General features: G+C 33.9%; 3 protein-coding genes and 1 long non-coding RNA gene across 7 annotated transcripts; 1 reads left to right on the top strand and 3 right to left on the bottom strand.

Annotated features, from left to right (window-relative positions):
• Positions 1–8529: 8529 nt before the first annotated feature.
• LOC129799660 (uncharacterized) lies at positions 8530–11960 on the bottom strand. The gene is made up of 2 exons (XR_008751530.1): positions 11232–11960; positions 8530–11153 (listed from the first exon to the last, which is right to left on the bottom strand). It is a non-coding gene; the product is annotated as an uncharacterized LOC129799660 (long non-coding RNA).
• A 5-nt stretch (positions 11961–11965) lies between these two features.
• Positions 11966–25824, top strand: LOC129799658 (peroxisomal carnitine O-octanoyltransferase). The gene is made up of 9 exons (XM_055843760.1): positions 11966–12206; positions 12510–12774; positions 17941–18672; positions 18786–18974; positions 22647–22777; positions 22861–22984; positions 23451–23623; positions 23705–23824; positions 25545–25824. The coding sequence occupies exons 1-9, from the start codon at positions 12190–12192 to the stop codon at positions 25672–25674; spliced, it is 1881 nt and encodes a 626-aa protein (XP_055699735.1). The 5' UTR covers positions 11966–12189; the 3' UTR covers positions 25675–25824.
• A 69086-nt stretch (positions 25825–94910) lies between these two features.
• Positions 94911–399642, bottom strand: LOC129799659 (protein amalgam). 4 transcript variants are annotated; one of them, XM_055843762.1, is made up of 12 exons: positions 383040–383182; positions 369396–370292; positions 216393–216509; positions 161863–162063; positions 161545–161666; positions 156822–156981; positions 130999–131096; positions 110590–110711; positions 105944–106124; positions 105546–105719; positions 100278–100514; positions 94911–100203 (listed from the first exon to the last, which is right to left on the bottom strand). In XM_055843762.1, exons 2-11 carry the CDS (start codon positions 369517–369519, stop codon positions 100320–100322), a joined length of 1494 nt encoding a protein of 497 aa, XP_055699737.1. In that variant the 5' UTR covers positions 369520–370292; positions 383040–383182; the 3' UTR covers positions 94911–100203; positions 100278–100319. The 4 variants fall into 4 exon arrangements, with proteins under 4 accessions (XP_055699737.1, XP_055699739.1, XP_055699736.1 ...); XM_055843764.1 differs by lacking the exons at positions 369396–370292; positions 383040–383182 and adding an exon at positions 399117–399642; XM_055843761.1 differs by having other exon boundaries at positions 94911–100514.
• A 20086-nt stretch (positions 399643–419728) lies between these two features.
• On the bottom strand, positions 419729–423692 carry LOC129809668 (xanthine dehydrogenase-like). The gene is made up of 3 exons (XM_055859729.1): positions 422220–423692; positions 421758–422165; positions 419729–421690 (listed from the first exon to the last, which is right to left on the bottom strand). The coding sequence occupies exons 1-3, from the start codon at positions 423690–423692 to the stop codon at positions 419729–419731; spliced, it is 3843 nt and encodes a 1280-aa protein (XP_055715704.1).
• Between the last annotated feature and the right edge of the window lie 74115 nt (positions 423693–497807).

Here is a 497807-nt window from a genome sequence, read left to right as displayed (position 1 = left end):
CTATATCATAAAGTGTTTCCATCCCATCGTTTCCTCTGATTGGTTCTAGAAGTTAAATTATATCAATCAGAATGTGATCGATTGAGGATATTTCTGCCTTTAAAATTTTTAGTTATACGTGGCAAATTGTTTTTTTTTAAAGAAATTTATGTTTTTTTTTTAGTGAAATACCTATTCATGTTCATTTAAAAATATTTTAGAAATATTTAGAAATCCGAAAGAAAGATCGGGAGGGGGAACTAGAAACTCCAGTTTTCCCACACAAAAAATATCAGAAAAATGCGTCAGAAAGAGAATTGATAGCCAAAAAAGTCTATTTAATTTTGTTTAAATTGTAATTAATTGTAAAAGTAAAAAAATATCGCTATAAAATTGTTCGTGAAGTGTATAATTCGGAATCCATGTACACAGTGAAGGCATATTTTTAGCCCCCAAGGTAGATAAAGCCCCAGAAACTTGACATTTTCGAGTGCGTAAAAAAACTAAGGATGCTTCTAAGAATAAAATCGTAAAGTAATTTTTGTGAAATAAAATTGCTGGTATTTTATCGTAAAGAAAAGAAAGGAAAAAATACAAAATAAAATTGAAAAAGTTATTTGTCTTAAAGTAAACTATCTATTAGAGCTGTGATCTTGCTGAGAGAACAGATGAACTTATCAAAAAACCATTTTTTATCAGTTGGTTTCTTTCACAATGCAATACTAATATTATTTTACAGAGCATTTATTTTTGAGCCTACAATCTAGAGGTTTGAATATGTCATCAAGAAGTAGGGTCGAGGGAACACCGACCAGCAATTTAAGAAATCGTATCGTCACCTATTCGCACCGTATTTTGTGCCTTTTTAGAAAAAAGAAGATTAATGAAAAAAATGTCATATTACTTACATTTTATTAGGTACTGCCGAACACCTGTTCCTTCGACCCTATATTAAAGTCTTGCAAAATTTTGTATTAAGGGTGATAAATCTTTTAAATTAAAATTGTGGAAACTGCTCTCACGTAGACTTCGAGCAGTTAAAAATTACTGCAATCAACTGAAATTGCCTATTTTTCAGAATTTCAAAACATACCAGGAACTGTTATGAATCTGTCAGGTCTAAATCCTGTTTCAGGAAAGGTAGCACTATCTTGTTTCTTGGTAAAATACGACGAAGCTAATTTTCTTTTATGGGTAACTTTGAGTGTTTTAAAAAGATACTGAAATTGTATAACATCTTTCTGAGTATACCATGTCTGTAAGATGGTCATAAAAGATTGTTTAAAATGCTAAAAACTTCTTCCATATTTTTTTTTTTGTAAAGATTAGACTTACATTTCTCTCATACAGCATCCTCTTTTTCTGTCTCTCTTAATGCCCCGTATTAGGCTTCCAGGGACTCCAATCATCAATCAGGAAGTCATCAATAACTTTTATATAAATATATGAAATATAAAAAATAACAAAATAAAAAAATATGATGAAATTTTTAAATTTCTGTTAGAAGTCTTTTTATTTTGTTGATTTAAAGCAAAACACTACAATTTAAAAAAAGTAACTTTATACAATGCGTTTTGGAATATGATAAGGCTTAAAAACGTTCAGAGCTTCAGCCAATTAAACGATGCAATAGCAGCAAGTACAACTAAAAAATAATTTAGTCTCTGTACAGGAATATTCAGAATAACCAATTAAATTTGAATTGAGTAAACTTTACCAAAGAGCAACGCATTCCTTCTTCTCTGATATCAGAACATCTGCTTAGTTGACAAACAATTAGCGTTCTCGTGCCAAAATCGCGCCTCTTTAAGCACGAGTTATTTGGCCCTCAGCTGGAAACAATTAATATGAAGAATTATGGTATTGTTTTTGAATCGAATTTTCGGTACGCGACAATGTCATATTAGATTTAGAGCCATTTCAATTGAAGAGTTCATACAGATCTATTGGTTGATTTAATTTCTAATCCATTGGACATCTGCAAGATTTTTAACTTCGTTTATTGATATTTATTACTCAATTTTTTTGGGTGGTTATATTTTTCAAAAAACTTATTTTGTTAAATAATATAAAAGTGTTTTTTTTCTTAACATCAAACGTCATTGTCTTATAGATGCTTTAGCAAAAATTCACTTTAAATTCTTTAAATGATCTTATGTGTTTTACGACTGCCTCATAAAATTTAAGTAGATCATTTTTATGGGCATACCCATTATAGGACCTTAGGAATTTGACAAAGTGATGAATCTAAAAAAAGAAACAGAACAGTTTACTCATAGTTTCACAAACAATTTCTTTAAAAAAAAATATGTTTAATGTTTTGTTTTGTTGTATTTATTAATGCTTTGTTACTATGAGCAATTCTATTGGCTGCTGTTTAATTAAGAAACTTACAAAGATTTCTTGTAGAAGCCTTTTACAAAAGAAATTAAAATTGTGCACAGGTAACGGAGCTTTTTTGTTATGGCAAAGCTTTCTTTTAATGAAAATTTTAGCAAAATTCAGTTAATTTGGGCACTATACTCTTCTATGGTGTTTGAACTACTCAAAGAAAAAAGGTTTTAATAAAAATTATTAGAATATTCGTTGGTTAAAAATTCTAATTCGGCAGGAGAGTATTCCATTTTGGTTTTGGTCAATAAATAACTCAAAATATTTTCAAAATCACTATAAAATCGTGCCTTCTGTAGTATCACCATTAAGGAGGCAGTGGACGAATGGAGATTGACAAAAATAAAAAAATATGTATATATTATTTAAATATTATAAATTAATGATTATGATGGTAAATAATAAATTCTTTAAAATTTTAAAATAGGGTGAAAAGAACATCTATTGACACTTTAAGAACTCGTGTCAGCACCTATTGACACCCTACTCTGTACTATATGGGATATGAATTTGAACATCTCTGTTTATAGTCAAAGGTATATTACAGAAAAAAACGTTACATTACTTATATTTTACTAGATACATTAATTAATTTTCAAGATTTTGGCAAAAGTGTCAATAGGGGTTCTCTGTCGAACAGACGTTCCTGCGATCCTAAAATAGGAATTGTGAATTAAAAATAATATGAATAAATTTAAAAAAAAATCCAAATCTACTAATAAAAATAGATATAAAATAGCCTTTAATTGCCAAAAAGTTTTGTAAGTGGAAATTTGCAAAATATATTTTTCCATATTTCAAGAAAAGATTCTTAAGTTTCTGGTTTTCTTACAATGCATAAAATAGAGGAATTGAAAGTACTGATATTGTAGAAGAAATAGAAAAATGTCTGATTGCATATCCTTTTGTTACTCATATTGTTCAATGTCCTTTGCAGGAAGTTTATGAATAAACATAAAGCATTGTTTTGGGAATAAATGCTTTTGTTGTGTATTTTGTTAGCAGAAATTTAGGTAGTCCTTTCTATAGCTTCTTTTCACGAACAGCGTGATTCTTAAAACGTACACAATGTAATATAATGTTTATAACTCGTTTAATGTATGGAAAATTGCTGAGATAAAAAAATCAAAACGTAAATGTAATAGTTAATAATCTTTAATAGATCCAGCTAAGAGCTTCATTTAATCAGTATTTAGTAAATAAAAATAGTATAACAATAGAAAGTGATTCTACTTTTTCTATTTCTTTTAATAAGAAGAACTCACGTTTCTTTTTACAAATAAATAATTTTATTGAGTTAATTTTAAAAAATCATTGTACACTTTCTGTAGTTAGACTATAATAAAACGTGAATTTTACAAGGCATTTTATTTCAATTTTCAAACACTTCTTATGCAATTTGTGGTTTTGAGTTCTGTTTTTATGTCTTGAACTCGAAGAAAGAGCAAAATAAATCTTTGATTTTTATCATAGCACTCAATATCGTTATATCAATTACTTAGAGGAAAAAAACAGTAAGTTCATACGTAAATTACGACTAGTTATCACGTATTTAGACTCTGGAAAATTTTTAAATGTTGCAGAAGAATTATTCGTATTAAGAAAATTATTTTAATTTGCAATGACTACGTGAGAACAGTTTAGAGAATTTTTAAGTAAATCGTCAACGTCAGTCACATTTTTCTTATTTTTCTCAGTAAAGTTTTTGTACATTTGAGGCAAATTTATGAGCATCATGAACACCATTAGAATGAATCATAAGGAAACAACATGGACACAAATATGGTCATTTTACCTGTTTCGTTTACTTTTTTTATTTTGTTTTTATCACCACTTCCAAAATATTTATCTCCATCCATTCTGATTCCTTGGAAAATGTTCTCTGTGAAAGTCTACGACAGAATAAAGACAACAAATGAGCAAATCTGCTGCCAATTTATAGATAAATGTCCAGTAAAATGATTTCCTGTATTTATTTAAAGAAATCACAAATAGGCAGATAATTTTGTTTTAACTTACTCATTTTTATAATAATAAAAGAGTATCGCTATTTTTTCTCTTATTCTTTCCAGATTGTCTTGCGCATTTCCTCGTTGATTTTTGTATTTTTCTAGCTTTTGGTATTTTTCTCAAAAAAAAAAGAAACAAAAGAAAAATTAAAATAATTTTGTAGAAATTGAGACAAAAGAAGAGATTAATATGATAATATTGTTATGATTTCAGCGTCAGCAAAAACCATCAAAATGTAATGAAGCAGGTGACAATAGCGGAGAAATGTCCGAAAAGCAACTTTATTGCTATCAATTCGGATTTTTGTATCTGGAATGTAAATTTCGAGTTTTGACCGGTTTCCCTGCGGGGAGATGATTACAAGAAGCACGTGACGAGATCTCTGTTGGTGTGACTCTCCTTTAGCTCATCGACATACAAAACGACCAATAAACACGCTTCGAAGAAGTTTATGCAGAAAAAATGTCATGATATTTTTATTGTCCAACCTCTCTTTAAACAATTCACAGCTATTGTATGCATAAACAATAACCAATGTTTCCTTTCTAAGCGAAAAATAAAAATTTTGAACTTATAAAAAAAAGTAGAAATCATTTTAATCAAAAGTATCAAAATTTTGTTTAATAATTTTTTAAAAGTTAAAATTGAAACCAAATTTTGGAAAATTCTAATTAGCCCTAAAGAGAATTGTATCCAAGATTGTAAAATGTGTAGTTTAAATTTCTAAATAAATTTTAAATAGGAATAACATGGGGCTAAATGTGACAAAAAGACAACTTTCACTTGGCCCAAAAGGTCTGAGAATTTTGCAATTAACGGATCTTTTTACGTAATCTACCGGTTTGCAATTTTGTCAAATACCATTTTCTTCTATCTATTTAAATATGCTTATCGAATATTTATCTGAAAACTAAATTTTCTTTGGAGTTCTTAAAAATGCTATTATTGAAAATACTTTAATATGAAATTTCATAAATGAAAAAATGTTCAGAATTCTTTACAACTTATAGTACGAGTAGCAGACCATTTTTAGCTAAGATACTTTATGATTTCTGATTTTATGATCCGAAGTAAAATTCAAGCTCAATAGATTGGTCGCAGACTTTGTGTTTACACACTTGAACACTCGTCTATATTACGAATATCATATCCGCCAAAAACCGATTTTTCCGACCATTCCCCTCGCCGTCCGTTTCAACGAAATAGAAACATTTTTACACTATGGAAAGAGATATCGACAAGAGATTTTTGGCAAAAGTTAAATATCGGGTAAACGGCATAATTATGGTGATGTAAGATCCATCTCTTACCTTTTACATCATTTAGGACCCTCTCTAAATTTAATTTTACTCAATAACTCAACCCCTACCATAGATCTGCCTAAAATTTTAGTATGGTAAATAAAGTCGGGCTTAAGAGTTGTTGACTTTTTGAAGAGATTTGACTTTTTTCTGTCTTTTTGACCCGATCTAAAGGTAGTCAAAAATGAATCTTCAAATATGTCTAGTCTAGATCCAGTTCTAAAGAATTTGTTCATCTTTGGTGATTTGGAAATCTATCGTTAAATTTTTCGACTTTTCTTAACACGCTAATTTTATACGATTTAATTAGAAGTCCGATTAATCGAAAAATCGTTTTTTGAAAATTCAATGTCGAATATCTCATAACTTCCATTTTCAATCACGATAAAATTTTATTAAGTTGTAGCTAAGGTTGAGGTCTTTTGAACGATAGGGCGTACTCCGCCTCGATGTTCCCTGATCCAAGCTATAAATGAAAATAACTTGACCGGACTATATTTGACTAAACTGTACTCCGACCGTTATTATATTGAAATCGGCCGGATTATATCTGTAATGTTCATTAACCGAACTCAATCAACATTTTTTTCTTTTGTTGGTCTTCTGTACTCAAACTATTTACAATAGAAAATGACCAGTGATAAGCCTGTGGTTATGATAAGCTTATTGTAGCTGAGATTCTTTACAAGCGACCCCGGGGTGCTTACAACTCGGAATACTAAAAAAAAACTCAATTATGATTTGAATTTTGGGGGTAAAGACCAGCTTGCTCGACGCAATTCTTTATTCCAAAATTCAACTCACACTCCAATTTGCACACATTCCGAGTTGTAAGCATTCTAAGATTTCCTATAAAGAATCTCATCTACCATAACCTTATCTGGGTTTATCACTGGTCGTTTGTTTATCTTTTCCTGTTAAAAGTCATTAAAGCATTGGACAATTATGATGGTTTGTGTAGGCTATTTTTGGCAAATAATTGGAATATTGGTCTGTACTAACTTGCAAGATATAATATTTTTCTAATTCTATATTTATTACTTTTTGCCACTTTTTGCCCTCTATATACTGGTATATTTCATATTTCAAAAATAGAAGATCAAGTAAAATACAGTAGACTCTCGCTCAATGAGTTTTTTTTAGCAAAACACCAAATTTGTTCAAATTTGCTGTACAGTAGACTCTCGCTAATTCGACTCTTTTAAGATCGGGCTACTTTTTAATTCAGGTGGCAGTTAAATTTAAAAAAAACTTTGTTGACATTTTTCAAGTTTGATTATGATTATCAAATAAAGCAAATAGCTCAAATTTGCCAAGGTTTGTTTTAGTTCTGATGTGTTTTTGCATTATTAGAGAGTTTTCATTAAATTTACCATAAATATGAATACGTAAACTCGATATGTGTATGCAGATAATTAAAAAAATCGTTGCATTTCAAAAAATTTGTCGCCCGAATTTTTCTCTAATTCGGGTGACATTTCGGTCTCAAATGCACGAATTTGAGGGAGTCTACTGTATTTCCCCTTGCTTTATCATAATTCTTAAAATTTGAGCGCTTTTTGTGAAATTTATAATGATTTTGATGTCCAAATGTCCCAATAATTTGAATGACATTTTGCCCCATATGCCCGATTGAGAGAGAGTCTACTGTATTACATTAATAGTTCGATTACCTGTAGATACGGGGTAATGCCGGTTTCAGACCTAGGGTTTAGCCCAGTTCCCGAAAGTCTCAAATTTCAAAATAGTAACAAATTTTATTGATTTTTCAAAATTAACCAGATCATTTGCCCAAAATATTCAATCCTAAGCCATATTTTCCCAAAAAATCTCGACTGATAAGAAATGGTAGAAGTTAAGCCATATGGCTAAGTCTTAGGTCTGAAGTCCGTATAACTTTCACTTTTTACAGGTTTAATGAGACAAATTTTGTGAGTACCCTATTATTACAAATATTCTTAATTTTGATAAGTATTTTAAATCTTTTCAGTTTTCAGTATTGTTATGAGATTTATTTCTAAGACTTCTTTTTTGCTATTTTTGTTTTTTAAATCATGAGGCTTGAACATTAATATTCAAAAACAGAGCTGATTATTTTTTTTTGGAAATGATACATTTTATTGAAATGATAAAGATGTTACAAAAATATATATAAAAAAAAAGTTTTTATTTAATTATTACATGAAAGGAATGCATGGTTAATCGTGAAATCACAACACCTACAAATTATCAAGTCCTCTGTCTAAGCTTTCTTCTTCTCTTTTTCTCTGTGTTTTTCCCCTTTTTCTTGTTTTGCAACTGGATTCAGTCATGTGATTTCTGAATTGACCCGACTTTTGTATTATTTTATACGTAATTTATCACGCCAAAAATCTAAATCGGGAAGAGAGAAAAAATGCGAATATCGTAGACAAATTCTACGTTGTAGAATGCGGAGGATGCAAAGGTGCTTTCGCGCGAGGTGACATCACATTTCAAGCTTTCCACGCCGGAATCTCACCAAAATGACCGGCAGAAATTCCTCTCACATATTTTTGCCAATATTGAATGCCTTCGAAAGAGGTCAATTTGATGGTCCATTGGGTTTTAGTCATGTGATTCATGTAAATTCTGGATTATTGGGTTTAAACCAGATGAAACCGGTAAATTTGCAAAAATCAAAATTTAACGATTTTCAGCTCTGGCTCAAGGCGACATCTACGAATTGGGTAAGAAGAGTCTATTCGTGGCGAAATTCTATGTATGGAAATCTTGGAAGGTTGATGTTTTGACAGTTGAACACGCTCGATTTGTTTACATTTTTTTCCACTAAAGATTTTTCGTGTGTTTTATAGAAAAAAAAACCTTGTGATAATTATGAAGAGACTCTCAGAGGAAAGAACGAAGATTTTATTTGAAAAACTGTCAAAATAGTAAGTTAATCATAGTTGGCGGTTTTGTATTTGAATGTGTCCTAACCCTAACCTCACTTTCAGCATTGGTCCAAATGTGAAGCAACTCATTGACCGTCCGGATGGAACTTACTGCTTCCGCGAGAAACGCGACAGAGTGTACTATGTATCTGAAAAGATAATGAAACTCGCAGAGAACTTCTCTCCTGAGCAGTTGGTCTGCTCCGGAACGTGTTTTGGCAAATTCAGCAAGAGCAACAAGTTCAAGCTCCACATAACAGCCCTCGCTTATCTCGCTCCCTATGCTCAATACAAGATTTGGGTAAAACCATCGGCTGAGCAACAGTTTTTGTACGGAAATCACATTGCCAAGTCCGGAATGGGCAGAATCACAGAGAACACGCCAAAGTATCAGGGAGTTATTGTGTACAGCATGAGTGATCTGCCCCTGGGATTTGGTGTTGCTGCTCGGTCAACAGCAGAATGCAAATTGGCTGATCCTCTGGCCACAGTCTGCTTTCACCAAGCAGATATTGGGGAGTACATTCGCTGCGAGGATACACTTCTTTGAATAAAATATGTTGCAAGGGAACTCCGTGGTTTTAATTTTCCAGGTTTCTTGTAATGAATCTCAGCTACCATAAAGCTTATCTGGACTTATCACTGATTTCGATCTTAGATCCCTCAATTTTGAGATAAATCTTTAAATCTGATACTCCATGCCGGGGGTCACCAGGTGTTTAAAGATGATTACCTGCAGACAGAAATAATTGTATCAATAAAATAGCCAATATATCCGGCTTGGAGCACCCGGTTGAATATTATCTTCGATGAATGTCCTCTTGTTATATTATTTATCACTTGAAAGACACCTTTTTACAATTAAGTTACAATTTATTGTCAATTTGAACTTGTCTTTTTCACTGCTCCTTACTACTTTTTATAATAATTTTTATTTTCTGAAGTTACTATTTTAATCACTAAACTGCAAGACCGGTCCTGGTTACTTTGCGAAAGTGATGAGGATTTACAGAAGCTTCGTATTTTACATTTCATATTTTACATGTTCGTATTTCACATTTCGTATTTGAGAAAATTCGTATTTAACATTTCGTCTTTCATACATTTTCACACAAGCATATCAACCAATAAAATAATCAAGATAGAAATGCAACCTTATACAGGGCTGATGACGTTATGCGCCTCGGGTCTGATTGCCAGGCCGTCATGGCTATATGGACCCGAGTGAGCCAGACAGCCTTACATAAAATAGAAGAAGAAGAAGGCCGAACATCGCAGAGACAAAGCGATTGAGAGATTGAGACTGACTGAGAGCTAACATCAAGAATCAAGATACCGTAGAATAGAACCCGTAGAGGTATATTCTAAATTGGAACGCTTGGAGTAAATTATTTGGAAAATGTAGATAATAGTTGAATTCTTTATTCAACAAATTTTCACAGACTTCACAGTTACGTAGTTTTTCACAGACTACTTTTGTTTCAACGCCTATTGCGTTTTCGTCTAAATTCAAATTTCTTTTTAATGGATTACAAAATTACAATTCAATCAAATATTTCACACTCGTACCTTTCTCACAGATCTTCACGACGACGTATTCGTTTTTCATTTTATACGATTGTTCAGATTTAAGAGACTCTTCTGCAGATTTTTTTTAATCCAGAAAATAATGATTTGTAAAAGTTCAAGAAATTGAAAGAGTGCTAGTGGTGATGGAAGCAGACGTTAGACGTTTCCCAAATAAGTAAAGGATTCCAATTGATTCACTGAGAAAGACCCGTACCAAGGGCCGAAATCTTTGGAGAAAATGGGAGAAAATTTGAGTTTTTTATTTGAGAAAAAGAAGCTGTCTCTGACGAAGACCCAAGGGGTAACTCATATTGAGAAACCATTGTCATTTATCCGAGAAACGCTTTGCGAGACCCGGGAAATCCAAAAATTGCGTCAGGAAACCCGAGAAACCAAATAATTGCATCGCGAAACAATAGAAATGAGTTGAGTTACCCCTTGCGAACACCGGAAAATAGTCTCCGTCGAGTGGCCTTCAAAGTTGAAGCCAATTTCTTACTTTCACATACAAATGCGTATGGGAATTTTTTCTGCACTCTTGACCGTTACACGATATATGTCAAAATTGAGGTGTTCCTTGTGTACAAGACTCTGGTCCCTGTAAAGAGGGATAAATATACTATATATCTGTCTAAATGCAGTCTTTTTCTGAGAAGTGTAAGCTCAGTTTTTGATCAATTTGTGAGTTGGCTTCAGACAGCTCCATATAATAAAATTACTTCGCCGGGGGCTAGACCGAAAGATCTCAACTCAAAATAAACCGGTAAAATACACAATCTAAACGATATTAAATGGTTTTGTCCTGCGAGATTTCGTCTCTTGATGGGGACTTGTGGATATCGTAGATGTGATTGATTTCTGTTTCTGAGGTTGCCAGATGTAGACGGTACTGTTCGTAAACTCTTGTTCCATCTTTAATTCTATTAAGGAAGATCTACATGGAGCTGGCCTACTACGTCTGATTAGTGTGTAGATAGGCTAACCCTAAATGCTAGAATTAAAGAACACTTTAAGCATCTTAAGCAGGGCAGTCACCTCCAGAGGTCGAAGTCACTTGCATCTGCGGTACCTGTGAGTTCTTAGGATACCCTTCCTTTCTTCCACTTATTGTCGACCATGCTAGATAACTTCTTAAATGGTTAAGAGCTTTCCATGTCTTCCAGTCCACGTTCCTTTCAGGAGGAATGTATCTTTCTTGCTCGTGCAAATTTGGATACTTGTTTCAATGTAATCATGTTATGTTGCTTTTTAAGTAGTGCAAACACGGAATTTTGACCTTTGATTTTCTCCTCCTTTATTCCTTGCCAACGTTTCGGAGCTTGATGGCTCCTTCTTCAGGTATGGAAAAGAATGGTGGGAAAGGGATGTCAGGGAACTGGTTCACTACTACTTATTCATAAATGGATGAAGTGAACATCGCGATGGGCAGATTGGGTCCCAATCTTTTATTCTGACTGATTCTGAAAAGACTTTTATTCTGGGTTGATTCTTCTCCCATCCGACAACAGGACTAGGACAGTTCTTTTGAAGGGATATTCACGTCCATTCAGGAAAATTATACCTAGAATAGTTAGAATTTAATAAGAAAGGGGAATTTGTAGACGCTCGTTAAAGAGGACATCCGGTCCAAAAAAACTAAAAAAACAGCAGAGAAAATAATAAGTATAAGTAATAAAAGACAGACTCTGGACTTGACACTAAATTCCAATGAGTACTTGACACTCGACGTCTTGTTTTGATCCAATAGGACAATTTCTGGCTCTGGTCGCATGATGGCAGCACACTTGTTAACAAATTTGACGTTTCGCGCGTAAGTGTATGAGTGCGGGAAGTCTTGAAAACAAATCAAGTAAAATTTGTAGTATTTTCATTTGCGAAATAAACACGATAAGAGTGGACTAGAAATTGTGAGAAAAGTGAAAGTAGATGAGTGAAGTGTCACAGAGGCTGATTTTTCAATGAATTTTGTACAATAACTATTTTAAGTGATTCCATTTTGAGGTCCTTGTCTAAGGGCAAGAAGTCCAATGTCCAGAGAAAAAAGGTAAACCGACTAAATGACTCGGTGGAAATTAAATCAAGCTACATTGCACATTGTTTCATATGCAAACAGCAAGTAATTGAATATTCTCCGAGCAAAGGAAAATTGCTAAAAGTTGCGTGCTTGAGAGTTGAATGTGTGTATGTCGCATGAAATGGAAATTAATGGACATGGCATGTCTATTTTATCATTAAATCCACCTTTGCTCACAGTATCTCCGGATTAGTTAGATTTTCCGTATCAACAGTGAATAAAATCCCAAAAACCCAGTACAAAAACCTGCAAAAATTTCACCTTTCTTCCCAGTCAAATTAGCAATATGGAGCGTCGTGACATGATTTTTGTGTGCAACGATGGAGATCCTAGTACCTTTGAACAGGATGACCTGGCCCCAGCACTTCCTTTGCCATCTCTGGTCGACACCATGGAGCGCTACTACGATTCTCTAAAGCCCTTTGGAACTGAACAGGAGCTGAGGCAGTCCCGAGAGATTATTGAGGATTTCAAATCTGGCATTGGGATGAAGCTTCAGGATATTCTACAGAAAAAGGCGCAAACCGAGAAGAACTGGGTAAGTTATATAAATTTTCTGTCCTGTAATCTAGAGTGGACAAATGATTGGAAAAGCTGAATATTCCGGTTCTTTTGCACCTTCAAGGCCTTCAAGTACCCAATTTCACTTCAATACTTTTTAGATCAAGGGGCACTTCATTACAGCAAAGTAAAATCAATGTTTGTTAATCGTATTGAGCTTCATTTTATCATGTTTTCGAGTTATTCCTGACTGGAAGTAGTCTTTTTGTGGGATTGCTTGAGTGATGGACTCAGGATCAATGTCAGTATCGAACCCAGAATCTCTGTGAAAGGATCAGTGCCTAGTCCATCTGGTTAAATAAAACTATAATTAAAACCTCAATAATCAGAATATACAAATATGCATATGTGTTACCCTCCCGAAGTATAAGCTTAAATGTAAAAATTTACACCCAATCAAATATCCTTCAAAATTAAGGTCCAGGTGACTCTACGGGGCTATAGAAAACCCAAAAGCATACTGTGAAGGAACGTGAGGTAGGTCGTGAGTGATTCACAAACCGTCAACATTTTCGTAGTTCATAAATTCGTAATTTTATATAGAACATCTTTTCTTGCTAAAGAATTCCTGGCTTATTACTTAATTCTAAAGCGGAGCTGATAAATAGGTAATTGAAAACAAAGAATAAGACGACAATTTGAATTACTTTTTCAGGTAATTATTTTCTAGTGCACATAATGGTTTATGGGTTTTTAAAAACACGCTAAATAGTAAAATGTGTGAAATTACATTTTTTTGGCTCTGTTAGGCGTTTATTGTTCTTTAATATAATCATGATCACAAAAAGTAGCGCTGTTGAGTTTACAGATATGAAAAACCCAAGAACAACATCGTATAAAAACAATACTGTGGAATATTTTGTGGGGTCAGCTAAGTTAATTAGAATAACTGACTAATTAGTTAATTAGTCAGTTAATTAGAATCCCCGATTCGCTCTACAGAAGAAAAAATACTAATAAGAGCTTCAGTGAGCTATTGTGGTGAGGTCCCTAGTTCGACTCTCTCAATTATGATGTAGAGGTCCGATCGGGTTTTCCCCAAAAAGTCCTAATACACGAAAGAAGCATAGACATTTCAGGGAGGTGTTCTTTTTAGCAAACTACGATGAACTTGGCAGATTTTTCCACTATGAGATATGGTATAATATAGGACATTTAGTGAGTCAGGTGGTAAAGCACTCGCTTTATGACACAAGTGTTCCGGATTTGTATCCCCCTTATGTCACCAGGAATTTTTCTGGCGTTAAAGGTGTTCGAATTCCATCCAGTGAGCTTTAGTGTGTTTAGTTCTATGAGGCATGAGACTGACAATCCCATCTCTGTATAAGAAAACAAGAATAATTGGATGTCCAGAAAATCTATAGCTTGCGAGAAGGCTTAATTCCCTAATTGTTGCGTCTCGATTATTTATTATTATTTAATATGGCATAATAAAAATACTGACTTTGGAATACATCTCGATATGGTTTAAAAACAATCGGATAGTAGACCGGACCGATTATTCGCTATCTAAATTGTCGTTTAGCTTTGAACTTTTTCGTGAGTAAAATAATAGACTCTTTTATATGTTTTTATGGTCTTGTTTGTCCCCTGCCCTATGTGGACTAGAGGATTTGATGTCGGCAAGTCCACTTGCCATTGACGTGGCCCGCTTTTGGGTAAGACATGCTTAATTTTTATGCCTCGACGCGATTAATAATAATATGGTGATATTCCAAAACCTTGAGCGCCTATAAGAGCAATAGGAGTTCGGTAACTGCATAGACGGTAAATGCAGGGAGTTCCGGCTTAAGTGAAAACGTAAGTAGCGTAAGGAAAGAATTTTATATGAATTGCCTACTATTGGGAGTTCATTTGTAAAATATTTTTGAAATGCCCCTAAATGTATGTAGGGGAAAGTACTCTCCCTTCGAACGTTCATGCCTTCGAATAATGTGAGTTTTCTTTAATTTTTCCTAAGAGATTTACATATTTCTTTAGTATTCTTTAGCTCATCGCTAATTATTGATAATTACGTGATAATTATGTATAAATGTCTTAAGGAAGATGAAAGAAATTCACATTATTCGAAGACAGGAACATTCGAAAGGAGAGTACTTTCCCCTAAATATTTTTCAAGCGGCAAATTTGAAATACATTTCTTATAAACCGAGGGCGCTGAAAATAGGTCGAAAAATTGGCGCCGGAAATATTTTGCATACATCATGGCGCTTCTGTAATTTATTCCAAAGACCTCTCTTGTGGGTATGCAATTTTTCTGTGTCAATAGAGTGAATTCGCGGGCTTTTTTTGGTCCCGAGAATTTCTTTGAAAGCGGAACTCCCTGTACTCATCGACATTTAACCTAGCTAAAAATCGCTTGTAGATATTTCGTTATATTCTCTTCAGAAACGTCTGAAGTCCGCAGAAACGGTCTGACAGTTGGAGAAATTTTTATTGGGAATCATATTCAGATTACAAAGAACCTCAGCTAACTTCATACGATCAACGTAAATTATGCGAAAATCGATAAATTCTTTTGAAATTTAGATGTCAAATAAATACTTCAGAATCCATAATGCTTGACCCTTTTTTAAGAGTATTTATATTGAAGTTCACGATGATAAAATGAAGATCTACCAATGGAAGTATCACATAATGACCCTTGAGTTCTAATCATTCCTTAAACTTAAGCATTTGGTACTGGCCAAATGGATGCATTGTATTAATCTTGTATTAAAGCAAAACTTTAAACATTTTTATTTCATTCTTGATTTATTTTACAAATATTTTATTTTCACACTGTAAGAATCAAGGGGTAACTCATTCCCATTTTTTCTGACAAGGGTTTCTAGTTTCTCGGGTTTCGTGATGCAATTTTTGGGTTTCTCGGGTTTCGTGATGCAGAAATTGGGTTTCTCGGGTTTCGCGATGCAGACACTGGGTTTCTCGGGTTTCGCGATGCAATTTTTGGGTTTCTCGGGTTTCGCGATGCAATTTTTGGGTTTCTCGAGTTTCGCGATGCAATTCTTGGGTTTCTCAGGTATCGCGATGCAAAAAGTGGGTTTCTCGGGTTTCGCGAAGCGTTTCTCGGACAACTGACGAGGGTTTCTCAATATGAGTTACCTCTTGGTAAGAATAGTATTTTTGCGTTTTTTTTTTAAATTTTCGTTACATCGAGTTCCTCAATGATATACCCCTTGAATTTTTCATTCCATCAAACGGAGATAATGACCAATTTGAGACGTATTTCATGCACAGTTGAATGGCTCGTTCACTGCGATAAAATACCACTCATTGATTGTTAATTTTAGAAGCAAAGTCCATGGTCCAGTCGTGTTCAAGAAAAGTCATATTATGAGAGAAATTAGGCTATATTCTTAAATAAAATTTTACAAAATGATCTCCTTAATCTTATGGGTGAGAGTATAAATCCGAAGCAGTCTATTTTGGTCCCATTTAGAGACATTAAAGTTAGGCAACGTAGACAAGGTAGTCTCTCCTGTCATATGGAGTCATCACTGGGGGTTCAGTGGTCTCCGTGGTTGGGGTGGTTGTTGTGGCTGGAGGGGTGTCTGTGATGGGAGGAGTTGTGTAGATTGGTGGAGTTGGAGCCAAATCCGATAGGTCGACAACCCTGGTCACAGGTACTCCGATATCATCAAGAGAACGAATTGACGGACGCATATTGTCCTCTTCGTTGATTCTTCGTTCTCTGGTAACCATAATGTCCACATCATCAATGACTCGGTTGACGGTCACGGGATCAGTACCGTTGACCCCACCCACGCGGATCTCAGGATCGAATTGCAAGACGATATTTCGTGTGACGGGATCTGATAGTTCAACTTCTTCGTCGAATCCGCGGAAGAAATTACCGGCCCTTGTTGTAGCCACAAGGGCAACAAGCAGGATCACTGCTACGGAGAATTTCATGGTTGTTCCTTCTCCACAGCACAATTTTCTTCACTCACGTCTCACAGAAACTAAACTCGAATTTTTGCTATTCGCTGCCCTATATAATCTTCCAATAGCCCCATTTGGTCATTTCACAGCTCATCCTCCTTCCAGAGATTAGACAAGAGCTCTGACCACTCGAAATCCTACCAGATAGTGAAGAATTTTATTGGCATGAGTCGATTGTGGCGGCAAAAATAATTAACTTTATGACGTGGAGAAGTGAGGGTAATTATTGTTTTATGTGCCACTCTTTCGGGTATTAGATTAAAGGGAAAACTCCGAGAAAACCGAGTGTCAATTGTATATCACGCAAATCTCCCTTGTCTTCCGTATCTAATGAAAAATATCTCCATGGAGCACAGACTGGGAAAAAAATTCTCTCTGCGGTATCGCAATTTTCTCTTGCCTCATTTGCAGTATAATTCCCTCATAGAGCTGTACTCTGCTTTTCTGAGATTTTTAATATGCTCAATATTTCAAAGGGAAAATTTTAACAACAAAACCTTGATGTTTGCTCTTTTTCACCCAGAAAATTCACATCTTTTTTTTTTTACCAACAACAGTAAATATTTGTCTTTGTTAATTAAAATCTTAATCTCATTGTGAAAATAGGGTTCATTTTGTATACAGTTTGTAATAGCTTCTTTAAAAAAAAAAGAAACCTAATTAGGATGTTCTTTGCACATTGCTGTAACTGTTTATTAGGGCATACCCGTGATTAGAGGGAAATAGGTGAAATTCTCAAGAATCTTGCCTTTTGGAGCTCAGTTTCACTTCCTTATCAAGTCCCAATAATGACGAAGAAATAAATATAACCTATAGATAAGTATTTTGTAACATTCGGCTCGAATGACCAAAAAATCTACTGTGCCCTGTGATGAACTTTGCTCCTGTGCTTCGAGAGGAAATTATCTTTACCTTGATTGATTGACTGATGTTACTATACCTTCTATCTCTTTAATTGCTTTTCGCAAGCTTCACTTTAATTAATTTTCCCTCCAATCTTCCCTAATTTACACAAAATCTCTTGCAAAATCTTATATTTCTCGTTTAAAATGTTGATTGTACCCCGAAATCGTGGAAAGTTATTGACAGCTGACAGCTTCAAAATATGACAGCATAATTGTGAAGTTAGCAGTGAATGAAAGGAATTCAAATTTCTAACAGTCAAAAGTGAACATAGATTTACTTTTTGGCTTGACAGGTGGCTAAATTCTGGGATGACTACGCATATTTATGCCTCAGAGTGCCGCTCTTACCATTCTGTGGGATGATCCATCCTTTTAGCTTGCCTAGTGCAGGAATTCCTGAAACTCCCGAGATGTCCCTCAAAGCAACAGCCTGGATGTTCTACCATGTCATGGAGTTTTGGAAACTTTTGAGGCAAGAACGTGTAAAATCTGGATCCACAAGTGCCGCTCCACTGACGTCATTCCTTCATCGTCGTTTGTACAATTCCTGCCGACTGCCCGGAGAACAGATGGACTCCATTTACACTATCTTTAAAACGGAAAAAGAAGGGCATTGTCGAAGTCATTCCATCATTCTCGGCAGAGGTAGAATCTTCGTCTTTGACTGTTTAGACGAGAAGGGAGATGTTCTTTCTCCACAAGAGTACCTGTCGGTATTTGAAAATGTCCGGGAAGTTCTCGATAAGGACAGAAAAGTTGGTGATGGCATAGGAGTTCTTACATGTGATGATCGGACAAATTGGGCAATCAACCGGAAGAAGCTTTTGGAACTGTCAGCAAACAACAGGAAAATACTTGAATTGATTGAGAGTAGCATTTTGGTGATAAGTCTCGATGATCAGTGCCCAAGTGATTACAGCGAAGCCGTTGCTGATATCATGGGCGGAAACCTTGTGTCAAGATGGGCAGATAAAAGTCTTAATTATGTATCTTTTGCTAATGGAAAAATCGGCTGTGTAGGCGAGGTGAGCGATAAATCAGTTTCTATTATTAGGACTTTAATATTCGACAAGAAAATAATCCTAAAGGGATTATTCACAAAACTTTATCTTCTGATCATGAATAATCTTTTCTGCAGCACACTTGTTATGATGGAACTATTGCTGTTCATCTTAGCTCATTCCTCCTGGAGAGCTTGGCAAGTGGCGAAGAACCAAATTGGAGCACCATGAAACCACTCCGAAAAGCACCTACCGAGCTTATCTTTGATGTCGATGACTATCTTCAAGCAGAACTGACTCGCATGACGTCTATGGCAAAAAAACTCGTAAGTACCTGTATCTTATAGAGTTTATTAGTTTAAGATTGGGTGTTTAGATAGCTTCTTGATAATTTGTGTTGTATATACCAATTTCTTTTATTAGTTGTCTTTTTCGAACTGAAATTAATATTCAAATTTGTAATTTTTTGCTTCAACTGGTCATAGTTTTTGATAAAAAAAAAGTGACCGAAGGGATATGGATGTACCGGATCTTATCTGTAATATTAAATATTATTACCCGACCAAAAACAATTGACTCACGCTCAGAGGGACGAAAAAATGTGCTCTTAAGTCTAGACAATACAAGTTGAAATTTTAAGAACTGGCAAAATCTTCAGGTTTAACCACTTTGAGATCACCCCGAACCCCGATCACAATTTTCCTTGTGATTTTCATCCCATGTTTTTTAGGACTCTTAGCACTTTCTTGTTAATTTTTCTTGAAGAGTTTAGATTAAATTAGATTAGATTACAGTGGGGAGGTTACAGGAACCGCTGCACCCAGGCCCCCTTATGGGCCCGTTACGCATCCTCAACTTCCTTGAAGACTGTAAAAAAAAGGATCCTGACAAGGGTTTCTCTTTTCTTCCAAATTATTCAAAAATAATACTTCCCAAGTTAAGAGTTCACTCCAGAAAAATGAATATGAAAAACTGCAGTGGCCTATACGTAGTCTAGTAAGGGTTACCTGATCTCTTCTGTTTGTAAAGTGATTCTTGAAAATGGGAACATCTTTAATACTTCTAAATTTATTGGACAAAGGAATGTCCTTCCATCTTAAGTTCTTCAATTCATCAATAGTTGATTTAGCCCAAGAGTTACAATCTTTAACTGAAGTCTAAAAGTCGGAGATCAAATGGTTAAAGTTATGGCCCCTACACAGTAGAGAAATTTATGGCTACATTGAAGCAAATTCCCTACGCTTGTGTAGGAAGAACTCTTCAATATGGACATAAATTTTTCTAGTGTGTAGAGGCCATTAGAGGCATTAAAAAGCCGACGCACTCGCGTTGACAATGCCCTCACTGAAGCCCGGGTGATACAAGAAAGTATACTGTCCTAAGACGATCAAGTCTCTGAGCTGTCCCGTATAACCCGACAACAGTCGGAAGTTACATACCTACCTTTTTTAAGGCCAGTAGGCAGTTAGTGGTAATTAATGGGTTCGGGGAGTTAGCAGCTAGTTTCCACGCGGCTATTAGAAACTTTCGAATAAATAAAATGCGATGGAAATGACACTTTTAGAATGAAGCGCCAATTTATATCCAGTGGACGAAACTTGCATCATAAATTCGCTTTCGACTCTCTTTCGCGCGGCAAGGAAAATCTTCGAAAACATAAGCCTTGTAAGCCGTGCGTATTTGCTCCATTTAGCTTTGCGCAGGGCTTTAGTTACAACATCAGAATTACTTTTGTTGCCTTCTACTTCCAGTAATACACATTTTTTATTTCATTGTATGAGGGGCAGATGACTCACTTAATAGACAAGTGTTTAATTTCCATGGAATGGATAAGAGAGTTTAAATACCGGGGTAAGGGGGTTCCCTCCCTTGAGATCACTCTCAGATGAACCAGGGTAGATCTTTCAGAGATCGCCCAAGGGCAAACTGGATCAAACTTTAAATTCAAACTCTACTCAAAGTTTTTTAATCTCACGAGTGAATTATTGCATTCCCTTATAATTGCAATTGTAAGCGTTGCTCACAAGACTTATAGCCTGAAGCGAATAATTGCTTCATTGTGCAGTAACTTGGGTTCAATAAACACAAATTCGTTGTCAGTTTCAGGGTTTTTCAAGGAGTTTTCCCATTTTTAAAAATTCGCTTATCAAAAGAAGTAGCAAAAGAAGAGCGAAATACTCGAACACATAACTTGTCATATCGCAAAAGTTTCACATCACTTTCGGGTTACTAGTTCTCAATCGATTTGAACCAATTCATGAATCATTCGAAAGATCACTCAAAAAACTTAGGAGTAATATGATTGATTTTATCGGACAAAAAATGGCTATCCCTTCTTAACCGGTGCATTTGTGTGCATTATCGATTGACACTGGTTTTCGATATCTCAGAAATTTCAGGGCTTTTCCAATGAACCCAAAAGTGATACCATTCGTTTGACAAAACGCTCTTTATATTATCAATTCCGGTAAGCGTAGGGGGATGGGGCAGCTAAGAAAAAATTGATTCTTCCCACATTTCATGGGAAGAATCCATTTCTTCTTAGCTGCCCTATTCCCCGACGCTTACCGGAATTGATAATACTTGAATCAACAGTCGGAAAACACCAATAACGCTCTTTATAGATTTTATAATCTTTAACCTTAGAAACCCGTTATTAGGAATATTGCAATAGGATTTTTGTATGTACAAGGACGAAATGTTCGCCTGGGTAATTTCTAAAGCATAGCCAAAAATGAAAAAAAATCGTACATCGCAATCCCAGGAGCAAGTCCAAAAACATAGATTTGGAGGGTGTGCGTGGAAAAGTGGGATTTTTTTTATTTTTAATATTCAGTCGCAGAGTCTTTGATTTAAATTTTATTACTTTTCGATACCTTTTGGGTTTTTAATTTATTCGAGAATTCCAGGGGGTTTGAGGGCAATTTTGGTACGATTTTCAGGTTTTGTTTTATTATAAATCAATTAGTTTATAATAGTAGGAACAAGAGTTTTCCTGATGGAATAAATATAAATTTTTCTAACATAAAACAAAATTCAAAAAAGTATTGCTATGGGAAAGTGCCCATGCTTGATACCATTGGAAGCTTCGTAATGACTAAATTTTCTATGTTTCACAATATATATGTAGCTCATCGCAACCATTTTTTAAAACTATGGGAAAGTGACCAGTTTTTAAAATATTTTGCAGAGTCTCGTTATTTGAGAAACATAGGAAAAATTTAGTCATTACGAAGCTTTCAATGGTATCAATCATGGGCGCTTTCCTCTATATGCACTTACAGTCTCCTTTAAGACCTTGAACTTTTTCCTACACCTAATTCCTTCCCTTTCGTCTCTTTCTTCTGGATTCCTATAAAAATTTAATCTCTTACATTTCATGTAATTTCTTTCTATTAAATAACTTACTTCTCTTGTATCTTTTATCCTTTTTACACAAATTTAAACTCTTCACTCTTCTCAAGCATCTACTTCTGAGCGTAGTGAGCTTCTTTTGAGGTTTTTCCCCTATTCTATGTCCATTATTGCAGTTGCAATAATGAACATAGAATCTATGAATATTAAATCTATCTTACTTGACAAGTGCCTTTGTTTATTAATTCAAATTTGAGAAATTCACTGAACAGAGGGGTAGAGGAGGAATGTAAGGGGAAAATAAGGGCCATGTTAATGATTCCACGGTTGACTTATGGGAAGATCTACCGAAGGTCCCAAGTCTCTATCTCTTATCGTTTGGCCTCTAGGCGTGGTAACGGCCGTGCGGATAGACAAATAAACAACGTGACGTAAAAATACTGAAAATTTTAGATATCCAAAATAAACTCAAAATTGAGGGATTCTTAATACTGCTCTCTCTATGGAGTTCGAGCAGTAAAAGTTAATTTAACTATATGAAACAGTAATTTTTTATCGGATATTTTTCCATTAAAACAGTGCTTATAATGAGCAACAAGGAATTATGGTGAATTAATTAAATTCACTTGTATGGTATTTCTTAGAAACTCGCCGTTGGTGTGGACTATTCTCACTTTATGGACTTTGGCAAGGAAGTGATTAAACCGCATAAAGTCCACCCAGACTCATTCCTTCAATTAGCACTTTTGCTCACATATCATCGTCTGCATGGCGAGTAAGTACAGTGAAGGGTTATTCCTAATAAGCAGAAATTTTAGTTTATATGTTTGTGCAAAATATCCCTATTTGCAAGTTTAGATTTGCAGCAACTTACGAGACAGCTCTCATGAGAAATTACTACAAGGGTCGGACTGAAACTGTTCGCTCATGCAGTGAAGATGCTGTGAAATGGATTAAATGCATGGTGGATACCGAAGAATTGGTGAGTTTAGCTTCTGATGTGGAGTACCATTGCACAGATGGGTGATTTATGCACAATTTGCCTTACTTTATTTATATATTGTCGAAAAACGAAAGTATTTTGCACTGCGATGAAGATTTATTATGACTTACCAGGGGATTGTGCTATTTCCCAATGAATTTCGTTAAAATTATAAGAACTTTAGTTTTTCATATTTTAAAGAGGATTTCCAGCATATTTTATCATTCATTTAAATATTTACTTATTATACACTCATTAATATAAATTTGAAATCTTTATTATTTAAAAGAATTAGAAATTATCTTGTTTTCATTTCCCTGGATTTTACAAATTTTATTGATTTCATGAGTAGCTTTAAAGTTTGGCTTAGTTTAAATAATAATATCACAGCAAAACTTTTTGAATGAGGTTTAGTGTTAGCAAGAAATTTACTTATTTAACGCTTAAAATGATTCCTTTCGTGTAGATTTCGTCGAAGGCGAAATTATTCAAAATAGCTGCAAAGAGACAAACTCAACTTATGAATGATGCAAGATCCGGCAGAGGAATTGATCGTCATTTATTTGCACTGTGGTGTATTGCACATGAGAATGGAATTGAAATTCCCAAACTCTATAACGATCCCCTCTACACTAGAAGGTATATGTTCTATTTTGTAAATTCAAATGCGACTTGCTGAAGAGTAGAATAATTGATTTTGCCTACGTTTTCACCTTTTAGCGGAGGTGGAGGCAATTTTATTCTATCGACAAGTACCCTGGGATTCAACGTATGTGGTGGATGTGTTGCCCCAATGTGTCTCGATGGTTATGGTTGTTTCTACAATATTTTACCCAACAGGTAGGTTCTTGATTGATTTTTGTACTCCTTAGAGGTTTGCTCTAAATAGCAATAGACTCATTGTGGAGCACAACAATTTGCATTAAATTGAAGTTTCATTTTCATATCATAATTCTATCATGAAATACTAACATTTACCCATTTGAGAATAATTTTGATTCCAATAGAGCGTTTTGTTGTTCAAATATGTGGAATTTTCTCTCTTTTCAATTTAGAAACTCCAAACCACATTTAAATAATTATAAAATATTTCTTTTCGAATTTAAACTATCAAAAACCGGCAAATGTTCGAGGTTGAGCTATAAATTTGACAGCTTATCGACGCGCCATCTATGCATCGAATATCAAAGTTTAAAAATGAATAATCTGCAGTATATTATGAATATTAGTAGGGGAAACTGGGGCAAAAAATCACAAATCGAAAAATTAAAAATTCAATATCTTCCAAGGTAAAAAAGATAGAGGCTCAATTTTTTTCTATAGGTAGCCTCCATAGACCTTCCTAAATGTCGTAAGTTTCATAGAATTCGAACAAAGAATTTAGAAAATAAAAAATATCGAAATTTTTAGCCCTATCTTTCAAATATTTTCCTTGCAGAAGATAACAAAATTATTACCTACTTAATTTTCCAAAATTGATGCACTGGTGAATATTTTCTAAATAATTTGGATTTTTTGAATACGAATCCGTTATCTATTTTAGAATTTCACAAAAGTACTTTTCTCCAGAAATTTTTTTTATTAAAAATGGCCACTAGGGGTAAAAAGTAACAAAAGGTATAGAGCAAAAAGTAACAAAAAAGCGAAGCAATTTCTGATGTCTCACGGCGAAAAGAAACGTCATTATCATGTCTCGCCGCTTGTTGTTTGCAAACTAATTAATTTTAAGTAATTTAATTCTAAGTAATTTGCCAAACTACTTTTTCGAAGTGAACTGTCATGATTTTCCTGCTGTACAAAGTTCTAAAAATGTTTTAGATATAACGAAAAATTGAATATACTCATTGCATTTTTCGGCTCTAAATTCTTTATAAAGATAAAACAACATGAAATATTTAACTACATTATATCGCATTAATTTTTTAAAATTAAATTATGCAGATTTTGTTCAAACAAATAGTTTTTGATTATAAAATACCATGCGATTAAAGTTCGAACATATAGAAGAAAAGTAGAAAGTTTATCAAACTTTAACGGGGAACACTTAGGGAAGTTACATTAGAAGATGGAGACAATATCTCAGGAACGAACCTGCTGGAGAGATTTTCCGAGACTTAGTACAGTTATGTCCATTTCAAAGTTTAAATCAACCTTAGTTGAATAAAAAAATAACCAATGAGATAGAGTAGGAACTTTAGCAGCCAATAAAAACTTTTATTTCTATTCATTTTTTTCATTTTTATTAATTTCATCATTATGCCCAACGCACAATAACTTTTATTTAGTAAACATGTTTTTGACATTTCAATGAGAGTGAGTGAGATATAGATCTAGTCATCTTGCTCATAGGAAGTTTAGAAAACATGTTTACTAACAAAAGTTATTGTGCGCTGGGCATTATGAAAATTTATTTATATTTCATTGAAGTAGAAAATATGTTTTCAAACAATTATAAATAAGCCTTTAAAAAAATCGGAAAAATATCATTTAATTTTTATTTGATTATGACTTTTAATGTTTTTCTCATCTACATAAAATCCTTCCAACAATTTCTTTTCAGTATTATTTTAATCACAACTGTGTTCAATGACAGCACGAAGACAAATTGCAAGAAATTCACTCAATTCTTTCAAGATTCTCTTCGGGCTATGAGAGAGCTTTTGGACTGGGATAGCACATCGAAATTGTGAGGTATTTGTATTTACAAAGTTTATTATTTTTAACTTTAGTTTTAATAAAATTTATGGATTGGTTGGTATTTCATTGTGATGGGACATTTTTGTAGTTTGTTTTTTTTATGTAAATGATTGAAAAATAAATAAAATTTTATAGAATTGAAATTTGATATCCTTTTTGTCTACATTTTGACTGCATTCATTTGATACTATATCATTCCAATTTTGACGAGTAACCAAATTTTTTAGTGATTAATTATGATACAATGCAAATTATATAATAACGGCTCAATAGTCTCGGAAAATTCAGCATAATTTCATATCTTTTCCGCACTATGTTTCACTGACATCAGGGGTTTAGGGTGTATTAAATTTCATACTCAATGCAATTAAAATTTAATTGCACTTTGGAAAATGATAAAACTTTAATTAAATTACATCATTTGAATGTAACACATACTGATTCCTCCCGGCACAATCAGATATTTTCTATGCTATGCATTTTATAAGCATATGATAGCTTTCTGGTCACACTGGAGAGGATACATATTGGAAATTGAAAGGGGTTGAAATGCATTTTGGCAATCATCGACAAAAGTAATTCTATTTGTGGAGAAAATTCTGAACAACTGCGGTACCATTGCAAGACATTTTCAGTTGCTGGGTTATGCATTTTCTGTACAACAAATTTTCTTAATAATTCCTGCTTACGAATTTGACAATAAAAGCTTTTGAACTAAATTTATTGATTTCTATTTTAATTAAATTTGGGTATTCTGAAGTTGTTTTTATGAAAAATACTTATTACTTTATCATTATTTATTATTAAAAGCTTATAGTTTTCTATTTCCTTAAAACAGTCTTTAGCTCTAGTAAAAAATAAAAAAGCATGAAATTAGAAATTAATTTAGTATTTTATATCTTTCATGATTTTGTTGTGGACGTTTTGTAAATTTCCCGATCACTGACGTGGAAAGAGGAACAATATTGAATAAACAATTGACAATAAGCGGATCTGTCATTTACACGCTTCCAAATGAAATGTAATAAAATTAGTATTATTCGTATAATTAATTCATCAAATTGGGGTTACAAATATTTCAGAATACATAAAATTGAACTATTTAGTGTGATTGAATATTATGAGCTGTAATTCAGAATTTTACATAAAGTAAAATCATTTTATAAATTATCATAGAATTGGGGAATGATTTATTGTCATTTTTATGAAATTATAAAGATTTTTTTAATGGAAGAATTTTATTTTATTTTTTTTTTAGTTTTTTTGTGAGCTACATAAGAGGTTATTTTTTTTTTAATATTTAGTGTTTATTTACAGAATAATAAATCTAATACATATCCAATAAATTAAAAGAGGTTATTGTAATTTGTAGAAGAAATTTTCATATTCCTTTTATTGAAATTGGCCTCGCTCTATAATTTTATGACCTTACAGGAATATTTGGAATAGCCTCTTTGTTTACTGCTTCCAAATTTTTCAGACCGTTAAAAATAAAAGAATATTAATTTAAGGCTAAAAATCTTACCACTAGTAAATTCGGAATATTTAGTTGCAATTATACAAATGTTTTATGAAATATTCTTCTCAATTCTTAAATATTATATAACAAGTTCTGTAGAAGGTGTGGCCTTTTAAGGTGTCTACACATTGGGAGCAAATTTCGTCAAAAATTGCGTTTTTGACAGAAATTTGACGTTTCCACCTACAACGCTGCAGGGAATTTCCTTCAAAAAAGCAATTTTTGTCAAAAATTGCTCGCAATGTGTAGAGGCCATTAAGGAACGGAATATTTTGCTATATCTATTGTTTAAATTTACAAAATTTAGAAAGAATCGAGTACATAAATTGGTAAGCTACAGTCAAGCTACTCAAATACAAACTCCTAAATTTTGAACGACCGACGAGACGGGCTTATGTGGTTTTTTTTGAAGGGTTATGTGAAAAAAGGGGTGGCAAACCGTCCCAGGATTTGCGAAATGCTCGAACTCGAGATTTAGATGCTATACCTCAAAAGAATTTTCGCATTTTTTACCGGTTTTCAAACGATTTGAACCGATTCATCACTCAAAGATCCCTACAATAGTTTAAAAAGTAATAAGAACTGATTTTTAGATAAAAAAATTAGTTATCGACTATGAATCGGTTTATTACCGGTTCAGAACCGATTAGAACCGGTTCAGTTTTATAGGAAATTCCAATACTTTTCCAATCAGCCGAAATATTACCCCATTCGCTTAAGGACGTAATGTCCGCCTGGGTAGTCTCCAAAACCTCAAGGATTTTTCACCCTTAGGGAGATTCCTAGTGATAGGAGTACAATTGACATTTTTCAATCCTCGAAATCAAACGAGAGAAAATATCTTTGAAAAAAAAAACGATTTTTATGATATTGTTGAATCATGAATTGAATTAAATTTATTTTCGTCTCATATTTGATATTTACCACTCCTATACGTCCACCGCTGTCTCGAAGTTGATTGCAACCTTCAGGGCCAAAAATCAAAAGTGCTTGAAAAGGTCCCAAAATAGTTCCTATTCACAAATAAAATCTGAAGAACTTGATTTTACTGCTCGAACTCCACGGAGAGAGCAGTATTATAATCCATCGATTTTGAGTTATATATATATTTCAACTACGTACCCCCCAAGGGGTCGTATTTTGGTAGAATTTTGGAAATCTGAAGTTTCGAGTTTTTTGGCGTCACGCTGTTTGTCCGTCTGTCCGTCCGGCTGTCGTCAGCTCTAGAGGCCAAACGGTTAAAGATGGCGACTTGGAACCTTCGGGGAACCCCCCCCCATAAGTTGGCCCAAGGATCGTAAACATACCCCTCATCGTTCCCCCAACCCTCCTCTACCCCTCCAAAACCATGTTCTTTTTTAGGATTGCACGAAAACGCGTCGTGCAATATTTTTCATTTTTGGATATGTTTTGGAGATTACCCAGGCGGACATTTCGTACTTAGACGAAAATACCGTTGAATCATTCCTAATAATAGGTTTTCAAGGTCAAAAGTTAAAAAGACACTAGAGAGCGCATTTATCAAGCGAATGGGGTAATGTTTGGGCTCGTTGGAAAGGTCTTGCAATTTCCTATAAAACTGAAACGGTTCCAATCGGTTTTGAATCGGTAATGAGCCGGTTCATAACCGATAAATAATTTTTATACGAAATTCAATTAAATTACTCCTGATTTTTTTTAAAATTTTGTTTTAAAATTTAAATTAGCATTTAAATTAAATTATAAAAAATTAAACTTCTGAATTTTGAATTTAAATTTAAAATAAAAATTGAAAATTGAATAAAAATTTAAATTTGAAACAAAAATAAAAATAAATTTAATAAAAAAAATAAAATAAAAATAAAAATTTTAAATTTTAAATAAAAAAAAATAAATATTGGGAAATATTTTGAGTGATTTATAAATCGGTTCAAATCGGTTGTGAATCGGTAATGAACCGGTTATTTACCGATAAGATATTTTTGTTCGAATATAATTTTTATTACTCTTCAAACTATTTTGTGGAATCTATTGAGTGATTTATGAATTGATTCAAATCGGTTGAGTACCGATAAACGGTAAATGATGCGAAAGTACTTTTAAGGTATAGCACCTAAGTTACGAGTTCGAACATTTCGCAAAGCCTGGAACGCTTTGCTACCCCTTTTTAAATAAAATTGAGCCTTATCGTGATATAATTTAATTGCACAGACAAATTGAGAAGATGAATTACATTATGATATTTGTTCCACTTAAGCATAGGAGAAAAATCCCAACTTCAAAGGAGACCCACTTTCAAAGGAGCCCCATTTCCTCCTAACGATTTAAGATTTTTATTAACCAAAATTTAATATTTTACTGCTCATTTGTCTTTTTCCATCGTCATACTGCACAAAGATAATGGTACAAGATGGACTTGGTTGGTAATGAATCTTTCACTCTTCACAAGATCCTTTGTATCTATCATCAGTGCAAATTGCTTTAGTACATTTTCACGTAGTGTGGATAGCATTCTGCAAACTATTACCTTTATATTCGATGCAAACATATGAATTTCCCAGTAAACAAAAGTTCCATAAATAAAGCAATATCCAACATCACTTTGGCAAAGACAAACAAGCAGAAACTCCAGGTAAATTGGATACCTCTTTCTGAATCTCCATCTCTGACATGATGCTCTTTTGCATGGATCTTCTTTGATAATGCATTTTCTGTATACGTTTGGCCAGCTTGCTAACCATATGCCCGGAATTCCGCTGCCCTTTTGATTTGTGAGTCCCTCTCTCTGACTATATATTGTTCCAAATTTCTATATTTCCCACTTCAATAATTCTGTATAGAAAATTGCAGATGGACATTCCTTTGTAGTTCTTGAAAACAAATTGGAGATGTTTTTTATAAATGTGGGTTATGCGTATGCTGTAATTGAAATTTGTGTACAATGCATGAAAAAAATTGTCATAGTCTAAATTTCTTCAATAATCTATTAAAATTCTTCAATAAAATCTAATAATAATTTTATTTTTTCTATTTTTTGCTCCACCCCTCCCCTACTCTACAAATCCATTCTTTTTGGGATTTATTGAAAACGAATCTTTCAATTTTTCATTATTATTATTAATCATATTAGTATTATTATTAATCGTAATCATATATATAATATGTTATAATTGATGTTGATCCTGTGGTGGAAGAATTTGGGAAGTCCATTTTAGACCGCTCAGGAGGGCCTTCCCATGATGTGAATGCTTCTTCCATGCTCCCGGAGTGTTGAACGAAGGCGGTGCATTAGAGGAAACGCTCATAATTTTGTCCAGTCTGCTCATAAGCATCGATGTTCCAAGTTTGAATTGCGATATTAGGTGAGATTCTTCACAATCTCACCTACTTTTTCTATACTAATCGACTTTTTTTGATACTCTCATTTCAGAAGGGTTGTTTAGAAACTTCGCAAGGGTTTATTGTCTTTGTTTTTACTAAAATTAGTTTTAATACGTTTAAAAATTAATTGATATGAAGAGGTGAATTTGACTCTTGTTTTGGACAGCTTGGTTATTAATTTGGACAACTTGGCTGTAAATTTGGACACTTAATCCGCCTCAACAGGATACTCATTGTTCTTCATTTCATGAACCAATCTTACCAAGTTCTCTTCCTGTTCATGTAAGGAAAACGTAGAATGTCACAAGAAGCCCGGAAACTTTCCATATCATTCATTAAAGTGAGTTGACTTCGGTAGTACAACTACGTGAGGATTCGCTCATTCCCTGGCCTTTCCGAGAGCCTTTCAAGGCTTTTCTCGTTATATCTCTTTCGTAAAGATGATGCTCCTTTGTTTCTCCAGGCATTTGTCCAACCTAGTCATCACAAAAGCTAAAACTTCACGAAATTTTGTGAGAAAAACACCTGTCCAAAATAAGGAGTATCACCTCACTGGTGAATGTCTTAAAATATTTCCCGTTTTTCACACGAAAAATCTAATTCACAAGGCAAATCTCATTTCAGGTCAAATGTACAAATCACCATAAACGTGAATCAACACAATATTCAATGAATATTCAATAATATCGCTCAAAAAAGCGAAGAAACATTGTTAGTACTTCGCCACGCAAAGAAATTTCAACTCAAATCATATTCAAAATTTAACGTATTTAGTATTAAAATCTTCCAAAAAGATCAAATATTTAAATAGAATTCATTATTCATCAAATATTGGATAAAAAATCCATAATTTTAATCAATTCATTTTTAGTGTCCAATTTTATCCTCAAAGTGTCCAAAATAATAAACTGGACAAAATTATGAGCCTTTACCCTATATTACGTTATTGTTACGTGAAAATTGTATAAATCAGACATTCAGATCTTTGCACCGGGCAGGACCCGAGCTCATAACTCTGAGTTGAGCCGGGGAATCTTTCCGTCTAAATGCTAACGGTCTTGCCTATTGCGCGACTGATTCCCCGAGTTTTTCATTTTTGGATATGTTTTAGAGATTATCTAGGAGTCGAAATACAATAATACCGATGAATCATTCCCAATAATTATTTTTCAAGGTCAAAGATTAAAAAGATCTTAGAGAATGTATTTCTCAACTAAAGGGTATCATGTGTGGGCTAGTTGGAAAGGTTTTGGAGTTTTTGACGAGACTAAACCGATTCCAATTAGTTATGAACCGGTAATGAACCGTTTTATGAAAGAAATTCAATTATAATATATTACTCCTAAACCTTTAGACGATCTTTTGAGTGGATTATAAATCGGTTGAAATCGTTGGAAACTGGTAAGATGTTGAAGAACTTTTGAGGAACAGTATCTAAGTTATGAGTTAGAGCATTTCGCAAAGCCTAGAATGCATTGCCACCCTTTTTTGTATTTGTCATAATAAAGTTCTCCCAGTATATTTTTATGTGAAGGTGTTTTATTGGTTTGAAAATAGAAAGTTTAACTTTGAAATGAAGATCTCTTTCAAAATCGGGTTGAGAAATTTCAAACTAATGCTTATGACGCATTATGTCGAAGAGTCTTTGGGAACAATCTGTAGTTGCTATTGCATAATGTGAGTTATTTAGTTTAAAACTTTCAAATGCAAGTAATGCTATATATTTTAAATATCTCCCACACCCATTTGGTGAAACATGTTATTTACTTATTAACTTCCTCATACGTCAAATAGTTAAACTTCTCAGACATTTTTCCTCAACTTTAAACAATTTAGGGTGAGAGATTTTGTGTTTGGTGGTTTTGCGAAAATGTTGTTGGGTAAATTTGAAATATGTTGTGCTTCTCTGCAATATGTCAAAGATTACATTTCTCGTGTTGTTGTGAGATCGTTATATTTACAGTACTATATATAGAGCTTTGAGGGATGAAATATGTGTCATGCTAGCGGGATGCATTAAAGAACAAAGATAAAAGTTTAGTTATGCCAAGCTCTGTATAAATTTCCTTACTTGATTATTGTATGATTTCTCATGAATTTCATTTGTAGATCTCTGATTAGTTTGTAAGTGAAATGACGTACGTTTGCTGTTTGTACTTGTGTACCAAATGTAAAAGGACATTTCCCTTTCAGGTCCATCAGGTGACTATTCTATTGTGAATATGTCTGAATGGATGACACTTTTGAGTTGATATAATTCAAACTCAGTCCAAAGAGGATGGAAAACATCAAAAGTCTCGATGTTCATCTTTCTTATCGTTCCCAGTTGCTGGTCATGTCATTGTGTCATTGCTTTAATTAAAATTTTGCCACTCAACCCGCTCTTTTCCACTCTCTCAATCTCATCCAAACGTTCTTGCCTTTGTTCGTTATTTTTTTTTTAGACTCAGTGGATTGAGAAGGTGTGAATAAAAGAGCTTTTGTTGCAAAAACTTTGGATCTTGTTCAAAGTCTGTCTCAAAACTCTGTTTGTATCTGTTTGAGAAAAACTGTCTGATCTCTGTGCTTCTAAACTATATACATTTTCGTACGTATGCATTCTGTTAGTCTCTTTGTGAAGCCTTTTGCACAAATTAGAAAATTTCACATATTATAGCATCACATCTCATTTCTGAGCCCATATTCCGAGATTCTTCGAAAATTTCACATGAGAATGTTTACCCTATTCAATTCCACTAGCTTTTTCGAATGCATTGAACCACTGTACATAAACATAAGAGGGGCTATACAATAGTTACGGAATTAAAAGGTCATACAAGTAGCAACTATCCCGACTTCGAATCTCTTGAATCAAATAATTTATATTAGAGAACACACCATTATGGAAACCAAGGAGTGAGTGCTGAAATTCATGAGTTATTCATGTGAGAAATTCACATCTTTTATATCGCCTTTCGTGAGTATTTCATGAGTTTTTCATACAAAGTGTGATATGAAAGATTCACGGTGTCCTAGACTTAAATGATAAGTTTTATTAAAGTCTTCTGAATTACTTATGACCGATCTAAGCCCGGTGAATTTATCATGTGATAAACTCACCATCTCAGAATTCATACCCCAGGATGAATAATGAAATGGTGAGTTATTCGCCTGAAAAATTCGCCGCTCTGGGATCGCTTTTCGTAAGTGTTTTGGGAAGATTTCCCAAAAACTATAAAGTGCATAATATGATTCTGTGAGAGTTTTAGTAGCTTCACAAAACGTTTAGAAAAAGCTATCGAAAAACGGTGAATTTTTCACGTGAATAATTCACACATTTAAGAATTATACACCACGGATTAAAAGAAATTTTCCCTAAAATGGAATATATCGAAATAAATTGCTTTTGCGTAAATTTCTTCAAAATGCTCCATTCTTGTGGATATTTTTCGAGAACGATTTTGAATTTTTGAAAATAAGCTTTAGGTATGTTTTTAGGGGTCCCGGTCAAAATCCCGAAAGCCAAAATCCTGAATGGGTCAAAATCCTGAAAGCCAAAGTCCCGAATTCTTAAAAGTGTCACAGATACTCCCAAGATTGTACCTGCGCTTGCTGGAGGCAAAGGGAAATCTTGCGTTTTAGGAAATTATTCTAAACATTTTCCTCCATATAATTTCATCTCTTTCAGGATTTTGAAAATTCGGGATTTTGGTTTTAGAGATTTTGGCTTTCGGGATTTTGGCCTTTTCGGGATTTTGGCGTTCGGAATTTTGGCTTTTGGGATTTTGACTGCCACAGGTTTTTAGCACTGTCAACAGACGTTTCGCAAAATGTTATTGCACTAAATGCTAATCCGTATTAAAATTCAGATTAATATTAAAATTAGACCTCGTATAGGGGGAGGTGGGGCTAATTTGAGCTGTGAGGCTACATTGTTATAAATTTTTTTTGCATATTTCTAAAAGGGTCTGATCAAGAGCGTCAAATGATTGTGGATCTAAGTAAAATAATTGTAAGGACCAATTTCCTTTAAAAATATGCGAAAAATATTATGTCAAAATGTTATGCCATATATTCTGCCGTATGCCACAGCTCGAGATAGCCCCTACCTTCTCCTAATGCTATAGTGTGGCTATTATATTGAGAATAGAAAATTTAGGTAAAATAATATATAAATGAGAAAAACTATTGAAAAACTTTTGATGGTTGTGAAAAAAGGTTTCTTTAATAGGGTAGAAGGAACACCACTTCGACAAGGATTTCTCATTGACACTTTTGTCAAAATCTTGCAAATAATTTAAAGTATGTAATAAAATGTAAATAAAGGACGTATTTTCCTTAGTCCACGTTTTCTGATAAGGACAGATTTTCAAATTTCGTAGTCCAAATTGTACAGAGTAGGGTGTCAATAACTCCTGATACGACTTCTTAAAGTGTCAATAGGTGTTCCTTTCACCTTATGCCAATATTGATGAAAACATCTTTTGGTCTGTAGAGACCGTGAAGTGTGCTAGGAACCTCCAATGTTTATAGACTTATAGTTGTCATCGTATCATTGCCCCGTTGTTGGTAATTGAATTAATTTTAAAAAGAAAAGGCTGTCAGTTAGGATTTTAAATAATTTTGAATTTCATTGGAAAGGTCTATTAGAATTGGGAAGGGTTATTTGGAAGAGAAATAGACATTCGCCATTGTGAGTCAAATATTGCATTAGACAAGACGGAAATTTTGTAAGTAAAATAAAAGGAAATATTTTTAAATATCTATAGCTAATCATATTGTAATTTATTAGGATTCAAAGGAAAAGGATTAGGTCAAGGACATAGGAATTTGTGTAGGAGAAGCAGATAGGCTTTGAAATGCAAGTTTTCTTTAATTTGGGGTATTCTTGGATAGGACTGATGCCTTGTTAATTTTTTTATAGCCAAAACTTATTCCGCTGTAGAAATTCTGAAATTCTGTTGTTGGGAAAAATAAAATTGCTTAGAAAAAATTACAACACCCGTATTGAAATGATTTTTTTTAAAATTATTTTCTGCTTTTTACCAATCAACTTTTGTACAGTTTGTTGCGTTACTTTATATTAATTCTGTAGAACCAATTATCCCTAGCATACCTTATTAAATGTATTACGATCTGAGAAACAGAGAAATTGTTTGCATTTATAACTTTTTTTTAAATTAATTTCTTTAAACAGTTCATAAATCAAATTCATAGAAATAGTTAAATGGATAACTAATATAATGACTGGAAAATACGAAGAAAATTTTTGAGTTTTTGATCATTTGTCTTAAATTATTGATCATGACACCCTTTTCCTTTTATGAAAATTTGATATGGATCTCATTTATTTAAAAAAAATAATGTAAATCTATGAAGGAGGTATTCCTGTTTCCATCTATCTTTTGCGCAAAAAGAATTTTAGGAAATGACTCAAAAATCATTAATGAATTTTTCCTTTCAAAATATTCCTTGAATTACCTAATTTTTAACTTAGCATTGGGCCTAGTGATTCCAAAAATAACCAGGTTTTTAGAATAGACGGTTAACCGGTTTTGGAAGGCTCTGAAACCGTTTGACAGGTTTCAAATTTGGGATTAGATTGTGGAATTTTAAACAATTTATCAGAACTTAAACTTTTATGTAATAGTATTTAATAAGATGTATTCTTTTTCTCAGTTTGTTTAGAATTTATTTATTTTATTGTTTTATTTTGTTTTTAAAGTAATGTTTTAAAATAATTCAGAAAATTTCAGAATGCAGAAAAATTACTGGGAGTTTTTCTAATAAAATTAAGTATACCTACCGTGGAAATGCTAATGCAATGTAGATTGCCGTAAAAAATACGTATTTTTTTCATAAATTTTATTTTTCTGAGCATAAATTGGTTATGAAGGTTGTCATTTTTGCCGATTTTTAATCAGGCAATACGTAAAATTGCCTAGAGTAATTTTATAGAGAATGTTTTGACGAACAGCCGAAAGAATTTTCCTCTTTATTTTCAAAATCTTATGACTAGTTAAATCTTGTTAAACTTAAGTTTAGAAAAATTGAATCGTGGTAGAAAAAAAATATTTGCAAAAATATAGAAAAAAAGAATATTGTAAGGATAGTCTTAGTTTGGGCCTTATATTATTAAGATATCACCTTTTTACCTAAAATTAAAAAAAAAACAACGTTATCTTTTCCATTCTTTTATTCATTACATTATTTTCTCTAGATATCAAGAATGACAGCCCTGACATCCATGCATTTGTATTAGTTTTGGAATCACCTAGTGAAAATCCCCACATTAGGATCCCTCTGGGAAAATCACAGCGAGACATGCGACTGTAATGAGACTTATAATATCTCTCCTCAGGATTACATACTTTTGTGCCTTTGCCCTCATTTTCCCAACAAGAACGTCTAAAGTTTTGAACTCTTGATAAACGTCGCGTCTGGTACATTTAGAAAATGTACAATTTAGTTTATTTTGACTCCCAGGAGAATCCATTGGCATAGGTAACTCTTAAGAGAATATGCGTCTCACCGTTAGCACTTGAGAATCCCGAGAATCTCAGGTGATTTGGTGAATCAGTCTATACTTGAGGATATTAGAAAAACACCTCAGCAATTAGTGTGAAGTGATTTATGAAGCGCAACAAATTTATTCCAATAGACACACAATTTATAAATGACTGAGGACTCTTAAACTTTAGTTCATTCACTTTGTAATAAGAGGTACTTCATAGAACTCTCATGAATTTAGTTCCGAAAGGTGAGAAGGGAATGCTATATGATGTATAAGTAACTTACGAGTAAACTTACTATTATTTCTAAGAAAGTAATGTGAACTTTAAAGTTCAAAATAAAAGTTCTCAAAAGTTTTACGAGTTTTGCTGTGACCAATAGATTTTGTTTTACTTTTTGTTTTATGAGGAAGTTCTATTATATTTTCAGCAGAAAGTACCATATACTATTGACCTAAAAGAGGTGAGTGGAAAGTCTTTGTTTTTAAATAGACCCTTTTTGTCTTCATTCGAAATTGTGGTGTGATGTAATACTTTTATTAGGGTTTTATGATTGGTCATTGGTGTACTTATTTTATTTATAACTGAATTGGTTGATTACATTACAATTTAATTTTAAATTTTTAATGTTCTTGAGTTCTTATTCAAAGTTTTTCTCGTTACTCCTTGATTGGGGATAAGGGTTTTGGTAAGGTTAAAATTGTCTGAAATATTTAAAGTCCGTAATGTTAAAGCTAGAGGTACTTATATGGAGTACCAATTAATTTTCATGATAATTGAACACATAGGTTTATTTCCAAAGATATTTCTCTTTTTTAGAAATAGTGTACACTAATAAATGAAATATCCTTTGGGATGCTTCTAAGGTTATCTGAAAGAAACATGTTATTCAATTTCTCTAATTTTTGATTAGGTTTGGTGATTGTTTAATTTGGCCGTTCTGTCCAATGTTCCTTTAGGCTTAAAATTGTTAAATACATCTGGAATACGTACTTAGAGTTTTAGGAGAATTTGGGTCCATTAGACATGTCTTGGACTTACAGACAAGTTTGAACCGGTCCTAATCCGTAATGTATCCATAATGAACTGTGTGAATCGATAATTCATTATTATTAATCGAGATATAACTGTGTTAGGAGAACTGTAGCAAATTCGGGAATGGTTGCATGTAAAGTCCCAATAATCTGAGTTTCAAAAGTCAGATTTTTAATATGAAATGAAACTTTTATTACTTCCTTTCCAGGATTGTTTTCTGAACCTATAAAAGTAGTTTACGGTCTTGGTTTTTTCTAAGATAATTCTAAAAGAATTCTTGCTCTTCAGGAATTCTTACAAGACTTTTTCAACGGAATCTCGTTCGTAGAAATGCGTTCTTGTTTCTTTAAAGGCCTCTCCACACTAGGAGCAATTTAAAACAAAATGCTTCTTAAAAGAAAATTTCCCCTGTTATTGTAGGGTGAAACCAAAATTGAAAAATTGTATACCTATGGATTTTTGTGGTATTAAATAAGTACACTTAACTGCAAGGTGTGTCGAATTTGCCATAGTTTCCCTACTCCTAAGTTATTTTCAGTAATCTTTTGATTTTTTTTAAACCTGTTGAAATCGGTTGCGGATCGCTAAAGTTCAGAAAAAACAGTAAAAATCTTTAAGAAATTCTCGAACTCTTCAGAACGATGCTTTCGCATCGAGTTGGATCTCTAAATATAAGTCTTTATAGTGAAAATTTGCGAATTTTTTGTTCAATATCAATTGTATTTATGTACAGAGAATCGTTAATAATGGCAAGTGACACTCAAATTATCCAGTCTTTTCCTGAGTGGAGATATGAAAAATTCCAGCCACGATCCAGGGTCGAACTAGAGACCTCTCGTTAACTAGACGATTACTCTACCAACTGAGCTGTTAGAGGCTACAAGCTGTGCTTGATTTGGTACACGACTTTAACCAATGGCACTTTGCACATCAATCGAGCACCACTTTCAGGGTTGCAAAATTTGAAAACGGTATTGTGCATACAATTTCCGGTAGCCCATGGTGTCCATGGAATCGTACCGAAATATACAAAAGTCCATTCCAGGCTTGATTTTAGGGTGTTGGCAGGTTTGATTTTAGAATGTTTGAAGGGTTGATGTTATAATATTTGAATGATTAATTTCAGGATGTTTGCAGGCTTTTTCTTTTAGAGTATTTGAAGACTTGACTTTAGGGTGTATAGAGGCCTGATTTCAGGGTGCTTTTAGGCTTTATTTTAGCATCTTAACAGGCTTGATTTTATAGTGTTTGCACGCCTCGATATCGGGGTGTTTAAAAGCTTGATGTTAGGGTTTTTGCAGGGTTATTTAGGTTATGTTTCCTGTCGTTACACTACTGGTAAAATTAGGGAATGATGTATGACGGTCCAATAAAATACAATTTTCATGGGATTACTTGTGAAGTTTAAACAGTCACACTCAATTCAAAAGTTCCTCCTTGTCATCTTCCATCCTTGTCCACTGAAGTAATTAGTGATCGACATATGTCCAAGTAGTGTAATATAATCAGTGTAACCCCATGTTTACTACTGCCTCAGTTTCCTCTACAGCATCTGAGTCGCGAGTTCGAGTATTTTGCAAAGTATAGGATGCTTGGCCACTTTTTTTATGCAAAAATCTGACTTTTGCTACTCAAAGCTGAGTAAATTCATTCATATAGAATTCATGTTCTCTATATAAGTTCTTTAGGGAACAACTATTAGAGTCATTAGAATTAAAGCAATAAAATAGCTGCAAGAGGTTTAAAGTTCCTTGGAAACTAAAGTTTGTAGTAAAGGAATGCGTTGAGATGGGATTAAGTGAGAATTTCATGGGAAACAATTCTATGGAATCCCATATAATGTTCTCCTATATATTCCTTTGATTTCCCATTTACCAGATTGAAATTGCGTTCCCTTTGACAATTTCTGGTACGATTGTGGTGAGAAAATATCCATTCCTTAAGCATTACATATGCCAAGGAAGTTTTCCCATTGATGCGTGCTCTTTGGAAGACTTCTGCTGAGACAGAAGTGAAAATAGCAATGCGTGTTAATTGGTGCAAAAACTGGGAGGTGATTTTCGTGTAAATGTGCTAGAACACGGGAGCTTTGGATTTCAGGAGGGAAATGGTGCGTCTGAAGAGGAAGAATGGGCGGGAAATCAGAGATGTTCTTGTTGTGTTTTATTTGCATAATAAATAGTGTAATCATGTGAACACAGAAGAAGTACAAGGATGGTGTAATGTGTTGCAGGTGGAAAACTGTTGAAGGAAGTTAGGAGGGGGTTGTAAATTAATGTTAAACTAACTGTGCTTTGGAACTTGAGGGCATTTGTTGGTATACGACGCTCCCTAATATTCCATCCTTTTGCCATACCTCTTTCATCCTCAGCTTGGCTTTCATAATCACAGCTACTGTCGAGCTGTAAATTAGTCGACCGTCTCTAAATTGTGATACCTTCTTACCTTCGGCACATTTTGTTGCAAAATTAAAATTTTAACCTACGAAAAACGGTAAAGTCTACCTTTACTTTAAACTTTACGAAATACGTTTTTCTGATCGAATTGTCATTGCTCTGCAGTTTAAACGGTAAAAGATATCAACTTCCGGCTTTCGGTGACCCCTAATAAAAAAGACATTATGTCCAGACATTTTTTTTTCTTTTTTCCCTCAAACTACTCCGTTCCCTCCAAAACTATATTGTTTCGGTTTTTCTCAAAATTTGCCTAAGCTTTTTTAATGATTTTCGGATAAGTTTTAGACAGAGGTCGTCCAGGAGAATATTTCGTCCTAATATATGACTGGAAAATTCGTCATTTTGGATTATTGAAGGTCAAAGGCCAATCACTTTGAAGGGCTCATTTTTCAACTGATTTGTATTCTTTGGAAAGGTCTTGACATTTCTTATCTGACTATAGTCCCAATCGGTAATGAAATGGTCCTGTAATTGTAATTGATTTATTTTTCTCGATTAGGGGAAAGTGCCCATGCTTTGCACGGTCCCAAGCTTTACAATTACTAAATTTTTCCTATGTTTCTGAATAAATACGACTCCACAATATATTTTAAAAACATGACACTTTCGTCTAGTTTTTAAAATACGGAAGAGATGAGTCACATTTATTGAAAAACATACGGAAAATTGAGTCACTGTAAAGCTTGGCACCATGGAAAGCATGGGCACTTTCCCCTATTCTTTCGCATTTGCGCGTAACTATGTTTCTAATGACAAGAACATTCATTAATGGTTTCCCGAGGATTTCCAAAATTTTCAGAGATTTTTCGATTTTTATGATTTTACGAAGTTTTCCCAATTGTGCAAGAAATCTCTGGATTGCCAAATGTTATTAAGGTTCTTGACACACTTAGGACTTAAGCCGAGAGACGGCTTAGTGAAAAATTATCGAAATGTGGTTTAACAATTATTTCGAAAATTATTACGCTAAGCCGTCTCTCGGCTAATCCTCAAGTCAGTCAAGGCCCTAACATTCCCATGTGTTCTCGATGTTTTCTCAAGATTTTTCAATTATTCTGAAGACTGTTGCCAGATTATTGGGGCTCCCGCGGGTTTCTTGAACATTTATTAAATTTCTGAGTATATTCCCGGTCACTAAGAGGGGACAGTAGAGTAAGTGTTAAAAATTTCCCAGCTTTCCGACTCTTCTCTCAAAAATTTTCCGAATTTTTGAGGAATTTCTCGAACACCTGAGAGTTTTGATCTAATATTTTCTAATATTTGTTCCAAATTACATTGTTATTTCGCAAAATTTTAATACACATTTTTTAATTACATAATTTAGAAAAGAACACTTATGTATTTTAAAAATATCCTTTATGTAATTTTATTCACCTATATGAATTTGTATCCTTTGAAAAAATCTATTGAATTTTATTATCATCTCTGTTTTTTGATCTCATTCCTAAGGCGCCATCGCCGTCTTAGCGTTGATTCTAACCTTCGGGATAAATACTCTGGAAATTCCTTGATTGACCATTAAAATTGTATTCTTTGATTGCTGAATTAATTAAAATTGTATTCTTTCTTGGTTGTAATTTTTTGAGTATAAATAAATCACAGTTCCCATAAAGTTAAACAATCTTATCATTTTCTTATTCCTGATTCTCCTTCATTTCGCTCAGATTGCCAACACCACTTGGAAGTGGAAGTGAGAAGGTGTATTTGTTTGAGCTATGTATTTATGAGTCAAGGCAGAAAGAAGAATGAGGTGAGTGAGTTTGTGGGTGGTTAAGGGTGGAAAATACCAAAATGCACTACACCTGTGACAATTAATTTGCATTAAATGACACAATGTCGTCTTGAAGATTCTGTAGCTGGGCGATGAAGCAAGGGAAAATTGAGAAATTTGTTGAAATGTGACAACATTTTGAATGTCATACACCCCTCAAAGTTTCTTTAAGCAACATGCACTATCTCACTGGAGACATCACATCAAGGAAACTTTCTCTTATTTTTGCTCAACATCCCTTGCCACATAGGAACTTTGAGGTCTTAAGGGAGCTTTTCTCTGAGTCCATGCTTCACATTGCTTATTAATGACACAGAAGTGTTTACAATTATTTCTCCATGCCAATAAGAAGTCTCATGCCACAATCACAGTTCTTTAAATCCCCATAAATGTCACAATTAAAATGTCCCAGAGAAAATCCAGTGTGAGTGTCTCATGAAAACAGCTTTATAATGCGCATATATTCGGTGAAAAAAAAATTCTTTAAAGAGAAAGAATTTTAAGATACTTCTCCATTTGTATATGAAACATAAAATCGCAGACGATGCACTGTACTTAACTTTTAATTGCTTTTGCTCATTCTGCCACCCTTCTAGGCTGTATCCAATATGGTGTAGTCATTGTGCATCAGAGGTCATTAGCGAGAAGGGTGAGAATGGGTGGTAAAACTTTTCCTATATGCAATTCCTCGACCAGCTGCGAAGTGCTTCAACCGTACAAATTTCTGCGGAATACAGAGCTGACAGTCTGATAGATCAGAGATTAAATTGTTTCTACGATTTTGAATGAATCAGTTAAGTATTCATGCATTAAGTCAAGATTTTTTTTATTTGACTTTATGCTTGTTTCTGAACTTCTGGCCTTCAGTGGCCCCCATAAGTGGACATTGTTTCGAACGGTTTTTTCCCTGATCCCCCTTCCCCAAGATCATAACCGAAACCAAGTTTTTTTCGCCTTTTCTCAAAATTAGTCCAAAGTTTTTTTTTTAATGATTTTCGGATATGTTTTGGAGGTACCACAGATAAACATTTTATCTATAACCTATGATTCGGAAATTCTACATTTTGATTTTTTGACGGTCATTGTTCAACCATTTTGAAGGACTCATTTTTCAACCGACTTCTTAAATTTGATTTTTTTCTAAAAGTCTTAAAATTTCTTACTCGACTGTGGCGGTCTCAAGTAGTCTTTCGGTGGATAGAGTAGAATCTCTATGACTATAGTGTCTCTTTTTCGAGCCTAGGCAGTTGCAGATTTTTCAACTATCGTATTAGTATCGAATTTTTCCAGTGAATGAATGGAAAAATAGTGCCAATACATTGAAAAGACAATGAATCGTCTAAAAAAAGATAAGTTGGTAGAAAAAAGAGTTTTGTCATGCAGCAATAAGTCGAATACAAATACACATTCACTGTCCAGATCCATATCGAGGTTGGTGTATCGTGATATAAGGCGGTACTGTTTGTATTAGACCGTACACAGAGCTCTGTGATATAGAACAGGCTTATCGCTTTAGGGGCCCATTAAGGACGAGAGGGCCAAAAATAGAGCGTCCCAGAGCAAAACATAACTTTAGAAAGCCGTAGCAAAACATTTTTTGGGAAACCGGTGTCCCTATCGCCTTCAAAGGGTTGTAGTACAACAAGAGTATGGGGAATGCATAAAGGGCCTACATAATGTAAATAAATAGGTGCAGAGGTTTTTGAAAGGAATATGAGTGATTCATAAAAAATCTTAATATCGGTCTCAATAAGTAATTAATTGATCAAGTAATCTTAATCAATACCAATAGGATCCGCCCCTCTTACATGGTTTGATTAAGTGACGAAAAGAAAGATACAATAAACAAAAGAAAATGCAAAATCAAAAAATTAGAACAGAGAAAAAAGGACGAAATTAATCTTAACCAGCCTGATTAAAATTATGTTAAGCCATCTCTCTGCTTAAGTCGTAAATGTGTTGGCGTATCGAGAAGAGTGAAAGGCAGAGTTTGGGAGGTGACTGACTATAAATTTATTTGAGCCGAGGCTTATATTACAAATGTCCTCAACGGGACCCTACCGTTACATGACATTCATCGAATATACTTCATGTGTATACGGCATAAGGATCAATCGAGAATAAACTCAGCCCATTTATAATCGAAATAGTGATTGAAAAACATTTCAATTAAATATATTTCCAGATTTCCATTTATAATTAGCCGTAAGTCAGTCGACAGTCTCACTCAAATATTTTCGACAAGGACTTAAAGAACAATATAAAGTTATTTTGAAATTTTGGATCCAGAAAAACAGAATTGTTGCTTCTTGGGGCTCAAATACCCTCCAGCACAAGGCCTCATTTCCCACCCTTGCGATGCCGATCAGTGATGATCAGGCATGCAAGGAAGAGAGTTGAACAAGACAACCCTGTCGGCAAAGATGGTTCGCAACAGCTGGTTAGAGTGAGCTTTCAGTACCAAGGGTCTCCGTACACAATTTTCGAGGAAAGAGCCGAGGTTTTCAAAAAGAAGGTTCATAAGGTAGCAGATTGTGAACGGAAAAATAGATATTTCTTGACTTTTTCTCTTTAATTCTTCACCACGTTTCGAGGATGGATGTCTTCTTCGTCAGGTTTCGAATCTGAAGGAGAAATCACGTACAGGTGAGAAATTCTGCTGCTGCAATGCACTTGAACTTCGTGAACTCAAAACGCCGTCGTGAAGAATTAAAGAGAAAAAGTCAAGAAAGGTCTGTTTTTCCGTTCACAATCTGTTACAACCTATTAGACCGAAAATTCCTCCAAAACGTTCATAAGGTATTTTGGACAACTTCAGAGAATTTGATATTGTTATCACTCAAACTTTTTTCGGGTATATCGGATCAACTAGTAATGGGAAGGTTCATTATATCATTCAAAAAAAAAAACAATTAAAACTAACTCGATTCGATGTAAAAATCTACTTTCTCGTTGTGATTAAATAGAGATAATTTTATGTCTTTTTACGTGTCTTTATTTGTGAACCAAATGTCGATCTGTGCATTTTAAAAGAACATACGAAAATTAATATAAAATATTTCTGTCTGAATTATTGATATAATTCAGAAAACATCATTTTTAGGACTCCTAATGGAATTTATCGCGGTCAAATGGATTAAAAGCAATTACAGTCAAATTTTAAAAAAATGACGCAGAGATGAGACGAAATTAGGTAAATAAATTTTTAATTATTGAATTGTTATGGAACTAATACATGTACCTATATAATACATATAATATATATACCCGCAATTGCCAGAAAAACAATTTAATTAATGAAGTTGGATTTTTTTAGAAGACTTTGTTTTCTTTTTGTTTTATTCATTTACTATTTCATCTACATGTTTCAGCTCTAATAGCTAAGATTTACATTTAGAGAGTGAGAAAGAGGGCATCGAAAGTTGAGAATGCAAATGACTTTAATATTTCTTCCAATTCTTTTTTTCATGTATTTTTTTCTGACCTAATTAGTTCTGCTTGATATCCCTTCAAAATTTTGGAGAAGTTTAAATTTTTCCTCAAACATCTTAAGAGGAAAAAGTACAAATTAAAGTGAGATAATTAAAATCCGCTTAAGAATCTGTTCTCTTTGCCATGAAGTGAGACATATAACATTTTCTGAGGAGCGTTTTTTGCTCTTTTTTTTTATGGTAATGTGAGCTTTGACTTTACAAACTTTTATACATCATTTGAGGTGTCTAGAAACTTTTGAAGTCAAAGCAGAGACTGATGCAAAGGTGATTAAAATGGAAGGATGAGAGATGTTTCTGGTTTTTGGTATGGCAGAATCGTAAGATTCCACCAATAAAGCATCACAATCGTAACATTCTAAATGATTCTAAACGCATTCTACACAGGTATTCTCTTATCTTGAATTGTGCACTTTAGTTTTGTTTAGCGAGGAATGTGAAATCCTTAGGAAACTCATTTAAAATCATTGCAATTGTCGGCGTGGTGTGAATATAAACACTTTTGGAAATAAATTTTCTAGTCAGACGTGCAATTTGCTAGCTCAAGTTGCTTTCTTGCTAAACTTTTTCCACTTGTTCTGAATAGGGGGTGTTCCACCTCAAGCATTTGGTGTCTCTAGGGGTCTTTTTAGAAGGCTTGTTGGACCCTTGAAGACTTTGAGCACGTATATCAATCAAATTCTATGACACTATCAGTTTCTTACACCCTTGTTAATTAATTCAGACATAAATTAGAGGAATTCAGCCTGTGCGGTGGGTGTGGAAAAAATTGCATGATTTTCTTAAACATGGCAGAGGGAAATGCGGCCTCGTGCTGGATGGTATTTGAGTCCCAAGAAGCACAAATTCTTTTTTTTTTTTGGAACTAAAATTTCAAAATAAATATTATAATGGTAATTTAATCCTCGTCCAGAAATATTTGAGTGAGACACTTAGACAGACCTACTAATATTAAATTGCGGCTTGGAAATGTTTTTCAATCACTATTTCGATTATAAATGGACTAGGTCTATTCTAGATTGATCCTTATACCCTAAACACATTTACGACTTAAGCCGAGAGATGGCTTAAGGTAATTATAATCAAAATAATGTTCAGTCTACATTTTCATCACTTTTTGACTAATTTGTCTTTCTGTTTTGGTCAATTGCCCGGCAGCTACTTAAGTGCCTCCATCTGAATTCTTCCAGGACATATTACCGACTGACTGACATTGTTCCTTGTCAGCTAATTCCCCACACGGCAGGAAACAGAAATATACCGGCAGTAAAAGGCTTTACTTGGAACGAGAGGCGGAAAATATGAATTTCCCGTGAACAGGGAAGGGAATTCAACAGCCGGATACCGCTATCAGGTATAAAATCTCGACAACACAAGTTTACCTCGGATTTACGGATGGCTTTCTGTAGTTTCAAATCGAAGTAGATCTCTTGGGATAGCTATCCACCTAACTCGACTGTCCCACATATCAGTCATGGTTATGCTTGTCATCCTTATACCTTTCTTCTGGTAGAGAAGTCTTACACGGTTTTGTAAAGCTATCTTTTTAATTTTTAAGAGTACACCATGTTGGAAACTTAAGGAATATTCAATAAAAGTACAAGAAAACGGAAGGTCAATACATTATGCAATTCAGATAATTTTTAAAGCAATTTTAACAGAATTTTCAGAGCTAATGATCCTTTTAATATTCACTCATTTTCAACCGCTTATCTGTATAGGGGTCGTGGGCTTAGGACACCCAGGTTGTCAGCCTATGCCTGACGATCCTCTGTCACTGGAAGAAGATGTTCAGGGTCGATCCCGATCCCGAGGCGCTCCAAGGCAAAATTTTGAATTTGGTTTAGCCACCTTTCTTTAAGTTTGCCCCCACAGGCCGGGGTTCCTCAGCAATAGCTTTGCATAGCTTGTCTGGGAATTTAATCTTTTCAATAATTCCAAGAATTTTTCTATTGCACAATAATGCGTTTAAAAATTGTCTTTACTTTGATCTTTTTGTCTATGAAATTAAAGAGCGTGTTGTTTCATAAAATACTTAGTTGCTTTACAATTTCCTATAAGACACTTACTAATTAAAATTAAAATTACTAATTAAAATTACTAATGAAAATTAGTTGATCTGGTGATTATTGTCAAATCTATTTAAAATGTTTCTCACAATCTAAAAAAAAATCTCATAATAATTTTATTTGCAGTGAGAATATAAGGCAGTATTTACGTGGATAAGTTGCGGCAATTATTTCATAATGGTTTCATACAATTATATTTGCTTGTGTTAATTAAATTAAATTGATATCACAACTAATATTGGTCACTGGTTAGTTATGATAACTAAATGAAAAAGATACTGTAACTAATATTGGTCAACTATTTCATTTTTCATTTAGTTACCCTATACCCAGGAGCCCATTAAGCCTAACTAAAAGTGAAGCTATTTTTCAATTTCCCTTGTAAAAATTTTGCAGCTATTGCACCAGGACTTTAACAAATTTGCTCGTAGTTCTTGTATAATTTTGGCGAACATTATGAAATATATATTTTTACATAGCTTTTAATGCACGATTTCGAAATATATCAGACTGATAAGTCAATTCTTTTTAGGAAAAAACTTGCCAATAGTCTTCAGTGCATTTATGCAAAAACGTATGGAAAACTGAAATGTCGAGAGGCCCCTGCCCTACCTAAATATATGGATGGGTCTATGCTTACTATATTTTATAGTTTCCATAACTGTATATGATTTTGTTGAAACTATTTTTTTCTAAGAGTGTAGAATTCTTAGTCCAAGAATAAAAATGACTTTCTTACAAAATTATTAACACGAATTAAAACTAATGTAAATCTTTCCCACTTACCGTTTTAATTAAAGTGTACCAATTTGGAGGTCCTGTAAACGGGTTTGAAAGGAAAAGTAGAGTTCTGTGATGACCTTAGATTTTATTGAAAGACGATATTATGGTTAAAAAATGTTTCTTGGGTAGATTTCTTTTGGTGTGGTTTTGAGTGTAAATTTGCGACGTTAAGCCAAGATGTCGTCAATGGAACCAACAACAGGGAGTTTGAGAATTTAAATATTGATTTTGAATGGAAATCTGTAGGATTTTGGTCCCTCTATGCAGTAGAATGGGGAAAATGTATGTAAAAACCTCGATGGTGAAAATTTTGAACAGGAGAGAATTAAATTTTCAAAAGGTGGATTAAAATCATCATAATTTCTGTGATATTTAAATTTTGCATGGGTAGAAATTGAATGTCTCAATTGATTTGTGTGTTGCCTGGCATTTTGGGTGGAAAATGAAATAAGAGGACTTGAAAAGATTAGAATTTATGCTGATTGTGTGGTTCACTTTCAATTCATCGGAAAGGTTCTTCTGGCTCCCCCATCTGTGGAGCTGGAGTGCTTCAGCTTTTTGCTTTTTATATCAAACCACCATATCAGAGGGAGGAAAATTGTTAGCCTGAATGGAAATGATTGTAAATTCTGAATAAGAGCAAAATTACATTTAAGCACCGGTCTGGAGGTATCATTCGGTTCGCTTCTTTTTCCCAGGAAAAAAAAACAGGAAAAATATGACAATTTTCGCTTCACTTCATCAGTTTCTTTGGAAAACTTTTTATTACTCACCTTAGTCTTCACAATGCACTTTCATCATGTTTTTCCCTGGTCCTTGATGAAATCCCCGAGAATTGCACACAGCAAAGAATCCATATACTTAAACTTTTTCCCTCCTGCACATGTGAACTTCCAATTTTACTGTCAGTCTATATCTTGACTGACTTTTTCCCCGCCAGCATCACCAAGTTCCTTTTGGACAATTTTCCACTGTATATTTTTGCTAGAGAGTTTTGCAATGTGAGTGAGAAAAAGTTTATCCCGAAGACAGGACAAATTTTCTAGTTGAGTTAAGAAGTGATTTATTATCCGATCAGCCACTTGACTCTCCTACAATCTCTCTAGGATTTGCTCTTTTGCCAAAAGTCTTTCTTGTGATCTATTTCAAAAATCCTACAAGAGAGCCAGGAGAGTGTAAAAGTTTATTAACCCTTATCTCACCAAGAGCCCTAATAATTAACATTTTTTTTCAAATATTAGAAATTATTAGTATAAAAGCCTGCACACATTCTAAGATTTTTTTTTGTAAAAATTGAACGTTTTCACGTGCAAATGATTTATTTCAAATTGATCAATTTTACGAAAATGTCTCTGTAGAGACTTTACCTCCTAAAAACCCATTTATGCTTTTGGGTGTCGCACTAAAAGTAATATTGATTCTTTTAAACTCGTACTAAGAGGTTCCATAAATGTCCAAAATACAGTCTTAATTTCAAGTATTTATAGATAAGGGGACAAGTCAATAGCTTCATAAGTTCTACATTGTCGTATAATACAAAAAGATATTGAAATTCAGCTGTTTCAATCTATCTTTCGGAGATATTATCGTTTAATTGGAAATCAAAATTAAGAATTCCGGGAAGTGGAAATTGGGATCATACATAACTGAAGTTTTTGAATTTTTGGCAGAGTTCTGAGCATAAAATACAATTTTCGGTGAAATTTCCAAAAAGACAAGATACGCTCATTCAAGAACAAGAAAATTTTAATAAAATCGGTGCATTAGTATTCGGAAAATTAATTAATTAATTTGGAATTTTGGAAAAATGCGATTAAGGGCAGAATTACATTGACAATAAAACGCTCTCCGTAGCCTAACCGTATTTCGTTAATTTACGCATTTTCATTGCAATTCTTACGCAAATTTTCCATTACCGTATTACCTTATCTTATACTCGGTGGCACTAGGTGAAAATAATATAAACAAATTGAAGAAATAAAACCAAAATTCGATAAACGGTGAGCAAAAAAAACTGTAAAAGAAATTAATCGTACAATTTTTTTTGGCTCATCGTTTATCGCATTTTCGTTTTATTTCTTCAATTTTCTTATATTATTTTCACCTAGTGCCACCGAGTATGAGATAAGGTAATACGGTAATGGAAAATTTGCATAAGAATTGCAATGAAAATGCGTAAAATAACGAAATACGTCTGTCGAAAACTGACAATGTGATTCTGCCCTAAACTTCTGATCCTGATGCCGATAGAATTAAATAATAATGAATTTCCAAAATATGTAATCCCCTAGCTCTTTACTCCGATTTATTTAAAAAAAAAGAAATATAAAAGAAACAGAACACTTTTTCTATTTTAAAAGTCAAGGGTTAAGGGAACTGCCTGTAATTTTAGACAGTTTATAATTTAGGACACTTTGAGATATTAGAGATATGATAAGAGGAAGTTTATAAAATTTGACCTCTACAATTTCAAAAACCTATACGTATTCTTAGTTTTTTTTTACAATCATTAGGCCTTGACTTATATGCCAAAATAAAAAAGAAATTAGGTCAGTATTTTACTTTGGAATACAAGAAATATTAACCGGTCAATTCTAAAACTCCGATCTAGTTAGGATCCGATAAATTAGAAAAAATGTTTTTAAGAGTATCAGGGTCTTCTGCACCATATTAAAGTTTCATCCTAATTGACGCACTATCCCTTACCGAAAACCACAAGCCAATATTTATAATGGGTTTTCGATTATACTCAAGCTCGAAAATAGGATTGGTCGGGAATGATTTTTCCTACCTACATAGCTTCTGTCGGAAAAGTCTAGAAATAGTTTGGTTAAGTTTGCCAATTGATTAAAACATTGAAAATTTTGCTTAACAAAATTATTTAAGTTTACTAACTGTACGATAACTTTTGATATTTATAATCATGTTGTTTTCCTAGCTTTCCTGAATCGGTAAGGGTTAAGTTTAAAAAGTTTCATACTTATAAAACTCCTTTTTTACAATGATTTTCTACGGAATTTTTTCCCCACTTCAATTAAGACAATCTTAAGTTATTTCGTAGAGGGAAGTTGCAGCATAAAACATTCTTGCTTGCAACTTAGCAGCAAATAATTCAAATTTAATACAATGAACAAATTTATTGTACATCGACACGCAAATTATAGTGTTGCTGGTTTTCTTATCACAATTGCATGTCATATCACCAGTCACGTCATTAGAATATTCCCCTCTCGAGATGTCGTAAATTTTCCAAACAGTGTTCGCAAGGATTGCGTTAATATAAACTTCTGTTTCTATTACCATAAAATAGCTAAAATATGTCACCTTTGGCATGAAAAGACTTTTTCTTTTGTTATCCAAAAAGTATTTTGTTATCCGTATGGGTTTGTAGGCCTTCAGTATGACCTCTTTGTTGTTTGGAATGATTTATAATGAAGCGCATTTAGCCGAGACACACTTAGGGGGATTATAGCAGACGATAAGGACATTTTATCTCAACAATGAACCGATTAAGACAGATTTTCCAGACTAGTGCATGCGATGGTGTATTTTTATTATTAAACGGATTTCAAAAGGCTTCAAAACACCTTCAAAAATTTTCATTGCTCATATAGAACAATTATTTTGTTTCATTTTCAAGTTTTTTTTTTGTGAAGAAAAATTAACTTTAACGCTGTATTTTCTCTAAAATAGAATTTCTCCAGAGCAGGCTCAAAACTAACAATGTCGGATATAGAGAGCATATTTTGGTGACTAATAAGTTTCAGATTACGATTACTTTGTACAAAAGTATACAAATCAGTTATAGTGCTTTGGCTTTGAAGTAACCTCAGACGGGAATAGCATACATATTTGATATATCTGAGGTTATGCCTTTAATCATTGCCTCTTAATGCCTTTGGGAGATCTGGTTGCTCTCCCTTGAGAAGTTGTTGGGGATTCTGGTTAGTCGAATATTATGACACCAGCAGACAAGAAAATGACACTGAAGGAATTTCAACTCCTTCTGGGGAGCATCTCTATTGTAATTTGTATATACAATGTGTACTACAATTTTCAAATCATCAACAGTTTCCCAAGCGGAAGTCCCTCAACATCCCTCCTTCCACGGGAATTGTTCTTGACGAGCACACAAAGTGTCACTACAATGATACTTCAGATAATATGAAGCCTTTTGATCGGTAAGATATCAATTTTGTATAATGCTATATAAACTAAACTACAAATTAAGGGGGTAACCTAAATAAAACTAATGAAAAATCGATTTTTTTGCCTGAATCGAAAAAAAAACAATTTAAGAATATAAGTTAAAAATTTCAGAAATCAATCCAAAATGTTTCCGAAGATACAGAGACGAAGGGAAAGGAATGCCAAACAGGTTAACAAAACTAAAATCTAAAACTTTGAAGCTCGATTTTGTGGTCATATTCCTATATGGAATCGGACCATAATATTTAATAATTCTCTTAATAATTAATTTCTCCTCTAATTGAACTAAGACAATTGTTAAATATTTATTTTTCTATTTTTGATACAATAATGTTGAAATCAAAATATAGTTAATAAAAATGCATTTTTTTTGGAAAGATCTAAAAAAAGTTCGGGTTTTACGATTTTCTTTGAATTTTCTCGTATTTTTTAGTTTAATACTGTGAAATACACTTACGAATTTCTTAAAGATAGGTCTAACGAGCTGAACATTTCCAACCAAGGGACAACTTTGACGAAGCTCTCCGTTTAAACAATTTAGTCTGACATTCTGTAATATTTTTTTGTCGAAAATATTTATTTGAGCACTTTAAATGTGTGAAACATGAGCATAAAAATATACCAAAATTTTCATAAAGTTTGGTCGCTTTCTCCTCTTCTAAAAATAATTACGAAAAACCGCTCATTTTTCGCCTAATAATTCGGACTTCCCCCTTAGCAAAATTCACGCAACGTTAATAATAATTAACAGTGTACAATGTATACTAAACTGCATGTTGATATTGATTAAAAATTTGTCATAAAACATTTTACAGAAATGATCGACACGTTATTTCAATTGATTGCATGGCAATACCAATTATCTCATTTTCTTTTTATGTTTCATTTCACAACGTCAAATTAACCATATGTCTTTTATTTCATATACATAAAGTTTTATACATCATTAAGGGGTGATATCTAGTTGAACGCATGAATTTTATAATGTTTTTTTTTGTGTCTTTGCTATCGAATTAATTAATATGAAATTTTCATGAATTTTTCTGAGGTTCGTTTTTTTAATAGCTATTAGCAGAATTCAAGTAATTCTTACCTGATTGACTTTAAATTTTCAAGATATCTGCTTAGAAAGATTCTGTTAAGCAGATAAAGTCTATTTTTAGATTAAATATGTAGTTTTCTTCCTGAAATTTCCTTCCAAAATTGTTAAAATTCTTATTATTATTTTGCATTTATTTAGCTATACTCATGTAAAATTTGAAACATTTTTCATTATTCCAAATACGATTATTGGTGACTTCTATTGCTAGCCGCGGCCGCAGAATGATTAAAAAAAGGTAATCCTCAGTCCGTGCATTTCTGTATTGCCATTTTGTATTCATATTCATAATTGAAATAAAAAAAATATTTTTGTGTTACCCATGATGCATAAAATAACCCTTAAAAATGTCATAATGATCGATTCATTGGAAAAGTCACAAAAAAAAAATCATGAAAATACCGTTAATTTTTATTTGTTCTACCAGATATAACCCCTTAAGCTCAAAAAAGGTGATAGGAATATTATTCCATTTTAGTGAGGAAAAAGTGATTGAAACTGCAATTCAATGTGTTTTTGGACTATTTTGTTGTCTTGTTTAAATTTATTCAAACACCATCTGCAAATGAAAGAGTGTGGCAATTTTGCAAAATGTAATTGGTCGTTAATATAAAATTACTGCGTCAAATTTTGTTTCATTTCACAATTGATGTTGTTGCAAAATGAGGTTTCGCTTGGGAAAAGTTGAAAATGGAATTTTGTAATACAACTGAATTGAACTCAGTTAAATTTTGTTACAGAGATTTATTATTTTTTCAATCTAAAAAGGTCGTAATGGTTAGCTATAATAATAAAGAGGTTGAGTATTTTTGTCCAGCAAAGCATTCAGCGTTTTTTTAGTAATTAAACGTTAATGTGATATTAAATCACTTTAAAATATAGTTGAGTAAATTTGTAATTCAAACTGGTCAGTAAGAACTCGAAATTATTTGTAAAACATCCAATTTAGCAAAGTACAAAGGAATTACACTGAGAAATCCGAAAAAGTTAAAATAACATTCCGTAAATGTTAATTTTACCCTGCAGTATTGATCAAAAATCGGTGTAAATATTACGCTTTTTAGGTGTATTTGGGGTTAAAGTTATCCTTTTCTATGTTAATTTTACCCTTAAAAGGTGTAAAATTAACATAAAAATGTTGATATATTTTTACACACAAAAAGTGTCAAAGTTATGAGGAGAAAAGGTTAATCGCACCCTCTTTTTTTCTCAGTGTAGGTATCTTTTTCCATTTTATTACCAATATTTCACTAGAATAAAATAGAATATTACATGGAATTATTTCTATTTTAACATTTTGAGTTCTCCTTACTGCTTCGGATGGGCAAAGAGCGAAAGAAGTCAAAAAGAGATATCTAGCTTGCGGAGATTTGCGGAATGCTCGAACTCATGAAAAATCCTTCTCCGTTATTATATTTTTTGTATGTACATAGCGTTACTACCACCACCAATGCAGTCGGGTTTGAAATTTCAATACCTTTCCAAAAAATCCAAATTTAACCAAATCAGTCGAAAAATGGGCGCTCCAAAGTGATTGACCTTTGATCCTCAATAATTCAAAATGCCGATTTTTCCAGTAATAGGTATGTTTGGACGAAATGCTCATTGAAGACCGGACTCATTGTCATCGTAGACCGGAAGTCGATATCTTTTACCGTTTAAGCTCCAGGACGGTGACAAGTTGAAAAAAAGACAATTATATAACTACTCTCTTTTCGAGTTCGAGCTTTAAAAAAATACAAGCCTAAAGGCCCAAATATACTTATGACATTTACACATTAGGGAAGTTTATTATGTAATTTTGAATCCATTTTGAAGCAAATTCCATACGCTTTTGTATGTGAAACTGTGCAATATGGACATAAATTTCTCTAGTGTGTATATGTATAGGCTATAGGCTGGTCCTTGGTAATCTTTAGCCTGCAAAATTTGGCAGTAAAGATTTATCCCAAACTGTCATATACTAAAGAGTTAGAATCATTGATCAGAGGTCCTTTTTATATTATTCATACCTAAATTTTACAGGCTAAATATTTACGAAGATAGGCCTGAATCTATTTGGAATCAGGTCACCTAGAACAGTTGAGAATTTTAAAATATTCCAAATTAGGAATGATTCCGCTTTACCGGTTTTACCCCAATTGATCTTACTTATCAATCTTTATTTTTAATGCCGATTTTCAACCAAAAAATAACTACTAATCAGTTGAAGCTTTTGAATATTATTTTATTCGGAAGGAAATGAAAAAAAGAAAACTGGTTCTTAGAGCACCTTGGGGGTGAAAATTTTAAAACTTCCGAAAAGTGGGTACATAAAACATTATTACTAGGTTAGAAAAGGGGTCCCGGTCAAAATCCCTAAAGCCAAAAATCCCGAAAGTCAAAATCCCGAACTCCAAAATCCCGAAAGCCAAAATCCCGAATTCTTAAAAGTGTTATAGCTACTCCCATGATTGCACCCGCGCTTTCTGGTGGAGGCAAAGGGAAATCTTCTGTGTCTTGGAAAATTATTCTAAACATTTTCCCCCATATAATTTCATTCCTTTCAGGATTTTGAACATTCCGGATTTTGGCGTTCGGGTTTTTGGCTTTCGAGATTTTGGCTTTCGGGATTTTGGCTGCCACCGTAGAAAAGTATTAATTAGTAGGTTTATAAGTACATATTTTCCATAAAGGAAGTATGTAAATTTTTGCTTTATTTACTTTATAAAATTTATGGATTTTATAAAGAATTTTCTTAACAAAAAATGACATCAATAAAGTAAAATTCTTAAAATTTAATATAAGGATGCCAGATTAGAAATCTGTTAATAGAAAGCTCGTAAGATTTCCCATATTGCCCTAATTGACGTATTTTTATATATTTTGCTCTTTCTATGGAGTTTTAATTGTTAAAATATAATTTTCGAATAATTTATAAAAAAAAATTAATGGAAAATTCTAATTGAAAATGCAGATTCTCCATTATGAGTCACATCATGTAATATTTAATAGGAAAAGGGTAATTGATAAAATCTCTATTATTGCTGTCAAACAATTAAATTTTCTATTTCAGGAGAAAGTAGGTAATTAATTTTGATTAATTTTGACTCCACTTTATCGAAAATATTAGTATTTTGTCGTTTATTTTTGTAGTCTAATTTATCAGGTTCCATTTATTAGTGCTCATGGAATATTTAGATGTTCAATTTATGTAGGTCAGAGGTTGACTTCCTACCCAGTATTGGTTGCTGTTGTACAGAGAGGCTCATGGTTTGCCTCTCCTGAGGGTAGATGTGTACGTTGTTTTATCTAACACTCCCTTCGGGGCATGTGACCTCTGGGGCTGTGCCACATGAGAAGGATCAGGGTGAGATATGAGGTGTTGCAATTCAATTCCAACATACCAAATTGACAAGAGATTCCGGGGAATGGTGGAGAATCAAACGGTGGCTCCCATCGGAAGCACATGATTTGCTCCATGGGAAAATTCACAAGGTGTGCTTAATTAGACTTCTTGTAGAGTGACGAGACACCATGGGTTCTCTTGTCTACTTTTCCTGCTCCTGGAGATTTAGCCTCCAATCCAACAGGTGATGGAAATGTAAATCTTTATTCCCGGGCGAGAAATCGTTGAACGTGGCACGTGAAGGGATCCTGCGAGAGGACGGATTTTGGGAGTAGGAATTTATGAGGATACACAGCAAGTAAAAGTGTGTATAATGTCATTACTTTTTTTTTAATTTAAAAAAAATCAAACCTGAAATTGATGTTGTAATTCCATTAAATTTGAGTTAGATCGAATAATTTCTAATATTTTAAAAATAAGTTTTTATTTACTTTGAAAGGCTACGTCAGCACAGCCTAAATAATTTATTAATAGCAATATTAATCTTATGCAGTATTTAGATTAGAGGTTTATCACAGTTTTGGAGGTTCTTGAATTTCTAAAGAACAAGTAATTCCTGTGACTTTTAAAATCATATAGAGCTAGCGCTGGCATAGCTCTTCAATTTAGTGAAATTGAATTAATAGAAATTTTACTCCGGCACACCTTTTGCATCAGGAAAATTTCATAAAGCCAAAATTTAAATCCCTTTCTTTCTTAAAAGCTTTGCAAGTCTATCCTACTATTTTGCACTCTTCTTCTTCCTCTTCTTCTTTAGAACATCACACTAAATTAAATTTAGTTCAGTTCTTCAAAAGAGTTGGATTGTCTTATGCAAATCTTGTCTTGTTGTGTCAAACGAAATTTTAAATTGAAATTTCAATGTCAATTTTCATTTGACAGAAAGACACTTTTAGTTTGAAAGAGTAAGAGTTAAAATTTCAATAGATTGAATTTCATTAAATTGAAAAGGTTTGTCAGCACCATTAGTTAACATTTTCTCTTAATAGAAAATCAAATTTAAAAAAATCGTTCTTTAAACTTATAGCAGTACCATAAGTAAATAAACTTTAAGTCGAAACGGTCTAAACGTATTGCTTATAGATAATAATTATAATGCAATAGGGAGATGACCTCCTTCCGGGTGCGTTAGGGATGCTGATCCTTTCAGAGATCAAAAAACAATGTTTTTTCGCCAAAGCTTTCGACGCAACAGTGCGCCTTCTTCAGTGGCTAAAAGGTGGGAAAATTTTTATTAAAGAGACTTCCATACAATTTCTTTGTTACAATTTCACTTACTCAAAACCGTGATTCTTTGTCTCTAAAATTTGTCTTCCTACACTCATCTACTCCTACTGAGGAACAACTAAACAAATGAATAAAACAGACATTCTTTCCGTACAGAAGTAGATCTTGAAAAATTCGAAAATCTATTTGAAGATCCAAAAAAGAGACTTTCTTACTTCTTGATAATTCCGCAAGGAGGATGAGGTACATCCTGTTCGAATTTCGAAGTGCTCAAGTGTCAAAATGTGACGGACTTCACATTGTTGTGAGGAAAAAAGCAGAACAACGACGCTTGCTGTTCTTGTCCCATTATTTAATCACTCCATAATCACTGAGTAACCCTTTTGCGAGCTTTTTAGTGTGATATTTGATAAATTTTCCCCACCTTGTTCGAAAATTTAGTATGAAAATTCGAAATTGAATTTGAATTCTTCGAACATCAACGACTTTTTGTGCAAATAGAGTTCCATTTACCTTTCATCCAAGACACTATTGGAGAATCAAAATCTACTTGTGATTAGGCTCATTATGTCTGTTATGAAAAAACATTGTTGTTTGGTCTCTGAAAGGATCAGCTTCCCTGACGCACCCGGAAGGAGGTCATCTCCCTATTGCGTTATACTTATTCTTCGTCAATTATTCTATTGGCATAGATTGAGACCTTTGGCCTAACTAAATATAGGCAATATTGCTTCATTAGAGTTCAATTTCAACAGATTATCATACTTTATTTTCACTAGTTCTATGGATTTGGACGTGTCTTCAATTGACATTTAATACATTTCTAAAGAATTTTATTCACAATTGAAATTGATTGGTGAAATCTTACATTATTTTGTAAGTACACGAATATTTTTAGAATTTGAATTTTTGAATAGGAGAGACTGGGGCAAAAAGTCACAAAATGGATATTTTATTTTTTACAAGCTACCCGAGCACCTCCAAAATTTCTAATTAGCACAGTTTTATCAGAAATTTACCGCTCAACAACTCTGTGAATGCCATTTTCCTTTATTTTGTAAGGAAATATATTTATCGAGCCATTTTCTAAAAGGTAATTTTGTGATCATTCTCAAAAATACTGGGGCAAATAGTATCAGGCATAAGATACTATTACATTTTGATTCGCTTTATTACGGGATTCCGTAAATTTAAGTAAAATACCTAGATTACATATTTTCATAGGAAATTTATTTTTCTACACCTTTGTGAAACACCGTTTTCTCTATCTGTGCGATAAAAGCGCATTTTAAGCTATTTTACAAAAAAAACACACAAAAGACTGCAAATCGTTTCACCAATGCAATCAACGAGCGGCGAGACATGATAATGACGTCTCCTTTCGCCGTGAGACATCAGAAATTGTTTCGGTGTTTGTTACTTTTTGCTCCATACCTTTTGTTACTTTTTACCCCAAGTGGCCATTTTTAATAAAAGGATTTCTGGAGAAAAGAATCCTTGTAAAATTATAAAATAGATAGCGGATTCGTATTCAAAGAATATCCAGATAATTTGGGAAATATTCACCATAGTACATCAAATTTAATAGAAGTAGGTAATAATTAACCCTCTAACGGTGTTTTCTTTAATATGGGAAAAAAGTTCTAAAACAATGTTTTCTAGGATAATTATGATCCAATAAAGTCGAAAAAACCATCCATTCTTCATTATCTCTTTTAGTTTAGGCGTTAGGTGAGAAAATATAAAAAAATTGAAACTCTTTTTGCTTCTAAAATTTACATTTTTAGTTTTTTCAAATTTTTTAAAATGTACAAAGTAGAATGACATATCTTTCAGTAAAAATTAATTTATTTTAGTCAGATAACTTTAAATCGGTATTTTTATGGAAATTAGAAATGAGTTTTTTTGCACAAATATTTTTTGTTGCTTTTTATCTGACCTATCACACAAAACTGGGAATATCAACCAAACGAAGAGTCAAAATGAGTTCAAACTTTCAAGAGATGTTTATAAGACTATTACCGAGGACACTATAGCACTTTTAAATAAATAAAACTTTTATTGTCGCTGTAAATGTGATTTTTGTGAAGACCGCCTGCTGGAGGCGGTCTTACCCGTTAGAGGGTTAATATCTTCTGAACAGAAAATATTTCAAAAATAGGGCTAAAAATTTTGATATTTTTTATTTTCTAAATTCCTTGTTCAGATTTTAACAAACTTACGGCATTGAAGAAGACTTATGGCGGCTATCTATGGAAAAAAAATTTTAAGCCGTTATCTTTATTTATCTTGGAAGATATTTAATTTTAAAATTTTCGATTTGTGACTTTTTCCCCAGTCTCCCCTACTTTGTTTAAGCAGAAAATGAAAGAAGAGTAAGAGGAAACCAAAATGTGTTTATCACCCTAAAACAAAATACAACGTAAATTCTTTAAAGTTTCTATGATAAAGTTATACATATTCTAAATATACAAGGTTAAGTTTCTAAAAAACTGTGTCATTATTGCAAGAAATTGGTTTGCGAGAGTGTTAAAGAAGAAGTTTAAATATTATCATAGTAACGTAAAGAGATGACAAAGCATCCTAGCTTTGCGGAATGTTCGAACTCACGAGTTAGAGCTCTCCGTGAATTAGTTTTACGCATGATCTTTTGGTACTTACTGATATACTAGAGATCAAATTGATTCGTAAATCACAAAAGCTTTCAAAATCAAAAATTGGTAAAGAAATGATCATTTTAAAATGTTCTTGCATGAGATAAAAACATACGGACAAACAAAAAATGTAAACACGAAAAAATAAATCATTTTCGAATATTTAACCGATTTATTACTGATTTCAATACCAGTTAAACTTTGACTTTAAAAAATTCAAAATGACGCTTTGATATGTAAAATCATATTTTGGAATATTAAAATAAAAATTTAAGAATTTATAAATGATTTTGATAGTTCGGGAGAAGTTTAAGTTGATTTCTGATTAATTTATCATAAAAATTAATTTATAAAAGAATATTTTAAGCTTACTTTGTGCTTTGTGGTAAGGATATTAACATGTCATAACTAGATACACTTTTTCGTTATCTTAATTTTGACAGTGTATGGAAACTCAAAGTTACCTGGATCAAATGGACGGACTATACAGCTTCGATAACAATATTATTAAGGGATTGCGTGTGGGTGTAGTACATTGGCGGCTCATTGGACGAATTAATCATTTAAATTGGGATGTCCACAAGAACAATGATGGGATTCCCAACAAGCCCTGGGAACTGAATTATTAACATGGTGGTGGCCAAAAGATCTGAGGAATGGGGAGCACCTTTGGCAAAGAGTTTCTAGTTAATTCACTTTGAAGGTCCTGTTGGTTGAAAATTGACCCATCCGGTTTGTGGAATCTCTCTGCACTCCAAATACCATTTTTGACGGTGTGAGTGGGACAAATGCGAATTAATATGCATTGGAAATTTAATGTTCGAAGCTTTTCTCCACACATGACCCCCCTGAGTGAGCGTTTTGTGTTGTCCCAGGCAGAAATTGCTGATGAAACCACTTCAATCATAAAATGGAATTTAATTAATAGGTAAACTTTGTGTGGAGCTTTGGCTACCATTGTTGGCTGGAAAACCAACCCACCACAGAAATAGAGAGTCAGTGTGCTACTATCCAACACTGGATGCTCTAAATCGGGTACTCTGGGATCACCCATCCAAAATTCACCTCCCCCCATTTATCCCTCATTCCACAATCCCTGTCACTCAATCGCATTTAAGTGTCATATATGGAGTTTTTTTTATTGACTTTTTGATTATCCTCCCCGCAAACTGATTGATTTCATTTTTTAATTAAAACCAATTAATACTCTCCTGATTTTCCGAATAACACTCAACAAATGCATTGTGGTTTTCAGACCTAAATTTTAGCTATATGGCTTAACTTATCTAATTTCTTCTTAGGCAAGATTTTTGGGAAAATTTTGACTTGGCATTGGATAAAGAGAAATGATCCATTAGATTTCGAAAAAGTTAAAACAGGCCGTTTTAGGATTTCAAGACCTTCGGAAACTTTACTAAAACTCCAGTCTGAAACTCATGTATGAGGTAGTAGGATAGCTTAAGGCCTATATCTTTTATTTATTCAATTACGCAAAAATTTTAATTTTTTAACAATTGCTGATAGCAAAGTGTTGAAGGCTTAATTAGATAATCCAAAATAGCGTATAACAAACTACAATTTCAAATGAAAAAATTTAGATTTATAAACAATTTAGGGTAAGGGCTCATAATTTTGACCAGTCTGCTTATAAGCATCGATGTTCCAAGTTTTAAGTGCGATATTTTCAATACTAATTGACTTTTTCTGTAACTCTCTTTTCAGAAGGATTGTTTAGAAACTTAGCAAGCTATTTATCGTCTTATTTTTACTAAAATTAGTTTTAATACATTTAAAAATGAATTGATATGTAAAGGTGAATTTGACTCTTATTTTGGAAAAAATGGTTATTAATTTGGACAACTTGGCTGCAAATTTGGACAGTTAATCCGCCTCAACAGGATACTCATTGTTCTTCATTTCATGAACCAATCTTACCAAGTTCTCTTCCTGTTCATGTAAGGGAAACGTAGAATGGCACAAGAAGCCCGGAAACTTTCCATATCATTCATTAAAGTGAGTTGACTTCGGTGCTCCAAGTACGTGCGGATTCACTCATTCCCTGTCCTTTCCGGGAGCCTTTCAAGGCATGTCTCGCTACATCTAGTAGAGATGATGCTCTTTTGTTTTTCTAGGCATTTTTTCAACCTAGTCATCACAAAAGCTAAAACTTCAAGAAATTTCGTGAGAAAAATACCTGCCCAAAATAAGAACCATTACCTCACTGGTAAATGTCTTAAAAAATTTCCCATTTTTCACACGAGAAATCTAATTCACAAGGCAAATCTTACTTCAGGTAAAATGTACAAATCACTACTAACGTGAGTCTGCACAATATTCAATAAATATTAAATAATATCACTCAAAACATTGTTAGTAAATACTTCACCACAGCTAAATAAGACTGAAGTATAAACACAAAGTTCTGTCATATTTCTCGTAAGCAATTGCTCACACTGAATTTTCAACAAAGCAATTTCAACTCAAATCATATTCAAAATTTTACGTATTTAGTGTTAAAATCTTCCAAAAAGAACAAATATTTAGATAGAATTCATTATTCATCAAATATTGGAATAAAAATCCATCATTATAATCAATTTATTTTTAGTGTCCAATTTTATACTCAAAATGTCCAAAATAAGAAACTGGACAAAATTATGAGCCTTTCCCTTATTACCGATTCATACGCGTTTGGAAAGCCGTTCTGAAGAAGATCAAAGAATAATTGGCAATAAAATTCACAATTATTCCTAATAAAAATTGAAGACGAATCATAATTCGGATTTCGTGCCATTTTTCCGATGAGATCCTGAATGATAAGTCGGTGGTAGCCGCACCACAAAGGAACGTTTCAGTTGAAATGTTTGAATTTTATCTGAAAATTATATGCTTAAAAATGGAATGGCCATAATTTTTAAATTTTACATGGCCTAAACAAATGAATCATTTGGCGCTATAAAAAACTTTAAGATAATTATTTTAACATTTCTAAAGAGAATTTTTGGAGCCGAAATTTAATTTGAACAAAAAATGCTAAAGCTGAAGGAGAATTTATGTTCAATAGCAAAAAAGGGACAGATAATCCTAACCGGCTTATGTAGGTGAGATTCTTAACGTGAGCTAACTCGGAGTGCATGCAAATTCGATTTGATGCTGAAGTAGGGAGACGCCATTCAGTTATCTTGAACCAAATTCGTGAAATTATACAAGTTTTGTATTTGAACCAAAATGTCAAGGATTTGGATGAACTGACAGAAAAGTGTTATATGGGTGAAATGTAGACCAGAATGTTCTCTATAATTTTGCCGTAGAACTTGAACTCATCGATTACTCAGAAGCCAAGATAAGCGAGGTTTTTTGTTTCTTAACTCGTTTTTTCATCCAGAGTGCCCCAAGTGTTCATTTGTTGAACTTCAACTAAATCAAAGAATTGTTGTATTTTGTGGGACTTTCCATTTAAAACCCTATTTTAAGTGTCTTGGTGGAGTAGAGGCAGTCAAATTGGCATCTGAGTGATTTCAAAGCGTTATTATGGGAAAAATCAATTTTTTCACACTTAAACGGCAAAATCGGAGTGATAGCGTAGTCTGAGCGGAAAATGATGTATGGACGAAATGTAGAGACAAATGTGCTCTACAATTATGTTGAAGTAATCATCAAAATCGGTTCAGCGACAGTCGAGATAATTGAGGTTATGAGATATTGAAATTGGTTTTTCGACTGTGGCGCCCCTGGTGTTGGTCCCACGAAGTTCAAACATTCTAGAAAGTTGTAGCATTTGGTGAGATCTTTCGTTTAAGCCCTCATTCATCAAAATCGGTCACATAGAACCGGAGATATGATTTTTTGAATTTCGTGAACTTTGACCCCTCATATCTCCGGTTCTATTGAAACCACAGCGCGCATACGCACCATTTTGGAAACGTCCTAGACTGGACTACAACATACTAAAATTTCATTAACTTGCACAATGCCGTTTTTGAGAAAAGTGACTTTGAATTTCGATGAATTTTGACGCTATCACAGCGCCACCTGTGGTGACTTTTTGAACTTCCATCTGAAAGTGCTCATCGAGACGAAACCAAAAAGGTAAAATTTAGGTCGCTATGTTAATTAGAACCGGAGATAGAGGCCGGTCAATGTTCGAACTTTGACCCCTTATAGCTCGGGTCAGGGGTTATGGATCGACTTAAGGTTTTTTTTGTTTGATAGGTATAATCATCGGCTACAACATACTAAATTTTCAGCCCGATGCACAATGGAATTTTTGAGTTATTTAACTTTTAAGATTTAAAAATTTTCTTTTTAAAAAAAGCGCCCCTAGCGGTGGTTTTATGAACTTGCGATGTTAGAAGGGGAAGTGGCATTTCACGAGAGCTTTCCAAAAAGCCCTCACTTTTTAAATTCTGACAATTAGAACCGGAGTTATGGCCATTTTAAGAAATTTTTTTTGGACCCTTATAGCTCGGGTCAGGGGGGTCGGGGGACCTTAAGTTTGGTATTGATGGAAAGCTCTAAGGCCCAGCTATAACATACTAAAATTTGAGCCCGCTCGATGCCATAGGGGCGGAGCTATTGAGAAAACAAAAAAAGGGGGGTCTTCAAAATGGCGGAAGGAGGGGTGGGGGGTGGGGGGTCTATGCACCAAGTTGCAATTTTCACCCGATATATAACCTTTGCCGAAAACCGCAAGTCGATATCTTTTTTAGTTTAGGAGCTATTAAGCTCCAAAGAGCGGCCGGCCGGCCGGCCGGCCGGCCGGGAACGTAAATTAGCCACATATATATTCGTGATCAGGAAGTGCTGAAACACATTTTGGCCAAATTTGAGGTCGATCGGACGACATGAAATTTTGTTAGGATTATAGTAGGTGAGATTGTTAAGAATCTCACCTAATATAGGGGAGACCGGGGAGATTTGGGACAGGGGTAGCGTGGGACAAGCCGATTTTTTCAATTAATTTTTGAAATAAATGGGATTTAACCATTACCGTATCGTAGGCAATATTAAGATGTATCTTGACTAAAAGAATGGATATCCTCAGTTTTATTGTTTTAATTCTATGAACATTTTTTTAAAAATTGATAAAAATTGTATATTTTGACGTCTCAGTTTTTCTCTTTGTATTTATATCAGCGATATATAATCAAAACTTTTTTATCTCATTAGGTAGCAGTGTAATCTGGGAACATATTTTTATAAAAGTTTCAGAGATTATACGCTCTTGTTTTTTACTTAAAGTTTTTAAATACCAAAACTACTCACGGGGATGTTTGGGACACCTGAAAGGGGATGAATGGGACGTTGATTTTCGACAAGATTGTAGGTGATATGCAATTGTTTATTGTCAAAATTAAGAGTAATGCCCAGTTTCTACTGGAAATCTCCTTTTTGTGCAAAGTTTATCAGTGCAGCAGATTTCTCTAACTACAGTGACAATTAAACCATCAATGTCTAGGGAATCAATAATTCCTTCTCAGAGAATATTCGATCTTTGCCCAATCTAGTTAAAAACTTTTTTTTTTCGAATATTTCTCGAACAAGTTCTCCACAAGAGGCAAGGCGCGAGCTAATTCAGAGAAATAATGAGAAAACAGGTACAATGCAGTTGTCGTAAAATCAAACAGGAATCCATCAATGAGTTCAAAACTAGGAGTTGCAAGAAAATCTACTCGCCTGAGGAATTTGATAATCGTGATTGCAATATTTAGAATAAAAAAAAAAGAAAAGAAAGGTAGATGGAAAATAAGAAGAAAATACTTTAAATAATTGATTGACAATAAATGACTCTACTGTACAAATAAAATTGATATTAATTTCTAAGTGTAAATAAAAGATTAAACATTTTATATCTATCAGAAATATTTTTAATCTTGTATTTAAAATTAATTAACGTGTTCCAATAATACAAATTATGCGAGAAAAAAAGCGTCCCAAACATCAACTTTTGCGTCCCATACTGCCCCACATCGGGGAGGTTTGGGACAAAGCGTCAAGTAAAATGTTTTATCTTCTCCAAGAAAACTCAGTTGTTTTCCAAGTTCTATCGAGTACTTTTTGTAAAGTCAATACCCATAAGTATCCTATAGACCGCATAAAATTGTAATATATTATCGTGGTTTTTTGGAATACTGTCTCAAAGTCAAAACATGAAAAAGTGTCCCAAACCTCCCCGGTCTCCCCTAGTAAAATCCGTGCCTCCACCCTATCAATGCATTCAATATGGAATTACTATGCCACAAAAATAATAATGTGCCACAAAATCATTTGAAAGCTCAACATAAAGCACGAGGGAAAATGAGGAAAGTACATTTGAGTTGTCACACACATTTGTCATAAAGGTGGCGGAAATAGAAAAACGAATGCGATATTAGCATTTTCAACTCGTTTTTTTTGCCCTAAGTGGTGAAATTCTTGGAAGAGGCCGTACATTTTTCACTCGACCCTTCCTACCTGCAAATGATTTTATTTTTCTATTATATATTTCCAGGAAATGTAACTGCAATTATTATTCAATTTATGTTCTAGCAAATGTGAAAGTCTGGAGTGACCCAAATTTAAATCAATTTCTCTTTTTTCCTTCCATTTTCTCCTCCTCTTTGGGAAAGTCGCTTTGACATTTTGAAGGATAGGAAGAGTCGGTTCGTAATTGAATTATATATTGAATTTTTTATGGGTCTTTTGTCTTTGGAACTGCCTCTTGAATTTAATCACAGACCACTTATTGAATTAATAATCACAGAAGCATTTTAATTAGGAAGAATAAAGAATCACAATATACAGGTATAATTACAAGTTACATGTTGAAAATTGTATGTCCATTGTCCCTTGAATTGTATTATAAATAAGGATTTGGATTAATGTTTTATTAGTGAATAACTATGGACACTCGCTTTCGTAGATGATAATATATGCGTGTGGAGAAAGCGATTGATAGGTATTGAGTTTACTGTTTACATATAGCAATACATATAACATATAACTAATTCAGTTCACAATAACATTAGGGGCACCATAATAGGTAAAATTGATATTCAGATATTTTGTAAAATATTCAGAATATTTTCAGGAAATACGAAAAGAAGTGTTAAGCGCGGATAAGCTTATATAAGTAGCTGAGATTCTTTATATGGGACCTCGTAGTGCTTGCAGCTCAGATTGCGTGCAAATTTGATTGTAATGTTGAATTCTCGGCAGCCGAAATGGATAAAATTGGCTCGACGCAAGCACTACAAGGGCCACTGTAAAGAATCTCATCTATTGTAAGCTTTTCTGGGTTTATCACTGGTCATTTTCTATTTTAATAGTCTAAATACAGAAAGCCAATAAAAGAAAAAAAAATGTCACTGAAATCGGTTAATAAAAATTAAAGATCATTAAAGAATCCGATCAATTTCGGTATATAGTAAAGATGAGATCGGGGTACAATGGGGTGGTATGATAGGAACGGATGCAACCTATCATCAGAAAAGACTCGATCTAAGATACAAAATATTACAATTTCACAGAAATCGTTGCATAAACACCGAAGGTATATTCCGGTCAGGTAATTCTCCTTTTTAGCTCGGGTCAGGGTATGGCTAAGGCAAAGTTCGATCCACCATTGAAAAGCTTTTGATCTAAACTACATACAACATTTTAAAATTTCATCAAAATTGAAAATGGAAGTTCAGATATATTTGACATTGTATTTTCGAAATTCTATTTTTCAAGTAATTTGGCCTTCGATTACATAGGATGAAAATGAAGTGTTAGGTATTAGATAGAACCGGATCTATGGCTATTTGAAAATTCAGTTATTGACTTCTTTTAGCTCGGTTCACAGGGTTTGGTCGGAATGTTTAAGTTTTTTAATCGTAAGCTCTTACACTCATTTGAAGAGACTCGACTTCTTTATCTGAGTGCTTTATTGGAACTGACTACAATATTTGGCATAATTTTACTTTACAAATTTTGCTTACTCTAATAAATTACAAATTGCTTAATTTATAAAATATTATTTAGGTGATACAGGGTGTATCACTACACACTCAGCTATAACATACTAAAATTTGGGGATTTGCAAACTTCGTATTTTACATTTTGTATTTTACATACTCGTATTGCACATTTCGTATTACAGAAACGTCGTATTCTAGGATATTTCGTATTTTACATTTCGTCCATTTTGTCTTTCATACACTTTCTACAAAAATTGAACATTTCGTCTGCCATACATTTCACATAAGCATATTAACCAATAAAATTTAAAGTCGAGCATCATGGCCAATGGTTTGACTTCCCAAAACACAGAAAATTTCCCTTTTCACCAACAGGCGCTAATAGTAAATAGAGCTTGAAGTTTGACTTTAAACTCAGATCCGAGACGCATAGCGCCCTTGACTTTCTAAAACTGCAATTTTATTATTTTATTGGATGATATCTTTGATATGCTATGTAAAATGTATGGCAGACGAAATGCTCTTTTTTTTTTTTTAGAAAATGTATGAAAGACGAAATGGACGAAATGCAAAATACGAAATGGTAAAATACGAAGTATTCTCGAATACGAAGTATAAGTAAAATACGAAATATAAAATACAAAGATTTCATAAACCAAAATTTGAGACCGATCCATGCCATAGGGGTTTAGTTATTGAAAAAATATAATTTGGGATCTAATAAAAAAAAGACCTCGGGGTAGCAAAGCGTCCCATGCTTCGTGAAATGCTCGACCTCATGTCTTAGATACTACATTTTAAAAGTACTTTCGCATCATCGGATCCTTTTGAGGAGCATTAGCTTGATGTTTAGCTTGAATAGTGCATATATACACTTCAAGTTAGAAGCTGCGGAAATGGAGGTGAATGCACAAGACCGTCTTCAAACTTGAGGATTAGCCTAGTTTCCAAAGGTCTCAAAATCCTAAATAGCAACCAATTTAATTTGTTCTTCTGATTCAAATAGATTAATTCCCCTTTATAATCCATTTCTAAGTCAAAATTTTCCAAAAACCTACCACTAAGATATTACAGAAGTTAAGCCTTATGGCTAAGCCTTAGATCTGAAGCTCGTATAATGTAAAGGCTCTTAACCTCAATTCCGATGTTCAACTCTATCAAGAGGCCTAAGAGGATTTGGTGCCTTGTAGGCCTCGGTAGTGTTAAAATTAAGCTTACAAACGGTAGCGAAAGGGCAATATGATTCACATAAGATTTGTTTTAACTTTTTAAACACCAATAGGACACCAATGTTCCAAAAAAAATCATTTTTATAGGGGAAACTGCCCATATACGATCCCAAGCTTCGTAATGACTAATTTTTTTCCTATTCTGAATAAATGTGGCTCAGAAATATATTTTAGAAACTAGGCAGTTTGCCCTAGTTTTTAAAATATAAGTACGATTATCCACATTTACTGAGAATCATAAGAAAAATTTAGTAATTAAAAAGCTTAGGATGATACAAAACTGGGCCACTTTCCCTATTCAGAGGAGAAAATAACTTTACATGAAAAAAGAGTTTTTTTTGTAAGGGTTTAGAACATGGCGGCAATTGGTGCATGATGATAAAATAAAAATTGGTTTAGATATTCTCTTAAAAAATATCGCGGAATGGAAAAAACATTTCGGCCACTATCTAAAAACCGTATCGCTTTTATAGAGCTTGAGAGGGTAAGTTTAAAATCCAGTAAACTTAAGGAGGCAAGTGACCTAAAATATCCATAAATTGAATGTTTTATGTTCTTCCTTACGACAACAAATAGGTAGTAGCATCTCGCAAAAATGCAATGAAAATTCCTTTAATTTCCAAGAGATGTGACAATTTTAGAGAGTTTCCCCTTGTGAGAAAACTTTATGAATTCAGAATGAGAATTTTTTATTTGAAATCCGACTGCACCATCTCAAAAATCGTCAACTACCAGCACAAAACTTTTAGATTGACTATAATAAAAATTTGCACTGAGGATAAAATTTGCCATAAGTTCATTGATTATGCGACAAAATGAGTTTAACTCTTGTTGGTATTTTCCCATTCAATTGCAAAAGTTTTATAGTAACAAAACCGTGGAATACAATCATGAGAATCACTTGAAAAAAAATCATCTTTCAATTTTATGGAAGGCACAATAAAATGTTATTAGTGTTTTTTTTGTTACTTTTAGTTTCTCTAATGAAATGCAGAAACTTGTCCAATTTAGTAGAGATTGGGGAAAAAAGTATTTCTTTTGCAAATTTTTCTTATGCCCTGTGCATTCATTTCTGTAGTTTCGCGTGAATTATCCTCCCATTGAGTTTGGATGCGAGCTTTTTTTTTAGGGAATGGGTGGCTGCAAGACTAGTAATTATTGTAAGTTAGTACGTGAGCTGAAAATCAATGCGAATTGAAGGATAGGTAGGTGTTCGTGTGAAAATCCAATTGCGAGTTTCACTATAATTGTGCCTCAGGTGCAGTCACAGTGATAAGTTGAGGAAAATGAAGGTGGGATTTTGGGAAGGGGACGCAATATGGCACAGGCAGATCTGACCTCTCCAGTAATGAGGACACCAGAGGGATGAAATACCTGTCCAGCTCTTTTGCAGTGATATTGGAAAGTAACTAAATCATCACATGATATTGGATATCGATGAATACCGCATTTTGACCACGGCTTTGATTGTCCCCTTCTAAAGTGTTCATAGGGCTGTCAGTTAGTGGTGCACGTGCAATACAACTCATCTCAACTGCATTTCATCTTCATCACCTGGCTTTTTCATGTGCTTCAGCGAAGACTCATGGGCGGTAAATTACTAGAAAGTTTATTGATGCAGAAACGCAATTTGAGCGAAAAAAGTCTTTCCTCACTTCAATTAAATATTATATTTCTCCATTCGATTTATTGATGCGCTAAATCTAGGTTAATTATTCTACTTTCTGTAAATTTGCCATATGGCTTTTTATTCCATTTTCTTAACGTTACGAGATAGTGGAGCAGTGTCATGAGTTCTAATTTTCTTTTTTTTTCTACCTAATTGAGAGGGCTAAGATAAAACTTACCTGTTTCTAAAGTAGGAAGCAGGACCACAGCCTAATATTATATATGTACAGGTCGGTGAATTTACCTCATGAATTATTTTCGTAAATACACATTTTTTACCAATAAATGTTTGCCTAGGAATTTTCTCATTATAAGGAAATGTGCTGCATATTTTTAGATAGGCGATATCAAAAAGCAACCAACAGGACTAAGTTAGTTGGAATGTCGTTAATATATGTACGTTTAGCAAATGGGTTTTGAAAAACAGTTTAAATGCTTGAAACTTGCCCATCCTCTTCTACACGAAAGTTATTAACTTCATAGCACCTTTTCAATGCGTTATATATCAAAAGTACGTTCGCATATTCGCATCATTTACCATTCACAGGTACACAACTGATCTTAATCGATTCATAAATTACTCAAAAGATTGCTGAAAATATCTTAAGAGTAATATAATAGATTTCCGGCTAAAAATTACTTACTGGTTCATTACCGATTCATAACCAATTGAAACCGGTTCAGACTTATTTGAAATTCCAAGATCTTTCGAACTAGCTAATACATAAACCCATCCAGTTGAGAAGCGATCACTAGGGTCATTTTGAAATATGACTTTGATAAACCGTTAGGACTGATTAAACGGTATTTTCGGTTATGGACGAAATGTCGTTCTTGGTCATATCTAAAATATGTCCAAAGAAGGGAGGAGGGATGGGAGATAAATGAGGGTCATGTTAACGGTACCAGGGTCTACTTAAAGTGAGAGATCTCCTAAGGCTCAAAGTCTCTATCTCTAACCGTTTGGCCTCTAAGCACAGTAACTATGGTAATGGACGGACGAATGAACAAACAGACAGAGGAATGACTTCTGTGAAAATTTGTGTGGAGAGGGGTCTAAAAGTTGAGGAATTATAATATAGGGGAAGTAGTTGTATTTTCGGACAAGGTGCATATAACCACCAACTGAATTCCAATTGCAATATTTGCAATATCAATTCGTTTTTTGTTACTTCCTTTTCAGAAGAGTTGTTTAGAACCTTGACAAGCAGTTTATGGTCTTTGCCTTTTCTAAAATTATTCTTAGTACGTTTAAAAAAGAATAAAAAAGTAGACATAAAGTTGACTGTAATTTTGGACACTTTACTTGTAATTTTGGACAGCTAATCCGCCTCAATGGGATATCCATTGTTGTCTATTTCAAGAACCTAAATTACCAAGTCTTTTTCCTCTTTATGAAAAGGAACCGTCGGATTTACCAAGGATCCCGGAAACTTTCCATTACTTCATTAAAGAAAGTTGACTTCGGCACTTTCGTCTTTTTGCACTGAATCTCATTCTTAGAGATGATACTCCATAACAGTGGTAAGATGTCCATAAACAAATAACTAAGAAGTTAAATTATAATATTTTAACAGCCATTGTGATATTTTTTTAATCAATATTAATTTTGCTAACGAATAATCTATAAGGGAAGAGTACTAGCGATCGCCAGTGCTCCTCGGATCGTTAGGTTAATACTGTATTGTTAAATTTTAAAAATTGAATTAATTTTTAAAAGTTATTAGCTACCTTTTGCCATTGAACTCTTCTCACAAAAGGCACTGCATTAGCTCAGATTTAATGAACATATAAAACCAATTTTCCGAAAGATTACCTTATAAAATTCGTGACGATCCGGGGTACTCTTACCATTCCGATCCGTGGTGCTCTTCCCTTATTTACTATAATCAAAATTATTTATTCCATCTGTCATGGAACTCATTATTACAATACTGTAATGCCCTAGACACACTTACGACTTTAACCGAGAGACACCTTAGTGGAAATGATAGAAATGTGGTTTAATCATTATTTCGAATATAATTACGCTAAGTCGTCTCTCGGCTAATTCTAAAGTCTGCCAAGGCATTTTTATTAATTTTTATTAATATTAGGCAATTCTATAAGGGTTTCTGGTGCCCGTGTCTGCGTAATTTTCAATTATGTAATTTTTTCAATAAATTATCACATTTTTGAAGTTAATATGTTTTTTTTTAAAATTTTATTGTCTAGTTGAAAGCAATAAAATATACTTCTGCAAGTTGAGCATTTAATAGTATCCCATAAAATATTTAAATGTATGAATTACAATAAAACTCCAACGTTATTATAGAAATTTAATATTTTATTTCCATACAAAAGCTTAAGGTCTCTTTCATGTCCTGTAAGTTATTATTAACATACAACGTGCTACGAATTAGTGGGAAAAATCTTTTTTCTGTGGGAAAAAGTTGCCCCAGAGAGACTTCCCCTCTAATTTCATCGTTTACGACTCAATTGCTTCATTTGTGGGCACGTCATAAAGAAGATTCAGTGGTGAAGAAATCAAGCTCCAAGTATGACTTGAGTTGGTAATTTGATTGCAAATAGAATAAATTGCAAGAGTCTTCACCTCTTTAAGGATGGAGGCACACAACATAATCTTAAAGTGTATGTCATTTTGGTTCTCAATTAAAGTTGAGTTTATGCTGAGAGACGTTCCCTTAATATCTCATTGAATGTGGAAGGGATGGTTAATTTCATGGGTCTCCCATCGTGGCCATTTGAAGATAATCATCGCTGAAAGAGAATACCGACTTCGTACACGAGTGGAGTTGTCTTTAATAAGGAAAACACATCGTAAATCCAATTTATGGTGCACATAATTTTCCCCTTTGGTGTTTTCTTGCCTTTCAGAAGGGATGCGAGTTTGCGGAAATACTTGCTAATAATCTCAATTAATTTATACACACTGCGGATATGGATGGCAGTAGGACCTGGGGATATGAGAAGACGAGCATATTATATATACTTTTCAGCACTGTTGGACACTGCAAGTGTTTTCCTTGCAGCATTTCTGGTACAAAATCCTGCGAATGGGAAGGGAAACTTTCTGATACTATACACACCATAAAGTTTTCACAGTAATACATAAACTTTACGGCACCGCCGTCACCTAGATAGTGAACTTGCCCCTACTTTGGGAATCCGGCTTGTCCGGAGGTGGGCTTGCAGCAGATTGCAGGAGGCTCGCCTGACTTTCTGCTCCACATATTCTACACCACGAACTTGGTTTCTGGCTGCAGATTTTCTCCCTAAAGCTAGGGCGGAAGAGGTCAGATATTTCCCTCTTACACAGAGAAAAATTGAATAGTATAACATTTACCAACTACCATGAAAAAATCATTAATACACTAGCGGAAATGTTACTGAAAAATGACTTTATAAAGCAATAAAAATATTTTATTTGATATTAATATAATATTAAATTTCTCACTTTTTGAATAAACTTTATATGAAAATAAGTTACTCTGAAATCCATTTTAATAGGCTATAACTCCAAGAGGAAGCGTCTCCTATAATTTTCAATTATGTTTTTCTGAGCAATACCTTGACATTTTTACCAGCCCAAAGTGGTAGAAGTAGATATAGACAGGTCCTTCACCCTAGTCTTTTACCATAACCATTTTTGGACAATCCTAAAAACACGGTTTCGGTTGGTAAGGGTGGGGAGAAAATGAGGGGCATCTTAATTACAAATTTTTGTAGGGTTTCTGCCGTTTACCTGATGGGATCGGTCCTTGTAATGCGGCGGCAGCTGCAACTAAACATAAATTGAGGAGAAATATATTGAATTGAATTGAATTGAATTAATAGTTCCAGGGTCAGTTATGGGGGCTCAATGATGGTTCCAAGTCTCTATTTGTAACAGATCGGGGTTTAGGCGTAGTAACAGCCGGACGGGCTGACGCACACACGGACAGAAGAACAAACAGCGTGATAGACAGGGAACTCTCCGGTAATGGCCAGTGGATTTGAACATTTGAAGTCACTTTACAAAGAAAATGGGCAAGATTGAAGAAGTGTTTTTCTTTGAGAAATGACTTCAAATCCACAGGCTATCACCGGAGAGCCCCTATCTATACGTATCACGTCAGTTCTTCATCCAATTACAGTGTAACATAATTTCTCACAAATCCTCTGAGACGTGGAAATATATTTCGAAAAAATGTTCCTGGAGGATGTAAAGTGGAAATTAGGGGGGGGGGGTGAAAAAATCGAGGGATAATACAGAACGTAGGTGCGTAGAGCACCGAAGGGTCTAGGACGTAAAGGATTTTTATTCTGGGCTGAACCTCCTCCCATCTGACGATTTCCAGATTTGTTCTTGGATTAAATATACTGCTTTCTTTGTGGAGTTCGAGTAGTAAAATTTGTGGCGTTTAGCTCACCTATGTGGCAAAGTTCCTTAAAAATAGAAGCATTTATAAATTGCCATAACTTTGTACAATAAAATACTTCCAAGAAATGTTGAATAAAAATTTGTAAAGAATGATGCTTAATTTATTACATTTAGGGACAACTTCAAATGAAAAGGATAGCGGCGATTTCGTTAAGAGAGTACAAAATCAAACTCAATATTCCAATAAATAAAGTAAACAATAAAATTTAACATTTAAAATCATAAAATATGAATAATTTCTAAAGGGGACATGATCTAAAATATTTCATTAATAATATTTATTTAAAAAATTTAAATATAAATTATAAATGTGCATTCTAAATATGGCAATAGGGTAAGATGAGGTAATTTTGAATCTTTTTTTTTTATTTGAGATTTTGAGATATTCTCGCTATGTCCTATGGGCAAAGAGAAGCAGAAGACGACAAGGTAGGAGGAAAACAAGTGTAAAAGGAAAAGAACAGCGTGTTTTTTTTTCTGTTGTCCACCTAAAACAATTAAGAAATCTTAAAATTACAAATTAGAAATGATTCCAAATTATTCTACGCGAGTATTTTAACCGAAAATGAAAAAAAATTAAGGAAATATGATAGACTAAGATGAAATAGGGCACCTTTGGATTGGGAAAGCTTCTAAATTGTTTTTTTTTCTTTCTTGTAAATGAAACTAGACCTTATTATCATAACGCATGGCCAGTGAAATCTGCACAAAAGTTTGAAGGCTTAAAAAAATTAAAATGTATACCAGTCACTTTTATACCACTTTACAGTGTTGCCAGATGTGTTCTTAACATGACATAAAAGTTTTGCTAGATTTAGTTAGGAAACATGGCTCCCACAAATAATACTGAAGAGTATAGACGAAAATTAGTTTGTAATTTTCAGGACAGTCATCTCACATTGAATAAGTCTGAAGTCGTAAAACATTTTGTGACTATGGGAATATCGCGAAGGAGTATTTATAGCATCCTGTCGATCTATGGGAAGCGAAAAATCACTACACGAGCCAAGGGATCTGGAAATTTTAGCACCCTTAGTCAATCGAAGATGCGGGATCGACTTGCAAGTTAACATCCAATAAAGTTGCAAAGTCGTACCGTGAGCTTGGTAACAAACTTGAATGTAGCAAAACAACGGTGAAGAAGTATCTGGAGTCTATGGGAATCAAGAGGAGAACCAGAAAACCGAAGCCAGCTGTCTCAGAAACTCAGGAAATTCGTTTGTCTCTTTTGACCCAAAATGTTTTTCACGCTCAAAACGACATTGTTTGTGTCATGGACGATGAGTCCTATTTCACCATGGATGGTAATGAGTGGCAGGGGCAGTATTATTATGTACGTGACGACAATGTAGACAAGAAAGATAAGTAGGTTGAGCATACTAAGTACCCGAAAAAGGTCCTTTTGTGGTTTGCAATCAGTACTGCTGGAATGTCTGAGCCCGCGTTCCTCACAAAGAGTCTAACACAAAATTCTGACGTATATATCAGAGATTGCTTGCCTAAGCTGGAAGCTTTCATCAATAAGTATCATCGAAGGGACAATGTGATCTTCTGGCCAGACCTAGCACCCAGCCATTACTCAAGGAAGACAATGAACGCATTGGAGGAACTTGACGTACCTGTTGTCAAGAAGGAAGAAAGCTCCCCCTAACGTCCCTCAATTGAGGCCTATTAAATCATTTTGGGCTAATATTAAGTGAAAGGTGTATGCCCGAAACTTTCGACCCAAAACCGAAGTCACGCTGAAGGGAACAATAAAACGAGAGTTGAAGAAGATGCCAACATCCACATTTTCGACATCAATGGCGGAAGTTCCCCGAATGTGCCGAAAAACTTATTGGATCGGACCGGATTTTTTCCTGAAATAAGTTCATACATATACCTTTCAAAACATGTAAAAAAGTTATAATAAAACTATGTACAAATATTAGAAAATTGTGTTTGAACTTTGTGCAGATTTCACTGGCCATACTTTATAATTTAGCTCAACAATAGCGAAGCTAAAGAACATCATGATAAGACTCAATTCCATATAAAAATAAAAGAAAAAAAAACCTAATTTCAAAGCTACCTCTCATTTTAAAGGTGCCCCACTTCCCATATAGGCACTAGGGTAAACTGTTCTAATTCTGAGTCTCTTCTATTTCTGAATATTGAGATTTTACGCACGGTCTGAGATAAGAAAATAATCTAAAATATAATTTTCTTTTTCTTTTTGATCTTCTTTTTCCTGGTATTCCTTTCTAGCATCTGTGACAGGAGAAAATTGCAAAATTCAGAATTAGAAATGATTCAGAATTAGATCACTTTACCCTAGTTCTACAAGAAAATTAGTTGAAATTTCATATTTTATTTGGTATTTAGATTACAAACTTTGAAATTCACCAAATAATTTTTACATTCGTTTCCAGTAATCTAAATAATCCAGATTTTAAAAATAGAAAATATATATTTTAGAAAAAAATATACAATAAATTATAAATTGTTCGCAAACCGGACATATTATTCATATTAATGAATTAAAGATTTATGATTTAGCAATTGAAATTAAATTTTTACTGATCATACTTACCAAAATATTGTGCAATCTACACAGTCAATTAATTATAAATACTTTAAATTTTTTTCTCAGTGTACAACATATGTTTAATGAAATATGACTTGAGGGTGAGTTGGGGGTGCAGCAAGTGGATCTTAAATGTGCCTCGTTTCCTCGTTAAATATGTAGATAGATGTGTGGAGTTTTAATGTGGGGTGTATGTTTGAAAATGCCCTATTCTTGTTGTTCTCACATGGACGATGTTTTGCTGCAACGAAGAGCCCAAATGAGACATGAACAACTTTGCAAGTTTAAATTATACTTACTTAGTGTTGGAGGATTAAAGCGAGAAATTTTCATACAAAATCTTATGTGTTCAGGCATACTAATTTGGCCAAGATGTGACTCTGCATTTGAGAAGAGTGAGGCAACATTGTCAATTTGTGTGAGAAATAAAAGAATGGTCTCAACACGCTATTGCTTATGATTAAATTTATATACAATTAAAAAAAATCTAAGACCAAAGGGTTAAGTAAAACAATGTATATCTGTCACATTGATGACAAAGCACGGAGCTTTCTAATCGTGGCGTAAATAGAGACAAGCCTTCATCAAACCATTTGTTACGTTATAAGTGAATCAAAATTATCAAGAAGGTCAAATCCAGTCACAAATATAACGAAATCTTTTCTTCATTGCCTTCTCACACCCCTAGGCAGAGTGAAGCTTAATCTCCTTCGAAGTGTATTCAAAATTCACCTTTCTTAATCCATAAAAAAAATATTTTTTATGTTAGCTTTTAAATAGAATTTACATTTAAAGGGATTTAAATTAAGCTTATTAAGTCTTTATGGTAATTTGTTCACTGAGAAAATAAAAATTCATGGAGTTGATACTGTTATTTTTTCTTTTATTTTCTTAAAAAGCAAAGTTTAAGAAAAAAGTGTAAAACTTTTTATTTAGCAACTTTTTTTGTAAATCTAATTTTTAATCCTAAAATAAATTAAAAAGAGAGAGAGAGAGCTTTTCAGAGATTTACAGAGTCGTAGTTTGAATTTTACGTACACATTAATTAAGTTGTTTCCTTGTATTAATTAGCGAAAATTAGAAATGTTTCATAATATGTAAAGTATTTAAAATTTACGTAGAATTTATTTCATAATAATAATAATAACGGTAGCACTATCTTCCATAGAGGAACTTAGTCCTTCCCGCAAGGGGAGTTTCTAACATCCATTATTATTTTTTGTTATACAGGTATGCGGTTGTTAGTTCCATCAAGTGGAATTAAGTACAGTGGAGCTTAATGGAACCAATTTGAACACCTATAATGCCAGAAAAATTCCTGGTAACCTAAAGGGGATTCGAACCTACGATATGATGTATTGCATCAAAGAGAGAGTGTTTTACCGCTTAACTCATTGAGATAAAATGGGCGGGAAATTGTTGCTGGGATACGAGAGAGAGGGGAGCCAATAGACAAAGCACAGGGACTCTGAACCCTGGAGCAGGATACCGTTGGAGATGAGACCAAGAGATTCAAAGATCTTAGTTGAACAAAGACCGAATAACGTAGAGGACGCCAATACTTGAAAAATTTATAGTAATATACCTAAAATCAGTGAAAAAGTCCCAAATAAATGTTATAGTGGCAAAGTGTAGTTGTTAGACGAAGGACGAAATTGCAAATTGTAAAACGACTTTAATTGACTAAACAAAAGAATATAAAATTGTCCAAGAAAGATTCTGAAGTAAAACATTTTCTCAGCCCATTAAAGCTGGTTATACATTAGACATAATTTATTGAAATATTTCTTTTCAATACCCAATATTGACAAGGATTGCCTCCACATTGCAAAGATTTATTGACATAAATGTTTCAATATTGAAGAAAATTGTCCAGTGTGTAGGAAAATATTGAAATATTTGTTTCAATATGGAACATTTTATTCAATGTTTTATTTCATTATTTTGAATGGCTACAAACTAGGCCAAATTATGTCAATAAAAAATTTCAAAGTCACATTGAAATAAAATTTCAAAGAAAGTCTAAATATCTAATTGATTTGATATTTCCTTCAATATTTCTTAATGGTCAGGAATCTTCTTCCTTCAGAACATCACAGAACTGCCGGATTTTCCTTGTTCATGAATGAAAACACATCCAAGATCAAAATCCAAGTCAAGACACATCTCTCCTTCTTCCTCCAGAAAATCATAGTTTCTTGGAATTTGGTTATATATTTTGTTCAATCTCCTCAAGAACCCAACTTGGTCAGCACTAATCACCTGCTTCCTCCAGAAAATCTCAGAACTTCTGGGATTTTCTTGAATATTATGCCCAAAACACTTCAGATACTTTCTGTGGTCAGAGGTTTCCTGGAGCTTCCTCTAGGAAATCCCAGATCTTCTGGGATTCTCTTCTATATTATGCCCATAATACTTTAGATACTTTCTGTGTTCAGAGGATTCCTGGAGCTTCCTCCAGAAAATCCCAGATTTTCTGGGATTTTTTTTTGAATATAATGTCAAAAACCAGTCAGATACGTTCGGTGGTCAGAGGATTCCTGGAGCTTCCTTCAGTAAATCCCAGATCTTCTGGGATTTTCTTCTATATTATGTCCAAAGAACTTCATATAAGTATAATTTTATGATACGAATTCGAATCCTACAGAGGGAAAAAAGGCTTGTGATTGTGGCCATCCAGTCCTTTTGCTCGCGATGGCAAACTCTCCTACGGTATGATACGAAGCATGATCCTGAAAGTCTGTGAGAATTCAAGTCATTAATTCAATTTGGATTTCCAATCTTTGGGTTTCCAATCTGAAGTGCTTTTGACATAATATACAAGAAAATCCCAGAAGATCTGGGATTTCCTGGAGGAAGCTGGAGAAATCTTCTGACCAACTTGGGTATTTTTGGGTGTTCTTGACAAAATACGGAAGAAAATCCCAGAAGTTCTGTGAATCCCTGACTAGACTGGTGTTTTTAATATTGAAGTTTTAATACTGAAGTCAATTTGTAATTATTGAAATTTTGGTTTCAATATTCGCTTCAATATTGAAGTTTCTTTTCAATGTGACTTTGAAATGCTATTATTTCAATAATTTGTCTAACGTGTAGACAGCTTAAGGGAGACTCACACCAAGGGTCGAAAGCTTTGGTAAAAATTCAAAGTCTTTCATTGTGAACAGGAACGAATTCTCTGGCGAACACCGGAAGAGCTGCAACCACGTAGAACTCGTCACATATTGAATGTAATGAGTTGTACATAAGCAGAGAACGATCATGCCTTCCAATTTTATAATTCTCTGAGCCGATAGTTAAGTTGATCCTAAGCTACGAATACGTCAACAATTTTTTAACAAGGGAATCAACAAGAGCAACCACCACTAGGCTCCTGATGCCAGTCTTATAAGTCCTCGGTTATTTGGTCCTAAATAAATACTCAGAAGCAGAATTGGAATTATACGTCCTCAGTAATTATTTACGGTCTTCAACAAGGTTATAAATTGAGTAAAAATTCAAAATTTGTCTCATTGTCTGACCACACCTCAGCCTGCCTTCCGCAATTGTGAAAAAATAATAGGTAAAGGAATCGTGTCTAGTCATTCTAGATTTTCTGCTGTAATTGATGAAGATTTAGGTAGTAAAGTTGACGGTGGACGTTGAATTGGGATTCGCAACTTATTGATTATTTGGCTTTTTTATTGTCAAAAGTACACTGAAATTGTCTACAAAAATTAAATAATAACCTATTAGATGATGTGAAAACATTCAACATTATGCTGTATTTTTTTAATTAAATAAACCTTGGTGTATAATTTTAATAGTACATAATTCTTAACAATTGAATAATTTATTATTTCAAATTGATAAATTTAGTCCTTTTTTACACTTTTGGAATTGAAAATTAAGATGATATATACTATACTATATTACATATATGTATAACATCTGCAATATTGCAATATTAATTTATGAAACATTTCAGTTCTATTGACATATTCTGTAAATATTTATTTTGGGCTTTCATCACGGATGGAAAATTGTGAAAATTAATTTGAATGCGTAGCAATTGATTAAATTTTAACTGCAAATGTGTAATGAGAAATGACCTAATTATTTGAATGACTGGTTAAATGAAGTATTTTGATATTTTTTGCATAATTTTATGCATTGAATTTAAATTATTTTGGAAAATAATTTCACCACAAAAATACAATAATGCTGTTAGTATTTTATGATTTTGTGGTTCGTTAATAAAAAAAAACAAATAAAATCGTTTATATTTTAAAAATATATTCACTTGGGTCTCATGAGTTTAAGTACGGAGTGAAAAATTGTATGACTTTTAAATAGTTATGGAATTTAGAACAAGTCCAAGTACGTGAATGAAATTATGGAGAGCTTTGCGTGGTTCTAGTGGGTGGAATTTCTCTTGGACTTGCACGAGAGATTCTCGAAAAATATTACGAGATTGGGTAGCATTCTATGCTTTTTTTATTCAGTCTTGCTCAACATGATACACTATTTAATTTTCACTTGAACAATGTGTTCAAAAATTCTCAACACGGTTTAGGAAAAAAAAACCGCTCACGTTGACTGCCATAGTTGTTTTTCGTGTAGTCATAATCGTCAGTAATTATTTTATTTTTTTAATATCCGCAATTTGTATAACGTGTTGCTCGCATTCATCACGAGGGCTAAATTGTTCACCTCGTGACTTTTGCCCCTTCATAGATACACAGAGAAAAATGGATCAGTAAAAATTACCAACTTACATTGAAAATTCTACTAACCGATTAACTAAATTTTCACCATGAAATTGCTATTCAGATTTTCTATTACTTTAACAACTAACATCTAAAATCCTAGAGACTAGAAAATACTCTTTTTTTTATTTTCCCTTGGACAAAACATACAAGATGATTTCACCATTCAAGAACTTCTAAATTGACATAGATTTGACCAAAATCCATTGTTTTACTAATAAAATTTGATTTTTCTACTAACCAAATTTGGTTTCTTATTTGTACAGCATTTTAAAAATTTCACGTGACGAAAATTAATATCCCTTTATTGTTTTTTTTTTTAATATTTTGCGTATAGTTCCACACTTTTTTTTCTTTGAACGAACATCACACCAAATTGAATTTAGCTAAATTAATTTTTTTAGTGCGGAAGAATGGGATAGACATGCTAAAGGTTCGAGAGGAAAGGGATGTGAATTTTAATTTCCTGATTATTTTCCTGATTTGAAAAGTGTGCTGGAAGCATTACTGACTAAACTGAATTTCTACTGCACATTGATAAACTATTAACTGATCATTTTGAATTATTTGTTGATCAAATTTGTCATTTTACTTACCATTTTACCATTTTTGGTTTAATCAGTATTTTGATCATAATTACGTTAAGCCATTACTCGGCTTAAGCCCTAGGTCTATCCAGCACATAATGGACAGTGTTAGGATCAGAAATTTAAATTTCAATCCTTTATTTTCTTTCGTCGTTCGGACGGACGTTTCGATCCTTGGTTGGAACCATTTGGACCTTCTTTAGGGCATCAAAACTTGTGAGAACAACACTATTAAATTTGAAAAGTTCGTTTTCTTTTCTGTGTAAACATGTAGGGTAAGGGCTCATAATTTTGACCAGTCTGCTTATAAGCATCGATGTTCCAAGTTATAAGTGCGATATTTTCAATACTAATTGACTTTTCTTGTTACTCTCTTTTTAGAAGGGTTGTTTAGAAGCTTGGCAAGCTATTTATCGTCTTATTTTTACTAAAATTAGTCTTAATACGTTTAAAAATGAATTGATATGTAGAGGTGAATTTGACTCTTATTTTGGACAACTTCGTTATGGTTATTAATTTGGATAACTTGGCTGTAAATATGGACAGCTAATCCGCCTCAACAGGATGCCCATTGTTCTTCATTTCATAAACCAATCTTACCAAGTCCTCTTCCTATTTATTTAAGGGAACCGTAAAATGTGACAAGAAGCCCAGAAATTTGCTATATCATTCATTAAAGTGAGTTGACTTCGGTACTCCAAGTACGTGCGGATTCGCTCATTCCTTGGCCTTTCCGGGAGCCTTTCAAGGCATTTCTCGTTACATCTCGTTCGTAGAAATGATGCTCCTTTGTTTCTCCAGGCATTTGTCCAACATAGTCATCATAAAAGCTAAAACTTCACGAAATTTTGTGAGAGAAACACTTGTCCAAAATAAGGAGTATCACCTCACTGGTAAGTGTCTTAAAAAATTGCCCATTTTTTACACGAAAAACGTAATTCACAAGGCAAATTTCACTTCAGGTCAAATGTACAAATCACCATTAACGGGAATCAACACAATATTCAATGAATATTTAATAATATCACTCAAAAAAAGCGAAGAAACATTGTTAGTACTTCACCACAGCTAAATAAGACTGAAGTACACACGAAGTTCTGTCATATTCAAAATTTAACGTATTTAGTGTTAAAATCTTCAAAAAAAAAAAAAAACAAATATTTAGTGTCTAATTTTATCCTCAAAGTGTCTAAAATAAGAAAATGGACAAAATTATGAGCTTTTCCCCTATATATCGGAGAACAGAGTTTTTAATTAATAGAGTAATACAGAGACTAACCCATTCAGTCAATGAACCAGAAATACTTGAGATAGAATGTTCATATTTTGCAATTATATTCCTACTGATTAATGGATGAATTTTTTAAAAAGAAAAAAAAATCTCTATTATGGAGGCGCGGGGTGCCGCTGTCAGAAGCACGTCTTAACGGTCACTGAATTTAAATTCTTTGCATTATTCTTAAAATTTATTACAAGTTCTGTTGCTTTAGATAGAGTAACTATCTAAGAAAACAAATTGGTAACTAGAATTCAAATCCGAAAAGAGGAAAGAGACAAATTTTAACAAATTCGACGGGATATCGAATTTGTCGTCCGCCATTTTGAGCAAAAATTTTGCATGACTTTCCGCGAAGCCAGAAAAGAACAAAAAAAATATATTTTCATCTCTGTCGGACTATTTTTTCCTGAGGGACTAAAGTATGTAAAATCCATTCCCGACAGCCATTCGAATATCAGTTGCCTAGGAATATGTCGTCTAAAATCACTCAATTTGCGTATAATATGTAATACCATGGTAAAGAATGCATTAATAGAAGAGTTAAAATAGAGTTTGTAACTATGTAATTTTTGACAAAAATTATTAATCATGAAAAAAGAAACACAATTCAATTTTTCTCAGTGTTTTAACGCATTCCGCGGCAGAAGCTCCAAATGGTGTGATTACATGGTGAAGTATGCAGGAAAACATGCATTGCACGATAATTCACATGCCTTTTTCCTTTTAAACATAACTCTTACTATTTATTTAATTTTCCATGCTATCAGTAATGCAGAGGTTTGTCATGCTAAATTATATCTTGAAATTTAATATTTATTGCATATTTAATTAATCCCATTTTCCATTTTCGTAGCATCATATCCATGGTAGAAGCCCTATCCTAATAAATGATACAGATGGCAAACACTGTAATCCCCTTTTTCCTTAATGTCCTAATTTAAAGACGTCCCAATGGGAGAAAAAAAATGTTGTAGAGAAAAAGTAAGATATCAAATTTCCCTTCACTCCTTAATCACTCTTCTATTTTTATGACCATGGTGGATTTTCCTCCATTAGGAAGCAATCCAGGGCAGACCGGTGGGTCCAAATAATGGAGAGCACGCAAAAAGACTCCAATGTGCTTCAAATAAGAACATGGGCTAGTGGAGAAAAAAACCCAGAGAAAATTGAAATAGTATTTTAGCCATAGTAGGGCCGTTGAAGAAGTGCAAAGGGGTAGAAATTGAATAACCATTAATCATAAAAGAAACCCACGGAAATCCCAACCAAGGCATATATAGAACAGTAACAACCACGTGCGAGTAGCGAATGGGGCCAAATCTATGGTTTCACGAGGAGCTGATATTTGAGCATTCTTGGGGATAATCGTGATGGGTTAATTTGGTTTATATTCTTTATAGAATGAGATTGAGGTCAGAGGTCTATAAAGGGCCCTGCTGAATTTGATTATGACTTCAATATTTCTCTACCTCACCTTAAGTACATTAAAAATATTTTTAAAGTTATTTAGTAAAGGAACAGAACACTTTTGTGGCCAGAAAAATATTCTATGTTAGTCAGTTAAAAAGATATAAGGTGAAGTACCCTCTAGTCGGCCGGTTTCTCAACTCGGCCAGTTGAGTTATTTAACCAATTTTTTAACGTTTTATAGTCAACTTCTATGAAACTTTCACTGATTTACGTTATATATAATATAATACACCTTATAATGTTAAATCGGTAAGACCATATTATAACAAATCTAAGTAAATTGAATAAATAGTCGCACTGGCCGAGTTGAGAAACCGGCCGACTACAGGGTACTTTACCTTAACTGATTAAAAATGTCTTCAAAATCATTTGAGGTGTCAAGATTGATCTAACTATTAAATTTTCCTTTGAGAATAATATTTGTTTATTTTCATGAAATAAACATTCATTATTTATTATTTAAAAATGGTTATTTACAGATTTTTTTATTGACCTATTACGCAACCTGAGTCTTTTATAAATAGTCTAAACATTTTAAAGATTTATCAGGAGAACACTTAGACTTTGTTCCTTAGAAATTAAATATGAAATTGTTTGGTAGAACATCTTAACTGATCAGGATATTGCTTATTTGGCTTATTCCAATTTAAAACGGCAATTGCTTTTTCGGAGAGCTTCAAATATCGTCCATTTTAAGTGAAATATCGGACACCACAGCAACATTTATTAAAATTATGGAAATACTTTAGTATATCCAGAGACTAGTGTTTATTTTCAAAAGAATTTTTATTTTTGGAACATAATTCACTTAAAGTCCTGTCAATTTACTTAAACCTCTTAATAAAGAGGATTTTTGAGACTTTATAAAAAATATAAAAGAATTTTGTGGTGCTTGCAATTTTGCTTATCTAAGATAAAGCACTAATAATTTTCTTTAGAAACTTTAAATATTCATTAAACAGTCTTAGATTATGATTATAGGAATCAGTGTTACTCATGATATTTTCTTGATGGACAATTTATTCAATGAAGTTGTACGTGTAATATCGTCTAATGGTCTTATTTTCCAAAATTTAACAAACTTTTTCTCAGAAGAATTTCGGTTCGACAGAATGTAGCAGGAAATAGACGGAGACACTGAACCTTTCTTGATTTTCACAATTTTATTCTCTACGACGTTTCGAGGATGGATGTCCTCTTCATCAGGTATCGAATATGGCAGGGAAAATCACGTACAGGTGGGAAGTACAGGAGGGAATGTACGTACATGTACAGGAGGGAAACTTTTTCTCAGTTCTACGGCTGTGAAACGCTAAAATAAATACAAATACCGCCTGTACGAACAAGATACAGTTAAATAGTCTAAGAAAAGGTCCAGGAGACAATGAATAACCAGAATTTTGTGTAGTATATTTTATAGAGGGTGGACGATATTACATGTCTTCTGGAACAAGGTGTCCGAATTATATTTTAAGCCGTGCTTTACGTGTTTTCAATTTCCCTAATTTATTAATATAAAAAATATTTTTTTAATATTATTAATACTATGATTTTTACTGATTTTTCTACATTTTACAGAAGGTAGACGATATTTTCATAGAACAAGGTGTCCGATATAAAGCAATATCTGTATTTTAAGATGGGTCCCGATCAAAATCCCGAAGGCCAAAATCCCGAATGGGCCAATATCCCGAATGGGCCAATATCCCGAATGGGCCAATATCCCGAATTATATGTTGCGGCCATTAAAATGATGGCCGGACTTTCCGGTTACTTTTGGCCCGGTGACCTTTAAGTGGTACTAAAGGCTGGGGGGGGACGGCTGTGGCCTTTCTTTTGTGCCTTCAATGAGACACATGGACTATCTGCCAATCCCCCTTCGCCGAATTTAAAAACTCAGACATGCTGGGTATCCCCCTTATCTTTGTCCTCCCGGGGGTTGGTGCGGTCAGCTGATTTCCAGTGTATCCTTGTATTTAAAGTGTCATAGCTACTCCCACGCCCGCACACGCACACCTGCAATTGTTGGAGGCAAAGGGAAATTTTCTGTGTCTTGAGAAATAATTCTATACATTATCCTCCGGATATAATTACATTCCTTTCAGGATTTTGGTCATTCGGGATTTTGGCTTTCGGGATTTGGCTTTCGGGATTATGGTCCTTTCGGGATTTGGGTGTTCGGGATTTTGGTTGCTTCCGTTTAGGATATCTTGTATTTTAAATGTATTATATATGTAAAATAAATGTGAAAGACGTATAAAAATTCTGAATCAGAAATATTTTATCGTATATTCTTGTTTCTACATCTATTTTTTTTTCATTAATAGAAGCCTATTGTTTAATAATAGCTCTCAAAAGTACTTACCATTGATTGCTAGTAATTTGTAGAGTGTTTGAGCACTGCTCCAAATACAATGAACTGGATCCACGGGAGAATTGCTGGACGGCGAAAAAGCAGGAAAAGAAACGAAAACTCAAAGAGGCAGCAAATAGAGGGTGGAAAAAAAAACAATTACAGGTGATCCCTTCGCAGTCCCCAAATTGATTTACAGCATCAGCCTTTCCTCCCAAGCATTACAATGCCTCGCGCAATGGCAAAAAGGAGTAAGAGAGGTTTGGTTTGAAAATAAATTGTGTATAGAGAACTTTTAATTTAGCACTTTTTCCAGCCAAGATTTTTTTTTTGTTTTACATGTTCCTTTCCCATTCTTTTGTCCTGTATGAATGATACACAGAGCAAGAGAGGGAAAAATTAAATTTTCCATGTTTCTCCGCGATGGTATCACACAATTCTCTAATTGAAATGTTCTCACAGGGAATAACTGAAAAGGAAATATTGTGAGGGAATTTAGGTTGAAGAGAAAGAAGATGTAGTGCATAGAAATCACGTGACAGATCCTTTAAGTACATTTGAGTCCCTTTGTGCTGGATTAACTTAGATTTATTGGCCAGAATTTTCAAGTAGTCATTCAATTATCAACGAATTAAAGTTGTTAAGGGATTGAAATGTTAATACTGCCGAATTCTATTACACTTTTCTTTTAATTTTTAGTTTTTAATTAAACTAATGGTAGTATTTCGAGCCTCAAAATTAAAGGAAGCCTCATTATTTAAGGCAAAAACAATTGTAGTTAGCATTTTGATAAAATCAGTACAGAGTTCATTGGTAATTAAATATCAAGTCAAATTATATCTGGTCCGTCTAAAAATAAGTTTGGTCACTAAACATGATGGACTGGTCAGTAAAATAGTAATTTCGATCAGTGAAAAATTGAGTATAATAAGTAAAAAAAATTCACTTTTAGTCAATAATGGCACTACCATACCTTTTCAATTTACTAAAATTCAATCGATTGAAAGTTTACCTTTTATTCTTTGAAATTGAAACCAGATAATAATTGTCTCTTTTTGTCAAAAGGTAATTTCAATTTAATTTTTCCTATGACTGCAAGGACAGAGGTAAAATTTTGATCGATTGAATTTTATTAAATTGAAAAGGTGAATCAGAGAAAAAAGATCGATTTCAATCAGTAATATAAAAAGTTTCCGTTAGGTTGGTTAAATTAAAAACCAATTTTTGTTAGTAAAAACAATTTTGATTGTCATTAATTTGTTTGTAGAAATACTATAGCGTAAACCAGAACACAAAATATTTCTTCTTGAACGAATAAGTAAGCTGAGTGTCTACACTGAGAGAAATCCGAAAAAGTTAAAATAGCATTCCGGAAATGTTAATTTTACCCTGCATTATTGATCCGAAATCGGTGTAAATATTACCCTTTTTAGGTGTATTAGGGGTTAAAGTTACCATTTTCTATGTTACTTCTACCCTTAAAAAGGTGTAACATTAACATTAAAAAATGTTGATATATTCTTACACCTAAAAAGTGTTAAAGTTACGAGGAAAAAAGTTAATCGCACCCCCGTTTTTTCTCAGTGTATACATCCAACTCTTTGATATCCAAATGATTTTGGGATAGAAAATAAAAGATAAGACCCTGTATATGAAAGGAGATCTAGGTTCTTGATTGTCTAACAGCTGTCGTCTGTATATCGGATGAACAGATATCGGAGAACCAAATATTGGGCAGCTGAATGTAAAGAGCTATGTAGCAGTAATTAAGTAAATGGCCTGGCAGTCGGTTTACTGTCAGTCATGAACTTTTCTGTAAAATGAAATACAAGGCTATAAAGAGCTTACTTTAAGGAAGAATGCAACAGATAACGTTTGCAGAATTCGGATTAATGGGGACGAAACAACTACAAATGAATGTCTTGCCAGAAACAAATAGGTTACAATAAAGTCTGACGTTCCCACAAAGCAACGAATGCAAAATGAGCAAAAACCACGACGAAAATTTAACCAAATGGAGCATGTTTTCAAGTTTCTATAAATTTTTCAAAGCTTTGAAGTAAATGCTTAGTGTACTTGAGTTATCAGTAAAATGACATTTCAATTTTTCTTAAACCAAAAAAGTGCTTGATTTTGTAATATACGTACTTTTAACCAGCCAGAGCATACTGATATATGTCCTTATCACAACTTAGCAAAAATAAATCTAACTATCAGCCTGTTGTACTTTCATTTGATCCAGGAGATAGAGCGGATAAACGATAATACATAGCGACGTGTAGTGCTCCTCAGGCACTGTCACAATTTGATCTTTGGATGGTTTACAATTTAATTGAATTTAACTAAATCTATCACTATTAAAACCGAAACTGTTTTCTAATTTTTTTATTTTAAAATTTTATATTATGTCTCGAATAAGCATAAGTTGACCAATATCAAATGCCCTACAACTCCTATTTTTGTTAATTTCTTGAAAAAAAAACACATATTTTGGGTTGAAGTTCCACGTCAGCTATTTGTTTTTTAAATCTATTTTTGGTTATCGTTCATGCGGAAATTTTGCTAAGACATATTTTTATCCAAAATGTCCTATACATTTCTTCAAACAGCGTTTTTTAAAATCAAGTGTTAAAAAAAATAGTCATTGCGAAAATTAGGTTTGTACGAAGTATGGGGATTTTTCCCAATATAGGATATGTCTTACGTTTCCATTTTTAAGTCCATCTTTGTTTCAATTCATGCGTTTCAAGCCCAAGTTCGGTTCAATTACCGGCCTTTAAATTTAAGGTACATCTCTATCCTCACCTGTGATCATGAGCGGAGGCAGCCAAAATCCCAAAAGCCAAAATTTCGAAAGCCGAAATCTTGAATGTACAAAATCTCTAATAGGATGAAATTATATGGAGGATCATATGTAGAAAAATTTTCCAAGACACTGAAAATGTCCCATTGCCTCTTTTCTTATGACACTTAAGAATTCGGGTTTTTGGTTTTCGGGATTTTGGCTCATTTGGGATTTTGGTTTTCGAATTTTGACTGGGACCCCATCATGAGATTTCTGTAAAGTAAACTGCCAAGATTAGGTGATTTGATGTGATGACTAATATCTATATCTATTGCCTCAATATTAGTCCCCGTGGGTTCAGAAAGAAAGGCTATTAGCCTCAAGTATGTCGCAAAATTACTTCAAATTCTTCAAAATGAGTGATGACTGAAAGAGTACGATCGTAAGAACAAGCTGCCTAGATTAGGTACCTTCAGGTCAGGGTAGTTAGGGGAATCACTCGTCGAGATGAAGTGAAGAATACAGCCGTTCGTAAAGAAATAAGAATTGAAGAGCTGCTTCTTCATTTTGAGAGATCAGACGGATCAGACCAACTCTGATGGTATGGTCATACAGTCCATGAATTAAAAAAGATTCACCAAAAAACTATCCAAACTATTATGATGAGGAGTCAACAATGGAATAGACCTAGGACATTGCGACTGAAACAAATTGAGGATTGTAACTACCAGTCGGGATTTCTTAGGTTGGAAAGATTAGCAGAAAGTGGTAACTAGTCGCTGCATCTTTTGGCACCCAGCTGAGAGATCTAAGTCCATATATATTCTCCTTTGGCATTCTCTACCGGACTGGCTCTCTCGGCTCTCCAAATTAGGGGGAAATAAGGTAAAGTTCCCTCAAGTCGACCGGTTCCTCGACTCGACCGGTTACTCGACTCGACCGATGGTCAATATTTGAATGTTTTAATGGTAAATTTCTATAAAATTGTCACTGATTCGTATTTATTTATGGAATAATTGACCTATTAATGTTAGATCATACGCCAAATATTAGTGCAAATATAAATAAATTGAATAAATAACTGTACCGGTCGAATTGAGGAACCGGTCGACTCGTGGGCACTTTACCTTAGGTCACCTTTGAATCGGTGTAGTTTTGAAATTAGACTTTTTTTTACTTATTTTTAAATGGAACTCAGCTTTATTTTAATGTGATTTAGCTTAGCGGTTCTTTTGTGAAACTAAATTATATAATGGTAAGGTTCAGTTCAATTTAAAATTAGGTGAAAAAGTCAAATTACAAAAGTGCCCCAATTCAAAAGTGCCCTACTCTTCCCTATAGATGACAGTGACAGAAACCCAGTAGGCAATGACACCGCAGCAGCTTAAGCGATCCAAAAATGGATTTGAATAAGTATCGTTAATAACATCCAGGATGTTTGCAAAGTATACAATTCACTGGGAATAGCTCTACCAGAATCTCGCCTATAAACCAACAATTATTAATTATTCATTATTAATTAGGCATCCGAGCGACAAACGAGCAATATGAAATATTGAAATTTTAAGTTTTCTTTTTAAAATATTTCCTTACAAGCGACAACGTTAATTTTGACCCACTAATTTTTCAATATTAATTTATCTATTATATTGGGAATGTTAGATTTACAAATTTCTTATATCTTCTAAAGGTTTGTGAAAAGAATAAAATATTCGATTCGTTTTATTGCATTTTATCCATTTTATCCGATAAACCCCTGTTCATTTGCCCTGAATACCTTGATGATTTCGTTCTTAGAGTTATTATATTATCACTTTCAAATATTCAAGCTTAATTTTCTAATAGTTCGGATGAAACACTTCAGAAAATTTTAAATGGTGTTTGTGAATGAATTGTGTGAAATGGCATGTGAATAGTGATAAGTGATGTCAATTATCCAGAAGTGGTAAATTTTTAATAACTTTCCTGGAAAAGCAAAATACCTTTCAGCGGCATAAATTATGGAAGAGTTGGAACAAAGGAATGACACAAAATTGTAAATTTTCACCTTATTTATTTATTTTTATCGTTAGACACTTACATTTACTGGTATGTTTAATGTAGTACTTTAAATTCTTAAATTTATACCATAAATTACTTCAAATTAAAAGCTATGTTCTTTTAAAGGTACATCCATATAAAAAGTTTTATATTTACACAATGGATTTTTTTAAAATTTTTTTCTTTCGATTTTTTCCCACAATTAAAAATGTTCCTCTTTTTGACATTTCGTGTTTCTTGTCAATATTTACAATTTTTTTTTCTTCAATTTCATGGTGGTTCTTGTGATTTTCTTTTATAATTTCTAAATATTTCCACTTTTGCATTCTCTTATTTCAATTTGTTAATTTCTACAACTTTTATTTTTTTCTCTCAAAAATTCTTTAAGTGTTTACTACTTACATTATCTCTTTTTCATCATCTTAAAAGTTAGATTTTTATTCAGAATAACAGACTTAAAAGACTCCCGGAATTCTTTCAGGAATGGATTTAAATGTGTTCGAGCTGTCTCTATTTCGTGTATTTCTTCTTCGGGGTGAAATTCCTTATACTTAATGTAATGTCTAATTATTTTTAGGGATATATTTGCTTTTTCTTGTTTTTTTTTTACAAATTCCGTGATATTTACTATGGTGGTGTCATCAATGTGATTTATTTTCACTATTCGTAAATTACATTTTAAGTTTTAATCTCTTTTTTCAATTCTTATCACATAACGATTTCTTGATGATCTCACACTCTTATCAATTGTTTCTTGTTTTCAAACGTCCAATTTAAAAGTTTTGCAAACACGTGAGAATAAAAGTCCAACAGAAGATTGCACGTGAAGTTGATTGAAGGGGGAAGTTGGAGAATTTCAAGAGCTTTTTCTCAATAAAATAGGTTAGTCCTCTTTTCCTAGGAGAAGTTGCTTTCTGTGTCAACATTCATTTTGTGAGATATATTTTGAGGAAATAAACATTTGACCTTTTACAAATTATGCGCTTTTCAAGATCAGGATTTCAAACAAAAGAAAAGTTCATAGAAACTTATCCGAGCAATAAATTCAAGAGAAACTTGGACAGGTGTAGGAGGTATATGTGTTCTCCAAAATTTCTATTGGCTTTATTTAAATACTTCTAACTTCTGCAGAAATATGTAATTTAAATAAAATCTAGCATTTGAAAGTAAAGAATCTTTTTACCACTTTTAGCCTTTACGTTGATATTGTGAGAAATTTTCATCAAAGAGCATTCTGTAGAGACTTAATGGCTTCTACACATTAGAGCAATTTTTGTCTATATTGAAGAGTTTTTCCTACACAATCGCAGGGAATTTGTTTCAATATGGACATAAAATTCTCTAGCGTGTAGAGGCCATTACGGGTACTCCACAAGAAAATTCTTCAGAATGTTCTATATTGAAAAAAAAAAGATCTCGTAATTAGTAAAGCCCTTTGATTAAGCTCTACCCAAAATAATTTTATCAAGGCTTGTATTAAAACATTTTAATTTGTTATATTTCTTTTCAAATTATTAAATGTTAATCAGAGATGTATGGTTGAAAGTGCTATATCTTCGGACTGCAAAATTTTAATGGGATTTGACAGATGGCTCTTGTTAAAAAAAATTTACATTGGACTAGATATCTAAATATAATATTAAAATGGATCGAATTAATTAAAAACCTATTGAAGAAAATTAGTCGTTCTTAGCTTTTGAGTCGTCAAAAGGTAGCGCGCTTTGCCCTATAGAGGGAGGTGCGGCTACTTTGAGCTGTGGGGCTATATTGTTATACGACTTTTTCGCCTATTTCTAAATGAAGCTGGCCCTTACAATTGTAAGCCTAGATGAGGCTCACTTAAATAAAATTACAAACACTCAGAAGGAAATTGGAGAACTGAAGGTGCCACCCATTTTTCACTTCATGAGAGTGAACCGTCCACTCCACGGCGACTGATGCTCACTCATTGAAGACTGAGGACATTTACCTAGCAATAAAAGCCCCAAAGCAACCTTTCAAGACCCATAAGGATGGTAGGGGTTGGGCGTGTCAAAGGAATGAAGGAATAGGATTGGTGGGTTATGGCCGTCGACTGGGTTGACATGTGTCGAATAGGCCACACGCTCTACACAATTATTTTATTTAGATCCACAATTATTTTGTCTATCTAAATTGCATCATGTTAAAACCCAGTTTCCATTAGAAATATTCGAAAAAATCGTATAACAATATAGCTCCACCTCCCCCTAGGTCTGATTAATACTAATAATTGTATTAAAAAAAATCAATTTCAAAAATTTTTAAATAATAATGGGAACTGATAGCCTTTCCAGCTATTTGATTGGGATATTTTAATTTTACATGGTTCTCTAAGGCCTTGACACATCATAAACCGCTTATTTTAAATGTTCTACAAAGGAGAGTTAGCTACTGATAAAAGTGGATATTATGGATTAATATAATTAAACAAATAAAAATTTGAATTTTTAATCGGGGACAGAATACAATAGTATGGCTTGAATTAAGAAATTATCTATTGCTGCCTTCCCATTCCCATTTTATTTGTGTTACTTTGCATGTATTACGATTTTTTATAATACAAATTTGAAGGAGGGCGTGGCTAATTTTTTAAAAGATTCATTGCAGAAAAAGAATAGAATACAAAAGAATTAAAGAATAGGATAAAACGCGAGTGTTTTCTCCCCAAAGTCTCACAGTATTTGATAATTAAAAACTGAAAATATGTAAATTTTCTAACTGATTGGATTCGACTCCAGGAGTGGGCGTGGCCTAAAATAATTTTGGATAGAGCTTAGTGAGGAATCATAAAACTACTGCCCTGGAAATTCTAGCTTCAGAAGAGCGTTTTACTTTGCAAAATAGTTCCATATTATTTTTTTTTTGAATGGTAATTATAAAAGAATATATAGGGGAAATTAAGACATCTTCGGACGATGTATTTTTTTTCATAATATGTTCCTCAAGGAATCAGACCCTTGGCAAATATATATTTTAATAATATATTTTAGCCAGTCCTATGTCTCACGTTTTCCGAAAGAGCCATTAGTTAAATTAGCAACATGGAAAAAAATTGGTTTTTGATATTTCAGTCGTCTTAAGGTAGAGAGTCGGTCAAATAGGGGAAAGTACTCTCCCTTCGAACATTCATGTCTTCGAAGAAATTATTCAAAAGGACACAGTAAATAATTCGAAATGGTACGTAAAATGTATAGTAATTTGTTGTTAATTTGAATTTAAAATGTTAACTTAAAGAAAATTTACAGAATTAGTAAGATAATTGTGAGGAATTGAAATGAAGTTCAACCTCAAATTAACTGATATCGGGAAAAAGTTAGAGATTTAAGAAGCGTAAAATGTAAAAAATATGCAGTAGAGAAATAGAAATAGAAGAAAATAAATTTATGTAGATCTATAGAAAATTAAATTTGTTAATGAATCAAATTGAAAACCAATCGAATTGAAAAACAAAATTAAATGTATTACTTACCATTTTGTATTATTTACTTGACCTACATCGTTTTGTTATTAACTTTTACTATTTTTCACTTCTCAAAATATTTTAAAAATTCAGAATGTCACAATAAAGCATTATCCATTATAATTAAATATTTATATTCTCATTAAATATTTTATTCTCATTGCCCTCCCTGATTGACAGAAGCTTGTAAACCTCCAGAGCATTCAAAACTATATCCAATCACAAGAAGCGATGGTCATAAATATTTTATGGCATAGTATATTTAATGAAATGTGGATAACCCTTTAAATTCAATATTTTTGTTTAAGCTATAAAAAAACTTCGTAGTCATTATTTGGATTTCCTTGAAAATCTTTTTCTTGATGCTTTTTCTGACTTGAGCAATATTTTTAAATCATTTAGCTTCATCTTTGGAGTCCAAATACTCTGAAATGGTCTTATTAGATTTTTATTGCTTCAAGTGAAAATGAAGAATGAAAAATGCTTTCTATCAACAAAGAATTTTTGTCTTTTGTCTTTTCATGCTGCAACGAATTGTCCTTTCAAAAGCATTCTTTTGCTTGCTTCTTCTGCCAGGACATGGCAGTTTTTTGCTAGTAATATTTACTCTTCTGACTAGTTCCTATGTGTTCTATTACAGCAAATGGGATGGTGAGGGATGTTGTCTAACGAAATTATCTCACATTTTGCCGGAAGTGTTGAAATTAATAATTAATGCTTCATACTTGGAATTTTCGTAGCGTGTTAGTCATAATTAAATTTCCGTTTAATTTATTTCCTTTTTTTATTTTTTGCCACTTTTTGCAAATTACACTTTTTTTTTAATGTTGCGATGAATCAACTTTCTTCTTTATTTACACACTTAAACATTATGATAGTAAACAGTTTACCTATTTCATGTTCTCCCTTCACTTTCTCTCATCTTACGTGCCTCTTCGTTATCTATTAATTTCATTTTGTATTCCTTCTCAAATATATATTAAAAGTCTATATATTTCCAAATTTCATTTTTTTTACTTCTCTAATTATACATTTTTCTTTATACTCACTTTTACAAATTCTTTCATTTCACTGCAACATAAAGGACGCTTTTTTCGGGCGTCTTTCCTGGGATTGTGTATTTAGTTAATCTTATTGGGATTCAAATGGCGGCATGTATTTTATTTGGGGAAAGGTCAACATCGCGTTTTTCGACCACATCTTAACCTATTGATACACGATAAAAAAAATGATTGATTATTAGTCAAATTTTTTACACTATTGCTGTTGTAAATTTACTCATGTGTAATTTTTACTATTGTGAAAATTCTAAGTCATGTACAAAATCATAAGTTTATTTTATTTTATTTCAAGTATTATTTTAATTGGTACAGAAAGGAAAGATTTGTCATCCTTAATAGGCTCCGCCCATAAACTGTTTTTCGCTACGCCCCATTCATGAACTAAGTCAACTGAAACTAAAATGTTAATCGGATTTTTTTCGCAATGCATTGTAACATCTTTCAAGTAAGCTATTCCAAACAACTGCAATCTTTAGCGAATCTCTATCAAATTTGTTCAGAAAAAAATAGGCCACGCCCTCTGCTTTGGATTATTCTAGAGAGCGCCACTTGCTCAAACCCTTTAATAATCTTTGAGATGGTGCAATATAAAGAAAATCTACAGAGAAATATCATACATCACACTTTACCGATTACCAAAAATTTAAATCAATTAATAAATGACTTCGGAAACTGCCTAAAACGTACCGATGCCACACATGTGAAGAGATCGTTACCTCGTGGATAATCTATCTTCTTTATCTATATCTTCAATTATTATTATTTTCAGAAGAGGTTTTCTAGATCATTCCAAAAATTTTTCAAAAGTTTCCATTTTTATCAAATATTTCGAATATTGAATTTATTCTAGAAAGTCTTTTAGAGGGCGTGGTCTATTTTTTATGACAATGTTCTCTGAGTCACTTTTCATATTGCATGTGATAGGATCTCTGAAATCGTAACAGTGCCGTAATTAAATATTCGAAATTTAAAAATTTAAAGATTAGCCACAAATTCATGAAAGAGGCGTGGTTAAAATTGGGAGGAGCTCGCTTGGAATGTCAAATAATATCTCTCTATTAAAGATTAGGGAATTTAATTTGAACCAGATACATTATATTTACACCCTTGATTTTTACCGAAACTTATTTATTGAGTTTATTGACCACATTACACGATTTTAGTTTACACAAAGTTTTGAGTAAGTTTACAACAATAAACTTAGTGTAAAGAATTAATTAATAATTATCATTGTTTTTACTGTGTTTAGCTGGGGATATCACGATGAAAATATGTGATGGGAAAGGTAAAGTTTTCCATAGCTCTTTTGTATTAATCTATTCGACAAACAGGATATACTTCTAAAAAAAGAGGATAAAAGAAGGATTTTGCAAATTTTAGAACTCTCATTCCGACATACTTTCTAAAAATGTACTTATTCTCGGTCACGTGAAGTGTAGAGTTGTTTGGTAAATTCTCACACGTGAGTGATGGTGTGGGTGGCCAGGAGGAGTGTCATGAGACCCAGGAGAATGTGCTGACTGAGAGAGAGTGTTCTCATGGCAATTGTGCTTCCTCTACTCCGTGACGTTGAACTTGCCACAAGCTCCATATCCTCCAATCGTGGTTCTGTAGAACTTCGTTGTGTGTAGAATTGAAATATGTCACTCACCTGCAAAGTAGATTAATGCCCTTACATTAATTCTACTATTGAAAAACACTCTGTGACTTATTACTATTTAATGCGCCACTCTAGATAGGATTACATCCGCTGGAAAACGTGATTAATTATATTAAAGAATTTAAAGACATGATTTACAAAGTAAAATATGATTAGCAAATAATCCCACAATTTTCCAAAAAAAGCATTTCTATTATGCTTTCCCATCCTCTTAATTAATTTCATTAATTTAATTGTTAAGATTGAGTCTTTTGTGGCATCTTTTGCACATTTTGCATTCAGAAAAGTTTTCTGTAAACAAACAATTTACACTCCACATAATTGTATCAAGAAGAATATATAATCTTGAATTCCAAACTTTATGTTTCTGAATAAAAGTCAGTATAGCTTGAAATGCCAAATTATATTCCTCTGCGACGTAAAATTAATTGCCAGCTGTCTCACATGCGATACGAAAGTTTAGATCTTTGACTTTTATAATTGACAAGCAAAATTAAAATGGAAATGGAAATAAATTTTACATTTTTTACATAATTGATGCTCTTACATTAAAGTTTTCAGGAGAATTAACAAAGATTTTGCGGTAAATTTATAGATATGCTTTATCTTTTAAATAAATAAACTGCTCGGAGGAACTCAGTATTTTGAAATATCGCGTTGTAATTTTCGTTAAAAATTTAAATATATTTGAATCTCACAACGATTTCCGTGACACTTTCGATTGATCATCTGTCAAAATATCTATATCGCTCCTTGGAAATTACAAGGGGCCAACTCACTTTTTGGCGATTTTGAGGTTTTAATGCACTCAGGCAGAGAATTTATTAAAATTTCAGATGATATGAGTCAATAAATTTCGTTATTAGAAAAGTTTTTCAAAATTTTACTCTTTATGATTGCTTGCGCGGTTTTGTTTGAAGTCAAGAGGCACAAAATAGATTTGTCGTTCAAATTTTTGTGAAACAGGGCACTAACTCAAGCAAGTTGATCCTTTGTCATTTTAATTTCATGAAAATTTGTGCATCATTTAGAATGACAAAGAGCTAACTCATAAAAAAAAACATATTTTGAAAGGTAAAAATATGTATGTTTCGATGTTTATAATAATGCTCATAAAAATAGAAAAGTATTAAATTATTTTTATTAACATACTTAATAGAGATAATTATTTATACAAAGTTGAATCTTTCATGCTGTCTCCTGAAAAATGGCTCAGATTGAGTTGGCCCCTTGTAATTTCCAAGGAGCGATATATTTGTTATCAGTTAAGACATTGTAAACATTCCATTTGGTGCTTAACTGTGCTATTCCATTGAACATATGGAAAGGGAAAATCTTTCATCTGAACAATTTTAGTACGTGTCTGTCCTCATGTGCTTTTGCATAATGGTGCTATTACAATAAAAAATAAACCTGTTTTTAGCACTTTACTCTTTTCAAGTGCTTCTACATAAATAATCAACTCTTCTTTGTTTGATTCACGCCACGACTTATTTGATGGTTCTAGAAAACGGCGAAAACTGGAGAAAACAATAGAGACGCAGGTTTGTTCCTGCAAAGAAAAGTCGATAATGCAGAAGCACTTGAGAGCAGTTATACGCTAAACAGAATGTTCATTTTTTAATGGAATAGCACTATAATTGAATTTTTGTGTCGGATTATCACCTTGTTGTATTCCAAAACCACGAAATAGTCGTGACAGGAACCTACAGAAGAAAGTCACACAGAGCACAGAAGCACATGAGGACAGTCATGTACTATAATAAATGTTCAGGAGAAAGATATACCCTTTTCACTTTTAAAACGAAATCAATCGAATCATTTTCTAAAAGTCGATTTTGTGGAGATTCTCAAAATTGCTGGGGGCAAATTTTGTCAGTCTCTGGATAATTTGTGACGGTTTACTCTCGCAAACGCTAAAAATATCAAATAGACATATTTTTATAAGAAATTTATTCCTCTACAACTTTGTGAAAGATAATTTTTCTCTATCTTAACGAGAAATGTGCTTAAATTTAGCTAATCAGTATTGATATTTTCTGTAAGACAAATATTCCAAAAATAGGGCTCAAAATTTCATTATTTTTTATTTTACATGATCCTTCCTTCAATCCCTTGCAACTCTGTAAGTTTAAGAAGGTTCATGAAGGCTATCTATAATAAAAATTTCAAGCCTCAGTCCCTTTTATTTTAGAAAATAGTGAATATTGAAATTTTCGTTTTGAAAAAATTTGTCAAAGTCTCCCCTAGACTTTATCTTAAGGGAAGTGTTAGAAAAAGTTCTAAAAACTTTAACTTTAAAAATTCAATTCTCAAAATTTCAGAAAATGATGTTTGAAAATTTTTCGCTTCTTTTTCATATCTCTTGCAAAACCTGTTGGATAAGTTCATCCATCTTACTTTTGATGATTCTTTTATTTTTCATCTAAAAATATTCGCGTAATATCTCTAAAATACTCTAGATAACATAATTAAAATATTTCATAAACTCTATTATGGTAAGTGTGCCAAATTCCGGCCAGGTTGCAATTTCGGCCTCCTTTTTTGTTCTTCGAATTTTTCATGATTTTTAGTTTTTACATGTTCTAAAGATTATAAAATGCAAAAAATAACTAAAAATGTAGCTTCGACAAACGAGATGACGTGAAAAAGGCATTGGAAGAAGAATTCCTGAAGGGCAAGGAACTATAAGAATGAAGGTGTCCGAAATAGGACACTAAAGCTATGTCTTATATTTTTATTCATTTTAAAATGTATTAAGAATGATTTTAGAGTAAATAAAGACGATAAACTGTCTACAAGGTTCCAAGCAACACTCCTTAAGTAGAAGGAATAAAAAAAATCAATTTCTATTAAAGATATTACATTTCAAACTTGAGACTTTGGCGCTTGCATGCAACTATGCCGAAATTTGGCACACTTACCCTATCACTGAGAAAAAAAGAGGGTGCGATTAACTTTTTTTTCCTCATAACATTAACGCTTTTTAGGTGTAAAAATATATCAACATTTTTTAATGTTAATTTTACCCTTAAAAAGGTGTAATGAAAAAGGATAACTTTAACCCCCAATACACCTAAAAAGGGTAATATTTACACCGATTTCGGATCAATACTGCAGGGTAAAATAAACATTTCCGGAATGTTATTTTAACTTTTTCGGATTTCTCTCAGTCAGTGATTATACCTTCGATATAAGTTTTTTCCAAACTGTTCAAAATTTATTATTTTACTGCTCGTTTGTATCTTTTGTCATAATTTTAGTTAATCTTATATTTAGAAAGCGTGACTTAAAATATTTTCAAACGGGATGACTTTCTCAAGACGTCAAAAGCTCTAATACTTACAACATAGGACATTTCGAAAAAATACATCCTTGCTCCTTACGTAATAAAACTGGAATGTTAACCCTTTATAACCAATTTATAACAGAGGTGTTCAAGAAGCGTTTGAAACCAAACAAATGTCAAATGAAACTTGTACGTCAATGGTCATAATGCTACCTGAACAAACTTATTTTGACGTTTATTCGGTTTCAAACGGTTCTTACACACCCCTGCTTTATGAATTGTGTTTGGTCCTTATGTGATCAAAGGCATTTTTTTACTTCTAAATAATTAAATTATATTAAATTCCTTGTACAAACTACTTCTTGTGGCCTTACCAAATAAAGACAAAGTAGGGTAAGATGGGGTAATTTGGAATCATGTCTAATTTGGAAGTTTAGATTTCGTAACAGTTCTAAATGGCAAAAGGAGAAAAACAACAGAGAAGTATTCTTGAATGTAAAGCCTTGTACTTATTCGTGGTTTTCTTTTTCTCTTTCAGCATCTGAAACAGTGAGAAAATTTCAAAATTCCAAAATAGACATGATTCCGAATTACCCCATCTTACTCTATTTTTCCGGTATTATGTGTATTTTTCTACAGAAGTCGATATATAAACCTTAAGACAATAATTTTTGTGAGTAATGGTATGCTGTTTTGAATAAACTACTAAAAAAAATGTTTATAATTTTCGATCATGCACTGTTTCATTCAATTGAAGTATTTATTAAAAAGGGATAATATCTAAGGCAAACACTTGGCATTTTGTTTGCTGAGTAAAGCGCTTGAACATTAGTTTTTTTCTCTGACTACGTATCATTAATTTAATCTGTTTATATAATATTGATTCATTTTATATCAGGAAAATAGCATTTTTTCTCAATAATTGGCTCTCAAATTCTCGTAGTCCAGGAAGAGGATATTATTATTTGCAATGTTTATCAACAATCCCTAGAATGATATTGTCCCATATTTTCCATATTCCAATAAAGTAGTGGAACTACTTAGTGACGGTACAAACTTTAATACTCTCTTGAATTACTTAGCGACTTTTCAATATTGTCGCATTTAGTAATAGCAAACTTAAATAGATTGAGCAGTATTTTAAATTGTAATCTTCAAGTTTCATAAAATTGAATAGGAATCTAATGAAAATAAAAAAAATATATTTAAGGACGAGGACTGGCTCTAAGTGAGACCAATACTCTATATAAGTGAATTTTCCAAGTTGTTTTCCTTCGGACTTTTTATAAAATCAATTTGTCTGCTGAATTTATCATTTCTCCCTGAGAGAGATTATACTTTGTAGCCCTTAGGTGATGTTTTTCTCAATCTTGCGAGAAAATTGTATGACACTATCACCACAAGAGTCTTGTTGTTTTGCTGTTACCATTTGAAAAGCGGGTCGCAAACAGAGCAAAAGTGTCTTAAATGTTAGGAAGAGAGATGTTCAATGTGTGAAGATGTTTTGTGGGAAAGGAAAGAAGTTTAATGCTAGTCCCAGAGACAATTTGAGACAGTCTATGTGGTATTTCTGTGGAAGCATAAATCCCTATGAGAATGATGTAGCTTCGAGGAGGATTTTTGGGGAGAAAGTGGGTCGAGCTTTCTAGCGCTAGGGAATTGAAGCGCCAAGGAGTCTTTGGGAGGTGTAGCAGGTATTTCTGGGTAAATCAGGATAAACATTAGTGCATTACCTCATTCCATCCGTATCGATTTTTGGCTTGAACAATCCCCTCATAGACGGAGGATGGCTGAAGACCACGCAGGTGGAAGGACATGATGTGTTCACTGGGCTCTGGCGAAGACCTAGGCGTTGGAGTTAGGATCACGTCATGCCATCGGCCTGGATGCTGGAATGTGTCGTTCATCTGCTCAGACGGTTTGGAAGATTAATGAGCAGGATAAGTTCATTTTTTCCGTCAATCCCAGTGTCAATAATTCATCCAACGAAGATATATCCAAGAGTAGAGGTGGTGTAAGTGATTAAAAAAAGAGGAATGAGGTATTAATCAATATGAATGTCTATGAAATGTTGGTCGAAAGTGATTTGTTTGCTTATAAGGAGGTGAAAGAAACTTGTATGCGCACTAACCAGCAACTTCCTGTACAGAAGGCGAACTTCTTGCAGCGGTGGGTAGCTCATTACCTTCCATGTCATGTTGTATGAGTCTACAAACCTACTCCATGGAGCCGATATAAACTCAGCGGGTCCAGGACGACCAGACACTTCCATGTACTTCTTGGCACGCCCCAGGGAGTTGTCAGCTACACAGCTACAATATTTAAAACATGAACAATCTTACTATACAAGTCTCTCTGTAAAATCTCAATATTAATCTCTGCTTATTTCTTTTTTAAACTCAATGGAATTATGATTTTATCCAAAGTTTTCAAAAAGTTCACCTTCATTTTGCAAAATATCCAACTACTTATTTCAATCACTGAAGCAAAATCATAATCCCAACAACTTGTGGTATCTCTCAAATGCAATGTACTTTTACTTGAATATGTTCAGAAATATTTCTCACAAGTTCACTCAACTTCTCTGACTAGTTGATAACATTCTCCTAACTCACCAAAATTGGTTCTAATTCTTTAATAGCATTGACGGGAAGCTTCGGAAGTCTTCAAACTGTGTTAATTAATTAGTGTTTCGAAGAATTTTGTGTTAGGGAAAATTACCTCTGATATACAAATTAATATATAGTACTTTTTATCGTGTTTTGGAAACATGCTGTCATAATTGTTACGTTAAATAATTTAGAAAACTTTTTAATTGGAATTTTGTCATGTATAAACTATATACCAAAGCCATTAGCAATATAAATTATCATGTATAAAATGTTTTCTAACGATATGGAGCATAATGATTACATAGGTATTTCTTCAAACAATTTTCCAAGCAAAAAAGATGTAACTTTAACTTTATTGTTATAATTTATGTTCTTAACAAAGTTTATTCCGAACTGTGTAGAGGAGAGTAAGGCTGAATTTGCAAGTTAATTTTAAGAGAATATGTAGACCATTGAACATTAGACTTGAAGAGTGATTTTACTCCTAAATCTTTAACTAAGAATTTTTTTTAAATTAATAAAAAAAAACAGTGATAAAAATAATTTTATACCCAATACACACTTGGAGGATTATAGCGAATAGTAGGGCCATTTTATCTCAGAAAAGATCTATTTCAGACGATTTTCTAAGATATACCATTCGTATTCACAAAATACTATATCATTACAGGGATTACAGGTATAAAGGTGAAAGTGGTTAAGTCTACAGGTTAGTAGAGTCCCGTTGAAACGGGTGTGGCCACTCAATTGGTCAAATGGTATAGCACTAGTTCTATGATACAAGTGTCCCGGGTTCGAGTTCGAATCCCTTTAGAGCTTTAGACTACCAGGATTTTTCTGGGGCTAAATGTGTACGAATTGCATTCAGTAAAATTCACTGTACTTGATTTCACTGGATAGGGACTGACAACTCCATCCCTGTATAAGAAAAAACCAATAGGGGAAACTGGGGCACCACCAAACACGGGGTAGCACCAAACACTAATTTTTATTCCTAGAATACTTGGACTACCTCTACCATTTTTCAGTGGACAAGCATCCCTATAATACCTATAAATTCCTATCAGTCTTGTCCTCTGAAGTCAAATATCTGATTAAAAACTCGCACTGTTTGGTGGTACCCCGTGTTCGGTGGTGCCCCATTTTACCCTAATGGATGTCCCGAACTTCCCTTTTGGGAAGGCCTAAGTTCCTCTATGGTACGCTGTGCCACTATCAAGGGTATATTAGGGTCGGAAGTGGTGTGCATCTGAAAAATGAAGTGTTTGGAAGTCTGGAAGTGGGAGTGTCCGAAAATAAAGTCTTCTCTGTTTAATTCCGAATTTTACAGATTATACTCTACTTTTAGTTCAGATTTTAAATTCGAGTGGCAATAATACGTAAGGAACAAAAAGGTGTCTTTGTAGTATTTAATGTTAGTCGAATTTTGGAAAATCCTAAATGATGGACTTCCACAAAAAAAGCATTTTGGGTTTTTTTTATTTAGATCATGTTTAAATGACTGAAAAGTGACTTGAAAAATTTCGATATAGAGATTTATTCTTGAAAAGATCAACTTTATTTTAAATGGTCTCTAACATTAATGTCAATATTGTGGGTATTCGAGTGGAAGACAATTGAAGAGATTGAAGAGATTATTAAGATTTTGGAAAACAATAATTCGATCGACTTTCGCCATTTAGAAAAGCTTGGATTTGCTTAAAAGTTTGATACATGGGTGCCACATCTTTTCACTGAAAGGAATAAGAGGAACTGTATTACGGGTTATTACGGTACTTTTTAGTTGTAACTTTAATCAAAGACTGCTCTATCCAATTCCGGATTAGGGGAAAACGTGCTACCTTCGGACGATTTATGCTTCGCACAAATAAATTTTTTCAATGTGTTATAAATGAATTTGGCCCATTATATTATTATATTTTAATAGCTAGTCCAATGCCGCAAATTTTCAGAAAAGAGCTATGGCTGAAATTCATGAGGAACTTAGTGAGAAAAATTAATTGTGCGAAGCTTGAGTCGTCCGAAGGTAGCGCGCTTTCTCCAGGAGGATTTCCCGGATCCTGTGCTGTGGTTGAACGGGTATGAAGCCTTTGGGGTTAACGGGAGTGAAATAAGAGCGTGGTGGTACATAGTGTTCCGAGAATAACCCTAAAAACAACATTTCACTGATCTGACCGCTATGCTGTCGGATGATCTATTTTTCAAAGTAAATTAAATAACTTTTTAAAATGTGACAAGAAACTTTTAGCCGATAAAAATGATCAACTTTTGGAAAACAATTATTTTTAATACGATCTTAAATAAATTTTTTTTGAAATACATAAATAATATTATATATATGGATTACGGGCAACTCATTTGCAAAAAGAAAAATTTTAAAAAGCACTTTTTCATCATTTTTTCCACCAGATTTCTCGTATATAACTTTGTCAAGAAATTTTTAGCCAATTTTGTACTTCTGAAATGCTAAATTAGTTGTAGCACTCGTACTTTTGGTGTCTTATAGACTTTCCAAAACAATTTTAATAAATTAGAAACGACAATACATTTTTTGAGACCTATTTTCCAGAAGCAACTTCACTTGTCTGTTATGGCCTCTACACACTAGAGAAATGTATGTCCATATTGAAGCAACTTGCCTACGTTTGTGTAGGAAAAACTCTAAAATATGGACATATTTTTCTCTAGTATGTAGAGGCCATTAGAAAATTCCATAGAAAGAAATACTGTTGGTCATAAAATACAGATAATAATAAAATATCGTTAGTATGCAAGAATATCTGCTGCAAGAAATTCAAAATATTAAGAAAAATATTTAAAGAAAATACATGTAAAAATAAATTACTTAAGAATTTTTTAAGGTTTCTCAATTATATTTTTCATAATATTAAACAAATTATTGATTTCTAAGTATGAGAAGTGCATGAAATGCAAGAGGTGCTGGAAGTATTGCAGCATTTTCGGGAGTTTTCCGAAATGCTGGAAGTGTAGAGGCTCCTCCATATAAATTGTGGAAGTGTCTGGAAGTGGTGTACACATTTTCATCCTAATATCTCCCCCTTGGCCACCATTATTATTATTATTATTATTATTATTACTGAAAAAGATGTTCAAGAATCTCGGGGTGTTATTCACGAGTAATGGTAAAATGTACGCAGAATTCTCATCGCGCATAAGGAAGGCTTCTGTTGTGATGAGGGAACTTGGCAGAAGCGTGGTGAGGAAGGCCGAGCTCAGTCGTTCGGCTAAATTAACGGTTTTCAAAGATGTGTTCATTTCTATCTTTACTTACGGTCGTGAGAATTGTGGGATTTGGGTAATGACCGAAGATCGCGACTTCAACGCTGCCGTGATTAGGTACTTCCGGGCGGATAAGGCAAACACTCTTCGAGATCGAGCGAGAAATGTAGCCGTTCATAAGGAGTTAAGAGGCGAGGAATTGCTTCTTTAAGTTGAGAAATCACAACTTCGATGGTATGGTCATGTTCAGTGCATGAGTGAAGAAAGATTCTCGGAATCCTAAAGGCATCGACATCGGGGCCGTCTTGCGACAAGATGGCTAAATCAAATCGACAGGATCGAGAGACGTGGACTGATTAATTGCATGTCCTAGGCCCACAACCCCGATATGGATGACCGGTTGAAAACGATGATCATGATGATGCTGTTCTTTAAGGATGGAGGGGTGCTTAGAAGTAGCCCAGTAATTTCGAGTGCATTGAGAATAATTTTTGAATTTTTGAAACTAAGATAAAGTGCCCCTGATCTAACATTATAATAGGTCAATCATTCCATGAATAATACGAACCAGTGACAAATTCATAGAAATTGACGAAATTGACCATTAAACATTCAAAAATTGACCCACCGCCCAGTCGAGTGAGAGTACTTTACCTTATTTGCAATATAACAAGTTTAAACTAGTATAATTCGTGATAAGGATCCCTGTGCATTTGAACCATTTAAAACCGGACATTGAATAGAGAATCACTCTAATGTTTGCAGTGAAAGTGTAAATTTGTATATAGCAAAATTGTAGTATATTGAAACATGAATGCATGAAAGCTCCCTTCAATGAGACTAGTTTGAATTGGTGGCCCCTGTATTTGCATTTGAGAGCCACAAATTGGTGAAAATGGTTCCTCTTTTGTTGATTTAAACTCACCTGTAATTACCAAAGTCCTCCGATTGTACATGCCTTATGCTGAGAGTATGTTTATTGCCCCGAGATGACATCACACGCCTGTCTGTGGGCTGAATTGGGAAGGAATTCTGGAACCAGGACACCTGAAACCAAGGTGAAAAAGAGGACATGAAAAAAATTATTTATTCATTCGTGCTTTTGTTCTATCGTGCTCTCATCCTCACAGGAAAAATTTGTCATGCCTGTAGAGTTGCCACGTAAAGGGAGGACTCAGGTGTCTGCCCAGGTTTTGGTGAGAGAGTGAATTGAAGTGGGTTCAGAGTGTGATTCATAAGACTAAAAAAAAACCCTTTTTTATCCATTTTCCCACACTCTCTATCTCACTCTCACTCTCTTGACGATATTATCTCGGAAAACTTTCATCATTCACCCCAAACCTCATCGACAAAGTATAACACTTTGGTGGTTCACTTAGAAGCAACCGCACTGACAACATTTTACCACTTCTTCGGCTCTTCCCTCACACGTGAAGCCTTTGAATATCAGTCTCCTTGGGGAATTTTGGGGGGGGTGGGGGGTCGACAGGCAGGGTGGGTCTGTGGAGTGATAATCGGGTGATGGAGGGAGAGGAAGAGATCCCCAAATACAAAGTGATTTAAAGGAGCTGAAGTAAGAGCAACCCTTACTAAAAGCACTTTCTCGATGTATAGACTCTCGGAGACTCCAGGCACCGACAAGTTGAACACCCCCCAGAATATTTTAGCCTGTCTCTGGGTGCCCCATTCCGGAAGGGAGATGGAGAATGAGCTGATGGTGTGCGGAGGGCGTAGGACCGAATTGCAATATTTTGGTACACATCAGCTCTAGTGAATAATTCAACAGTGCTCTTATCCGGACGAGCGGTTTGGGGGATGAATATCACAAGTGGAACCCAAGTGTGGGAAAAGGGTGGTTGAATATATCTTGTGTATGTTTCAACACTTAAGTCATTGCTGACTTAACTTGAATTTCTCTCATTTACCATATCTTCCTACCTTATATTCCCAGTGACTGACTAGGAGCATTTGGGCAAAAGTGCCCTTTTTCCTTTCAATTGAGGTCACGCGATAAAACTGCTTTTTGGACTTTAATGACTGTGAGAATCATCCTGTAGACATTTTCCATCCATTCAACCAGGGAGAAGATTCTCTTCTCTCCACTATCAATTCACATACTACCCCAGCACACATGTGAACCATTAGCATTCAATTAAACTTTCAATTGTGGGTGGAATTTACAATTTCACCAATTCTCATACAGTCACCACCCCAACAAACTCTGTCGCAGAAAGTTTTCAACCCCAAGACAGCACTGCTTGATGGAAATTGTTGATGTTCATTTTACTATTATGCTTTCAGAGCTGTCCGCTATGTAGATTATCAAATCTAGATGATTATAGAGGATACGTCTAGATAGTAACTGTGTAAACTATCCTGGATATTTTCCTCACAAAGTTAAAAAAAAGTGTTAAGTGCAGATAAGCTGATGTATTAGACAGAGTGGCGGCTTAAGCTTAAAGGTAGTTTAACATAATTATATTCGAAATACTGATTAGACCATTATTACCATTATTACAGTAGACTCTCTCTCAATTGGGCATTTGAGGCAAAATGTCATCCGGTTTATCGATAGATCTGGGCGTCAAAGCCTTTGTAAATTCCACAAAAAGCGCTCAATTATAAAGAATTACGATAAAATAGGTAGAATTACAGTAAGTTTGAGCAAATTAGCTTCATAATTAAACGTGAAAATTGTCAACAACATTTTACGCCCGTTTGAAAAACAGCCGATTGAGCGAGAGTCTACTGTATCAGTTTCCCACTCATTGCTTAAGCCGTAAGTCTGGCCAGAGCATTATTGTAGATTATGTTCTTTACTGGAGCCTCAAGTGGGTCAGTGGATACAGTAGTGGTTCTATGACTGTGAGGTCTCGGGTTCAAAGCTGAGCCGAAGCAGAAAAAGATTTCTCATGCCATATCGGCTTTGAATTCGTCCAGTGAATGAATGAATAGTAATGCCAATGGTGCATATTGGCAAAAAAGTGAACCGCCTAAACAATGAGGCTGGTACGAGAACGAGTTTCGACATGAAAGTGATACTTCAGTCGATACAAACATTCACTGTCACTGATCCAAACACACACCGAGAAGGGATGCTGTGATATAGTAGCAGCACTCGTTGCCCACAGAGCTGTGATATGGTGTGGCTACCCGTATCGGAGGATAAGATAGAATTGGAGTGGGTCAGCATAAGGGGCCCAATTGTGGCCTGGATGCAAAATCCGAAAATCTGGATGCAATATCCGAAATGGAGAACTGACCTCTGGCAAAATCTTATTTAAGTCCTTTACTGGAATTCTTAGTGTTAGCAATTCAGAATGCGTACAAATTCGATTGTAAGATATAACCCGGCCAAGTAATTTTCGTTAATATCTCACGTCAAAATACATCGCGAGGGGAGTGCGATCCGTCATTGGAGAGGTCTTGACTTCAGCTACAACATACTAAAATTTAATCAAAATTTATGATTTAGAATTGTTTTTCAAAAGTTCGGAATTTTGTGTTGCAAAAGTCAAAATAATGGCCACTTGATGTCTGTGTCTTGTCATTTCACCTTTCACCCATCCCGCTTTTCCCATCCGGTTTGGTTTAGATTAGTACACCAATCGGTAAACTTGTGCTGTGAGTGAAGAAAAGCGTGGAAAAAACTTCTCCCCATCTGGAGGAGACCCAAAAATTAGAGAGGCTGCACTGAAAAAGGCACCTCAACCTCTAAGACCTAGCGGAGTTAAAGCCTTGAAACTTAAAGGTCAGCCGGACGGACTTATGGAACCCTAAGATACTTTTTATTTCAGGTAATTACCGGAGAGTAGTACCAAGGGTCCCACCGAATCACTTGGTTGTCGTCGTGGAAGGCTAGCGCCCCTCAACGGGACTCTTCGTGGGATTCTTCACGGGATTTTCTGTGAAAGTGACCTATCTTTGGGTATTATCGGATATCACTTTTATCAGAGTTATCCGGATGAACGGAAAGAATAATCCTCAGCCCCTTGGAGAGAAGATTGTTTTTCGAATATAAATCTGTTGCCCTGGGTCTTGGGATATGCCATTTATCCACCTCATCAGACCCAGGACACGGAGCCCGATGCATCCTCTTCCTCGCTCCAACCAAGACTGACTCCCTTTCGCCACGAATTCTCCCCTCTTCGTTCCCTTCTAGTGAGGGGAATTAACTCGTGAATTTAAAAAAAATATAACTTTACCACTTTATAGAAGAACTAACTTATACAAATCTTCATGGATATCAGAACTCAACGACGGCGACGTTAGAAACACTTCAATTGGATGTACAATATCTCCCCTTTTTCTTTTAATATATCCCAGAATGAGAGTTCTTAATCACATACATTTTTGGGCTATCTTTAAATTAAAATTTAAGTACGATTAGATTTTTTAATCAATCTGAGTATAGTTCTGAAAATTCTTTCAACTTAACATTATTTCATTTACTGATCGAATTGTACAGAGAGAGAAGAATATAAATACTTCGATTCGTTAATAATTTATCGTTGATAATATCGCTGAATCATTCCTAATAACGTTTTTTTAAGTCAATTTTTAAAAAAGCTCTATAGAGCGTATTTCTAAACTGAATGGTATCATGTTTAGACTTGTTGAAAGATCTTGGAATTTTCAACAAGTCCGGACCGGTTGTATTTGTTTATAATCCGGTTTTAATCAGTTAGATAGATAGAAAGGTTTTATTCATCAGCAATTCTTTTAAGGAATAGCACAAGTAAGCCAGAGTACGTTGTAGTTTTTAGCGGATACAGCTGTCTTAGCGTTGATGATCAACCTCCGAAGGAAAAACGGTGCAAAAATTCTTCCCGGGTTGTATATGTCAACCATCTATAGCATTATAATTCTACAGTCTTTATATGTAACAAAGTTCACACATTATCGAAAAGAATCCGGTTATAAACCGGTAATGAACGTTGTTATGTGCCAAAAAGTAATTTTTGTCCAAAAATTAATTCTATTAGTGCTAAAGTATTTAATTAGGGTAAAGTGGTACAAGTTGGACAATGGTACAATTTGGACAGGGCTTTTTTTCTTGATAAATTTAGTACTTAATTTTTATTTGTATATTTTCAATGCTTTAGTTTTATAATTTGATACTTTTAGTACCGTATTTATCAAGAAAAAATCCCTGTCCGACTTATACCGGCGAATAGTACAACTTGTAACACTATATCCAACTTGTATCACTTTACCCTATGGAAAATTTTTTGAGTGATTTATGAATCGGTTCAAATCGGTTAAGAATAGATAAACGGTAAATGACGTGGAAGTACTTTTGAAATGTAGAATGTAAGTTACGAGTTTGAGCATTTCGCAAGGCATGGGATACTTTACCCTCGTTTATCTTGTCTACAAAAGACTTTTCATCTTCTTTCACAGCTCTGCTCTCTATTCTACATTTCTTACCATATCCTTTGGTAGCCATTAAAACTATCTCACATGCTAACGTAGTATTAACATTGCAGGATATAATTATTTTTCAACCACTTTGCCCACATTTATATCACCATAAAAACAAACTTGACGAAAGACTCAGAGTGGAAGTGTATTATTTTGGTGCAGTGTGAAAATTTTATGGTGGTAGAGTAGCAGAATTGGTGAGAATATTTCGTAAAAATTTTGCACATTCAAGTACCAACTTTAGCTAGAGCTCGTCTTAGTAAAAATCTCAAGATGTATTTTTCACTTTATGCTCTGTGAGATTATTTTGGATTATAGTCTAAAGTTCTGCGCGATACAATGTATCAAAGACTGTCTGGGTATTTTATAAACAGAGTATTCACTTAAAATGAAATACCTCTAAGAAATCGGAGTAGCTGTAAGTCTTTTAATTAAAAACTCTTAAAATGTTCGAAGATAAACATTTGTGAAAGTTTCACATTGCACAAAGTACATATTAATTTTGTATTTCGTCTGTAGTATTTTATTTCGTAGTGATCTTCTGCACAGTTTATGCATTAAGTTGTATGCTACATGCGTTGCGAGTATATCACAATTTGCGGCATCGCAAACACTTGTTAAGATTATGCGAAAGTGACCCCTGACAGATATTTTATTATCTCACTGAGGGTGAAAATACACAGGCTTTATTAATATTAACTCCCAGTGTATCATCATCAATTAAGGGATAGAGTTAAAATGGACAATGAAATGGAGTGATTCTTACTTGACAAATGGATTTATGCCTCAACATATGACTTGAAAAGGGATTTAGCATTTCATTCTCCGTATTCATATAGTCTCTTAGCAATTACTCTGGCAAAATACAATAAAGAGACAGATTGCGCAAGAGATTGTGCATTTCTCATCTTTGATTTTCCCACACAATGAAAACATCTCCATTATGTCAAGCATTTGAGGATATCATGAATTCACAATTAGCAATATATCGATTATATCTCGGTAATAGTGATAAACTAACATCCCAACAATAATGTGATTGAATCAGGTGGGAATTAGTTGTTATTCTTTGATAACCACAGCTATTGTAATGTTGCAGTATAGTATACCATCCCAAATAGACAACAAATTTGAGGGACAGTTAATTCTGGGGTAAAATATAAGAAGCTCAAAATTTATAAAGTCAATAGAGTACAAAAGGGTATTATTCTTCACTATTTAGGGTAAATAAAGAGAAAGAGAAGATCACGAAGAAATATAAGCCTTAGCTTACACTCAAGGGTAATTCTTCGGAATATTTTTTTTGCCTTTATAAAACAGTGAGGAAATCTCAATATCCTTCAATACTTGGGTTCAATTCCAAATTATCCCATTGAGTTCTACATAAAAACTATTCATATAACAAAACATTGAATAGAGGATAAGAAGAAAAAATCTCTAAATAATATTGGCTTATTGAGGGGGTCACAGAAAAAGAGGAGTCGATATCTCTTACCGTTTGACCAAGTTTAAGGTCAAATAATAAAAACGTTCAAGTAAAATAAAACAAGTGAACTAAACCTATTCATTACCGATTCCTACTTCAAACAAATGCAGCCGGGTTTCAAATTTCAATATATTTAAACAAATTCAAATTGATTCAACTTTAATATTTAAAAACTCAAAATTTCGAAAATTGGAAAAAAACATTGGAGCTCTTCTCGAAGAGATATTTTTTTTTTGTAGAGGGTCATCGATGATCGTACATTTATGTCTCCTATCGTTTAAGTTCGGAAACGGTGACAACTTGAAGAAAAGAAGCATTAATGTCGAAGGAACACTTGTACAGCAGGGAATGTTTATTGGAAATTTCGTCAAAATATTTAAATTTATTTAATGCATCTAAAATGATAATAATGTGATGGTTTTCGTTAATCTTCCTTTTTCTATAAGAACATTATGTTCAAATTTTGCATCCAAAATGGTACAAAATAGGGTACCAATAGATCCTGACACGAGTTCTTAAAATGTCAATAGATGTTCCATCAATCCGAAAGCTTAATTTCTGGATTCGAGCAGCAAAATAAATTTACTAATGGCAAAAAACTGATAAAAATTGACTAATTTCGCAAATAACTATCACAAACCCGTAAATTAGTAAGCACACCTGAAATGTATCTGACAAATTTCCTACTGGTCTATTTTAACCCTCTAACGGGTAAGACCGTCTCCAGGCGGTCATCACAAAAATCACATTTACAGCGACAATAAAGGTTTTATTTATTTAAAAGTGCTATAGTGTTCTCGGTGTAATAGTCTTATGAACATCTTTTGAAAATTTGAACTCATTTTGACTCTTCGTCTTGTTGCTATTCCCAGTTTTGTGTGACAGGTTAGAGAAAAAGCAACAAAAAATATTAGTGCAAAAAAACTCATTTCCAATTTCCATAAAAATACCGATTTAAAGTTATCTGGTTAAAATAAATTTATTTTTTACTGAAAGATATGTCATTCTACTTTGTATATTTTATTTAAAATATTTGAAAAAACTAAAAATGTGAATTTTGGAAGCAAAAAGAGTTTAAAAAAATTTTTATCTAGCACCTAAACTAAAAAAGATAATGAAGAATGGATGGTTTTTTCGACTTTATTGGATCATAATTATCCTAGAAAACATTTAGAACTTTTCTTCGCATATTAAAGAAAACACCGTTAGAGGGTTAAAACTATAAGAGAATGATAGCTTGTCATAATTTGAAATGACCAAAATATATAACAAAATTTACAAATGGAATATGCAAAGAAAAAATCATAGCTTCCCACAAGTTCATGCAGTCTTATCAGACTAGCCTGTTTTATTGAAAAATTCAATTTAGGTCATGGCATGATGGATCCTCCAAAAAATTTGGAAGATGGTAAATAATTGTCCAACTACAGCATTTATTATATTGTTTAGTAGACTATTTACAAGTCCTCTGGCAAAATATGTGGGTACTGTGGTATGCTTATACCTCCAGGATTCACATTATTTTCACTACCCTACCATTCTCACAATTTTGGTTTAACAGCAAAATGGGGTTTGATAAATTATTCATCCCCATTTCGCAAATACACAAAGTAACAAACACACCCCATCCTTCTTCTTCCAGTACCACCCGCCCAGAAATATATGTTGGAGTGGATTTGGGGTGACATTTGGGGATGATCTGAGGACCATTGGGGGGGATCTGAAAAAATTGGAAAAATAGCCCCAAGAGATTGAAAGTCTGATCCACGTGTAAAATGAGCCCAAAATTGAAATCCCAATATAGACACGCATGTTAAAACTTTTTCATCCCTGGATGATTATAAATTTGACCTTCTCAAATTATTAGATGTGCCCATAGTAAAAGGGTTTATCAGCAAAGAAAAGTTGTACAGCTTTTATGTTTTAGCAATAAAGGTACTTTTAAGATTTATACAAGTAAAGAGAGTGTCAATAAGTCTTGTACGGGATTTATTTTACTGCTCGATATATAGTATGTTCAGATTTTTTTTACAACTTGTTTCCGAGCTAGATAGCAAATCGTAAGATAAATTCAAATTTCGGTTTTCGGTGACGTCCCCTAAAAAACATTATCTAAAAATGCTTTCCATCTTTTCCCGTTACACCCCTCCTTCTTCTTCAAAACAAGGCTTTTTAGGTTTTCTCAGAATCGGATTCAACGATTTTTTTCATTTTTGGATATATTTTAGAGGTAGTCCAGGTGAATACTTCGTCCGGGCTTACATAGGGTCGAATTAACACCTGTTGGACAGGGAACCCCTATTGACACTTTTATCAAAATGTTGAAAATTATTTAATGTATTTAAGAAAATGTAAGTAGCATGGCGTTTTTACAATAATCTACGTTTTTCGATTAGGGTAAGTGTTCAAATTTCGCATTCCAAATGGTACATAGTAGGGTGTCAATAGGTCTTGACACGAGTTCTTAAAGTGTCAATAGGTGTTTCTTTCACCCTATAACCGAAAAATTCATTCCGAAAAATTATGCGAGAAGGTGATTTATGGAGAGCTCTATCTAGTTATTTCGAGTATTTCGTAAAGCTAGAACGTTTTGGACAGTGAGAAGTGTTACCTGATGCATTTCATTTTTGTGCCCCATAATGCTTTAAACTCGCAATAGCGAAAAATCATAAGCTCTCATTATGTTATTTCATGTAATAAAATTCAAAAATTTCGTACTCTGGCATCGCTTTAATTTGAGGTGTGATTTCTTCTAATCACACCTATTTCTTTTTTCAAAATTAGAAGTAATTATAGACTTTAAGATCGGTGCATAGGGGGTAAAATGCGGCGATTTGAAGTGTTTTCTAATTTTACATTTTAATATTTCCTCATAACTGGTTTTTTAGATGGGCAAAAGAAGAAAAACACGAAGAAGTACTCATATCAGGATCTTCAATTAGGCTCGTACATCTTCTTAGTCTTTGCTTTTTATGTCCGTATGCAACCGTGAGAAAATCTCAAATCTCAAAATTCCAAATTAGAAATGATTCCAAATTATCCCATTTTTACCCAATATTTTCGACTTAGAAAACTTCAATTTATGTTTAATGAAATTCACTTGGCAGAAATGACTATCTATTTCACCATTGAAAGATTTTAAATAATATTTGCCTAGTTCTAGTTGAAAACAATTTTTATAAGCTGAATTTAAAATTCCATTTATTAAAGGAAAGTCATACTCACATCATTAGATTATATATTTTAGAGAAAAATTAATTTAATAATTAAAAATTGAAATAATATTCACCGCGGCAGTTTAAAACAATTTCGATGATGTATTTTGCCTATTTTAGCTTTGAAGACTAAGAAGTTTTACACTTGAAAGTTAAACTTAAAATCGGGATTTAGAAATTTAAAACTTAAAGTTTTATGTTATTAAATGGAAAATAAAAACTTTCGATTTTATTATTTAATGTTTCAATTAAATAATAAAATCGTAACGCGAATAATAATGTGAATAATCAATAAATTTATTGAATATTCTGTTTTGGATAAAATCGTATTAAAATTTTTATAACCGTTATAAACCGTTGAGGCTAATTTGAGACAATAATAGTACTTCTTGGTCACCCCCCAGATTACACTTCAGTGCTTCGATGAAAAGATATGGGAGACGAAAAACTGAGAGGAAAGTATCTTTTCACTGGGGAACGATAAATGGTCATTATGGTAATTTTACAATTGAAATGGTTCACCCCTTGATATTGGGAATCCCTGTGGGAAAAGTGGCGGGAAGACATTTCCCATTTTCAGTTACCTCATGCATGAACTTCTCCTAATACCCTGGCATATTAGGTGAGATTCTTAACAATCTCACCTACTATAATCCTAACAAAATTTCATGTCCTCCGATCGCGCTCAAACTTGGCCAAAATGTGCTTCGCCACTTCCTGATCACGAATATATGGGGGGCTAAGTTACGTTCCCGGCCGGCCGGCCGGCCGTCCGGCCGGCCGGCCGGCCGTCCGGCCGCTCTTTGGAGCTTAATAGCTCCTAAACTAAAAAAGATATCGACTTGCGGTTTTCGGCAAAGGTTAAATATCGTATGAAAATTGCAACATGGTGCATTGACCCCCCACCCCCCACCCCTCCTTCCGCCATTTTGAAAACCCCCCTTTTTTTGTTTTCTCAATAGCTCCGGCCCTATGGCATCGAGCGGGCTCAAATTTTAGTATGTTATAGCTGGGCCTTAGAGCTTTCCATCAATACCAAACTTAAGGTCCCCCGACCCCCCTGACCCGAGCTATAAGGGTCCAAAAAAATTTTCTTAAAATGGCCATAACTCCGGTTCTAATTGTCAGAATTTAAAAAATGAGGGCTTTTTGGAAAGCTCTCGTGAAATGCCACTTCCTCTTCTAACATTGCAAGTTCATAAAACCACCGCTAGGGGCGCTTTTTTTAAAAAGAAAATTTTTAAATCTTAAAAGTTAAATAACTCAAAAATTCCTTATGCAATCGGGCTGAAATTTTAGTATGTTGTAGCCGTTGATTATACCTATCAAACAAAAAAAACCTTAAGTCGATCCATAACCCCTGACCCGAGCTATAAGGGGTCAAAGTTCGAACATTGACCGGCCTCTATCTCCGGTTCTAATTAACATACCGGCCTAAATTTTACCTTTTTGGTTTCGTCTCGATGAGCACTTTCAGATGGAAGTTCAAAAAGTCACCATAGGTGGCGCTGTGATAGCGTCAAAATTCATCGAAATTCAAAGTCACTTTTCTCAAAAACGGCATTGTGCAAGTTAATGAAATTTTAGTATGTTGTAGTCCAGTCTAGGACGTTTCCAAAATGGTGCGTATGTGCGCTGTGGTTTCAATAGAACCGGAGATATGAGGGGTCAAAGTTCACAAAATTTAAAAAATCATATCTCCGGTTCTATGTGACCGATTTTGATGAATGAGGGCTTAAACGAAAGATCTCACCAAATACTACAACTTTCTAGAACATTTGAACTTCGTGGGACCAACACCAGGGGCGCCACAGTCGAAAAACCAATTTCAATATCACATAACCTCAATTATCTCGACTGTCGCTGAACCGATTTTGATGATTACTTCGACATAATTGTAGAGCATATTTGTCTCTACATTTCGTCCATACATCATTTTCCACTCAGACTAAGCTATCACTCAGATTTTGCCGTTTAAGTGTGAAAAAATTGATTTTTCCCATAATAACGCTTTGAAATCACTCAGATGCCAATTTGACTGCCTCTACTCCACCAAGACACTTAAAATAGGGTTTTGAATGGAAAGTCCCACAAAAGACAACAATTCTTTGATTTAGTTGAAGTTCAACAAATGAACACTTGGGGCACTCTGGATGAAAAAACGAGTTAAGAAACAAAAAACCTCGCTTATCTTGGCTTCTGAGTAATCGATGAGATCATGTTCTATAGGAAAATTATAGAGTACATTCTGGTCTACATTTCACCCATATAACACTTTTCTGTCAGTTCATCCAAATCCTTGATATTTTGGTTTAAATACAAAATTTGTATAATTTCACGAATTTTATTCAAGATAACTGAATGGCGTCTCCCAACTTCAGCTCTAAATCGAATTTGCATGCACTCCGAGTTAGCTCACGTTAAGAATCTCACCTACATAAGCCGGTTAGGATTATCTGTCCCTTTATACTCCTGTGGCCCACAAATTTGTGATATTTTTCTAGTATAAGGTGTGGCCGGTATTTTTTCCCCCCTTACCCAATTTCCAAGATGGGGAACGAAGAGATGAATCTTATAGATTCTGTAGAGAAACAAGGAAACCAAACATATAAATATCAATTTCTAATGGGTATTTTATACAAATTATGTACAAATATTTGATGGAGAAAATTCAAAGACGTTTTCCCTTCTCAATTTACCTTTCCACCCCCTCCCACAAACACTAGTGCCATCCCATAGCAGAATATCGAACGATGAAAAATCGTTGATGCGAAGTACCGAAATAAATAATTCATTTTATTGCCAATATTCCATTTTCACGTTTAAGAAGTGGCGTCTTGAGAAATTCCTCCGAGGGTGTTTTCCCAGCAATTTCGCCAACTGTGAAAATCCTTCAATGTGTGAAATTTTGGCGCCCACCCACAAGAACGCCTCCAATTTTCATATCTATACATAACCCCGTGAATTTTGTTGAAAATTAGGCAGACTGGTGGGTGCTTCAATAGACGCTCATCCTCAATTATCCAATTTCCCCAAGGGGTGAAAAATCCATAAATACCTCGATAATGTGATAATTTTATAATGACTTCAATTGCTTCAATGAGTGCTTTTGACTCCTTCTCGGAAAATCCCACAGAAATACGTCACAGTCTTGGACTTCTTGGCACTTTAAACTTTCTCTAAATTTGAAATGGAAATACCTCAGAATACATTAAATTTCCAACTAAGAAATTGCACGACAGTTTTCGTAATAGCGCTATCTTGAATTGCTTATTGTGACACCTTGTGATATACCCTACTGCATATTTAATAAATTTATCACAAATATTTGGGAACTTATAACTAGTGCTTTAAAAGATGATAAGGTGAAAATTAAGGGGATGTTTCTATTTAGGAAAAGCTGAGATATAAATTGTAACCTAACACGTGCAAAACGTTTCACAATCTGTTAATTCTAAAAAAAAAACAATTTTTAAATGAAACTTAATGATTTAGTTAGAGTAAAGTGATATAAGTTGGAAATATAGTGTTGCAAGTTGGACAATTCGCCTTTACAAGTTGGACAGGGTTTTTTTTCTTGATAAGTACAGCACAAAATTTGTTTTTAAGCACAAGGAACTAAATTATGAAACTAAAGCATTAAAAATATACAAGTAAAAAGAGATGACAAAGCGTCCCAGCTTTGCGAAATGCTCGAACTCACGAGATAGAGCTCAACGTGAATTAGTTTTTTTGCATAATCTTTTGGTAATACTGATCTACTAGGGATCAAATTGATTCGTAAATCACTAAAGCATTTGAAAGTCAAAGAATCGGTACTTAACAGACTCATTACCGACGAAGACCGATGCAGCCGGGTTCGAAATTTCAATACCTTTCCAAAAAATCCAAATTTAACCAAATCGGGTGAAAAATGAACCTTCCAAAGTAGTTGACCTTTGACCTTCAATAATTCAAAATGGCGAATTTTCCGGTCATAGGTAGGTTTGGGCGAAATGTTCGCCTGGACTAGCTCTAAAACATATTCAAAAATCATTGAAAAAGCTTGGGTCAATTTTGAGAAAAACCGAAAAACATGGTTTTGGTGGGGTTAGAAGGGGGTGAGGAGGGGGAAAAACGTCGAGAGATATTGTTTTTTTTATTGGGGGTCATCGAAGACTGGAAGTCGATATTTCTTACCGTTTAACCTCCAGAACAGTGAGAAAAAAAGACGATTATATAACTGCTCTCTCTTTGACTTCGAGCAGTAAAATGAAGTACTAAATTTATCAAGAAAAAAAGCCCTGTCCAACTTGTACCATTGTTCAACTTGTACCATTGTACAACTTGAACTAATTTACCCTATAACCTCGAAAGTATTTCATACAGTTTGAAAAATTCATGTCATGAAGAGAACTTGAAAAAGTTCATCAATTACATTTTCTCTTTGACACATAGGTTTTTGGAAACCTTTTCCGTCTTTGAAAATTTACTTAAAAATGTTAATATTCCAATTCAAATTTATATGTTGGACACACCTACAGCTTAAACCGAGAGACAGGGTAACGTAATTATAATCAAAATAATGATTAGACCACATTTCCACCAGTTTGCGACTAATCGGTCTCTTAGTTTAAATCGTAAGTGTGACTAGGACAGTAGAACCTTGATGCGTAATTCTCTTCATAAAATTCCATTGTATAGTCGTATTGCAATTATTTTATTTTTCGGTCTTGTAAAATGTATGAGAAACAAATTGGATCAAAGACGAACTATCTCCGACGAAATTTCCTAATTTGAAAAGTCAAACATTAAAAAAAAATTAAAAAAAAAACAAATAAAAAATAAGTTTCTCAAAGTATTAACCGGTACCAAACCGGTAAGGACTTGGTAATTGATTTCTAGTTGAAATTTAAAATTTGTTGGAAACTTATTAATGATGGTCCTGATTTGTTTAATTCTTAGCTTTTACTTATCATAATTTGATTAGATTTATTCTTAAATTCTCATAAATTCTCAATTGGTAAAAAACCGGTAAGGAATTGGTAATTAATGTGTTAATTGTAATATCTATAACCTTTTGACAAATTCTGAGACGATTTCTCAACTCTCTGAAATCGATAAACTGGGGTAAAACGAATAACAATGTTAGGAAAGTTTTCGGGTGTTTTAAAATTGTTTAGAATTGTTCGTAAAGTTAACATATTTATTTATTGGTTTCTTTTAGTACTTCTCAAAAAATTGTGCTAATTTTTTGAGACGGAAGAAATTACTTTTTTATGAACTCCAAAAGTAAATTTTTATGAATTTAATTTAAATGCATATTTAATAATGACCCAAGCAGCAAAATATTGTAACTTTGATGGTTATTTCCCTTAATATTAGATTGTGGATTTTTTGACTGATGCTTCTGAAATAGGAAATATTCAAATGATTTGATTTTAATAAAAATTACGTTCTCGTTACCGTGAAAGTGATTGAACAGACTTCTGTTCACTTGATACGTAATCCCAAGAAATTTTGTGTTTGTGCACAGAGAGCGACAATCAGAACAAGTGATTCCCAACCCACAAATTTTAACCCAAATAGAGACAGGAAAAAATTCCTGCCTCCATCCAGGCTTGAACTGGGGGCCTTTCGCAGTCTAGGCGATTACTCTACTAACTGAGCTATGGGGGCACTGGCTTTGATTGCCTTAGCCACTGGTCTTAACCAATTGCCAAGTGCACTTCAACTCGTTTTCGACTCACTATACGAGCCTGGAGAAACGGTATCATGCATACAATTGTACCAGCAGCTCGTGTTTTACATGGAGAATTATTTTATTGTGAAAGTACTCGTTATCATTCCTTTAAATTGTGATTGAAAAATATACTTAAACAATTAAGTTTTCTGGGGGAATCATCTTGCAAATAAAGACTTAATAAAGAATTGATAGTCAATTTTAGGATTTTTATACGTTAAAGCTTCTTGCAATTTTATTTAGACAATTTAATTAGCAAAGGGAAAATTTCTGTTATGTATAGAAATTCGAGACTTTATCCTCCATTATGATTTCGATCTTTTCAGGATTTTTATTCTTCAAAATCTTGACTTTCAGGTTTTTGGCGGCCACCACTCGCATTTATTTATCTATTTCTCGCATTATGGTCAAATTTTGCTACTTGGGAATCAAAGATATTATCACAATGCAGGATAAAATTTATATTATTCTCAATGTTGAAACTTTTTGTGTGTTGTGTAACGAGCATTAAATATCGGTCACCTAAATCTTCTCCAGCAAGCATGTTCATTGATTTGTAGTACAAATTTGGCAATTATCAGTGCTTTATCGTTGGGTAAAGTTATGTTGTTATCTTTCGACAAACATAACTAGGGATATTTACAATTTTCCACATACAATAATCCTCTGCAGAGTGTGGTCCCACTGCGAGAGGGTGGCAGAGAGCATTTTCACCTCATGAACGAAGATGACATCTGACCCCTATTTATAATCACATGTGTCGTGCTTAATTCCGTGTCCCAAAAGCAAAGCTCCGAGGATTTGGGATTGGGTTGCAAGAGGGAAAAAGCATGAATGGGAGATGACTCGAGAGGACATTCATATGTTGGAATTAGGATCCTCTCACCATATCCACCGGGAGTCAGGGTTAGGGAGTTTTGGGGCTAACAAAGTTAAATATAATGTGAGAACTGAGTGGAAATTTTGTAAGCAAAATTCATGAATCGTTCAAATAGGAAATTTCCCGACACAAACTCCCCCATACTTTCAGGTTATTGTATCATATGACAGTGGTCGTATGACAAAATTAGTTTATCACCAGACCAAACAAATTTCTCTTGTTTAATTATTTTCTATTCCATGCTCTAACCTAAACCATGCGTCTGGTGAGAATCTGCAATATTTTAAGCACACATGAAAGATACACAATTATACTAACATTATTGTTTAAATAGAAAACTTTATAATACATTTACATTTATTTTCACCAATGGAAGGATGTGAAAGATAATAACACAGTTTTTTTTTTACTTTTTCAAAATAACTGAATATTGAGCTAAATTTATAGAAGTTAAAAGTGCATAGATTGATTTTATATCAGGCGATTGATATAGAATTGATTAGTGGGATTAGTAGGTCACTCTTAACCCAATAAAAAAAAAATGAATGATTGTTAGATAAAAAATTCTTTTTGGTCACCGGTAATCCAATCATTCTTAATGGGTTAAAGGTATGTAAATGAGACGTATTCATAACCTAATTTCATATTACTTCGGCTTTTTGCATAATAAACTTTAAATATTTCAACACAGATGAGGATGACCTGTATTTCTTGCACACAACATCTTGTACGATATTATCATTAAAATTTAAATAAGATGAATTTACGAATATTATTTCAGGGACATTTTACAATTTAAAGTGATTCAGCATACATCTGAAATGTCTGTGAGTGCAATTCACGAGATTCTTAATAACTTAACTTATTTTTAGACTAATTTTAACAATTTAAGCATTATTATTTTGTTTATGAATCCACTAAACATACAACAAATTCCACCTGAGATTTCGTTGTCATCTTTTATTGTCACGCATTTGTTAAATTTGCACATTTGCAACTCTATTAAATTTATTGTAGCCCAAAAAGTTAGAGAAGAATTTTAATCTAGCAGAAGTACTTATACAGTGAAGTTATGCCAAATTACAATTTTCCGAGAATTGCTATTTCACCCACATGATATTAAAGCTGTGAGTGTTAGAGGCTGTCTTAAATTGCAATTTACCAGCTTCTGCCTGTTCTAATTTTTGGCACGGCAATTTTCATTCTATTTTTTTTCATACTTTTTGTCGCTCTATAATTTAAAATTTAAAAGTCTTGTTCTCCATGCCCTTAACGAGCGTCCAACGGCGTGAGATTTCCATGTAGCTAAATTAGCGCCATGTAGAACAATTTTTTGGAGAACTCGAGGGGAGTTTTTGGTGTACCAAGAATGGTGGTTATGAGTTAAAATGGTCTTTTGCTCATTATTCACCGAATTAGCACTATAGCATTTTGCCAGTTTCGAACCACTATACATCCCCATAGTCATGATAAATGGGGTTGTAATTTTTATTTCCGCCACCACATTGTCATTCCCAACACCCTCAGTCCTGGCACTTGAAATGTGGGGAGTCAGAGCATCCCATCTTCCCTGGCAAACTTCCGTGGGGTGTAATTTTGAAAGTGTTGCCCGTAAATCTCTTTTTGCCACCAGCAATTCACTCTTATTTCCCAGTGATATACTCTTAATTTTTTTTTGCAGTTTCTTTTTTTTATGCAAAGTTGTGAGAATTTCTTCACTAATTTCTGAATTCTCCTGCTTTTCAACCTGAGTTAACTTTTTTTTTTGCTTGCACTGAGAGAAAGGTGAGTGTTACCAAATACACTAAATGAGTGTTAAGAGAATGCCAAAATTTACACTCATTTACCCATTTACTCATTTACTCACTTAAACCCAAAATGGCTATTTACAAGCCGCATTGAGAAAAATTATTTCTGAAGCTTAATCCTACACTTGATAAGTATATTCATAAGATGATGTCAGTCTTATTTCTCTTGTTCTTCTCTTTATTTTATTTTTGCCGACGTTTCAGTCCTTTGGTTGGGACCTTCTACAGGGCATCAAAATTTGGGAGAACAATTGTTTGTTAGTTTGTACAAATCACTACTGAAATGTTTCACTTTATGATGTTCACCCATCGCCTGTGGAAGATTGACTCCTATATTCCTAGTCTATATTCATAAGTTTTTTAAAATAAATTTTTCAGTCTCAAAAAGGAATAACCGTGCTAACACACTAGGATTTTTTCAATTTGTAAATTCAATTTAATTTTCAGATAAATTGTTCCTATGCGTTATTTTTCATTAAAAATCATTTAAATTGAAAGATTTTCGCTTAGTTATTGGTATAAACCAATACTTGTCCCATCAAAATATGGTTAAACATGATAAAATAACATAAATGTAATGGCTCAATTAAATTTGAATTCAGCAAATTAAAACTTTAAAATTGCTCATTAATTTCAATTTTATTGCAGTTAAACAAGTAGTCTTTTGAACCAAATTGTTCTTATTAAATTTATTTACTCGTAATTAATTATTATTTGTGACCAAAAAAATAAGTACAGTGATTAGTGATAATCTTACACGAGTGAAGCTTCAGTATCGGGAGTAATTTGCTGAGTTCCTCCAAAGCAATCCGAAGGAAATTGTTGTATCAAGAAATTGCAGTTGAGAGTCTCTTCATGAGCCCCTTTGACTACAACCCTTTCTTCTGGCTTTGCGGATTATTTTGCATAACAGTTAAGTGACTTATAAGACATTTTAAGTACTATTACACATTTTCCGGAGTCATTCACAATCAAAAATCTCGCGGCACTGTTTAAAATTGAGCAAATTTCTTGCAAAATGTGTCCTGGCTGTGAGAATTTTCAAGTAAATTCTAGAAATCTTATAATGCTCAATTGGCTCAATTAAATTTAAAATTAAATTGTGAAAATCCTAGTGTGATAGCACCGTAAAAGGCTTGTATCAACATCTATATACAGGGAGTTCCAAGATTATACACATTTTCACAAATATTTATAAAAATTGAGAGAATTTTACAAACTTTAGTTCAATGTTAATTGTATTTATGTACAGAGAAATCGTCAATCAGAGCAAATGACTCTCAAATCATCTAGTTTTTCTCTCAGGCAGGAAAAATTCCTGCCTCCACCCAGAATCGAACTGGAGGCCTCTCGTTAACTAGACGAGTGCTCTACCAACTGAGCTATAGGCCACATGCTTTGCTTGACTTGCTACACGACCTTTAGCCAATTGCATTGTGCACTGAAATCGCTTACTCTCGTTTTTAAAAATGTAAAAATAGTGAATATAAATATTAAATAGTGAATATTCTAGAATGTCCTTGAAAATTTATAGCTAATGTGGGGATGCTCAGCTGTTATGAAATGATAATGTTTTACAAATAATTAAAAGTTTCTACATTAACCCACTGAAGAAGACCCACACCAAAGATTGTATTCTCTGGAGAAAAATGTTAATCCTTTATTTTGAAAGAGAAATAAATTCTGAAGAAATACCAGAATCTCGAAAAGCTGAAGTAAAAAGGGTTGCTAAAGCATCCCAGGCTTTGCGAAGTGCACGAACTCATGACTTAGATGTTATCCCTCAAAAGTACTTTCGCATCATCTACCGTTGTCATCTACCGCATCATCTACCGATTTGTCAAGAAAAGTGGTCTCCGCGAGGTGGAAGGTGAAAATTTTTGGGGGGAGAAAAAATCGAGGGTTTATATATACTGCTCTCTCCGTGAAGTTCGAGTAGTAAGAAACTAGTCTTCATGACGTAAATTTTTAGTTAATGTGATGTACTGACTTAAGTCATATCCGAGGACATTGTAAGTCATATGACTGAAAGTGGAAAATGGTCAAGAAAAAATACAACGTCAAACTTTCTAATCGAGCATCTTTTCGCTGACAGCCGAGCATCTTTTCGCTGATACTGATGATACAGTATAATATATCTCATAATTAATGATCACCATAGGTCGACATTCCTACACCAATACACACATTTTGTCATTTTCGAACTATGTTCGGTTGGCACTCTTATACAACGTCATAATGTACAAGGATAAAAAATTTTCGATTTAACTTTACGGCCGGTTGGCACTTAACACCAAGTTAGGAACCATTACGAATGGATTTGGGTCTGTCCGTTGGCAAGTAATGTACTCGCTCTTCCTCACAACACCCTTTTGTGACGACCTAACTATCGTCACAAATTCTCGTCCGCCAAAGTCTGAGTAATATAGTTCAGATAGCCAAGACAAGTTCCCTCTTCAGTCAGTCTCTAACCGAAAATTTCGACTGGATTCCAGGGCTCACCTCATGGAGGTAGTAGTATGGGGTTACTATGAACCCTTAAACCTCGACATTTCTACACCAAGTTTACATTAATTTAGATTCCTATCAAATTAGTAAAATTTCAGTCATTCCTCTATGACGTAGAAATTAAAACGTCGTATTGTCGTCCCTCTAAACTCTGCCACTTGGGTAGGACTTAAATACAAAATCAAGTCTCAATCCGTCAAGAACTGCCTTAACACTAATCCCAACATTCTTATTTCTTTGAAGACTTTCTCTCAGTGTGGATGGAATAAAAAGCTCTAAAATGATACTTACCGTTGGCTGCGGGTCAGCATGAACAATGCAAACGAGCTGAGCTTCAAATCCTTCTCCAGAATGCACCCAAGACTTTTCCACAGCGATGTCTGGTGGATCTGCAAAAATACAAAAAGAGAGAAAGAGAAGCATGAAGTTGAGAATGCCAACTTATGAGTGTCTTATTCCGTAAATTCTATCTCAGACAGTCAATCAAATGCCCAATTAAGCTCCCATCTCATCTATTTGATTGCTGACCACAAGCTATTTTTAGCTCTTTATTCTCAGCACTTCTTTGTTCTCTTTCAGATCTATCAACCTGGCTTTTTGTTCATAGATCCCCACTCAGACAAATTGGCGAGCTTTTCCTTCCATTGGGAAACTTTTTAAAAGCTAACTGGAGGGACGGATTTTTTTTTTGCCAAATTCACATCCTTTTCGTCTTCCATCACGAAAAGTTCACCCTTAGTCCCAAGAACCCTCAAGCATAGAGACAAAGATGGGAAGAATTAGCGAAATCGTTTAGTGCACTACAATCTCTAAAAGCAATTTGTAAAATTCTCTCCTGAAAATTTTACGGGACGTTACTAACCTTGAGACAGTCAAAATTACTCAGCAATAAGAGTGAATGTTTGCGTGTGAATTATATTTATTACAGGGAAATATTTATGGTCTGATTTTATGGAACATGAACTTTATATCAGTGTGGTTTTACATTATGTCGTACATCATTTTGAGTTGAATTTTATCGGCGAAAAAAAAATCAAACCTATTCAGCCAGAGTGAGAAAATCAATATACTTGTTTTAAAAATTTTATTTCATCCTCCTTAAATTTATGCTGAAGAAGTTTATTTCCACATTTTATCTTTCCGAAAAGGATGCTCATAGCTTTTCTTGATTTACAATTCCACGAATTGATTTACAAGTGGGTACTTTGAAAAGTTTAATACGAAAAATTTTGTCAATCATAAATAATTTTAAAATAAATTTTATGTTTTTTGAGAGCAACAGACTTACCCTATGTATAAATTTTCTAGATATATTATGTAAATATGCGTATGCTTTTGCCTTAACCCTTTAAGGTTTAGATGCTTTTCACTGACAATATCAACAATAAAAATGAAACTGATAAAAAAGATCAATGAAACGTCTAACTTAACGCTCTGAAAAATCCATCAGAAGCGGATTTGGAGTTTTTTTTTTACTCGTATTGAGGCTTGAAGTCTATAGGGGAAATCGCCCTACCTTCGGACGACTCAAGCTTTGGACGATTTAATTTTTTCTCTATGTTCCTTTCACCCGTAGCCTTTTCTTAAAATTTGAGGCATTGGATTACCTGTAAAAATTTAATATTATACTGGGCCAAATTCATTTTATAACACATTGAAAAAATGATTTGTGCAAAGCTTAAATCGTTCGAAGGTAGCGCGCTTTCCCCTATACTATCCATAATATTTAAGAAGTTTTACTGAAGATATCAATGAATGATAATTTTCGTTCTCGTGAAAAGTAATATGTATAGTTATTGAAGTTGATAATGCCAAGGATTTTTTTCCTTAAAAATATTGGAAATGTAAAAAAATACAAGGGAAAGCAGTGAGGTTTCGCACACTTTTGGTTTCGAACACTACGTATTTTTTCCTTATTCTTGAAATGAATCTGACCTAATTTTTTTCAGGAAAATTGGGACTTAAGACTAGCTATTAAAATATAATTGCCATTAGGTCAGATTCATTAAAGGGGCATAGGAAAAATATAAAGTGTTCGAGCCAGAGTGAGTGCGCATCCTGAAAACCTTTCTCTTTGTTATTATGTACAAAGTTTAGACAAAAAGTATGTTTAGATATTCAGAAAAAAATATTTTCTCTATGGGACAGCGGTGGTCCAATCATCCTTAAAGGGTTAAGGATAAAGGGACATATCATAAGATGAGCTAATTTACTAATTGCTTTTAAGCTACCCCAAGGGAGATTACAAATGCGTCCCCATAAATTCTTAACTAATTACGGAAACATGATGCAAAATGTGTGAAGACTGTAAAATCCAATATCATCAGATCGGACCAAAACTTTGTACGTGTACTGCACACGTTTTAACACACATTGTTTATAATATTTATTGTATAGTGAAATGCATGGAAGTAAGAATTATGAAAAATTTCATTCTAACGTAAAAAAATAATCCCATGAAATATTTTAGCTTCATTATTATTTTTAAATAAATGATAAGTAATACAATTTTATACGTTTTATGTGAAAACTAACAAAACTTTTTTTTTTATTTCATAACGTGATAATATTCATGCATGGTATTAAAAACGAAAAAAAAATCGAAAAATACGAGAAATATTTAATCTCATTAGATTTTTTTTATATTCCTGGGATTACCATAATTCTGAGCCATAGATGTGCATTACATAGCATTGTTAAGGTGATTACACCACCTCCATTCTCTTGGATTAATGAACGAAAGAGCATTTTTAGTTCCCATTATCCGCTGATCATATTTTAGTTTTTACGTCATACTTTGCTTTTTTTTATTAGGGTTATTCTTAAAAACATTGTTGTAAAAAAGTTTTTCAATTTATTCACGCTGAATTTTGAACTAAATTGTGCAGTGTTCTTGTGACCTAGTTTCTCGTTTACTTGCAACCCCCAGAGTTGCATAATATGGCAACAAATGAGCACTGAACGGGGGTGGTTTCGCGAGACACACAATTTCCTTTGATGCATTAATTCATCAAATGCATTCATCTCTACATACATTACATTTTCAGATTCACCAGAGAGTTCACTTTAATGCTCCAGCTTTATAGTGCTTGAAAACCATATGGTTTTTCGGAAATGGGTATACTGATAAAAATGGTTTTAATTTCCACGCAAATTTATCATTCTCATCCCTTCGCAATAATTTCATATGTTTTATTTCATAGTATACACATTTGGGTGATCTTTAATTACTTAGGAAGTTTTATGAAAACAGCTTTATTGCCTGCTAACCAAAGATTCGAATTTTCGCTACGAAAAGCAGTTTCGAATTTGTAAAACTGTTTCACTTTACTGAAATGTTGTTACTTTTTTTTATTGGAATTTAACTTCTTTATTCAGCTTTTCTTTCTTTTTATTTTTTGAGCTCCTCAAATAACTTTGATGAGTCTCACATTTTAAAGTTTACAACTAATTAAAATTGTTATTTATTTAATTTTTAGTTTTTAATATTTATAGAGGACACTAATAAGACTTTTTAATTTTTTATATAGTAAATCCAGAAGTAATAATTATAAATTCTGCTTATATCAGTTACTGAAAGCTTCATAGCGCTCCTTGTGATTGCCATTCGATGTTTATTCAGCTTTAATGTTGTCCTGCTCCCGAATTGTACCATAAAAATTTGTCATATGATATTGTCATACTCTCACAGAATTTCCATTCAGGCCACGCTTGCCATTGCTTCTACCATTTAAATTTAAAGCTGGTTTTAAAAATTAGTAATAAACTTATTAGACGAAATTATGTTAGGTAAGATACATTATACAACTATTCAAACAGAAATTGACTGTAAAGAATCTCAGGGTCTGAGAACTTTAGGGGTCACCACACTTTGTGTTGTTTAAAGACATTTTGAGTACTGAAGATTTTACACATGCGAATGGTATGCATTGACTTTAATTAATCACTTTTAATCTATACAATTTTTTCTAAATTTATGTAAATTTACCTTTTTTTTACTTTAGCTTTGATTTTCGGTCAAACAAAATCCGTGACACAATTTGACTGACACATTGAGCTAAGTTATTTTCACATTAAGAAAGAGAAATTAAAAGTTTTTCCTACATCAGCGTAGGAAATTAACTTCAATATGGACAAAATTTTTCTAGTGTGTAGAGGCCATTAAAAACCGTTTTTAAATTTTATTGACGACCGGTCTTCCACAATAATATCGAAGGATACTACTTAAAATTTCTAGGTCTTTTCACCTGTACAAGAAGACGAGAGGACAGTCAGTATGAATGGAAGAAAAGACTACCAAGGAGGGTGTTGAAGGTTGTTATATGGCATTCTTTTGCTCATGGCAATTAACATCAAAGCTTCAATGGGTGAGCATCAGTCACCGTGAACCAGTTCACTGTCAGGAAATTGAACTAAGGATTGCAGACTCAGTTCCCCATTATCCCAATTTTTTAATATTAGCTCAGCTCAATCAGGGTTTACAGATCGTAACCCATTTTTAAGGATTTAGGATTAACATGTTTGGTCAGAAATTAGCAGATTGGACAGTAAAAAACCCAAAAGGTGATCAAAATTTCCCTTAAATCAAGCCGAAAATTCCAAAATGATGCACAACAACATCTTTATTAGGTGTGATTCCTTCTAATGACACCTATTGTAATCCTCGGATTTTCTCAAAGTGCACAGATCGAGCTTAAATTCACAGGGTTTATGTTTTGAACATCCCTGATTCCGAAAATCATAAGCCGGCAATTTCGGGTACGGCCGGTCGTCCTATCGTCCGTAGTATGCAATATCTCCGGTTTGGAAAGAGATATCTTCATAATTTTTTTTTAAATATATCTACTCGAGCGTACGACGATTTCTGTGCCATAAGTTTTTTGAAAAATCCGTTCTAAACTGGTTAAAAATCACGTTTTGTAGTTTATCTCGAAATCTAATCATGCGGTTTTGAAAATTTTATGTTTATGTTGTAGCCCAGAATATTTAGACCAGTTTAAAAAAAAATTCAAAACATTTGTCGAGCAGTTCTCGAGATATTTTACTTTAAAGATTTCAATTTTAAGAATATTTGCTAATAGCGTCAGGCGGGAGAAACGGCGTCGGACAAGATTTTTCCATATATATAGCACTCTCTCACTCTACCTTTCTCTCTCGCTCTCTCTACATAGTGAGCCTATATTCGAAGATTTGTAAGGTGACATATACAATTCGCGATCCGCGATTTTTTTCGCGCATCTTCGAGACACGCGAATTTCTTCGCGAGTTTCCGCGGGGCGCGAATTTTTTCGCGTATTTTCGGGGGCACGATTTTTTTCGCAGATTTTTGCGTGACGAGTTTTTTTTCGCGAATTTTCACGGGGCGTGTATTTTTCACGGATTTTTGCGGGTCGCGAATTTTTCGCTGATTTTCGCGGGAGGTGAATTTTTTCGCGAATCTTCAAGAGATGCGAATTCTTTCGAAACGAATATAATTAATTTAATTTAATTAACGAATATAATTAATATAATTAATAACGAAAATAAGTTAGATACAGTTTAAATGAAATTTGCATTATTTATGTATAAATATCGTTCGAGTTTGCTACAATCCAAATTTGCAATGAATGAATCGCACCTCTATAAGCTGATCTAGGCTTATATCATTGGCTTTTTCCTTTACCAAGAATATTTCAATAGTTTTTTATTTGGATATTTATAGTTTATTATTGAATTTTTGGAGATCTCAGTGGCGCAATCAACAAGACCGCTCGTCTTGGGCGGACGACGAGATCTCTGACTTGACTCTCAAAGTTGTGAGTTCGAGTCCCGCCCGGTGCAAAGATCTGAATGTTTAGAAAAAGACATTTTCACTGTGATAAAACGTAATATAATGCACCATCTCTGCCCACAAAAACTCTGGGAGCATGGAAGATGCATCTACATACACTACGGAGAAGGCGCTCCTGGGTGGTCTACACATGGACTTAGCGGATTATTCCACCACGAAATGCAACAGCAATATAACATGATCACATTGTAACAAAGTATATTCCGATACGATTAATAATAATAATTTAATTTTTATTTACTGACTAAATATTATTTTACGGACCTCTTTACCAAAATAACTACTAAATCCCAATTTATTGCCCGAGCATTCAAAATCGTGTTACAAAGTGTAACACTAAAAAAAATTGAATATTTTTGTTGGAATCTCTTTGGCGATTTTGTCTTTATGTTGCAGAAGTTCCTGTAGATTATAATAAACTTGATCACTTTGTAATTATATTTTTAATAAGTGAACTATTAGGGGATGAAAAATTTAAATCAAATAAACTGAAAATTGAATTTGAGGAAAAATATTAAATTTTGAAGCATTTTCGAATTTTTAATTGCTTAAATCTGCATCTTTTTTACTGAAAAAATGCTACTTTCATTATGCTGAAATTGTTTATGGGGGGAAGTGAGGCACCTTTGAAATGGGGCACACTTGAAATTAGTCTCTTTCTCCTATTTTTGAATAGAACTATCCCTTACCATAACACAATTTAGCTCCATAAACTAATTGTGAAGTTACATTTATTATGTTAAGCTTTAAATCATTTTAAATATTGGAGAAAAAAGCTCAAGTTCAAAGGTACCCAAGAGTTGAGGGGTTTTGCTTTAAATTTTCTATTAAATTTAAGAAGCTGCTTTTATTGTTAAATAAATCAGAGAGAGTACTGAAGGATCCAAATAATTAATCATTCTCACCAAAATGAAATATAGGCAAATAAATATCAAATTAATTGAGCACATACACTCATAATTTTTAATTTATGGTAATTTTTGACTTCCATCAATCTTTTTTTCGCCATATACTGTGCAGCATTTCTCAAAAGTGTAAGACAGTGAAAATACAAATTGTGTTGTTTTTATCGCATAATTTAGCTTAAGTGCCATATTTGCCAACAGACGCTGATTTTCATTTAAATAATATCACAAATACCATATGATTAAGGGTTTTCGAGTGGGATAAAATGATGCGACGACAAGAATGAAGTTGTAATTGATTTAAACATTAATTAACTCAATCCGTATTTGTGGGGAGTTACACATTTGGAAGAGCTTTACCTAAATAGAATGAGCGCATATCGAAGCCTTTGAGATCACAGCGAAGTGAGTTTTGGTGTTTTGTATCCTCTGGGTGGTATTAATAATGGAAGAAAAACCACCACAACATACTCAGTCCAATGAAAATGATCATTTATCACAATAATAATTTCCATAACATGTGAAATACGGTATGCCCTAAACAGGAGGGGGCTGGTTACGGGCGAAAAGACGGGAAATCCACGTTGTAGACCACGACAACCGGATCGGTGAGAATTATAAACTGGTGCAGAGGTTAAATCTACCGTGTTGTGTGTATTGTTGCTAAAGTAGCAACTAAAAAGCGAGCAATAATAAACAATTTATATATGACGCCAGCGAAAGGAACTTGGAAGAGGTATGGCTCAGCTGGAGGATAGCTTATGAGAAACGAGTACATAATAGAGAATGTATGTAATGAAAATCCTAGAATCGTAAATCATAACAATTTATTATTTGCGTCGCTTTTTTCTCCGTCTTCACTCGCACATATACTTCCCATTTTGCCTATCCAAAGTCCTCAAACCATCCCACCCACCGTCCCCCTTTCACTGTATGCGCAAGTTATAGAAGAAAAATCCGGATTATGAAAAAAATGCTATTCACAACTTTCCTATGGTGAATTTTGAGCGCTATTTGATGAAAAATGAATTATTCTTGTTTGATGGCCGGAAAAAACAAATGATTGTTTTAGTCAGAAAAAGCATCAGAAAGCTTTTAATGCCAAGCCCCTAAAGAGTTGTTTACTTTGGAACTTTCGTCAAAAAGCCAAAGGTTCACTTAAAAAAGCTCAGAGAAATGTACTTCAAAGATTCAGAGAACACAATGATTTTCTTTTTTTGAATAATTTTTCAAAAGATAGGAGTGGGAAAGTGACCCAGCTTTGCAAAATGTTCAAACTTATGTCTGCTACTGCTTAATAAATGGATTGCGCTTTAATTGTTTCACTGAAGTATTTTTTTTTAGTTATCCAATGCATGGACAAAAGCATGGACTTTGCAAGTTTGAGTATTCCACAAAGCTCTTTAGGAGGAATTGGGGCACATTTGAAAGTGGAGCACCTTTGAAATTGGGATTTTTCTCCAATGTTTAAGTGGAATTGAGCCATATCATAATGTAATTTATCTTCTCAATCGGTTTGTGCAACTGAATTAAATCACAGTAAGGCTCAATTTTCTTTAAAAACAGGTGAAAATCGCAATTTAAAAGGTGACCCACATTCAAAGATGCCCCACTTCCCCTACTGCTTTGACTTTTCTTATATGTCTACCGTTTTGTAACCGAATAAAAGTGTGACGTGTGACATAGATTACTTCAACACTTAAACTTACTTATATACGGGCTTCAGACCTAAGGCCTAGCTGTATGGCTTAACTTCTATAATTCCTTATCAGTCTAGATTTGTTGGGATAATATGACTTAGGACCGGACATTATAGGCAAATGATCCGGGTAATTCTCAAACATCAATAAAATTGGTTGCTATTTTGAAAATTCAGACTTTCGGGAACTGGGCTAAACCTCCAGTTTGAAGCCAGCATTAGGCTTAAATTTTGAACTCAAAAAAATAATGATCGGTTTATAACACGGACCTTGAACCTAACCTAAGATTTTTCATCCATTTTGCGCGGCAAAAACTGAGTATCTTCAGTTTTAGTGCACTAAATCGATGAAGATAAAATTAAACACCAAGATGAGCGAAAGATCTTACAAGATCAGTTTGAAGAAAGCCGAAGGTTCTTCGATGAGCGCCCTAAATATTCAAGTACATTTCAAGGAATTGACGGTTCTTAACTTAACCCACAACATCAGGGGTAAAGTTCAAGCCCATAGACTTCACCTTTGTCATCATTTTCGCTAGAACCAATTCTTAACCACAACGACGATAAAGACGGCATCGAGCCAGATTAGGCTTAGAAAGAGTACAGATATTACTTAGACGGTTCAGAATATAAATCGAATAAGACACGAATGACCAAATTTGCAGAAGAGTGATTTCAAGCTCAGATTTTACATGCTGAGTATAGGAGTTTCAAGATTTGAAATCTCTATAACTTTGAGAATAATTAACTTTCCCGTTAGGTAGGGGCGGTAGGGATAGTAAAGGGTGTCAAGGGGTATCCGAAAAGCAAGAAAAAAAGAAATTTTACAAAAAATCGACTTATTTGACTTTGACAAGTCGAATTCGTCTGCAATGGCTCCTTTCAGATAGATAGACAAGCGGTCCGTATTATAGTTTTCAGCACCTGGGATGGTAGAGGTTGGGCGTCTCAGGAGAATAAAGGATTTAGATTGGTGGGTTTGGCCATCAACTGGGTTAACATGTGTCGAATGGGCCATACGCTCTACAACTGTTAATTGTTGATCACTATAGGTATATTCGGATATAAAATTATACAAGAACGCAGGGACATTCTATACGTCACTCCCTTCGGAAAATAATATAATATAATCAATTCAAAATAATAATAATAAATTAAATTATGTTAATTAAATGTTAAATCAAAGCTAATGTCTAATCGTTTACACTGAGAGAAATCCGAAAAATTTGAAATAAAATTTCGGAAATGTTTATCTTACCCTGCAGTATTGATCTGAAATCGGTGTAAACATTTTGCTTTTTAGGTGTATTAGGGGTTAAAGATACACTTGTTCATGTTAATTTTACCCTTAAAAAGGTGTAAAATTAACATTAAAAAATGTTGATATATTTTTACACCTAAAAAGTGTTAAATTTATGAGGAAAAAAACTTAATCAAACCCTCTTTTTTTCTCAGTGTAATGGCTTCTAGACTAGATAAATTTATGTCCGTTTATTTATTTCTTTTTTACAAAAGACTAGGCAATTTGCTTCATTATGAAAATTAATTTCCTTAGTGTGTAGAGTCCATAACTGATATAAGGGTATTGCGATAGGGGAGACTGGGGCACATGTAACCATTTTCGATAGATGCGAATTTGAGGTGATTTTCCAAGGACACCGTGATTTTTTGGAAAATATTTCTTAGCTCATGTTTTACCCTTGGGTATAGGCAATTCGTCGAGGGTAATGCGGATGCTGGAAAACAATTGAGTTTTCCATAAAAATAAAATTTGTGTCCCTGTGCATTTTTCTCTTTTCACAAAATACCTGGGGTAGAAGTAACCACTTTCTGGGGAGGATGTAAACACCTTTTTTCCACCCTTCAAATTAACTTTGCACCACTTTCGATTATTTTAATTACTTAAGAGATATATAAAAACTGTATATTTTTCAAAAAATCACGACATTTTTTACAAAGAATAATTAAAATAGCAAAAAAAACTAAAAGCATGCATATCAAAGACATTTTTCAATGGATTTTCCCCATATTTTGACATCATGTGACTTTTTATTGAACACAGCGCCACCAATTTTTTTCGTAATCTATGAATTATAGATATTTCGCATGAAGGTCAATTTCCCGCTCTTTTACCTACTCATTTTGTGAAATTGAAATTTCCTGTTTACATCTACCCCAAATGCTGTTTTCTGACCAATTATTAATTCTTTTGAAATAATGAGAATCTCAATTTCTCTAGCAAATGCATAAATATAATCCTAAAAGATGTAGGAAAGAACTGGTATTGCTACATTTCGATTATTTTACACAGTTTTTAATTTCCAGGTGGAAATCCAAATGACCAAAATAATTGAAATATCAACATTTTCGGGAAAAATGATTTTTATTTTTAAAGTATTAGGATTTTATTGACCAATTCTTCTGTGGACATACATCCCCATGGTATCTATGAATGCTTATGGGTTTTATCCTCTGGAGTCTTAAAATTAATGAAAAAATCCCAGTGTTTACAACTACCCCAGTTTACTACTGCCCCAGTTCCCCCTATATAATTATTAATTGAGAAATAAAGTCTTGAGAAGAAGTATGCCTTACGAAACTGACCCATATTTCCCTAGAAACAAATTTAAGTAATTCTTGATATACAATTTATGCTTACTGCCCATAGGGCCAACTATTAAATCTCTGGCTAAAGCAAAACATATAAAGCTAAAGATTTAGCTGGTTTAGCTCACAACTGTCTAGAATAAAAAAAAAACAGTTTTTAAAATCGAAAACCGAGTAAATAACTCCCTACGGCTTTCACGTCGTTCTCGAGTTTTTACGTAAATTAATCATTTCTCAATCTTTTCATTAGGTTTGAAAATTTATTCACGCAAGCATAAAAAATATTAAATAAAAAACTCTAGTAAAGGAAATGCTTTCAATATCGTACTCGAAAATGAGAAAGCTCTTGCCGTTGAGCTTTATGAAAAGTTCATGCTATGTACGGAATTTTCGTAGAGTAGTTTCATTAATGAATTATTTTGAACACCATATGACCGCTTCAGCAATTTTGCTATGGATAAAAAAGTTTCATAGGAGAGGAGAAAGAAAAAATTATGTGAAAATCGTTAAAAGAACTCCCCACTGAACGCCACAAGTGTGATTTTCTGATAGTATCATTTATTTTTGTTTGCATTTATTTTTGGATGAAGTACTGAAGCTACGGAAGGAACAAGTAGAGCTTTTTAAAAGGGGAGCCTGAATTACAAGGTCAAAAAATGATTTTTGATTAATTTATATAAACTATCTATAGGAACATACCAGAAAATTTCTAAAGTCAAATAGGGGAAGTGCTTATAATTTTGGACAGTCTGCATATAAGCATCGATATCCTAAGTTTGAAGTGCCATATTTTCAATACTAATTGACTTTTCTTGTTACTCTCTTTTCAGAAGGATTGTTTAGAAACTTGGCAAGCTATTTATCATCTCATTTTTACTAAAATTAGTTTTAATACGTTTAAAAATGAATTGATATGTAGAGGTGAATTTGACTCTTATTTTGGACAACTTGGTTATTAATTTTTACAACTTGTCTGTAAATTTGGACAGATAATCCGCCTCAACAGGATGCCCATTGTTCTTCATTTTATGAACCAATCTTACCAAGTCCTCTTCCTGGTCATGTAAGGGAAACGTGGAATGTCACAAGAAGCCCAGAAACTTTCCATATCATTCATTAAAGTGAGTTGACTTCGGTACTCCAAGTACGTGCGGATTCGCTCATTCCCTGTCCTTTCCGGGAGCCTTTCAAGGCATTTCTCACTGCATCTCTTTCGTAGAGATGATGCTCCTTCATTTCTCCAGGCATTTGTCCAACCTAGTCATCACAAAAGCTAAAACTTCACGAAATTTCGTGAGAAAAACACTTGTCCAAAATAAGAATCATCACCTCACTGGTGAATGTCTTAAAAAATTTCCCATTTTTCACACGAAAAATATAATTCACAAGGCAAATCTCACTTCAGGTCAAATGTACAAATCATCAGTAACGTGAATCAATACAATATTCAATGAATATTCAATAATATCACTCAAAAACAGCGAACAAACTTTGTTAGTACTTCACCAAAACTAAATAAGACTGAAGTAAGCCACGAAGTTCTGTCATATTTCTCGTAAGCAATTGCTCACACTGAATTTTCAACAAAGCAATTTCAACTCAAATCATATTCAAATTTTAACGTATTTAGTGTTAAAATCTTCCAAAAAGAACAAATATTTAGATAGAATTCATTATTCATCAAATATTGGAATAAAAATCCATCATTTTAATCAATTTATTTTTAGTGTCCAATGTTATCCTCAAAGTGTCCAAAATAAGAAACTGGACAAAATTAGAAGCATTTCCCCTACTTCAGAAAAAATATTATATTATAAAAAGTAGCTTTTTCGTTATTCGATTGTCCCTTCTGTAGTATTCTTCATAGGTGTTCGCTTCAATTGAATAGAAGAGGGTGCATGCAAAGGAGTTGATTATGGGAGGGTGTTGAAATAGATTGCCTTATCTCTTCCCCATTTTGCAGTTTATTTCCTAGATAGCACACCATCAATGTGTGTCTCTCATTTATAAACAACCCCCTTGTGACTGACATTCCAATCAACTTCAGATGCTACCCAGGCTCAAAAGATAGAGCTTTCCAGTGTTACCTTGGAAGTGGCTTTAATTTTCAATTTCTCATAATGGGAAAATATTTCCTCAACGACACTCAACAATTTGAAGAGAGGCTGGGGACAGTTCTGAAGAATTTTTAATCAATTCTTCTTCCAAGACACTAAAAAATCTACAGACTGAAAAGTTTTTTTTCTATACATTATTTTCTTGTTTTATGAGATGTTAAACATGGTACTTAATCGAAACTTTTTGTGTTCTTTCAAGTCTATAGCATACAGAACAGAATGAAATCTAATTTCGATCGATGTTATGTAAATAATTATAACACCAAAATCGATTATAAATACCATTATATTAATATATTTCTGAACTCTATATTTTGCTCGAATTATCTATAAAAATAGACAAAATAAATTAAAAAAAAAAAATAAATAAATAAAAATTCGGATTACAATGTTTCTGAGAAATATGTTAGTTCAGACATTTCAATCATTTGCACCGTGTGAAACTCGAACTTAGAGCCTCAAGTGGGTCAGCGGATATAGTGGCTCTATGACTGTGAGGTCTCGGGTTCAAAGCCGAGCAGCAGCAGAAAAAGATTTCTCATGCCATATCAGCTTTGAATTTGTCCAGTGAATGAATGAATAGTAATGTCAATGGTGCATATTGGCAAAAAAGTGAACCACTTCAAAAACAATAGAGGCTGGTACGAGAACGAGTTTCAACATGAAAGTGGTACTTCAGTCGATACAAACATTCAGTGTCACTGATCCAAACACACGCCGAGAAGAGATGCTGTGATATAGTAGCAGTACTGGTTGCCGACAGAGCTGTGATATGGAGCGGCTACCCGTATTGGGGGATAAGATAGAATAGGAGTAAGATAGAATAAGATCCGAAATGGAGAACTGACCCCTGGCAAAATCTTACTCGAATTTACTTGAACTTACAAATGTGACAGTCGGGCCAGGGCCACATCGCCTAAGAGCCGAACGATTATACGCAGGGGTATGACGCTTCCAATGCTCCCATATATTTCTAGAGAGCCGAAAATACTTTTGAGTTTATTAGCTGTTTTCTGTCACTGTAGAATGAATTAGCAAAAAATACAAATACAAAATAAAAACCAACTTAATATTGAATAGGCTACCGAAAACCCCAAATTGGAAACCTACATAGTTTTAGATATATCGTGAAATGTGTACGAAAACAGGGAAAAATTTACACTAAAACCGGTCGTATTTTTCAGATATAATGTCACCCCCCTGATTATACGAATTGCATCACGGACTCCCTACTTTAGAAAATTCGTTGTCGAAAATTTTTCGATCATAAATGCCGTCCTATAAGTGAAATATTAGTCTAGAATACCCGCAAGACTTATCCTAAAATACAAAATTATTGATTACATTTTCAAAATAATGGGAAAAAGGGTAAAAAAAAGTCTAAAGATTCACTTTTGAGGGAGTCGTCGAAGATCGCAATTAGATATCTCGATATTTAAACTCTACATCGGTGGCAACTTGAAAAAAAAATCGGTTTATAAACATATCTGCTGTTTCACTCTCTTTGAATTCAAATATTAAAATTTAAATACAGAGTTGTAATGTATTTCAGAATTTAAAATTATCTTAGTGTGATTCTAAATATTTCTGCTTAAAAAATTGTTATGAAAGTGATTGAACAGACTTCTAAAAAATTATTAATCATTGAAGATTTTCAAATTCTTTTATGAAAATTGCGAGTAATCGTATGACGTTACGTGCAGATGGCGCGAGATGTTGCTGTCAAAACTAGCTGTCAAAATCAAAATCAAACAGTTTAGAATTTTTAAATTATGGTGTTATTCATTTCTGTAAGACCGTAAGAAGCAAAATTGGAATTGTAGCCGAGTATCGAAACATTCCTTTTATTTATTTGTTTTATTTAGAACATGCCCTGGCAAAGGGAAAATTTAATTTCGTATCCATTTTTTTCGCTATTATTACTCATCTAAGTGGCACGTGGAAAGCTTTTTGTAGAAAGAAAGGTAAAGCACTAAATTCCTAAACATGTTTATTCTTTGTTCTAAGTGCAGTAAAAGCTTCCTTTGTCAAATTCTCACCAAATTCTGAGTAAGTAATATGGAAAGGTAACAAAGGAAAGCCACAAGAGACGCTGTATGAATCGAAAATATGAACTTGTTGTGGAAAAAAATATGATTTTGCGGTAAATTCTGATGTACAGCATTGTTGGAAGGAGGAATGGCAAAAGGACACCTCAGAGATGAGAAAGCTTTTCCCTCCCACTTTGATGGGCAAATTGTGTTTATGCCGGAAGCATAAAGCATATGCTGTTCTCACTTTTTTCCCAATGAGGTCTCATGGCACAAATAAAGCGACCGACAATGCTCCTGAAAGGGAATCTCATATACGCGCAAAAGAGCACCAAGGATTTTTCGTAATTTACTTGCGTATACGCATTTTTTGCCATCATATTCATATGTATTGGTACTGTTTTCGAGAACATCCCTCTCGCAACCGGAAAATGTTGAAGCTTCAAAAAAAAATGGGAAAGAACAGAAAACTCCATTGAGAAAATGTTGAGCGTATATAGAACTCTTCCTCATCAATTTCGTGCTCTTTCTTCATTGCTCATTTCTACGTTCTCAAGGGACTTGAAAAGGGTGGAAAATTTTGCCTTGCACGAAAATGTAAAACGAGCTCTTATAAAGGTTTTCATGTTTTCATAGAATTGTGACTCAGCATCCGTTTTGGCTTCATTCAACTTTTCGTATACACGCGTGAAAATTATCTTCAAGTGATAACAAGCTCTTGTGCACAAAATTATGCTTTTCTGTATTTAGGAAATGTTCTATTAAAAGTTTTTTTAAGTGTTTATTTTAAATTTTTTGAAGATTAGCTTTATCTTGTTTATTAATTTTTTAGGGCCGTTATAGGATAGAGAATGAGTCAAAGAGCAGGATATATCTTAGCGTAATTATAATGGAAATAATCATTCACTGAGAAAAAAAGGGGGTTTGATTAACTTTTCTTCCTCATAACTTTAACACTTTTTAGGTGTAAAAATATATCAGCATTTTTTAATGTTAATTTTACACTTTTTTAATGGTATAATTAACATGAAAAAGGGTAACTTTAACCCCTAATACACCTAAAAAGCATAATATTTACACCGATTTCGGATCAATACTGCAGGGTAAAGTAAACATTTGCAGGATGTTATTTTAACTTCTCCAGATTTCCCTCACTCAGTGTTATTAAACTACAATTCTGTCAATTGTGAAAATAAATAAATACAGTGAAGTTCCTCAAACATGAACTCCACGGTAGACTTCGAAATGTAAAATTTGAAGTTATACGAAGAAAGTTTTGCGCGGATTCTGAATTACAGTAGAATCTTCTAAATTCGAATCCTAAATGAATATTTTTAACACTTCTCGTCTCTCAAATTCGAACGTTATTTTTAAAACTAAGGGAACTTACGAGAGATTAAATTGTACTCCGAATCAAATACCCATACTTTCTCAAAAATTTTCTTGGTGAGGAATTTCCTTTTCATTTTATACACTAATAATGTATGTAAATATTCAGGAAGTAGCACAGAAATGTGATTTTCAATCATCCACAACACGATTTTTTTTACGTTTTTAACATAACTCCGCAATTGACATTTTGAATTCAACTGTCGTTTGAATTTGAGAGAATTAGATTTGATAGACTTTACTGTATAACCACTTTCTTGGGTGCTCCCTCAATATTATCGTAATTAACCTCCTAAACAAATTAATTAAACTTGCTAAGCAAATTTCATTTAAATATTTAGCAGTAAATTATAAATGATAATTTAATGTTCACTTGCTTAACCTGGTAAAGCAGATAGATGTAAAATCGCCACAGATATAACAAAATATATAGAAATAATCAAATGCATTTTATCTATCTTAAACACTTATTTTTTATGATACACAATGAATAATTCTATTATCTTGTAAATTGGTTACAAGTCAAACCAAACAGAATGTGCTTAAGAGAAAAATCAATATATTGTGACTTAGATCAGTTTTCCATCTTTATGGAAACACTGGGAAAGACTGACTTGTTTATTGTGACTGTCTTCTATGAACTGAACTGCAATTTATCAGCACTACTTAAATATAGTTAAGACTTCACGAGGAAAGCGACAAATTGTTAAGATCATTGTAAAAAAGATATTATAAGAGCACGAGATCATTAGAAAACCAATGATAAGCCTGGATAAGCCTGTGACTAGTGAGATTCTTTAGAGACAATTTTGGATTGTGTAATGCAGGATCTTTTATATGCACAAAAACTGGGAAGATACTCAAGGACTTCTATAGATGAGTTAGCTCAAATTTAGATTTGTAAGCATTTAAACAGCTGTCTTACAAATGCTAAAGCGTGTCCACGACAAAATTGTTTCCAAGAATAATGTTTTAAAAATTAAGTCTACATAATATAAAAAAAAGAAAAATATTTTTTGAAACTTAATTTCATTGTAGATTTTTAAGATATTTAATACATTTTTTATTCGAGTATTTGATTGACGAAATCTCGAATCTTCTTCTTGAGTCCTCCCATCAAGGTCTGTACAAGATCATCACCGCGGTTCTTAGTTGTTTCATTCCATTTTTTCTTGAAGTCATCGATGTTCTTGACGCGTTTAGCCTTCTTCTTCAGATCGTATTTGATAATAGCCCAATATGTTTCAACTGGACGGAGATTTGAAGTGTTTGGCGGATTCATCTCCATGGGTACATAACGAACATCGCTCTCCTCGTACCATTCTTTGGTTGCTTTTGAGTAATGGTACCACGCCAAATCTGGCCAGAAGATCGGGGGTATGTCATGGCATCTGTACAGAGGCAAAAGGCGTTTTTGGAGGCACTCCGTGATGTGAATTGACGAGTTCATGTTGCCCTCCATGAAGAACGCCTCGCTCTGGCGTCCACATGAGCAGATCGCCATCCAAAATAATTTTTTTTGTTTGGAAACTTTTCATAATTTTTGTACCTGTACTATTTCTTACATCCTGTGCGAGTCTTTGCGGTCTAATGTTGTTGTCCTGGTAATTGTTTGAAGTCTCCTTTTACGTATGTTTCATCATCCATCAAGATGCACCCACTAAAGCCAGACATCATCTTATCGTTCAGCCTTCGAGCTCGTGTTGTAGCTGACTAACTTTGTACACCCGTGCAATGAGGGGCTGCTTGGGCCTTAAAAGTCTTCAGTCCATTCCTCTGTTTGATTTTGTACACAAGACTGGGAGAACATTTAAGTTTTTTAGCCATATCCCTCACAGATGTCGAATTATTGTTCTTGTAGCGTATGATCACCTTTTTCTCCAAATTTCGATCTCCAATACCCCGATTTTTTTTTACATCCAGGTTTCTGGACAGTGTTTTTACTGTCCAAGAATCGAAGAATCACTCTGCAGACGGTCTGGCGTGAGGTATTTATGAGTTTTGCCAAGGTTCGCGTAATTGATTCCAGGATTTTTTAGACACGTGTACACGATCAGTTCCCTTCTCTTTTCCATTATTATTTCGTATCTTAGTGAAAAATGAACAGAATTTGATGAGAGTTTCACCAAAAGAAAGGTAAAAAAAACGTGTTACAACGCTTACATACAACGAAAATGCGAAGCTAGTGACATAATGTCATAAAAATATCAAATCATTTGGAACAATTTTATCGTGGACATGCTTTACTTTCGAAAATATCCTTTTCGTTGGATTATTTGTAGAGAGTATACAAAAGCGAATACTTATATCCGACGAAAAAATATCGATTTTCTTTAAATCGTTTTGTGTTGGTTTCATTTACGACTTAAGCCGCGAGACGGCTTAACGTATAATTATGATCAAAATAAATAATTTGACTAAATTCCCATCAGTTTCCCACTAACCAGACCATTTCTCGGCTTAAGCCGTAGGTCAATTTAGTACATTACTTTCCTATCTGCAGCGGGCCTCCTCAGGTGTTGATGCATATACTAAATCGTACATTAGATTCGGATTTATTCTAGTATTCAAGTATAGTATTCACCGATACTGTCTACCAGGTCTACTATGTCTGATCGGCAAATATGTAAGGGCCTTGACAGACATGAGGATTAGCCGAGAGACAGCTTAGCGTAATTATATTAGAAATAATGGTTAAAGTGCATTTCCATCATTTTCCATTAAGTCGCCTCTCGCCTTAAGTTGCAAGTGGCTCCGTTCAATAATAACCTTTCGAAGAGACAAAGCCAGACCAAAGGATAGCGAAACCCATTCGAAAATCTACCGGAAGCCTAAAATGCAAGTTAACGTACTCGCCGCTTTAGCGCTGATTGTTCTGCCATTTTGAATTTCGATATTCTTGACACTTCAATCGTCAACAATGTCAACAACAGTGTGCAAAGTTTGCTGCAAAAAGTGAATTTTTGTGTAGTTTTATGGAAATTCAGGATGGCAGAATGTCTTAATTGCACTTTCACTCAAAGAGATGTCCTTTTTAGGAACTTGCTCATTTTTGTGTAACTCGTCGGTTTAAACGTTCGAACTTCCAACGCGTTTTTAGGTAAGTTCTCTCTGATATACTTTCGAATCGGTAAAGGAAAAACCTCTACCGGAGAGAGCTCTCAAATCGGGAAGATTATTACTGAACGAGAGGAGTGTGTCTAGGGCATAATGGGTCTAACGTCACTAGTCAATACCTATACCTAGTAATTAAAGCGATAATTTTCAAAACATAAAAGTCGATCTCTCTTATAGTTTTATCTTTAGAATAATGATCCATTAGATAGACTATCGCAAAAACAATTTTCAGAAAATTAGATATTCGTAGTGTTACAACTGTTAAATATGGAATTAGTTGGACGAGGTATGGATTTCCTTTGAATAGCATAAGCTGGGAAAAGTCCCAGCTAAAACCTAAGAAGTGTTCCAGCTGTCTTTGTATTTATAAAATAAAGCAAATGGAGGCATTCAATTACGACTTTGACATTCTTAATTTATTTTTTTGTACGCTAATTTAACTCTAAACTGTGAATATTGTGTATTATCTACACAACAATCTGGTCATGTAGTGCCCATGTGAAATTTTCTTTTCAACAATTAACCACTTTATTTCAATAAATTTGTGCAATCTTTTGTCTAGCTTTCTTGCTCGATCGTGCACAATTGGATCATGAATCACGAATCTGCGATCTTCGTCAGCGAATGTAAATTCTATCCGTTAAGTAAAATACTTTGAAACTCTCAGCTTCAGGTGACATTTTTATTTATTCGATCAATGAAATTATGATTGTAGTACAAGTAATACAGGGGAAATAAATCAATTTTTATAACCGTTTAATTACCCGTAGGTCCGTTTCGTTAAAGAATAGAGTATGAAAAATCTCTACCTGAAACAAAATTTGGCCATCAATGGGGAAGATGAAATGCCCACTTATAAGCTTGAAACTCTGCGAAATTATTATCACAAATTCACAAACAAAAGAAATTCAGAATGTTTTTGCAAAAATATGAAACTGAACTCAAAATTCAATTTCAATGATGAGATGGAAAGTAACTGGATAAATTTTCTTTTGGGAAGTGACTTCAAAGCCACGCCGAATCTATTCGAAAATGACCGGAAGTCTAAAGTTCAAGTTCACAAATTTACCATTTTAGCCCTGATTGTTTTTCCATTTAGAACTTTCGGTATTCTTGACACACAAATGTGAATTTTAACTTAATTAAAATAAATATCCTTTTCATAAGCTTATTCACTTTCGTGTAACTCTTCGGTATAATTCGAAATTTCAGCGGGTTTCTAGGTAAGTTCCTTCTATCATTGAATCCGTACAGGATAAACCTTTACCGAAAAGAACTCTAAAATTGGGAAGGTTATTACTAAACATAAGGGTACGTTCATTTAGAATCTGTAGTTACGGCAAAGGAGCCTCCCTAAAAAGGTAATTCATAGAGCAAGGGTATGATTACAAGAGCCCTTTCATATTTAGAAATGTTTTATATAAAGTTCATTTTTAAAAAGTCAATCATTTTGAACATTATCAGATTTTTTGTTTATACCGGAAAGTTCTATATGGATGGTAGTAGAAATACGTGTAAGATTCTTCGGAATTAAGGTAACTTTATTACTATGCACATGAGGAAAATGACATAAAAAATGAAAAAGTGCCTCGGATTCATAAATGGAAATCCATTTAATGGCATGTGAAACCCGATGGTATAGCTTTAAGTTCTACTTTATTTTCTGAACCCTCGTGAGAGGCATCTTTTCGATGGGGCTTTTTCTAAGAGAAACACGGGTGAGGGAAATTTATATTCTGATGACAAGTTTTATTTTATTTATATCTTTTTCTTCACCGTCCTTAAACTTTTCTCTCCCCCGTGAATAAGTTGGAGAAAATAGGAAGAAGTCTACAATGAATTTTCATAAAGTCAGTGTTTTAGCATGTAAACGGAGTAAAAAGATGGAATTCTAGAATAAAATATTGTGGTTTTCTCATCTTTTGCGCTCACTGACGGTGCTCCATCGTATTATTTTAGCAATTTTCCAAAATGACAAAGAAATAAGGGGGAAAGATAGAAAAAAAGAACACACATTTCGAGACATTTCTGTCATATCTGATATTTTTCATTATAATAACCCTGTGAGCAGTTGGCGCATAAAGAGAAATTCTTCAGAATTTTCATGGACACAGCGCAGATGTACGAAAGGGACGAGGACAGGAGGAGAAAAATGAAGGAAGAACGGCAAGGATTCATCGACGTTGTTTTTTTTTCCAAAATATTTCCAGATGATCCATTGTCTTTTCTATGTCTTTCCTTGCCAAGGAAGTCAAGTGCATTTGATTTTTCATCTCACCCTTGTAGTGACAAAAGGGATGGCAAATTCTGAGAAAAAATGACACACTCATACCCTTAGGGTTCTTTGGTGGAGGGAAAGTCGGGGTGTATTGTGGGAAAAAGACACGACGAGTGAGTAACGATGAAAATTGCAATAAAAGAGTTTTACTTTGTCACCACTTTTTGGTAATTTTCTCAAGGCACTGCTCTTGTGAGTTTGTTGTACTCATGTGTGATGGTTATATAGCCCGAAGAAAGGTCACAAATGTGAACAATCCAGCAGAACTATCATATTGTTTCATTTTTATTTCCACTCTACCACCTCAATTCTCACTTGGGAAATCTTTTATCAGCTTCCCAGCATGATACATACGGACATATAGGACATATATGTACATAGTTTCTAAAGACTGCGCAAGTTATTTGATACTTCCTTTGTACTTCGTACTGGGAGGATCTTTAATTATTACTCACACCATACAATTCAGGTGCATTATTAAATTTCAATAACTTTATAATAATTCAATATCTCTTCAATTAACTGTCAGTTTCTTCATAAGAACTTTGTTTGGCCTATCAAAGAACTCTTTAAACGTTAAAGACAGACAACGCAACGGTTAGCTAAGACCGCTAAGACACATACCACAATGTCTCTAAAAATGTGGATAACTTTGATGTAAAGCAGGGCCGTAAACACCTGTGTATCGTTTTTCCTTAACCCATTCCTTACCATGGTATTATACATCATACGCAAATTGAGTGATTTTAGATGATTTATTCCAGGGCAATTGATATTCGAATTTCTGTCGGGAATCAATTTTTAGTTACTTTAGTCCTTCAATTACTTGAAAAAAATAGCGTGACAGAGATGGGAATACATTTTGTTGTTCTTTTCTCGCTTTGCGTGAAATCATACAAAAATTTTGCTCAAAATGGCAGACGGAAAATTCGACATCCCGTCGAATTTGTTAAAATTGACCTTCATCCTCTTTCCTGATTTGAATTCTGGTTGTTAATGTGTTATTCTTGGATAGTTACTCTATCTAAATCAAAAGAGTTTGTAATGAATTAATGTACAGAATTTAAATTCAGTGACCGTTAAGGCGCGTGTTTGAGGGCGGCTCCCCGCGCCCCCATAAGAGATAAAAAAAATTCTTTTCAAAAAATTCATCTATTAATCTGTAGGAAACTATTCCTAAAATATGAACATTCTATCTAAAGTATTTCTGGTACATTGACTGAATGGGTTAAGCATTACTCTAAAGTCTAAAACTTTCCTTCATTTATTTATTAAAAAAAAACTGAAGATTCTGAATGAAAATATATATTGGCCTATATGATAGTTCGTATACACTGTATGGTGTGAGTTTGAGCTTAATGTTAAAAATAATAACATTTGAACAGTTTTCTGCCTCATGATTTAACTAATATTCAGCTTATCAGACTTATATGAAGTTATTTGAGTATCTACGTTCCGATACACCGATTATACATTGTCAGAGACTAATAGAGATCTAGTTTTTCAAGAAAACAAAATCTTCTGGGGAATATAGGCATGGTTCGCACACAGCGAACCTTCAAACGTTGAAAATTTTATTTTTGTTTGCAAAGAGCAGATTTACCATTACACCTCCCGTCTCAAGAAGTTAACAATTACCCATCTTATCGATAAGAAATGACGGACGAGCTCTTTGTAAACAATGAGAAAATTCGCATCGTTTGAAGGTTCACTGTATGCAAACCATGCCTACATTTCCTTTGTTGCTAGAATTCTGAGTTTCGTTCCCTAAAGACTTCTATTCTGCAGAAACTTTCCTTTAAACAAGCAATTTTAAATGAAAATTGCTCAAAATTAGAATAGCTCTAATAGGCCTAACGCGGTCTTTGGATATTTTGCAAATTTTGAAATTGAGAATTTTTTTGAAAAAAAAAATGGTATTAGGATGATAAAATAAGACTAAATGATCTTTTAAAGACATCGAATTTCGAATCGAATGGTCTTACCTTTTTCACTTCTTAAGAAATTAATTTTCTAAAAAAAATATCATTTATGACAAATTTTTCTCCCAAACATTTTTTTAGCACATATCTGTTCTCATGTGCGTCTACATTACCGACTTTTCTTTGCATTGGTTTCTGTCGCGACTGTTTAGTGGTTTTGGAACACGACGGATACTGAGGAAAACAGTCGTGACGGGAACCAACACAAAGAGAAGTCGGTATTCAGGGAAAATCTTTTATCATTTCATTTTTCATTGGAATAGTACCTTAGTAATATTGTTGAATAATTTTTAAAATTTTTGTTTCGCAGTGAAATTATTATTTCTGTAAAATTTATTCCATTCAAGTTTTTTTGAAATAGGGGAAACTGGGGCACCACCAAACACGGGGTAGCATTGAACACTGCGATTTTTTAATCAGATATTCGACTTCTAAGGACAAAACCTATAGGAATTTATAGGCACTATAGGGATGCTTGTCTATTGAAGAAATAGTTGAGATAGTCCAAGTAGTTAAGAAATAAAAATTAGTTTTTGGTGCTACCCCGTGTTTGGTGGTGCCCCAGTTTCCCCTAAGCGAACTAAAAATATCAAGGGAAAGAGATATTTTCTTTCAGTCTTCAGTGACCCACTCATCCCTTTTATTTGTATGTCTCGTATTTCATGTAAGTATTATTAGGCCTATTGAACAATCTCTCTGTCTGTTAAAAATTGTGATCTAGGCTCTCTGCAAAGGACATACCTAAAAAGTCCAACAAAAGCTTTTTTTTCAGTTTTAAGTATCTAAAACTTACTAATTCTTACTATTCTTAATTTCCTTTATCGAAAAGAAATGTAGAAAGACAAACATAAATTTAGCTTCACAAATGTGTGATATCAATTGTAATTTCATCGCTGTTAAATTAGATTTTTCATCACAAATTTAATATATAAGTCTTTTAGGTGTTTCATAAGCCTATGGGTAAAGCAGGAGAAAGTCTTAAAGGCATCATGACTGTATATTCAAGATTAATTATATCTCAAGCTTCCATTCGCCACGTGCAAGACAACAACATATTATTGTTTACGTTAATTGCACCAAATCAAAATATTATTGCAAATGCTTAAGGGATAACTTGGATAAATATTTGCATCCATGGAAAATTTTTGAGTGATTTTTGTGCTTCCAGGATAATAAAATCCAAAAATGGAGGGAAAACTGATAACTCGGAAGTTTTTGTGCTTCAATGCCACGTTTTCTCCTTATGATCATCAACGTTGTTTATTTTTCTAGTGGAAGGAAAAACCGGTGGACCCCAATGAAAAAAAGTGGCTAAAAAAGGAATTTAATAATGCGACGCTGTTTTCTTCAGCATTCTCATCATCTTCTTTTGCAATTCTCTGGCTTTCATATTTTTTTTTTTATTCTTCAGCAACATATTTTCGCGAGAGTGAATAATAGCTGAGGCATTTCCTCGCGAAGCTCCAGGCGAAGGATAATGCAAAGTAATATGTGCAAGATGGGAGAGAAAGGCAAAAAAAAGGGAGAATAAGTTTTTATTTGACTAAATTATGCTTACTTTTCATCGGCTCGAATATGTAAATGTCACTTTTGGGTCGTGAGAGCTTTTGGGGGATTGGATGATAGGGGATGGGAAAGCTCAGGAGTTGAATGTGGCGGAAGCTTCATGGTGAAAGTTGAGGAGCGACGAAAGCATGTTGTAGGTAAGGCGAGATAAATCATATAATATGTGTCGCATTTATGATAATTTAGAGTGAGGGAATTCACTAGACTTCTTGTCATATGGAAATTGGGAGGTACTGGGGATGGGGACTGGGGGTGTCTTACCCTCTTGGCACCCAACACTTTGGCTCGATGTTAGTTTTGCATCGATTTATACGTGCTGGCGCAAATGTCAGAGACAGTAAATGAAGAGAAATTCGATTAAACCGATAATTTGACATCATACAGTTCACCCTGCCTTCACTTTACGTAAGTCGATATTAAATTTCATTCAACCACCGTCGCTCAATCCTTCATACCAACTCCCGGAGGATATTCACATCATTTTACATCGTTATTGTCTGATCCAGCAGGACGCGACGATTCTATTACAACAGCATCTTCCAAAACTTTCCTAACACTTAAAGGATGCTACATGCTCCAAGCTGAAACACTTACATAAGACATCGAGGCGCATATCCAAGAAAACTGGCTCCCCTACTCCATTGTCCGCTGTACACTGATACACTCCAGCATGTTGGCGATCCACACGTTCCAGTGTCAGGATTGGACCTTCGCCAATTCGAGCTGGGGATGAAGTTCCACTAGTACCGCCACTCTGAAATGACAAAACAAATCGCATCATATATAGCCACCACTTCTGCGTGTCGATAAGCAATTGGCGTAAGCGACATTTCTGGGTCAGGACTAATTTGCACATTTCCCAGTCCCAACTGCTACTGGAATGTGCAAATTGTTAGGAATTCGAGAAAAGCATCGCCACGCACCACGTTCAGATTTATGTAGATTTCGTGGAAATCTATGCTCAAAGTTTTCACGCCAAAATGGTAAATTATATAGTGTAGGCGTGAGAAAGTTTGGGAATTGATTTAAATGAAAAATTTTCGAATGTGAGATTTAATCACAAAATTTTGTTTAAATCTAAATTAAAATAATAAACCATCTAACATTTTGGAAGTTGTCGTTCTCGAATTTATTAAACTTTATTCTTATTAAAGTTTTGAAAATTCAAAGTTTTGTTGTACAGTTGTACATTTGACAAGAGTTAGTAAAAAAATTGAATATGATCGATATATGGCGGATCTGCACTCAGTGGGTCAAGTGGTAGAGCACTCGCTCTATATAATGCAAGTGTCCCGGGTTCGAATCACCTTTAGGTCACCCAGGAATTTTTCTGGCGTTAACTCTTTCGCGTCTTTAGGGTAATGTCATGACTCGGAAAAAAAGTTTTTTTTTGGGTATTTACATTAATTGAAATCTATCTGTTCGTGCACGACATCATAATAGAAGGATGTAAGATTCTTGGCTCATTTTCTCAAGACTCCAGTTAGATTTCAATTAATGTAAATAGCCAAAAAGAAACTTTTTTCCCCGGGTCATATATGACCCTAAAGACGCGAAAGAGTTAAAGGTGGTCGGATTGCATCTAGTGAGCTTCACTGCATTTGATTCCACGGGGCATGGAACTGACAACCCCATCCCTGTATTAGAAAAAATAGTAATGGATGTCCCGAACTCCCCTTGTGGGAAGGCCTACACTGAAAAAAAAAGTCGCTGCGATTAACTTTTTTTCATCATAACTTTAACACTTTTTGGGTATAAAAATATATCAACATTTTTTAATGTTAATTTTACACCTTTTAAGGGTAAAATCAACATGAAAAAGGGTAACTTTAATCCATAATACACCTAAAAAGGGTAATATTTACACCTATTTCAGATCAATAATGCAGGGTAAAATTAACATTTCCGGAATGTTATTTTTGACTTTTTCGGATTTCTCTCAGTGTAGTGCCTCTATGGAACGTTGTGCCACCATTATTATTATTATTATATTATCTGCAGCACGTCCGTTTTCGAGAAATATTAGAATCTCATCCGGTAGGCCTAAGTTTATAGTTGCGCGAATATAAAACGTGCTTAAACTCGATTTTCCAATGTCCATTAGTTTTCTCTGTAGTACAAAAGTTCTTGTAGAGAAATTCTGTATCACTCTGAGAATTCCACATGACAAGTTTCACACGGATACCAGGAGAGCTTTTTCGAAAAAGCGATGCTGTAACCATGGCATTGCCATGTGACCATGTCAGAAGTCACGTATTTGGGATTTCTGGCAATTCAATTCAAAATCACATTGTATTTCATGAAATAAAACGAACAAGACAGACTACCGAAATATTTTTCAGTAAAGAATTTTCATTAAAAAAAAGCTATGAATAGTATATTCGAACTCATAAACATGATAAAAAAAACTCGATTGGCATTGTCAGGTTTCGAACTCGCGTGTGACAATGTCATAAAAATTACAGAAATACTGAAGAGAGAAGAAAAATTCATCTTACGGTTTACGGAAAAGTTAAATATCGGATATAGTTAACAAAAAATGGTGGTGATAGATCAATCCCTCCTACTTCACTCCCTTTACTTTACACTAATTTCAAAAGCCCTATACGTAGTATCGTTGAATTTTCCTAATGTATGCTATTTATCTTTAGCAACAAGATAATGTATGTATAAACCGCTTTCTTAAACTTGTCACCTGTCTGAAACTCAAACAGTAATACGGTCTTCAGACTAGAGAATTAGCCAAGTAACCGAAGATTTCTAAAACCTAATGTTAAGCAATTTTTAATGTATTTTCAGAATCTAATACGTTATTTGTCTTTGATAGTCGAATTCTAAGATAAATTTTTCCAAAAACTGAGAAAGATTGAGAAAGGATTGAGAAGAAATTTGAGAAGTTAAGTCATATGGCTAAGCCTTAGGTCTGAAGCCCGTATAAGAGCTATCGGCTATTGGTGTTAGATAACTCCACTGAGAAAAAAAAGAGGGTGCGATTAACTTTTTTTCCTCATAACTTTAACACTTTTTAGGTGTAAAAATATATCAACATTTTTTAATGTAAATTTTACACCTTTTGAGGGTAAAATCAACATGACAAAAGGGTAATTTTAACCCCCAATACACCTAAAAAGGGTAATATTTACACCGATTTCGGATCAATACTGCAGGGTAAAATTAACATTTCCGGAATGTTATTTTAACTTTTTCGGATTTCTCTCAGTGTCCGGTAACTCCTCTCATTAGTCAATATTCCATAGAATAGTTATCAGCTTTTTCCTCTCATTCTGGTGCTGCTACTCCAAAAAATGTTCTTTTGGTTTTCCCCAAAATCGATCCAAACGATTTCATTTAATTTTCTTTTCGGATAAGATTTTGATGTAACCCAATCAATTTATCTACCTGACCGTAAAGATCGCCATTTTGTGTACATATTCCATGGTCAGATCTCAATAAATTTAGATAGGTCCTAGGATAAGGGACTAACCGACGTGGAAATTTACCAAAAATGATAATCCGATTTTCGTCGGTATAAAGGAATTCAACTGAGAACTAAAAACTTTTATTACCAGATTTGGTGACTTAGGTATCTCTTCTTTACTGGTGTAAAATGTCAAATTTCTTGGAGTTTTTCCATTTTAAGGGGCAAAGGGAATTCTTCATTGAGTACCTAGATTCCTAGTCACAACACTTTACGAACAATTTACAGAGATATTTTATTTTTTACAATTCAAAAACACTAAAAGTACATTAAATAAAATTTCTCCTAAGCTACTCTTTCTTGATGCGTTTTTTGGTGTTTTTTTTTTAATGTGAGTTCATACGATTCAGTCTAAGCTGAAACAGAACGAAAATTTAAATTTTATAATAAGCTTCTGATCCTTCAGGACTTATTATTTATGATAGGATTTTCTGGACCAACGAATATTCTATATCCTACTCCGCGTATTAAAAAATTCGAATAAAATTTAATTTTATTAATCAATATAAATAAGTGCAACTGCCTTAAACACATTTCTATGTTTTTTTTTCAAAGTTTTAGAATAAAATCATGACTTAAAAAAAATAAACGATTGTTGTCAGTATTTTGATCAAAATAGTTATCAAAAAAAAATATTTTTAGTCAGAGAATTAAAAAGTATGATAATAATAAATCATCTTAAAAAAAATAAATCGAGTAAAATTCGAATTTAGTTATTAGTTTATTGTATTAAATAATTGGTTATTAAAGATTCTAAATATTACAAAAAAAACGTTTAATTTATTATCATCTATGGATGGTAAGAGCAAGAATAAATATTTTTGATTTGCTAAAATCAAAAATATTTATAGTGTTGTAAAATATGCTAATTGCCTGAACCGAATCGAGTCCTGGACTTTGAGATTTCTTCATGATTTCAGATGGACAAAGAGAGAAAAATAAAATCACGAAGAAGTACTAAACCCTTTGTTCTAGTATCATTTTCGTTGTCTTTTTTGCCCATATAAAACAGTGACAAAATTTTGGATTTGATTCCGGATACCGGAGTTATCGGAGTGGACGAAGTCAACCATAATCGACTTTTTCGTTAATTTGAAGCGATTTATTGTTCGTCTAATATCTAAAATATATTTTTTACTAACCAAAATGATTTCTAATCAAGAGTAAAAAATTACTGACGAAATTCAATTTTTCTTAAACTTAAAATTATCTTATTTTTCCAAAAATACTGTACATCTACTGGGGTTATATTTCGTTGCTTTATATCTGAGCCTCAGACGCCTCAGACCTTTAAAATAATAAGAAGCAGATTGATGCCCCCCAACTGACCCGAGCTATCGAGTAGAAAAGAATGTTTTCAAATACCCGTAACTTCCTATCTAATAGACCGAATTAGATAATCGATTTCACAAATTAAAGATTGATTATATGAAATTTAATGAGAAAGGAACATCACTACTTTGTACAATTATCGGTAGAAACCCTATAAGAAATTTTAATATGTGATGATTGGAAACATTAATTTTCGACTTCGATTAAATTGTATAATTTCAACTGATGACAAGGCCTTTGTACATATAATGACCAGTTGTACAATTTAACTGAATTCATAAATTAATATTAAAGGAATCAAACTAAAGTTCCAAGTGTGAGCACATCGTAAAGTATGGGTCAGATTGTTACCTCTTATATGTACATATATCTGTCTTTAAGAAAAGGTTATCTCATGGTGAGAAAATCTTGCAGAACATCAAGAGGAATTTACCAATATTGAAGAAGAATGTGGAATGTCTTACTCTCCATAAGGGAGCATTTTTTCATGGATTTCTGCAGACTCACCTTCTTGGTCCAGTGAATTGCCGGTACGGGATTCCCGGACGCTTTGCATTCCAGAGTGACTGAACCACCTTTTCGGGCTGTAGATTGACCACTTGTTGGAACAGCTCGTATACTTGGCGGAACTGTCGAGAAAGTATACATGTTGGTAATTTAGGTATTTGGGAGGCATATCTGTTGTGTGATTGGCATCGATTGCAAAATCAGTAAATTGGAATTAATTGGGGTGACAGTGAGTGATCTGGATGACGGGGGGAGTTTGGTGAGAATAGCCTAGAATGTGTATGAGAATGAGCATGAGATTGATGATGAGCAACAAACCTAATATTTCCACTGTATGGACTTGATCCTTGTTTATCTTGTCACTAATTTGACACACATAATCGCCAGCATCTTGTGGCTCCAGCTCAGTTATCTCCAAATTGTATCCGTCAATTAATCGCACCCGTTCGTCTCGTGTCACCATAATATTGGAGGCGGTTAATACGTTAGCCCCACGGCGCCACAGAAGCACAAATGAACCTGCAATGGTAAAATTAAGAGAGGATCGTATGAGAGATTTTCAATGAAAATGCTAGAGTCCCTGGGTGAATGAGGGAGAGTAGCATAGAGCAAATGGGACGAAATTAATGATCACAACATGGGGTCATATTCATCAAGCTACATCGCATGATATAACATTGGCATTGGAAACGATGAACAAATATTCACACGTAAGAATCAAATAAATTCACTTCCCCACTTCAATTCGATTTGTACAGATGGAAAATTGATTGCTACTCCACTGCTAAGAATCATAATGAGATCATTAATAAGTCATGGGGAATTGTATAAGACCCAAAGTTAAAATGAGCTCAATATATATTCGTCTTGGGCGTTTGCATGAGAATCCTATTCGTTTTTCTCCTTTCAAACTCTCACGAACTTTACCAACTACGTATAAATCTTGTGAAGCTTACATTAGTGTATGATTTGAATTTATCCAAAAGGGTTCTCAGCAATTTCATTTCCTCTATATTAAACACAATCTGCTTTATCTAATCATAGATTATAATTTAGTTACTAGTATTATTACTATATCGTTGAATTATCGTATTTTAAAAATTTATGTATCTTTTTAGAAATTCTAAAGCATTATGCAGAAAAATTTTATTTAACAAATTTTTGTCAATAAAACAAATAAATATTTTTTTGGTTCTATTTAAAAAACCAACAAGAAAATCAAAAACGCAAGTTCCAAGAATTTTGATTTTTTAACCGTTCTTAAGTATTAATGGAGTACTATATTCTCTGAGAAGTTAAACTTACAATTTTAAAGTCAAACTGGTTTTATTTAATTCTAAAAACGGTGTGTAAAATTTTAAGTATTTTTAAAAAAGAAAGTTAATCGTAAAAGTGTAAGCTTTCCTCTTCAGGGAATGGAGTACTCAATGTTACTGATAAATACTAATAAAAATAAAATTTTTGAGATTGGCTTGTTTGAAGAAAAAACTGTTTATGATTTTTCAAAAAAAAAAAAAAATAAACATATAATCCAAAATCGATTATATGGTCTTAAAGAGAACGAAATAATTTTTCAAATGAAAAATAGCAAGAAAAAAATCTTAACCTATTCCCGAGGTAGATCACTTTTAAATTTTCATCAAAAATCCCAAAAGAGAAATAAGGCTCGAGACGCCATCTTTAACACCCTGGATCTGGGGCCAGGATTTTTTTTGGGCAAAAAATATGTATACTAATTTTGGGTATATTTTAACATATAAAATTTAAAAAAACTTAAAAAACAAATCCAAGAACCTGAAGGAGCGATTTTCGTTTTTCCTTCTAAATTGAAATAGGTTGCCCCATACAATATTAAAGTATATACCTACTTTAGTAGCCTTATTGATGGAGAAAAGAAATTTTAACAAAACAGATAAAAGGACTAGTTATTAATTGCCTAAGTCCTATCTTTAAGCTTTATTGAATCCTGTCATGTCAACTTTGTAAAAGTAATTTTTTCAAAGATTACACAGCAAATGAAGAAGCATTTCTGCTGTTTGGATTCGGAGGCTGGTCAACAACGCTAAGACGGCGGCAGACGCATGGTAAGGGGGGAAATGTAGAGCTTGAATAAATTTATTATTATTTATTATTAACTGACTTCAAAACAGAAGTTGGTATCATAAGAAGTTATCATAGATTAAATATTTAAATTCAAAATAATAATGTATGAACATGTAAAAAATACTTTTGCGGGAAACTTTTTTTTTGTTCCAAGTGCAATGTGACTCATTTTCCGTTTTGTGCAAAAAAAAAGCTCAAGTTCAATGTCGATTTGACACTATGCATCAATATTTGTCAACATTTAAGCGATTACTTGCATCTGATCCATTCTATGGTTATGTCTAATGTCAATGTGTTCCCACCATAAAGTTCAAGCTCTATCTAAAACCATTTACTCCTCCTACTTCAGAAGCAATAGCTTTCAATTCTTAACCATTGGGATACCATTGAAAAAGAAAGTTCCATGAGAAGTACAAGTCTCAAGATAAGATTTTCTGCACTCTTGGATAGAAGAAGAATGAGGAGTTGTGTGTCAAGTTAGTGTAGTTATAAATTTTCTACGCGAGTATAGAAAGCAATTTGCACGGACTTAATGATATTCGTCCGTCGTGAGACTTTTTTCCCTTCTTCACTTTCCTTCATCCAACTTTTCTTAAGAGTGGAAAAAAGCGCGCCAATATGAGAGAGAAAATTTTCTCAGTTAGAACATTTCGTATAGAGTTTCTTTTCTTAAGAAATACCCTCTACATTGTCTATCCGAGCAAAGAATCGTGATTCACTAGAATTCGTTGAGAGAAATGAGAGCAGGAAGATTAGAGAGTGAAAATGAATTTAATCAAATTTCACGGGTGAAAAACGAATTTTGAGGATGTATTAAATTAGCTACGAAATGAATTAAATCCACCTTCAATAGCTTCAGAGTTTCTTTTCTTATCCGTTGTCTATTTTTCGCTTTTAAATCCTGAGAGATTTCATTCTTCAGGAACTTGAATTTCTATATACATTGTCACTTTTAATAGTTCATCTGAAAGACTTTGTATTCGATTCACTGAATTTAATTGATTTACAAATTTTGTGGATATCAAGGGGAAGACGATCCGGTTAGATATCTGTACTCTACTTTCAGAAATTCGGAAATATTTCGAAAAGCAGTAAACACATCTGACACTTCTAACACTGTTGACAAAATAATTATTTAATATTACTTACTAAATTATTTAAATTTAGATTAAATTAAATTACTTACTAAATAATTAGGAATTAAAAGACTGTCCGGGTTAATTTTAATACGGATTTTTTAAATTAGATGGCGCTATATTATAAATAAAAAGAAAATATATTTTTAATTTTTGAAAATATTATTCGTTACATAAACTATATATGTTATTTTATTTTGAAGACTATTGAATGAATTTGTTCATTTAAGAAATTCTTGTTTTGATTAAAAGAAATGTAGGGGAAGTGCTCATTACTTTGGACAGTTTCTAATCTTGAACACTTTTAACTGCTCGAACTCCAAGAGAGAGCAGTTTTCACAATCGACTTTTTTTTCAACTTTGCAAAATTCTAGCTGCTAAACGCTAAGAGATATTGACTTCCGGTCTTCGGTGACCCCCCACAATGTCAATACATTCTATCGAACTAACTTACCCAAATTACCCCCCACCCCTTCATGCGCTCCCTATCCCCCAAAAATAGGCAAAAAATTTTGTTTTTCTAATTTTAAAAATAATTGGTCCTGACGATTTCCTTCATTTTTGGATATGTTATGGAGGTAGTCCAGCTGAACATTTCGTCCTTAGACACCTATCACCGGAAAAATCGCCATCTTGAATTATTTAAGGTCAAAGGTCAACCAGCCTGGAGGGCCTAATTTTCAACGGATTTGGACAAATTTGGACATTTTTGAAAGATCTTTTAATTCTGAACCCGACTGCATCGGTCACAATCGGTGATGGATCGGGAAAGTAACGGTAATAGCCCTATTTTAAAAATACTGTTTTTCGTACTTTTTCAGTCTTCTGACCCATATAAAAAATCAACGGTAAGAGATATCAACTTCCGGTCTTCGGTGACCCCACCTCAAATGACATTACCTCGAACGTAATTTTTTTGTTTTTACCCCCTCCCCCTTCATGTGTTCCCTATCCCCCAAAAATAGGCAAAAAATGAGGTTTTTCTAATTTAAAAAAAAAATTGGCCCTGACGATTTCCTTTATTTTTGGATATGTAATGGAGGTAGTCCAGCTGAACATTTCGTCCTTAGACACCTATCACCGGAAAAATCGCCATCTTGAATTATTCAAGGTTAAAACTTAATTTTCACCCGATTTGTTCAATTAATTAATTAAAAGATTAATGATTTTTTGAGACCCTCTTCTTGAACAATTTTCAACTTCAAGATGGTTTTGTGGTGATTTATAGACAAATTTAATTCGACAATAATTTTCTATACATCAGAAATCTTGCAAAAAGGTATATAAGGGAGAGCTTTTTCTCGGGAGTTCGAGCAGCTCGCAAAGCCTCGGACGCTTTGCCACCCCTTTAGGGTAATACTGAATACTAAAAATAAATTGATTAAAATTATAGAATTTTCTTCCAAATTTTTTAACGAATAATGTATTCCAACTAAATATTTATTCTTTTTGACATATTTTAACACTAAATGTTTGTTGCAAAACGTAAAAGTCATAATTTCTCATGTTTAAATTCATTAATCTAGCATCATGGTCAATTACTTATAACATTAAATTTTAATAATTTAGGGTAAGTGTGCCAAATTCCGGCCAGCTTGCAATTTCGGCCAGCTTGCAATTTCGGCCACCTTTTTTGTTCCTCGAATTTCCATGAATTTTTAGTTTTTACATGCTCTAAAGATTATAAAATTCAAAAGAATAACCAAGAGAATAACAAAAAATGTAGCTTCGACAAACGAGATGACGTGAAAAAGGCATTGGAAGAATTCCTGAAGGGCAAGGAACTATGAGAATGAGGGTGGCCGAAATAGGGCACCAAAGCTAAGTCTACATTTTTATTCATTTTAAAATGTATTAAGAATGATTTTAGAGTAAATAAAGACGATAAACTGTCTACAAGATTCTAAGCAACACTCCTTAAGTATAAGGAATAAAAAATCAATTTCTATTAAAGATATTATATTTCAAACTTGAGACTTTAGCGCTTGCATGCAACTATGCCGAAATTTGGCACACTTACCCTACTTTCTTCATAAACTTCTATGACAATTTTACGATTAAGGCCTTAAGTTAACAATTTTTTCGCAATAATTTTGATTATTTTTCTGTCAAAATTATTTTGAAAGTATTCAGAAAGTTACAAGTTTTCCAAAATAATTTTTCAAAGAAAAAATTCAAAAATTTCAAAAATAATTCTAAGTGACTGTACACCACTCCTGGCTATTTTGCCTTCCCTTGAATATATCACAAAAATATCCTCCTGGTCTTGACTATTCAAGTCTTAATAAATTAAATCTATATAGTTAACATGCCAAGAATTATTGGGAGAGAATTTTCTTAAGAAAACTTCGGAATTGAATGAGCAAATTAAGTAATTTTCCTCAACAATGAAACCATATTAAATTTGTTAATTTTGTCCTTCGTTAAGGAGCCCTCATCTTTTCAGGGTGATTAAACACACTCTTCTTGGGGCTCCAAACGCAAGATATCCACGAAGCAGAAAATGGGAATCATTTCACGACGACGTTAGTAAATTATGGCATCGTAGAGATAACGTATTAAAGTAAACACATCCACTGAGATTGTAGATTAGACCTTCAAGTCAGAGATAAAAGTTTGTTGATACTCGTGTGCACTAAAATGTTGACACTATTTTGCCTTCGCTAATTAGGACACGTTTTTTGCGTAAAGAATTCTTCTGACATCCTTAAGATCATTTGCAAATTGATAAGAGAATCCCATGTTACTTTGGGTGAGAAATTTGATTTCCTGTGCTGAAAATATTTGTGCTGGTACTGAGCTCTTTTCTAAACATGGCAATTAATCATCTTGGTTTAGAGCATGCGATAAAGTCCTACCGCCTCATTGACAATTCGGTTATTTTCTAAAGGTGGTGGGAGGGCTTGTGTGAAATAATGGTGGCCCTTGGGTTCAGTCATAATACTGGACGTCCTTCTTACGATCTCGAGAATGGGTAAATTAGCCAAGAAGATACAGGGTCGGAAGACACTTTCTGGCCCGAAATGGGGTATTTCCTTATTTTATATTTTTGCTATTTCTCATACCAAAATTTCATTATCATGCGACATTTTTTTATCATCTCTGTGGCCTTATAATTTTTCTCTGTACCACCCATCGTTTGGTTTAGTACAAGGGTAAGTGGTGAGAATGGGAGATAATTAAGAACAATGCACCACTGACTCCTAATGGATATTTTCCCTATAATCTTGGCTCTCAATTTACGAGGGCTTTTCCTCTGGTGGGTTGAATATTACACTGTCCTTGTCCAAAATATTAGATCTGAGTTCAAGGATCTACTTTATACCTTTGCCATCCCACCTCACTCAATGTCTTACTTGAGAAACTGGAATAAGGTTAAAAGAGATGAGTAGAATTGAAAGAACTTAAGATACAAGATTAAAAATAATAATTTAAAAAAAGAATATGTTTTAAAATTGGCGAATAAATTATTATTCAAGGGAGGGTGTCAAGGGTGTTAATATACATTTAGAGGATATTGGGGCAAGTTGGACATAAATTTTGATTTAGATTATGACACTTTTAGAAAATTGTTGGCAAACAGATTAATAGTTGTTTTAAGTTACAGTTGGATTTACAGTGAAAGTTAAGAGATTTTTCAATCCTTTTTGTTAAATTCATTTTAATAAATTAGTTTCCAGTTGAAAAAAAAAACCTTCTGTATTTTTTATTTTTATTTTTATTTTTAGATTAGTTTGAGAATTATATATTAATTTTTAGAAGAATTGTTTGACTATTTAAATTTTTTATACGCCCTTATTATATTTTAATTTGTAATGTTTTTCATATAATTTGTTTTTATTATGAAAACACGCTCAGCATTAATTTTTTATTTACTTTTGATGTTCTTTATACTGCGAAAGCTAATATGAAACCTTTCCGCGAACTTTCTCTTACATAGGTTCAGACCTAGAGCTTCAAGAATCCCCTTCTATCCATTCATCTTTTTATCCGTACTAGCAAGGATCAACCAATAGAATATACGATCTTAATTAATAGCCTATTCTTCTTTAAAAGACTTAATGGAGTAAAGCGGTCTTCAGACTCCGGAAGGGGTCAAAATCCTGAACAGCAAGAAATTTTATTGCTTTTCCAGAATCTAACACGTCAATTATCTTTAATAATATATTCCAAGTTAGATTTTTTTTTAAATCTGGATTGATAAGAAATTGGATCAGTAAAGCCAAATGACTAAGGATTATACGGGCTTCAGACCTAAGGCTTAGCCATATGGCTTTATTTCTCTAACTTCTTATCAATCAATATTTTTCATAAAATTTTGACTTAGAATTCTATTATAAAAATCCAAATAATCTATTTGATTCTAAAGAACCAAATTAATTTGTTATTTTTAAGGTTTTGAGACCTGCTGGAACTGGGCTAAACCTCTAGTCTGAAGACGGCCTTAGGTCTGAAACTCGTAAAAGCTATGATGGCAGAATTTCCAGGCACTCAAAGAATAATAAGACCCGTGATGGGGCTCGCCTAAATAAAATTACAAAATCTAATGAAGCAGTGGAGAGCTGAGGTTTCTACCCTTATTTCAACTTCCTGAAAGTGAACTGTTCTCGGTGACTGATACTCGCTCCCTGAAGTACTTTTGTTAATTGCCATGAGCAACCAGAGATCTATATAACAACCTTCAGCACTCGGTCGAGGATAGTGTCAACGGAACATAGATTAGGGTTGGTTATGCATGGCCATCAACTGGGTTGCCACGTGTCGAATAGGCTGTACGCTCTACAATAAATTTATTTTTATTTTTTAAGATTAAATTTCCACTTAAATATTGATCCTAAAAAGTATATAATATAAAAAATGCATATCAATATATTTATCGAAAAGAAATCATTTAGTCAAAATGTTTAACCCACCCTGTGGTTCTATAGAGATTTCACAAGTCGACATGAAGAAGATAATAATTTGAATTGGCTCTTCACTTTACAATGATAACAAATCTTCATCAAAACTAGAGACATTTCAACAACATTTCAAGTCTAAATCTGTTTGTATGCTTGCTATATTGCGTCCGGTAGAAATGTGAAGAGGGTATATCAATTGGGTTTAATTTGTGCAAAACAGTCATATATACGATAATTAATGTGATGGTAATTAACGCAAAGTTTTGTCATATATAACGAAACTTTGACTTTGCTCTACTGTAGCGGGTCCGAAGTGGAAAGTATCGTGGATGGGTTTAAGGGTTTCCCTATACTGAAATATCCCAACCAAGTCGGTGAGAAGGTTAGAATTTGTTGTTGGTAAATAAGGGACATTTTTGTCTCTTTTAGTAACCCCCCTTTCCACCCCACCGTCCAGCAATGTCTCCCAAATTATACTTTAAAATGATGAGTGTGGAAGGGACAAGGGGGTGAATTTGTGTCATTAGAGCAAATGATACTCTGGGTATTTGACTATGGCTTTTCCAAATGAAATTCCATTGTCAGATTTTTCATTTCCGGTGTTCTGTGGTGAGAATGTGGTGAGGTTGTATTTAACAATGATGTAATCAAGGTTCCGCAGATAGGAACACTATGAGCTTAGGGTATTAGTGGGAGGGTTTTTAGGGGAGAAAGAGTCTGCATTTTTACTTTTTCCTTATACTACCCCACTTTCTTTCCTTCCCTGATGATGAAGACTGTGTGAAAACTTTTCCAAATGATCTCCCCAGGACCCATGTAGTTGGAGGAAAATCCCAAAATTGCACATTAAACTTCACTAATTCTTCGTACGGCCATTAGGTGGCCGTGATGGCCATAACTTCCTTCCGTGTTTCTACAATATTGAGCAATATTTCTCCCTTATGCCAGACACTACGTAGAAATCCCCATCTCCCATCCATACCAAACTACATTTTCTTGTATCCATTTGATGGGATGACGTGTGTTTGTTTCCCAACCACACCAAACAATGTTTCTGCGCGGTATTCCAGAGGTGTAATGCCCTCCCTAAATGCGATGTTGCCAGCAAATAATGGCTCAAGATATTCTTTCGTTCTGTATTTCAATTGTCGGAATCACTTCTTCCACAAGTCTGGGTTTGGTGCACTTTTGCCAAAAATCTCTTACCATAGCACATAATCAAAACGACATGGAGAACTTTTTGCACAGTCAGTGGTGATAAATTACACGTATAGTGTAATAAAAGGGAACATTTTTCCTATTTTTTGAGATTTCTTTCAGACACTTCTTCTTTATTGTATTACTTGGTCTGCCCATATTTTCGAGAATTATTTTATTCCTGACGCAAAAGTTTTTTTTTCACAAAAACACAAAGCTCTAGGCATATCTTTTTTTATTATTTAGTAAACGAAAAAAACTACTTGAATAAACTTCCTTATGTCATTTTCAATTGGGATTTTGACCCTTTGCTTATGGTGTTTACAAGAAAGCGATAAGTGGAAAGTTTAAAATTTAGACTTCAAGCACTGCTTGATATGAAACTGGTCATTTTATGGCAATAAGTTAACGGATTAGTAGTTAAAAATTAATGGAATTAAAACGATTTAAATATCATGAGACCGAAGACAAAATATAAACTCTAATTCGTTATATGCGGATGATTTTGCTCTCCGGTGGTGACTTAACTGTTTTTCGTAAACTTTTTAACTAAAGAATGATATTCATCGATCGAGAATGGTAGATAGAATCGTTGTATAAAGGAATAGCCGACGGTGGTGGAACTGAGCTAAGTTTTTCAGGACAATCTGTCCTTCCGGTGAGCATCGGAATTTGTTGATCAGATCCTATGAAAGCAACACACAATTTCACCAGAGCTTTCGACACTTATCGTGTCTTCCTCAGTGGTTCTTGGTTGGTCTTTTCTTTAGGATTTTTGTCACTAATTCCTCTACTTTCTTAGCATCAGTTTTTTGAATTTGGTTAGGAGCGTACGAACAATTTTATTCTTTCTTTTATACACATTTTCTTTTGTATATTTATTTAGTACCAGTCCGTTCGCTGTGTGTAAAAGAAAGAAGAAAATTGTTAGTGTGTTGCTAACCAAATTCAAAAAACTGATGCATAAGAAAGTAGAGGAATTAGTGCAAGAATCCTGAAGAAAAGACCAACTAAAAACCATTGAGGAAGACACGATAAGTGTCGAAAGCCCTGGTGAAACTGTGTGTTTGATTCATGGGAATTGATCAACAAATTCCAACGTTCACCGGAAGGACATATTGTCCTGAAAAACCTAGCGTAGATCGGATCGGTGAAAACTATTCTTAAATGCTAGAATTAAAGAAAAGTTTGGAAAAATAGAGTGGTAAAGTCGCCGGAGGGTTTTTGTAGTTACAACAGAAGCGGTGATACGGGAGAATTCGAAACGCCGTATCTCCGTTTCTATTCGTCCGAATTTGATAAGTATGGGCACAAATGAAAGGTTTTACAAAATACTACAACTTTCTAAAACATCTTAATCTCATAGGCCTAATACTAGAGACATTTCAGTCACAAAAGTTTCCATAATACCATAAACTGAAAACTTATCCTAAGCTAGCTTAGTTAACTAAACTTAAAGGTTTAAAAGGTCCAGATTTAAAATAATAAAAAAGTAAAGATGTTAAGGCATTACAATTTGACCCTTGTTATTTTCTTATTTCTTTTCGAAATTTTAAAGAAATTTAAGATTTAAAAATTGTTTATATATATCGGAGTGTTTCAGTACGAGTTAAAGGCCGATTTAAAGATTTAACACTTAACCTCAGAGCTGAGAAGATTTTTCATAAAGTGCAAATTCCCTGATTTATTATTAAAATTTACATGATTATTCATAATTACGAGCAATATTTCGTTACTATAAAAAATTACAACTTAAAGGCAGGTTAAACCTGAGATTGTAAATGATTGTAGATATTCCCAGCTAACTAAACTCAAATTCTTAATAACGTCGTCAAAATATTAAATTTTCAAGATTTCTGTAAGTCATCAGGATCCAGCTTTGTCGTAAAAATTCTATACAGGAATTTAGTGTTCCAGTCCACGAGAAATTTCATCATTCGAGCGGGTAATGCTCAAAATTCTCTTATAAAATTTCAGGAATGTTTTATTAAAGCTTGGAGCCTAATAATGGCAGTTTAGTAGATTTACCATTGGGTTTTATCTATATTATAAGTAAAAAACGATCTACTTGTTCAACGTAAAGCTAACAATTTAGTGTTCCACCTGATGGAATTGCCTAGTTAATGATTCTCTAATCGGATCTAATCGGTATACTCCCATTTCCCAAAATTCCATTAATCTTACAATGTTAATTATGATAATCTCATAAGGTGTAAACGAGATTCATAATTGTATTAGTAAAACATTTTTCAAGTTTATCTTTAGTTAGGGACAATAAAACATTGAATAAAGCCTATCAACATTAATTTAATGCAGAGATGTATTAAGATTGAATAAAAAATCATTTCGAGTGTAAGTTAAATTCGACTAGCCTAGATGAATATATTTAAGTAAGTTATTATCAATATCGTTCAACAAGGTATCTGACCGTAAAATGAAGTCCTTACACTAAAACGTGATAAGCTCTCTTGAATTTGTAACCAGATAAGAATGTATTTCCAATTCAATTTGGAACCCTAGTAAAGCCCTTAAATTTACTATAAATCTGGATATAAACTTATCTGAAGCACGACTAAGGTAGAGAGAACAGTTGGGGTAGGGGTCTATTGAATTTTCTAGAGAGTAATCGGAGTATGAGGAAGAATGTTTCCATTATTTACTTAAAAAGAAGGTTCACCGAAAACACTTTGGGTATTGTTCAGTGAAGATTCTGTGAGGTATGAGGGGTGGTGGGTGTAGGGGATGCAGCAAAGGCAGGAGAATTTATAGACAATACAGAATGTCTCGAGAGAAACTTTCAAAAAATACACCAAGTGGCTCCGAAGGAGAGTGTGGAAAAAAGGAATGTCGTTTCCCGCATAAATTGATTAAATAAATTAACTTAATGAGCGAAACTTTTACCTCAACCACCTTCTTTTCCGCATATACGGTGAGACATTGTATGCTGGAAAACAAGACGGGGGATGCTGGCAAAACTTTGTCTCGGACCCACCCACTATCTCTCCCCCAAAAACCATCCATCCCATCTATCCTATATACATATACATAGCTTTTAAACCCCAAGCACGTAAATATATGTATTCGAAGCTGGGGATATGAAGTGAGAGCCATAGTCACCAGGGCTCAGACTTTCGATTGTTCCATTTTTTTGTATGAATGTTTTGGGGGGGGGGGGCGATGAGGGTGGAAAATCTTGGTCCATGAGAAACTTTTCATATACTTTTCGTCTAACGTCATAGCGATTTTCGCGCCACATTGCAACGTTTTGCGCCAACGCATGGAGGAGCATTTCTTCTCGTAAATCAAATAAAATAAAACTTCCATCGAGCTATACCATCATCTTCATGGTTTTAGTGATAAATCAAAGGAAATTTTATTCCAACTTTTTCCACCCCTTTGGAGACTTTTTTTTATCGTCTTGTTCACAAGTGGAATACCAAAGAGTGAATCCTTCGCTTCCTCATAATGCCCCAATGAATCCCCATTATTTATTGCAATTGTCTGTTTAATAAGGAGGCTCCACTGAAAATGAGTGAGTATAGTGTCTGGTTGAATTTAAAAACTCAATATCTCAAGATTTTTTTCTTCTACTTTCACAGTTTTTTTATTCGTTTTTTGAAAGTTAAAAGTTTCACATGTTCTACTTTTTCTTTCGTTGTACTTAATGGTGGGCTTGACTGTTAAGTAAGTACACATTGAAAACAAGTATTTCCATAAAATACTGAATCACTTCTCTTATTCAGGATTCCTGTGCAATTTATTATAATATACTTTAAACGATGTAGAAAAGGGAAGGCAAAAGATTCAGGTATATGGACTCTCAAAAATATGAAATTTTGGGAGGAATAATGAAAATGTGCTGTTGATTTAAAAAAGCGATCAGTAGCCAAGACAAACTACCTGAATTTAGTTAGCTTGAACTGAATATAATTCATAAATTTTTTGCAAATAAGTAGATATTAAAATACATAATACTTTCAGCTGTGGAATAATTTTCAGCTCCTGAAATCGGAGAAACTCTATTTCTAAGATTTTGAAAGCTTAGAAAACATAAAAATATTCACTTAGAATATTGTATCTGACGTAGTTGTGTGTCATCTTCATTTCTCTGGCGTTCGTCAGAAGTTTCTATTTTCCTCAAAACGCAAAAGACCTAATGTTCTCAAAAGCTTTCGACCCTAGGTATGAAGATCGAAAGCACTGGAGAAAATTAAGTCTTCTTGCTTTTGAGAAGAAGACAATTCTCTGACGAATTCGGAATTCATCAGAGAATTGGGATTCTATAAATAGCTCCTGTTCGGAATTCTAGCTCTTCGGGAGTTGTGATTTTAAGTATTTTAATAAGTTCGCTATTTTATCTCTTATACAGGCTTCAGACCTAAGACTTAGCCAAATGGCTTAAGTGCTCTGATTTCTTATCAATCACGATTTTTCGGAAAAATTTAACTTAGGAGCGGATTATTACTGATAAGTGGCCTATAGGGTTTTTTCACACCTTCGGGAACTGGGCTATACCTTTAGTCTGAAGACTGCTTTAGGGATTTCGAACCATTCGGTATTTTCTCACCTTTCCGGAATTTTGATCTATTCAGGATTTTGGCTTTTGGATCTTTAGCTTTAAATTTTATGTCTTTAGTATTTGAATTCATTCGGAATTTTAGATATTTGGGATTTTGGTGTTTTAAGGATTTCGACCAATTTGGTATTTCAGCTCTTAGAGGGACTTTGAACCATTCGAAATTTCATCTTTTCGAAATTCTGGCTTTTAAGAACTTTGACCCATTTCGGATTTTGTTTTCTCAACGATGAACTGGCGCAATTGACTTTAGAGGGATGTCTCCGGTGATTTCCAGTGAAAATGTTGGTCACCCTAAGATGAAAACACTTTTTTGGTTTTTCCCAGAGCATCAGGATCGAAAGCTCTGGGCAAAACCAAAAAAGTGTTTTCATCTTAGGGTGACTAACATTTTCACTGCCAATCACTGAAGACATCCCTCTAAAGTCAGATTTTGTTCTTCGCTCATTTGAGTTCTTGAATTCTGGGAATTTGAGTTATTGATTTTCGTTACCTTGATCCGGGATTTAGACCCGTTTTCGGCTTTTCAAAATTTTGACGCACGAAAGTTTAATAATTGTACTGCATTATCGATAGTGCAATGGCAAAATAGTAGTAAATACTAAGACTATTGAATTAAACCAATTAAGGCTTTGTCTGGGGCACTCAATGGGTCAAGTGGTAGAGCAATCGCTCTATGATGCAAGTGTCCCGGGTTCGAATCTCCTTTAGGTCACCAGGAATTTTTCTGGCGTTAAAGGTGAGTTTGAATTGCATCCAGTGAGCTTCATTGCACTTGATGTCACGAAACATAGACTAATAAAATCACATCCCTGTATAAGAAAAATAAAAATAGATGTCCCGGGTTGACTCAAACTCCGCCTGTGAAGGCCTAAGTTCCTTTTTGGAACGTTGTGTCACTAATATGTTAAATAATTAGTACACAGCAGAGGGAAAAATAAATTGAGTAATAACTTAATTTTAAAAATAGTCTCTTGTGGATTTTCAGTCTTTGTACATATCTCACTTAACGTGGAATCAGATTTTTAAGATTGTATTGAGAGAAATCGATTAAGTGCAAAACTTTGCTGTCAAATGATAATGATTGCTTCTTAACATGATGAGAATATTTCGTAGAATCAATCAAACTCCATCGAGAACACACTTTATTGATAAATGAAAATTTTATTTATACATCACAGTGGATAAGTTCAGCAATATCTTTAAGAGCTTATTTTTCTTCTTTCTATCGAATTCTCTAGAGCTTCCTTCCGTGTTTTTTTCTCATGGAAAATTGACGAATGCATTCTGCATTTCTTCAATGAATATGCATTTTCTGAATTGCATTATAAACACGATCTTCTAAAATATTTTTTCCAAAGAAAAACTATATTTGCATTTTCTATCAAGATATATTAATTTTTGAATTTTAGCCGCATGGTGTTTTCAGATCTGGTTAAGAACAATCCTTACTTCAATTTATAAATCCATCAACTTATATTTGAGTATTAAAAACTTTAATGAAAAGAGTAGAAGAAGTAAGAGAAAAAAATCATTTTCATATGGATGAATTTTGTCTGACTACTAAAAGGGTTAATGGAGGTATTAGCTTAAAACCGTCTGTCAAATATTCCACGGAATCACTCATGCAAATGTAGCACTACTCTATGTGGATTATTTATCATCTCACCACGTGACTTACTGTTATCGTAAGGCTACCTCTGTTCATGCTTTTGATATTTATCACTATATTACTATTTGCGTAAATAGTCCCATGATAATTACTTCCACTCTATAGAGTCTCTCTGATCTTGACAATTTTTCTGAGAGTTTTCCTGGTGACGCTTCCACTTCATGAACGGAATTTCCTCAATATTTTCCCATTCTGTTTACTTCCTTGATTTGTGCAATGTGTATTTAATAAATATTTCACCGTGTAAAGTGGTAATTTGCATATAAATCCCCATTTGGTTTTTACATTACACAGAAAGTTTTCTGAATGGATTTCCGATTTCGCAGAAATATATTTCAGCATCCTTCCATTAGTCAGTATTGTAGTAATTTTGTATAATGCTTGCGGTGGAAATTCACTCATAGAATATTGTTTTTTTTCACTGAATTTGTAGGAGAAGTCTTCCAGGCTTCGTATACACACCGGCTTCAAACACTTTGTATTTTTTCCGCGAATTCCTGTGAATTAATCTGACCTAAGCTTTTCAGGAAATGTGTGACTTAACACGATCTAATATATTGCCATAGGTAAAATTAATTAATAGAAAGAAAGTGTGTGCTATTTTGAGGCGTTCTCAAAGTTTTCCCCTATAGCACTGACACTTGAGGTTATGAGGTTATAATTAGACTTCTATAATTCCATGATAAATTTCCCTTTCAATTTGAAGTTTGAAGTTTATTTCATGCCTAAAGGATACAATGTTTCCTAAACTTAAGGCTATATATATAGGCTATATATACATACTTCGTATGCAGAAATTACAGTAGACTCTCACTCAATCGGCTCTTTTTCAATCGGGCGACAAATTTTGTTGACAATTTTCACGTTTAATTATGAAGCTAATTCGCTCAAATTCGCTGTAGTTCTTCCTATTTTATCGTGATTGTTTATAATTCAGCGCTTTTTGTTGAATTTACAAAGGCTTTGACGCTCAATTCTATCGTTAAACCGGATGACATTTTGCCCCATATTCCCGATTGAGAGAGAGTCTACTGTATCACACTTCCAGATCTTTGTAATTTGTTCAATAATCAGTTTTTATTTACAATACTTCTTACACTTGGTACACCTTTGTAAATTTGAACCTCAAATTCAGCTAAGTGATCATATTTAAACATCCGTGCGTCTAATCGATCTAATCATTAAAAGAGTTATGGACATATTGGTTAGAGGATTGGACTTTTGGTTTACAGAAACCCCCAATAATTTGATGACTTCACCCCAGAGAGAGTATAATTGTTAATAGCCTTGTTAATAACGGAATACGGTAGTAAATCATTAATGGAAACACAGCTTAAATAATACCCTTAAAGCACTTAAATAATGTAAATCTGAAATTTTGAAACTTAATCACTCACTTGCACTGAAAAAATAAAAGGATAATATCAAAATCAAAAGATATTTAATAATTTTTCAAGGTATGGATCAAATTTGAAACTTTGCATACACATATCAGCACACGCTTTAATCGGATATGAACTAGTCAATATAACAACGTAACAAACTTTACAGAACGACAAAAGAACTTTGCCAGTCGAGATACATAATGTAAAATTACGATCAAGCGTCTACGGGCCTAGAAACAGTTATGACCGTTATGACTTAAGCAGAGAGATGGTTTAATGTAATCATAATCTAAATAATGATTCGAATAACTTTTCATAAATGTCCTACTAACTAAGCCGTTTCTCGACTTAAGTCGTAAGGGCCTTGACAGACCTGAGGATTAGCCGAGAGACAGCTTAGCGTAATTATATTCGACATAATGGTTAAACTTCATTTTCATCATTTTCCACTAAGTCGTCTTTCGGCTTAAGTCGTAAGTGTGTCTAGGACATAAGTGTGTCATGGGCTTAAATCACAAGTTCAAGCATTTTGTAAAGCTGGGACGTTTTTACGTAGCTTTTTAAAGTACTGTCCAAAAGGTTTAAGCATACCATTAGTTGTTAAGAGAAAATTAAATAATTTTAGTTTTTTAAGGGCCTTCCTTCAACTTTCCGAAAACTTGAATGCACTTCCGATCCTGATATCCCCCTTGGTTATTATATATACAAATGTCATGAAACGAACTGAAAGAGTATGGATATGATCGTTTTTGAATGCATTGTGTGTTGCAAATTATACGCTTGGATGTATCTATAGTTCTTACTACGCGCAAATCACAAAAAATATGGAAACTTTTTGAGATCAGTAATTTTGATATCTGAAGAACTTCTTTATATAATTTCTTTGTTTAGGTTTCACCTTATTATATTGCTCAATTCTATTCGCACAATACAGAATTCCAGAATTTTTAATCTCAGAATTCCAGGGATGCATGTAAAACAGTTCTGAATTGGCAGAAAAAAAACCATCCAGGTACCTTTTGCTGTTTAATCCGAACAAAAGAAGCTTTAAAAAAAACTCCGTCTCCACTGTGAATTTTCTGGAAGGTTTTTCACGAGTGATTTCATTTATGTCCCCAAGAACCCTAATTGATTCCATTGTTGTACTAATAAATTGAAATTTTGCCTTCATCCCTGAGCCCGTGGAAGGAAAGAAGGATCGAGAATGTGGCCACATTATTTGGCGCAGCTGGTGACGAAAAGTTTGCTTATTATTTGTATAGTCCCTTCAGGGAATGAATTTGTTACTCTCACAGAGTTGGTCGCGTGGGAAAAAGACGATTTACAGCTGATGGTTCTGTTGGCTTTTTTTTCTCCTGCCTGCCTGTCCAACCTCCCCCTGGTGGAACCAACCCCACCCAGACAAAATACAAATGGCTTAAAGGGGTAGCTTCTGATGAATGACCAGTGGTTTCTATTTAATACCCTTCACCCATCTCTCGTGTATGGAAATTCATTCTTTGTGGCAATTTTCTCCAGCATGAAAACGAAAATCCAACTGGCTCAAAATCTCTCCTCCATTCAACAATCTGCCTTCCCATTGAAGCTATTTCCTTCCATCACAAAAATCGTGCAAAAGGATATAAGTTGCTATTTGGGAAATCTACATTTTGTACAAAAGTCTCATTTCGTGTCCATAGAACATTAAATTATTGTTACAAAACCGCAATGGTCCCGTTTTTCCGTGTAAATCTACCTTTTTTTCAACCACTTGTCTTACTATGTTACGAATCTTTCCATGAAAATTTTCAACCAGAGTTGTTTCAATTTGTATTTCTTGATAACAAATTTCATATGACCTCTACACATTGTGAGATATTTTTGTCAATGGGGGCTTTTTGGCGTAATTTACATTACAATAACTTGTATGCATTCAGTTTAGATTATAGTAACCCCAGTAGAAAAATTTAATCACAGAGTGGTGCAATTAAGATTAAGAAAACGGAACTCATACACTAGAAAAATAACTGTAAGTGGAGAGCACTAATTTGACGTGTATATTATGTTTTCCTGACTTAAATATAACGAAGGGCAGGATCTAAATAGAAACAAAGTTAGTAACGTTATTAACGTTGTATTTTGGTCAGAAAAAGGTAATATTATACATACATTCGTCGCCTAAAGTGATTTATAGTAACTTTCATGTTCTACGATTTACATTTTCTAAATTAGTTATTTGATACGGACTGTAAAACGTTACTTACATAGGTCATATAAAAGTTATATGCAAGTCAGATTAGTAACCCCAAATAGCAATTTGGAATAAAATTACCGTTGGATGTATGTATTCTGGATTCCAAAAACGGGTCGTATGACGGTCGTCAGAGAGTCGAATGACGGTAAGTGAGGAATAATATGACGGTAATTATGGAAGTCCTTTGGCTTCATAATAACTCTGAAATTACTCGCATACGACTAAAATATGACGCCGACTTCCAGTGACTTCTAGTGTCCCTATAAACAATCTTCCCCTCAAAGGGTATATCTGAGAAATTTCACTTATCAAATGGCAAATAGAATTACTCAATGCTGTGAAACCACAAAGTAATTGATATTTTCGCGTGTTTTCTTTTGAAGTAAAAGTTTCCAAAGGTGTGCAAGAACCGCTGAAACCGAATAAACGTCAAAATAAGTTTGTTCAGGTAGCGTTTTGACCATTGACGTCCATAGTTTCATTTGATATTTGTTCGGTTTCAAACCGTTCTTGCACACCTATGGCTTACACTGTCATAGTTTATCCATTAGAGCACTCGTATAGATAATGAAAGGTCCTCAGTTCGATCCCGGTTGGAGCCAAAAACTTTTTCTATAACCGATCTGGAGAAGACTTAGTGATTTGAGGGTTACTTGCTCAGATTAATGAATGTACGTACTCAAAATTTACAATTTAATCTGAAATCTACCATTTTGTGCAATCTCCTATGACCTTTACCCGGTTTTATGTTCCATTACTGGCATGATGAAATTGCAAACCACTGATTACTTCTTTCAACAAATTCCCATTTGGAGCATTTCGTGATTCCGTCATGCACAATCGACTTGTGATTTATCTGTATTTGTAACCCAATAATGCTCAATTCAATTTAATCAAACGGAGAGTATACAATATGGCCCAAGAGGATAAATTGCACATTCAAGCCGAAGGCATCTACATGAGGACTTAAAGTTTCGGCATTCCTTAAAGTCCTATACTATTCCCAAAGAATCTTTCAATGCTGTGATTCAGAAGGTGCGGAAAAATAAAAAAAACGAAGTTTTTCTTATTGAGTTTTGTATATGAAATTCTTAATGGAAAAAAGTCCCAGAAGTCAGCAGTAAGACTGATATTATTCCCATCAGGAAATCTCCCTTGTACAGAACATAAGATTGTGGTTGAGAATGGAGAAAAAAAATCTCATTTACTTTCACTTTCATCCATCACTTTTGTGTTTTCGCTGCAACCACGAAAACCAAGGTGAAAAATCATGCTTTTTGGTCATGGGGTGTGGGTGGAAAAAGTACAGGGTTCAATGGGTGTTTTGAAAGGAAGAAGAGAAAAAATTTCAATTCATAGCAACTTTTTGCCGTTTGTGGACAACGTTGATAAAAAGTCCTAAGAGCTTCACGTTAAATGTGCTTTCGAGGGGGCGTTGAATGTACTTGAGAGAAAGCTCTTTGAGAACTTTCCCCTTTACGCCTCTTAACTCCGTTAATCTAATTAGGTAATCAAGTTATTACTCCAAGAAACATCCGTTCATTTTATATTGGATGACATAAAATTCCATATTTTGACGGCTGCAAGCAAAAAGTGTCTTTCAAGCGCACTTGAAACCAAAGAGAAATTCATGCTTTTATGGTCATTGGACCATTTAAGCGTTTTATTTGACATTACGTCGATTATCACAGGAAAATTTTTGCCATGGCATTGTTCAAATAACATTTTATGCGTGCCAGACACTGCGAGTAAAAGGCTTTGTACTAAACTTTTCACTTTATTCTTTTTGACCCCAACTCAATATAGATGTAGAGTACATTCTTTACCTTCAATGAACGAATTGAGGAGGTTCGTGACTTCAAACTCCCTGAACTTCATGCCCAAAAGAAATCCAGAAACTAGAAACTGGCAGACCTTTTGTGGAAAACTAATGTTGAAAGTGGGACAAAAGCAAAATACTCGCGTAATAACACGAGATCAATTATAATCCCATCATCTCGGAAATACAACAACCAGCGTCAAATACAGAAGAGTAGGGTAGATTGGACTAATCCAGAGTCGCACTGATTAAGTTAATTGTGATGTACCTAAATCCGATTTATGGGGTAAGAGATCGGTAAGACGACATTGAAGAAAAGCAATTTTCGAACCATGCATATCTATTAAATATTTTTTAAATCCTTAGTGTCAGTCTGGCTAAGGTAAATCATTTGATCGTATTGAGTACAAATGGTACAGAGCAGCATTTTCTGTTTGCTTTTTTTCCTTTTGCTCATTAAAATGAGCAAAATATATGTTAGAGTTTGTATACATTATGATTTTTTTATTCATGTTTGATGCATGATTGGCATATACAACCTGTGAAAGACTTTTCCACCGTTTTCACTCTGGAGGTTGGTCATCAACGCTAAGACGGCGGTGGCCGCAAAAAACACTACACGCTCTTGCAACTTTATAAATTTGTACTTCTTAGACATTGTGATGAATAAATTATCTATCTATCTATCAATCTATCTATCTACACTCAAAAAAGAGCTTATTTGAGGCAAGGTTTAAAATCGACTATAAACAGGGTTAGTCACGGTTTAATTTTAAAAAGGTTTTAAACTGTAAACATAAGTTAACCCTGTTTCAGCAATTTTAACTCCTTTTTTTAGTGAAGGATTTCAGTATTAACCTTAACACATCGGTTTAAATCTTGCGCAAGGTTTGAATGGTTTTAAATTTCTATCATGGCGAGATTCTTAATGCATTTAAGGGTTTCTCGTGTAAACTTGTCAAGTGGAATCAGTAAGAGAAAAATGGTGTTTAGTGTTCAGTGTGCCTCAAAGAATGGAGGCATTCGCGTTGACATTTCTGGGATTGGGGCTCAATATGAGCCCCCACAGTGACCACCCAGGGACATATCAGCGACAAGAAGAGTAAATTGTGAAAAGTTCTGTGGTAAGTGGTGCTTAATTTTTTTTTCAAGTTTGTAACCAAACGTGCGCGTCAAGAATCAAAGTGCGGAGTTTTCTCTCTTTTTCATGAGATTTTTACTGAATTTAGGGTTAATTTTACCGTAAATGTGTAAATAATTGGTGAGCAATATATTTTCTAAAAAAATCTCGGTGAAATTCTTGAAGATTTTAGTGGAAAAAGCGTGAAAATTCTGTTCACTGAGGATTATCCGCACGCCTAAATTTTAAACCCTGTCAAGATTAGGATTTTACCCCTGTTTTACCCTTGAGTTAACCGTGTTTTAATCTCTCAAGGGTTGATTTTCATCCTTGCCACGGTTAGTATTGGTGCAATGTGTGCGCGTCTAAAGCCATTGTGCGGCGTTTCCTCAAGTTTTCACAGAATTTATACCAATTTTCCACAATCAATGCCTAAATAAACAGTGAGAAATTAATTTTCATAAAAAATATCGGTGAAATTCTTGAAGGTGTTAGTGGAAAAAGCGTGAAAATGCTGTTTACTGAGGATTTTCCGTACGCCTAAAATTTAAACCGTGTCAAGATTAGGATTTTACCCCTGTTTTAACCTTGAGTTAACCTTAAGTGTTTTAATCTCTCAAGGGTTGATTTTCATCCTTGCCACGGTTAGTATTGGTGCAAAGTGTGCGCATCCAAAGTTAAAGTGCGGCGTTTTCTGTATTTTTAACGAGATTTTCACGAAATTTTAAAAATTATTATTTTCTTATCTTTATCTTTATTTTCTAAAAAAAATCGATAAAATTTCTCGTGATTTTAGTGAAAAAACTGTGAAATGCTGTTCACCACAAAATATTCTAAAGACTTTTGAATTTTAAACTGTGTCAAGATTACGTTTTGACTTATTTTTTTAATCTCGAGTTAACCGTTTTATACGTTTTCTATTTTCCACGGGATTTAGCCTCATTTATTGCTAATGAATAAACATCTATCTATCTATCTATCTATCTATCTATCTATCTATCTATCTATCTATCTATCTATCTATCTATCTATCTATCTACATGTCTAAACGGTTAAGATAAATTTTGTAATTTTAGTTTATTTTACCATTTTTTCTTAGATGTCGGAACTCCAGATTTGCAGAAGTTCGAACGAGAGGATCATACTGAAACATGGAAATTCTACCTAAAATTTCAAGAGGAGAGAGCAGAAGCACGCCAGGGATCAGTGGAAAGTGCAAAATAAAACAATTGCCACCGTCCTGCTTACACATCCTTTGAAGTGGTGCAGGCTGAAGCAGGATTGATTAATTTCAGGAATTACGTAGATTTCAGAAACCAAAAAAATATGCCCTCTTTAATTTTTTTTAAATATAATAAAGAATATTTCTTCAAATCCAACTCTGAAACATAAAAGTACAACATTAGAACAATATTTTCTAAAATTTTCATTTACAAATTTAAAGAGGCTGATCTTTTAAAATGATTTTCGGAGACATAACTCACATAATTTTTCTCTGAAATCAGAAAAATAAGTATTTGCTATTAGCAGTTGAGTAAAAGTTATATTTCAACGAAAGTTTAAAAACATGAAATTTGTTTTCAATAGCATTTTTTACAAGAAAAAATGGCGTATTTTACACTACATTTCGCCGTGCAAAATAAGGTATGATCAAGGAAAAAAAAACAAATCCTTGTTTAAGTTTTAAGCAATCAACTCTAGAAGTATGCAAATTTTCGATGAAATTGATGCATTAGTTTTCGAAAAATTTTGCATATAAATCTCACAAATTGAGATTTTAAAAAGAGCTTTTACAGTTGATGCTTCTCAATTGGCTTTAAATAAATTTGTAAAGGCTCTATCCTAAAGTTTCTCACTGGCTTGAAGCTTTGAGATGAGAAAATATTCTTCACATGTTGTACTTTGTTATCAAAGAATATGTATATATATTTTTTTAAAGTTCCAATACTACAAAAAAATTCTACTAGGGTGTATACGCCATGCTGGCGTATACACACTAGTAGAATTTTTTTTAAAAATGCCTTTTTAAAGCAAATTTCCCATATCCTTGTAGGTAGAAACGTCAGAATTTTTTAAAAAAGGCATTTAAAAAAAAATTCTACTAGTGTGTAGACGCCATAAAGCTGTTAAGGTAATCTAGATATATTTATTTATTTTTCATTGAGATAAGATTAAATATTGAAAAAGAATATATAGGTAAACAAATACTGTCAATTTTTCTTGATGGATTTTCCTAAGTTTTTGCTTAATTATTTTGAAAATAACTTTTCTCATGCTGTTGTAAAATTTACTCCCTAGTTTTTGCCAATATTGTTCAAAAAAGCTTTAAATAACAGATATTTTTACGATACCTTAAAAAATAATAATATAATAAAGTTTAAAGTAATGAAATAACTAGGAGTTATAAATTCTTATATTTGTGTTAAATTGTAATTATTTAATAGTAAAATAAGGAATTATAATGATATATTGTTAGAGAAACAAGTACTATTTTATTGTAATAAATTCTAAATGTTTACTTAACCTAATTATAATTTTTTTATACTTCTACACTGATGTATGTATATGAGAAATTCAAATCTCACTTAAGTAAACTTCTTGGAGATCATTTTTCAATCTTTGTTAGAATTTAAGTCAAATTTACATGTAAAACAATTAAATAAGGCTTAGAAATTCCTTTTATAATATTTTTCTTCACTGAGAAAATAGGAAAATAACGACTAAAGTATAAACTTTTTATTCTAGCCGTTACTTTTTATTTCCTTAGTGATGCAAAATATTATAATAAGAATTTATAGTTTTATTTAATTATTTTCCAAGTAAATTTGATTTTAATCTTAACAAGGGTTAAAAATAGTCATCCAGGGGTTGAAAGAGGCGAGATTTGAATAAACTCATGACAAGGGTTGTTTTTCCGCTTGCCAGGGGTTGATGGAAACAAGGATTGAGTGTAACCCATGTTACGGGTTATGCCATACTCCTTCCAGGGTTTGACGAAACAGGGTTTAAGGTATAAACATGGCGAGGATTGGTCTTCATTCTTGCCAAGGTTTACTGAGAAAAAGGTTTTAAAATATACCCCTGACAAGGATTATGGTTTACTCTTGCCAGGGTTTGACGAAAACAGGGTTTAAAATATAATCGTGACGAGGATTGGTCTTCATTCCTGCCAAGGTTTACTGACGGCAAGGTTAATCAATATCCATAACGGGATTTGATTTTCTACCTTTTCAGGGTTTGGTTGAAACAGGGTTTAAAAAATACTTGTACGTCAAACCTTGCCACGTTTAGGTTGAAACAGGGTTTGGCATCAGTTTGATAGACAAACCCTGTTTTACATACCCATTTAACCGTGGATTTTTTTGAGTGTACATTAGCAGCCCTCAATCCAAGTCGATTAAATCCAGTCAACCCAAATTTTAGATCAGTCGATAATGAAATAGGTCAAGTGGTAGAGTACTCGCTCTATCCAAGTCTCCTGGGGTTGCATCTCCTTTAGGTCACCAGGATTTTTTCTGGCATTAAAGGTGACAAGAAGAAATAGTAGAAACTGACTAGCGACACGTAACCTGTTTTCCTCAATTCCTATGTTCACCTTTTAGCGGGCTAGATACCTGGTAGGTCCCGGTCGTCCCGGTACTCTCTGGTGAGTGATAGAAGATTGGGTAACCAACCCTAGTGGGAAGCCGCGATGCTTCTGACCCTATCGAACGAGGGATCTGGTCCATCTAAAGAGGGAGGAGAGTTACCAGGACTGGAGGAGGTTAGTATGAGCGGCCCGGTGGGCCCGGGCCCTTAAAAAGAACGTTGTAGCCATCTAAGTAAGTAATGGCTCTGATCTTATGGCATTAGTCATGGTGAAATTCTAATGTTAGATGTATTTATTTCAAACTCATCAGACAAAAAAACTCAAGGCACTTCTACCTGAATTTTAAAGGTCAAAATTTAAAAATTGATCGACCGATATTAATAAACATTTTAATAATTAATTTTAAATTTAATTAACTTTTGATTTTTTTTATTTGTGCATCTCAACTAGACTTTTTAAATAACAATTTAGGACTTCGCCACAGGTGCCATTGCGATAGCGCAAAAATTCACTGATTTTCTATGGGGACACTTCCGGTAATCGCCAGTGGAAATTTATTTCACCTCAAGAAGAAAAACAAATTTTCTGTCTTGCCCAGAGCTTTCGGTCCGGATGTGGACCTTCTTCAGTGGTCGACTAGACTATGTTTTTCGATTTCCTGAAGTTCGTTATTTTTGGAAAAATAACGTCAGAAAATTTGGTCAGAAAAAGCGCCTAATCAAATCGCATCAAAGCCACAATTGCACAAAGAAAATTTAGAAAAGTAGCAAGAAAACTAATTATCTATTAGTAAAAACTTTCCCAAGTGATTACTGCTGGTAATGATCTTCTATTTTTCCAAAAATAACGAACTTCAGGAAATCAAAAAACATAGTCTAGTCGACCACTGAAGAAGCTCCACATCCGGACCGAAAGTTCTGGGCAAGACAGAAAATTTGTTGTTCTTTTTGAGGTGAAATAAATTTCCACTGGCTATTACCGGAAGTGTCCCCATTGAATATCCATCACGCCAGCTCATTATCTGAAAATCTTTTCGTTTCTAAAACTTACTGTTATTTTTTAAAATAATTCAATTTTTTATAATAATGTAAAATGACATTATTTTCAGGAAAAAAATTAATTCATTCAGATTACTTTAAATTGCTATTTTTATATTTTTCATAAAGAGATTTTGCATTAATAATTTTTCTAATTACTTTGGCTCTAACATTTTTCGTCAAATTAAAAAATTAAAAAAAATGGTTTGCGGAATCTTTGTTTTTTCCACTTTTTTACACTTTTGTTTTTCCCAGTTTGTCTTTGGAATCTTTGTCTTCGGTAATTTTTTGTGTTTTGGATACTTTATATTTGGAAATCTTGTCTTTCATATATTTTAAACAAGCATATTTTTTTTAAAATAAAATAATGATATTACAATGGTGTTGTTTTGAAGTGTTTAGTTTCACCCTTCAGGGCAAAGGGAAATTTTATGTGTTTTGGGTAATTTTTAGTTTCCTCCTTAGGGGCAAAGGGAAATTTTCCGTTTTTGGGAGGTTTTTAGTTTCGTCCCTTGGGGCAAAGGGAAATTCTCTGTGTTTTGGGAAGTTTTTAGTTTCGTTCTTTGGGGTAAATGGAAATTTTCTGAGAAAAGGGAAATTTTTGAAAAGTTATAAAATATACTTGTGCAAAATGTATGAAAGACAAGATATCCAAAGACAAAGTTTTCAAAAAGTAAAAATTACCGAAGACAAAGATTCCAAAGATAAGTTGGGAAAAACAAAAGTGTAAAAAACAAAATGGAAAAAACAAAGATTCCCGATCCCAAAAAAAATATAGGGGAGAGTACTCTCCCTTCGAACGTTTATGCCTTCGAATAATGTGAATTTCTTTTCTTTTTTCTAAAAGACTTCTACATGGGTCCCGGTCAAAATCCCGAAAGCCAAAATCCCAAATTCTTAAAAGTGTCATAGATGCTCCCACGTAGCACCCGCGCTTACTGGAGCCAAAATGAAATTTTCTGTGTCTTGGGAAATTATTCTACATATTATCCCCCATACAATTTCATCTTTTTCAGGATTTTAAACATTCGTGATTTTGGCTTTCGGGATTTTGGCCTTTTCGGGATTTTGGCTGCCTCCGATTTCACCACAGCATGAACTAGATGGAACACAACCATATGTCTAGTAAGGACAGTTGTTTCGTGAATTACAAAATTATGACCGTTGCGATTTTATATAGACAGCGAATCTGCCCGAAGTCCCGAAACTGCCCTACTCTACTCTATAATTATTTTGAGACGACAAAATTTGATTATATCGACCGCCTCAGGGCTTTTGGAAATCACCATGGAATGTTTATTCCCATTTTATGAACCGCACAAATGACACTCGTCTGATTAGCTGTATGGCGTTTCCCGTGGGACTTCTTTTTCGGGAAAGCCTAGAAGTGTGCCAAATTAGTAGAGTGTACAAGTGACAAATACGTTAATTCAAACAAAAACATTGACAGAGCTTTTCAAAATATTCACTAATGCACAGAAACATTTCTCTCAAAATAGAAGCATTTGGTTTTCCAAGACAGACAATGGAGAATGATGTCATTGTAAAATTTATGTCGAAGCTAAAATAATCGTAAAAAAATGTATTAACAACAAGTATTATTGGAGCGCTTGAACTTAAGCTGATCTCCAACTCAAGAATTGAATGATTGTGGAATTCACTTTATATTACGTCTGGAATTTTGATTGGATTTTTGATATAAAAATGAATGACCTCTACATTCTTGAACTTTCTTACAATAATAGAAGATTGAACATTCAAACTGAAATAAAGCTTTTACATTAAAGTTTTAATATTTTGTTTAAAATTTCAAGATTAAGTTGAGTTAATGAGTTAAAGATTTCTTTTCAATTTTAATACAATTTTCTGTATTAAAAATTAAAGTCTGCTTCACCGACTTCATATTTAAAAAAAAAATACATAAAATGATATTATAATTTGAAATTAAATCATTTTAAGGAAAAGATAATTTTAAAGCACGCAAATTTATCTCAGAATACGAATTAGTTTTAAAGGTTGGCTTAAAGATTTATTTATAAAAGTTTTTCCCCAATTCTGAAATACATTTTTTAACGTTAAGTCTTTAAATTGTCTTTTAATGCTTGATTAAAACTCCCCGTTAAATATTTTTAATTTTAAAGTATAATTTTTTAAGTTTTTGAGGAAGAATATAACAGACTTCACAATAATGATGCTGAAGTGGAAATGGCAAACTCCTGTAAGATTTCTTTAAAAAACTGGTGAGGTTGGAAGGATTTTTTAAATCTTTTAATATTAAATTTTTAAATAAGATTCAAATAGGTGAAGTATCATTAAATATAAGTTTATCGGCGTTATCACACTTGCACATTAAAATTTCATTGTGATTCACATTAATTGTCGCTTGTGAGCGTCCAAATATGTTATTTGTGTCTTTGAGTCTCTTAATATTTGGGGTTTTTCTATTTATTGATAAAGAAGTGGATTTGGCCTGCAAAAATAAGTTTAAATTTACCTAAAGCATAAATATTTTTCACATTAAAAAATTAAAGAGAAAATGGCATTAATTTTTCGCATTAATGCTATAAATCAATTTATATCAAATTTTGCGGGTCAAGTCTACCTTTTTATCAACAAATAGATCAAATTTTGAATATAAAATGATTCAAAAACACAAATTACACATTTGGACTCTTACCAGCTACAATCATTGTGAATCATATTAAAATTTTAATGTGCAAGTGTGATAACACAGTATAACTCAGAATAGGACATTTTTAATTTCAGTATTACACATTTAACTTAATTCTTTAAGCTTTCTTTTCCAAGAGTTCATAGCCGGAGTTTCTTCAATGAAAATTGCATTCGAAAAGATTAGTTTCGAAAAAAAAACATTTTTACATTTTTAAAAGAAATTGTCACTTATAAAAATTGATAATTTTGAGTTAAGATACGTAGCATGAATATTATTATAATAAGATAAGTAGAGAAAAAAATATTTTCCATTGCCCAAAAATTAAAATAAATAAATTTATTCGATTTTATAAAGAAACAAAAAGCGTTTAAGTTTCCATTATTTATGAAATTCAAAAAAGTTTTCTTTTTAACTTATATCTGTCTTGATTTTCAGAATAAATAGCACAGTATTTGAAGGTTTGGCATGGGTTAACGACTGTGTAGCTATCTATCTCCGTTATTTTACGTGAGTATATTGATTCGTCCCATTGTACAAGATGATTTCATCCAGAAAAGAAAAAGCAGAATAACGTGTGAACTGCTGAACTTTAGAATCTCAAGTGAAATACATCCTCGTGGGAACAGAAAAGTTTACTTGGAAAATCCACCACAAACATTATTGAGACACTTGATGGAGGGGGCTGAAGGTTCTACGTCGTCTTATTCATTTTAACCCAAGTTCTGGGTGCAATTTTATTTCCTGAACGCCTTTCAAGCAGATTTATCCACACCAACTCGATTACCGTCGCGATGTCTTGTGCATAGTGCACTTCTTACGTGGAATGAATGGCACAATTCCCTCCTGGGGGCGGGTAAAGTGACATTTCCAGGGCGTTGAGTGAGAGGGTGTCAAGTTTTGTGGAAATTTACCTCTCCTTTGGCATGTATGTTTATGGCTAGAAATATTTCACAAAACTTCATTTCTTCACCATGATTTCTCGGATTTTCCCACGCTCTGCTACGTCTCCTTTTGTTATTTTTTTCCGCGGTCACCCAACTTTATTTCCCCCACCAGTAATCTCTTCCCCAAGTCCCCAGTGAAGGTACATGAAGAATATTTATTTAGGAAAAACATAAGCAAATGGGTAGCTGATGTGAGTGAAATAATTGCTTTTTGTTGGGGAAGTCTCAAGTTGTAATGAAGCTACTTTAAATCTCTAAACGAGCTAAAAATCGAGGGAAAAAGTTGCCGCCTTAGAAATCCTCCTACGCAGTTCAACTTTTCCGTCCAAGAATGCTAATCACTTGCTTCATCACGAAATTCCATAGGGATTTTTTCTTTTCCACCCCTAATATGGTGATACAAATTTTAATAATGTTTTTTTTTCTCCACACTTGAGAGCTTAAGGCGAAAAGTGTGACAAAAAATTAGCTCATCTTTAGGATAAATTGCAGATTTTTGGAATATAACCAGAAAAGTTTATCAAACATAATCCTTTAAAAATAAAAAAATTCTATAACTTACACAGAATAAAATTCCTTTGATATTTTAATTTTCATGGATAACGTGTATTGTACAAAATTGTAAAACGTATGTTGCCGAAATTTTTTTATGAGAAAACCTTTCTAATTATGCAAATCGTGCCAATCGTATATAAAATGATCGTGTTGACCTCAGTTAAACATTTTACAAGAATAATTAAGACATTCAGGTAATCTCAGAAAATCAAGCAGAACCGTTTTTGATGTTTTGAGCTACTTAACACTTAAAGAACGAGAGGATATAAAATTTGGGTTCAGAAAAAAAAATAATTTTGACTTTTTGTTTCAAAAATTATCTTTGGATGGCTGTAAGAAATTTTTTTCCTGTGGAAAAGCTATTTCCCCTAAGACTTACATAATCGTATGGTAGAAGCTTCTAGGAACTCTAGGAATGTAGGATACTTTTTGCACATCTTCAGCTACTTTCTGTTAAAGAAGTAAATATTTAAGCTCAAATATTAGGAATTTTCAAAAATTCGCAATGATTATTAAATTTCAATAACTTTTCATGTTTCCATTTTCCAGCAATTATTTTTGTGATACGAAGCTATAATAATGACTTAATATTTTTCATTAGAGCAAAATATCATTCATTAGTATTTTCAGGAAAATATCTTAAATTTTAAGGGCTATATGCTCTCAACATCGATTTTTTCAATTCATGTGGAAAGAATAACATTCACGAATTCAAGGATTTCGAATAGTTTTTCTCACTGGGAATTTCTTCTTAAGTTTACTGGTTCACAATCAATTTGAACCGATTTATAAATCAGTCAAAAATCGCTTAAAATAGCTTAGGAGTAATAATTGAATTTCTGATAAAAATTAGTTATTGGTTATAAACCGGTTAATTTGGTTGATAACACATTGGAATCGGTTCAGGCTTGCGAGGACTTCCAAGACTATTTACAACGTGCCCAAATATGATACCATTCGGTTGATAAATATGCTCTCTAGAAACCTTTAATCTTCGACCTTGAAAACCCGTTATAAGGAATATTATTAGGCAGACATTTCGTATATAGGGGAAACTGGGGCACCACCAAACACAAGGGAGCACCAAACACTAATATTTATTTCTAAACTGCTTGGACCATCTCAACCATTTCTTACATGGACAAGCATCCATACAATGCCTATAAATTTCTATAAGTCTTGTCACCTGAAATCGACTATCTGATTAAAAAATCGCAGTTTTTAGTGCTACCCCGTGTTTGGTGGTGCCCCAGTTTCCCCTAGACAAAATATCGGCCTGGGTGATATCTAAAATGTCTAAAATATATCCAAAAAGGGGGAAAAATCACAAAACACGTTTTCAAGCAAACCCAGAAAACACGGTTTTGGCTTTTCCGAAAGTTTCAAATCGCTATCTCAAAAGGTATGGGGCTCTAGGCGTGTTAACGGCCGGATGGACGTAAAAAATTTAAAGCTTCAGGTATCCAAAATTTGAGCCCTTATGAGGTAAGGGATCGAAATATGGAGTTCGAGCAATAAAAATGTCAGAGTGGCGATAAATTGAAAGTAATTCATTGAATCATAGCAAGTTCTAAAGCTAGTTATATTGAAAATTTTGAATGTTTTCTTTCTTTCTAAGACGATTTTTCTTCCCATCAGTGAATCCTGTAAAAAGATACAATATTTTTGAAAGTTGCAGTTTAATTGGCGTACACTAACTGGATTCAACTCGCATTTAAATCCGGGATACGCTTTAGTTTAGAGCTAATGCCCCAATCAATGGTTCACGGTAAGAGTTAGTCATCGATTCTTACAATGTAGGGCACAATGACACACCGAGAAAAATGTGGATGGTAAAATTTACCATCCTCCATACAAAATTCTAATGGCCGGATAGTAAAAAAGTCACCCAGCAAACGCGATATTAAATTGGACTGTCAAAAATTGTAGAATCTATTGCATGGATAGTAAATTCTAATAGCCGGATGGTAAATTCTAATATCCCCGGATATTAGATTTTACTATCCGGATGGTAAATTTTACTGGCAGGATAGTAAATTTTACTAGCCGGATATTAGAATGAAAAATGTCGGAAAAATTTATTTTTCCTTATTTTCATTGATTTTTGGCCATTGTTTAAGGGCTTGGGGCCCTTCCTGGATGACATTCTCTGTATTTCAAGCCATTTTGATGCGTGAAAATCTTTTTCCAACTTTGACGACTCAGCCGAGATTTGAACACGCGACCTTTGTGATGACAGTCCAGCATCTTCCAGCTGCGCCACGAATTGCTATAATGTATTCAAAGCATATCGAGAACCGTTGCATCGGCACACACGAAATTACAAAATGACATTCTAACAGCAGGATGGCAAATTTTACTGGCTTGGATGGTAATTTCAATCCAAATTACTATCCTCCGTTAAAATTTACTGTCTTCCAGTTAAATTTTAACATCTAATATGCGGCCAGTAAAATTTACTTCCCGGATATTAGAATCTAAGAGAGGTCAAGGTAAAATCTAAATGAGGATAGTAAATTTTACCATCCGGCTGTTAGAATTTACTATCCATAGGATAGTAAATTTTAAAATGTCAAGATGGTAGATTCTAAAGGAAAGTTTCTATGGAGGATGGTATTTTCTACTATCTTTTGAGATAGTAGAATTTAAAGACACGATTTGTAGAAAATACCATCCAAATTTTTCTCGGTGCATACAACAGTATTAACTATTTTTTTCTCTCTTTCTTGATATGATACATTGTAAATTTATATATTAAGATTGTATGAAATTATACTTCCCATAGATGATTGGCACGGGTCCCGGTCAAAATCCCGTAAGCCAAAATCCCGAAAGCCAAAATCTCGAATGGGCCAAAATCCCGAAAGCCAAAATCCCGAATTCTTAAAAGTGTCATAGCTACTCCCACGATTGCACCCGCGTTTTCTGGAGGCAAAGGGAAATTTTCTGTGTCTTGGGAAATTATTCTACAAATTATCCTGCATATAATTTCATCCCTTTCAGGATTTTGAAAAATCGGGATTTGGCTTTCGGGATTTTGGCTTTCGGGATTTTGGCCTTTTCGAGATTTTGGCTTTCGGGATTTTGGCTGCCACCGGATTGGCACATATAACCTGTAATGGAGTTTTCCACCGTTTTCACTCGTGAGGTTGGTCATCAACGCTAAGACGGCGATAGACGCTAAAAACTATAAAATACAGGGCCTATCAAGCCTAATAAAAAGTGAAGACATTTTTCATTTTTTCTTGTAAAAATTTTGCAGATATTGCACCGCGACTTAAACAAATTTGCTCGTAGTTCTTGCATTATTTCGGCGAACATTATGAAATATGTATTTTTAGATAGCTTTTAATGCACAATTTTGAAATATATCAGACTTATAAGTCAATTCTCTTTAGGAAAAAACTTGCCAATAGTCTTCAGTGCCTCTATGCAAAAACGTATGGAAAAATGAAATGTCGAGATGTCCCTGATAAAATACTTTTGCCTCTCTTGTGCTTTTATTTATAAGCATTGCTGATGAATAAATATCTATTTATCCATTTGTACATATAAAGAATAAATGACTTTTATTATCAATATGAGGATTTCCGATTATGAAGATCATTTTTATTTCTTAAGCTCAATCGTAAATCTTAATATTATAACAAATTTTAATGTTAACATAAATCTTAATATTATAACAAATTTTAATGTTAAAGGGGTCATGAAGTTTCAATTTTGCATTTTAAATCAGTCTTTCGACTTACTAACAAATTTTGAAGAAGTTTGACTAATTAAAATTGAACTTTGTATCACGGAATGAGAATTAACCCTTAAGGGTTAATTTGATGATTCGAAGACTTGAAAAAGCAAATGGAAAGTATTTCAGAACTGGGGGGAATATATATTTTTAAATCGCTTAATTAATATTAAGGTGTAAAAAAATGTTCCTGGAATATTATTATAAACATGTTTAGGGTACTGATAGATGAAAAAGAGAAGATGTACAACAAAAACTCTTATCCTCAATGTTGCAAAGTCATATTAGAAAAGGCATCCGCATTCAATAAGTAAGTAATTATTCAGTATATATTACCACTTGAATGCCTTAATTTTCGTCCATTGACGTAGAAAATGCTCAAGTTTGAACACAATTTCAGAAAGTTTGCATAATATCTCATAAGTACTTTTAATGAATTGCAATTATTTATACAAGTATCTCTTGTCGGTGAACCAGCTTGCAGCGAAAGTGAGCTTCAAACTAAGTTTAAATTAATTACTGAAAAATTATTATACAGTGCTAGCCTTGGTTGGAAAGGTAAATTTTGGGAAGTTTTTTTTTATTCAAATAATTTAAAGAATTTCAGGAGATAGAAACATTTAATTGTAATTCAACAAATATTTTGTGAAAAATGTGAACTTTCTATTTCACAATCATTTATGTAGTGGTAAAAATATTTTAGTGTGAAATCAGAAAAGTTTCTCAAGTGGTATTTTAATTGCTTTTTATGCTACCGGTAGCTTCTACGGATGTATGAAAAGCTATATATGTTGTTCAACAGAAAAGAATGGGGAATCACACAAAGAGCATCATCATGAAACTATTTGATTTCGAATCCTTTTTCCACCACAACTTTTTTCCACTTTTCTGTTTGTGTCTCATTCGCTCTTCTCATTGGGGAAAACCTCTCAATCTCCTCACCTTCACCCTATTCCCCAAATATCCTATCCCCCCAACAGTTCTTCAACATAGATTTTTCTCTGTGTACGATGCAAACAGAATATCTTTTTTTTTAGTGCCACTCCAAAGCATCGTCGGATAAAATATCTGTGTGACGCTTCAAAGAGGCATCAGTGTAGATTTTAATTGAGTGCTTTTTGATGTTAGCCACAGTGTCTGATTCCACCATTAGAATTCTCTTCACTTGAGGATATTAAATCTCAAACATGTTCCAACTATCTGTAACTTTTCTCTTCGATCTTATCTTTGTCACCATTCCATCCCCTTATTCTTTTGCCTTGAATTCCCTATCTGGAACAATTGCATAAGCGGAAATTCAACAGCAGCTTCAACGAGAAAATTAATGGGATTTCACTTAAAAAGAACTTATGAGAGCGAACGATGCCAAATTAATTGATGATTTATTGAAAAGGTAACGAATAAAAGTCATTCATTAGCTGAATATGGTTTTATAATTGACCAATTTGCCTCGAAATGGATTAATATATTGCTATATGTTTTCTAAACTGTGACAAAACTTTTAATTACTTTTTTCATATTAAAAGATTGGTGACTTTTTTTATAATTGTGTTAAGTTGTTCTATGTCAAGTACATCAACTTCGAGTATTATAAATTCATCTCTAACAATATTCAAAACAAAACTGTGAGCGGTATAATAATTTACCTAAATATCTAATAGCGTACGATAACAATAGACAAAATGGAAACATCAAATAACTTTGTGAAAATACAAGCAGTGCTTTAAGCAAAATAATCCAATTGAAACTGAAAGCTTTTCGATTATATATGGCTAAAATTGGTATACGTCCAAAATGTTAATAGACAATTCGGAAATTTATAATTTTCTAAAAGATGGAAAATTAATTGAAAATTTTGGTTTAATGAAAACCCTCACGGGCATAAATTAAAAGATTTCCATTCAAAAGCAGATCACAATAAACATCACCATATACCACAGGTCTGCATTTGTTAGATTTATATCGACACTTTATATTTATTGATTTTTAATTAACAAAATTACCTATGTAAATTTGTTGGACACAATATAGTCAAATCATATCAATGTAATTGCACATAAATAAACTATAAACATCATTAGTTTATGTTTATATCTGGTTAAATACATAAAATTTGTTAGTAAATTTTAGATTTTATTGTCAAATGGATATTTGAAGTCAAAAAGTAGTTTGTTACAGTTAAAAATACGGTGAATATTTTAGCATATACGATTTAAGGGTTATATTTTTTACTGTTTAATACGCTTAAAAGCTCGAATAATAAAAAATTATTTTTATTTTGATTTTTCGGTTGTGAAATATGTTTTCGGGTGTCCTTCTTTTTACCCTTGACCTTGAAAAAACGTTATTACGATTGATTTTAAGGCATGAGAATTTTACGAACTTTAGTTCAATGTTAATTGAATTTATGTACAGTGAATCGTCAATCAGAGCAAATTACACTTAAATCATCCAGTTTTTTCTCGGTGGAGATAGAGAAAAATTCCTGCCTCCACCAAGAATCGAACTGGAGATCTCTCGTTAACTAGACGATTACTCTACCAACCGAGCTCACTGAGAGAAATCCGAAAAAGTTGAAATAACATTCCGGAAATGTTAATTTTACCCTGCAGTATTGATCCGAAATCGGTGTAAATATTATCCTTTTTAGGTGTATTGGGGGTTAAAGTTAACCTTTTTCATGTTAATTTTACCCTTAAAAAGGTGTAAAATTAACATTAAAAAATGTTGATATATTTTTACACCTAAAAAGTGTTAAAATTTTGAGGAAAAAAAGTTAATCGCACCCTCTTTTTTTTCTCAGTGAATAAACATTTTGACAGTGGCTCACACGTGAGGTTGTGATTCTAATATTGTCCGTTTGTTTTGGTACTCAACATTCCACAAACTTTTTCTTAATTTCAATATTGTACAATGTTTTAAGAAACCATACATTGCCTCTACGAATAAAATGTTTTAGAAGAAGCTTTGAAAGACTTCTGGAAAGACAAAAAATGTCTGTACGATATTACATTTTCTCTGCAATAAGGTGTCCGATATATTGCCCAAATACTTTTTTATATTCGTTTATTTCAATATTTTGATATTCATATTGTAGTAAAAATATTTAATTTCAGGATTAGGATATTAGGTTGAAAACCTTTAAGGATCACATTGACTTCTTATTCATTTAATATTGCCTCTTCTTCGGAAATGCACCTACCATGATCAAATCTGTACACCAGGTTTTTATTTTTTGTTCTTTATTTAATTTCAAAGGTTTTCTAAGAACCTACAGTCAGATACGTTGTAATTAGAAACCGATACATGCTTTAGAATCTTTTGTAATTCACTTCATTATTGGATCTTATTGTGGATTTGATGCTTCAGGAAAATTTTCATATTCGTTTTGTGGACAATAATTACTAGGGGATGATTCATAATACGAATTAAATGAATAATATCAAGAGAGAAAATATAATATACATCACGAGGTGATTTGAAAAAAAAATGTAATTACAAAATTGGATTTTATCTCAAAAAATTTTCCCACAATTTTTCCATCCATGACATCCATCTCTGGTTTTTTTTCCTCTCATATCCCATTGTGTATGAGCTCTTGTGCTACAAATAGTATGATACACCATAGAGATGATAATGGGGATAATTCGATCCAAATGACGCTCTTTATGTGCTATTTTCATATAGACTTTGATTGCAGGAAAATCCTCACAGAACGCCCAATTGCTGTCTCTGTGATTCTGCAAACTGCTTCATTTATCTTTCATATAACCATTTTTTCTATTGTATTTTCCATCTGAAATCCAAGGACTTTCCCAACTACATAAGGGTATAAAAATCTTGTGGCAAATGTAATTATCCAGTATCCAGGATATATCAAAATCATTTAATTAGAAATTGCCAATTATGTCAGCAGTTTAAATCGAAAATTATGCATATTTCAAATCACCTATTTACCTTCTATCAAATAGTAATTGATTTCCAACGAAAAGTTCTGTCTTCTGCAAATTTTGCTATCGTAGAGGAAAATTTATCGATTTGCCTGAAATCACTTTTCCTAAAGGCGCGCACTCCCTCCACAATGAAATTGATTGATGGCTCGATAAAACTTTCCTCTAAATATTCAAGTATCGATTGAGAAAAAAAATCATTTGATTTATTATATCAATTACAGCCATATACGTAAATTTTCCAGAGATTTTATACCCACCTATTTGAGGTAGGGAAAAAAACTTCCACTCAGGATGGTACTTGTCCGACAATATGCTTATACAATGGAGTCATGATAATAAAAAAAAATACATAATTGAATAATAAATTGTCTCACCCTGACACGCAAATGTGGCTATTTTTTCAGGGCCTAACTCCTCAGCACTTTGGCCCTGCGGACTTTTCCTAACTATATTAACTGCAGCTGTAATCGCACCTAACACCGGCTAATACCCTTAGGTGAGTGATACAAATTCACTTTCTAAACACCATTTCATACTAACCATCAGATTAATATAAGGACTTTCACTATAAGTCGGATTTTCCACTTCAATCTCTTTCTCATGCAAGAGCTAAGGGATGAACTTTGGCAAAAAAATAACATTTTAGAATGAAAAACTAAACTGCAAAGTAATCCTAGCAATAGATTGTATTGTTCTATGTAAAAAGCGTTGTGTGTTGAAAAATTATTGCAGTATATTTTTGCTTTAATAAAAAAGAGAAAATATCGATTTCCATCTATATAATATCTCTATTATTGAGAGTAAAATCAGTTGATTTGGAGCTTTTATTTTTTGAGAAATTATGCCAAATTTTTCGATTCTCATTAAGTTTAACGAGGATTTCAAATATTTTCTTTCAAATGAATGTTTTATCAAAATAAAATAATATTTGTATATCAAAAATATATTTATGAGATTATTTCTTTAGTTTTTCGATTTAATGAAAATGTTAGTGTTTTAATTGGATACAGATAAACAATTTGTTTTAGTTGTTTTTTGTGTACAATAAATAAAACACAATTTTAATATAAATATATGTATAGTAGATTAAAAAAACAAAATTAATTTAAAAACAAATAAGCAATTCCAATCATGAAAATTAGAAAATATATAGCCGTTAATTATCATGAAAAATAAAGTTAGTTTTTAGATTCCTGATTAGCCTTGGGTGAGCTTAAGCTTTGAGTGAATTAGCTTTGAGTGAATATCCTTATTTTATAATAACAGAATTTAAAAATTTAAGTAGTTTTAAGATTCTTAATATATTTCTTGATTTTTTTGAATATGGGAAGTGGGACAACTTTAAAATTGGCATTTTTTACCTATTTTTAAATTAAATTGAGCCTTATCATGATATAATTTACTACATAAACACATTGAAAAGCTAAATTGCATTGTGATGAGGCTTGAGGCTCAATTTTATTTAATGGTAAGAAAAAAATCCCAATTTCAAAGCTGCCCCACTTTCAAAGGTTCCCCACTTCCCTTTACATAGTTATTATTATTATTATTTGTTTAAGAGTTTCCTGAATTAGGAGGAGAAAAATTTTTGTTTTTTGTGACTTCTAAGCTTTTTATAATTTTTGGATTTTATTTATAAATATTTAAGGTGCTCAAACAATTTTTCTCAAAAAAAGATAATACAAAATGTCTAACTAATGTGTAGTTTACTTGAGCGCCTCATCATAAAAGTCTCCTATTGGCGGGAAATGTGCAGCTTCTTCTTATCTTATAAATAAAATCGAAACAAATCAATTTTTATAAGTTTATTTCATAAACCATGAAAACCCGAAGATAAAAGTATGATTGGAACTATTTCAGATATCCTAAAAAAAATGGTTTTTTGGACAAAATTTTGACTTTAACATGTCATAGAAAATAAGTTTTCAATCATTGTTTTAATTGTTAAGTGAATAATCCTTTAATTGTTTCATTCGCTCAAAAAGTGTCTTACGGATTATTCCTGCCAATTTTAAAAATAGTTGAAAGCACACGAAACCTGCTCGATGCTCTTTCTCTTTCATTTCCGGATATTTCACAATGCTTCAAATTCACTTTTGGTATTTTTAGAGACTTTGGAATTTAGAAAGCTAAAAACTTTATAGATTTTTTCCATGTATTCTGTGGGCGCTCCATAAATTATATCCACCTCGGTTTGTCCAAGGACAATTTGGGGGGGACTCATGCGGTCTCCGGGAATTAGGCTCCTGTTTATAGAGTGGTCCATCTAGCCCTCGTTTAAAAACAAAGCGAAAACTGTCTTTCAATTTTAGAAATAATAAAACTATCCATTTTTTGCCCTTGTAATTCAGACAATCCCCTTAAGTGTCCCTTAAGAGTATAGGGTGGAATAACCGGCTATCGCCATGTTTAGGAAAAAATTAAATTCATTTAATCATAACTTTTGAATCCGTGTTACAAGATAAGTCAAATTTGACACAAAGTTACTTAGATGTATTGGCTCTATAGATACATGAAAACAATAATCCTAGAACATAACGCTGGACTACTTAAAAAACTGATTTTTATTAATAATGCAAAAATAACCATTTCGTCGCCACTTTTTACCACTTTTCGCCAGTTTTGTAAAATTTGTAACCACTTCTCGCCACCCACTTGAAAAAAACCACACTCGGTTATTTTAGGCAATACTATGAAAGGAATACATTCACCATTTCTCTTTCCTTGTGATCACTTTATTATTACTCTCTTTAAATGATTTTTCTTCACTTTTATTTAAGAAATCAAATTATGGGGCTTTTGCAGAAAGTAAACAATGCAGATTTGACAACTGAGAATGTACGAAGTGAAGTTAGCGTCGCCTATTGAAAAGATATGGCGACAGGTGGTAAAATCAATTCCAGAATATTACCACTTCTCGCCATGCCTCATTTATATACAAAAATAATATAAAATGAAATATTAATTGACTAAATACAAATTTTATGTATTCCACAAGTACAATTAAATATTCAGTAGACAAATTATTTACCCAAATAGGTATTTTTGACCTGATGAAAATTTGACGACACTTAGTACATTTGGTAAGAGATGTTGGATTCGATGCACTGCAATGTGATCAAAATCGTGAATCCAAAACGAATAATTATTATTTTTCGATTCTATGCGTAGAAGCAGAAACAATACAAAAAAAATTGCGACTCATTTATTTCATAAATTGCGAAAAATAGCGATTTCAATGTAAGTGGCGAGAAGTGGGGCACTGACGAGAACTGGTGTTTTCACCCTAGTGAAAAAAAGTTAAATTTGGCCAAAAAAATCAAATTTGATTACACTTCTTTTCTTCCCAAATGTTTCGCTTACATCTATTAGGGGAGATGGGGCTATTTTGAGTTGTAAGGCTACATTATTATACGGTTTTTTCGCATATTTCTAAAGAAAGCAAGGCCTTGCAATTATATTATTTAGATCCACAATAATTGTTTCGTCTATTTAAATTATATTAAGTAAAAGCCCAGTTTTTTTAGAAGTGTGAGAAAAAATTGTATATCAATGTAGCCCCGCAGCTCAAAGTAGCCCCATCTTCCCATGTACCCTTTAACACTCAATTTGAGGAGTATGAAGAAATGGATGACATATGCAAAATGTTTGATAAAGAATTTGATTTTTTGATGAATTTTGATTTCACGAAATTTTCCTGATCTAATAGGTGTTCTGAAGTCACTGAAACCAGTAAAATTGTCACAAAACTTTTTGGAAAGAGAAAATAAAGATTTTCATTCTACCTGCAATCATCTTATATGGTTATGCTTTTATTATACTATTCTTTACATAAGGAAATTTATGAAACCAAAATTAATATTTTTTCTTCATTTTTTAAACATCACAACAAATTTTATTTTAGTGCAAACGAATGAGGTAGAAATATGCAAAACAGAAAGAGATATGAATTTTGATTTCATGGAATTTTCCTAATCTATGAGGTGTGCTAGAATCTTAATTATATAAATTCGATACGTTTTTGTAAAGATTTATATTTTGACTGATCAAAATTCAATAATTCACTCACCGAAATTAAATTTTAAATAAATTGATTTCTTTAATTATTATTTTTCTATTTAAGGAAGTACATGTTCCTACAATTGGAATCATGCCAAATGTTTAAGCCTTCGAAGAAGGTCATACCTTTTATACAGAAGCTTTAGGGCTTTAGTCAAGCACATAGAGATACATCAATAGAGAAAAATCTCTTAAAGTCAACTTTTCTATTAAATTAATATCGTCCTGGTGTTACAAAACTCCATGGAAACAGCCTCAATTTTTTTCACCATGGCCCAAAGCATATAGAAGGGATAAAATTTACTGGTATTATTGGAAAGCACTTTTGGTAAAGAATAACAGGACATTTCTCACAATGGAGAGCAATCAATAAAATATTTCCTCTTTAAGTCGTAAAAGACTGCCTTTAGGAGAGTGATATAATCCCCCCCATTGGTATGGTTCCCCTAAACAGCAAAGCTTTAGGGGTTTTCTGGTGACGCCCAGGCCTGTATTATATCTATCATCTGATGGCAAGCCTTTTTGGAGGGATGTGCGTGAGGTAGTGAACATTTCTCAGCGATGTCATTTCTGATAATTGTGAATGAGCGAATAATTAAGTATCTTTAATCACAATTCATTGAATCACCAGCCACAGTGAAACCCCACTTAAATTAATGTCGCGATATAACAGACGTGAATTGGATACAAATATCGTGAGCCCCAGAAGCTTTTGGGATATACCAGTGAACGCCCCTACTTTAGATGGGATTGTATGTCATTCCAGAATAGTTACAGATTACCTTCTTCCTTCCTCAAATTTGCTCAGCGACTGATATTTAGGATGAAGCGGGTGATTTTACTTGTGGTGGCAGGTTGGGGATTACATGAGTAAAATGAATTAAGAAATGTGTTGCAGATTCCGGCAACACGCAACCAAAAACCAGGAGATGTAGAAATACCACGAGAAGGACTCATTCAACTCCCCGAAATAGGTACAGTATTGTCGTGCTGAGGTACTCATTTATCCCTATTATCGTGCCATGGAAGAGAATATTCAAGTTATTAGTGGGAAATGGTTCATCCCACTAGTTAACTTGTGAAGAATTTTCATTTTCCATTTAATACCCACAGCAAGTTGAGGAATCTCCATCACTTTACATTACTCTTCTTCTACTTTTACAATAGAGCTTCCCATATTCCTGCTCTATAGCTTACACAGGAAACAAAGAAAAATACTGAAAGTTACAGTGTGAAACAGATTAAATGAAATATTTCTGCAATTTAGAAAGAAATTCAATGTTTAAAGAAAAAAATATTTTTGGCCTGTAAATTAGCAAATTTGGTTACTAAAAAAATCAGTTTGTCTGTAAATAATTTAGAATGCTCAGTATAAAATTTAATTTTAGCTTGAAAATATTAAAAGGATTCTTACTGATCATTTTTATCAAAATACTGTCCAATCTGCTGCAATAATTTTTGAATAATTGGTGAAATTTTCAAGCTCTTCTGAAAATGATTATTAAACGAATTTCGACTCTATAAGACTTCATCCGCCGCATCCAATTAAATATTTAATTCCATAAAATATTTTAATTCTATCGTGTTCTCCAACTGCATAAAATTTGAAAGTATTCATAGTCTTAGTTAATCTAAGAATACGATGGAGCCAAAAAAGATTATGGAATTAAATATTTAATCTCATGTGAATAATGCTGAACTTTCAAATGAAAGGAAATACAATCTGCTATTAAAAATTATTATTTCACAATTAATTAGACTTCGCGCTATTTAAAAATGTTTTATTAATGAAACAATATAATTTTGAAACGCATTATTCATGACTTTAATTTGTATTTAGTAACTCAATTATTAGTTTAATTAAAACTTTGAGATTTTGTTCCATGTTTCTTATTAGTTTGATCCTGTGATTAACCTAACAAATCTAATTAAAACCATTTTGCTGTTGAAGTTTTTATCGGATATTTTACGACACTGGTTTTCTCTCTATGTCTAATTTCCTAAATTCCCGTTAGAACCTTAATATCATGCTAGTACTAGGAAGTAAAAGCAAGTACTAGGAAAGTTCTTCATGATTTCTAGTCAATAAAATTTCCTAAATACAAATATTCAGTACATTAAAATTTTATGACGATTAACAAGATTAACAATAATTGTCACTAAAATGCATTTTGATGTATAAATTTCAATTTTCAGTGATGATGAAGCTCTTAAAATTTATTTTATTAAAGAATGAAAAGCTGGAATTTTCCCATAAATATTAATGAAAATAGACTTAGTTTAAATAGTTTAAATGGTTTCTGAGAAAAGAAAATGGAGTAAATAATATTAAACACTAATTGGACTGGTTTTAGAGCAATAAAACCGATTTTGGTAATCATTTTGAAACTACAAGTGATATAATCATGGCCCTTAATAAAAGAATCTGGGTATTTATTTCCAAACCAAATAAAGCATCAAGGGTCAAAATAAGTTTGTTGACCCAAATTCATTGGGATGGTTTTAAGGATATTTATTTTATTTCATCATTTTAAGAAGTCCAATTTAATACCAGAAAAATATTTAGATTTATTTGAGGAAAATATATTCGTGAATAAAAAGTTTTTAATATTTGAGTACATAAAGATAAATTGTAAATTGGAAAATTAAAATTCTGTTGGGAAGAATTGGGCAGTTCACGTTCACAAACTAACATTTAATACATCTCAATAACCCAACTCATAATCCATTTTTAAATTTCTATCTTTCACAACTGGCTAAGTATTTTTTTAATTCAATGAATTTCCATTAGCGTAAGTGTGCCAAATTCCAGCCAGCTTGCAATTTCGGACACCTTTTTTGTTCCTCGAATTTCCATAAATTTTTAATTTTTATATACTCTAGAGATTATACAGTGGAAAAGAATAACAAAAAATGTAGCTTCGACAAACGAGATGACGTGAAAAAGATATTGGAAGAATTCCCGAAGGGCAAGGAACTATGAGAATGAAGGTGGCCGAAATAGGGCACCAAAGCTAAGTCTACATTTTTATTCATTTTAAAATGTATTAAGAATGAATTTAGAGTAAATAAAGACAATAAAATGTCTACAAGGTTCTAAGCAACACTCCTTAAGTAGAAGGAATAAAAAAATCAATTTCTATTAAAGATATTACATTTCAAACTTGAGACTTTGGTGCTTGCATGCAACTATGACGAAATTTGGCACACTTACCCTATATTAATTCCTACGTCTCCATGAGGATTTTATTTCTCATATTCAATGATCGAATCGATTTCTACCTTTGACAAAAATATTTTTAATACAATTTAATTCGAAAGTGAAATAGTCTCACTTTAGTGGGGTAGGTTCCTATTCCTAGTCAAAAGTTATCGATTGATGACATTGATTTACTCTTTTAAATTGGCTTCCCACAAATTAAAGGATTTTATGGAATGGAAATATTCTTGGTGATCAATGAAGTGAGCTTTTCCCATCCTCTAAAATTCACTCTACCCTCATTTTGACTTCTCTGAAAGTTGTATTATGTTGTTCTACCTTTATGACGCTTTCGAGGGATCTAATAATGTTTGGATTACGTCACGGTGGGGTGCACTTTGTTCCACGGAATCCAGCTCAAAACTATATTAGAATCCACATCACCCTCCCGTAAAGTATCAATGTTTGCCGGTGTATGTGTGGGCTCTAATTTATTACATATGCTCCCTATTCCTAACTTGAACCGTTCATGGTGTGGAGAAAGTTTAACTCAGCCTCTATCCCGTTTTCCCAGATGCCAAAGACATATATGAACACTTTAGGTAAAATGGGGAATGATTAAGAATTTACACCCCTCACCGTAGAAAGCTGTATTGACTTTTGTACGAAGCTCTGCTACACATTCTCTGGCAATCTCTGAAGGGATGCCATTTGTACGAGTACCCGACTATCCCCAGCTCCAATTTTGGCATTCGTCAAAGCTTTCCGCATGGTTGGATAGAATGGAAATATTTCCTCCGCAAGATCATCAGCGTCACCCCAGAGCTTCGCATGAGTAGAAGGCACTTTTGAAGCATTCTATATTGAAAAGATCCCCATCATTGGGTGTTGGTGTGCAGCCCTTTCCTAAGGCCTTTCATAGATGGGGGGAGGGAGTCAGATGGGAATGCGTGCAAAATTGCTTAATTGCTTAAATCTGTACCAATTAGGTGAATCATTTAAATAATTACAATTAATTTTCAGCTCACGATGTAAATTGCCATGGAATTAACATAAAGTCTCTTAGTGCAACCTTCAAATCCCACATTCATTAGAAAAGATGACTTTCATTCATTTACATTAAATTTACACACTTAAAATTGGATTGAAAGACTCAATTTAGGACTATACAGTACAATCTTACATTACTTAGGCTACATTGAAATATAAATTTTGATACAGTGGGTTAATCTGTTTTATTGCTCAAGGTCTAGGGAGAAAGCAAGGTACAGGTAGCGCGAAAAATATCCCGAGCAGCAGAAATAAACCACAGGGTATAAACTACCCAAGTAGCAAAACAAAGTCAGCATAACGGTATCTTATCGAATTTAAGGATCTACACTCAATCTCGGCATTATTCACTTCGGGATTATGCACCTGACGAGATTATGCACATACAATTATGCAAGTTTGCCTACTTTTGGGAGTCAATTTATGAAATCATTTTTGAAATACGCCTGAATGTATACTATTTTGTGACGCGGGAAATTTGAAAATAATTTGCTACTTTTTCAGAATAAAACTCTAATTTCTTTCATTAAGGTATTTTTTTTTAATATTCTAACCATTTATTGAAGAACTCTGGCCAAAAAGTACTGTTTATTAATGCATTTCTATTAAACAGTTGAATCCTTTTGTTTAAACAACTTTTACTCCGCGAGAAATTCGTTCTATGGCCGATTTATTCAAAAGAAAGCCCCTGCGGGTATGCAATTTTTCTCGATGCATAATGCCATTTCGCACGTTTTTTTTCGGTCCCGAAAATATGCATAATCCCGGGACCGAGTGTATTAAGATTGCCTTATATGGGCTTCAGACCTAAGGTTTAGCCATATGGCTTAACTTTTCTAATTCGTTGTCGGGCATCTCAGTGGAGCAATAGGCAAGACCGTTGGCTCTTGGACGGATAGATCCCTGGCTTAATTGAATTGTATTCTACTTAGGATTTTAGGACATTCAGGAAGTATATTAAATCTCTAGTCTGAAGACCGCTTTAGCTGATTTTGGCTATATTCGACAATAAACTTGAACTATTCCCTACCCAATAAGCAAAACTTGGCCAAATCGACGAAATTAAATAGAAATGTCTGAGTATGTCGAGCATATTTCGACAATTTTTTGTCAAATTTTCGAACTGGTCAGAAAATGCTCTTTGGGTAATAAATTTTTCATGGTCAAACATAGGAGAACTCTATAGAACATGTTTTTCAAGCGATTGAGTGAAAAAAAGCTATTCTTATAATAAACGTACAATCAATTTTCGATTGAAATTAAATTGAATTACTTTATTGTAAAATAACAGGAGTAATTGTATCCCTAAAATTCACTTTACTTTTGCAAATGAACATTAAAGTGATCTCTAAATCTCACATTCTTCACTTGAAATTTGAACTGAGGGTAAGTTCATGTAAATCGTAGTGTTACGTTATGTTGTTCGCAAGTGGACACCAGTGTCGAAATGTGCAATATTGTGGCATTCTCGGAGGTTTTGATATGGGAAGAGAGAGGGACGAAAAGTGGGTGATTTAAGTAGAACAAGAATCCCTAGATGTGCTCTTAAAACGTAGAAGAGGATTGCATCAAAATTGCATTGTTAGTTGTTTTATGAATTCCAATGTGGGAAACTTTATGTATTCACTTTTTTTTTTTTAAATCTAGGCAAGATTCAGGTTAGTTGCTTTCCATATTCATCCTTTAGTCCACAGCAGGACAATAGAAGCATGCAGTCAAGTACTGGAAAACATTGTGTCATATTCCATCCTCCAGCTCTCAACAACCATTTAGCACGTGGATGAATGCAGAAGGATGTCATCATGTGATGAGACAACATGAAAATTATTACAATTGCCAGCACCTTCACAAGAGGCTGGAGACAATACCATGATGCTGACACACTTTCCATGAATCATGCCATCACAAAACTGGTAGTTATTGTGATTTTAAATTAGCTTTCAGTGATTCAGATCTGAAACTCAGCAAGAAATTCTATTGAAAATACTATAAAAAAAATTTATTTTATGAACAATATAAAGTCGCTTTCTTTCTAGTATACATGTAGGGTACAATGGGGTAATTTGGAATCGGACCTATGTTCGAATTTTGATGTTTCAGCCCTACATTGAAATATACTTCTTCGTGGATGTTTTCCTTTTTGAAGATCTAAAACAGAGGAAATTTCAAAATTCAAATTTAGTTTTGTTCCCAATTACCACATTGTACCTTAGTTTATACTTTCGCAGAAGACATATCTGTAGAACACTGTACAAAATTAACATTCGTTTAAAATGCATGAGCAGTTTGAAAGAATTCAAATTTTGGTAAGTAAATCTAAGAATTGAATTTGGATTTATTTTCATATTGGTTTTATAATATAATAATAATAATAATGGTGGCACAACGTTCCATAGGGCAAATAGGCCTTCGCACAAGGGGAGTTCCGTCGGGATATCCATTATTATTTTTCTTATACGGGGATGGGATTGTCAGTCCGATGTCCGTGGAATCAAGTGCAGTGAAGCTCACTGGAAGCAATTCGAACACCTTTAACGCCAGAAAAATTCCTGGTGACCCAAAAGGGGATTCGAACCCGGGATACTTGCATCACAGAGCTAGTAGAGCTCTACCACTTGACCCATTGAGTGTCCCAATATTGGTTTTACTCTGTTTTATTTTTAATTTTCTTGTTTTGGTTGGAGGCTTTTCAAGCCAATTTATTGGTTTTCCAGATCGCTTGAATGAAAATTATAATCTATATTCCAAAATTTTATTAATAAATTTAATTCAGGATTTTTTTGGGTAAATAAATAATTATGATACCTCGTATAATCTTCAATTACTTATTTTAAAATTTCAAAGCGGTTCTTTTCTTTTTAAATATTAAAAAGAAAGTCTTTGTTATGAAACATTATGATATAAAGAATATGATAAAGAATTCGAATTTCTAACTCCTGCTGTTTTTCCGCTAAAGATACAGGGGTTCCGGGGTTATACACATTTTCAAGATCGAGAAAACCGCGCGAAATGAAATTATGCATCCACAAAATTTACATTCCCGTAAGGGCTTTTTTCGAATAAGTTACCGTAGAACGTATTCCTCGAGGAGTAAAAGTAGTCAGACTGAAGAGATTCAACTGTTCAAAAGAAATGCATCATAAAAAGAACTTTTTTCCGTGAGTTCTTCAATAAATTATTTTTAAAATATTCGAAAAAATACCTTTATAAAACAAATAATATTTTTTCTGATAAGCATAAATTATTTTTTTAATTTTCCGCATCGGAAAAAAGTTACATTAAGCATATTTCAAAACTGTTTCCACAAATTGTACTCCAAATGGTAGGCAAACCACAAACATGCATAATTGTGTATCCATTCCCGTCAGATGAATTATCCCGAAGTGCATAATCCCGCGACCCCCTGTATAGGGATCAGTTTTAGGAATTATTTTTCCCAAAGCTCCAAATTTGAAATTTACTTCTATCAGATCTCAATTTAAGATATCTGCAAGGCTTTAGGGATAAACTCTAGGCTGTAGGCTTTAAAAATACAGGAGCAAATAAATTTGTAATGAGTAGACGTCATTGACCAAAAAGTAAGTCTGTAAAAGATACTAAATTGGAAAACTGAATAAAACTGAGACCAGTAACTCCTCAAAACATCGGATTAGGTTAGATTCTATCAAAGCTCAACCGTTATCAAATATTTCCAGCTTCGAGAAATAGGCCCCACCTTTAAACGAGGGGTGACTCATTTCGGTGAACACGAGCCAATCTGGCTGGGGAACCCATGTATTTTTACAGGAATCCCAGGCAACCTATTATATTTTTTGCATAATCTTTTATACTTTTTGGCATATTTTTTGGGAACTCGAGCCAATCTGATTGATTATGAATTACCCCTTGCCTTTAAAGTTCTTATAACCTAAAAATTATACCAGTAGTTTTGTTATAAATTCTAATCAGCAATTAAACAGTTTATCACGATAAATATACAGGTAAATGAAAACCTTGAAAAGGTTATTCTGATTCGAAAGGCTCAACTGTTAAGCGACAGTCGCAACTGTCAGAAATACAAGATTATGCCAAAAAGCCTACATTTTTTTATTTCCAGCTTTAAGGTACGGTACTAACAATCGTCCCGTTAAATGGTGCACATTAATTAACAAAAACTAAATATTCAGAAATACAGTTATAATATATTTTGTTTTCTTAGTCTTTATTTTGAAGGGGCGTGTCTTAAAAATTTGCGTGATGGTTTTTCGTAGGGCCGTGCATTACAATTTCATTGATGTAGTCGTTATGAGTACGCCCATTTGTAGGGGTTAGGGGTAGGAAAATTTATAGGGGTATTGTCTGCAAGGATCGATAAAATATTTTATCAAAAAATTAAATTGTCAAACATACATGGATTTATAGGCGTGGTCAAATGTCTTTTAATAAAAATACAAAATTATATCTTAGCAAAATATTGATTTTCTCTAAAGTTGTGAAATTCTGAAGTAACATAATTTTTTTTTAATAAAGTTTGAGAATTAGTAAATTCAATATATAAATTTAGGATTTTGTAAAATATTTCATATAGGAAAGCACTATAAGCTTTTCCCTCAAAAGTTTTGTACATAATGTAATGCTTTTCAGGTAGAAAAGATTCATGATCTCCTTGCGAGGTATTAGTATGTGCAAAAATAAATCCCTCATGGGAGCTTTTAAAGTTTTTCACCTTTTTTTCTCATTTTCACTCTGGGTAAAAGTGCTAATGATTTTTTTTTCGACATGAAGCATTCATGCAAAATTTAAATTCTCCCAGGAACTGATTTATTGAAAAAAGTACACCCGTAGGTTTCCAATGGGTTTGGGTGGCAAAAGGCATGAGATTTATCGTTCAGACCGAGGAATGCCACGTGAAATTTAATCCAACGACTTCTCCTGGATGGTATTTGTTTGCATATGTGGGAAAATTCACTTCCATCATCGTCATTGGATGGAAATAATCAGATTACACCATTTGTGAATTCCATTTGTCTTTTCCCGCTTTTCCATCCTTCCAGCCCTTGAATTATATAGAGGAAATATGATTTGAGGTCCATTTTCAATGAGTGAGAGAAGAAGGATAAGTTCGTGAATTATGTTAGAGGCATTTCTGTTATTCTATTTACAATACATATAATTTCTTATACACCCCCACAAACCCAAACACTTCCTTCGTTTTTGGGTGCGTTTTCAGAGCCTAAAAACAAGTAAAACTTTACCAAACGACCACAGACAATATATTATGTTGTTGGAACAGATGTTTTTGTACTCTATTCTCTATTCTGGGAAAATCCTTCTCAGGAAAAATTCCTCACGTGAAGTGGAGAGATTGAAGCGACTTAAATTAGTAGATGTTGTGTAGTTTGTGTTGAAAAGACTTTCATTCCAGAAGAATTCCCTTTTGCAGCATATTTTGCTTTATTTCATAAAATTCACGGAAAACTGATCCATTTAATTTTTCCAACTAGTGTTTCACAACAGTTAAATAATTTTCTCGAATTTTCATTTTCTGCGCTGTTTGCTTGATAGAAACTTCATCCGTTATTAAATTAAATCATAGTGCAAGATAATTATATGAGAATTTTATTTTAATTTCAGCACATAATGTTTAGAATATTTTATCTTGCGTCTAAATATTGTGGAAAAAAATCATTAAAAATTAATATGATTTTTTAAAGTAAATAAATTGCACTTCAATTGAGAAGGACTCGTCCGATTAAAAACGTTACTTTCTGTAATTGGAAGTCAAAACCGATTTTGTACTGACCAAATCTGCATTTATCCTAGCCCTATTGGGCATTCCTTACCGACATATTATAAATGTTTAATGATCAAAATTAGTTTTTTACTGACCACAAACACTTTTTGTGTTTAAGGTTGCTTTTAAGAAATGAATACGAAAAGTCGTAAAACAAAATTTGAGAAAAAGGTTATTTTTGAATAAAGTATCAAAAAGTATTTTGTTGCCACGTAAACAGAATTGTTTTCCTTTATGCTTAAACTCGGAAAATTAGTTTAAACTTTTTAACAGAATTGGAGTTCAGGATATAAGAAGTACGAGATATCTCTTTTCGGTTTTAATAGTGGCACGTGCTTCAGCTCAGGGTGTTCTATTCTTGATGGATAATATTATTAATTTTTTGTTTGAGATTAGAACGTTTAGAACGTTATTTTTTATTTTATTTTCAAAATATTTTAATTTTTTTATCCGGTTTTGGTTAATCTGTAACCATTAAAAGTAGTGTGAAAACCGTTTTTATTTTCTGTGATTTATTGAATTAGAGTTTACTAAGTCTTCTCTTCGTCAGTTTCCACAAGTCTCAAAATTCTGAATAACAAGCACTTTTGGCTATTTTTCAAAAAAGTTATGAATTATTTGCCTAAATCAAAATACTTCTAAAACTGTTGCCTTAGCCATATGACTGAAGTTTAGAACTAAAGACCGTGTAAGATCTCTAATAAACATAATAATATTTTTTTTTTGGTGTCAAGAAACACGGTATAGACCTTTTTTTTTTAAAAACTTCTCTATTTTCTGCTTTTACGACGACTTTTCGGAGATTGGTTGTCTCCTTCCTCAGGTATGGGCAGGTATGGGGAAGTTATTATCAGGTCTGTGTCAAACCGTCCAAATGATGTCATCGTCCCAGAAAACGATTTATCAAGTCCAAGGAGTCCAAGTGTATGTAATTGTCCAAGTGATTCCCCAAAAAGCCTGATAAGAACTTCCCCATACCTGAGGAAGGAGACAACCAATCTCCGAAAAGTCGTAAGAGGAGGAAATAGAGAAGTTTAAAAAAAAGTCTATACCGTGTTTCTTGACTCCAAATTATCCACAAAAGACCGAGAATACAATTCAATGATTTTTTATCCCAATTTCAAATTTCTGAACCTTTTAGGCCATTTCGTACATTTTTTACAATGTTCTTTTTAATTGCGAAAATAAGTATAATTTTGGATGAAATCTTTCTTTAGATTTTTTTAAATGTCGATCTTGAAATTATTGCAATCAGTAAAAAATATGTGTAACTTAATATTGCTTATCACAAAGTGCTATCGACTTATTCGATTTTCATCAAATACTTTCCTTAATCAATTAAAATTATTTTTGGAAAAAAAACTTTTTATTCATTACTTGTAACAATTTGTTTTTAATTATTTTCCGTATCAAGTGAAGTCAAAAAGTATTAAATTAATGGAATTTTACCTTTGCCTAAGTTCTAAAATTACATAGTGAACTTTAAACAGTATAAACCTGCTCTTGAAGTTCAAACTTCAATGAAATGCTGTCTGAAAACCCTTCATTTTATTTGACTTTCTAAAGGTACTGAGGTATCAAAAAGGTTAAAGGTGCTCTTCTTCCTCTAAACATTACATCAGAAAGACAAGAACTGAGAAAAGTCATCTGCCATAGTGATTGGAAAAATAATTTGAGATGTTCTTCCTCTTTTTTTTTTCAAACTTGTCTTTCGTGATAATCCCTTTGATGATGAGGATCAGTTTTTCAATCATCTTTCAATTTTCTTGTCATTTTTCTCATCCCACCATGAAGACAATGACAAACCCCTGAGGAGGGCAAAAATGTATTTTGTTGATTTTGAAATGCATGAGCATCTCATCATAGGAGATGACAACACAATAAAATATCTAAAGAATATTGATTTTTTATAGAGATATTCCCTCGTATGATCTTTCTATTCTCTTACTGGGAAGTCTTTTGCATGGAAACACTCTTCCGGGTGTAACAGAATCTCTAACACAATGTTCTTTCACTTTCGAGCTGACAAGATAGATAACGAGAGAAAAGTTTTTGATATTCTTCCTACGAAGCCTTTTCGAAAGTCATCAGTGGGTGGGATTTATTGAGAAGTATATATCCATCTACTCACCCAAGTTTTCCACTTCACATGGAAGCATAAGTGTGTCACCAACAACAGCCCTATAGGTGTGTCCACGTGTTACGAATCTGGGTGCTAACGTTGATTGCGTAGGTTTATTGTTGTTACCTGTAAAGGAAAGAAAATGAGACAATTATTGGATCTACTCCCATTCATTAACTGACAAATGTAATTAATGTGTGGTCCAACAAAAAATAATTATTTGATACTAATCAGCGTTGATTACCAATCTTATCATCATCACACTTTCGTTCAATATTCTCCAAAATAGACCATGCAAAACACAGTTATGAATCGATTTATGCAATCCACGTAGAATTTATTGTTTGATCAATTTAGAAAATATCCCGATAAAAATGCTTCAAGTACTTTTGGCGTAAAATAAGAGAAAATTTCGGAAAAATGTCAGATTATATTGCATCATAAATAACTACGGGAAACTCTTTGAACAGTTTTGGCTTCTTGAATTCAAAAATATTTGCAAAGTTTTAATATATTATTTGAACGCCAATATGTTTACTTGGCACATCATCCAGAACACGTTTAACGATTTTGCTCTATCTGCGAAGATTCACAATAAAATTCACAAGAGCAAACTTGAGAAGAATTTTTATCATTTTCATTTAAAAATTATTTTCAGTCAGGAAAATGAGAATCCTGCAGTGAAAATAGAAAGATAAAAACTAAATTAGAAGTCCGATACGTCGAACGTGAAAATATTTCTTTCACAAAAAATGTTATATTCGAATAAATTTAATAAATGTGGAGCATGAACGGTTTATATACGTCTGATATGTTACTTCGAAAACTTAATTATAAATTTTGTGAGGAAAATAAAAAAAACTATAAAAATTGAAGAAAAATTTAGGTTAGTTTAGTTGGGAAAAGACAGGCCAAAAAGGAATGTAATTTTTCTTCAACACTCTTTCGTTAAATAAATAAAAAAAATGTAGGTACTCAAATCAATTTAAATCCTTAGAATGTTATAAATCTGGCGTCTTCCTCGCTTTGTTGGTGAAGACCGACTAAGGAGCCGAATCGATTGTGCCGTCGGAATATCTCGGAGAGCACTTACAATCCTATCTAGCGGAACTATAGCGATATCGCAATTTGAGGTTAGCCGCCGTTATAGCACTCCTCAGAGTTACCACCCCAGCTGAACAGTAATTGGTACCATTGGCTTAGAAGAGTCTTTGTCAGGACGGGCTTTCTCCTTTCAATTCCTCTAGGCTCAACAGTCTTACTACACAATGAACATTTAAAGTTGTTAATTATTAAAATAGTTCATTCCTGGCCATAAGAAGCGCCCTATTGTACTTGCGGGATTTAAAACGAAATTGTCAGTACCATCTTAGAATTCGTCTAATGCTAAAAACCTAATTGCACTCATAAAATAACGAAGCAAATTATTACAATTATGCTACTTCGATAGATAACTGCAATTGATCATAAATTAGTAAAAATAAGACATTATATAAAGTCTCAATTTGTTTCAATTTAATAAAATGAGTTGCAGAAAGCAAATGAAAAGCGATGCAAAATTAATTTTTATGAACATAGGTCTACGTACCGCTTTAGTAACATAAATGTTTATCCCATTCCTTTCAAAGAAAGAAAAAAATATGCAAAAATTGAAAGTACCCTTTCGCTAAACTGTCCCATCATGCCTTATTAAATATTAAACTGCTGTCGTCAGAGTGTTTCTCATTAAACTTGAACAAATATAGAATTATTTGAAAGGTCTTGGAATTGAGGAAAAGCCTGAATCGATTTTAATCAATTTTTCGTGATTTTGTTAAATCACAACACATGAGAAAAAACAGAAAAAATCACAATCCTCAAAGTTGCTATCACGATTGTCCTATTAAATTATTAAACCGAACGACTTTATTAGTCCAAATAATTCGACATCACTTTTGGAAATAAAGCAAAAAAAACATTAGTAAAAGAAGTTCGGAAACCGTAATACTCTACCATATCATCTAATGTGATAACTATTATGATATGATAACTATGAATAGAAATTTTATAACTATCAAATTTTAATTTGGGCGTTTGTCGAAGAGTAGTTGCAACGGTATATTTAGAATTGGTGAGTATCGAGAGTTGGTAGGTTGGCAAAGCTTTCAGAAACAATCGATTTTTTTCTAAAACTTTTTCGGCTTCATCTCCGACGCTCACTGGCTCTACATTACATCATACTTTTTTTGTACTGGACAATTTGTATTAAATACTGTCCAAATTTCTGCAGCTTTTTATTTTTAATGTCTAAAAGAATGCATTAAAATCAAGGGGGAGATATTAGGGTGAAAATGTGTACACTACTTCCCGACACTTCCACAATTTGCATGAAAAAGCCTTCACACATCCAGAATTTCGGGATACTCCCAAAAATTATGCAATACTTCCAGCACTTCTTGCACTCCCATGCACTTCTCATACTTAGAAATTCATAATTTATACTATATTATTAAAAATCTAATTAAGAAAACTTAAAATTTTTTTTTCAATTTTTAGCAGAACATATTTTTGAATACTAACAATATTTTAATATTATCTGTGTTTTACGAGCAACATAATTTCTTTTCATGGATTTTCTAAGAGACCAGTGAAGCGTTTTTTTGAAAAGAGAGTCTCTAAAAAATCGTTTCTAATTTATTGAAACTATGTTGGAAAGTCTGTATGAGACCAAAACTACGAGTGCAACAATTAATTTAGCACTTCAGAAGTACAGTATCGGCCAAAAAAATCTTGACTAAGTTATATTCGAGAAATCAGGTGGAAACAATGATAAAAAAATACTTTATTTTTTTTCTGTTTGCCAATGAATTGTCAGTAATCCATAAATACTATTTATGCATTCGAAAAAAAAATATTTTACTTAATATCATATGCAAACTAATTGTTTTCTAAAAGTTGATCATTTTTTATCGGGTAAAAATTTATTGTCACATTTGAAAAAGTTTAAGTTATTCTGAAAAACAGATCATCCGATAGGATAGCGATCAGATCAGTGAGATGTTTTTTTAAGGTTACTCTCAAAACCCCATTCACCACCACGCTCTTACTTCATTGCCGTTAACCCCAAAGACTTCATACCCGTTCAACCACAGCACAGGATCCGGCAAATCATGTACTCCGGAATTGGATAGAGAGGTCTTTGGTTAAAAGGCTACCCCCAAAAGTACCAGTAGTAGTATACAGATCATAGAGTTCCTACAGTTCCCTTATTCCTTTCAGTGAAAAGATATGGCATCCATGTATCGAACTTTTAAACACATCCAATCCAAATTTTTCTAAAGAGCCAAATAACTATCGAATTATTGTATTCCAAAATCTTAAAAAAATTCTATATCGAAATTTTCCAAACTACTTTTCAATCATTTAAACATGATCCAAATAAACCCCCAAAATGTTTTTTTTTATGGAAGTGGATCACTTAGGCGTTTCCAAAATTTGACTAACATTAAATACTAATACAACGGCACCTTTTCGTTCCTTACAAAATTTAAAACTCCTGTAAAAATGAAAGAAAATTATATTGCAATGTAAAAGACACATTTTTCATAATAGATTTATATTGTTTATACAGTAGAATCTTGCTAACAAATAAATCCAATATGCTCAAATTTGCCATAGTTTCTCTGAGTTTTTATGTAATTTTGCATTATTAAGTAATTTTTTTTAATGAAATTTACAATTAATATGGGTATGTAAACTCAATATGTGTATGCAGATTAATAAAAAATCGTTGCATTTCAAAAAATTTGTCACCCGAATTTATCTCTAATTCGGGTGACATTTTGGTCCTAAATGCCCGAATTTGAGGGAATCTACTGTAAATTAATAACGTTCAACTGAATAATTCCTAGGATAAATTACAACACTAATCCAGTTATAATAAATTTTTGCGTTATTTACTCCATTTTGTATCATACCCGAACTTATAAAATGTCAAGACATTTTTTTGACTTATCCTGCCGCTCAAATTTAAAATCTGATCTAAAAGTAGCATATTGTCTGCAAACTTCTGAATTGGACGGAAAAGACCTTTTTTCGGACACTCCCACTTCCAAAGACTTCCAAGCACTCCATTTTCAGCTGTACACCACTTCGGAACTAATATCTCTCCCTTGAATTATGTAATTTCGTACATGTAGAAAATTTCTTGCTCAATTTCTGTAGATTTCAACAACTGGTTTTTTCAAGAAATAGGGATCGTAATAAATTTTAATTGGAGAAATCTGCATTGATTTCTTGAATTGAATGGACTCTTAATTGGTTTTGCAGAACTTTAGTTACATGTGGTTGATGTTTTTGAGGCAAATAAATGTGAACTGTGTAGCTACAAAACTTTTTATTTTTGGACTGAGAATGTGTCGATCCTCAGAATGAGCGAAAACCTTAATTGAAGAACTCGAAATGAATTTAGTTTCACCACAAAATTCTCCCGCTCTTTCAACTCCTATAAAAAAAGCCCCGGAAAAACTTGCTTTGTTGGTGGGAAAGAGAAAAAAATCTTCCCAATTTGAGCTTTATTTGAAGCTTGGTGCGTGTGGGTGAAAGTTTTTGCCGGAAACACATTTATCTCGGAATGTGGGGAGAGGCAGAAAAAAAATCGTAAAAACTAATATCCCATTCGCTTCCCCTATATACACTCTATCACCATAAACATGAACTCATCAAGATGAAAGAAATCTTGGATGTTGCTTCATTAAGCTCAGCATTGAGGAAGGGAGCTTTGAATCTTTCCATGGTAGAGAAATCTCCAGATCTGGGTTGGGAGAAAGGGACCAGCAATGTACCAAAGGTGTTCGTTGTTCAATGATGAGGAGACACCAAAATCTGAATCTCCAAAAATTGCCATTTGCGGAAGCACTTTGTGCCATTTGCAGGGGTCAAAGATAAAAGAGGTTGTGAAATTAAATTTCCGCTAAATACGATAAAGCTCAACATTCCCCAGTTAAAAAAAAAAAAAACTTCTACGGGAAAACAGTATCAAAGTCTTGATTTCCATTTTTTCCCCAACATTAACATTTTTTTTTGGAAGGGACACATAAAAGGAGCATTAAGTGGCACAGTGAGACATAAGAAAGATGATGATGAAATTCAAATTGTGGTTCAATTAGGCGTTCAACAAATGCAATAATTGTTTGAGAGATTCTTTCACCATTGTGTCTTCTCCTTGTGAACCTCCCCTCGAATTTTCATTGAACGAGACATGGACATTTAGAACATTTTTTTTCCAAGTCCCATTTATGAACCAGACACAATGAAATACCCATTTATCGAAGGCTTTTTCTCATCGCCACTAGACAATTATTCAAGTGCCTCTGCTTCATATTCATAACGCCCCATTTCATTCATACTGCTTTATCTTTCAAAACTCCAAAGTTGATATATTTGCAAAATCTTTTATTCTCTTGAATGCACTCTAAATCATTTGGCAGAAATCTCAGAGCATTTATAGCTAGAGTAATTAAGGAATTTCATTTCATAATAAAACTAGAATGGATAAACTTTAATCTCTAAAGGCTTAAAGGGCTAGCAATGGATTCCAATATTTCATTCGTTTATTCCTTTATTCATTACGAACTTGTTTATTACTTTCGCATTTAGTAAATAATAAAGCTAAATGCGAATATATTTTACAGCAAATTTAATGACAGGATTTAAGAAAAATGTTCACAGAAGATGGAATAATACCATATAAAATTTGTTACTTAATTACATATTTTACGTAAAGAAAACATGTTATTATCCGCACTCAATAACGTAAAATATACCACTTCATTATGGCTTTCTTTTTCAATGTTTGTGAGGAAAAGTACAAGTATTACACGAATTTGTTTGAGACATTTTGTTATTATAAAGTTATCTTTATTAAAACTATTTAGTAATCCAATTTAAGGAATAGAACTTATAGGGTAAAGTCATCATTTTACAAGGGGTAATTCATAATCAATCAGATTGGCTCGGGTTCCCAAAAAAATGTATGGGTTCCCCGGGTTTCCTGAAAAAAAATGTATGGGTTCCCCAGCCAGATTGGCTCGAGTACCCCGAAATGAGTTACCCCTCGTCATTTTATATATTTTATACATTTAAGGCCTCTACTCTACACATTTAAATCATTTTTCTTCAAAATGTTTTTTTTTAACCAAAATCCCTTCTAATGTGTAAATGTAATTATGAACAGCGTGCAAAAATCTTAAATTCCTAACTAAAACAGTTTCTGAAAAATTATTTACATGCTAAACTAATTATTTTATGATTTCTCGAAATTTGTTTTAGGTTAAAATTTAAGATTATTGCAAGATGTTCATATGTGTATAGTGTACCGTCCATAAGTGATGCCTCTACCCTATTTAACATAAGATCAAATATTTCTCAAACTCAATTGATCTATTGGGTTATGTTTTTAATTTCAATTTTATTTGTTATTAATATATAAATGCTTTCGAACTATGGTCTTGAATGCTTTTGAAACCTTGAGAGTTACAATGATTTACATTTGAGTCCAAGAATGTTATCTGTGTTATAAATCTGAAGCTAAGATCTCTTTTATTTCGAAAGAGATATTGAATTTCAAAACCGGTTATTAAAGAATTAATCCGATTAAAAATGAATTTAAAAAATGCTGAAAGTTCTGCACATTGAATTTCAAACGAAAGCATTCTCTTTTATATAATTCAAAGAAAAACTAATTTTATTTTGTTTAAATTACGAAACAAATACGGAGATGAACTTAAATTTTCAAAATTAATCTATCTTAAATTCGCTTTTAAAGGATTATTTAGACATTCTGGTTTAAACTATCAAATTATTCCTCAATTTTACTATTATTGCAAAAACTCCCAACACAAAACACTTTTTTTCTGGTGTGGAAAATGTAGTTGCATTAAAATAGTTCAATAAAGTTCATTTGAATATTGCTTAATCCCCCTACTTTTATTGAAAAATATTCCAATTACGGTTATAAAAATTCGATTATATTGTCTCTCGGTTCTTTTTTCACCTTGTCATAAGGGATTTCTCACAATTACAAAACCATCCCTAACTGTCATAGATGATAATATTGGAGGATTTCGAAATGAGATTATACACCATTTGTGCATTTTCAGGCAAATATCGTTTCATTTTATGATAAATTCCAAAAATGGATCAATTAACACCCCATTTTTTGTTCCTCCATTTCAAATTGACCATTAATTCGATATATAAAACCATAAGAGTGCTCATTGAGGGATACACATTTATTGATTAACTTCATTGTTGAGCAATTTTGGGGTGAATGTGGTGCTTTTTCCTCCAAATATCAGTCATTTGTTGCCCTATATTTGAATTAATCGGCAATATTTTTTGTGCAAAGCCCTAAAATATGGGCTGTGTCACGTTTATTCGATATCACATAACTTATTTATCATTTCACCACAAAAATATTTCTGGTATCTCTATCTTATGGTAAAGAATTTGGCATTTCATTATAATGTTAGATTTTTCTGACTCTATCTGTTTCGTATTGTCGAATAAAACAGCTGCCAAGAATTTCTCAATTTATTCACGTGCATTTTTCTACTTACGGAAATGCAAACGAGAATTCTTCTATAGCAGAAAAGAATGATATCTTTTAAATTTCTCAACATTTTGAACAATATAGTGCTTCCAGTAGAATCAGAAGTTGTTTAAAAATGGGGGCAACGGTTTCAGAAATTGTATTGGCAAAGTGCATTGAAGAGAGGATACTTATGAACGCAAAAAACGAGCTGTTGCATAATTTATCAATTTTGATTTATATAAAAGATTTATATTTCAACTTCTCAACCGAGAAGGAATTTTAATATTTCGATAAAATTTCTGGATTCGGAAAATTAAGGAAAAATTATGCAACAGCGATTCATCTGTTTTATATGAAATTCTTTGTAATTTCAGTTCTCGTGGTCCGAGATAAAATTTGACCTCGTTAGATAGGACCGAAACTTTGTACATACAAAGCAAACAAACATTTAGATACTCATGGATCACGAGTATTAAGGTAAAGTACCCTCTAGTCGGCCGGTTTCTCAACTCGGCCAGTTGAATTATTTAATCAATTTTTTAACGTTTTATAGTCAATTTCTATGAAATTTTCACTGATTTACGTTATATATAATATAATACACTTTCTAATGTTAAATCGGTAAGACCATATTATAACAAATCTAAGTAAATTGAATAAATAGTCGCACTGGCCGAGATGAGAAACCGGCCGACTAGAGGGTACTTTACCTTATATGCGCTAAAAATCGATTTTCGTAACCTTCCGTTCGTTCATAATTTAAACGCTTCTGAAATCTTCAATCGGTTTTCAGCAAAGGTTATGTTGGTTTGAGACTAGAAGCTGGGGATCTGATATCCATTCCCTTGTTCCTTTCGTCATTTTGGAACATCTTAAAAATAGGCTTTTTTTTAAGAACTTAGCCCTTCTAGCACAAATCAGGATCAAATTCGACTCCGATGATCCGAGCTATTAAGGGTCAAAAAAAAACCTTAACGTGACTCTAACTGCCGTTCCAATTGTCAGAATTTGATGATCTTGGATAATCTTCAGAATATCTGAAATTGTCACAATTATCCCTAAGGCCGATTTAATATAAACAAAGATTTAGTAAATCCAATGTCGAATAGTTCGAAAACTAGACTACATACATTTACTAAAGTTACTCAGAACATCGAATTCTCTACGATTGAATGTTGCGAGTGATTAATCGAAAAGTCTATTATCAGAATTTAATGCAAAATATTTCGAAAGCAAGACGATGTTTTGGATAAGATTTTAGTATGTTGTATAGCGAGGACTGAAACGTGTAATTGATTAATCACTCATTCCTTATCTCAATCTACCCTAAGCTATATTCGACCAGACTATGTCTCATTTGAGTTTTAATCGGTTACTGCTCTGAACTTTCTTTTATTTTGAGCATATTATTTGCAAACAATTTAGAATAGATAGTGACCAATAATAAGCCCAGATAAGCTTATGGTAGCCAGGATTCCTTAGAGGTGAGTTCGGATTGCTTGCAACTCAGAATTGTGAATTGCATTCGAACTAGTAAATTAAAATTTCATGACATTTAATTAATTATAATTCAAAATTCACATTCCTTTCTTCCTTAAATGTTTTGCATATGTTTATTCGACTTTTTCGCATTCTTTTTCGAACATTATTTTTCTGTTTTTTTTGGAAGTAGGACAAGAAATCTTATCAAGCCAACCCTTATCAAATCATCAAGTTACTTCATAATTAGATTGTCTTGAAATTATGACTCATTTTTTTAACGGTAGGTAATTTCAAAAAATCATTGACATCTGTCAAAAATTGCGCCATCTGGGGCTTATAAGTGAGGTCCTTGACCATAAAACAGAGTTTTGTGTAAAGGCCTCTAAACATTCAGGCCATTTACACCGCCGCATTGAATTGAGATTGAATTGTCCCAAAATCGGTTTTTGGGACAATTCAGTCAGAATCTAATACGACAGTCTAAATAACCTCAATGAAATGTTTAGATTGCGGCCTTAGATTAAGACTCAATTACCCTTAATCCGGTTTTGGAACAGTTCAATCCTAATCTAATGCGGTGGTGTAAATAGCTTCATTGACAACAATTTTCGCCAGAAAATGCTTTCTTGATGGAAATCGCCTGCGTTGCTGCAGGTAGATACGTCAAAATTCCATCAAAAATGCAATTTTTGACGAATATTGTTCCCAATGCATAGGGGGAAGTGGGGCGCCTTTGAAACTGGGGCACCTTTGAAATCAAGATTTTTCATCTATTTTTAAATAAAATTGAGCCCTATCGTGATATAATTTAGCTGCACAAACAGATTATGAAGCTAAATTATAAGACTCAATTTTATTTAAAAATAAGTGAAAAATCCCAATTTCAAAGGTACACCACTTTCAAAGGTGCCCCACTTCCCCCTAGAAGCCTCAGAAGTGTAGCATTTACATAGAAATGTTACTTTTTAAATGTTATAAACTTTTAAATAGTTTCTTTTAGACTTATTGAAGTTGCATTTATCTTTCAGTGGTACGTCCACGAATTCCATGAATAATCTTAAGTTCTTTTAGAATTCCATAAGAAACTTGACAAGAAATTGATGTTGAAATCCACAGAAAATTCTAATAATAGCTTTTCTCAAGTAACACAAGAATGTCCAATAAATGCTATGAATATCTGCTCATTAGGATAAGAATGGGGCATTTTATGGAATGTCTGCACGCTCTCCAATTTAACATCTCCATCGCATTGAAGAGGAAAAGACGTTGCAAGAAAGTTTATTTTTCATGAGCCAAATGAGAGTGTGATTCATTCTGGGGGGAATCTATTAGAAGCAGTGGAGTAGTGAATTGCGAGAGTTGAGATAAAAGACGCTAGAATGGCTAATTAATAGCACTCATTTGTACGGTGGTGTTTCTTCTTGCCATTACCATTCCCGGTGCAAGGCAATTGGCGAAGAAAAGCCATGAAACTTCGGGGACAGAGATGGAGGATTCTTTGCTGCACCTCAATCGACAGCTCCTGGGTAAGAAAATTTATTTCCGACACTAACGATGTAAATTATTGCTGCAATTCATTTGATTTAGGTCCACCATCCACCCCCAAATGCCATCCAAAGTCCCCCCCCCCCCCAATGTGACTTGTCTCATGACTGCAATTTTGCAATGTTATGCGCTTCACATATGAGAAATTCTCGAAAGCTGGGAAGCCACGACACAGGGAAAACGGGAATATTTGTGGCTGTGGTGCATTTTCATTCTTGGTACTCATACTTTGAGTATAAAAGCTTTACACTGCGCTCCCGTACCAAGCTCATTTATAATTTTTTATTCCGTTTTGATGATGAAATATTGGCCCCAGAGAAAGTGTCGAGAACGAGGATTGAGGTACTTGAGGCATTTTGTGTGCAACGAAATAAGACAATTTCATTGGGTAAACCGGAAGAATCATAACCCATTTTCTCCCTGACTCCCTGTCAACATTCCCCGAGTTAATAAAGCTAGAAATGTCGTGCATAAAAGATTTTATACGTTGCTTTCAACTTGAGCTTTTATCTCACGAAAATCCCTCAAATCATCGTCATTCTCATTCCACCAGTGATTTCTCTGATGATTTTCAAAAGAGAAAAACCAGGAGATTTTCTTCAGGCGAAGAACAAGAAATTACAACATCCACTGAGTTGAAGAAAATCATAGTCATGGCAAAAGGGTTATTGATTTGTCAAGTTTCCCAACTGCTTCATTCTCATTCGTCATATTTGCTCAAGAGGCGAATAATTGAAATTGACTCGACTTCCTTTCTTTTCCGCCTTACAGATAAATGTCGACTTATTTCAAAGTTCAGGAAATACTGAGGGCATTGGACTCAAAATAAAGATTAAAGTATCACTAAAATTTTTGAAAATTTCATTCGAAATGCATTGAAATTAACCTTAGCGGATCGTGGGGCACCTTTGAAATTGGGATTTTTTACCTATTTTTAAATAAAATTGAGCCTTATCGTGATATAATTTAGCTGCACAAGCAGATTGAGAAGCTAAATTATATCACGATAAGGCTCAATTTTATATAAAAATTGGTGAAAAATCCCAATTCTAAAGGTACCCCGGTTTCAAAGGTGTCCCACTTCCCCCTAAGTTCAAAATATACTAAAAATACTTGGGTTCAGTAATACCTCTCGTTGTATAAAAAGGCTCTCCCGATAAGGTTTATACTGCAACCGTACCGATTCTGGTATATCATAGAGAATCTACGTAAATAAATATCCGTTGTAAGTTCGAAATTTTGAATCGACTACTTGCACAAAAGTAAAAGACATATACTTCAAATAAATTCAAACGTTCGAAGTGTCAAAAATACTGAAAATTCGAAATGTAAGAACAAACAGCGTTTAAGCGGCAACTATGTGACTTACATTTTAACTTACACTTAAGCCTTCCAGTAAATTTTCGATTATGTTTGGCTTGGCTTTGATATGGCCTTGTCTCATCGAAACGTTATTATTGAACAGAGCCATTTAGTCTAAACTCTAAACCTACTTTCAAACTTTAAAGAATTTAGTTTACAAAATTTCGAAAATCGAATTTTAATTTTATTTTTTTCTTTTCAAATTAATTTATTTAGTTTCAACAAAGAAAGATAAAATTAAGAAATAGCTTAAGTTACATCTAAATACTTGATAAGATTAAGATTAACAGAGGTGAAGAAAACAACGTTTAATAAAATTTTTGATAAAGAATAGAGAAAAGCTTATGAGGAAGCTTCAGTTCAAAGCTTTTGCTTTAACTTCCCCCAGAGGTAGTTGCGAAAATCTTTGATGTTTTCTAGATTTCTAACTTTCCATCCAAAAATTTAATTCCGGGGAAAAAAATTTTTAGACAGAAAATTAGAAAATTCAATAAATAAAAAATTCAAAATCGTCAATAAAAAATAAAAATAGTTCACGACTTTTTAATTTTTCCCTATAGTCCTAGGCTTTGAGATAACCAATTATCCACTCTTCAGGATAATGTTACAGGTTATTAATAATTAGTTTATTAAATTTAAATTAGTTTATTAGTTTAATTAATTTAATTTATTTAAATTAGATTTGAATTAGTTTATTAGTTTATTATTCATTATTAATAATTAGATTTATTTTCAGAAATACAGTAGAGCCTTGCTATAGGCCATATTTGGTTGCAATTTGACACTTGGGTCGCACTATAGTCCGTGTCATTTTTTAAAATTATCAACGACTTTTAGTATTGAAATTGCTCGACGGCTTCTACTTTCTTTGCGATTGTGGTACTTGTCTTCGCTCTCTCTTTATTATATATCACAATTATCATAACTACTCAATAAAGTTTGCCAAAACTATTAAAATAATAATTATGACAACATTGCATGTAGCGTACTCAAAAACATAATCTAACTCGATAAATTGTGGACTAGAGCGATGGCCTATAGTGGGGTTTTACTGTATTTAGATTGTTTACAAACCAAAAATTTATGTTGTATTGTCATTTTCAGGTTATTAAAATACTGATAAGGTTATGTTTTTTTATGTCTATTTATTTGGAACTAACTTCACATTTTCACGAGCTAATAAATGGATTTAAAAAACACCCACAGAAATTCAATCGATATTAAGTGATTTTCCTAGAGTGAGAAAATCAGAGGGAATGTATACGGTTTAGTGGAAAATTACCTTATATCTGCTGATAAAAGTGAAGAGACTCACAATAATACACTTTTCAATCATATCATCAAACTCTCGGGACTTTTCTTGAATTTCCTACACTCACAGTGTCTTCTTGTTCACTTTTCCCTGGGCTTTTCTCCATCGAAATTGAATTTCAATTTAGTGGTGGATGAGGGATATGTGGAAACGAGGACGAAACGGTAAAGTGTGTTGAAAATTCGAGTGAAGAAAGTGTCTTGATACGCCATATTTTACGTTATACACCCAGCCACTCAAGTGAAACTTTTCAGTGTTGAAAGTCAATGGTTTTTCTTCCCCAGGAAGTCCACAGGAGAGTGAGAAAGACTCCAAAAGGCCAAGAACGTGATGGAATCGATTCGATTTAGCCGGTGTCCACAATTTCCTTCCGCTCTTTGGTGTGAAAAGAATTTTCCGCACTGGTGTGTGTGCCAATTTGATTCTGATAGACCAACAGATTTTCTGCAAGAAGACCAACTTCGCAGGGAGACACCATTCATCACGGAGCCTCGAGGCTTTTGTCCCCAAACATACACACACTTTCCCCCTCTGGCACATATTTATGGTCAATTTGGGGCTTTGCCTAGCAATCGAAAGTGAGTGTATTGAAAGTTAGTTTTTTTCCTGCCCTCTCATCTCTTGGTATATCAACCCTATGAAATTCCGCTGAAGATTGGAAGCAGAAAATTGAGTAACTTTTCATCCCCCATATCCCTTTGCTACAAACTCATGTGCTCATTGTTTAAAATAAATAGTGGAAAAAGGAAAGAATCCCAAGGGTTGTCCATGCCTCCAGAGACTTATCGAGAGATTTACACAAGATGTGGATCATGTTTTCTCTTCGACTATCCCTTGACTTTGGTCCTCCAGTGTCCTGATCCCAAAACTCTCACAATCAGCAAATTCAAGAAGATATCCAACAGGATCAAATAGCAACGAAGTTTGAAACTGCTGACAGAATACATGATCTTGTCGCTATGGGAAATCTATCAGCAGAATAAACTTATATAAATTACAATAACTTTTCTGTCCTTTTTAGACTCTTCCATTTTACAATGCGTACCCAAGTAACAAAAATACTGTATTGCAGAACAGAAAATTGAAAAAAAAAAACATAACACGCCCCAACCCTCATCTCTAGACAGGTACTGAAGGTGACTAGGGCTTTTTGTTATAGAGTCAAATTTTATCGTACTTCAGTGAATGAGCATCAGTGGCCGTGGGGTGGGCATTTCACTCCAGAAGTTGAAAAATGAATAACATCTTCAATTTATTGAAGATGCTGATACTGAAGATATTTATTTACGTGAGCCCCAGCAATATATCATCTTGTCCAGTTTGTCCTTATATTTTTAATCATACTTTATTGACGTTGAAAATTAATTAATGATTTATAAATCCAGATTCTAAGAAAATTGTATTAATATTCATTTTTAATAACTCTGATATGGAAAATAAAATGTTTCTTGGGTAGTTATTCATATGATTTGAAAAATGAGCTTATTTCTTATTATTTAACCCTTTAAGGACGAGTGGTACACTGGACCGATGTCTCATTCGTCCTTAAAAGGTTAATACACACTATAGAAAGTATTTTTTCAATTTGATACATTGTGGCAAATTAATTTAGTTTATGTACATAAAAAACGATTACAAGGATAATTTTTTATTCACCACCATTATTGTTGTAAAATTACATAATTATATACTTCAGAAAAACGTGTAATGTAATAAAATATTAATAATATAACTTAAAGTCTGATACACACTCCTAAAAATTTTCCTAAAGAATTCCTAAAATTTTGAAAAAAACCTCGAGAATCCAAGGGTCCATTGGTTACACATGAACTCAGCGTACTCTGGAAATCCTCAGAAAAATTTCAGGAATACGACTAGTCCTTATAAGTATTATTTACTTAGCGGTAAAAAAAATTACTTCCCTATTTTTCATCCCCCCCTCGTTTTACCAATCAAAAAATTTGGTAACTCCTCGGTTGTGTATATTTCGTACACAATTTGTGTAACATTACACGAACTTTAGATAAAAAGTGTAGAAATTATGTAAATGTTTAAAAATACACCCCAACTACACATTAAAATACATCGTCAATGAAGTTTATAATTAAAGAGTGAATACTCTTTAAAGTACCTTACAGCGGTGGAGAAGAAGAGAAAAAAACAGCAACAATAGGATTTGTTTTGTCCTTTGTCCTAAAAGTTATAATATGAAAAAAAAAAACTTTAAAATTCATTGGAAGTATGTATGTTGTTAATTCTCTTTTTCTCTTTGGCCACAATTGCCATGGTAGCTACAAACTCGACTGTTAGTCAAAATTAGAAAAAAAAACTGGAGGTGGAAGATATCAAAGTAAAATTGAATTGGATAAATTGCCATGGATTTACGATTGTGAATTGAATTGAAAGGTAAAACACAAGCACATTCGATAAAATCATGACGTTAGCAAAAAAAAAAGGCTTTTTTAAAACACTTTTTTGCATTAGATGCTTCCAATATTATTTGTGGACTGAAGAGTTATCAAAGCTCCCGGAATTGGGCCACTAACTCATCCGCAAAATATCGATTTAAACGGGGAAAAATACTGTTGGCAAAAAAGAAATACAGGCCGAAGAGAGAAATCATAAACGAGAGAAAAGCTATATTTTCATGGTAAAGGAATTCGCTAGTGAATTTTTGGGGTAAACCCTTCTTCAGCATCTCTAGTTTTTTTTTTTTGCCTTAACGCTAGGAAGTTGAAAATCGAGAAAAGAGGATGATATCCCATAGAATTAACTACACTATAGAGTTTTGTTTGAAAATAAAATGTGTGAGGGATAGGGGGTTTGAACATGGGTAAAAAAGCCTCGAGTTTTCCCATTCCATGATGGAAGGAACCTGAAGAGGATGGATTGCAGAATGACTGTGAACTGGAGATTGTTTGTCATATTTTGTGGGAAAGAGGATCTATTTTAAAGGGAAGAGGAAAGTTTGTATACCAGTCTTGAGCCAATATTTGCTTCCCAGTCCTCGGAGCACAGAAGGTAAGATTGAGCACGAAAGACAAGCACATGACAACAGGAGATTCAATCCTGGCCATGTGAGCAAAGGACACAATTGATTTCGGAAAGTTGTATTTGTATTCCATTTGGGTGCCTCTTCTTATTTGTAAGCTTCGTAAAATCACGATAAAGTGTTTCATCGAAATCATCAATAACTTGATTTTATGTATCTTATTATTATTCTACGTAATATAATAATTTTATATCAACAAATATATTTTACCTCAAATTTTGGCGCATAAGTACATGCTAGAAATTTAATCTAAAGTCTTCTATAGGGGAAAGTGCCCATGCTTGATACCATTGAAGCTTCGTAATGACTAATTTTTTTATGTTGCACAATATATATGTGACTCATCGCAACCATATTTTAAAAACTATGGGAAAGTGGCCAGTTTTTAAAATATTTTGTGGTGTCACGTTTATTGAGAAACATAGGAAAAATTTAGTCATTACGAAGCTTCCAATGCTATCAAGCATAAGCACTTTCCCCTACATTGTAAGAAAGCTGTATTGAATCTTCTTTAAATCGAAGGTGATTACCTTCAAAGTATTAAACTTTTACATTTTTTTCACAATGTGTAAGGTCATTTATTAAGGGGCTAAACACCCTTGATCAGTAAATTATCATTTTGATCTGAAAAAATTCAAATTAGATAGGGTAGGCGGTCAGATTCCGAATGTACCTGCCTCCGAATATTGGATTTTGTCTTGACATAATAATTCCATTTTATTATTAGGAGAAAGGTGGTAGGATTATATCGATTTAAATTTCTCTATAAAACATCATAAAGCCACCCTTAATCATATTTATAAAAATTACTAATATTTTTATCAACTATTTTACCAAATTGGATAAAAATTGGGCCCATTAGACCCTTAAAGTACATTAAATCAAGATGGCGATTTAACAAGTAGGTCTAAGGACGAAATGTTTAGCTATACAAACGACAAAACGTATCCGAAAATAACTTCAAAAACTTCTGCCTAGTCTGCTGTAGCTCTTTACAAACAGTGAAAATGTAATGAGATTTTTAACAAGACAGTAAAATGGTGGAGAACTATTTGATGCCACTGGCCTCTCTGAATAAATTCATTTTTTATATATTACTCTTTCCAAAAATTGTAAAATTGAAATAGTCGAAAGATTAAAAGTTCTGTTAAGATACCCAGATTCCCCAGATTAATTTGTTAAATTATTTTACATATTTGTTTTACATATCTCATTAACCTTTTTAATTCTTATTTTAAATCTTATCTCCGATAATAATATTTTAAGCGTTAATATAATATTTTATTTAATTAAAAATATATAAAGTAAGTGAATGTGACCTTTTTAACGTATGGCAATATTTAAAATAGTTATTTCTGAACCGTCTTATAATATTAAAATTTTGTGAAATAGTCTAAAATGTGCAAGTAAGGCCCAGGAAAAATGTACAATATTACTGTTCAAACTTAAAAAGATAAAGCTGTATATGCTATCCGCTTTTTTTTCAACTTAATACCTGATTAGAGGTCAAACCGTAAGAGATATAAACATCTGATCTTCTGTGACCCCCCCTCTATAAAATTATCTAAAGACAGTTTTCCTATTTTCCCTCAGACCACTTCTGTCCCTCCAAAACCAAGTTCTTTTCTAAGGTTTTTTTTTCGAAAACAGATTTAGATCTCGTTAGTTTTCCAAAAGCCCAGGTGAACATTTTGTCCACTCATACCATTGTTCAGAAAATTTGACATTTTGAATTTTTAAAGGTCAAAGTTCAACCTCATTGTTTATCTTGTAATGTAAATAAAAGGTAGATAACATTCAATAAACCCTTTAAGCTTTCAGACGGAGGATTTTAGTGATAAAACAGACTCACTTACTTTAGAAAACTCATTTAAATTGTACAAGAACCGGATGGAAGCAAAAGAAGTACAAGAAATTTACAAATGAGAAATGAATAAATATTAGCAATAACCTAATAAAAAATTTAAACGTAATCAATTTTTGATTTTTTTAAATTCCAGTTGTGAATGACACCAATACATTATTTTTTTTTAAATTAGATTCATTTCTAGAAGCATTTATAGTTCTTTTTATTATTGATTTTTTATCCTCTTCCCATATCCTCTGCTTTACATTAGCTTGCACGTAAGCTTTTTAAAGGACCTCTTTTGAAAAACTCACGTTTAATCAATCACTTCAAAAATGTAAAATTCGATATTTTTTTAAATTTCTGCTTCCAAAGCGGTCAACCCAGGACTTAGGTATTTCTTGGTTTAAATGTGTATTTAACTATGGTTCAACAATTCTTTAAAATGAGTACATGCAACTTTCTAAGCTTCATGTACATAACCTTAAGCAGTAGATAGCTAGAGTCTTCCTGACAAATCTGAGACGTTTGATATAAGTATGAGAAGTGGAAGAAAAAGCGACAAAAGACAGAGAAATAGTATACGTAACATCTGTGAGAAGTCAATATCAAACTGAAACTTTTCCATATGAAAGGGGTGTTGGTGGTGAAAAGTCAGGAAAGTGTCTTCTTAGACATCTTCATCATCATCCACCTTACGTGGCCTACGGATTGTTTCTCTGATTTTGAATTCTTTCGACATTTTTACCACCCATTCTCATCTATCTACCCCTACGGCTTGACTTAGAACACTCCCCAGAAAGGCAAACAAATCGAATACTCTCCTCACTTGCACGTGACACATTCAAGCACCACCCGGTTGAAATTCCGGGGCACAGAAGAACGAGCCATCTCCATCAGAATGAGTGGAGGAAAAGTATGATGTTCATTCTTGTGAAAAATGACACTAAATTTAAGTTTTTTTTTTCTCCATTTTCCACCTCCTCAAATGACTTTATCAAAATTCTCTCCAACTTCTTTAACAGAATCGCTAGAGTATTGATCCAGGTGCTGAAATGCGATACAGTCGCTCAAAATTGAGAGTAACTTATTGATTTTTTTTTCTTGAGAGGAAAATTTCTGCACTATTTTTCCATGTTTTATATAAATTTTTCAAATTCCAGCAGAATTCTTCAGACTTTTTCTCCAAAGCAACAGTTCAATATTCCTGATGAAAATTTTTCAACGGGTGAATCATCAATCAATTTAAATAAAATTTTCCATATTTAATTATTCTGTTTATCAACATGCACATCACACAGACCCTGAATGACCAGAACACAAATGAAATGATTGTAATTAAAATGAAGAGCCTAACTTCTGACGGCAAATATTTTGCTATTTAAATATGGAAATTTAATACAAAAAGTAAATAATTAATATCAGTGTGCCTTTTCAATATTAAAAGATAAAATTACCAATAATGTAATGCTTTTTCAATGCAACCCCTGTCATTAGTCGCTTAATTATGTATCTCTTTTTTTTATTGAAACAGTCGGTGGAGAGGTAAAAGTTTATTAAAATGAGAACCTCATGAATAACGAAATGGTGGTAGACTTGCTTTATTAATAAACAGACGCATAGGTTTATTATTTAAAGAATAATATAATAATGATGACATAACGTTGATAAAACGCCTTCTCGAAATCGAGATTTTCAGGATTTCCATTATTATTTTTTTCTTATACAGGGATAGGATTGTCAGTCCCAGGGGTCTTATGCCTCGTGGAATAAAATTCAGTGAAGCTTACTGAATGCAAAGCGAAAATTTTTAATGCCAGAAAAATTCATGATGACCTAATGGGAGAGTTGAACTCGGAACTCTTCCATCGATTGACCAATTTATAGCCTTCATATATAATTTATTTACATTAAACTTGTAAGATATATGAAGAGGAGGATATTTGACAAGCATCAACTTCGGACAACGTCGCTGCAACAAATTCCAAATCTTGCTTCCGGGCTCCTTGGAATCGACCGGGAACATCATCCTAAAATATCGGAAGATCGACAGAAATGGGTTGCTAACCTGGGTGTCCTAAGCCTACGACCCGGATAGTAATAAGTGTTTGAAAGTGGATGATGAATGAATCTGAACTAATCAATCAAGCCAATTAGTTCTGAATATTTACATTTTTTTACAACTTGCTAGTCAACTGTTGTAGACGTGACCTGAATTATTAAATTAAGAAATTTTGCAAAGGTCTTAATTAGGTACCGTAGATACGGGTGACTTTGCTCCTCTACTGTTCATCAACTTTTCTTTAATTCTAATGTTTGAGAACGATCTTTACCGATTAGACATGGTAGATTGGATTGGTAGAGACCATCCTAAAATGCTAGAATTAAAGAAAAGTTTACGAACAGAAGAGGCGCAAGGTCACCTACGGAGGACAAAGTCGCCCGCATCTACGGTACTTAGTGCTAAGGCTTAGGGCCTTGACAGACCTGATGATTAGCCGAGAGACGGCTTAGTGTAATTATAATAGATATAATGATTAAACTACATTTCCATCATTTTCCACTAAGTCGTCTCTTTAAGTCGTAAATGTGTCTAGGGCCTTAGTCTCAGTTTGAAATGTCAAATTTTAATACAAATTGAAATTTTGTATTACTTTCATTACAAGAATAATTGGTTGAATCTTGAAGTGAAACATCTTTTTTTTTCTTAAAAATCCCAAATATTTATAAAAATAAAAAAACACAAGGTAGGCATTACTCTGTGTGCACTATGAGAACGCAAAGCTTCTCGAAGTTTCTTGTCATTTAGAAACTTCTTCAAAACCCTTTGCGGAGCATTTTGTTCCTAGAAGCTACGCTTCTTTCTTGTTTCTTAGGCATTCTACACAACCTCAAAAAATGAAATGACCTGTGATAAGCCTAAACAAGCTTATGGTAGCTGAGATTCTTCACAGGTGATCTTGGAGTGCATACAAATCGGGGTGTTCGAAATCGAAATACTTGAAATTTAGATTGCGAATTGGAATCTTGTGGGTAAAGAATTTCGTCGAGCAAACTATTCTCGGCGGGCGAAATGGATAAGACTGGCTCGACGCAATTCTTTAATCCTAAAATTCAGTCAAGTCAATCAGGTCTGGTCAGTTAAGTCAGTTAAGACAAGTTAAATTTAAAATTAAAATTTCACTACACAAGGCCAATAAAAGAAATTAAAATCGGTTAATAAACATTAGAGATATAGAGTCCAGTCAATATCATTATAGTAAGGTCGGAGTACAGGAGGATGCAGTTGGGACGGATGGGACCCACCGTTAGAAAGGTCTTGATCTCAGATACAACATATTAAAATTTCATTGCAATCGCTTCATAAACACCAAAAATGCAGTCCGGTCAAGTTATTTTTGGTTATATCTCGGCTCTGTGTAAAACGAAAGCAAAGTGCTGCCCTGTGTTGGAAAGGTCTCGACCTCAGCTATGACATAGTAAAATTTCATTGAAAAGCATTGCCTAATTTTTGAAATATTCGACATAGAATTTTTTAAAATTGATTTTTCGTTTAATCAGATATTCGATTAAATAATATGAAGCTGGGGGGGGGGGGGTAAAGAGAGTTGTAGCATTCAACAAGAGTTTACCAAATCCCCAGAGCTTATCAAATTCTGAAATGTCCATTTTAAAATTAGATTTTGACCTGTTATAGATCGGATCAGTGGGCGAGAGAGCCTAAAGTTTTCTTCTAATCAGAAGCTCTTAGGTCCAGCAGCTGAAACAGTTGGAGACCGATCGTTATTATAGGGGCTGAGTTATTGAGAAAATAAAATTTTGGGGTGTTCCGAAATTGCGTAATAGGGTTAGGTGGAGTAGTGTATCTTGCATTAAGTACTTCTATCCACCCATCGATATTTAACCTTATCCAAAAACCGTTTATTGATATCTCTTTCCGTTCTCTGTTCAAAAACGTTTGTACTCTTTACTGGACGGGATGAACGGGATATCCACGAAAATTAGTTCTTAGTGCATATGATATTCGTAATCTATGAGTTTCAAAACGTATAACAATTCGTTCGTTTTCTGCAGCATTTCGTTATTGTTAGTTAGAAGGAAGTTGCCAAGAATGGGAGTAGTCTATTTTCGATAGACATTAAAATAATGTTGCAACGATCTCAGTTATATAGGCACTAGACCTAAGATTTATCTAGGTGTCAATTGCTTTATCTTAACACTAAACCTACCAAAACCCGGTCAGATTGACCGGTTTCAAATTATTACATATAAACGGTACAATGTCGCTATCAAACTTTATAAATGTCTTAAAATATGCATGTAATATATTTTTCAGTGTTTAAATTTTAATTTTTTGCTCTTTTCCGAGACAAATTTGTTGAGCATCCTACCCTACCGCCGTTTGTCATATGACCAAAAAAAGAGCAAAAACGTTCGATAGGTTTAGTGTTAACACGGGAAAGCTTCGCGGAATGATTTATTGTGATCGATTAGGATTGAAAAGAAAATTTGATCTAAAAGAGATATTTTTAAAAAATCCTGATAAATTTCTTTATCAATTAAATATTTTTATATGTAACTCAAAAAAATTTAAATTTATCAATTTTGTAATTTCTATTAATTAAATACTTAACAACAATGCTTACGTATTGACACTGTAAAATTAAGTCCTGACCAACTAAAATTTCGAATGCAATGGATAATATTAGGAACACCTAATATTAGGATAGATCTTATGACCAGCGCACAATAACTTTTGTTTGTAAACATGTTTTCAAAATTTACCATGAGAATGAGCGAGATGACTAGATCTAGATCTCACTCACTCTTATTGAAATGTCAAAAACATGTTTACTAAACAAAAGTTATTGTGCGTTGCGCATTAACCATAAATTGTTTTAATTTTAGGAGAAAATATAGTTTTTCCCCAAAATTTAATAATACGGTACAAAAAGCAAATTCTCTTCATCTAATGTTGACCCTGTTGCTGGGGATTTGAGATTCTCTCTTTGAAATTGGATACCACGAATTAGAACTTTCTCTCGATGAAGCGTTGAAAAAGCATGAATGGACATTTTTTTGGTTGAATTACTCAAGCGAGAAGCAAGTTTCTCAATTCCAACTTTATCCGATTAATTTGAACTCTATGTGGGAAATTGCGAAGAGGAAGCCATTCACACAATGATTGTGAAGATGTTGGGGGTGGTTTAAATTTTAAAGGGAGTCAACAATTGAGCACTGCGGATGGCTTATGGGAATGAGAATGGCAATGAAAATGTTAATTTTCACATGAAAATTCCAAGAGTGAATTTCATGATTTATTTTGACGAGGGTACAAACTTTCAGTGCAAATTGAATTAAAATAAAATTACTATTGATATTGGCAATTGAATTGGTATCAGTGATTGGCCGATAAGATTTTCGATGTGCCTTTTAGTAGCCTTCAGCTGGGGCTACATAGTTGAAATCAATTCAGTGTAGTCTGGGTTTTGTTGTTTCGGCAGTGTCAAATTGACATTGGAAGCAATCAGACGTGTTCTTGAACGCTCCGTGTTTTGACAAGTTTTTGGCCAATTTTAGTGCAAATCTCGAGTGAGAATTAACAAAAACATTTGCTCAGTGTAGCCCTTAAACAGTGGAAAACATTATTTTCCCTTTTTGGAGGCTTTTTTGTTGAGAAAAAGTGAAAATTCCAGACGGGTTTCTGGAGTAGAAGGAGTGAAGTTGGCAGCGATGGCGGCCGCAAGCAGCGGCGAACGCGGCGAAAGCAATCGGCAATTCTCGGAGCTGTCAAAGTTGCCGAGTGACGATGCGTCCTTTCCCGTGCTTTCGCGTGGGAAAAGAAAAAGAGCAACGATAACAATGGATTTGAACAAACTCTTCACGAATAGCCATGAAGCGAAGCGCTTTATCATTGCGGAAAGCCTCGAGAAGACGGACTTCTTAAGCATCTCGTGCTTCAAGGTGAAGAGAACTCTCGACACTGTCTGTGGAAAAATCCCTCACTTCCAGCCCCTGTCCAATGGAAGTCTGTTGATTCAGGTCAACAGTATTGAACAGGGCCGAAAAATGACGGAAATTAATGAAATCGATGGCAAAAAAGTGAGATTTTCTTGGCATCCTTTCCTGAATCAGAGCAAAGGCGTCATCTCATGTTTTGCATTTACGAAATTCGCTGATGAGGAACTGAAAAAGGAACTGGCAGCTTTCAATATCACTGAAGTGAAGAGAATAAAAAGGAAAATCGTCGAGGAAGGGAAATTGGTGCTCAAAGATACCGGGTCGTTTATAGTGACCTTCAACCAACCAGAACTTCCCAAGACAATCAATGCTTACTACCACGCATTGAACATCAAGCCATATATCCCCAACCCGATGAGGTGCCAGAAATGTCAAAGATATGGTCATCATGACTCAAAATGCAGAGGAAAAGAAACAATCTGTGGATCCTGTTCCCAAATCAAACACGATGGGGAATGTACACATCCAGTAAAGTGCACCAGTTGCGGTGAGGGACACGTTTCTTGGTACAGGAAGTGCAGAGTGTTCCAAGAGGAATTTGAGATCCAGAGAATCCGAGTGATGACAAAAGTGTCATATATTGCAGCCAAGAAGGAATTCAAGGAGAAGAAGAGGATGTACTCCTCTTTTGCCAACGTCGTGTCTAGCAATAGAAAACCCCCAGCGCAATATCCTAGAAAGCTTATTCAGGGTGAGCACATGGAGAATGAGTCCATTGGAAACTTGAACAACAAGGCAACCGGAATTGCATTCAAATCCAGATCATCTGAGGGACCTTATGTGACCGACACTGCAGAAGCGGAGAGATCTAGCCCATTTATCTTCCATGGAAAGACGAATACCCAACCTGAAACAACTGAGAAAAGGACAGAGCATCACTCTGCACCAATTCCTTCCGACTCCGGATCCGGAGATGGCGTCCCTCAGAAGGGCGCCGGTATTGAAGAAACGATGCGGGAGACAGCAAATCTACTTGCATCAGCAAATAAGGTATTATATAATAGTGATTCAGACATGGATGATCCAGACACACGCTAAACTGAAGGATGATTCGGAATCGCATTTGTGTTTGCACGATTTTGGGTGGGGTTCCTCCGGATGGATGCAATGTGTTTCATCACAGTGTATCCTATTGCAGGATGCCCCGTCTGGTGGTGTGAGCACGGGTGCGGTTCCGAGTCATTTTTTCAAATAAAATATAATAATTGAATTGATTTTTATATATATATATATTTTTTTTTTGATTTAATTAATCTTTAATTATGTCAATTATTCAATATAACATTAATGGTCTTGAAAATAATTTTGTTGATATTCAATCCATGTCAAAAGATAATAATAATTTAATATTCTGTATACAAGAAACACATCTAACTATGAACAAGTCCATATCCTTAAGAGGATTCACTTTGATTTCTAACAAGGATCTACATACAACGGCTGCCGGTGGTTGTGGTATCTTTGTTAGAGATGGAATACAATTCACTGAAATTTCTTTGCCTTCAAATTTAGATGCAGTTGCTATAAGAACTTCCTTGTTATCAGGACTTACAATATGTTCAATCTATTTAAATCCTAGTAATCGAATTGACATTTCGGCATTGGACACGCTTTTGGAAGTTTTGCCTGAACCCTTCTTACTTTTAGGAGACTTTAACGCCCATAATACTTTATGGGGATGTTCAGATACAAATACAAAAGGTCGCTCGATAGAAAATTTCATTTATTCTAACAATTTATTCCTCTTAAATAATGGATCTTTTACTTATTTGCATCCTGGTTTTAAATCTTTTTCGGCGATTGATTTATCTCTATGTAGTCCATCACTAGTTCCATTCTTGCAGTGGAATGTGAGTGAAAATCATCACTATAGCGATCATTTCCCAATTTTTATCAATTTACCAGACCATAGACCAGATTCAATGCGAAGACCTAGATGGAAGGAGTATCTGGCAGATTGGCCCAGATTTTCCAACCAGGTAGATCTTCGATCAGTTTACTCTCATAATCTGCAAATTGATCAAAATGTTCAAGTTATAACTGATACTATTACTAACGCAGCCAAAGCGACTATACCATTATCTCAGGCAAAACCCAAAAAAAGGATTGTCCCATGGTGGAACGATGATTTAGAAAAAGCTCACAAAGATTGTCAACGGAAACTTAGGAAATTTAAAAGACATTGTTCTGATGAGAATTATAATGAATACAAAGACAGTAAACTTTTATTTAAAAATTTGGTTAGAGAAGCAAAAAAGAAATCTTGGACAGATTACGTCAGTACCATTACAAATACGACTCCAGTGAAAGATGTATTTGATAAAGTTAAGAAAATATCTGGCAATTTTAAATCACCCACAATCCACCAAATTAAAAGAGAAAATTCTTATTACACCAAACCAGAGGAGATTTGCGATATACTGGCTCAACAATTTCATAAAAATTGTGATAATAATTTTGACAATGCAACTTTCCTTGAGAAAAAACAAAGTTTAGAACAAACGGTAATAGAACTAAGAAATACACCTGACGTTCTAGAGCTAAATCAACCATTTTCATATGATGAATTAGAACATGCACTCGCACATGCAAAAGGCAAATCGCCAGGACCGGATTCAATCACTTATTCAATGATTAAAAATTTAGATTTTAATAGTAAAATCACTTTATTAGAACTTTTTAATTCAATTTTCATTTCCGGTCACTATCCTGACGAGTGGAGAAAAGCCAATATTGTCCCAATTCTAAAGCCCGGTAAGGACCCTGCGGATCCAAAGAGTTATAGGCCTATAGCTCTAACAAATTGTCTGAGTAAGATATTGGAAAAAATGATAGTGCGTCGATTAACTTGGTGGATGGAGAAAAATAATTTTTTATCAGACAGACAATCAGGATTCCGAAATAAACGGTCTACAGCTGACAATACAGTATATCTACAAAATTTTATCAGTAATAATCTTCAAAATAAATCTCATACTACTTATATCACTTTTGACATGACAAAAGCGTATGAAAAAACCTGGCGAGTTCTTTGTTTACATCAACTCGCGAAATGGGGACTTTCAGGCTCAATGTTTAATATTATTCAGGATTTTCTCTCATATAGAATTTTTAGGGTAATGGTAGGTCAGCATGAATCCCAATTTTATGAACAAATAAATGGAATGATAACTGGTTCTGTATTAAGTGTTCCTTTGTTCTTAGTGTCGATACATAGCTTGACTGAAACTTTAGATCGATGCGTAGACGTGGAATATTTATTCTACGCGGATGATTTAATAGTTTTTACTTCAAACCCAAGAAATGACCAGTTAAATTTATCACTGCAAAGTACAGTACATAAAATAGAAGAATGGTCCAATAATAACGGTGTAGTTTTTTCATCTGAAAAAACTAAAGTTATACACTTTTGCCGAAAAAGATCTTGCCAAAACCCAAACCTAACTCTATATAACAATCCGATTTCAGTAGTTACAGAAGCAAAAATACTTGGAGTAATTTTTGACTCCAAGCTCACTTGGCGACCCCATTTACTAGAATTAAGGAAACGCATTTTCAAAGTTACTAATTTAATCAGAACTATTTCTTCCAAAGATTGGGGAGCTAAACAAAAACAAACTCTTTTGATTATTAACTCCCTTATGTTAAGCCGTATAGATTATGGTTGTGAAGCTTATTCGCAAGCTAATCAAAACACGCTTAAAATTTTAGAATCTCCATATCGTGCGGGGATTAGATCAGCTCTTGGAGCTTTTCGATCATCCCCCATCGAAAGTCTTTTAGCTGCATCTGGTTTTTCGTCCCTAGAAGAAAGAAGATCAGTAATTTGTAATAAATATTTAAACAGACTGAACCATCTTCCTAAACTCCCTTTGTCAAATGAATGTCATAATTCCTCATATAGAACAGATATGAAACATCCAGAACCATTTATTAATATGTCTAAAAGATTATCATCTGAACTTAATACCCCGCACTTAAAAATAATCCAATTTGAAACCCCAAGAAACCCACCCTGGAAAAGTTTGAATTCCATTATTGATCTAAGTTTGTCATCTCACAAAAAGAACGATACACATCCTGTAGCTTTTCTAGCCCTTTTTCAAGAAAGAAGAGCTAAATACGAAGGCTATTCCGAGTACTACACTGACGGATCGAAAACGCAAACTGGTGTAGGTTATGGTGTAGTTGGACCAAATGGTATAGTTATTAGTAAAAAAATACCTGAAGTGTGTTCAGTATACTCAGCAGAAGCTTTGGCAGTTCTTGAAGCGTGTTCAATACCGTTGAATGAGTTTGAACGAAGATTGATTTTAACAGATAGCCTATCAGTAGTTAATGCGATATGCCACACTTCTACTAACTGTAGTATTATCTCTCAAATCAGGGATATTCTTACCGATAATTATCCAAATATTTCAATTATGTGGGTTCCAAGTCATATTGGGATCCACAATAATGAATTGGTAGACAAGACTGCAAAAGAGTCTACAGAAAAATATGAAGTTGATACAGATTTGTGTACCTATCAGGATATGGTCTTGTTCATCAGTAATCAGTTCAAAAAACAACGAAATTTTAGATGGACGGAAACTCCTTTAACAAATAAACTTAGACGAATCTGTGATGTACCTTATGGATATAAGTATAGTGATGATGTGCCTAGAAAACATGAAGTAATTCTCAATAGAGTTAGAATTGGGCACAGTAGATTAACCCATTCATATCTAATGAAGAAAGAACTACCACCTGTTTGTGATTGTGACAATTCCACATTAACTGTGGAGCATGTTCTCAGTAAATGTAAAAAATTTGAAAGTGAGAGAAACAATATTTTGAAAACTAGTGACTTAAAAATTATTCTTAGCGCTAAATTTGAGAAAAAACTTTATGAATACCTAGATAAGATTAATTTGATTAATGAAATATAATAAGTAATGCTTTTTATTTAAAGTTTTAGTTTTAAGGTATTGAATAATGTACAAAATGACATGTATGTCTGGTGCATATTAAATAAATATATATATGTTGTTTCGGAGTGATAAGTCTGCTAGATGTATGAACTTTGCTATATGCTGCTGCAGTTGAAGCGCATAATGGCATTCTGTGTATATTTGATGAATATTTGCATTCTGCACGGATGCCAGCTCATGGGGGTGGCAACTCACATTTAGATGCATCAACCCGGGGACTGCATCATAGACATATGTAGCTGACATGTCAATTGATTGTTTATTCAACACATTACAGCTATGAATATTGATAGGATCTCGACCAAAATGAGCAATTCCCGATGCTTGGAAGTTTGCAATATATATTGTTGGATTTTACCACTGTTGCTATCCAATGTTCACCTTCAAGGATTGAACATGGCAGGTGAGCTCTAGGAAGCGGCATATATTATGTGGTTGACCCACAACAAAGGTTTTGGATGAAAATCAATGAGTGTGGAACTTTACTCTATCCTCCAGCCTCTCTAGTTCCATCATGCAAGATGAACTCCCCCGGTTATATGGGAAATGCTTGACATTATGCGGTGAGAAGATTATAGGACCACAAACAGAAATCATGTTTGTCGAACATGCCTTCATCCACCTAACTATTCACCATTTACCTCTCTGTCACCCGACCATCTCGTATTTTGGGGTTTTGTGTTAATTAAAACGTGCCGTAGGAGTATCCATTTGTCCAGATCACATTATTCACAGGAAGCTCTAATTGAAGATTATTGAATATCATCAATATTCACTGGAGAAGGACCCCATGGGAACATTTGAAGTATTCCAATCAGAACTTGACTATATCGGTATGTTCATTATATCATATAGCAAATATTATGTATGCTCAAGTTGAAATATGCAAATAAAATGTCAATTAGTACATCATTAAATTGATTTATAATTCAAGAATCAAAGGGTACAAAAGCAAAAAGTAAAACATTTACTGACTGAAATTTCACGCACAATGATTAAAATTTTAATTTTTAAAAAGGTAAATGTCATCCAAAGGGTGATTGGATACAACGATACAGTGACCCATCTTGTTTATTCGTCCCCAAACTACGAAAAACCCTTTTACAATTTTATTTTTAATTTTGAATAAAATAAGATTTTAAAAAGCTCGCCATTTAGCCAACAATTCTTCCTACCGAATTTTGTAAAACCAACAACAAAGGCACTGCAGTCGAATAATAATTTAGGAAAGAGATGGGAAAGTGTTCTAACTTTGTAAATAAAAAAAAATTTGAAGAATATTTCAGAAAGGTAAATCAATTACGGGTACTTTACCGAATCATAACCGTTTAAGTCCGACATATGTGGGTTGAAAATTTTAAGGCATTTTAAAAAATTCACATTTAAGCAAATCTGTTGTGTAATAGGGCCTCCGAAGTGGTTTAATTTTAAACAAAATTCGATATCGAAATGTATTTCGAACATAGATGTCCAAGGACGAAATATTTACATCGTCTACCTCCAAAACATATTCGAAAATGAGAAAAAAATGCTAGAAACCATTTTCGTAATAAATGAAAGAATATGGTTTTGGAAGGGAAGGAATGGGTTCGGGAAATGGTAGAAAACGTCTATAAATAATGTGTATTCATGGATCAGGGGCGTCACCGAAGACTCAAAGTCGATAACAAGTAGTAGTAGTAATAAGTTGAAAAAACGGATTATATATAACTGCACTCTGCGTTCAGGTTTTTTCGTTTTCTATGATTAATCTTTTGAAGGGAATTTAATGCCTACTAAAAAGCAGATAACCATTGTGTGAAATAGAGTACAGATACTAAATATTTTTAAATAAATTATAGAAATATCGAAAATGCTTCGTAATGCCTTTTGAACACCTTTTAGACTGATAAAATATTATGAAATCGAAATTCGCATCCGTTTCTTTCCCAAAATATTTATATAAGTCTATCCCAATTTTTCGGATTAAAAATTCGACGGAGCCAAATTTAATTTGGCGTAATGTTCAAAAGAAGAAGAATGCGAAAGAATAGGACTTATGTTAAATTTTTAAGAAAGAAAAGGATGTGAATTTAAGGTTCACTTCTTTGTTATTTATTGTTTTTTCCTCGCCATTTGTTAGAAATTGGTTTTATAGATTGATGATTTTTGTATCTATTTTTATAGATGTATTAAGATTTTTGAGGATCTTTAAGATTAGATACTGGTCAAAATAGGCCTAAAGCCCTAGAACCTAGGTTAGGACGGATAGGTAAGGGGGAATAAAAGGAATGTGAATTTAGATCTTAAGAAATTTTCCTGATCTAATAGTGTGCCGGAGCCATAAGGAAATTGCAGAAGTGCTCCAGAAATTTTTGAATAGGACCTTCCTCTACTTAGCTACATTTTGATTATTACTACACCACGACCGTTAATACAATCCAAAATATAAATTCCATGAATTTTAGGAAATAAAAACATCTAACCACCAATTTCAGCAATAGTTCTGAATTTTAAAATTTCGCGAAAATGGTATCATGGTATTTGCTAGCATTTTTGTTTATTTACTGATCTTAAAACCAAACGCTAAGACATATTGAGTTTCCATTGTTCGCTAACCGATTCTCCAATAGTCGACATTACCTAGGGATGATTTCTTCTTTATTCTTAACACTTTAGGGCAGAATCACATTGACAGTAAAATGCTCACCGTCACCGTCAAAGCCCTCACCGTATTTCGCTGATTTACGCATTTTCATTGTAATTTTTACGCAAATTCTCAATTACCGTGTTTTATTATCTCATACTCGGTGGCACTAGGTTAAAATAATACAAGAAAATTGAAGAAATAAAACGAAAATGCGATAAACGGTGAGCAAAAAAACTGTACGAAAAACTGTAGCAAAAAATCCTACAGTTTTTTTTTGCTTACCGTTTATCGCATTTTCGCTTTATTTCTTCAATTTTCTTATACTATTTTCACCTAGTGCCACCGAGTATGAGACAAGGTAATATCGTAATGGAAAATTTGCGTAAGAATTGCAATGAAAATGCGTAAATCAACGAAATACGGTGAGGACTTTGACGGTGACGGTGAGCATTTCACTGTCAATGTGATTCTGCTCTTAGACTTTAAAACACACCAAAAGTTGAGGGTCTTGATATACTTAAATACTTTCCTGTCTAACGATTTTTTTCATTTTAGAACTTTTTTTTAGGTGACCCAGGTGTACTTCCGGTTCCGTCTCCAGTGACCGAAGAAATCTACTATTTTTAATATTTCGAATTAAAATTTAAGCATTAAAAGCATTACTATGCTAATCTCAACCAATACTGTGTCAGAAAGTACCGATAAATAATTTTGCTACTATTTTGAAGTCAATTTAAATTACCTTTCATTGGTTTTTGAGCTTTTAAAGCAACTTCGCTACTTAATTTATCAATACAATTTTAACTTCATAATTTTAACTTTCAAAAAACAGGTAATTGCTTTCTGCAATATGTCATATAAATTTTAAATTTGGATTTAAGAGTTTTTTTTGCATTTCTATGTTTTTTTTTCTCTAAATTAATCAATTAAATTCAAATCCATTAGTGCAATTTATTCATTTGTTGGCGTTTCGTGCTAAATTGAATTGCATCGAACTTATAGGTCCTTAAACTTAAAAAGATTTTTTTTAATTAGAATGAACAGTTTGCAGCTTGCGAGTTCTAATAATACAACACTAGTTAATAATCCCTAGGTATACACGAAACTAGCTCGTTTTAATCGTTCATTATTGCACGTGAAATTTAAAACATTTTACCATTAAATTGTTAAGCACGTCAGTCTTTTAAAAACTAAGTTTAGTTCACAAATTGTGCTCTTTTTGTTATATTCTTTTAATAACACTTGAGTTAATTGCTTTGCGTTTATTACTTTATAGTAAAATCTGAATAAATCTTTTATGTCTGTTCTAATCACTAAATAAATATGATTTTAGTTCTTAAAGATATTTTTTGCAAGATTTTTTCGTGAACATATTTTAAAATTTCCATCAACTTCAAAATTTATTAACCATGAAAAGGGACTGAGGCTCATAAAAGCACCATATTTTTGCTGCAAAAAACTAAAACAATATAAAGTATATAATATATAAAATTTAACACGATCAATAGCGTGCATTGTAAAAGCATGGCAAGATTCTCTGCCGTGCTTATGTTGAATATTTTTTGCATAAGAAGCAATGTGTGTCGTCATTGAAAACCTCTTTGATGGAATTTAGGTCAAATCGATTGGGTATTTTGAATTTTATTTCCTACATTTTTATCTGTACCATCTTTGTCCTTTTTTTGCGGTCCCTCTGCTTTTCTCTGAAATTTATGACAAAAGGAGATTTTTACGATTTCAGGATATTTTGACACGCTTTCAGCATTATGTTAGTGTGATTATTTGCCTCTGAGGATTCCTCTCGTCACCCTATTCAATATCACCCACAATCCCCACTGTGTCTTCTTGTCATATTGTCGTGCTACATATATTACGATAGGGATATGTATATAACGTACAAGAGTGGACTTGTTCTCTCACACTTTGTCCTGGCTCTAAAGGTAGAAATATTCCATTAAAATCTATGCTGTAAATGTTTGGTGGAGAAAGGAAACGTTTCAATTCAAAATAAATGGTATAAATTGTCTCCCAAGTGGAGAGAAATAGTGTTATGGATTAGACTTGGACGATGGATAATCGTGTTCATTGACCAATGCAAATTTAGGTCAATTGAAACCATGGGATTTCACTAATATTGAGTAGACCATTGTGAATCCCATCTTACATCACTTGCTTATGCAACAAAGGTATGTGTTTCGGGGTGAATTATATATATTAATCATTTGAGTATATGTTATGTCCTTAGTGCCTGGAAGTAAAGGAACTTTGAGAAACAGGAGACAAGATATGGGATTACGCTTACAGGTTGCCTAATTTGTTTCTAACATTTTGAGATTTATGTATCATTAATTTCATATCATGCTAATGTGACAATTGATATCCAAATCATTTACAATTACTGTCATTTATCAACTTCCCATGTTACTTATTTTATGAAATTAATATACTTGAGTTATGGTGCTTTTATACTGAAAAATGTTTCGTGTTAAAGCATTACTTGTCATTTTATTCCATTTCTTTCATTTGCACCCTGATTTAAATATCAGTCATCTTATGTGACATTTCTTCAACATTTCTGCTTGAGCATACACAACATTGAAGGGAATGAAAATATTCTAGACTTCCCATAAATGGTAATTTTTATTTCTGATTAGGAGAGAATCAAAATATAAAAGTAGCGATAATTCTAAATTAGATCTAATCTAATCTAGAGATAATCTTTAGGAATACCCAATAAATTATATTGTAATAAATTCTAAAATATGTCACAATAATCAGTTAATACAAAGTGGTCTTCAGACTAGGCAGACTAGAGGTTAACCCTGTTACAAAGGACACAAAATCCTACATAACAAGCAATTTTATTGATTTTTTAGAATATAATAGATCATTTACTCTTAATATCCAATCCAATCCAAATTTTCAAAAAAAAAAAATACTTGACTTATAAAAATTATTATATAATGTGTAGGGGAGACTGGGGCACATGTAATCATTTTCGATACATGTGAATTTGAGGTGATTTTCCAAGGACACCGTGATTTTTTGGAAAATATTTCTTAGCTCATGTTTTACCCTTGGGTATAGACAATTCGTCGAGGGTAATGCGGATGCTGGAAAACAATTGAGTTTTCCATAAAAATAAAATTTGTGTCCCTGTGCATTTTTCTCTTTTCACAAAATACCTGGGGTAGAAGTAACCACTTTCTGGGGAGGAAGTAAACACCTTTTTTCCCACCCTTGAAATTAACTTTGCACCACTTTCGATTATTTTAATTACTTAAGAGATATATAAAGACTGTATATTTTTCAAAAAATCACGACACTTTTTACAAAGAATAATTAAAATAGCAAAAAAACTAAAAGCATGCATATCAAAGACATTTTTCAATGGATTTTCCCCATATTTTGACATCATGTGAATTTTTATTGAACACAGCGCCACCAATGTTTTTCGTAATCTATGAATTATAGATATTTCGCATGAAGGTCAATTTCCCGCTCTTTACCTACTCATTTTGTGAAATTGAAATTACCTGGTTACATCTACCCCAAATGCTGTTTTCTGACCAATTATTAATTCTTTTGAAATAATGAGAATCTCAATTTGTCTAGTAAATGCATTAATATAATCCTAAAAGATGTAGGAAAGAACTGGTATTGCTACATTTCGATTATTTTACACGATTATTTATTAATTTCCATTATATACGATTATTTATTAATTTCCAGGTGGAAATCCAAATGATCAAAATAATCGAAATATCAACATTTTCAGGAAAATGATTTTTATTTTTAAAGTATATTAGGATTTTATTGACCAATTTATCTGTGGACATACATCCCCATGGTATCTATGAATGCTTATGGGTTTTATCCTCTGGAGTCTTAAAATTAATGAAAAAAATCACAGTGTTTACAACTACCCCAGATTACTACTGCCCCAGTTCCCCCTATGTACAGAATTTCTGATAAAATCAGTGCGTATAATTCAACAAGCTATTTACTTTATTATTCCCACAGTTAAAACTTAATTGGTTAATAGGTCATTAAAATAGACTGACCTACTTATCGTAATAACACACCGACTTAGAATGATTATTACTTAAGTAGCATAAATTATTTCTCAAAACTTAAATAATTACTGAGTCTGACATTTTGTATTAGTTAATACCTGGCGCTTTTGAAAGTCATCTGATTGAAAGTGAAGATGGAAAATCATGAAAAGAAGTACGACACCGGGACTTCTAATCTATTTAGGACATCTTAAATAGCCACCGAGAGGAATGTTGTAAATATTGACGATGTTATGTTTTGAGCGCTAGACCCATCTTAAATAGCATTTAAGAGAAAGATCTTCTTCGGATGTTAGTATTGTTGGTCTCAAAAACGATTCTTATGCTTACGAGAGTATCGGATTACAAAAAGAAAGTAAGTTGATTATCAAAAAAATTATATGGTTTTAGAACGACCAATAACGCACGAACAGTTGTAAAAGGACGCTTAAAATAGACATTTTCCAGTGACTTTTATTCTTTTAATTGACAACTTCCAACCAGAAGGGGGATTCTGTAACATATGACAATGTCATATGACAAATGTAAATTTTTCATGAAGTAAATTCGAAAATATATTACTGAAAATCAAATTTATATTAGTTACTAATTGTTTCGTAAAGCTCTTTGCAATGGCCATTTAGTGCTTTCTGGGTTTTAATTTTGTCCTGCCCCAGAAATTACCACGAAATTTTGTCATATGACATTGTCATAGTTTCAGAATTCCCCTTCAAATCAACTAAATGCTATGAATTTGCAAAGCAGTGGTTAATTCTCCATGTCTTTTCAGGTATAATATTTAAGATTACGAAAAGAAATAGGGAAATTGTATTAAATTTCGAACATGTTGCATAAATACCATATTTTAAGATTTGAATTTTAACAAAAAAAAAATTTTCTACAAACTTCAATTTTGTCTTATTCCTTTGCTAGGACTGTTGTTTGGAGCCTCTAAAAGATGTTTATTACATTTATTCTATCTAAAATAAATCTTAATGTAATTAGAAAAAAGAATTATTGTTTTGAGCACTATATCCGACACTAAGATTCTTGAAGTCCCGTGCCATTGCGGAATTCTCTTAAGGATCTTGCTACAGTATCTCGTTTATAGAGGTGGAGTTTTTTCTTTGCCATTGTAAACTTCTGGAAATTAAACACAACTAAGATCTAATGGAATTGTGAGAAACAAAAACAATGTCCGATATAGCAAACTGTTCGAAAATTGCAACAGTCAATATATATACATACTCACTTAAGTTGGACGTGAATGCTCGAGGCGTTTAAAATTCAGAAGCTCTTTGTTAATGAAATGTGCAAGAATCCCTATCTCTTTAACGCTAAAGGCCTCGACATACCTGAGGATTAGCCGAGAGACGGCTTAGCGTAATTATATTAGATATAATAATTTAACTACATTTCCATAATTTTCCACTAAGTCGTCTCTCGGCTTAAGTCGTAAGTGTGTATAGGGCATAAGAGATCGGGATTTTAAGTTTAGTGAGCTGAAAAATAAAAAGTGTCAATTTTTGTGTATGTAATAGAAACTTTATGTTATCTGATATAAATTTGGAAAGGATAAGCGGAAAAAGGACAACAAGACCGTCCGCAATAATAATATACACTTTTGAGGAGGGGGGTCATTGAAGACAGGAAGTCGATGTCTTTTACTATTCGATTTCTTGCTTGCATGCGGAAGCAAACTTTATGTCAAGTAAAAATAATTTCAAGAAAAAAAAATAATCAAATATCTGTACTTAACCGGTTAATTACCAATGAGAACTGATGCAGCCGGGTTAGAAATTTCAATACCTTTCCAAACAAACCGAATATCACCAAATTGGTTACAGAGTGAGCTCTCTGTGATTGATCTTTAACCTTCAAAAATTCAAAATGGAGATTCTTCCGGTCTTGAACTTCAACTAATACGGACTAATTTATTACCAATGAACTAATCAAAATTATACTAGTTTCTTAATAATGCCTGTTGTAATAGTTGAATCTATCGACTGTTAGATTTTAATAAACGATCAATTAAACGATTGTTCAGTCCTTCATGAAGAAGTGCGAGGCAATTTACTACCCTATAGGTACAAATTTGCCAAATTGCTGTTAGTGAACTTTTGCTTAATTCACTAGCACTAGCCGGTCTTTACCGATCTGATCTGCCATTAGTTGTTAGCCTACGATGATATATTACACCCGGACCGGAGGGTAAATTTATTATTTATTTGTAAAATTTTTGAATTTTGTCAAGAAATTCTTTAAAATACAACGTAATTTTGTATCAGTTGATTCCGGTTTGGATCGTCAAACCAAGCAGACGTGAAAAAGTGGAGTGCTAATAAAACAACTATTTCTGTAAAAAAGTTTATGAAAAATCAGACTGAATAAAAACATTCGCGATCTCTTGAATTTTTTCGCCACAGTGAGTGAAGCATAAAAGTGAAAATTCCTAAAATTAAGACTGTGAAAAGAGTGAATTCTGCTGGCCCATGTGGGCTTAGGCCCAAAATGGCTGGTGGAAGCTCAAAAAAGAAATCTCGGGTACCAGAAGTAACCGAGAGAAAATTGAAAGAATCGAACTACGATGCTCTCCAAGACGACGATGATGGTGGATCAGTGGAAGATGCACCAGCATCTATTGATCAAGACATGATATGCAGTGATTCCACGCAATGTGAAAAAATTCCTCCAATCATTGTGAAAAGTGATATTCCCGATATCAAGGCATTTTATGACACGTTGAAAAACGTGGCTAAAACTGTTCTTTTCAGAACATATCCAACCACTAGACATGTGTATACTTACACACAGGAAGATTTTGGGAATATCAAGAGATATCTCTCTTCGATCAATATTGATTTCTATACTTACACACCCAAAAATGAGTTGTGCAAAAAAATGGTGCTCAAAGGTTTGGACAAAAACCTGTCGTGCAAAGAGATATTGGATGATCTACAGATGCAACACAATTTAATAGTGGATGTGAAACAAATGCAAACCACAAGACGAGACAATGAGACTTCAATAAAAGAGAAGATAGGCGTTTTTGTCGTCTATCTGAAACGAGAGGCAAACATCGATGACGTCATCAATAATATCAAAATTGTCCTGCACCACATGGCAATTTGGGAGAAATTCAACAAGCGGGCCAATCCCGCTACTTTCTGTGGACGCTGTTCCAGATGGGGACACGGAGCCTCTAACTGTAACATGCCTTTGAGATGTCTAAAGTGCGGAAAATCTCATTCACCTGAGAAATGTGACCTTGACAAGCAGAGACCTCCTACCTGTGCTAATTGTAAGCTAAATCATCCAGCAACATACAGAGAATGTCCAGCATTTATGTCATATATTGAACGACGAAAGGATCTCATTGAAAAAAATCGTCAAAAACAGCGTCAGTTGAGAACATCTCATGATGAGGCACCTCGCCAACGAAATGTCCCAACATCAATCGACACAGCGAAGATTCGACAGGGAATCTCCTATGCAGACGTCATATCCAACGAACAACACTTACCGACCAGCAATACACAAGATACAAGTAACGGAGTAAGTTTTCTCAACAATGAAATAACTTCTCTCTTTGGTTTATCAATGATAGAGTTAATGAAAAAAGTGAAGGACTTCCTTCCGAAATATAAGCAGCTTAACAACACTTTTGAAAAACAATGCTCCTTAATGGAGTTCATATTCGAAGTTTGTAAATAATGGATCTCAAAAAAAGAAACCTAAAAATCATGACATTCAATTCCAATGGAATAATTAGTAAAGTAAAAGAAATTGAATTATTTCTAGAATCCAACAAGATCGACATTGCGTTAATCAATGAAACTAATTTAAAACCTAGTAAAAAAATATATTTCAAAAATTATACAGTCTATAGAAATGATAATGTAGAAAGTCAAAAAGGAGGAAATGCCATTTTTATAAAAAGGAACATCAAACACAAACGAATAAACATACCAAAAATTAAAAGTTTGTCAAATGTTATTGGAATTAAATTTTTTCTGTCCAATGAAAGCTGTGCAGTATTCAATATATACTTAAGGCCTAGTGTCAAACTTATCACACGTGATCTTATTAATCTTTGTTCAACTAATGATAAGATTATCATTGGAGGAGATTTTAACTCCAAGAATAAAAAATGGTTGTGTCACAGCACTGATTATAATGGTAAAATTCTTGAAGACTTTTTGAACAACAATTCTAGTCGTATTAAATTAGTCAATCCAGATACACCAACGTATTCTCCCATGACTAAGAAAAAAAGACCCAGTATTATTGACTACTTTCTAGCAAAAAATGTTAATATGAGTAAACCAATTTCAAAAATAGGTCTAGACTCCGATCATGTTCCTGTAATTGCAGATATCCTATTCAATAAGAAAGATATAGAAACTCATTCTCAAAAATTAAATTATAGCAAAACAAATTGGAAACTTTATAGAAACATACTACAAAAAAATACAAATCATCTTGTTAATATTAATTCTGAAGATTTAATCGAAGAAAATATTGCTATTTTGACTAATAACATTGAAGAAGCTTTGCATAAAAGTACACCAAAAATGAAAGAATTTAAAAACGAATTACCAAGCTTTATATTAGCTGCAATTAATTATAGAAATAAAATAAGACGAAGATTCAATAAGTATGGAAGACAAGAAGATAAACAAATAATGAATAAAGTCAGTAGAAAAATAAAAGAATCAATTCAAAACTATAATAATAAAAAATGGGAAAGTAAATTAGAAAATTACAAATCAAACACAAATGATGTATTCAAATTTGCCAAGAAAATATCGAAAAGTAAATCTCCAATTTCACCTTTAAGGAACAATGACACTTTTATATATGATCCTCAAGATAAAGCCAATTTATTAGTCAATCACTTTGCGAAAGTTCATAACGAATATACACTGAACAATGACAATTTTTCCGAAGAAGTTGATAGAAGAGTTGAAAATTATATAAACAATGTACAGTCTCCATCTTATGTTTCAATTACGCCTAAAGAACTAAAGTTTATAATTAAATATTTAAAAAATCATAAAGCACCTGGTTTCGATAATATCACAAACATTGCGTTAAAAAATCTACCTAAAAACAGTCTTATATTGTTGTCTAAAATTGCTTCAGCAATACATACATTAGGCTACTTTCCAAAATGCTGGAAAATAGCAAAAGTGATCTCCTTTCCCAAGCCAGGAAAAGATCCTCACTTAGCATGTAATCACAGACCCATCAGTTTGTTGTCATCACTTAGTAAAGTGATCGAACACACAATTCTCACAAAAATTAACACACATATTTTAGACAACAACTTAATGCAAGATGAACAATTCGGTTTTAGAAACTCTCACTCGACAAATCACGCTCTTTTACATGTATCAGAGAGTATTAGAAGAAACATACATGAACGCAAAATTACTACAGGTGTATTTCTTGATATACAAAAAGCATTTGATAAAATGTGGCATAATGGACTTTTGTATAAACTAATAGATTATAATTTTGACGGAAATATTATAAAACTTATAAATAGCTATCTAAAAAACAGACAAATAATTGTACAAGACGGTGAATACAAATCAGAATCTAAATATATAAATGCGGGATGTCCACAAGGTGCTATACTATCCCCAGTACTTTATAATATATTTGTGTCAGATATGCCTAAAAGTACCAATTGTAAATTATCAGTTTATGCAGACGATACTGCAATTTTCACCTCAAATGAGGATATTGAATTAAATTACAAAAGATTACAAAAATATTTAAATGAAATTGTAAAATATTATGATAAATGGAAAATCAATATTAATTTTGAAAAAACTGTCTTAGTAAATTTTACAACTAAAATAAAATATAAAAGAAACATCAAATTAAAAATTAAAAATCATGAAATCAAACAGAGTGACAATATTAAATACTTAGGTATAATTTTTGATAATAAGCTAAAATTCAATACACATATTCAAAATACAATTAAAAAAGCGAAAATTGCTATGAGCAAAATATTCTCACTTATTAAGTATGATAGTAAGTTAAATACTAAAAACAAATTGAACATTTATAAATTGTTTATAAGACCTATACTTCTATACGGTAGTATCATTTGGGGAACAGTATCTAAAACCAATTGGAAAAAACTTGAAACAATTCAAAACAAATGTCTTCGTATGGCAACAAATGAAAAATTTAACAACGAGACCAAAAAGTTTATTAGTAATATAAAATTATTAGACTTATGTAACTTAAGCACTTTAAAAGAATTCAATGACGAAATTATCAAAAAATCAAAAGACAAATTTCATATTATAAATAATAAAATTATAAATAAGTTAATTGTTAATAACGCGTATAATTACAGACTTAAAACATATAAAAGTACCTTAAGAGTCAATTCTACAGAAGAGTAGAAACAAAAACAAATGTTAAAATACAAAGGGTGGGTGGGTTTATAAAACAATTTAAAGATAACAGTGATATAAAATAAAGACACGACAAATATAAAATAAAACTAAAAACAAGATGTACATAAATAATAAAAAAAACTATAGATCTTTGAACATACCAATATAAACAAAAACAATTTTTTTTTTGGAAGTATTGATATTAAAAAATAACCATATGTATGTATATATTGTAAATAAGGAACCGAAAATAAATTTTGTATATATATTTGTATCAGTTCTGACTGTCTTCTTTACGAAAATCTTGAAAAAACGTATAACAGCTTTTGAAACTATTTTAAGGGGAAATATCACGAGGATCTCGTTATCGACTGTGGGAAAGATTTTTTCGTGAGTGCTAAATTGTGTATAGAATTTCCCTTGTGAGGTTACCCCAATGATAGAATCCACATGCTATTGAAGGAATGCCACAATTGGTGGCTTTGAAATGTAAAGCCACAGAAACCAAGTGACGTGACCTCGTCGTGCTATCATTATTCACTTTTGCATTATGTTTGTGCCATTTGTTGGAAAAGCTTCTGATAGCTTCAAAGCTTTTGTCTTTTTCCCATGTACACCTCCCAAAAGCTACCAAACCATCGATCAGCTTTAGGTCTCCCCATATCCCACATATCCCCGGAAAATTGGGATTCAGCGTGCTCAAATGGTGGGTTATCGCAGATTTGACGGCGAGTAGAGCTTTTTTTCTGTATATACGTATGTGTGGGCAGAGAGGATACAAATAAATCAATGCTGAGGCGAGCTTCAAAACGATGCACGTTCAAAATCCGTGATGTGAGTAATGCAATCAGTGGAAAAATGATGAATTTATTGTATTATGATGAAACAACAGAAAAAGAAGTATAACATAGAAAAAGTTTCAGTCAAGAAGAAGAAAAAAATCACTTCTCCCAAGTTTAATCTCGTATGCTGCACATGATGCTTAGTATTCCTTAGATACCTTCAATTTGGATATAAGATAAATATTCTCTTAGAACAAAAATAAAACTAAAAGTGGCCAGAAGAAATCTAACAGAGTCCAATGACAGGGTCAATAACCGGTGGAAAATTATACTAAAGGAATCAACGTAAAGAGGCTTAAAAGCGTTTTTTTTTTATTTCTAACTTCTAACAAAAATCAATATTTTGAAATCTATTATTATAATTTTAATTATGATTAAAATTAAATAAACAAATTGAGAGGCCAATTACTCCAAGTTAATTAAAACATGGCTTCATTTGCGCCAGTTGTATAGAACAAAACACCCCTTCAATTTGTAGTACATATTTTGTTCGGATTTTGAAGTTGTACAACCTAAGGTTCAACATAACTTTCACAAAAAACGATTATTCCGGAAGTGCATTCAATAAAAAGTGCTGCATAATATTGTAGATTATAATATTGAAAAAAAAATACCATTTTTTTATTAGATGGAGAATACCAACATGATTTCGGGGCAAGAGAGATTTTTGGTGCATGTAATATGCAGCATATGCAGGAAGGAATATTTCCAGTTGAATGGAAAATGTTTGATGGTGGAAACTTTGATCATATGTGGAGTTTTATCACAAACTCACCCATGAAAACTCCGCCTTGTGCAACCCTATTCTATCCATCCAACATTTCCTCAACTTACACACTCCTTCCCAATTTCTACATATATATATTTTAATTCAATTTTCTTCGAAATTTGTGCACTTTGGATTCATGGAATTTGGATAATTTCATATGAAATTGAAGCTCAATGAGGGAAGAGAATACACGACCAGATAGAAAATTATACATATATATAAAATCCACCTCAATTTTCAAACTGAAAACTTTACATTTACCACAAACAAAATAACTTTGACTCTACCCACCATGTCCCTCTCCCTCAAACCCCCCTAAAAAGCTCGACAATCACGATTTAATGCTCTCACGAAATTACATTCCAGTGAATCCACAGGAAAATGTTTGCATGTTATATACGATAAATTTTAGCAAAGAGACCTCATAGACAAAAATGCCCATGAAAATACCCATTCAATGTCGAATGACTTTCACATAGAGCGTAATTACAACGTTAATTGCTGAAATGATGCATCAGTCAGCAATTGTCGAGAGCATCAAGCATATGAAATCCATTGTGAGTTTATTTTACGAGGACCTTTGTTGGTCATCATCATTAAAGGATTATTCTTAAGTATCTTCATATTTAATAGCAATTGTGAGGCGTGGAATATTAAAAACATATGATATCTTAGCGTATTGTTGTCCTAGACTCATTATGGCGAAGTTGTGCGATTTTTATGAAAACAATTTTATGTTAAGTATATTGTAAATATACAGCTTAATTAATCCTTTAAGGTTAACAAGGAATCTAAAATGAAGCATTTTCTAAGACCACTGTATTTCCTTTTATTTTTAAACTCATACTATATATGAATATTAAATTCAATGTATTTTATGTATTTTCTCCTCAATTTAAAGCTTGGTTGCGGCTGCCGCCGACTTACCACATCCGATCACATTAAATAATCGACAGAAAAGTCTCAAACATAGATCGTATATGCTAAAAAATTGTAGTAGTTTTACAATTTCTTTATATGCAGATATTTTGCGGGGAGATTGTATTTGACCTTCAAAAATCCACCTAGGGGAGACCGGGATATTAACGCCCATTGTGTTCATTGGAATATCAGTCTAATTTAAACAAGTTTTTCACAAGTTATAAGCAAAGGAAATTATATTTGCTGGATAAGACCGTACCAGACTTTGGCACGACCTTTCAACCCTTTAACGACGAGACAGTTTTCGCTGACCGAAAATCAGCAATAAAAATGAAACCGATAAACAAAACTTGTGAAACGTCTTACATCTAACCTTCGAAAAGCCAACAGAGTCTGATTTGGTGTATTTTTTGTCTCTATGAACGATAAGGACAAAAATAGCCCAAAAGGAGAATGGTCAAATCCGGTCCCGGAATCGCCACGAATGGGACCTATGTCATTGGATAGACATTAGTATAAGTAACAACTTTTGTTCTGGGATCAATGTTCTAAACCATGGAGGAACAGTTCTAGAGCATAAAAACTATTTTTTACAATGATGAAGAATGATCAAAAGTATATGGGCGCTGGTTCATCTTCATACAAAGATTAGAGTAGACGCATTTTGAAGATATTGATATAAGGTTGAGAAAAATGCCGGGACCCAGCACGATAAACGTTGGGAGTCCTTGTAAAAAACGCGATTATCCTTTCGAAAAATCGTTGTTTTGACTACGAATTATACAAGAACTGCTTAACTGTTCTTGATAAAATTCGGTATAGAGTCACTGTATGTTTTAAACTTTTTATTTATGCATACCACCTCCTCCCTTCACCCTCCGTTCTGGTAGCCCTCATACAAAATGGGGGCACTTTACCTTATAACTCCTTTCTAAGACGCTGTAGAAAGCTGATATTCAACAAGGGAACAAAACTTATGGAATACTTTTCAACCATGCATGTTAACCCGCTCCTATACCACCCCTTCTAGTAATCCTATACAAAATGAGAGCATTTTGACCTCCTTTTTGAGAAGAAGTAGTTAGTTTATAAAAAAAATGAATAACTAATAACGTGAACAATAATTTTCTAGATTTTATATGCATTTATAGACATCTAGTCGAATTACAACTTTCTGCCTCCTCTTAGAAAGGAGTTATAAGGTAAAATAGTCTTATTTTGTATGGGGGCTACCAGAAGGGGTGATGGACGAAGAGTTTGGTGATTATGGTTAAAGAGTCTTCTTTAAGCCTTGTTACCATGCTGTATTTCAACTTTCTATCTTTTCTCAGAAAGGAGTTACAAGGTGAAATCCTCTCATTTTGTATGAGGGCTACCAAAAAGGGGAACAGAGAAGGGAGATATTATACATGGTTTAAAAGTATTTCCTAAGCTTTGTTCCCTTGTCGAATTTCAGCTTTCTACCTCCTCTTAGACAGGAGTTATAAGGTAAAATGCCCCCATTTTGTATTAGGGCTACCAGAACGGAGGGTGGGGGGAGGGGGTGATATGCATGGATAAAAACTTTAAGTCATACACTGACCCTATACCGAATTTCATGAAGATCACTTTAGTCGTTCTTGCGTAATTCGTTGTCAAAACAGCGATTTTTCGAAAGGATAAAGCCATTTTTACAAGGACTCCCAGCGTTTATCGTCCTGGGTCCCGGCAATTTTTCAATCTTATATCAGTACCTACAAAATGCGCCTACTCTCGTTTGTGGCGATTCCGGAACCAGCGCCCATATAGTTTTGACCATTCTCCTTTAAGTAATTTTTCTGACTATACCAATGACCGATAATTTTCACTCTAATGAAAAATATTATGTGTGAGTATTGTAGTTTCTTTTTCCAAAATGGTTTTACTTAAAAAAAATTAAAGTATAAAAAATAATTAAAATCAATTTTCAATATGAGAATTTAAGAATTGAGCTTAAAAATTTTCTATATAGCATATAGCTGAAGCTTTGCAAAAAATATCCTAGATTCCCTCAACCTTCTACTTTGCAATTATGTACAAACATAAGAAAAAAATAACTTTAGATAGGCAGGAAAAATTATTTACTTTATGGTACACCGGTGTTCCAATCGCCCTCAAAGGGTTAAAGCTAGTACCAGGCGAGTGGCCTTCAAATTTAAAGTTAATTAATTAATTAATAAGGGTCGGTATAAATACGTAAATTAATTACAATATTAGCATGAAGAAATAAATAAATAATTAAAGTAAATGAATTGAATGTGATTTTTTGGCAAGTACTTTGTGGATTTAAAATACTTCAACTATGTATAAATATGCAGATTTTTTGGTTAATTGTTTTTAAAAATTTGAATTACAGTAATATGTACGGCTTTGTTAGAATTAATCCTTTATGATTAAAAAAATAATTCAAATTCCTACATAACTGTATAACTTTTGAACCACTTTTTTACATTAAAAGTTGAGACCGTTTTCAATTAATGAACTAGTGAATAGAACGGTCGATGACTTAGAAAATTCCAGCAATTTTAGGATTAAACACATTGATACTATTGGAGTCGTACTGTCATTACGTGTGATGGATAACACATAAATAGTTTGCAAATCATTAAGCCCGAGCATCCTCCCTATTGGTTTAATTCAATGATTTACATTGAATAAATTTAGACATTTTATCATGCAGTGAAAAAAAGAATGAAAGTTCAGTAAATAAGCAGATTGGTCAGTAAAAAAAAATCAAATACGTTAATAAAGTATTTCAAAATAGTCAGTAAAGCAATTTAATTGTTTAAGTAAAATATTCAATTTTCGTCAATGAAAAACTAAAAAGGAAAAGTAAGTAAAAAAAAGTATTTTTTAAACAAAAATCGCGTAAGAAATCAATTAAATAGGATAGACTAAATCGCTAACACTGAGAAAAAAAGAGGTTGCGACTTTTTTTCGTCATAAGTTTAACACTTTTTAGGTGTAAAAATATGTCAACATTTTTTAATGTTAATTTTACACCTTTTAAGGATAAAATTAACATGGAAGAAGGGTAACTTTAACCCATAATACACCTAAAAAGCATAATATTTAGACCGTTTTCGGATCAATACTGCAGGGTAAAATTAACATTTCCGAAATGTTATTTTAACTTTTTCGGATTTCTCTCAGTTAATGGGATAACTAATAATTTGTATAACTTCTTTTCTTGAATGGATTTATATGCGAAAACATATTTAATTTAAACATTGTACTATAGTGCTTTGAAAGAGCCAAAAAATGTATGAAATCAAGTTTAAGAGTTTCCCGCCAAAAAATGTAAAAATTCAGGACAATCGTAAGTTACCGTAAATTTCAGAGTGTCCCAAAAAAAACACAGTCACAAACCTATGAGTTTGGCGTAAAAATTACATAAGGTTAAACCATAAAAAAGATGTTTGACAACTCAAATAATATATATTTTTTTTTAAATTTTTTTTTTCAAATAAAAACTTGTGAATTTGTTGTCGGTACAACTTTTTACACAGCAAATGCATTTTGAATTGAGTGAGTGTTTCGAATTTTTTGCATTTTCCATAAATAAAATAATATTTTTGGTGTAACATACAGAGGATAAAAGATGCAAATGAAATCCGCAAAAAATCTCAGTTGTGAATGATGAGAGGTACACAAGGGATTTTTCGAAGCGGATATGTTAAAAGAGGTTGGGAATAGTTGAGGGAAAAGTGAAAATTCTGGGTAAAAACGATGAAGCACTGTGATAAATTCTCAATTCAAGTGTCACTCTCACACATATGTAATTTACATTTAAATAGGAAAACATCATACAAAATGCTTGTCGCTATAATAATATTCTCCTCCATTCCAAAAAGCGCTCCCCCTTTGCCATGGGTAGCTTCCACCGCTTCCACCACATCTAACTGACGTCCCTTTCTGACTTTCTAATAGCCCACGTTAGTCCAGAATATTTTGGTAGGGTGTGAGAATCGCGTAGATTGCACCATAATGTGTGGTGTTTGGCGCGCGCTCGTGACACCCCAAAACACAATGCACATAATGAATGGGTTTATGCTGGCAGCCAGGAGTAGATCGGTATTGGGGCTCAAACAGCCTCCCATCTCTGCGCTGAGCAGATGTTGCTAGGGTGACAAGGGCACAGGGTATGTGACGAACAAGCCATATACATACTCTATTGGACCAAACAAACAATCAGCCGCTTTGAATATATTTCCGGGATATTGGATGCAAGTGTTGTGTCACGGTTGAGTCCAGGAAATCCTAGATCTACCCAAATGTGCAGCACTTGAGTCTCACATTTTCAAAATTCTCACGCGTCCTTTCCAGATCAAACATGCAAAGGGAGCTTTTACATATGGCAATACTTTGGATTTAGATCGGAAGGATAATCGTTCTTGTTTATCGAATAGCCCAGTTTTTTGTAAATGATAAATCAATGAGAATTAGGGGAGGGTCGGGTAGTTTTACACATGCATTTTTGTTTAAATAAAGATTTTAGTACCGAAAATAATAATTTAGGAATTGTCTTGTATATTTTCAGATAGTGAGTTTAAATAATTCGGTTTATATTCGTTTAGCAAATGAGTTCTGAAAAAGTTCAGCTGCGTGAACTGCCCCAATTTTCCTTATGCTTTGTCTCTAATTAAAAGGAGAAAATATGCTGGTGCAATAGTTATCATCAGGGACACTAGCCATGTAACTATCTTTTTATTATACAAGGATGGTATTACTAATTTCATTTTCCATGGTATCAAGTGAATTGAAACTCGCTTGATGCAATTCGAAATTCGAACACCTTTAACGCCAGAAAAATGTCTGGTAATATAAAGGGGATTCAAACCCAGGACAACTTTGCATTCTAGACGAAGTGCTCTACCAATTGGCCAATTGAGTATCTAATTCCAAAAACATGTAGGGGAAAGTCGTCTGCCTTCAAACGAAAAATGGAGTTCCAAATTTAAGATTTTTTTCTGAAGAATCCACAAAATGGATTTTATTTTCTACTACACCAAAAAATTCTCTTGTTCATTCGGCGTATATGATTACCTCATTTAGCACTCGCAAGTCCTCAGTTTTTCCTTCTGAGGAAATTAAAAAAATGGAGTCGATTTGTATGAAGGCAGCTGGCATAGTCTGCCTTCAAACGCGAGGCAGCTGCCTTTAAATGTTTTTTTTTTCACTGAGAATATTGAATCAATAAAACTAAATGGGCTATAAATGAATAGGTTGAAGCCTAACGCACTCACTAAAATCATCACTGCAGTCAAAAGACATTAAACAATAACTTTTCTTCACATTTTTCTGAAGAACTGTTTTGCACATGAAAATTTGGAAGAAAAAGCCATTGAATTTGACAATTGTCAACTTGAAACATCCCGGCCGGAGCAAGATAGCAGGTTATAAGTATTTGTATGACGTTCGTCAGAGAAAAGTAGGAGTTCGATTTCACATGTTTTGATGTATGGAAAGATAGGATTTAAAGGCACACGACATTAGCATTTAAAGGCTGCTGCAGGGTGATATTTTCAAATTTTTGCCACCCACAAAAATTGTGTCATCTGAACCAAAATGTATTAACAGAAATATTAAGCCTGATTAACCTTCTATGTGTCACAATGGAAGATTTATTTGTAAAATGATTTTTACTATGAAAAATCACATGATTTGTGGAACATCAAAATTACAGTTTAGAGCTCATTTTCATTTTTTTTATCTAGCATCTAGGAAATAGGAGCTAGGCTCTCCATTTTTTGATGATTTGTGAGGATGATGGATATCTACCTAATAGTTAATAGAATATAATTTATGCTTTTGAGAACAACGAAAAAATCGCAACATTTGAAGGCTGCTGCATTTAAAGGCAGAAGACTTTCCCCTACACATTTTATTATTTATTTATTTTAGCAAGAAATTAATATTAGGTGAGATTCTTAACAATCTTACCTACTATAATCCTAACAAAATTTCATGTCGTCCGATCGACCTCAAATTTGGCCAAAATGTGTTTCGCCACTTCCTGATTCCGAATATATATGTGGCTAAGTTACGTTCCCGGCCGGCCGGCCGGCCGCTCTTTGGAGCTTAATAGCTCCTAAACTAAAAAAGATATCGACTTGCGGTTTTCGGCAAAGGTTATATATCGGGTGAAAATTGCAACTTGGTGCATTGACCCCCCACCCCCCACCCCTCCTTCCGCCATTTTGAAGACCCCCCTTTTTTTGTTTTCTCAATAGCTCCGCCCCTATGGCATTCAGCGGACTCAAATTTTAGTATGTTATAGCTGGGCCTTAGAGCTTTCCATCAATACCAAACTTAAGGTCCCCCGACCCCCCTGACCCGAGCTATAAGGGTCCAAAAAAAATTTCTTAAAATGGCCATAACTCCGGTTCTAATTGTCAGAATTTAAAAAGTGAGGGCTTTTTGGAAAGCTCTCGTGAAATGCCACTTCCCCTTCTAACATCGCAAGTTCATAAAACCACCGCTAGGGGCGCTTTTTTTAAAAAGAAAATTTTTAAATCTTAAAAGTTAAATAACTCAAAAATTCCATTGTGCATCGGGCTGAAAATTTAGTATGTTGTAGCCGTTGATTATACCTATCAAACAAAAAAAACCTTAAGTCAATCTAAAACCCCTGACCCGAGCTATAAGGGGTCAAAGTTCGAACATTGACCGGCCTCTATCTCCGGTTCTAATTAACATAGCGACCTAAATTTTACCTTTTTGGTTTCGTCTCGATGAGCACTTTCAGATGGAAGTTCAAAAAGTCACCACAGGTGGCGCTGTGATAGCGTCAAAATTCATCGAAATTCAAAGTCACTTTTCTCAAAAACGGCATTGTGCAAGTTAATGAAATTTTAGTATGTTGTAGTCCAGTCTAGGACGTTTCCAAAATGGTGCGTATGCGCGCTGTGGTTAAAACAGAACCGGAGATATGAGGGGTCAAAGTTCACAAAATTCAAAAAATCATATCTCCGGTTCTATGTGACCGATTTTGATGAGTAAGGGCTTAAACGAAAGATCTCACCAAATACTACAACTTTCTAAAATATTTGAACTTCGTGGGACCAACACCAGGGGCGCCACAGTCGAAAAACCAATTTCAATATCACATAACCTCAATTATCTCGACTGTCGCTAAACCGATTTTGATGATTACTTCGACACAATTAGATAGATAATTTTATTCATCACATTGTAATTGATAATTGTAGAACACATTTGTCTCTACATTTCGTCCATACATCATTTTCCGCTCAGACTACGCTATCACTCCGATTTTGCCGTTTAAGTGTGAAAAAAATGATTTTTCCCATAAAAACGCTTTGAAATCACTCAGATGCCAATTTGACTGCCTCTACTCCACCAAGACACTTAAAATAGGGTTTTAAATGGAAAGTCCCACAAAATACAACAATTCTTTGAAATAGTTGAAGCTCAACAAATGACTACTTGGGGCACTCTGGATGAAAAAACGAGTTAAGAAACAAAAAACCTCGCTTATCTTGGCTTCTGAGTAATCGATGAGATCATGTTCTATGGCAAAATTATAGAGAACATTCTGGTCTACATTTCACCCATATAACACTTTTCTGTCAGTTTATCCAAATCCTTGATATTTTGGTTTAAATACAAAATTTGCATAATTTCACGAATTTGATTCAAGATAACTGAATGGCGTCTCCCAACTTCAGCTCGAAATCGAATTTGCATGCACTCCGAGTTAGCTCACGTTAAGAATCTCACCTACATAAGCCGGTTAGGATTATCTGTCCCTTTTGATAAACACTACAAAATCGGATAATTAAATCTTTTCAATTAAATTACTACAATTGCTTTGCAGCTCGTTACTTTTCGGATCTTTCGAACTTATAAAATAGATTTATGCAAATGTTATTACTGCACTCTTTCCTAAATAGATGACACGAAATCTTATAGTAATAATCTCAATTATATCTTAGTTACAGTCTTTACATTATTTGTTTAAATTAATAAAATCAGGGGTCCGACCTTTAAAGAGCCCAAACAGAAGTAGATTTTGATTCTCCAATAGTGTCTTGGATAAAAGGTAAATGGAACTCTATTTGCACAAAAAGTGGTTGAAATTTGAAGAATTCAAATTCAATTTCGAATTTGCATACTAAATTTTCGAACAAGGTGGGAAAAATTTATCAAATATCACACTAAAAGGCTGGTACAAGAGTTACTCAGTGATTATGGAGTGATTAAATACTGGGGCAAGAACAGTAAATATCATTGTTCTGTTTTTTCCTCACAACAATGTGAAGTCCGTCACATTTTGACACTTGAGCACTTCGAATTCGAAATTCGAGCAGGATGTAACTTCTGCTAGCTTGCGAAAGTATTAAGAAGTAAGAAAGTCTCTTTTTTGGATCTTCAAATATATTTTCGAATTTTTCAAGATCTACTTCTGTACGGAAAGAAAGAACAGCATCGTGCTAACGGTTTTAAATACTTTGAAGAAAACGTTCGATCAGTTTTCGAACGCTCAAGTTTTCTTTTCGAAGTGCTTACAGCTCGGGATGCTTGCAACTCGAAATGCATGAAGTTGATTTTTAATTGAATTTTAGGGATGTTGCATCGTGCAATGTGTTCCAGGCGATAGAAATGGTTAAAATTGAATCAACGCGATTTTTTTTCCAAAATTCAACTCACAATAGAATTTTCACGCATTCCGAGTTTCAAGCACCCAGAATTGTGAGCACTTTGATATTTCCTGTAAAGATTCTAAGCACCATACGGTGATAAAAATGAAAGGGTCACCGAGGATCGTTTGAAAGGGTCACTGTTTTGACAACTATTTTACTCCGGAATAAACCAATAAAAACCATGAAAAAGTCCTTTGGCGTTCGCTCAAATGAAAGAAATATGAAAAAATACGATATGAATAATAAAGTCTACAGTAAAACATAATCTTACCATAATAAATGTGGATACAAAATTTCAAGAAATATAAGTGAATCTTTCAAAGGATCAAATATAATCCATCTTTTCCAAAAAGTGTCAATTGGACCCTTTTATTTTTACCAGTGTATGCTTTTATCACTGGTCATTTTCTATTGTTTTGGATACGGAAGATTAACATACAAAAAAAGTTAATTGAAATCGGTTATAGAGGTAAAATCCAGTCAATTTCAACTTAGTAAGGATCGGAATACATTCAGGTGGAGTTGCTATCGGTAGGATCTATGGTTTAAAAATCTCAATCTCAGATAGAATATATTAAAATTTCATCGAAATTTCATGAAAATCGAAAATACAGTCCGGTCAAGACATTTTTTAATATAGCTCCGGTCGGAGAACATCGAGGGTAGACTGCGACCTATCGTTAGAAAGGTCTCGACTTGAGTTATAACACGCTAAAATTGAATGAAAAGACATTGTCTAGTTTTTAAAATATTCGACATAGAGTTTTTGAAAATCGATTTCTCGATTAAATCGGATGAACTAGGGATGTTCAGAAGAGATATAGTATTTAACGAGAGCTTTCAGAAAAGCTCTCGTTAAGTACCATTGATGAGATTTTTGACCACATATAAATAGCTCAGGTCAGGGGGTGGGGGGCCAAACTGTTTTTTATTAATCGAAAGCTGTTAGGCCCAGCTATTTATAACATACTAAAATTTGTGTTGGATCGATGCTATAGGGGTTGGAATTATTGAGAAATCAAATTGTATTGTATAATTATACAGATTGCAATAAAGAAGTGCGTCACAAAAAAAATATACATAATTTACCTTGGGAGAGATTATTTAGGACTATATGGTATTTGACTGCAAAATCGATTGTTATTAATATCATTTGGATTGCACTGAGATGAATATGAATGTTCTACATATGACAGAAACAAACTTGATGTGACTATAAAGTTCCTTATATTGTATTAGATTCAAATGAATGCTTTGGTCTTCATTGGAAATTCGTGTTCAAATTCATAATATACATATATTCATCTTAGTGTCAGTTGTTATGTCTAATCCAGAAATCATAGAGAAGTCCATATTGAGATATACACTGAAATGATACTATAATTTCCAGATAGAAATCATAGCTGGAAATCCATATGATACTCTTGGAGAAGATGTGACATGGTTCTGGTTATGTTAGAGACGAATTTAGTGTGAAGGCACAGTGTAAGAAAAGAGCAGCTGGATTGGAATTAATTCGTCAAAAGCCCAAGGAGTGTTTTCTTAATTTCATCATACTTAAGACAAGCCATATTCATTCACGCTAAACAATGGTATTAGGGGGTCTGTTGCCAGGGACAACATAAGGCAGATTTCCCGTCTCTCTTATCTCAAAATCCACTTCTCGTGATGCCAATTTATTACATTGGAAAACGTATGTTTGCTTGACATAATCCAATGAGAATTATGCGCCAATTAATGCCCCCACGTTTTGCGTGCCAGGGCTTGCCTATGAATTTTCCTGTTGTGATAATCAAGAACCAAAGTAAAAGCAAAGGGGTTGCTGGTACAGTAGGGGGGCAACGGATGGAATGCCGCAGCCAAGACATGTCGCAATTGGAGGATAAGTCTGCATGGTACCAAGATGATAAACGACAATTTTAGATATGCAAGATTTAACACCTAAATCAAGCTTGAAATCTCTGAGAAATTGGATTTTTCACCAGCTCAATGGAGTCATTCTCCATGAAATAAGGACACATACAAGAGAGAAAAATCAAGGTGAGAGCTTTTTCACCTCTGTGACAATTTTCTTTAAAAAAAAAATCCCTTTATAAAAGAAATACGTCACCGTTCCAAAAGAAGTTTGCCAAAAGAACGAATTTATATTAGGGAAGATTCTTAATTTTTCAATTCAATTCATGTATTTCTCCCAATTTCTCCTCAAATATATGCTTAGTTGCGACTGCCCCCCGACTTCACTACCGATCTCATCAGCTAGACGAAAGAAATCACGGAATCACTGATCATGCCAAATAGGTATGTTTACAATATTTTGATTGTGGCAGTTGTTGCGCGGGATCAGGGCAACAGGAGCAAGCATAATGAGCATAATCTTTCCTATTGAAATAGTTGCAAAATATTGTATACTTCCATTAGGCTCAGACTTTACCTAAACGTTTCTTGTAACTTCCTAATTGTGATAGTCAAAATAGGGTTAGGTTAAAAAAAAGTTCAAAGACTGTAGCCACAGGCTATTCTGGTGACCTCCTAGGAGTCAATCACCATACATTTCGTCAAGGCTTTTCAAGATATGCCAAGAATTATTTAAGTAGGGAGAAATGGGGCACTTGCAAATTGGGGTACCTTTGAAATTGAGCTTTCTTGTCTTATTTTTAAAATGAATTAAGACTTCTCATAATGTAATTTATCTTCACAATTGAGTTTTTGATCCAAATATATCATAGTCCGCAGTCCATTTCCATTTCAAAATAGGAGATAAGGATAAAGACCTATTTCAAAGGTACCCAAATTCAAAGGTGTACCACTTCCCCATACATATTAATTTAGTATTACTAATTCTTCAATTTGTTTTAGAGAAACAATATTTCAGATATTTTTATTAAAAACTTTGTATCTAAAAATTTTTAAAACTAATTTTAGTTAATTAAGATCTGGCATAGTTTAGGCAGATATTATCGAGTGAGGATTGTTTTATTATTCATCCTCTGATATTAAATGCTTAAATAAAAACTGATCTTACTTGACTTGTCGTACGTCATCTAGAATTAATTCTAGAGTAGTCGAAAGCATTAGACGGTACTCACCTGAAAAGAAAAGAGAAGAAAAATTGAAAATTTTATGTTACATATTCTACGGGAAACATAAAATTAAATTTCTATAACACTTTGATTCATTCCTAATGCATGGTGGGGTAGTTTTCGATATTTGGTGTGTTTTTTAAGGATCATTCGCCAAACGTTTATGAACTGTATTCAAGCTAATTAAGTCTAGCTGATTTCATTTGGGTGTTGGCTATTTAAAAAATACAGAACTTTCTCAATATAATTAATTTAATTATAGCACAATCTCACATTTTTGAAAATCGTTCATGCCCGAGACTGCCCCACTTCCTTCTACCGTTGTGTCATGTGAATGTTTTATGACTTACTTTATTTAATTCTTTGTACTATAAATTGCCCTAATTACTGTATTATTGCCCTAATTAACGTTTTTTTAAATGTGGATCATTTAGTAGTAGATTACATTTTGTTAGAGGATTTTTAATATAAATGTTTAATAAACTTAACATATAAAATTATTTTAATTACACTTCTGAATCATAGTTTTTTTTATTAAAAAATAAAACAACTCTCATCGCAATATGTGACGCAACAATGATGGTATACAATTGTGATTCGACAGTTTTAGTTATTGTTTCGCTAAAAAAGAGGTTTTGGCAATTTTTATTAAAATAATTTATCAGTTTTTTATTGTTCAAATCACAAAATCCCAAGTTCTATTAGTTGAAAAACAAATGAAAAATAATTTGAAAAATTGTCAGAATTATTATTCAACATCACGCTATACGCAATCGACGATTATTTAATCCTGCAATTGACATAATTTCTAATGCTTTATGCGTTGGTATTAGAGTCTAATTTCCAATAGCAAAAGCAATAAATAAATCTAAAAAAAAATGTTGAACAAGGCACGAGCATAGTGTACTGAAAAGCACTCATCTCATGTTGATTTTAAAAATGGTTTGAAGGAGAGATTTGGATTGAATTGTTGACAAAGTAGCTTTTTCCATTTAAATCCTTTGGATATTTAGGGTGGTTTTTTTTTGACTTTCCGAGGTTTTTCCGTACAGCCAAATAAAAAAAAGTTGCTAAAGGCAACACTGAAAGGGTGTTACAGAAATGGACATAAATCCCAAAATCTCTCTAGCTGAAAACAGCAGGAGAAACAAAAAAAGAGGAATCTGGTGATGAAGTTGTATCAGCCTATGGGACCTGTGATTCTTTGCAGTACATATATGCAAGTTAACTTAAATGAAGTTGAATTGAAAGTATGTCTTTATTAATACTCAATTCATATTCTGCATTATATTTTGATACGATCGCTAAAATGGGCACAGAATACACCGATATACGCAGTAAACAGAAGAATTAAACCTGTACACAGAAAAAAATAAACAATAATATTTAATATTTTCAAAAAATTACAAAATAATAATAATAATAATAATAATAATAATAATAATAATTTATTACCAATTTCCAATAATTAATTAAAATTAATATTTTCATAAACATGATTTATATGTATATAATTTACACCACAATTGTTTACTACTTAAAACTTGAATAACTGAACTTTTAAATTCGGAATGGTCTCGATTAAACTAGAAACATACTAAAACAAAAAAAAACTTAGGCACAGGATTTCCAAATTAGCACAGATAAAGTAAAAACAATAATAATTTTATAAGAGCGAGAAAATGTAACTTAAAAACAATAATTCAATATAATGCTCTTCAAAAAAAAAAGATATAAAAATTACCTAGGGTAAAGTGGTATAAGTTGGACCACTTTATTTGTATATTTTTAATGATTTAGTTAGTTTTATAAGTTAGTTCCTTGTGCTTAAGAAAAATGTAGTACTGTATTTATCAAGAAAAAATCCCTGTCCAACTTGTACTGGCGAATTGTTCAACTTGTAACACTATATCCAACTTGTATCACTTTACCCTATTTATTAGAAAAACAAAGATTTCGCAGAGTTTTAAAAAAAATAAAAATCAGGATCTTTAAAACAAGTATTTGAATATTAAAATGAAGAATTTTATAAGGTAGTTAAGAGTTTGTATTATGGTGGGATTTTAAAAGCTACTTTTACGTTTTTGAAACTTTGGAATCAATCCTTTCACACAGAAAAATTTTGACTCTAAATTCTAAATTTAAGTATATATGTAAGACTACAGGAATTTAACTTGGACGTGAATCCCTGAGGCGTTTAAGTTTAGAATAGAAGCTCTGCGTGAATGAAATGGGACAGATTCCATACCTCTTTTAAACTTGAGATCTAGAACTCAAGTTCAGCATTAGTTGAAAAATGAAAAGTGTCTTGAGATTTGCAAATACCAAGTAGAACTGAATGATGATGGGTTCTGAATTAAGGCTTTGGTATTCATCAGATGGGATTTTAAATTACTGAAAAATATGTTATTTAAAAATTTTGAAAAAAGTAAAAATGTGAATTTAAGAAGCAAAAAGAGTTTCAAAAAAAATTATATGTTCTCATCTGGCGCATAATCCAAGAGAGATAATGAAGAATGGATGATTTTTTCGACTTTATTGGATCATATTTATCCTAGAAAACATTGTTTTAGAACTTTTATTTCGCATATTAAAGAAAACACTGTTAGAGGGTTAAAAGTTTTTCATTTTTCTGTGTGTTGAATTCTTTGTGTGATGGAAGGAACTTTTGATAAACCTGCAACTTGTTACCGAATAATTCGCTTATAAATTATTGGATAGGTATCAAAATAGCATTGTAAATCTGTGTAAGAATCGAAAAAAAAAATTTCATTTTGAAATCTATGATTGCCTAAAAAGACAGTGCAAGCTATTGTGAGGTAGCCTCGACCCCGGAGTAGACCTAGGGATCTTGGGATCGTAGACCTATCTTGGAGTAGACCTATCTCGGGATCGATCGCGAACATGTAATCCTGAATTGGCAGAAAATCTCCAGATATGAGCTGTTACCCTTGATGCCCTTAGCCCACAACACCAATAGGAATCAACGGTTAAAAATGATGTCAATGATGATGATCTCTATTTGCACATAAAATTTCACAAGAATGAAATATGTAAAAATTCCGAGATACAGTACTTTGACATTTACTAATAAATCAATTATTTCAAACCATAAAAGATACAGCTAAACAGCTAAAAAGCCATTTGGATTCATTTCTGTGTCGATCAGTGAAACGATGAACTTCAAATAACGATTTGTGATCCAAGGTAAAGTGTAGTGTAACCATTCCCCGTCTGTACATGATTTTTTCAACAATATTCAATACTTGATGAAGAGGACATTCATCCTCGAAATTTCGTAAAGAAAAAAAATTGCCAAAGCCAAGAGAGGTCTAGCGTTTCGGTCCATTTTCTGCTAAATCTCTAAATTTTGAAATTCAAATCTTTGAAACCGCCAAACTGACTGTCTAACTTTTATTTTGTTTTTGGTAGACCTAGACTAAGAGTATAATTTATCGAATAATTCTTGTTTTTTGTCATTGCTTTGGTAGGGGAAAGTACTCTCCCTTCGAACGATCATGCATTCGAATAATGTGAAATACTTTCACTTTTCTTAACAGACTTACACATTTCTGTTAAATATTATTTGGCTTATCATCAGTTGGTGATAATTTCGTGATAATTTAGTGTAAATCTCTTACGAAAAACAAAAGAAATTTACATTATTCGAAGGCATGAACGTTCGAAGGGAGAGCACTTTAAGGTTTTAAACATATGTTCTTCTCTTTACGGAACCGATTTCAACCGAATCTATGCTAGTTCGAAATCTATCTAAATAATTTTTTTAATATAAAAGTTAGAATCAGTTATTTGAAAGTAAGAAGTTGCGTAGGAAGTTAATTGGTTTACAAAATGAATGAAGACAAACTAGAATTATCCAAAAGTCGTGCGTAATACGTTCTAGCCAGTTCTAGCGGTCTAATCCGTTTCAGAGCCAGGAAATTATCAGATTTAGCATTGTTCAAATCTAACTAGAACATCACAAGAGCTGTGATTGAGAATCATAGCTAAAAGGGATACTGTATCCAGACTCATGAGGTAGAGACACCAAATGATGGTTTAACTTCTGAAATTTTAATACAACATCCCGCTGACGTGTGCGATGAATCGATAATATTGTGTATGTTTTGTGTTCACAATAGGCAGAAGAAAACATGAAACTTGTAATTAATGTCGGTCGGTGGGATGAGACTTGATTTTCGGGGTGGGCTTGAAATTCATTTCCCAGGAATCTCTCTGCTACTCAATACCGTGAAACTTCCCTGACTTGATTTTCCCACCCACACCCACAGGAGGTGCCTTCGTCATAAGCCCCCAGAAAGTGACTGAAATAATACCCACCACTCACTCACTCGACTTTCCCGGTTAGGGAATCATAAATTAGAGCGATATGATAATAGATTGTGTCAAGATTTCCATTATATTGTTTTTGTATGGCCTCCAATGCTTATGATTCGTTACGATGAAAACCGTCTCAATTGTACCACAGCTACATACTCAGCTCCTCAGTCAACGACAATGAGAAATTGTGTATCTCATCCCCTGCTATCACCACCCGCGCTGAGGGGGTTGACTTCGACAGTTATTATTTTTCTATTCATCCACCAAAAATTCAATACCCAATCTCTCTTATACCCTCGGCATTTTCCTTCCATGGCATTGTTGCCATCGAGAAGACTCATTCTCCCAGGGCCCCTGTGGAAAAGTTAGTAGGAAAAAAACCTTGGGGAAAACCCCAAGAACGACTTTTTGCCACGTGGTGGGCGAAAAAGATTTGTGCGCGGGTGGAAAAGCTCCACATGAGATCTTTTCTGTACTTTGATTTTTTTCTTCCGTTTTTTTTTTTCTTACTGAAGATATTCCCTCCTATCTCAATTTCAGTCGACAATAAAGTGGATTTTCGGAAAATAAAAGAATGTAGCATTTGTGTGAAATATTCCCATTAAAAGCCAATTGAAAGGAATGTAAGCAATTTCGTGCTTCATATTGCCTTCACACATGGTTTTGCTTCTATACGGTTCATTAAATAATAACTGACATAAAATTAAGATAATGGTTTTGCAGTATTACTTAATATTATGGGGTAGTCATGGTAATGGTAACCGTTTAAATAATCTTTGGCGTAAAAGACACGTGACTATTAAGGACAGAGATATTACTATAGCAAATGATTTATGAAAGAAGTACGTTAAACGAATTTTATCACCAATAAAAGATTTAAATTTCACACTGATCAAACAAATAAACCATCTGGAGAAGACGTTATTATTTGGAACGAGATACATATTTTCTCTGTTCTAAGAAAAATCGTATGTGTGGGAAACATTTTGGTATTGAGAAAATATTTCTATAAATTCTTTTGCTATATGTAAAATATATTGATACATAAAGTATTTATAGAACATTAAACATTTACTTTAAAAGAACCCTTATTCTTAATAAATTCCCGAAAAGGCCAAGATCGCGAAAGCCAAAAGCCAAAATCCAGAATGCCAAAATCACAAAAAGGGAGAAGTTCCAAAAGCCGGAATTCCGAAAGAATCAAAGTCCCAAAAGCCATAATCCCGAAAAAGCCGAAGCCCCGAAAGCCAAAATCCCGAAAGCCAAAATCCCGAATGCTAAAAATCCGTAAGGCTCAAATCCCGTGGACCAAAATCCCAAAAAGTCAAAATCCCGAAAGTCAAAATTCCGGAAAGTCAAAATCCCGAAAGCCAAAATCCCGAAAAATCTAAATCCGAAAAGCAAAAATTTCGAAAGATCCTAATTTCCCAAAGCGAAAATTCAGAAATCTTAGAAATAATAGGTACTCTCACAATTGCACCCATGCTTGCTAGAGGCAAGAGGAAAATTTCTGTGTTGGGAAATTATTCTACACATTATCCTCCATATACATAATATCGTTCTTTTCTGGATTTTGTTCATTTAGAATTTTGATTTTCGGGATTTTGATCTTTTCGGGAGTTTGGCTTGACGTGCGGAATTCGGCTTTTATAATTTTGGCTGCCTCTATGTAATACAATGCGGTAAGTTACTTTTTTTCTTGGGTTGAAAATTTTTCTTTGAATGATCCAGTGCATTTTCAAAATAAGTGAAAATTCGTTTTACCCTTCAAGACTGGATATTTAATAATCGCCACTATTAAGTAAACGTAAATTTTGTAAATCTTTTCTCTTAGGGGAAAGTATTCTCCCTTCGAACGTTCATGCCTTTGAATAATGTAAATTTTCTTTAAGTTTTCCTAAGAGACTTAGATATTTCTATTAAATATTAGTTAGCTTCTTATCCATTATTTATATTTATGTAATAATTATGTGTAAGTCTGTTAAGTGAAAGAATTTCACATTATTCGAAGGGGATGAACATTCGAAGGGAGAGTACTTTCCTTTACTCCCTCTAGACTAAGAACAATAATAAAGAAACAATAATGCTCCTCAAAAAAAAATAGTTTTCATAAAATACGTTTAAGTTTGTAATTTCTCAGATTTAAGTTTGTAGGAAAATATATTTGTGTAAATAATCTTGTGGAAGGTGATTCCATTATATGTGCTAGATTTTTAAATAGTTTGTAATTTAAGAAATAAATTTGTAATTAATCTATTTTTTAAATTTCTTTTGTTCCGCTTTAGTTTGGAAATGTACCTACTTCTTCAACAAAGTAATGCAGATCTCCTATAAACTATTTTTCGAAAATATTTACGCCAAAATTACCATATTCGACCGATATTAAAAAGAATAAAAAAAATTATAATGTTCAAATTGCTTAAACCTCTAGCTAATCAGAGAATGCAGTTGGATTTAATTATTTTAAGTGGTTAAATAGGGTAAGATGGGGTAATTTTGAACCATGTCTAATTTGGAGATTTCGAAACAGTTTTAAATGGCGAAAGGAAAAATAACGAAGAAGTACTCTCTTTGTAGTTCCTCGTGGTTTTTTTTCCTCTTTGACCATCTCAAAATGTGAGAAGATCCCAAAATTGCAAAACAGCCATGATTCCAAATTACCCCATCTTACCCTATTGAATAAAATATCGAAATTGACATAAAGATAAATTGTGATTTTTGATGGTGGAATATTCAGTTATATTACAATAATTATACCTCCCTATTTAAAGAAAAAAGAGAGAAATTATTTAGATAATTAAAACACTTTTTCTACAATTTTTGACAAATCTTATTGTATTTTAAATAAATTTGAATATGTCGTTTGTATTTTACAGTATAAAAGGAACTTTAGGAGGAAACCGTCCTAAATTTACGACAACATTTTTCACCCAAAATATTTATCAGACTTATCTCAATCCCTCCCTTATTGATCGTTTCCTTTTAGCTGTGTAAGATTGAAAATAACTCTATACAAATTTGTTTTCAGGCGGGGGATCAGATACGGTGGATTCTCTGTGTTATTCCCATGAACCTTTTGGGCGGATAAAAGGCGAATTTGTCGGGAAGACGTACTTTGTCGGCAGCATTTGGGCTTTCTTTGAGATATTTGGCTGGAAATCATCATGCAATTATCATTATCAGAGGGACAGAATATCCCCATTGCGTTTTTGGATGCCTTTGGTGCGATAGCGAGACAGCGAAAATGCCAACAGTGAGATATTCCGTGACGATGATAATGATAATGATATGAAAAGAGGATGAAAAGTGGGCAGTTGTGTTTTGTAGGGGTAGAAGAAATAATAAATATTTATCATTGCCTCTATCACATACTCTCTCCCTCTCTACTTTTGGATAAATTTCACCCCCGTGGAGTTACGTTCTAAATGAAGGGGCCGGGTGTGAGAACTTTTCCCTGTGAGTGTCACGACAGAGCGCCGGAAACAGACGCAATCATGAATTCCATCAGAAACATCATCAACATTTCCATTTTGTTTCTAATAAAAAGATTACACTTTCATTTTCGTCAATTACCACGCAGTCTCAACATTCACATGAAATTACTCTGGGAAGATGAAAGTAACAAGACAAGGCGCTTGATTTACCCTTCATATCCTGACTTAAATAAATACTGTGCGATATTATATATGAACTAAAGTTGTGGGAATTTGATATAACCATGGCAATTTATATTTATAAGAAATCCCCAGCTCCCAAGGTTAAGGGATTTTCCTTCATTCAAGAGATATCGCAAACAAGAACTTTATAAATTTAAATCGTAACAATTGTAAAATATTCGATCATTCCATTACTTTCTGTCTCGATTCCCTCTTAACTTATTTATGCCAAAAAATCATTGTCAAATCACTTCCACCCCATCTTTACAAAAATATTATATTCTTCCGTTTTTTTGTGGTAGGTACAGAAAACCAAATTGAACAATACACAAAATCTTCGACATATGAATGTCACGTAGAAATGCTACGCATAATTTGAAACGTGTTCCGAATTGAGATCCACAATTGAGTGGCAAAAATCTAAAATGGGTGATTTTACGGGAAATTTTCCATAAAATATTTCACTTTGATATTGTGGCAAATTAAAAAATACGTGAGATACTTTTGTTGGAATTATTTTAATTTGCATGTGATATTGGTTTTTCAAATTGAAATAAACGATCAATAAAGCAATGAATATAGTTAGTTCAATAAACACTAAATGAAAAATGAAAATATTGTTAATGACTTTTGCGTAAATTAAAAAAAATAAATAAATTAAAAAATTAAATACCTACTAAATGTACTAAATATTTTTTAATGGTTTTATACATTGATTGGTGCAGTTATAGTCGTTTCATCTCATTTTTAACCGTTTATCCTTAATATGGACGCGATATAAAATTATCTGGTCCGGCCCTCCACGCATTTTGATCATCCTCAACTTCGAGAACAGCTTCAGAAATCTATTCTGAAGGGTTCCCATGCGATGTTCTGAATACTTCAGCTACTTCAGCTTAGGTCTGCCTCGGGACCAATATCCCTTTTAATGGATTGCAATTTAAAATTTCTTATAGTTTATTTTAGCAGAAATTCATCATCATCATCATCACAATCAACCGATTCTCCTAATTGGGGTGGCGGACTCATGACACTCAATTTAAACTGAATGATAAGCGTACAGCCTACGCCTGTCGATCCTCCGCCAGTTCAGGAAAATGTTCGGGGTCGATCTCAAGGCGCTCCAAGGCAAGATCCTATCAGTTCAGATTAACGTAAACCTTACATTATTATTATTGATTTTGTAACTTACACCAAAAATTAATGAACCCATATTTTTCCATACGCAAATGCTGTATAGTAAAAAGAAAGTATTTTTTGTAATTACTCATGAGAAAACATAACGCACTCGTATCTTTTTCGTAACAATATCGTAAAATTTTACAGAGATCAATCACATTCTTTTTGTACACAAATTTTGTGTTGTACAAAAAAAATATTTCGTAAATGTTTGTAAATTATCACTCGGGACTTACGAAATGCTCGAAAATCGTATAACGCACTAAAATGTTCAAAAATGTGTATATAGTAAGGTGGAGTAACTGGATCATTTTCCGTAGAGTGCTACTTAAACGCTTGTTTTTGGACTGATGAAATTCTTTTTTACGTCTTCTAAATCAGCAGTGAAAAAGTGAATAATTCCTGTTTCATTCAGAAACATAATATAAAAAAAATTATCAAAAATATTAAAGAAAATTTATAAAATGACTATAATTTACCCTATTTTACACTTATTCTTATCATTTGCTCTCTTCTCTGATCTATTTTTGCTGACTCCTTTTAAAATTCCAATTCAGAAGTAAAGATGGAAAATTTCAAAAATGTTAAATTTAGGCCAATTTACTTTGTGAAACTTTCACACCATTGTCCATGAATTAATAAATGTGGGATTCATTCAGTTGAATATTAATGATTGTAGTATAACATGAACCTCTTCACTTTTTAGTATACGGTTGGAGTAAATGGGAAATGCAAGAAACATTGGGGCAAAACTTCCTCAGATAATGGTGTCGATAAATTGAAAATCAGTGGCATGAATGGAAAATTGGAAAACGAGTTGTTTTATCTATAATTTGTGCCATGTACCATTAATATTTTTCATTTTGGTGTGACATGGTTGAGGGCTGAGGGATGGAATGGTAAAAGGAATGGAGAGAAAATTGTGGAAAATGATAATAAATTGTATTGTTTGGCGTACCCTCAGGGGAATAAATGGCCAAATTTACTTGAAAATCTCCACCCACTCTGCCAATTTATAATGTTCACTATATTGTAACATTGCAATATGAATAAATGCCACGAAATTTGAATTTCTAAACTCTGGGACGCGAGTATGATGGTGAATTTTCTGGAATAGGTCCGAGTGGGGTGAAATGGGGCTGTGGTCGAACGATGGAAGTGGTTGAGGGAACTGGTGGTCCAGTGCAGCGGATGATGGTGCACTTAATTGGTCATTCATTCTCGTTTAGCGTTCTCCACTTTCGACATTGTGCAGCCACGAGGCTTTCAGAGTTGGGGGATATTTGGATAATATTGCAAACCCCACTTCGTCCTTCCCATCCTACAAACTTTCCTGCTGAGAGAAGCGCTATATATGCGAATAGCTGGTTAATGGAGCTTCTATGCACTTTACTATTATGGACGAAGGTACTCTCCTGGGCTCAAAGTGGAAAGATGTCTCCTAATAAAGTCACATACACACCATGAAATAATTAGTTCAATATCGATACACCAAGAGGGAATTATCCATTTTCCATTGTGACATCACATGAAAACGAGTCACGACGACAGCAAAGAGGGGTCATTTGGCTTCAAGACAGCAACTTCCTATCAGATAAAGTTAATTTGGTGCATTAAACAATAAAGGCACCCTCATTTTCTTTACTCCTCATCAAACACATAAGTTACCGTACAATTGGGAGATCAATTCACCTAATTGATGTCACTTTACTATGGCTCTTTAAAAGCATTGCGAAAACGAAATTACCCCATTGAGATGTTAAAATGTTCGTGTTGTAAGACCGGTTATATGATAGAGTAGATTAAGATAATTTGGAATTATTACCAGAGGGTTAAATTTTTGGCACAAGCTTCAATGCATGTAAATACAGTTTTTTCCCAGAGAACGTACACAAATTTGCTCATTGACTCTTCTAAAATTTTGCTATTTAAGGAAAATATATATTATAAATGTAATCCACAGACTAGCCGACTACCAAACCCGGTGGGCTTATTCCCTTTTGGCATCTTTGATGCCACCATATCATCCATGGAGATGGCCTGCCCCTGTGTGTGGTGATGGAATAACATCACAGCACTACCACTTCCCTCCCTCTTGCACATATTACGGACAATAAGGTTTGCCACCTCTGACTCATGCGGCGATCATGGGGAAGAGAGGGTAAGAATAAAGAGACGGACGAGAGAGTGATTAGTCTCCGATTGATCACCGACCTGAAAGGACGTGTGACGGGTGTGCAGTCCAGAGGGAGTGAGTGGTTGGAAAAGGGGAACGGGTGGCAGGTTGATATCTCGTCCCTGACCCCTTCTGACCCTCAAAATACTATTGCCCTGGACATAAAGACGCTAATCCCCATCTGAAGTTTACATATCAGAAGTGGGATTGTGAATTTGTGCCCACAGAAGAGCCCTGAGACTTTTAGGTAAGGGCAATAGTGCAGTGAATAGTGATTGGGGTGATCTTGCATGATCATAGCGCCCCAAAAGTGTAATTGCGCAGAAAAAGTCCTACGCGAGTGATGCAAATTGCAGTGAATTGTGAAATTCATGGACGCTTGTTGAGCGCCAAGTGAAAAGTGTTGAAGTGTGTGTGAGGAGCAGAGAAAAGTGCTCCCGTGCTCCGCAACAGTGCTTCGCAGAAGGCTTCAGCAGCGAGCGAGGAGAGGAGCAACTCCACACCGACACATGCACAGTCGTCGCTGCGAGAGAGGAGTCAATGGGAGAGAGCGAAAGGCACACCAGCGAGCGTGTGTGAGCCGCACGGCGATCGAGCAGCTAAGTTCTCTTTCCCTTTCCTTTTTGAGTTTTTCTCTCTGGTAGAGGCTCACTCATACAATTAAATGATGCAATTTCTATCCTGTTTCTCTCTCAGTTAGAAAAGCTTTTGGGTTTCAAATTTTAACGGTTGAATGAGGAATTCAATTGTAATTTATTTGGAAATGAGGGAAATTTCTAGAGTTTTCTTGATGTAGATATTAGGCAATAATCTCAAGACATTCCCTGTGAGAAATTAAGGAAAATTGTCTCAGGATTTGAGTGAATTTCGGGCCCGTGATTGTGTGTGTGAAAGGGAGGAAATGTCTTGAGAGCTTAATAATGTTCTCGTTAAAAGTCAAAAGAAAAGAGAGAGATACAGGAAAAGCCTTTGAAATAAATTATTTTTCATGATAAAAACAGCATTTGTCAATATTGAGGATATTGAGCCATTAAATTTGGGGAATTTATTTGCTGTTGGGAGAGAGATGTGCATAACAATTTGTTTCAGAAGATTTGCCAGCAAGACAGCTCCATGGTGTTCCGGGAGTTTGTCAGAAACATGAGCCTCATGGTGTCCCGGGGGCTCATCATCAAATAACCTCATGGCGTTCCGGGGGTTATAAACGTCATCAAGCCTCATGGTGTTCCGGGGGCTCAACAACAATAACCTCATGGTGTTCCGGGGGTTATCATCATCGTCAACAGCCTCATGGTGTTCCGGGGGCTAATCATCAGCAGCAACAGCCTCATGGTGTTCCGGGGGCTCAACAACAATAACCTCATGGTGTTCCGGGGGTTATTATCATCATCATCAACAGCCTCATGGTGTTCCGGGGGCTAATCATCAGCAGCAACAGCCTCATGGTGTTCCGGGGGCTCAACAACAATAACCTCATGGTGTTCCGGGGGTTATCAACGTCATCAACAGCCTCATGGTGTTCCGGGGGCTCAACAATTCACAGGTTTGAAAATTCAAGGGTTTCACGGGCAAATGACATGCAGTCTCGGAAAGGCTGGGTTGAGTTTTGCCTCGTGAGCTTTTGGGATTGGGATATTCGATTGTGTATTAGGTTGCAAAACCCTGTATGCAAATCGAAGGGAGCTTTCTCTCTTTGACTCTGAGAGCGATCAGTCTTTCTCATTGGTCAAAGAGAGGGAAGAGAAAAGGGAGAGAATTTTTAGAGGGCACAGATAGAGAGAGGGAGTATTGGGTTGCAATCTTTTCATCTAATTGCGAAATTCTAAAAAGTCTTTGAAAGAGTTAAGAGTAGGACGTGATTTACGGAAAATTGAGAGAATTTGTGTGATAAATATTCGGTTATTCTGTTGCAATTGTTTTTACAAATTCCAAAGATTCCTTGTGATTGAGCAATTAATCGTTTGAGAGAAATTGTCAGAATTTTAGTGGAAAATTCTGTGCCTACAAGTTCAGACAAGTTCATCGAGAGAGTGTTGAAGGTAAATTCAGTGGAAAAGTCACATGCACGTGCAAGATTGGTGAAATAGAGTTTTTGGAAAATCCATAAATGGTTTATAAATCAAATATGTTGGTAATGAAAATCCTAGTGCTAAATTAATTGAGTTTTTCTTTGAATTGTGCTGAAGTACAAATTTTGGATTAATGATTGGAATTGACAAAACAGTTTTATTCGTCTCTTTGAATTATCGTAACGGTTTTCTTGAATACTAAGGGCTTTTGTGTAATATTTCTCTGAAGGGTGTGACCATGGTGAGGCCAAGAGTGAGAGATTCAATCAACCAGTCTACTCCAGGATCTTCCAGGAGCGCAGACAGTACTCCAATGACATCTCATGCTCTGACCAAGAAGGAATTGGAGTCTTTCATCTCCGAATTTAATCCGAAACACAATCCTTATATCACGGTGACTGATTGGTTGGCAGACATTGACTCGGTGGCTGAAATCTACTCTTGGGATATGCAGAGAAGGATGATGTATGCTTCCATGCAATTGGGTGGTCCGGCTAAAACCTGGTATCAGAACAACAAGTCAAAGTTGAAGGATTGGGAAATGTTCAAGGATCAAATTACGCTGTATTTTCCATCGGTTCTGTTGCGCTCGGATTTGCAGAAGAAGTTGGTTAATCTAAAGAAGAAACGCGATCAGACAATGGAGGAATATTTCCACGAAACGATGACTATTGCAAACCAGCTCAAATTGGAAGACGATATTACTAAAGAACATCTGATCCAAGGATTGCCATTTTTCTCTTGGAGAGTGGCATTGACAAGTGATATTGCTCTGGATATGCCTCAATTCTTGCAGAAGATGATTCAGATCGAGAAGGTGGACCAAACACCAGAAAGCAAGCAGAAGTCAAGGAAGAAATCTAATCGATATGAGAAAAAGAACATCAATAACGCTATGGAATCTCGGAAGTCATCGGATTCTGAAGTGGAGGAGACAACTTCAAAGACAAAGCAATCAAACAAGAAGAGAGCTCACTCCAAGGATTCGGATGATAATCAGACTACCAGTAAGCGAGCATGTTTCGTGTGCAAGTCAGAAGAACATCTCGCAAAATCTTGTCCAAGGAAGATGAATAGACGTGGGAATAGGAAAACATCTCAAAACACAACAACCAACGAGACTGATTGGGAGTAATGATAATTTCGATGATAAAGAAAATTGATGCCCTGTAGAAGTGTGAAAATGATCGGGATATTGAGGATTAGTTTATTCAAGAGGAAACGTATTTCATTCAGATAATTCGACCGCACTTGGAATAATCGTTAATTGTGAGGAAAGGATTTACAGTTTAAAGAACGATATAATGAAATGTTTGTCTCAGATTCAATTTTTAACCTATGACGCATATTGATATTCGTATTCATGACAATGAGAAGTAAATGAGAATTAAAGTTTAATATTCGGAGATATCACCTGATTTCTAATAGAATTTTGCTAAAATATGATGTTGAATTTGGTCATTTTGATCTGATGGGATAGTTGAATTCTAAGTTTGGTCAAAGGACTAGAAACTAATGAATAAAACGAAGTACATCATTCAGCTTAGGATATGAATGAATGAGATCTAAATAAATGAATTTATTAAAAGCATTATAAATATTGGAAGGAGATTCCAAGATTAAGTCTATCTGAATTAAAACCTGACACTTCTCTCTGTTGAAATCATCTAAATAACTGAATAAAATAAAGTAAATCATGCTCGATTCCTCTTTCAAAAGTACAATTTTGGTTATCTTTTACGCAATTGAGTAATGACGTGTAAATCTCTGATCTCTCTGTTGCCCGAATTAAGTTCTCCTGTTCTCTTGTGAATAATTTAATGAATCGTTGGTGGTGTAAGTCCGTAGTTCTATTATGAGTTGTTTTAAGGCAGCCTAACCAAATCTGAGATATTAAGTTCTGCGTGTTGGTCGCATAAGGCCGTCACCCTCAATTGGGTTGGAGATAGGCAGCTTGACCGCACCAAAATATTTACCAATCTTTAAAGTTTGGTGTTTTATCAATTGGACTGACTCTACTGGATGGGATGGTCGCTTCAATTCATCTGTCCTGATGACATGATGATATGCTAGCTTGACCTCTCTACTGGTATATACGTTTACTCTCCTGCTTTACATCGATCATCGAGGACGACGATCCTTCAGGATGGCAGAATGTAATCCACAGACTAGCCGACTACCAAACCCGGTGGGCTTATTCCCTTTTGGCATCTTTGATGCCACCATATCATCCATGGAGATGGCCTGCCCCTGTGTGTGGTGATGGAATAACATCACAGCACTACCACTTCCCTCCCTCTTGCACATATTACGGACAATAAGGTTTGCCACCTCTGACTCATGCGGCGATCATGGGGAAGAGAGGGTAAGAATAAAGAGACGGACGAGAGAGTGATTAGTCTCCGATTGATCACCGACCTGAAAGGACGTGTGACGGGTGTGCAGTCCAGAGGGAGTGAGTGGTTGGAAAAGGGGAACGGGTGGCAGGTTGATATCTCGTCCCTGACCCCTTCTGACCCTCAAAATACTATTGCCCTGGACATAAAGACGCTAATCCCCATCTGAAGTTTACATAAATAACAAAATTTCTAAAATACAAGAAAAACGTAAGTGCAAAAAATTACAGTTTCGAAAGAGTTAGATCAAAATGAACCAAAACGAATTTTAGAATTCTGTATTTACAAGGCTAAAATGATCATTCTTTTATCCTACAGTAATGACTTAACTGTTTAAAATTAAGATGGTACTTTTTTTAACTGAAACTTTGCATTAAAAAAAAATGTCAACAACATTTAAATAAAATTCAGTTACTTGCACTATTTCCTTATAAAAAAGAGATGGCAAAGCGTCCCAGCTTTGCAGAATGCTCGAACTTACGAAAAAGCGCTCTCCGTGTATTACCTTTTCGCGTAATTTTTGGATGTATACCGGTTCATTACCAATTAAATTGATTGATAAATAAAAAAATCATTCCGAATTAAAAAATTGCTTATGTAAAGCACAATGTTGAATATTTTAGTATACGGATAAATAAAAAGGTAAATCCCAGAAAGGTAAATCATTTACGGGTATATTACCAGTTAATTACCGATTAAGTCCGATGCAGCCGGGTTGGAAATTCGAAGGTTTTTCAAAAAAAAAACAAAACCAAATTTTAGCAAACCGGTTGAAAAATAATCCCTTCAAAATGGTTATACATTGATCTTCGAAAATTCGTTATCGAAATGTATTTTGAACATACTTGTCTAAGGACGAAATATTCACCTTACCTACCTCCAAAACATATTCGAAAATATTCCAAAATGACGAAATTCTAGGAGCCGTTTTCGAAATAAACCAAAAGGCATGGTTTTGGAGCGGAAGGAAGAGAGTGGTAGGATAAATGAAAAAATTGTCCTACTTTTTGTTCAAGGGTAGTCGTTGTCCTTCGTAGTGAAAGAGTATATGGGTAGTTTGAAGAAGTAATATTTCCGGTACCTTTCTTGAGAGAGGCGATTAATCAAGTCTGCCAGTAAAAGCGGCAATGACTTCGACTCTTTCAGTGGAACGACGTTGGTAATTCAGGGAGTTCCGCTTTCAAAGAAATTCTCAGTACCGAAAAAAACCCGCAAATTCACTTCAGTGACACAGAAGAATTGCATACCTACAGGATAGGTCTTTGGAATAAGTTACAGAAACGCCGTGAAGTATGCAAAACATTTTCAGTGCCATTTTTTCTGCCTATTTTCAGCGCCATTGGTTCATAACAAATGTATATATATATATCAAATTTGTCGCGTGAAAAATATTTCCATATATTTAGGGGCATTTCAAGAAAGTATTTTACAAATGAGCTCCCAGTAGTAGGCAATTAATGTCAAATCCTTTTAATCCGTTTTCACTTAAGCCGGAACTCTCTGTACTCAATTAGTTTTGCTGATAAATCAGATCATAGAAAAGGCTTAGCTTCCTAAATGCAGGACTTGATCAATTGACGAAAAACTTCAAATTCATTGAATTTTTCGTATCTCAGAGATATTTTGAAATTTTCGAAATGATCAGAAAATGCTTATTGGGAGTCAGTATTCCATGGCACTTGAAGAGATTTCCCAAATGCAATAATTGTACCTGATTCTGCTCTAGGAAGTGGAATTGAGATCAAATGAGCATCAAATTCAGATCAAGCTCAATGAGCTTGAGTTGCCTTATGAAAGTTATTTGATTGAAGCCTAGTCAGATGGTTTAACGAGTGGGGTTTTCGTAGAAATTTTTCTTAAAATTATTATTATTAGAACGTTTGATACTTCACATTCAGTAAAATCACTGGCTTTTCTTTTCATGTCGCTTAGAAATAAAGATACCCTTGGGAACAGGGTTGAACCTCTGTAGTTTAATACACATCTTCTTGATTATGTTAATCTTGATGCTATATTATATTATTTAAAAAAAAAGTTTGAATCTTTTTCGGAATATTATGAACGACAGTCACTAATTGCATCTCTCTTCTTTGTCACAAAATCGTGGAAAATTCCAAATCAAATCTGCGAAAAGTTCATGGAATAGCGAGGAAATGCATTTTACGTGGAATATGAACTATACTTAGACTGGTAACAAATTAATAAATTATACCCTACGTCAAATTAAATGCGAAACTCTATCCAAATTGAACATCTCCGTTCCTCATATATCAATTTTGCCACAGCTATGGAAAATATATTGGAGACATTAAACTTATTATGTCATCTGCAATAAATTCCTCCAGCGTACAATGGGGTTGCGAGGGAGGAAGGGCAAACTCATTGAATACTCGTAAGATGATTTAATTGCCACTGTTGAGACATTTTGTGGGAAAAGTTTCAAGGATTTCCCAGCAATTAGGAAATTCATCAATGGATGCCTCCGAGCTTTTCATACTGTTCATCACTTACAACAAAAAGCAATAGCTTTTGTGTCATAGTATATATACATATTATAAAAGATTGAGGAATCGCTGACTGAAAGGTTCTGTTACCGAATGCCAATGAGTATTGTGCCTATACAATTACCATGTTCTATATTTTACCTAAGTTTGCAGAAATTCAATCCATTTCATCCATTTACTTTCCATTTTCAGCGACAAATTTTGATGAATGAGTCGAAAACTTCAATAAAACGTACACCAAGCACAGAGATTTGCTGTTCTATTTCTGCACCTGAATTTGTATTTCTAGCTAAAGATATTCCATTGAATTACATTCTACTTAATTGAACTCTTACTGTAATATTGTCAATTTAACATGCAACCTGTGCATCTGTAAATTTAAATGAGTATTTTAAATGCAAATTTATTTCCATATTATTAGATTTGAATTTAAATACCGAAATTGGATGTAAATCTCTTTAGTCGATTTTTTTAATACTATCTGCTTATCAATTCGACGACTCAGAATATAAGTCGAACAACTCGATTTTTTTTACTAAATTCGTTTTATTCGTTTTTTGGATACTCCTTTGTACCCTCTACCTTCCATGTGAATATTATAATAATAATAATGTTGGACAAGATTCCATGAAGGAACAAGGCCTTCTCGCAAAAGGGATTTCTCTTGTACGGGATGAGGTTGTCAGTCCCATGCCCCGTGGAATCAAGTGCAGTGAAGCTCACTGGATGCAATTCGAACACCTTTAACGCCAGAAAAATTCCTGATGACCTAAAGGGGATTCGAACCCGGGGAACTTGCATCATAGAGCGACTGCTCTACCACTTGACCCATTGAGTAACATTGAGTGTGAATATTCTACTTGAACGATAATTATTTTCAAAGTAATAGAGATATTAAATCTCAAAATCCCATACTCTACATGTAAAATCTTAACTTCAAATCGCTCTCCTGTAAAATTTTTCCTACGCGAGTTATTCGTTTCTTATTCTGAGCGATCAAATTTAACTTTTATGAAGTTTTTTTCTAATTATTACAATTGAGTGACACAAACAAACGATAAAATATAGTACAACTGGAAAGGTTTTGAAATTCTTAAGAACCCGATTGTGCATACTCAATATTTTCGATTTTCGCAATCATTCAAAACGGTTAGCAAAGCGTTTTACCCCCGGGTGATGCTCAAACTGATGTCCTGCATCTTATACCTTGCAATATGCTATCAAAATCTTTTACTTATATTAACAAAGCTATATTTAGTCCAAACTATATGGATAATCATCGTGTTTACGAATTCGAAAATTTTTCGAATTTCTCGAACCGATTTACAAATCTCATAAAAGATTATCCAAAATTAGCTTAGGTGTAACACAGTTCAATCAATAATCACTTCATGACCTCACTCAGATTTGTCAAGGATTGAAAAAGATTTCGAAAAAAATGGATTAAGATTGGATTAGGAGAATTGCAAGAGAACAAGAAGAAAGTTATAGTCATGCTAATGACCCTTATGATAGCTTATGAGATCCCGCAAATATCTCAATTCACTATCTCCAACTGCTTGGCTTCTAGTAGCTCTGGTTGAAATAGGACGGACAAACTGATTAGAAGTGGTCAAATAGCAATGTCAAAAATTTCAAAATTTAAAATTTACACAGTCTTAATAAAATGTGATTCCTTGAAAAGTCAGGAGTTGAATTAAAATTAGAACTCAAGAGATCTACAATTAGACAGATTAACAGGGGAAAGGGGTCCCGGTCAAAATCCCGAAAGCCAAAATCGGGAGAGCCAAAATCAAAAACACCAAAATCCCGAATGGGCCAAAATCCCAATTGGGCCGAAATCCAAAATTCTTAAAAGTGTCATAGCTACTCCCACCTCACACGATTACATCCGTGCTTGCTGGAGATAAAGGGAAATTTTCTGTGTCTTGGGAAATTATTCTAAACATTTTCCCTATATAATTTCATTCATTTCAGGATTTTACTCATTCGGAATTTTGGCTTTCTGGAATTTGGCTTTTGGAATTTTTGCATTTTCGGAATGTTGGCTTCGGAGATTTTAGTTTTCAGGATTTTCGCTGCCACCGCGGGAAAGGGCCTATGCTTCATACGATCCCAAGCATCATAATGACTAATTTTTACACTACAAGTTGTCAAAAAATAAGCCACGCCTCTTAAAGTTCTAGTGACAAATTATAATGGAAAAGAAAGCTACTTTATGCAGTATTTCTACATTAAATTTATTTGCACAATTCTGCAGGCAATCTTAAATATTGCACATTTTCTCTTGTTTAGATGTTATAATAAATGGCGTATGGGAGTGACGTCGGGGACAGAGGTGGTACATCAGTACTTTTCTGTTTTCAAAGCTTTTCTTAAATCTCATAGCAAATTGAGTATAATTAGTTAATTTAAAGTCATATTATGCAAAATTCCAATGACCTAAAGCCGATTAAATCTTGAAGCATGTACCGCCAATAAAATAAAATAATTGCAAAATATAGCGATATTAAATAAATCTAAACCCATTCTTTTGTTCAAAGGGATTCAAGTAAGACATTTACGCGAAACATTTCCCCCATTATATTTTACTATTTTTTAATTAAATTCTTCGTTAATTAGTACATAAAAGAAAAAAAAAGAATTGTTCGCAAATACTCTAACAACTTCATTTACATTACGTATTAGAAAATTCATCAGTGGTAACATGGTTTGAAGAACCTCTAAAAACTCATGAAATTACCTTCGTGTTTCAATACACAATTTCTTATTTCCGTGCTGAGAAAATCAATTTTGCGTTCTGAAGTTACCCATAAGCAAAATCCTTATTTAATGTGCAGAGAAGATACCGGCAAAAGTGCAACGATATTCTTTTATTGTTCTTCGTGTTTGTTTTCTAAATGCGCAGGTAACGATTGCTAAGTAAATTCCCGCGCTTTATTATTCAAGCATATTTTTTTTGCACGAAAGTGCCTTATTTTACCACTGAAAATCCGTAAACCTGCTGTGAAAGGCACAATTTTGAATTTTTCATAGTGTCATTGGTGTAATCAAATCCCAGTATGGTGCATGATGATGCAAATTTACACTCCTGTTAAAATGTGGCATGATGGAAGTGCTTCCATTGTTTCCTCATATACGATTTGAGATTGGGAAATGGTGCAAAATAGAGAGCGAAAGGTGTTCCTGGATGGAGCATGTATGTGGGGCACCAAAGGGGTCCCTTTTCGTATTCATACGCGCAGCAAGATTTCACATCGAAATCCAGCCGTTGGACTTTCAAGCACAACAATGCGAATGGATTTGAATGAATAAGTCAGTATATGATCAGCATAGTGTCGGGAAAGCTGCAAATTTGCATTTTGGTGCAAAGACTGATAGCGGGAGACATATGACAGGAGCCAGTGTTGATAGTGGAAGTTTGACTTGACAAACAATGATCGAGGGGTACGTGTTATAAATAATCCATAAGGTGAACTAATTGCAATGAAAATTTAAAACTATAATAGGTTGATTCCCCAGACTAGTTCCTGATTAGTTGAAGTTGTCTTAAAAAATTTCTCATATGAAACAATTGGCCACGCCCCCTGAAACATTAAGGATAAATCGACTTGTCAGAATATAAGTCGATTTTTTGCAAAATTCGTTTTTTTCGCTTTTCGGGTACTTCTCGACACCTTCTACCTTCCCTATCAACATTATAGCGGAAAGTTAATTATTCCTAAAGTTAAAGGAGTTTCAAATCTTAAAAATCCTATACTAAGAATGTAAAATCTTAGCTTCAAATCGCTATCCTGCAAAGTTGACCAAACGCGACTTATTCATTTTATATTCTGAGGCATCGAAATAGTTTTTAATTTTTTCCTCGAAAGAAGTTACCCACATCAAGAAAAGGAAGGTGAATTAGAGTTCGCACAAAATCAGAAAACAGAAAAGTTTTTACATGAGATTTTTACAAATAACAAGGATACTTGAGATAACAAGAGCATTATTAGTTAATGAACTGAGCAACATTCATTTACATCGAGCTTAAAATGATCCTAAAAGCTTTATAAAATTATGTACATTCAAAAAAGGAAACAATATCATTTTGATTCATTCAAAACAAGCTAATTTTTAAGTACATCTTCCTGATGGCGTGGTTTATTTTGACAATACAAATAGACCACGCCCATAGGGAGATTTAAATAAAAGAGGCAAATGTTGCAACCTTCTCAGAAGTATTTCAAATAACATTGAATATTCTATCCATAATGATCTATCCGTCACCCAATTGCGAAAAAATTATTAATGTTGCCTAAACAGTAGTATTAATGTTGAAGTAGGCGTGGCTTAAAATGAAGGCATGAGAATAATAAATTTTCCTATTTAAATAACTTTAATCATACCTAATTTTCCGTTTAAAATTATTTTTTAAAGAACTGTACAAATACAAAGAATTAAATGAAGAATTAAATGGAGCAAGCTAGAGTCTAATTTGAAACTTTGAGATGCCCTAACAGTTTTAGATAGTAAAAGGAAAAAAAAATAACGAAGAAGTAAGGTAAAGTGCCGCCAAGTCGACCGGTAGAGCATTTATTCAATTTACCGAATGATCTAACATTAATAGGACAATTACTCCATAAATAATACGAACCAGTGGCACATAAAACATTCAATGGTTGAACACCGATCGAGCCGAGGAAAAGGTCGACTTGAGAGCAGTTTACCTCAGGGTCTTGACAGACCTGAGGATTAGCCGAGAGATGGCTTAGCGTGATTTTATTAGAAATAATGGTTTAGGTGGTCTGATACTTCTTCGTGAAAACGGGATCGAGAAGGACTGTTAATACCTGTGGGGAATTGAATACATAGAAGAGCCTTCCCGATAAAGGTCTTCGGTTGCATAAATTACATTTTCATCATTTTCCACTAAGTCGTCTCTCGGCTTAAGTCATAAGTGTGTCAATGACATTAGTCTCGAGTATAAAGTCTTGTACTTCTTCGTGGTTTTCTTTTTCTCTTTGATCATCTGCAACAGTGAGAAAATCTGAAAATTTAAAATTAGACATGACCCCAAATTACACCATCATACCCTATACCAGTTCAGGTTTAATTAGCAAATCACTGGAACTTTACAATAGCTAATTAAGAAATAAGGCTGCAAGAAACATAAATATATATCATATATCTTATATAAGAAACAACTCACACTAAAGTTTCAACAAAGCAATTCTAATTAAAATTATATTTGAAATTAAATGAATTTAGTGCTAATATATTAAAAAGTTAGTAAATACTCATTGAGAATACATTATTCATTAAATATTCGAATAAAAATCCATAATTTGAAACAATTTATTTATAATGTCCAAATGTGTGCTTAAATTGTCCGTAATTACAAGCTGTCTCCAATAATGAGCAATTCCCCTATTCGAAATGTTAAATTTATTTACAAAATGCTCACTTTAAATGTGCAACTCTGTGCACATGGGAGACAATATGATCTATGAACCACTCTTTGGACTGTGCCCTGCGACCGATTTTGCCTATTAGGGGCTCTTTGTGTAATATGCAACGTGAACTGAATACGCCATTGTATCTCGCATTGTACACAGTGGAAGTCCTCTACTTCTGACCATAGGAAAGCCTCTAACCAGAAAAGATATGGCACCACATCGATGATATGGAGATTTATCCATATCCACATGGCTATACCAAGTTCCGAAGAACTAGTGTACACACTACCCCAATCGGTCAACTGTTGGGGATGTCTTCCATACCATTCAGTTCAATTGGGAAAATGGTGAGGTTCAAACCAAAAGGGAAGGGTGGCCAGTGAATGGAGGAATAATTGGGGAATTTCATTGGCGATAAACTTCTCACGCGAGAATGGTGTATATCTTCTCAGAGAAATCAGTAACGAATGGGTGGATTGAAGGGATTTAAGTTGAAGAACCGAGAGTCTGGCCGAAGAAGATTTACTGTGATTTGTGTTAAAGTACGGTAACTGTCAAGAGAACAATTAGTCTGGCAATTAATGACTGTAAAATCGTCAGGTTCTTAATGCTAAAATAATAGCCACCCTGACGATGTAGCAAACACCCACCTGCGATACTTTATCTTGTTGGGGCGAGTGTGAAAAAAAACGTCCGGAACAACTGAAGCAACGTGCGCTCTTGACTTTTTCCAGTCACTAACCCAGCAAAGGGTGGGATTTTAATTAGTTTAGGAATTTTCTTGGATAAAAAGCCGCTCCAAAAAGCTCAATTTCAAATCCTGTTCCTACAGTCGTCATTAGTGGAAATTAACTGTAGATTTTCTGGTAATTTCTAAGAAAATTACACGTAATGATGTTTGCCGTAAAGTAATTTAAGTTAGATTTGAAAAGAAATAGAATGCAATGTTCCTCAGCAAAAGAAAAGTTTTGATGGAAATATTTATATTCTTAGCCCTTTATTTATACAGAAAGTCCCTATTAAGAAATATACCAAGTATTGACGCATTGCAATTGTTGAGAACTTCTAAGCTTCCGGAAAAGAATTTCAGCCACCATAAACTCACCTTTGTTTATCACTAGTTTATTTATTTAAAGTTAGATTGAGTACTAAGGAACTTTCACATGTGCGCGGTACAAGATCATATATTTATTTAATCTAAATCAGTAAATAGTTATTAGAGATTTAGTTCAAAAACTGAAATTAGATTCTATTAAGACAAATACATGTCTTATTCGCCTGAGCTCTTCTCTTGCATATTCAAAAATTTATGACCCAATTTAAGACAAAGCTGAACTACTTCTTATCTTAATTTAATTAGAACCGAAAATGCGATTTTTAGAATATTTATCTTTAAAGTGTAGAGACGATTATGCAACCCGAGGCACCATCTCCAATTAATTAATTAAATGAGAGTTTTGCGAAAGATTAATATCTTCAAAAATGATACATTATATCTTAATCAATTTGTTAAAATGTATACTATATCATGGTAAACTTATGATGATTTGTATGCAGCTTAGGTAAAGGAACGGAAGCAACATAAGACAAGGCAGAATTGTGATCTACCAATTAAGAGATCTCATACTTTGCTGATAGACCAATATTAGTTGGAAACATTAACTAAGAATCATACTTACTATACATACTATAATCCTATTATATCCTCTCTTAATTTTTAATATACCGCTTACAAAGAGTGAGAGGACAGAACCAGGTAGAACTGTTTAAGAATTCTGGTATTCAGTGCAGTATCCTAATGAAATTTAGTTTAAATGCATAGTCTAGTTTTCGAAGTATTCGTCTATTAATTTACAAAAATTGATCATTATAAGTTCTAATGTTTTAGAGAATTCTAAGAAGTTCTAATAGCAGGAGACTTTTCTTTTTCCAATCAACGATGAAATTATGACTAGGGGAAAGCGCGCTACCTTCGGACGATTTATGCTTCGCATAAATCATTTTTTCAATGTGTTATAAGTGAATTTTGCCCATTATAATATTATATTTTAATAGCTAGTGCAATTCTTCAAATTTTTAGAAAGGAACTATGGGTGAAATTCATAAAGAACACAGAGAAAAACTTGAATTGTCTGAAGCTTGAGTCATCCGAATGTAGCGCGCTTTCCCCTATTACAATTAGAATTATGGTTACTCAATTTATTATTTCTTAATGTTCTATCTCTAGTCATTGATGACATCAGACGGTATGTAAGCAATAAAAATTACTGGCTTAGAAGGAGTTACAGAAAGTGCAATCGAATAATAGATCTGACTACAGTAAAAGTCCATGTCACCTGTTACTCGAAAGATGTTTTAACTTTTCTAACTATTTATCTACGATCCTTATAATGTCTCTAAATTTCAGAAAACATAGATTAAATACCGTCGTTGCGGGTGACTTCGCACGCACTCGGGGGGTGACTTTGCACTCTGCTGTTCGCAAGACTTTCATTAATTCTAGCACTTATTGATAGTCTTCGCCGATTCGGTCTACTATGTCAAAGTATATAGGGATATGTTAAGTACCAAGTAAGATACAATGATCCTCAAAAGGATTCTTGTAGTTTCAGTAATAGTCAATGAAATCCTAGTATAGGTATTTTGTCAAAAAACGACTCCGCGAGAAAGTTATCTGAAGGTTCAATTCCAAAATCGATTTCAGAGAAGTAAATTGCCCAAATCTATTCTAAATTTATCTGGCTAGAATAATCCACTTCGATTTTGTTCATTAATGTATTAAAATACTTTATTTTCACTATAATTTTCCTAAGAACGCATGATTTATATTATAAAATTGCATATAATGGGCTTTCTTAAGCTTTATTATAGAAGTATTTGGCTAAAAAATATCCAATTTTTTGATAATTTAAGATAAAATGACCGAGATCTACAAGATGGTATGGTCGCCATCTTGATTTGACGTTTCTGTCTGCCATTTTGAATAACTGTCAAAACAAAAATCTCATCCGATTGAGCTGAAATTTTAGTATGTTCTAGCTGATGTCAAAACCTTTTCAGTACATATACAAAATTCGACCTAGGTCAAGCGATTGTCTGGAAACTAGGGCTCTAAGATCAAATTTTTGACATTTTCATAAATACAGAACTACGGAGAGCTTTTTTTATCGAAACAATCACAATAAAAGGCAGTACTATCGTTAGGTGATGAGATCTAAATAACAAACAAAAAGAAAAGTAATGTTTCTCTTTATAACATCATATTATTTGGAGATCTGAAAAACTTTTTTGCAAATATGAAAAAATAAAAAAATAAATAAATGCACTTTTCATTTTTTTTTTAAATTATGTAAGAGTAAACAAATATATAAAATAAAAGCCTCAACCATTTTTAATAGTTACTGAGGCATTTCGTTTAGGTTTTAAAATTCAGGATTAGAAAATAAAGGTCGCCAAAATATGAATATTTCAAAATTTTAAACCTTGAGCCTCTGTATCAAGGTAAATACTTAACGTAGACCGGAACATAGATACGTTCTGAAAAGGTCTGAATATCAGCTACAACATACTAAAATTTCAACCCAATCGGACTAGTTTTAGGGTTTTACAGTTATTCAAAATGGCGGACAGAAACGTCAAATCAAGATGGCGACCACGTCATCTTGTAGATCTCGTACATATTACCCTTAGATGTGAAGATCTTCATTGTCGTTTATTATTAGAAATTGTTAATTTTTTAGTATTTATTAAAAAGTGCAAAGTCACCCGCACTTTATCCCCAGTGCAAGCTTTTTTTCTTGATTTTTTCAAACATAGTAAAATTTTATAAAATTAATGCTAGTGGCACAAAATCCATTCATTAACAACTGAATACAAATAATTTTACTGAAAAACCCCCCTCCCTTTACTCTAACTATCCACTTTTAGAGGGCAAAGTTGAAAAACAGCGAAAAAACGTGCAAAGTCACCCGCAACAACGGTATTGTATTTTTTTATACTTAAGAAAGTAATTATTTTTTGTTTTTTTTGTATTTTGAAAAGGAATATTTGAAGAAAATACGCTGTTTTTCAGTTTTCGACTTTTAGATACTAGACTAATTTATGTGAATATATGAGAGTTTTTTCAACAAAACCGCATATGCAATTAGCTTCAATATAGACATAAATTTCTCTATTGTGGAAAAGCCATAAGTCAAAAAATTGTTTTGACACTCCCGGCACCATTCCGCGTCACAGACATCTTATCACCTGTAAGCCATAAAAAATGTCCCAAGTTCCAACCAAGGATCAAAACGTTGGCTAATAAAAACATGAAAAGCAAAAAAAATGATTTTAGACCGAAATTCCAAATTTGACTTACATCAAATTTGATCATTAATTGGACGTATAGCATATTTTCGAATAATAAATAAATTATAAGGAAAATATGCTATACAGTGTTGGTCAAAAATTTCTTAACAAATCTATGTTCGAAAAACCAGGTGAAAAAAATTATAGACAAATAACTATTTAAAATTTTTCTTTTTGCAAATGACTATGCTGTAATCCATAAATGATATTTATGCATTTAAAAAAATTAAATTCATTTTATTTCATATCAAAAATAATTGTTTTCCCAAAGACGATCATTTTTGATCGGCCAAAAGTTTGTTGGCACATTTGGAAAAGTAATTCAAAACGGTCAAACACGTGAAACTAACTTCTTTTAACTCAGTAATATTTTGAAATTATATCATTTAAGAGACAAATGGTGGGTTTGCGCTTTTGTAAAGTTTGCAATGGTTAATTTATGCATATTAAAGTTATGATAAATAATAATAATGTATTTTTTGCAAATTTATAATTTAGGTTAATATGGCAAGTTACAAAAAGTTGAAAGAATGCAAATCGTTCAGAGATACAGCCGGAATCTACGTAAAACATTGTTCAATTTTATGGAAAATTACGACAATACCGTTAGAATGTGTGATAATGGCACATGAGTACAATTAGGAAACGCTACTGGCAGATACCCAGGGTTTCGACTCAGAGTATTGATAATTACATCGAAAGTATCTCTAATAGTGTCCTCATTATATTAGCTTCAAAAATTCAGAAGCAATTGGTTTCTGAATAAAAAGTTTCAGATAAACTTTTTAACGTCTTTTAAGAAGTATTTTTCGAAAAGCTTTTCTGTAATTCTCATGAAAATTTGTCAAATGGCACTGCCATGCTGTTGAAGGATTCTACTTCTTGTCTTAAGAATAACTAGTAACATTTTCTTTACGTTTTGAAAAATAATGCAAAAATATTTCGAATTTTACAGTCACATCTGTCACATCACTTGCTTTTCATAAAATTGTTCTGCTTGCCCTTTCCGTTCTTACTTCCAAGCTAGTTGGACAACGAGGGTGATGAGCGGCATAATTTTTAAATTGGCTACCTCTCCGCAAAATAATAATGAAGTAGTGCATGTGTTTTTAAAAAGTCGGTTAACGATTTTTCGAAAATTAATTAATCAAGCTATACAATGGCAAACCTATAATTTTTCACGAAAACGACAAGTTGATATCTCACTGTTTTCTCTGCAGAAGCGATTGTGAAAAATCATTCCCTTGTTGGAAACCATTTTCATAAAATTTTTATTAAAAGTGTACCGTGTACCTACACTAAGGACTAATAAATTGATAAAAATTTCTGTAATTATATACGGCTTCTCTTTTACTAAAAATATGTGATATCACACAACATATGAAAAACCAATGAAATGGTTTTTCCGGTTTTTTATCTTTCAAGGTAGGTTGAGAGGAACAAATTCAATGAAAATATATAAATTTAATTGAATTGAATCATCTGGACACGCAGCAAAAATAAGATATAATAAAAGAAAAATCAATGAATTACGGTCACTATCTCTTTTAGAGTTTGAGCAAAGAATAAACTTTTGTAGAATGTTTCAATGCTTCAAATTTGAATTTGAAATTGGTCCAGTTTAGGTGCTCTGAGTGTAAAATTGAAATGAATTTCGAAGCTTTTCCATTGAAGTATTATCGCATAACAGTCCCATGTTATAGGGTTTCCTTTGGCAACATGTTTTGTGAATGGACTGTGTTGGAGGCAGAGTCGAGATTGACCATCTGAAAAGGAGAACCGAGAGTCAGAGGAGGAATGTTGAGCGTTGAATGTGAACAATGGTAATGGACTGATGATGCATCGTAAACAGATGGCTGCATTTGGTCCAAACTTTGGGATGAAGGGCTATTGTTCACTGAGACGGATTTTCCCCTATTAATTCGGCTACAGTTGCCGGTGGCGAAATACTAATGCATTTTACTCCACAATGAATGAATTGCTCGGTGGAATGTCACAAGATGTTGCTGGAAAATGAGGGTGGTACCCAAAATAACAAAAGACATCTCGACATGATCAATTAAATGGAAGAAGTCTAATTTGGTTGTTCACGAAACAAAGAAGTCTTGTCCTGGGGCATGAGTCATACCTAAACTTACAATTTGCCACTCAAGTCCACCCCAGACCAAACCCGATACTCTCCCTCACACTTCTTTGGCGTGGAAATAAATTAATAATAAGAATTTTTATTTTATTTTTGTGTTAATGAGATGAATTATTGCTCTAGAATGCTTGTATTGAAGTAAATAGCAGACTAAAATGTGAGTATAAGGCGAAATCTACAACTTGCGTGACTTATTAATTTAATATAGATTCAGTGTGTCCGTGTTGTGTATTATATTCTCGAGTTACACTCGAAAATTCACCCTCTCTTAATCCCTGTCTGACGAATGAAATTATTTTCAACACTCCCGTATTAATTCAAGAGATATTCGTGTTATTTCTGCCCGAAACAATCACACGATTTTCTCTAATACAGAAAACGTCAAGAATTAAGCAAAATGTTTTTAATTCACTCACAAAATTTTTATGAGGAAATTAACAAAAAAAAAAACTGTATACGAATATAAATAACTGAACTTCGTTTAGGGAAAACTGAGGTAGATCCGCAGAGGGACATTTTCGAATGCTGCCTATTTTTTATTGGTATAAAAGTTCCAGATGATTAATCCCATATTATTATCCACATTATTTCATCACATTGACTTTTTAGTTTCGGCTGCCGCCAACTTAGCATGACCGGTCCCCGTCAGGAAAACGGTGAAAACCCTAATTGCCTCTAACCTTTGAATGTAATATGATATAATTTATAAATATACAGACCACCAGTGTCGTCAATAGTTGACTTTTCGTATTAGAACAGAACTAATAATATTTAGTACAGCATACATTATTGCATTACCTTTCCCCAAAGCTCAATACCGCTGAAATTTTTGACATAAAATGCCACAGAAAGGAGAGTTTCAGAGCCAGAAACTACAGTAGTTGTCGATCACCCGAAAATGTAATACATAATAAAACCAATTATGGGCTAGGGTTAACGGTCAATCCGGGAAATCCTTTTTGGGAAATGCAGATGTGAAACATAGAAAAGAGGAATTTGTTGAAGTGGAAAACGAGTTGAATGATGCGTCAACACATTGGCAAATCAGAAAAGCCAATTTCTGGGCATCGTCGTGGAAAATTTATGATAATTCATCCAACATTCGACATTATCATGAGAATTTGACCCTGCCTTTTGGGTTCGTCCCAGTCAATTTTGAATTTTCACGCATTGATTTTCACAGTAGACCCACATCCACTTTCGACCGATATTGTTGCAAAGTGATTGTGCTGGAGATTCAGACTAGCGGAAAATAGCCCCAAAGATGCCTCAGCATTACTCTCTTGAAAGGAAATTGAACAAGGCCAATATTTTGGTCCATCACTGACCTACTTTTCGATATTGAAGCACTAATTTTAAGCGGATTTTACACATAACCACTCACTGTCAAACCACACAATTTCTCGTAGTTGAGCAAATTCAAATTACATGCAAGTGGAGCCTTAAAGTTAATCCTATACACTAAATTCACTGCTCAATACGTTACAGTAGAGCAGAAGCCTTTACAATGCTTATCTCCATAATATTACACTCAAGAAGCATTAATAGAACCAAATGAATTGACTTTGAGAAGTGCTATTCCTGTTTACTTAACAAAAGGATATAAATATTATTATAAAAAATGATTGCGGAATACGATCTTTACGATTATGTAATTCAAACTTCTTATAATTAAATAGTTTCGCTGTGTTGTTTATTGAAAAATTATCCAAAACTCTCAGTAAATACAATGCTTCAGATAAACTATTACGGAGAATATTATATCGATTATATCGAAAATAATTATATTGTTACGAAAATAATTATAAAACTTTTCCAAGATTATTCTCACGATTTTTTTCTGTTTGAACTCCTAAGTTAGCATTATTATAATTCCTCGATTTTGAGTTATTATAATATACATATATATATATACATATTATATATATATATATATTTTTTTTTTTTGATTCCTTTCTTCCCAGGGGGTCGTACTTTGGTAGAATTTTGGAAATCTGAAGTTTTAAGTTTTTTTGACGTCACGCTGTTTGTTTACTAGTCTCAATTTTCTTTCCGTGTGTCCATCGACAGCTCTAGAGGCCAAGAGGTTATAAATAGAAACTTGGAATCTTCGAAGAGCCCCTCTCCTATAAGTCGACCCAAAAACCGTTAACCTGACCCTCATTCCCCCTCTTTTCCCCTATTAAACCATTTTTTGGGATTTTTCAAAAACGTGTCGTTAATGTTTTCGATAAAAGATTATACAGCCTGAGAAGAAGTATTTCGGCCGTTTGGCTTTGGAGGCTGGTCATCAACGCTGAGACGGCGGCGGACGCTTGGTATGGGGGGGCTAATCTAAAGACACATGTTCCATAAATACAATAGAATAAATACAATTTTTTTTTCATTCTTGAACATGTTATAGAGTCACTCCTAATAACGGGTTTTCAAGGTAAAAGACTAAAAAGGCTCTAGAGGTCTAGAGAGCGTTTTTTGAACTAAATTGGCTAATATTTGGGCTCATCTGAAAGGTCTTGGAATTTTGAAGTAGTTCCAGTCGTTCATGAACCGGTAATTGTCCGATAAGTTTAGTTTATCCGAAAATCAATAGTATCACTCTTGAATCTTGAAATATTTTAAAATTATTTATAAATTGGTTCAAATTCAAATCGTTTGTGAGTCGGTAAACTTAAGAAGAAATTTAAGATCAATGGGAGGGAAAAGCTCTGCGAAATCCTTGAACTTGTGGAAACTGATCTTTTCTTCATGAACTTAACTAATAAAATTATTATAGATAGATGCGAAATTACTTTTGAGATATAGCATCCATGTCACAAATTATCTTTGTAAAGCTGAAACTCATTGCTACACTTTTAGTCTGAATCGTAAAGCAATATGCCTTCGATAAACATAAAGTTTTTTAGTGCAGTCCAATTTGTAGCCCTAAGGCTACAGACCGAACACCGGAACATGCTGGAGTGCCCTTCACCGCAATCTCTCGAAATAGAGCTCATGAATCCGGCTTCCTCTCAGGTTCACTGATAAAGGCCGACTGAGCGCGAGACCGCGGACACTAACAATATGGTGTCTCTGAAGTTAGCCGTTATAGCACCCCTCCGGGCCCTCATCAGAGTCACCACCTCAACTGAACAGTGATTGGTACCGTTAACTTAAAAAAGTATTCGTCAGGACGGGCTTTCTCCCTTCGAATCCTCTAGGCTCAGCAGTCCTACTACAAACTTAAGATAAGCTATCAAAATGTCAGGAAATACGTTCATGAACTTTGATTCAGAAGTTGGAAGTTGTTATTTTTTGTTTTGGTATTTTTTTATTACGTTATTAACACTCTAAATCAAAAACAGGGCGTACAACGTCGGTTGTATCCACCGCTGTCGCATATGGATTTGTTTTTTATCTTCATTTGATGCAAAAAAAAACGCTGGTAACAAAGAAATGATCACCGAGAATCCATTGAAATGTCCCTGCTTAGAAAATTATTTAACTCCGCAATAAACAAATAAAAACAATGAAAAAGTCATCGTTGGTGTTCGCACAGATGAGGGAAATATTATATGAGTAATAAGTTAGTGGTAATTGTGCATACCAAATTTCAAGAGACACTAGTAATCCTTTCAAAGGATCAAATAATATGATTCGTGCTTTTGAAAAGGATTAAATATGATCCATTTTGGCCCTTTTACTTATACCAGTGAACGATATTATCATAATTTCTTGGATGAAGGACGAATTTCAAAAAAATAAAGCTGCGATAACGTCGATACGATATGTGATACATAGGGGAAACTGGGGTACCACCAAACACGGGGTAGCACCATACACTAATTTTTATTTCTTAACTACTTGGACTATCTCGACCATTTCTTCAATAGACAAGCATCCCTACAATGTCTATAAATTCCTGTAGGGGGAAGTGGGGCACTTTTGAAAGTGGAGCACTTTTGAAATTGGGATTTTTCATCTATTTTTAAATAGAACTGAGCCATGTCGTAATGTAATTTAGTTTCTCAATCTGTTTGTGCAGCTAAATTATATCACGATAAGGCTCAACTTTATTTAAAAATAGGTGAAAAATTCCAATTTCAAAGGTACCCCACTTTCCAAGATGCCTTACTTCCCCCTAAGTCTAGTCCCGTGAAGTTGACTATCAGATTAAAAATTCATAGTGTATGGTATGGCGCTACCCCGTGTTTGGTTGTGCCCCAGTTTCCCTTAATCTGCTGTCTCTAAACTTGGTCTTCATCTCATGCGGTATCAGAGGCCAACTAACTTATGGTTTTCGCTTCCCTCGCTCACACTCCTAAGTAAGACATTATCTGAAGATATTTTTTTCGTCACCCCTCTGCTTCTTCTTCTTCTTCTTCGCGTGTTTGTTTTTGGGTTTTCCTAAAATTTACATAAGTTTTTTTTTCAATAATTTTCTGATATTTTAATTTAGAAATAAAACATTATACGACCAGAGCTGGTTGATACAGCGCAGTACTATTAAGTTTGTATTGATTTAATTGATTTTATACAATTAAACTTTTATGCACTTGGTTTAACGATTTTTTTAATCGTTAAATGGGTTAAATGTAAAGTTGATGTGACAAAAAGTGATGAATTCATTATATAAATTTATTTTCGCTTAGTATTTAGTGATATACCATGCATTGTTGGAAGATAGCACGAAATCAATATGGTCTTTTATTGTTTTCTCAAAATTAATTATGAAATTTCCCTTAATAGCCCAAAAACATTATAATGCGGGTAAACAATTGTAAGTGGGAGAACCAGTGCTTCAATTTCGAATATTTGGCGTGAAATCAAAATTTCATAGTTATTGTTGTCTAAGCATTTAACAGGGCTTACATTTCTGAAATTTCCAGAGAATGAATTATGCATATTGAAGAGGTGAGATTATTATATGAATCTCACCTCAATGGCTGAATGTAAGAGATCATAAATGAATTAAAATGCTCCCTCAAATCGAGAAGAGTATGCTATTAACCTCCAAAAATACGTGCATATACCTTTTGTTGGATATAAAGCACAATTTATCTCCATGATATCCACGCCATGCTCCATCTGCTGCGGTGAAAATTTATGAAGTGGAATAAACTTGTGTATTGCATGTTTCTAGCAACTCAAATGTGAAAGTCACTTGAACATACTTTTATCTATGTATCTCATTCTGGTTCTAGAGAAGATCAGCTTGTGTATATAGTACAATTCAAAAGCTCAATTGCAAGAACACCTTCACGTATTTCGTGTGACGGTTGAAAGTTCGAATGGATGTCCTTGCGATTTATCTTCAATACGGGAGCTTTCATCCTCTTTTACCGATATCAACTGGGCTGGTAAATTGTACATTGTCAGAGGTGATGGGTTGAATTTTAAATATATAAAGGCGCTAGCAAGGGCAGAAAACTTGCAAGACTTCCCGTTGCAACAACTTTTAAATAAAGTCAACTTTGAACTTTTGGTACTACTTCTATTGCTCTTTGAATATTACTATGAACAACATGTCCTCATTCTTTCCATCTTTTCACCATTTCGTTGTCATCCCTGGCCTCTTCCCCAAACAAAAAAAAAAGAACGAGAGGGAAAACATTTCTGAAGAGAAGGGAAAAATGGAAATGTTGATGAGAACAGGAATATATAGAATATGCTGAGCAGTTTGTGAGATTTTCGTTTTTGTATGAATAGTTCTCATTAAAAGTTTTTTGGACGTCATGGAGAAGTTGCAAAGGGTACACAAAAGTTGACTTTCACTTCAAAATTTTCCACATTTGCGAGAAAATTCCAATTTCACGGAGCACATCAAATATCACAAAATTTATTACCCATTTCCCAAGTACCATTTTCTCATGTTGAAGCATTTCACTTTTGGACACAACAAAGAACACCCAAAAGCTGTGATGCTTTGAAAACTATTGCAAAAGATTTTTCAGATAATTTCTCGAAGGACTGCTGAAGGACCCTTTTCCCATCTTTATCTCGCTTCTCTTACAAAGAAGGGGGGCTAAAAGGACTGTTTATGCTTAAAGATTTATTAAAAGAAAACTTCTTCTCCAACATATTCTAAAATCATTTATGCTACCTTGAGTATTAAACACCCTATAGTGGGGCACGAAAAGTCGCATAACTTTTGGCAAGAAAGTTTAATAAATAATACGACAAATGCAAAATATAGCTTCTTGAGAAGACGTGCTAAAGTTTACATAAGTGTTAATAATTTCAATTATACAACATGTGCAGAGTTATTCGAACAAAAAAGGTGTTTTCTTCTTCCACAGAATTTATTTTCAGTAATAGAGAAAATATTTATTAAAGCCAAAATATGTATTAAATGATGTTTCGTATTGTACGCAACATATTTCTCCATATATAAAACTATTCAAAATGTTTTAATTGAGTTTCTTTTGTAGAGATCCAATCCAATTTTTTCGTCACTAACTGGAATTTTCATAAAATTTCAATTTATAGCTTGTTACTAAAAGTTACCAACAATGCTGAAGATGCTTTTTCCACTACAGGCAACAAAAAAAAGTGTTGGAAATGTGAACTGAAATTTTTTCTTGCAATTTTCAAAGTTTTAGTATAAAATTAAATTGAATTAAGTAAACTATAACTTTTATATGGGATCTGAAAGAAATTTTTGTATCCACCCATCAACAGCAGTTTTATAAAAATTGCTCCCATAAAAAGAATAATATGTAGTCAAGGGGAATAATACAAAATATAAATTTACAGCAAACTCAATTTTCTAAATTTAATTCATAAAGTTTAGCACATGTTTTCGTTTTCTAAAAAAAATTAAAATCTATAGAACTTCATGATATTATTGCAATACCAGGATCAGCTTTTGAAATATAACAAAAAGTTTCAGTTTATTGATCTGTTTATATGTGATTTGGAAAGATTCATAGCTTATCTCAATATTACTGAAAAATATTTTTAAAAAAATATCGATTTACCTATAACCAACTAAATCTGTTCAAGATCTCTCTCAGTTCACAATTAACAAAAATTCAAAGACCTTTCTGAAATACTTAAACCTATTCAAATCGGTCAAGAATTGAGCTTTACAGAATCTTTTTTTTTATTTTTGCTCTTGGAAAATTATTAGAAGTAACTATGTAAGGGAATTTTCGTATCGTAGATAGGTATGACTTAGCTCATCGGGAGTAATTTGACACTTTTCACCCGCTGTTTGACTTTTCTTTAATTATAGCAATTAATAATCGTCTTTACCAATCCTATCTGCGTATCTATGAACAGAAGTCGGTGCACGGCTGCTGAAAGCCAACAAAGCCTATTCCAGTCTATCAAGAGTTTTCCGGTCCAGAACCTTAAGCATAAAGACTAAGCTTACTGCATCAATCAAGCTTACTGCATCATCTGTCTTAAGCATAAAGACTAAGCTGCTGTATAGGATTATGATCCTGCCAGTCCTCACGTATTCGTCTGAGATGTCGGTCCTCAGCAAACAGAATTGCGAACTCTTAGCCGCGTTTGAGAAGAGGATCCTACGACAGATTTTTGGCCCCATATGTGAGGAGGGACGATTCCGGAGCCTAAACAACCATGAGGTGTATGAGCGCTACTACCGAGAGGTAACAGTCGTCAAGCAAATACGCCTAAGTATGCTCTGGTGGGCTGGTCATCTGGTTCGCAAGAATGAGGACGACCCAGCCTGGAGAGTCTTTAGGAGCGGACTCTATGCTTCGAGGAGACGAGGTCGACCCAGCCTCAGATGGACCGACGGCGTGGACCAGGACGCCAGCTCATTAGGGGTGCGGAATTGGAGAACAGTGGTGCGTAACAGGCTCGAGTGGCGACGGGTCCTGAGTCAGGCCAAGACCAGTAATTGGTTGTAGCGCCGGTTAAGTAAGTAAGTAAGTAATGGTAATTTCTAAAAGGCCTGTGTAATGCACTCAACATAATTAGTGGAGTTCCATTGACACAAGTGGAGAAGTTAAAGTGCCTCGGGGTGCTATTTGCGAGTGATGGTAAGATGGAGGCAGAACTCTCATCGTGAATCGGTCAAGCTTCTGCAGTAATGAGGGAGCTTGGCAGTAGCATGGTGAGGAAAGCCGAGCTTAGTCGTTCGGCTTAATTATCAGTCTTCAAGACTGTGTTCATTCTTATTCTCGCTTTTGATGATGAAATTTAGGTAATGACTGAAAATGTAAGATCGCGAGTACAAGCTGCCGATATGACTCCAGGCGGTTAAGGGAATCACTCGCCAAGATCGAGTGAGGAACGTAGCCGTTCGTAAGAACCTAAAAATTGAGGAGTTGTGTCTTTGGGTTCAGAGATCACAGCTTCGATGGTATGTTCATGTTCAACGCATGGAGGAAGAAAGATTCCCTCGGATAAGCTATACAAGCCAATGTGAGGAGACACACTAGGGCAAACCTAGGTGAAGGTAGCTAAATCAAATTCAGTATCTTGCCTTGGAGCACCTTGAAATTAAACCCGAATATCTTTCTGAAGTGTCGAAGGATCGACAGGTGTGGGCTGTTAAACTTGATGTATTTTGTCCGCGACCACAATAGGGATAAGCGGTTGAAAATTATGATGATGATGACAGTGTATAATGGCCTCTACACACCAGATAAATTTATGTCCATATTGAAAAGGTTTTTCCTAAACAAATGCAGGGAATTTGCTTCAATATGGATATAAATTTCTCTGGTATTTAAAGGACATAAGCCCAAAATTTCAAGTTTGAAATGATTCCGAATTATCCTATTTTACCCTAAACTGAATATAAATTTACCTTTATTACCAATACAGTCTAATGTACTGCTCAATCTGCTACAAACGTTATGGAGCGAACTTTCCAGTCAACCTGTTGACTTTTAGTTTTATTTTTTTTAATTGCTAAGGACAGGCGACTAATAGAAAAATTGAAATCCACCAAACCTTGTATCCTAAATTTAGTAACTTTGACTGCATGATGTCAACTTTGTATGGTGGTAGATTGTGGGCAAATGGAGGCAACCACTGTAAATCCGCCGTACATGACGGCACACTATTAAGTTTGTATTATGATGTGCCGCAAGTCAGTGGACGGTCACGACGTTAGAGACTTAGGGGGTGGGTTTCGTGGGGGAGGGGGATGGTTCGAGGGAGCGTGGAAGCAAAGCGTTACACTCTCATGAATGTAATACCACATTTTACATAAACTATCTGCCACCTAGTGGTTCTTATCGGGACATAAATTTGCCCAGTCACGTGATAAGGCTGTTATTTCACCCGGCGAGCTCACAATTTGTTGCGGGGGTGGTGTAAGCCACAGGGTGGCAAAAGCTCCTTTTTCCCATTGTGACCACACTGTTGGAAATTTCAAGTTGCCTGGAAGGAGTTCATGTTTAGTGGAGAACTGTGGAGCTCTCATGTGGCTACACGGAATCACAGTTCGCTTGACCACCAGGCGGCCCCATCGAAATTTCCGGCCGCTCTCCTTTGGAGTGGCATAAACTCATTTATACGACACGACGCCAAATATTACTCATACGAGAAGATTGGGGCACGAAACATTAGGTTGGATGTATAATCTGAGCAACATGCATTTTGATTTTTCGAGATAATTAACGTGAAGAATGAAATATTGTTTACTACCCATCCACATGATTGCCACTAAGTTTCCCAAAAGTAGCAAAGAATGAAAAGTCTCTAACAATGCTAACAATAAATCTTCCACGAGACGAGTGCCATGGGTACGGAGGAGTCACGTTGCCATATAATCCGTTTTCATTGGATTAGGTGGCAAGGACTACGAGAGAAACGAAGAAAATTCCACTGATGGAAAATTGTAGAAAAGAAAACCTCAATGTTGCAGCTGTGAGGATAACACAAAACCCCAATATTAAGTATTTTATCCCAACTGAAAGAGCTTGTTTGCTCCGTGATAAAATTGCACTCTATGCAATTGTGTATGCTCTTTGAAAATGTTTAGAGATCTCCTTCAATTCAACAATGACATTTTAGACATCCCATGCTCATAGATAAACCACTATCATATGCATGAATTTTATTGATCACGTTCCTCTTTGAAAGTCAATTGCAATAAATGAGAAATCTTACCTACCCAAATTATATTTATGTCTTCAGATATATTTAATCAAATTTAAAGCTAGAAATATGCTTTATTTCATAAACACGTATCTTATTATTTTTCTGCAAAATATACTATACGAATGAATGAATGAATATTTGGATACTTTTCATCCATTTTTGGATGACGGTTTCAACTTGTCTTTAAATTATGTTGTTTTGCTCGAACTCAAAAGCAAAGACTTGTGTATAAAGTAATTGTCATAGTCGATTTGTACCAGTTTTTTGAAAGACATTTTTAAGTAAGAAACAAATGAAGAGATTATGAGAAAATCTGCTTACAAAAACACCTTTTAATCTCAAGTCTTCTAAAGCTAAAATTTATTTCTAAAATTTTGCCTCTTAAATGTAAACCCTGATGGGGCTCACTTAAAAAAAATTAAAAACTTATAGAAGGAAAATGGGGAACTGAGGCTGACACCATTATTTCAACTTCCTGAGAGTGAACTGTCCACGGCGACTGATATCCGCCCACTGAAGTACTCATGTTCATTGCCATAAGTAACAAGAGCACTATATAACAACCTTCAGCACCCGCCTTGGGACGGTAAGGGTTGGGTTGGGCGTATGAAATAAATGAAGGATTTGGATAAGTGGAATACAGCCATCGACAGGGTTGACACGTGTCGAATAGGCCGTACGCTCTACATAAGAAATTTTAAAAGTTAAGCTATAAAGATAAATTTTATGTCTGAATGAAAATCGTTACAAGAACGACAATTATGCAGCACTGTAATCTGGATCAAACAATTCTTCATGCTTTTAATATAAAATGAAATATTTTTAAATGTTCAATTTAGACCTTTAGGCTTTCTTAATTTTAAAATTACGATGAGCTCCCTCCCAATAGTAACATAATTAAGATTTTAAGTTAAATATTTAATGTCACAATTAAATATTTTCTCTATTAAGTAGGACTATGATACTAAATCTAATCCAAACTTCCTCCAGAAATTTCTATCATTAAAGATTTAAAAGATTCTCCCACCGGGCTTTAAAATTTAAGAAATCTTAAGTGAGTTTGTGGTTTCAATTTATTTAAGTTCATTATGGTGATGTCTATCTCATTTTAGCTTATAAGTTTCAAGGAACTTACATTTTAAAATTAAAGATATGTATGATATTCAATTAAAAATTTAATGCTTTTTTCATGTAAAATTAGTGTCAATATCACCAGGGCATATTTTACAATTCTAATTTTTTTCTATATTCAATTTTTTTTTATTGTATTTTTTCTAATTTTTACATACTAATTAGAATGTTTCAAAAGATTAATGAAATATGTGGAAAATAGGAAAAATGGATTAAAGCTCGAGGAAAACTCGAAGTCGTAAAAAAAATCTGGCATAGCGTCCCAGGCTTTGCGAAGTGCTCGAACTGGCTCGAACATATGACGCTATCTCCCAAAAGTACTTTCGCATCATTTACCGTTTACCGGTTCTCAATCGATTTAAACCGATTTGTCAATCACTCTAAAATCCCACAAAATAATTTTAAGAGTAATAAAATTGATTTTCGGAGAAATATTCCTTATCGGTTTCTAATTGGTTCATTACTGGTTCACAACCGATTTGAACAAACTTATAAATCACTAAAAACATTATCCAAAATAACTTAGGACTAATATAATTGAATTTCGAATAAAAATTAGTTAATGACTATGAACGGATGATTTTCGGCCAATAGGTTAATTTCGCAATATTTAAAACACGGATATGACCTTTTGTTTCTTCTCCTTTACTTTCTCAAAACGACGTTTCGGAGGAGTTTTCCTCCTTCCTCAGGTATAGAAATGATTGGGAAAGAACTTGTCACAAAGGATTTTGTTACACTTAGTGCTTTTAGGACTTTTCTCACTGGACACATTTTCATTGGATTCTCACCGCAGACTTAATTATTGCGAGATTATGAACGGGTTCATTACCGGTTAAAAACTGATTGGAACCCGTTTCAGTTTTGTCTGAAATTCCAAGACCTTTCCAACCAGCCCAAACATGATTCCATTCGCCACTCTCTAGAGCCTTTTCAATCTCTGACCTTGAAAAACCGTTATAAGGAATGATTTAACAGTATTATCAGACTCTTTCAACCGATGCGTAATTCTAAAACATATCCAAAAATTAAAAAGGGAAATGAAAGATAAAATGGCATATCCTAAAATGAAAAAATGAAATGGGACCTAAGCGGGGGTCTCCCTTAGTTCCCAAGTCTCTATCTTTAATCATTTGGCCTCTAGGGTTAACGCTAGCCGGACGGACACACAGACAACAGCGTGACAGAAGGGAACACTGCTCTCTCTACGGAGTTTGAGCAGTAAACTTCAGGGTGTAGTAACTCAATCATATGTTCGAGCATTCCACAATACACCTGACTTCGTGTTTTTTTTATAATGGTAAATATCATAACAGAGGTGAACGTCTTGTTATATACTTTAAATACTAGTATAAACCGAGAAACATGAAGCTCGTGTTCTGTATTTCTCTCTTTCCTGTTTTGAATAACATTCTTTGTTGACACGAAAAAAATTTGAATCTTGAACTTCCGCTACGAATAAAGGACTCGTTAAAAAAACAGATGAATTATTTAGATTGCCCAGCCCAAGGATAGGAACAATATTTTGAATGAATTTATTTGTTCAAGTGATTTTACAATAAACAATCTTGTTCTATAAAAAGAGTCGATAAATTTGTGTTAAAGTCAATAATTCAATTCGGTCTATGATTTATCTCCGTGTCTTAGTTGTGCTGGATTACGAGTGGCAGAAGGGTGATTTTTATCCGTTGAAACAATTAAATGGTGGAATTAGAGAATGGGTAGGAAAAGGATAATCCTAGTGGAAAGTCCACTGATTGCTGGGTAGAACATAACATAGAGAGCGAAACAGTGTTATGTGCTAAAATATCCTGAGAAAGAAGATGAGATTAATGGTGTTTTCACTACTGAACAATAAATGTTTATTTTGTCGCGTATTATAAAAGTTTTCGACACGAAGTATTTTTCTTTCTTTCTTTTTTTTCTCCCCCACCGAGATTTCCCAACTATAAGCTTTTTCCATGTTATCTTCTGCCATGCCATTAAATTGATTTCCCATTTTGAGTTAATTAAAATGCTCACGGCATTTCAGTGAAAAGCATTCGAAATTCCAAGTGAAGCCGGATTTGGTTACAGGGTTGGAAGGATTTTAGGAAGGGGGGAGGAGAGGTATAGTTGGATTTTGCATGATTTTCAAGCAACTTGCCATCTGTGATGTTGCAACAGCTCTATCAACATATGCAACAGAACTAAGATTATGTTTATCTTGACATTCTTTCTGGCGGCAAGTGCATCGTAAGATAGAGTCGCCTTGATGATGATACATAAACATTTTGATGGGAAACATCTTGTTTCGATTTAGAGATTCAACTCTTTCATTCTACTCATCTTCATTGAGTACGTTTATACGCTAAATAATCTAAAACTTAAAAATGTTCTCGGATTAAATATATCGGGTAACAATGTAATACGGGAAACTGCCCATGCTTCATACGAATCCAAGCTTTGTAATCACTAATTTTTTCTGTTTCTCAATAAATAAGGGAATGTAGGCATGGTTCGCACAGAGTAAACCTTCAAACAATGTGAATGTTCTCTTTGTTTGGAAAGAGCTGATTTACCATTTCTCATCCCGATCCCATGGGGAATCAGTGGCGCAATAGGCAAGACCATTGACTCTTGGGCGGATCGATTCCCTGGCTCGATTCACTGTTGTGAGTTCGAGTCCCGCCCGGTGCAAAGATCGGAATGTTTAGAAAAAGACATTTTCACTGTGATATAACGTAATAAAAATGCACCGCCTCGCCCAACAACTCCGGGAGCATGGAAGAAGCATCCACATCACGGGGAAGGCGCTCCTGGGCGGTCTACAATGGACTTCGCAGATTCTTCCAACACGGGATATAACGCATTGTAAAAATGATTACCTTGTAATAAATATCTCGATACGATTAATAATAATCCCGATCCCGATTAATGAGCTTAATAATTATCTATCTTATGGCTAAGACATGACGAACTAGCTCTTTGTAAACAAAGAGAAAATTTGCGTTGTTTGAAGGTTCACTCTGTGCGAACCATGCCAACATTCCCCTATGACTTATCGCACCCATGTTTTTAAAAATTAGAAGAAAATGCTCAGTTATTAAAAAATATATTAGGAGGAAAAATTTAGTCATTACGAAGCATGGGATCGTACAAAGCAGAGAAGATTTCCCCTACAGGACAATCCGAAACTTTGATATTAAATAAAATAAATTAGTACCTTATCCTCAAGTAGTGGGAAGTTGGGGTACTTTGAGCTGTGGGGATACTTTGAGTTTCGATTTTTTCGCATTTTAATTCAGTATGGGAAAGTGGCTTGCTTTTGAATGCGGCAGCCTTTGAATACTTCAATTTTTCTTTTATTTTCCAGAACTAAAATTCCATTTTGTTAATCAAAATTAATAGAAAATAGTTAATAGTATTAACTATATATCACAAAATAGAATTTTTGCTTTGAGAAATAAGAGAATAATTGAAATATTCAAAGGCTCCCGCATTCAAAGGCAGACCACTTTCCCCTAAATGCTTCAATATTCTTTTTTAGTTTTAAGATAGATTTTTCCGAAAATGAAAAATAAGTCAATAACATCGCGCTAGGGGGAAGTGGGGCTACATTAAGCTGTGTGGCTACATTGTTATACGATTTTTTCGCATATTTCTAATGGAAACTGGGTTTTAATATGATATAATTTGGATAAACAAAATAATTGCAGTTCTAAATAAAATATTTGCAAGGACCAGCTTATTTAGAAATAGGCGAAAAGGTCGTATAACAATCTAGCCCCGCAGCTCAAAGTAGCCCCCTCCCCCTACTTGCAAGCATAATTTCGAATTAGGAACCGTTGCAGCGAAACTGGAAACAGGTTCGGCTAGAACGAAAACGGTTTCGACGAAAAGCAGGATACAGTCGTAACGAAATGTAACTGGAATTAAGATTAATTTTGAAGTAAATCGGATTATCCTTGGCATATAAATGAAACTAAATTCGCATATCTATGCTGAGACAGTCACGTCTCTCACTGAAATCCCAAAGACTTGGATTAATCCAGCCAACCGTTTTTGCCAATTCGCCCCCTCGGAAAACCCCATCTTTCCATTCCTCGCATTTAACTTTTGCATCTCCGAAGACTAGGGCTTCAGGGCTGTAAAACGACCGAATTTCCCTCATCTTAATTTTATCTACAAACCCTCTGGCACTTTTATACCATGGCCCTCCATCTCTCAGGGTTATTTGCAGCTGAAGCGATATCTTGTCAATATAAATGTTTCCTCTTATGGAGGCCAAGTAGCTCCAGCCTCGGAATCTGCAATGTGGCAAAAGCCCCCGAAAATGCTCTTCACAGCATCTTCCAAACCTATATGGTGATCCCCTACCCTTCGCATTCATGCACACACATTCCTCGTAATACACTTTATTCACCTGGAATTACATCCAGCGTGGAATTGTAGCTTTTGGCATGCCTCCAAGACGACTTGACAGATTTATTTGTTGAATTTCCCAAGCATTTCCAATTCATACCCGCTGCAGGTCTCACTTCCCCTTCATTTTCCCAGAGAATGTGCTCCAAAAACCAAGAGCTTTCCTTCTTCCGTAAACCCAGAGACTTGCATTTGCTCAATATATATTATTTCTAATATGTCATTGCAATATTCAAGCTCCAACACCCCCTTCACATAAACCATATACAATCCTTCCGGTAAAACCCCCTAAAACGATATAACCCTAGTAAATAAATTTGACAAATATTTGAATATCAGCTAACTCAATGTATTTGCAATATCAGAATAACAACGAGTTCAATTGCATTTAATAATAGCGAAATAGTTTCAGGATTAAATCAACTATCAACAGTGAAATTTCCGCAAATGAAATAGAGATTCTAGGATTATTAGCCTATATAATTCACAATTTCCGATGCCTGATTGCAATCACTAGGCCACTTTGGACAGGGAAAGTGACCTAATTATGAAATTTGATGTTCAACATTCATGGTAGTTATACTGTATGGAATTAATTGACATAAACTTATGCTATTGATGAATACCACATTATTCATATAATGAAATCAGTGAAATCGCACTTCCAATTTAACATGATCACATTAAAATTATAAAACATTTAATTATATAAACAGATTTAAGATTGATTGTAATCTCATTCCCATAATGATTTAGGAATTTTAGCGCAAATTCAGTGATTTACAAATTCAATACAAATTTATTTCGGTCGCTGATCATTGAAATGATTATTTTCAGCCTTTTCAGCTAATTCTAAATCTCTGCTAGTTTTGTTTAGGAACAAAACATTAAAAAGTAAAAAATATTAATTGAAATTTCATAAAATGGAGTAGCGGGAGGTGGGGCTACTTTGAGCTGTGGGGCTACATTGTTATACAATTTTTTGCATATTTCTAAAGGAATTTAGGATTAATCTATAATTTTCTGGGAAACAACGAGAATAAAATCTACATTAGTTCATATACAATATTAAATTTTGACTGTCTTTAAGGGTATATGTACCATACTCCATAAACATCTTGTAAAATTAATGAAAGGTTAAAATATTTTTCACTTAATTAATTTTACAACAAGAAAATGACATGTCTCTTATTGAAAGTTTCTAATTTAAGTAGCAAAATATTTACCTTTAAAAATGTTAGGTAAGGTATCCAACTTAAATTTGAAAATTTAGTTAGCGATTCTTTTGAATTGGTGCACCTTTTAATAAGGCTCTTAGCTCCATAAATTAATTGTGAAGCTAAATTCCTCAATGATAAGGCTGAGTTTCATTTAAGAACAGGAGAAAAATGCTATAGAACCTTCGATCTTAAGTTCGAATCTTTACCACTCTCTCCCAAGAAATAATTTTTCAATATATGTTTAAAAATGTAAAAAAATTTTGCCTGGACTACCTTTGAAACATAACTGAAAATCATTGCAAAAGCTTGGGTCAATTATAAGAAAAACCAAAAATACACGGTTTTGTAGTGGATGGAGGGGGATAGGGGAAAAAGGAAAAAAAGACCTTCCGAAATAATGTCCACTTATGGGAGATCATCGAAGACTAGAAGTCGATATCTCTTACAGTTTGACGTCTAGCCCGGGAGCAAACTCAAAGTTAAGTGAAAAAATTTCCGAAAAAATAATTATTATTAATCGTGTCGAGGCCTAAAATTAAGTTTATCTTGCGCAAAAACGGGCCACGTCAATGGCAAGTGGACTTGCCGACATCAAATCTCATGTTCCGCATGAGGCAGTGGACAATGGACAAACACACAAGTGGGGGTTTTGGATCACCTCACAGTCACATAGGATGTCACATTCGGAGAATTCCCATGTCTGCTGTTTCTCGAGCGCGCTACGGCGCTTCTCAAACGATTATAATGCCCTAGACACACTAACGACTTAAGCCTAGAGACGAGTTAGTGGAAAATGATGAAAATGCAGTTTAACCATTATTTCTAATATAATTACACTAAGCCGCCTCTCGGCTAATCCTCAAGTCTGTCAAGACCCTTAAGACTTCCATGTTTTCCAGTCTTGATTACCACCAGGAGGAGGGCTTTCACTTAATTAGATTAAATCTGGGTGGAAAGACTTCCTTCCTCAGATTGAGTCTGGGCTCCTCCGGAGATTGGTCGGTTTGACCAAAAGCTCCTGCGAGACTTCAGCCGTGCTCTTGGTTTTTTGTAACCATGGAGAAGATGCTTTGGTTCAGAAAGAACCTTGGACATCTCTCCATTGAATATGATTTGCCTTCTCACCCGTGTGGTGGAGCAATACTTGGTAAGGGATAGTGTATGTCCACCGAAGTGTTTTTTAAGCATCCTTTTGTAATACGAGCGGTGTCGCTAAGAGTGACGTCAACTAGCTTAGCGTGCACGAATCTCTCCCATACTTCAATACTTGAAAATGATTCAAAATCGATACTTAACCCATTAAAGACGATTGGGTCACCTGTGACCCAAAAATGAAACTATTCCTACGGCTTTCTAAAGATGTATTTTGCTCTAAAAGTTAGAAAAAAATATTTTTTCTGACCCTCAATTTTTGACCTTCACGTCCTTAAAGGGTTAACCGGTTCATTATCGATCAAGACCGATACAGTCGGATTCAGAATTTCATAACTTTTCAAAAAAAAATCAAGTTTAACCAAACCGATTGAAAAAGATTGTGGAAAGTTTTGGACATCTGTTTAGTCCAGACGAAAGCAATACGATTAGTGGTTGCTACTTAGACCATCTTCAGACTACAGGCTTAGCGGGTTTAGCCTAGTTCCAGAAGGTCTCAAAATCTTAAAGGACAACCAATGAACTAGGTTCTTTAGAATCTAATATATCATTTGGGTTTTATAATACATTTCAAAGTCGAAATTTTATGAAAAATCTTGATTGATAAAGAAGTTAGAGAAGTTAAGCCTTAGGTCTAAAGCCCGTATTAGGGTTTTCGATGAATCTCCTTTCATAAGTTGTCCCAACGACTATTAACATAACTTTTTTTTTGCTCTATAATGCATGATTTAACTGTAGGAATTTTATTAGTACTCGTACGAAATTTCTGGCAATATTTATGGGCGGTATATAAAATATGAATATGCTGTATGAGCTTGTGCAATAATCTATTTACAATATTAGTCAACATTGAGTGACTTTCTCTAATAACAATCAACAGAATAAATACAATGATTTATTTATTTGTTTATCCTTGTTTATGTCTCTTTCATATTTAATTTTCGATTCCCTGAAAAAATGTAAGTGTCGTCAGGTTCTCTAAAGAAATTCATGGACTCCCGAAAAAATATATGGGTTCCCTGAAAAAATGTATCGATATCCAGAGTTTCGCTGAAAAGAAATCACGAGTTTCCCGAAAAAAAAAATATAAGGACTCCCCCTAAAAAATGTATTGGTCCTCTGGATTCTCCAAAAGGAGTCTCAGAATCCCGGATTCCCTGTGGTCTTTCCGGATTTCCCATGAATTTTCTAAGATTGGATCAATTTGTCCGAAATGCGATAGGAAATTAAATGAATATTTTGTTGATCGGTTTATTTATCTGATGGCAAAAGATAAATAAATTTCTAAATTTGCTCACTAACTTATACTTAATATTAATTTCTAAAAAACAACAGAAGAGAATTATTTTTTGCACAAAACTGATAATTTTGGTTGTAATATTGCTAAAAATATTTTATGTTCTTGATCTCCCAAAATAGAATTTTACCATGAAAATGCACAATAATGTAAAATGTCATAATAAATAAGATAAATTGACTTTAAAGTATTATAAACTTTCAATTAGAATAAAAACTTAATTCTTGTTTAGAGTAGGGCAATTTTCATCCCATACAATCCTACAGGATTTTTCTCTTGTTCTCCCCAATCTTTTTTATTCATACAAAAGTTGGAACTTATGTACTCCACATATGGAAGGCAAACATACTTGAGGAGTTGGAGAGGACAATTCCCATTTCGTAATTACACAGAGAAATAATTTAGGGATAGTAATTATCGCACTGGTGGAAAATGCAGAAAGCTTTTCGGTATGAAACGTGTTGAATGGGTAAGAACACCTCTTCGGTGACAATAAAAGGTAAAACTACCCCGCATTGTTGACTAGAAAATGAGCCATCGTGAGGGTAGATCTTCGGTACATAGACGGGTTTTTCTCAACACCATAAATTGGCATGTTTTCACCCTCACTTTTCACACTCTACACTCACCCTCTCACCCCACAAAAACCATTTTGGAGTCAGCCAACCCTAAAACTTTATCACACAAAATGGCCATATTCAAGTGTAATTAATAAATTATTGGATTTTAATGGGCATAGAAAGTTTCTCTCATTTTCCCTTAATTCCCCAGCAATTCTCGTCATTGACCGAGTTGAAGCGTATGTGGTGAAGGAGTTGAAGAAGAAAATGATAGAGTCCACACACTGAATCACTCTATAAAAATTTATCAGTTGCAAAAATTTTCCGACAAATGCACATAAATTTTTCATGGATTTAAACTCTTCTCTACTTTTAAACCCATCAAACCGGATGTTTTGCTCCTGGCAGGATTTCACATTGCTTGCTTGGGAAAGTCTGGGAATTATTAATTACCCTGAGACTTGGTATTGGCGTTGGGAAATTCCAATACGCCATTCTATAAACCTTGAACAAGTAGATCGTACATCGAATGTGCAACTAGCATTAAATTCGAATCGTTTGAGATTTGTTTCAAATCAAGGGAAAAAAAACAGAGACTCCACAGGGAACTAATGTATGGGAAACTTTATCAGAGAAAATATTTGCTCTTTAAAATTGTTTCGAGTATTTAAATACACTTCATCTCGGATAACTACCTTACTCAACAATCGGGAATTTTATGTAAATAAAATTTATCAATACTAAAAGCAAACACTTGATCAAATTTTAGCTCACGTCATACCGTACCAGCGATTAGGATGATTTGAAAAATAAATTCACATTGATTGTCCCGGGATACTCACCTATAGAAAGAAAGAAAACAAATTTTAATTAGATATATTATAAATAATATCAACAGAGTTATTTGTGGATAATATTGCTATATTTGTGTCCAAGTCTATTAAGGGGTTACATGGGTATCTCAGGTCAAAATATCATTTTTTTTATTGTGACATTTGAAAAATATATTTTTTTATTTATCTATTTCGATGTACCGGGTTTTTATTGCCATTTTGTCCATCGTTCATTTTACAAATTTATTATTCAGATTACAATGTTTCGTGAAAAATGTCCATTCAGACGCTTCAATCATTTGCACCGGGCGGGACTCGAACTCACAACTGTAACAGTCGAGCCGGGGGTCACACCGCCCAAGAGTCGAACAGTTTTACCAATTGTACCACGGACCCCCTAGCCCTAATTTGAAAAATATTTCCTAAAGTTACAAGTCAATAGGAGTAAAACTCTCGGAGGTACAGCAGATTTGGTTATACATTCCGACCGCGCGCTCATATTGTTGTAAAACTTTAAACAAACGCGTTTTTCTCAAAACACCGTTTTACTATGCGGTAGTCAAGATTACTCAGAGTATACTGAACCAATCTTTCTGAAATTTTGCATACATACTTGTTTTAAAAAGTAATATCTACTGTTTGAACGAAGAATTTGCACTTTCTTTAATCAGAACCACTTTTACAATACGAAATGTATTGAAAAATAGGGTAAAATTGATACGTTTTTACAAAACCATTTCCCAAAAATCCAAATTTTGTTTTTTTTTTTTTTCAAAAAAAAAACAAAATTTTTTAAACAAATTTTTTTTGGACATTTTTGAAAGATCTTTTAATTCTGAACCCAACTGCATTGGTCGCAACCGGTGATGGATCGGGAAAGTAACGGTAATAGTCCTATTTAAAAAAAAAACAGTTTTTCGCAATTTTCAGTCTTTTGACCCATTTAAAAAATCAACGGTAAGAGATATCAACTTACGGTCTTCGGTGACCCCTCCTCAAATGACATTATCTTGAACGTAATTTTTTTGTTTTTACCCCCTCCCCCTTCATACGCTCCCTATCCCCCAAAAATAGGCAAAAAATGAGGTTTTTCTAATTTAAAAAAAAATTGGCCCGGACGATTTCCTTCATTTTTGGATATGTTATGGAGTTAGTCCAGCTGAACATTTCGTCCTTAGACACCTATCACCGGAAAAATCGCCATCTTGAATTATTCAAGGTCAAAAGTCAACTACCCTAGAGGGCCTAATTTTCAACGAATTTGGACAAATTTGGGCATTTTTGAAAGATCTTTCAATTCTGAACCCGACTACATCGGTCACAACCGGTGATCTATCGGGAAAGTAACGGTAATAGTCCTATTTTAAAAAATACTGTTTTTCGCAATTTTCAGTCTTTTGACCCATATAAAATTTAAACGGTAAAAGATATCAACTTCCGGTCTTCGGTGACCCCTCCTCAAATGGCATTATCTTGAAAGTAATCTCTTTGGTTTTACCCCCTCCCCCTTCATGCGCTCCCTATCCCCCAAAAATAGGCAAATAATGAGGTTTTTCTAATTTTAAAAAAAATTGGCCATGACGATTTCCTTCATTTTTGGATATGTTATGGAGGTAGTCCAGCTGAACATTTCGTCCTTAGACACTTATCACCGGAAAAATGGCCATCTTAAATTATTCAAGGTTAAAACTTAATTTTCACCCGATTTGTTCAATTAATTAATTAAAAGATTAATGATTTTTTGAGACCCTCTTCTTGAACAATTTTCAACTTCAAGGTGGTTTTGTGGTGATTTATAGACAAATTTAATTCGACAATAATTTTCTATACATCAGAAAGCTTGCGAAAAGGTATATAAGGGAGAGCTCTTTCTCGGGAGTTCGAGCAGCTCGCAAAGCCTCGGACGCTTTGCCACCCCTTTTATTACAGGATTAAGTTTCAGAAAACGGTTCGCAAAGAACCCTTCAAGGTAGAGGAAAATATCGTAAAATAGGCTTGGATAAGATCGTTAATCGCCTAATTTTCGGATCGGACCGTCTAAGACAGAGGTGTGCAAGAACCGTTGAAACCAAATAAACGTCAAAATAAGTTTGTTCTTGTAGCGTTTTGGCCATTGACGTAGGGTAAGTGTGCCAAATTTCGGCACAGTTGCATGCAAGCATCGAAGTCTCAAGTTTAAAATGATAATATTTTAAAGACAAATTGATTTTTTTTCATTCTTCTGAAAGAGTGTTGCTTGGAACCTTGTAAAGAGTTTACCCTCTTGATATACTCTAAAATCATTCTTAATAGATTTTAAAACGAATAAAAACATAGACATAGCTTTGGTGTCCTATTTCGTCCACCTTCATTCTCATAGTTCCTTGCGCTTCGGGAATTCTTCCAATATCTTTTTCACGTCATCTCGTTTGTCTAAGCTACATTTTTTGTTATTCTTTTACATAGTATAATCGCTATAGTAATGCGAAAACTAAAAACTCGTGGAAATTCGAGGAACAAAAAAGATGGCGGAAATTGCAAGCTGGCCGGAATTTGGCACACTAACCCTATATGTTTCATTTGACGTTTTTCGATTTCAACGGTTCTTGCATGCCTCTGTTCTAAGAGCTAGCAAGAGATAAACCTATTGTCACATTTTGCCCCAGATTCTCAAATATCCCAATCAATGGTGTTTTCAATATTTTTCAAAAACTTTTTTTTATTTTTATTCTTGTTTTCTAAAGAGAAAATCTAGTAAATATAGCATATTCTTGCTTTTAAAAAGTCTTTTGCTATAAATATATCTAGAATTGTTCAAGCTTTATTTCTTCCCATGAAGCCACTTTTGTGACGCAAGATGTGACTTAAATAGGCAAAGTAGCGTCTTTTGTGAAAATCACGATAGTTCTTTGACAATTTCATGCTTAATTTCCTCAGTGGAAAGCCACTTACACACGTGGAAGCTTCTCTGTGTTTCCTGCCAGGGATTTACCCGTTGTCGTGGATTTTCTCTTGGTGAAATGCCACCCTTTTGAGGAAGGGGAGAGCGGCGCTCGAGGAAATTGAAAATAGGGCCTTTTACAATTGTATCCTTTGTATTCTGCGTGAGGAGTGCGAATGAAATGGATGAGAAAGAATATTTTGCCTTATCTTGTCGCTTAGTGACGTGAAATTTTTGGGGACTGATTTGATGTTAAAATCTTTGGGGCTAGGGTGTGACAGTAGCATATCCCCATGCGTAAATTCACGTATGCGGGCACAAGAAAAATCCACTGAGGCCAACTTGCCAACGATAATGCGACGAGGGATGAAGGGCTCACAGGGAGTGAATTTAAAATAATCAAAACACATTCAGAGCCGCTAAATTGTGACAAATTAAAGCGGCAAAGAGGAGAAAAAAATATTATTATTCCAAGCGCGTTTTTGGATGCTGGCGGGTGGATTTTAGTCAGTGGGATTTTTCTACCCACTTAAGCACTTTTTGGGGGTGTCTCTTGCTCTCTCTCTCTCTCTCTCGCTGAAATTTGTGGAAAATTTTCTTCTCTGATACCACTTGAGCCACTTCACTTGCCTACAAGACAATTTCTCATTCTCACACCGAATTCACACACCCCACACACCCCATTTTGCCCCACATTTCCCCTTAACCTTATACCAAAAGATCTCACAGATTTTGCTCACACATCACCTCAAAGTGCAACTGAATTTCATGCTGAAGATCCTTCTATAGGGATATGATTCAAACTTTTACGTGGTGCCACAATATAAGAGATCATAAATAAAGATTTAGAGAGAGATTCTCCTATTTTCTCCTCACACACACCCCTTTTAAATCTTCTTTGTGAAGTGTCATGTACTTTACCCCATATACGCTACATTTGAGACATAACACCACTGTGCAATAAGATGTGTCATTCCGCTCATACAGAGGAAAAAGAAGAAAAAGATGTGAACAAGAAAAAAAAGATTGGAAAAGTTTTCAATGAAATTCTTTGCTTCACAAAGTCTTTTGTAGCACATCTCTCTATCTCTTTCATCCACAACTCTGGGCAAAAAAAGAACGTAAAGGAATAAGCTTGAGAGGAAAAGGATGCTCAATGAATGGGGGACATGCTAAAAAAATCGTATCTATACCAAGGCAATACGAAAAAAGGATAATAGTCATAGAAGAAGTACTTCAGGCTTTACTGTCCTTTGAAACATTCCTTGAATTTTTTCCCAAACAAAAAAAAGTCTTTCAAATTGGAACTCCCAATAACAAGGTACAACGTCAATAAAGAAATTAACCTTTTGAATATGTCTAACTTTAAAGGAAAGTCAGGCTGAAGTAAGTATGGTGTAGTCGTAAACACTGCAATTTTTTTTCAAAATTAGAACTCAGAGGACGATACCGAATTTACGCAAAATGCAGTTCTTCAATCAATTTCAACGGTCATTGTTTGAAAATTGCAATCACTTCCACTCTCTGTAAGGGGATCGAAAAGAGTAAGTGAATGGAGAGAGGAGTCAGTATGGATCGTTCGATAGAGGAGACTGGAGTTTGGGCTCTGAGGAATGGATATTTGGTTATCCCAGGGTCTAGGATCATATTCATAGATATTATAAGGATCCTTGCCCAATGAATAAATGGTCGACATAAGACCAAGCAGTCTTGAAATAAAAATTAATGTTTACAACTACTCCATGTTTACTACTACCCCAGTTTCCTATATATTTTTTAGAGATATTGAAAGAGGGAACAAGAAACTTCAATTTCTTGCAGGATGTTCAAAATATCCTTGATTCTATATGCTTTTTATTACCTCAAACTTAGTTTCGTATCAATTGTACATTAGCAATTTGTAACCTGAAAACAAATTCGAACATAGTTAAGTTTAATATGAGAGAGAAATTCCAAACTACAAAGGTAGTGTCCATTTTTAACACAATTCATTTGTTTTCAACCTTGCTTAGTCGAAGAGTATGGTACTTTCTTTATATTTGACAATAATAAGAGTAAGCACGAACCAAATTGTTAAACTGTTACACTTTTGATCCATTGCATTATACAGAATACAATGGAGTAATTTTGAGCGTTTTTGGAGGGCACTCAATGGGTCAAGTCGGTCAAGTGGTAGAGCACTCGCTCTATGACGCAAGTGTCCCGGGTTCGAATCCTCTAGGTCACCAGGAATTTTTCTGGCGGTAAAGGTGTTCGAATTGCATCCAGTGAGCTTCACTGCACTTAATTCCACGGGGCATAGGACTGACAATCTCATCCCGTATAAGAAAAAATAATAATGCATGTCTAGAAATCCCCTTTCGAGAAGGCCTTGTTCCTTCATGAAATGTTGTGCCAGCATTATTCTTATTATACAGAATACAATGGAGTAATTCTGAAAAGAATCTAATTTTGAACTCTAAAATTTTCTTAATGTTTTAAAATCGAAAAAGAGAACATTAACACTGAAGAACCACAAGTCCTAACCTGAGGAGTACTTTGTGGTCTTTTTCTCTTGCTGTCCTGAAACACTGAGAAAATCAAAAATTTCAAAATTTAATTTCGTTTATATTTACTATATTGTAAGCTAGTCAGGTTCACAGAACGAATTCAAGACCAAAATTAGAACAGAAAAATCTGCAGATACTTAAGCCTGAGCCCAAAACTTTAGACCCATACTGTCAAAAAATATCTTGAAAACAATCTTGTAAAAAAAACCAGAAAAATAAATGGATTGCCTTGTCTTTAATTTTTATCACTTCTCTCAAAATTGACTTGGAGTATTCTGTCTGAAATTATTTACCAATATGGTCGAAATAAATATCTCGATTTTTACGCTCTAACAGTATTATAATAAGAATTTATGTGCGTGTTTGTATGAAATGGGTCAAATAGAACTTTACAGACCACTCTAAACAGAAAAATCGGCATTTCTTGGTTAATAATTAAGAAAAAAGAATTTTGATAAAACATCTTTTCTAAAACTTTTAAAATAAGAGTAAAAATTTTGCCGGATCCGGCTTTAACAATATATTTTGTAGAAAAAAAAACAAGACTTTACAAGAATCCTTATGGTAACAGGCGCAGCCATTTGTTACTTTACTATCTTGGACAACAAGATTTTTACAAGCGATTTTTATAAGAGTATGTAAACTACTATATCCACTGATCTACTGATGCTCATCGAGGAATTTAGCCGTGAGTTTTCGCTGCAGTATAGTCGAGTATACCTACAGCTATTTAGAATGTACATTAAGACGGACGCGTGCAGACTGCACACGTCCAAATAAGAACGCTATTTTTTTTTAAATATTTCAATTGTCAGAATTATTCATTAGTTTATTTAATTTAAATTATACTTTTTTATTAAAAGCTTGTCAAACGTTTTTTATTGGACTTTTTTTATTGTCCTTTTTCAGCAATGCATTTGTTCAAGCAAAACGTCCCTTTGGCTCCTAATGTATGTCTCAAATGCCCTTCAACTTTTTTGATCTCTGCAAAACTACGCCTTGAAACATTCCGTCAAAGGTTATTAGGGGACTCCTAAATTTGCTAGAGCCGTAATTTCTCTGTCCTACTGTTGTGTGGTCTTCTCAATAGTCATATAAAATCTACTTAGCTCTCCGTTATTAACAATGTAATACTAATTTGTCTTAGTTTTACTGCTCGAAATCAAAGATTGATCAATAAAGATATTGTCAATTTCGAAAATATTCACTACTTCCTAATCTTGTTTCTACATCGAAAATGACAATAGACAGGATCCAATTTGGTGGACCTTTAAAATTAATTGCAAAATTTGTAAAGAGAAATAAGATGAGTGTTTGAAATTTATGGTAGTCTGGCTATTTCCACTCATAGGAGTGGATTTTAAGTGTGTCGTAGTCCGTTTCCGTTATTTATTGATGATCTATTTTTTAAGTTATTGACAGTTTGATCCTTTTTAGGGTTTTTATTGGACAGGATATAGGTCAAAATAGGCCTAAGGCCTAAGACCTGAGCAAAGGGATTTAAGGGGGGAACAAAAAAAGGATCTAATTTGGGTAGGGGAAAGCACGCTACCTTCGGACGATTCAAGCTTCGGACAATTCAATTGTTTTATTCCTATGGAACTTGCCCATGGTTCTATTCTAGAAATGTATGGCATTGGACTAGCTATTAAAATATAGTAAATGGATCAAGTTCATTAAAAGCATATTTAAAAAGAAGATGATTTGTTTGAAGTTTGGATCGTTCGAGGGCAGCGCGCTTTCGCTTATAAAACACTCATTAGTTAAATGGTCGTCTTCTCTGCTTTGTTTTTAAGAACGCCTAATCCACAATATACGTTCAGCAATTCAAGTCCAAGGCAATAACTGCTACCGGTCAAAATAGAACTTAAGTCTCTATTGTTTGCTAATCTAACTCTTGTTATCTTCCCTTAAGTCAATCGGATAAAAAAAATCTGTTCAAAACTTATCTATTTTAAGATACTAAAAGCAAAACTATCTCTGACTGAGAGTGGTAAAAGCAAGGGTAAAAGAATATTTAAAATAAAAATATTTCAGGATGGGTTTGAGTAGTTCAAGAGGCGATACAGGTAATTATTGTCAGGCTTCAAATTGAATTATGGTCAAGATTATGGATAGTTTTGGCATCTCTAACCCTGGTAGCACACCTGTACATTAAAATCTTAATTCAATTCACTTTAATTGTCTCTAATGAGTGTTCTAATGTGTGATTTGTGCCTTTGAATCACATAATATTTAGAATTTGATCTACGTGTATTAATGAAATGTAGTTTTGGCCAGCAACAATTGGTTTAAATTGACGAGCATAAATATGTTTTCATATGAAAAAGCCCAGATAAGCTTATGGTAGCTGAGATTCTTTACAGGTGACCTCGAAATACGTGCAACTCGGGCCATTTGCAACTCGAAGTGCGTGAAAATTCGATATTGAAGTTGAGTTTTGGGGATAAAGAATCGCGTCGAGTAAACTGTTCTTGTCGGTCGAAATGGATAAAATTGGTTCTTCGTATAAGCACTTCCGCTAGACAACGGATGGACGGACAGATCGGACGTCCACAAAAATCGTTTTTAGCGCATATGATATTCGTGATCTATGAGTGTTAAAATGTGTGAATCTGAACTTCGGGCCTAATCTAGCGAGATCGCATTTCACTTCAGACCACAAAAGCTGAGATTGTAAAGAATCTCACCTAAAATTCATGAGAATTCATATTTATGCTATTAATCAATTTGAATTTTTTTGCGAGCCAAATGTATCATTTTATCGATGAATTAGTACGTCAATGAGTTGTTAGAAAAAAAATTATCTGGAGAACAATTGATTGTACAATTTGATCTCTGGGTCAGATGTAGTTGAAAGGTAAGTACGTTATTATTCTGTTAACTTTAAACTCTTATAATTCTATTAAATAATAACCCATAGGGAGGGATTTATTAATATGCACATAAAATTCAATCGATATTAAATATATGGCATAATGCTCACTGTTCGAGTTTGAGCAATAAAAATCATGTTTTATTAAAAATAGTAACTTTAATCGAAATTTTAATATTGAAGCAGTAAAATTTATTTATTGCTTATAGCAGTTAATAGTCAACTTTAAAAAAAAAAACGTATTGTGAGAAGAATTTTTTATCATATGGCCAACGTTTTCCTCAGTGTTTTTGTTCCACGACCATCTTCAAGGTTCCCGTATTTCACGAAAGACTCGTATTAAGAAGGCAAATAAAATAGCTTACAATTCGACCATTTTAGTGTTTTATATCCTTTTCCTTATTTTATTGCATCAGGAGAGGGAATGAAAAGGGACTTCGCTTTTTTTTTGCACCCTTCCCTATCTTATCGTCTATCTTGTACTTCAGACAATAAAATGATATTGAGGATTGTCAACTGCTTAAGGGATTCATGGAGGAATGGAAAAAAGACAAGAATTTCTCATACATAAATAAATTTCTGCTTCTTTGTGATCGAATAAATAGAAAATGTGCTACTTATTCCATGATCTTTTTCACTGAAATAATTCTGGTAGAAAAAAAAATACAAAGCGAAAAATAACACCGAAGCCTTTTTTGAAATTCCATTGAGAGAATAAATGTTTGACCAGAATTTTCAAGCTGTTTTTACGGTGTGCTTTTCTCATTTAAAATTTAATTTAAAATAGTTTGTTATTCATTATCGCATACATTAATCTAATTCAGAAAATCAGAATGAGTTCTACTGAAACGCTTCTTTTTAAAGCTGGAAATTTGCATGAAAGTATTGAATTTGCAAAAAACACCTCGTCTAAATGAAATCTCATGAAACTTAACCCATTTTGAGCAGAAAAAAAACACTTCTTGCTTTTTCATTGAGCACAGAAAGGGGTTGTGTACGATAGTGTGGACCTATTTTCCGTTCACAAAGAACCCACCATCCTTTTGCAATAGATGTGTTCAGTTAAAAGCTTTTGGGCAAAAGCTGCGCACGATATGGTGTAATTTTTCAACCTCTCCAAACGCTATTCTTCACAGCTATTGAGAAAAAGTCGAGAGTTGAGGGAGCTAGTAAGTTTTATTGAGTGGCGACGACGGGAGCTTCAGCGTCAAAGGAACATTTGTAACAACTTTGCATTTACATACGAAAATGTTATGCAACGCCAAGAACTACCCCAAAAATTCACCCACGGGAATTTCATCATTGCTATGGGAAACATGTTCATAACTTTTATTAATTCCAACACGATGAGTGATGCTGTGATGTGAAAAAGATTCAAAGAATTTATCTACAAAAGCCACTTTTCCAACATGTTATTCAGCATCCTCATTCAACTGTATGGAGCAAAAATATGAATCCATGCACAAAGGGATCCACTGACTTGTAATTTCATCCTCTATATACTGAAAACTAATTGGAATTCTAATGCTTTGTAGAACAGTAGAATATAAAATATGAAAAAAATTCAAAAGTTTATCTTATGAGTTATTTGCTTTGATTATTGCAATTGAGGAAATAAAGTTCAATTCAAGAATTAATTAATGAAAATTCCAAATTAAAAATTGTTTTATTTAAGCTTCCTGTAATGAAAAGAAATTATAGAGATGATTATTAAAAATATATGTTATTAGTCAAGTGAATAAGATATTGCTGTATGTCCGATCTTATCCGCTAGTCTATGCATTCTCCATACGATCTAAAGACCAAGCGGTTATTGGTTAGCAACTTGGGGTTTCTTTGTGAATTGTTGTATTTTAAATAGATTTAATTGTGAAATTATTAATTTAACAAAATATCGAGAAATTAAAATTATTTCACGATTAAAAAAGATAGTGTATCCTTGTATTTTGGTGGCCCCTTCTCAAAAAATCATTATCTAGAAGTGTTTTTCTTTTCATCAAGCGTATTTTCCGACAAGTAATTTTAATATTAGGGAACCGGTGAGCATGGAGTAGCTGAGAAAAAGCCGGTTTTTTCCAAAATCTTTACAGAAAACTTTGGATAAAATCGTCCTTTTTCCAAGCTACCTCATTCCCCGATGCTCACCGGTTTTTCTATTCCTTGTTTTTCCATTCCTTTCATCAAGAATCGTTTTGCAGTTTATTTAGACAACAGATCCAACTATTTCTTGTCTTTTACTTCTCCAACTCAAAGAGAAAGCAGTTATATAATCAACTTTTTTCAACGTGTCACCGTCCTAAAGCTTAAACGGTAAGAGATATCCACTTCCGGTTTTCGGTGACCCCCAATAAAGTAACTATATCTCCAAACGACTTTTCTCTTTTCCCCACAATCCCCTCCATTACCATGGATATCTTTTAGAGGTGGGCCAGGTGAACATTTCGTCCAAACATACCTATGACCTAATAAGCTCGCCATCTTGAATTTTTGAAGGAAAAAGTTTTTACTTTTAAAGGGTCTATTTTTCAACCGATTTGGATAAATTTGGATTTTTTGGAAAGGTCTTGAAATTTACAATCTGATTGCATCGATCGCAATCGGTAATGAATTAGTTGAGTACACGTAAATTTTTAGATATGTTTTGGTCATTGTCCAGACATCATTTTAAATGTTCAACCTCTCTAGAGAGCCTATTTCTCAACTGATTTAGTCAAATTACAATATTTTAAAGGGTCATGAAATTTACAATCTGGATGCATCGACCTCAATCAGTAATAATAATTATTTATTTAACTTTGCATAACCCTCGTACCATGCGTCCGCCGCAGCCTCTGCGTTGGTAAATTATGATAACATATCTGATTATTACCTGTAAATGTTTTATCTTTCTCAAATATAATATTTCCGAAGGTCAAGGAGATGAACTCCCTCCGGATGCGTCAGGGGGTGCAATCCTTTCAGGACAGGGAAACACAAAATTCTTTGCCAAAGCTTTCGACGCTTCAACGCGTCTTCCTCAGTGGCTAAAAAGACGGGAAAGTCGAAAGCTTTGGCAAAGAATTTTGTGTTTTCCTGTCCTGAAAGGATTGCACCCCCTGACGCAACCGGAGGGAGTTCATCTCCTTGACCTTCGTATATGAATTGCCGTCAGTAATCTACCGAAAATATAATATTTCCTTTTGGTTTTTCTGTAATTACCGAACAAAAAGCCAAATGGTAAGAAATATTGAATTTTGGTCTTCAATGACCCCCCGGTAAGTCAATATTATCTAGAACCAAAATTTTCTCCTTCCCCTTACTTCACTCCTTCTCCTTCCAAACCATGTTCTTTTTTATTTATCTCTTAACCCTTTAACGACGAGACACTTTTTACGGACTGAAAATAAACAATAAAAATTAAACTGGTAAATATAATCAATGATAAGTCTTACATCTAACCTTGGAAAGTCGAACAGAGTCTGATTCTATGAATGATAGGGATAAAAGTAGTCGAAAAATGTAAGCAGTTTTTTTTGACAATATCAATGAATAATAATTCTCACTTTAAAGAAAAATATTACGTATGAGTATTGTAGTTTTTATTGCCGAAAGTGTTTTGCTTAAAAAAAATTGGAAGTATAAAAAATAAATAAAATCTATTAAAAAATTTGAGAATTTAAAAATTTGCCATTTTTGAGCTAAAATATTTACTACATAACAAATAGCTAGAGACTTGCAAAAAATATTCTAGATTCCTTCAACCTTCTACTTTACATTTATGTACAGACATAAGAAAAAAAATAACTTTGGGTAGTCAGGAAAAATTATTTTCTTTATGGGACCCCGGTGTTCCAATCGTCCTTAAAGGGTTAAACGGAACTAACCGATATCTTTCATTTGTTTTTACAGATTTAAAGACGATTAAGGCGAACAATTTCTCCATATAAGTAGATGAATTTGAACATACTGCGGCGATTAATGTTAATGACCAGCGCACAATAACTTTTGTTTGTAAACATGTTTTCAAAATTTCCCATGAGAATGAGTGAGACGACTAGATCTAGTTCTCACTCATTCTCATTGAAATGTTAAAAACATGTTTACTAAGCATAAGTTATTCTGCGTTGGACCTAAAGCTCATGATTTTAACTTATGCCCCAGACACACTTACGTTTTAAGTCGAGAAGCAGCTTAATGTACTTATAATCAAAATAATGATTAGATTACATTTCCGGCAGTTTCTGACTAATCCATCTTTCGACTTAAGCTGGGAAACAGCTTAGTTAGTGGAAAATTGGTGGGAATTTTGTCAAATCATTGTTTTGATTAAAATTACGTTAAACCGTGTCTCGGCTTTAGTCTTAAGTGTGTCTAGGGCAATAAAATGTGATGGCGAGGTTGAACTATATGTAATTCTACTCTCGTGATGTTCTTGCGATGAGCGGTAAGACGTAAGTGACCAATAAGTACACGAGAACTACAATTAAACTCCTTGAAAATACCAAAAATTTTCAAGACCTTTCGAATGCTACCAATATTTCTGCAATTGATTGAAACTTAAACTGAAATTTGAAAAAAATACTTCAAACCTCAATTACTATACGAAGTACATTGATTTGAATTGAATTGAAATTGCATTTTCTTTAAATGGTACAATTAATGCCATCTGCAACTCTGAGAGGTATCTTTCTGAACATTGGAATTTAAATTCAAATTGACAAACATTTTGAGGTGCTAGAGAGATAATGCTCATTGAATAAATGCAAATTTTGGATTCAAACTAACAAACCTCCGGCAACAACGATGAATTGTCAACTAGAGATAGTTTAAATTGTAGTACTTTTTAGTTATTTAACGAGAATTTCAATACTTTATATAAAATCAAAGGTAGAAAAAAGTCATCAACAGAACTCTGAAAACTTCTTCCTATATCCCCTGGCTTTGGACATGGGAGGACCAAACCACTGATGCACATTTTAGGGCAAACTTTAGGGGTTGAAACTAATTGGAAATGCAATTGCTATACAAAACAACATGACCCCAAAATAGTAAAGGGGGTGGAGGTTAAAGAATGCAAAGTTGCAATGGTAGAGAAGCTAAAAATGTGAATTTCATCGCTGTTTAAATCACATGAATAAAATTGCATATGCGTTTCTCTGTTCAAAATTTAATTAGGCAACATACCTCGTGCATTTAGAGCTACACTGTGAATAATATTTTAGAGAAAATATCCACAATTCCATTCCCAATATTATATGAAAACGTGTGGAAATTGCATCGTGGAGTAATTGCAGTGGTTTCCCTCCTATGTTGGGTTTTGCTTTTTCAGCATTTAAACTCTGTGTTGGGCTGGGCTGGTTTGTGGGTGTCATTAATTAAAAGTCCAGTTTCAAATTAAATTCCCAACCTCTTTTTTTTCGTTTGAGAGTATTTTTTTTATATATACGAATTCCTTTTAAATTCATTCTTAAAATTCCTCCAATGAAATGCTTTTTGATACTCAAGATTGGTTTGAGTGAAATGACAAATAAAAAAAGATATGTGAAACGTGATAAGAAACAATTATCCTTGATCTGTCAAGTGAATCGTGAAAACAAATTTGAAATAGGATATTCCACAGAAGAACAGTGGGTAGTCATAAATTGTGTCGCGAAATGGAAGCCAGGATAAAGATATTCAAGTAGGTACCATGTGAAATCGCGAGGATGAAACAAACAAATAAATAAAATTCTGTTGGAATGGGGAAGCTTGAGCTAAATAAGCGCTTGAGTGACAATATGAGCTCTTTTGGTCTTCACTTTGACACACTGAGCAGATAAATTTTTCTATTGTATCATTTCGTGTAGAAAATTGTCGTTTTCTGGAAAATTTGAAATGTTACACATGTCATTGTGTTAGAATTTATAGGCTGAATATCTGCAGACTAAATGATCTAACATGAAATAATCTCAAAAATATTCCGAAACAATGAGGAAATATTATTATAAAGGGTAAGGATGGAGTTGAAAATAAATCATTTACCGATTAATCACCGATTACAACCAGTGAAAATCATTTCAAAATCTTGGAAATGATTGTAAATTTTAGGAAATGAAAGTGAGAGATTTTCCAAGCAGATACATACATAACAATATACAGTAATAGGAGAGAGTTTTGTTAAAAATAGTTGAACAATATAATTCCAATTTCCTTAATTTCTTCCCCATGTTGTTCCCAATCTCTACGCCAAAATTTAAAATTGTATGATTTTTTACTTATTCCCTTTAAAATGTCTAATATGGTTTGAAAGAAGTTTGAAAATTTTCAAAATTGTATAATATTCATACTAAGAAATTTATTTTAAACGGGAATTTAGCATAAAAACTTTGTTTCCTTAATATAACAATTCACTAAATTGCTCATTATTTTTTAATGTTCTGTTTCAAAAGTTTTTTAATTTCCTGAAATGCTTCTGGATATGGGAAAATGTATATATTCTTCAGGGAACTATTTAATTAGAAAAACCAAGTTGTGCATTATCATTCAGTGAGCTTCTATCTTCAAAGGCAGAACTAAGAATTACCCAAGAGATCTTTTATTTTATTGTAACGTGTTGTTTTCTAATTCGGTGTTACGTAAAGAGTCAAAAATATATTTCAGACAATTATTAACAATTTTGTAGAAGTATTTATAAACTTTTAAATGTTTTTAATAATGGAACTAAAAATACATTTTTTTCGAAAGTCTTTAGTCCAGTTTAGTAGTGTTTATTTTTATTTTAACAGCTCATAAAACACTTTTTAAGAATGGAGCACCTATTAAATGGTGTAGGGGGAAGTTGGGCACCTTTGAAATTAGGATTTTTCATCTATTTTTAAATAAAGTTGAACCTTATCGTAATATAATTTAGCTACACAAACTGATTGAGAAGCTAAATTATATCACAATAAGATTTAATTTTATTTAAAAATAGGTGAAAAATTCCAATTTCAAAGGTGCCCCCCTTCCCCTACTTTTTAAATTGGGCGTTTCTCCTATTTTTAAATAAAACTAGACCTTATCGTGATATAATTTAGCTCCATAAACGACTTGGTAAGCTATTATTATTATTATTTATTAAACGTATCGGGATTTTTGTTACATAGTAATCATGTTTTTTTTATATTGTTGTTGATCCCGTGTCGGAATCGAAGGCAGGCAAAATTTCAGAAGCCGAAATCCCGAACGCCAAAATCCAAAAATGGCCAAAATCCCGAAAGACAAGATCCCGAAACCAAAATCCCGAATGTTCAAAATCCTGAAAGGGATGGAAATGGAGGATAATGTGTAGAATAATTTCCCAAGACATAGAAAATTTCCTATTGCCTCCAGCAAGCGTGGGTTTAATCGTGGGAGTAGCTATGACATTTTTAAGAATGCGGGATTTTGGCCCATTTGGGATTTTGGCTTTCGGGATTTTGTCTTTTGGGATTTATGCTGAGTACATTTCTAGATCTCCTAAAGCCCGAAATAGACACAGAGATGGGCTTAGGGATCAGCCCGAAAAATGAAGATTGGTGTCGATACACTTATGGATCATCCCATAATTTGGAGGATCAGCCTGATCTTCTAAATTCATGAAGTCTAGTGAAAATACGGAGATTAGGCGACATCAGCGCCAGTGCTAAAAATTAAAAGCTTCACTTTGGGTGTTTTTAGGTGCTTTTCGAAATGTCAATTGGATGAAAAAACATGGAAAGTAATGGTACGCAATGTTGCAAAATCTTAAAATGCATTAAGATTGGAGTAATGGAAAGGTCAGAGTGCTCTTTCCTGTAGGAAAAATCCATTGATGTTGCACTTAAGAAGTCCTTCAGCAATCAAAGTGTGGAGATTCAATAGAAATTTACGCTCAAAACGCTAATCCTTAATCTTAAATGCTCAGTGTATGATAGTTTTGGCTCATCCTTTACTGCCAAATTTTTCGAACTGAGTATTCTCTAGGATCAGTCTCTGTCTATTTTCGACATAAGAGTGCCTGCCCCACAATGTGGATGCTTCTTCCATGCTCCCGGAGTTATTGGACAGAGGCGGTGCATTTTATTACGTTTTATTCCATGTAAAAATGTCTTTTTCTAAACATTCAGTTGTTTGCACCGGGCGGGACTCGAACTCACAACTGTGAGAGTCGAGTCAGAGATCTCATCCACCCAAGACCCAACGGTCTTACCTATTTCGCCACTGAGATCCCCAAGTACATTATGAAAAGCTTAAAATTAGTTTATTTTTTTATTTTATGTTTATTGTGATGTAATGGGCCGTTTTTTGCCATTCTGTACATTATGGTTCAGTTTACAAATTTATTACACAGTTTAAAATGTTTCGTGAAAAATATCCATTCAGAAACTTCAATCATTTGCAGCGAGCTGGACTCGAACTTACAAATGTGACAGTCGAGCCGGGGGTCACAACAACCCGAAAAGCTTCAACTCCTTTTAAAAATTGAAGAAAAAGAAGCCCAATTTCAAAGATACCTTAATTTAAAGGTGCCTCACTTCCCCTCCCAACTGAAGTATTGGAGGCCACATGCTCTACTTGACTTGCTACACTACTTTACCCATTTGCTTTGTGCATTGCCTGCAGTTCAATCGTTTTTACTCTCAAGGTTGCGAAATTTAGAAACGGTATGATGCGAGGCGTACAATTTATTTTTTCCCGATTTGAGAGCTCTCTCCGGTTGAGGTTTTTCCTTTACCGATTCGAAGGTAAATCAGAGAGAGCTTACCTAAAAAGCCGTTGGAAGTTCGAACGTTTAAACCGACGAGTTACACAAAACTGAGAAAGTTCATGAAAAGGGTATTTATCTTAATAAAATTGCAATTCAAACGTTTTGCCATCCTGAAATTCCACAAAACTACACAAAAATTCACTTTTTGCAGCAAAAGTTTGCACACTCTTGTTGACATTGTTGACAATTGAAGTGTCAAGAATATCGAAATTTGACATGCCAGAACAATTAGCGCGTAGCGGCGAGTACGTAAACTTGCACTTTAGGCTTCCGGTAGATTTTCGAATAGGTTTGGCTCGGCTTTGGAGTGGCTTTGTCTCTTCGAAAGGTTATTACTGAACGGAGCCATTGTTTCCAAATCTCACAACCCCGAAAGTAAACGATTTTTTTTTAGTTTTCTTAGCCCATGTAACCCCTTAAAACACATAAAAAATATTAGGTTTTGACGTAAATTTCTCGCGATTGAACCCATCTTATAAGCAATCTTAAGTAAGACGTCTAATAAACTCTTCTCTTTGTTAATTTTAACTAACTAATCCCTAATTGAATATAACTTTTAAAGAAGTAACATCAAAAATCATATGTCGTATCCAAAAACCGCCTCAAACTCACTTTACAAGACTTTAAGAGAAAAATCTAAACTTTTCCTTGTCTTGACTTTCCCTGGACTTTCCCATGTTATCTGTGCTTGTAATTAATTTCCTCGAAAAACTCCCGAAACAAGGGTATTGGGGTAAGGTTTAAAAAAAAGAGAGAGAGAAATAATGGTGGTTTGGGGTGACGAAAGGAGATGATGAAAAAGTCAGAAATATAATAAAATATAAATATTTTTTTTTACAGACACTCAAGCATGAGATATGAAATATTTAACGTGTGTTACAATAAATTTATAATGAAAATATAAATTAGCTTGGGGGTGTATTTTGTGCCCAAATTGGATGTAATTAATGGTCACAGAAACTTTTTGCGTTCCTCAGACTTTTTTTCTCTTCCACTTTTCTCATGTCTTCTCAACCACCTCACCAAGCCCCCAGCATCTAGACCTGCTTTTGCCATCTCAGAGAGAAGAAGACAGAAAAAAAGTGCCAGGAGCGCTTTTGAGTCCCCACCAAAAGCGGCATTAAGCTCCCGACCATATGAAAAGTTTTATTTTCTCTCAAACACCCTGACTTAAGGGTGGATAATTCCCTGGGTTTAGACCACCATGACGGTATATGAGGGTGAGAAACAAAAGATTTATTATTTTTTAACCATATTACAATTTTTTTTCTGCTGGCTCAGCCAATTGAAGCTCCCCGAAAGCTCATCCTCAATTCTCTCTGGGATTCACCCAGGAAAGTTGATGAGGCGAGCTTAAGTGGGAGACATGGTGAGAAATTGGGTTTTATCGCATTTTAATTAAAGACAACTCCCCCCTTTTAATTCATGATATACAACTTTTCAATCCTTTTGCAGATTTTTCCCCAACAACGAAGAAAAATGGCACATTGAAACATGAAATCCTTAAAACATGGTTCCATGGATGAAAGTATGGTAGAAAAATGGGCAAAGTTTTATTCAATTTGTGCAAGTTGCATTGATATCACATTAATGTATGGTCCTCAATAAATCTCCATAATTCCTGTTGCCAGCTTTTGGTGTAGGAATTGCTATCGTGCATTTTCTCTCTGGAATGAACTAAAAGAGAGAGAGAAATGCGAAAAGTGAACTAGCTACATGCAAGAGATTGAATAGAAATGGAAAAGAGAATGAAACAAGTGATTTGTTAACGTTTGCAAATTTCTCGACCAAGTGAAATATATTTTTGCTAGTGTTGGAAGTCATATCCAAGAAACTCATTCAGAAAAGGAGGATCTCTTGAGAAGAAGATTCACAGTGATTTTCCCATGGGTGAAAACGGGAAAAATATTCAAATGGACCCCAGTGAAAAATCGCCTTCCATCTCCACATGAAGTACATACATATCTTTACTTGACTTTACTCTCCTTCATATAGATGGTTTGTCTTGGCTCACAACAAGTCCTTAAGGATACCTTTTACATTCTGTTTCATGTTCTATGGTAAGGAATCGAATTTTCAATTTTTTCATAGCTTTCCAAAATTTCATATTATTCACAGCCTGAGTTATTTTTTGTTCAAAAATGTCTGGTCTAAAAGATAAATGACATCCTTTTTCACTAAAAATGTCGTTGATGTTCGAAAAATTCAAACTGAATACCGAATGTTCAATCTAAATCTTCGCATAAAGTATCTTGAGTAATTCAATGTCAAAATAGTAATTTTTCGAAAGGATAAAAGCGTTTTTTTACTAGGACTTCCGGCGAATATCGTCCTGGGTGGTCTCAGCTGTTTTTCATCCTTATAGGCAGCATTTATAGGGGGGACTTTTGATTCGGAACTGCCCGTTCGAAATAAAAATATCTCACTGAGCTTTCTAGCAGTGTCATATTGCCTACTCTTAGGCGTACAAAAAATTGCGCTGAAATTTCTCTCAGTGACAATTGCCTACCTTCTGGCGCACAAAATATCGCACTGAGCTTTCTCAGAGGAAATTGCCTACCTTCTGGCGCACAAAAATAACTCTTCGAAAGCTCAATCACCTATTTTTTGTTATTGGTAAATATAAAGCGCAGTCCGCGCAGATTTTGCAAGAGTTTTCACACCTTTCACCAAGGATATCTTTAAAATGCCTAGTATTACAGTGGAATTGTTTAGTGAATGTAATTTTAATTTTAATAGATTGTGTCTCTATTTTTTAATAACAGTTCCACAACACACATGAGGAGAAGATCTGATCAGTAAAATCTCCAAAAACGAAATATTGCTATCAAGAGAACACAAGGAGTACTAAACTAAGATGAAGGTTTTCATAAAGTCTAGATATCATAAATTATATAAAGAAAAACTAAACATTAACTATTGTAAAGCAACTTCCTTAGCAAAACGTTTTCGGATTGTAAAGCAACTGACGATGTTTCCTTAAATTCTTGACAACATGCCATAAAACCCTACGGTGAGACGAGTTTGATACAATATCTTTTTTAATTTGTTTTTCATCAACCATAAATATTTACTTGGTAACCCTTTGACTTCTATTAAATTATTGCCACGTACCTCAAAGCAAGTTCGAAACGTTTCGGAATAAAATAGAAAGTCTGCTAGAACTAAAAGATTTGCTTTGATTCTCACAATAAAGTGACGTTGACTCTCGAAATACTTCGAAATTTGAAAAGGAAACCCCTATAAGTCACTTTGAGGAATTATTAAAAAAAAAAGTCCGTATGGTTTTTCTTTTGGCTTTCATTCATTCATTTTCAAACGCTTATCCTTATTGGCGTTACAGGCTTAGGGCACCCAGGCTAGATTAAGAACTTACTCCTATCAACCCTCTGCCACTTCAGGAAATTGTTCACAGCCGATTCCAGGACGTTTCTGGTTATGATTCTGATTTTGTCAGTCAAAAATTTTGAAATTTTGAAATTTTGGAATTTTTAAATCTCTAATACTACAGTACAAATCACTTCTATAATTAGTACAATATTGGATCATATTTCTTATGCTTTCGAACTTGCTTATGAGAGTAAGTGAAACTATTAGAAATACAGTAAACTTTCGCTAATTCGGCTCTCTTAAGATCGGGTTACTTTTTAATTCGGGCATCAGTTAAATTTAAAAAAAAAATTTATTGACATTTTTTAAGTTTTCGAATGAAGGTAATATTCTGAAATTTGGCATGTTTCGTCTTAGTTATGATGTGATTTTGCATTATAAAGGGGGTTTCATGAAATTTACCATAAATACGAGTATGTAAACTTAGTATAAGTATGCAGAAGAACAAAAAATCGTTGCATTTTAAACAATTTAATGCCGGAATTTCTCTCTAATTCGGGTGACATTTTAGTCCAAAATGCCCGAATTTGAGAGATTCTGCACTTTTTTTTAGCCCCCCTTACCCTTGATATAGGTCTGAAGCCTATCGGCTTATTCTAACCAAGATCCCATTACAAACAAAACACTTAACAGTTAAACAAATATCCTTAATAAAAATCTATCAGTTATCGGTTATATTCTAACGTCGTTACTATTTAGGAACGCCATAATATTTTTCAAGAAAGCTAGATTGATCATCATTCAAAGGCATAGACTGCATTCGTTTTTAATTAAAATGTCCAACATATAAAATGTCAAAGTTATGTTTTATTGCACATAGAAATCCATTATGAGTTGAGAATTAATTTATCGTAAAAGAACATGTTAATTTAATCCATCCTTTGGAAAAGGATCAATTTGATCCTTTTATTTTTTCTAGTGTCTATGGAGGTACAAAATTTCCAGAAGTAAAAAAAAACTAGGAACGAAATGATCCCTATATACGAAAATTTTGAAAAAATCTTATTGTGTATGAATGTTCTAATTATGAAATATACAAAATCATAATACGACTTGATTGTGTGGAAAACGTTTATACCATCCACAATTTTTTTTTAATCATAACCGTACCTTATTAATTACCAAAAATTTTCGACCACCTTGTTAATACCTAAAATAAACGTGAAAGCTATCATAATTTATGAAGAATGACGTTCCCTTCCAGAATAAATAATTATAGTTACATTGGTTACATTAATGTCTCGGAATAAGAAATATCAAAAAAAAGGAAAACAACGAGAATTTGCAATGTTTTCCGTATCAGTTCAAACTTTCAATAAATATTCTGCAACAATTTCTCTTTAACATGAAAGTTTCATTTCGAAACATAAACTTCTAATGCAGTTTCTTGAGCCAGGCAACCGAATCATTTAAATATATAATGTCCATTTGGTTATCGCCTTCTGCATAATGCATTAAATGTGAAACTTTTTTACAATTCACTGCCTTTTATGGCCTTTATATCTCACTGTCGACACCCACCCAGTCGCATCGGAAGTCAGAATCCTTTTGTCGAAACATTGCGAGCATTTCTCAAACAGACAGCAAATTATGCAGACCGGACGGTGTGATGGCACAAGTGAGATTTCTAATTCCATCTCAAGATACTTTTTGGGTAGGATAATAGATGAGTGTGGGCTAGGAGTATGGCGGGATATTAACATTTTTGAGGGAGGATCTCTGGCAAAATCTCTCGTCCAATTTTCAGAGAGAGAAATGAAGTGTAGGGGTTTACAGAATAAAAATGTAGAGCTACTAATAGAATTTTACGATACAGAACCCCTTCCATTATTTCCTCAAAACCCAGGGTTTGGATATAAAGTGAGCCATTTTATACGGATTTGAAGAAGTTTCTGCTTCTTTTAATAGTTCACCATGGTGGGCATCTCTGCAAATCAACATACTTTCACGCAGCATTACAGCTGTAAATGGCACAGATGGTGACTACGTGAGTATGCGAATGATGCCTTAGCTATGGCCACATCCTAAGATCATGCAATGAAGCTTCCAGTGCATAAAGTGCGCGCCAGGAAATCCGGGTAAATGGCTGTGCAGCTTGTAGGGATCCATTTAAAATATGAGCAAGGGTGAACAGTCTAGGAAATCGTGTAACTCTCACGGAAGTTACGTGTATGAAATTTCTTCTCTTTTTTTTTCGGAGAATGAAGTGAATGAATGAAGCGCATCTCACGGTGAAAAAAGGAAGGCATCTTGGGCGAGAGTTGAAAGCTCAATATATACAGTCATGAGCTAGTGGAAACGTATCCATCGTCTTGGATGGAAAATGTGATGCCGTAATGATGATGAGATGGCATTTTTTGCTTAGAACAGCATCTCTACCATGAGGATGGTTCTGGCTGTACGCCACGTATAGTAAAGAAGATTGTTCCATCTGTGTCACATTGAAGTGGGAATTAACTGACATAAACCCTAAACGATATCATTAAGTTAATGTCCAGTCGCTCGGAAGGACTATGGGACATGCAATGGGTCTTCTTTCCTCTAGCTTCACTTTTCTTTCCTCTCTCCCCAATGTCACTGTCCGAATGACAGCATCGATGTGTATCTTTCGAGTCGTTCACACACACTGAACAAGGATTTATGGATCAAATAAGAGTTGTGTTTATGCATCATTTTCTTCCTCTGACTCTGGTACTTCCTGCCCATTTCCATTCCCAGCATAATTGTTTCCCACAAATGATTGAAAAGGACGACCCAAATGAGACAACCCGGAACTGATTTTCACTAAGCCATCAATAGAGATTCCTGATAGTCCATTGAGTAACGTTTTTTTTGTCAGCTTTTTCAACATTGTCACAAAATACAGAGAGCTTTGAGATTACTGATTTCTATAATTAACAAGAACAAAACTAAAGGTTCAGACCGTTAGGACAGTAAGAAGGGTCAAAGCACCCGCCATTATCATTCACTATTACCCTACTTGACACATGAAATAATTAAAATAAACTAATAATTCTATTATAACTTAGATATTTTAGAACTCGAGTACAGGAGGTCCTGGAATTATGCATATCGGGATTATACATCTTGGTCTACCATTATAGGAGCTAATTTGTAAAATCATTTATCAAAAACCCCTAAGCAATTTTTTGAGGCAATTAATTTGAAATACGTAACTTATGACCAGTTAGCGCTGAAAATATTTCATTGAAGCACCAATAATATTTGCATATATCACGGCGTGCCTGTAACTTAATAGAAGAAATTTCTTACAGATATGCAATTTTTTTCGTTTCTGAAAGTATGCATAATCCCGGGAACCCTGAATGTCGAGAACATCAGATCAACTCTTGGATTTAACCCTATCTTTCGTCTTCCTCTTTTAAAATTCTAAAACATGTTTTTTTTTTATTTTCGAATATGTTTTACAAGTTTATTAGACCCATATCTAATCATATTTGAAAATGACACTGATTCTTAATCGAATAGTTTCAGGTTTATTATCAAGTATCGCTATATTTGTTATCTATGGAAGATGAAACCCCGAAAACCAAAATCACGAAGGGTAAAAACCTGAATATCCAAAATCACGGGTAAACAAAAGCCAAAAATCCCCAAAAGCCAAAATTTTCAAAAAGTCAAAATACCAAAATGGCCGAAATCTCGATGAGATCGGAATCCCAAATGGTCAAAATTCCGAATAGGTCATAATCCCGAAAAGTTAAAATTTTGGAAAACTTTCAGCTTGACTTGCTGGAACATAGAGCAATTCTTTGTGTTTTGGGAAACTGGGAAATATAACTCTTTGAGTTAAAATATAAACTTTTTCAAGAATAAGCTGAATTAAAGATTTCAAACCTTTATAAGTTTCCTTTTTTGTAATTTGAAAGTTATACTTAATGAAGATATTGATCCTTTCAAAAAGAATTAAAACTTTTGTGAGGAGATTTTATGAAGCTCTATTAGCCATTATAATTCCAATTTTCGAAAACTTCAATATTGTTAAATAAATACTAAACATAAATATTTAAGTTTTCTTTTCAAAGTTGGGAAGTTCAGTATAATAAGTCTTTAAAACCAAGTTCATATTTCTACTTATATCTCACGAACAACTGTGAAGATCTCTAATTTTAAAATGCCATAGTTCTTAAGCCTTCAACTGAAGGCGTGACAAGATTATCAATAAATAAACAATGTGATACTTAAAAAACTAAAAGCTAATGACCAGCGCACGATAACTTTTGTTTGTAAATATGTTTTCAAAATTTCCCATGAGAATGAGCGAGATGACTAGATCTAGATCTCACTCACTCTCATTGAAATATCAAAAATATGTTTACTAAACAAAAGTCATTGCGCGTTGGGCATAAAGTGAAGGATAAAAACATTTTAAATTTATCAATAACTTTGATTTTGATTTTTTTCTTTTTATAAATCATAATTTTGAACACTTATTCTCATCGCACAATAACTTTTGTTTTGTAAACATGTTTTTGACAATTCAGTGAGAGTGAATGAAATGTAGATTTAGTTATCTCGCTTATTCTCACAGAAAATTTTGAAAACATGTTTATAAACTTGATATGAGAACAGGTGAGCATCAGGGGTGTAGGGTAGCTCAGAAAAACATGAAAATTCTTCCCAAAGCTTTCGGCTCGTATAAGTCAATTATTCGGCGGTATATATTAAGGATGTTTATAAACAAAAGTTACTGTGCGTTGGTCATTATGTCCAGAAAATTTTCGGCTCAGTTTGTCATTTAAAGAAAATATTTAGTATAGTTGGGGTATCTGACGGATTATATTGGATTCAAATTTTCCGGGATTTGTCAGGGGCAGAGTTTTTTCTCAATCAAAAACTAAAATTTTTTCTCCAAAGCGATTGAGAGTGAGCCAACTAAAAGACAAATATTGTTCAAGAAAATAATATACAAAATCTCAAGAAGTTGAAGAGTTCTAATGGTCATGTGTAGTTGTAAGCAGACGTTAGACGTATCCCAGTTGTTAAAAAAAAATCTGAATTGACCCACTGACTGAGGAAGACCCATACCAAGGGTCGAAAACTTTTGAGAAAAAATTGAGTTTTTGATTGAGGAATAAGCTAGCTAGAAAGCAAGTAGTACTTATTTACAGATTGCATCTCCCATTGGCCAGATTCATCGGCAATACTATTTTGTCTAAAATCTATCAGCGACCAATAGGCTCCAACTGCCATAAGGACAGCGGCTTCTCCTGAAGATACCTTACGATCGAGGGCAGATTTTCAAGGATATTTCCTGGGTAAATTCCTGTTGAGGAATTTATTCTCCAGTGGCATTTATTTGCCGGACTGCGAGATTATTAAATTTATTTCCTGATCTCGAATTAAAACTCTCCCTAGGCACCCCCGGGGGTAGCCTACACAAGGGGGCATCACTGCCTTAAGCCCGGTGGCTCGAAAGAGCCGTTACTAGAGGCCGTGAAAACAGCCGAGAGTCAGTTCGAAAGGAGAACGAATTCCCCAGAATTCCCAAGAATATTCTTATCAGAGCAAGGGAATAGTCTGACCGGATTCGAGCTATTCTCTTCCTCTTGCTTCGGCTCTCTATAGCTGAACGGAGCCTAGATGAACAAGAATCAAGCCCCTGACGAACACCGGAAGATTTGAATCTTCGAAAATATTTAGGCTCTAACTAATGGTTTCATTTTGAACATTTTAAAGGAAGCCATTTCCTTCAAAATTCCCCATTTTGACGAAAATGTCACACAATGTCTACAGGCCTTAATAGAGACCTTAAGGCGAAATAGAAAATCTTTAATTTTTTCACATATTTTTGAACAAGAATCTTTCATTAATCATTATTTAATAAAATGAGAATATTTTGATAAAATTTAAACATGTTTTTAATGTAAAGTAAAAAGAAGCAGCAAAGTCTTTAACACGTTAATATCCGATTTTTATTATACTTCCTTAAGTTTGCAATCAATACTTATTTTCGTAAAATAAGATGCACTTTCAGCAGTATTTTACTTTAGAACTTTGTTTTCTTAGACTTTCTCATTTTAATATTTTTAATTTTTTACTCTAAGTTTGTTGTTCTCTTATAATTTTCAAATATTTTAGTCGTATCCTAATCCATTGAACGTGTGAAAATATAAGTAGACGCATAAATAAAGTAGCAACAAGAAGTGTTGTGACTCCATAATGCACTTAAAGCTTCTAGAAACTTTCCCGCCTTTCCCGCTCAGTAAATTCTGGTCGTTAAATTTTTACAAAGTCGCATTCTTGCATTTTATGGTCTACAAATCTGAATATTTCCGGGAAATTTGATATAGCGAAGTAGTGAAACTTTGTTTGACATTATCCCCATTTCTATGAATGCTATCTGGGAAAATGGTGCTAATGCAGATCATTCGTTGGAGTGCAATGCTCCAGGGTTAAAATGTGCAACAAAGAGGATAGAAATGTTGCTTTTGAGTGGGAAAAAGTGTCTCTTCTTTTGGTTCCAGAATTCTTCAAACCGATTGCTTTTTTTTTTTGGATTTCACCCATCATCCTGTTTAGAATAAAATGTTTTCGAGGGTTTTTGGGGAGGGTGAATTGTTTGGGGTTGGATGGATCTCAACATTTTGAACGAATTGGATGGATCGATGAGGTTTTTCTCCCTTTTTGGTGTTCCCAAAAAGGAAAGAGAGAGAGCTTTTATTTTTGCTGGTGAGAAAGTTTGCAAAGCATGATATTCAACGCTATTAAAGTGAGCATCATAGTTTTCTAGGGCATTTTCTCAGTATTATTGCATAGTATCAGTGTGCTTCAGACATTTGTCGTCTCTCCGGGCTAAACCTCACACACTGCATTGGCCCTCCTTATTCTCACCCAGTAGATTGTCCTGGAGCATATTATAGGGTATTTGCATTCAGTAAAATCTCTCGCGAATCCCCCCAAAATTCCCAGGCTAAGGGCGTGAGAGTGTATACATCAAATTGTGACTAACCCCATCTTACAACCCTTACCACCAATTTTCTTGAGTGATTCTCGGAGCGCATTTTACTAGGGAAAACTTTCTTGAGTTCTGGCGAAGATATGTCGGAAGTCCGGAATGTCAAGCACAAGCCAAAATTAGAGAAATATGGAAGAAAGAAAAAAATTGTTTTGCGTCCCATCAAAAATACAAGGAAAAAGCTCCAAGACGGGCATAAAAAAAATTGTATATACTCTAGAACATAAACTTTGCATACTTCCTCCGTGACTAAGCCATTTTTTGAAGGTATGGTGCGTGAGGGAAGAGTTGAAGGAATTCCACGGGATCCCTATGGCATGTACCAAAAGCCCTCCAAGTCATGGAGTGACGTTATGAAAAAAGTTTTCACATAACTTCTTGATTCGATTGCTCCTTATAATATTTGACAAGAGGTGGAGAAACAGAAATATTGAAAATTATACCATTTCCACTTCTCTCCATCATGATTTACCTCTCTAGAAATTTTCACCCTGATACTCCTTTTTTTATACCCAATACACAAAATATGTAAGTTGAGCTCCGAAATTCTTCTTTTCAATTCACTTTGAGTGATTCAGAGTAGAAATATTTATAGATAACAACTTGGACGAGTTTTTCAATATATCATGTAAGGCATCGATTAATTGGAAGAGTTCGTAACTTATTTAAATATATTTTTTTTAATTTATGGGAAAAAATAGAAAAAAAAGAAAAATTAATATTTATAAGCATAAAAGCATTAGACGATTTTATCTGGATTTGCTCGATTAATTTAATTCGTATAATGTTCTAAACAATTAAAAAAATTAAAAAAAAATGCTTGAAACTTAAAATTTGTAGAATATAATATTCAAATCGTTCGACAATGTACGATATTTCTTATATCATTAAATGGTTAAAAACGCGAATATAAGAGGCCATTTACATCACCGCATTGGACTGAGATTGAATTGTTCCAAAATCGGATTTTGGAATAATTTAGTGTGAATCTAATGCGAATGTCTAAATCTAAATGATCTCAATGAAACTGTTTAGATTGCAGCCTCAGATTGAGACTTAATAATTCGAAGTTCGATTTTGGAACTGTTCAATCCCAATCTAATGCGGTGGTGTAAATTTCTTCGTTAACTTTACTTATATGTAAGTGACGATGGTAAAACTTTTTATTAAAAGTTTGGCATAAGGATGCTCACTTGGGTGTTTATCTAAACAAAATTCAAAAAGAAAATAGTCCTTTGAAATTACAGATATTTCCTCATATCTCCCAATTTAATCCAAAAATTTGACAAATTCTCTAAAAATTTAAAGTATTAACCATTTTCTTATATAAAAATTCTAATTTTGAAACAAAATGACACTGGATGTGCACAAAAAATATTTTCATTCCGGGTAGTGGCATAAATAATTCTCTTTTATGAGAATCGAAAGATTAATAATGTACGAGTATTCTATTTAGAATTTTTCCGATAAGAAACAGAATTCAATCCAAAAATAAATCTTTAATGACCAACGAGAAACTAATTAACCTAAAACCAAAAACAATTTATTAAATATATAATAAAAAGATATTTATTCAGGCCATCAATGATTCACTAGTTCTTAAAAATTTAATCTTTTCGAAAATAAATTTATTTTTTAAATTTCTTTTAAAATTGTTTTATTTAGAGTGTCTTCATCTGAATTCGCAAATTTAGAAGTTTAGTAAATGTTTTTTAACAAGTTATCCGCGAATGCAACAAATCAAAAAGTTATATGCTAACGCTATTTTATTACTACTTAATCTTTGTACATAAGAGAGTACTATATTTCGCACTTCAGTGATTTTAATGGAGTTTTGAAAACTTTTCGATTATTTTTCGCTTCTGACATTTCTTTAAATATTTTACGGAATTTTCATATTATAAATCCTTATTTACAGACATATGAAGAATTTTAATTGAATTGAATTTTATTGTTCTATTCAATATTGTTAATTTTGTTGTACTGTTTTTGTGATATACCCCCATGCGGCCATCGCCGTCTAGAGTTGATTCCAACCTCCGGGATAAAAACAATGGAAAAATCCTTCATTGGTTGTATATATAGATTTTATGATAGGGTCGAAGGAAAATCTCTTCGACAGGGAACCTCTGTTCACACTTTTGTCAAAATCTTGAAATTTATTTAAAGTATCTAATAAAAAGTTAATAATAGGACGATTTTTCCTTATTATACGTTTTCTGATAAGGATAGATGTTCAAATTTCGTATTCCAAATAGTACAGAGTAGGGTGTCAGTAAGCCCTGACACGACTTCTTGAAGTGTCAATAGGTGTTCCTTTCACCCTACAGAGATAAACTCCTTAAGGATGCAACAGGGGTTCAAAATTTTTCAGAGATTAAACACAAAGTTCTTTGCTAAAACTCTTCGGCGCGGTAGTACGTCTTTTTCAATGTTTAAAACCGTGATTTCTTGTTCCTAGAATTCAGTACCTTCACTGAGGAAAAATAGAGGGTGAAATTAACTTTTCTCCTCATAACTTTAACACTTTTTAGGTGTAAAAATATATCAACATTTTTTAATGTTAATTTTACACTCTTTTAAGGGTAAAATTAACATGAAAAAGGGTAACTTTAACCCCCAATACACCTAAAAAGGGTAATATTTACACCGATTTTGGATAAATACTGAAGGATAAAATTAACATTTCCGGAATGTTATTTTAACAATTTCGGATTTCTCTTAGTGTTGGACTCTTTACATGCTTTACATACTCGGAATTCTTTTATGAAATGCAGAAAGAATTTTTAATAATGTTACACTTGATACATTTTTTAATTGCTCTGTAAGATATTGCAAGGCGTTTTTAATATTTGTCATTAAAAAAATAAATAAACTAAAGCTTAAGGGAGTTTGAAAACATTTCAGGTTTATCTAAATTCAAATCTTCATTCTTTGTCCTAAGCTCAGCAAATACAGCTATTGTTCTCACAAAATGTCCTTATGTTGTTAATATGTAACTATCTAATACTTTACTCCTACAACTCTGGTATGTACTATGGTATGTACCCACTCTCCGGAGGATGATGTGAATAATTTTGCCTTCACACATCTTCACCGCCTCTCCAGTGTTCTTGGCAAGGGGCCCAAATTCACAATACCAACTTGATTGCGAACATCGAAGCCATCGTTCCGGTAGCTTCCCCCATGGGATAGGGTGAGAATGTTGTTTCAGCGCTAGTAGAAAATTGGTCTTGGAAATTATCTTGTGTTGGCTGTTCAGTGGTCTTCTCTCGTAAACAATCTCCAGCTGGAATCGCGATGTGAGGATGGTGGGTGAAAATCCTCAAATCACTTTCTTACCTCTTTCATCCCTGTGTATCATCCAGTCTCATGTGAGTGGAAGATGCCTTCTTCGCATTTCCCATGAGGGAGGGGAGGGAGTTAAGGAAAAAAGCCCCAACTAAGAGGTGAAAGGGTGAGAAACGGCTTCCTTGTGAAAACCGGAAGTACTCTTTTCGCTTCATTTTCCACAACGGTATTTATGGGCTGTCGACAATTCTGCGCTTGTGATATTTTTTCGCTCTTATTGTATACTTGGGGATAGTAGTAGCTCCAGAAGGGAGAGCTAAAGCAGAAAAAAAACATATACCCCCAGTGGATTGATGGTGGAAAATCTCTGCAAGGCGATATTGTCTTGGTGAATCGGATCGATTTAGCCACAATATCTAATTTCCGTTTTTTTCCTGCCAACCCCCCGATGCTTTTGCCAACGTCTCCTTTTCGTCCTTTTTTGTCCCTTCCAACAGAACTGCCGGAATTTCAAGAATTGGATGAATTTCCACGCGCCACACTTTGATAGAGTTTTTTTTTTTGCGGGGAGAGTGGGTTGCATGGTTTACTGGTGGAAAAATCAGACAGTTTTGTGGTAGAAAAATTGTCCTCATGAACATTTCTGAAATGGATTTCTCCTGATAGGGACAGAGCGTAATTTAATTTCCAAAGCAGCAATATCAAATGCATTTCAAAAGTTAAAGATTATTTTAAAAAATCTTGATAGAAGTGAAATTTTGAAGAATGATCTCAATATTTTACGTTCCTTAAAATAGGGAGTGAACCATGTACAGGTCTCTTCTGATATGCTTTGATCAATCACCACGAAATGGGATTGATCGAAGCTCAAGTGAGCGGAAATGCGGGCTTCAGACCTAAAGTGGTTTTTAGACTAGATGTTTAGCCGAAATTTTCACAATAATCGTACTTATTGAGAAATTAGAGTAGTTAAGCCACATAGATAAACCTTAGACCGTCTTCAGTCTAGAGGTCTAGCCAGTTCCCGAGAGGGTCTCAAAACTTTAAACAGCAACCGATTTTATTGATTTTTCAAAATGTAATAGGTCATTTGCCCTTAACCCTTTAACGACGAGACACTTTTTACGAACTGAAAATCAACAATAAAAATTAAACTGAGAAACATAATCAATGATAAGTCTTACATCTAACCTTGGAAAGTCCAACAGAATCTGATTCGGTGTATTTTGTGCTTCTATGAACGAGAGGGACAAAAATAGCCCAAAAATTTAAGTAATTTTTTTGACAATACCAATGAATAATATTTTTCGTTTTAGTGAAAAATATTACGGATGAGTATTGTAGTTTTTATTGCTAAAAGGGTTTTGCTTAAGAAAATTAGAAGTATAAAAAATAAATAAAATCAATTATTAATTTGAGAATTTAAAAATTCGCCATTTTTTGAGCTTAAATATTTACTACATATCAAATAGCTAGAGGCTTGCAAAAAATATTCTAGATTCCTTCAACCTTCTACTTTACAATTATGTACAGACATAAGAAAAAAATAACTTTAAGTAGTCAGGAAAAATTATTTTCTTTATGGGACACCGGTGTTCCAATCGTCCTTAAAGGATTAATAATCCAATTCTAAGGCAAAATTTTCCAAAAAATCTTGACTGATAAGATATTAGAGAAGATAAGCCATATGGCTAAGCCTTAGGTCTGAAGCCTGTATTATATCTGAAACCCGTATAAAGTTTAGTTACATGGTTTAGCTTTTCTAATTTTTTATCAGTAAAGTGTGTTTTTAGAAAATTTTGACTAAGGATTGAATTATTAAGAACAATTTATACATTAGATTCCAATGGATTAGGATTTCGAGACCTTCTAGAACTATGCTAAGTCCTTAGTTTGAAGTTCACTTAAAGCTTCTTTTGAACAAGGGTATTTTGAAAAACATTTTTTATTCTAATATACGGGTGACTCCTGGAGAATATTTTATAGTGGTTCCTGAGATAAATTTTCTCTATCCTTTCTTAAATCTTCCAATGCGGTAACAAAGATTCTGTATTCCATATGATTCTTAATGTATTCCAAATGTATGATTCTGGGAATGGTTAGTAACAATCAATTATTCCATTTCTGATTTCACCATTTCGATTTTTTTCGAGTCTTAAACGTTGTCGTATGGGAACACTAGACCGTATGTTTGTCCAATTTAAGGTGATTCTAACATTATCTATGATTGTGTAACGCAACTTTGATTCCATGATTCATTTTGATTCCGAATTCTAAAATTGATTCCATTTAAACCTGATTCTGATTAGCTTCATTGTCGAAATATTCGATCATACCCCCGTTGAGTTTTCATATAGGAGATTTTATGTCCCGAAAATTAAGCAAATCCTACTCTGGAGTAAAGCTATCTGGAATGATTTTATCTCGCAATTCAGTTCATGAATTAAAATCTCTACGCTTTGATGTTCCAAAAAAAAACAAAAATATTAACTCATGTATTTCTATTTCTTTTTCGAAAATTTTTCATCTAAAGAATAGTCGTACAAAAAAATATTAACATGATAAGACAACCTCGTTATAGAACTATCTAAAAGTGCCGTCATGTGTAAATTTATGTTCTATGCCGAGTTGGAAGAATTTTCTAGGGCACTTTTAATTAATTCATTGAAAGTTTTGATAACAAAAAAAAAACAAATATTCTGAACACTGTAAAGTGTTCTTTGTTGAAATGAAGAAGCGGCACAAAAGCGGAAATATTTTTGCAAGGGAATCTAGAGAGATTCTTCTGTTCTCGAGTTTTCACTTGTTAGCCTGATTCCCTTTGCACACAAACTATATGTAATTTTTTATATATTTTGCAAATATGCTTCAGTAAATCCCTAAGACACTTTTTTGCTTTAAGTTTTATGACAAAGTTTGCAACAATAGAAAAGCTCACAAACACTTGAGCTTTGCCTCATCTTGTGAAAACAGAATTTGTCAACGGATTGGGGTTAGAATAAGAAATCTCATTAATTTGCATTGCTCTTTTTGTTCCACTGAAACATAATTCTTTCTTAAGGGATCAGATTACAAATGCATTTCTTATTCCATGCAACTTCAAGTCTGGTTTAATTGGTCAACCGAAATGACAAAAGCATACCTGAAAGCGTATATTGTGAGAAGGGCTTTACCACAGTGTTTATGTAGGATAATATAGGTCTTTTTTATATAATGCACCATAAAAACAATGTTTCGGTTGATTATTTAGTAAAAAATAAAATTTCCTATGAAAATCCTTTAAAATACACGTAATTAAATAATTGGTTATTAAATATTTTAGTCCGATTGTGTTCATTAATAAACAAAACTTTGTTTGATTGAGTTAATTAGAAAAATAAATAGGTCAAAAGGGCATCTAAAACATTGAAAAAAAATTAGTAAACAACGAAATGATCAGTAAAATTTTTTTTTTATTAACTAAAAATAGGCCACGCCCACCTTCCTTTTCATTCTCGATTTGCAATTTGCAAATCTTATAGTAATTCGTATCATCTGGAAATGCGCGACTTAAAATTATTTAATATTGGACCTCAAGTAGTAATTCTTTGAGAGTTACTAGTTATTCGTAGAGTAGTCTAAAAGATTTTTAATTAGATTTTTAGGATTTTGGCTTTTCGTGATTTTTTCCATTCGGAATTTTGACATGTCGGGATTTTGGTTTTTCGGGATTTTCTCTTTTTGGGATTTTACCTTTTCGGAATTTTGGCTTTTCGGTACTTTTCCGAATTGTGATTTTGATCTATTTGGTATTTTGGATTTCGGGTATTTGGCGTCCGAGTTTTTGACTTTCAGTATTTTGATCAGGACTCACCGATTAATACATACAAGAAAACAAGGTGAAGGAATCATGAAAGCATTAAAGCATCCAAAGGTGACCTTTCTTTACCCTATTGAAAAACCTTCTGGTTTGGTGCATTGTCGCATCTTAAATGACAGAGCGGAAGTGGCACCACAAAATGGACCAAAAGAAGAGCGATGAAAGGGTTGAGATTGAAAATTTGGTGTAGAGAAGCAAGTGCTTGGAATTCACTTGATGCTCACCATCCTCCAAAATGGGAAACCACTTGGCGAGTTAACATAATTTATTGGCAAACGGAGAGAGAGTCAAGTCAAGGGAGCAGTACAGCTCTGAGTTATATGAGTGTCACGATGAAATTGTATAAAGCCATATGATTAATTAGGTATCATTATTTTCAGCAAACGTCACATGTTTCCCATATTTCATATGGATTCAGGCTCTTCGTATTCAATGTATTAATTTAATCCCATTCACTTTGCCATCTCTCTCTCGTGCTTTTTCTCTTTTTTTTTTTCTTTTTTTGTACTGAGAGCAAAAGAATGCTTTTGATGCTCTAAAAGTCATAGTTTCAACAATGAATGTGTTGAACATTGCGTTGATTTCCCACAAAAATCGTATTTCTTTTGGTACTACAACGAATAACCGTTTTTGGGGTGAGTTTTATCCATATTTCAGTACAGAGACAGTTTCGGAAATAAACAAATAATGATAGGTTTGTTTTAACTTATGTTGATTTTGATTCTTTTATTGTAAATTACGTTTTTATGTTAATTTTAATGAATTGGCAGTCACACTTTATCTCGAAAATTGCTTTGAACATGTAGGGGAAGTGCTCATAATTTTGGACAGTCTGCATATAAGCATCGATATCCTAAGTTTGAAGTGCGATATTTTCAATACTAATTGACTTTTTTTGTTACTCTCTTTTCAGAAGGATTGTTTAGAAACTTGGCAAGCTATTTATCATCTCATTTTTACTAAAATTAGTTTTAATACGTTTAAAAATGAATTAATATGTAGAGGTGAATTTGACTCTTATTTTGGACAACTTGGTTATTAATTTTTACAACTTCTCTGTAAATTTGGACAGCTAATCCGCCTCAACAGGATGTCCATTGTTCTTCATTTTATGAACCAATCTTACCAAGTCCTCTTCCTGGTCATGTAAGGGAAACGTGGAATGTCACAAGAAGCCCGGAAACTTTCCATTTCATTCATTAAAGTGAGTTGACTTCGATACTCCAAGTACGCGCGGATTTGTGCATTCCCTGCACTTTCCAGGAGCCTTTCAAGGCATTTCTCGCTACATCTCTTTCGTAGAGATGATGCTCCTTTGTTTCTCCAGGCATTTGTCCAACCTAGTCATCACAAAAGCTAAAACTTCACGAAATTTCGTGAGAAAAACACCTGTCCAAAATAAGAATCATCACCTCACTGGTGAATGTCTTAAAAAATTTCCCATTTTTCACACGAAAAATATAATTCACAAGGCAAATCTCACTTCAGGTCAAATGTACAAATCATCAGTAACGTGAATCAACAAAATATTCAATGAATATTCAATAATATCACTCAAAAACAGCGAACAAACTTTGTTAGTACTTCACCAAAACTAAATAAGACTGAAGTAAGCCACGAAGTTCTGTCATATTTCTCGTAAGCAATTGCTAACACTGAATTTTCAACAAAGCAATTTCAACTCAAATCATATTCAAATTTTAACGTATTTAGTGTTAAAATCTTCCAAAAAGAACAAATATTTAGATAGAATTCATTATTCATCAAATATTGGAATAAAAATCCATCATTTTAATCAATTTGTTTTTAGTGTCCAATGTTATCCACAAAGTGTCCAAAATAAGAAACTGGACAAAATTATGAGCATTTCCCCTACCGGAAATGCTAAAACGGCTAAACGAAAATATTTTTAAGGAGGATTCTTTAAAATTCTATCGTATCAGTAAGAAAAGATTAATTTGAGCACTCCTTAAAAAAAGGACAAATAGGGCAAAAGTTAATATAAAAAAAAATGAAATAAATCTTCCATAATTAGTACGATTTTTTTAATTGCAGAGAACATAAGAAATTAACAGTTTAAATCTTATTCTCCAAACATTTCTTACCAGAGACACTTGCAAAAGTGCAATTTAAAATATTCGTTTATTTAATATCGATAAAAATACCTCTTTTAAAATAAAAAAAAGTAATATATCGGATTTAGGCGTTCAAATATTTCAAAAATATCCAAGGAGTAGGAAAATTAATAAAAAAAAAAGTATGGAAACGCTTTGAAAAAAAATCAGTTAGGTCTAATATATATCATTTGTAAATTGCGAGAGTTTTTCAAACTTTTTGTATAATGGTATAGATAATTTATTCGTTGTAAAAGAGGTTCGTCTCATGTTAATTAAGGGGTTATTTGGATCAAAATAGACAAAAAAAACTGCATATTTTCCTCTAATTCGAACTCGTAGGCATATAAAAGTGCAATATTTATACTATATTTCCTACAATTCTCATTCAAAGAATTTAAAAAATCAACCATTGAAACCTAATTTTTAGATATTATTTTTGCAAAAAAAAACATTTTTTTTGGTAAACTAAATCTCTTAGAACTGGTTCACCTGACATCCTTAAACCAAATTTTTCTTGTTAGCTAATCAGTTAAACTTTAAACTGAGAATTTAATACTTAAAAAACAATTTTTTTTACGTATTTTACATCACTTTTCGTATTGTAGAATAAGCTTCGATAAACATAAAATCCTTCGTTCAAGCAATAGCTTAACTCATCAGCTAAAAGGGAAAATTTGGTTTTTGGATTTCAAAGGTTCTCGAAAATAATCCTGAGAAATCTTGTACCCCGAAAAGATTTATTTTTATTTAAAAAAAAAAGTCTCCAAAATGGTCATATCTGTCAAAGCGTCTCAACGGTTGAATTTTTAAAATCTTTAAATGAAAATTTTTGAAAATATAATTTAAATATCACAGAGAAAAAAAAACGGGGGTGCGATTAACTTTTTTTCCTCATAACTTTAACACTTTTTATATCAAGATTTTTTAATGTTAATTTTACGCCTTTTTAAGGGTAAAATTAACATGAAAAGGATAACTTTAAACCCTAATACACCTAAAAAGCATAATAATTACACCGATTTCGGATCAATACTGCTGGGTAAAATAAACATTTCCGGAATGTTATTTTATAACTTTTTCGGATTTCTCTCAGTGATTATATTTTTAGACACCCAAGAGCTTGAATTTTTTTTCATTGTGCTAAAAGATATTTAGAAAAAATATTAAATTTTTAAGTCTTTTTGACCCAGGTTTTTCTGGGTTTCTTTCAATAAGTTACCCTTTGAAATATTAGATGAAATTTTTAACAATCTCATCTAGTTTTTTATAAATTCAACAGTTGTGAGCTCCTATTTATTTATAACACTAAACCTACCAAAACCCGCTCAAATTGACCGGTTTAAAATTAACACATATTTAAACGGTGCAATGTCACTATCAAACTTAATGAGTTTCTTAAAATATGCATGTAATATATTTTTCAGTGCTTAAATTTCATTTTTTGCTCTTTTCCAAGACAAATTTGTTGAGTGTCCTACCCTACCGCGGTTTGTCACTTGACAGAAAAACAACCAAAAACGGTCGGTAGGTTTAGGGCAGAATCACATTGACAGTAAAATGCTCACCGTCACCGTCAAAGACCTCACCGTATTTCATTGATTTACGCATTTTCATTGCAATTCTTACGCAAATTTTCCATTACTATATTACCTTGTCTCATACTCGGTGGCACTAGGTGAAAATAGTATAAGAAAATTGAATAAATAAAGCGAAAATGCGATAAACGGTAAGCAAAAAAAACTGTAGGATTTTTTGCTACAGTTTTTCGTACAGTATTTTTGCTCACCGTTTATCGCATTTTCGTTCTTATATTATTTTCACCTAGTGCCACCGAGTATGAGATAATGTAACACGTTAATTGAGAATTTGCGTAAAAATTACAATGAAAATGCGTAAATCAACGAAATACGGTGAGGGCTTTGACGGTGACGGTGAGCATTTTACTGTCAATGTGATTCTGCCCTTAGTGTTAAAGCAATAATTTCGGAAACATACACTTAGCTAATGAGTGCTCATTCAACATAGTGGTAGCATCACAATAGCTGCGACTGTGACTATGAAAGAAGCTCAGCTTAAAAGCTTCCGTAGAACTTTAATAAATCCACCCCTTTGGATATTAATTGAGGAGATGGAGTATAAAAATGTCGTGAATATTTCGTTTTATTTATATTCCCGTTTTATTAATAGCTATCAATATATCACACATGATTTGTACACTTTAATAGTATTAAGGTCTCTGAGGTTGTTTTAGCTCAAGTAAAAAAAAAAGTGGCGGGTAAAAAGCTCAACATGGGCAACAATCTATCAATTTGATATAACACAGAGAAGACTAGCAATTATACTATCCGTTTGGCTGTCGTTTTAATCCTTTCATTCGATTTTTCTGTGAAAAAAAAGTGGCTACATAGCTCGACGACGGACACTAATTTATTCCCAAGCTATTCATCAGGAAGAAAAGAGGGTAGTTTTCACAGAAATAGTGTGTAATTTTAATTCAATTAACTTATAGCAAATTGATTTTACACACACCAGTCACAAGCAAAAGCTCTAATGACTAATGTCATTTTTCACTTTGCCTTGCTGAAGTGCATGAGAACTTTTTGCATTCAATCGTTCTGACTTTGTAACGTTAATCACATTATGTTAAAATTGATTTCTATGAAAAGATATGTCAATTTATTTTTTTAATAAACATCACAAGGGAATAAGACGTATGTCAATAAATTTGAAAATTATTTTTAATCTTTCTGCAAGCCTTTCTGTTAGCTTTATTTTACCAAATAATACTTAGCAGGACAGTTTATGAAGATCAATTTCAATTATTGGAAATGGAAAAATTTCATGAAATGAAAAATTCAACTTAAATTAGTTGAAAGGGTCTAATTTCTGAACTTTTTCATCTTTTAATTAATCATTAGAACACAAAAGAGTTTTTCATTACTCAACATATAGTTTCTCTCATTTTTCCAACACAGTTTTTAGAGAGCACGTTAAGAAATTAATTCAAACTCCCTGGTAAAGTTTACGTTTTATCTAACTTTTCATCATACTTCATTACTTTTATTTTATCAATATATCTGTTTTGCATTTCTGTTAGTGATTTCACCATGAATGGTTTCTGATTGCTAAAAACAAACTTTTCCATTTCTTAATGAACATAAAATGCAAGAGGTATTGATAGGTTTTATTTAATTTTATCAACAACTATATACAAAGTTTTCCGTACAGAAATAAGAAGAAATTCTCCATCTAACTAAAATTCAAAGAAAAAGTTATATTAATTCGCAATTTCTATTTATTTATAAATGTTTACCTTTAGGAGGGTAATTGTTTTTACTAATTTTTCTGAAATCGTTTTTGTGAGAAACATTGACTAAGGGTATGCAGGAAATATTCAGTACATTTCTAAAAAAAAATGAGAAAGTCGTGTATAGTGTGAAAGAGCCCCACCATCCCCTTCAAAATTATGTCAGTGTTTAATCTTAGCATCGATATTTTCACATTATTGTTAATACATTGTACTATTTCATGTTTACCATTGAGAGATAAACACCCATGAGGCATTCTCTAATCCAACGTATCGCACAATAGATCAGCATCCTTTCCATCGCATTGAAAATTAATAAACAGCAATGGTGTTGTAGCAATTAGTTGAAAACAATAAACATTCTCTCTAACATTCCATCTAGGAAAATCGAAATATCTGGTCGGAGGAAGCACGTTAATCAATACATTATTAATATGGAAAATTGGGTGTGAGAATACAACGATAACTCCAAGTGCAAATTTCTGTTACAAATTCTGTTGAATTAGTAAATAACAATTCACTGCACTGTCCTTTGCACCATCATGCAATGATAATTTGAACGTTAATCCACCTCTAATAGTCTCACACAGCGTATCAAATGAGTTGGATAAATTGGAAAGTTTCACGGAATATTAAATCCTTATCCCAGTGGAATTCTTTCCCAAATTCAGTTCAACATCATTCCTTCAGGTTCAGACATATGTATGTATGTCAACATTAAATTGACACACAGTAAATTTGAAAGCAATTTTGACCTTAACATTGTTAGTTTTAAAAACACTTAAGCAATTTAAATAGAGAAAGTTAGAATGTTTCAGATTGTTTAAAAACCTTCTGTATCCTAAAATACTACACTGAAATTACTAATAATATTTATTTAGGGAAAAGTGAGGCAGTTTCAAGATATGAATAAATTTTTAATATAAAAAATTTGGTAAAGCGAATTAAATTTTTAAGAAACGTGCTATATATTATATTTTCAAATATCTCAATGCCCATGAGAAATAATTTGGACTTAGTTAACTTGAATGTCGTTCCTAAACATTTAACTATTTTACAACTGAGTCTTCAAACAAACAAAAAAAACGAGGTGGGGGTTCCGGAAATCGTCGGGAAAAATACTACACTCAGGGAAAACTCATCAACTTATCGCAGAGATTTCGGCTCGGTCTCCAAGCCTTCATCAGTGGCTGGAACGAAAACAACTTCATTAACAAAAAAACTTCATTAGACAAAAATTATCCCAATTTCTTCTTTATTTTTTATCATTTCAAACAATTCAAATATTCAAACAGTTTCCGAATTCATAATTCTTTTCACGCAAATAATTAATTAATTAGGAGTGACAAAGTGTTACATGCCCAAACTAATGAGATTCTATACCTCAAAAGTACTTTAGCAACATTTAGCGTTTACTGATTCATAACCGCTTCATTTAAAACCGCTTCATAAATTACTCAAAGAATTTCCCAATATAGCTTAAAAATAATAATTATGATTTTAATAAAAATTATTTACCGTTCATAAACCGGTTAATTACTGGTTCAGAACCGATTGGAACCGATTTTTGACAGAAATTCCAAACCCTTTCCAATAAGCCCAAAAATGATACCATTAGGTTAAGTTAAGATACACCGGTTGTTGCAGATTGAAATTCAAATTTATAGATTTGTAAAGAGAGAGACATTTTGTAGATTAGCCATGTAGGTGAAAACGTAGTGATGCCTGTTTTTGGTGGGAATTCGTCCATGACAGACATAAGAATTTAGAAATGAGAATTTGCCGAAAATTTATAAGCTTTGTAAGTAAAAACTAAGAGAAATTAGACTCGACGTTTCACTCAAGATTTATTTGTAGGATTTGTGACAGAGTTTCTTAGTGACGTCTACGAGAAATAATTTGAACTCAACAGTTAGAAAGTACCTGTAACTAGGAAACTAAAGAAAACGGAAGTAGGGGATTTAAAAGGATTCTATATCGGTGGCAGCCAAAATCCCGAAAGCCAAAATCCCGAAAAGGCCAAAATCCCGAAAGCCAAAATCCCGAATGTTCAAAATCCTGATAGGGATAAAATTACATGGAGGAAAATGTTTAGAATAATTTGCTTTGCCTCCAGCAAGCGCGGGTACAATCGTGGGAGTAGCTGTGACACTTTTAAGAATTCAGGATTTTGGGTTTCGGGATTTGGCCCATTCGGGATTTTGGCTTTCGGGATTTTGACCGGGACCCTTCTATATATATTATATATAGGGTAATCAAGGAAAGAAAGCGGGAATCCGGGAAGATTCTAAGAGGGCAAGATTTAAAGACTCAGGTGAAATTTAAGGTTAGGTTTGTGATGCTCTCATGCCTGATCCCCCTTTTATTTCAGAACTTAAATCAGTGCCAATTCCAGTAGTTTGATACGGTTATGCTCGAAGAAAATAAAGAAATAAGTTTCCGAAGGAGAAATTCGACAACACAGGTTATAATATTCGGTTAGTTATCGGTTATAAACTGGTTCATTATTGGTCCACATTTGATTGGAACCGTATGAGTTTTATTGGAAATTCCAAGATTTTTCCAATGTGTCCAATCGAGATCCCATTTGGTTTACAAATGCGCTCAATAGAAATTTTTTAACCTCTGATCTTGAGAGCCCGTTATTAGGAATTGTTCAAGGGTGTTTTCGTATATGAAAGAAATGTCCGCCTGGACTACCTCTAAAACATATTCAAAAATGAAAAAAAAAATCACAGAACGCGATTTCAAGCACAAATCGTTTTCAAGTGGGGGGGAAAATCACGTTAATGAACCCAGGGTTGACTTATGGAGGAGCCCCCCGATGTGTACAAGTCTCTATTTTGAACCATTTGGTCTCTAGAGCTGGCGACATCCGGACGGATCGGACGAACAGACGAACACACCGTGACGTTAAAAAAAATGGAAACCTAAGATTTTCAAAATTCTACTAAAACCTGAGTGCTTAGGAGTTAGGAAGTCGAAATATAACTCAAGATCGAGGAATTATATATACTGCTTTCTCTCTCTCTCTCTCTCTCTCTCTCTCTCTCTCTCTCTCTCTGGAGTTCTAGCAGTAACAAATTTTATAGAATTTGCATTAAATTATTGTAGAGTGAAAAGCCATTAATGAAAAATTGTTTTAATACGAATTTCATCTTGAAAAATAAAATTCTAAACAAATTTTTGACATAGTTTGTTTCATTAAAATAAATTAAAGTTGGAAAATATTCTGAGAATGAGAATTCTCTCTATGCTATGCATATTAAATTTTTATTTGATATTCACAAGAGATTGAATTAAAAATTGTGCATCTTTGATGGAAAATTTATCATAGTTTGCGTTAGATTTTTTTTTTAATCTTTTGTAGATTTCTCTAACTGCAAATTACCTTTCAAAAATTTTCGAATCCATTTAAATATTTAAATTATATTCACAACATATATTACGTGTCATAATAAAAAGAATATTGAACAGTTGCATAAAGGCATAAACTATATTTATTTGTGACCGAAGATCTCTCGTAAGATCAAATTTAATCACCCTTGTGATGAATTCTTCTGTTAAATATACAATATATAATAGACAAATGGCCAGTATAAAATTAAACGATCTATAAAAAAACGGAAAGTAAAGAAATCTAATTTGAGTTAAGTAGGGGAGACTGAGGCAAAACTTGTCAAAACTCATAATTCTTTCACGAACTCTAAGAAAACTTAAAGCGTTTCTTAATGAGTATATTCTTATAGGAAATTTACTGCTCTATAACATTGCAGAAGACTATTTTTCTCTATCTCGAAAGAAATGTGATTATAGAATCATTTTCTAAAAGTCGATTTTATGTAGATTTATGTAGATTCAAAATTGCTGGGGCAAATTTTGTCAGTCTTCGGATAATTTGTGACGTTTTACTCTCGCAAACGTTAAAAATATTAAATAGACATATTTTTATATGAAATTTATTCCTCTACGACTTTGTCGAAGATTATTTTTCTCTATCTTAACGAGAAATGTGCTTAAATTGAGCTAATCAGTATTGATATTTTCTGTAAGCCAAATATTCCAAAAATAGGGCTCACAATTTCATTATTTTTTTATTTTACATAATTCTTCCTCGAATCCCCTGAAACTTTGTAAGTTTAAGAAGATTCATGAAGGCTATCTATAATAAAAATATCAAGCCTTAGTCTCTTTTATTTTAGAAAATAGTTAAATTTTCGTTTTGTCAAAATTTGCCTCTGGTCTCCCTTATGTATAACTGCCTAGGCAGTAAAAATAATACAATTTTTCGTAAAATTGTAATTGAAGTCAGTAAGAAAATCGATTTTGGTCAGTAAAAATATAAATTAAAACAATGAAATTTGATTTGCAAAAAGATAAATTTTGATTGGTAAAAAATGAATTTTACACAGTAAGTTCTCAGTTAGTTCAGTGATCCAGTTTTTTTTTCAGTAAAAAATAGATTTTTGACAGTTCAAAACTTATTTTAGCTTAAATGGTCACATATCAATGTATACAGATTGTATCTAGCGTAAAAATAAAGGTAACTTCACCACGCAGCTGATCGTTATCTTTTCTTTAATTCTAGCACTTAGAGAACGTCTTCACCGATCCTATCTTCAATGCTCGTTTAGTGCTAAAATTAAAGAAAAGCCTCTGTCCATTCAGCAGTAGGGTGAAAGGAACGTCTATTGACACTTTAAGAACTCGTGTCAGCACATATTGACACCCTACTCTGTACCATTTGGGATACGAAATTGTAACATCTCTGTTTATAGTAAAAGATATATTACAAAAAAAAACGTTATAATTACTTATATTTTACTAGATACATTAAATAATTTTCAACATTTTGACAAAAGTGTCAATAGGGGTTCCCTGTCGAACAGACGTTCCTCCGACCCTAGTTTACTTTTAAATTACACTTTCAATAACGAAAATAATTATCGCTATTAACTCGCGATTAAATGAATAATATTTAATAAAAGCCCAAATGCCAATATTTTATTAATTAAATTTGTATTCCTCCCTAAAGTTCCTAGAAATCTAATTAACTTTACAGAGGATTTTCTGAACAATTGCGCAAGCTGATGGAATTGGATTTGGAAAGCTTTCAGTAGAAGAAAAATTTAACATTGTAAAAAAAAAACCTACAGTGGCAAAAGAACCAGTGAAAAATGATTTGTGTGGCAATTAATTACTCTGTGACCAAAGTGACACAATGTCCTCGGTGTGACCGGAAAAAAAGTGGGAGCCCTACTCTGGAAATCGATCAGCTGAAAATTCCTGTGGCCAGATGAGGACACAGAGATGTGTGTGAAAAATTGCGAAAGAAAATGAATGGGGGCTAATTGGGTTCTCTTGTAGGTCACAGTGTGTATGACATATTAGTCAAACTTTTGACACTTTTCCAATTAATCCTCACATCAGGTGACTCACTGATGCACCACAGACGTGGCAACCGCAATGACAGGTGAGGCTTTTTCTCAGGGGGAAGGGATTTTGGGTTCAAACTTACCGCGATTTGAATTTCCTGCCTCCGTAAATAGGATGTCGGTGACCACGAGAATGGCCACAATGTAAATTGCTGGACGCAGGATTGACGCACTTCGGCGGTAACTGCTGACCGATGATCTCTTCATCCTTGTCACTGTACAGTTGATTTAGTTTTAGAGAACTTCAAGATTTTTCTTGTGATACTCTCGATTTTGGGAAACAGGTATGCTTTTTTTCAAAACTGTTGGCGCGCTTTTTGTTCCGTTCACTTATTTTTCGGTTTTGGTTTCGTTTTTACCGAGTACACAGGTAATACACTAAGTCCCGGAACAAATCCACCGTCTGTCAACAGAGGCTCAGATTTCACCACCCCCGGGGGTGACAAAAACAAAAAAATAAAGGTGTGTACGAATGCGGAAAATTGTCAAATGGAAAGCAAAAGGGTTTTCAAGAGAAAATTCACTGCACCGTAAACGTCTCTTGTTGGTTTTATGTGGTGTAGAGCTTCAAAAGTTTTTTGGCACACAGCAGAGTAATTTTCACATGGGATAGGATGGTGTGGGTGCCTTATCAAAAGAAATCACATCCACCACGACACACATGAAACGATGGCGAGTGATGAAAATTTGTCTCAGTGTTTGCCTTTTATGTACTTTTTTCACCTCCCTCCCGTACGTGAAAATGGGGTAGAACTCTTTTAGGAAGTTCTGCTGCTCCTTTTTGATCTTCCTTGTCCTAACTCCTCTCCACACTTCCCTGTTATTTTTTTTATCCTGTGTCTACTTCTTATATTTGAACAAGTTCACACAGGAGAATTAATTAGAGAGAAATTTTTCACTTCCGTTTTCACAGTGAATTTTTAATCATCACTGATTTTGATTCCTTTGCCATCTCAATTGCTCGCCTTTGATCCATACACCTGGGAGAGATAAGAGATAGAAAAGAAAATCTTTGTGAATTATTCATCAAGCTAATTTATAAAACACTCTCAATCAATCAAGCCAATTGAATTTGCACCAACGGACGTTAATTTCCCTATCCCACCGGGAAACAGCCCAATTCTGGGATTGTTTGGCCAAAAATTTACTAAAGCAAATCACCAGCAATTCCTCACAGAACGCTCAACTACAAAAAAAAATGGTTTACATAGAAATGAAATAAAATCCACTCAAAACTGGTAGATTGTGCAGACGGTGAAAAAAAGTGTGCGAAAAATTGTTAATTAAAGTTTTCATTTAAAATGCAGTTGGAAAAATTTGAATTTTTGCATCCATTATGATTTGCCTGTCGAATCTTTGCCATTTTTGCCATGGATATACTGAAGGTAGAATTTTCAGACGCGATATGGAAAAAGTTATTAATAATTCAACTTGAATATAAATCTACATTGTTATCGTGTAGTTTATGGCAGGAAAAATTATTTTTAGCCACTGAAAAGGAGCTTTTGCTAGTATAAGAGCTTTTTTTTGCTGGTACTCTCTTCACGTGCATTTTTCTGCACTCTTCACCGTCACTTTCACGCTGTGGTTGTTGCGGTAAGTGCAGAAAGTTTCTGGGAAATTTAACTAAAGTGTTAGATGGATATAATTTGGTTGCTGATGCATTTTCAATTAATGTTCATCACAATGTCGTCTCTCAGGGACCAAATACACTGATTGTCAAGATATCACTGTCACATTTTAAATTGGAATGATTTTTAATGTAATTCGTTCGAATTCAAAATTTAGGATAGACCCATATTGATCGTCAAAAATCAAAAAGTCAAGGTAAAAAGGTATCATAGTATTTATAGTAATTCTATAACTTCACAGAGACAGCCATATGTAGCTCTTCTAGTTCTCTACTCTCCATTATCCAAAGATCCATTTTTCTGATACAAAGTATTATTTATTTATTTTGATATACCGGGCTGTTTTTGCCATTTTGTACATTTTTCGGTTTACAAATTTTTATTCAGATTACATTGTGTATGAGAAATATGTCCATGCAGACGCTTCAGTCGTTTGCACCGGGCGGGACTCGAATTCACAACTGTGACAGTTGCGCCGGGGGTCACACCGCCCAAGAACCGAACGCTCTTACCAATTGCACCACAGACCCCCTCTGAAACAAAGTAACTGGGCAATATTTCGGGCAGTCCGAAATATCGTCCACATAAAGAAAAAATATCGCAAACCGCCACTAAATTGATTACAATTCTTTGAATATTTTATAAAATGCTTGCTACAGAACAGATGACATTAAATAATGGTTCCGTTCAGTAATAACCTTTCGAAGAGACAAAGCCAAGCCAAACCTATTCGAAAATCTACCGGAAGCCTAAAGTGCAAGTTCATATACCCGCTGCTTTAGCGCTGACTGTTCTACCATTTCGAATTTCGATATTCTTGACACTTCAGTCGTCAACAATGTCAACAACAGTGCGCAAACGTTTGCTGCAAAAAGTGAATTTTTGTATAGTTTTGTGGAATTTCAGGTTGGCAGAACGTTTGAATTCTAATTTTATTAAGAAAAGTGTCATTTTCATGAACTTGCTCACTTATGTAACTAGTAACTATTCAGTTTAAACGTTCGAACTTCCAACAACTTTTTGTGTAAGTTCTCTTTAATATTACCGTCGGATCGCCAAAGGAAAAACCTCAACTGGAGAGAGCTCTCAAATCGGGAAGATTATTACTGAACGAGAGGAATCTGGGCGTCGCGTTGGCATCGGTTAAATTTTGAAAGGTTTGTTAAAATTTTGTTCACGTTTTGGATGTTTGTATTAAACCAAATGTATTTTAGTCTGCTATGATTATAATGTTGTGACTTTTTGGAACGTACACAATAGTTTGACATGTATCAATCCCATAATCCAGGTAATAGTTTGGTTCCACATACACGAATAAGCTAAAAAATTCTTTATTATGAGAATTATTTAAATTTCTTTATTATTATTTACTTATTATTATGAAAGAGAGAAATATATTATGAATGCGGCATTACTTGTGGCCTGTCTTTACTTATGGTCTGGTTGCAATTTTTGACAGAAATTGATTCCGATAACAAAAAAAAAACTATGTGCTAGTGCTATATCACATAAAATATTATTCATTTTGAGATTTTTCTAAATTATTTTGTAATAATTTTTTACGAAGAGGTCATAAGTAAAGGCAGGTCACAAGTAATAGCGTCGCCCTAAAAAATTGACAATAAAACCTGTTCAATGGCGTTAAATATGCAAAGTGTGAAATTTGGCCCATGCTTTAAGCAATTAAGGACAATTGGCGCACCATGGTCTTAAATTTTTTTTCCTACTGCCTTCTAAAAGAATGTTTTACGTTAAGAAATCAGGAAATATGATTTTTTTCTGTCCCCAATTTTTGACTTGATTCTGTGTGTGATCCTTAAAGGTTTAAAAATAATCCACCAATATCGACTGGTAAGAATAAAAGTCGACCAATTCGATTTATTACAAAAATCATTTTATTCGCTTTTTGGATACTTCTCAATACCCTCTACCTTCCCTGGGAATATTATACTTGAAAAATAATTATTTTCAAATTGATAGAGATTATAAATCTCAAAAATCCTATGCTTTGCATATAAAATCTCAGCTTCAAAATCGCTCTCCTGTAAAATTTGACTACTACGAGTTATTCGTTTCTTATTCTGAACGGTCGATATGATCTATCTATTTTTATCAATAATGCCAGTAGCGATGTAAAAAAAACGACCATTTACACTATAAATACTTGACCAAATCACTTAAAATAAGATTCAAAAGTATGGTCTCACAAAATTCAACAATTCTCTGACATAAGTTAACTCGAATTTGTGTTCCATCGTAGTATATCCATTTGGCTTTTTCTAGTTAGAGAGTAACTAAGCTAGAAAGATTCTTCCGGGCAATCAAAAGAGACCTTTAATCCACATATAGAGGAAACTGAGGCAGAATTAGTTAGAAAATAAAATTATTCATTGCGTATAATTTGTAGAAAAAAAATGCTGGTATCAGGCTGACAAATATTTCAATGAATATGTAGGTAGATATTTATTTTGAAAAAATAGTAGATTCTTTAATATTTTGCTTAAGAAAAATTATAAGACCCAAATAACATAGTATTGGAAAGTAATAAGTGTCCACAAGTGCGTGAGTTGACTTATAGTGGGGTCCTTGGATATCTCAATGTTGCTATCTGTATGACTGTTGACATTTGACTCTGAACAGGTGAACAGACAGACGGATAAAGAAACTGACGTCATAAAATTCGACATTTCAAATTCAAAAAATTCTATTGAACTACGACCCCCTAGAGAGGAGGAGTCGAAATGTACCTAATATTGACCTTAAATGGATTATTAGTAGAATTTAGCTGTAAGTTAATAATTGCAATTCCCTTTGTACGCCAGTTAATTTGAATTTCAAAATCGATAAATATTGCAAATAATTCTTTAATTTTAATAAATAAAGATATAGACTAAGAATTGAAGTTGAATATTAAAATTTCAAAGAAAGATTTAATTAAGACTTCCAATTTTGAATGAGAATCTACTATAACAAGTCCGTCAAATTTTTCTCTGTATCTAAAATTTTAAAATGTCACCATGACTAGTTAATTTGTTTAGTAAAACTTATGTTGATATTCTCATTTAAGCCTGATTATTTTAAGCAACAAATCTAAGTTCATTATTTTAAGATTTGTGGCTTAAGGATTTATCTCAAAATTAAGAGGTAGCTTTCCTTTCCTTTACATTAAATTAGTAGAGTATCAGATAAAATTAACGATATTTTTCAGAGATAATTTGCTTAAATTTCCTAAGTGCCAAAACTCAGTTTGAATATAGAAAGAAAGGTGTATGGAATTTAACCTTCCACTATACTGTATTATCAGTATATTTTTTTCTATTTATTTAGTGAAAATAGTGAAAATGGCTTTAAGACATCGTGCAACATTCCAGATGGAGCAATAATTTCCTAAATAATTGTTTTTGAGTCTGCATGCGCGAACATTTTCTGTTTTTTTAGCAATTCAATTCCCATAGTCCTTTCTTCCCAATTCTCTTAAGTAAATTTACTTAGAGTTTAATAAATTTCTGCGTAAGTTAAATTTGATTTTTCTTATATCTGCCTACACAATAGACTTCTTCCGTATTATCCAATTGTGCGAATATACTTTCTCTCCTCAAGCCATTTCCATTTTCTGGGAAAAAGAAAATTTGCTAAAATTGTAAGTATATTTTTTTTAGCATTCATACCACGTTTCACATATACATTTCCTAAGCATATACCCTTCGCCCGGAGAAATTTGGGATCCTTTCGTGTGTGCCTCACGGACGACATTGCCGTTTTTAATGATCCATGAAAGCTATTTGGCTACATCAACACACTCAATGATGAAAATTCATTGATCTTTCGTGCACTGCTGGATACGACCAATTCTTAAGAAGTACCATCACTTCTTCTTTGAGGGGGGCAGAATGATTTGTTCCACTGTCGCAATTTCTCATGGGAAAAAAGTTACGCTTTGTGAAATATTGAGAAGCACCAAAGCTCTGTCCTCGTGGAAGCTTTTAGCGTGTCGTACAACTTGAGGAACGTAAAAATGAGTTGGGGAAAATGAGCGTAGAAGAAAGGGAAAAAAAGGAATGTGCAAATTAAGGATTTTTTTTCCACACTCCCTCTATCTCCGGACAATAAATAATTAATACATCACATTCTGGCATCTCATCCCTTAAGTATCTTCCTAAGATTTTTTCTTGTCTTGTGAATTAATAACTCTCAAGATGAAGAGGATAGAAGGGAAAAAAAGGTTCATAAAACAAGGTAAATTTTTTCCCCATTTAATTTGTTTCTTTGAGCATTCCTTTTGAATTGTAAAGCATTTGTAAATATCCATCCGGAGAGAAATTACATCAAAAGACAAATTAAATAATAACGTGATACTATATTATTAATACAAAAAATTAAGTAAAGGTTGGCCCAGATTTTCTTTCCTTCATTAGATTTATAAATTATTAAGACATTGTTTTGAAAAATATAAGAACTTATGTGGGCTTTTCCATTGAAAAATGTTTCATGACTGAAAAAATGTCTCCGTGTCTCATTATATTAGAACATTGAAAGCAAATTTCGACTTTTTAAATTTGTCAATAAGTGCGATTATCTAATCTATTTGTTAAATAAAATCTGAATAAAGTAAAGACTTTAGTGAAAATTTAGATCAATGATCAATATAATTTTACATTTTGAATTATTTCAATAAGTCTTTAAACAAAAATGAAAAAAAGAAAACAGAATTGAATTCTGAACTTTAAATAGCGTGGAGTCATTGGCGTTTATTTGATTACATAAATATTGAACAGATTTTTAATAAATATTCTGCAATTGGCATATACTCATTTACACATAAAATATTAATGTATACATAATTGAATATTCATTTTCCTTTATTTATTATCATTAATATATTATACTATTAAATTAAACCCCTAACAAAAATTAAAGATCCCAAAATTATAAAATATATAAATTGGATTTAGTTGATGATACTCTCATGAATTTGCTTTGGATTGCAATTAAATTGTTAAATAGAAATTCCTGTACTTTTACGCAGAATTTTAGTAAAGTTATATGACCATTGACCACAAAATCTTATTTTCAATAGATTTACTGCTTATAAAAACATTAATTGAACTTTAATATTTTTTCCATGATTATTTTTTATAAAAAGGCTCAAAGAATATTTTTCTAAGGGCCCCAATAGACTCAGGTTGATCCTTGAGAATAGCTAGTCTACAAAAGTTGGTAGTAAAGGATTAAGTAAAGGAAATTTCGACGGCTCAGAATACAAAACGAATAAGTCGTGAATGCCCAACTTTACAGAAGAGCGGTTTCAAACTCAAATTTTATATACTGAGTATAGGATTTTTGAGATTTGAAACCCCTATAACTTTGGGAATAATTAACTTTCTGGTATAATGTTCACATGGAAGGTAGAGGGTGTCAAGGAGTACTCTAAAACCGAAAAAGAAAAGAATTTTGCTAAAAATTGACTTATTCGACTTATATTTTGACAAATCGATTTATGCATAAAGGACCTCTAATCGATGATCGTGACCTCTCTGTACATGACAGATTCAGAAAATTTATACTGCCAAATTTTTTAGGCTAGATATTCTCGCGGATCAGCCCCTGAGTCAATTTGGGCCCTAAAATACTGTATTCTATTTCTGCATTTTCCTTTTTTATGTGCCTTTAAATTCTTCAATTGGCACAAAAACATAGGTCGAGTTATTGATAATTAGGGGAGACTGGGGCACATGTAATCATTTTCGATACATGCGAATTTGAGGTGATTTTCCAAGGACACCGTGATTTTTTGGAAAATATTTCTTAGCTCATGTTTTACCCTTGGGTATAGGCAATTCGTCGAGGGAAATGCGGATGCTGGAAAACAATTGAGTTTTCCATAAAAATAAAATTTGTGTCCCTGTGCATTTTTCTCTTTTCACAAAATACCTGGGGTAGAAGTAACCACTTTCTGGGGAGGATGTAAACACCTTTTTTCCCACCCTTGAAATTAACTTTGCACCACTCTCGATTATTTTAATTACTTAAGAGATATATAAAGACTGTATATTTTTCAAAAAATCACGACACTTTTTACAAAGAATAATTAAAATAGCAAAAAAAAACTAAAAGCATGCATATCAAAGACATTTTTCAATGGATTTTCCCCATATTTTGACATCATGTGACTTTTTATTGAACACAGCGCCACCAATTTTTTTCGTAATCTATGAATTATAGATATTTCGCATGAAGGTCAATTTCCCGCTCTTTTACCTACTCATTTTGTGAAATTGAAATTGCCTGATTACATCTACCCCAAATGCTGTTTTCTGACCAATTATTAATTCTTTTGAAATAATGAGAATCTCAATTTCTCTAGTAAATGCATTAATATAATCCTAAAAGATGTAGGAAAGAACTGGTGTTGCTACATTTCGATTATTTTACACAATTTTTAATTTCCAGGTGGAAATCCAAATGATCAAAATAATCGAAATATCAACATTTTCAGGAAAATGATTTTTATTTTTAAAGTATATTAGGATTTTATTGACCAATTTATCTGTGGACATACATCCCCATGGTATCTATGAATGCTTATCGGTTTTATCCTCTGGAGTCTTAAAATTATTGAAAAAAATCACAGTGTTTACAACTACCCCAGATTACTACTGCCCCAGTTCCCCCTAAGCATGAAATCCACAATTTATCCGGAGAGTTTTACTTAAATTTTTTCCAACAAATTGAAAAAAAAATATAAATATGAAAATTTACAAATATAGAGAAACAAATTGTGAAAAAAATGAATAAATCGAGGATCATACAGAAAACAAAAATATACTCTAATAAAATATTTTTATGGCAAGACTTTGAACATTTTGCCCTACTTTTTGTCATACAGGTGGAATAATCTTATCCAGGCAATAAATTAAGCATTGACTTTTTTAGTCAGTTGAGAAAGAGTTAAAAGCTAAAATTGTAGGGTGGAGTAACCGCTTATCGCCATGTTTAGGAAAAAGAGGAATTAATTTTATTATAACTTTTGAACTCTTATTACAAGATAACTCAAATTTGACAAAAAATTACTTAGATGTATTGGCTCTAGATTCGTGAAAATAATAGTCCTAGAATGTAACTCTGGGCTACCTAAAAACCTGATTTTTATCAACAATGCAAAAATAACCACTTCGCTGCCACTTTTCACCACTTTTCGCCAGTTTTGTAACCAGTTCTCGCCACCCACATTAAAAGGTCGACTATTTTAGGCAATGTTATAAAAAGAATACATTCAGCATTTCTTTTACCTCATGATCACCTTATTATTACTCATTTTAAACGATTTTCCTTCAATTTTATTTAAGAAATCAAATTATAGGTCTATTGCAAAAAAGTAAACAATGCAGATTTGACAACTGAGAATCTACGAAGTGAAGTTAGCGTCGCCTATTAAAAATAGATGGCGACAGGTGGTGAAATCAATTCCAGAAGATAACCACTTTTCGCCATACCTCATTTTTATATAAAAATAATATAAAATGAAATATTAATTCACTAAATACAAATTTTATGTATTTCACAAGTGTAAATGAATATTCAATAGACAAATTATTTATCCAAAAAGGTATTTTTCGCTTGATGAATATTTGATGACACTTAGTATATTTGGTAAGAAATATTGGATTCGATGCACTTGCTTAAAATAATTACTCTAAAAAATATTCAAAATCGTAAATCCAAAAAGAATAATAATTATTTTTCGACTCTATACGTAGCAACAGTAAAAATACAAAGAACTTTGCGGCTCATTTATGTCACAAATCGCGAAAAATAGCAATTTCAATATAAGTCGCAAAAAGTGGGGAAATGATGAGAAGTGGTGATTCCACCCTAGTACCTTATATGCAAACTCAAGGGGTAGATGTTATCGGAGAGACTATATGTAAACAAATTCAAAAACTTCTTTGTGAATTTTCGTTAGCATTCCCAGAATTTATATAAAGAAATAAACCTTTTCGTCAAGAGTTGCTTTTTAAGGAAGTTGCCTAAAATGATGTCGATGGAAACGTCCAAATTTTGTCAAAAATGCAGTTTTTTTTTTCGAAAATGGCTTAAATGTGTAAAGACCCTAAGGTAATAATATGCTGCTCTTGTTGCTGTAGCAATTATCACAAGGAGAAAACGCGTTACCTACGAACGACTCAAACTTCGAAAAATTTTATTTTTTCAATGTGTATTAAATGCATTTGGTTTATTTATAATATTATATTTTAATAGCTAGTCCAATGTCTCCAAAGCTACTACAATGTTTAAAAGCTAGTCAAATTTCCAGAAAAGAGCTATGAGTGAAATCCATTAAGAACAAAGCAAAAAATTGAGTTATCCGGATCTTGAGTCGACCGCAGATAGCGCGCTTTCCCTTAGTACTTTAGTGAGTAAGTATCAGTCGCCGTGTACAGTTCACTACGAGGAAGTTGAAAAATGGGTGGCACCTTCAGTTCCCCAATTTCCCTTTGTGTAATAAAATTTAGGTGAGCCCCTTTCAGGCTTATTCCCTAGACACACTTACGACTTAAGCCGAGAGACGACTTAGTGGAAAATGATAGAAATGTAGTTTGACGATCATTTCTAATAAAATTACGCTAAGCCGTCTCTCGGCTAATCCTCAGGTCTGTCGAGGCCCTTACAATAGAAAGTTATTTTGTCTCTTTAGCCACTGAAGGGGATTTCCTGAACTAAGTAAGAATAAAAACACAAAAAAAAACGGAAATAAAGGAGCGCCAAGCGGATTTGCTAGCGGTCGGGTGAATAATGAAAACTTTGAAGCGCGTACGCTCCTGTTTACTTCATTTCTCATTTTTATGATTTTATGGAATTGGCAGGTAGAGAACTCTATATACATTGGCAACAATTTTAGTCAAAACCTTCATTTTTTAATGAATTTTTACATTAGTATCAACTGCAGTGCAAACGATTTCCTTCAACAATGTACATTGGTAAAAATAAAAGGATCAAATTGATCCAATTTGATCCATTTGCAAAGGATGTATGATACACCTTTTTGTAAAGAATGTATGCTCCACCCTTTTGAAAAGGATGGATAAAATTAACATGTTCTGTTATGATAAATGTGCATCGAGTGTTTGAAATTTGATCCATTCTTTGCAAAAGGATCAAATTTGGATCAATTTGATCCTTTTATTTTTACCAGTGTAATATTTGACAGTGCTTTCTTGATGGCCTCTACACACTAGGGAAATTTATGTCCATATTATGTACAATCCCTACGCTACTGTAAGAAAAACTCTTCAATATGGACATAAATTTCTCTAGTGTGTAGCGGCCATTATTCTCTTTAAATATGAAATAGCTTATAGTTAAACGGTTAAACCTAAATAGTTATTTAAAGAAAATAGCTTTGTAAATTTTTTACAGCATGTAAAAGTGAATATTTTATTCCAAAATATGTTTTTTTAAATCCAAAAAAATGTTTCAATTTAATGATTTTTCCAATTTTTTCACCTTGATCACACGAAAATTACGAGATGCACATTTACCGCCAATTAAGGAGGGCTACGATAAGGCGCTCTAATGAACCACTCATTATCCTGTCAAAAATAGGCTGTGAGAAAAAGCTCATTTTCAGTCTCTTGAATCAGGTAACCCCCTTAAATGATGCCACTATTCTACAACATCTTCTAAAGTCTTTCCATTTTTTTTAAAGAATTGATATTTTTCAGAAAATAAGTTTCATTTTCGTATAAGTCCAGATTTCACTCACTGCATTTGCTATTCCCATTGAACGAAATTGTTATCGATTTATTGAATCAGACTTAATTATTCATACAGTAATTACGTTATAATTCCTCTTATGAGCATTTCATTTTTTATTATAAAGGAACTGTAAACACACATGATCTCATACTGGATAAGCAGAAATAGCAAAGAAGCTTTTAGAAGCATTTTCACATATTTAAAAGACTATTTCACAATAGAAACATATTTTTTTTATAAATTCATATTTTTTTATGCTTCTTTACGGGAATTCTTGGATACTCCCCCAATTTACATATAAGGAAAACCTTCAATATCTGAACATAATTTCCGGCTGCAATACCTGCCTCTTGCAATAAACAGAGAAACATTAAAAATAATAAGCAATACCAAAGTATATTAAAACTTAATGATTTAGTTCCCGCTAATAATATACGTAACCTCATTAAATGTAGTATGCCCCACAAAGAAGACAAAGAGAGACAGTAAGAAATAAAAGCTATCTATTGATTGTATTGGAAATGTGGTAAAATTTTCAAGAAGGAACACTTCCCATTCGGTGTAATTGCTGGAACGAAGAATATTCCACATAGAAGAAGCACTTTCATTGAGATCACTTAAACTTTCATGGCACTTTTGTGTAAGTATCTTACTCAAACACATTCAGGCAAATTTACCCTTTGTAGAATTTGTTGAGTGGAAAACAACTGTTTCAAAATTCACCGAAACTTTCAAATAACAATATCTAAAGATGATTAAATTGGAAAATAAAGAGGTCGTTAGTTAAAAATTGACTATAAGTGCTTAACATTACGCCACTTACTTTACTTGTTGAAGAAGTCATTAGGTGATTTTTTTTTTTAGGAAATCATAGGGAATTGGAAAGGAGTATTAGGGACAACTTTGAAACCAACGAAAAGATTGGAGTAAGTAAAATAAAAAATGTATAGCTCAGAAATGTCCGTTGTTTGTTTATTTTTTCAAAGAGCATTTTTTACTTCTCGAACTCAAAGAGAAAGAAGAATATATAATCTTTTTTTTTAACTTGATGCTATTTTTGAGCTTAAATAGAAAAGATATTGACTTCCGGTCTTCGGAGACCGTCAATAAAAAAAATCTTCAGATGTTTTCTTTTTAAATGTAATGGGAAGCTGAGCGAAAATTAGCCAGAGATAAAGAAAGATAATAGAATTTCATAGTTTCTTTTTTTGAAAAAGTATCAAGCGAACCACAACTTTATCAAAATATGAATGAAGGTTTAATATTTTCGTCACTTCCGTGTGTAAATATAAAATCTTCATTTTATTTTCAACACTTCTAACTATCTGCCACTAGATAAGAGCAGTTGACTTTAGGAGATGTACTAAGAAGACATTCCCTTATTTGCTGAAATATTTATCAGTCTAATCTGAAAGTTCAGAAATTATACTTAAACAAAATTTCATTTTCCTTTTATTTTTAGCTAAATAAGCACCGGTCTCCACAATATTTATTCTTGTATATCCTATTTTTTTCTATTCTATAAAGAAATATTTTAATATTTCAAATCCTAGTCGCGTATTTGGTTTTATAAAATTAAGTGTATTTTTTGTTTTATTTTTTTTCAAGATGTAAGTCAAGACGAAGATTGTTCTGTTTGGAGAAAAAAATTGAATTGCTGCACGTATCACTTGGATTTTCAAAATTGACTAACAGTATCATCGTAACTGCCTTATGCTTTATCCACTTATCTCAACACTACTGGGAGGCGAGCCAATTTAACTTCACTCGCCTAACCCTAACATTTCTAAAGAATTCACCCTCAACAAGAAGTCTGAGAAATGCAAAACATTCGCAAAAGGAATAAAATAAAATGTTTGGAATCCTCTTCTGAAGCATCATCGAACTTTCCACCCAAGAAGTATCCTCTGCTCTGCGCGCTATTCGCCAACGCTTTAAACTTTCACTCGTAAAAAGCTCCCGGTTTTTTGGCGGGGGCCGAAGCACTCTTTCTCTTTAGTTACAATTTCCGGGTTAATTATGTGTATAATAAAGAAAAAGGGTTAATTTCTATTTAATTCCATCACTTCTTGCTGTTTAATGTACCGCCTTCGTACTTTTGTAAGTTCCCTTCCCCCGGAAAGACTCTAAAGTGTTTGTAGGTTTTTTTCCTCACCCACGAATTGACAAAGTGCATAAAATTTAATTAATGCCCTCGCATAGCTTGAGGAAATTGCTGTTAGAAGAACTTTTTCAATTTTCCCACAGGCATCAGTCTTAAGTGGCAAGAACCAGGAGAAAATGTTGGGCAAATTCTTTGACTTGAAGTTTTAAGGACATTGACACATGAAGTCTAATTACTTGATATCTTGAGACACCAATGGACAAATTAAGATTAGATTTCACGTTTTATTCACTTTAGGATTAACTTTGATCGCTACTCTCGCGAATTAAATACAGCGAACAGAGATACGTAATACTCGCTTAACAGACCGACGTCGACTGAATCTGCCTCGGAAACATCATGGGCTGCGTACTTGAGCTACTCTCAACTTCCCCTAACATTTTAATGCTCTCTGTCTCTCTCCCATGGTCTCAATACACCCTTCAAGAATGGTGAATTTGTGCTTGTACAATTCACCACAAATAGGGGTAGCAACAATTCGCTCTCTCTTGGGCAAAATTGAGGTAGGTTCGAGGGTTGAGTCTCAGTCTTGCAGCACCTCCCAGGCTAGAAGCACGTTTACGTCCCTTCGTCTCGACATCCACGATGATTTCTTTTATCCTCGGCCGCAAAAACAATCTCAGGGGAGAGGGTAGGATCCATAAACACCCCATCGATTCATCGACGCCACTTCATCAATTGAGCAACTCTCTGCCCCTAAATGACCACCGCACTTTCCCACGGTCACTAGCCCCATCGGCCAGGTGTAGCGCCGTTCTCTTGGCGCACACAACTCTCCATTGAATTAGCATTTTCCCGCGAAAAGCGCGCACAAAGATATAGCTTCTCTCTATTCCGGCACTTCCGCAACTGGACCCAAAATATCACATCACAATTGGATAATTGGATTATCATCCTCTAGTGGTTCGCCATGTTATAGTTTTTCTCGCCAGAAAAAAAATGACCCATCTACCAATTCTCACCAAGCGACACTGACGCGAAAAAAAAATATTGATATTTTCCAGAGAAAAAGCCATATAAAAAGAGTATCCACTTCTGCAGCATTAAATTCATTGAGAAGAACCAAAATAAATTTCACCGTGTGGCCCAGTTTAAATTCATTGATAACTCTTTCATGAGACACCATAGGAAAAGAATCTATTAACACAAAATGAGGGTGCAATTTTTAATTAATATGTCACTTGTTTATAATAGACCATTTTCGATTAAAATTTTGCAATTTTCCCTGTTTTCACAGTGTATCAAAATTGAATTTATAACCCTTGAATATAATGTTGTAGCTACACAAAATAAAGCTGTTATTTTAATTAAATTGGAAAAGATGTATAATTAGGGTAGAGTCAGTACTTTCTGCCACCATTAAGCTTTAGGGGCCTCGTATGGTGTGATTTTTTTGTCAGACTAAAATGAATTTTCGTATAAAGATACTTTGAAGCAATATCTATCTATATATCTAGGATACGTCTCGATAATTTTAGAGAATCTCATTGAAAAATATGAATTTTCCCCAATTATGCTTCTTTCAGCACTTTTCGCCACCTGTTTTAAAACGAATTTTAATTAATTAAGAGACGTAATAACGTATTGGGATATTAGATCAGAACATTATGAGTGTTGAAATGCTACTTATTCTTAAATGCCTTAAATTAGTTGTTTTATATTAGGTGGCGAAAAAGTGCTTACATGGCGAAAAGGGATGACTCTACCCTATTATGCAAAATATTGTATTATGAATATAGATTAGGTTTTTCCAAGTAATCTAAAACATCTTTCAGTTGAGTAAATTTCTACCGATCAAGCTAATTAAGTAAAATAAGGAAGGATGGGAAACTACATCACAAGTACGATATTAGAAGATTTAAGGAGAAAAAGCGAGCGCAATTAGTAGAAAGTAACAATAAGGCGGGTTGGGGTAGTTTTTACTAAGCTCAACATTAACTAAGTACAAACTGCATTCAAGCCAATTATGTTCTTTTTTACGTTTATGTGTTTTTTTTTGTTTTAAAATTTTATAGCATAATCCATAAATAATTTTACTATCAAAAACGTACCTATATATCTTTCTTAAGTCATGCATACGAGCTACTACTCTTCCTTACTCTAATATTACTTTATCGCGGTAATGTATAAGCAATAACTATAAGGCAGGGAACACTTGTTGGCAATTTCGTCAAAATATTCAAATTTATTTAATGTGTCCAATAAAATGCAAGTAATATAACTAGCTTTTTTTTTAATCTTCCTCATCCAATAAAGAGAGGTATTAAAGCTAGTAAGTATGAACAAACACCATCACGTTTCAAAATAAAAAAATAAAATGTTGAGAACTAAAAAAACCTACAGAACGATCCATTAAGGCGCGGATAACTCAAAATTCATTAATTCATTTTCAACCGCTTATCCCTGTCGGAATCACGGGCCTAGACCACTTAGGTTAATAATCCACGCCTATCAATCCTCTGCCACTTCATGAAGATCTTCGGGGTCGATCCTAAGGCGCTCCAAGACAAGTTCCTGAAATTTATTCAGACACATCGTCTGAATTAATTCCCGAACGCCAAAATCCCGAAAAGGTCAAAATCCCGAAAGCCAAAATCCCGAATTTTCAAAATCCTGAAAGGGATGAAATTATATGGAGGAAAATGTTTAGAATAATTTCCTAAGACAAAGAAGATTTCACTTTGTCTCCAGCACGCGGGTACAATCGTGGGAGTAGCTATGAGACTTTTAAGAGTTCGGGATTTTGGCTTTCGGGATTTTGGCCCTTTCGGGATTTTGGTTTTCAGGATTTTGGCTATCGGGATTTTGCCTACTTTTTGTTTTGACTACATTTACTGCGCGCGAAACTCGTTCTACGGCCGATTTACTGAAAAGAAAGCCCCTGCGGGTATGCAAATTTTTTCGATGCGTAATGCCAATTCGCACATTTTTTCGGTCCCGAAAATGTGCATAATACCGGGATTGAGTGTAGTAATACAATTGATGTTCAGATAAAATTACTTATCGGTTGATAATCGGTTTATTACCGGTTCAAAACCGATTTAAACTGTTTCAGACTTATTAGAAATTCGAGGACCTTTCAACACATCCAAATGTGATACCATTTAATTGGGGAATGCTTTCTTTAAATCCTTTTTAATCCTTCATTTTGATTTTGAAAACCTTTAATTTTGAAAACCGTTATTAGGAATGATTCATCGGCATTTTCGTATATGAACGAAATATTCGCCTGCGCAATCACAAGACCCGTTTTTGAGTAATCCCATAAAAGATGATTTTAAAGGAATAAGGAAAGATGGGGGGAAATATGAGGCATGTTAACGGTATTTGGATCGAGTTATGATGGGTTGATCCTTCGAAGATTTCAAGTCTCCTTCCTCGATCTCTCACTGCTTGATCTACAGACATGGTAACGGCCGAACGGATAGACGGAGTGACTGACAGGAGGACAAACAGCATGACGTCAAAAATCTCAAAACTTCAGATTTTCAAAATTTTGCCAAAGTATGACCCCCTAAGCCCCCTAACAGGTAAGGAGGCGAAATAGATATAACTTAAAATCGAGGATTTATGTACGTATACTGCTCCCTCTGTGCAGTTTTAGCAGTAAAATATGGTCGAGAAAACTGAATATAATGTTAATAGGCCTCGAGCTGACTTATTGGGGATCACCTCAAGATCCTATAGTCGCTTTCTCTAGATAAACCTACAAGATCACTAGTCTGACTTGAAGGATAAGACAGATGCCTTACCTTAATATTAGAGTTGGCTCACAATAAGATTTTCAATGAAATAGAAATAAGTTTACCATTTAGCAGTGACGGATTTGGAGTAGCATGTAGTATTATCGTATCTAAGCAAAATCAGTAAACGAAATTTCATAAGTAAATCATGTAAAATTTAAAAGATATGACCCTACACAGAAAAAAATATTTTGTAAATTTGTTCATAAATGTTTGTGAAATGCTATGGAGGACTTACGAAATGCTCGTAAATCATATAACCCACAAACAAATTCGTAAAATTTTGTACTTTTTCACAAACATTGTTCGTAAAATGATCATTTGACGAACATTTTTTGTACTTTTACAAACATTTGTTCGTAAATGTTCGTGATCACACAAAAAAACGTTCGTAAAATTTAGTCATTTGTTCGTAAATTTTTGTTTGTCTGGCAAAAAAATGTTCGTAAAATTTTGTTATTTGTTCGTATTTGTTCGTAAATTTTTGTTTGTCTGGCAAAAATTTACGAACAAATGACAAAATTTTACGAACATTTTTTGTGTGTTTACGAACATTTACGAACAAATGTTTGTAAAAGTACAAAAAATGTTCGTCAAATGATCATTTTACGAACAATGTTTGTGAAAAAAGTACAAAATTTTACGGATTTATTTGTGGGTTATACGATTCACGAGCATTTCGTAAGTCCTCCATAGGATTTCACAAACATTTACGAACAAATTTACAAAATATTTTTTTCTGTGTATGATATCTTAGGTCTAATGGGTCTCATCTGATTTCTAATCAATGTTGTTTTTACGTTACTTATTGATAAAACTGCTAACTTACTGATCAAAAGTCTCTATTCCTTAAAAAAAAAGCAAAACGGACAAAATAATTAATTTATTCAATTCGCCACATCATCGCTGTTAGGGTACAGTAGTTGTTGGGAAAAATCTTTTATTCCTCCAATTTTTCTCCTACATCCCTTCACTCCGTGTTATTCCTATTTTTCCTCTCTTCTATTCCCTCCGTTCCTTCCTTCCTTCAGTTCCCACGTTCGGGGCAAGGACTATGTCCCACACTCCCCTGTGTTCTCCGGTGAGAACACTCCCACGGAGGTTGAGATGGGAATTTGGGAGAGGTGGATGTAGCAGAGGTTACTCCGGAAAGCTCAGCACTGGGCTTGGTGTTCTTGGGGGCTCCCGGTGGCTTCAGTAGCTTCAATGCTTGGTGGTGATGATGGTGTTGCTGCTGGGGATTGGGCTGGTGGAGATGGGCGAGGTGATTGATGTTGCCTCCTCGGCGGTCAGTGGTGCAAGAGGCCGATTGGCGCTCTTTTTCTTATCAGCTGCTACTGATTTTTCTACCTCCTCTCCTCGTCGCTAGCGCCCTCGTCGCCTCAGCAGGGCAACACACTCCACAGTTTTAAATTTAAATATGTTGCGCTCGCAACACACACCCCGGGGTCACCAAAAAAAAAGAGAAAAAAAAAAGATTTCGAACCCCCCAGGGGGCAATAAGCCACAATCTCAAAAAAAAACAAAATATAACAAATCTCATTAATAACAATAACAATTAATAAGTAGTAGAGCAAAACAAAATGAGTAGTATTAGAGAGTAACAATTTCGAGAGAAAAAAGTAAAATTTAGAATTAATAGTTATAAGTCAAAAATGTTAAGGATTTCGCATCGATAGGCCGACCTAATTATTAGCGCCAGCGAAATAACTTAACTATAAGTTTAAAGTGTGTGTAACTACTTTCAAAAGAATAAGATATTATTACTAAGGACCACCCCATTTCGATCACCAAGGCGGATCATTAATATACATGATCTAATAGGGAATTACTCTACACGAATGGTCACGATTTTATCCCCCCAAATCTCCCGCCTCAGCACCATTATAATCCGATCAGGATTTCAGCTATTCCGCTGAAGAGCATTCCGCGTAAAAATGTAGAAGCGGGAAGGAGAGTCTCAGCCGAATTACAATGTTGGGGAAAGAGAAATCCTGAAGGGCAAAGAGAAAACCCCTTTTTCCACCGACACTGCCCTATTGCCTCGAATATTGAACATGATAAAATTTTACTCGAGAAACTACATCCCGATCAGAAAAATGTGGCTGCCTCTAACTGCAGAGAAATGGGAAACAAATCGCGACCAAATTCAGTGCATCCCAATCGAAAAAAAAGTAAAATAAAATAGATAATCGAATTAAGGTGTCCGAAATTATATGTGACGTCAAAACTGACGAAGGAGAAAAATAATTAAAGTGTTGGCCAATAAAAATTGATTGGTTTTGTCGTCTTGACGAAATACCGAATCAAAATACTAGTAACAGCAAGAAGTGCTACTCACTTTAAATTCCCAAGGGACACTGCTAGCAATGTGTCTTAAAAGGGGATAACAGTTTGATGATTGAAATAGCCGAACATAGTTCGCTTCAGCATAAGGCTGGGCTATATCTGTATCAATCATCTCGATCAAAATGAACACCTAAAGGCGAACGACCATAATTTTAATTTAGGTCTATCCATAATGAACGATGGCCTACTTATGAATTTCTCCGTTCACAAGAAATAAAAATTAAATAAAATTAATAATATGGTCTCTCTACGTTACCCGCTCATACACCCGTACAAAAATCAAGTTACGTTAGATACAAAAGAAAGTTCCAGTGACGATGCCGATATTGTTGCCAAAAAAATAATCCGTCCTGCTGGCAAAAATCCCTTAACCTGGCTTGATGTCCTTACGGTGGAATACTGCCTTGCGATGAGTGTTCAGGTCTTCCAACTCGTAAGTTTGTCCGTGAACGGACAACACCTTGCTCTTCACCCATGGACAAAATTTCGCCTGAATCTTTTTATTGGCATCAGACAACACAAAGGATCGCCTGTAGACCACGTCACCCACGGAAAATCTACCCGGCTTCTTACGTAAATCGTATCGCTTTTTAGACGACTCATGGCATTTCTTCGACCTATCCATGGCCTTCTGTCTGGCCAATTTTAACTCCTTTATCCTCTCTTCGATCGATGGAATCGTATTAGCATCGGAATGCGTATACTCATCCCCATGTGAAATCATATTTTGCCCAAAATTTAAATAATACGGAGAAAATTGTGTAGTGTCGTGTACCGAGGATCGCATAGCCATCCCTATTTCGGCTAAATATTTTGGCCAATTTGTGTGTTTAGACCCTATATACGACCTGATAGCAGTAACAATAGTCCTATTTGCTCTCTCAGTAGGATTGGCTTGTGGGGTATACCCTGAGGTAAACCATTGGGCAACACCGAGATTTCTCAAAAAGGACTGAAGTTGAGCGGATTTGAAACTACTACCATTATCGGTCAGAAGGACACGAGGGACTCCGAACTGTGGGAAGACATTTTGAGACAAAATTTTGATAACAGAGTTTGCAGTAGAATTTCTAAGAGGATATAAAAGGACATACTTGGTCAGCTTGTCGATCAAGACCAAGATAAAGCGATGGCCCATAGTACTAGGTACTAAAGGTCCGATAAAATCGGCTGATAGATGTTCCCAGGGACGTGATGCAACTACATGATTACCCATCGGAGGTGTTAAATCATAATTCGGGGCCTTAGATTTCTTACAAGTTTCGCATTTACGGATATAATTGCGCACGTCTGTGCGAAGGCAAGACCAATAAAAATATTCCGTAATTCTGCGGAAGGTTTTAAAGAACCCGAAATGTGCCGAAGTGGGATCATCATGGTATTTCTGCAAAATGGCCTGACGTTCACCCTTAGGGACACAGCATCTCCACCTAAAACTATAAGTTCCTAAAGGAGTTTTATAGCGGATATACTTGTAAAGCCGGCCGTCTTCTAATTTATACTCCGGAAGGCTGCTCGGGGATTTCGAGACTTGGTCATATAGGGACGCATACCATTTATCTTCCCGGGTCGAAATGGTATTAACGTTCCGTGAAAGGAAATCAGCTATCACGTTACTTTTACCGGGACGGTGGACTATGTCAAAGTCAAATTGCTGAAATTCCAACAACCATCTTCCTATACGACCACGGGCTTGCTTCTGGGATAAGATCCACTGGAGTGCAGAATGATCTGTCTCCAAAGTGAACTTGGTATGAAGCAAGAACTGCGAAAACCTTCGAAGACAAAATAGACAAGCCAAGGCTTCTTTTTCCGTAGTAGAGTACTTCTGCTCAGCCGCCGTGAACTTTCGCGAAATATAGCAAATAACTCCTTCCTCATTACCTACTCCCTGAACAAGGACTCCCCCCGCCCCAACATCACTAGCGTCAGCACGCACTATGAAGGGTTGAGAATAGTCGGGAAGTTTTAAAATAGGGGCAGATACAAGGAGCTGCTTCAATTCCGAAAAGCCACGGTCGGCCTCCGGAGACCATTCAATCCTTAAAGGATTACCTTTTAAAAGGTCGGTTAAAGGAGCCGAAATACTCGCAAAATTTGGGATGAAACGCCTGAACCATCCTGCCATACCGAGAAACTGACGTAATGCCTTGGGTGTTTTAGGGACAGGAATATTGCAGATGGCTTGGACTTTACCATCGTTTGTACTTAGACCCTGAGTGCTTAAAGTGTACCCCAGATAGTCTAACTCTGACATACAGAATTTAGACTTCTCCAGGTTGATGGAAAGATTGGCTTTTTTCAAACGACCAGCGACCTCATTTAAAATTTTCAAATGGGATTCAAAATCTTGAGTGAGAACAATGATATCGTCCAGAAAACAAAAGACATTGGGCTCTAAGTCGCATCCAATAACTATATCCATCAGTCTCGCCATCGTCATAGGACTATTTACTAAGCCAAAAGGCATTCTTCTGTAGCAGTACATCTTTCGTCCTGGGATAGCGAAACTAGTTTTGATCTGAGATTCTTCATCGAGCGGAATTTGCAAGAATGCGTCACTCAGATCAATGGATGATAGATATTTGGAGCTTTCTATACGATTAATAATGCTTTCAAGATTTGGAATAGCATAAGCATCTCTTATTGTTACTTTATTTAAACCTCGAGCATCAATGCAAATTCTAATTTTGCCCGATTTCTTCATTTGAATATTAGGAGGTGAGTTCCATGGAGAAAAAGAAACCTCCCGAAGTACCCCCATCCTAACCAGTCTCTGAATTTCAATATCCACTGCGGGAAGAAGATGATATGGGACAGGATAAGATGGTTTCCTTACGGGAGGGTTGTCACCAGTATCTATCGTGTGCTTTAAAATATCCGTGCAACCGAAAAAGTCCTCAGTAGTGATTAAAAAGTTTTTGATGGATTTTTCTAACTCCAGTCGTTCTGACTGGGAGAGCAGAATTTGATTATCCTGGGAATCAGGGACTGTTGAAAGTGCATTCAACAAAACTGGTTGTATGCCAAAGGCATGCCAAAAATCCATCCCCAAAGTAAAGGGTATGGAAATTTCAGGGACTAATAGGGTGGGAATCAATTCTGTTCTACCATTGAAAGTTATCATTAAATCGACTACTTTGGTGGATAAATAAGTTGAACCATCGGCTACACGCACAACGATATTCGAAGTTCTTGGGACTAATTTTAGAATTTTTACTAAGTTCATGCAACCACATCCTAATATACTCTGAGACGCTCCACTGTCCAATAAAGCCATAGCCTCCTCAATGTCAAAAATTTTAACTTTAATATAGGGACGATTTTCCCCGTTAGGGTATATAATAAAGGATTCTACCTCTGAGGGAGGGACAGAATCATCAGAAATTAAGGACTCATTGTCTGACTCAAATTGTATTAAATCTCCCACTGTATTTGAATTTACATTAATGGTATCAACAAAAGAAATGAGATCTTGGTCATTGGAATCATCCATAGAGAGGTTTTTTGGAGATTCCGCGACCTCAGACTCTCTGTCTACTACTGGGTCGCATTGGGTTCCCCCTGTTGAGGGTTACAAACTGGACAAAGTCCATAAATAGTGCCGATCTTACCACACTTGAAACAAAGGTATTTGGGTCTTGTTGGGCAACTTCTAACATTATGGGAATTGCTCTTACAATGTATACAAGAATTTTTTCTGGATTGTGAATTGGGGTTGGAATTGGAATTGAGATTGGAATTAGGATTGGAATTAGAAGATTGAGAAGTACCCTCAGCACCATTGGATGAGTTACTCCCCCCACCCTGTCTCTGAATTGAGGAAGAATTGGTGTTTCGCCCCCCATTCCGCCCATTATCACGTGAAGAGGAATTTCTCCCCCCACCCCTTCCAGATTGCCTGGAATTGCCCCAGGATGAGGAATTGTTCCCCCCACTTCGCCCCCTTTGATCAGAAGTCCTGGCCAGGGACTCTGAATTATTTGTGGATGATTCCTGAAAACTCCCTATCTCATTAAATCGCACATTTCTGGGACGATCGAGAAAAGCATAGGAGCGGTTCCTCTCAATAAGTTTTAATTTTTGGAATAGCTCCGCTAATGTTGGGATTTCATATAGAAGAAGAGCATTAGACAGAGAGTAATGGAGATTTCTACGGATGAGACGAACTTTCTCGACTTCCGAAATTTCTTCATCCAGCTCCTCGAAGAGAGCTAACATGGATGCAAGAAAGACTTCTGCATTCTCCCCCACCCCCTGCTTTCGATCCTCAATTTTCTTCCTAATAGCGAAATCGCTCTCAAGATTGCAAAAAGCACTTAGAAATTTCTCGCGGAACTCCTCCCACGTACAACTTAAAAGATATTCCGAAAAGGAATCATACCACGTTTCAGCCCCATCGGAAAGTAAGAGTCTTATAGACCAAACCACCTCCTGCAGAGAAACGCCCTGGATCATGGCCATTCTCTCAACATCCCGCAAGAAGATTTTGGCCTTTTTCCCCTTGCGGTCACCAGAGAACCTAATTCCCCAGTCCTTTAACTGCAGGGGTTTTAATCTACGTGGAGCTGGTGTAGGAAACGGGTAGTGGCGTGACAAATTTTGGGGTTGAGAATCCCTAAATTCCCCAGAATGGACAGAACTGGATCTGCTGGAGGATCGAGATCTTCTACCAGCACATGAGAGTCTCAATTGCTCCATCGAATCCTGAATATTTTTCAGGATATTCTCAAGACCTTTTATTTGAGCATTCTGAACATTAAATTGCTCAACCGTAACAAATTGGGATTGGGGCCTATCTTGAGGCTGAGACACCGTGGATCCAATATTTGGGATGTCGAAAGTATCCCTACGGTCTTGCGAAAGGTTCAGATGTGGGTGCTTAAGAAATTCTGGGACAAAGGACTCACTGGAGGCAGAAAGTTTAGATGTGGGCTTCTCAAATGGTACCTTCTTCTTCTCCTGGACATAACAGTCCGAAAATAGGGACTTTTTTGGGCTTTTAAGACGTTTAGTCTTTTGGACAGGTGAAGCAGGACGAGGAATAGCACCCCCTACTTTTCCCGAGGCAGCATAATTCTTCAACTGTTCCCTGAACTGTTGCCTAAAATTTGCAAGTTCAGCAAGAGCAGGACCATAAAGGGCATTTTTGGGATCTCGAGGGTCTGATGTGAATTTTAATTTATTTTCGATGTGCTGAAACATTGTGAAAATCTCAACTTGCTTCGAAAAAAGGACCTCGATATTCCCTACTTGCTCTCTAAATTTTTTAATAACTTGTAAGGTGTCATCCCTAATTTTTTTAGCATCGCCTTCAACGGGAAATAAAGGGTTTCCGCCAGCAATAGCAACCTTTAAAAGATCGCGGGCTTCTTCTAATGAAGCTGGCCATTTAATTCCCCTGGCCTGTAATTCCCAATCCAGTTGTTCTTCTGAGAGAAATTTTGGATTGAAATCCTCCATTTCTAACCGAGAACTCCCCAAAAGAGGGTAAAAATAGCCGAAAAAAGAAAAAAAAAATCTCCCAAAAAGGGAAAAAAAGAAAGAAAAATATCCTAATACACTCCTATTCCAGAGAAAATGGATGAAAAATCCAGAAAACTACACCCAATGGAGATATAAATCACGAAAGAAAAAAAAAATCTCCAACGGAAAATTACAAAGAATATTATACGGAATAAATTACACGACGACAAGTAACAAATTAACATTCTCTTCCACGCGCCAAATTTTTTATTACCCCACCGTTAGGTCAATCGCATTCACTCCTAATGAGTTGCAAAAATCACCAAAAATGCACTGATAAGAGGTCAATGAACTCTGGGGAACCGGCAAATTAATCATGGGATAAACTTGAAAATCTACTCACGATTTCCTTTTGCGTCGGGCGCCAAAATGTTGGGAAAAATCTTTTATTCCTCCAATTTTTCTCCTACATCCCTTCACTCCGTGTTATTCCTATTTTTCCTCTCTTCTATTCCCTCCGTTCCTTCCTTCCTTCAGTTCCCACGTTCGGGGCAAGGACTATGTCCCACACTCCCCTGTGTTCTCCGGTGAGAACACTCCCACGGAGGTTGAGATGGGAATTTGGGAGAGGTGGATGTAGCAGAGGTTACTCCGGAAAGCTCAGCACTGGGCTTGGTGTTCTTGGGGGCTCCCGGTGGCTTCAGTAGCTTCAATGCTTGGTGGTGATGATGGTGTTGCTGCTGGGGATTGGGCTGGTGGAGATGGGCGAGGTGATTGATGTTGCCTCCTCGGCGGTCAGTGGTGCAAGAGGCCGATTGGCGCTCTTTTTCTTATCAGCTGCTACTGATTTTTCTACCTCCTCTCCTCGTCGCTAGCGCCCTCGTCGCCTCAGCAGGGCAACACACTCCACAGTTTTAAATTTAAATATGTTGCGCTCGCAACATAGTATAATGAGTATAATTTTAAACAGAATTTATTAATTCTAAATTTTGAGATTTCAACACTGTTTACATGAACAAGGAGAAAAAGATGACCACGAAGAAGTAAAAAACCTACATTCAATGGTACTCCTTCGCTCATCTGAAACAATGAGCACATTTAAAATCCAGAAGTACAATTTGTTCAGAATTATCTTAATGTACCATACAATAAAAAAAATATGGAATTTAATGTTTCAATGAATTCCAGATAGTTTAACCCTTGAAGAACGTATGAGTGATGTAATTTCTCATACATTACGTTGTTATCTGATAATAAAGACAAAATAATCAACAAATTCTCTAATTAATAACTTGTTTTAGATTGGTATTGTTTGTTACAGTGAAAGTAAAGAATTAATAGAAAAGAATTTTTAAAAGAATAAAAACGGATTCCTAGAGCTAACCCCATAACCCTCTCAATGTTTTGGTTGACAAATTCTGCAAATCTACTTAATCAAATTTGATTGTGGTTAGACGAGATACTCTAATGTCACACATAGAGATTTCTGTGTCCATATTTGGCATTTCTGAAGAAGTTTTAATAGTTTTTACTAACTACAAAAAGTTTATTGTGAGATATAATCTAAAATAACAGAGAGTTAGCATTGTTACAAAAAAAATCTGGCTTGCAAGTTCTCTGACCATCAGTCCCTAAAGAGTTAAGAATATAAAATTCGTAAAACCATCATTAAGAATTCTTCTGCAGATTCCATCAGTATCCTCGTGTAATGTATTGCGCAAATATAAGTCCATGTCATATGCTAAAGTTATTCCGGATGGGACAGATTAAGCTGCGGCAGCGTGTGGTTTTGCAGTTGTGTGAATCAATCGGAAAAGTTTCCAACAAGAGTGTCCCTTTGATCCCAATCGCTTATGTCCCTCTTTTTTCCTAACCCACTATCCACTGACTGGCAATTCATTCCATCGTGTACAAATATTCGAGTACAATGAAAAGCCTTCAATATCCGTTCGGACATCCATGGTACTCCACTTTCAGGAAAATACAATGGAATGTGACTCATGCATGCGATATAATCCCCAAGGATTTACAGCTGCACTCCCCCAACTATGTCCATACCTAGGTACTTCAATATCCTGCCACAGTTCTCGCCCTTATAGCTATAAAGTGCACGCCTCTCACTTGCATACTCCCAGAGCCAAGAGAGTTGTACATCACGAAAGGTAACCTGAACAATCCCACGGTGAAAAAAAAATCTCCATCCGCATATTTTCCATTTGAGCAGCATCTTGAGGGAGGCAAAGTTTGAGGAAGAAAATGCTGTTAAGATGTTAGACTACCTGACAGCTATATAGTTTGTGACAGCATGAGTGGAAATGGCACAGAGCGTGAAGGAAAGGGATGGGTGACAGGGGCGGAAAGGACGAGGAAAAGCGAGCTCTGAAGCGTGGTGAAAAATATGAGGATAACATCTTGGAAAAATATCCATTTTTATCATAAACCATTCTAGATGAAATTCATTACTTCAAAATTACAGTACCTTACTTCAACGTACCTGGTAAATAACATTGCTTCTGCAATTGAGTGAAAATGACACAAATAAAGGTGAGAAAACTATGAGGGAAGGGGTGTTTTGATTTACTTCATGGAACATTATTTACAACTACCTTGTGCACGTGGACATAACATTCACATTAATCAAGCAAGAGGTCAAAGATTCCAGCAGAAATGTCAACAAATTAAATCCATTAAATATGTAAGATATGTCTGTATAGTGCTCTATTTAATAATAAACAACTTTGGTTTTTTTGTTTATGTTCATTGTAAGTTTAGTTGTCCAACTCAAGCAACGTGATCGATCCCTAGATTCAATAAAAATTGTACATGAATTTCTTATCAAATAAGCATTTGACCTACTTCTGAAAATCACAATCTGTGTGCTCATAGCCAGAGTTCGATTCTTCAATAGTGTATTGGCTAAAAAGGTAAATAGTTTTCTCGCAGAGAACATAATTTCAAGTATCCAAGTCTCATAAGATAAGTCTCATAAGTTGAATCATGGATCGTTAACATGTCTCACGTTTTCCCCATCTCTCCCTTTACCCTCACTGAGAGAAATCCGAAAAAGTTAAAATAACATTTCTGAAATGTTAATTTTACCCTGCAGTATTGATCCAAAATCGGTGTAAATATTACAATTTTTAGGTGTATTAGGGGTTAAAGGTACCCTTTTTCATGTTAATTTTACCTTTAATAAGATGTAAAATTAACATTAAAAATGTTAATATATTTTTACACCTAAAAAGTGCTAAATTTCTGAGGAAAAAATGCGCACCCTCATTTTTTCTCAGTGCTCCAAGACCATTTTTTTAATTGCTAGAAAATGCGTCGTGCGATTTATTTCATTTTTGGATATGTTTTAGAGATTGTCCAAGAAGACACTTCATCATTACACGAAAATATCGTTAAAACATTCTTAATAATGGTTTCCAAGGCCTTGAAATTTCCGATAAAACTGAACCGATTCCAATCAATTCTGAATCAGTCCATAACCGATAACTAAGTTTCAATCGAAATACAACTATATTACTCCCTAGGGTGTATTTTGGGCAATGTTTTGACTGATTTATAAACCGGTTCAAATCGGGTGAGAAGTGGTAAACCGTAAATGATGAGAAAGTACTTATGAGGAAGAGTATCTCAGTCACGAATTCGAGTACTGACTGGGATGCTTTACAACCTCTTTTTGAAAATATCGTTAAAATTTGCGAGGTGAGAAATATCAATTACAACACCCCAAGCGTTCGAATTTAAGAGATTATATACTCTTAGTATCGAAACACTTCTACTCGAAAAGAAAATCCTTAAATTTCGAACAGGAAATAATTCAGTCACCACTCGATCGAAATGAGAAATAGAAATCTCTTCTTTTCTGGCTTTCTAATCCGGTATTCAAATGTCTTTTCATTTGGAGAAAGTTTGACTGTAGACACGTGGAAACCGTCAGTTGATTAAAAAGTTAAAAATTTAACCGTGATTAAAATTTTAAAATATTTATTTATTTACATATACCAACATTTACTTATTCACACTCTAAAATTGATTTAAATTAAACACTCATTAATATAAATAAATTTTATATTAACAATTAACAAATTGAAACTCTCGAAGTTGAAGAAACCCCATAACTACAAATGATTAAAGTTTTTTTATTTACAAGTGAAAATGGATAATATATTTATTTTCTGGAATTTTACGATCAAAAGTATTTTTTTATAAAATAAATAGAGCAATTAAATCTGGAAAAACATTATTAATTTATCCCATTAAAGTAATATCGTATTTACATACAATAAATCTTGTGTAAATCTCAAAAATTGCAGCTTTTACTAAATTTCCACTTGAACGCTTTCTACAATCTTCTAAGCAAAAGATAGTTATGACAAGACTCCTCAGGATGGAAACAATGATTTCGACCCATAAAACATTGTATAATCGGAATTATTTTCAATAAATTTTGAAATATTCATGAAAAAAACATTGATTTATATTTGAACATTTAAATTGAGAAAAAATCACTTTTAATCAAACGTAACTATATTGCGGTAGCATGGCTTAAAAATAGTTTGAGATACACATTTTTGTTCAGTAAAATATCCCACAAAATGGACCAGAAATTATTGATGTCTCCATAGGTTATAAAAAATTGATGTGCGTAAGTGGTAAAATTGGATAAAATAGGTACTGCGAACTTACCAGCAGCAACCTGATTGGAACACTTTGTGCTTCTCAGATCTTCCTCCTGCTCATCATCCATGACTCTTACTGAGTCTAGTCTAGGGCTTTTCCCGATCACTTTCCCAGAAAGAAGCTATATTTTGTTCACACTCACACTTAATCAATCCTGGGTTTCCTTAGCTTTTCAGACACTTTTCACAACTTGGGATTCTTGATGCTCGTGGACAGTGGCGGATGCCCCGATTTCACGATTTTACAACACTTTTTAGGGGAATTTTGGTCAAAATTTCCGGTCTTTGTGTAGATTTTTCCGAGAGTTTGGGAATGTTCAAAATTCTCCACACATTGCGGCATTTTCACTCAGATTTTGTCCCTTTTGTCCACTTCTTCACCTTTTTCACGTCACTCAACGCTCACGTGCTACACATTATACTCACGCGGGATAGATGGAGGTCATTCTAATAAAATATTCGGAGAAAACTGAGGGTCAGAACAAAAACTTCATTGGGAAGTGCGATCTTCACCATGATTCACACTATACTACACATACTACACTACCCAGACTTCACGTCCCCGTTAGAACCTGTTTCCTCTAGCCATTCGATATTTAGAATAAAGGGAAATAGATATGTGAATACAATATTGAGCTACTCACAATAATCAGAAGATAATAGTATACTCGAAATCTCTAAAAAAAATTTTCCAAACGCTCTAGTGAGATCAATTTCTCTCAAAATATGGAATTTAAAATTTATTTTTTTATAGATTATAAACAAATTAAATCATTTAGTGATAAGACATAATTTAGCAAATGCTTGTTGCAGTGCATGAAAACTTTTTACGTTATTTTCAGATAACCACAACTTCACTAGTATTCTGAAAAATTTGGTAAGAAAGAATAAAATTTGATATTTAGATAATTGTAAGTAAACGAAATAAACGTAAACACTACAATAGAATAAGTTAGTAAATTGGAAATAAAAAAATGATGAATTAGATCAATTGTCGCAATTCTTTTACAATGAAAGCTCAAATATTTAAATAATTTATTAAGTATCAAAATTAAGAATTTCGTATATTGATAGGGGACTCTCCGGTGGTGGCCAGTGAATTTGAAGTCACTTCACAAAGAAAAACACTTCTTTAATCTTTCCCAGAGCTTTCGGTCCTGGATGTGGACCTTCTTCAGTGGTCGACTAAACTATGTTTATTGTACTTTATAAAGAACATTTTTTACAGAAAGCGCCAAATCACATCCGTACCTAAGAAAAATTGTTCAAAAGTTGAAAATCAGTGAAAACAATTTCCTGAAAAGAGCCTTCCCAATTGATAAACTGAAAGTGATGATATTGTTCAATCCCAACACAAAATAACGATCCTCATAAAGTACAAAAAACATAGTTTAGTCGACCACTGAAGAAGGTCCACATCCAGGACCGAAAGCTCTGGGAAAGATTAAAGAAGTGTTTTTCTTTGTGAAGTGACTTCAAATCCACTGGCCACCACCGGAGAGTCCCCTATCAATACACATCACGCCAGTTCTTCATCCAATTGTATTAAGAATTTCTTATTCCACATAAAATGCTAATTACGCTCAATTTATATTATAAGATAAATTGATATTTCAATAATAAATATTTATCCATTTCAAGGTTTCAAATTAGCTCTAAAATTGAAGTCTATACGTAATAGCACTATTTGAGCTTAATTTTATAGAGTATTTTTTACATCAGGATACTTAAAAGAATATAACACTTTAAAATGAAATATCTTTTGTTGAAAAATATGAAAATAAGTTAAAAGAGAAATTCAACATTTAAATATTTACCTCAAAATTGAGGGAAAAATTGTTTGTTATCGAGAAAAAGATTTTTTTATCTTTACCAAATAAATGGTTTCTGTCGGAGGTATTTCATGAGTTTCCTAAAACCGTGTGAAATCACGTTAAAGAAACACACAATCTCAAAAACAAATAGGGAAAACTGGGAATGTACTGAACAAGTAAACATGGACTAGTTATAAAACTGCGATTTTAGAATTAAATATTAAACTTGAGAGAGGCGAAATCTATATGAATTTAAAGATTATTACAGGGATCCTTTTCTGCTGAAGAAATGGATCGAATGAAGTCCTAGTATAAATAAAAATCAGTGTTTACAATTTTCCCATATTTACAACTGCCCCAGTTGCCCCTAGATAAACTGCAACCCTGAATCTTAGTCTATAAGTTGAGTTGTAGAAGTATTCTACAAGAGTAGTTCTAGATTTATTGAGTAGAATTGAGGTTTATGCAATTTTTTATTGCTATCGTAGAAAAGTTACATGATTACAAAATAAAAAGAATTGTACTTTTTCTTCTGAATTTGAATTTGTGTTTTAAAATAGAAAGCTTTAACTAGGCGGTTTTCATTAGAATGTTGAGGGGCATAAATAGATCAAATTTATCAAATTTAAGGAGATCGTGCGTACAGTATAGGCAGGAGGCGAAGTGGTCCATGTCTCGCACTGTTCTATCTTTTCTCGAATTACTAATGTATAAGCATGAAAAATCGATTTTCTTGGCCTGCACGTCTTCTTCGTGCGTTGTATAACCATTCCTGAAGAGAGAACGGAGAGAGATATCGACAAAAGGCTTTAGGCAAAGGTTATTTTTCGATGAGCGGCTAGATGTGAATGACCTCAGATGCATCCCCCACCTCCCTCACAACCCAACTGCCATTTTAAAACATGCTAAAAATTATACGGAATTTTATAGCATCGATCGATCTCAAAATATTAGCATGTTATTACTAGGAATACTATAACCCATGTGTCATCCCAATTTCATTAAATTTAATCGAAGTTCTTTAATCTAGTCTATTTAATCTAGTTTTCGAATATTTCGGAAACTAGAAAATGCCTTTTCTTTAAATTTTAATATGTTGTTGCTGAGGTCGAGATCTTTCCAACGATGGATCGCACTCCTCCCTCGATGTTCCCTGACCTGAGATATAACCAAAAATGTCTTGACCTGATTGTATTTTCGGTGTTTATGAAACGAACGGTGTTTATGAAATCAGTGAAGTTTTAGTATATTGTATCTAGCATGGAGACTTTTCGAAATGGATAAAATTGTCTCGATACGATCCTTATTAACCTTATTAACCCAAAAAAATTGTCTCGATACGATCCTTATTAACCCAGTCGACGTCCGAACGAACTTATCCTGATTTTTTGACGATATGTTCAGTACCTCATTTTTCCTTTAAAAATTACTCATTTAGGTAAAACCCTATTAGAGATTACATATAGAATTTATGTGATAGATGAAATGTGCCAAATTTCGGACAGGTTGCATGTAATCATAAATGTTCTGAATTTGAAGCGCCATATTATTTTTAATATAATTTGATGTTTCTATTATTTCCTTTTCAGGAGTGTTGCTTAAACCTTGAAGAGTAGTTTATAGTAGTTTTAATAAAATAGGTATAGTTTACCTATACAATCAATTATTTCTTTTCAATAGATTTGTTTTCATTTTGTCTTTCAGAATAATAAAGCCTGTATGTATGTCATTCATTAGGGCGAATCTTTTATCTTTTTATGGAAAACCATTTCATAAAACACAAATTAAATTACACGAATACACAATAAAACTCTGTAGATTCAAAATGGGTCAACATTGAAATATTCTCATGCAGTGACTAAAAATACACTATTGCTTTGGGGTAGATGTTTTATGTTTCATACTGTAAATTATTGTTTGAAAAGTAATTTAGAAAAGTGTGTTGATATTTCCTACATCCGTAAAATACAATTTATGTATTTTAAACTATTTTTTTTTCTCGTGTGTTTCTCATATTCAATCTCTGGAGTTTACTCTATCATTAACAACTGGTTGATATTTTGCTAAGCACTAGATATACTAGGTAAGGTAGGTATATAATAGCGCAGTATGGATTGAGATTGTAAAAGATAAGTAAAGTCATATTACACCCTAAGTTAGGAAATAAATCGTGAGGTGTCTGATTAGTTTAAGGTCCAGCTTGAGGGCAAAATTAAAATATTTTCAAAAATTCCTATTAAGAGATAATATTAAATTTTCCTATAAATTTGAGAAACTTTAAGAATGCAGCCACCCCATTTGATTTTCTGCTCAAATCCCTGGGGAGATTAAGCAGATAAATTTGTAGTTTACTGCTAAAACCCTCATCCATTCATCTTTCCTGCACCTCCTTCATACTCTTTCAACCTCACCCTTTGACCTCACACTTACTTTCGCTGGCTCTGTGTCATGTGTGCGTACTGTGAAAATAAACTCCCGAGACATATTGCTCCCATTTTCTGTTGTTTTTCCGTGACAAAGTACTTCCGTGAAGGCTTATAATTCGATTAAATTTCCACATTGTGCGGTGGTGAGAGAAATGAAGGGTGGCCCCTTGCAATTGAACGGAGGGTTTATTGTGTTTATCAGAATTTGAGCGACAACCCAGAACCTCCGAACAAATGTCAGGGTAGGCACTCATCCTTCCCCCTGAGGGGGGACCACCTTGGAGCAATATTATTATTTTTTGATTGAGTGCTCGTCGTGACGATGGCAATAATCATTCATAAGACGCTCCATATCTCTTACCACCGTTACTTGTATTTATTGAAGGATAATATAAACATTCAACTTACTCGTATACAGCTCACCAATCCCATCCATATGTTCATGCCCTAAATGCAAGCAAGATATAGGACTCCCACTGCCGCCCCCCTAGAACCCAGAGGGTGAAAAGCGAAAAGAAGAAAAAAAATTAAGGAGCTCTTGAGCTTCCTGCAGAATTTACACGCGCACACCATACACATGAAATCCAATTGTCTCATTTCATGTGTATCCCATCTTTTTATGGAGACGCGCCACAGCCAGAAAAAAATCTCTTTTAAATTTTATTTCCATCACCTTCTTTTTATTTACTCCCCAAACGGCGTTTCCACGAATTTCAGAGAAGACATCCTTCCCCGTGCGAATCAAAATATGAGCACGCATTCCTCAGTGGAGCACTCAAGAAAGGTATCCAAGGGAATTAATTTTTAAATGGTTTCGGCACATGTAATCGAGTTCATGGTTGGATTCCTTTAATGTGATTTTAACTGGGGAATTCCTCATTTCATACTAAAATGACTTTATAAGCACATGTGCTACCTGAAAACATTTTCCCCAGTCTATACATTGCAATTTTGAAAGGACAAGAAATGTAGCTAATCATACAATTTTGATACATTTACTTTTTAACAAACTCTTTATCAATTTGAACGAAAAAATTAAGTTCATCACACTGATCAAGCAGTCAAATGATTAATTGTAAGGTATTGTAATCGACTAATAAAGGATCATCAATTAAACTTAGTTGTGTCTGTCGCCGACTTATCACCACAGCTCTCATCAGGAAAAAGACAGAAACCATTGAACCACAGATCGGATACTCCAAAAAATTGTAGGTATACATGATTAGCATGCAATCATTTTAATTCGATTAATGAATTAATAAGCATCCTATATTGCGTTATGCCCAGGACCCACTTACGACTTAAGCCGAGAGACGGCTTAGTGGAATATGATTGAAATGTAGTTTGACTATTATTTCTAATAAAATTATGCTAAGCCGTCTCTCGGCTAATTCTCAGGTTTGTCAAGGGCCTTACGTCAAAATAGCAGGGCAAACACATTGAGGGAGGAAGCGACAGTTTGGCCGATGTGGTACGTGTTGCCTTTCACTGAAAATGATAAATGTTTGAGTGTAAAAGTGAAGTATGTATGGAGATCAGGTCGGGGAAGTATCAGGCAAAGGATTACACTGAACATCCGGGTGCAGCCCTCTCCACCCAACAGCCCAAGATCCAGCGTAATGCTCTTTCCAGACACACTTGCGACTTAAGCCGAGAGACGGCTTAACGTAATTATAAACAAAATAGTGATCATACATTACATTTCGATCAGTTTCTGACTAATACGTCTCTCGAGTTAAGCCGAAAAACGGCTCACTGGTAAAGATAAAAGGATCAAATTGATCCTTTTGCAAAAGATGGATCAAATTAACATGTTCTGCTGCTTAAGAATCGGTCAAGAGTTGAACTTTGGACAAAGGAAAGACGGGTTTTGACCTGGACTTATCCTCCTTTATTACTAAACAAACGACGACGTTTCAGAACCTTATGGCTCCTTCTTCAGGTATGCAAGTAACTGGTCGGAAAAGGGGGGTCAATACAAATTTTCACTACACTGTATTCACAATTGTACGAGATGGACATCACAATGGTCAGAACGTTTATCGTTTGTATTGACCCCCCTTTTCCCACTAGTTACTTGCGTACCTGAAGAAGGAGCCATAAAGTTCCGAAACATCGTTTGTTTAGTAATAAAGGAGGATAAGTCCAGGTCAAAATCCGTGTTTCCTTTGTCCTTCATATGTTCTATTGTAAAAAATATGCTCAAAGTTCGAAATTTGATCCATTCTTTGCTAAAGGATCAAATTTAGATCAATTTGATCCTTATATTTGTACCAGTGCTTAGTCAGTGGGAAACTGATGAGAATTCTGTCAAAATTTGCAGAACTCTCGTCTCGCATTGTTAGGTTTGCAGAAATGGGAGAGCTTGATAGAAACGTGGTGAGGAAGGGTGAGATTATTTAGCCGTTCTGCTAAGATATCGGTTTTCAAAGCTGCGCTCATTCCTATTCTCATATACAGTGGCAGCCAAAATAATAGAATCATTTTGCAAAGCTTATATTTTTTAATTTTTGTAGTTTTTCCCAATTTGTTGATATAATTCTGCAGTAGAAATCTTAAAATTATTAGAATCGTAGAATAAGGGTTGTTTTGGACGCTAGAAAAAATGGAAAACTGTCATTTATGGTTTCTAACTAAATATGGCTTTATTTAAACTTATTCGATTTATAGATCACATCCTTTAATTTAAATAAAAGTGGTTCTGTTGTGTTGTTCAAACCAAATTTCACTATTGATGTATTCTGTGAAAAATAGAGACCTCTAGCGGCCAAAAAAACATTTATTTGACGTAAGGTAATTATTTGAACATTTCTATGTTAAAATTATTGCAACGATTTGGAATAAACAAAAATGCTCATGGAAAAATAAAAATGGCCTTTGCGGAGCTGATTCTATTATTATGGCCGCCACTGTATGATCGTGAGATTTGGGTAAAGACCGAAAGCATAAGATTATAAGTAAAGTTGCCAAAATCGGATACGCCTAGGCGGTTAAGGGAATCACTTGTTGAGGTCGAGTGAGGAATTTAGCCATTTATGAGGAGCTAAGAGTCGAGAAGCTGGTTCTTCATATTGAGAGATCGTAACTTCGATGGTATGGTCTGGGGGAGGCAGCCAAAATCCCGAAAGGGCAAAATCCAGAAAGCCAAAATCCCGAATGTTCAAAATCCTGAAAGGGGGATGAAATTATATGGAGGATAATGTATAGAATAATTTCCCAAGATACAGAAAATTTTCCTTTGCATATTAGCAACACTTTTAAGAATTATGGATTTTGGCTTTCGGGATTTTGGCCAATTCGAGATTTTGACGGGAACCTAATATGGTTATATTCAGCGCATGAATTCAGAAGGATTCACCAGAAAACCTATGCAAGACACTGTGAGAAGACCTGGCACCTCGATTCGGATCTAGGACAAAATTTCTGAAGCAAATTTACGATCTTGATCAGAGGATCGACGAGAGTAAATTAGTAAACAAATAATTAATAAATAAGTAAATAATTAATAAATTAGTAAATTAGTAAGAAATTAAGTAAGTACCCAAGGTAAGATATCTCACCGAATACTCGAACTTGTAATTATTATGTTTTGTCTTTTCTACTTTCTTTGCATACAACACCTTAACAAATTTAGCGAAAACAACTGAGAGTGGGGATATATTCTTTCGATTCAATATTAGAATTTAAACGTGCTGTAAAACTTTTATCAATACCGACTTGTTTTTATTTTAATTTTCCTGAAGGAAAAGGCATCTTTCAACTGAAATTTATTTGTTAAAATTGTCTGAAAATTGACTTCAAGATATCCTAAATATTCTACAAAATCGTGAAAAGAAGAACTCTAAATTAACTAATTGAATTAATTGGTCCGGAGAAGTACATAAGTTCCCTGAACTCCTTAACGATTCCCCGAATAAAAGGATAAAGGACAGTAAAATAAAATGATCGTGTAATGGAGAAGGAAATCCCATTACAGAGATGGAATCCAATTGAGTGACAATTTTATTTCTTCCTTTTTTTCCTGCAGATCCTTTGGACTTTTTTCTTGCTTACTCTCTCTATTGTGTGACAAATAACAAGGCAAAATTATTAGCTCTAGTCAGTCATTGTGGAAGGAAGAATAATTCCCAGGCTCGTTTCTTGGCGGTCTTTGTTTGGGGCGGGCGAAGAAAAAAAAAGCTAAGACTGAGATAAGGATAGTGTTGAATGGAATTTGCTTCATGGCCAAAGCGGCGTGCAATAACATGCAAATTAGTTCCATTAAGTAGAAATGTTATTTAAATTCTCCCCGACGAGCATAATCTCTTGCTTCGGCAGTATGTGCAGTATAGTGGAGCACAGATCCCAGATGAAGTTAGAAAGATACGATTGAATCTCTATCAGAAGTAATACGATAACTAAATAATGAATGAGGTCAAAAAAGAATAGAGAAAAACTTACAAGTGCTGCTCAGCTGGATTATATCTTTAGGTAAATATGTAAATAATATCAAGAGCAATGCGGTAGTGCACTAGAACTGTTTCAAGATTTCAATTTTGTTTCACATTTTATAAGGAGATAATGACTTCCTGACTGAGCTCCATCTATATTTCTCCAGTTAGTCCCCTACCAGAGCCAAATGCTGGAAAAGGTCCCTATCGAGACCTAATTCCCTGGAGATGTTACCTTAAGTTCAGTCAATAATGTCCAGCCTCCTCAAAAGAGGCCACACCCCCTGAACATTCTAAATGAAATTTGATAAGTTAATATTTTACCAACTTTTTTCTTTGTTTTACATTCTCAAAACTATAAGGAAAGAGATGAGGTTTTTGATGCGAGCTATACATAGGGGGAACTGGGGCAGTAGTAAACTGGGGTAGTTGTAAACACTGTGATTTTTTTCATTAATTTTAAGACTCCAGAGGATAAAACCCGTAAGCATTCATAGATACCATGGGGATGTATGTCCACAGAAGAATTGGTCAATAAAATCCTAATACTTTAAAAATAAAAATCATTTTTCCCGAAAATGTTGATATTTCAATTATTTTGGTCATTTGGATTTCCACCTGGAAATTAAAAACTGTGTAAAATAATCGAAATGTAGCAATACCAGTTCTTTTCTACATCTTTTAGGATTATATTTATGCATTTACTAAACAAATTAAGATTCTCATTATTTCAAAAGAATTAATAATTGGTCAGAAAACAGCATTTGGGGTAGATGTAAACAGGCAATTTCAATTTCACAAAATGATTAGGTAAAAGAGCGGGAAATTGACCTTCATGCGAAATATCTATAATTCATAGATTACGAAAAAAATTGGTGGCGCTGTGTTAAATAAAGTCACATGATGTCAAAATATGGGGAAAATCCATTGAAAAATGTCTTTGATATGCATGCTTTTAGTTTTTTTGCTATTTTAATTATTCTTTGTAAAAAGTGTCGTGATTTTTTGAAAAATATACAGTCTTTATATATCTCTTAAGTAATTAAAATAATCGAGAGTGGTGCAAAGTTAATTTCAAGGGTGGGAAAAAAGGTGTTTACATCCTCCCCAGAAAGTGGTTACTTCTACCCCAGGTATTTTGTGAAAAGAGAAAAATGCACAGGGACACAAACTTTATTTTTATGGAAAACTCAATTGTTTTCCAGCATCCGCATTACCCTCGACGAATTGCCTATACCCAAGGGTAAAACATGAGCTAAGAAATATTTTCCAAAAAATCACGGTGTCCTTGGAAAATCACCTCAAATTCGCATCTATCGAAAATGGTTACATGTGCCCCAGTCTCCCCTACATCTTGAAATATAAATAATGATTTTCCTAAATGTTACTTTAGAATAGAATTAAAAAGGAATAAAAAGGATCATAAATTAGACGATATTGAGGGAAAACCATTTAAAATAAAGTTTAAAAATCATCAATCATTGAGATTTTTAAACTGATTTAACATAATGAAAAAAAATACATAAACATTTTTGTATAGATTTTTTAAATGTAAAATTGTACAGCATTTGGGAAGTAATATTTTTTTTAATTTTTTTTTGTTTATTGTGAAAGTGTTGAAAAGTGATAAAGTGGTAATTTGGGTAAATTTTTATTACTATCCATTTTAAGGAATACGATCAATTTCAGTATAATTGCCTACGAAATGCTATGCTGCATTCCTTAAGAAAATTTTCACAGGCAAAAATTTTTATGTATTTTTTATAATGTGAATGAGCCCTTATGCTTAAGCAATAAGGCGAAGTGTTATTGAGCTCATTCTATTTCATAATGGTATTAATGAAAAGAAATAATTTCTCCAAATGATTTTATAGTATTTGAATAATGACTGAGAAGTCAAAATTTTAACTTCAATTAGCCATGACTCTTTAAAATAGAAGTGCTGAAAAAATTAATGAGAAAACTAATTTGAGATATTAGTACTACCTTCTAGTAAAGAAATTAAAAATTTTAAAATCTATAGTTGAAGGTTACAAAGATATAATTCTCCACAAGTTCTAAAAGAGGTTTAGTCTTACCATAATTTAATTTAGATCCACAATTTTTTTTTTCTATCTGAAATAAATTACGTTAAAGCCCAGCATTCTTTAGAAATATGCGAAAAAGTCGTACAACAATGTAATCCCACAACTCAAAGTAACCCCGCATCCCCCTAATTTTAAACCATTGCCTGTAATACATAAATTTTATTTGTTAATTGATTTTATTACAATGCTGCTCTTCAATCGATATCCAGAAGCGAATTTGAGCAGTATAAAACAATCATGCACTAAAGAGAATTGAGCTACATGTCGATTACAACAATTTGCGTTTGAAGAATTGAGCGCCAAAAGCGCCAAAAGAGTCAATTTGAATTCAACACAATTTAGTCCAATTTTAGTGAATGGTGTCCAAATTAATGCTGATGCATTTGTACAATCCCCTGCAAGAAACGGAAGTATTGATTTTGTCTCTTTCGCTGGAGCAAGTAGTAGCTAATTAATAAAAAAAGTGTCAAGTTATTTAAAGTAAGTTAGGGATTAGAAAATTAAATGTCAGAAAGATGAAAGATGAAATATTGAGTTGATGGTGAAAAAATACGAACAAATGTGGAATTCCACATTTGCTTCTCTTTGAATGTTCCATTAGGCTAATGCTCGTGAAAGTGAAATCATTCGGCATTTTGTCCTTTTTACCAAATAAGCCACAACATGTGCGTTAATTTTCCCATGTCGTCTTTTTGAAGATCAACCGTATCAGTTTACCGCACCGCACAATCGTTTTTGGGAAATAAATCTGCAAAATCTCTTTCTGCATAGGGGAGGACCGCGTATGTACAAATGAGCAATTTAAAAAGATTTATAGCTAGTCTGTTTACTAAAACTTAAGTTTTACTCATGTTTACCAATGTACTGCTATACTTTTCACAATTCGCTGCACTACAAGATTTGCTAGATTCTAGTCACAAGATTCTAGTCTAGAAAAAAGTATGATTCCAAAATATTTTTCAAAAATGCATACTCCCTCCGTCCCAAAAAAAGTCGTACGTTTGGGGAAAAATTAAGGATTAAGGAATTGTTTTACAGAATGTTTTTGTTAATAGTAAATATCTTACGTATGAACTATTCTCCATCTTCAGTAGTAATATTGAGGTCCACCTACCACGGTAAGATAAGCAACTGGTGTCTTAAAGATTTATTTTTTTCACTTTTTTTCGAAGAGCTCCGGTCGATATGTAACTTTTGAAAATTCTACTGCAATTAACATTTTTAACTAAAATTTCATTTAAAAATTTAGTGTACCAAAGAAGGGATTTATAGTTCTTTTCGTTATGCCATAACAATGGGTCTAAATTTACAAAAAGGGCAATAAAACCAATCTTGCTCTTTTTTTCTACGTTCTGTGATAAGGGTGCTGAATGGTTGGAGATAAAGATTTGATGTCTTTGGACGACTCCCACCCCCCGTAGGTCAACTTTTGGATTTTCAATATGTCCCCAGTTTCCCCCTGCCCCTCCTCTCCCTCAGAAAAAATCGCACTATGTGTTTTTGAGCAATCCCAAAAAGCAATATGGTTTTTGGAGGGGAAGGGAGGGGGGGGGGTAAATGAGGGGTAGGGTAATAATCCTAAGGTCGACTTACGGGGGCGCCGCCGAAGGTGCCAAGCTTCTATCTCCAACCTTTTGGTACTTAAATCTTACTAAAAATATTCAAAAGAAAGATGTTTTTAAGACATTGTTTTCTTATCTTACAATCGTAGGTGGACCTCCATATTACCACTGAAGATGGAGGATAGTATGTACATAAGATATTTCCAATACACAGCATTTCTACTTTACACCGTCTCTTCCTAGCGATATTCTTCCAAACGTACGACTTTTTTTGGGACGGAGGGAGTATTTTATTTTTTTTTAATTAAAAGAGATATAAAAAATTGATTGACTGAATTTATTTATTGTTGTCAAGAGTAAGGTCCTTGACACACTTAGGACTTAAGCTGAGAGACGGCTTAGTGGAAAATGATAGAAATGTGGTTTAAACATTATTTCGAATATAATTACACTAAGCCGCCTCTTGGATAATCCTCAGGTCTGTCAAGGCCCTAACTCTCAAGCTATTTCGCCCAATTAATTGAAGGACTCAAGTTACTAAAAATCCATTCCCATTCCGACAGCAATTCGGACATCTATTGCGTAATATTATATTAAGGAAGGGAGTAAAATTTATTCTCAACAAAAAAAAAGAGAATTACCGTAGATATATCTGACTTTGTCCTCCGTGGGTGATTTTGACCACATGTTCGTAAGTTTTTCTTTAATTTTGGCACTTAAGAAGCGTCTTTACCGATGCAATCTATCATGTCTGAACGGTGAGAACCGTTCTTAAATATTAGAATTAAAGAAAAGCTTAGGAACAGAAGGGGCCAAAGCCACCCACGCAGGAAAAAGTCGCCCGCATCTATAGGCATGCTAGAAAAGATTCCAAAACAATGCTTAAAAAAATATAAATATTAGAATCCATACTCATTACTCAAGCTTTATTTTGTTTTTTTTTATGTATACAAACGTAATATATTTTCAATCATTTCTTTCCTAAATAATAAACAATTTCAATTTGCAAATTCTTATTTTTCATAGTATCCTAGATTTTAATTATGAAAAAGAAATCTCTTTAAAAAATGGTTTACTTTCAAAATTTTCAAAAGTGAAATTGAGCGTTCTTTCCAGTAAATTACTGAAATACCTATAAGAATAGAATGTCTATAAGAATCTATAAGAATAAAAATAAAAAAAATGCTTAGAATGTTGTTGGAAATAATATTAAAATCGAGAAGCGCTTATTTCAGAAATCTTTGACGACGAACAGGACTTTTTGATTTTTTTCTTATTTTTTTTTTAAATATTTTTCTAATGTTAATTTACAACTAAAGATTCATATAAACAAACCTTCCTTGTTGTTGATTAATTTCCATAGATATTAAATTATTATTATTATTATTAAGAAGAGATCAGTAACGTCCCAAGTTTTTATACATAAAACATCAAACTTTGTATTTTTTTATTTTCCTTCACTGAAGTGATATAAAATTTCAAAGATGATAGAAAAACAAACTGAAAAGCCAATACCCAGGGAAAAAATGGAAAAAATAATTAAATTGCAGTAGTACCCTCATTGACTTGTTATTGCATGTAGGCGGAAAATCTATTGAATATCTGAAGTTAGATATATTTAATTGAAAATTGACCTTATCGATAGATAAATGTTTAAGGGAAAATAGATAAAGGAAGAAAAAATTCATTGACTATAAGTAGCAATTGAAGGAAAATACCCTCCATATCTCATGAACTAAATGGAAATTCCTCTACCCAGGGCGTATGTTTCAGAAAAGACCATTATCCATTGACTCATCCCCTACTTAAAAAAAAAACATCGAGCTGGTGTTTTGTGCTGAAAATCAAGCAGTACAATCTTGCTGGGGTATATGGAAATCAATAAAAGAAAATTTAATAGAGAAAACTATTGCACTTTTTTACACAAAAAAAAGCAATCAATTTTATCGCTTTGAAACATTACAGCACTCGACGGGAGACTGAAAGAGATGTTTTTTCAATATTGGTGTGAGTTTGAAGAACCAAACAATTTTCCTTCGCTGGTTCGATTGCCTACCATATTGAGTTTTTTCCATATTTTTTCATGTTCAACTCATCTTCCTCGCCACGTCCAAAATTAGAGTATAAAATTTACAAATGAAAATTTTGAAAATTTCATCATTTTGCCAAAGAAGTAAACTTGGAAAACTAAAAAAACTGGGAAAGATGCATGAGTTTGGACTGAATAATTTCAAAAGATGGCTGTACGAATTTAATACTGTTGCTCAGAAGCCAGGAAGTGGCTAAAAGCCTGGGACTCAGGACAATAGGACGGAAAAGAAAGTGCTAGGGCTTTTCGAGAAGCAACATAAATCTATCCGTGAAAAATGTTGATGAAAAGATGGGAATACCTTGTACCCTGGTCCAGAAGACCAAAAGGGGAATGGTTTGATAACCTACAAAGCTCAGACTGCGATAAACAAATCAGGAGCGATAAACAAATCTTTCAATCTTGATTAACTTGTTGGCAATTATTTAATGATCATTTATTCACGAACGATGGTCAGATGGACACAGAACACTCGTCGTGGAGGGTCAAGTTCCTAAAGCAATGAGGGAGTTTGGAAGAAGAGTAACTGAGGAAGGCCAAGCTTAATAGGTCTGCTTAATTATCGGTTTCATAGGTGCGTTCATTCCTATTCTCACCTATGATCGTGAGATTTGGGTAATAACCGAAAGTGTAAGCACACGTGTAAAAGTTGCCGAGATGAGACACCTCCAGGCCGATAAGGGAATCACATGAGATCGAGTTAGAAATGTAGCTGTACGTGAGGAGCTAAGAGTCGAGGAGCTGCTTCTTCGGCTTGGAAGATCAAAACTTCGATGGTATGATCATGTTCAGCTAATGAATGAAGAAAGATTCCCCAGAAAAGCCATGAAAGCCATTGTGAACAGACTTCAACCTCGAAGCAGATCTAGGACAAGGTGACTGAAGCAAATTCAGGATCTGGCCTTGGAGCGAACATCTGGGATTGATCGCGAACATTTAATAATAATGTTTATTGACATTTTTTGTAATTAAGCGCAAAGCCTCTATTTACAGCCCAAGCCTTACAGAGGTATAAGTGTTTTTACACGAAGTACTGTGTTGCAAGTGATTAATGTAAGAACTGAGAATAGGTGTAGTAGTAATATCTCCTGAAGACGGTTGATCGACAATGCGGCCTATCAGGGAAGAGGATGCTCGATGGCTGTATACGTTAAAGATATGAAAATCAGAGCAGAAGGTGTGAGAAGCTCAATCAATCGAGAGGAATCCGAGAGCTGAAGTGAGATGGCAGAGATAGCTGCATGAGAGTGTAAGCAGTGATGAGGGGGTTCCCAAGGCAAGGGAAAAAAGCTCTCCTCCATTCACTAGGTTGATGGATGCAGTTGCACTGCGTTTTTTTATTTTCATCACATGGTAAAGTTGTCTCCATTCAGACATCCAGATTTTTCGGCACCAGACGGGACTCGAACTTACAATTACGATAACGAATCAGAGATCTCATCCGCCTAAGAGCTGACAGGCGCTCTTACCAACTGTTCCACGAGATCCCCAAATGTCGTTTGAATATCCTTCTGAAGTAGCAGAAGATGGACAGGTGTGGTCTGCAAACCTGGATGTCCTGGATGTCGCAGAGCTTTTGATCAACCTGGTTGTTTCAAGATCAAACTTTATTTGCGTGGACTACAAAGCTTTAAGTTCCTTCTTGTTTATGAAGTAGTAACTGATTATGGAACTACTCAATACAAATTACTCAAAGGAGTTAATTTTCGTAGAACTTTTTTTCTGAAAGATTTCTGAAAATGTAGATTTCATAATTTTCAAGAAGATATGCAAACATCACTTGAACTTCCAACAATCTGCCACTTTGTGAATAGCTTTAGCCACCAATTTTTGCAACATTGTTACTTTGCGCGAGAACCATCAAATATAGTCTCTGGTACAAGTGTGGTCCCCAACAAAGAGGGAGAGTTTCCTGCACTCGATATGTTTTGGATGTTATAGTTTCACATTCGTAGGATGGAGAGGGATGGATTGTTGGGGGAAAATTGAAAAATGTTTTATTGCTCCTCAATATGCCAAACGCACACACAAATTTCTAGACCCACCTCTCGGGTCAATAAAGCAATTGCGCGCTTACGAAGCCACAAGGAATTTTCCTTCACCGTCATTGTTGGGTGGATGAGGATCTTAGTACAGGGTGGAAGTGGTGACGAGTGGATCCATGGGAAGTGGGAAGCTACAGAGTATTATGTGCTGGAGAACTTCCATCCAATAAACACTTTATAGATCTACAAATATGGTTTCCTCGAGAAGCCATAAACATCTTGTATTTATTATTAAACCTGCAAATAGACCAAAAAATTCTTCCTTATACTTGTTCTACGGTGTAAGTAAGAAATTTGCTCTCGTAATATTTATGTTCTTACTCGTGTTCGTTACACACACTTAATAGCTCCTGCTTTTCTTTTTGCCCCCACATTCTTCCCAAAAAAAAAACCCATCAGACACAATTTCCAGTCAACACTCAAGTGCAATTTGATGAAAAGGTCTGAACGAAGTCCTCAAAGTGCTCTCTATCGTGAAAAGCTTAAAAGAAAACTCCCGGAGAAGTGCACCTTCCCCGTGAAACATTGAAAAAAAATTATTTATCTCAAAACTTCACTGCAAAGTACGAAAAACTTGTACTAAAATTTCTTGAAGTTGTAAAGTATATGAGATTTTCAGAAAAAGCTCCGTGCTAGCGTAAGTATAAAAGTTTATTTATTTAAAAAATATAAATCAAGATATATAACCAAAAAAGGTTTTAAGGGAGAAAAATCGAAGGTAATGTGGGATTTTTTCCAGCGATATACAATACAGAGAGAGCTTTTTCTCAAATTAAATTTTCAAGTGACGCAAGGATAAATTGTGTACTTAATCAAAGAGAAAGACCACAAATTTTCACACTTAAAAAAATCTAAAATTCACTTCACATAAATTATTCTAAAAATTATTATCAATAAAGAAAATTGAGAAATATGGGGCATTTGAAAAGCGAGAATTTAAAGTGAATACTTGCTTTAACCCTTTAAGGACGATTGGAACACCGGTGTCCCATAAACAAAATAATTTTTCCTGACTACCTTAAGTTATTTTTTTTATGTCTGTACATAATTGTAAAGTAGAAGATTGAAGGAATCTAGAATATTTTTTGCAAATATCTATAGTAAGGCCATGTAACTCCGACGATTGCTAAACTCGGATGCCGCGACCGATTTAACTCCGATACATCCACTTAAAATATAATTTATATTTTTATTTCTGTAATTAATTACTGCAGTATCATAATATAACTATTCTACTTTAAGAAAAACCAAAAATTATATTTTTATCGGTTTAATAAGTGGGTACAAGAAATATTTTTTAAGCTCGGGTCAGCTGGGTTGTGTACTAAAAATTTAATTTCTGAGAAAATTTTGCTGTTGACAGCTCGTCGCTGGAAAAAGTTTAGTGTTTTTTCTATATAATAAAACATTATTTGCAATCAAAATTATTAATAAAAGTTAGTGTAATTATTGATCTACAAGGTGAGTAAGAGTTTATTGATAATATATTAATAATTCATACAGAAATAAGTGATTTTTGTGAATGTTTACATTTCGATGCAAGTCGGATGCGGTGAAAGTCAATGTTTTGGTTCAGAATTTGCATTGTTCAGGACTCTTTTTCTGTTTCAGATGCCAAAGGGAACAAAAGAAAAGACCTATAAGGACAAGCCCGACTCTAAGGAAGGTATTAGGAATGCCTTGCAGTGTGTACGAGATGGTTCTACCATAGCATATGCATCCAAAACATTTAATGTCCCAAGAACAACACTGCACAACAAATTGACCGGCAAATACCCAGAGGAGTGCCCCAATGGCAGGCCAACAGTTCTTTCAAAAGAACAGGAAAAAGAACTTGTCAAATGAATCCTGGGATGTGCGGATGGCTGGCATCCCATCGGGAAGGAACAAGTTCCGGACAGCGTTAAACTCATCTGTGAGGTCTACAAAATTCCAAACCATTTTACAGCTGGAAGACCCGGAGACGTTTGGTTCAGGAATTTTCTTAAGCGTCATCCAGAGCTCAGCATGCGCAAGCCAAAATCCTTCTCATTGGAAAGAGCTACTGTTACTGCTGAAGACCTCACGGAATGGTTTCAGAATTGTCTTGGATATTTCACAGAACACAACCTTCTGAGCATTTTACCAGACCGTGTTTTTAATTGCGACGAAAGTGCCTTCTTTTTGACACCAGAAGATGGAAATGTCCTGTCCAGGAGAGGTTCACGTGTAGTTCCATCTCTTAAAAATTCAGGACCGAAGCAATGTATCACAGTACTCTTCATGGTGTCAGCTACTGGCGAACTTGCTCCTCCAATGGCTGTTCATAAAACTGACATTACTCCAAAAATTGCCATTCACAACGCAGAAATGGAAAATGGGAACGTCACCACAGAGTGGCTGGATGGATGGGCCACTTTTCTATGCTGGTCTTTATTTCCCGAAAAATGTTTTCCAACATTCAGAGGAGTCCATTATCAATAACCAGCACGATCAGGCCACCGACAATAATCCTTCAAATGATCCAGTCATCCCTGGAAACCAACTCTCTGCAACTTATGAGACTCAACCGATCTTCGACACACTAAAACAATGCTATTTCTGGCCAGGAGAAATTCCAAAACGTCGTCAGAAGAAGAGGGTCAAAGCCAGTAATGTGAAACACCAGTATATTGTATCTTCCGAGGAAATTATCGCGGAACAGGAGGAAAAATTGAGGCAGGATTTACAAAAAAAGAAAGAAATTGTTTAACGGAAGTTGACCAGAGAGAGGAACAAAAAAATAAGGGCAGAAGAAAAGGAGATAAAACTAAAGGAGAAAAACATGGTAAAGGAAAAGGCTCAAATGCCAATTGAAGCTGAAAAGAAAAAACGTGGAAGGAAGTCAGCCAAGAAAACCGAGGAAAAATCAAAGAATTGAGTGCAATCTTAAAATAAATAAAAATATATATAATTAAATAATAAATTAATGAAATGAATTGATGGAATAAAACTCTAAAAAAATGTTTTTGAAATAATATCTTCTCATTTTTATGCATTAAACTTTTCCTTAAAATGAGCATCCGAGTTTCATCGAATTCAACGGAGTTACAAAAAAGCATCGCAGTAACATTCTTGCGCATATATTAATATTATCGTAATTTTATTAATTTTCATCAATATTATTGCTAAAATTCTATTTCTATTATGATTCTAAATTAAACAAAGAATAATTCTATTGATTTGGAATGGGGAAAAAAATATTTCATCAGTCCAAAAACAAGCATTAAAGTCGCACTCTAAAAAAAGTATCCGGATTACCTCTCTTTACTATAGCTATTTGATATGTAGTAAATATTTTAACTCAAAAATGGCGAATTTTTAAATTCTGAAATTCATAATTCATTTTATCTATTTTTTATACTTCTAATGTTTTTTTAAGCAAAACCCTTTTGGCAATAAAAACTACAATACTCATGCGTAATATTTTTCAATAAAGCGAAAAATATTATTCATTGGTATTGCCAGAAAAATTACTAAAATTTTTGGTCTATTTTTGTCCCTATCGTTCATAGAAGCACAAACACCGAATCAGACTCTGTTGAACTTTCCAAGGTTAGATGTAAGACTTGTCATTGACTATGTTTCCCAGTTTAGTTTTTATTGTTGATTTACAGTCTGTAAAAAGTGTCTCGTCGTTAAAGGGTTAAGTAAAATTGCTAAAAAATTATATAAAGTTAATGTTTTTTTCTATCAGAATAAGCCTAATAGCATTCACTTTTTATAACTCAAAAGCAAAGTGAATTCCTTAAAATAAAGGTTCATAAACATAAGATCGTCCCATACCCATTCGTTCCTCAATATTTTACATACCGTAGATCCGGGTGACTATCGCCCTGGTATTCGTAACCATTCTTTGATTCTAGCACTTAACCCTTTAAGGACGATTGGGTCACCGGTGACCCAAAAAGAAATTTTTCCTACGATCTTCTAAAAAGTTTTGCTTTGCTCTAAAGAGTTAGAAAAAGTTATTTTTTCTGACCCCCGATTTTTGACCTTCTTGTCCTTAAAAGGGTTACAGATGGGCTTTACCGATCCCATCTACTAAAGCTTGCGAAGAGCAGGATGGCAAAGACACTTATAGTAGGTAAAGTTCCCAGTAGGCACGGTAATGCATTATTTTCATTATTTCCTTTTATTTATGATGTTTAAAGAACAAAGTGTTCGTTTGTAGTTCCTGCAAGAATAAGAATATCTTCCTTCGTAGTAGAAGCGTTCAGAGTTAGGAAGATATCTGGAGCACCGGCATCCTTTCTAGCAGACTCGAGGGCTTTTCTTAGGGCAGATACTACAACAACAGCCATAGACAGAGCTGGTTCGCTACATGCCTTGGATCCAAGAATACCTGCCGGCGTAGATGTTTGCAGAAGCGTTACTCGAAAGTCCACGGGGATATCCTTAGCGCCTGGAGGTTTGTAGTTCCAGGCACGGTCAGTAAGCAGTTCCCCAGTTTCGCGATTGTATACAAGTTTCTCATGGAGCCAGTAGCCAACGCCCATGATAAAGGCTCCTTCTATCTGACCTACATCTACTCTAGGACTAATACTCTGACCAACGTCTTCCACAATATCTACTCGACGTAGCTGGAAGTCTCCAGTAAGAACGTCAATCTCAATTTCTGCACAAGAGACACCGTAAATTATGTAGGACTGTATCTGATCTGGAGTAAATTGATGAGTAGCCACGAGATCGGCGTCAGCAAGAAAAGCTGCTTGAACTACATCTTCCCACGATCCATTAGGATTTTGTTCTCGGAACGGAGCTAAGCGGGCATTTAGCTTTTCGCAGCAAACCCTGACTGTGATTCCTAGGCAATCAGTGCCCATATCTCCAGCAGATACGTATGAGTTAGCACTCACGACATTATTAGCTGTTTTAATTTTCACCATTTCAATGGGAACGCCCAGAATTGACGCTGCAATTTGTGCACACTTCGTGTAGAGACCTTGACCCATTTCTATACCACCAAGAATTATTGCAACGCTTCCGTCTCCATGGTAGATTGACACGAGGGTTTCAAACGCATAAGCAAACACCAACGGGAATTGCATTAGAGATATAGCTATTCCTCGCTTTTTCCATCGATTGACACTGTTGAATTGATTGACTTCCTCAAGCCTCTTATAGTAGTCACATGACACAAGGAAGTCTGTGAAGATCTTCCTAATTGGATTTTCAGGATCCATGTTGGCCAAACGAACCTCAACCGAATCCATCTTTAGCGTCCATGATATGTGTTCCATAATCGTTTCTGCACTGGCAATCACTTCAGTACTTCCAGGAGCTCGCATCCAGGTGTTAGAAGGAGCGTCTGTGACGACATAGTTGTAGACAACAGTCCAACCTGTAGTCAAATATGCATTGGTATTGAATAAGGATGAGTAAAAATCCATCGAATCATTTGTGGATGATCCCATATCGTGGGTAATGTCGCAATGTGCCTTAATGATAACTCCTTGATTGGTAAAATCTACGTCGTACTCTGCATAAGCAGGGGTACGTTTCCCTATAGCGCGCATGTTTGTTTCCATTGGTAGTACCATCCGTATGGGACGATTGAGGTGATGGCAAGCAACAGCAGCAGCTGCAGAAATATGACCACTTCGACTGATTTTAGCACCAAAGCCTCCTCCAATACGACGAATCCGAATATTTAGTGCATTATTTTGAACACCTAAAACTTGAGCAACTCCTAGATTAGTGAAATCCATCCACTGAGAACTCGGATAGAGGTCCATTCCATCTTCAGCCGGAATAGCGATTGTTTGTTGAGTTTCCATATGATAATGGTACTGGGGACCACAGAATAAATGACCCTTAATGTTGTTTTCTGCCTGTCCGATGTTCTGATTAGAACCCTTCTTTATCACAATGGGTGATTGAAACCTATGCTTAGTAAGTTCGCGATCTTCTCTAAGGACATCCTCAAGAGTAGGAAGAACCTTGTCTTTTGCAATAGGATTACCTTTGAAGTACTTAAGCAAAGAAGCAAGAGAGCCCTCAACTTTTTCTTCACTTTCGTATTGAACTTTTACCAGGTCTGCGGCATACACTGCTTGAGACATTTCTTCAGCAACAATGACCCCTACGGGCTGACTATGATAGAGGACCTGAAAGCGGAACAATACGTTTTATTTCGTTAAAAATTAACGATAACGATTTTTATATAAACTTAACCTTTCCACTGCAGAAAACTTCTTCTGGTTCTAGATAAGTAGGGAAGGTTGGATTTTTCTGAGAAACGAAAGAATTTACTCCTGGAATGTCTTTGGCACTGTAGAATGCTTTAACTCCTTTAACAGCAAGAGCCTCACTTGGATCAATACTCATTATTGTTTTAAGAGGCTCTTTAGCCAAAACAAAGGTTGCCCAGAGGCTATCATGCACATAAATATCATTCACATATTCAGCTTCTCCACTGCACTGAATCATAGCTTCTATCTTCATGATTGGCTGGGTTAAGGGATATAAGTTTGGATTGTGCGGGTAATCCTGTTTTCCTGATGAAAGGGGTCTAGAAATAAGATTCGATCCACTCTGGAAACTAGGTTTTATGAGTGTCCTCGGGGCCAGGTTGAGGACTGCCTGAAATTATCAAATGTTGTAGTAAAAATTTTCGAACTTTTTATTTTCAAGTACCTTGTAAAATAATCCTTTTGCGAGGTGTCGACGAAATTCTACTGATGAATTGGGAAGGGAATCATCGAAGATAAAGTCAGAATCGATGATTTCAACTACTGATTGAATTGTTACGTTGTTGAAGAGATCCTTAGCGTTGATGAATTTCTCCACAGAAGTCGCGTGAATGAAATTCTTATTGACCCCACCATAAACAATCTTAGAAGATACAACACGACCCGATCCTGGGAAGATCTCCAAGAGAAATCCTGCATTCATGTAAGTAATGGCATTCTGAGCCCTGTCTGTTATCTTATACGATCTCAAGCGGAATCGATCAGGAGCTAATTGAGGCATTGTAATCCTTGTGATCACCTTCTTATCCATATCCACATTTAAGAAGTCCTCAGGTGATACAGTCTGCTGCACCCCATTCGTATCAGTTATTGTAATTGTAGCTCCTACAACCTCAAGCAGAAGGAATATATCTGAGATGAATTCATTGTGATCGTGCTTGATCATCAAATTGCCAGCGATTGTGCCAACATTTCTCACAGGAACTGTTGCAATCCGATTGAGATGATCTCTGACTAGTCGACAATAACTGAAGCCAGACATGCGATCAGCAGCCTCCAGAAGGATAGCCATCCATTCCGTAATGGTTATATTTCCTCCTAAGATTATCGTATTTCCTATGGAATGTTCTCTTAATTCGGTCACCGATGATACGTCAATGAAGACCTCAATGTCATAGGGGATTCTGTAAATACCATGAGCAGTATTTCCTGCAACCAATCTGTACTTTTGACTTCCAATAGTATTCAGAATTTGCAGGACCTGAGCTAAGGTGTAAACCTTGTACCATAGGGCATTTTCTGTTGCTTGGATATGGAAGGAACTACGACATCTTCCAGCACAAGCCTTCCCACTTTTCGGGCAGTTCTTCAGGGTAAGATCCTCGATATCATCACAAAGACTCTCAAGATTTTGCTCAGAGTTCGTCGCGAAGGACTTAAATGCATCTAAGATTGGACGGTAGCCTGTGCATCGGCAGATATTCCCACCAAAGGAATCCTCAACTTCTTCAGCACTGACATTCCCGTACTTCCCAGTATAGAGACTGAACATATTCATGACGAACCCAGGGGAACAGTAGCCACATTGACTGCCATCGAAGTTTGCCAAACGCTCTTGGATCGCATGATAACCCTTCTTCTTGCTCCCTAGACCTTCGATGGTAGTAACACTGAGGCCATGGCACGATAGAACAAGGAAGAGGCATGAATTGATAGCCAATGTAAATGGTTCTTGGGTAACAGGTTGCAATCCCTGGATTGTAACGATGCAGCATCCACAGCCACCTTCCTGACACATAAACTTCGTTCCTGTGAGACAGAGCCGAGTCCTTAAATAAGTGTTGAGCGACGTGTCCGGGGAAACTTCTCCATCCACAATCTTGCACTCTTGTCCATTCACTTTAAAAACTATTGCCATGATTCAATAACTTTGCTCACCACTAAACTTTATACTTTTAGTTGAGAATTTTTAATATCTTTTCTGATCCAATGTCTCGAGAATACTAAATGATGGACTAACAAGTTGAAATTCTTTACTTAGTTGCATTTATTATTATGCTTTAACTCATTTGCTTATTTAATAAGCATGATAACAATAAATTAGGAAGAGAAAACACAAAAAAAGTAAGCTTAATTTGAAATTTAAGAGGAAACCATTCAAATTATGTTCAAAGAACACAATGTTAAATATCTCGGGATTGGAATTAAACATTAATATCGAAGAGAGAATGTGCAATTTCGGCAATTTAATGGCCTTGAGCTTTATCTTCACTGTTTTTGATGATGTTTATTTTTGTTTTATGTTTTAAAGCCAAAACATGCATTTCATGAAGAATAAACACTTTGCTGTTGTCATCAAAAGTGTTAATTATGCATATTATTGCAAAGAAAAATATAGCTGATATTAGTAAACTCCAATGTATAGTAAATATGTTTGCTGCAAAATTGCACAAATAAACACTTTCAGGTTTTTTTTGCTAGACATGGAAAATAGGTAGGGAAGGGTGGAGTATATTAGACACATGGTATTCTCTTAAAACTTTTGGCAAAGGATTAAAAAACGAATTTGAGCTAGATAAAGGGAGCACAGGGGGTCTCGGGATTATGCATATCGGAATTATGCATATGGAATCTCATTGGCGCAATAGACAAGACCGTTGAGTCTTGGGCGGATGAGATCTCTGACTCGAATCTCAAAAGACATTTTCATTGATGAAAAAAATTAAAAAAAAAAAATGCACCACCTCTGCCCGAAATACTCTGGCAGCTTGGAAGAAGCATCCACATTGCGGGGAAGGCGCTCCTGGGCGATCTACGATCAGCAGATTCTTCCAACACGAATTGTAATAAATATGTCGCGATACGATTAATAATGAAAATGCATGTGATTCAATTATGCAAATACACTTATGGATCATTGTATGCCATTGGGATCTGAGTTCTAAAATAATTTTTAAAATTACCCTAAATGTATGCAATTATTTCAAGAAGGTAAATTTGAAATGCGTATAGTAAGATGAGGTAATTGGATCGATTTCCGTAGAGTGCTACTTAAACGCTTGTTTTTGGACTGATGAAATTCTTTTTTACTTTTTCTAAATCCATATAATTATTCACTGTTTCATTCAGAAACATAATATAAAAAAAATTATCAAAAATATTAAAGAAAATTTATAAAATAATGATAATACTGAAATAAGTCAGCATGTACTAAGTGGATCGCCTTTTCGCTAATTCACTTTTAATTAAACCTTTGGATTTAAAATACTTTTTTCACAAGGTAAAAGCAATAGTGTTTTCAATCAATCAGCTGTCATTAACGAAAATATCACTGCTAGAAAATTTTTAGTGAAGAACCGAGCTGGCACAAGATTGAAATGAGTCGATTACACTCACTTATTTTATGGATAAAAAAATTACTTTTGCTTTTTCTCAAACTTGAATAGTTATATTATGTTACTGTATAGTGACTATATATTACAAAAATAAAAATAAAAATATTATTTTAAGTGGATTTAGTCATAAACGATCCAGATAGCGAAGCGCCCGGATTAGCACACTTGACTATAACTTACTTGCGACAAGTAATTGTCGCCAATATAATTTTGCATATTTTACGGCGTTTCCGTAAATTATTAAAAAAGAAGTCTACTGAAAGTATGCAAAATTTTTATATGCTTTTAGAGTCGTTTCGCGCACTTTTTCTCGATCCCGTCCCGGCCCGAAAATATGAATAATCCCCGGATCCCCTGTACATAAATAAGTCCAATTTAATTTATCTTGACTATTCGCTTGTTTAAATTATTTGTATGTAGCTTTTTCCCATATTAATTCATTATTCTAAAATGTTCTCTTTGTCTAATGAACAAATTTGTTTTTATCCAAAAAATAAATTAAATTTTTATGCTTCCGGCTCACATTTTAGATCGGTAAGATTTCATTAAATCAAAATTCGTGAATCTAATGACCCTATATAATAATAATAATCTAATTCTATGTGATATTTAAAAGAAGAATAAGAGTGCGAGAAAATAGGCTAGACATATGCAGAACTTTTGAGAAAAAAGGGCTGTTAATTTTTGTTTTGTGCAATTTTCCTGATTTAAAAGGTGCGCCGAAGTCTTTATGACACACCTTTTAGATCTGCAAAAGAAATCGATATTCACGCTCCTCCTTTCTCAATCCTTTTGCATAGGTTTCTCCCACTCCTTTGTATTCTTCTTCTTTTTTTTAACATCACACCAAATTCAATTTAGTTCAATCTAATACATGGTGCGAAGAATTGGGACAGACATCTTCCAAGTGTTTGAAAAAGAAAGGGATACGAATTTTGATTTCATGAAATTTTCCTAATCTAAAAGGTATGCTGCAGTCATTATGGTCCCAGCACACTTTTTGGATCAGGAAAATTTCATGAAACCAAATTCACATCCCTTTCATTCTCACATGTCTTGCATATATCTTTCTCGTTCTTTAACACTCCAAATTCAATTGAGCTAAATTGAATTTGTTGTGGGTGTTTAAAAGAAGAAGAAGACTGCGAAAGAATGATATAGACTTACGCATATCTTTGGAGAAAGAAAAGGATTCGAATTTCGACTTCATGAAAATTTCTTTATCTAAAAGTTGTGTCTGAGGCATTAGAAACCGAGTTCAATTTTTTACTGATCAAAATCGATTTCTTACTGAAAAATTGATTATTTTTATTGGTCAAAATTAATTTTTTGGGTCAAATTTGATTTTTTGGGGAACATAATGATTTTTTACTGTAGGAAAAATAATTCTACTTTTAATTCTATTAGTTCTGAAAGCTGTATCATTTTAACTAACCAAACCAATTTTTACTGATCAGTATTATGTTTTTTTTTTCTGGCAAAATTCGATCTAATAGAACTAATTGATTTTTTGACTGAAATTAGTAAGGCAATCAGAACCTTTTGGCTAACCAAATCTTTTTTTTTTATTGTCCAAATGATATCTTAGGGGGAGGTGGGGCTACTTTGAGCTGTAGGGCTACATTGTTATACGATTTTTCGCCTATTTATAATGAAGCCAGGCCTTCAAATTATTTTATATAGATCCACAATTGTCTTGTCTATCCGAATTGCATCATCTTAAAACCCAGTTTCCTTTACAAATATACGAAAAAATCGTATAATAACGTAGCCCCATAGCTCAAAGTAGCCTCACCTCTCCCTACTTCTTAGTGCATTGGAGAAATTCGCTTTACCACTTTAAGAAAAATACTGTATTTTTTTGTTCTGAATGCTCTGCCTTTTTCAACACAAAATTAGAAATGCACTTTACTTTTCATTTCTATTTATCTAAAATCTATTTCAAGTGAACCAGGAGTAAAACCTTTTTCAAACCAATTAGTGTTACTAATTGTTTTCCCGAAATGGAACATGTTTGGTAAACGCTGTCGGAAAAGAAATCTTAATAAAAGAAATTGAAGAAAATTGGAAAAATTACAATTTTCCAGTCCTCTACATCAGGTTTGAGTTAAGATTTTCAATTAGAAAATCTCTGGCAGTATTGTGTGGAAAAACTCCGGAAAATCTCAATGGAGAATTTGCATGAAATTGGGAGGAAAATTCAGTGTGAGAAAAATTTAGAGGAAAATGTGGGCAGATCTGTACCTTGCTGGGCGTATTGATGTATTACATTATGCAAATTCTATGGATGGTTGGAATCAAGAAGCTAAGAGTATCAATTTGGAGTGTGATTGAGAATCCCTGTGGGTTGGTTTTAGAACTTATGCACAGGAGAGGAACCCCCACGACTAATGGGAAATGATGAGATGGAATTTCTTAATTGACAGTCGACGAAATTAATTAGGAAGAATGAAGAAATATGATTTTCCACTGAATCTCTACACTTTCTACCGTTTAATTTACAGTCATTTGCTTATAACATAAATTTTAACTGCCTTTCATACTGTTATGAGAATTCAAATAGCAATTTTTCATTCTGTCTCCTGTTACACCTTTTGTTTCCCCATAATATTACCTTGAAAATTTTCTCATTTTACAAACACGAGCACATTCTTCGTTAATTGTTTATCGTTTACAACGCAAAGCTATCAGGATTTACTTATTATATGAAAAAGGTATGAAGTTTAATGTTAATTGACAACATGTGCACAAAGTTTATTTTATAAATAAAACAAATAATAACTCTATTTTGAAAGTTAAAAATAACTTTTTGATGAAAGTATTTTCTCTTTATTTCAAAGCTAAGTTATAGCTAATTATATGACTGTGAGTAGTACAGCAAGTCTATTTCATTATCTTTCTCTTCGTGATTACAGGAGCTAATGGTACAAGACATATTGAGGCTTAAGTGACAAGATGAAAATTATCATGGAGATTGTATGAGGAGTTCTGGGCAAGCTATTGATTTTCCCCTGGCAATTTATTGAACTTCCATGAAGCGTTGTTAGCCTTTAACCGATCCGGACACGTGTGTTATGAGAACATGAGAAGGAGGGACGACACTGAGGGGCAAAACTGACAGGATTAAGCATTAAACATAAAAGTATAGTGGGAATCTTAACCTGGGCAATTTCGAACTTTAAATTCGATTGGGATGTAAATTTAAAGTCGTAAGACACGAAATTTTTCTTTTATATTGACCTTTTATTTATTAATAACCTAAATGGAAAAAATGAATAAAACTACTGAAACTGATCGACCTCCTCTTTAAGAACCAAGATCAAGACCAACATTGGATCAAGCACTATCGGAGTCAAAGGTGATTACTTAAAAGTACTTAATTCTTCTATAATTATTTTTAATTTTCGATTCTACAAATTTCCAGCCAGCTGTTGATTTTAACTCCCATGGCTTCAGGGGTCTTTCCGGGATAATTTCCAGATACACATTGGCATTAATATTGACGCTGCAGCCCAAGAAACCCAGTATAAATCGATAATTTTCCAACACGGAAGTTAAAGTTCAAATACGGTGATCTTTGACTTCCGGTGACCATTCGAATGTTTAAATTATCGTAAGATTTTTCTTGCAGGTAGATACAATCATTTTTTTTTGCTGATCAATTAATAATAATAATAATAATAATTTATTGATCGATTCCCAGGTTACATAATTTAACAAACATGACTATACAAATTGGTCAATTGGAAAATCTTTCTCACAAAGAGGATGATATTCTGCAACTGGCCTTAAACGTATAAGCCAAGTTACTTCTTCGCTCTATCCAGTATAACTTTTTTTTTGAGTATGGATAAAGTCTTGCCAGGGGCCTCTCGACATTTCATTTTTCCATACGTTTTTGCATAGAGGCACTGAAGAGTATTGGCAAGTTTTCGCCCAAAGAGAATTGACATATCTGTTTAATATATTTCGAAATTGTGCATTAAAAGCTATCTAAAAATACATATATCATAATGTTCGCCGAAATAATACAAGAATTAGGAGCAAATTTGTTTAAGTCGCGGTGCAATATCTGCAAAACTTTTACAAGGAAAAGTGAAAAATATCTTCATTTTTATTAGGCTTGATGGGCCCCTGGTCTTGTTCTTTTTGTGATTTTTAAAGTTTCACATGGAGGTACTTTCAAGATTTTTGTTTAATGGTTGTTTGCGATATTCGCGTGTAACGGACCATTTGTTTGCAGATATGACGCAAATTTTATTCAATTTTTTTCTCTACCTTAAAGACGATGACTAGCGATTAACCCTTTAAGTTTAAGCACTAGAGGGTCAAAAATCGGGGGGCACAAAAAATCACTTTTTATGACTTTTTAGAGCAAAACGCACCTTTAAAAGACTGTAGGAAAAATTTCTTTTTTGGGTCACCGGTGACCCAATCGTCCTTCTTTGTAACCTTAATCTTTGCACCAAAAGATAAGGGTTAAGCAATTTTTTTACAGGTCCAATAAAACATTTTCAAATGCTACAAATATTGGAAAATTAAAACACAGATTGACCTTTGAGCTTTTCTCTCCTTTACTCTCTAGAGAAAATCTCAAATGCCAATCCGTGTTTTAATTTTCCCAAAATCCAATAGAGACCGATTTCTTCATTTAACTGCTACAAGTATCCTTGCACCAAGATATGTTTCGAAAAATGAAAAGTTTAATATTAATTACTTTCAGGTCTTGAAGAGCCCTAACAATAACTGCTTCCAACTTTTCAGTAAAATAGAGCGTCATCAAAATTGTCGCGTTTGAGTTCCATTACAGATTTAAGAAGTTTGACAAAATGTTTTCGGAAATGCTTTAGTACTCTTTTAACCAATAAAGCTTTGGAAGCTATGAGCTCTGAATCTTTTTGCACTTCTTTTCTGCCACCCTGTGGAAAGATGGTACAAAACTTTCTGGCTGACTGGTTGAAACCTATCGATAAGGTCATATTCTCCTACTTCGAACTATACTCGATTATACTACCTTCGTTTTTTTATAAACCAATTTGTATGAGGTATTCCGTTTTTATATATTTGTGTTTTCCAAACTTATAAGAATACATATTAACAGGAAAAAGAGTAGATATTGCAATAAAAGTATTTTTAAAGAGGAATATTTCTGTAAAGTTTGAGCTCAATCCTAGGTCACGAAAGTTCTTGAAGACAGCAATAGCTCACATTGTAAATGATTTGACCTAATATTATGTCAGTGCGGCCTCTGCGGATTACTGAAAGCCATCAACTCAATCGGATGAGCAAGTCTTTCCCTCTAATACCTTATTAGAAAGACATTTGTCCTAATTAAACTCTAGCCAATTGTTCACCTCTCTATATTCTGTTAAAGACCATCTTCTAATCCGTATAATTTTCGACAGACCGCCTCTAAAACATTTAGCAATTTCGATTGAAACACACGATATTCACAATATAAAAATGATATGAATATTTTCACGTGGAAGAGGAAGAAGTGCTTTGAAAGCAATAGGAAAATTTTGCAGAATAGCATTTCACAAATAAACAATTTGGAACATGCAAGAATATTTTGAAACAGGAAACCCCTTCAAAAGGAAAACAATAAATTGATTTTAAGTCGCACATTTCCTTTCGTATCTCCATGAAGAATCACGTTGGATTTTCATCCGTCTGCTTTGAATACCAAAATAGAGAAATCAATGGAAATATATGTAAAATTTGTTTATCAACGTTGGATTGTAATTCAATAAAATGTGTTGAATGTTGACAATTGAAATTATTTTTAATAATTCCTAATAGAAAAATCAATTCCGACGTTTTTTGCTTTGCTCTGTGGTAAATTAAATTGAAAAGATAAACAAAGGCTGAAAAAATTCTCGAAATATTGCTTTATGTGAATTATTTTGCTTAATAGTGAATAACCTTTAAACATCGCATTGTCACAATTCATGAATACTAACGTCATTCTTAAAAAAAAATATAGAAGAAGCTGTTACATTTGCCTTATCTTTGAATCTTAAGTCAATCTATCTTCCAATGTCCCTACAACATCTCCAACGTAATCGACCAATAATGAGATAAAAGTGTGTTGAAAAGTTCAAAGTTTTTACAGATACTGAAAATGTCTTCTTTCATCCCCACAAGATTCCATAGAGTGGAAAAATTAATTCAAGAAATAAATTTCTCAACACAGTATGACTTAATTTTCTTCTCTCTTATGGAGCACACACCTTGATTTCTTATTCAAGCATCTTCATCTGGCGTCGTCACCAACTTCGCACACGCCGCTCGCAAATCCAGGAGCGGAAGAAAATTTAATAACAGCCAAGAAAAATCAGCAAACTCCTTGCTGTCGTCTCCCTTTTTTCGGCGCGGGCTTTTCCAACAGCAAAAGGTGGAAAGGAGTTCCTAGCACCTTCTTGCCCTCTTAAAGAAACTGGCGGGATGCTGTTCTGAAGAAGTATATGGCTGAGGCACTGAGATAAAATTATGGAGATAAATTTAAAGAAGAAAGAGCACATCATGGTGTTATCTGTGGCAGGGAGTCTTTGTGGCCTTATATTATTAATACACAAGCTGAACCCTTTCTTCTAAGATTAAACTAGCGATTGTGCATTTTTTCTGTTTCTTTCTCTGCACAGCTGATAATCCTTCTGAGACTAAAAAATTCTCTGTTAGTAGTAAATTTTGATTACTTGCTGTAGAAGTTCCAGATAACGAGCATTGCATCAACGGGAATAAGAATCACTTCTAGAATCAACCATTTTAAGACTGCAGAATTTTAGAATAAATGATTACGTGCTGTATCTGTATGTCCTACAAATTGATCACTCAAAAATGCATATAGATTTATTAAAGTTAGTTACTAAGAATTTACCAAGATTAAAAACATAACGTAATAAAACCGTAATTGTCGCGTAATTCAAATTACATTAAGCGCAAGTAAATCTACTTATTCTGGGGTTTTTCTCACGGTACTGGGGGGGGGGGGGAGTCTATACGTGGGGAATCACTGAACCCTCCAGGAAGGACTCGTGGAGGACCTGCCACAGTTAGCTGCGAGTAAGCGATTCTTCGTAAGTAAGCAGTCCCCGACTATGAGTTGTGCAACTTCACGCCCAAAACAAAGCCCTAGAAGCAGCACAATCTCTGGAGGCTTCAACGAGACCTCTTTTACCTGAAGAGAGTGAATTAAGTGGTCTAAAGAAGAATCTCGATACCAAATCAAAAAGCATCGTCAGACGCAAGCTAAGTGGTGCTTTGCAGAGCGCATCAAGAAGCTTAGACAACCATTGATCCAATGCCTATTTGCTACTATTCTGGGAGCCGCATCAAGGATGTTTTCAACTATTAGACGGCCAATGATGGCCAGATTTTCTGCATGCTAAGCTAATCTTCAAACCAGACGGAAAATGGAGAAAAGAGATTTTAAATCTCAACAGTACATCAGTTAAGAAAGAATGCTAGTTGGCCTCATTGGCCTGCTTACGGAACAATTTGCTCTTGGTTCCCATTTATAAGAAATTAGGCATCGGATTCAAATTTTCCGGTATTGATCAAGGGCAGTTTATTCCTCAATTAAAAACTCACAATTTTTCTCCAAAGCTTTCGACCCTTGATATGGGTCTTCCTCAGTGGATCAATTTAGAATTTTTTAATTAACTGGGATACGTCTAACCTCTGCATACATCAATACATCACCACAAGCACTTTTTAACTTCTTGAGATTTTCTTTAAAATTTTTGTCTCGCTATTGGCTCACTCTCAATCGCTTTGTCTATAAAAAAAAAATCTCTGAATAAAAATTGTAAGATTTTAACTGAGGAAAAAAAATGCCCCTGACGAAAACCGAAAGATCTGAATCCAATATAATCTGTCATATACCCCACCTATATGAAAATGAAATAGGCATCAGCGCAGAACAGATTTGCTGCTATTGCTAGGTTTTTCAGGACAATCTGTCCTTCCGGTGATCGTTGGAATTTGTTGATCGAATCCTATAAATCAAACACATAATTTCACCACAGCTTTCGATACTTATCGTGTCTTCCTCAGTGGTTCTTGATTGGTTTTTTCTTTAGGATTTTTGTCACTAATTTCTTTACTTTTTTATGAATTAGTTTTTTGAATTTGGTTAGGAGCGAATTTTCTGCTTTCTTTTATGGCCTCTGCATATTGAGAGATATTTTCGTCAAAAATTGCTTTTTTGAATGTAATTGCCTACAGTGCTGTACGTGAAAACGTCAAAATTCTGTCAAAAATGCATTTTTTGACGAAAACTCTTTCCAATATGTAGAGGCCTTTATGCACAGAGAAATGGACTAGTACTATTGTCTACATGCCGAAGAGGACAATATTCTCATCCTGTGCTCTTGTCTATCATTTGGATACAGCGGAGGTATTTCTGGGCGACAGTGTTTACCATATCTCTGTTATAAAATGGTTCCAACCTGGAACTTTACTGTCCTTTGTTAAGGACTACAAAAAAAGCTCTAACAAATAAAGAAGGATTGCTGCAATAGACTAACTATTCGCAGTGCCTGGGCCTGCTTTAAAACCATCTTCATACTCCAATAATAATATTAATAATAATAAGGGTCAACATATGGGGGAGGGTTCCGAGAAACATTGCAATCCGCTATCTTTCTCAATTTTTTAAAGTCTACTCCTGAAAACCGTACTCTTTTACAATTTTTGATTTATAGGTCTACAGCGCGAACATTATTTTTCGAAATATGGAGCTATCACCAACAAATTACTTAAGCCCAAATTTAGGGAAGATTATGTAGTTTCATTAAGAAATTCTATATCCATTTAGAGAATTCTTTTTACAAACGGTTTAATCCTTAAAATATCCGAATAGATATTTTTTGTGAAACTGTTACAAAAGAGCCAATTTACAGGGGAGAGGGGAGGCTGTTTATAAAGAGCTTGTTAATATCTATAAGCATTTGGTCACTAAAAAACTGAATAAGTGACAAAAAATATCGAGATGTTTACTAAAGCTAAAAATCTTGAAATTCTACTGAAGTGTTACACTTAAATGTTTATTTTTTTCTGATATATGAAAAAATCAGCGTAATTGGTTTCATTTTTTGAGTTTGGAAGATAGTTTGTTCAAGGGGTTACATTTGTCTCTCAGGTCAAAAATTGACCTTTTTTCTGATAATTATTTATTGTGTCGAAAATATTTTAGAAATTCCAACTTTTGGGATATGAAAGAGTAACTTTAGAACAAAATAAAAAAAAAGTTTTAGAAAAAATTTGAAAATTCGCCCGTTGGTAGCTGATTTTCAGAACCATTACTCGAAAAACAGACCTTGCGGTAGGCAGGATTTCTCCCAGTAGGTTCATCTGAAATCAAAAAACCGAATATACTCTATTAGAGGATTAGTTGGACCCGTAGATGAGCGAAGGATTTTTGAAAAAAAAACAAAATATGGATTTTTGGCAAAAGTTTTTGTAAAAAAGTACCAATTTTACCCTATTTCTCAACACATTTTGTATTGTAAAAGTGGTTCTCATTAAAGGAAATGCAAATCCTTCATTCAAACAGTAGATAATACTTCTCAAAACAAGTATGCAAAATTTCAGAAAGATTGGTTTAGTAGACTCTGAGTAATCTTGACTTCCGCATTGTAAAACGGTGTTTTGAGAAAAACGTGTTTAAAGTTTTACAACAATATGCCCGCGCGGGTGGAATGCATAACTAAAACTGCTCTAACCCTGAGATTTTTACTTCGATTCACTTGAAATTTACAGAAAATATTTTTCAAATTTTATACTATAAAATAAAAAATAAAAAAATTATTTTTTTTGACCTGAGAGACCCATATAGGGGAAACTGGGGCACCACCAAACACGGGGTACCACCAAACACTGAGATTTTTTAATCGGATATTCGACTTCAGAGAATAAGACCTATTGGCATTTATAGGCACTATAGGGATGCTTGTCCACTGAAGGAATGGTCGAGATAGTCCAAGTAGTTTAGAAATAAAAATTAGTGTTTGGTGGTACCCCGTGTTTGGTGGTGCCCCAGTGTCCCCTAACCCCTTAATGAAACATGATGACATATTTGTATAAGAAATATTTTTAAAAAATACTCTCAGACCACTAATAAAAGTAGCTAAAAATATTACTACAAAATTCTATTTCAAATGATATTAACGATAATTAATGGTAACACAAAATATTTTCTCTCTTTAAATGGAAACGATAAAAAATGTTAGTCAAGTTTATATGAGTAATAAACAGTAAAAGCGAGCATTATTTCTTGGAAAAACTTCTTACCTCTCGTATAATTGAAAGCACAATAACATCATACAAATGCAGCAAAATTCCTCAAGATGTACCATTACATTATGCATTATGAGATTTTTAAATGAATAGAATGGAAGCGGTATAAATGCCTTGCAATGTTGGGAAAACTTTAGAAAATGTTATTAGGTCTTCGATATTTATATTTTATTTTATTAGTATTTCTAGTTCAAAATATCCGTGATTTCGAATCTTTTAGATTGCATTGCAAATTTGTGTGTTTGATTCAGACTCGAAATAATAACGAAAAGTCAGATACAATGCATAATAGACTATACCTTTTGTACTTGTTTTGTGCAATAATTTAAGCTGACTTAATGGGAAATGCCGGTGGTGTGGAAACAACAAAGAGGCAAAGAGAATTTTCATTTTCATGAATTAAAATTAATTAAAGTGGAATTATGTAATCCCACTGACGACCATTAAAATCTTCCGAAAAATTGCACACCAGCAATTGCATAAAATGTTAATTGAAAGAATGTTTCGCCTCTTTTATTTGGATTACCGAGCATATAACAAAGATGTTCCTATATATTTAATCACATTCGTTGGATTTTATGTGGCACTCACAGACTCTGGGACACTATACAGGAGGGCTAGATGGGGCGGAGTAGCTAAAAACCGGAGATAAGTGCAAATGTAGGGGATGCGAAAAGCATTGGTCGCACATGAAAATTAAATTAACTCCCCAGGAAAATTCACGAATTTTCAGCTTGCCCACACTTTTTACGTGTTGTCGTGGTAAAAGGCTTAAGCTACATGGTTAAAGTCTAATTTTATAAAAACCTACCCATTCAACATAAATCTTTGTGCATCTATTTTAATTCCATTACAAATTTTATCGCCTAATTATGAATTCCCTCCTTATCCTCAAATTGTGTATTTAATTGTTTTTTGATTATTCTAACAAGGTAAAGTTGGATATGAAAAATTGTAATTCTGCAATACTCTATTTCCAAAATAATAAAAAATGATGAACTCGTGAGTAGTACATTTCATGTAATAAGCTTAGGATGTTGAACCTTCTGTAAACAAAATCTTCACAAAAACAGGAAGAACAATATTTTTTTCGAGGTTTGAAAGACATTTTTGTAAAATGTGGAATCATATTGGTGGATCAAGAAATTTACATGGTTTACGAACCTATGTTTTATCTGTATGGCTCAATTTTCGTACTCAATAATTAAGATTTTTCCGGAGAATGTTGACTTAGAATTAGGGAAAACCTTCTACCTTCGGACGACTCAAAATTTGAACAACCCATTTTTTTCAATAAGTTTTTAATGAATTTGACCATTATATTATCATATTTTAATAGCCAATCCAATGCATAAAATTTCATGAAAAGAGCCATGGGTCAAATCGGTTAAATTGCTTAGAAACATAGAAAATAATTGAGTTGTCTGAAGCTTTAATCGTCCAGAGGTACAGAGCTTCCCCCTTCTATTGACACCAATTGACCTATAAAAGATTCTGAAAAATTATTACACTTAGGGGGAGGTGGGACTACTTTGATCTGTGGGGATAGATTATTATACGACTTTTCCGCATATTTCTAAATAATGTTCTTACAATTATTTTATTTAGATCCACAATTATTTTGTGTATCCAAATTACATCATGTTATAACCCAGTTTCGATTAGAAGTAATGCTGAAAAAATCGTATAACAATGCAGTCGCACAGCTCAAAGTAGCCCCACCGACCCCTAGGTACTGCTTATTTAGAAATTTAAGATTTTCGTGAATTTGACTAAACCTTTAGTCTGAAGATCACTTTACTCATCAACGCTAATACGCTATGATTTTTCAGGAAGAACTTCCTTCATAAGGCATTATGCAGAAGAAATTGTTACTTGGGTTTTATGTCTAGAAGTAAAATTTGAGTTCAAAAAACAACATTAAATTTGGTTGAAGTGATGAAAGTAAAATAACATAATGTTGTTAACACGCCGATAAGAGCCTCAAGTGGGTCAGGGATAGAGTAGTGGCTCTATGACTGTGAGGTCTCGGGTACAAAGCTGAGCAGCAGCAGAAAAAGATTTCTCATGCCATATCGGCTTTGAATTCATCCAGTGGATGAATGAATAGTAATACCAGTGGTGCATATTGGCAAAATATGTGAACCGCCTAAACAATAGAAGCTAGTACGAGAACGAGTTTCGATGTAAAAGTAGTACTTCAGTAGATACAAATATTCGCTGTCACTGATCCCAAACACACACAGAGATGGGCTGCTGTGATATATAGTAGCGACACTGGTTTCCCACAGAGCTGTGATATGGAGCGGTTACCCGTTTCGGGGGATAAGATAGAATCCCCCGATTGTGGCCTAGATGCATCGGTAATCCGAAATGGAGAACTGACCCCTGGCAAAATCTTAACACGCCGATAGCAACAATTTACCAACATCGCTATCAACACTCGAAAATTCGTATGGTATATCGTAAAGCTCGACTAAGACAGCATATTGAAGGCAATAAACTAGGTATCTGATAAGATGACCAAAAACATGTTCAGTTATTGTGGTTAATTTAGCGACACACCTCGTATAAGCCAGCGAAAAAAGAGTTTAAAGAAACACAGCACTTTTTTAGCTGTATTAACAAATTTAGTAAGTAAGCAAAAAAATCGTTGGATTTCAACAGATTTGATGTTATCAATCTCTTAACCCTTTAAGGACAAGTGGGAAACCGGTGTTCCAAAAACAACAACAATTTTCTTGACTATAGAAAGTTGTTTTGTCCTCTAAATAAACCGAAAAATCAATTTTTATTTTTGAGACACAGGTGTCTTATTCGTCCTTAAAAGGTTAATCCGTGTGACATTTCGGTCCCGCTCTCATGGATAAGCGAGAGTCTATTGTACTTGGCGATTGCTGTATTAAGAGTGAAAAAATCAATAAAATATGCGCTATTTTGCTTTGGGAAGTGCAATTGAAGATTTAATTGAAGATCTTCGATTTACTCCCAGTAGCTTGACATCCGGAAATTTTTCTGTCGTGTCTTCAATTTGTTATTAAAGAACGTAAATTACGGTAAAAATGCTAAGAATTCTATCAAAATCTTCCTCGGGCTCCTAATCCAGAAGTGCAAATGACCCAAAAGATGCCTAAATTTTGATAAATCCTCTGTCTAGTCCCACTGCCACATAATCTGAGAATTTAAAGTACCTGTAAGTACTGTGATAATCCTTCCTTTTAGCCCTTTTAGCCGCATAAACTTGTGTTTTGGGAGTGTAATGGTCTCTTCCACACTAGATAAATTTATGAACATGAACATCATCATCATTTTTAATCACTTATCCCTATTGGGGTCGCGGGCCCATGACATCCAGTTTATCAGCCTACACCTATCGATCCTCCGCCACTTCAAGAAAATGTTCGGGTTCGATCTCAAGGCGCTCCAAGGCAAGATTCTGAACTTGATACAACCACATAAACTAGATCTGCCTCGAAGTCGCCACCACCTCACATTTGTTTGCATAGCTTTTTTGTCATTAATCAATTGCAGTTGCTTAAATTGATCTTTAAAAAAAATGTAAGGTCAAAAGAAGGTCATGAAAAAGAAAATATTCCCAAAAACCTTGTTTGCTTGCGAAAGAATCTATGGACGTTGAGCCATATGGCTAAATCTGGTATAGAAACATTTTAATGGTTGCTTCCATAAAGACGACTTTTGACTTAAAGTTTCTTATATTTTCGATGTAAGTTTATTCTGTTTTCTTAATATCATTTTCATCATACTTTTGCGAATTTGTTGAAATAAAAGCGGCGACTGTAATTAAGATTCAGAGCTTTAACTATTCTCTAAAACCTAAGGTAAGACAAATGCATTAGAGAAGTTATATCTTTTATATTTTAGTCATATACGTCTTTCATTACTTTGTTAAACAGTATTTTATCTTAAATTGAGATTTGTTAATGGCCCAAGATTTAGTGCAAATCTTTGTGCTACTTGGGTGCAAGGGTTGATGAAATGAGAAATAGCAATGTGAGAATGATGAATAATATTGCTATTAGACAACAACGTCTTTCTTATTCTACCTCGTCAATCCCTCGTAAGAACCGCAAGAGAATTCTCTGACTCTGGAGCATAATCTGAACTATCGTCTAGCGGTGCAGCATCTGGCAGGGATAAGTCGCAGACGTGTAGATGTGTAATGGAAGAAATGACAGCGTCAATGGTGGAAAATGCTGAGGAAGACGCCAATGACGAATGATCATATGCACTGAAGAAGTTCTCTGGAATTCACTGATCCATTTGTATTAATCAGCAAAATTTCTCATGTCGTCATCTCTCTTCTGTGAAAGTCATAGTCCTCCACGAGGATAAATTTGCTAAATTGTTGACGGGCTTTTAGAAACATTTTCTCCTTCAGTTATCTCATGTTCAACATTCAAAAGGTGTGTACCAGTAGCTCAAGTTAATGGGGTGCAGCAATCAAAACTTGTGCTCCACTATACCTCAAATAGTTGAATAGTAGGGTACAAAATACGAAGGAGAGTAATTAGAGTATGTGCACTGAAAATTTCATTAAATTTAATTTCTCACCATGAAAATTGAAATCCACTCCAACACTTATTCGTCATTGTGGTTTGCTAATTGCGCAACTTTTAAAAATGAGACGAAATGGAAATATCACCAATTACTCTGCACTTTCTCTCACACTTCTCTTTTATAAATGCCACACAAGCTGTAGCGATTATCTGCAATTAAATATGAATTACCCATGTAGTGGGATTAATTTTAAAAAGCACGAAATTATGGAATTGCAATTAGGGACTTAATGTTGAAAGCTCAACTGAGCTTTCTGTTCATTTTCCCATTTTAAGCTTTCTACTAGATCTAAAACGTGTCCTAAGCATATAACATTAAATAACAACTGGCATATTAAAGCTAATGTTGAGTTGTTTAAAATTTTTGGAAGCTTGTGATCTGGCTTGAAAATCGGTTTATGCAACAGTTGAAACGAAGTGAAAAGTATTACTTAAAATTTAATTTATTTTCAAATTTGGCTTAGCTTTGAGATAAGCTCAAGCAGTTTTTTTTCCAGAATTAAATAAAAAAATGTAAATTTTTAAATCTTACATTGTAAGATGTCAAGAAGCATGAAATATGTTAAAAATTACATAGATTTGATATCTTACTAACGATAAAAACACGAACTAAAAAAAAATAAAAATAAAATGTAGGTAGATAATATCACGGAAAACACGGAAAATGGTTACACTTTTTTGGACTTGGATCACAAATTGCACTTTTAAGTTCACCATTCGACTGATCGACACAGAGCTGGGTGTAGCTCGGACCGAAATTCTTCACATATAATACCACGAAACCACTCCGATGGATTTTCGAAAATAACATTATTACGAATTACAAAATGGTCTAAAGTCGATCAACAACATTGAACCTGAATAAAGCTGATAGAAGAATTTATAAAAAAAAAACCTAAAAAAAATAAATATAGACTTAGATTGCTTAAATCCTTCCTGTGAGATCTCAATTTAAAAAAAAGAATATTAAAAATTTCAATGCTTCGCTGTTACTTATTAAAACAAAGTTTAGCATCTTGACGAAAAATCACCTTTTTCTATAATATGCAAGGGGGAGATATTGGGGGGAAATGTGTACACCACTTCCAGTCACTTCCACAATTTGTATGGAAGAGCCCTTTACACTTACAGCATTTCAGAAGACTCGCGAAAATGCTGCAATACTTCCAGCATTTCTTCCACTCCCATGCAGTTCTCATACTTAGGAATCAATAACTTATTTAGTAAATATGAAAAATCTAATTAGGAAAACGATATTTTAAAATTATCTGTGTTTTACGACCATCAGAATTTCTTCCTATGGATTTTCTAAGACATTAGATGGAGCTATTTTGGAAAAGAGAGCCTCTAAAAAAATGTATTGTTGTTTCTAATTAATTGAAACTGTCTTGGAGAGTTTTCTGGTTTTAGACAGTTTTCAAGGGATCCATATTTTTGCGTATTGCAAATTATTTTATAGAGATTGAAGCAAATGATAGTCTGAAGGGCAAGCTGAAGGGTCAATACCTGAAAAACATTCTAGGTTTTGGAGAATTTTCCATTGCAACTTCTGACATTTTGGCAGAGTCTATTGTTCCACGCATGATTTTGTGTTGTCGCCTTATCTTGCAGGATTATGCCCTTTCTTTCGTCCAAAATCGGACGTTTTACATTAAATAAGCCCATTGAATCTAATGAATTAATCACAGTGCTTATTTGATGGCATGGGAACGGGAGTAGCCCAAATAATTTCCCTGGAATTCCATAAAATTTGGATCAAAACTGCCTTATTTTCCAAGTTTTCTGCTGTAGTTGTATTAGATCATTTCTCAACATTTGTCACAAATCGATTCGGAAAAGTTCTTTAACGCAATATATCTATCAGGAGGGCAATCGCCACCACTGCATAGTATCTTGTACTTTGGATTTTATTGTTTCTTGTGTGTCGAGTTATATTTACTCCTTGGAAGAAATTGTTGGTTTAATGAACAGTCTTATTCTAGTAGCATTGATCACACACCTGTCTTTCGATACAAGCCTTCAGCTAAACGTTTTAACCTTGATATTGCAACATTTAAACCGATCCATCAGATTGGCGTAAGGTTTTTCGCAATTGGGTATCAACAAATCTAGCCCTTAAACAACTCTTTTTCGTTATTTTAAGTTCGAACTAGCATATATCGCAAAAACTAAAATCAAAAAATGGGATTTCTCATTTTTTATATCATCAATACGAGCATTAATTTAGTATCCACTATTTCATCAAAACCGAAAACCCAGTCAATTCTTTTCTCAATATTGGCCTCTACAGGACTTGCCACAGGTCAGGGTGTACTTTGAACCTGTCCTAGAGGCCGATAATCCCAAGACAAGCTCTTTCATGCTTCCCTACATCTCTCTACAGTCTCCGAAGGTTCAAGCCCGTTGTCCAGCGTGACGGTAGTCTCACTACAATATCTGTATAGGCTTTCCATAGTCATTTCATTATCATAACCGAACTTGTAAAATGCCAACAAACTTTTTTTCAAATTATACTGCCGCTTGACTTAAAAATCTGGGCTAAAAGTAGGGTATAGTCTGCAAAATTCGGAATTAGACAGAGAAGACTTTATTTTCGGATACTTCCACTTCCAAAGACTTCCAAACACTTCATTTTCACCTGCACACCACTTCCGACCCTAATATCTCCCCCTTGATAATATGATTTTCAGTCATTTAAAAAAGGATATGCTTGGTAATTCAATTCAATTCAACTTCGTTTTTAGAAATGAAGATAAATTAATAAAATTTCGTTAGGAGGAAAAACGGGACCTTTGAATGTGGGGCAGCTCTGAAATTGGGAGTTTTCATTAGAAAAATAGGTGAAAAATCCTAATTTGAAAGCTACACCACATTCAATGGTGCCCCAGTTCCACCTATTAGGAACTAATGTCTGCTGATTCATTTGAATTTTTTAATTATAAGTTGCTGAAAGGAATAGGGGAAAGTACTCTCCCTTCGAACGTCCATGCCTTCGAATAATGTGAATTTCTCTTATTTTTCTTAAGAGACTTGTGTATAATTTTCACGTAATTATCAATAACTGATGATAAGCTAACTAATATTTGAGACGCCTAGAGCAGAAGTGAACTGTTTTAATAGGAAAATGCATACAAAGGAAACCACTTCTGCTCTAAGCGTCTCATTTAATAGAAATGTGTGAGTATATTACGAAAAATTAAAGAAAATTCACATTAATCGAAAGCATGAACGTTCGAAGGGAGAGTACTTTTCCCTATTCAAACACAAATCGTCTTCCGTTAATGCATTTCAAAATTGTTTATTAATATTACATAATTCGAAGAAACATCACTTAATTCTGTGAACTTCAAAGTTTAGTAAAGTTTAAACTGAATGACCAACTATTAGAGTACTTAACTTTAATATTTGAACAAGTTGTTTCTTTTAAACTTTTACATTAAAAGTTCTTTTTACGTTCTTCCGCTCCTCCTGCATGGCGTTTAACCATAAAGTAAACTAACCTATTTACCAAAGGCAATCCAGTCAAAAAAGCTACCATGAAATGTGAAGAAGGAAAAGTGTCATACAAAATAATCCCTTGAAATTTTTACATTCCCCATCAACGGTGGAATTTTACCTTTAGGGAACTGGAAAGAGGATAAAAAAGGTAAAAGAAAAAAGTCAAAACTTTCCAGAAAATCGCTTCGATGATTTTTTTGGGTGTGAGTAAAGACTTTGTAGGCACTGTCACTATATTTAATTCAGTACTAGTGATGATATAAGGGAGAATCTCCAAAAGGCGTGAAAATGATCAATTTTAAGAGTGCGGAAAAGAATTTCCTAATCAACTTGAAGTGATTTTTCTCAGTCTTCAATACATCTATCCAGTCTTTTGCTCTATTGATCTCGCCCTTCCCTATTTACACATCAGGAACTGGGAGCTATTGAAATTCACTCCATTCTCCCTATAGTTGCTACCAGTTGGAAACAAAATGAAACAACTTAAAAACAGAGTCACTTAAGTTACATGAAACGTGGTGGGAATTTCAAGAATTTTCCTCTGTGTTTGTTCCGGATTAGGGACGAGTAGGGCTGTGTCGACCAATCTGAAAAATACATAAGCTTCGAGTTCACTAACGGATAAAAAAGCCAACAAGACAAGTTTGCCTACGTTCTTTGGGATTTGCAGAACGTGAATAATTGTTGCATAAGACTGGAAATAATTTAGGTTACGCCCCCTTTTCAGAAATTATAGGTAATTAAAACTAATATTTTTGGATTCATATTGTTGAATACGGATATTGTGTAGTACTATATAGGGATTCAGACCTTTACAAATTCAGTGATACGCATAGCCTAATGTATGTTGCTTTAATTAAGACAAATATGAAAAGCCTAGAAATCGTAGAAATCCAAACCCGGGTCATAATCCATATTTAAATCCTCATCCATTAAAACTAACTTACTGAACTATTCCAATAGAAATTCTACTTAACTGTCTATTATTTTAGCCGAAACACACTTGTACGGATTTTAAGAGATGGTAGAGTGATTCCACTGCAGAAATGAACAACAAAGGGAAATGGTCCTAGGCTCTCTAATAATACGGGCTGCAGACTTAAGGCTTAGCCATATGGCTTCAATTTTCCATATTCCTAATAATCAAAATTTCGTGGAAAATTTTGACTAAGAATTGAAAATACCGGGTAAATTATCTATTTATATTAAAAAAGGGATGGCAAAGCGTGTTAGCCAGTTCCAGCTTTGCCGAATGCTCGAACTCGCGAGATAGAGCTGTCCGTGAATTAGTTTGTTGCACAGTCTTTTCAGCCTACTGACCTACTAGCGATTAAATTGATTCATAAAATCACAAAGGCATTTCAATATCGAAAACTGACAAAGAAATGATCATTCGAGATTATTCTAGCATACGAACAAACAAAAAATATAAATACGAGTCGCGATAAGTCATTTACAGATATTTTATCGATTCCTTGCTGATTCCAAGACCTTTCACAAAAAATCAAAAATCAACACTAAACCTACCAAACGTTTCGGTCGTTTTTCGGTCAAATGACAAACCGAACAGTAGGATAGGATACTCAACAAATTCGTCTTGGAAAAGAGCAAAACATTAAAATTGAAACATTAAAAAATTATATTACATGCATATTTAAAGAAATTCAGTGATATTGTACCGTTTAAATATGTGTCAATTTTAAACCGGTCAATTTGACCGGGTTTTTGTAGCTTTAATGTTAACCAAATCAGTTGAAAAATATAGGCCCCCTAAAGTAGTCAAACTTTGACCTTCAAAACTTCAAGATTTCGTATTTTTAGATCATAGGTATGTTTGGACAAAACGTTCATCTGGACAACCTCCAAAACATATCCAAAAATAAAGAAATCTTTAACGAGGGGTTGGAGAAGGCTGAGGAGAAAAAGAAAAAAAAACGACTGGAGATATTATTTTTTTATTGGGAGTCGCCGAAGATCGGAAGTTGGTATCTTTTACCGTTTAAGCTGCAGTACGGTTACAAGTTGAAAAAATAGCGGATTATATGTATAACTGAGCTCTCCTTAAGTTAGAGCAGTAAAATTATTGAAAATTCTTATTATTTAGAATTTTGAGACATTGGGTAACTGGACTAAATGATTTCTAGTCTGAAGGGGACTTCTTCAATAAATAAACAATATAATATGACAAATTTTTGTGGGAAAATTCTGGAGCAGGACAACAATAAGGCTTAGTGAGCTTTGAATGGCCATTGCAAAGAGGTCCATGAAACTTTTAGTAACTTATATGAGTCGAATTGACGTTTATTTCTTCCGAATTTACTACACAAATGGCATTGTCATACTGTTACAGAATTTCTGGACCACTTACCAGTCAAAATATTACACTTACTTGACCATTCAGGGCTTTTCATTGACCGAGAAATTTTACGACATTTGTAAAACCAGTTTCAAAATATAAAGGTAAGTAATAAAAGATTGTACACGTTTTTCAGCATAGGTTTTGTAAATTCTAAACTACAACCGAACTGCCCCACATATCCCTATTATTTCTTGCAACACAATTGCCATTCTCTGGTATTTCTTATATTGGGGAAAATATGGATGGGAAATCCCTGGTTTCACGTACTCCATTTTGGTCACCCCTGTCGATTTGCTGGTGAGACATAAAATTGCATTAGCTAAGATTTAATATCGCCAGTAAATCAATTAAATCTATAAATCAACTTAAACATTTTGGGAGCTGGGCAAGTAATGAATTCCACTAAGTCTTCCAGGACCATTTCCCAGGCAAGAACGCTTCTCATGGGGAGAGTTTGGGGGCAAAAAGTGATGCGCTCAGGTGTACTACTGAAGTCGTTTATCCATGAGTCGATATTGAAATCAATTTCGTAAGCCATCTCCATTGTCCATGTCCTTCCTTCGTAAGCCAAATTGCCCAGGAAGTCAAAGTTTTTGCCTTTTTGACCTCTCCCTTCCCCAAAAAGCCATCCTCAAGACGCCCAAACTCAGTGAAACCCGCATTAGACAAATGTGTCCCCCCTCATTCCGGACCCAACCCTTCATCGATTGCCCTCCAACCACCGTTCCAGTGAAAAATTGATGAGGGAAAAAATTCAATTATCAGACGAGATACTTTAGCATCTTATTTGCTCTTATACGATAAGTCTTTTCAACCTGCGAAGGAGATTTACTCTCTGAATTATCTTAAGCTCCTGACAAGCTCACGCTAGCATTTTTAGTTGGGAAATTGGCACTGCATCGAGGTACTTCTTATCATGCACTTTCTTCGCTAAACTGCAAATTACTTTTCAAATCAGGTGATAAGAATAGGAAAATTTAGTTAAGAGGATATAGTGAATAAAAAAATTTGTTGCAAGAGAAGAATGACTTTTTTGAGCTTTTATTCCAGTCATAGAATTTTATTAAGTTTTTTTGATTTCATTGTGACTAAAAATTTTGCGGAAAATTTGAGCTTTTGTGGTCGTGCTCCAGAAAATGATTAACACTTCATTTAAATTCTTACACATCTTTTTCCTAAAATTATCCACGATTCACTGAATATCTCAAATAAGAAGATCTTACTAAAATTACTTTAAACATTAATTACCACTGAAAACAATTACACGCTAATGTTAGTAAATTATATAAAAATTGACAAAAATTAACGTATAAAGTCGTTAGCGCTGCCAGATTAACAATGGGGTTTGCTCTGAGCAAAGCAAGCTCCTATAGAGGAAACCTCAAATATCTCGGCTCTTGAAAAACTAATAATACCAAGTTCTTCTACAAAATCATAAAGCACATTATGGTCTAGATTTCACCCATACATCATTTTCTTAGCAGTACATTCCAATCCTAGACATGGGAGTTTAAATGGGAATTTGTAGTAATTCACTTGAAATGAAATTGCTGTATAACATTCCCCCAACTTTATCACTAAAACGAATTTACATGCATTCCGAGTCACATTAAGAAACTCATCAACAATCTTGGTTTATCACTGATTTTATTTTATTTTATTTCTTTTTTTATTTTTCAGTTGTTCCTAATATATTTTTCAATTTAATTTTTTAAAATTTATCTTAAAAGTAAAACAGAATCAGTGACATTATATTCTTACTTAAGCAATAATTATGGAGTAAATTAAATAATTATATTGCTCAATGTTATAGGCACTTAGAAAACGAGCCATATAATACGTGCTACTTACCTATTTATCCGAAACGAAACTGTGATTGCGAAGTTAATTATCAGACTTCTAAATATTTAAGATCTAATAATAATTTGAAAACAATACCTTAGAGCTTGGTCTTGAAAATCAAGAAGAGTAATGGTTTGATAACCCGCAAAGGCCAGGCTGATCCCCATCCGATCGACAAACAGCCTCAAAGTCCTAAAACAAGTTCGCAAACATTCAACGATCACTTTCTCAAAGGTATCCAAGGCTCCATTTGACATAATGCTGGAAAATACTATCAAATTCGACCAGATATCAACCTCTCGTGCATATCCTCAGGTAGAAACGTTACATAACTTTCCGCGTAGCGATAAAATGGTAGAAAAACGATTTTCTGTTTCTATCAAACTAATTATTTCATATGATTGATGGAACGTATTAATAGGTATCCTTTCCTGCACTCAGAAAAAAAAGAGGGTGCGATTAACATTTTTTCCTCATAATTTTAACACTTTTTCAACATTTATTAATGTTAATTTTACACCTTAATAAGGGTAAAATTAACATGAAAAAGGCTACCTTCAACCCCTAATACACCTAAAAAGGGTAATATTTACACCGATTTCGGATCAATACTGCAGGGTAAAATTAACATTTCCGGGATGTTATTTTAACTTTTTCGGATTTCTCTCAGTGTGATCTAGTGTCAATACTGACACAAGTTTCGAATAGAAATAAATTATCCAAAATCGTATGATATTACCATGATCGAAAATGCGAATTGTTGACAAACGGCGCAGCGTTAATATTTTACGATGTAAGGTAAGAGAAGTACCTATTTATCGACCATGCACCTTGTATCGTCCAGCTTGCAGAAGATATCGACCACCAAGATAAAAATAAATAAATATTTAAAAATTACTAACTACTTTTACCAACTATCTAATGCAAAATATATTACATTTGTTCATATATATAATCTTCTGAATTAAGTTTTTCGTCGACTTTTTAAGAAAATATAATTATTCATCTCATTTATTGAATCACTGTATCGGAGTCTTAATCAAATAGTACCCATTTCTCAAATTCTTATGATTTTATACTAGAATTTCAGTGACACAAACTAAGGAATTATGCCTTATTTAAATGATTTATGAATCTCTCTGATTGAAACAAATACTACTCAATTATTCTACTTTTAGTATCAGATCACTTTTTAATTGTCTCGCTACGCTTAATTAGAATTAATTTGTTAATTGAGAAGTAGTACGTTTTGTTCCAAGTACAGATCTGATCGGCCATTTCTCATCGCATTTCGATGTCATTTTCGTGAGCAGCAGATTTTATGTCGGTTATGTTTTAGTTGTGAAAAAGAATTTCCCCGGTGTGAATTTTGCATTTTATCAATGTATAACATCTTGAAGGATGTCTTAGAAACTGCAATATCAGACGAAGGATTGAAAAATGTGCTAGATGCCATGACGGCACGAGAATCTTCTTGAAAACGATTGCAAAGTACGGAGTGTCCAGAATGACCCTGAATGAAAACTTTCCGGAAGACATTCAAAAGGAAAATCACTGGTAAGCTTGTGCTACTTAGGAAAAAGAATAATTTAAGCTTGTGAACTGGAGGATCGTGAATCAAGCCGAAACTGGATGTCTTGTCATTAAGTCCGAGCTCCAGGATTGGATCAAAAATATGGTGAAAAATGAGAAGATCCAGACATCCTTCACCAAAAATCTCCCTGGAAAGTGGTAACAACTGTTCCTGATGGATGGGTTCTGGTAAGGGGTGAATGTCAGAGAGTATTTCTTTGATTACCACGTAATCATTTAGAAAAATATTCAAATTTATAATATTTTTTAAAAAGTTTTTTTTCGGCCGATACCTGCTCCGCTGCCGTCCGATATCTTCCTCATCTGCTTTCATATGGCCGAAGCAATATGCGCAGTGCATGACTTCCATTTTACCATTTTTTTTAACTAATTTCTCTAAAAGAAATCAAATGTAGATATATAGATAAATGGAATACTAGAGTTCCAATTGCACATTTTAAAATGTCAAAAATTGGTTTAGAGCATTTATTTTAAGCAAATAATGGAGCATTTTTTATAACTGGTCGATACATACTTCCCTTACCTTATTATGGTTTAATAACGTATCGTAAGCTCTCCTCTAATTATGGTTTTTTTTGTGAATTAGATAAAACCCACACCGTTTGTGTGTTAAATAGTTAAGCATATATGTAAAACCCGTATACACCTTTAAATTTCATATGTTTAATATTGCACACAAAACCGGCAGTAATTGATCAATACAGTTAGTGGGTTAACATTTCAGTTATAGTATAAGTAGCACTAGCATTTTAGTTAGTATCTTTAAACGCCAAGATTTTATCTTATCAATCTCTCTCTCTCTCTCTCTCTCTGCTTGTGTGCATATCTTCCTCTCCACTAAATATCCCACAAGTCAATATATCTATGGCCACAAAACATTGCAACCTGAGAAGGAATTTACCAGCATTTTAATCCCGAGGAGGCTAGAATCAACGTTAAGACGCTGATAACCGCACGGAGACTGGGTCAAAAAAGAGTTGATAATAAATAATAATAATAATAAAAATAAATTTTATGTTGTATTTTCATTTAGCCACGACACTTTTAGTAATAGTAATATTTATTCAATCACAAAAATAGGGTTCATCCCTCTTACAATTGTGATAAAGAAAAAAAAAACAAGTTAAAAAACAGCAACAAAAAAAGGAGAAAGAAAAATAAAAGAAAGATTTACAGTAGTATAAGAAAGGTAAATGAAAATTAAATAAGAAAAAAAATCCAATAAGTGTTCTCTTAAGATTCAGCCTGAAAAAAGCGTCGGATGCCATCTGCAGACCTACGCAGATCACTTGGAACGGAGTTAAAGACAACTACGCCCTTTACAAATAATGACCGGTAAAGACAGTCACTCCAGACCTATGAGTCCCCGAACCCTGGCCGAGCCCCCCCCCCCCCTAACCAGAAGACTCCACAGGTACTGAGGACACCCAAATATTAACAAATTAAATAGGAAGAGCACAGCTCTTAAGTTTAAGTGTGAAGTAAGGTCACAGCCAATAAAGGTTTTTAGGTAACCAAACTACAGCTGAAAACAGACGGACTGTCGATCTTTCTAAATTGGGTTTGAAAGTCCCTTATTAGACGGCTCAACATACGGTATAGGAACGTAATTCCTCTAATAATTGAAAATTCTTTATTTTGTGCTAAAGATCTGAGCTGACTATACTAAAGCAATAGAATGTAAATAGTTCAAAATCGTAAATTGTATTAATATTGATCTGGTTCTTCAGAGGCCGAGAAATAAAAAAAAAAATCTCTGAAAATTTTGTCGTCCTTTTTCGTCCCATACATTCCTGTGCATATGGATTTACATAAACTCAATACTATTCCCATAAAAATGTAACTTGCTTATTTTATTCATGACTCAACAATGTTTTCGTGTATATAATGTGTAGAGTCAAGAGAGCACATAACCCTCGTTCGTCATAGATGTGGAAGCTTTTGGTAGCGGGGGTGCTTTTGCCCAGGAGGATGAAAGCTCTCTCTTTCACTCTGGATTTTATGTATTACACCGGAATAAATTGAATTCTATAGTTTGGACTTGTTTGTTTACCACCTTTTTTTTGCCCCTTGTGCCGATCTCCTTGGTACTCAATGGGTGCGAGAAGAGTCACAATCTCCTGCCATTGACCCAGTGCTGGACATGAGAGTCCCCATGTGGCTCTCATGAGATAAATTGTTGGTGTTCCTCCCAGACTCGTTTTATTTTTTTCCTCCCCATGGATGACATGGACAGTGGGAAATCCTTTTTTCTTTCTCATCCTCGTTGCGAGCCTGTTCCACCCAGGCTCACGTTCTATGCCCGTTCTTTTTTTTTCTTCGCCAGGGATAGAGATAGAGTTTTACAGAGGAATTGGCAATTCAGTGTGTAGTTTTTCTTCCCCCAAAAAAGGAACAACTCCCGCATGACGAAAAGCTTCACACACACGCGCTTTCCCGGGAATGTTTATGCTAATGAAATTTCATGAACGTGGTTTAAATAAAAATGTTCCAACTAAATTATTTGAAAAGTCCCGCGTTTTGTCTTGCAATTTTCCAGTACAAAAAAGCACATTGTGCGGATGAAGAAATGCGTACATAGTGAACCCCTCGCTCTGAATAGCCACTTACGGTGTCATATCTCCCTAAGAGTGTTCCATCTCACAATTCCTGCCACATCTCTCCAAGGCGGATTTTAATCAGGGATGGGTTGACGACAGGAATTTGCATATCAATTACTTTTCCGATACGCATCGAGTTGAACTACTTAGATGTTTAGTCGTCCGACTAGGAAACTGAGTCCCGTAATAGGGCTCAGTTCGTGGCACAATGGCAGGATATCAGCAGGAAGTGCCTACGCGTATCGAGGAAAACTCAATATTCTCTCTTCAAGAGGTTGAAATTAAACATTTACGCGATAACTCAAGTTGTATTCAAACATTCAAACGAAATGAAAATATAATGCATATTTATCATATCCAAGAGAAAAATGATCTTTTTAATACGACCACAGCAGATGCTTTTCGCATTCTCTTGATTAATATATTTTCTTTACGAAATTCACTTAACATTCACGTTATACAATGTCGTGCCATAATGTTTAAAATGTTCTCATAAAATAATTTTGTTTAATATCACTTGAATGTGCTCTGTAGAAAAATGCAAGAAATATTGTAATAGAAATATTTCGTGATAGGGTATGTGTGCCAAATTTTGGCATAGTTGCATGCAAGCGCCAAGGTCTCAAGTTTTAAATGCAATATTATTAATACAAAAAGAATATTTTTATTACTTCTACTTAAGGAGTGTTGCTTAGAACCTTGTAGAAAGTTTATCGTCTTTATTTACTCTAAAATCATTCTTAATACATTTTAAAATAAATAAAAATGTTGACATAGCTTTGGTGCCCTATTTCGGCCACCTTCATTCTCATAGTTCTTTGCCCATCGGGAATTCTTCAAATGTCTTTTTCACGTCATCTTATCTGTCGAAGCTACATTTTTTGTTATTCTTTTGCATTGTATAATGTCTAGACTCTAGAGTATGTAAAAACCAAAAATTCATGAAAATTCGAGGAACAAAAAATGTGGCCGGAATTGCAAGCTGACCGGAATTTGACACCCTATGTTTCTTATGAAAATGTGGTAAACTAATGCTGATTTAATTCATATAAAACTATTTAAAAAAAAATACAATTAAAGAGGTTATTACGAAAACCTATAATACTAATGGCAAATTTCTAAAACAAACGATTTCCAATACAGCTTATCAGCCATATTTCGGAAATTATTTGAAAACTTCGCAAAGTTCTCCCCACACTGCACAATTAGGTCTTTAATTCACCGGTTCGCAACCGATACGAGCTTAATAAATTGATTTTCGAATATAAATTGTTATAGGTTTATAACCGATTACAACTAATGCACACTAATTGTCAGAAATTACAAGACCATTCCAACTTGCCCAAAAATTACTCAATTCTATTAAGGAATACGCTTTCTAGAGCCACTCTGACATTTGATCTTGTAAAACCGATTTTACTATCATTCAATTTTGCGTATATGAAAACTGTCTAAAAACTTCTTGGATTGAACTTATGAGGTTTTCCGTAAGTAAATCTGAAGGTTACCTTTTGACGTGGTTTTAGAGCCCACGAAAAGGGAAGTGAAGGCCACGTTAATAATCTTTAAGACAACTTATGGGGGGTCTCTTTTTCACTATCTCTAACTGTTTGGCTTCTAAACTGATGACAGTTAGACGAACAGACGGACATAAAAGCATGACATAGTTTCTCAAAAATTTTCTAAAGGCCTCTACACACTACAGAAATATATGTCCATATTGAAGTGTTTTTCCCACACAAGCCTAGGGAATTTTATTAAATATGGATGTAAATTTGTCTAGTGTGTAGAGGCCATAAGACTCAAATATTTGTAAAGAAAAGTTGTTCACATGTTTTAAACAATTACAATGATGACAAAGCGCGTCAGCTTATAGAATGATTGAACTATTGACTTAAGCGGTCTTCAGGTCTAAATCCTAAATATTCAAAATACTAAATAGCGATCAATTTTATTGCTTTTAAGAGCCTAATAGGCCATTTATCTTTAATAATCCAATCTTAAGTTAAATTTTTCTAAAAAATTGTGATCGATAAGAAATTAAAGCAGTTAAGCCATATAGCTAAGCCTTAGGTCTGAAGCCGGTATTTGGTGCCATATAAAAGCTCCACGTTTACGTCTTCAAATAATTTCTGCTTTTGCTTTTGCCAAAATCCAGAAAACGTTAATTTTGAAAACTAAAATCATGAAAGGGCTGTAATCCCGAAAACCAAGAAACCGAATTCCAAAATTCAAAAGTCAAAATCTCGATCGTCAAAATCCTGAACGCCAAAATCTTTATTTTGACGTTCGAGATTTTAGCTTTAGAGATTTTGACCAGGATCAGAAGAAAGGTACGGGAAAAATGATGAACTTTTTTATGTACATATAACGTTAAAAAAAACTTGCCTTTGTAAAGGAGATGAATAGGGAACTATGAAGGCCCTTTCAATGATCCGAGAGTCGTATGATCTCAGTATTTAAGGAGAATGAGGAGGGGACATTTGATGACACTAGGGCAATATACATATGTACAGTATCTCACACCGTTTAGCCTTAAATTTAGGATTTCAATTTAAGATTTTACTAAGTTTTAATGAAAATGCTTATTGTAGATTAATTAGAGCATGACTTTATACAATTTTAAAGAAGACTCCACAGAAAGGTCATTGTTCTTTTTGCATCAGACTGACTATCAAAATAATTGAGACGAGCAACATTGCATAAAGGTTCAATTGAATTTGTTGGCAATGTTTCAAGCACAACCTATAAAGATTCTAACCATACTTTTGCGGGAAGGAAATTGTTCTTCATCCTCTCGTAGAAATGGAGTATGTGATGAACAATATTGTCGAATTTTGGCTGCTAAAATTGTACATTTCGACAGTTTTTGGCATTGAATATGATTGAGGAATACTTTAGTATTTTGCAGTCCAAAATGAATTGATTTTGTAACTTTACTCTTTAAAACTGAGCATTTTACTCTCTGTGTCTGATTTACAGCCAAATTTTTGGAAAACAAAACAATTTTTCAAGTATTATTGAGGAAAAGTTTTTAAATAGAATGTGTATGATGACAGTGAACTTTCCGAGAAATTATTAAAATAAATAAACAATTTGTGAGTTAAAAGATATACATCAAATGTTTGGGAAAATAATTTTGGGACTTATAGAAATTGTGAAATGATAATTTTAAAATGAGAACATATTAATATCACAAAAGACGTATAATTGTCGAATTGGGGTGTTGGACTCCCTCAAATTTAATGACATTTCTAAATTCTCCATCATCATTGTTGATGTCCCACTTGAGAGCAATCTCCCCAGACTGACGAAGAGTTTCTCTATCGAAATTGAAGCTTTATTGCTGGAACATTCAAGCAGGTGGATGATAATTAAGTAAGGCGACACCCTTATATTCAGGCTCCCTTTTCTGCCATCTATCCATGCTTCATTCTTTTGGATGGAATGAAAGTGGAGCTCGTTAACGAGTCTGCGAAAGAACAGGTATAAGTGCGTTTAGACCAAGTGCGTTTACCTGGAGGGTGGCTTTTGTGTTGCTGGAAATCAAATGGTCCTCACTAGATGAGAAATTGAGGTTCAAATTTAATTAAGAAATACCGGTTCCACTCTTAAGACTCCTCACAAAAGTTCAATGTAGGGTGGAAGCGTATAGCCTGGCCCCTCCTCCAGTTATAATCGTCCATCAGTAATCCTAACAATAATTAAAATCATAATTTTAAAGCGATTTACGAAGTTTATTCATTGAGGACCTTTGACTATTTCGACGACACATGAATTGAATATAAAAAACGCAAGTTCAGTGTTTAAAAAATGATAGAACACTGATTCAAAAGATTCATACCATCTTCGGAATTGTGAGATAAATTTTTGATAATTAATGCTTTAAAAACCGGGAACGTCCTAAACCGGTATGAAACACCTTTCCAAAGTAGCGAAAGATCAGGTTGTGTGAAAGTTTCTTGTATATATAAGCGATTGAACATGAAAAATCCTTTGAGATCTGTAATTTTTATTGTTTACAACCTCTTTAAAATTACATAAAATGAATTATTTCTCAATAAAAATATTTTTAAAGGTCATTTAACAGTTTAATTACACCTAAACTTAATAAGACTCAAAATATTGAGTATTGTGCCCTAACTATTTTTCGTTGCCTCACCAAAAAATTAAGTTACATCAAATATTGATAATATTTATTATTTAGAATACTATGAATACAGTCTTGTCAGAAATTCCAAGAACTTTCTGGCGAGACCAAACATGACGCCATTCAATTAATAAATGCGCTTTCTAGAGCCTTTTTTAACGTTAGACCTTGAAAAATCATTATTTAGAATGATTCAACAATTTTTTCGTATTATAATGTAATTCTTTTATTTAACTAAATAAAAGAATAATAATTCAAGGATTAGACAATTTATTTTATTATGAAAAATGGGCTTCTCTGAGAGAGATGTTCCGTGAAGTTCCGTAGGACTGACATCGTTGTTAAAGACGTCCCCGTCTACCATTCCGAAGTGTTTCCATGTGGTCTTCCTCCCAGACCTCTGAAGATGCAGATTTCCTCAATATCTCCCGAATGAGCCGGAAGCCTCCCTCGGTGGCGAGGAAAGCGATCTTTTGGTGCTGCAGTAGAAGAGGTTTCTTTTTTCCGGATCTCATGACTCCACGTGGTAATATGTGGGAACAAATCCGACGTACGTTCTCCTCTTGTAGACGTCTATCTCAAGTATCCTCCGGGAGGATGATGTCGAATCATTTGATGGCGGAATATGCCGCGATGCGTAAAGGAATAAACGATGATCACTCACAAAGTCGAAATTTTAACAATTATTAGACAGAACAATCAAACGATCCACATTGGACAAGATCTAAATCCCGACTGCTCCGGTTAGAAAAAGGAAGACGACAGGAGGAAGGTGGAATGACACACACATTAACAGAAATTGCATTTACCCGGATTTCGCCGTAATTTAAATAATTTTATGGCAACGAATTGATTTAAAAAAAATACACATTATAGTATATCAAAAACCTAAAAAAATCGCACAACGTGTTTTCGAGGAACCCTAAAAAATATGGGTTTGGTAAAGGAGCGAAAATAAGGGGTATGTTAATGATCCTTAGGTCGACTTTGGGGGAGGGGGGTTCCCCGAAAGTCTCAAGTCTCTATCTGTAACCGTTTGGGTTCTAGGGCTGGCGAAATCCGAATGAACAAACGGACAGACGAGCAAACATCATTTCTCAACGTAACATCATTTCTTAGAAAGTATCTGAACCTGATGTAGAATAATAACTTTTGGATATTATCAAAACGATAGTATCGATTAATCTGTTAAGGCCTCTGCACACTAGGAGAAATTTCTTTATAAAATGCTTTCTTAAAGAAAATTTCCCTATACTTGTAGGCAGAAACGTCAGAATTTTTTTTAAAAAGGGCAATTTTTGATGAAAATTGCTTCTAGTGTGTAGACACCATTAGATTAAATAAATATCGAGTTTCAACGCATTATTGTACCATTTATTTTGACATTCTAAAAGGAATGTGACTGTTTATAAATTTTTATATTAGCTATAAAAAGTGCTGCTATCGTTTATAAAATTGTTCAGAATAAACAGTCGATACTATCGAAAAGAAGTTATCATGTCACTCCTATACTGAGAGAAATCCAAAAAAGTTAAAATAACATTCCGGAAATGTTAATTTTACCCTGCAGTATTGATCCGAAATTGGTGTAAATATTATGCTTTTTAGGTGTATTAGGGGTTAAAGTTATCCTTTTTCATGTTAATTTTACCCTTAAAAAGGTTTAAAATTAACATTAAAAAATGTTGATATATTTTTACACCTAAAAAGTGTTAAAGTTATGAGGAAAAATAGTTAATCACACCCCCGTTTTTTTCTCAGTGTAGAGATATGTTGAGAAAAGTTGTCCGCGGGGGGTGGAATTGGAAATTTTGAGGGGGTGGAATCATACTGGTCTCTCTGTGGACTTCGAACAGAAAAATTAATAAGGCAAGAGCTAATAATATAATATTCTCAATGTAGCCATAAGCAATAATTTCACCCTATTCTTCTGTTTTGGTCGGAAATATTGCAGACAGACGCATAACTTGGGAGCATCTAGCAAAGAAGTAAGTCAAAAGTTCTATCAAAAATAAATCTATTTCGTACTTTTCTTTAAAAAAACAGTGCTTCTGACAATTCGCAAGGAATGGAACTCCTTTTGCAGACCTTGCCCAAGCTCAGAGATGAAAGAAAGAAGAAATCAACCCCCCAGAAACCACCATCCCTCTCTGTCATTATTATTATTTCGAACTTTTTTTCATTCTTTGTCAAAACCACCCCCATTTTCTTGGTGATGAAGTATAGTTTAAAAGTGCGGTTGCGGGGCCACGAGAGCAATTGCAATCTTGGGAAAAAGGTGAACTTTTGGTATAATTCTTGTAAATGAAAGTATGGGAAAGAAAGGTCTCGACGCTTTTGCTGGGAAGGAGATGCAATTTGTTGAATTGCACAGAACACGGAATAGCAGAGAACTTTTTAGTGTTATAGTTTATTAAAGAAATGCAGAAGGAATAATCTATTGTTGGATGGTGTTAAAAGCTAAAGAGACTCCAGTGGAAAATTTAATAAATATCCTCAGAAGTAACTGAGAAAAATTTCAGTAATTCATACTTTGGTTCACTTGAGCAACTTTCAAAAAATAAACTGAGATATGAACTTTTTTAAATATGAAAATTGATGGAGAGCATGTAACATAAACTATGTAAGTTTTTCCTCAACAGATTTTTTTAAATCTGATATGGAGAGAATTCTAAGTTATACGAAAAGCAGAAAATCCAGTCAAAAAGTGCCAAGGAAAGATGAACCAATGATTTGGGAATGTTGACAGAAAGTTACTGTTCTTTCAGCACCATTGATTGACCTATTGATTCTCTGATGCTTCCGCAAGAGCTTGTAGCATTTTCCCAGACAAATCAATATGAGAGAGTGGCAGAAAAAAAGTATACCCTAGAGGATTTTCCCGAAATCCCGTGGTAATTGGTACCTCTGACTATTTGTGCAGCAGACAGAGTATAACCGAAATCCTATTATTGGAATCTTTTAACCCTCAATTGTGAGGTTGAATGCCAAACACAACCCCCATTTAACCCCAAACATCCCCACAGAAGTGGTGAAAAGTAAATATGAATTAGATTTTCTAGTCATATGGCTTCATCCACTTGTATACTTTTACACAATTTGCATTAAAATAACAAACAAAAAACACTTCAAGGAATATGTAAACTTGCGGGAGCAATAGTACAACGCTTCGATTTTTCGATGTTTGGGAATTTTTAATCCCCTTCAAAGGAAATAATTTAGTGTATCTGGCAGTTGAAAAAAATCCAGGATTAAGATGGTCCTTTCTTGCGTTGTTTGATCTAGAAGAACTTGTCGAGAAAGACATATCGATGCTAATAGCTCGCAAACGTTAATTCATGTCTTTTCAAGATCAAAGATTGTCGAAGCTCCGCCTGGAGCAGAGCTCAGGCTAGAGAAGGAAATTATTTTGAATAGCTCAGAACAATTCCCTACTCTTCGAGTGGCCCCAGGAGCTTCCTAGTCTGCGGATCCTGGTTGAGTTGTCCCCGGCGTCCTTCAACAGCCTCTAATCGTTGGCTAAAGAGCCTCAGGTATCAAGGCAGAAATTCACCGAATGTAATTCCGAAGCAAATTTTTGCAAGTCTTGATCACTTTAATTAATTATTCTGATCAAACCATTAGTCAGATTTTCATAATTTTAGTACCAATGATCATCTGAAGAGTCATACTTTCCACTGGTATCAAAAAATTTTCCAATCGGTCGACCCTCTGCGATTTGGTCATCGGAATCTCCAAGTGAGCATGTGTCACTTGGAGATTTCCAAGTGGCATGAACTTGGAGATCTCCAAGCGACACGAATTACATCTCTATGATTCCGCTGTTATAGGCAACGATCAGTTGCCTCTCTGGGGAAGGGCAGAAAAATCTGCATGCAACTCGGCTATGGGGAGCCTCAATGCAGGATCCCAGCAGAAAATTTACTATCCTGAAAATTTACTAGCCTGAAAGCCGACTCTGCTGAATTGCCTGCTGGAGGCTATTTATTGCTAGGCCGTTGATTACTTAAGCACACAAGTGCCGCTGCTGGTCAGAAAACACCTTGTTGATTGCTGGCTTTAGTCTGATTTATTGGGAAAAAATTTAAAGCTTTTATACCAAATTTAATATCCCACTTCAAGAATTCAATATGGAAATATGACCCACAACCTAAATTTGTTATTTAATTACATAATTTTCTTATTTACTAAATTTTTGCTGACTGATTTCATGTTTTGTTTTCATTTCCCGGTGTTGCTTTTCACCGTTCTCACCATTGCCGGGTGTCCCGAATATTGATGGGAAATTAAGATGCTTTTAATCTTCAATAGTTCTTAAACTATTTATTATTTTATAATTTTGATTTAGCAAACATATTTTTGAATAATTCAAAAATAGTTTGCCATAGGTCAAAATTTCAATTTACCTTTGTAAATGTGTTAAATTTAGCCTTTAAAATGTACAATTTTGCTCTTATGATTTGGAAAACATCATAACTTTTATTTTGAATATTAGCTTAATTATAAAGATTATCACCAACAAATTCCTCATATCCGACTTAAGAGGTAGGGAAGAATTAGAGATTTTGCATATATTCTGACTTCAAACACTTCGTATTTTTCCCATATTCCTTGAGCCTGACCTATGTATGGCAATATATTTTACCAGTTATTCTCAAGCCACACATTTCTTCATGTTTCTTCAGTAATATTTATTAAAGAAATATAGGAACAATAGGAAGTGTTTGAAACCAGAATGTGTTTTCTTTAAGAAATTTCATTTAGAAATTCAATTTCGAGTTAAAAGTTTTTTTATTGCAAATGCCTCTAGAAACGTGAAGCTTAGTTTTTTGGTCACACCGACCTGCTCATTAATTAGTTTCTTTTTAATCTTGTAATATCAAAACAAAATAAAAAAATAGAAATTAAAAATTACAACTAGAATCCCACTCCAAGTTACGCCGTTGTGCCCTACTCATTGAAAAAAAGAAATACCTGCTACCTTAAAATTTAACATTCTGAAGAAAATCGTTTTCGATTTATTAGACGTTCGCCAGTGCTTTACTAAATAATCCTGAATTTTAACATAAATTTCTCACAACTTAAGATCATTTGTAATTTTTCTGTTTTATTTCTTTTTAAAATCATCCTTCATTTACTTAAGCTCTAAAATTAAATTATTATCATTAATCGTGTCGGGATATTTGTGACAATGTAATCTTATTACAATGAAATTTATTTGGTAGGGAAAGGTTTTTAGACTTTGCACATACTCTGGCCTCGAACATTCCATATTTTTCCCATGTTCCTTAATGAATCTGACTTCTGACATAGTCTGCCCGTTGTTAAATTTCTAAAAATATCTAGAAGTTGCACATTCAGTCGACTAAATTTTTGAACAACAAATTTTTCCTGTTGCTAGTGAATTTGACCCATTGTTCTTTTCAGAAAATCTGATGCTTGGGACTAGCTATAAAATATTATATTACCTCAGATCAGATAAATTTAATTACGGACTTCATTTAATCATTCAGCGGTGCCGTAGTATCAACTATATTTCGTAAAATTTTCGACCTTTGTTAAAAGTTTTTCATTAACCATTTAATATTTAAGTCTATACTAATATTTATAAATTTTAAATTTCGGCGAATGAATGGTTATAAATACCCCTATTCAAATTTTCCCTGCATTATTTTGAAAAATTATTACAATATGAACACGTCAAAGTGATTTGCTTTTTTTATTTTTGAAAGCATAATGAGTAATTTAAAATTCATTTTATTCTGAAACATCCTGTAGTAAGGTGGAGTCTATATTATGAATGTTATACACTTATGGACAGCGTACGAAAATTTTAAGTTTGTACCTAAAACAGATCTCGAAAAGTCATAGAATTATTAGTATATCTTATGATTAACAAATTTTGTGATTTTTCGAAATCCGTGTATTAACCTAAGATTTTTGCAAACTGTCCATGTTGATAAGTGTAGACTCCACACTACTTCTTTTTTAAGAAGATCATAAGAATTATTTCGACCATTGTTCTAGATAGTGTTTTTCGTGTTTTAGAAGATCCTGTTTTATTAATTTTTGATCCTATTCTATATTATCCTATAGCAGGGAGTTGAAAATGATTGTAAATATAATTGTAATATTGGAAATATATTTATTTAAAACCCATCGTCCTATATATTCATATCACGCACGAATTGGTAATTCTCTGTACAATATTCCATTTATTTTTGCATTTGAAACAATTTCAGAAATATAAAAGCCTTTTGTTGAATTTTGAATACCACACTTAAATTATATTACAAAAGCTCTAATGCGACCCTTAGTCGAGCGAGAAGTAAATAATTCATGAGAGAATAAAAATGCATTTAATTGCAAATCAATCAATTCAGTTGAAATATCTAGATTCTCACAGTATTTTATGTAAAATTTCATAATCAATACACACGAATGATGTGTGAAAAGTTGCCGCACATGAGAAAATATTACATAAAATGTCAGGAGAATGAACCAACAAAAAAGTGCAATAACTCAAATTTCTGCACAATTTATTAATTTATAGTATATGTACCAATTATATATTGATGGGATGAAATTAATTTTATTGCCTACCAATATTCGAAATATTTTAATTAACATTTGAATTGTATTACCCAGGTCAATTTTGAGTATCAAAGGATCAAATTTAATGATGAAATTTATAAAATCAACTCGGTGAGATATATTTATGTTTATCATATTACTTATATTAAAAGTTAATAATGGAAAAATCCGAAAATCGATTTATTTTATTATTTTTGCATTTTCATATACACCTCATTGACAGTGAATATAATAATACCATTTTATTTTTAAAAAAATATTTCGGGTATTTTTTTAAACAAGGCAACAATATTTTCACAAAGATTACTTGTGAAACACTCGTCATGCTGTAAAATAAATGCAGAAAAAATATTTTATTTTGAATTCTAGGAAAAACCTTTTGTTTGCAAATGATGTTCTATTTTTACTTTGTTTAAATTCATACAATTTCAACAATAAAAACATAATATAGAAAGGATATTAATGTTTTTTTCACTAAAGCAAATCCTGTTTTTGTGTTTTCATGCGTTTGTTAGTACATCAATTGAGGCATTTTGGACATTTCATCGGTGACCGGGGATGAACTGGATGATTTTTACCCCGATAGAATATGTCAGAACACACTGAATATTTTTTTTTGCCGGAAAATGTTTTTATCCCTTTGACTTTCTTTCACATGGATAGCATTCCATGAATAATAGGGGATGGTAATGACCTAAGCACACTTAGGATTTAAGCTGAGATGTGACTTAATATTATTGTAATAAAAAATTGATCAGATTACATTTCCAGCAGTTTCTGACTAATCCGTTTCTAGGCTTAAGCCGAACAATGGCTTAGTTAGTGGGAAACTGATGAGAATTTAGTCAGAACATTATTCTGATTATAATTACGTTGAACCGTCTCTTGACTGAAGTCGTGAGTGTGTCTAAAGCATAAGGCTATATTGAAAACGCTATTTCTCGCATATTTCTAAATGAAATTGGATCTGTCCATTAAATTTAGATCCTTAATTGTTTGTCTATCTAAATTACACTACGTTAAAGTAGAGCTACATTTAGGAATACGCGGAAAAAATTGTGTTTTCAATGTAAGTTCCAGCTCAACTTAGCCCTAGCTCCCTCTAAAGCGAGCGGAAAGATTATATCAGCTCATTATAAATTTAGTCTAATCCTCCCAATTTCGATACTCATCTCTAAAAGGGCCAAAAAAGGCTCAGGCTGATCGTCGAGAATATTTAGCCTGTAAAATTTGAAAGTTAATAATTAGGTAAAGAAAACTTATGGCACTCAATGGGTCAAGTGGTAGAGCACCTGCTCTATGATGCAAATGTCTCAGGTTCGAATCCTCTTTATGTCACCAGGAATTTTTCAGGCTTTAAAGGTGTTCGGATTGCATCCAGTGAGCTTTCACTGCACTTGATTTCACGGGCATGGTACTGACAACCTCATCCCGAAAGAAAAAAAAAATAATGCATGTCTAGAAATCCCCTTGCGGGAAGGCTTTGTTCCTTCATGGAATGTTGTGCCAGCATTATTATTATTATTAAAGAAAACTTATGTAGTGAACCCTTAATTATAATGCTAAGCTCTCAGTGTATGACAGTTAGCAATAAATCCTTGATTGTAAATTTTATAGGCTGAATATTCTCGAGGATCAGCCCTAAGAATGCCTTGAGCCCTAAGAATGCTATATATATAGGACCTGGTACACCCAGATACCTAAAAGAAGTTTGGGAAATCAACCCCAGTGGAAAATTACGAACGTTATAACGAACAAATGATCTGATCCTTTGGCAGAGCATTGAAATGTAAGAATGGTACAAACACTCGCACATACTCGCATGGAGCTTAAGATCCGGATAAGACAGAGTTTACAGAATCGACCCTGAACTTGACCCTGAAGAATCAAAACAGTGAGCCTACATCGATAAGAATGAGAGTAGTGGATCGTGGTTTAAACGGTTTAAACAGTTTAGGTCCTTAATTCTTAAGATTACTAAGGTGCTTACTAACGCTCGAAGACAGAGTGTATGCGAATCATGAAAGCCTTCCCTTACTATTTTTTTTAAAATTTATTTCAATCAGGTGAAAAACTAAATTTTTGAATATTTTTTCAAGGCTTTTTTAAGTGAACTTTTAAAAGCTTCGATAAAAGACTTAAAAGTTTGCATTTACCTTTTAGTGGATATGTCACGAAAATAAAATTACTGAATGGACTGAATGGAAAATATTCGAATTTGAGTAATATCGAAGGACTGTTTTCCTTATGTTTGAATATTTCAATGGTTTGAAATATCTACTTGAAAACTTCAAAACCGTAGTCGAAAACCAAAAAAATTATGATATAAGGGAAAGGCTCATAATTTTGTCCAGTTTCTTTTCTTGGACACTTTGATGATAAAATTGGACATTAAAAATAAATTGATTAAAATTATGGATTTTTAATCCAATTTTTGATGAATAATGAATTCTATCTAAATATTTGTGCTTTTTGGCAGACTTTAACACTAAATAGGTAAAATTTTGAATATGATTTGAGTTAAAATTGCTTTGTTGAAAATTCAGTGTGAGCAATTGCTTACGAGAAATATGACAGAACTTCGTGTTTACTTCAGTCTTATTTAGCTGTGGTGAAGTACTAAAAATTCTTTCTCGCTGTTTTTCAGTCATATTATTAAATATTCATTGAATATTGCGTTGATTCACGATAATGGTGATTTGCACATTTGACCTGAAGTGAGATTTGCCTTGTGAATTGGATTTTTCGTGTGAAAAATAGGAAATTTTCTAAGACATTCGCCAGTGATGTGATACTCCTTGTTTTGGACAGGTGTTTTTCTCTGGAAATTTCGTGAAGTTTTAGCTTTTGTGATGACTAGGTTAGACAAATGCCTGGAGAAACAAAGGAGCATCATGTGTACGAACAAGATGTAGTGAGAAAAACCTAGAAAGGCTCTCGGAAAGGTCAAGAAATGCGCTAATCCGCACGTACTTGGAGTACCGGAGTCAACTCACTTTAATGAATGATATGGAAAGTTTTCGGGCTTCTTGTGACATTCTATACGGTTCCGTTACATAAACAGGAAGAGGACTTGGTAATATTGTTCATGAAATAGAGAACAATGGGCATCCTATTGAGGCGGATTAGCTATCCAAATTTACAGCCAAGTTGTCCAAAATAATATTCAAGTTGTCCAAAATAAGAGTCAAATTCATCTCTACATATCAATTCATTTTTATACGTATTAAGACTAATTTTGGTAAAATCAAAGACAATAAACCCTTGCCAAGTTTCTAAACAAACCTTCGGAAAAAAGAGTATAACAAAAAAAATCAATTAGTATTGAAAATATCGCACTTCAAACTTGGAACATCGATACTTATAAGCAGACTGTCCAAAATTATGAGCCTTTACCCTAATCCTTTTGAAGGAATCTCTTTAGAGGGACAAGTTGTGATAAATATGTGAGAATCGTATTTTAATATTATTTGCTTATTTCCATTATTTCATAATTGAATCACGGAGCAAGATTTAATGAGAGTGTACTCTTCCTACCCCTACCTATACGGCATTTTTGGTAATTATTTCAAATATACTATTTTAATGTTTTGTTCAATAAGGCAAAAATAGTGGTCAGTTAAAATATGATATTTTAATCAGTATAAACGTTAAAAAAATCCAGAAATTACACTGAACCTACTTAAGTCTCTAATTTCTTAATCTACCCTTTGTCAAAAATATTTAACATTTGAAAATTTATATTTGCTAACCCAATCTGCTGCAACCCCTTAAAAAATGAAAAATATGTGGTTTTTCTTAAATACTATGCATAGGAAATGTTTATGAGGTATGCAAAAATTACAAGTCGAGAAGAAATACACCAAAACTTTTTGTATGAATACTTATTTAAAATACACGAATGAGGAAAGGACTGAGAAAATAATCATTGTAAAAATTAATTTTTCGTGATTTATGTATTGCAAAGTTTCTGGTAATTAAAAAAAACTACCATCGCAAGCATGTAAACTGTATGGAACCCTTAAACTTCTACACCAATGAAGGTTCGCGTCGAACTTTTCTTGGATATTGCTGGTGACATGGCAAAGAACCATTTAACAATTTACCGTCTCTTCAATAAAACAGACCACATTGTGTGAAATGAAACAGCGTGTTAGGTGAAATCTTGGGTTTGTAAATCAAATGAAAAATATTTTGTAATTTACATGTATGACGTCACCGAACGTAACCTATATAGTGATTTGATTGCGATTTTACATGAGGCCTCGCTCTACTATTTACCACCCTGCAAACTTCCACGAAATAGTACAATTGGTCTCCTCTCTTGGTGACCCAGGGCAAAAACGACTTCATCAGAATTCATCACGTAAATAGGAGCCCCTTTCGAGTCGTACGACGAAAATTTATTGGCTGATTTCTTCAACTTGACACTTCAAGTCGTGCATGCAATTTCCCTTTGTCACTTTCAGCATATTTACAAATATTTATTTACTCTTTCAACGGAAATACCTGCGTCTGTTGTTAGGGTGAAACATTGGTTAAACCATTTTGTTACCACTAGAGAACTTTACTAGTTCTTTCCGTGATCCTTAACTTCGACACTTATCTTGGTTTGTTCTTGGAACAATAATTTATGAATAATTTGCTTCACTCCATATTTGCATTTGATCTAAAAATACAAGTTTAGCAAAGTATTCAACAAGATTAAAGAATTTATTTAAACAACATTAACCCATTAGTGTCCATATTTTACTTTACTCTACATGAGCAATTAAAAATCTAAAATTACTAAATTGCTATTATTTTTTTTTTAAATACGATATTAATACGAATTTTTCTCCACTCTGTTAACAAATCCTTCACTGAATCCTATAGATTAATTTTCTACCCACTCGACAAGAGTTCGAAATGTGGGTTGGGGAAAAAAGCTGGAAGTTTTACCTATTTAAAAACCCGTAAATTTTGTTTCACAAATTACAATTAATTTTAACTTAATTTTCTGTAGCACAATCCATTTAAATTGTAAATCTGATAAGCTAATTTAGTTCTGGGATGAACATTAATCCATTTGTGATATATGGCTTGATTCATTCAAGCAATTTAAAATAAAAATTGCATTTAAATAACTCTTACGGTAGATGAAATGTTAATGTCTTAAAATGTTTGAAATACGTCAAATTTCAACAATTTTAGCCTTATTAATGAAAAAGGTTCTAATGGTATTGAAACTCTTCATTTATTTAAAGCACTTTTCGGGGAAACGGAAGTATAGTTCAGTATTAAAATAAAATCGGGTTCTATTTGAAAACCCTATTGGTTTTTTTTGTTGGCCTATCAATTGGCCATTTTTTGAGGGATTACTTTCGACAGAATGGTTTTGTGGACAGGGTAAAAAATCACATAAGCCTCTTTTAGAACCATTCATAAATATTTGACATAGTGAAATTCTATACTGAGACTCTTACCATCTCATACTTCTATCCCTTGTACCCCATGTCCAACTGACCACCGCTCGATCCCCATTAGGAAGCAACCTCAAAAACAACTTGGAAGCTCTGGGCCATGTAAATGTAGAAGCAATCTTGGCTGAAATATTAGTTTTTGGTATAAAGGGGGAGGAAAATGTTTATCTATTAGTTTTTGTCCATATCTTACATCCAAACACTCGGCCATGGAGTCTTCTGTTTGGAATGAACGTGAGGCGATCCACTGATTGAGATATACAGTTCTATTGACCCGAAATTCTTGTTAATAAATCACACTATTGATTTGTCCGAAAAATCTAACTAGACCTCCCCTTGAGCCATTAAGGCCCATGTGCAAGTCTCAAATGCTACATAGAGTTGATATGGCTTTTCGGGAAGCTTTTGGGTGCCAGCGAAAAAAAAACTCATAACGATGTAGCCATTCAATCCACAAACGGCAATCTGTCAGCGACACAAACTCCAACCAAAGCTTTCGCTCAATTTTTTACTTTCACCCTCAAACCATCTGCAAGCTCCCCAAAACCCAAAACCTCTCTCTGACTAAGTATATTGGGGCTGGGGTGAAGGAAAATGAGGAAGATGTTGCTGAAATCGTGGATTTGCGTGCAGGAGGAGAGGGAATGTAAATGTTTTATGTTTGCTGAACACATGCTCTTGTGGCTGTGTTTAGGACAAGAAGCATCACCAAGTGAGGGTGAATGCAGAAAAAGGAGACCACAGAGCATTAATCTCCTTCAAAATACTACCAAGATGGGGTCAAAGTGGATCCATTTCAACCCCAACATCATGGACTCGAAGAAACTGAAGTGAAAATGTTCTCCAATTTTCACATACTTTAGCCAAAAGCCCAGACAAATGGGATTATACAGGGACCATCAAGAAGGTTATTAAACACATTATTTCACTTAAAACTTGCCCCATCGTCTTGTAATTGACCGTCTTTGGAATTCATCCCAAAAACTAGAATCTTGCAATTAACTCAGGGATTAGCAAGTTTAATTTAATTTGTGCGTCAATCTTTAATTACCTTTGAGTAAAATTGAAAAATTACCGGTAACATTTATTTTATTCGAACAACCAAAGATTAAACATGAGAATATTTTCTACAACTCTCAGTATATTGACTTTCGGTCTTCGACGACCCCCCCCCCCCTCCAGAAGTCAATATATCTAAAACAGTTTTTTTTTCTTTTTCCCCTACCCCCTCCTGCTCCACCAAAACCAGGTTTTATTTGCTTTTTTCGAAAACAGTTCCTACGATTTCTTTCATTTTCGGATATGTTTTAGAGGTAGTCAAGGCGAATAATTTGTCCTTGGATACCTATGTTTAAAAACCATTTCAATATTGAATTTTCTAAAATCAAAGTTTAACCACATTTTATTGTCTATTTTTCAACCGATTTCCTTAAATTTGAATGCTTTTGAAAGATCTTGAACTTTTCAATGCATATGTATCGGACTTGATCAGTAGTGAATCGGTAATATACCCGTAAATTATTTACCTTCCTCAGATTTCCATTTTCATTTGTTCGTATGCTTGTTACTCGTGCTAAAATATTTTAAAATCTTTTCTCAAGAAGTTCTCTTCAGTGTTCGTCAGAGGATTGCCTTCTTCTCAAATCAAAGACTAAATTTTTTTCCAAAGCTTTCAACCCTCGGTATGGGTCTTCCTCAGTGGGCTGAGAATGATTTTTTTTATTTTAGATAATTCTTCTTCATGGAGAATCTTAAAACCTCCTCTCTTACTTACTCAATTATAATCTTTCTAATTCCATATATAAGAAAGAAAAGTAAGTTTTGTGGCTATGTGTAGTGTTAAGTAAATAAGAGAGGAGGTTTTAAGATTGTCCATGAAGAAGAATTATCTAAAATAAAAAAGTTATTCTCAGCCCACTAAGGAAGATCCATACCGAGGGTTGAAAGCTTTGGAGAAAAATTTAGTCTTTGATTTGAGAAGAAGGCAATCCTCTGACGAACACCGGAAGAAACTGAAGAAAATATACAACTGCGTCAGATACAGTATTCGAAGATTTCTCAAGAAGTTTCTTATTTCGAAATGGTTTTTTTTTGTATAATTTATCAATCAGTTTAATCGGTAGTAAAGCGGTATGTACCCAAAAGCATGGGAAAGATAATACACAGATAGCCCTTTCTCGTGATTTCGAGCACTCCGCAAAGCTGGAATGCTTTGTTTAAGTTGTGACATGAAAATCGTTTGATCTTTAGCTCCAGTAAAGATCAGAAGGATTGCAGATCCATCTTATCATCAGGATTAAATGGATACAGATAGCAACTTAAACCTTAAAACATAGATCAATCTTCGGTTCACAAGTATGTTTTTTAATACTTTTACCAATTTACTCCTAACCTCGAAATATCTATTTTTTATGAGATGTCTTGGAGGTTGCGTTGCGTAAGATTTTCGTCAATAATCGATAGTTGACTTAAATCATCCATTCTAATGTTTTTCAGTATAAAAGCAGTTTTAAAAAACGTATTATCCAAATGATTGAAAAAAATTTGGAATTCTGAAAAAAGACTTTAAGGTCTTTGACTACGACAAGTATACCAATTACAAATAGGTTCTTCATATGTATAATCATTCATTCATTTTTAACAGTTTGTTCTTAATGGTAAGATAGGGTACAATGGGTACAATGGGACAATTTGGAATCATAACTAAATCGGATTTTTTAGTACCTATATTCTTAAGTATAAAGCTCACTTCTTTGTAGCCTTGTTTTCTCGTCGCCTATCTGAAACAGTGAGGAAATCTCAAAATTCCAACACAGTACCTATTCCAAGTTATCCAATGTTACTCTATTTTAGGAGCAAAAAGTTAAAAACAGAAATGAAATTAGTAATATGTTTAAGATGTAAACCATTATATAATAATAATACGGAGGCAGCCAAAATCCCGAAAGCCAAAATACCGAAAGCCAAAATCTCGAATGCCAAAATTCCGAAACGGCCAAAATTCCGAAAACCAAAGTCTCGTAAACCAAAATCCCGAATTTTCAAAATCCTGAAGGAGATAAAATATGGAGGGTAATGTGCAGAATAATTTCCCAAAACACAGAAAATTTCCCTTTGCCTCCAGGAAGCGCGAGTGCAATCGTGGGAGTTGCTATGACACTTTTAAGAATTCAGGATTTTAGCGTTCGGGATTTTAGCGTTCGGGATTTTGGCTTTCGAGATTTTGACCGGGACCCAATATTAATAATGATTTTGTCCGTTCGTTCGTCCATACGTAAGTCCGTCTTCTCGTTCGTCCCTCTCCCGTCTTCCCACAAGTCCCCGCCACATAAGTCGAGAGTTTCCACCCTTCCCCAATCACTCGAATTTAAGATTGACTTGGTAAACATTTCTTTCATTTCATATATACGAAAAGACAATTTAATCATTCCTAATAATAATTTTTCAAGGTCAAAAATCAAAAAAAAAAGCTTTAGAAAGTGTGTTTCTCAAAGAAATAAGATCGTGTTTGGGCTTGTAGGAAAGGTCTTGAAACCTTTGACAAGTTTCAGAAGAATTTCGGTTCGACAGAATGTAGCAGGAAATAGACGGAGACACTGAACCTTTCTTGATTTTCACAATTTTATTCTCTACGACGTTTCGAGGATGGATATCCTCTTCATTAGGTATCGAATATGGCAGGGAAAATCACGTACAGGTGGGAGTTGTTACTCTGCACTTGGACTTTGATCACAACTTGATCCGTGATGTTCACCATTCGACTGACTGACACAGACTAACTGTGTCAGTTCCATATTCGATACCTGATGAAAAGGACATCCATCCACGAAACGTCGTAGAGAATAAAATTGTGAAAATCAAGAAAGGTTCAGTGTCTCCGTCTATTTCCTGCTACCTTTGATTTGACAAGGCTAAACCCATTCTAAACGGTTATGTTGGTTATGAAATGGTAATTAGTTTTGATTCAAAAATTAAATGTTGCTATTGCTCAGCTATTTCGGGCGATCTTCGAGTGATCAGTCAACATCTTTTGGGAACCGGTAAACAACGGTAAATGATGTGGAAGCATATTTTAGGATTTAGCATTGAAGTTACAAGTTCGAGCGTTTCGCAAAGCATAGGACCCTCTCCACCCCCTTTTTAATATAATTTTCATCCAAAAGTATTAGTATTTACTGAAAATCATAACTTTAAGCCTGAATTCATTATTTGCTCATCCATGAAATTCAATCCTGTTTGATCTCATATTCACGGTCTGTTACATTAATTACGCAATTAACTTTCAATTTTAATAAATTAACACTAATTTTTTATTGCTAACTTGTTTCGTCCCATGTTTAATGATTCAAATAATTTTTTTCTCATATTTTAAACACGTGCGCCCATTATAATATAAGCGCATTAAATAATATTGCGTTAAAGAACAAATAAAATATGAAAGAAATTAAGGGAACAGAAAATTGAGAGTAATTTTTTACATTTGGGTAAAAAAAAGGAAAATTGGGGAAAATTCTCATGGGTGACAATTGCCGGGAAAAACCCTAATCATGGTACATGAGTTGAACAGCAGTTGAGAATGTCCTTTTGGTGAATGCGACAGGCAAGGGTAGGATTTCGGTGTCATTCAACTGGAGAATTGTTCAAGAATAGGAGAAAATTCCTTCTGGTGAAAGTAACGGACCAGAAAACGAATCGACGAGTTTCCACTTTGGTGGAAAACACGATAAATTGGATGCATTCGTCTGCAAAAGCTCTTGCACTTCGTTTCAATTTTTGTTGTTATACTCCTTTTTCCTGGGTTAGTGGAATAGGATGGTTCTCTTTTTCGCTTGCACTTTAAAACTTTTGACTCTAAACAACCACCAATTTGGATCCACTTGTTCTACTTGATGTTTCATCTCCTTCAAAACGTCATTTTGTTGTCATGAAAATTCATTTAGAGGATGGAATTTATGTTAATTAATTTCACCGCAGGAGCTCGAGCCGGTATTTAAGGCCTAACTTTGTATAGAATTCCCTCTCATTTTATGTGACATGGTGTCAAATCACAAAATTCAAAACTTGTATTTCATAGGGAAGTGTAAAATGCACCTAGTATTAGCAATATCAATAATGATGCCAATGGAATATTAGCATATCGCAGCCACTTTTCCTGGTATTGCAAAATATTTTATGAATATCTGTCTCATGTTAAACTAAAGACTGAAGTGATGTGAAACAATTTGAAATGCTTTAACATACCCCTGCATCATATTTGATCCTTAGTTGGTATTCTCGGCACATATCTATTATGGGGAAACATCCACCGAAATGCACCATTCATATATCAATCATATGCTAAATTCTCCTCTTGACTCCTCCACCACCAGGAGAGATTCTCCATACCAAAGTGAAATCTCTCGTTGGTGCTTTTCAACCATAAATTTTCCAACTTTCCTTCTAACGCCACTCCCGCATTTGCGAAAATTCGCGTTAAATGGTCCGCAGTATGTGAAGGAAGTGGGAGGTATACCAAAAACTCCCTAAGCACCATTCCCTTTGGGTACCAACAAAGAACCATCCACTTCAAGAAAATAATTACGTGTGAGATGTTTACATTGACTTTCTTGGCAATCACCTCATAAATTCCCAGACTGACTTGGCACCGATTAAGGGCAGTAAAAATTGGGTAATGAAAATCTCATGGTATACGATGTATCACCACTTGAAATCCCAATTTTGTACAATTAATTGCTCCCCAAACTCAATTAACGTTCGAGGACTTAGAATGGTGAAAAAATCAATATTTCAATTACCACACGACAATATATCCTTATTTGGAGGCCTTCGGTGGACCTCCAAATAAATTGCGATAATACTTATGAGTTATGATACTGAATTTGAACAATTTACTATATACTGCAGGATTTTCTAGTCACACCCAACTGGTTGTTATTTTCACCATGAAACAATTTTAACCAAGGACAGGAACCAAAATGCCATATTTCTTACTTAATTAAACAAAAATAGACCATAATGGATTTTTTACTGACCAAATCTATTCTTTATACTAAATATTACTCTACTGCTCAAACTCTGACGAGAAATCTGACTGTCTATTCTTCATGCTGTCGCCAGAAAAAGGGTAAAACAGATAAGGCTAGTGATTTGAACCTTCGTAGATGCGACTGGAACCCTTTCTCGCCCATAGATAGACCGGAGAATAATTAAGATTACATCTAAACATGACTTAAAGACATAACATTGTTGTCCTGGGCCCTGAGACGACTAAATCCATGTCCTAAGGCCCAGAATTCGGAGCCCGATGGTCACCTTTCCGTGGCTCTTCCAAGACTGTCTCACTCTCCCTCCAAATGCTCTCCTCTCGATTCCCTTATAGTGAGGGGAACTAACTCGTAAATTTTAGAAAAATTATGACCATTATAATGGTTACAACTTTATAGAAGAACTGACTTCTACAAAATAACATGACTCTGAAACACATTTTACGATTTTAAGCTGGAATTCTTTACAATTTAAGCTTTTGTGGTTCGAAATGAAATCCGACTTCGTCAAATCAGGCCTAAATTTTAGATCTATACGTTTGGACACCTATAGACCATGAATATCGTATGCGCCAAAAATCGATCTTTGTGGACGATCCGTCCCGTCCCGCCCCAAGTACAACCGCTTCTAGAGAGAGAACGGAGAGAGATATCGACTTGCGGTTTTCGGCAAAGATAAAATCGACGGCTCCATTCCATACTATGATAAGCCGACTTAGCTTTATATTAATCCGAGAGATATGTTGTTCCTGAGACCGAGATCTACAACTGGTGAAAATTTGGTGGTCATCCGATGTTCGGATAACGAGATATTTGAGACTTTCAAAAAATATTTACACGGGTAGCATAGGAAATTGCCGACTTCAAATGGCTCTCCTGAAAAGTTGTCATTCTGAGATAGCATAGTATGAAATGAAACCGTCGAAATGTAGATAGGTGGCTAGAAGTTGGTGATGTCCGATCCACCCCATTACTCACCCTTTAGCCATTTTGAAATACCCCCGAATTTTATTTATTTTTTCTCAATAATTCAGCCCCTATGGCATCTATCGATCTCAAATTTTAGTTTTAGTTCATAGATGGGCTTAAGAGCTTTCAACAAAAATATAAAAATAAACTTAAAAACACCCGATGCCTGTGACCTGAGCTAGAATCGAAAAAACGATTTTTGACATTCCGAAGTGGAATATTTCTAAAACTAGACGATGTTCTTTCTTTAAATTTTAGTATGCTGTAGTTGAGGTCAAGACCTTTTCAACGGTGGGTCGCACTCCTCTCTCGATGTTCGGAACCTGAGCTATAATCGAATATGTCTTGATCATATTTTCAGTCTTGAAGCGATTTCGATGAAATTTTAGTACACATTGGCTCCGTTCAGTAATAACCTTTCGAAGGGACAAAGCCACTCCAAAGCCAAGCCAAACCTATTCGAAAATCTACCGGAAGCCTAAAGTACAAGTTCATACACCCGCCGCTTAAGCGCTGATTGTTCTGCCATTTCGAATTTCGATATTCTTGACACTTCAATCGTCAAGAATGTCAACAACAGTGTGCAAAGTTTGCTGCAAAAAGTGATTTTTTGTGTAGTTTTGTGGAAATTCAGGATGGCAGAACGTCTTAATTGCACTTTGACTCAAAGAAATGTCCATTTTAGGTACTTGCTCATTTTTGTGTAACTCGTCGGTTTAAACGTTCGAATTTCCAACGAGTTTTTAGCCAATCATGGTGATTAATCTGCGAGATCAGTTGATCACGGAGACTGATCTACGAGATCAGCCGATCATAACTGGATCTATCAACCAATCATGCATACTGATCGGTGAGATCAGTTAAACAAAGCGATTAATCGACATCGATCAGTCATGAAGCGATTCACATACTGACCACATTTGTTCATTTCAAAATTGTATGATCTTTAATTCTCCGCTAGTGAATAATCAAACCAGAGAGTCGAATAAGGTCCTATAAAATAAAATTTCCTCTAACATGTTACTGAAATACTTTCAAGTTATTTTGGCAAATTTTGAATTGAGCCACGTAACAATTAAAATGGGTTATGAACCGGATAACGTTAAAAAAGTTTCAATGGATAGAAAACTTTGTGAAATTCCCGAAATCTTGAACTCTATATCATTCTCCATAAGGTTGACCTTTAAAGAATTTTATTATTATAGGCATCTATACATTGGGAGCAATTTTCGTTAAAAATTGTATTTTTGACGAAATTTTTACGTTTCCACCTACAAAAAAATTGCTCCCAACGTGTATAGGACTTAATACAGGAAAATGAAGCGAGACTTCTCTTGGTGTATAATACTATCTTAATTCACGATTTTAAACATTTCGCAAAACTGGAATGCATGCCACCCAATTAATTGGCAGAGAGCCTGAAATTTGAATGAAGTTTAGGAATTTTTCATTTTTTTTTCTTATCCTAAACTAAGCAAAAGAATTCCACACTATAAATTACAGCAAAAAATGCCGCCTGAATGATTTATTTAGACTGAGGCAATTTGGACATTTTTCATCTACCAGACCCTTACCCTCAGTCTCTTCTTCGACTGGAAGAGCGGTGGTAGCAAGTTCAGTCGATTGCATCACCGCCAACGCGCTCTCAAGATGCAGCATCCAGCTACCACGTTGAGTATTGGGGTGGTTTTTTTGCAGCCACTCTCCAAATTGTAAAATATGATCCCCAGTGAGTGTGCAAGGGGATGGAAAGTGTACGCTCGACTGCCCTTTAGACTCCGAGAAAATTTGTGCAATTTTCCTAAAAGAAGGGTTGTATCGCATTGTTTATTTTTTTCAGCTTTCTCCACTGCCGTCAATTTCTTCCTCTCTTCTCTTTTACATCCGGAACGTATGATTTTTGCCGCCTCTGCAGCGGAATTGAGAAAATTTTCTCTACATCATGGAATTTTGGGGAAAAAAGACATTGAGGGAATTGTAGCGTTCAGCAGATAAAGGCGGATTGAGTGGTTTTCAGGAAAATTCCATAAAATTGTTTGGGAACCCATTTACACTTATGATATTAAACCAATTTCATGCACTCTTCAGGCTTGTTAGCATGAATCATTGGGTTGGAACAGAGCTTACTGGAAAATTGAAGTGAAAGATTCGGTTTTCATAAAATTCTCGCAGAAGTCATCAAGTTGTTATCACTCGTCTAAAATTTACTATCAAAATATTTCGTTGTTCTAAGAAAGCATTACTTTAATATGACACTGGTATGAGGTTAACAAAAACTCAAGACAATTGCAATGCTCTTATTTTTATGCAATTGCTTGTTCATTTAGTTCCAAAATTCTTTTCGAAAAATAAAAAGTTTTAATAAAAATAAAAATAAATTCAAAACGTATTCTTTCATTTCAGTGGTCGAATTTCACTGACTGAGAGAGAGTAGTACATCGATTTTTTCATCCTTCAAAATTCCCACCTTCTATTCCCCGGTCAAAATCTCAAAAGCCAAAATCTCGAAGAGACAAAATCCCGGATGGGTCAAAATCCTGAAAGGGATGAAATTGTACGGAGGATAATGTAAAGAATGATTTCGAAAAACATGGAAATTTTCCCTTTGCTCCAGCAAGCGCTATAACAATTTTTGGAATTCGGGATTTTGGATTCCGGGATTTTCACTTTCTAGATTTTGAAGTTCGGAATTTCGACTTTTAAGGATTTTGGTTTTTCAGGATTTTGACCCATTTCGGATTATGGCTGTTTAGAATTTCAACCTATTCGGGATTTTGGATTTTGGAATTTTAACGTTTTTAAATTTTGGACAGAAGCCTTTACACACACTTTCTTACTTTTCAAGCTCTATAGAGGGCATTCAATCAGTTCACTTGAATTTTGAATTGATCAATTGCGAAATTTTGTTAAAAACAAATTTAAAATATTAACGCATTTTCAGAGTTATTCTTACAATTTTTTTCGATTAAATAATACATCATATTTTTTTTTGCTAACTGGGTAAATCGTTCACTTTGTTGGTGAATCGATCACTTCACTTACAGAATACCTACCCTGGAATATTTGAGAAAACCCTCCTATTAACTCGAACAAAGGCATTTAATACGATCTTCTCCTGTCCACTACCTCCAAATCCATGTCTTTATCTTAAGCAGAGCAAATATACGTATACTGAAAGTTAATAAATTAGTTAAGTTGTCCAACTATCTTTCACGTCAATACATTATGTTACTTTTTTATTTGAAAAAAAAAACAGATTTTATATGCATCATTAATAGGGGAGACTGGGGCAAAAAGTCACAAATCGAAAATTTCAAAATTCAGTATCTTCCAAGATAAATAAAATAGCGGCTTAAAATTCTTACCACAAATAACTTCCATAAACCTTCTTCGATGTTGTATGTTTCTTCGATTTCGAACAAGGAATTAAGAAAACAAAAATTATCAAAATTTTTAGTCCTATCTTTAAAATATTTTCCTTGAAAAATATATCAATAATTACCTACTTATTATTCAAAATATATTCACTGATGATTATTTTCTAAATAATTTGAATTCTTTGGATACGAAGCCGCTATCTATTTTAGAATTTTACAAAGATTCTTCTCTCAAGAAATGTTTTTATTAAAAATGACCAATTGGGGTAAAAGGTAACAAAAAGTATGGAGCAAAAAGTAACAAAGACCTAAGCAATTTCTGATGTCTCACGGCGAGAAGAAACGTCATTTCAGCATCTCGACGCTTTTTGTTTGCATTGGTCAAACGATTTGCAGTCTTTTGTGTGTGTGTTTTTTTTCTAAATTAGCTTGAAAATCATTTTTCTCGTTCCGATAGAAAAAAATGGTGTTTTACAAAGGTGTAGAGGAATAAATTTCCTATGAAAATATGTTATCTTGGTATTTTTTTAAATTTACGGAATCCCGTAACAAAGCGAATCAAAATATGATAATATCCCGCGCTTGATACCATTTTCCCCAGCATTTTTGAGAATAGTCACAAAATTAACTTTTAGAAAACGGTTCGATAAACGTATTTCTTTACAAAATAGAGGAAAATTACTTTCACTTAGTTGTAGAGCGGTAAATTTCCTAGAAAACCGCGCTAATTAGAAATTTCTGGGGCGTTCGAATACTTTGTAAAATAAATAAAATATCCGTTTTGTGACTTTTTGCCAGTCTCGCCTATTCTTAAATATTAAATTCAACTTTTCTTAAAAATAGTTCTTTTTGTTTTATTGTTAATTTATATGAAAGATTAGAACTGTTGTTTTATAACTAGTCTGTTGGTCCGTTACGAATGCTAGATGACAAACAGTTAGAGATTGTAAGCTCAGGTTTTCGGTGATCCCAACCTCTCTACATCGACTATACCTAAGGTCTTTTTTCGTTTTCCATCATCCTTTTATATTTTTTAAGACCATTTAAAAATTAACATGAAAACATTTTCATTTATTTTCGGATTTACATTTTGAGTGGTCCAAGTACTTAAAAGTTTCTTCCATAGATAATGGAAAATTCAACATTATCAATTTTTCAAGTTCAGAGATTATTTATTTCTCTGCTTATTTAATTAACCTTTTCTACGCAATTAATTCTCTCTCACTGTCTTACAAAATGAAAAGATAAGATGTTTTCTTTATCCTCATATTTCGGACGTTTTAGGAAAATTTTGCTATGTATAATAGCGAAAGATTGTAAAAGGCAAAAACATTCTGAAATCGGAGCTAAAATAATTTTCAATTTTATGTTGCTTCTATGATGAATTATTAAAAACAGTTTAAATTTAGTGATAAAGGAAAATCCGCGGAGCATTTTATCTGATCCACAAAGCTATGATGCTTGACACCCCTTTTGCAGCAGCACTTCTGGCAGAAGAAGAGTGTATCTGGTTCGATTAGGTGAAAAAATCTTCAGGATGCTTGTGATGGGAACGTACTTCTGATAGCATGATAGTATGAAGACGTAAAAAAATCATCGGCATATGGGAAACACGGAGGGAAAAAAGCTTCAACAGTGCGTGCTTTTGTTGAGTGAATCAACCCCTTCCGAAGGCACTTTCCTGCTTATGCCCAATTTGCTGGCAATCGTCGCATTTGGGGTTCAATTGGAGACAAATCCTGGTGGAATTCAACAGAGAGTTTCACTTTCACCGTAAGCAACAGCTGAGGGAGTATCAACAATGGAAAATTGGCTCAAAAATATGACCAAATTTGATTACAATCTCAATGTTGGGGATACAGAAAAAAAGGAGTGTGAGGCCTTTACACTCAAAAACTCCGTCTTTTGGCAAAAAAAAAAATGAAAGAAATATTTTTGTACCCTCTTTGTAAACATATACCATGGGATTTACACCCTGAAGGGATGAATCAAACCCTCCACTGCCAGGAGAATAAATACTTTTTTTGTGTCCAGGAAAAAAGGAAGGAAAATGTTTACATATTCCACATAACATAAATGCAAATAATCTTACAAGAGTAAATCGAAGTTTGGGTGAGTTTTAATGGAAAATTACAACACAGTGAATGACGCCCTCAATCTGTTTCCCTATTCTAGGCCCCTATTTGTGACATGTTATTTGCAATTTTGTGCTTGGAGGATGGAGACACCAGAGAGACTCTTGTGGCAAACCCCCCATTTGCCGGATTCTTGTGCCGAAGATATTCCTATTGAAATTTCAAAAGCCACCGTGGGCAAAATAAGTCAAAATGTGTACTAGGGGATAATGTGGGTGCTCTTGAGCCCAAATAGTGCCTTCGAATCTCTGAGGGCGACATCATCATCAAATCTAACGTTTTGCTATTCCCTTGGTTTCACTGATTGCGAACTTCCTCTCCTCCCTATCGAAAGTATATCTGAATATGGATTCCTCGTCGCCTTTTCTTTGTGATTTTGGGGTTTCAATGCTTTCAATATGAACTTTTTTCTTCTTTTTTCCATATCATCCCCCATGCTAAAGTCATCACCTCAGGCTACATTTCAAATGAGGGAGTGGAAATAAGTACTTGTATGTGTGTTTTAAATTGGATTGCAATGATTCACAATAGCGATGGATCTAATGCTAGAATAGGAGAAGCTTAGTCTATTAATCGAAAGATAAAAAAATTATATTCCCAATTATAATTTATCTCCCATTCTAATCAATCTGGAACCATGATCATTAAGACAAATTCATTTTCTTTTAATTTGTTATTTAATGTAGAAATGCTATAAATACTGCAATGTTTTGAAAAATAATTCAGAAGTTAAATGTTTGTGAATTCCCACTGGAGTTGCAATATGCTCCTAAATTGTATGATCCATTAAAAGTTCGTAAAACTTTGTACTTTTTCCACAAAAATTCTTCGTGACATGAGAACTTGACAAACATTTTTGTTCTTTCTTTTACTAACATTTAACATAATCAAAAACGTACGAACAAATATTCGTAGAAGAACAAAAAAAATGTTCGCCAAGTGATCAGTGATGCAATTCTGACGCCGTCACATTGCTATCCCGCCAAAATTTTCCCGATTTTGCGAAATAGAAATATACATCATACACAGAGTCTTCACTCTGTATGAGTGGACACGGATAAAGAGTGTGGCGCTCTCAGCGGGATGGCATGTGTAGTAGTGCACAAAAAGCGGAATAATGGCTGTTATTTTAAATATCCCGCGAATTTTATCTCGCGAGCTCCTGGAGGACGCGAGTTGGAAAAATAAATGCATTTTAGGTGAAAATTTCGCGGTTTGGTGCACAAAAAATATTTGTTAAAATTGTTTCTATTTAATTTATACTATGATTTATAATTATAAATAACACTGTCCACGATGAAAAATTGAAATGATTATCGATGAACACTTTGGGGTTTCTTGGTGCCTTCTGAACATATCTAACGAAGGTACTCATTTGTGTAATATGGTTATATGATTCGGACGTCAAAATTCTAAGATATTTTAATGTGAAAATTCTCAAGAAATGTGTAGAATTATTTTTATTAAGTTCATGTTATCTCAATAATGGTACTTAATAAGATGTTGGTGTACAGAAACGGTTCGTGGAAGACAATTCAAAGAGGACTGCCCTAGAACCAACCACTTTCTTATATTTTAATTTTTAATTTCTTATATTTATGGGACACCTGTGTTCAAAAACCATTTCGATATCGAATTTTCAAATATGAATGTTTATAACCACTTTGGATGGCCTATTTTCAATCGATTTGCTTAAATTAGGATTTTTTTCGCGTATATTACTTTTTAATTTGTTCGTATGCTTGTTACTCATGCTAAGATATTTTAAAACCTACTTTCTTAAGCAGTGTCTTATTTTTGAATGGTTTATTTTTTAATTTATCAATTAATTTAATCGGTAGTAATGCGGTATGTACCCAAAAAGCATGCGAAAGATGATACACGGATAGCTCTTTTCCGTGAGTTCGAGCACTCCGCAAAGCCGGGACGATTTGCCATCTCTTTTTCTATAATTTTCTTCATTTTCCTCATAAATACCTGAATACCATTCGAATCCACGAAAAGGATTGCGCAGGACTACTTATTTTCTTTACGAAAAAAGAACTAAGTCACTGAAGATCATAAATACTAAAAAGTTAAGGTGTTCAAAGAAATTCTAATCAAATAATTTAGGAATATATAACACGGTGATGATATCTGTACAATCTTCTCTTTTATTCTCTCATACAACCTGCATCATTTCTTATATAAGACAGTACAAAGGTCATCACTGTCAAATACAAAGGTCATTTTCTTGACCGAAAATGCGCTTCAAATAATTTAGGGTCATATTCATATTTTAAGACCTTTTTTTTTTTGTTCATATTTTACCATATTGTTAACAGTGTCCTTCTCGATCCTATAATATTCAGTGATCCTAGCTTTTTCTTCAAGAAAATATTCACGTGAAGGACACAAGTTGTCCCATACAGCTTTATTCGTAAGTTTGAAAAATTTTCAAGAATTTATAAGGAAAATCGAGGAAAACACAGGAAAAACTAAGTGATAAGGAAATTGTTTGTTCTAGGGAATTTTTCCTTGAATTCACGTTCACAAATCATTCCTAGATTCTGGACACCAATGTCCTGCAATGAATAGTTATTAATATAATAATATGAGTTTAAACAAACAAGTCAATTCATTTCTTGAGAATTTTCACCTGAACATATCTCAGAAATTTAAAGTGGTACTCCTCCATAAATGTCTTTGAAGAATATATGTTCATGAAACACCAAAAGGACCACAAAAGTACTGATTCACTTCCGTCTCACGAGAAAGGATTTAATTTTATTGCATTGTGTTTTAGAAAAAAAAAACACTTTAGGTATTATAGTTCATAACGAAATTGTTTATTAAATACCCAAGGCATTAATAAATTCATATGGAAAAATCATTTAAAAAAAATATTTTGTTGCCTTGGACCAAACTTATAACAAAGAAATTAAAATTTGAGTGATTTGATAAAATTGTGTATCTAACGGAAATGATTTTGAAAATATCCCGCAAATAAAGAGTGAATGAGAGAGTGCGAGCGAGAGCAATGGCATGATTGAGAAATGACAGTCTCATTGAACAAGTGTTGAATTTCACGAATTTTTCTCTAGTTTTTCGCGATTTTAATGTTTTAGTAAATCAAATCACAACAATTTTCATCTTGTGAAAGGTGTTTCTGTGTTTAAATGTGAATAATTTGCTCAAAAATGCACAAAATATGAGCTGAAGCGGCTTCACACACACAACCATCATTCCGAAAAATCTGGATAAATTTCGTGACGGCCATCGGAATTGGGGGGCAGGTCGCAAACAATGTTTGTGAAAAAAGTACAAACTTTTATGAACTTTTTAATGTGTTGTACGGTTTATGAGCATATTGTAAGTCCACCGAGAAAGTTCACAAGCATTTACGAAAAATTCTACGAAATATTTTTTCTATGAAAGAAAACTGTTAAAATTTCTTCAATAATGCCAAATAGGGATATCAATTTATCTAGTGGTAGTTATTTTTTATTAATCATATCGAGATAGTTTTATTCTAAAGGTAATCATTTGAGCAATGTTATATCCTGTGTTGGAAGAATCTTCTAACCGTTGTAGACCGCCTAGGAACGCCTTCTCGTAGTTTGGATGCTTCTTTTGTGCTCCTAGAGTTGTTAGGCAGAAGCGGTGCATTATATTACATTATTGTTACATGTGAAAATTGTCTAAACCAGATATTCAGACCGTTGCACCGGATGGGACTCGATCTCACAACTGTCAGTCAAGCCGGAGATCTATCTTCCCAAGAGCCAACACTGAGAGAAATCCGAAAAAGTTAAAATAACTTTCCGGAAATGTTAATTTTACCCTGCAGTATTGATCCGAAATCGGTGTAAATATTACCCTTTTTAGGTGTATTAGGGGTAAAATGTATCCTTTTTCATGTTAATTTTACCCTTAATAAGGTGTAAAATTAACATTAAAAAATGTTGATATATTTTTACACCTAAAAAGTGTTAAATTTATGAGGAAAAAATGTTAATCGCACCCTCTTTTTTTCTCAGTGAACTGTCTTGCTTATTGCGTCGCTGAGATCCCCAGATGGCTAACGGTAGTAGTAATTACTGAAATTTTAATAGTTTTATTCCAATTTAGTAAATAGTAATAAAAGTCAATTTTTCCCAAAATTTTCGGCTCGGACTCCAAACCTTTTACAGTGGGCAAGTCTTGAATTTTCTTACTTTGTCAATTAGTCCAGAGGTTCAGAGGGCATAGGATTTGAGGTTCTGCGGTATCTGCACACAAATAGCGTACGAAATGAGCAAATAGATAGTCTATTATAGGTCTCAATGACAATAAATTGTGGAAAACCTTTTTTTGGTCGTGTCGGATTTTATTTACTTGTCCATTTGTCAATATCATATTTCCATTTACTTTTTCCAAATTTGAATTTTAATTATTCCTCCGAAATATTTAACCGAATTCAGGGGGAATTCAGGGGGGGTCTGCCACTTACGTTTCAGTTTGATCGAGTGATCAATGCGATCCTGGAGAATGATCGCATGATCAAGGCGATCTTGAAGATTGCTCGGCGCGATTTGCCGATCTGTCACTCAAGGTTTACTCAGTGGCCAAATGTCACTTCGCCTTACTTACTTCTAGAAATTACCTTTTAAAAATATCTCAAAAACCAGGCTATGAATTCCCTCTCTAGTGGGAATTTAATTTTTACATTATAAGAAGACGCGACTTATTACCGTAGAAATTGCTCTTATGAAGATCTAACCTATTAAAAAACAAAGTCCTTTGGATCTACTCACTGTCTTTACCTTTCTCTTCATAGAACTTGAATTTAGCGGGGTGTATAAATGATCGGTTATATAATTGGACGATATGCACATGAAGATGGTCAGACTGGGAATGTAATGGTTATATAATTCATCTTGGGTAAATTCAGGTAAATCTTAATTTAGAAGAAATAAACCAAAAATTAAAAATATTTCACTCAAGAAACTAGCGACGGCATATGGACGAATAATGGAATATAATAAAGAACTTGATATTCTGCATCTTAATTTATTTATTAATCAATTAAACGATGTACTTTAGATATAATTTTTACTCGAATTTTATCAATTATATTAAAAACTTCCATTGAAGTTAAAGTTGTCAGATTACTTTGAAGAGCAAAAACATTCCACAAATCTGATAAGTTATGTATGAGAGTATACTGTGTGCATGGCCAGGGGTATTGCACACCATGTACAACCAGGACAATGTTAGTTTACGCTGGAGTGATACCAATGTATTTTACTGCTCACAGGCATCCCTGAAGGTTATAAGTGAGAAACTAACTCGCGCTGCAGAGTATCAATTGGCCTGATTCAAAATTACACAGTGTTGAAGATGATAATTATGATGTTGCGTCGATGAGGCTAACTGCGAGGGAGACATGCCTATCACACTGTGTGTCAAAGCCTGGGCTGAGGGGGTAGGGTAAGGATGCTAGAGGGAAAGCACAATATTGCTGCTAATAACTCGTTGCGCAGGAAAACCGGCAAAAACAAATATTTGCTCTGCAATACTGCCACGCTACGTCAGAGAGACGCTGATGAATCACTTACAGCCCTTCCAAAGTGTTTAACTTTTGAATTTGCATACGTTATTAATGTGTAAGTTTTCTTTATACCCAATACTATTGCCATCATTGCCACCCTCCTGAGATGTCTTCCCCAGTTTGTGCTCTAATTCCATTGTTACACCAGGGATTAAATAGGAATTTGATAACTTTTCAATTCTCACAACAAATATTGGGAATAACTCAAGTTATATTCCTATCTTACGTTTTCACTGGTATGGTCTATGGGGAAAGATAGGTTGGCACAATCGAAGAAGGATCATGAATAAATTGTTGAAAGTTCAACAACTTTTCATGAGCCCTATGTTAAAGACATACTTACTTTAATTTGGAACTGTATAACTATATCGATCATGTAAATTGCCAAATTAAAAAAAAATTACAGTATTAAATCGTTGTTTTCATGTTAATTTAAAATAATTTTGATGTAACAAAATAGTGATAATAACAAAAAAGTGTGGCACCTTTGAAAGTTTTTAAATTAAAACTTTTTAAAACGTTTTAAATAAAATTGACCCTGATTGTGATATAATTTAGCTGCACAAACAGATTGAGAAGCTAAATTACATTATGTTGTGGCTCAATTCCATTTAAACATAAGAGAAAAATTCCAATTTCAAAGGTGTTCTACTTTCAAAGCTACCCCACTTCCCCCTAGTACCCTTTTATCGGCTGTTCTTTCCTAAGTTAAAGTCTACAACTTTTCTATAAAATGTGGATGATTTTAAAAGATTTGTCTTCAAGATTTAATAATTCTTTTTACTTCATAAATAAAAATTATTAATGATACGTAGGACAATCATACAAATAAAAATATCTTATTAAATAAAATATATGAGGAATGTATAATAATAAAATCAGTCAGGTATCTGTCTGCTTATAGCTCTGCATCTTCACGTCTCTCATATTAATTGTTTCGATTGTCCCTAACGAGCCTCCAAAAGTGTATAAGGGAAAGCGCGCTATCTTCAGGCTACTCAAGTTTCGAATAATTCATTTCTTGCACGCGTTTTTTTTAATGGAACAGACCCATTTACTCGTATAATATTATATTTCAATAGCTAGTCCCATGCCTCAAAATTGCTGAAAAGAAGCATGAGTCAAATCCATTAAAAACATAGAAAAACTTTAGTTGTCCGAAGCCGAAGTCCGTTTATTACTTATTATAAATAAAAGAGTAATACTCAGGTTTGAAGCCCTAGCTAAGGGAACATGCTTAGGGGAGAGTGCCCAAGCTTTTGCATAGTCCCAAACTTTAGAATAACTAAACTTTTCTTATGTTTTTCAATAAACAAGACTCATCGCACCCATAGGAGAAGTGGGGCACCTTTGTAAATGGGGTACCTTTGAAATTTGGATTTTTCACCTATTTTTAAATAAAATTGAACTTTATCGTGATATAATTTAGATGCACAAACAGATTGATAAGCTAAATTTCATTATGATATTGCTCTGTTTCACTTAAACATTGGAGAAAAATCCTAATAAAAGATGCCCCACTTCCCCCTATTTTAAAAACTAGGGGACAGTCTCCTGTTTTTAAAATATATTTCGGAATAATATTCAGAAACGTAGGAAAGCATTTAGACATTATAAAGCTTGGGACCGTGCAAAGTATGGGCACTTTATCCTACATCCCCAATGCCTAAACCAGTTATTGTAAATCGTTTTCTTTTTATCATCTTTTTGTGAAACGTCCCCAAAGTCCAGGTCTAAATTCATGCATCAAACTACCAAAGTTTTCCCGTCTGGTCCAGCCTCTTCAATTCGGAAACCCATCAAATAAATTAAATTTGAAATGCCATTGGCTGTATTCCAAACGTATTCACCAAAATTGCTTCTTCACATCAGGGACTCTCTAATACTTTCCAAAGGAATTTTATGCAGAAAGATAAAATTTTAAGAGATGTAGTAACAATCATATCTATTCATTTAAAAATAACTTTAGATTGTTTGATATGTTTGAAATTGAATATCGCAATTGATCGATTAAAAAGTTATTTTAAGAGCAATACGTAAGGAAAACAATTATTTGATTGTGATTGTGAATGGCAAATTAAATTCGTTATTCTTTCACTCGCCAATTTATTGTTGAACTTCAATCAAAAATTTCTGCGTTGGAATTGTTTGTGGTCTGTTTGGGAAATTGAGTCATCAAAGTCGGAAGAGAGATTCTTTCACAGTCGAGTGCAGATATTACGAAAGGTAGTGGAAGAGAAAGAACCTTCACCTTCGACACGTGATTTGGCCGAGGAATTATTATAGAGATTTCTGGCTCGAATGAATAAATGAGTATGATGTCATGAAAGTGACATGGGAGTGATCTTGAAGTTTACCAGATCATTGACTCTGGGCTGATTCCTTTTGAGTCCATCTATTACTTTCACTCTCTGGCTTACCTGGTGAGACTTTTTCTAGCCTTCCTCATCAGCCACAACTGCCGAATTAGCGTAGCAACACGCACACAATCAATTATCGATTTGAGCTCTATCAATCATACCTTTTTTTTTGCCCACGTAACCATCTCTCTCGCCCAAGCTCCCCCAGGCTCCCCAAGCTTCACGCCGTTTAATTAACATTTCCAACGACAATTGACTCGTATTATATTCCTCATGGTTGCGTTGGCGATTTTTCTCGTTCAGCAAAAATCATTTTTGTCTCTCATCCAAACGATGGAGAATTTCTTGCACTTCACTCCAATATTTATGCTGGATAAAACTCTGTCGCTGGTGAAGGGGGCAAATTGAATTTCTCATTTTGTGGAAAAACGGTGAATGGCGTGATAATTGAATGTTTGCTTTATATATTGAAAATTGAGAGTCACAACAGAAAAGTACCAGAACCAATTGACTCAGCATCGGCAACCACTCCACAGTGCATTTACTCACAAGTACTACGCAAATTGGACTGACACTACTAGCGACAGATTTTCTGCGTAAATATTGAAAAAAAAAAAGGATTATGAAAAATTCCAATTACAGAATTTCAAGAGCTAATTGCATCATATTGTGATTTAATTGCATGCCACTATTTACTTTTACAATTAATTACAACACAATACAGCAAAAATAAGTTTGAAAAAAAGATATTAAGACTATTGCTATTAAAAAAAAAATTTTTAAAAAACGCTTTTCAATTTTTTGATATTGATTTTGACTAAATGTGACTGAAATTATCCTACAAGTACTGTGCATACTAATTATTTTCTCATGCGACTAATTTTTTGTTTGTATGACAGATCATTAATAATCGTGGCTATAACACTCATAAAAATTCCATTTCTGTATGCTGCTGTTTTATGTTTTATTGCTCGACATCAGAAAGAGAGCACTGTAATTAGTCAATTTTGAGCTATATGCACATATCTACCACCTGGAACCTTCAATTAGATCATTTGCTATCAAAGCGGTGACTTTGTCTTAAATTGATAAACATTTATTATTATTTTTATTTCTTTGTAATAAAATTTGTTAGAATTCATTTATTAACCCATTCGCATCTATCGTACACTTAATCACAAATAGACGATTTTGAATAATTTATTTCTACCCAATTGACTATCCGAATTAATGTCGGGACTAAATTTTTAGTTACTTAAGTCCTTCAATTACTTGGAAAAACTAGTCCGACAAAGACAGTAATACACATTTGGTTATTCTTGTCTCACTTCGTGAAAGTCATGCAAAGTTTTTGAAAGTCAAAATCCCGAACGCTAAAATCCCGAAAGCCAATATACCGGAAACCAAAATCCCAAACCCCAAAATACCGAAAAGCTAAAATTCCGAAAAGCCGATATCCCGAATGGGCCGAAAACCCAAAAAGCCGTTCTAAAAAATTAAAATCCAAAAAAGTCAAAATCCTGAAAAGGACGAAATATACGGGGGAAACCTATGGAATAATTTCCCAAAACGCAAAAAAAAATACCCAAGCAAGCGCGGGTGCAATCGTTGGAGTAAGGTAAAGTACTCTCACTCAACCAGGTTCCTCGACTCGACCGGTGGGTCAATTTCGTCAATTTCTATTAATATGTCTCTGGATCGTATTATTCATGGAATGATTGACCTATTTATGTTAGATCATACGCAAATTATTATAGCAAATATAAATAAATTGAATAAATAAATTTATCGGTCGAGATGAGGAACCGGTCGAGCGAGGGCACTTTACCTTACCTATGACACTTTTAATAATTCGGCATATGATAGTTGTGTCCCATTTGATGCAACTTCAAATAAATTTATTATATCTTTTCAATATTTTGACAATGTAACATTGCAAAATTAAAGTCTGTTATTACTATTTTATAATGCACTTTTTGTGTTTTATAATGCATTTTTTTATTGGCTTTCGGAATTTTAGCCCTTTCAGGATTTTGCAATTAGGGTTTTGAGCGTTAAAGTTTTCAGCTTTTAGGATTTCGACCAGAATTTAAAAAAAAAGGACAGATAATCCTAACCGGCTTATGTAGGTGAGATTCTTAACGTGAGCTAACTCGGAGTGCATGCAAATTCGATTTGATGCTGAAGTAGGGAGACGCCATTCAGTTATCTTGAACCAAATTCGTGAAATTATACAAGTTTTGTATTTGAACCAAAATGTCAAGGATTTGGATGAACTGACAGAAAAGTGTTATATGGGTGAAATGTAGACCAGAATGTTCTCTATAATTTTGCCGTAGAACTTGAACTCATCGATTACTCAGAAGCCAAGATAATCGAGGTATTTTGTTTCTTAACTCGTTTTTTCATCCAGAGTGCCCCAAGTAGTCATTTGTTGAACTTCAACTAAATCAAAGAATTGTTGTATTTTGCGGGACTTTCCATTTAAACCCCTATTTTAAGTGTCTTGGTGGAGTAGAGGCAGTCAAATTGGCATCTGAGTGATTTCAAAGCGTTATTATGGGAAAAATCAATTTTTTCACACTTAAACGGCAAAATCGGAGTGATAGCGTAGTCTGAGCGGAAAATGATGTATGGACGAAATGTAGAGACAAATGTGCTCTACAATTATGTCGAAGTAATCATCAAAATCGGTTCAGCGACAGTCGAGATAATTGAGGTTATGTGATATTGAAATTGGTTTTTCGACTGTGGCGCCCCTGGTGTTGGTCCCACGAAGTTCAAACATTCTAGAAAGTTGTAGCATTTGGTGAGATCTTTCGTTTAAGTCCTCATTCATCAAAATCGGTCACATAGAACCGGAGATATGATTTTTTGAATTTCGTGAACTTTGACCCCTCATATCTCCGGTTCTATTGAAACCACAGCGCGCATACGCACCATTTTGGAAACGTCCTAGACTGGACTACAACATACTAAAATTTCATTAACTTGCACAATGCCGTTTTTGAGAAAAGTGACTTTGAATTTCGATGAATTTTGACGCTATCACAGCGCCACCTGTGGTGACTTTTTGAACTTCCATCTGAAAGTGCTCACCGAGACGAAACCAAAAAGGTAAAATTTATGTCGCTATGTTAATTAGAACCGGAGATAGAGGCCGGTCAATGTTCGAACTTTGATCCCTTATAGCTCGGGTCAGGGGTTATGGATCGACTTAAGGTTTTTTTTGTTTGATAGGTATAATCAACGGCTACAACATACTAAATTTTCAGCCCGATGCACAATGGAATTTTTGAGTTATTTAACTTTTAAGATTTAAAAATTTTCTTTTTAAAAAAAGCGCCCCTAGCGGTGGTTTTATGAACTTGCGATGTTAGAAGGGGAAGTGGCATTTCACGAGAGCTTTCCAAAAAGCCCTCACTTTTTAAATTCTGACAATTAGAACCGAAGTTATGGCCATTTTAAGAAATTTTTTTTGGACCCTTATAGCTCGGGTCAGGGGGGTCGGGGGACCTTAAGTTTGGTATTGATGGAAAGCTCTAAGGCCCAGCTATAACATACTAAAATTTGAGTCCGCTGAATGCCATAGGGGCGGAGCTATTGAGAAAACAAAAAAAGGGGGTATTGAAAATGGCGGAAGGAGGGGTGGGGGGTGGGGGGTCAATGCACCAAGTTGCAATTTTCACCCGATATATAACCTTTGCCGAAAACCGCAAGTCGATATCTTTTTTAGTTTAGGAGCTATTAAGCTCCAAAGAGCGGCCGGCCGGCCGGCCGGCCGGGAACGTAAATTAGCCACATATATATTCGTGATCAGGAAGTGCTGAAACACATTTTGGCCAAATTTGAGGTCGATCGGACGACATGAAATTTTGTTAGGATTATAGTAGGTGAGATTGTTAAGAATCTCACCTAATATTGTCGTCTCGCTCTTCCCAAATTTGTTAAATTATTCGTATACAAGGTTCTCAAAAATATTTTATTTAAAATATAACAATTTATTTAAAATTGAAAATAAGGTTTCAAAATTTTGATGAGTACTCTTAAATAAGTGAATAACTTTATAAATAAAAACTGATTGTGTCATGTGAAACTAAGAGCAAAAACACTAAAAAGAGTAATCTAAATTGGTCTTCTTTTTGTAAGATATTCTCAAAATAAAATTGCTAACAAGTTTTCCCTTAAAGTGAATTGATTTATTAGTTGAATATGTTTCGAAATTTTCCATAACCTCTTTCGTGTACGATTCCTAAACCTCTTCTAAATAATAAGAGAATTACAAACACAGTTTTGCTTAAGATGGATTGAAAACTACGTATAAGTCATATTGGTCATCTAATTTTGAATTGGACGTTAATACAGTTCTTGAAAAAATAATTTTTTTGTGACAGAATTTGTGACAAGGAATGTACATAAATTTTGAGCCCATATGTGAGAAAGTATAAATTCCGGATGCTCTGCTCACCCATGTGAAGTCATTAAATGGGGCTTCCCCATGAAGACCCAAGAAGGCCCAAGTCGGAGTCCCTTACGGAGCCCTATTCGGAGACCTACGCTATTTTACACGATGGTAGATCACCACGGACTTTGTTGGAGCCTATCCGCTATGCTGGAGTTTGAGAGCAGTGAATCATCCTCCACCGATGGGTCCCAATAGATCATCCTCCGGGAAACAGTTCTTCGCCGCCCAGGAAGGACTGCTGACCCTTAGGAGGTTACTTTTAAGCCCTTTGTGGGGCTATCGCGAAGGCGAACACTATCCTCTCACCATGAATGAAAGAGCTTTGTCCACACTGCGCAGTAAGCATTTTTTTAGCCCCTTTATGTATAATGTTTCGCGCACTCTAAAGGCCTTGACAGACCTAAGGATTAGCCGAGAGACGACTTAGCGTAATTTTATTCGACAATGGTTTAACTGCATTTCCATCGTTTTCCATTAAGTCGCCTCTCGGCTTAAGTCGTAAGTGTGTCTAGGGTATAACAATAATAACATTAAAATTAGTTCTTCGGAAACGAAACTTATTTATTTTTTCTCTTTTGATTATACAACCAAAATTCACTTTCAATTAAATCTCTTCATATTAAAAGATTATTTTTGTATTTTTTTTTTAATAAAGACATCTCCTCTCCAGAAATTGTTAAATAAAATCTTTTTTTTCTACAAAATCATTATAACTATGCCACTGAGGAAGGCGCACTGCAGCGTCGAAAGCTTTGGCAAAGAATCCTATGTGTTTTTCGTGTTCCTGAGAAGAAAAACACCACTGACGCGCCCGAAAGGAGGTGATCTCCCTGAATCTTTAAAATTATAACTAAGGTTCTTTCCAGAAAATGTGCTGAAGTTGACCAGCTAATAAATATAATATTATAAAGGGTAAAATTTATTAGAAACATATTGAAAAAAAAATTAATTGTTCGAAGCTTGAGTCGCCCGAAGGTAATGTACTTTCCCCTACATACATTGCTATTATTAAGCTTCATAGAAGTTTCTCAATTCTTGAATGAAAATTTTTGCGGATGAAATATAGTCAGTCGAGGACAGTTGGAACAGTGGGAGAGGTGGACCACTTCGCTTCATGCCTACACCCTATGCACGATCTCCACCTCAGTTGGTCTATTTGTGCCCTTCAACATTCTAATGAAAACCCCCACGTTACAGCTTTCTACCTTTAAAATTGTACGAGAAAATTAAAATTGAATTTTTTGGATGTCTGAAAAATGGGCAAAAATTTTTATTTCGCCATAAGAATATGTGTATTTGGGGGTTGAGGAGAGATGGAACTTGTAGAACTCATTTTTTCACTCAATTGAACACTCTTGATAACTTTTCTTGCGATTTTATTTCACTCTTCACTCATCGACGTCCAATCTCAGTCTGTCGGTCTGTCGCTCGTGTTCGTCCGTCCTGAGTCCTCGTCCGTCGTGGAGCGCCGCCTCGCGGAAGCTCCGTCAAATCGTCAGTTTGAATGTCATGTCGGTTGGGTCAGGTCTACAAACTTAATAGTTTTGGCAACACTTCCGGTGTGAATTTTGGTCAATGTTCTTCAAAATCTTTTCAAGTAAATCTTAAAAATGATTTTCCCTAAATTTCTAGTAAGACTAACTTGATACACTCAGGGAAATTACCATCGAAGTATATGAGCCACATATTCCACAAAACAAATCATTTATATTGAAAAAATAAAATAAACTACAATAAATTCAATGAAATAGTGTTCATATCTAAAATCACTTCCCTCCTATTCTAAATTAATAGAATAAACTATAAATATTTTGCTAAAATTAGGGGTCTTCCATCTCACCCGCTCTTTTTTTGAGTGTCTCAAAATGCAACTTCTTAATCCTATTTTTCGAAATGACTGTTTTCATCTAGACATTTCTAATATTGATATCTTAAATTTAGAGTCTTTAAATGATAAACCAGTAAGATTCGTCTTTGTCTCGCATTCAAAACGTATCCGCAATATTGAATATAAAAAAGGCGTTCCATCTCTCCTCGAATGACTATATTTGATAAAATATGTATATTAATTTGGAAAACTGGATTAGAATAATAAAGATAGTAGTTTGATACAGATACAGGAACGTAGAATATGAATACTGAAAAATATGGTTTGTGGATGATAATTGCAAATAATAAATTGGAAAGTTTAAAAGCTCTATTTGCAAATCTAATAAAAATATTAGAAAAAATAGTAATAAATCATTTATTAAAGAAAGTTTGTAGTTCAAGTAATTTTCGATCCAGATTCCTCTATGTAATTTAGTTTTTTTTTAACAGAAAAGAAATGAAAAAAAAGTGGAAAACCCAGTGGTATTTTGCAAAAAAAGAGATCTAATGATAAATTTGTGGGTGTCGCTTAATCCATTTGCTTTTAGAGTACAATGCTCTTCCGCCTAACATTGTGATCCAAATACTTAAAGCATTTCTTATCTCCTCGATTGTCTGCTTTGTTCTTCGCCTTTGGACCATAAAATTGGACGAAAAGAAGCTGGTGCAAAAATTAATTTCACGTTACAATCTCGTTGCGCAACACAAATACAACAAAAGCACTTCATTCACAGAAAATAATCTTCGCGCGAAACGGTTGCCAAAATTTTCTGCACAGTGAAGAAGAGAATGTTGATCGCCAAATTTCCATTTCACCACAAACGACCCGGAAGTTTAATGCAAAATATCGATTATTGAAAATAGAAGCAAAATTGAAATAATTTAATATGATGGCTAAGGCATTTTTTTTAAATCTATCGCGACTGTGCGAAATGCAATATACCATATAGTTTTATTGTGCCAGTAGCAATGGGAATTTGGTAGATGGAATAATAAATAAATTATCTCACTCACTCGAAAAAGATTTAAAGTGGCTACAAGAGATTGACAAAATAGAAAGAAACTGGAGTATTAAATATTAAAAAAACCTTTCACGACTCTTATGAGAATTTTTATTGTAATGTCATGTTCAAATTAAGAAATTTATCTTTGATCAGCGGAAGAAGGCGAATGAAAGATATGCTGAAATTGTTGCATAATATGAGGAAGGAGGTGATCTGATTTGAATCACCGTGCTATGTTTGAGATACTACCCGTGGAACGATATTGCTTTCTTATTGTGACAGCATGAAAGAATGTCTTTAAATTCAGATGCAGCTTGATTGAAAGTCTCTCTTTTTCTTTCTCTGCTAACTTATTCTTCTCAATGGACTGTTTCATTCATACAATCACCATGGTTCGAGAGGCCGAAAAGTGAGAGAGCCCTCATCTAAGTCACTGAACCGCTAAAGAAATAGCAAAGCATAAAGTAAAGCATAAGGTGTGTGAACGCACAATCGTTGTAAACGTCATCACTGTGCTTTATGGCGTAGAAAAATGTTTTACGCACTTTTAATTGTTCTTTTAATTGCTTGACAAAGTAAATTAAATAATTTACAATGATTTAATCTATTAACACTTATAACAATTTGAGGTTTAACAGCTCCTTAAAGATTAATTGGGTAATTAATTTAATTGACATGAGAGGCGTGTGATTGTAAATGTAAGTCATAGATACAAGTTTGACACAGTCTGAACCTTTAAAAACAATAAAAATTCTTTGAAACTAAAATATAACAAAACACAAACACCTGAAAAAAAATCAAAAATTCGAAAAATAATTAAATTCTCGCGAAACAAAAATTAAATATAATAGATCTAAAAAACAAATTCAAATAATAATAATATTAACCAAATTGAAGAATTCAAAGTAATGAAAACAAGGTGATAAGCTTAAATCAGCGTATTGTAGGTAAGGCCCTTGACACACTTACGACTTAAGCCGAGAGACGGCTTAGTGGAAAATAATAGAAATGTGGTTTAACCATTATTTCCAGCATAATTACACTAAGCCGTCTCTAAATAATTCTCATGTCTGTCAAGCCCTTAGAGTCTTAACGTGAGCTAGCTCGGATTACATGTAAGTTTAATTAGGAGAACTAAAGTTTGGAGATATTATACAGCAATTTGAAATTAAATTTCTTAAATAAATACAATTTTTCTTATTCAAATTATAGAAAAATTATGATGGTAATCGTTATTATTGGAAAATCAATTTTTTTACACTAAAACTACAAAATCAGATAGATGACATTGTCTAAGTTAAAATGATATATGAACAAAATATAGATGAATAATTTTTATTTCTCCCTCTGCAAACTAGTGCTTAAAGGAGACAAAATATAGAGAAAAATGTCCTCTACAATTATGTCTAAGTAATCATCAAAATCGGTTAAGCGGGAGTAGAGATAATTGAGGTTCTTTGATAATGGAAATTGATTTTTCGATTGTAGCTGGTATATGTCTTACGAAGTTCAATTCCAAAATTTGTAGAGTTTTATGAGAATTTTCATTTGCATCCTTACTTAACAAATTCGGTCAAATAGAACCAGAGATACGATTTTTGAAGTTAATAAACTTTGATTTCTCATATCTCCAAGTCCATTGTAACCACAGCGAACTCACGCCACTTTTTGGAAATATAGCATAATATTTTAGAAACATTTGAGAAAAATGAGTTTGAATGTTTACACTAATGTTGTTGAGATCTTCCTCCTAATAGCGAAATAGAGCCCGGCTGGTGGATTCCCTTCCATGTTCGCGGAAATTCATATTTTAGACCTATTGCTACAAGCAAGGGGGTCCCGGTCAAAATTACGAAAGCTAAATCA

The sequence above is a fragment of the Phlebotomus papatasi genome, chromosome 1 (genome assembly GCF_024763615.1).
Source record: "Phlebotomus papatasi isolate M1 chromosome 1, Ppap_2.1, whole genome shotgun sequence".
Lineage (NCBI taxonomy): Eukaryota > Metazoa > Arthropoda > Insecta > Diptera > Psychodidae > Phlebotomus > Phlebotomus papatasi.
This window is presented reverse-complemented; position numbering and strand designations above follow the sequence as displayed.

Bases quoted from the DNA above. Each gene is read 5' to 3' on its own strand.
- LOC129799658 (XM_055843760.1), top strand. The intron at 18,975-22,646 runs GTAAGTACCTGT...GGTATTTCTTAG, and splicing joins CGTCTATGGCAAAAAAACTC to AAACTCGCCGTTGGTGTGGA. The intron at 22,778-22,860 runs GTAAGTACAGTG...TTGCAAGTTTAG, and splicing joins TATCATCGTCTGCATGGCGA to ATTTGCAGCAACTTACGAGA.
- LOC129799659 (XM_055843761.1), bottom strand. From the start codon at position 369,519: ATGAAGAGATCATCGGTCAGCAGTTACCGCCGAAGTGCGTCAATCCTG. The intron at 156,982-161,544 runs GTGAGTCTGCAG...TTGTCATTTCAG, and splicing joins CAATTCACTGGACCAAGAAG to AGTGGCGGTACTAGTGGAAC. The intron at 131,097-156,821 runs GTAAGTGTTTCA...GTATTTTTGCAG, and splicing joins TATGCGCCTCGATGTCTTAT to ATCCACCAGACATCGCTGTG.
- LOC129809668 (XM_055859729.1), bottom strand. From the start codon at position 423,692: ATGGCAATAGTTTTTAAAGTGAATGGACAAGAGTGCAAGATTGTGGAT. The intron at 422,166-422,219 runs GTACTTGAAAAT...TGATAATTTCAG, and splicing joins CAAAAGGATTATTTTACAAG to GCAGTCCTCAACCTGGCCCC. The intron at 421,691-421,757 runs GTTAAGTTTATA...TTCCGCTTTCAG, and splicing joins AAGTTTTCTGCAGTGGAAAG to GTCCTCTATCATAGTCAGCC.